This window comes from Gobius niger (assembly GCF_951799975.1).
Source record: "Gobius niger genome assembly, chromosome: 6".
Lineage (NCBI taxonomy): Eukaryota > Metazoa > Chordata > Actinopteri > Gobiiformes > Gobiidae > Gobius > Gobius niger.
The window spans coordinates 16,791,194-17,367,909 of NC_136857.1; the positions used below are offsets into that span (position 1 = coordinate 16,791,194).

The 576,716-nt window shown below is 40.8% G+C and overlaps 29 protein-coding genes and 1 long non-coding RNA gene across 53 annotated transcripts; 15 read left to right on the forward strand and 15 right to left on the reverse strand.

Moving 5' to 3' along the window:
• The first annotated feature begins 6,803 nt into the window (after positions 1-6,803).
• On the forward strand, positions 6,804-98,175 carry LOC306964492 (metabotropic glutamate receptor 7-like). Its single transcript, XM_079558502.1, has 10 exons — positions 6,804-7,938; positions 40,726-40,942; positions 58,417-58,552; positions 60,199-60,353; positions 63,745-63,882; positions 68,344-68,544; positions 75,868-76,007; positions 81,416-82,351; positions 92,320-92,572; positions 97,737-98,175. The coding sequence occupies exons 1-10, from the start codon at positions 7,453-7,455 to the stop codon at positions 97,784-97,786; spliced, it is 2,712 nt and encodes a 903-aa protein (XP_079414628.1). The 5' UTR covers positions 6,804-7,452; the 3' UTR covers positions 97,787-98,175.
• A 24,849-nt stretch (positions 98,176-123,024) lies between these two features.
• Positions 123,025-130,771, reverse strand: LOC306964043 (dystroglycan 1-like). The gene is made up of 3 exons (XM_079557883.1): positions 130,517-130,771; positions 126,632-127,173; positions 123,025-125,646 (listed from the first exon to the last, which is right to left on the reverse strand). The coding sequence occupies exons 2-3, from the start codon at positions 126,989-126,991 to the stop codon at positions 123,331-123,333; spliced, it is 2,676 nt and encodes an 891-aa protein (XP_079414009.1). The 5' UTR covers positions 126,992-127,173; positions 130,517-130,771; the 3' UTR covers positions 123,025-123,330.
• LOC306964045 lies at positions 130,115-137,191 on the forward strand. Its single transcript, XR_013792946.1, has 3 exons — positions 130,115-130,461; positions 135,510-135,571; positions 137,100-137,191. It is a non-coding gene; the product is annotated as an uncharacterized lncRNA (long non-coding RNA).
• A 4,544-nt stretch (positions 137,192-141,735) lies between these two features.
• LOC306964044 (poly(rC)-binding protein 4-like) lies at positions 141,736-173,632 on the forward strand. Of its 2 annotated transcripts, none has more exons than XM_079557885.1 (14): positions 141,736-142,042; positions 153,879-154,155; positions 155,407-155,430; positions 157,988-158,020; positions 158,454-158,570; positions 161,125-161,256; positions 161,642-161,770; positions 164,198-164,272; positions 165,832-165,903; positions 167,459-167,500; positions 167,570-167,642; positions 168,048-168,097; positions 171,000-171,169; positions 172,498-173,632. In XM_079557885.1, the coding sequence occupies exons 2-14, from the start codon at positions 154,060-154,062 to the stop codon at positions 172,838-172,840; spliced, it is 1,356 nt and encodes a 451-aa protein (XP_079414011.1). In that variant the 5' UTR covers positions 141,736-142,042; positions 153,879-154,059; the 3' UTR covers positions 172,841-173,632. The 2 variants fall into 2 exon arrangements, with proteins under 2 accessions (XP_079414011.1, XP_079414010.1); XM_079557884.1 differs by lacking the exon at positions 141,736-142,042 and adding an exon at positions 145,541-145,626.
• A 549-nt stretch (positions 173,633-174,181) lies between these two features.
• LOC306964042 (dedicator of cytokinesis protein 3-like) lies at positions 174,182-227,093 on the reverse strand. The gene is made up of 54 exons (XM_079557882.1): positions 226,620-227,093; positions 219,680-219,763; positions 219,527-219,567; positions 217,133-217,188; positions 214,083-214,179; positions 211,828-211,976; positions 210,302-210,386; positions 207,993-208,034; positions 206,960-207,114; positions 206,630-206,711; positions 205,658-205,718; positions 205,431-205,578; positions 204,056-204,144; positions 202,219-202,344; positions 196,410-196,534; positions 195,800-195,962; positions 195,399-195,505; positions 195,149-195,320; positions 194,877-194,974; positions 194,419-194,502; positions 194,220-194,320; positions 194,054-194,135; positions 192,041-192,211; positions 191,237-191,429; positions 190,793-190,920; positions 190,495-190,641; positions 190,303-190,401; positions 190,127-190,221; positions 189,876-189,951; positions 187,999-188,099; positions 187,858-187,916; positions 187,609-187,757; positions 187,423-187,508; positions 187,303-187,329; positions 187,076-187,171; positions 186,928-186,988; positions 186,761-186,854; positions 185,003-185,151; positions 183,130-183,216; positions 182,713-182,817; positions 182,424-182,565; positions 181,625-181,791; positions 180,627-180,713; positions 180,368-180,547; positions 180,211-180,294; positions 179,896-180,012; positions 179,259-179,380; positions 178,682-178,817; positions 178,527-178,608; positions 178,334-178,446; positions 178,150-178,234; positions 177,947-178,063; positions 177,591-177,673; positions 174,182-176,714 (listed from the first exon to the last, which is right to left on the reverse strand). The coding sequence occupies exons 1-54, from the start codon at positions 226,654-226,656 to the stop codon at positions 176,085-176,087; spliced, it is 6,252 nt and encodes a 2,083-aa protein (XP_079414008.1). The 5' UTR covers positions 226,657-227,093; the 3' UTR covers positions 174,182-176,084.
• Positions 227,094-228,809: 1,716 nt separating this feature from the next.
• dcaf1 (ddb1 and cul4 associated factor 1) lies at positions 228,810-240,387 on the reverse strand. The gene is made up of 25 exons (XM_079558945.1): positions 240,201-240,387; positions 239,530-239,650; positions 239,374-239,450; positions 239,222-239,295; positions 239,033-239,146; positions 238,803-238,940; positions 238,094-238,672; positions 237,520-237,621; positions 237,280-237,438; positions 236,731-236,910; positions 236,447-236,656; positions 236,075-236,244; positions 235,875-235,999; positions 235,542-235,777; positions 234,260-235,392; positions 233,799-233,997; positions 233,617-233,699; positions 232,968-233,052; positions 232,469-232,702; positions 231,987-232,080; positions 231,553-231,657; positions 231,397-231,470; positions 231,225-231,317; positions 230,244-230,514; positions 228,810-229,767 (listed from the first exon to the last, which is right to left on the reverse strand). Exons 2-25 carry the CDS (start codon positions 239,640-239,642, stop codon positions 229,712-229,714), a joined length of 4,704 nt encoding a protein of 1,567 aa, XP_079415071.1. The 5' UTR covers positions 239,643-239,650; positions 240,201-240,387; the 3' UTR covers positions 228,810-229,711.
• A 377-nt stretch (positions 240,388-240,764) lies between these two features.
• Positions 240,765-244,215, reverse strand: ssuh2rs1 (ssu-2 homolog, related sequence 1). Of its 2 annotated transcripts, none has more exons than XM_079559092.1 (12): positions 244,158-244,215; positions 243,604-243,717; positions 243,285-243,360; positions 243,033-243,162; positions 242,444-242,504; positions 242,243-242,364; positions 242,102-242,164; positions 241,946-242,028; positions 241,762-241,854; positions 241,340-241,445; positions 241,059-241,166; positions 240,765-240,973 (listed from the first exon to the last, which is right to left on the reverse strand). In XM_079559092.1, the coding sequence occupies exons 2-12, from the start codon at positions 243,713-243,715 to the stop codon at positions 240,833-240,835; spliced, it is 1,095 nt and encodes a 364-aa protein (XP_079415218.1). In that variant the 5' UTR covers positions 243,716-243,717; positions 244,158-244,215; the 3' UTR covers positions 240,765-240,832. The 2 variants fall into 2 exon arrangements, with proteins under 2 accessions (XP_079415218.1, XP_079415219.1); XM_079559093.1 differs by lacking the exon at positions 244,158-244,215 and adding an exon at positions 243,928-244,120.
• A 468-nt stretch (positions 244,216-244,683) lies between these two features.
• Positions 244,684-247,306, forward strand: rpl32 (ribosomal protein L32). The gene is made up of 4 exons (XM_079557924.1): positions 244,684-244,808; positions 245,407-245,507; positions 245,584-245,765; positions 247,148-247,306. The coding sequence occupies exons 2-4, from the start codon at positions 245,412-245,414 to the stop codon at positions 247,275-247,277; spliced, it is 408 nt and encodes a 135-aa protein (XP_079414050.1). The 5' UTR covers positions 244,684-244,808; positions 245,407-245,411; the 3' UTR covers positions 247,278-247,306.
• A 1,052-nt stretch (positions 247,307-248,358) lies between these two features.
• On the forward strand, positions 248,359-279,241 carry LOC306964491 (glutamate receptor-interacting protein 2-like). Of its 5 annotated transcripts, XM_079558500.1 has the most exons (25): positions 248,626-248,756; positions 250,961-251,468; positions 254,524-254,604; positions 255,212-255,347; positions 258,017-258,162; positions 258,911-258,994; positions 259,404-259,479; positions 262,454-262,599; positions 263,380-263,527; positions 263,727-263,896; positions 267,252-267,371; positions 268,061-268,222; positions 269,038-269,224; positions 271,642-271,787; positions 271,894-271,974; positions 272,256-272,319; positions 273,240-273,385; positions 273,593-273,737; positions 273,962-274,101; positions 274,695-274,874; positions 275,130-275,283; positions 276,309-276,429; positions 276,856-277,080; positions 278,147-278,293; positions 278,775-279,241. In XM_079558500.1, exons 2-25 carry the CDS (start codon positions 251,429-251,431, stop codon positions 278,970-278,972), a joined length of 3,243 nt encoding a protein of 1,080 aa, XP_079414626.1. In that variant the 5' UTR covers positions 248,626-248,756; positions 250,961-251,428; the 3' UTR covers positions 278,973-279,241. The 5 variants fall into 5 exon arrangements, 4 of the variants coding, with proteins under 4 accessions (XP_079414625.1, XP_079414627.1, XP_079414624.1 ...); XR_013792972.1 differs by lacking the exons at positions 250,961-251,468; positions 278,775-279,241 and having other exon boundaries at positions 248,359-248,756; positions 276,856-276,868; positions 276,945-277,080; positions 278,147-278,275; XM_079558499.1 differs by lacking the exon at positions 250,961-251,468 and having other exon boundaries at positions 248,366-248,756; positions 268,097-268,222.
• Positions 279,242-281,507: 2,266 nt separating this feature from the next.
• On the reverse strand, positions 281,508-299,327 carry LOC306964589 (sodium- and chloride-dependent taurine transporter-like). 2 transcript variants are annotated; one of them, XM_079558660.1, is made up of 14 exons: positions 299,178-299,327; positions 293,832-294,061; positions 291,654-291,788; positions 290,036-290,270; positions 287,589-287,721; positions 286,591-286,725; positions 286,284-286,387; positions 286,019-286,143; positions 285,151-285,263; positions 284,283-284,420; positions 283,827-283,929; positions 283,477-283,577; positions 282,935-283,105; positions 281,508-282,761 (listed from the first exon to the last, which is right to left on the reverse strand). In XM_079558660.1, exons 2-14 carry the CDS (start codon positions 294,058-294,060, stop codon positions 282,606-282,608), a joined length of 1,878 nt encoding a protein of 625 aa, XP_079414786.1. In that variant the 5' UTR covers position 294,061; positions 299,178-299,327; the 3' UTR covers positions 281,508-282,605. The 2 variants fall into 2 exon arrangements, with proteins under 2 accessions (XP_079414786.1, XP_079414785.1); XM_079558659.1 differs by lacking the exon at positions 299,178-299,327 and adding an exon at positions 296,915-297,072 and having other exon boundaries at positions 281,510-282,761.
• A 3,843-nt stretch (positions 299,328-303,170) lies between these two features.
• Positions 303,171-310,573, reverse strand: abtb1 (ankyrin repeat and BTB (POZ) domain containing 1). Its single transcript, XM_079558704.1, has 12 exons — positions 310,333-310,573; positions 310,006-310,068; positions 309,881-309,936; positions 308,728-308,875; positions 307,602-307,761; positions 307,481-307,526; positions 307,202-307,318; positions 306,911-307,023; positions 305,785-305,883; positions 305,543-305,710; positions 305,252-305,452; positions 303,171-303,683 (listed from the first exon to the last, which is right to left on the reverse strand). The coding sequence occupies exons 1-12, from the start codon at positions 310,386-310,388 to the stop codon at positions 303,477-303,479; spliced, it is 1,434 nt and encodes a 477-aa protein (XP_079414830.1). The 5' UTR covers positions 310,389-310,573; the 3' UTR covers positions 303,171-303,476.
• A 968-nt stretch (positions 310,574-311,541) lies between these two features.
• LOC306964783 (deoxyribonuclease gamma-like) lies at positions 311,542-314,947 on the reverse strand (the record flags this gene model as incomplete). The annotated part of the gene is made up of 9 exons (XM_079558936.1): positions 311,542-311,672; positions 312,323-312,413; positions 312,512-312,608; positions 312,787-312,944; positions 313,096-313,208; positions 313,884-313,996; positions 314,061-314,147; positions 314,492-314,580; positions 314,867-314,947. 9 exons carry the CDS (start codon positions 314,945-314,947, stop codon positions 311,542-311,544), a joined length of 960 nt encoding a protein of 319 aa, XP_079415062.1.
• A 2,950-nt stretch (positions 314,948-317,897) lies between these two features.
• LOC306964582 (intermediate filament protein ON3-like) lies at positions 317,898-321,893 on the forward strand (the record flags this gene model as incomplete). The annotated part of the gene is made up of 9 exons (XM_079558651.1): positions 317,898-318,161; positions 318,366-318,574; positions 318,746-318,806; positions 318,885-318,980; positions 319,291-319,455; positions 319,890-320,015; positions 321,259-321,479; positions 321,589-321,635; positions 321,755-321,893. 9 exons carry the CDS (start codon positions 317,898-317,900, stop codon positions 321,841-321,843), a joined length of 1,278 nt encoding a protein of 425 aa, XP_079414777.1. The 3' UTR covers positions 321,844-321,893.
• A 1,504-nt stretch (positions 321,894-323,397) lies between these two features.
• Positions 323,398-327,903, forward strand: LOC306964059 (NACHT, LRR and PYD domains-containing protein 1a). The gene is made up of 8 exons (XM_079557904.1): positions 323,398-325,094; positions 325,190-325,351; positions 326,389-326,562; positions 326,691-326,864; positions 326,934-327,107; positions 327,198-327,371; positions 327,468-327,635; positions 327,725-327,903. The coding sequence occupies exons 1-8, from the start codon at positions 323,575-323,577 to the stop codon at positions 327,792-327,794; spliced, it is 2,616 nt and encodes an 871-aa protein (XP_079414030.1). The 5' UTR covers positions 323,398-323,574; the 3' UTR covers positions 327,795-327,903.
• On the reverse strand, positions 327,851-331,956 carry LOC306964060 (ceramide synthase 5-like). 2 transcript variants are annotated; one of them, XM_079557905.1, is made up of 10 exons: positions 331,643-331,956; positions 330,393-330,495; positions 329,867-329,997; positions 329,320-329,377; positions 329,190-329,240; positions 328,976-329,068; positions 328,748-328,876; positions 328,331-328,437; positions 328,044-328,200; positions 327,851-327,960 (listed from the first exon to the last, which is right to left on the reverse strand). In XM_079557905.1, the coding sequence occupies exons 1-10, from the start codon at positions 331,816-331,818 to the stop codon at positions 327,880-327,882; spliced, it is 1,086 nt and encodes a 361-aa protein (XP_079414031.1). In that variant the 5' UTR covers positions 331,819-331,956; the 3' UTR covers positions 327,851-327,879. The 2 variants fall into 2 exon arrangements, with proteins under 2 accessions (XP_079414031.1, XP_079414032.1); XM_079557906.1 differs by lacking the exon at positions 328,748-328,876.
• A 1,277-nt stretch (positions 331,957-333,233) lies between these two features.
• On the forward strand, positions 333,234-343,202 carry slmapb (sarcolemma associated protein b). 3 transcript variants are annotated; one of them, XM_079558635.1, is made up of 10 exons: positions 333,234-333,335; positions 333,537-333,596; positions 336,073-336,201; positions 336,473-336,547; positions 336,636-336,905; positions 337,223-337,493; positions 338,662-338,821; positions 341,118-341,252; positions 341,896-341,983; positions 342,556-343,202. In XM_079558635.1, exons 2-9 carry the CDS (start codon positions 333,545-333,547, stop codon positions 341,977-341,979), a joined length of 1,176 nt encoding a protein of 391 aa, XP_079414761.1. In that variant the 5' UTR covers positions 333,234-333,335; positions 333,537-333,544; the 3' UTR covers positions 341,980-341,983; positions 342,556-343,202. The 3 variants fall into 3 exon arrangements, with proteins under 3 accessions (XP_079414761.1, XP_079414762.1, XP_079414763.1); XM_079558636.1 differs by having other exon boundaries at positions 341,896-341,975; XM_079558637.1 differs by lacking the exon at positions 341,896-341,983 and having other exon boundaries at positions 342,556-343,201.
• Positions 343,203-345,222: 2,020 nt separating this feature from the next.
• On the forward strand, positions 345,223-347,133 carry abhd6b (abhydrolase domain containing 6, acylglycerol lipase b; the record flags this gene model as incomplete). Its single annotated transcript, XM_079559269.1, has 8 exons — positions 345,223-345,347; positions 345,531-345,687; positions 345,768-345,881; positions 346,053-346,185; positions 346,408-346,565; positions 346,650-346,704; positions 346,777-346,877; positions 346,954-347,133. 8 exons carry the CDS (start codon positions 345,223-345,225, stop codon positions 347,131-347,133), a joined length of 1,023 nt encoding a protein of 340 aa, XP_079415395.1.
• A 249-nt stretch (positions 347,134-347,382) lies between these two features.
• kctd6b (potassium channel tetramerization domain containing 6b) lies at positions 347,383-351,212 on the forward strand. Of its 2 annotated transcripts, none has more exons than XM_079558961.1 (3): positions 347,383-347,436; positions 348,059-348,142; positions 350,147-351,212. In XM_079558961.1, exons 2-3 carry the CDS (start codon positions 348,116-348,118, stop codon positions 350,831-350,833), a joined length of 714 nt encoding a protein of 237 aa, XP_079415087.1. In that variant the 5' UTR covers positions 347,383-347,436; positions 348,059-348,115; the 3' UTR covers positions 350,834-351,212. The 2 variants fall into 2 exon arrangements, with proteins under 2 accessions (XP_079415087.1, XP_079415086.1); XM_079558960.1 differs by having other exon boundaries at positions 347,405-347,533.
• A 735-nt stretch (positions 351,213-351,947) lies between these two features.
• Positions 351,948-352,986, forward strand: uqcc5 (ubiquinol-cytochrome c reductase complex assembly factor 5). Its single transcript, XM_079558743.1, has 2 exons — positions 351,948-352,208; positions 352,802-352,986. The coding sequence occupies exons 1-2, from the start codon at positions 352,055-352,057 to the stop codon at positions 352,891-352,893; spliced, it is 246 nt and encodes an 81-aa protein (XP_079414869.1). The 5' UTR covers positions 351,948-352,054; the 3' UTR covers positions 352,894-352,986.
• Positions 352,987-353,734: 748 nt separating this feature from the next.
• On the forward strand, positions 353,735-357,545 carry LOC306963947 (14-3-3 protein beta/alpha-2). Of its 2 annotated transcripts, none has more exons than XM_079557724.1 (6): positions 353,735-353,893; positions 354,932-355,239; positions 355,321-355,444; positions 355,544-355,707; positions 355,786-355,881; positions 355,970-357,545. In XM_079557724.1, the coding sequence occupies exons 2-6, from the start codon at positions 354,940-354,942 to the stop codon at positions 356,024-356,026; spliced, it is 741 nt and encodes a 246-aa protein (XP_079413850.1). In that variant the 5' UTR covers positions 353,735-353,893; positions 354,932-354,939; the 3' UTR covers positions 356,027-357,545. The 2 variants fall into 2 exon arrangements, with proteins under 2 accessions (XP_079413850.1, XP_079413851.1); XM_079557725.1 differs by having other exon boundaries at positions 353,763-353,893; positions 354,937-355,239.
• Positions 357,546-358,772: 1,227 nt separating this feature from the next.
• LOC306964563 (embryonic polyadenylate-binding protein-like) lies at positions 358,773-365,124 on the forward strand (the record flags this gene model as incomplete). The annotated part of the gene is made up of 15 exons (XM_079558628.1): positions 358,773-358,965; positions 359,408-359,601; positions 360,495-360,610; positions 361,268-361,407; positions 361,474-361,568; positions 361,635-361,772; positions 361,845-361,940; positions 363,157-363,417; positions 363,531-363,618; positions 363,681-363,788; positions 363,855-363,970; positions 364,062-364,164; positions 364,700-364,830; positions 364,900-364,979; positions 365,049-365,124. 14 exons carry the CDS (start codon positions 358,773-358,775, stop codon positions 364,960-364,962), a joined length of 1,842 nt encoding a protein of 613 aa, XP_079414754.1. The 3' UTR covers positions 364,963-364,979; positions 365,049-365,124.
• A 1,068-nt stretch (positions 365,125-366,192) lies between these two features.
• On the reverse strand, positions 366,193-374,515 carry rbm39b (RNA binding motif protein 39b). Its single transcript, XM_079557791.1, has 15 exons — positions 374,308-374,515; positions 373,593-373,650; positions 372,298-372,347; positions 372,042-372,221; positions 371,888-371,944; positions 371,663-371,780; positions 371,439-371,591; positions 371,227-371,364; positions 371,088-371,153; positions 370,810-371,014; positions 369,569-369,652; positions 369,404-369,494; positions 368,914-369,019; positions 366,549-366,627; positions 366,193-366,479 (listed from the first exon to the last, which is right to left on the reverse strand). Exons 2-15 carry the CDS (start codon positions 373,641-373,643, stop codon positions 366,379-366,381), a joined length of 1,479 nt encoding a protein of 492 aa, XP_079413917.1. The 5' UTR covers positions 373,644-373,650; positions 374,308-374,515; the 3' UTR covers positions 366,193-366,378.
• Positions 374,516-376,254: 1,739 nt separating this feature from the next.
• rh50 (Rh50-like protein) lies at positions 376,255-377,676 on the reverse strand (the record flags this gene model as incomplete). The annotated part of the gene is made up of 1 exon (XM_079558397.1): positions 376,255-377,676. The coding sequence occupies one exon, from the start codon at positions 377,674-377,676 to the stop codon at positions 376,255-376,257; it is 1,422 nt and encodes a 473-aa protein (XP_079414523.1).
• A 3,272-nt stretch (positions 377,677-380,948) lies between these two features.
• On the reverse strand, positions 380,949-400,989 carry LOC306964054 (solute carrier family 12 member 5-like). Its single transcript, XM_079557897.1, has 26 exons — positions 400,899-400,989; positions 391,232-391,320; positions 391,020-391,160; positions 390,300-390,446; positions 388,302-388,356; positions 388,101-388,231; positions 387,774-388,021; positions 386,972-387,180; positions 386,730-386,897; positions 386,468-386,566; positions 386,334-386,391; positions 386,088-386,262; positions 385,549-385,667; positions 385,381-385,479; positions 384,286-384,405; positions 384,089-384,193; positions 383,377-383,545; positions 383,039-383,234; positions 382,703-382,872; positions 382,478-382,609; positions 382,296-382,403; positions 382,081-382,197; positions 381,820-381,983; positions 381,560-381,574; positions 381,343-381,476; positions 380,949-381,138 (listed from the first exon to the last, which is right to left on the reverse strand). Exons 1-26 carry the CDS (start codon positions 400,939-400,941, stop codon positions 381,047-381,049), a joined length of 3,303 nt encoding a protein of 1,100 aa, XP_079414023.1. The 5' UTR covers positions 400,942-400,989; the 3' UTR covers positions 380,949-381,046.
• A 9,514-nt stretch (positions 400,990-410,503) lies between these two features.
• On the reverse strand, positions 410,504-415,778 carry eif2d (eukaryotic translation initiation factor 2D). The gene is made up of 15 exons (XM_079558543.1): positions 415,590-415,778; positions 414,804-414,994; positions 414,641-414,724; positions 414,464-414,554; positions 413,270-413,377; positions 412,944-413,182; positions 412,617-412,734; positions 412,495-412,540; positions 412,327-412,433; positions 412,066-412,212; positions 411,439-411,528; positions 411,190-411,285; positions 410,978-411,098; positions 410,722-410,896; positions 410,504-410,632 (listed from the first exon to the last, which is right to left on the reverse strand). The coding sequence occupies exons 1-15, from the start codon at positions 415,643-415,645 to the stop codon at positions 410,562-410,564; spliced, it is 1,740 nt and encodes a 579-aa protein (XP_079414669.1). The 5' UTR covers positions 415,646-415,778; the 3' UTR covers positions 410,504-410,561.
• A 6,257-nt stretch (positions 415,779-422,035) lies between these two features.
• Positions 422,036-423,723, forward strand: fmodb (fibromodulin b; the record flags this gene model as incomplete). The annotated part of the gene is made up of 2 exons (XM_079558695.1): positions 422,036-422,921; positions 423,572-423,723. 2 exons carry the CDS (start codon positions 422,036-422,038, stop codon positions 423,721-423,723), a joined length of 1,038 nt encoding a protein of 345 aa, XP_079414821.1.
• A 2,354-nt stretch (positions 423,724-426,077) lies between these two features.
• On the reverse strand, positions 426,078-431,359 carry csf1b (colony stimulating factor 1b (macrophage)). The gene is made up of 8 exons (XM_079557518.1): positions 431,151-431,359; positions 429,809-429,928; positions 429,680-429,742; positions 429,399-429,569; positions 429,059-429,260; positions 428,848-428,984; positions 426,392-426,500; positions 426,078-426,262 (listed from the first exon to the last, which is right to left on the reverse strand). The coding sequence occupies exons 1-7, from the start codon at positions 431,190-431,192 to the stop codon at positions 426,396-426,398; spliced, it is 840 nt and encodes a 279-aa protein (XP_079413644.1). The 5' UTR covers positions 431,193-431,359; the 3' UTR covers positions 426,078-426,262; positions 426,392-426,395.
• A 4,357-nt stretch (positions 431,360-435,716) lies between these two features.
• ren (renin) lies at positions 435,717-440,061 on the reverse strand. The gene is made up of 9 exons (XM_079557768.1): positions 439,931-440,061; positions 439,173-439,314; positions 438,657-438,780; positions 438,350-438,468; positions 438,073-438,269; positions 437,513-437,635; positions 436,932-437,073; positions 436,495-436,593; positions 435,717-436,324 (listed from the first exon to the last, which is right to left on the reverse strand). Exons 1-9 carry the CDS (start codon positions 440,002-440,004, stop codon positions 436,163-436,165), a joined length of 1,182 nt encoding a protein of 393 aa, XP_079413894.1. The 5' UTR covers positions 440,005-440,061; the 3' UTR covers positions 435,717-436,162.
• A 12,552-nt stretch (positions 440,062-452,613) lies between these two features.
• LOC306963952 (membrane-associated guanylate kinase, WW and PDZ domain-containing protein 1-like) lies at positions 452,614-549,079 on the forward strand. Of its 12 annotated transcripts, XM_079557745.1 has the most exons (25): positions 452,614-452,927; positions 480,307-480,423; positions 510,315-510,434; positions 514,186-514,374; positions 517,276-517,534; positions 517,757-517,807; positions 518,033-518,115; positions 518,648-518,686; positions 519,604-519,661; positions 519,954-520,060; positions 521,541-521,663; positions 521,748-521,933; positions 522,281-522,889; positions 530,612-530,646; positions 534,087-534,351; positions 539,185-539,276; positions 540,096-540,291; positions 540,661-540,963; positions 543,643-543,846; positions 545,200-545,284; positions 545,367-545,418; positions 545,537-545,680; positions 545,763-545,901; positions 546,306-546,397; positions 547,626-547,820. In XM_079557745.1, the coding sequence occupies exons 1-25, from the start codon at positions 452,630-452,632 to the stop codon at positions 547,680-547,682; spliced, it is 3,903 nt and encodes a 1,300-aa protein (XP_079413871.1). In that variant the 5' UTR covers positions 452,614-452,629; the 3' UTR covers positions 547,683-547,820. The 12 variants fall into 12 exon arrangements, with proteins under 12 accessions (XP_079413871.1, XP_079413868.1, XP_079413874.1 ...); XM_079557742.1 differs by lacking the exon at positions 546,306-546,397 and having other exon boundaries at positions 452,615-452,927; positions 547,626-549,079; XM_079557748.1 differs by lacking the exon at positions 546,306-546,397 and having other exon boundaries at positions 452,615-452,927; positions 519,954-520,042; positions 547,626-549,079.
• Positions 549,080-553,248: 4,169 nt separating this feature from the next.
• Positions 553,249-554,762, reverse strand: LOC306963967 (rhodopsin). The gene has a single exon (XM_079557773.1). It carries the CDS (start codon positions 554,561-554,563, stop codon positions 553,505-553,507), a length of 1,059 nt encoding a protein of 352 aa, XP_079413899.1. The 5' UTR covers positions 554,564-554,762; the 3' UTR covers positions 553,249-553,504.
• Between the last annotated feature and the right edge of the window lie 21,954 nt (positions 554,763-576,716).

A 576,716-nucleotide genomic window follows, 5' to 3' on the forward strand; every position in this document is an offset into this window, starting at 1 on the left:
AGCAGGACCGCTGAGCAGGTCCCTGTCACAAGACAAGAACAAGTCAGCTCCTTTTGAATTGCTTTTTATGGAAAACTTTCAGTCCAGTCTGAGGAACACATGACACTTCTTGTGCCTTAGCTTGGATAAATGGAGAAATAAATTGTTTTCTTTACACCAAATTGTTCATTTTGAATTTGGTAAAATGTCAAGGCAGTTGAGACATGGCAAATATCTAGAGAGGGTTTTGCAGCAACAGCATTTCAGTATGATTTATTAAATGGTGATTTTTAAAGCTAGTCACATTTATTGGATGGGACCTCAGTGCCTTAGATAACCAACATTTGGAACAGAGCTATGTGAGCGCTTTTGTCTCACAGAGAGAAGGTCTCTGAGTAAGATTGTTAGACTGTAAAGTGGATATGTGAAGAGAAACTATCCTAGAGCATACACAATACACTATTCCTCCAGTTAGGATTCCTATGTGGAGTCCTGACCATATTAGGGGTTGCCCAGGACTCCACATGTGCCGCCTCAGGTCTGTCACTGTACTCCTGATGGATTGTCCCACGGGCATTAAAGAATGGGTCAAATGCAGGTGACAAAAGTCCATACAGGTACAATAAAGTCTACTGAATTCTTCACCTTCAAAATCACTGCATGGAAGATGAACATTAAATATGACATGGTTGTTATTCATTTGCTGATAATTTACACTGTGTCCGAACTATCCTGTAATTCTCGTTGTAGGTTTGCCCAGAAAGTCACTTGTCCAGCACATTCATTGACACTTGAGTACAGGGTTAGGCTGTCTTATCCACTCGATAGCGGGTACTTAATGTGTCATGTGGAGTATTTCTGCTCATCAGTTATAAATTCAAGTGGTCACTCCTGCATTATCTGTCTATCTTTCACATTTTTATAGAGCCGATGGTTTTGTGAGTGGCGAGCTGCACTTTTACCCAGACATAATTAGAAGGGAGCTGCTATGACAGACGGATTACAATCATAATTGAGAGCGTGGAGAGTCTATCGTCCTTCCTGCTTAGCACCTGCTTTGTCTTTGCTCGAAACAGCAGATGAGGTAAGATTTCTCTGCTCCACGGCGTGCCTGCAGAATTACAATTTGTTTTCCCTCTCCTATCCTCACCAATACTCAACTGACGGAAAAAAAAAAATAGATAGCCTTTTACTATTGCAAAGCAGATGGCACCGGATGAGACCACAATGACCTTTGTGTTGCTAATCTTACACTGGCGCTACATTGATCCAACATTAACATCTCACCTCTGACAGAATATGCGTGTCCACTTCCAAACGGGCCAATAGTGTGCTAGTTTTCGAACAAATCACTTCGACATGCAATTATCTCCCTCTCTCAACGTATTCCCTTCCTTATGGAGACTGCAGCCCCCTTTCTTTTGACTATGGGAATTAAAGCGGTTTCAGGATAATTAATTTGACAGACAGAGTCCATTGTGCCCTGTGTAGGCCCTAAAGGGAAACCGCACTTCCTTCTGTCCTGAAGGGTGACTTTATTGTTCTCCCATCACATGTGCTTTAGTGGGAGATACAGTAGCTTTACCATCTTGTTACAAGCGAAGACAAGACTGCATGGTTTACCTTATTGCAATTACAACTGCAAAACTAAAAAGAAAAGAATAGACTTACATGGACTAAAATGGATGAGTGTATGTATGTGTACAACATGTAATAGGTTACAGGTGAACATTTTGATCATATCGAAAGGTAAAATGAAAGAAAAATGCAGCGGTTGACAATGGCCAAGTGACAACAGCTAAAAATGATGCACCACATTAGGAGCACCTAATACACAGCCCCATAATAAACTCTCAGAACCTCTAGCTTCAACAAGCTTGCCTGTTGGACTTGAGCGGGCTTTCATCTCTGGTTCACCACAGCTTTGTCTTTTGATCACCCCATATATGAGGTAGTTGCTAGGGGTGGGCCATATCGTATCGCATATCGTTATTGCAATATAATTTCGGCGTTGTAGTTGTTTATATTGTTGTGGACACGACATAATTTATGTTATGCTCCATCCGAGCAGCATAAACACTGACTGTAGAACACGGGGCCAGGTGCTTAAAAAGAGATGGATGAAAACTGCTTGAGTAGTTCATATTTGCAAGGAAATGATATGCTGTTACAAAAAAAAAAGATAACGCTTTGTATTAAAGGAGCTCGATGCAAGATGCCCATTTTGTACTCACTACTGCCACCTCAGGTCATATGTGTAACTGCACCTGCTATATTAAGCTCGGATGAGGGCAATTCTCTCCCGAAGTACTTTTTGAGTGACAGTGCAGGATTTTAGAGGCAATTGTGGTGAATAGGTCTGGGCTCATTCTACACCTTAGAACATTGCTGGAACATGTAGGAGGAGGAAAATACATAATTTTAACATTTTTAAATTCCATATAGTCCCTTTAAGGTGTGTTCGTTGAGTATTAATAAGGTGCTAATAAGTGTTAATAATATGCTTGTAAAGTTTTTTTTCTGTTAGCATTCTAATAGGCCAATAATAATATGCTTATTCATAGCCAAACATAAACCTAACCTTAACCCTTACCCTAACCCTAAAATGATTACTAATACTTATTAATACTTAATGAGCACACCTTAATCTAAAGCAGGGGTGTAGAGTTTGTTTGGCTCGAGGGTCGAAATTCAGCCCCCACAGCGGGTCATGGCCCGCACACATTGTAAAGGACTGTGGACTCATAAAGAACAACAGCTTACACTTATTTTTTTATCAGCCTGTGTCACATGTTTCTGTTTCTCAAAGTGAAAGTAGCACTTTGTATTCATTCACTCCACACTCGATGACAGTAAGTTACTATTGTAGCCACAGCTGCCCTGGGATAGACCATTTACCACGTGGCTTTAATATGTTGTTTATAGGCTTATTGTGTCATTGCCCTCTGCTGGACACTGTGGAATTATTTCCTTTTTTTAAATTAACTGGTTATTTCGTTAAAAATCCACAACTCCGCACAGGAATGGACGAGACTTGCTTTTTTTTTTTACATGCTCAGGAATTCATGCTCCTCAAAGGGCCACATTAAATCATCTCGGGGGCCGCATGTGGCCCGGGGGCCTTGACACATGTAATCTAAAGCGATACCAAAAAATATGAATAAAATATCACTGAATTAATTCTCCCATTCGGTGTAAGGCTGGGATTTTCAAGTAATTTGTCCATTGTCAATTATATCGTCAAAATATATTGTTATTGGGATATTTCTTTTTTATATCGTGATATATATTTTATGCCATATCGCCCGGCCCTAGTAGTTTTAGATATCTACTGGTCTGAAACACCCTTCAAGAACTGGAAATATTGTACTATATAATATAATATTGTATTATACCGGTCATTTAGCGATCACATTTTTGGTCCTTGTCGACCTGACTCAAGACCTCAGCCTTACCATTTCTTCTTTCTCTTCATTGAATATTTTAAGTGTACTGCGCACATCTTTTACGAGGAGGACAGGTGCATTGGAATGGGTGCGCATTAAGCTGAATGAGCAAAAGAATCAAAGCAAAAGCATCCAGACACTGCTGCAATACCACTCATTTATTAGCCAAGAACACAACATTTCGGCCTCTGGCTTTCTTCAAACAATCACTTGATATAATTTTCACATAGACACGTGGATTACATGCTAGCGTGGAGTTAGCAAGTCCTCTTCAAGATGGTTCTGGATTTATTCTCGGACCAAGTGAGGCATTTCGGTAGCGTTTGCATGTTCTCCTCATGTAGGTGTCCTCTGGTCCTCTGGGTTCTCTTTTGATAAGATGATGAACCTTCCTGATGCTATTTCTTGCCACTTTGAAGTTTTAATCTGTCATCACCCGCCAGCTGATTCATGTATGTTTCCCTCTTAATTTTACTTCACATCCTTGTAATTTGTTGACATGTTTCTGTATGTGAGTGATGCTCCCAATACTAAAACAGAGAGATCTATATTTCTATATGGCCTGGTGTCTATTCAACATTGGCCTCGTTCCTTCGCAGAGGATTCCCACTTGCCTGCTTTCTCTCCGCTTTCCCCACGGTGAAATTGAAGTGGAATTTGTGTGAACGTGTGCGAGCAAATGACTGGGGTGTCCGCCGGAAAGTGCAGCAGGGGAAGAGAGGGGAAGAACCGAGCCGAGGTGTAATCTTAGACTAAATCACATGTGCTCCCAGGGGAAAGGCCCTCCCTTCTTGAGGTTACTCAGTGAATTAAATCACCACACGGGCCCCATTTTTCAAAAGTAACCTTTCTGTTGACAGTATAAGTGGGAGTCGTGGTCTTGTGCGTCAGAGTCCGGGAATTAGTGTCCTGCATTTGCGACACCAGTCTCTCAGGGTATCATTTGTACCGTTGCATTCCTGTATTTCTGCGGGCCTGCCTGTCTGTGTCAGTGTGCTCGCCATCTGCCTCCTGCTCCTGCTGCATCCCTCTGCTCTGTCTCTCTGTCGCTTCCCAGCAGATCCCACACACTTTCCTTCAAGGTATTTTTGGTGCATTTCATTTCAATTGGCCCAGGCATATGTGCTCCAAGAGCCGCATTATTAGGCGTGGATTTGGCAGAGAGAGGATTGTGCTCAAAGAGGAGTTTTGTCTCTGAGAAATGAGGAAAATGCATAATTAAAAGCTACTCAAGTAACAGTTTTAATAATAACTTGTAAGAATTGTACTCGTGTAGTTATTTCAAGATAATACTACTCGAGTACAACAAAAACAATCCAATAAACGATCCTTAAAGATACAGTTCAAGTAGTTAAGTGTTACCTCATTAGGGAATTTGACATGCGTATCTCACCCGTTCAACTATAACCTCTTTAAGTAATCAGCTTGGCTAATTGGAATAAAGATGCGACAGAACAGGATTATATATCATTAATTTTTATTCCGTTTAATTAATTGGAAATTTGTCCATTCGAGCCCGGAGAGTCAATAGGACATGATTCAATTAGCGCTGCTTGGCATTTTCTAATCTTTTAATTGGCCAGAAATGAGTCAAGCATGTTCATAAACTGGGTTTCTGGGCCGCACGGTCACATGAAAATAAAGCGATTCTTTGGCGTTGTCGTTGGAGTTGTTTGTGCCATCTTGTCCATTCACAATTTCATTTTCATCTGAGCGTTCTTGGTTGTTGCTGTTGTTGTTGTTTTCTACCGTGATGGAAGAGGAATTTTGATGTGAGACAGACTGTTGGAAAAGGAAATGTTGAAGCATAACAGAGGCTAATCAGCTACGCTTTAACTGGCCATAGCACAATTATTTTGAGTGAAAGAAAATTACTAATATTTGTGGGAAAATGCTAGGACTTTTTTTGGTTTATAAAGTTTCAGATTAAAAAATTATTAGACTTTTTTTTCTTTTTTTATGATCACGACAAACATGAGTCTCGCTGATTAGTTTCACATTCTTTTTAAACTGTACTGACTATTATTTCCCTGAAAAGATAATTGGAAAAATAAATTCAAATTTGCTTTCAGAGCCTGAACCGAGCACGTTTTCTCCAGTTTAGCTATACCCAAATCTAAAAGCTTCTTGGGGAAAAAAAAGTGTCAAGCTGGCAACAGAAATGAGACGGAAACGAGGATGAAAGTGCAACAAAGATGTGTGACCAAAACGCAACAAAAGAGCAAAAGAAAGGAGACAAAAACACAATGAGAAAGTGATGAAGAAAGCGTCAAAAATGCAACAAAAGAGCAACAAAAAACAATGACTAGTGGCAAAAATGTGTGATGCAACAAAAAAGCAATGCACAAAAAATGTTTAAAAAAAAAAGTGTAGACAACGCGGCAACGGTGCGAGGAAAAAGATCCGTTTAGATGATGTTTTGTAGGTCTTAGCTTTCAAATACGTTACACTGGCTGTGACCTTTACGGGGTTAAGAGGTTCAGCGACATATTGATTCATTTAACACAAGATTCCCCTCAGAGGCCACCATAAATTCAATTTTATAATCAATAAAAATGATTCAATTACATATTTGTGTATATTGACATTTCTGAGTTATTGCAAAGAAACTGAACCAGACAAAAGTCAGAATAGCCTTTAGTATAATCTGTGGCTACACTTTTTGCACAGTGTTAATCGTGAGGAAGAAACTTTTTACATTTTAATATATCATCTGCCTGTTGAGTTTGATTGACTCCCAACAGGTAGCCTGAAAAAACCCCAGCCTGCCACATGGCACAAGGTGTGGTTTCACGTCACTGTGTGTCACGGCATGCGCGTTATCCGCTCGGTGAATCAGGATTGTCTTCTGAGGGAAAGGTTGCCTGGGAGACCAGCACGGACCCCTCACAGACTCCTCTACGTTTTAGGGGGGGCACCCATAATGGAGCCCAAAGTATTTCAGTAATTTCAGTATTTCATGCAATTCCGGAGAGCTCCCCGTGTGTTTTTCTTCAGCCACACAGTTTTGTTTCATGCTCACATCAAACGGCAAACACTCAGACTGTTGTGCCTCTGCGTTTTAGGGGATAGAGGAGGAGGAAGGGGGGGGGGGGGGGGGGAGAGAAAGGCGACGGAGCGAGACACACTGTGAGAATAATCTGTGACGAACAATTGCTTTGCTTTTTGTGTCTGTCGAAAGTCTTGTTTAGGCTACCCTTAATCATGGAAGAGTGCAGACACTTGCGTAAACTTCGTGAAAATGGTTTGTGACTCTCTCTCTCTCTCTCTCTCTCTCTCTCTCTCTCTCTCTCTCTCTCTCTCTCTCTCTCGCTCTCTCTCTTTCTTTCTCTCTCTCTCTGACTCTCTCGCTCTCTGTGTGTGTGTGTGAGATGGGTTAAATAAATGACGCCTCGAGAAAGGATAAGGGGGCTGCAAACTCCGCGCGCACAGTGAATCCCTCGCTGTGACTCATTCATTTAGTATTCCGTGACCGGTGGGGACGCTCTAAAGACACAGCCCGTGACAATTAGCAGGATCTACTGCCGGGAGGAATTCCGGGCTTTTATTTTTTTTGATCGATATACTTTACCTTTTTTTTTTGGAGATGATGTTCTGCGTGGTGGGAGAGAGATGGACGATCCACCCCATGCCCCGGTGTAGTTGGGCTGAACAAGAATGTCCCCGACTTCTGCTGGGCTCCACATTTACCAAACCTCGAATGTAGTCCTTTTCGCTCCAGTTTCCACGTTATTGGTTCGCCTCTCTTTGTCCATTTTGCACTTCTCGGGTGAAGCTGCTTCTGCGTTTTGCTGCTCCAGCTTTCGGATGGTGTTATTTTTTTTGCTAATGGCTGGAACATGTGATGGAAGTGAATCCTCGTCTTCACTATTCAACAAGCTGTGCGGCTTTATTCATGGGTTGTCTTCTAATGTTTCTTTAGCCCTGCTTGTTGACTCTCGTCTTTGGTGCTAAGAATGATGGGCTCTTCTCCGGTGTTTTATTAACACGCTTATTTTTGAAGTCAGTATTTTTCTCCAAATTAACAATGATTCGATATTTGAAGCTCTTTTGGGGAGTGTTTTGCCTTGCGGAATTGTTTTTGGACACTCTGGCACAGGAGGCTTACGCGCCTCACTCAATACGGACAGATGGGCATCTGACGCTCGGCGGGCTCTTCCCCGTGCACGCAAGGGGGGCCGATGGCATCTCTTGTGGGGACTTAAAGAAGGAGAATGGGATCCAGCGTCTCGAAGCAATGATGTACGCTTTGGATCAGATAAATGAGGACACTCAGTTATTACCCAACATCACTCTTGGCGCGCGGGTTCTAGACACTTGTTCCCGGGATACGTACGCATTGGAGCAGTCCTTAACTTTTGTCCAAGCCCTTATCACGAAGGACACATCTGATGTCAGGTGCACGAACGGAGAACCTCCGGTTTTTGTGAAACCAGAAAAAGTAGTGGGAGTCATTGGAGCTTCAGCGAGTTCTGTATCGATCATGGTCGCCAACATCCTACGCCTCTTTCAGGCAAGTCTTTAAAAATAGTTCGGTTTCTATAGGAGAGAGTGTCTACAGTGATTATCTCTCCAGGTTGTTATAAATCCTCCTATAACTGCAGGCTTTTGCATACATGTAAAGGTAGGAGGCTGTGTTTGATTTCAATCATCTGTTTCCAACAGAGAACGAGTCACATAAACATTATATCGAGCCCTCACTATGTCACAGCTTTAAGATGGAAACATTTTACAATAGGAAGAAAGGGGAGGACATTTAGTTTTTGCCCAAAGATATCCTACAACTCCTGGTAACTTGTCACGCAGGCTACTTTGCATTAGGCACCGGTTACCGTTTCCAAATCTGTCTTACGCTGCAGCTCTTATGACAGCGAGTAATGTGTGCGCGAGCTCGCCCCGTTGACTCCTCGGATTGAGACAGCTGACTGCGCCGTGGCATGTCCCCGGTGGTGCTGAAAGAACAGCTCCCGTCTGTTCCTCTCACACTTTGGGGGGAGTCTGTGCACTGACAGGCTGACACACCATCACGCCCCCAAAGCTGCACTGCCCCCTCGTGAGAACACACATGATAATATGAGCAAGTTTTCCCTGGCGCCTATTGCCCTGCCCCTACGGCTCTGGGGGGGAAGGGGTGGGGGGGATGAGAGACCACAAGAAAATGATTTGTGACTTCAGAGATAGATAGCTGGTTTCAAAAGATTTTGCCATTTTTTTTAATCATCTTTCTTTCTTTTTCGAAATGAGCTTGTTTCCAACTCTTTTCTCTAACTGAACTCGATAGCGGCAATTACACAGAATGGATTTACACCCTGTAATTCAGGAGGCTGCTGGTGTTTATGGAAGTACATCTCTCTCTTGCTTGGGCTTAGAGTCAGCTGATGGCTGTAGCTGCATGGGAATGAGGAGAACAGCAGGGCACCCGTACATGTCATTAATAATTAAAAACATATCTCCAAAGCAAAATAGCTAATTGTGAGAAATATAGTGAGGAGTAAAGAAGACCTTATGCACAAATCTGATACAATAATAACTGTGCTTTTTAAAGCTTGTGCGTTTTATTTTGGCCAAAAGCTAAATATTTGCTATAAATATTCTTTGCTGACAGCCCTAACATTATGTGTACAATATTGTTCAGCGCCAGTGCAAAGGAGCAGTGCACTCTTGGGGCGTTGTGAAGAGGAGCCTTTAAACTGATGGTGATGATGCTCTTAATGATTTGTGGTTGGAGGTTGTAACTCACAGCTGTGTCGTTTGGCGTGTTGTTCAATTAGACTGACCATTGCTATGGCTTTGAGGAGCTGTTTAAGTGCAAGAGCAAAGTGCTTAACATGCTTTTAGTGACCCAGCCTCTTCCCCTCCTTTTCTCACATTGTTTTATCTCCTCTGAGGTTTGGCGGTTCCACTATACCCAATGTATACAAGATTCAGTAAGATTTAAGTGATTTTCCGTATCAGAGGCACGTTTTTTGGAAGGTTTGAAAAATGCTCACAGGGCTATGTTTATGTCAGGAAAAGCATTTGCAAATGGCCTAAAACAATCATAATAGTGTGGAGATATTTCGCCCTGTATTTGGGTGCGTTTACGACTTATTGATGATTTGCATATGTTTTCCTGTGTAGAACCCATAAACCTGTGTAGATAGTCCCAGGTGGCAGAGCAGTCTTGCAAATAGATTCTCTTTGATTCTCATGTGTCCAGTTGCCAAACGAGGGAGTGAGTATGTCTATTATGCTGTTACTATAGAGATATGTGGATTGGCAAAATGGTAGATAAATACAAATGAGCATTAAAGGGACTAGACGGAGTTCAAAAATGTTAAAATTCAGTATTTGCTGTCCTTATGTGTAGAATGAGCTCAGACCTATACCCCACAACTGACTCTAAAATCCTGCACTGTCACTCAAAAAGGTGTTAATTCGGGTCCGAAGTGCCGTCATGCATGAGCTTAATATAGAGACTGCAGTTAGGCCTAAGACCTGAGGTGGCAGTAGTGAGTATAAAAATGACCAAATTGCATCTAGTCCCTTAAATGAATTATTTTCCACATTCAATAGATAATGGCTTTACAGATGAATGGAAAACGCATTTGTTTCTAAATTTTTCCACCACATGGAATATTGTCAGATACGTCTGTAATGGTTGAATTGAACAAGCATTTACCGAGAAAAGGAAAGAACATTTCTATTTGTCCCACAGTGAGGAAATTGCACTCGGTATGGGGGCACCAAATCTCTCCGTTCCGAGATTTGTTTTCTTGAGTATTAAGTTGTGAAGCTTAGTTAGTCCTTTGGTATATTGCTGCTTCGTGAGTTACATCCCTTTATGTTGGCATGTCAAGTGTTAAGCCGGTGAGCGTGTAGGTGTAGTGTGCTAGCATGCTGTCAGCGATCCTTGAGAGACGTGTGCAGATTGACAGCAGTTGTCATGAAGCTGCGCCCTGCGTTAGCGCCGCCACTCACTGTGCATATCTTCACGTCGCCGGAGACCAGGATCTAATCAGCGCAGTCTATCCAGGGGGAGAATAGATAAAATCACGCTCTGCTGTAAACCCATTTGCCCTTGAGCCAGCATATTTTTCCAAACAGTGATGAAAGTATTGATAATGATGGCGATAAATAAGACGTGAGGCCACATGACACTGAATAATCAATAGGCAGCACGAGTGAGAGCTCCCAGGCGTTGTACGGTCATTAGTCATTTCAGTGTTTGATTTGGTGCATGTCGGGGATTACGCCAAACATAAAACCCGCGCATCCATCAAACATTGTTTGAAGTTACAAATGCCAGTGCTCCAAATGCACCTGTTTGAATGTGTTTGAATGGAATAAAATGCTTGGTTGATTTGGTATTTTCCTTTGCATTATAAACTTGTGTACAGCCATTCAAATGAAAGGGAGAAGTATAGCCTAGGACGTATAGAGTGCATTTTGAAAATCTGAAAATGTTGTGGTCATGTCATTTTACTTGGTGATATAAGTGTAAGTTTAAAAAAAAATCTGCAGGACAGGATACCTATTCACTAGAGATGCACCGATCCAGCTTTTTTTTAAATATCAATAACGATACTGGGGTTTGAGTATCTGCCGATATCCGATATTTTACTGATACCAAGAGAATTTCTTAAAAGCGGCTTTTTCTGAGTGAAAATTTAATTGATACTTCGCCATTGTAAGATCAATAAAGTCCGATTTTATTGTCATGTTACTGACCAATTATCAATTATATCTATTGATAAAATCTAGCATAAACATTCAACAAGGATGTCTTTTCTACACTCAATATCCTTGGGTATATGACAGGCTTTAGGTTACAATAATGTAAACAACTCACATTAAGTGATCTGATCATTACAAATGTGAGATCAGTTTTTCTTAAACTAAAATACTTTGGCTTCAGCAGTGGCCAGTTTTATTTTATTATGCTATTATCCTTTAGGTATTTCTATCATTGTTTCTCTCCCATCCTTGGTTAGTTTTCGTTAGTATTAGCATGCACCCGCTAGCTTTAGCATGCTATTGCGAACAGCATAATTTTGCGTGGCGATCAAAAATGCATGTTGTTAAAACAAACTCAGGGATGGAATTCTCCAGGTTCTTAGCTTTAAAATGATATATAACATGCCCTTATTAACTTAGATTTAGGTGGTAAGAGTTGTGTTTTTAAGGCGTTGAGAACCAAAACTGGTATTGGGTTCAGTATCGGAAATATTTGTAGCCGATACCCAATATCATATTTTTTACAGTATCTGCTCCGATATCCGATGCCAGTATTGGATCGGTGCATCCCTACTATTCCCCCCCACATCTGTTTTATCTGGGGGCAGGTCGTGGGGGCAGACTTCAATCACCACATACACCTCCTCTTGAGAGACAGACCCTCTAGTGTATCCTAGGTCTCACAGGGCTTAACATCTGGAACATCTGCCAGAGCTAAACCCAGCTCAATTATTATTAATTTATTTTTTAACATCCATGGTATGTGGTTTCAATAACCCAAGCCAAACATTTACTAGAGGTTTGAATTAATTGTTCAAATTAAATTTTGAACAATGCGTCTGCTGTATGTAATTTTATGACATTTGGACAGGATTGAGGTACAATAGCACACTCCGTTCCTTCACTCAACCAGATTTGTTTTGATCATTTTTTAAAGTGTTGTTTTGTTTGTTCTATTCAACGTTAAATGCCACTGCCACATCATTTATTAAGCCCCATTCAAAGTTTTAAGCCTCCTGTCGATTTCAATTATACTGCCTTATCTCCCCAGCACTTCAATGGACTTAGAAGACTCAGACTTCCAGACACTGACCTCTCTCTCTCTGCCCCCTATCGGTTGATCTCGCTCTCACCCCTGCGATGATAACCAGCTCATCAGGGAGGCCAAATAGTGATTGTGGATTTTTATTGCCCTGATGCCTGAGAATGGCTTGTCTGTCGAGGATGCGAGGGTAGCTGGCGAACGGTTAATGCTGGGAAGCTGACATGAGGGATAGATTTTTCAGACGACCCAGGAGAATTGATCGATACTGTTTCCATGGTGAGGCCGATTTGCTGCTAAGATGTTTTCATTTCTCTGCCTTTCATGGTGCGTTGGAAATTAGAAGAACAATGTGGCGGGTAGAAAATGTAGCTACTCTATTAAATTAATTGAAAAAACTTATTTTTGGGCAAAACTTTGTCAAATTTGGCCTCAGGTGTCATGTTGAATAAGTTCAGTTTATGATTTCACGGCACGGTGACACAGTGGTTAGGGCTCGTGCTTCACCTAGGACCTTGAAGATGGTCCTTCAAAAAGGTTCGATCCCAGGACAGATGGGGCCTTTCTGTGTGGCGTTTGCATGCTCTGTGTATGCCTCCCCTACCACAAAAAACATGTACAACAGGCCAGGATGAATGATGTCTTTGTGAGTGAGTGAATGAACGGTGGTGGTCTGAGGGTCGCTCTTCTGTCAGTCTGCCCCAGGGGAAACCATGGATACATATGTAGCTTACCATGTGTTGAGCAAATGAAGAACAAATCTCCTGCACTGGGTGAAGCACTTTGGCTGACTTGTGTCATGTGAAAGCGCTTTACAAACAAGCTTCCATCCCATCTGTCTGTTGTTGACAAAACTCATACGAAAGCAATCATTATTATTTTCAGGGAGGTGGGTGTTGGTCTTGCATTGTAAAGGATGAGAAATTTTGTCCCCCCTGAAAGTACTGGCCTCTTGAATGAATCATGAAATTGATTTTTATCCGTTTGACATTTACATCAGGGAGTGCCGTGTGACATTCTCGGTTGCCTCTATTTTTGCAAAAGACTGAGGGGTTACGCCAGAATTGAAGGCAAGTCAACTCCATCTTGTCGCTGTGTTATAAGATGTGCCCCCTGCAGTGAGCTAAATATGCGATTGTGTGTAAGTTGATGCAAAAATTACAATACTCTATCAGACTTCTGGTTGTAAGTTACTAGCTCTGAAAAGTCATTCATTTCATCATTCAGTTGACGAAATGAGTGGCGGGTAGGTAAAGCCTCCAGTATTTTTATTAGGATGAGACAATATCATCAATTTATATTCTTATACTTTTTAATCAAGCCCGAGGTTTGGAGAAACCCACAACCTCCCTATGATGTGCTCTGGGTACTAACGACTCTGCCATTGTGCTGATAATATTCACAGAGCACGTCATCTGCATTTCATAGACAACGGTTGCTGTATATAAGAGGAGCATGATTTGTTCAGAACAACATGCTAGCACACTTGAGTGAGTCATCGTAGCCTTTGATTAAGAGGATTAGGTGCGCATGTGATTCACTTCAGCCGGAAAACAAAACAAAACAGTGCCGTATGTGTCTCAAAAGCGCAAGTAGGGATTAGGAAGCACTTTAAAACGAGACAATAAAATTCAAGTCCTGCCAGGCGCTGAAGTCAAGAGAGGAGGGCTTTACACGACTATAAAATATTGCATGTACATAGACTATAGTTTTATTACACCTGGGTGAACCTTCTGAATACATTATCGGGTCCAGTGATCCTCGTCCAGGGCCTTGGACCAGAGCCCTGCTGCGTTTTATTCCAGTCGTTTAATCAGCCCCAGACTTATGGACAGGTCATCTGTATCACAGTAGCGCAGTAGGTAGTGGGGTTTTTATACTGCAGATGGCATCCCAATGTACAGCATGTTAAAGACAAGACAAGAGCAACTGTCGGAAAACCATAGACACAAAGAAAACATTCTAATGATCAGCTACACACAGAGAAATTATATATATATATATGTATATATATGTATTTGTTTTGAGAAGATAAAGCACTGGATCAGGGCCAGATGTGTATAAACGTCATGTTTAGCTAGTCAAAGCAACACAGCATCTTGGCTGTTAGGAGCTGGTGATGTCCCGCTCCCTTCAAAGTTACATGTCAGGTCTGAGGAGAGGTGAGCCCACTCACAGAAAAGACACAATTTGTGAAAGTATTTTTCACTCATTAGAAAAAGTTTGTCGTTTTATTTTTGCTTTATGATCGGTTACAGTTTGGAATAAGGTAAACTTTGTCGTCCCAGAAAGTTAAGTAAGGATTAAACAACGAGGAGCCGTGCATTCGACGGTTATAATGCACGACGCGGAGTCAAGAACACCACGACGCGCAGCGGAGTGGTGTGGTGATATCCCAGTGATTTAACTACCGGACTACGTGTGCGGTTATACGAAAATAATGCACGCTTGTTAGCACCCACCAGCCAATCAGAATCGAGTATTCACCCAGACCATGGTATAATTAGTTTTAAGTAAGTAAGTAAGTGCTTTATTTGTCATTGTACTGGTGTACAACAAAATAGCGTTAAGGCGTTAGTCCGGAACTGCTGCGACTGAGCTGCGCCACCACTGTGGGTCAACGAAACGGTGCAGTGCCTCCTGGGTTGTTCCTGTTTCAGAGCGTGGTGTCCTGCACTGGTCAGCTCCTCCACCTCCTTCTTCCTCTTCCTCCTGCGCAGCTCCCTCTGCTCGACAAGTCTTTCACCATCTTCTGGGAAGAGCTTAGCAGTTCATCTGTTTTATTCTCCAGTGAATGTCCATTAGCCAGAACAATAGAAGGCATGTGTGGCTTTGCTGAGTCTTGTCCGGATACCTGCTCGTTTGTCCCATTTTTGTTTCCTGTAGAGGTGCTACAGGAATGTGATGCCTCCACTGTGCTGCAGGTGTGGGGGGCTCTTGATGCCTCTTCAGTGTTTCAGAAGAAGAAATGTGTAGGTCTCAAATGGCTCATACGCTAGCTGTTTACTTCTGGACCATTATGGACTCTCTGCAGTAAAAAAAAAATCCACCAATCCCCACAAGCACACGGCAAAGACGTACAAAAGTATCCAGTAAAACAATGTGGAACACAGAACCCACAAATGCAGTTCGCAGAAAAGGGCAAAAAACCGAGAGAGAGGGAGGTTGCTGCACAATCCTTTCCTCTTGTGTCCTTGGGCAAGACATAGCATTTTGAGTGCAAGGAACAATCCGCTTCTGTTATTAAAAACTGTGTCAACATTTCGGTTTATCGCTGCAGGATTCCCCATGTCAATCTTTTATCTTAAAACTAAAACACTGGACTTACATTTAAACAAGAAGTGAAAGAAGTTTCTGTCCCCATCTTGGGAACTTTCTTATGGCTGGGTCTGGTGACCGCCACGGCCACCAGATATAGATGTGGATGATGTCATCACAGTGATCACATCCCCTGCACGGCTCTATCCCATGTGGGGAACAGCTGGAAGCGCAGTCCTCCATGCCTATTGGGTCTTAATATCACATGTATTTCCCCAATAAAATTATGTAATCTCCACAATTGATTAGCTTGAGCTACTGTTGTTGACATCACGGCCTGCTCTACGCGAAGGAAATTTAGCCCTTTTATCTGGAGCTAATTATGTCTTGCCGCTGTCCTTGTTCTCATTGCCAAGCCCTCGACGTGAATCCCTCCAGCCTCACGCCTTACACAAACAAACTGCTCTCAATCAATACAAACACGAGTCGAGGTCACCTGTCCACCACAATATAGCAGGGTCACGGAGCAGAATTGCAACAGAGGACAATTGAATTTATTTGTGGTTTAATGCATTTTCTGTAAACTTGGAGCTGTGTGACTGAAATGGTGTGCGTGTTTTGCACTGACTTGGTTCAGCTGAAAAGCCCCGATGCCTTTTATCGTTTCATCGATTTGATCATATTTGAGAAATGCAGATTAAATTGGCTTTTGCCCCCTCATGCAGGCCCATCAAAATCTAAACTAGATAACATTGCATTTTCTCCGCAATTAAATTTAATGAACTCTTTCAATCAAACTGCTGAAACAATTTGTTGTGATCCTGTTGTTGCTTCGTATCATTAAAAACTACTGTGTTTGGTGAAAAAATATTGAGCGGAGATTTCATGTCATTATTTTTTACGACTAATTTAGACTGTTTTGTCTAATTGGATTCTGGCTTCTGCCTGTAGCATTGCCATTGAAAACAGCTCTTAAGTACTAGAGTTTTGAACACCATGTTTTAGAGTTGTTAAAATCTTCACCTCCTCCCCTGATTACACACCGCTGTATATCATTTTGAAAAGGTGAAGAGGATAGTCCCAACACAAATGCGCCGCGCTGTGTGGTCGACTTATGCAATATTAATCCGATGAATAAAATATCTGCAGTACCTGTCAAGCACATTGTCATTTTTAGTGATGTGAGGTCAAAAAGGTCATTCTCCTGCCACAAAGGGATAAAAAACATGCGCAGCTCATTTTAAGGTGGCTGCCATCCCCGGAGGCTTGTACTTATGGGCGTGAGGGGGGGCTCTATATCCAGCTACATCATACAGACCTGTGTAAAATTAATGGTGAAATGCTCGGTGTGGAAATAGTGACAGTCATAGTTAAAACATCCCACCATCAGACAGCTCTGACTTCCCAGAATCTCTCACAGTGTATAGATTTCCTCAAGGCACTGTTCTTGAAATGATAACAAGTCCGCTCAAAGTTGAAGCGCTCTTTGTTTAGAGGTCAAGACTCTTTCTATTTACTCATAAACCTCTATATCTCAGACAAAAGACGCACCTCAAAGTGGTCAGTAATCCCTTAAAACACCGCCGGCTTGGCGGGATCCCTATCAAAAATGTATCATGTTGTCCTTGTCCTGTGAGCGCCCTTCGCTGGGATATTAATACCAAAAAATGCACTCCCCGGTTGACAACATTTTCCCCACCTCATTAAAACGTTCTAGCCCTGTAAGGTCAGTTTATCGGTGGGTCAGACGATGGCGGACGTGTCGGGCAGCCTATATTTTAGTGTCACTTTGTATTAAACATATTCTGACACTTGCGGGTTTCTTAAGTCAAGTTTTTCACCAACACTGAAGGGGGATGAGGCCAAGTGCTTAAAAGCTTAGCCCTGTTCACACCAGGTCATGGAGTGCTGTTCCTTCTCAACACGCTGTCAGTACAAGTGTAATATCGGGCGAGGACATGTCTGCGTGTGTGCCTCTGTATCGAGACTTTGTTGTAAGTTTTTTGACTCGGGTATGTGTTGTTGAGCAGAAGGAGCCGAGGAGCAGGAAACCCCATTATGTCCGATCCTCTTACAGGGATGAGCGGAGAGGCAAGAGGCTGCTTTTTGGAGCCTGGTGCGGGCTTCTCACTCATCCCGCAGCACCAAAAGAAAACTCTCCCAGATGTCTCTGCGGGAAGTGTCTGGTGAGGCGCATCAGAACAAATGCTAATACGCTTTCCGCCAAAACACACAATGACGAGTTAATTGCTGGGCTGCGTGACTGTAACAAGAGAGTATAAGGTAATATTAAGGATTGCAACATTTTATTCCCTGGAAATATCGGTGCAACAATATGCAACTCACTGCACGCTTAAAGGCAAATTGTTGGAAGGGAAAGAAAATGTGCAGTATTTAAAATTTAAAACACATTAAGACTGGAATGCTTAAGTTTGGTAGGTGAATGTAAAACTTTTTGGAATATCTGCATCATTTATTTCACACATTTTTCACGACTTGTTTCAGTGAATCTTTGTGCTTCACATCTCCCATCATCTCGACTCCTGTTTGTGCGCTCTAAGCTTAACATCAAAAACATTTTTTTTTCAAGTGGAAAACTCAATGTTCGGCTTTTTAATTTGCTCATTTTCAGAACACGTTTTTTCCCAAATCCTGCAGAATCAGTTAACGACTTAGTTAAATAAGTGCTTTAGTGCTTCCCCAGTGCTGGCTTCTTCAAAGGGAGCCGTGTTTTGTAACTTGGTCTTTGGTTCGTTTTTCTTTTTCTTTTTTTTTCTTTTTTCGTTTTCTGGTTTTTATCTCACTTTCCCCTGTGCGTGTGACTCCTTAAAAATGATGCTGCACTTAAGGCTAATCCCACACATCTATTTTTTCTCCCTCTCCTCACAGAAAAGCTGGTTCAGTTTGAATGGAAAAGTGGGTCATCAAAAGGAAAAAGAAAGAAATGCTACCTTTAGTTCTTTTGTGCATTTGCCTTTGCTGGAGTTGATTCAGGTAACATGCAAAGTAATCTCTGCACCAGTTCACTGCACGCAAGTATAAGACTGAAGTCACATCACACTGTCCCGGGAGATCAGTTGAGGTGAGCTCCCTGTGAAACTGGCACGGCACTGGAAAGCACATACCATGATAAGTCACATGGTCAAGCAATCCATCAAGTTGTTTTGTATATTATCCATTATCATAACACGAGTTGCACCAAACATTAAAGCAGAACTAAGTAACTTGTTTACCTTAATAAATCCTTTCCGTAGTCCATCTGGGGGTAATACAAGTGTTAATGGGATTATTGGGGGGTCTTTCATCTCCCCCTGGTGTCTCAGTACACGCTAATAGAATCATGAAGAACAAGCGAACAGGCAAAGCTAACTGCGGGCTAGCGCCACTTAAACAGTATTTACAGCCAAGCTTGAGTGAAAAAAATGTATCTCCATTGTGTAATTGGATGTACAATATCCCTCTCTCCCTTTGTCTTTTCTGTCAGTGTAGTGTTTACTCTCACGGACAATTAATGAGTAAAAAAACGCAACATGCTACATCACCTGCAGTGGCACTTATGGCCTCTAGGGGCATGAGTTACTTACTGCTTTAAAACAGTGAAACAATAACCAATCTAGTGTCCAGACATAATGATATCATGGCATTGTGAACTCGAGCTGACAAAAAAATGGAGGAAAGGGAAGGGAGTGAGTTCAGCAAGAGGGACTTTTTGTCTTTCCTAGTTTTGGACGCTTACAGATGCATATTAGGTTGTTGAAGTATTTTCTAATCATCAAAATTTGCTTTTAGATAACATTAAAAGTTCAATTTGTCCTTGCTTAACCTCTTAACGTCCACCTGAACCGCGGACATGTTCTCCTGTGTGGCATTATTTAAAATCTACGTCAAAATAGCAACAAAAAACAGAAGAAAACGGGCATGAAAACGCATCAAAAAAAGTGACAAAAAGTGACAAAATAAAGGCACAAAAGAGTGACAAAAGAGCGGTGAAAGTGCAGCACCAAAGGGACTAACACTCAACAAGAAAGCAGGAAAAAATGTGACAAAAACACAGTAAAAAAAAAAGCCACAAAAGAGCAACAAAAAGGTGACAAAAACTAATCAAGAACGTGGCAAAATTGAGATGAAAAAGAATGTGGAAAAAGTGACAAGAACACGAGGAAAAAGTTGAATTGGCCTTCGCTTTAAAAATGAAGCATTACTCTGGCCTATAGGCTGTAAACTCCAGTCTTTTTTATTTGGGTAATGATAATAATAATAATAAGGTGCTTTATTTGTAAAGCTAAAAAGGAGAAAATGCACTCATTAAAGGGACACCGCGTAACATTTTGGACTATACTGTTACCATCAGTAAAAAACATGCTCTTAATGACCAGCTCGAGATATTACTGCAGTGGGTAATCAAAGAATGGATTTGGATGAGGACCTAACCTCTTTAAATCTTCAATTCTGCTGACTTTAGTCACATCTCCATGGAGACAAGCTGGAGACGTACCCACTCCCGGTAAAGTTACAGTCATGCATTAGCAGAGCCGGGCCACTCACAGCAAAAGCGCATGTTTGTTTCTGCATTTATGAGGTACTTTTCAATGATGATAAAATCTGTCATAAAATAAATGCTTGTATTTCAATTTTGTTTATTGTGTAAAATTCTACGCGGTGTGGCTTTAAGGTGGGTGGTAAGATGTTAATTATCAACAAATAATTAAGCTACATAAAATTGCGTGTGTTTTTACATTGTCATACATTTTTACTTACAGTCAAGTGGCTTGTCAGTCAGCCTATCTTCAAAGCTTCCTGTATTCGCGGGCTTCTAATTGATGTAATGGACTTAATGAGATCTGTTTGTTTGACCGCACAGTTTTATGCTTTCATGATCAGAACTGCCGAGCACAGGAAGCCTTGGGAAGAAAGAGATTTACGGATGCAGTCAAAGAGGACATGAAGTTAGTTGGTGTGAAAGCAGAGGATATGGTTAGATGGTTATGGTTTCCCCTGAAAGGAAACAGCTGAAAGGGATATACACCCTGGTGACACAAGCCGTAAAATCCATTCCACGTTCTGCTTGGCCAAGTCTTTTTTTTTGCGTGGTATATTCCATTGTATTCATTCATGACACACTGTGACGTGCTTTACTGACAAGAAGCGCTCATCTCACATATATATGAACGGTCGTATGTGGGTTCATTTCTTGTCCTTCACTTCTATTACCCCAACACCCCGGGGTACCAAAGGGAGCTAACAGCAGGTTGTAACGCGGAGCCATAACTCCGGGCAACACTGTATACGTGAGAATGAATTATTAGCTTGGCCTCTGGTGTTAAAATATCTTTGGATTTCTTTTACATAATGAAAGGAAATGAATTTGCAGTGTCATTAGGTTACATTTGAAGTCCCCGGTGCTTCTCCGTAAATTATGTGGCAGTGGTGCTGTTATTTTTGTGTGTGTGGTTGACTATAAATGCTGTATCTTTAGATCAGTGCATACATTTATTGGAATAACATACATAGAAATGACTGCACCACGATCTGTTTTTCAAATGCAAATGTATCAGTGGTGCAAAGTAACTACATATCTATACATTTTCTAACAATAGACCGTACCTACTTTCTGAATGCATTTTATCTACCACACCTTTGTCTGCTAAAGTGAACAGTTAGAATAGCAATAGCAGTGTTTGTGTAGTATTTTATTGTGACAGTTTCAGGTATTTTTTGCCATCTGTTTGGATGCCACAATGTTTGGAGAATACAATGAAACTTAGGCAATCATCCTCGAGGCTGACGTCATTCTTTTACTTGTTCTTTTACTTCTGCAGTATCAATATTTTGTAGTATGAGTACAAGCACATTTACCTGCAGTATTTTTCTCATCATTTGTCTTTTAACAATGTGCTGGTGACAGTATGTAAATAAAGGAATCTCTCCTCTTTGAGACCTCCTTTAACTACAATTGACAGGGGAGCAGGAGTGTCAATGAGAGGATATAGTGTGTTTTAACAGTGTGTGAGCATGTGCTGTTGCCTTCATTGTGAGTATGAGGCAAATCAATAGAATGTAATCTATCAATGGATTATACATACAGCTGTCTCATTCTGTCAATTCTCAGGCCAAAGGTCCATCAGATGTAACAGCGTTTTAGTTACTGATACCCAGCACCGGCCAATTACATTTAGCTCAGTGCTCAAGGGGTCAGGAATATGTATATGCCTGTCTTATTATGTTAGCAAGTATGTTGATAAACACCTGAAGTCGTAAAGTCAGAGACATAAATGCTCACTTGGGAGATAGTTTTGTAACACCTGATTTTCCTGTGTAAAGCACTGACTTGATTTCAGGGTGTGCACTCAGAGGGGCGATGGCTGAGCTGAAGAATGTCTCTGGGGCTCCATAAACTCGATACTGGGCTAAAACAACAACAGGTTTCTTGTGGTTAGTAATAATTGTGCTCACAGTGTGTGGGCTATTTTCCTGTCTCTGAGCACAGCAGGAGACACATCACACCTTTTTATTCAGAGAGGCCATCTAGACAGGTCATGGGGCCGGAAAGTGCACCAAATGAACGATAAATACAAAATCTAACCAAACTTTTAAAATGTGTTTGCATTGTTGACTCAGAGTAAGTGACGTGGAACAGACAGGGCAGCCATTTCACAGTTCAGCAGCACAGTCTGATCTCTGAGGCTCACATTCTTTAATACATACTTTAAGACTTTAATATTCTTCAAAGTTAAGGTTCAAGTACTGTCTGTAAGTTCTATGGTCAGATTTTCTGCACTTTATACTGCAGAGTCCATTACCTGCAGAGTTTCTTCATCCGGCTAATCCCAGAAAGATAGCAGAGCTATTACTGCCCTGTATCTCAGTGTAGAGCCTCCAATTCACCTCCATGTTTTGGATCGGAAGCTATTTATTTAATACTTCTGTTGACTCTCAAAGTTTCTGAATTAACTTTGTACAAATGTTTAGCTGCTGTTTGGCACAGCGTGTTACTTAGTCTATTTGACATTCACAGTCTGCTCAAAGAAATGGATGTTGTACTTTTTATGTAAAACCAAGCTCCTTTACTGTAGCTGGTGACATTTCTTTTATGCTTGTCCGATACTTTCACGTCTCGACTGGTTGACTCCACTTATCTTCTCTGCGTATCTAAAACTTATGTCTGAGCTCAGCCCACTGCTGCTCTGTCTTTGCCAGAGGAAGTTATGCGAGACGAACTTCTCCCAAAAACACAAAGCACATAAATCTCCTCGCTCCATTACTCCGGACACTTCGTCTGATGGATCATGATCTCCGTTGGAACGAGCCTGTTTACAGCCCGCTCCGCCTCACACTGTCGACACTTGTTCAGAGCTGGCAGCTTTGTCAATACAGAGAGGGAAAGCTTCTGAAGTTTGGCCACTGGACAGTTGGTATATCTCTAGTTATGGGACACACTTTGCAGGCCTATAATGTCAGTGCAAAATGAAGGCAAGCTATAATTAATGGAAACATCTTCTGCAATGTTCTAATGATAATATATGGGATTCCTATAGGGCCTTTATAGACTCTCAAAGCACTTTAGTATATCCCATTATTCATTCCCTCCCCCTGCTCTCAGTGGTGGTGGTATATAACAGAGATGTAGGGCAAGTCGTCTATATGGTGAGTTTGAGTGAGAACATATGGTCAAGCCAGCAAATAATACCGTCTCCTGCCCTCTGTCCATTGTCTATTGTTGTGTCTGCTGAAAGTACTGTCCTTTGAAGCACTGAAAACGAAAGCATAGAAAGGACCAAGAGTCACAGGTGAGATGTAAGATCCCTGTCAACGCTTTTATCTCCCGAGTGCCGTAAACATCACACTCCATCCCCCTGTTGCCTGTAATTCCCAGGTTTTACAATTCACTCCACACTCGCTAATGAAACATCTTCACTACATCAGCACGAGCCTTAATGTGGCAAAATGAGTGCAAACTTGATCTGAGGGATTTCACCTCATCTTCAAAGTCTTCTCCTCGCTCAGATCATTAAGAACTCATTATGCACATCAGGGGACAACAACATACTTTGAATGTTTAGTACATAGCTAAATATCTATTACTTGGGCAAGCTTTAAGCAAATATGGGCAAATTAAAAATGAAAATGTTGTTATGATCAGTCACATTTACTGGAACTACTGGATCGATAAATAAATTGCTCTAAATTGTTCAAAATACTTGGGCTGAAATACTATTGGCTCCTCTGTATTTAGAAAATGTATTTTCAGTGTCTTGATGAAAGAGTTTTCGACCTTACTTACTGGGCAGCACGGTTAGGGCTCGTGCTTCACAGCTAGAAGGTCCCAGGTTCAATTCCTGGCTGGACAGGGCCTTTCTGTGTGGAGTTTGCATGTTCTCCCCATGTCTGTGTAGGTTTCCTCCAGGTACTCTGGTTACTCTGGTTTCCCTTACCACTTAAAATGTACAATAGTAGGTTGGCGATGGCGCAGATTGGCAGCCTCCCTTCTGTCAGTCTACCCCAATGAGCGGAAGTGGCTACAATAGTAATATACCACCAGCAGCATTGAATGAATGAATAATAACTACAGTATGGCGCTTTGAGAAACTTGATGTCACAGGCTTTAAAATGCAATACAAGTGTGAGCCATCATTTTCATTACTATGTCAACCTGGATAGACTCAGACAAACGCAGCGATTAGGAAGATTTATTGACATGTATATTATGTTAGGGCGATCAGACCCCGGCGGTAGACATCAAAATGTGAAATAAAGTCAGTATGGATGAGCAGCTTGGAGTTAGGGATGTCTTCCCCGGAGCCTGGTGGTGGTATGGAGACCCGTGAAGGATGCAGCAGGAAGAAGCCGTGGATGAAAGAGGCGGAAATGGGGTGGGGGTGGGTCACAGCACTCTTGGGAAGCGAACGAACCATGATTGCTGGAGGCTTGAAAACAGGACCGAGGGAGACGATCGGCTGCTACGGAGGTGCAGCTGTTAAGCTGATCGGCTGAGGTGGAGGTGTGGCCCTCACAGAAGTGATCATTGGCTGGAGGTCAGTGATGCTGAAATTAGTTTAAATTAGTCCCAGGTTGAATTTACGCCTAGGCTTCATTATTTAAAAAGCAATATTTTTGACCAAAATACTAAATCAAAATTAATGACAAAGATGCGGGAAACGTCACAAAATCACTCTTTTAAAGGTGCAAGCGGGACACTTTGGGGGAAAAGTTCATGTTTTTCAGTGTTGGCTGCCTGAGATAAGACCAATGTAAATCACATTTTGGCAGGCCAATCTCTCTGAATAGCTGCAGCAGTAGTTTTATTTCCTCTGGAGCGGTTTGGGATCCTGAAGGCTGCTCTGATCACTGCTGTCTAGACAAAAAGAATAAAGGTGACTATGCTTTCGCCACCAGCTACGCGTCGTCACAGCCTTGAATTAAACTCTCAAGGTTACATCCGCTCAGAGCCATGAGCTAACTTTACTGATCAGTCTGCTTCTGACACTGATGCAACCGCTTCAATTAGAGTTTGTCACTGTGGGCTGAGGAAGTGAGGGCTGAGGGTTTGTAGTCACGAGTCTGATTGGGACACTGACGTAAGTCTTGTGTGTTTGAATCTCATTTCACACTGTATCTAAATGGAGTTCTGACTATATAATGACACAAGGGACTATGCGTATAAATGCATGCAAGACAGATTAATATTTTAGTTTGTAAACAATAGACTGTTTTTTTCTTTGCATCACATACCGTCACCAGGATTAGTCAGATACAGTGGACTTTATTCAGTGCTATTAAGTACACTGGTTCTGACAGCCATATCTATATTTTTTCTTGTTTCACGACTCTATTTTAATTGTGAATTTGGATTTCTGCTTAATTTATACAATATGTAATAATGAGGGAGATGTAACACCAAACGGTTTTATACCAAAAACACAACATTCTTCACCTTACTGCACACTGCCCACGTATGGACTGTATCGACCATTGCTCTGTCGTATACTATATCCAGCTGTGTCTGCCTCTTGGCCTTTCAGCAGCATCGTCATGTTTTCTGAGCTTGTGTTGTCAACGAGCTACTTTAAAATGTGAACCCAGAGCATTTTTAAATTTGATTGTTCATCTGCTTATTCATTACGTCCATCTAATTTCTGCGTCACTCCCTCAGTCTGCATTCTTCCGGGTCTTATGGCCTGTTTTAGATTATAACGTTCTTTGTTGTTATGCCGTTTTTCCCCGGCATGAGATTGTATTGTGAATGGCAGTTTAAGCGGCTAAATGTGGCGGTTCGGGGTAACATAAGAACATCAGCTCTGCATAAATTTCACTCTAGCAGTCTCTAGCGTCGTCTCCCTACAGCACTGCAAACACTACAGCAGGATGCACATTAGGCTGCTCCATTCAAACTTGAGTAGGGAAATATTTAGTCATGTGCACAGCCTCTATAGGCGAAGATGAATGTGGGTTTTGGAGAGATTTGCAAACAGGTGTTGCTGCTGTACTTAGTGTTCTTAAGCAACTCTAAGAGGCAGCACTGCTAAGCCAGCACATATCGGCCTCCCTAAACATTTAGTTCTGTTCTCTGCGAAAGGAGGAAGGAGACAGATAATTTGGAATTTACTGAGCTTTGAAGGCGATGCTCTTAATGTAACTTTTTAATTTAGATCAAATAATGTAATATTGTCTCTCTCCATCATAGTAAATATTATGTTTTTTGTGTATTTGGCCTGTTCAATAAAAAACACAAGAGCATTTTAGAAGAATCCTTTAACTTCAGCCAGTAGCCAGCACCTATTCTGAAAATTACATTTGCAAATTGCTATTCTGATGTTATGCTAAAATGTATGCCTGTGCTATGAATGAATAATTACATCGGTACCCACTAAAGAATTCAATGTAAGCGACCAAGAGATAAAATCGAGGACACTCACTCGGCTGCATTGTCTGTTAGAGGAGAAATGGTCCAGAGAATGACTGTGTGTCGGCCTAACTCTGAGGATCATTGTGATGCAGGAGGAGAGCCGAGGTGCACTGCTCACAATGGAGGTGTCAAGCCTGTGCGCTCCAGGTGTAGGCACAAAAACATGTTCACTCTGTGGTGAGTAATATGTCAAAGGACCAGACCGAGCGATGAGCCTCGGCAGAGATGTAAAGATGCTGCTCCGCGCACCAGAAAATGCAGCTATTTGTATTCAGCGTCCAGGAAAATGTGCCCGTAGATAACTGCACATCCCAAAGCTGTTTGCATTGAGATTTGATTTTTTCCTTAAACATGCAGCCTGTAAGAAATATTCTTTCCTTTTCGGGGTTATCAAGTTGCTTAACTCCAACCATGGCACAGAGTGGTTATGCACATTAAAGGTCAGATAGATTTGTTTTGTACATACTTCAAAACTCTGCGTTTGCGAGGCAAATATGGTCAAATCTCATTGGTTTTATTGACATCCATTGTAATGTTTGTTTATTTTAAGTTACTAAAGCCTTTTATGGTGATGTACAAGGTGTTCTTTTTTTCACTTTAGTCGCCAGGTCCCTTGGGTTAAAATCAGCTTGTCTCCACAATCCCAGAACCTGACCCCAATCAAGTCCTAATCGGTGCAGGCGCCAAGTATTGAAAGCTCAGAGACAGACTTCTGGAGGTGCTTAGCTTTCAAATGAGGAATGGCACTTTCATATGGGGAAACCTAATGAGCAGCTTAAAGTGCATATGACAGGTTTTAATGCTTTTGAAAGTATGGCTTATTTAGATGGATAACATCAGTTGCAAGTTCATAAGTTGTATAATTGTTTCAGCGAAGCAGCAATTTTAATGAAGAAATGTTGGGCAGAAAAGATATTTTTATTTTTAAGCTGCTGACAGGAAGTGACATAGAAAAGGAACATACCAGAGCAGTTTGACTCATTTCCCGTCGACTTCACATGGTTGGCATGGCAACAGTTTAAAATTGTTTACCTTCCACTATGTCACTTTCTGTCGGTGTCCAAAAAAGAAGTGGAAGAAACATCACAAAAATGGCCAAACTTGAGAAAGCTGGTACAATCTTGAGCAACATCTTAAATATAATCATGCACTTTAAGGTAACCCGAGTTCAGTTCAGACTTTTTAAAGTACTAAGAGTGCATCCTAAAGCAATTACTTTTCATAAATCCAACATTTTCTCCAAGTTAGTCATAGTGGAATGACACTGCATGTAAAATAAAGAATACATGTGAGTAATGTTTTCTGATCTGCAGCAACATCTCTGTTTTTAGTCAAATAAATTACAACATTTGGAATTGATCTAATAAAAATAAGAATAATTACTCCCAATTTCTTAACACCTGAATACTCTCACACACACACACACACACAAACACGCACTCACAACTTCCTGATAACATGGCCTTTTCATTATCAATCTAATGTATCTGTACATTTTGTTCCAATTAAAACATAAATGAATCCTGGCGAAGGCACAGAATGTCGTTTTGTGCCCCTTTGGTTGTACAGAGGAGCCTTTCATAAAAACGTTGGCCCGAAAAAGAACACGACCTTCTTCTGTCCACTTTGAAAAGTAAAAATCAATGCCGTGAATCCATCTGAAATGTGAAACCCAGTGGCTATAAAGGATATATTGGATAACACTTGTTTTTAAAGCCTTTTGTGAGATTCGTGATTGTCACACCTGAGGAGAGGGAGCCATGCAGCCGCTGTGATCAAGGCTAACCTAACCTTGTCTTTTTCCGAGGGCTTTTGTTTTGTGTGAAGACAAAATTCACAACTCAAATTACAGAGTGGAGTGGCAGTACAAAAGCATGTCTGTCATGTTCGTAACGAGAGAGGCGCCTTCGAGTCACTAGGTCTGACTTAAAACATGGATTTGTGACAGAAGCACTCGCACCTTTTTTTGAGAGTGGGGATGTTAGCTTTATTTAATGAGATTTAAGAGCTATTTAGTGCTGAAAGGGGATTTTCAAGCCAGGTTTAGACTCTGCCATCAGTGGAAATGTTGACTTATTGGCAGAACAAAATGGGGCAGGTGATACTGTGCCCTGGTCCCTTATCAAAACTTTCTGTACATAACACAAAATATCAATACTAACATGGATCATTTGGCCAGCATGAACAAACACTTAAAATACCAGTGCTTTTATGAGTGCTTTTCAGGAAATCTTCCTCCAATCCTTTGCTTCTAATTTGATCTGTTTTGAACATGTTTTTGTCATTTATAGCCTGCCTGTTTGAACTACACCTGTGTTGAAAAATGTGCGTGATATTTGGTACAACTTTATTTTAGAATCCACCAATTAAGTGCAAGCCTTTGTGCCAGCTGGAAAGATGCAGGTCATTGTGTCTTTGTTATTTCTCCACACTTTTTCCCTCCCACACTCCTCAGTCTGTGTATGTGTTTCTGGTCAGATATCTGATTTGTGAGTCACACCTAACCCTCTGTAAACCCACAGAGAAGCACATGCTGGCTGCTCTTAAAATACTCCAGGGCAGGGCAGCCAAGCAGAGGGGTCCATGAGGGCTTCACGGAGCATTGGAGCGGCGCGACGGGGACTGTGCACCAAAGACATGCTCGGGCAGAGAATACAAGTGGGTGGAGAGAAGGAGAGAAGGACATGGCTATTTTAGATGTATAATGACTATTTATGATACGTGGTTGTGGTATCAGTCACGGGCGCAGATCCCGTGGGTGCTGCGGGGCTCGAACACCCACCCAAATCTTTGGGCACCCGAGCGAATATGTCCAAACAACAAAATGAGTCAATAGATATAACCTGTAAACAGTGTTGGGGAGAATACTTTGAAATTGTATTATTTACTTACTGAATACTGAATACTGCATAGTTACATTAAAATGTATTTTGTAATGTATTCCGTACTCTGGGTACTTTCTCATACTTTCTCATTGATTTTCATTATAATTGAGGACTACTAAACTCAATTACCATTCAATAGGAGCTCAAAAACTCTCTTGGCAAATGCACAGGAGCAGCAGATACAGCATCTTGTGACACGTGTGCAGTGTTTGTATGAACTGTGACATAAGGCGTTTTCAATCTTTATTTTATTTGAGGAGGAAAGCAGGTCAACATTAAAAGTTCTTTCTTAATAATGTTGTGCAATATGGAACTGGAACAGGAACAATCTCTGGCACACTGTATACTTGCAACACCAGTGGGGCTAAAATTAAATGATTGAGTACTGGGATGTATTCCCTTGATATTTGGAAAGTAACTGTATTCTAAATACAGACAAATGAAAGTGTAACTTTACAAATACAGTTACTCAAAATGAGTATTTTAAATACATGTATTTAGTTTCTCCCCAACACTGCCTGTAAATCACGAGAGCCATCACTTCCTTTTCTTGTAACATGCAAGGCAGGTGGGCCCATTACATAGGTGTGGTTTAGCTTTATAACACCCGACTCCATTATGACCCTTGTCTTTCTTTCTTTCTTTCTTTGACTGAGCACCTACTGGGATAAACATAAATTGGCACCTATAACCAGTGTAGGTGTACAGCTAAAACATGTTGGCTGTCACTGCATAATTCATTAAAAGGTATTTAAGAGAGTGGATGCAAAAGGAATTACATTAACATTTCTAAACAGAACACCGATTTAGGCCATTTATGATGTACGACACTGGCATTTGTAGAAAGTGATGCTTTACTTTGGCCAACAACTGGAGGGTCTTGGTCTTTTGACGATGAAAAAAATCGTCTCTTCACCAAGCAAACCTGCCATAAAGTATTTGAAAGAAAACTTAATGACTTTAGCCAAAACAAAGCCGAGCAAAGACGCAAGTCCGGAGAAGCAAGTTTCATGCTGATAATTACAATTGCGTCCTACACTTACAATACTTATTCTGCACTACGACGTAATCTAAATGCATTTCACGGTTTGAATTATCTCACTAAGGCTTATATGATCTCGCCTTCCTGCTTTTGCCTGATTTTTCATAAAGCCACTCGGGGAATACAAATGCCTCATAATCAATAGTGCATTTGGAAACAGTTGTATAACATCCTATGAGTTTGTACGCATTATTTAGCCAAGAGCTCGTTCAGCACATTTTGTATCCCATTTCTTTTCACTGGGGACAAGAATGCTAATTTAGAGGCAAAACAACATTCAAGATAAACACCAGGCTATAAGTGGGGAACAAACGTATCCTTATTTTGTGGATAGAAAATATTATGTGGTGTGGTGGGGGTACAGAAACATGTTTACTAAAACAAATTGAAAGTGATTTGCATAAGTTGAGGTCTGTATTTTGAATAGATAAGAATATGCAGGGTAAAAAACTTTGTGTTGGTCATTTAACATACAGAGGCATTTTCGAACCAAGCTCAAACATAAGATCATATAGAGCCACTGTTTATTTAATTGTACCTGTCTTGCAATGGCAGACAAAAGGGAATTTCCACTAAATATTACATTTCTCTGTTTTGGAACCAAATGAGCCTGCTCAGAGCAAGAAAGAGTTATGTTAATGAGTCTAAAATACGCTGCAAATCGAGCATGCAAAACGCTTCAGTAAAGCAGACTGCAGTTTACTATCACATGACTTGGCATAAAAATAGTGACTCTGGGGCAGATTGTCTCAGCTTGAGGGGAAACTGGCATGACTCCGATTACCGGGAAGAGCGTGGTGGCCATTTGCGTGGGCGTGTCTGCTCATCGACAGACACTCATTTTTGATTTGACAGAAGACGCATGAAGCGGACAGAGAGTCGGGCGGGTTTTGTCAGAGGGCGCACGGAGGAGAGCACGTTTCTCCTCCCGAGTGAGGGACACAGATGTTGGGAAGTAGTAGACAGGGTTAGACAGTGACAAGCAAAAGGAGGGCTAGTTGTCAGTCGCGCCGCCCCCCCCCCATCGCCTCTCTCCGTGGCTGTTGTGGCAGCGGCTTGCTCTGGAGAGGGAAGATTACCAAAGCTCTGCCTGAGGAGCAATGTAGCAATGGAGTCAGCTTCTATCTCCCCCTCTGGCAAATGGCTTGCTGCACTGATAAGGCTTAACATTATGACCACAAGCCTATTATTGCTGGTAATCACCTTTAATGTTACGACTGCCGGTTTAGTGTGCCTCCCAATGAGCAAAAAGAGCGACCCATTTCTGAGCATGACATAGCCTTGGACCATTTTGATAGGTCCTAATCCCTGCAGACCAGGGGCACCACAAAAGGAACCGCTGTAAAGACGCTCTGACCTGTCTGTCAAACCAAAGCGAGCTTTTGTCACATCCACTAAAATGCAATCTTCATGGGGTCTTATTATTTCTAAAACTTGAGGGCCCTTTTGTTGAGACTTCTAAAAGCACAATATGAAATTCATGTATTACTTCATGAACACAAGCTGTGGCAGAAATGGGAACAAAAATGTAAGCACGCACACAAAAAAAAGTTATTTATTCCTCTCAAAACTTCCTCCCCATTCTACAAATACCTCAGTGATCTTGTCTACCCCGCGGCGCCGCTGTGATTTAACCACAAAAGATGTTTGGGCTCAGTATCTTTACAGGCCTGTTTATTGTGCTTTATGATTTTGTTTACGACTATTGACTCCCTCTCTTTTTCCAGGACTGGGGAAATAAATCATTTGAGATATGGCTTTGTGAGCAAATATTTACCCCATCATCGCCAGGACTTTAAAAACGCCGTCTCGGGTGACATCTTCAGCGGGCCTGTTCTCTATTTATGTGTGAATCTCGTGTGGAAAGTCGGAGGCTGCGTTTTGGGGGGGGGTTAGACATGGGGCAAATTGGAAGTCGCTGCCACTTCCGACGCATGTGTGAAGACTGTCATGAAAAGCTGAGTGGCGCTGACTGATGTCGAGATATACTTAGAAGCTAATCATGCAGCAAATAGAGGCGCTGGGAAGGGTAAAACAGGAAGTGCCTGGCTGCCCTCAATCCTGTTAGAGCATCCAGTGGAAGCGTGTCAGCCCTGCCACTCACAGCCTGTTTAGCCACTCCACATCGCATGCTGCATTGTTGCCTTGTCAGTAATGGCCTTCAAACGATGTCTCTTTCACATTGCTTTATTTATTGGTTCAGCATAGGGTTTTGTAGTAACATAGGGTTTTGTAGTAAGTTGATTTTCTTTGTGTTTCAGTGTTTATGGCTGCGAGAACGACTGCAACCATTTCAAATCAAGCTCCGTCCTCTTTTTCTGCTGTCGACTATTTGTAGCATCACGGGGCAGTGGGCACTAAATCAACTGGGGAGTTTTACCATTGCGGGCTATGAGACTTGTTCAGCGTAATAGATATACTATACTTGTACCGCGATTGCCGATAGGGTAAGGCTGCTACACATATACGAACTGTGCCTCGTGAGATTTTCCCCTGACTTGGATATTTTAGTCCTACTGCTTTCACCACCGTTTCGCACCGAACTGTCCAGCCTGCAGGTTATATAAAGTCCTTTTTTTTTTTTTTTTAAGCATTTACTCTTGAATTGGAATACCCCCTGAGTGCTTTGGCGCTACATAAAGGTTATCTTTCGTACAGTCACGCAGTCCCCCACCTCAGATGGCATGGATAGATGGTTGCCATTACTCCAACTGAGAGAGGCTCATGTTTGGCCATATGCTGCCTGTTTTTCTCCAAATAACATCTCCCTTTGCATGAATCACACATGAGAAATTGGACGGCAGAAGCTCCAAATGTTGCCCTCTTATTTGACTTTCACCTCAGCATAAAAAGATATCGCAAATATATAAAGATTCAGATGTCTACAGAGGTGGGTACAGCAGACAAAATATTTACTCAATAAGAGTAATGTTACGTTGACACAATTTGACTCAAGTACAAGTAAAAAGTAGTGACCCAAATAAATATGTAAGTAAAAGTAAAAAAGAGTATTTGGAGAAAATAAGTGTGAAATTCGGATTTGTGTTTCAGTTGTGACATAAATTATGAGAATAAACACACAAAAAATGAAAATGAAAATCCTAATATTTCCAAAGAAAAGACGGCAAGAATGTATTTCTGAAGAAAAATAGACACGAAACACGAACTACATATATTTTAGGCTGATATGAAGCTTTTGAAACTTTAAAGTAGAACTAAGTAGCACATGCCCCTGGAGGCCATAAGCGCCACTGCAGGTGTCGTAGCATGTTATGTTTTTTTTACTCATTAGTTGTCTGTGAGGGTAAATACTACGCTGACAGAAAAGACAAAGGGAGAGAGGGATATTGTACAACCAATTACACAATGGAGATCATTTTTTTCACTCAAACTTGGCTGTAAATACTGTTTAAGTGGCGCTAGCCCGAAGTTAGCTTTGCCCGTTAGCCTGTTAGCTTCTTCTTCATGATTCCATTATATAGTATGTATTGGGGCCTCCGACCTGGAGGTGAAGTGTGGTTTTCTGGCCAAAGACACCGGGGGGAGATGAAAAACCCCCCAAACATTCCATTAACGCTTGTATTCCCCCCAGAGGGACTACGAAAAGGATTTGCTAAGGTAAACAAGTTACTTAGTACTGCTTTAAAATGTAGTCACAGTGGCGCAAGCACAGATATAATATAATAAAGATGAGTGGGTCCCATTCAGCCCCATTCATTGAAAAAGGTTCCCGAGTCCTGTGTCAACCTTAATGGCCGCTCTGTCGCCTCCTGTTCCTTAAAAGGGTAAAGGGTAAAGCTTGATTGACAGGCACTGGAGCCAGTTAATGCACTGAAAATGCTTTCAAATTTCGGGCTGATTTCACCTACCCCAGCGTGGTCACATGGGTCATAGCGATTTTAAGAAAAATAACACCTCTTTGGAGCCATGCTTTTAATTGATTCTTAGAATCAATACTCCCAAGTGTCTCTTGGAGTTGCCCCTGGCCACCAGGGGGTGGTATTACAGCAATGTCAGCTCCCCGCCATTGGGCGCAAGTAACTTAGTATTTTTTTTACTACTTTTTAAATCCACACCGCGTAAAATGTCACCCAATAAACAAAATACAAGAATTTATTATATGACAGATATTTTCAGCATTGAATAATCCGTCATAAATGTACAAACAAACATGTGCCTTTGCTGTGAGTGGCTCAATTTGAGATTTAAACAGGTTAGGTTCTCAACCAAATCCATTCTTTGATTACCAACTGCAGAAATGGCATTGTCTGCGTCGTGCTGGTCATTGGGATCATGTTTTGTACTGATGGCAAGTATAGTCCAAAATGTGCCTTTAAGTAAGAGTAAAGACAATTCATTGCAATATTACTCAAGTAGAAGTAAAAAAGCAATGAATGATATAACTACTCTAATTCGTACTGTTTCCTCAAAGAGGTAAATGTAACTACCTGCCTCTGGATATCAACAAATTTAACTTGCACTCTTGTTTTTATTTGTGACCATTACCAAAAGGAAAGTAGATGATGATGGTTATATCATTGTATACGGGATTGAGAAGTGGCTTGTAATAGAAAATGGCCTCTCACTGATAAGAAGCAGTGATGAAAGAACTGTGGCGAAGCATTTATTAGTGCGCTGATTTTGTCAGTCCGAACAGCATATTCTGAAATGAGGGAGTTAGTCATAATGTTTTGCTTGAGCGGTGTGTTTCTCTTATTCACAAATCACTTTTTATGTTCCCTAATTTCCTTTCGTTAACATTCACACTAACCTCTCCTCTGTGCTCCTGGTGGGCAAACGTGTAAGATCAGAAGAAAAGGCCAGACGTCTCACTAATTAAGTTCACCTAGCATTCCCGCTTACTGTGAATGCCTCTAACCTTTGTTCAACCCGTGTTAGCCCCGTCTCCTATAAACAGTCAGGTCAAAAAATCCCTGTTTCGTTTCTTCCTGGACCCACAGCGGTGGATTTTTATTCAGGGCGGCCACTGGACTTTGTGGCGGTGGTGGATCAATAAAACAGCGTCCCCTATAAGAGACCTCTGTGTTTTCTCCCCATCGATCCTGTCGCTCCCGATACGCGGGGAAGCAGCAGACGATTAGCCTCAGACAGTGAACTCTGACCTCTAGCGCCCGTGGCAGGTGACAGACATCAGTGCGGGATAATGGTGAAGTATAACAGGCATTGGCTGTTAATCTTTGCTTCTTGCGCCGCTGAGTTATGGTCGTCTCAAGTTAACAAAGGTCAAACCATTCATTTCCAGTAGCTTTATGACAAATATGCTTTGGTGTGTGACGCTGATTCACAGCTTTGAATGGACATTGAATAGAAAAGTAAATTCGTATTGAATATTTGTCACTAATAATTTGAATAGATTGTTTGTAGAATTCCAGCAGTGGCACAGGTTGCAAAAGTCTGTCCTTTTACTGTAGCAACTCAGAGACCCACTCCTACAAAAGATGTTTAGCAAGACAAAACTGCTTTATTGTAGATAACAGGCATGATAGTTGTCTCGCTCCTGCCTTTGGAGAATTAGAGGCAAAATGTCCCCAACTCAAAACAGAATAGTTCAGATGCCTTTTATAAACAGGCTCTAAAGCCGTCGTCTGTACTCTGTAATTTAAGACTTTATTGATCTCACAACGGAGAAATGCACCTGTTGCATTAACTCTCAAGAACACTCAGGGTTGGGTGATTCGTTCTCATCCAAGAAGCTTCGTCGTGTTGATCTTACTCCTCCCACTGGTCTTTTATAATCTCCCTGCTGCCAAGATTGTTTGTGCTGCTAACAAAGCTTCTTGGATAAAACGGCTTAAGAACCTTTGTCTACAATGGAAACCTTCTGTACGATTGAAAGCTTACACAAACAAAGTTCAGACGAATGAATGCACCAATACCGCACTATTATACTGGTAGGGTTTGTCGAATTTAATTTAGATACAGTATCAGCCGTTATCCCAGGATGTTATGAGCAACATCCTCAAATCAAATATTGATGTCATCAATAACATTTGTAATGATGTAAAAAAAAAAAAGGTAATTTGTGATTCAACCCAGCGTTTATTTTTGTGATTTTTGTTTGTGCTCATGCCTGTTACTTGTGTGTGCTACATATGCTTAATATTCATACGATATAATTTATGGTATTTCAAATACTGGATGAGAAACTTTTTCTTTTCTCGTACAAATGGTGCTACCAAATGTAGCACCATTTGTACTTTTAATTGAGGACAGATTTGAGAAAGCTTCTTCTATCTCTGTTCATTGATTAATTTTTGAGTCATCTGTGACCCCAGAAAGCTTAGTCATCGTTAATTAAATTATGCTTAAAATATGAACTTCTGCTGCACTTTTCATGTAAGCTATTAAAACATAAAAACTAATAGATTGAAATCACCCGAATTAGTCAGCATTTCTTTGTATCATAATTCTGTGAGGCTTAATCTTTGACGCTCTTTTTTGCAAAGTAGTTTTAAACCTGGAGGTCAATGTGGTAATTAAAAAGTACAGCCTCTAAATTTGACTGTTTGTAGTGAGAGATGTAGATTCCCAGAAAGAGAAGTTATAATAAAATGGGTACAAGCCTAGGACAAAGTGAAAAGACATTACGTTTTAAACTGTTCCCTGCAGCAAAGCGCTCCACGGGGACAGACAGTGTTGAAGAACTCCGTATGTGATTGGATAAAACCGTAACACCTTTTGACTTTGAGTATCTCTGCTGAATTTTAGATTTGATAGATCTCTGCTGAAATGTCCCACGCACTTTTAGGAGAGAGCAGACTTTTTAAATGCAAATCAATGTTACATCTGCTTTCCCATTACCGCGCTCGACTACATTTTTGATCCTGTTCGTTCAGTGTTAGAAGTGAGATTTAACGCATTAGATTGAGCAACGTTACCGTTGTAGGAATTAATTGAACTGCCGGCACAGATTTTCTGATTTTAAGTCTGAGGGTGGTGGCAAATCAGAAGGTTGTGTCAAAAATGATCCTCTAATAATATTTGGTTAAAGTTCCCACCAGTTGTTTTTATATTTAGAGACACCGAATGTGTTATAGGATAATAAGTTATGTGTTTCTGGTCTGACAGAGACTTGGCAGTCACTACTAAATTTAAAAAGGATGCTAATCGTATTTCATGATTTCAAGTACTAAATAGTAGATAATCAGTGTAGAATGGTTGTTCCTCTGGGGGTAATACAAGTGTTGATGTGATGATTGGGGGCCTTTCATCTCCCCTGGTGTCACTGGTCAGAATTGCAACTTCCCTGCACCGGGTCGGAGTCACTAATACACACTAATGGAATCACGAAGAAGAGGCTAACAGGCTAGCGGGCAAAGCTAACTGCGGCCTAGCGCCACTTAAACAGTATTTACAGCCAAGTTTGAGTGAAAAAAAAAAGATCTCCATTGTGTAATTGGATGTACAATATCCCTCTCACCTTTTGTCTTTTCTGTCAGCGTAGTATTTACTCTCACGAACAATTAATGAGTAAAAAAACGCAACATGCTACGACACCTGCAGTGGCGCTTATGGCCTCTCGGGTCATGAGTTACTTAGTACTGCTTTAACGGCCAGATTCACTCACTTGGGTTTCACTGGTTTCAGCAGTCAAGCAGTGGTTCTCAAACTGTGGTACGTGAAATTCTTGTACCAGGTAGTGTCTTTGCCTGTTGTAAACAACCATGAGACTGGCTTGGTCTAATTTCCAGGCAATTTTATTTGGGTTTTGGTCCTCTTTTGAGTTGCTTTTAAAGTAACTCGTTGAGTAATCGCGGTACTCCTCCTACTTTATTGAAATGAAGTAAGACATTTCCAATAATAAACATCTATATTTTGCCTTTATTTGCCAATCACGTTTTCAGAAGCTGAAGGCACCATTTCACAAATATATAAATAAAATAGTGTGATGAATCACCTTCTCTGAGCTTCAGGTACAGTGGGGCAAAAAAGCATTTGGTCAGTTCCCCATAGACCTCCTGTTGGATTTTTGCCAAAAACTTGTTTGCCCGACTCTATGTACGTTTTTCATACTGACTGGCAGCACGGTGGCGCAGTGGTTACCAGTCGAGCTTCACATTTAGAAAGTCCCGGGTTCAGTTTCCACCTGGACAGGGCCTTTCTGTGTGGAGTTTGCATGTTCTCTCCGTATCTGTGTTCTGTTTTTCAATTCAACACTTTTGTATGAGCAAATACATGTGAGTACAACTACATAGTCAATCACTATTACCTATACTCCCTCTACAAGACTACTGATACATTTCAATCAACTCTGAGTACTTGCTACTTTCTGTCACTTCTTTTGGCTCCTTTAGAATAACTTATATTTTGTGACAACTTGCAACATCTTGTCTTGCCCTCTCCCGCTGCTCCTCAATTTGTCAGCTCTGAGCGGTTGACCCCGTTTGAGTGCCGGGTCAAAGCTATCTCTCAGCCTGCGTGAGTTTGAAGAGGTCCCGCCGGTGAGCTGTGGTGTCCTGGATCCTGGTTCTCCCCTGTTTGAGCTATGTCGGATGGCCCTAATACAAACGGATATGCTGTTCAAATTAGTATGTAATAGGCCTGGTGTATTGTGGGTAAGGCAGAGTAATGCATTTGAATGTGTGTGCATCGACTTGAGTAAGAGATGCAGGGCACCATAATGGACTGGGCTCCCTGAAGTGTGATTGAAGCATCGGGGTCAGAAGAGGCTGATGATGAAAAAAAATAGAAGCAGATGAGATGGTTGGGACTTGAACAAGCTATTTCAGAACAATATGCACCAGTATTAGGTAGTTGTATTGCTGTTTTAGGAGTTGCTCTACTGACTATACATACTCTGCAAAATCAATATAGTTCAGTAAAAATATGTTTTATGCTTTTGTTATATTTGAATGGTCACAATTTCCAAATTGCAAAAGCTGTAATTATTAAGAAAGTTAAGAAAGTGTTCTTTGTAAACCACAACATTTGTAGCTAATAATTCAAAAGTCACACAGTAATCGGAATCTTGATTTTGAGATGTAAACTTGAAAAAACATTGAAATCTTATTGCTATTTCTATGTCTGAAAAATCACAATTCTCAGTCACAGCTTATAAAAAAGATTCCCGTCAATGATATCTGTAACATTCTAGTGTCCTCTGAGCAGCTCCTCGGATAATCTCACAGACATTATCTTACATTATCTTACTTATTACACACTCCGGTGTACATTACGCAGCAGGATTTGCCAACACTGTCAGAGTAAATTAGAGGGTATTGCTCACATGACCAACTTAAGGTTGTAAGCATTAAGTTGATCTTGCAAACAATCATTTGAATCTTTATTTAATTCAGTTTTTAATATCAATTGCAATGTTATGTTTGTGTATATAGACCAAACAGGCCTCTATATGGCCAGTTATTGTAAAATTACAATATATTCTATATTAGTAATTACAGTTTTAAAAATGCAATGTGTTTATATTACATATTACTGTTTGAAAAATGTAGTTGAGTTTCACTACTTTGAGTTACTTCTGAGTTTCTTTTGGAAAAATATTAACTGAAAATAGTAATAAAGCCACCAAGCAAAAGTGCAATCAGATTTCCTTTTCTTTGGCTTTCCCACATTCTCTCGTGTTTTGTTTTGACGTCATTAGCCACACGCAGCTGCAGATCTTACATCCCACTTGATTTGGTGCTGCATTTTATTTGGGGGGAGTTTGGCATTTTTTCATTCACACATTTATAGTCACAAATACACTTGTGACTTGAGTTACTTGAAGTGTAATGACTAATATATTACCTTATTTTGTGTAAGTAATATGTTATATTATATGTATTTTTGTAACTCGTTACTCTTGTTATACGTTATCCCCAACACTGAATATGGTGAATACTAAAAGTAAACTTGGCCATTATTACTGCTTTCATATGCTGAACTTTATAGTGTTCACAAAAGACAAAACAGAAAAGAAGATTAAAACCAGATTTTGACATCCCAAAGTCAACTGGAAAAGCCCAGTTATTATGTAACAACAACAAAAAAACACGATAATTCCCAAAAGAGCATTAAAGTGTGCACATTATGTAATAAAAGTGTTATATAATACCTGCTGTTGATACTCCTGCTGCCCATAAGGGCCTCCTGTGTTTTCTCATCTCTCATATCCTGTCTTATGATTATGGTGCACTATATTACATGTTAAATATTTAATTATTGATTAGATTTAATTAAAGCAACATGATGAATTCCAAGTTAGTTTAGTCTGTGGTGTGTTTGAGGTCAAAATGAGTGGTAATTTGTGGTAAGATGCTGCATTATGCTCAAAATCATCCCGTCCTGGGACACTTCACTGCTGTGAGAGGAAACTTGCACACCTGCTTTTCTGCTCATTAACACGCTTTTAAGGAAGATGCTGTTTATTAATCCCGTCCAAAGACAATCTGTGTGCTGTACTTCATTGTTCATATTGTGTGTCTCCCTTGCAGATCCCTCAGATAAGCTACGCCTCCACAGCTCCGGAGTTGAGTGACGATCGGAGGTACGACTTCTTCTCTCGGGTGGTCCCTCCGGACTCATTCCAGGCCCAGGCCATGGTGGACATCATCAAATCAATGGGCTGGACCTATGTCTCCACGATCGCCTCTGAGGGCAGCTACGGAGAGCGGGGTGTGGAGGCTTTCACACAGCTGTCCAAGGACGCAGGTACTGTACGAGCTACAGTGGAGTCAACTCAACTCAGCTCTCAATTATGTAAAAACTCATCAAAATCTATTTCAGTAAGCCTGTTCACTATGGCTGTTGTGTTCTTGATATTTTCAAAGCCCATGAACCCTCTCTGGACCCAAGCCGCTCAGCTCTTGCATTCATCAAGGCGTCATTGATTTATTTGCATGCTGTAAAAATGGTGGCATGTTTTATCAAAGTAAATTCAACACGATTCCATCCAAGAAGATACTTACAAGAGCAGTCCTTACTCACACACATTCATCTGAATTATAACACAACTAAAAGGCAACCAAAAGCAGGTTTGTAAGCCACACTGCTACTACCCCAACATTTAAAAGCAAATTCAAACTAAATAAATGAGTCTATGATAATGGTATATTGATGACATAAAAAATAACAACATAAAGAATGCAGTGTCTATTACTACCCAACACTCACACTTCCCCTGTGTCTGTGCTGGAGCCACGTATGCACCACTGTACGAGTCTATGCGCATTTTCCCTGTAAAAGACTGATCACAATTGCATTTCCAATTCAGGTTCAAACTCTGTTGTTTTAGCCGGATGAATTATTGATCTGTTTGCTAACTCCAGTCCTCCAGTGAGTTGTAGAGTGTTGTGAGAGTGGAGGCAGTGAATATGGCCTGCAGAGGAGATGCAATGCTGCTAATAATATTCACACTTTTACAGTTTGTGCCTGAATAATCATTTCTTTCACTTCTGTGGACAAGAAATGTGGACATTTGTAATACCAGACAACAGAAATTCAGCCATAATGGGGTCATTTGGAAGGGTAATCAAGTAGTGTTTTGTTGTTATTGCCTGAACAGTGGAAAAGTTTTATGACTCAGACAAATGGTTCTCAAACTGTGGTGTATGCGCAAATGGAGGCGCAAAGGCCTATCTTTGTGGTTTGGATTTGATCATAGAATACTTCTGACTTATTGATAACTAGTTCTACCTGACTATTTAAATATTAAGAGAAAAGATAAATACATTTAAAGTGAAATGTTTTTAACCGCAAATTATTTTCTTTGTCAATCTCTTTGAAGCATCCTCTTCCTTTTCTATATTTTTGTTTGTGAACATTCTGAAGGAGAAATATTAAAGCCTGGATGCCTTAAAGGTGTTCCCTGTGTGGAAGCCTACGGCATAAATCGTATCAATATGTTAATGCTTCGCTGTTGCTGTCTGCTGAAAAGGAAACGGCTGAAATGAAACAGTTCATGTGGTTGTGGTGTTACTGGTTCACAAGAACAATAATAACAAATAATGTGGTTTATTTGTTAGGGACAGTGCATGTGACTCACCGGTGTGTTCATTAACATTTAGCCTGAGGCCAGGTGGGAATCGAACCCGGGACACGAGCGCTAACCGCTGCGCCGCAGTGCCACTTGCTGACTCTAAACATGACAGATTAATGTTAATCAAGGCTTTTGTTGCTAATTTTGCCCTGTCTCCTTTTATCACAGTTTAAAATCCTCCGGTCACTAAGCTAATGCTGTGGATTGGAGCCACAAAGCAGTTGGACTTAACATGTTTTGTGTTTTAAAAGGATCAAATCTCCGCTTTTGGGGACAGTTGGCTCACCAGGATTTAGAGTGAACTGAAGCAGCAGAATCCTAATCAGCCTCATGTTCGGGTCATGCAACATTAATGATAATTGTTGCAGGGCTAATTATCCGAATGAAGAAAAACTGTTACATTAGTATGTGGCTTTGGAGAGGTTAGTGTAAGGGTGAGAAAAATAATGAAAACTGATTTGCATGTTTGCTTTTTAGTAACAGAAGCAATTCATCTACTTTTGACTCCCTGCTTGCTGTCACTAGTGGGAGAAATTAATTACTTCTAATGGATTTCTCTTTTTTATCAAGCAGAGATTTCAACTTTAAAAAATCAAACGATTTTGTGCCTTTATGCACAGCAGATTAGTGAGAGGAATGAATAATGTTTGTAAAGTAATGGACTACTGCACTGGTGTATCATGGTAATAGGATATAATTTACATGGCATTTATAAGTGTAAAAACATGGAAATTATGGTAATCACATTGAAGCGGGACATACACAAAATGAGGCTATTGTAATATATGATTAAACCTAACACTAACCAAAAGACTGTAAGTTACCGGAAAACATGGTAAATATTTCCTTGGTAATAATGTAGGAACATTACAGCAACAACATGTATATCATCCCATTATCCACAGTTACCATGTTATTTCCATCCTATTACCAGGCACTGTGCTGTAAAGCAAGAACTACAAAGTAGTACATAATTCCAGAACAAGCAAAAGTAACGATAAGTACGATGAATTTAAGATAAGATCATCTTTTATTGATCTCACAGTCGAGAAATTCACTTCCTTTAAAGTGTTTACAACGTATAATAACACATTTGATTAGGGAAAAATTCTCTGTGTTCATTTTACTTTAGTATTCAGGTTCTATCCTAATTCATTTGTCATGACTGAAATATGTCCAGACATGAAAAAAGTGTGGATTCATTAAAATTTAGAGCAAGTAGTAACAAAACCAACTAAACATTTTCAAGTTTTTATTCTGCTGATTGTCCATTCACTCTGACCATAAAGAGACGCGTACCCTGAACAGGCTAATGCACAGAAACCTCTCAAACGAGAAAGCTAACGACCTCCCAGCGGCTCTGATCCAGTCCAGTCCACATTAATATTTTACTGCTGCGTCCATGTCCACTGTGATCGCTCATTAAAACTTCAGCACCTGTTTGTGCCTGCATTTGCATCGCCACAGAGATGGATTATGTGCAGCCGGAAAAAATGGTTTGGAGTTTTTCACCATATTTCACCTATTTTCTACTTTAGGGCTCTTGAACATTTCACCCAACAGAGTATTAAACGCAGGACGCACAATTAATCACAAGACACTTGAAATTGTAGTTTGACTGGTTGAAATCAGCTAAAATCTTACAGTTTACCTGTTCTGAAACGCATAATTAGTGCATTTTCAGTTCATCTTTGAGGTTTAAAATGTTCACTGAGAACAAAATCTTGAATTAAATGAGTTAACATTGCAAGTCCTATCGCTATTACAATAAAGGTCAGGAAAATGGCAGTTTTCAAAAAGGGTTTCCAATCTGCAACTTCAACTGTCTATGAATTTAGCAATTTTACTTTAGTTGAATATCTTGATTTCAGGCCCATGCATATTTTACTTATTGTTGATAAGAGCTGTTTTAATAAGCAAATTTCTCTAATGTGACATTTAGTTTGATTATTTTTGTCCAGCCCAATATCACAACAGCAGTCACCTCACTGAGCGTGACATGAAAACTCTTTGAAAATCAGACAATAAAACAGACTAGAAGATGGGAATGTAAGTAATGTATGTAATCAGTCAATCAATCAAATGGTAAATGGTGCTTTTCCACCTACATCTAGGCACTCAAAGCACAGCAGGGAACCAGTCACCCATTCACTCTCTCATTCATACACCGATGTACACAGACACTGGAGGCAAGGTGGGTGAAGTGTCTTGCTCAAGGACACAACGACAGTGTGCACCTTCAGGGGGTGGGATCAATCATTTTGTATGGCCCACACAACAGGAGTTGCCTCTACGGACGGGGCCAAGACCACAGAAGAATGTCCAGCTTCAGGTCTCGTTGTCCAGTCCCTGTAGACAGGGGTTCCAGGACTGAAGATGTATCAATAATGTATCTTATCTGTGTTGTAGTAGAGAAAAGAAAATCAATGATATTTCAATCTCTTATTGAGTTAAACGAGTACAACACCAGGACTGAACCACTCGCTACTGATTTAGACAAACACCAGCAATACACATAACAGGAAGTAACCCAATCTATACATTGAAACGAGGCTGAACTCTTATTGAACTTGAATATTCTGTGGCATTTTCACTATTTGCTTGCAGAGAGAACTTAACAAGCTAGCAATATTATTATCCAGTCATCTCCATAGTCGGAAATTATAAGTGATTGTGGCTGTTGACTCATCCTTCTCCTTTTGAGCTCAAGTCGGGCTGCAGTGTTTGTTGCCTTTATGTACAAATGTGTGTTATTTGCAGCAAAGAGCAGCAGCCTCCATTACCCAAGGCTCGGTATTTTTAATAAACACATTAATTATGAAATGGCATAGAGCAACTGAGAGCACTTATTCAAAGGCACTGTTCTGCATCGCAACATCTGGAGAAGCATCAGAGTCTATTTTGTGCACTCACCAGCCACAACAATGCCGCTTTTGACAATCTTTCACACAGGTTATATAATCAGTTCACCTGTTGTTATGTGGGATGTATGGCGTCAATACGAATACATTTGAACTTGAAATGAACACAGTGTCACCAAGTTTGAAAAGGGCCGAGTTGTAAATTTACATGCATTAAAGTGCATTTTCTCTCGATCTTTGTATCATCTTTATCCAAATGTAAAAGATCACTGCCTATAGGCCAGTGTAAAGCCTCATTTGAAAGCTAAGACAAAACCCATCTAAATGGATCTTTTTCCTCGTATTGTTGGCATGTTGTCACTGTTTTAACTTCGTTTTTTGTTCCCTATTATTTTGTGGCTTCCTTGTTCCATTGCTTTTTCATCACTGTTTTGAGTTTTTGTTACTTATCTGTTGCCGTTTTTGTTCCACATTTTGTCACTTTTTTCATTGTTTTTGTTGTCATGTTTTTGTCGCTTTTTTGTTGCATTTTCATCCTCCATTTCATCTAATTTTTGTTGCTATTGTATCAACGTACATCCACTCTATGTAGGACTTACCCGAGAACAGTGGGCGCTTGGGTTCGGTTTACTCACAGGTGGATACCACAACGGTTCACCTAATTAAGTTTCCAAACAATGCAAAACTAACAGATTGCCTATTTAAGAATAATGAGACCCTGAGCGAGTGTAACATTTAGGCAAAAATATTAAAAGAGCCATAGATTAATAAACAACTAGCTGCTCCGCTTAGGTTCAGGCGCTTTCTCGAACATGTCCCTCGAGTTCAAGAGCACACCCTCTCATGAAGCAACAGCCAATCACTATCGACAATAAGATGCATCTTTGGGACTGACCAATGAAATGACTGAGAGATACAGACGGCATCTCAAGGGGGCGTGGCCTCGCCGAGGGGGAAAATAGAATCTTCTGGGAAACACAATTTTTCACTCTTTTTAGCCATTTTCTGGTGGAATATGATCTTATTTATCTAAGGTCCATATGGATATTTTCTCTCAGCAGATTGTTCTGTAGAAGTGAAAAATTGGCAGTCATAGCAAGCGCTAGCTAGCGTTAGCATTAGCACGATGCTAACATGTAGGATCATGTTAGCATTCTCAGTTTTTTTAATGTATTTTTGGGCTGTTGAACCACTTTGCTCCTCTCCGTGTCTTTGTACACTGCTCACAAAAACTTAGGGCACACTCAAAAAACACAATGTAACTCCAAGTCAGTCAAATTTCTGGGATATCAGACTGTCCAGTTAGGAAGCCACGCTTATTGTGAATCAATTTCACTTGGTGTTGTGGAAATTAAACAGACAACAGGTGGAAATGAGAGGCAATTAGCAAGATCACTCCAAAAGAGGAATGGTTTTGCAGGTGGTGACCACAGACCATTTCCCTGTCTTCATCCTTTGTACCATATTTTTGGAACACTTTTGCATTTGTCCAGTGTTCTCACCACTAGAGGTATCATGAGGAGGCATCTACAACCCACAGAAGCTGCTCAGGGAGTGATGCTCATCCAAAATGGCACGTCCATTCATGTTGTGGCAAGAAGGTTTGCTGTGTCTCCCAGCGCAGTGTCCAGAGCATGGAGGAGATACCAGGAGACAGGCCAGTACACCAGGAGACATGGGGGGGGCGACCGAGGTCAACAACCCAGCAGCAGGACCGCTATCTGTGCGCGGAGAGACAGGAGAAGCACTGCCCGAGCCCTACAAAATGACCTCCAGAGGGCCACAAATGTGCATGTTGGTACTCAAACGGTCAGAAACCGACTCCATGAGGGTGGTATGAGGGCCCGACGTCCACAAGTTGGGCCGGTGCTTACTGCCCAACACCGTGCAGCCCGATTGGCATTTGCCCGAGAACACAGCGATTGGCAGATCGGCCAATGGTGCCCTGTGCTCTTCACGGATGAGAGCAGGTTCACCCTGAGCACATGTGACAGACTTGACAGAGTCTGGAGACGCCCTGGAGAACGTTCTGCTGCTGCAACATCATCCAGCATGACCGGTTTGGTGGTGGGCCAGTGATGGTCTGGGGAGGCATTTCATTGGAGGGCCGCACAGCCCTCCATGTGCTAGCCAGAGGTTCCCTGACTGGCATTGGGGACCGGGATGAGATCCTCAGACCTATTGTAAGACCATATGCTGGTGCTGTGGGCCCTTCTGATGCCTGATAATGCCAGGCCACATGTGGCAAGAGTGTGTCAGCAGTTCCTGCATGATGAAGGTATTGATGTTATGGACTGGCCTGCCCGTTCCCCAGACTTAAGAGCACATCTGGGACATCATGTCTCGGTCCATCCATCAACGCCACGTTGCACCACAGACTGTCCAGGAGCTGACTGATGCTCTAATCCAGGTCTGGGAGGAGATCCCTCAGGAGGACATCCGTGGTCTCATCAGGAGCATGCCCAGGCGTTGTAGGGAGTGCATTCAGGCACGTGGAGGCCACACACACTACTGAGGATGATACAGACTCGTTTGGAGGAATTTCTACAGAATTTGGATCAACCAGTGACCTGATTTGTCACTTAGATTTTGACTATAATTTTGGATCCAGACCTCCAGGGGCTGAGAATTTGATTTCCATTTATCATTCTTATGTTATTTTGTTCTCAACACATTGCCCTAAACTATGAATAAAGATTTTCATGCGAAAAATCGAATTGATTGACATCTAGGATGTGTTTTTTTAGTGTGCCCTAAGTTTTTGTGAGCAGTGTATTTTTATTTAGTAGAAAACTATATTCATAATTCAGTGTTTGTTGAAGTAGTTTTTGAATAATTAGAGAAAGTTTTGATTTTTCTCAAAATTGTTTTCCCCCGAACTGTTTTCAAAAATGACCATATATGTGTGATTCCAGAGATGCTGTCTGTAGCACACACAAAAAAAAATACAGTTGTCTCTCATTCCCATAGCAATACTATGAAACTATTTACGACACGAAACAACCTAGAGTGACCTATAGTTAAATCACCAAGAATATTAATGATTCACTATCATGTCATAATGAATATTAGATCAATCATTAAGTCATTAATAAAGTACCAATAAAGCGATTAAAGATTTGTTAAGGATTTACATAAACTCCTAAAGTTCTGGTTATGCTAATATTCCACCGGGCTCCACTATTTTGACACTTTTTTCAAGAAGCTTTTAGATTTGGGTAAAGCCAAACTGGAGAAGAGGTTAAAGGCACAGCATCTTGAAAACATCATTTTTTTGTTGGACGTTTGCGGTAAATACATCTGTACTAACTGGCAACAGGTGAAGCACACGAGTGAAGGCTCACCCGTGTCCATCCCACTGATCACTTACCGTAGCTCAAGTTGCTGAAGTTGCTGTTTAGATATGGGGTGTCAGAATACACAGTGCTATTTATTTGTGTGTGGAGTTGTGTTCGACCAGGTCAGAACTCATAACTTTATATCCGCTTGGCAGGAACCCATGAGTTACAGTTAGTACATGCGATCGCTATATTAGCCGTCATGATGGAACTAAAAGGATTATTAGGTCGTTGCTACATGCTTGTTCGAGCTAATCTTTGAAAGGCTGAGTGTTTTCAGCTTGTGTACATTTGCCCTATGCTCTGTATGTGCTTGCTGTGAAATGTCAGATGCATTAGTAGGATTCTCGCTTCACCACTTCAAGGAGAAACCATCTAGCAAAACTAATGCAATATGGCCAGCCATTACCCCGAGCTGAAACGGGAGTGATGGTCAGGCCGTATCGATCCGCTCTCGTCTTTTCTCTGGCTTGTCTGCTATGTTTAGGCATTGTTCCACTGCGTGCACCATCCTCCGTCTTTGCTGCAGGTGAAGCTGGCAGAGATTAATCTTGTTTGTACTTTCGGGTGCCTGTCTTGGACCCTTGCCAGGAGTGATGGAGTTCAGTTTTTCCCTATTTGATACAAAAGACTTGCATTTGAAGAAAACCTCCCACATTGTGTATCACAGTGGAATTGATTGCGCCGGGTTGCCAACGCGAGGAGTTCTTAGATGCGGTCTAGCCGTGGAGAAGGGATTTAGGACTACAGGGACTTTGCAGCAAACACTTAAGTAGACTGAGGTACTTCTATGACGCCTCTCCGGCCAAGTGTCCCGGTGGAAGTGCAATGCGTATAGTGTCACCTTATGTCAGGCGTTTTGAAGTGCACCCGTATATGAGAGCTGTTGGGAAGTAGAGGTGATAAATATAATTGCTGTATTATAGCTTCCCCTGTGGCTCGGGTTTCCTGTGTGTAGGTGTGCGTCTAATCCACTTGTTTCGCACAGAAGAACCTAAACATTTTCACACTATGCTTCTGTAACACTGAAATGGGTGCTTGAGAGGAAAGAACAATATTGACAATGTGCACATTAATGCATAAGTTTGAACACAGTGGCCACCTTCATGATGTGCAAGCCTATAAACAGCGCTGTGTCTGTCAGAATCAGCAGCGGTGATTTGACTCACCGAATCACACCTGCTCATTTGCCAATTTGTCAAGCACATTAGTAGGGCAGCACATCAAGAACTGCTGTAATGTTTACCGAAACATTATCCCTACTGCAAGAATCAAAGTATCTTAACCTCTGAACCCCCACCTAAACCGAGCACATTTTCTGGCATTTCCCCAAATCTAAAGGCTTCTTGAAAAAATTGTCAAAATAGCAACGAAAACGAGGATCAAAATACAACAAAAAAGGGACGCAAAACGAAAGTGTCACAAAAACACAGTAAACAAGCGACAAAAACAACATCAAAAAGTGATGAAAAAGCAAAAGAACCACAAAATCAACAACAAAGAAGCAACAAAAACGTGCCGGAAAAGCAACTGTGACACAATAAAAAAGCGTCAATAACACAACTAAAAACTTAGCAGTACTAAGTAACTCATGCTCCTAGAGGCCATAAGCGCCACTGCAGGTGTCGTAGCATGTTGCGTTTTTTACTCATTAATTGTCCGTGAGAGAAAATACTACGCTGAGAGAAAAGACAATGGGAGAGAGGGATATTGTACATCCAATTACACAATGGAGATATTTTTTTTCACTCAAACTTGGCAGTAAATACTGCTAAAGTGGTGCTAGCCCACAGTTAGCTTTCCCCGTTAGCTTGTTAGCTTCTTCTTTGTGATTCCATTAGTGTGTATTGGTGACTCCTACCTGGTGGCAGCAAAGTTGCAATTGTGGTTTTCTGGCCGGAGACACAGGGGGAGATGAAAGACCCTCCAATCACCCCATAAACACTTGTATTACCCCCAGAGGGACTATGAAAATGATTTATTAACGTAAGCAAGTATAGTACTGCTTTAAAAAATGTGACAAAAAAGTTACAGGGCCCGATCTTGTGCATCAAAACGGAGACGATAGCGTGACATTTTGCGCTCAGTAGGAGCGCACTTTGTGATCTTGCCACTCCAGACTTAGCACATTTAAGTGGGTGGAGACACAGATTTTCCTCCAACCAGATCGACTCCGCGTCCAGGAGAGTGGTTGTGTGGGAGTGTGGGGTGAACATGTGCTTTTGTTTTGCTTCTCGTTCACGCCAAGCGCGGGCCGATCCGCGCCACAGCGGACGCTGTAGCTCTTTTTCTCTCGAGACGTGAACATCGTTTAGCTCACGATGGGGTAAATAAAGTTTTTAGTTTGACCTGTGAGAGCCTAAGGCTTAAGAAAGAACGCAAGCCAGCGCAATGTAAACGAGGAAGTGAATGTCAGCCGTGTTTCCATCAGTGCAGTCACCTCCTCTTGTGGCGCCCCCTCACAGGAGGCGGAGGCGAATGGCACATATAGCGCCGCCACTCGGAAAATAATTTGCCAAGAGCCTGCGCCGCACCCGTGCGCCGCCACAAGATCTGGCCCGCAATCAGTTACAATCATTATAGTTTTTTTTAATATTCAAATCAGCGGTGCAAGTAGCAAGTTCTTTCAATTTTTATTTTATTATATTTGTGTGGGCTTTCAGTCATCCCAGGAATTCCCCATAGAATTGAAGCACCACTTTAGCTCAATCAATCCGGTCCAGTCGACGACATTCATTATTTTACTGCACTACATTTTAGACCAGGTATCTGCACTTACTACTTTCTTTTTTACTCCGCGACATTTATGCCCTGGTATTTGCAGCTGCCTCTTTGTAGACACGCCGCAGATTAATCCAAATGCTGCGGTTAAGTAGTTCACAGCACTTGGATCACAATCAGCAGCTTCTTTTGCGCCGGGGTCGGAAACAATTTGAGTACTTCTTGCACCACTGATTAAAATATTGCAAGTTGTACGAGTGCATTAATCAAGGACGTTTTCGAATGCCGTTATTTAGATTTCTTTCTGTGTTGTGTCTGGTCAGCATATACCGCGCATTTATGTCACTTTGTCTGGCGTCTTGAAGCTGCACCCTTATATGACTGCCGTTGGAAAGCAAAGGTGATAAATATAATTGCCGCATTACGCTTTCCCGAGTGGCTCGCATTTCAAGCGTGTAGGTGTGTGTCTAATCCAACCCAGAGCTCTATTTTAAAGGGATTTGGGCTTGAGTGAGAAAAAATGAGGGTGAAAGTAGATTTCTCAGCTGGCAGTGTGTTTTCTTAAAGGTGACGGCGCCGGGGATGAATAATTGACGCTGTTAATACGGAGCATGACCTATTGCACAGAGATAGATAAGACAGGACCTGCCCAGAGGCTAATGAATTTAAACACCAGAGTCATCCTGCAGCCTCTGATACCCAAATACAATGTCAGACGCAAGGTTAAAGGTCATAATGCGTTTAGCGTTTGCTTTGGATTATAGAGGAAAATAAATTGTGCTTTCAATCATTTTTGAAAACCTCTGAAGCAGGACCATAGCTAAGCACAGTAGCCACGGTTCAGCCATGTGCATTGTTTATAAAGGGCTTTAGATTGTCATTGAATGTTGTTTAAGTATGGCGGTAGTCTATCAGTGAATGGGTCCTTGGTTTTTGTTATTATTATCTAACCTTTGATGGGTGAACAGTGAATAAATGAGGAAGTGACTTGTTGCTTTCTCGTGTTGGCATTAGATGTATATCACAGGGAAATGCTGTAGCTCCTCGTCACCATTAACAAGAAAAAAGCACAAGATAAAGGATTGAAGACTTTCTGGGCCTATTTCACGCATAAATCATCCCGAAATACCTCTACATTTGTTGAAAGTTCATAAACCATTCCTAAATTACATCTTACAGTAAAAGATTGCCTGCCATTTTCAATCTTTCATCCTCCGCCTTCGGTGTGAGACAAAGCTTTATGGCCTGGCTGCAGTCTCATGCTCCCTGTGACAGGTGAGGTGCGTGGCTCTCCAGGGTTCACTCATAGCCCTGTATTTTCTCCTCAGCTGCTCTCACTGCTGCCTGCCCTCTGACAAACTGACTGGCCATCACCGGGACTGACTGGCTGACGCACATGAGCTATTCTTTCTTTACAATTGAATAATTTACCATCCTTGGATCCACTATTGTCAAATGATAGAATCAAATCTGTCACAACTAGAAAAGCAAAAACATTTAATTTAACAAGTTGCAACACTTTGCTGAAAGTCATCTGGACATGCCATTAGACCTCTGTTGTTGTTTTTTATACCTCTTGGTTGATTGATGACCTTTGATTGCAAAAACAGGGTATGACTTGTCTACCTCCTCCATCTCTGGAGGGTATGCGTTGTCAAACCAAGAGAATTTGCTAACAGTCTTTTGGTCAGAAGACAAAAGACTGTGTGTGTTCAAATTAAAATACCTCAGTCCAGATAATTTTTTTGTAAACTTTTTTCTGCTATGGAACAAACCTGGACAAATGAGACCCTGCACAATCATAAATTGTTAATCTGATCATAGTTCCTGCCCCAGCCTTGATCACCACGAGCATTAGCATGCGGCTGCTACCTACACGTGTCTGTGCGGTGAGCAAAAGGACGTTAAATAAATTAAGTTGGTGAAAGTTGTGTTTTTAAAATGGTGAGACCCAAAACAAGTATTGGTTAAGTGTCGGTAATTTCCATTATTGGAACCGATAATAAATACTGTATGTTTTCAGGATCAACTCCGATGTCCGATACCAGTGTAGAAATGGTGTGTTCCTAGTTACTGTCACGATCTTGTTAAGTTATACCAAACGTCTAGTAGAAGTAGAAGTACTGCAACATTTACAAATTACTTTTCTAATTGAAATAAATGAAGCATTTGGAGCCTTAGTGAAGAATATATTAGATCTTTTAAATATTTATATATCACCCGAAAAGGTATTGTTATTCTTACTACTGCTGCTGCTACTTCTGCTACTACTACTTCCCATAATTGATTGCATTTTACTCCAAAACATTGTCAAATAAAAGTGTGCTCTGTCTGAAAGAGCTACAGTTTCTGGAAAACTTGCCACCTCAGTAGCCTCAGCATATTAACCTCATATATCATCCGACTGTAACATTCCCCGTCAGTCCATAAAACCACTCTTAAAACTTGCACCTTGTCGTAAGAATTACCTGACATTTCTCAGTCCCTCCTCACTCCAACATGCCTGCTGCCTTTTCCTCCTGGGGTCTGAGCGCTGCCTGCCCCCTGGCGAACTGCCCAACCCGCTCACTGACTTACTGACTGACAAAATAACTGACGGACAGCGTGTGGGCTATTCTTTATACAGTTATTCAATAATTTAGCCCTCTCTGCTGAGCCTCCAGTCTACTGCCTATAGGGGAGCCCACAGCCTGGAGCATTCTCATCCTATAAAGACTTAAGGAGAGCAGCGCTAAATGCCCCTCATCTTCATCAGTGGCTCTTGTGGTGGTGTGCGCCAGTATTATCGACTGCTGTGACCTATAATACATCTCCACTCAAGACTGTTAAACCGCCATAAGTCTTCGACACGCCTGCAGGCCTGTATTGTAATAGACTTAATGCATTTTCATGAGAGCGTCAATCCAGCTACATTATCCCTGTACCACCACTCTCCTCCAGATTATAGTGTGGGGGACTTACCTGCGTCCAACAAGAAGGTGCTTGTAACTCATGTGGCATAACTTTTTATTAATAAATTCATAATTAGGCTCGGTGATACATTTCTAATTTCATTTAAAATCCCTGGCAGAGTCAAAAAAGGCAGAATTCATGTACCTCCACCTCTTAACCTGCGTGCGCCTGTGTATCTCTTTCAAAGAGTGTGCTATAGAATCAACTTTATTGAAAAGAAAAAGAAGATTTTAATTGGGTAACATTGGGACCGACCTCAGACGAATCTGAATTAAGTGTATTATGGATTAAACAGGCAGCAACCTCCCTCTCTCTCTCGGTACAGCTGCATTTTTTGCCTATTTCTGCGAACTGCATTTGTGGTTTCAGTGTTTCACATTGTTTTACTGGATACTTTTGTACGTCTTTGCCGTGTTTTGGGGGCATCCGTGGATTTTATTTTACTGCAAAGAGTCAATAATGGTCCTGAAGAAAACAGCTAGCTAATCAGCTAAACCCATTTGAGACCTACACATTTCTTCTTCTGAGACACTGAAGAGGCACCAAGAGCCCCCCACACCTGCAGCACAGTGGAGGCAGCACAGTGGAGGCGTCACAAGAGGCGCTACAGGAAACAAAAAAGGGACAAACGAGGAGGTATCCGGGCGGGACTCACAGCTAAGCCACACAGGCCTTCTATTGTCCTTGACTAATGGACGTTCACTGGAGAATAAAACAGGTTAACTACTAAGATCTTCCCAGAAGATGGTGAAATACAGTTGTGGAGCAGGAGGGAGAGGAAGGAGATGACCAGTGCAGGACACCACGCTCTGAAACAGGGACAAACCCAGGAGGCGCTGCACCTTTTTAGAGGATCAGAGGAGACTGAAGGCAGCCAGGTGCCTCCGGTTTCCCCAACCTCCAAAAACATGCTTTATAATTAAATGTGTTTTTAATATGTATTCACTTATTTGACAATCAGTTTTCCTGTACACATTTTTGGTAAACACCAAAGCCGGACATATATGAGAAGAGAACCCCTGCTTAGCACTAACAATTATTACTCTGATATTTGCACACTCTATAAAGCAACACATATAAATTATAAAGCCTAAAGTGCACAGTTACGTTGATTGTTTGATTGTTTGTTTGTGTGAAAGAACTTATTGTACTGAGACAGAGCTTCCTCTTTGAGAGCACCAACCTGAGCCTCTGCACCGTGTAACGCTTTAACAGGATACAGCGATACAGCAGAAGCACAGCTGTATGAACTATGATAGAGCCATAGAGCTGCAACACACATCTAACCCACCACCTGGTTTACAGCAGCTTTTTTTGGCCACTGATTCAGAGCTGGTGCACTCTTTGTCTATAGCTTTGAACAAGGAAATACAAAGGCTGGTGGCTTTTTAAATTATATTGCCGGCCAAACTTGAGCAGCTATTTAAAGAACTGCATTCAGTATGATTTGTGTTACTTTTTTATTTAGTATTGTGTAGACTTGTTCTAGGCCAATCTTTGCTATTGCTGGAAACAATTCTAATAATGTCTCAAAAGTGTAATTTTGTCCATTATTTATTCCTCTTGAACAGGCACAAAATCACATTAAGTATTACTGGTAACAGGAAGTGATTTGTGACCTGACAACGTTTTGTGTTAAATGTGCAAATGTCTTCACGGTCTAAGCTACTACTAATTTATTTACGCGTCATAAGCACAGACTGATTGAGCAGAAGAAAGTGCCTCTATGGAAAAGTAGTTTTCAGCAGTCAGTAACTGCACATGTTTTTCTATCCAGTGCAGGCCTACATTGAACTTTTTTTCTATACAAAACATTGTTAGGCATGACTTGTAACCAAGTGTCTGTCGATGCTAATGACATGAGCTGTTAAGAAGAGGTCGTGCAGTTGTCATTTTGCAGTCTTTCGCCTTAAGAAATGTTGCAGTTAACCGACTGGTGATGTGCGATGTGCCAACTAAAAGCTGTTTATATCAAAGTAATGAGGCTGAGGAGACGGGAAATTTGGAGCTTTCTCCATTCCTGCATTCATTAAGACTCAGACTGAAGGTTATTGGGTAAGAGCCTGAGTGGGAGAGTTTTAATCTGTTTGGGCAGAGCTTAGCTTCTCCATTAGCGCAGACCTCTGGTACAATACAGTACTGTAGACCATATCTTTATATTTAATCAGTGCTTCAAATGTGATACTCCAGAGTTCCTGTAATTGCTACATTGAAGTGTAATTATGCATTTTTGAGGGGCTATTTATTTAACTGTCACCTTTTTAATGAGCTACTAAAATTATATTTTTCAAACTACAAGCTAATTATTTTTTATATCATACTCCAAACAAGTTCTTGAGTAAGACATGGGAGAAACATGTTTCGTACTATTTTAATTGTGGTTTAAAGCCGGTCGCTTCCCTATTCTGCTTTAGATGAAAGTCCTTTTTCTGATGATAGGGCTCTGCAATTCATAAAATCAATCATAATCAAATCATGATTAAATTCGTAAGTGTCAAAACAAATAATAAACTATGGAACACTCATTTGGCTTTGGTCACTATGCGGTTGCTAGGCTGGGACATTACTTGCATACCCTCTCATTTCTGGTGCATAGCTGGTTCTTTTGGAAAATATCACCACATTATTGAGTTCCTGACATTAAAGGAACAGGCCACTGTTTTTCCACACTGTGATATGTTCTTTCCTGAAGAGCGTGGTAGCTTCCAACTTCACCCCCGTTTAGAGCAATAGGAATATGCTAAATGCTAACAACATCTATGGTCGTTTTGCGTGACTGAGGGCACGCACAATGACCAGACAGGTACGCATCAACTCGTCTAAACTCAGGTAAGAACATATACCAGTATGTCAAAACGGTCGCCTGTTCCTTTAAAAAGGCAAACTGCAAGAAGCTACATTATAACAGTACGCCCCAAACACCCAGACATGGAAGCCATCTGACATCTTCATCCCATTCAGATTCATTAGCAATGACCTGCCACGTCATGATTGATTGCCCGCATTAATATCCTCACTGTTGTTTTATTTCAGTCCGTTATCTGATTGGTTCGACTTCCAATAGAGATGTATGATAATGACTTGAAATGGAAAGTCAATGGCCTCCTGTTGGATTCACTCAGATCCATAATGTGAAATGTGTAGCTTTATGTCATCCCGGCTGGTGAGGATTATTGGATTTGCTCCAGCAGATTTGCCTATAACACTCACTGTGAGGAAAAGACTCTGTTGGAGAGCACAGTTTGAGTGTTACAATGCACATTACTGTAGGGAAAGAAGCCGTAAACAACACAAAACTAATGTGTTTTGAATTCCCCATATATTTATGTTTTACTGTGCAAATGTCTTATCAAAATGAGCTATGATGGATAAATATACTAAAACACATGAAATCCCTGTAAATACTGGTATCCAATCTAAAAACACCTTTAACTGATGATGATAATCCACCCATTCGTCTTCCACCACTTATCAGATGCCAGGTCGAGGGTGAAGCAGTGTAAGATCCTGGGTCGCTTTGTTGCTCCTTATGGCTCCTCCAGTAACAAGTGGGTCCAGCCTGGCAGGGCCCTATGGGAAAAGGCCCAGCCATGAGGCGGTGCCAATCCCGGCGAAGTAACAAGTCTCTCATCATAAAGGGCTTCTGACCCACCTGTTTGCCAGGGGAGACACTACCAGTGGCACAAAGCCTTCGACAACATAAATCCAGGATCATGGCCCAAAACCCATCCACCACGTTAAGGAGGCGGTTCTAGAAGGGGGGTCTGGATATTGTGAGGCGAAAAATATATATATTTGTATTCACACAAGACTTAAAGGAACAAGCCACCCTTTTTCCATACTGAGATATGTTCTTACCTAAGCTTAGACAAGTTGATATGTACCTGTCTGGTCTTTGTACGGGCACTCAGTCACGCAAAAAGACCAAAGATGTCTCCCAGCATATTCCTATGGGGCCAAACGGGGGGTGAAGTTAGAAGCGACCAAACTCTTCTACATTTTCCCTATTTAAATACGGTTACGTAAGTAGTTACACGATCCAAGTGTGGTTACACATTCATGGACAATGTGTCACCTATCGCAATGACAATAATTTGGCAATACAGTGTGCAGCCTTAATTTCCAACCTTTTAATTTATCAGATAAATTATAATTATGATAATGGATTCTGTAAACACTTCTCAGATATAAATATTTTTGCATATTACTGCCGTGTTGAGAAGAGCTACTTTTCATCATTAGCTTATCACCTCTCCCGTCTGTCCCATTACACAGGTGGGATCTGCATCGCCCAGTTTCTCAAAATCCCCCACAACCCGAAGCTGGAGGATTATGACAAGGCCGTCCAACAGCTGCTGGAGTCTCCACACGCTCGAGCCATCATCATCTTTGCCAGTGACGAAGACATACGGTAAATATCTGGGATTGAGGAGATATGTTAATGTATTTAATCTAGGAGCACCAACACCCGAAGATAAGCCGGAAGCTTTTCTGTGCTTGCATCGTCAGAACTGTAAAATCACAGATTAACTAGTTTGATGTAGTTGGCAGCCATACATTCCCCCCAGGTTGATGATTTATAAGCTGCTTTTTTTTTTTCCTGACAGTAATTGTTGCCTTGGTGAGGTTTGGCCAAGCATCCAGCCACCATGTGTCAGTACTGAGAAACAAAAAAAGGGTTAAAAAATATAATCTTATTTATTTAGAAATGTAATATAGCTTTGTGACTTGATTGACTTGATATTTGATCATGTGTTTAATCATGATGTCGAATTTGAGTCTGGCTATCAAAAGTATGATAGTGTAAGCTTTATATACTTAAATTATACAGCATTGCATCTTCAAATAAATTTCAAAATGTACTTTATTAAAATGATGCTACTGATAATGAAGTAGCTCAACATCACACATTCATGAAACCTTTTTTTTCGCCACCAATTTTCACACTTTTGCAGCAATGAGGGAGCATATACACTGCTTGACCCCCAAAAAAGTTATCACCTGGATTTAAAGCAGAACCAAGTAACTCATAGAGTCCACAAGCGCCACTGCAGGTGTCGTAGCATGTTGCATTTTTTTACTCATTAATTGTCCGTGAGAGTAGATACTACGCTGACAGAAAAGACAATTTGGGAGAGAGGGATATTGTACATCCAATTACATAATGGAGATAATTTTTTTCACTCAGACTTGTTTAAGCGGTGCTAGCCCACAGTTGGCTTTGCCCATTAGCCTGTTAGCTTCTTCTTTGTGATTCCATTAGTGTGTATTGCGCCTTCGACCCGGAGGCAGGGAAGTTGCAATTGTGGTTTTCTGGCCAGAGACACCAGGGGGAGATGAGAGACCCCCCACAATCATCCCATTAACACTTGTATTACCCCCAGAGGGACTACGAAAAGGATTTATTAAGGTAAACGAGTTACTTAGTTCTTTAATTAACCGTTATGGTCTGGAGTCGCTACAGTTGGTCAGGTCTAGGTTTAAGTGACACTGTTTGCTAAAAAAAAGGAGTTGACGACCTGAGCATTCTGAATTACCAGGTTATTTCTTCCCTGATGGCACAGGTGTATTCTAAGAGGACAATAACAGGATTCTCCGGGCTCACATTGTGAAAGAGTGGTTCAGGGAGCCATCAGACATAATTTCACACATGGATGCGCCACCACGGAGTCCAGATCTTTACCCCATTGAGAATCTTTGGGATGTGCTGGAAACAAATTGTGCAGTGGTCACACTCTCCCATCGTCAATACAAGATCTTGGTAAAAAAGAAAAAGAAAAAAACGGAGGGAAAAAAGAATAATAACCTTTTTGACATTGAAGAAGCTTATTTAAACAATGCCACATCTGTAATTAAAGCTATCTTTTTGTTGTTGTTGAGGTGACTTTTTTGATCAGGCAGTGGAGTAAGACACTATAAGCTTGGTGTCTGGTTAGATTTGCTGATATAAAAATCAACCGAAAGATCTAATTTTCTTTCCTGAGGCCCACATATTACCAGGGTTCATCTTCTTCACCTCCTGTCTCGTCTTCTAACCTATACCTGTCTCTGCTCCAGGGGGATTCTCAACGCGACCAAGCGGGCCAATCAGGTGGGGCACTTCCTGTGGATTGGCTCTGACAGCTGGGGCGCTAAGAGCACCCCCATCCACCAGCTCGAAGACGTCGCGACGGGAGCCATCACCATCCTTCCCAAGCGCTCTTCCATTAGAGGTACGTTCACTGCAGCACAGTGCATTTCATGAGGAGGAGAATGAAGGGGAATCCGGTAATAGTCCCCAAAACACAATTTACTGAGATCCGTTTTTGTCAGTGTATTTATTACCTTTTGTTTGTTTCTTTTAATGAATGACAAACTCCGTAAAAATTAAAAAAAAAGGCTCTGCAGAGAACAACTTCTTACTTACAAATGCTTCAGGTGTTGATTACAAACAGACAACAAATAAATTTGGAGAGAAACGGCATATGGCTGTGCTAATGAGAGGGGGCTGCAGACGACAGAAAGCTGGGTAAATGTGTTAAAACAAACACAATTGTAGCAAAAAAAAAATCAAAATAAAAGTAAATACCACAGCAAAATTACAATGGCCTAGTGGTTAAGGCTTCAGGCTGCATAATAGTGGACGTTTTACCAGCCTCAGCATCATGACAAACAGCTTTGACAATTTGCTGGATGTCTCTTCCCACTCTTCAATCCCTTTTACACTATGCACACCCTGCTACCCTGTCTAATAAAACAATCCAATGAAACAATTTTTACACTTTTTACATGACATAGTAAACGTGTAATTTTGTGATTTTAGGTGCGATTTTGTTCCGTGTCGTCCAGTGTCGTCCCATTTTGAAACTACATGTGAAGTTCTTTATGCCAGGCAGATTTACAAGCTCAAAACCCGGCCAGTGTTAAATTTATTCCAGAGGCTAACACTTCTTTCACCCTTTACCCCGTGTTCCTGGTCTCTTGCACCTCATCTATTTTTACTCAAGTTAGCAATTTCCTGCATTTCTCAGAACGACTTTCATCGATCCTGGGAGAACAAGTCTGACCTTGTCTCTGCTTTTGGCCGTGACCAGGACTAAAGTGACTCTGGACAAATTGGCTGCACACAACTCGTACAGTAAATGTGTTTGGTTTAGCTTTTACAGAACACTGACATAGACATTACACATGTTTTTTTTTAAATTTTTAATACAGCCTCAAGGAATCTTTATTGGCTGTCATAAGTGTGAGTTTTAACTTGTCTGATCGCTCCTGTCTGCCTCTCCATGCTGTGACTGTCTCCTCCTGCTTACAATGGAGATTTAAATCTTCTTCTTACCAAAACACTGAGCGGCTGGTACGCCTATAAGACTTGCAGAATACTCATTGATTTTCCCTGTCACTAATTCCCGCATGAATGCCTCTTTTAAATTTGTGCTCAGGAGTTAAATAGCCTCCGATTTGGTGGGTCAAACAAAGCGGAGCTGCAAATTAGTAAAATGTACTGCCGCATTGGACACAGCATGTTCTAATTCCCAGAGAGCATAGTCCATTTTAGATTCGGTGCACTGTAGCTTAAGCACTTATCATTACAATGTTATAATGGTAGAAATTTAAAGTCTGGAGTTTTATAAAGCCCTCCTTAATTAGGGAAGGTCTGTCCAGGACAATGTAGACTCTGGAGGCAGAAAGAATATTATTAATCCACCATAAATCATTGATGGACTGTTTAAAGAGAAAATCAGCTGAGTCATTAAGCCCTGATTAGTGAACACTGAGCACCTTCTCTCTCTGCACTGCAGAAAAAGTAAAAAAATATAAAGAATTAAGAAATAAAACTGAAAATACTAATACGGAAAGTTGGAATGTCCCTCTAATGGAGATGATGATCTATATGGAGTCTTTGTCGTCTTATTCACTATTTGCGGCCTAGTAACTAAATGGATTGAGTCTTTTCACAGATTAATCTTGGCTCTTGGTTGTAGAAGCCCCATAAACACCACAGGCTTCACAAACTTTGGACAGGGTGTCTGATATTAATATTTGTATAACTTAAAGGCACACTGCGTAACATTTTGGACTATACTGTTTCCATCAATACAAAACATGAACACACACAGAAAATGCTATTTTTGCTGTGGGTAATCAAAGAATGTATTTGGATGAGGATCGAACCTGTTAAAAACTCAAATTCTGCTGACTTTAGTCACATCTCCATGGAGACGAGCTGGAGGCGTACCCACTCCCGGTCATGTCACAGCAAAAGCACATGTTTGTTTATGCATTTCTGAGGTATTTTTAGTGATGAAAATATCTGTCATGAAATAAATGCTTGTAGTTCAATTGTGTTTATTGGGAGAAATTTTACGCGGTGTGGCTTTAATGCACTGTAATAATGAGAGAACAATCTTAGATTGTATCTTGTTTGATAGTTACTTTTTCAAGAAAGCACATTTTTGTCTTAATTCCACATTAATTGACCAGGCCCTTTCTGAAGCAGCTGACTCAACGCTGCAGCAGCAGGGCTGTGACTGATGCAGCCGCACCATTCTCCTCTCATCCAGCATGCTCTATTGGGTCTGCCCTGGGCCAGCCCGAGTGATCAGGGCCTGGGACCACAGGGCCGTGGGGACTACAGATTATAGACTGTATCTGTAGACTGCATGAAGTTAAGGACAGTTTAATATGGCGGCTCACGGGGCTGTAGAAGCGTGACATGAAGTGGAAGTGCTCATTGTGAAAATGAAGCACATGGTCAGGGAGAGTAAGATCCTCACCTTCCCGTCACGGCCTGGACTTTGTTTAATGTGCATATAAATTCATGCACATGAAGAATGGGGATTTGTGGAAAGGTTTGTGAGAGCTAGAAATGAGTTGGAGCTGCTTCTTGCAAATGAAATTCAACTTCCTTCATCTGCCGCTGAACTGGTGCAGGCCCTTTTAATTTTAGACATTAGAAAGAGCTGAGTAGGAATAATTTATTTCAGTAGCGTACATTATCGGGGGTGGGCAACACAGAAACTACAGAAGAAAGGAACCCTGATTCTTGCCTTGTTTCCATATAAAAGTTAAACAGTCTCTTCGACCATAAATCTCACTCTATGTCGTCCCTATTGCATTTCCTGACCCATATTACAGACTAAACAAAGCAAAAATTCTGCATACAGGCATTTTCCAACCTGCATTGTTTCCGCCGTTAATCTCTCCTCCAGCTAATTCATCTCACCTAAATCATGTAAAGATCACGCACAGCTCGAGCTGCATCGATATCCGCTGTAATAGGTTTTATGAACATGTACACCTGCAGGATCTGACCGCCCCGGGCTGCAGTCTGTGTGGCGCCACTTACACTCCCTGCCTTATTTATCAGGCTTTCTGCTTTTTAATTAATGCCATTTCCTAGATGAAAGAAGTGATTACGGCTCTCTGGGGCTGGGGAGGAAGAGGAACCACCACCACAATGAAATTTTGATGAAGTAGGCCTGTAATGTTTTGCTTGCCTTGCACACAGTGAACGACATGTTTTGGCCGTGTATTGTGCGCAAGCCTTGATCCGGAGACTTGAAATTGGTCCGGATCTAAGTATTTTTACTTTACTGTTGTGTTTTTTTTTTTTTTTTACAGGTTTTGATGAATATTTTACTGGGCTGACCCTTGAGAATAACAGGAGAAACGTGTGGTTTGCTGAGTTTTGGGAGGAAAACTTCAACTGTCGGCTCCTCAGCGCGTCAAAGAAAGAGGATACAAATCGAAAGTGCACAGGTAACTATTGAACAGTGACCATATAGCACCAAAGTCCTTCACTAGTGATTGCCATGTTTTAGACCTGCAGTTGTGTCTATCCCACACTTTGCCACCCACTGCCTGGTCAGAGTAATGCACGTGTGTCAGACAGCAATGTTCTTGACCCTTTGTTACTTGTTCCACATAAACCAGTGTGTTTTTCTGGTCTCCACAGCGAAACTGTAGCACCAGGTGTTGGTGCCGGCGGGTGCAGGCGGGGACGGTTATTATTAGACCCACAGCGCACCACGTGTCCAAAACATATTACTATTACACTCTACTGTCGACTGCTGCTGAGCCCAATACCAGTGTTTTACATTGTCGAGAAAAGTCACCTTCTCTCTGGCTTATTTTAGCAGCAAATTGGTTTCTACTCAAGCATTAGTGATAATTACTTTCATACAGTGAGAGGCCCGCATTTAGGGCATATTCAGTCCATGATATACAGTATCATCCTCCAATGCGGACTGTCTTCTTCTAGTTCAGCTATATATGGCTCCACATTCAGCTTGTTCTTGAACTCCCCGCTCCTTCTCAAATAGATACGAGCAAATACTGAGTAGAACAAGGAAATATGGCCATAATAGTTCAGTATTCAGTGTCTGCTCTCATTTAATGTCACTCAAAGAACAAACTTTTAAACAGCTCCTCTTGTGTACAAGTCTCGTCATGGCCTTCAGTACATCACTGACATATTTGTGCCATATGAACCACCTGGCTCTGAGAACCTGGGGCCCAAGAGTCAGGCATAAACATTTGTTTCAGTTTTATGCTGCGTAATGATGTGGGATATCGAAAAGTAGTACTCTTATATACTGTATACAGTCAGGTCCATAAATATTGGGACATCGACCCATTTCTCATCTTTTCGGCTCTATAAACCACCACAAAAGATTAAAAATGAAACAACCAAAATGTGCTTAAACTGCAGACTTTCAGCTTTAACTTGAGGGTATTTACATCCAAATCGGATGAACAGTGCAGGAATTACAAGCGTTTTATGTGAGCCTCAGTTTTTAAGGGACCAAAAGTAATGGGACGAAGTAATAATAAGCCAAATCAGCATTGTCAGTACGCATGCGCGGTAATGTTCCGGTCAAAGTTCACAACTACCCACCATCATAGTAGAACAACCGGCTATTTAGTGTCTATTACGTCATTTACGGTTGTTTTACGGTGATATGCCAGGTTCGCATTCATTCTCCATTGCAGTGCGACTGTTCACGTGGACTTAATCAGACTATGGAAGATTTTTGCTCTATTCACGAGTGCAAAAAAAGAATCTCACAGCGTTGTACATGCGAGCCAGCATACGTACTCATCACATTTCCTACTGAAAGAAAAGATCCAGAACGTCGTGACGAATGGATTAAATTAGTAAATTGGACATATAGCTAACTAGTAATGCTATTTGTAACAGATACGTCTATTTACTTAATACAACAACAGTTTATTTTATTGGTTTAGCAAGGGCCACGAGTTCTTTTTCTCTTCCCAGTAACACTGTGTCCCCGTTTCTTACAGAATTATTTTAAAGCATCGATTTTCAATGCTCAAAATATTAAATATTTATGTCACACTCGGTCATGTTAACAGTTTGGGATACGATCTGCGTAGTCCTGACCTTTAACCTGGACCAGCATGCTTTGCGCTCAGTGAAATGCCAAATCCGCTTATTATAATCAAACTTTTTCCTTTATAATATTTGGTTGCAAATTATTTGCAGTCAATTACAGCCTGATGTCTAGAAGGCATAGAGATCACCAGACACTGGGTTTCATCCCTGGTGATGCTCTACCAGACCTCTACTGTAAATGTCTTCAGTTCCTGCTTGTTCTTGGGCCATTTTCCCTTCTGTTTGGTCTTCAGCAAGTGAAATGCTGCTCAATTGGATTCATGTCAGGCAATTGACTTGGCCATTGAATACCATTTCACTTCTTTGCCTTAAAAAGCTCTTTTGTGGCTTTGGCAGTAACTTCGGATCATTGTCCGTCTGCACTGTGAAGCGAAATCCAAGCATTTGGCTGAATACGAGAACAAAATATTGCCCCAAACACTTCAGAATTCATCCTGCTGCTTTTGTCGACAGTCACATCATCAATAAATACAAGGGAACCAGTTCCAATGGCCCAAACAAGCCCATGCCATGATGCTGCACCACCATGTTTCACTGATGAGGTGGTATGTTTTGAGTCATGAGCAGATCCTTTATTTGTCCAGACTATTCTCTTCAAAGTTGATCTTTGTCTCATCTGTCTGTTGTTTCAGAACTGTAAAAGCTTTGGCAAACTCTAACCAGCCTCCTGTTTTTGAGGCTCACCAGTGGTTTACACCTTGTGTACACCTTGTGGTTAATTGTCTTTATTCTCTCTGGTGAAGTCTTCTCTAATTATTGACTTTGACGCCCATACACCCACCTCCTGGAGAGTGTTTTTGATCTGACCTGTTGTTGTGAAGGGGTTTTCTTCAACAGAGAAAGAATTCTTCGATCATCCACCACATTCATGTGTGGTTTTCTGGGTCTTTGTGCGTCTGTCTCCATGCTGAGACATGGTCTTACCTGAGCTTAGACAAGTGTCTTTGTGCGTGAGATCAGTCACACAAATAGACCAAAGATGTTGTTAGTGTTAAACCTCTCCGCCGCTCCTCTATGGGGCCAAACGGGAGTGAAGTTAGAAGCGACCAAGCTCTTCCACATTTTCCCTATTTAAACATGGTTACGTGAGCAATTACATGATCCAAGTAGAGTCACACAAAATAGTCACAAATTGCTATTGTAAGGCGTAATAACAGCATAGGAGCACTTCGATGTCTGCATAGTAATATCTTCAGAATTCATTAGGATTGAAGATATTACTGCGTGGGAAAACGTAGAAGAGCTTGGTCACTTCTATCTTCACCCGAGGTTGGCTCCATAGAAGTGAGGAGGAGAGGCTAAATGCTAACAACATCTTTGGTCTTTTTGGGTGACTGAGCGCACGCACAAAGACCAGACAGGTACGCATCAAATCGTCTAAGCTCAGGCAAGAACATATCTCAGTATGGAAAAACGGTGGCCTGTTCCTTTAAAACAGGGAGGTACACATACAAATGGTTGTAATTACTACACCGTTCATCTGATTTGGATGTAAATACTGTTGTTTCGTTTGAAATGGATTGTGGTGGTTTATAGAGCCAATAAGATAAGAATTGAGTCGATGTCTCTGGACCTCATGTGAAACTGGGCGCTTGGGCCAAGTTTAAGACAGAATAATGTACCCATCATATGCCCAAAGGTGTAGTCAAAATGTTTTGAAGGTGAAAATGGATATTCAAATATCAATATTGAATATTATATTACATGTATTTATGTTACAATAGTAAAAAATTAGTTAACATGAGACACATGTTACCACCAAATATCCATTCTTTCCAAATTGATACAGATGCAGCATTAGTGTTACTTAACTCAACTAACATGGCATTCTTTTTTTATTAAACATTTTACTCGACCATAACCACACAAGCTCCTACTAAAGTTTAGAAACACTAAATACTAAAGGCTTTTGCGATAACAGACGATACAGAACTCTGCCGCTCATTCACAAAAAGGTTATCTTTGGTCTCGTCCTAAGAAATGCACTGAAATGTCAACATGGCCGCCGCTGACCTCCTTCTTTTTAAGTTTCACAATCTTTTGCTTTTACATATTCAGCAACTTGCTCTGTGAACAAGAGTCTGTCTGAGTTTTGTTACGATGATGAATTTCTCCCATTGTCTTGGATTGAAAACATTATAATTATGTTCACAATGATGATTATTACAAGTAATCGACATAATTTCCTCTCATTTATTTAGAATAGATTACTGCAGCTTTGATTTGAAGAATGAAAATTAGCTCCAAAAGTAACTTCAGTTTCAAAGAAGAAGTGGAAAATTGCAGCAGATGTGCATTTTGTATTCAAGTAGAGTATGGCAGGGAGTTGAAATAGTGAAAGAGCAATGTGCCAGAAAGCACTTAAAAGAGCATTTTTGAAGAGCACAATACAATGTCAATGAGAGAGTTGCTAAAGTTCAGAGTAATTTTGTTCACCTTACACATTGGCAGGAGCACATACTTGCCGCAGTGCATCACAGGGACTCTATGGGAGGCTGAGGTGTGTGTCTGGCAGCTCAGCTTGATATTTCCCAAGTTTTGCTCTTGGGAATTCTTTCAATGATAACACAACATGGTTCCCCGCTAAATGAATTTGAATGAATAACCTATTGATCACCAATTAGATATTTAATCTTCCACAAAATACAAATGGTTCTGTTTACCATTTGATATGTCAGAGTTTTCACTTTTGGTGTTGACTTTGTATTAATGTGTCAAATCTTTGCATTATAGGAGGAAAGCAATAAGTAAAACATAAAAGTCAAATGAAATAAAACAAGTGTTGTTTTTCATGTGTCTGTCAGGTCAGGAGCGCATTGGGACTGACTCTAAGTACGAGCAGGAGGGGAAGGTTCAGTTTGTAATTGATGCAGTATACGCCATGGCCCACGCGCTCCACGACATGCACCGAGACCTGTGCCCAGACCACCCGTCTGTGTGCCCACAGATGGAAGCTGCCGAGGGCAAGACTCTGCTTAAGTACATCCGCAACGCCAGCTTCAATGGTAAGTGATGCAGCACGCACTCACACCTCCACAGAGACCGAAGTGATAAAGCCTTTAGTTCAATGAGCAAAAGACAATGTCTTGGCATTTTAAAAAGTGTTATATGCTTTACACAATCTTTAATAAACCTGCAGAAATTGCGTTTGCTTCTTATCTCTTTAAGTGCAGATGGACTTTATGACATGATTTAATGGAAGGTATAAACTGCATAGTGTCTTCTTTGCTTCACCTCCAAAAAATCGTAATGTAGCTCACTGGCATATCAGATCTGAGATTTGAACTGTTGACCTTTGGATCTGTGGATGAATGCTCAGAGAAACACGTTACAATATGTACTAATTGTCAATTTCCATGTTTGTCTAAAGGAAAACACTCACAATGCTTACACGATGCTTATACTTCACTGATTGTTTTCCTTTCTAAATGTTGAGCGTCTTTAGGTCAGGTAAGATAGATTATAATTTTATGTTGATGTGGCAAATGTTGGTGTGAGTTTCTCTTTGCCAACTCACTGTTTTTGATAAAATATAAAATAATATGTTTGAATGATTATAATTACCCTTATTTGTAGAGGTAAATGTGTCCATGATTTTGGTCCTGATTTAAAACTTTTCAAAACAGGTCAGGGATTTCAATCCAGACAAAAGCGTGACAAATAGGCCTATTTGGATGGACAACAGCAATTATTACAAACAAAAAAGGACACAATGGCTTCACAAAATGTTCCACATATGATTTGGTCTGTTTTGCACAGAAATCAGCATAAAAAGTTTGGAGAAAAAAATGCCCTAGTTTCAGAAGTGTGTTTTTCCTTGTACATGTCTGAAAGCAGCTGGGATGTACAGATGGGATTAGATATAAAGAAGCAAGAAAAGTGTGTGTTCACGCATGGATCAAACCCAGACATTGACTCTAAAGCGCCACTTAAATATTCAAATTGTCCAAATGTGTTTCGACTCCACAATGTTTGTCATGAATATGTTAAAATAATATAATGAATAATATGGTTGATTCAAAAACAGTACTAAGCTTTACTTTGCTTTGCTTTGCTTTACTTTACTTTACTTTACTTTACTTTACTTTACTTTACTTTACTTTACTTTACTTTACTTTACTTTACTTTACTTTACTTTACTTTACTTTACTTTGCTTTGCTTTGCTTTGCTTTGCTTTGCTTTGCTTTGCTTTGCTTTGCTTTACTTATTTTAAGGTTTTAGCCACTTGTGTCACACTCCAATAGTAACACGAGTTTAACACTTCTTACATTGTTTGTGTGTTTTGTTTTTTAAGTGCTGCTGCTGCTATATTTAAGTATAATGAATATTTATTGGCTTTTGTGGCTTGATTAAAAATTTCTAACTTACTTTGTGGCTTACGAAACCACCGCTACACTGTGATGCATGGCCTAAGTAAATAATATTCATCAACATTACAAAATGTGTCAAACAAAACAGTTAACAAAATGAATCTAATTTGTTTTTTGACTACTCTCCTACTGGATTTGCAGTCAGATTTATTGCATCTATACTTCTTTTTAATTTTGGAGGTTATCAACGCAATAGAAATGTATTATCCTTTTTGGATTAATGTACTACTCCATAACAAGTATAATGTGATGTATAGCTTTGCTCAAATATGATGGTTAAAAAGACCAACATACAACAGCTCAAAAGAAGAAGAAATTCTGAATGAGTTGTGATCAGTAGTTGCATTATGTCAGATAGTGCTGATGGGACAGTGAAGAGCGGGAGTGATTATCCATTAGCCTTCAGAGATCGGCTGACGAGCTCAGAGGTAAAAACAAGATAGAAAATGCGGTGTTTCCAATTTAGGCTTCAGCTTCCTTTAAATAACAAAATGTATTTGAGGGCAGTAAAGCAGGCTTTAATATTGACTATAAAATGCTGCGCTGTTCATTAAAGAAAGAACTTAATTGCGTCCATTTTTTCTTATTGAGCTAACAAACAAAGCGCTAACTCCAGCAGCTGCAATGGCAGCGTTCTCTCAGGTGAATAAAAGCCAATAGTGGTAATTGCATGAGCGGCACAAAGGGATTTTTCTGCTATTTACTTTCAGCAGATTCAAGGGGAGGATTTTCCTCCCTGAGCTGACAAAGATAGAGGATCATTTCACCTGGGCCAAAATAAGGGCTTCACTATCTTTGCTGCCTTTACACATGCCGCTCCTGCACCATTTTACTGCCAAGTCCAGGTTACTGTCAGACGTATCTCGCTCCACCTTATTGCAATGGTTCTAAATCGGTGGTACTGCTGCCGGTGGTGCAAAAACTTCCTCTTGTCTGACTCAGGAATCTTTCACTTGCGATCACAGAGCTATGTTTCTTCCCAATGACTTGTCTTGTTCATCCTGGTTGAGTCCTTTAAGTATTGTGCTGGTCTCCTCCTGGTTCAGCTGTAGCAGTAATAGCATGGTACTTGGCACTTGTGGTACTACAATGTGATAAGTCATGACTCTAATCTAACCAGTAATGAAAAGCCGCATTTCATTCATAAGATCTTGAAAACAGAGCAGAAAAATGAATTTCTTCTCCATTATCCTTATACCATGTTTTTTCCTTCCTTTTGTGTCATTATGCTGTAAAGCCGCAGCCTCAACCTTTTTAGTCTGGCGTGCTGCTCGTCTTTCATTTATGCTCCGGGTACCAAACTCCACTCCTCAAGGATGTTACTGATTCTTTCAAAAAAATATTAACTAAACAAAAAAATCAACTAAAACATCTTTTTTTTTAAACACTATAAACTTTCACCTTTTTAATCCCACGTATCGCCTGCTAATTATGCCGTGTGTCTCCAGAGGTCTCTGTAACCCTGGTTGGAAAACAGAAAGTAAATTGCGAGCAGTTTATTCTTGATTAAATCCTTGGTGTAATCTCGTATCATGGTTTGGACTGGATTAGGCTGTGGTTTAGGCCTGGGTTAATTTGTTTCTTGGTTAAAGCTGGTAAACCGCATTACTTTAAACGAATGTGTGCTCGCAAGCGGATTTTTGGGCCTTCTTGTGTTGCTCTCCCCACTGTGCTCTCTGTGTCTGGCGAGAGAGGCTTTAAAGAGGGAAGAATAATGATGTGATAGAAGCGCAGCAGAGGCTCCCTGGTCCACCCACACCGCGCAGCAGCCGTGCACTCCTGTCATGTGTGAGTTCACAGCCACATGCAAATGCATAAATCTTTCATCTGAGACACAACGCGTTCAGCAAGGAGTCAACTCTTGCCGTTTTGTTCCCTTGAAAATATCTGCGATAAAATAAAAATACACAGTGATTCTCAAACTAAACCAGAATCGGAACTTAATTATTCAGAGGAGTGTGCCCTGTCATCGCCGTTGCATTACTGAATGGGCGATTCATTTGAAATGAAAAGCAGATAGGCCATCTGCATTCTTTCTGCCGATGCCTCTTTGTGTGTCAGTCGACTAACTTTCCCCCGCCAATCATTTTAGTGTAATACCCATACTTGCAAGAAGAAGGTTCAGCTACCGCCAAGAAATTGCATGTAAATAATTTCTTTTGAGACAACAACCCTGTCAAAGCTTTAGCACACAGAAGTCAATACCGTGTCAACATCTTTATACACCACATCAACAAGTCAAATGTTTTGTGACGGCAGAAGTGACAGGAGGCAACAGCCACCCACTGCGTCTAAGTTTAGGTTTCATGTGAACAATAAAGTCCCCTCAAATGCGACTGCAAGGATTTCTAGTGCACATCGACTTTGTTCTTTGTGACTTTCTGTGATCTGCACGTGGCCCTATTGTGCAGACATTTGCATACAGTTAGTTAAAATTGATGTGAGCGTTGACTTCTGTGTGGAGTTGGTAATGTGGCTTTCAGGGACATTTCGGGATTTTTTTCTTTTCTTTCTGGCAGCAGGTGACGCGGGAACAGCGGTCTTAATCAGCATGAAAATGGCCACTTAAAATCTCATGAGCAGACATCTATAATACACAATAGTGTCACAATGTCAAAAAGGAGATTTGGGTATAGCCTGTCTGTCAATTTTATTAAAACGTCTCCCTTCTCTGCTGTGTCAGATGGATTTCACGGTCAAATTATGTGACTGCTTTAAAGGTGGAGAGTAGAGAGCAGATTTTAATGTCTAATGGTGTATGTTTCAAGAGATATTTAATTTGCAAAGTCATCATATAATTGTAGTCTCGGGTTAGAATGGTCACCTTGTGTAAAATCGTCATATCAGTCATGACAAATAGGTCTATTTGGATGGACAAATATAAGAGCAAGAATAATACAAATTTGGACACATATTACCTGTCACATTATAAAATCAACATGAAGATTATGCAGCAAATAAGTTTTGAATCTGTAATATGTCCATAGTAGTAAGTTGTGGTAAGCAGAGTCATATTCACAGCCAAAGGAAGGAAATGTTCACCCATGTATTAATATGCTTACACTGGAGTGTCTGTGTTCCACATTAAGATAAGATAAGATAAGATAAGATAAGATAAACCTTTATTGATCTCACAAAGGAGAAATTCACTTGTTACAGTTGGCGTTCTAGAAGATCACTCAGAGTGCGGCCAGCTCCTCGGTCTTGTTCGAGATGGAGCGCACATTACCCAGGATCACTGAGGGTAGCCATCTTCTCCTCTTGCGTCCACCTCTGTAGCCTCTGCGTTTTCTGCGTATCTCGGCGGGGATCACCGGCCTCTCCACATGCATGAGAGCTGAGTCCTTGAGTCCAAGAAGCTGCTCCCGTGAATAAACAAGAGGACCTCGTGTGTCACCGTGGCAACAAGAACAACAAGAAGGAGACGCGGATCCCAAAAGTGCCGAAGACATCACAAATAAAAGGGAAAAGTGAAACAAAAGCAGCTTCCCATGTGCACAAACGCACAATGTACAGTCCACTTGAAGAAAATCTCAAAAAACACGTCTACAAACAAAGATAAAAGCAAAAAGTATAAAAGAGGTAACTGAGCCGAAAGTAACTAGCAGCCAGCAGGGGCCGGCGCCATAGCATTGTTTTACTGGATACTTTTGTGAGTCTTTTTGTGGGGTTCGGTGGATTTCTTTTACTACAGAGAGTCCATAATGGCCCCATTATGGACTCTCTCAAGACAGTTGTGGAATGGAGGGAGCTCCGCAGGATGAAGAGAAAGGAGGAGGAGGTGGAGCTGACCAGTGCAGGACACCACGCTCTGAAACAGGGACAAACCCAGTAGGCGCTGCACGGTTTAAGAGGATCAGAGGAGACTGAAGACAGCCAGCAAGGTTTCCTCCGGGTGCTACAGTTTGCCCGACCTCCAAAAACATGTGGATCAGGTTGACCCACAGTGGCAGCGCGGCTCAGGACTGACACCTGGACACTATTTGGTTGTACGTTTGTACAATGACAAATAAAGTACTTACTTACATACGTACACACACATTTTTCACTGAGACTGAGATCACACCCTTGAGTTAGTGAAACTACGCACTACCGACTGAGCCACTGCCACCCAAAAGCCAATGGTTTTACTGTTAAATGAATTGTCATAGTGAATAATCATAAAGTTGCTGTTTTGAAAAAAGAGGTGTGTAGATGCAGCGTTCATGAATATTTTCCATTTTCTCTCTCACCACATTTCCTTTCCTTGTTTACCTGCGTCCTTGGTCTAAAACTTTGTTGAACAATGTTTGATGACAAATGTCCTTGGATAGAAACAGGAGGGAGATCAAATTCCCTTCCGTCTTTAAATGGAAAAGATGTCGCGGCCTTCGAGCCAAAAGCCACAGGTTTTGTTCCAAATGTATAAAAAAAAAACACCTTCCCAAAAGTGTGAAAGGAACATATGCCTCTGCCGCTGGTCTCTGTGCTGCACTTTTTATAGCCTGAGATAATAATGCATTAATTCCCATGCTCGTGTCATCTACCCCCATACCCTTCCCAGCCCACCCCTGTCCTATTTCAAAAATGGTGTCTCCATTTTTTTCCTCCCATAGACAAAAAATGTGCACAGTATCAGCAGGTTTTCTATCTTCTATATTATTTCCTTTGCCTTTGCCTAAAATGTATTGTATACTTTAGCATGGCAACACTCTTAGCATCACGCATGACAGGCTGGACCTCATCAGTGATGCAGAGTTCATGTATAAAATAAAGTACAACCACTTTCCCCATTAGGGCAATTCCACACAAGCTGCTCTGAAACACGGCTCACGTTGAGTGACATTTGCATTTACAGGCTCTGCTTTCAGCCTTTGTTGTATTAAGAGACTTGCACCAGGACCTTTGCGTGTTTGAAAATGAAAACGATTATTTCAGGTGTCTTTCTGCTAATTAGCGGCATCTTCAGAGCTCGGCTTGAGACAGGTTGCTCCACGCTGCGAACAGATGGGGCCCGTATGACGCTTTGGCTGACCTGCTTATTCCCCTTATGTCTCCTGTTGTTGTCCATGAATACATTTATTATATAGTGATACGCATGTTGGCCTAATGATGCAGAAGATCCACTCGCTGGGTATTTTTGAAATATCCACTCTGCACCAAACAAGGTTTCACTGAGATTATACCGCCCCAGTATTCATTCATATTCTCATTTATAAATCTATGTCTCGTTTGGTATGGTTTGTAGGATATTGAATGATGTACGTCAAGGACAAATTCCTGGAAGGTTGGGTTCTAGTAACCAGTCATAAGAAGTCATAAGATTAGTGACCATTGGTTGGAGTAGCAGTGTTTTCAAACAGTCTTCGATATCTGGCATTTTCTCTGCAGGATTACCTTTCACCTGGGGCATGTTTCTTTAATATATTTGTCTTCCAACATTCTGCTACATTTGCCTTGTTTTTCCTATTAGCCTTAAGCCTACCCCCATCACAAAAGGCGGATGAAACTTGCATCTTCATGTCTCTCACATTCTGTACTAGGGCCTATTTGGTACACATGCAAAAACACTGCAATGTTTCAATAATAGTTGCTTTGGACTTCCATCGGTGACTAAATCCTCGGCTTGATGCGATGTGAACACGAGGCGGCCGGATAACGTGCTGTGTTGAATACAAAGCCGCAGAGTGTATGAAAACCCATTTCTCCTGTTGCTTTTGTGCTGATACATATGGAGCAGGTGAGGTGCCGTTATATTGGTCTATGGGGAGTTTTTATTTCTGAAGGTACAAGATATAGGTCAGGCTGTTTGAAGGCACTAACAGGAGAGAACACCTATACCTCTGCTCCCCTGTGAACGTGTGGGCCGCTCCACACAGCAGGGGGTCAAAGGTTATGTTTTTCTCATATTAGAGACCGAGAGCAGGGACCCACATCTAACTCATGCACCTGTGTCTCTCTCTCTCTCTCTGTAACAGGAAGTGCAAACACCTCCGTCGTGTTTAACAAGAACGGAGACGCCCCAGGACGTTACGACCTTTTCCAGTTCCAGATGACCAACTCGTCCGTGCCGGAGTACAAGGTGGTGGGACAGTGGGTCGAGACGCTCCAGCTCAGGGTATGTCTATTACTGTTTTCTTGTAGAATATTGTAGAAATAAAGGTTGGGATATTTGTTCATTAATTTATTTAAAAGGAGTGGGTGTCTCAAACAAAAAAACAGTCATTTTTAAATAAATTGCAACACATGTTTTCTAAAAAAAAAAAAAGCTAGCCTGGCCAGTCAATGCTTCCTATTACAACAAGTCAGGGACCTCGTCTTATCCGCAGTGCGCACAACAAGTGGATTAAACAATCTGCGAAACAAATAGCCTGTCTCGTATAAAAACCAGGCGGCTCATGAGAAACAGATATCTGCGGAATTAATAGGTAAAGCACTGCCTTCTGCTAATCAGAGCTTGGGGGGGAAGTTATTAAGTTAGTTACAGATACAGAGATATTTGGAGGATTTTCTGCATTTGCAATGTTTTCTTGGTAAAGTAAACTCAGAGCAAATTCACTTTATTTAACTTGAAGGAACTTCACTTGCAGAGGAAGTGCCAGACATACAACACCACAATCAACATGTCACGTGCTCCAATAAATACATTAAAAGCAATAGCCCTGTTATAGTCCAAGTGCACATGGTCATTTGTTTAACAGGCGGTTAGAGGTAGGGAGGAAAGTGGAGGTCGCCCTCTTTGTCCCCAGTGGGAGGGACCTGAACCTGCCCCATGACGGTAACAGAGCGTTGTGATAGTCATAAATGGTACTGAATGAGGATGGATTCAATAAAACATTTATAGAAAGCGGCGAGAATAGATCGGTGTACTTGAAGTTTGTGGAGCTTACAGAGAAAAGAAAAAAATCTTGCAGCATCATCTGCTACAACAACCCAAGCTCTGTATGCCGTACAAAGAAAGACGATTGTGTATTTGTGAGTTCCATCTCTATGTAGCAGTATGGGGTCACCAGTCCCATGTTCATCTGTAAAAGGCGTCGCTTTCCTATTCTTGCTGCTTTCCGACCTGTCACCCTTGATGTCACCGCTAGTCTATTTATTCAAGGTTACAGCCGTCTCCTAGCGCCCTCCCATTTGGTTACAACTATATGTCTAGTGATGCACATAATCGAACCTGTTCCTTGTAAAGCACAATGTTACATGAGAAATATCGCGTTTGTACAGAGATTTGACTCAAGGGTTCAGGAATAGCATAAAAGCAATGTCTCAAAGAATCCTACAGTAGAAAGAAGACAGAGAGAGTGGGAGACAGACAGTCCTGTCAAGGATCTCTTACATCTTGCGTCAGACCTCCCATCTGCGGCAGAAGAAAAAGGTGAAATTAAGAACATTTTTTTCGTACCAAAGTGTCAGGCTCTGGATGGGCTGTTCACTCTTTGGCAGCAGTGAGGTGTTGTCAAAATCTGACACCTAAAAGCTTGGCTCTCATAGTTTCAGCGCCACACAGCTTTCCAGGTTTCAACAAATATTGGGTTGAAACAAATATGAAATGGTGTAGCTATGAAACTCTATTTGACATCCACTGTATGAAACTGCCGGTGGGATTACTGTAGGAATATGGATTGTTTCATCTTGTGGGACAGTTACAAGTTTAATTTCATTGCACAAATACAATCTACCGGGAGGTAGATCTATCTCATTTCTACCCTCCCAATATTTATCCATTATATTCTAGCCAGTCTGAAATAAAAAAGATTGTTCTGTTGCAATATATCGACATTACGCAGATTGAGTTTACTACACCCATATGACCACTGATTAAATTAAATGATTATCTTTTCAACATAGCACTTCCAAGCAGGTTCCAAGTGAACATTTTGTCCTCAATGTTGATGTGTTAGACAGCCAAGAGAGGCAAAGTGGTAATTGGTCAAAAGAGGTCCTGTGAACGATGCACGTGGGTCAGGACCCCATGCAGTTCAGTGTATCAAACAAGAAGCAGCATCTTAACAAGGACAACCTTTTGAGCTTTCCACTATGTTCATCGTGTTCATCCCCCATCAAAAACACACCTGTTTGAGTGATGTTGTTCTGTTGTTCATGGATTTTGTGGCGTCATTTTTTTTAAATATTATAAAGGATTTGGGATTTTAAAAGCCCATCTCTGCATTTTTACCCAAACTGCATTTATTACAGTGCTATGTATTTGCTAGCTTGCAGTTAGCTAATAACTTATCCTTGTACTATATCATCTTTATAGCACCTGCAATTTCCAATGCCCTGCATTTGGGTGCCCCAACTTCACATTGAGATGCAAACCAACACAATTCATTTTTTTTATTTCTCCATGCACTCATTGTTTTAAGATTGAACCATATACCGTCAATAGCGATGGACTAATTATAGCCTCATTCTTCCGGAAACCATGGGGGCACTGACCTGAAGTCCCTCTAAAACAGTGGTTCCCGACCAATGGCCGTTAATTATAATAGATCCATGGTTGCACTGCTTTAAGACCACGGGGGCTAGGGGCTGACATTGGCCGCCATTGCTGCAGTACCTCCATATGTGGGCGGCAAAACGAACTAGTTTTCTAATAGTTAGCATTGCACTTTCCAACTGTAAAGCACTGGTTTCTAATTTTTTTCTACACCTAGATATTCTGTCTGTAAATCCCCCATGATTTCCCCCTTGAACGCAGTTATAATGGCAAACGTGGAGGAGTGTATGGTTAAAGATCATCAAATATGAATGAGAAAGGACTACAGATGTATTAAACACTCTAATTTCAGTTTATTTGAAGTAATGCACGGGGGGGGGGGGGCTTCAAGGAAAAAGGTTGGGAACCACTTCATAACAGGTGCAGTTTCGTCCTATATTATTGCTTTTGCTGTTTCTTGTTTTGTTTTTGCCCTAAAGGAGCTGACTCCAAAAAAAACCTTCAAATTGCTAGCATGAATGTGCTTCATTAGCCCCCACTAGGCACTATGGGATGCCCTCAGTCCATGGCTATTGGTTGTCTATGTAAAGTTCAAAATGTTTGGCAAACACTCTATATTTCATATCAGAACAGATTGTTTCTCAAGTAAGATTATGTAGCACAAAACTCTATGATATCCATCTGAAAATGCCTCAGTGTTAATATCGTGTATACCAATAGTCTCATCTCCTGGGACCAGGGACTATTATAAAGGGATAATTTCATTGCACAAACACAAAGTAATATTGGTGTTTTGAGCCGAGAGCTGCAGACGATGCGTGCTGCTCCTCTTAAAGCTCGAGGTGTGGCTGATACCTGCTGCAATACATCTGGCTGTCACAACACACGAATTGGTCCGGGTGATTCATACGGACAATAAAGGAAGCGATGAGGGTTTTATTTTATTTTGGGGCTGGATTGAAACCGTGCTTGTAATAAGATGAGGAGGAGAGCTAAAAATGTGGCGCAAATGTAAGTCAGATAACAGAAAACATGACATTTACATAGAGATGAGGCAACATTTGCATAATGGCTCTCTAGATCCCAAGAATTAAAGTCAAGCAAATGGATTTGATGGTCCAGGTGGAGCGTCGTCTGCTGCTGCTGCTCTGAGCCCTGGCTCTTTTTTCAGTGCGATTACAAAACCCTGTCCTGGTGGGAATGTAATTATGCTACTGTACAGTGCACAAGTAGCTGCACAGATATAGTCCAGAAACTGAGCTGAACAAAACTGTGTACGTCCAGGGTATATTTTGTGATGATGTTTTAGTTTTAATCATGTTATAGTTTTAATTGTGTATCTTTGTACAAGTAAATGGACTGTATTTTGTGATTTATTTCAGTTTTATTTTTCACAGAATTAGAGAGAATTAGTTTTCCTTCCTGCTTATCAACCAATGGTAACTTTAGCAACTGTAGGCAAAGATTCAGACACTAGAAAACAAGAGAAATGTTTCCCAACCAGTGGTGCAGTCACCCCTAGGAACATGTGCATATATGTCAAGGACGGCTGTTGAAGTAAAATACATTTTGCAGTAAAGGATATGAGTTTGAGAGTATTTAAGTTTTATTTTCAACACAACGCATGAATACTGACTAAATTTGATCTTTATTTAACCAGGAAAGATAGAAGATAGAACGCTGCATGTACAGTAAATGAACACACAAAAGAGGTGCATGTTAATGCTCTCATTCATATTATTTGTACTGTTATTGTACATATTTTTAGTGGTTGGATCAAAGCATGCAGAGAACATGCAAAGGCATGAACCCAAGACCTTCTTGCTGTGAGACAAGAGCGCTAAGCGTTGCACCATCTGTTGTAGTAATCGTGCTTTCTTCTCAAGTAAAATTAACACTTTGCTGCTGCCTTTTCTTTTTAACACCTGACAGATTCCCTTCTTGACACAACTTGCCACAGGCAGAATACAAACCGGTGACTTTCTGGTTTTAAGGAGATAATTATTCCAACTACTTCAGCAGTAGCCTAATATTATTTTGAAACAAAAAAATCCCCTTTCTATATTCTGTACAAAATTGTTGCATGACTTACAAAAACCTTTCCGTGCAATGTAAGGTCAGACCTACATGAAGGCTAAGTATAATAATGTGAAAAATAGAGATGAACTGAAATTAAATGAAAAGTACAGCGCTGGTTTGAGTCCGAGGTGTCAAATCCTGGCTCTGGTCTCCATGGTGACGCTGCCGATGGTCTCATTACTGTTTCCTCTCTGTGTGTAATCGGGAGCTTTTCCAGTGAGCGCCGATCATTGTCCAAATAACAAATGGCACCTTCATGCCCTCAGATAAATGGCAGATGATAATCGAGCCAGACAGCACAGAAACAACACATTTGTCATACAGGTGCACACAACCGTACACGTCAGGGATATGTGTGTGTGTGTGTGGGCGAGACAGGGAACGTGCTGTTATTGGACGGTGCCACTTTTAGACACTTGAGTATCTGTGGTTCAGGTGATGCATTAGTGAAGCTCTCAGACTTAAGTGGTTATTACTACACAACGCATATGGGGAATGTTTGGATAACACTTTTTAGGTCAAATTCAAAACAGAGGAATGCAGAATAAATAAAGCACGAGAAAGAGTGTGCTTTCTAAATATCTGTGTTATTGATTGAGTGTGTATAGGCTGGCAAAGCATAAAGCATAAAGGATTGCACACACTATAGGCCTCCATTTTTTATATCTTATACATACCATCTCTATAATTTGCATAACATTTTCTTGAATCCAAAAAAATCCTCAACACATAATACCTGGATTTACCGTTTTTTGGCACCGAGTTTTGGATGATAATACTGTATGTAAAAATAAAACACAGACTTGATGATTCAGACAGCGCAGGAACCCAAAAGCCTTAAAGCAAGTGTTACCGTAGCGATTACCAGTGTTTTTTTTCTCCAAGTATGTCACGTGAAAACTATCCAGCTATTCATGCTCTTCATTAAAGATGGTACAGTATGAGTGTCTTTTGCATGTCTCACCCTTTTCGCCCTTTCTCTTCCTCATGTTCCTTTTCTCTTTCAGGTGGAGGAGCTTCAGTGGCCCGAAGGTGAACTGGATGTGCCCCTCTCTGTGTGCAGCCTGCCCTGTAAGACCGGGGAGAGGAAGAAAAAGGTGAAGGGTAAACCCTGCTGCTGGCACTGCGAGCTGTGTGACGGCTACCAGTACCAGTTTGACGAGACCTCCTGTCGACTCTGCGCTTACAATATGAGGCCCAACCCCAACCGGACTGCCTGTCAGCCCATCCCCATCATCAAACTCGAATGGCACTCTCCCTGGGCCATCATCCCCGTCTTCCTGGCCATGCTCGGAATCATTGCGACTATTTTTGTCATGGCTACTTTTGTCCGCTACAATGACACGCCTATCGTGAGAGCGTCGGGACGAGAGCTGAGCTACGTGCTGCTAACGGGTATCTTCCTGTGCTACATCATCACCTTCCTCATGATCGCCAAGCCGGACGTCGGCGTGTGTGCGTTTAGGAGGATTTTTCTCGGGCTGGGCATGTGTATAAGCTACGCTGCTCTGCTCACCAAAACCAACCGTATTTATAGGATTTTTGAACAGGGAAAGCAGACCGTCACCGCTCCCAGATTTATCAGCCCAACGTCACAAATTGCCATTACTTCTAGCCTCATATGTGTGCAGCTCCTAGGCGTCCTGGTGTGGTTTGCAGTGGACCCTCCCAATACCATTATAGACTATGACGAACAGAAAACTATCAATCCAGTGCTAGCCCGTGGCGTGCTAAAATGTGACATCACAGACCTCCAGATCATCTGCTCTTTAGGCTATAGCATCCTGTTAATGGTGACATGCACCATATACGCCATCAAGACGAGGGATGTACCGGAAGACTTCAATGAGGCTAAACCCATTGGATTCACCATGTACACCACCTGCATCGTGTGGCTGGCATTCATCCCCATTTTCTTCGGCACGGCTCAGTCTGCGGAGAAGGTCAGTCATCTCAGTTTACTGAACATATACAATAAGTATTAGGAGTACAAAGTCTATGGGAGAGTTCAGAAGTAGGAATTAACTTAATTTAGTTCAAAGTTGGGACAGGAGCGAGACATGATCAGCTCGTCTCCATGGTCAGGGTTCTCGTGAAGCATGAAAAAAAGAGAATAACAAGTTTTTATTTAATTTTTAACTTTTTTAACTTTTTCTATTAACCTCTTAACCCGCACACTAACCTAGTGCATTTTCTCCAGTTCAGCTTAACCCACATCTAAAAGGTTACAGCCTATAGGCCAGTGTAATGCCTCAATTAAAAGCTAAGACCTACAAAACTCATCTAAGCTGGGAAGCGCCTGGTCGGTACTTTGATGTGACGTGAGACCGTTTGAGAACACCAGGAAGCCTATCGAATGTAGCGTTTGAGTGAGTGGTGGTAGTCGGAGGGGCTGATGGCACAGAATGGTTGTCTCTTTTCTGTCAGTCTACCCCAGGGCAGCAGTGGCTACAGTAGTACCACCACCAAGTATGGAGTGAATACTTGGTGGAATTGCAATCTAAAGCGTCTGAGTGTCCAGAAAAGCGCTATATAAAATCATTATTATTATCTCTTTCCTCACATTCAATCACTTTTTGGACCTTTTTTTTCCATTGCTTTTTTGTTACTTTTTTGTCACTTTTTTGTTGTGTTTTTGTCCTTTTCTATTGATCTTTTGAGGCTTGTTTTCGTCACAAATTTTTTATCCCTTTTTTTGTCATGTTTTGGTTGCTCTTTTATCGCGTTTTCATCCTTGTTTTCATCTCATTTTGTTACTATTTTGACACTTTCATCAAGAGGTTTTTAGATTTGGGTAAAGGGTAAATGTGCTCGGTTCAGTTGGGTGTTAAAAAAAATACATTAAATTATGGTCCACTTTTTACGTCTTTGCTCAATTGCTAGTGTCGAATTAGTATCCAATTTGCTTATGGCAGCAAAAGCAGTGACAGCAGCACCCAGGGACCCAGAGTCAGTTTAGTTGCTCTGTTTCACGATTTTGGATTTTGTCTGAGCTTGCTTTTGCATTTGTCTTCTTTCCTCTGTCCTACATTAGCCGAATACATTCTATATTCATAATCATATCCATTTCTAAAAAACCTGAGACTTTCGCACAGTAATGTACCTTCTCTCATTATTTTTGCGCCCCTTTAATCTTGTTCCGACACAAGCTCATCTGAATATTTGTGCCGCCGAAATGAAAACACAATTGGAACACAAGGAGCGCACGTTTAGTCACTGTATAAGTTATGGGATCATTTTCTTTTGTTTGCTTTATTTCCTGTTCATTGGGATGTGGCACACTGCGGCGTGCACAGACAGAAATAGTCGTTCAAAGCCGGAGGACGCGTGATGCTAAGTACCAGGATCCTGCGGTGCTGGGGTACTGTCATGGTTGGGGGTGAAAGCAGCTCCAAATTCCATTATCTCAATTCTTAGCCTAAGGGTTTCCACTGACTACTGTGGCTTGTTTCGGAAAGTGAAAAAGGGGATAAAACTCTGTACAACAACTTACGGAAATAAATCAAGTTTGTTCTGCTAAATAGTTTGTGCGTTCGCTCCAAAATACTTAATATACTGCCTGACCCAAAAAATCAAGTCGGCACGGAAAAAAAACACACGCTCTAATATTTGGTTGGACCGCATTTCGATTTGATTTCAGCAAGAATTCGCCGTGGCACTGTTTCAATAAGCTTCTAATAACATCCAGTGCTGCATCGTTTTTCCCACAAAGATCTTGTGTTGATGATGGTGTGTGTGACCAAGCCTCTTCTCCAGCACATCCCTCTGTGGATCTGGACTCTGTGGTGGCCAATCCATGTGTGAAGATGATGTCTCAAGCTCCTGAGCCAGTCTTTCCTGATGGGAGCCCGATGAATCCTGGTTGCGTTCATGTTCTCGGGTTCTATTTCAGTCGGACGGCAGGTGCCAATACACAACTCTATGGGAGAAATGTCTAAAAAGAAAATGTCCAAATGTTTCCCCTGATCATTATTTAATAGTGATATATTGTTTTTATGGCTGAAAGTCAATCTTCATGAGGAAATAATTTGAGTTCATATGTGCTGGAAGAGAGGACTTTGAATCTCGTGACAGTTATTGTTTCATGTGAATTGGCTCCGTAATTACAGAGAAATTTGCAAAAAAGACTAGAAATCTGCATTTTCACAGTTACCATAGTTACCGCCATGGACCTATATGTTTGTTAAAGGAATAGGCCACCATTTTTACATACTGATTTAGCTGATTTTAACCTGCTGTAGAGCCGACTACAAGGCTCTTTTTAATCATCTGATCGCAAAGAAATATTTCATTTACTCTGGATTTTCATCAGTAATGCTTTTCTGGTATTAATTATATATAAACATGTCTTCATTTTACCTGGATAAATGGTGAGCTATATTGTAAGCCTTTTATCTGTTGTTATTTCAGCAGGAGAGTTTGATACATGTCAATGTCCACTTTATTTCTATAGCAAGATATATAAGAGCTATTTAAGAGCCCACTTATGATCCACTTTTGACAAGAAAAACACAGTATAAAGTTGCGTTTCTTGCTGTGTTTATCAGTGGAACCAGTTTGGACCCGGAAGTAGTTTTTCATTGTGTGTTATGTCACACTTAACAAACGTATTGTCACATAGGAATATGCTCGTGCTTTACTTTTGAGCTTTTACTTGAGTTGTTTTGATCACTACTTTATACTACTTCTTGACTAGAAATTTTTCAAAGCAACGTTACTCTTAAATATTTTAGCTCCTCTACCCACCTCTGCTTACCACCAGTGAGTATGTTATTGACTACTGTGTGGTGCTTTGAGGAACTAACGTGTGTAAAACTCAATACAAGAGTCATTATTTCTATTACAAAAATTCAAGGGGACACGTTTAAGGAGAAGACACGTCCCTAGAATACACATAAACTAGTAAATTAGCTCATTATTTAAGTTAATTGGGATCCCTACTTTGAGTCTAATTAAAATTTTCAGCTTTAGTTAAGTAATCTTTTGTAGAAGATAAGTAGGACGTGGAAGATGTGTGTAAACAACACAATTAAGAGTTAGCCTTGAATGATCAACAGCTGCACTCCACAAAACCCATGACAATTGAAAGTGATTGAGTATTCGCCATTTGGACCCTGGTTGCTGCTTATCGGGGCAGTAGACCAAATACAAATACCTCGATCGGCAGGTCCGTGTGTGCACTTACACATGCAGTGTGTACAAAACACGGCACGCACAGAGGTTTTCTGTGCGCCGGCAGAATATCGATGCTGACAGGAAAGTGTTACTCTAACCTTTTGAGAGGCACGCCGCTCGATATCCTTCCTGCTAAGCGACTGCATGAGATGGATCAGAGAGTGATTTGGCTCATCTCAATTTGCTGCTGATTTCATAGATGAACGACGCCCTCAGCAGCGATTAGGAGTTCATTATGTTACTTGCGGCGACTAGAGACGCAGTAATGTGTTTATCTTTCCCCTTTATGTAGTTAACTCTTTCTTCACACCAGCCGCTCCCACCCGCTCACCTCCAGTTCACACGATACAGCACTACATTTCCCCAATGCATTGGCAAGGGATGCAGAAAAGCTCTCACCGAACCATTTGATTCAATAAGCTTGCACTTCTCAATATGATTTTAAGATTTTTATTGACAATTATCCTGAATTGACTTTTTCAAACAGAATTGGTTTTGTAATTGTATCTAATAGATTTCGTTTTTATTACCCTTTGAGGAGAAAATAAAGATTGGATTTTGAGACCTGATTGCAAAATAAACAGTTGTTAGATAGATGAAAAAAGCTAGTTTCACTGTTGGAGTTGCTTTGTGCTTTCAATGCCTGTTGAAGATTAAACATTATAATACCTTGTAGTGCAGTCTAAAGTAGTGGTTCTTAAGCGGTTTGTTTTTTGCAAATGTGCACATCCCACTGAATGTGTGACCCACTGTTGGTCCCGGCCCGCAAGTTGAGAACCACTGACCTAAACCTCATAAAATTGTCACAAAGTCATTTTACATTTTTACTGGCCAGGAAGTCAAATGCTTACTCTTTTGAATCCGTTTTGAAACCAATCAGTGCTCCCCCTGTATTTGACTTCAGCATGTGGATTCTGCCCTCTCCTTCACCGGTACTGGTGAGAAGTGCCTTTTAGTGCCAGGAGTCGTGTTCTGCGGTTGGGAAAGTGCAAACCATGACACCCAACACTTGAGCGGTGTGTGTACATGCCTTCAGCATCAGACTTTGACTATCTCTCATAACCTCAGGGATTCGGAAGTCACGCACAATAAACTCTGGGTATATCAGATTTTCTTTAACCAAGTACCCTCACATGATTATAAAAAAAGATATGTTTTAAGGTAGACTGCTATGTAGCACTTGGCTGCATAGTGGCATCAACTATGGTCTATCATATGAATATTTCATAGTTTTAAAAAAAAGATTATGATTATGCATATAGGTGCATCTTCTAGAGACACTTAACTTTACTATTTAATGCATTATTCATGTATCAATTCCCTCCACACTTGAGGATGGTAAACTACATATGTAGCCACAGCTGCTCTGGGATTGACCGACGGAGGAGACACCCAGTCCGTGACATTGGCCACTCTGACCACTGTGAATCCATCACCTAGCAATACCTGGTGTTCCCACACAGTCTCCCATCTGGTACTAAACGAGCCCAACCCTCCTTAGCTTCCAATATCAGAGGAGTTCAGCCATTCTCATGGCCAGACTATATACAGTAGAAGCATAGTTGACCTTTGGCAAATGATCAGGTCCTTAAAGTATCACTGATGATTTATACATTTACATTCTCACATTAAAAAAAAAAAAAAATTAATCAGGTGTCCTTTTCTGTTCCAATCCGCTCCATTTATCATTGACACCGATTCTGCCATCATTAATCCTTGTCTATAATGTTGCACCTTAAGCTGATCTCCCAGTGTGATTCCAGCACAGGAGGATATATTTCTCTTAGGTTCAAACACCTATGACCTGATTGTCCTGAGTTAAGTGCTGACAATATATCCAAGCGTGGTAAGCAGTTTTTATAGTGCTATAGACTCTCACTCAAAACTAGCCAAAATAGCCGTAGGCTATATGCTGATGTGGCTAAACAAACAAAGATTATTCACTTCTCTCCCTCTCTGTTGACCTTATCCGGGGAAAAAAAAATTGATGATATGCAGACAACTCCCAGCCTCATGCCCAGAAGTTGGGCTTGATGTGATGCAATTTTACTTTATTATAGTTGCAAACTAGAGCCAGAGGGATTTTTGAGCTTAGCTCCACACACTTTTATGGCCTTATTTTCCACACCTGTGACTCCCTCCTTTTCGCGCAATCTCCAGTTGAGGAAAGCGAGGGAAGCCATGCAAAAACAGTAACAAAGATGCTGTGCATCCCTCTCTTCTGCACCTGCTCGTGCTCAGTCAGTGCCTGAGTTAACGACTGTGAGAGTCACCAGAATTCACCTGCTTCTCACATCACAGATCACTGCACTGTGCAAAAGTCTTGAAATGATTTTAGGAATATCAAACTAAGGAGTATCAAGCTGCAAATACAAGTAAAACACTTAAAAAGGCCCTTTTTCGCAAGACGGTGTAAGGCGCCTAAATTCCTTTTACCTGTCATTTTGCTTTTTCCAGACAGCTGTTATAAGAGAGAAAACTGCAAATACTAGTGGTAGGTGTATAGGAGAGAGGGGGAAACCCAAAAACTTTGTTCATACATCAACATTTCTGCAACATTTCGGCCTTAGGCAAAGTTATTGTATTATGTACTGTTTCTATTAATAATTTGGTCTTATTTGTAAGTGAATTGTATTTCTTTCATTCGCATCTTACAAAAAAGACAACCTCTGGATTAAAAACAAAACGAAAAAAACTCTTTCTACACATCTTTTACATCTTAAGTTGACTTTATTTTTAATATTAAAGTTTTATCTCTCTCTTACAACAGGTTAAATATTCAATGTCAGCGAACAAGGAAACTCTCTTATTCTCTAATGTTTTCTACCTTAAAAAAAACAGCGAGACAATGATACAATGACACATTCTCCCTCAGGCAGAGAAAAACTTTCGAGGATTAGACGCCCACAAGAATCGTCGGTGCATAAAAGACCAAATCATGTTGTAAACCTGCCGCAGATATCGCAACACACCGGTCTGGAAACCACTTAGGTAGTTGTAGAAGGGGCTCTGTACCCACATGAACCAGTGGAGACAGTCTGCAGCTGACAGTTTGGATTAGGATTAACCTCAAACACAGGCTGGACTTTTTTCATTCAAGCTTTCAGCCTGTAACAGAAGAGTTTGATCACCTGTCGCTCTGATAGAGACACCACTGACAAAGCAGCTGACACCGGGCAGGACCAGGGAATGGAGCAAATAGGCTTTAAATGAAGGCTGTGGTATTTTTAGCAATCAATTGTTAACAATCGTGGAAGCCTGGTAAAAAAAAAAGTGCTTATCTGCAATGAAGGGGTGTAGTTGTCCCCATGTCAGCTCGCTGCACTGATGTCAATTTGAGTTTCTGTAACTTTTTGTCATGCGGGACAAGAGATATGATGTCAACAAATGAGATCAAGACTCCTCTGGATGATACTGAAGAGGCTCATTCATGATGTTGTTAGAAAGTAGGCCACCTCCAAAACAACACCGCACACAGGTTTCACACATCCCGCTAAATCCTTGCTTGCACTTGCGGGATATGCTAATTTTCACACAATACATCCAACCCTTAGATCAATTGTACATAATGCTGAAGTGTTTACCCCTGAAGGGTATGCGGAATTATCTTTATGTCAAAACTCACACTGCAGTCGCATGTTGGCATTTCGTATGTCAATGAGATGTAATATTTAAGTCAGCAGCCGTTTGATTGCCGATGAAGATGTTAATAAATTATCGTTGTCACTATAAATACAGGCGTTGCCATGGCAAGCAGCTGAAAATGACTGCACGTATTTTATTTATGTTAAAGCAACAGATATACATTATAGATGTTCTGTGACAAGCTAAACATTTGAGCGGTGGGCGGGGAGTGGGCTGAAATTTGGGTCAAGCTCATAATGAAGTACAAAGAGGAACATTGTGCCGGTGATTAGGGGCAGATTTAATTTAGTGTGTGTCTCTGTGTGGAAGTCTGGGGGTGTTTTTGTGCTGCTGGCATATAGGCATTTGTCAAATTCTATATAGATGATACAGATGTGCCTGTACGCTCATAATGTGTGGGGTGTGACCTTTCCGTGAGTGTTTTCAAAGGAAGAATTTGCTACCCAAGTAAATTGATTCACTAATTCACAACTCGTATATAGTTTTTCTTCAACGATTTGCATTACTCGGCTGAATGATTTAAGTAGCGTATGTTTTATTGCCATCACCAGGCTCTGAAATTCCACAAACTCGATTACTTGTGATTTGACTGAAGAGACATCTATCGCGGTGATTCAACGATCGGTTTAGTTTCTGGCAAATTCAACCACAGATTCAGACATGTTGATCTGTTCCATGTTATTCAGATAATGGCACAATTCCTTTGAACTCAGCCGTATTGTTGACAAACAATGCAAAGCTCTCATTAGTGACCAACCTTTTGAGCTTCCACAAAGAGTCTGTGGTGTTGCTATGGTTACCAGACAGGTTAGCCTCCGACAAGGAACAGAAAGTGGGCTGCAGCGTGGGTATTTTCTGCTAATTATACCAAATTAGAACAAGATGAATGGGCTGAGGCTCTTTCCCCCAATAACTTGTGATAAACTGGGCACAACCCAAGAAACAAACACACAAAAAACTTACTTAGAGCTTAAGCACAATACCAGGCCAAAAGCGAACTGAATGGTCTAAAGAACAGGAGTAAAACGTGTCAAAAAAGGTAATAAACAAACAAATTATAAATAACATTGCCCGAAACAAGTCTACCCTGCAGAGGAACCATTGGCAAGGCATGTTTATTCATTCCGCGCATTTCGTACACAAGGCTACCCAAGTGTTTTACCCATAACATTTGGAATAGACCATATTGACATCACTGCAGTAGTAGGTTACTCTAAAATTCTTAGTTTACTGATGGTGTTTATCCCTAAGGCCGAATTCGATCACTGTTCAGAATCAGGGGTGCTTTTTAGGAAATCTGCACCATTTCCGTTTTTTATTTGATAACTATCTACATTATCTTATCATAACATTCCAAGCAAATGTGTGGCTCAGCTGTTTAACCCAGTTTCCTTGTCCTCCCAGGACTAGGCTGACCTAGTGGTGCAGACAGAATATAGCCGGCTAAGTTTTGTGAAATTCTTTCAGTTATTAATGCGTGGCGCTGTAGGCAGTTGCAGCGAAATGGAGGGAACTCTGCTGGCATGTTTATAGTATCAGTAACATTAAAATAACAGGAGATCAAAGCTTAACACACGACTGAAGTTCTGGGTAAAGAAAATTAGCATTAGTCGTGCTGTTTACTGAGAGACGTTGTATGCAAATAGTGACATTTGTTCTATCTGTGAAGCGTTTTATTGTGCAGCAAATGTTATGGCAGCTAATCTATTTGCAATACTAAGAGCTCTGTGTTTTATTGGCTGGGCCTGAGTGAAAGACAGATTGCAGATGGCATTTGATGCTTTTGAGTGCAGTAGTTTAGCTCGGAGGATACACTTAAAATAATAATAATACAATATATCAGAGGCCACACAATCTATTTTGGTATGAATCCATAAAGTTCACCTGGCACAGACCAAATGTTGTGTATGAAATAGAAGAAGAGCTCCTGCCTGGTCTTAACAAACCTTCAGTTCATAGTAATAGCATTTTGTGGATGAAGCGCTTTGCTGTTGTGAGTGCCTTCTCCAGCGGTCAAGCCTTTCTCTGTGTATGATGCATTCTTTATCCAGGACCTTTTTAAAAACACCAGTACGTATATAATCCGCGTTGCGTGAGCTTTGTAGAGGTTCCGCGCCTTTCCCACAAACATGTTAATGCACAACATCAATGACTCTCTCGTGAACAATCGTTGCTTTTAACAGGCTGACGCTTTCCACGGCACACACGGAGGCAGAGAATCACTGGCAGACCTTAACATCGTAGAAGCGCGCTGTTTCCTTCCCCTTTTTCCCTTGATATTTATTCAGCACATGGTACAATTTACATTAAAATGAACCCCGGCGAGAGAAGTCATCATTGAGGGGAGTGGACGTGTGCGGCTCGGTACAGATAGATGGCGAGTGGTTTATGGTTAATGAAAGCCTGAACTTCGCATCGTCCATTAAGTCAACCTTTCTGGTCGCAAATGGAACAGTGGCGAAAGATGTTTAAAATTGTGTTGCGCAATAGGCAAAAGCACGCATTGCAGGGTACAAGAATATTGTGCTGATTCATGTGTTACTTGTTTATTTTATTATGTTGTTTATATTTGAACTAATGAGAGAATGGCCTGCATTTCAGAACATGAGGTTTAAACTACAGGTTTTACATACACTATACTGAAAGAGGACCCAATGGAGAAAGGATATTTTTTTGTTTGCGGGGGAAATTATATTGCCTGAAAATTCTAGCCTTTGTGATTTGCTTATTATCGCCATTTGAAATTTTATTTTTGATTTGATGTCCTAGTTGGAGCTGCCTTTAACTTTATTGTTATCTGTTCTTCTGTTTGAGCAAATCAGTAAAATTTGGAAATCTTTGTGAGACGACTGTTTTTGTGATATCGGGCTTTACACAATCAAATGGATTGCTTTTACAAAGTAGGAGACAGAACAGATTTGTACTTCTTTTACATTTGTCCGTGCTCTATGGTGCCGACCTTGGCCTCAAAAAGGCTAGACAGAAAGACCATATCATTACGTGGATATTATTAGTTTATGGAATCACGTTAACAACCGAATAACAATTGCAGTCTTGTTTGATTAAAACATTGTCATATGTCTTTCTGCAGCTCTACATCCAGACGACCACTCTGACCATCTCCATGAACCTGAGTGCCTCGGTTGCGCTGGGCATGCTCTATATGCCCAAGGTTTACATCATCATCTTCCACCCAGAGATGAACGTGCAGAAAAGGAAACGCAGCTTCAAGGCCGTGGTCACCGCCGCCACAATGTCGTCTCGCCTGTCACAGAAACCCAGTGAGCGGCCCAACGGAGAGGCCAAGACCGAGCTGTGCGAGAACCCGCCTGTTGACCCCATGAGTAAGTTACCAGTATGGTCATTCGAACATCATTAGGGCATTTTAGCAGAATGTAATTAAAAAAATACAAGTCCTGAGGCTGTATTTGAAATCTAATTAATTAAATTCACACACCACACTCGACAAACTAACTCGTAAAGTACAGTTTTAATTCTCCACTTTTTCCCTCCCTGAAAATGCAAGTATCTTCCCCTCTCACGAGCCACTTTGGCCAATTGAGTCTGATCATTTTTGCGACCTCATATAGGTAAAATATGAATAAAGACTTTAACATTTAACAAGTAACATTTGATAAACATAACCATAGTGGCCAGTCAGCAAGTTCCACTTCAAATCCATGAAAAGTACAAACTAAAGAACATGACTGAATATGTCTCTATTTTGCATTCCCTGTGCTCGTCCTTTCTTTAATGCCACATAAAATTGCTCTATATATCAGCGTTATCCTGACAAATGGCTGCACTATTAGTTTGAGAGGATGTGCATAAATCTTGAATTCACACGTATTCTTTAAATGTAATTAGTGGCTTCTTTACGGGTTAAATGTCCTATACATTAGATCCATCTCTTACCTGACGAATTACTGAACAGCCTGATGGGGGCAGGGAGTGTGAAGAGGGATTTGTCTGCAGCTCAGAGATCATCCATGTCTCTATAGATGTGTGCAACTCATCTCATGTTGAATCATTCAGACAGATCAACTTGATCAAGTAGAAAGTAGATACCTTTAATGCAAGATTTAACTCAGTTTGATCAAAGACATTCTGCGGCTCCATTCTTCTTGTGTTTGAAGATGAACCCGAGCATGGACTCCGCAGTATAGTAGTTGTAGTAGTAGTATGTTCCAGAATGTGTAATTTTAGCCCTGGTTTCACTAGCAAGGACCACAATCTCAAAATAGAGTGAAATAGACTTAATTAAACGAGCAAAGCTGAAAATCGAAAGCTAACGCTGAGTCGATTTTTTTGGGCTTTAGAGGAGACGACAAACTCCCTGGCTTTCATCCCCCATACCCAGAAGGAATGAGAATGTATTGAAGTAAGGGTGGTGGATAAATGAGAACACTGAGGCGAGGGACTGGAAGTATTTACAGGGCGTATGTGAGGCGTGGTCCCGCTCCCGGACTTAGCACACTTATCTTCATTTAGTCCTGAATCTGTCCATTTTATAGTCGGGGTTTGCTAGAATCACCTAGATAGTAATGCCTCTCCAAAGTGAAGCCTCTTTCCTTTTAAAAGGTGAAAAACTGAAAAAGTCCTTTAGTGGAAGCAGACACCTCATCATTCAGTCGTTGTCATGGCGCGGGGAGGAGTGATTGACAGTTTATGCAAATCTCACTTCACAGCCTCCAAAGGCCTGTGCAACACTTCTAATCACGCACAGTGATGATTGCGTCACAGGTGTAGGCGCCCATAAACCTGGCTTTGAATGGTGCCTCTGACTGACTGATCTACCGGAGTATGTCTCCTATAGCACGCAGTTGTCACACTCTTCTGGTGAGCCGCGCAGTAGTCCTCACCTGTGCATTAGGCCGACTGATGTTAGGAAAACACGTAGTATGTGCAAGAATGGAGCAGCAACAGTTGACCTCATGTGCGTGGGTCAGTGCTCTAATGGGTTATGGTTCAATCTCCGCAGGCTTTTCCTAGGCTGTTTTTGTGTGCTCGGGCAACATACTGTAACGTCATGTAGTCATATTATTAATGGTTCTTAAAGCAGTACTAAGTAATTCATGCCCCTAGAGGCCACAAGCGCCGCTGCAGGTGTCGTAGAATGCTGCGTTTTTAGACAAAGGGAGAGAGGGATATTTTACATCCAATTACACTATGGAGATCATTTTTTTCACTCAAACTTGGCTGTAAATACTGTTCAAGTGACGCTAGCCTGCAGTTAGCTTTGCCCGTTAGCCTGCTAGCTTCTTCTTCATGATTCCATTAGTGTGTATCGGTGACTCGGACCCGTGGGCAGCGAAGTTACAATTGTGGTTTTCTGGCCAGAGACACCAGGGGGAGATGAAACACTCCCGTTAACACTTGTATTACCCTTAGAGGGACTACGGAAAGGATTTAATAAGCTAAACAAGTTACCTAGTATTGCATTTACTTGCATGCTTTGCTATTCGGCACAGAAGCATCTCCGTACTAAAAGACAAAATAACGTATTAATGTTTCAACTTAATATTTGGTGGGAACTGGCAGTGGCAACACTATACCAGTATTTACAGTAATGCGAGTGTTATTGAATTTGAGGGCCATGACAAAATTGCAATACATTTATGTTTTTGTGATATACACTGCTTTTGCTGTTATCTCATTGGCGGAAATAATAACTGTGTGCAGCTCTTAGTTTTTCTTATGCATGTTCAGCCGTGTGAACTCACTGTATGCAGCAAAGGCATGAGTGTGTCAAGGGACATTGCGGCTTCCTCTACCTATCACACATGTGGCTCATCTTACAAATATAGTCAGCGTAGAGGGCAGACCTTAACATCTGCCACTGCCGCACTTCAGGAGTCCCAGAACAGGACTACAGTCTCGGACTGCCCAAAAGAGCCCTGTGTCAGCTGCTGTGTGTGTCCTGTGCCTTCTGTCTTCCCTCTCTCTCTCTCTCTCTCTCTCTCCCGTCTTTCTCATCTCCTCCTCTTGCCCTTCTTTAGCAGCAGCCGAAGTGACATTTATTAATGGCGAATTTATGTGCATGACCGCCCCCAAACCTGAACTGTGGCTCCCCCTTCCCTGGAGAGTGTCCGTCAATTCCTGTAACCATCAGAGCGCCAAATACCTCCCTTTCAGAGCCGTCAGCGCGGGGCGGCATGAACCAAGAGTGATTTATGGGATAAAGGCCATTACCAGTGCAACATGTTTAAATTTGCATCAATGATAAGACTGTAATATCCTCATCACCGCAGCTCTTACAGAGAAGATGTAGCTGTCTTGTAATGTAAAACAAACAAGCCAAACAGCGCTAATATAACAACCTAATGTGCTGAACAACTGAGAATAAAGTCATTAAAATTGTAATGAAAATGAATAAAATCCATGTTAAAGAGACAGGAGAAAGATATGGTTACTTTTTACTCGCTGTGTGTGTAATATGTTTCACTGTGACTCATTCGGTTTGATAATGAATAGCAATTTTTCAGTGTAGTTAGCAAAGGGCACATATTTTACATCATGTTTTATTTATATATGAGTTAGGTGATTTGCAGAATAACATTAGCATGCTGCAGTAGCATATAGTGAGCTATCAGCTCTGACTAAATCTTGCTAATGTGCTACCATCCTGAAATCCTCATATATCCACAGAGCATATTTAATAGAAACAAAAAAAATCAAGTATAAGTTGATTTCAATGGGAAACCCTCAACTTACCGCAAAAGAAGAAGATGACAAATGATTCATTAATATTATTGTTTGGGGTCACTGACGCTGTCGATCAGGAGTAGGCAACGTCAGGCCCAAAACCGGCCCTGCATCTTAGAACCTCTGGCCCTCAAGATTATTTTGAGGAATATTATTACACAAGTGATCAAATTAAAGTACTCTAGAGCGGAGCATCAACTTAGCCATGGACGATGTACAACACTGGCATTTGTATAAAGTGATGCTTTACTTTGGTCTATGTACAATTGGAGGGTCTGGGCCTTGGCCTTTTGATGATGAAGACAATTGTCTCTTCACCAAGCAAACTTACCTAACCCTGCTGTAGCTGGGCCTTGGTGGAATGCACCATGGACACTGTTCTGACACATAGCGACCATGTTTCATAACTATTCCATTGACCGCCTCAACTTTGTCCAGGTCACGGTGCTGATGCAGAGACAGGGCCTGGCACAAGCATTGGCTCCCACACGGTTTCAAATAATGTAAAATTAATTTGAATTTAATCATGTGACTGAAATCCATGAATGCACAATATTACGGAGATAGAGGGCAGGAACCGATACAAAACTGACCAGCACTTTTTTAATCTGGCACAATCAGACCCAAGTAACTGGGCCTGGTCACCCCTACTCCAGCCAAACAGGAACAAGTGCACCATGCTCAAGACAATCTCTGTCTCTCTAATCCACTAAATACATTTTTTCACACATTGACAGACCACACTGATGTCCATCTACTGTGAGGGAATGCAGACCATTCATCCACATGCATATTCTTACTGCTTGTTATAGTACTTCCTTCACCTAAGCATTAACATTTTTTTTGAAGGCGCTTGGTGTTTTCCACAAAAGTAAACACATCTCACTTAAAAAGCCGATCCTTAAAGGCTTCAAAGAACTTGTTTGTGCTTTACAGCGGGAATCAGTCGAACATTTACTAATAATTTATTCATCACAGTGGCTGGGCCTGACTACAAAATACTGCTGTAAAGAAATGGTGCCACTTTAATTGCACGGCCCCTGGGAGCCGGTTTCCACAGCAACGCTAAAGCAGACGGAGAAAAGGAATTTATTGCAGTGTGTCCGTGATTGAGTAGATGTACCTTTTCTGGTAGATAATGGAGAGAAATCTTCAGCTGGCTCACACCCTGGACAATGCAACTTTTGATTTTAGTGTCGGATACATGTTCATCAGGAGGACATTTGCAAAATCCTAGTCAAGTAAGTTGTTCCAGACCACACTGTAGTCAGAGAGAGCGAGCGCATGAACAGACAGACTCCACTCCAGTCCCTCTGATAGGTTTCCATGGTAATCCAGACTGGATCATATTCAGGCCCAGCATTTGTTCAGTGCCCACTTGTGAGCTGTTTATGTTTTATCTCTAGTTAACGTCTGAAAATAGAAGCGCGTCTCAAGTGCATTGTGCGAGATGATGCACAGGTTGGAGATATTGCCTCTGATTGCACACAGCTGGTGTTAAGAATGCTTGGCACAGCAGGGAGGGTTCGCCAAAGTACTTCATGTTTATTTGATTGAGGGACACTGAAAGATTCATATTGTGTCTTAGTCAAGTTATGTTCTTAGCTGGGATGTATGCATTTTCCATGTCTTGAATGGTGGAGGTGGTGGATTTGTTGTCGTCGTCTTGGGCTCCACCATTTCCTTCCGCACGTCCTTTTTTGCTCACATGAATTAATTCTATGCATTCCTACTGTTTCTTACAATCCGTCCCACAGAGAGTTTGTCATGTGTTTGTCATAGATCTCCTTCCTTCCCCGACAGGTCAAGCAACCAAAAAGACGTACGTGAGCTACAACAACCTCAGGATCTGACTTGCTTGAATGAACTGGAGCGCTTGGGACGTCCCGGCTTTGGCACCTGCGCACCAGGCACCGAGCTCCGGGGCATCATTCATAACACGCCGGTCCACACTGGCCCACACAGGGCTGGAGTTAGACCGGCATGGGTTTTTGCCGGTCCCCGTCCCAAACGCAAGACCACCTGACCTCCTCCAGGGGTTGCTGTGGACACTTACGGCTGCACAACTGGACAGCAGATCAACTCCAACGTATTTTTTTCGATTTCAAAATGTCATTATTAAAGCCATATTATCTTGGGGTCCCATTCTCCACTTTTAATTTGTAAATGTGTGAGTTATTCTGTGCCTCATTTAACAGCAACTTCTGCCACATCTTTTTTTTTTTCTTTACAAATCAATTCCCCCAAAAAATTGATTGACATTTAAAGGACACGCATTATCTATTTTTTTGTAAATATTTGAGAGTATTTTCATGTTTGGAGTACAAAAATATCCAGCTATTGTTTGGTTGGATTGGATGGTCAATGACAGCACCACAAAGTGTTCACTTTGCATGTGCCAATGTATGTCTGTTCTACTCGATGTTACAAAAAATGGAGAAATAAAATCTGAGATGATCTTGAGCTTCAGTATCCCTCTGCAGTTCATTTGCCAGAAAGTCAACCCTTATTCAGAAAAAGTTTGGACACGATGGCCGGTTCAGTGGCATGAGCTTTTGGCTATTTGGAAAATGAGAAAATTCTTGATTTTTTTTTTTACATGGTGACCAAAGAAGCAGGATGATGTTTGTGGGAGTAAAACAGTAAAGGGTCATACCTGACTTTTTAGGATTCAGCTTCATTTGCAACATATCTAGGGATATCGTCACCGAAAAATCAAAAACGGCTAAGAAATAAGACAAACTAGTATGTTATTGTGTGGAGTGAGACGTATTAATATTGTGAAGATAATAGTTTGCCGATGTTGATATTTTGCAATGTCCCAGCTTTTTCTGAAATCTTGTTGTACTAAATGATTGAACATGGCTTTGAACCAAGTGTTCCAACTGACTCCTTGTTTCTGCAGCATGTTTGTTTTACTAGTTTGGTACTGGGTATAATCATATGCCTCATAATTATGGTGTTGGACGACTTCATATCAGAGCAATCATGCAAGTTTGTTGTGATGTCTGTCAAAAGATGAACATGTAATAAAATCATTTTGTTATCTTTTATACGACCAACCCAGGCAGCACATCATTATTACTGTGTGTTTGTGTGGGCTGTCTCTGTCTGCTTGTGTTTCATAAGAAGATTTAACGCTCTGGTCTATGGCAGTGCTTCTCAAACTGTAAGCTGGACAGACCACTGGTATACAGTGAATTGATAATTGTTAAGTCCTCATTTAGCCATGGCTCTGGTGCATTTAGTTCACGTTTATTCCAGAGACTGATTTACAGTGTCAGACCAATATTTGCTCTTTATAGATTGACAGTTATTGGCTTTTAAGTATGGGCATGTTGATTATATAAAGTAGTTCAATTTGACTGACTCTACATGTAAGCATTAAAGCATTAAAATACTGGCAGAGCTTATTGTCCATCGGCATTGACTGTGGATGGTCAATCTCTATTATAGTCCTGAATGACCTCATTTTAGTATGGTCCTTCCTTTGACATTGTTTTGCCCCAGATTCTTGTTATTAAAGTCTTGGTTATGCTTTGACCTGACCTTAAACAGAATGGTAAACTGAGTCTTTAGTCCGTGACAGGCCATATTTTGAGGCTGAGCGCGTGATGCTCTCATGCATACGCCTGGACCCCCTGAGACCACTGTATGGTCTTTGCCCACAGTGCTATCCACAGCCTGGCCTCTCTGTTCTTACAATAAAGACTGGGCATTTCTCTTAGCTTGGCTTTGGACTTGATTCCTATACAATATTATTGTGTAAACTGGCCCCAAAATTGCAGTTTGCAAGCAAATTACAGACTGAATTGCAAATCCAATTTCAAAGTGTGCTGTCTAAAAATTGGGAAATTGCACATTTCTTGTTCTTCGTCGACGAAGAGCAGTTCAAAAGACTTCTATGAACAGTATAATATCAAGGACCGTGACGTCGCGAGGCATGGCGCAGCCGGGGCCCCACCCTGGAGCCAGACCTGGGGTTGGGGCCTGAACGCGAGCGTCTGGTGGCCGGGCCTCTGCCTACGGGGCCCGGCCGGGCACAGCCCGAAGGGACGACGTGGGCCTGCCCTCCTGTGGACCCACCACCCGCAGAGGGATCCGTAGGGGTCGGGTGCAGAGAGGACTGGGTGGCAGTCGAGGCCGGATGCCTCGGCGACCTGGTCCGGATGCCTCGGCGACCTGGTCCGCATGCGCAGCTTCTGGCGTTCGGGACATGGAACGTCACCTCGCTGGGGGGAAGGAGCCTGAGCTTGTGCGGGAGGTTGAGAGATACCGACTAGATATAGTCGGGCTCACCTCCACGCACAGCTTGGGTTCCGGATCCCAACTCCTGGAGAGAGGCTGGACTCTCCATTTTTCTGGAGTTGCCCGCGGGGAGAGGCGGCGGGCTGGGGTGGGTTTGCTCATATCCCCCCAGCTCAGCCGTCATGTGTTGGAGTTCACCCTGGTGGACGAGAGGGTCGCGTCCCTACGCCTTCGGGTTGGGGACAAGTCTCTCACCGTTGTCTCGGCCTACGGGCCCAACATCGGTGCAGAGTACCCGGCCTTCTTGGAGTCCCTGGGAGGGGCGCTAGATGGTGCTCCGACTGGGGACTCCATTGTTGTACTGGGGGACTTCAACGCCCACGTGGATAACGACAGTGAGACCTGGGAGGGAGTGATTGGGAAGAACGGCCTCCCCGATCTGAACCCGAGTGGTGTTCTGTTATTGGACTTCTGTGCTAGTCGCAGTTTGTCCATAACGAACACCATATTCGAGCACAAGGGTGTCCACAAGTGCACGTGGCACCAGGACACCCTAGGCAGGAGGTCGATGATCGACTTTGTAGTTGTGTCATCTGATCTCCGGCCGCGTGTCTCGGACACTCGGGTGAAGAAAGGGGCTGAGCTGTCAACTGATCACCACCTGGTGGTGAGCTGGATCCGCTGGCAGGGGAGGAAGCCGGTCAGACCTGGCAGGCCCAAGCGCGTTGTAAGGGTCTGCTGGGAACGTCTGGCGGATCCCTCTGTCAGTGGGGTCTTCAACTCCCACCTCCGGAAGAGCTTCTCCCGGATTCCGAGGGAGGCTGGGGACATGGAGTCCGAGTGGACCATGTTCTCCTCCTCTATTGTCGATGCGGCTGCTCATAGTTGTGGCCGTAAGGTCTCTGGTGCCTGTCGCGGCGGCAATCCCCGAACCCGGTGGTGGCGCCCGGAAGTAAGGGATGCCGTCAAGCTGAAGAAGGAGTCCTACCTGGCCTTGTTGGCTTGTGGGACTCCGGAGGCAGCTGAGAGGTACCGGCAGGCCAAGCGTGCTGCAGCTCGGGTGGTCACAGAGGCAAAAACTCGGGTCTGGGAGGAGTTCGGAGAAGCCATGGAGGAGGACTATCGGTCGACCTCGAGGAGATTCTGGCAAACCATCCGGCGCCTCAGGAGGGGAAAGCAGTGCTTCACCAACACTGTTTACAGTGCGGGTGGGGGGCTGCTGACCTCGACTGGGGATGTCGTCGGGCGGTGGAAGGAGTACTTCGAGGACCTCCTCAATCCCACCGCCACGTCTTCCGAGGGGGAAGCAGAGGCTGGGGACTCGGAGGTGGGCTCGCCCATCACCGGGGCTGAAGTCACTGAGGTGGTGAGAAAGCTCCTCGGTGGCAGGGCTCCGGGGTGGATGAGATTCGTCCTGAGTACCTTAAGTCTCTGGATGTTGTAGGACTGTCTTGGCTGACACGTCTCTGCAACATCGTGTGGCAGTCGGTGACAGTGCCCCTGGATTGGCAGACCGGGGTGGTGGTCCCTCTCTTTAAGAAGGGGGATCGGAGGGTGTGTTCCAATTACAGGGGGACCACACTCCTCAGCCTCCTCGATAAGGTCTACTTCAGGGTGCTGGAGAGGAGGATCCGGCCGATAGTTGAACCTTGGATCCAGGAGGAACAATGCGGTTTTCGTCCTGGTCGTGGCACACTGGACCAGCTCTATACCCTTCATCGAGTGCTTGTGGTAGTTCGCCCAACCAGTCCACACGTGTTTTGTGGATCTGGAGAAAGCGTTCGACCGCGTCCCTCGTGGTGCCCTGTGGGGGGTGCTCCGGGAGTATGGGGTCCGGGGCCCTCTGCTAAGGGCTGTCCGTTCCCTGTATGACCGCAGCAGGAGCTTGGTTCACATTGTAAGTCAGACCTGTTCCCGGTGCGTGTTGGTCTCCGCCAGGGCTGCCCTTTGTCGCCGGTTCTGTTCATTACTTTTATGGACAGAATTTCTAGGCGCAGCCAGGGGCCGGAGGGTGTCCGGTTTGGGAGCCGCAGGATCTCATCTCTGCTGTTTGCGGATGATGTTGTTCTGATGGCTTCAACGAACCAGGACCTTCAGCACGCTCTGGGGCGGTTTGCAGCCGAGCGTGTAGCGGCCGGGATGAGAATCAGCACCTCCAAATCTGAGGCCATGGTTCTCCACCGGAAAAAGGTGGCTTCCCTTCTACAGGTCGGTGGGGAGTCCTTACCTCAAGTGGAGGAGTTCAAGTATCTCGGGGTCTTGTTCACGAGTGAGGGGCGGATGGAGCGTGAGATCGACAGACGGATCGGTGCGGCGTCAGCAGTGATGCGGTCGCTGTATCGGTCTGTCGTGGTGAAGAGGGAGCTGAGTCGGGGGCAAAGCTCTCGATTTACCGATCGATCTATGTTCCCACACTTACCTATGGTCATGAGATTTGGGTAATGACTGAAAGGACAAGATCGCGAATACAGGCGGCCGAAATGAGTTTCCTTCGCAGGGTGGCTGGGCGCACCCTTCGAGATCGGGTGAGGAGCTCAGTTACCCGGGAGGAGCTTGGAGTAGAGTCGCTGCTCCTCCACGTCGAAAGGAGCCAGCTGGTGGCTCGGGCATCTGTTCCGGATGCCTCCTGGTCGGGAGGTGTTCCAGGCATGTCCTAGTGGGACAAGGCCTCATGGAAGACCCAGGACACGGTGGTGGGACTATGTCTCCGAGCTGGCCTGGTGTCGCCTCTGGGTCCCCCCAGAACAGCTGGAGGAGGTGTGTGTGGATCGGGAAGTCTGGGCATCTCTGCTGAGACTGCTACCCCCGTGACCCGGCCCCGGATAAAGCGGAAGAAAATGGATGGATGGATGGCACATTTCTTGTGAAACAGGAGTACCCCAAGTCTTACTCTCTCACAATGACTACGGAAAACGGTTAACCCCACTTTCTGGCTATATTCAGCCGACTGGCTTCCAACTGGGTGTTTATTGACATCAAAATGGCAACCTCCAGTAACATCCATAATCATGGCTGCAGAAGAGAGCAGAAAAACAATGTTTTCAGTAACGTAAACCAAGTTAGATTAATATAATTAAAATGGGCATTAACAACTGGATTATACCACATTCAGTACCGTATTGTCCAATCAATAAGTGCCTTACAGTGAAGCTAAAATAAATACCAACTCAGTAACATGTGATAAATGACTCATGCAGTCCAATCACTTTGTTCTGCAGATTCTCAATTTAAGAGGGAACAACTCCTCCTTCCTGTACATGCCTGCGAGCGTAATGTAGCTATTTCTGTCATTGATTGATTATTACATAAACAATGATGAGGCTACGCATGAGGAAGCCGTGTTTCACCTGTGAGGCCACTAATATGTATTTGGAAAGTAACTTACCTCTTCCACTTTCCCTTAAAGCCACACTGCATAGTAATACAATTGAAATATAAGCATTTATTTTATGACAGATATTTTTCATTGATGATATTTTTCAGGCTCAGCTTTCCTATAACATGACTTTATCGGGAGTGGGTACGTCTCCAGCTCATCTCCATGGAGACTTTGAGATTTACAGGCCCTCATCCAAATCCATTCTTTGATTACCCACTGCAAAAACAGTAACACTTGTAAATTGTACACTCTTCAACACAGTGATGAACTGAAAATAATATTGTGTGCTCTGTTGTCCCCTAAAGGTTTAGACGAATAGCAGGAAGGACCTCAGCAAAGTGAAGTTGTTTCTGCCTCGGGCTGACTTGGAGAAGGCCATGCACACATATATTATCTTAAAGCTGGATTATTGTTTTTGTTATGCCTGAAACAGCGTCTCCTCTGCCGGCTTCATTGGGTACAGAGCACTGCAGCTTGTCTCCTCACAGGCTGATTTAGCTCAGCTCTGTGACCAGCATACCTCTCAGAGCTGCTGACTATCCACTATCCTGTCAGGACTCTGTGCTCTTTTGAACAAACATCTCTGGTGGTCCCCAGGTCATGCTGTGGAGGTGGGAACGCTCTTCCTCCTGTGCTGTGATCACTGAACTTTCTGTCTCTAAATCCAAACTGAAGACACGTTTACTTAGAGAGGCTTTTTTAATCTGTTGTGACTCTTTTGTTTTTAGCATAATGGTTCTCTGTGAAGCATCTTGTGCTTTCACCGTGAGACACACGCATTTGAGTGCCTTCACACGCTCACTTAAGTTGTGCATGCTTATTTTGCAAAACATAAGTCACTGCTGGAGTGGGGTGGACGGAGACAGGAGTGGCAGAGGGACTGCGAATGCACGACCCGCGGGACGTGAGCGCGGCCTGCGGAGAAAAAGCGAGAGAGAGCACCAGCAGTCTCCTGGGCCATGGGAGAGAAAAAGGCGCGTGGGTTCCGTGAGTGACGGGGCGACTACAGGAGCCGCCTCTGAAGCGACATCACCTCCACCACCACCTGCATCCTCCTCCGCCCCGGTCATCTCCGCGGCTGCTGTCCCACGAGGAGCTCAAAGTGAGCATGCATAAGGCAACGAGTTTGAGAAATAAAAGTCCTAATGAAATAATAAACAACGGTTACAGCGGAGATAGCGTTGAAGCTAGACCTCTTTTACTACCCTTTTGCGCGAGCGATAGGCAGAGAAAAAGTAGTTATTACATTGAATAATCACATTCAAAGTTTAATCATCAAACATGCTCTAACATACTGGAAAAATGCAGGGATCAAATTTTCATATTTTCTAAAGCTCGTGCTACTTGCTTTTTGTTGGTAATAATTGGCATGACTGATGCAAAGAAACAGACATTGTGTCATTGTAGCCTACTTTTTGGCAGGGCTGTAAAGATGAAGGGGACCACTGGGCATTTGCTGAGAGGCCCCAATTTGAAAGGGGCCCAGAAATATAATTCTTTAACACCAGTAAATAGACCAGCTAAAATTATTATTTATGATCTGAATGCACCTTCAGAGTGCTCTCCCACACTTTCAAGAGGTTCTGATGGTCATGTGGGGTGGTGCCAAATCCCCTCTGATCCATTATGCAGCTCCTGATGTGCTCAGTCATGTAAAACGTATTCTTGTTTTTGGCTTAGAATTTAATACCATTACGAGACCCTATCGCCATGAAAAAGGCCACCCAGCTCGGGACCGACCAAAGTTGGCAGCCCTGATACAATTTGACATTTGTTCTTAAAAGTACTCACAGATTATTTTGATCCCTACCACAAAATCCACACCCTAACCGTAATGCAGCCAGTGTTCCCCTGGTACACCCACTGGTGAGACTGACATAAAGGCTCCAATCCCGTCCCCACTCCTAACCTTAATTTTAGCATTAACCCTAACACAGAGAATAAAACTGCACTGGTACGCTGAGCTACGCAGCTTAGGGACATATAAGGGCTGATCCCCCCACTTTTGACGCAAACACACATACCGGGTATAGACATATTTCCCAGTCCCAGCAGTAATTTGTAGTCATAGGCAATGACCCCAATAACTCTTTTTATCTGACCTGAAGATACTGTATCCTCCTCCTTTTCCGTTCTGTGTATGAATCCCTGCGTTTGTCCAGGTTTTGTGTTGTTTCTCTATCCATTTGTCTGGTTCTGGCTTGTCTCCTCTGGGACCAGCTGGGCTTTACTCTCATAAACACAGTCTGTCATCTTCTGTTGCTTCACGGCCAAGAAAAATCCCACTTATTCCCAATTAAAACGAACTCCTCTCCCCCCAACCTAATTAATCGCCTGTGTCAGTGAGCGTGCGTGAAGAATCAGAGGGGGCTAGATCTGCCTCTCAGCAGAAAGTGAAGAAAACGCCTAGGCAATAGCATTTTGGGATAGATGTCAAGTGTGTGTGTGGGAGTGTGGCGGGGTAACACTGCTTATCTTTTTAATGCAACAAATTCAATCAAACGAGAACTACACATTTTTGTGTCTCTAGATCACATGAAACCTGTGTGATAATATTTTCAGACTATCTGGGTTTATTTATGTAGAATGTGGGCTAGAAGATGTAGGAGATATTGACGGATTTTAATCTCAACTAAGGGAGGATAAATAAGGAGAATATAGTATAATATGTAGTAGGTGTGTTAGATACTACAAGAAGTGCAATAGATTTAGTAATGATTAGTATGTGCGTTGGCTGTAGGAAGAAAAATCCACCCCAGTTACTCTTTATTAGACTAAATTAATGCTTATCGGGAAGGTAATGTTTCTTGTATTGTTTTTTGATTCACATATTATTTTTAATCCTCAGTAAAGATATAGTAGTGGGGTGGAAATATGGCATGGTGCCTAAAATGTCAAAACTATACTATATAAATTCATGGAAACATGACACACCTCAAGGTGATAGTCATAACCCTAACCTGTTTAAAGCTATCCCTAGTTAGTTGCATGCTACAGCCATGCTATTGGCTGTGCAGTGGAATAGCGGTATTAACAATTACAGCAGTATTTGTCACAGCAATATTATTAGAAAAAAGATTCCATTGTAAAAGTAAATACTATTTCTAAAAATAAACGTGTTACTTCTTTGATCACATTATACCAAAGGTAATCTGATTACTAGTTACATTAGTTTAGTTTAAAAAAATGATCCAACCAGAATGGTCTGCCGCTCCTAAATGTCGGGAAATAACTTGATGTACTGCCTTCCAAGTGCTTTAATAAGTTCAGCGTTGTTAAGAATGTCTTGGTTCCTGCACATGATCGACAACAGGCAACAATATCCTTTGCTTTTGACTAGAGAAACTGAAAATAATGTCTATGTTTCCAGCCAGAAAACGCTGACTTTTCTCGCCCCATATTTGTTTTGATGCTTTCCTGTCAAGAATGACATTGGCCGCGCTGATGCATCATAAATCTACGACTGTTGTTTTACTAACTTTCGGACATTTTAATGAAATAACGGATAGCTACTTGATATTTACCAGTTTTTCAATTGTAATGGGGTACATTACTGCATTACCTTAAAAGTAATCTAATTACAGTAGTACTTAGTAATCTGTTACTGGCCAAGACTATTTTTACACTAACTAGTAACAACTGATCTAATATTGTTTGATAACCTTGGACTTTTCCCACCAATGTTCAATGAAACAGTAAAGCTCCAAACACTGAAGTATTACAACAAACAAACAAACACAATTAAGTGAAACTTCAAAAAACGTGTGTGCAGCCAGTGTCTCCCAGAATGATATGAAAGTGTGTTGCCGCTCCCGTCTCAGTGCTTTATACGTAAGGGGCCACCTGCTCGGCCTGCACCTGTTCAGCTCTTCCTCAGAGGAGCAGATACGCACTTCAAAGGGAGCAAACTAATCACAGCAGACCGCAGCACCACTCTCCTCCAGGACCACTTCAGTATTTCAAACTAAAGTCTCACTACATTAGGGGACGGGAATATGAATCAAAATGGTATCACTGACATTTCTAACTTTAGAAGACACCTATAGGGCCACACTTTTTTTTTACAGACTTTCACGGTCAATAAGTTCTCCATTTTTAACAACCAGGAGTGACTCAGACAGAAGCATTATCTTTAGTGCATATATGGCGGTATGGAGGACGAGGTCAGAGGCAGATCAGGACAGAGGCAGAGGTGGTGATGGAGAGCTATGATTGGCTGCAGCGGAGGCGTGGCTGTCGATGGTGGTGTTGGAGGTGAGGCTGATGATGAAAGATAGGTAGGTGAAGCAGCTTATAGGTCTTTCAGGAAGACATTTCATCATTATCACTACTGCTTCTACTTCTACTCAAGTCAAACAGTATTATCAGAGGTCTTGGACTGGAAAAAAAAAAAAAAACATAAGATGGACTGAGGGACAACTTTTATTCATTGGCGCATTGAGTTGCCTTGTGTACGAAATGCGCGGTATAAATAAAGTTGCCTTGCCTTGCCTTGCCTTGCCATTGTATTCAATTGCACTGAATGAAAGTTGTTACTGGGAGCTACCATGTACCTCTGAGGCCAACAACCCCCACACTTTGATCTACAGTGTTATTTATTATGCAATTATGAGATACAAAGATTGGTGTCTGGCCATTACCTTTCCACTATTAATAAATTCATGGGGAATATGCTGCACAGGTCAAAACTTTGGGAACATTTCTTATGGCTTTGCTTCATCATGGCGACGTGAAAACAAGCAGCAACCTCCCTCTCTCTTGGTAAAGCTGCATTTTTTGCCTTTTTCTGCGAACTACATTTGTGGTTTCTGTGTTCCACATTGTTTTACTGGATACTCTTGTATGTCTGTGCCGTGTTTCTGTGGGGTTTGGTGGATTTTTTACTGCAATAAGTCCATAATGGTCCTGAAGAAATCAGCTTTTCTTTTGTGAAGTAAACAGCTAGCTTATCAGCTAAACCCATTTGAGACCAACACATTTCTTCTTCGGAGACACTGAAGAGACACCTAGAGCCCCCCACACGTGCAGCACAGTGGAGGCGTCACAAGAGGAGCTAAAGGAAACAAGGAAGGGACAAAGGAGAAGGTATCCAGACAAGACTCGCAGCTAAGCCACACAGGCCTTCTATTGTTCTGGCTAATGGACGTTCACTGGAGAGTAAAACATATTAACTGCGGAGCTCTTCCCAGAAGATGGTGAAAGACAGTTGTGGAGTGGAGGGAGCTGCACAGGAGGAAGAGGATCAGAGGAGACTGAAGGCAGCCAGCCAGGTTTCCTCCAGGTGCTACGGTTTTCACAACCTCCAAAAACATGCTGGTCATGTTGACCCACAGTGGCAGCGTGGCTCAGTGGCAGCGTGGCTCAGTGGCAGCATAGCTCAGTGGCAGCGTGGCTCAGTGGCTGCGTGGCTCAGTGGCAGCATAGCTCAGTGGCAGCGTGGCTCAGTGGCAGCGTGGCTCAGTGGCAGCGTGGCTCAGTGGCAGCGTGGCTCAGTGGCAGCGTGGCTCAGTCGCAGCGATTCAGGACTAACACCTGAACACTAAAACTACTTACTTACATACTTCTTTATTTTCAACACAATATACACTTGAAGGATGAACCTGAGCACTTGGAGAACATACTGTATGCAAACCCCTCACAGAAAGGTTCTGGGAATCAAACCCATGCCCGACGGCGGCAGAGCTGGCAGTTGTAAAGCTGAGTTGAGCTTTTGTTTTTCTAGGTGAAGACTGACTTGATATGGGAGAAAGAAAAATAAGATGCTGTTTGGAGTTGGTTTGGGAGGAACAGTAAATATCAGAATGTTTTGGTCAGAGGTGTCAGTCTTGTAGGAAGTTAAGAAGATAGTTAGGAGATAGTTAAGATAGGAAAACTTGTGAAGAGAACTGAAAAAGGAACAAGTTATTCCTCAAATGTCATTTCAACCTTTAGACCTTCTTAACAGTCTACAAACGCACTAGCTTACTGTCTAAAAGTTCCTTGAAGTTGTGGTAAGAAGTAGTTTGAAGTGTGACCCAGTTTGGCGGACTAGGTGACACTTGTGTGATATTTTCTCGTCTTATGTCAAATATACAGCCCTCTGCTCCACAGCTCTCAGTCTCTGGTCCAGCCTTCGAGGAAAGCCGTCCTTATCATGTCTGCAGTCCCGATGCGCTCCTTCACACACCATTCCCCGATGCCAGCCGCAGATTAGCAGTGTTTCATAGCTGCTGGGCGCTGGGCTCTTCTATCTCTCTATAAACGTCCAATTATCCGACCTCACACAAACTCAACCCTTATCTGCTCCTGTCAGTGACCGCCTGATTTACCACGGTCTGGATAGAGACACCTCCAGTCTTCATACAGTATTTGGGAATTTCTGTAAGTATCAGTTTGTCTTCCTCTTCTAAAAGTGAGATATACTCTTTGAACTGTTGTTTTTTTTTCTTTATGAATTTAACGACAGAAGGTGGTGATGTGGTATGGGTTGTTGTTTCATGACGATGGATTCCTGGGCTGGCACGCGACTTTGGAGTGTCTACTGTAGATTTAAGAGAAGTAAACTATATCCATAATTTATATTCTTTCCTACTTCAGGTTGTTGAATATTGGATTGGTTCATATTTTGTGTTTTACATGAACCAAATCAATTTTGCATTGAGTTCTGTTCAAACTTTCATGAGGGGAGGACAGCCAGACACCTTTGCTTTGAAAAATAAGGCCTATGATGATGATGCAGCTGATGAACTTTCAGCATGGTTCAAGTCTAGTTGAAAGAGTCGGAGATGCAAACTTAACTTTAACATCCGTCTGAGCATGAACGGCGTCCAACATTACTGTTTGTTTTCACCTCATCAACCGGCTGCTCTATCAAGTAAAAACAGGTTATCCACAAACATAGCTGATCTCAAACCTTGAGCTGTCCTCTAGTTGCTTCTGATTCTGCTTCTGTGATGTGAGCATGCTTTGTTGTATGCTTCCAATTTCACGGTGTTCCCACGAAACCAGGCCAGTCCAACAGTGACACCAGAATTGTATAATTATCCAGCGCGAGAGAGAGAGATTGCTGTGTCATCCCTATGCACAACCACGGCAGCTAATTATGCACAAGATCACAAGTGAATTTGGGGACAAGATTTCACAAGCCCAACAAGACTCAGTAGCCGCATTTTTACAAAGAATTAATGATCTATTGAGTTTGATCAAATGCTGTTTTCTTATTTCACACCCGTACACTACCGTGACATTTTCGGGCCCCGCTGTTTGTGTTCATTGACTTAATTTATGGATTTGCAAGTCATCATTTAAATAATCACATTAGTCTCTGCTGCTGATAATCTGTGGATTGGATAAACATCACAAAGGGGCTGATCTTTAGAAAGACAAAATGTAAATCAACTTAAAGGCGATATGATGATACAAAATTGAATAGTGATTGGTTGGTCGCGTGATGATTTTATTCATTTGTCTAATATGGACATAGCATTGGACAAACATTGTTTTAAGTGTTATAGCACATGTGCTACTTTCCAACACCTGTTGGGGCTTTTAATAAAACACGTTATTTCACAAGACAAGGCACACTGAGAACAACTCTGACCCGGTTTAAGCCACTGTTTGAGCTCTCTGGTAAAGGTGTTTCAACCTAGATCGACTTAATCAGACAAAATGGCAGTGGCAACTTTATTTATAATGCACTTAAGTTGACCAAAGTGCTAGAAAGGCCAAACATAAGATGAAATACAATGCAAAAGGTGCGTCAAATACAAATGAATGAAATCTGATAAAATGTCAAAATCTCAGGCTGTGTCAAAAGCCAAAGTGAACAAGTGCGTTTTAAGAACAGATTTAAAAACAGGCACAGGAGAAGCCTGTCTAATGTGCAAAGGCAGCTCATTCCATAATTTTGGTGCAGCCACCGCAAAAGCCCGATCCCCTCTGAGCTTTCTTACAAAAATATACGTACAAAAGCAGCAATTAGGAAGATTTATTGATATGCATATTAGTTTTGCCGATCAGACCCCAGCGGTAGATATCGATGTATGTATTAAAGTCAGTATGGATGAACAGCTTGGAGTTAGGGATGTCTTCTTGGTGTTGCTATGGAGACCCGTGAAGGATGCAGCAGGGAGAAGCCGTGGGCAGAAGCAGTAGAGGTGGGTCGCAGCACAGCTGGGAAGTAAACACACCATGATTTAATGGAGCCTTAAAAGCGCACCGAGGGCGATGATTGGCTGCTGCAGAGGTGCGGCTCTTACGCTGATGGGCTGAGGTGGAGGTGTGGTCTCAGTTGCAGGTTTTCATTAATATTAGTCTGCAGTTTTAGGCCATTGGGGAGAGAGTTCCACAGTGTAGCCTCACTGAAGCAGAAGCTAGAACTGAAAGATTTTCTGACCTTTGGAAGCGCAAAGTCCCCACTAACTGAGGCTCTGGTGGAGATTCTGAGAGCCCTGACGCCTCACCATGAGGCGATGACAAACAGTTCTTCAGACATTTAAAAGTCAATTTCAAAATACTAAAATTGACAAAACTTTCAAAGGTAAACGATCTGCCATTCTGGTGCCAGATTGCCCACCACTTACGCTCTGCAGAGTATTAGCTGTTGCATACTGAAACTCACAGGCTGAGCGATTTTAGCCTGTCACATCAACAGCATCACAAACCACTTTACACACTGGTACATTTGATTCCCAGACCGACCGGGGACTATCTGTGTGGAGCAGCATGTTCTCCTGTGTGCATAGTTGACTGCTTCCCATTCAACAAAAAACATAAAAGAGGTTTCCTCAGGGGATAGGACTTCCCTGAAAAGAGCGTCTGAAATCACAGTGAGGCTTTCAAGGTAAATGTATTTATTATAAAAAATATGTATTATAAGAGGAATATAGGATCAAACAATTGACCTTCAGATTGCAATGACTAAAAGTAACTGGTTAGGTGCATAATATGTCAATATGTACAGTGGGTTAAGGCATTCATATCCTGTATTCCTGATTTATTAGAAACTATGATTTTTTTTTCTAAAAGAAAATCTACACTCAGGGTCACAGGCTCAGGGTCGTTAACAGACTTGCTGGGGCCCAGAGGGTCCCTCTACCCCAATTTTCTTCCTTCTTCTTTCGTTCATGGCCCCAAACCCCCGCTTAAACTACACTTGCACCAGTTGTCCATCAGTCGTCTTCACAGTGTTTTGACTCTTGGTGGACACAGCAGAGATTTGGTCTTGGGAATTTTGGCTACAGATATGAACTGTGAAAACCTACAATTATGAGTGTCACCTCCTCCTGCGCCACTCAGCTCAGCTCTGATGTATCGCAGTCTCCAAACCTCTCTTTTCATTAATCCTACAGTCTACAATGATGGGAAAATTACACATCTGACTGCATGCATTTAACTGACTGCTGTGTTAATAAAAGAGCAGGACGCGACGGACGCTCAGAATAATGTAGTCCACCACAGCAGGCCCACTGACTTCATTATACCTGTATGTAATATCTTAATTGGTAGACTTTAGTGGAAATATTGTACTGAAGTATTAAGATAAGACACTGGTTCAACAAACAAAGGTTCACACGGTTCATAGTTTAAATAATAGAAATATTATATTATATTATTATATATAAGTTGTCTGTTGGCATATGTTGTGTTAGTTGTGTCGCCCTTGGGCATTGTTGTTGGTGGTGCTAATAAAGATATACATGTTTCCGTGGTGATGTGATGCCAGAAGCAGCTACCATCTCTCCTGCATGTGAGTCTTAAACAGGAGCTGACACAGATGAGAGCTACGTGTGAAACCAGACTGGAGTCCTTCATGCGAGGAGCATGGCATCGACAGTACAACCCCCGCCTCCTCCTCCTGCCTACGCAAAAGAGACAGCAGTCAACACCTCAACACACAAAAACAGAGAGAAACAGAGGCTGGCCAAGACCACGACAGGCTGCTACTGCTAAAATACTGCTCAAAATAAAAATAATCCATCTTTTGAATGGCAGAAAGTCCTACTATAGCATCCATAACAGGCAAAATGTGACTGAATCCCATGAACAGGTTACAAATCTGTCCAAAGCAGTGGTCGTTAAACAAAGGTGTAGCGGTACACAGATGTCAATGGTACTCAAAAGTTGTGCTGCAGTTAGTGCTCTTGACTCTCAGCAAGAAGTTTCTGGGTTTGTTCCCGGGTTGGGCTTTTCTGCATGGAATTTGCAAGTTCTCCCAGTGTCTGCATAGGTTTGCTCCAGGTGCTCCAGGTTTCCCCGACCAGTGAAGCATGTATAAGTCTCCCTTCTGGGGCAGAAGGAAAGGTGAGATTCTGAATATCATTGTTTTCTAAAACTGAAGATGGGGCCTGTTATAGACCTGGTTATGCCTATTCAGATTAGTGTTGACATTCACTTGACTTATAGATTGAGCCCTATAAGAAAGAAAGAAAGAAAGAAAGAAAGAAAGAAAGAAAGAAAGAAAGAAAGAAAGAAAGAAAGAAAGAAAGAAAGAAAGAAAGAAAGAAAGAAAGAAAGAAAGAAAGATTTGTCAATTCAAAGAGAAATTTGAATTGCTCTTTTGAACCCTTGGAGGAAGCTGTTCTTCAGTCAGCTGGACCTGGCTCGGAGACTCCACTGTTTCCTTTCTGATGACAGTACTGAAGAGACTGTGTGATGGTTGTGTGGGGATCACTCAATTTGGTTTAGCAAGTGAGACGCGTGGAGTGAATGTCCTTGCCTTCTGTAATTTAGTCATAGCAAAGGCGGTCATACCGCCTTTGCTATGCCCAATCCCGTCAGATCTTGGAAGCTAAGCAGGGAAGGGCCTGGTCGGTACTTGGATGGGAGACCGTTTGGTAACACCAGGAAGCCTGGGGTGAATGTGGTGTGTGAGTGAGTGGTTGGTGGTGGTCGGAGGGGCCGATGGCGCAGACTGGTTGCCTCGCTTCCGTCAGTTTACCCCAGGGCAGCTGTGGCTACAACAGTAGCTTATCACCACCGAGTATGGAGTGAATGAATAATGACGACAATGTAGCGCTTTGAGAAACTTGTTAATACAGGCTTGTAAAGCGCATTACAAGTGTAAGGCATTATTATTATTATTATTAGTCCACTCCTCATTTGTCTTTGTTAGTGCCTAAAAGTCTGCTTTTTGCTTATTTTTAAGTCTTTTATTTTTCTAATTGAAAATGTATGTAATGTAAATCATGTAAATCACACACATTTTCTGAGACGCTTCTTTAAACTTTTGAAATCTCTGCATAGAAAGAAGCATCTGTCATCTGTTCAGCTATTTATCACGCGCGCCTAATTCAACCTCATAAATCTACCTTCAAAGCTGAGAAAGCCTTGCATTCACCCGGAGGTGCAGTGAGAGAAGTGAGTCAAATTGTTATAAATCAATTTAGTGTGTGAATGATAGTCTTAGCTCTAAACTACAACATCGCCGGAGATCGCAGGCCTCATTTCTCAGCCGGCACTGGGGTGTGGACAGCCCCTCTCCCTTTGATTAAAGTCTACCCAACGGCGGCATCAATTATGTATCTTCACAATGGACCTAATGGACTGCGATGAGAGTGGAAGATGACTGCGCTAAATTTCCACATGGCATAGCTAGAAAAATCTCGCGACAATAATGTAAGCTTGTCGGCCATGATGGAGAGGGGTTGTCACCGCAATGACTATAATCACATCATTTTCTCTTGTCAGGGTGATGTGAGGTCGCTCGTGATCAATAGCAGCCACGCAGTATGTTTTATTCCTCTGTATTTGTAAACATTTGCCGCATGTTTGCTTGTGTGAGTTCCCATTGGGATTGCGGTAGTTGGAGTGAAGCATGAAGCCAGATGGTTTGGATGACCTCTACATGCAGGGGCAGCTCAAGAACACACAATCGCCCAAGGAAATCATCTGGGGGGAAAGGATATTTAAATACAGAATGTAAATCAAACATCAGTTTCACTATATCTTATTGGATATAATCACGTAAACTAGAGCGAGGGCAGAATGAACGTTACATGTCTTTTTCAGTTGCATGCCGACTGAGCGGCAGCACGCTCACGGCAGAAAGGTCCCGGGTTCAAGTCTTATCTCTCATGTATGACTGGATTTCCTCCGAATGCCCCAGTTTTCCCGACAAGCTTGAAATATACATAATAAGCTCATCTCCAGTAGGTAGGACTCTCGGACTTCTGACCGCATCTAATTCAAGATCTGGAGACAGGGCCGCTGCTGTTCCTGACTGGTTGGATCAATCACCCAATAGGCTTTATCTTAACAACAAGCTATTTCAAGTCATTGTTGCAATGTACTTGCAAGTGCATTGTTGCACTGAAAAGAAAAGTACACCGCAGATGGTCTCATGTAAAAAGTCTTGCATAAACCTTGTATTTCACAAACAGGATCTGACTGAATGATTCTCATGAGACCAACACTCATCAGTGGCAAACAGATGCATCTGCTTTCACCAAAAGGCAGTCAATATCAGATAAGAATAATGGAATCTTATATAGTATGTTGCAGTATGTACAAAGGTCTTTTAAGTAAAGTGGGGAAATAGCTCTTTACGTATGTGCAAATGAGAAGGTATAGCGATACATTTATTGCAATGACTTAATCAGTTATCTGTGGGTGAATTCAATCACTCATTCACCTATAGTGGACTGTGCAAAGATGGGGAGAGAACTCAAATGAGCCCTGTTACTGCTCACCGAATGGTTCATTTTTAAGCGTTATTCTTGGATTGGGATCTTTCATTTAAAACATTAGGCCTATGACAAAACGAAATGCTCTGTTTTCCTCCCTTCACCTGTTTGTGTCCTATTTGTGTTTGTTCCTGTTCAGAGTCGGTTCACCTTGATGCACAAATGTTGATAATGTTGATTCTCTGGAGTCTGTTTCCCAGGAGGGGCCCCTCGTAGTGAACAGAAGGGGCCCCGCAATGACCGGCCCATCTGAGGACAGCAGCATGGACTCTGCTTCTGCTAGAACAGCAACTCGTCAGTATTTGTATAGAGAAAGTTGTGTGAAAATTGTATGAACAATGAATAAAGACAGTAAATAAAGTAATAAAATTGTAAAAAAAAAAAAAAAAAGTTATTCTGTTTCTGAAATATGTGATTTATTTTTTATAAAATCAAAAAGCGGGAAACAGGTGCATATCACTTTTCCTTCAAAATCTGAATCACATTAATGTTCCATAGAGCTAGCAAGTATATTTTTTTCCAGTAATAAGGTATAAATTGCTGCTGGCAAAATGCAAAAATTACAGTCATTTTGCACCATCAAATCAGTGTTTACTTTAGCATGCCTCAAAGACGCAGATTTAATCACTGCCTATTCATACTGTATATATTTATAGTATAAGAGAGAACAGCGAGAAACAGGGTTTGCTGCATGTAATCTTTGCCCCAAGACATTGGCTTATGAGTAAGACAATTTGTGGCAATGTTCAACAGTTTATAATTAGCTTTAACCTTATTGCAAGTAAAAAAATAGCCTGCGTTTTGTCTTATTGCCATTTCCAGCATCGTAACTTAGGCTACGGTAGGCTATTTTCTCCCCCACCCTCAGTAACTGGGTGATGCATCTAGAGCTGTGATGAATCCACCCATGTGACACGTTGATCCAACTGTCATCTCTCTACAATGACATGTTCACAGGGTTAAAGCTCCAGTCAAAAGCACATCTACACAAACAGCCCTAATAACGCTTCACATGACAAGTGTCTGCTGCTGCCCACGACCCCTCGAGCAAAGCATGGCGCTGAAACAAGTGGGCATCTGCCATGCTTTCTCCAGCCAAGCACGCAGACCCTCTCCCACTGCTGAAAGCCTATTAAACCAACCCTGTCTCTCTTCTTATTTCTACTTTCTTTCATTCATATATTTGACATCTATAAATACTTTCTTGAGTGGTAGAACTACTGCAATTAATTAAGGAGAGCTCCAGGATAAAACCAGGTCCAATGCTCAGCTAAAAAATACTATTTTGTTTCATATTGCAACACTGGGTATAGCCTGACAGTCTCTCGAATCCTCATTTAGGACACATGAAAGGGGATATACAAGCCAGAACTGGAATAAGCCAGATAAGAAGCAATTTTCAATTTGTTCTAACTTATCTCACTCAGTAATTAAGTGACTAAAACAGCGCAGACACTTTGGATCATCAACTTTTTAATCCATCAGGAAGTGTTGCTGATGAAGTTTCCCCAGGCGCGTGAAACTTGTCTGTGTTCATAGGCGCCGTCGTCGTTGGTTACCAGGGTTATAAAGCAGTAAGTGAGCAGATTATGATGAATGCTGATTGCAGTTGTGTGTTGTGTTTACCCATGAATCCCTTTGCCTTGAGCGCAGTTTGTAGTGTTTATTTCACGGCAGCAAGAGACGTTTATCAGTGAATCTTTACGGTGTGAGTCTACTGCCATCTACTGATGCAGCATCTCTTCACATTTGGAATCGTCAGTCTGACCACCTGACTAATAGTTGGCCATTTTATCAATCAGTTCATCCGTATAAAATTAGATTATTGTCCTGTGTAATATTGTGTACAACCTTTCACGCCATGGCCCTAAAATCTATCTGACTCAGCCCAAATGTTTCCTCTTAGACCTGTTTAAGATGATAAAGTGATTGCAGTAAAAAGCCATTTGAACAACAAGCTTCCCATAAGATAAAAAATAAAAATAGGCTTAAAGCAATTTGAGGACTGAGTTGTATGTTTGTTTTTTAATCCAAACCAGATTAAGTGCCGCCCATAAATAAGGAGACACTCTGCCCAAGTCTTTAAAGTGCAGGTTTTAATGCTTTTGAAAATATGACTTATTTAGATGAATAACATAAGTTGCAAATAAATAATATTGGCATTTTTATTTGAATTTTTTAGCTGCTGACAGGAAATGGCATAGATAAAGGTAAAGTTTCATAGCAGTTTGACTCACTTGTTTCCCATGTTTTAAATGGTTTGCCCCTATCTATGTCACTTCCTGTCATTGTCCAATAAGGAAGTGAAACTATAAACATCACAAAAAGGGCCAAACTAAAGGAAGCCGGGTAAAATGTTTAGCAAAATCATGAATATAGTTGTGTTTATATGTTTTAGCAAAAACATGTGTCTAATGTGCCACTTGCACTTTAAAGGGATATTTCAGGATTTTTGACATAGAGCCTCCTTACCTAGTTATCCAGAGAGTTGTTGATTTCTGGAGATTTTTTTTTGTGCAGTCCTTATATTTGAAGAGTTTAGTGGTGCTAGGCTAGTGCTAGGCTAGTGTATGTCTATGGTATCAGTAGCCTGCATTAAAAACAGTCTGACCCAAGCACAGTGCATCTGAGGTGAATCACTTATAACACCAGACTGGTACCCATATAAATCTGTGATGACTGAATAATTTTATAAATATAACCATTTTGCATTTAATAAGGCGAGACATGAAGTGTTCCACTACAAAGTATAATTACACAAAATTAAACAATGTGGATTTTCTAAACAGATAAAAGGGGGAACTATATTGTAAGGCGTAATAATACCAGGAGTAGTTCGAAATCCGCGCAGTGATGCCAAAGTAGGCCTACTGGTATTATTCCGCCTTCCAATACAGTTCCCCCTTTTAATCGCTTAGAAAATCCACATTGTTTAATTTTGTGTAATTATACTTTGTAGTTTAACACTTCACGTAACCATATTTAAATAGGGAAAACGTGGAAGAGCTTGGTAGCTTCTACCTTGACCTCGTTTGGAGCTATAGAGGAGAGAGGGAGAGGCTAAATGCTAACGCCGTCTGCGCTGTGTTTACGTGACTGAAGGCACGGGTGAAGACCAGACAGGTCCTAAAGAACTCGTCAAAGCTAAGGTAAGAACATATCTCAGTATGTAAAAACGGTGGCCTATTCCTTTAACGTTGAGTGCTAAATATTCTCCAGCTGCCCAGAGGAATGAGATGTATCAAGTGTCAAGCGATAACTCAAATCTTGGATGTTAGGATGACACAAACGAGACATACTTACCTCTGCCACTAGATGGTGCTATAGTCTCTCTATCAAGAGTGACTGACAGACATAAGAGCAGTGCGGGACGAAATTGGACGCTTAAGCTAGAAATAAACTCTTATTAATCAACTAATTGTACAAAATTGCAGTGCAAATAACACACTGGGACAAGAGTAAAACAGGGAACTTAAAATATCAAATATGAATTATGTATGGCGGAGGAAGAAAAAAAAAAAGGTTGTCACAGCATCATCAAACTAAGTAGCCTGATTAGAAGTTAGCGTTAGTGTAGCTAGGTCACTGATTACACAATCAGTATTTAAACTGAAAATAAATATATTTATTTATTTTTATGATTGCCAGACAGAAAACTTGATTAGTGCAGATTAAAAGAAAGGAAGGGATTTCATCAAATATTAACAGCTCTTATTACAGAATTAGTCTTTAGGTTTGTTGTTAATTGTATGTCCTCCTCTTAATGCAAAATAGAGTGCAATCTTTTGAGCTGCATAATGAGTTATTACTAAGTGGTCGACATCATACAAAATGGACCATTAACTGGACACCTGTAAATATTCCATCCACTTTGCCAATCACTTTAAGGCATCCTAAGCTAATAGTTGCACTTGATGGGTTATTTGTCTTCTTAAATGAGAAAGTTTCTAATGTAATGACCGTGCATCCCACTCTTCAAGATTTAAATACTGAAATAAAATCACTCTTGATGAAATATTCTCTGGTTTGTTTATGTGAACCCGCCTGGCAACAGTAGCTCAGGGGCAGTGATAATATTTCTGTGGGATAAGACGCAAACCACCATCACTTCATCAAGTCCATAACTGAAAGGTTGCTTCTTCTTATACATTTAGAGGTCATGTATATTTCATTACATTGACTTACACTACATTTGATCTGCCTATGTATTATTAATGTGCACAAGCTAAGACAGGGCTTGAGTAGTTTAGAGATGGGCCGCTCCATATAGATGCTATTTCCTGTTACATTAGGATAAACATAGACATTACAGTATACTAAGTTATTGCTAAGTTCAGATCCATATCCATAAAGGAAGGAGTTGGAGTGGTGTTGCACTAACTTTTTTATCCTTACGTCGTGAGTGTTTTTGTCCACTTCGGCCCCTCCTCTCCTCCACTGACACAGTAAAGGTACAGATTTCAAATCAGGGTATCCAGGATTTTTGTTTTGCTTGCTCCTGCCTTGCTCCTCCTGTCAGCTTCCCACAGAACAGGATCAGAGCTGAATCCTGTCTGTCAATGATTAGCTTAAACTGGCACACTCTCAAAATCATTCCTGTATGAAAAAATTAGGTTGATTTTTACATTCATTTATCTTGAGGTTTACAATTGGTTTGAACCACTTTCCCAGCCTCATCCACGCTACAGCCAAGGGCATCAGACTGGGGGGAAAGGAATGTACTATTTAGATCTAGAGTAGATCTAGAGGGAAAGGCCTTTCAAACGCCTGTGTAAACATAAAAAAGCCTATCAATATATAGGCTGGATAACTCACATAGTCTTAGTTCAGACAGACAGATGGTGACACTTTTTTTTACAACTAGCGTTACTCATTTCAAGTGGCTGACGACAATGTTTGAAAGGCGTTTCTGAAAGTAATAAAGCTTATACCATACAATCCTCGAAAATTTGGATTGAAGGAAACTGCACTTGACATGAAACTTGGTTGTTGTGCAAGGAATATATATATTATTTTAAAAATCCTGCGTGTGTGACACAAATTTCACTAGGAGCAGAATTACGGTACCCAGAGGAGAAACCCGTCTAAAAGATACAACTCTCCTAAAATATGCCGTCTCTGGGGGCCATTGATCATGAATCCACCCTCTCACGATGTCGCTCTTTTAAAGTTGGCAACCTTTAGAGCAGCATGACTCAATCAAATGTGGCAAATTTGGCGAGAAAAAGTGCAAAAGTAACAAACCATAAGTCAATATGGTGGCACAGGCCAACGAAATTAGTTGATAAATGTGGAAACAGTAGCAGGAATAATTTTGCCCTGAGTTTGACCAGGGAGGGAATTAAGTCACTCTCGCTTTCAAAAGATGTCTATGAAGGAAGGGGGAAATACATGGCAGTATTTTGACCGCGATCGAGAGGTAGTTGCGTATAAAGTAAAGCATTACTGGTGCAAAACATCATCCTATAATGAACGAACATGACACAACTATTGGAGCTTTACAAATAGCATTACATTTTATTAATATATTTTCATAAAACAAGTTTAAGACTGTATCAAAAACTCAGTAAAAACATTAGATTTTAACCATTTTTTGTGGTGATATCAGATATGAAATGTACATAATTCACATATTGTTGCAGGTACTCCATCATTTTTGAGATAATGTTTTTTTGTATGATGGGCAAGTCAACTTTTTTTTGTACCGTCACAAATGATATAAGTGTAATAATCATCATCTAGATTAAAAAATAAAATAATTTCCCGCTCTGAACCCTTTACCCCTCAACTAGTTGTATTGGTTAAACACTAAAGTGAGTTGTTTTTTCACAGGCACACAATTATGTACAACCTTTTGTTCCCATGCCTCTGAACTGGCCCTGCCTTGAACATCGTTACAACAAAGAAACTAAAACTTTAAACTGAGGGTCTACCAGAGGAGAAAGTAGCCAATCTCTTTTTTCCCATGTCATTTAAGGACTGCAGTTTTATTCGTAATTGAGCTATGTAGTGTATAACCTACTCTCCAAGGTGTCAGTATGGCCATGTAGACTCATCGAGTAATTAATTTTTACCTGAGTTTATTATTCCTGGTCCTTGAACTTGTATTGAGTACTGTCCAGTACAACAGTATCATGTACAACAGTATTTCTGCTAAAGAATGGATTGAACTCTTTCCGCCTCTGGAATCCACATCACTGACCACGTTGCCAGCTATGACCCAGCGTTAACCACTGGATTCCACTGGTCTTGACATCCTCGTTCTGGCAACAGTGATCAAAAGACATCACCTTGGCAACAGCACCATCTTATCTCACACAGGCAGGTTCAGAGGCACACGCACGGAAAAATTAAAAAAATATAAATGTTGTGTAACTTAATTAGGCTTCAGCTACCACAAACGTGACTTGTCAAATGTAGTGACCTTTTTGATCATGTAGTCGTATGTGGCAAGGTGGTTAAAGATCGTAAAACATCTTTTTAGACTACCACTTGTCTTTGCAAGACATAGTGCAAGGTTTAGCAAGAATTTGCATAAGTGCAGGGGTTGCATGTTATTATCAAGAGGGATCAAAGGAAACAAGAAAACCAAAGTCTAAAAAAACAAAGTAATTACTGTGATCCATGTGTTCAGTTTGGCATTTGTCGCTCATACCCCTCTTTAACATTCGCAAAATCTTAGTAAACCGAGCAGAGTACAGATAAGAGTGATATCAACTCAGATTAACACGGTGATGGAGAGCCAGAGTCTGTTGTCATGGTGACATCTGTTCAAAGCCCCGTGGGCCTCAGTCTTTCCTGCTTCATTATTATTTTCTATACAATAGAAATAGTACATCATTGAAGATAAAATTGACTCTTCTTGGCAAAAATCAGACAAAAGGTATATGCAAGTCAAAAGCTGATTTGAAGAACAACAAAAACTGAAGTTGAATTACAAATAGTCTTTATCCGTTTTCTCTGTGCTAGTAGAGAACAGTGTCTTATTAATTATGGTCTAAAGTATTGTTGCCTGCTTCTCTACAAAGTCAAAGCGTTTCATTGAGCACATGTGAATTAACTCCAGTGTTGAAATATCTCCTGTTTTGCCTCTGGTGCCAGAGAGGCGTTAGGGAGGCACGTAGGGAGGAGGTGACCTGTAGGAGGTCATGTTCTTGGGTCGAGAGCCTTTGCCCTCGATGGGGACAGTGAAGGGTGGTGGCGGTTGGTACGGAGGAGCGTTGGGGTCGTCGTCCTGGTAAATTGAGTATTCCTCTAGTAGGTCCTGATTCAGAAGAGTGCTATGGGGCCCAGCAATGGGATACTCCGGAGGGGGCAGTGGTGGTTTCTCTTCCTGAAGGATCAGTGGGATGCTAGAAGATGGAGGCGACTTCGAATCATCCAGCTCATCCGCAAATATTATGGGAACACCTTTTTTAATGAACGTGGCTTGCTCCTCTATGGTCATCTTGCCTTTACGCTTCTTTCGGTAGCAGACCATAGCAATAATCCCGGTTATAAGTAGCAGAGCTGCCACTACCACAGCAGGGATCACGGTGTGAAGGTAGACATCATCTCTGCTGCTCACTCGCCCCGTGCCAGGCGTGGGTGCAACTGTGGGCACCGGAGGCAGGGGGATCTCCGCGGGTGGAATGAATGAGAGGGTCTGGCATTTATTGGTCCCCCGAACAGAGATGTTAATGGGTTTAAACTCCGGTTCCATTGCTTTGATAAACGCCATTTTGGGAGTACCCTGATGGTCTGAGATCCTGTTGCTCAGAATTGTGATTTGGTCTTTGGGACAGTTGCTCTGCTGGAGACTGCTATTGGTCCACTCCACCACAATGGAGCCCCGAGTGATGTTTCGTATCGTTACAGTGCTGGTGTTGCGATCACCAAGAGCGTACGCTAACTTTTTCGTCAGTAAAATCTTCTTATGTACGTCACTGGAGAGACTTTTAGGATCACCATGGAACCGAGCGGCAAATATGGCAGAGGGCTTGTCATTCGACGCCCAGTTGTTAACTTGAACTTCAAAAGCATCCATGATACTCTTGCCCCCCTTATCAGTCGCCAGCATGAAATACTCATGTTTACCCGCGTGCTCTTTCTCCGGGAGACCGTACAGCAGCTGGATTGTGCTGTTGAACTGTATCCAGGACGTCTCTGCGACTGCTTCCTTTGGCGTCTTCTTCAGAGTCAGACGCAATTTGTCCGCCGTGCCGTCCTCAATGTCATAAAATGTATCTGTTGGGATTTTGACTTCAAAGTAAGTACCAACCCAAGCGTTGACCTGGTCTATGGGGTTGCGGATCTCAGGACTTCTATTTTCTGGGGGCGCGGACTGAGTGGTTGTAGTGATGCGCTTTGGGGGTTTGGCTGTGGTGGATTTGGGCACTTTGGGCGCAGGGGTGGAAGATTTTGGCTTTTTTGGCGGCCTCTTTGTGGTCCCCGACTTGGGTTTCTTGGTGGTACTTGGTAGCGTTGGCAATGCGGTAGCCTCCACGATTGTAGGACGTGTCATGGTAGGCTGTACTGATATGGTACTTGTAGTTCCGAGCACCCTGGTGGGCTGAGGTGGCCCAGAGACAGGGGTGTGCGCGATTTGATCCCTGACTCTCATGGTTGGCTTGACTGGGAGGGGCAGCGGGCCTCTCACTGGGGGTACCGAGCTCTCCGTAGCGGCTGCGATGACAGGTGACGTTGGGGTGGGGATAACACGCACTGGGGGCTCTGGGTGAGTAGTTGGAGGCAAGAGGGATGGCACAGGGGTTGGAGTATTGTAAAGTTGTCGCCTAACTCTTTTAATATTATGCGGTTTCTTGTTGACTATATGCCAACCCACAACGGGGAAGCCAAGTTTGGCAGACATTGTCCCATCCTTTGCCAAATCCTGCACGCTGCTAATATCAGGAATCCTGCTCTGGTCCAGCGCACACCCAAGTTTCCAAGACACCAGCGCTCCATTCTCCACCACCTTCTTTGCATTTCCTGGACCAGCCATGAAAGCAGACATGTCAAACAAGCGGTTGTTGACGACAGGGACCACCCTCATGTGCTCAATGGGAACATGGGAGAATTTCTTCATGATGCTTAGCAAAGTGACTCTCTGTTTGGCCACCATCTTCGTCAGGTCAGCGTCCAAGATGACCGTAAGGACAGTGACGGGCTCCTCGGGGCCACAGGTGAAAGGCTGAACGCCGCTGATGTCACTCTGGACAGCCAGGAGTGCCTGCTCACTGTCTGCCCGCTCCTCCGGATGGACCTCAATAGAGAATACTGTACTTGGAGAGACTTGAGACCCAGAGTTCTCAGTTGAGCCCTCTCCAGATATCGAGATGTGATAGATGCCCTTATCCTGCTCCAGAGCTATGCCTCGTAGAGTGCAGCTCTCTCTGTCCCATAACAGCCAGGAGGGGAGGGTATCTTTCCCCATCTCGGTGACCTAGAGGAAAAAAAAACATGTTAATTTAGCTAAAAAGACAACCTACAGGTAATCTTTAAAACATGTTGAAACAAGCAGCGTCGCATTTACTTTTTTGACTTTGATGATTTTATTTTCAGTTTATTTTGAATCTCATCATCCAAGCATGATTTAAGTAAAATAGGTTGCTGGTTACTGCACTGTGCTCTTACCTAAGTAAGTAGAAACAAAGAAAACCATAGGGATTCCTAACATTACTAATATTAACTAACATTTTAACAGTGATTTTAAACTGTCCAACCAACTGGGGTTTACACCAAGTCTGTGATAACATTTCTAATCTTTCTAAATCCTCCTTTAGGATTCACTTGGCACACCACTGTAAAGTCTCAAATGCGTATGCACTGCTTTCAGTTCTCCAAATCCATTTGTCAAGTTTATCCAAATATTCAACAGGAAGTAGTCGCGTTCGTAATAACTTTGACTCATCAGTCTTCATTGATTCCTATGACAGGATATCATAGTGCATTAACACACAGCCAATAATCATCTCGCTCATTCACAAGTCTGACAGAAACAAACCAAAGCAGTCAGTTTCAATCAGGGCTGACACAGTAATCAGGATAAGCTGATAAATCCTACACACCTGACATTTACACTGGGGCAGGATGTGCTGTATGGATATGCATTAGAGCAAACATTCTCATTTAAAGCGACAATAAACAATGTCAGCTATCCCTTACAATTTCAAACTATGTCATGCATTTTCGCTGAAGGAGGAAAATGCTAAATTAATCAAGTGCCAGCTGTAATTACTTATATTTCTGAAAGTTATTACTTATTTGCCTGAAAGAGGAAGATGGGAAAAAATATTTAAAGCTCTCTAAACGGATATGGCAACTAACTCACTTTTGTGGAGGACCAAAATAACCATTTTCATTTGCCATAGCGATTAATAAGCATTAATCCCCCCTGTAAAAAAAAAAAAAAAAATAGATGCACATACATGGACATCATAGCTTCCATTGTCTGGTCCAAGTGGCACCTTGAGCTGGAACACCTGTCCCGCAAAGGCAGACGAGTCAGGAATCCCAGAGTGCACTCCCATCTTTGCCGTCGCCTCCTGCAGAGGGGAGGATGGACTTTCTCCGACTGATGACAGAGTGTCCTGTAGCACATTGAGCACCGAGGACTGCATTGAAGCTTCTAACTCAAAGGACAAGACCTCCACCAGTGTGTTCTGGTGGTCAGACTCCCTGCAATAGGCCATGTTCACTACAAGTCCTATTAAGAGTATAGTCCTGATTAGAATAACCCTGCTCCTCCCAGCCACAGCACACCTCATCTCGCCTTGTTTATAGTGCATAGCAGTAGGCCTTTGGGGCTGCCCAACAGATGTTTAACAACTGAACAGGCCTTATGCACTCGGGTCAGTCCAGTGGCACCTTCAGCTTGTCTAACAGTGACACAGGTGTAGACTTCTTCTTTGTCGTCTTCTGTGATCCATAAAGAGTTTCCAATGTTCTAGGAAATCGCCATGTCCAGTTTCTAAAAGGGAGAAAAGATAGTTACAATTAAAATCATACATAAGTTATAACACTTGCTGTCAAATTCAATTGTGGAGATGGGTCCCTGAGCGCTGGCCCACGTTAGCTGCTCACTACTCCTACAGGTCGTCCCAGCGGCACTGAGGATGGGTCAAATGCAGAGAACAAATCTCCCGATAGGGATTAATAAAGTATAATTTAACTTATAACATGATGCGTTACAGTGTCACAAAGCATCAACGTTTACAGCCTGATCACTACTTTCACTTCTATCACTGCACTTTCACTGAGAAGGAGCTAATCTCTCGAGATGTGAGTGACAAAGGTTGTTTGTCTTGGTTGTAAGTTTTAATTAGGTGCCCTAGGGGGTGGAATTAGAGTCTCCATTGTACTGACCGAGCCGACCCCAATCCTGTAGCACTCAGGAATGGGCAGAGGGGGGTCAGCCAACTGCCTGGAATCCTAATGCCTGAGTCTCTGATGTCAATACAATAAACTTTCCCAATGTAGTGCCAGACCTAAATGTGTCTAACACAGGCTGTATGATTTATGAATGAAAAGTGGTCAACCGAAAGAGAAACGAACAGGCAAACATCATGTGACGTGTTTTTTTTGTTCAATACCCAATTAATTAAACTGCTGAATCAATTAGTTGTTCACATGATTCCTTTAGTCGTGGATTAAATTACCACTCATTAAAACCTAAGGAAAGTTGATCAAACCTATTTTCTAGAAAAGGTGAGAGAATAATAGAAGACAATCTAATTATACATTTATGTGCAATAAATATAGTAAATATTTATGTGTAAATGAACAGTGGTGGTGCTATTCAAGAGCAAAAAGTGTGTCCTGAATTTACATGTTAAGGGGCAAATTAGCAGAAAGTTCATGACAGAATCAGTTTCCTTCTGCACTGCATTAGTCATCAGCCAAGACAGTAACCACCAGACATCACATGATGTGTAAGAGTCTAGACAGTCTGAAATGTTAAGATTATTTCATTGTAAAGAGTTTACTACACTGTATGTACCACCTCTCACACAACTGAGTGACTACTGACTAATAACTATGTTCATTTTCATCAATATTGTTCTGATTAGTGACTGATCCCACCTACAGACATCACATTCAAAACGTCCATGTTTATTTTTATTCTCCTGTAAAGTAGGTTATCTGTTGTTGTTGTTGTTGCTGTTGTTGTTGTTGTTGTTGACAGAAGTGCAACAGTTCTCGCATTAATGCACGATCATCATCATCAAGATCAGATCATGTAAAATAACAGAGATGAGTAGAACTATTTCCAGTTGAAAATAAAACACAAAATGCATTTACAGTGGTAAAGCCTTGGTGGCTGACAGTCTTTATAGATTGTACGTAATGGTGCTATGGAGTTATTTTTTTCTTGGTAACTGTGATGCTATTACAGAACATCATTAGTCACCTAATTTGGGCAAAAAAATCTAAGTTGGTGTCCACTGAGTCAGAGCTATGCATTGTCTGTGAACAATAGTGAACATTCTCTCTCTTTATTCTTGTCTTTTTCACTTAACGTTTTAGAATTAATGTTCTTGATAATTTAGTAAAAGCTCTTGGTTCCCATTCTGCTGCGGCTGCCCTCCATTTATTTGGGCTTGTGACTGGCACAGAATAGACTCACTGGTGACACCTTGAGGTTGGATTCTAAATTGAAGCTGTCTGACTAGTACAGAGATAATAGAGCTGTAATTTGAACCTCAGCCCACCTTCTAAACTGTTGGTCGTGTACAGACTTGCACTTCACTGCCTAAAATGAATCAGTTGGGCAAGTCAACAGCAAAAGCTCTGCTAAGCACCCAAATCTGATCAGGTGTAAAGTTTAAACACTATACACACGAAAAAAATCTAAAATATATATCATATTTTTGGCGCTTACAATTATTTGGCGCTGATATTGTCCATTTATATTTATAATAGGTGAAATACTTAGGTGTTATAACTTACTTTGGCTACGATACAGGCAGGAATATCCCAGTTATCTGTAGCTACACTGAAAGTTGGGGGCTGAAAACCCATAAACATTATCTCAGACTTCTCACACGGTGAAGTCCAGGCCAACTGAACTGACGTACCACATCCAGCAGCAGTCTCCTGACAGTGCCTGAGCTGAATAACAAACATAAACACAGGACAAGCTTGCTTCGCATTTTGTATGTGCTTTCTTTCTACTTCAGATGTGTACAATAAACAGAGCTTTTGTGTAATAGCAATTAAGTATGAGATCACAAAGCCTGGGCACAATCTACCACAACAGATCAGTCAACAAGCTAAAGGTGGACTAAACAGTTATTAAGGCATAATGTAATAGCACAGTTATAGTCTGCATGAAGGTTTCAGGCCAGTTGACCAATGCAACGTCTAGTGTGCAAAAGGTGTTTCAATCTACTGTAAATACCGTGATTTAAATAAACTTTATAAACATATGTGACACTTTATTTTAAATCTTCTGTCATGGCCATTCAGTCAGTGACCACACCATGCTTTCCCCTCACTGATAATGTGTGGAAGCTGGTGGCAGACCTATCTCAAAACATTCACTTCAACAACACATAGCATGTTTATGAACATCAGAATTGGTGTAAAACGAGCCATACAACATGTGCCACTTAAATACTGAAATAATTGTCCTGTTTGAAGAGCTTTAAGCAGCCAGGAGCTAACCAGCTAACTAAAAAACACATTAGCTTCAGGGGCCCGTCTCTGCTGAGCGCCGTGTTCACGCTTCGTTTTCATCACACAAAGGCTTCTAGATTCACAGTACGAACCTTTATACACGCATAAAGTTTGGGGATCAAGTCTAAACAAACATATGAACGATGTGAAAGTGTTCGCACGTAGATCGATGGCTTTGCTGCTGGCTGCGCGCTTGGCTACTGCGCTCCGGTCCAGACTGTGGCTAAACGCAGAGGTGCACCTGCTTTATTCTAGGCGCTGTAGCCACATAACAATGTAATACTCCTTTGTATAAACATTACAGCCTCGGTTATAGCCGTACATCAAAAGGAAACAAATGGCATGACATTTCACAGAGCGAGGGCGTGGTTTGCACAAGACAATCCGATGTTTTTTCACGTGTCGAAGTCAAAATGAGGGAAAGGATTGAATACTGATAGCACATAATGTGGCTAACCAATAAGCTAACGACAAGAGATGGTGACGGTGACAAATACAGATGGCTAGGCTGGTCTGTCAGAAGATGGATGTCCAATACATTTCCCCCCAACGAGACGCCAAAGCAGAGATGACGGGAGAGGTATTTTACAGGCACACATACACCCACACAGACGGCACCCAAAACTCAAGCTGACCTTGTTAGCGAGCTAATGTTAGCTAATGAATCCTCTTCTGCCCGGAGCCGAGGAGCAGCGCCGCGGAGACCGACAAAATGCCATCAAACATCCACTTCCCCGAGGCAGAGACACGTTTGCGGCAGAGGAAGCATCCGTGTGTCCGTGGATCGCGCCGGTTTGATGGGTTTGGGTACTTCACGGAGGAGATAGCGCCTCTGATGCACCCCTCCCTGTCACTGTTCTCCCGCAGACAGGTCCACAGGTTGAGACCAATCATACAGCGGCAAACTCCGCCTACACTCTTCTCGTTTCTTTCAGTCTGTTCTATTGTGTTTTTTAAGACAAATGAAAGTGCTTCAGATTACAATATGACATCCCTATCGCTAGGTCGAAGCACAGCAATGAACTTAAGATTTCACATAGGGAAACTGCAACAAATGGAAGTTGTTTGGCCAAAAAAAAAAAAATAAGAGAGGGAAGGGGAAAACTTTGCTTGTTAATCAAAACAAAAAGGTCTCGGCAACATTAAAGCTGGCTTATCAAATTGGAGTTACTAGGTTATGCCAAAAATATGAGGTTACACTTTATTATGCACATCACTCCTTTATTTATCTTAATTTAGTACAGTCTGCTTTGTAACAATGTGTAATAATTGGTGCCTGTACATATGGAATAATGTGTAGACTACATAATGCAAAAAAACATTAGACCTTAAAGGAATAGGCCACCGTTTTTCCATACTGAGATATGTTCTTACCTGAGCTTAGACGAGTTGATACGTACCTGTCTGGTCTTTGTGCGTGCCTGTGGAAGAGCGTGGTAGTTTCTAATTTCACCCCCGGTTGGAGCTATAGGAATACATTGGGAGAGGCAAATGCTCACAACATCTTTGGTCTTTTTGCATGACTGAGGGCACACAGTTCTTCCAGACTGAGATATGTTCTTCCCTGAGCTTAGACGAGTTGATACGTACCTGTCTGGTCTTTGTGCGTGCCTGTGGAAGAGCTTGGTCGCTTCTAACTTCACCCCCGGTTGGAGCTATAGGAATACATTGGGAGAGGCAAATGCTAACAACATCTTTGGTCGTTTTTGCGTGACTGAGGGCACGCACAAACACCAGACAGGTACATATCAACTCGTCTAAGCTCAGGTAAGAACATGTCTCAGCATGGAATAACAGTGGCCTGTTCCTTTAAAGGTCAGGGTTGGAGATTGAGTCTTATGTATTTTCACATTATGTACTTCAAAACTACACGCATTTGACCAATAGGTTCAAGTTATTACGTATTGATACACAGCACTTTACATTGTACTAAATTTGGCTGGTACAATGTATGTAAAATAAAGTGTTGCCTTGCCGCTTCAGTTACAGAACAAAACAATGTATTTGTTTTTCCTTTTGTCAAATGTACATTTTATAGCCTAGAGCAAAATTCGAATATCTGTCAGAAAATGTATAGCGGTTTATGTGATGGCATCATCATACATTATCATAAATCGCATTAAAATCAACACTCAACTGCGAATCCAACAGGGCCCTTGTATACAGTTCTAATAAAAGTCTTGGCAGAAAGATTATGTCTTGACTGAGATGGTGCAACAGAGCCTGCCTCCAACAGTTCATAGAGCTGTCAATCATCTCAATCCGTATGACTCTTTGTTCACCCCTGCAAGGAAACTTATGGAGAAAGAGGCGCAGCTTGGGGGCGAAAAGGATTTTTATAACAGTTGCCATGTATTAAATAGGGCTACTGAAATCATTTATTTTGATGTTGCAGACAAGCAAAAAAAAAAAAAACCTCCCCTATGTTTCATACTTGAACACTTTGGAGGGTGTCACAGATGCTCTCCTCCACATCCTTCACCTGTCACTGATCTATTACTTTCTTTGACCATGACCACATGTAGAGGCCACACAATCACTGCAGTGTTTAAGAAGATTTGACCTATTGGAAATGTCATCCCAATTTGTTCCTTGTTAAACACATTGTCATTCAAACAGATCAGATTTAAGGTTCGCCTGCTGCCTGCAACAGGTGCCATGACAAAATATGATAAATCCACGTGTGGATATAATGTTATGGCTAAACACTGTATCTGTACGTTTGTTGCTTCAGAAGAAAAATAACATGAATGCACATATTTATTTTTCCCAGCTACTTCTCATTTTGCCCAACGACTCCAACACAAAACACCTCCAGCTCCACTAGACCATGATGGCAGGCAGCGGCGGGGCTTTCATGTGATTGCACGTTTCAATTTGAGTCTTGATGTGTGAGCACCAAGCAACACAGAGAGCGGATTAGGAATCAGCTGACTCCCTGCATTTTCTTCCAACTGACTGAAGGGTTACGCACCACAGTTGGACCTGAAAGGGCTGAATGAGACCCTGAAATGGAGGCAATTTCTTTCCTTCCTTACACTGGCTCAGATTTCATTCTCAGTTTGAATAAATAAATGAAATAAAAACAGTGACACAACGCGCCCTAAATCTTAGACCACAGAGGAAGTGGGTGGATACTTTTTTTAATCCAATCCCGAGACTTTGACAAATAGTGCTGACTGGACTGAAGAAAGGATTAAAAGAAGTTATAAGCCACAAGTTGTCTCATAAGTTTAATGTGTTGAGGAGTACATGTAAAACAAAAGCAGGCCCAGATAAATGGTAAAGTGTATCAGAAAGGGCATCCAGTGTAAATCCTCTGTGTTAACTCCTGCATGGTAGTAACTGGAAATAGCGAATGGAAGAAGACATTGCATTATTATATCACCTTCTCGTACTATTACATTAGTCATGAACAATTAGCTCATTTCAGAAACAGTTCAAGTCACTGCATTGGCGGTGCAACACACAGAGCCCACAACAAATGAATGTGTGAGACCCAAATGTCCTGGGCGACTGCAGTAATAGTTTCCTTATCAGCGACAAGCACGCCTAATGACTGTGAGACGCATCAGAAAAACATCAGCCAATACAGCAGCCACTTATGTCCTGACCACAGAATGACCCCAGGAAATACAAGAAAATACAGGGAAATTACACCAGAGCTGACCGAATATGTCTCTATAAAACAGTAATGTACACCGCTCATACAAGCCATTATGGTATCACGTCATATTAAGTGGTGTTCGTTAAGTATTAATAAGGAATTTATAAGCATTAATAATCTGTTTAGGGCTGTGTTAGAATTAGGGTTAGGGGTGAGGAAGGCAATGATCAAGCATACCTATTAGTATGGGAGTTGATAACATTATAATGAGCAGCTTATTAATATCTTTACAAGTATATTATTCATAAATAATGAATTACTAATGATTTTTAATATCTTAGTAACCAGCACAGCTTATTAATATAAAGTGTTACTGCAATTATAACTGGAACTGCAGTCCAACAGTGGAGTTGAAGGATGTAACTATCATGGCATCATTGACCCAACAATTAATAGACTTTTTTGTTTGTTTTTTTCATCTCCATTATGGCTGTTTGTCAAATAAAATTGTGGAATCCAAAATGATATGTTTTTTTCAGTGTGGAAAGTAATTCGATACTATTAACTCTAGAAAGAACATGAAATTATGGTTTGAGGCACTTCCATTTGAATTCATACATCCATCTTGATAGCGGAAAGTATTTGAACTATGTACTATACGTTTTGTGGAAAAAATGTGAACTATCCCCCACTATCTGATTTCACCTATAGCCTGCAGCCAGGTATTTCCGCTCTAGGCCTCATTCTTTACAAATAGCGAGAAGCTGTGTAAACCGAAACTGTATCCTATTGATCTGGTTCAGCATGACATCACATGGATGCCAATATAATAATTGACCTTAGCAAGACATTTTTTCATAATCGGCAATGTTATACAAGTTGAGGGTATAACAAAGTATCATTGACTCTCTCTCTCTCTCTCTCTCTCTCTCTCTCTCTCTCTCTCTCTCTCTCTCTCTCTCTCTCTCTCTCTCTCTCTCTCTCTCTCTCTCTCTCTCTCTCTCTCTCTCTCTCTCTCTCTCTCTCTCTCTCTCTCTCTCTCTCTCTCTCTCTCCTGTGTGGGTTGACAAGCATTGCATCTTCTCAGTACTGCAGTCTCCAAAGCCTGAAGTGAATTGGCTGGGTTATCATGGGACAGGGAGGGGGTAGTGCAGGTGGGGTGCATGGGGATTCCCAGGTGTGGATGTAACACTATACACATCAATCACGGTTAAGATGGGAAGGACTACAGGGCAAATCGAATCATGAGTCAGAAGCTGAAGATGCAATTATCTGGAGTTCTAGACTCAAAATCTGCTGTGGACTGTTGCTTTACCTACAGAAGTAGAAAAGTATTGCAAAATCCAATAAAAAAAATTCGACACATTAATGTTACTGTTTTGATTGGTAACAACCCAGGGCAATTGGGGACAGACTGCCATTATGTCCTTGGGCAATACATGTATGCAAGACACTTGCTTATTTGTGAACTATCTCAAGCACTCTGAAAAGACAAGACGGCTACTAATGGTAAAATGGTAAATGGTCTAATTTACCAACTATAGAGTGCATTATTCATTCTCCCTATTCTTGGTGGTGGCAAGCTGCTATTGTAGCCACAGCTGCCCTGGGATAGACTGACGGAAGCGAGGCAACCAGTCTGCGCCATCGGCCCCTCCGACCACCACCAACCACTCACTCGCACTACATTCACCCAGGCTTCCTGGTGTTCTCCCATCCAAGTACCGACCTGGCCTTTCCCTGCTTAGCTTTCGAGGTCTGTCGGGATCGGGCAGAGCAAAGGCGGTATGGCTTTCACAGCAAGAAACCACTCACCCATTCACCCTCTCTTTCATACACCAGTGTCAGACACTGGAGGCAAGGTGGGGGAAGTGTTTTGCCCAAGGACACAATGACAGTGTGGCAGGAGCCGGGATTAGAACCCCTGCACTTGCGATAATGTCTCTACGCCTACTACTCCATCTTATTCAATGTTTTTCTTATCTTATTTGTTTTCATTCAGGTATTTTTGCCTTTTACAGAATATATGGGTATATGGCAGAATGGAGAAGGGACAGAAACGCCAAACCAAGGAAAAGTGCAGGTATGTTGATACGTATTGACAAGAACTGCTTGAGCACTGAGCAGTCCCTATCCATCGCAGTGATGTGTGAAATGGCTGCTCTCACTGGGACGTATATCAGTGCTGATCGTATGTTGTAGTCATTTGTTTGATAAGAGCTGAGCAAGAGAAAAGCAAACACATCCAGAGCTCCAGGGAGAGCACAAGGGGCTGTAGCTCATTGCATACTGCTGGTCCAAAAGCTGTCTGTACCACACTCCTCTGTTCTCTGAAATACTACACCAGCACTAGTGTACAGGGTTGTTGCCAAAGTCCTGTTATCCAAATCCGTTGGCGCTGTCTCATTTAGCAGATAAGAGGCTAATCTTCAGGGTGGGCAGCAGTTAGATGTCCCAGTACAAGGCTGCTCTTGTCACACATGCTCCATTCTGCACATTCCTCAGATGAGTACAGGCATGTGCGGCTCAAACTGAACCTTGATGACGTTTTTTCTGCTGTTGTCTCTGAGTCTTAAACATACAACACTGACAACAATGGATTTGCTGTATTGTTGAGTACTTTGGTGTAGAAACAAGCAGCAAAGGAAGGGCTCCAAATCCGCACAACAAAAGTATGAGTAAAGAGAGGTGACAAAGTTATGGTTCTAGATTTTCTTTAGGGAAGTTTTGATGGTAGTTTTCCATCCATCCATCCATCCATCCATCCATCCATCCATCCATTTTCTTCCATTTTCGGGTCTGTTGGAGCTACCCAAATCACATTGCACAAGACCCTATGGCTCCTTCTGCAGGTGGTGGGTCTACAGAAGGACGGCCTCACAATTCTATCCGGGCCTGTTGGTTTCTCATAAGGGTCTTCTGAACCGCTTTTTGTCTGACCCGTTAACTAGGACCAGTTTGCCATGGGAGACCCTACCAGGGGCACGAAGCCCCAACAACAGAGCTCCCAGGATCATTCGGGTGCTCAAACCCCTCTACCACGTTAAGGTGGTGGTTCCAGGAGGGGATGGTAGTTTTCCATCAGACTAAAATATGCAGAATAAGATAATCTCCTTTTAGTATTCCTAGCTAAGATTAAGTTATGAATTGTGATTGGACGGTTGCTAACAGGTGGATGGGCTACATGCAGAGCACAGACTTTTCTACTGAGACAAACATTAACCAAAGCCAAAGTTATTTTCAGCATTTTTTTCTGGGTTAACAAGATTACAGCAACACAAGCTCCATTGTACTGTTATAGTCGTATCTAGATTCTTACATTTATTTAATAGCTGAACGCATTCATATACTGAAAAGACAATGTTTTACATGCAACAGTTAACACTAGATTAGTGAACAATGGTCTCAGTGTAAAATCCCCATCAGGCACAAACTGGCTAATCAGATCATTGTTTTATCCCTTTATGATCGTGTACAGTCCAACCCTTCAATATATTTGAAGGTTTCTGGTTCATTTCTGGTTAGATTGAGACCATATTAAACTCCCCTGTGCTTTTTCATGTTTTACAATTTTTATTTCGCTTCAATTTCGCTTTTTTTTTCTTTCCTAGTCACGTTGACTTTCCAAGGCCACATTAAGAGCTGATGGCGTCACTCGTTTGAGATACACAGAGCCTGTTGAGTCTTGCCTACGATCACTGCAGTAAGTCTCCTGTTTCCCTGTCCACATCCACAAGTGTATGGAAGTTATTTGCCACATTAAGACATAACAGACATAGGATATAATTAGATTTCAACTTCATTTGTTTAATGGAAGATTTTTTTCCCCTACACTATGACCCTAGCAGTCTTTATTTATGCTTTTTTCTGGTTTTAATTACTTTTAGATATGCCATATTTGGTATTTCATGGTATTGGTGCATGCTTTCATTTTTTATGTATTTACATATTTGATTCTTCTCGCAGAGGTCTGTAAAAAAAAAAAAAAAAAAAGGAACTAACTATTTTTCTTGAATTGTCACAAGAATTTTATCTTTAATATTTCCTCCTCTGTACCTGACTCTACCTGACTCTCCCTGGTTGAGCTCATGTTGCTCCCTGGGGCTCAGGCAGCCTTTGACACAGTCTCTAAGCACAGCCTGTTATAATGTGAGATAAATACTTATGATGACACTGAATCCTGTTTGAGACATGGCCCAGAGCTACACTTCCTCACACCTGCACTGAGCTCATACTGCACTAAATTAAAACACAGGATACATGATTGACTCAGGTCTTCATAAAGTCATTTATTTTACCATGAAAACAGGTCTTTCCATATTCACATATGGCACTAGTTTAACATGTCAAGTGAATGTTAAAGTACAATACCTAATGATGAAGGGTATGAGACATCCAGGCAGAGGCGCAGGAGCAGAGAGCAACTCTGATCCGAAGGTTGTTTGGACAATTAGGCAACACATTTCCCTCTGTCTGTGTCTTTTGCTTTTTTATGGTTTATTTGTTTGTTGAGTGTGGCACACATCGATACAGTCTGGCATCTTTATGCACTTGTCTCATGTATATTCATTAACATGCAGAGTTGCAACCAAACAAACAAATAAAAGAATTAAATGATAGTTCAACGTTCAACTAGCATATAAGATAAGATAAGATAAGATGGTACTTTATTGATCTCACAGATGGAGAAATTGCATAATAATATAACCACAAACTTACCATTGCGGTAAATATTTTTAATTTATCTGTTCTGTATTGTTCTGTATAGAGCCCTCGTCTTAAGGGACTTAGTAGCTCAACTGTAAAGAATTGAGTAGCAAAGCTCAGTATCTCTAATCTATAATATTTTGTCATTCAAGCTTGTTAAATCTCCTCCTGTTGTGACAACCATTGTCTAACAAAATGTCTTTCTTAATGTTAGAAATCAGATATTCTTTTCTAAACACTGCAAAGAAAGAAATGCTTAACATACAGTAGCTATAGGCACATCTATATGTAAATGTAGGGTTGCCTTGTTCATATGTGTAATTGTCAATGTTTGGATTTGTCTGCTGTGGTCACTGTTGTCTTTGTGTATTTCCACTCACTGCAAATGAATTTCCCCACGGGGACAATACATTTCTACTACTACTACTAATTCACGGCTCCCTTTTGTTCTTGAAACAGCAGATGTGCACACACCTGTAGCTCGGGCTGAATTATAAATACGTTTTTGTATAAGGAATGCCTTTCATATTACATTAGTAAACCTGCTTCAAAAGAGAATGTGAAACTACAGCTGATGAAACTGAGAGCCATGTTCAAGAAGATGCAACTTCAGTATAGGAAAGATAAGGATGTGCGTGGCTTTCCCCCATCACTCAATCAGTCAAAATGACCAATAGACTAATCCTACAGTTATAAGAACGTGTGTTATATTTATCCCCCAGTGGGGACTTTGCATGGGGCATCTGCCCAAGGGCCACAAGTGTCTTAGCAGCGCCTCAACAGACACACAGACTTTCACAACTGTCTCCCTCATTTCACTCACTTCACTGGGCTGTGGCTGAAAACAGGGGCTTAAGAAAAAGGAAAGCAACTATTGAGAATGTCTGCAGTCCTAATGTAGTTAACCTGAGTCATAAGTCACAGTTTATGGGCGCACATAGTCCTGGCCTCTACTCTCTGAGTCATGTGTAAAATCAGGGGGTTAATCCTTGTCATTATCCAGGTTGAATCCTGGTTTAGCTCCAGCTTTGTCCTTCTCAACTAATGCACCTTTCTGGTTAAGCCTTGTTTTATTCTCTTTGACCCGGGGTTTTCATTTACCCAAACTTCAAGGAAAGGAGTGTAGCTGCTACTTCTATATGGATGGCTCAAGATTTTCTTTTCTTTTCCTTTTCTAATCTTACCTTGATGAGTATAGGGTCATGTATGTACCTGTGGTTTAGTACCGTGGGTGGCACGGGAGCGCAGCGGTTAGCGCCCAGTTTGCATGTTCTTCCCGTGTCTGCGTAGGTTTCCTCTGGGTACTCCGGTTTTCACTACCACTAAAAACATGTGCAATAGGTGAATCCTCCAGCCAGGTCATTCTGACCATCAGCCTGGCTCCACATCATGGTGATGGGTCTGCCGCCACGGGTCGCCACAGTGGCATCGAAGGACGGGTTAAATGCAAATCCAAATTTCCCTACGGGGATAATAAAGTAAACAAACAAGTAAACAAACAAAAAATTTAAGGTAGCACTGATAAAAGTATTTCAGTCACAGGCGGGGCCAGGATGACTGTTTTGCTTAGTTTCAAAATTTCACTCTATCACACAAAGTCAATAAAATAGCAACAACTAAAGCCTTTCCCAAATAAAATCTGCATAAGGGATCCAAACAAACACAGAGGTACTGGATATTCTATGTCAGTCCCTGAATATAAAAACCACATTAAAGGAAATAGACGTGGTTATGGCATTAATGCTCTTTGTTTGCTATATGAGTATGAAAGATAAAGGGGCAGAGCTGTCCCTGTGCAGGCTGACTGCTGAGTGATGTGTTTGTTTCTTCAGTTGTTGTCTCCTCCTGTTTCTCTGCCATTTATTGTGAGAGGTATTTGTTCAGCCTCAATGCTCTGGGACAAGAACTGATGATATACAATGTGTTCACTACCAAATGAGCTCTGTACAACACGGAGCACTTCAGAGCCCGACAAAATATCATCCCTAAGGCGCATTGAAAGTAATTTTAACCCTTTGCAGCTTTAGTAGCCAAACAAACAAAAGCACAGCAGTGTTAAATTATCAAGGTTTTAAATGTGAAAGAAAGAAAGAAAGAAAGAAAGAAAGAAAGAAAGAAAGAAAGAAAGAAAGAAAGAAAGAAAGAAAGAAAGAAAGAAAGTGTTCAAATTCAAGATGATGACAAACCCTGTCACTTGAAGGTCAAATAGTTCTCCTCTTTGCTTTGTCAGTCTTTTGTTTTAGGCCTATGTCATGTTTGGCATGTTATAGATTTAAACTATACAATGTATTATTGTTGACGAAAAGTGCCATGAATCTCAGTTTAATGTGGGCTCAAATGCCACCCACAAAGTGACACATATTCAGGAGTATGATGCATGTTCGCAGGCTGTATTCTGAGTCACACACCACCCTCTGCTGGTTGGAACTAGAAGATTCACTTATTGCCTTCGTTATTCATTGTTTCACTGTGGCTTAAAGATTCCAACTAAAACGCACAACATTACACCACATCAGTATACAATAAGTATAACAAAACTAGTTGCTTATTTTGTTCCTTTTTTTTTATTATTATTTTTGGCGCATGCCCAAATACGTACAATTAGATAAAGTCTGGGCTAATTGCTTTTAGTTGTTATCTGGATTATCCTTCCTCACTGGTCAGTTCTCACTCTGGGGCAAACGACACTCAATGCCGAATTAGCATTATCTGCGCTGATCAGACAGCACAGAATAATTTGGGCCCGAATCCCGAGAAGGACCTGACCTCATTATCAGCATCCCTAAAGCCATAGACTAATGGGAACGCCACAAAGCGGGGATGTAAATGTGACTATGATGCGGGGATGCATTTTAGACTAAAGCCAGACTGAGCATTACAATGTCCTGGTATAGAGGGTTGACATCTTGTGCAGTCAAAAACAAATCCATTGTTTGTTTGTTTGTTTTTTTTAACTAAAAAAAAGACTGTACACGCGTGGTCATCGTGGCCAATTTCACTTTGTAACGTTTTGCAGCAACGACCACCAGATGGCGCCATTGAAGAAAAAGTTGGTGCTCTTCCAAAATAATTGCAAATGCATGACTGTTACGCAGCAGTAGTTTAGGAAGATTGTAGAAAGAGGAGAGTTAAGACGACAAAACGTATTTAGAGATTATTTATAACGCAGTGCACAGTGTAAGCAACATATGACAGCACAGTCCCACCAGTGACCAAGTAATTCGTAATTAAGAGTCATCTTCGTCGAAAACAGCCAAGGCTTGTGTTATGTCCATCCCCTTTGACATCTTTGAGCTTGTTTGTGCAGTAAGCTATACATTCCATTTAATCAACCGCCTCGGGCTATACGTGTGTAAAGTTTTATCATTGGAAAGCCTACTCAGCTAAACAACCTAGTCTCCCCACACTCAAAATTGCCACGATCACTTTTTGTGTGAAGTGAAAAGCCTGGCTCATGGTGACCCTCACGCGTACAAACCCACTGTGCGTCACGAACACCGTCCAGTCCCAGCTGACACACACAGCGACATAAATCAGAGCAGAGTCCCGTGGGGGGGGGAGGTATACGAAGGCGAAACGCACTGGGTCAAGCGCGGAGTCCTGCCTCTTTCTGAGTGAGCGCTTCAATAACGGAACAGTCAACTGGATTATAACGGGGTGGTCGCATCTCTCTCTCTCTCCCTCTCTCTCGTGCGCGTGCCTCGAGCTCTAGTCCTGCTGACACAACCTCCACGAGGGCGATCGGCGCTCATGTCATCGGGACTCTAATGAGGATACGAACGCGAAACGGCCAACGTCCATGGATTGGTGAGATATTCCAGCGCGCGAGCTTTTTTCATGAGAGCAGGTGAGATATGCCGGCTATTGCATCTGTACGGTGTGTTCCATCTCGTAAGTTCGTATGCAGCAGCCCGACACTTGCAATTCTGAACTTGTCTAGTTTCATTGACTCTTCGGCAGGCTGGGAATGTCACTCTATAGCTACTACAATAACACGCTGCTGCAATTGTTGTTTTGGTGACGCGCAAAAGCCTCACTCGTAAATTATGTTAACTTCACCAACCGCTATAGCCAAGGAAAAATCAAACATGATGTGCTTTATGAGGAAATTCAGTTGCAGAAATATATCCCCCCATTTGTATTGCTTGACTTTCGGGTCACTATAGCGCACGTAGTATTTGGAGTAGCCTAAATAACATGAGAAGGACCACTCCACAATGCCGTAGCTTTGTCAGATGCGCCATGAATACAGTGAGTCCAAAGAAACAATTCGTCTCTTGTGAGTTTGAGCGTGCGTCTGTAATAATGAAAACTATATGGGGCTTCTGGCAGGACAGACCGGTCCTGAACACACAAGGATCATTCTCTCGGAGTCCGTACTGAAGGGGCGCCTGATCTGTGCTGAGGCAGCGAGTGCGCGTGACAGGACCATTATTCACCAACATGGATAATTGCATTAGTCTTACTGTAGATAGAGGAGATGGTCTGGGGGGGAGAAAACGGGTTAAAGAAATCTCCAAATCCAATGGGAATGTAATTTGAGGGGAGAGTCTGGTTTCTTTTTCCATTTCTGTTCTGATAAATGCATTTTGGGCACGACTACTTTAATCAAGCAAACTGGATTACTCACAAATATGATGCTGTTTGAAACTTCCCATGACGTTGTACATGTGTCTGTGCCGGGCCCAAGCCTGGATAAAAAGAGAAGAGTACCCAGACCATCCAGACATTTGGTTTAACCTGGTACCAGTTTATATTCTGAGTGAATGCACCAGGAGACACGGGATTTGCAGTGGATAAGGAGTCAAAAAAATGAGATCTTTTATGCCAATACTTTACATCAGCCTATATAATATCTGTTCAATTACTCAAATATATTATGTTCAGCAGCAGCAATTTCACCAGGCAGCTGAAGCTAACTCTAAAACTCCACAATCGGACTAATTTGTAAAGTAACCTAGAATCAATAAAGAAACATCTGGAGCTTATTGATTGAGGAAATGTGACCCTTCTTCCTGGAGATGCTCATGAATATTGCATGCACTCTCTGATTCTGCATCTGTGCTGCACACTACTTAGACTCCCAGAAATGTTCTTTGAAAAGATATTTAGATTAGAAATATTACAGCGGATAGATCATGTACGGACTCTTTATGTTGCCACAATGAGGTTTATAGGTCAGGGGGTTCCACATAAAGATTACATTGTTTCTCAAACAAATATAATTTAAAAAAAGGATAAGGAAATAACCACCATTAGATTTACACAGCATAGAGTCCGGTCCTATTTTAATCGTCCACACATATATGAATCCAAATACTCGTGTTTAATTCTATTCTATTCTGCAAACAGGAAGTGCATTTGCCAGTACAAAACAATGGAAAATCAATATTCAAATCAGTGCGTACATGAGCTGAAGCTGAAGGAAAAGGCTGACATGCACTAATCGTCTGACATCCTTTTATATTACTTTAAGGTTAGGCATGTTCGTGTACTTTTGCTGGCAATAACAGACACATGTTCCCTATGGCAGTTTGGTGAGGGAAACAGTGGGGTAATCAGACATGTACGCTGCTGACTCTCCACACAGAGTAATTCCTTAATGCACTGAGAGGGCCGTAGATCTAATAAGCAGAGGAAGAGCATCGTCAATAATGGATCCCCACCTGCTTCAGGAAGAGACAGGAACCAGACTTAGAACTGCCAATTATAATCTCTCATCCACAGCATGTTGTTTTTAGGCCGTAGAAGGAGGCGGGTTGGTTGTAATCAGTTTTATGCCTTAGTCCAGTCATATCCAATAATAAAGGGTATGGATATCATTCCGAGGCCTTGAGAATGCTAATGAAAGAAGAGACAGGCGAATCTAAAAATGAGCAGAGATGCTAGAGTTGTCTCCAAGAGGGAGAGTCAGTGTGTCTTACATTCAATACATACAATAGAACATTTCTGTATTCCTCGGTGAGTGAGAGGCTGGAGATCAATTCCTGCTGCGGCTTTGTGTCCTGATAATTATCGTTATTTCTTGATTTCAGTTTATTTCACATGTATTCTTTTATTTTTGGCTCGTCTCTTCTGGGCGCCCTCTTCACAAATCACATCTAGAGAGTCTACTAATTTGTTTGATGCTCGCACAAGCTTGGGAGTCTTGGAATCAGAATAAATTCATTAGCCGCAATGGGAAATTATTTTCATTTATTGACAAAAATCTCGGCCAAGAAAGAAGGAACATTTTGTTAACTTGATGTTTAGACAGTAAATATTTGTAGCATTGTTCTGACTTAGTTTACATATTATGACAATTGGCATGGGTTTCAAAATAGGCATATTACTGATACACTCATTTGACATCTTCTTTTCCTTTAGTTGTACCCACTTGTGTGAGGGCTAATAACTCGTCAGGCTTATCCCGGCTTTATTTGACCATGCAAATGAGTCTACCTTCATTTATCTCCTTGTATTTACCGGAGATGTTGTTTTACACCAAGGCGTTGTTGTGATAATATTAATTTCCTCCTCAGTATCTCACTAAATCCCCTGTAGCAATTAACCTGCATTTGAACAATTAACCTGTGCTAATCACTTTTTAAAAGCTACTCAGCGTGGGGCTTGAGTTTGTTCGGGTGGGTGTATGACGCCTCCATTATGGCACTTTAATTTGTTGATTATGAGATGAAATAAAGAAATATGCACACTATATTTGTTTGTAGCGATGGAAGAAAACACCTTTAAACAAGCCCTATATCCACTGCATATTAGTTGTGTGCTGCTCGCTTGTTTACGTATTTGTGCATCTCTGTGCCTTCCAGTTAGGATGATCTGGTGACTGCATGCCCTGTATATAAACAGTGTATTTTTGTTCTTGTTGTGTGATGAAGCAGCTCTTTCTTGTGGATAATAAGATGTGACTGTGTTGTGCTGCTCTTGAGGCTGAACCGGAGTGTGACGGTGCCAAAGGCTGTCCCGCCGAATGAAAAGATCCCACTGTCCCTCGTCTGCAGGCTCTGACCCACACAACCCCATGACTGCGCGGCTTGGACTCACGAGATTTATATAATACACAGAGAGCACAGAGAGCGCCTGGACATTTGTCTGTGGGTTTTGACGAAATGTGTTTCTGTTAGAGCTGCTGCACAATTAATCACTATCTAATCGAAAGCACAGTTTTAATGGTTGCGGGTAACAAATCAGGGAGGCTGCAGTCATTTTTGGTAGTATAATGTCGTCTGTCTGAAAACAACAACAAAAGGTCTGGGCTCCATAGCGTGCAAACCCTATAGTTCAGACGTTTTTGGATATGTTCTGAAATGCGAGTGATTCTAAACTAAACTGTGATTCTTTGTTTTACAACATACATTTCAAAGTCACCCGCCCCGCCCTCTGCAAATCATCCATGCCTAGTTTTCATCACGTCAGAAGTCTCAAATAAAGGTATTTAAATTGTGGCCTCAAAAGAGTTACTTATAGAGGAGGAACAAAGGGAACTGCAAACCATCTTATAGTTGTACAATGTGTGTGATTCTTATTAACTAATGGAACTCTTAAAGCATTTGCCTTCTCTCTCTTAAAGAACTTGTGAAATGGCTTCTAATTATTCAATCTGCGATGTTAAGGTTTGTGCACAAAGCAAAGACACAAATCCTTGTTCCGGCTAATTTGGGCAAATTGGATCCTAGTTTCATGATGCGTTTCTTTCAAAAGCCATCTGGATCTGTGTGTGTTTTTGTTGTAACTGAGAATGAAAGGAGCTTTTATCTCCATCCAGCTGCTGAATCCGGAAATATTTTACACTATTTTTGTTCTAGGTGTCCTGCATAGATCGTTTCACCCCAGTCTTGACAACCTCAAGTGGTAATATTGATAGACTGTGCAATATTAAAATATAATACCAACATTTATGGATACGGTTAAGTTAAGGATATAACAACATTACATAACTGTTTAGTTGGCCTTAATTTAGGTTCCTCTTTCAGAATCTAAATACAGACAAATATGACAGACAACGAGGCTGTACCTGAGGCTGCCACTCTGCCCATAAGGCAATAGGGAGACAAATGAATTAGAGCTTAATGTGGACTTACTCAACAAGGACTGAATATGGGTCTGAATAGGTACAAATCAGACCAATTTCTAAATAAACGCTAACACAGTCACAGTGTATAGCACTGAAGACACTGACTTCTGATCCTGCTCACGTTTTCTATACTCGGCACATCAAACCCTCTCAGGTTGCACACAAATATTGATCACACTCTACTTGTATTCTCTTCTGGCCTCTCTCTCCTCTGTTTCCTCTCAATTTGTCTTTGGCGTCACATGCCGTGGCCTGGTACAGGGGTGGAGGAGGGTGGAGAGGATGAAAGGAAGTCATTTTGCAGATAGAAAGAGACTGACCTTCATAGCTCTGAGAGGGATGGGGATAAAAGCTCCAGTTAATGCCCTGCCAAAGTGCATTCTCCACAACGCCATAGAAAAGCGTTCTCTGTGATATATGATCCTAATAGAAGCGTTCTAATAATAAAAATCACATTGGGAAGGCCAAAGCAATGACCTGGAATTTCACTTGGTGAATAAACCTACAAACCCTTCATGTATTTAACAGTTCAGTCGGGTAAGGCATCACTTTCACATAAAGGTATTTTGGTATAGAACCATTATTACTCACAATCATACATACAACCTGGATTTTTGGCACATGGCTGGAAGGGCATCTCATTTAGAATGCTAATGTGCTAGTTGTAGACTTCGTTATTCCAAAATAAATAATTTGGCTTTAAAGTTACTAATAATTATGATGCATTATAGCTCGTGTAAAGTGTAAAACAAATATAGTGTCTAAATAAATAGCATGAATCCAAATCTGCTTACGCTACCTGCAGTTTATCTGTCACTCACCTTTATACTTTTTTTTTTTTTCCGAGATGCCAAGCAGTGTGTTGCCATGGTTATGACCTTCAAGTGATGAGGATACTTACTGTATCAATGTTGAAATATCATTGTATGTACTGTACTAGCCTCAAAACAGCAGTGGGACTTGCTAAACAGCTCAAAATGAGTTAATATGCCTGTACTGAGGGAGCTTTATTTCAGGCCGTCCCTGCAGCCAGTTTAAATACAGACTCAGTGTCAGCGGGTGTCTGGAACCAGCAGGGACACATGGGACATAATAGACAAGAGCCATGAGGCAGCGCTATCAAGAGGTGATAGAAAACGTGCAATAATATAGCATGCCTGTTATTATGCTTGCTGCACTATCCCAATCTACAGACATAAGTTGAGTTAAATTTGAAAAAAAGGATAAACGTGTCTTTTTTGGCAGTAAAGACCACGCTAGTTATTTTACATTTTCTCTTGCCATATATGTTACCTTGTCCAGCTCCAGCTCGAAGTGTTTGCTTTTGTTTGTTTGTTTTTTGTCCCAGAGTTTGTTTCTTGTTGTGACGGTTGGCAGGTTTCCCTAATGATGAGATGCTTCTTTCAAAATCAAGGCCTGATCAATGGCTGCATCCCCCGGTGCAGTATGTCTGTCCAAGGCCGTCCACTAATTAGTCCCCCACTCCCCACCAAAAAACACAGACACACAGTCACATAAAGGATCCCATTGGTTGTAGAATCAGTTCCCTAAATTCTTGTGACTTCTGGAAGCATGTGGGTTCAAATTGCTGTATACGTAAAAGATGAGGCAAACTGGCTGGATTTAATAGCCATGATTTTTGCAGAAAACAACAGCACATAGTTCAGTTGCCATATTGGTCAGTATAGCATCAAGTAATGATCGATTTCACTGATAATTTATTACGCCAGAATACATTTCATTTTGTCCACTCGGAGAGGATTGCTTGCACACACTGAAACACTACGACTTATTAATACTGTGTCGGCTCTCAGCTCTCAGTCTTGAATACATTTTTCATTGTAGGAGGGATATGAATATTGTAGACTGGAATGGGTTGATTGTGTTGAGGTTGTTTCGCTTCCATCGTCAGAGTGTCCTGAGAAAATGGAGGCACAAGGACCTCGTGGTAAAGGACTCTTGTAGTGTTTCGTCCCTCTGTGAGCCTGTCTTCTCCTGTCTTGTTTAATGCGAGGGTCAGCCCTGTGCTCTCCTATCTGCTCCGGCTCATAGACTTGAGCGTGGTGAGAAGCTGCGGCGGCTGTCACAGAGGGGTTATCAGTGCCGTGGAGCCTGGACTCTGCTGCTAAATGTGGACCTATCCTGATAACAATACACCCTGATGCAGTCCAAATCTGGGATCTGCGCGAGAGGAGTCAGGAGAGGGCAGAATATTCACTAAAATATCCCGCTAAATATAGTATGTTCTTCCTGTAGATGCTGTAATGCCAGATAGTCTTAATGGCCAATCACTTAAAAAATCCATAAATAAATGCATCATTATCATTTGAGCTGGGCAATTGTTTTTAATGGACGGGTCAGACAAAGCTTTCCAGGATTATTTGAAGAACAAAGTGGAAAATGTGATTAATGGTGCTGCAGTGGAAAGCATTTGTTCGTTGTTTGAACTGGGGGTTATTTTGCATACTCTTTCATTGTAAATTTGACACTTTTATTTGTTGTGTTTTTGCTGCTTTTTTCGCTGCATTTTCATCCTCACATGCGTCTCGTTTTTGTTGCTTTTGTTGTCGCTTATTTTGTTGCTTTTTTCATCCTCCTTTACATCTCGTTTTCGCCCCTGTTTTGACTCTTTTTTTCCCCCAGAAGCTTTTAGATTTGGGTAATGTGCTCAGTTTAGGTGGGTTAGGGTTGAGTGATTAAAGAAAATCATGATGTATTGTACCGTATTTTTGGAACACTCAAAGATAGATTTTTATGGTCATCTTAGAAATATTCATATAATTTCAAATCTCCCCAGCTACAGCGAGTACTGTGTGGTACTGTTGTGCTAATCAGGAATCTTGCTATTTATAGATCAGTTCCGTATATAATGTAATGATGAAGTGTTCATCAGTGTGAAATCTCTTAAGGATATTTGTAGTTGGCACGCTGTTGACGCCTCTCATCATTACTTCTGTCAGTGTCGCTCTCGTCGACTTTGACTTTGTTTGTTTCTGCTGGTCCTCTGGTGCTACTCTGAGATCAAAGCCTCTCCTCTCCCCTCGCTCCTCTCCACTAACTCCTCTGCTCTGTACTTTTGGTGCCTCTTTCATCCCAGCAGCTGTGTGTGTGTGTGTGTGTGCTTTGCCGTGGAGACGACTGTATTTGTGTGAATCGCCTTGCACCTCATGGCGTTACAGTGCGAGCATATACGCCTTGGCACTATTTGGTTGCATGTGCCCAAGCCGGGGGGGACACCGTAAAACCCATGACCTCTTTTCCCCCTCGTAGGAGAGGGGGGAGCCCTGTTCGTCTGTCACCACGGAGACCGGGCGTGCACTCCACTCCTCTGTGACGCTGTTGTTGTGGGTGACAAGTCTCCAAGCAGGTGTCCAGACAGGCAGAAGGCAGCAAGCTTTTCATCTCCGTCTCGGGAGTGCGGGCTAAAAACATGGGAGCTGGTGGCTGTCATGTTTACGTGTTACCTTTATCCGGATATCTTTGAAGTGCGCTGCGTAGACAATAACATGGTTGAATTTTTATTTTTTTTTGCCTTCGAAGTGCATCTTTTCTGCACCCTGTCGAGGCAAGCAGTCTACAAATATATTTTCCAAACACATGACAACAAATGCCCCCCCGGCCTCTCTCATTTCCTTCTCTTTATCACCACTAGTGTCAATTCTAGAAGGGACTGTATTTTATTTTTTGTGTTTTTGTCTTTTCAACTTCCACAATTTATATGTTGCACGTGTGCTGTCGTTCCTCATAATTTATTATGAACATCACAATGACGTCCAAAGCGATAAAAAAAAAATCACTTATAGACTGGAAGGGTAGAGAGCGAGTGTTGCAGAGTGCTTGTTAAAAAGCATGTGTTCTGGGAGCACTGAGGCAGGACAGGACCAAGGTTACCCCCATTAGAGGACGTCCTGGGACAGTGGATGGGCTCAGCTTCTCTCTCCAGGCCCCACTGTATTCTGCCAAAGACTTTGATAGTTCCATGTTATCCATTGTATGGGGCTGGACAATGAGGTGCAAATTTATTTGAACAGCAATATTAGTAGTAGTAGTTTATTCGGTCTGTTCATTCCTTTAAACGTAAATACATTTCCAATTCTTTGTGGACAACACGACCGAAAGGGTTTAGGCTGAAGTGAAAACTTATAACGCCTAACCCAGTTTACAGACTTCTACGAGAGAAAACAAAAACAAAACACAAACATTAATAATGAACAATATCAAGTGTTAAACAGAAGAGAAAAAAGCATGTATCTGAAGTTAGTAACATAAATTTCAATATTCCAACAAATATGTATATCCTCAAAACATGAGAAAATATTGGTAATATCTGGTGTCAAAGACTTGTTCTTGACTATTTTCCCATACATGTAGTGTTTGTAAGCTGTTGTTTAAATGCATTATAGATAGATACAGACGGCATCTCTGGAATCGCCCATTATGGTCATGTTTGTAAACAGTTAAGGGGGAAAACAATTTGAAGAAAAACTAAACTTTCTCTTATTATTCAAAAACTACTATAACAAATGCTGAATTATGAACATAGTTTTCTACTATATAAAAATACAAAGACATGGGGAGGAGCAAAGTGGTTCAACAGCCCATAATTACATACACGTTTAATAATGTCAGCATCGTGCTAATGCTAACGCTAGCTACGATTGCCGTTTTTTCGCTTCTACTAAACAATCTGCTGTGAATAAACATCCATATGGACCCAATTTAGACTTGACTTTATTTGCATGCGATAAATAAGTTTATATTTAACCGGAAAAGTGAAATGTTGTGTTTCCCAAAAGATTCTGTTTTCCCCCTTGGCGAGGCCACGCCCCCTTCTACTACTTTATTTCATGTAGAGTTGGTGATCATGTGCTTTACGTCTGTATCAGGACAACTGTGCTTCAGAACTCGGCACCAGAAACAGAAATAATTTCTGAGAATAAGTTCCCACAAAAGTTTACATTTTGAGGCTAGTTTTTACCTTTTTCTTGTTGCTATTTTATTGCTATTTTATGTCGTTTTCGGCACAATTTTGCCACTTTTTTTGTTGAGTTTCTGTTACTTTTTTGCTGCATTTCATTGCTTTTTTTTGCCACATTTTGTTGCTTCTTGTTACTCTGCTATTTTATCACTTGCTCTTTAGTGGCTTTTTGTCCATTTTTTGTTGTACTTTCTTTGCTCTTTTGTGGCTTTTTTGGTCCCTTTTTGATCCTTTTTTTGTTGCATTTACGTTCTCGTTTTCATCTTGCTTTTGTCACTATTTTCAAGAAGCTTGAAGTGGGGGTTATGAGGTTAAGTGCAGAGGGAGTGCAGATGTTGTCAATATGAATGAATAAAATGGCTGCCTTATTACTCATATCAGCAACACACCTATAGAAATGATAACCTGCCGCTATTCCTTTAGTAAACAGTAACACAACCTTGGTTCCTCTTACGCAAAAGCAAAGAGGCGTTAAGCTCCGTGACATCTTAAGAAGGAAACGCGGGAGCATCCAAACGTGTCATAGCAAGTGTCTTCAGTATAAATAAATCAGAGCGAGAGGGCTGACCTTGGACACCGCACAGAAGCAATAAACCTGCCTCCAACAACACCAGGCCTGAGAGGAACCAGCCGCGTCTGAAATAACAGGCTTTTATTAAACATGATCCTCTGACACACATCACTGAGCCTACTTCGAGCGTGCACTTATGAAAACACAGTGCGGTAACTAGTGTTAGAGCCAGCGACGCACTTAGAATACTGTGCGAGACGCTCGAGGCAAGGCCGGTCAAAGTATACAAAAGACTCGTAAAATTGGTAAGCATAAGGCAATCAGATCTAGTTTGCCGAGGCAGTCTACCATAAATCTACGTCTAAATTCATTATTTTTTCTCTCTTATTTGCACTTAATTAATTTTTGTATTTATATTTTATGACAACCAGGAGCATGAAATTCAGAACACAAAAGGAACTGTGCGAATTACTATCGTGAAACAGGCTTTTTGAGGACCTCTCTATCTCTGGGCTCTGGGGTAAAATAGCACTCAGCCCAAAGCCCAGTGTTGTTTATTATGTCATGAAAGCATGTTTTACATTCTCTACTCAAAGTGATTGAGTATCTTAGATTGTAAATAATGTAATAAATCTAGTTTCCCTGTGTATTGCTCCATGTAATTGGCTAATGATTGTCATATGAGCATCCAGGTGACTCACTCATCACTCATCAAAATAATCTCTCACATGATGCTGCTGTTGGATCTGACAAAGCTTTTTGTTGTTTGAGTTTGCCGTACAAAACTGCAGAGTATTAGGTACACAAGTTAAATTAAGCTATAATATCGAATGCGCTGTCTGACAGAAACACTTGCTTTTCTGAACCTCAAAGCAGTTTGGCAACAACAACAAAAACAATGCATTTCTCCTCACTAAACATGGGTTTGTGACTTTTTAAAATGAAGGTTGTTGGAGGCAAAATTCTTAGTGCTTCTTATTATCTTGTTGTGATGCTTTTAATGGCTGTCATGCAATTTATTATCTGACCAATAATGTTATAAAATTGTGTGTCATGATGGTAAAATGCTCAGATAACCACTACCACTTAAAGCAGTACTAAGTAACTTGTTTACTTTAGAGGAAGAAGAAGATCTTTATTTATATAGCGCCTTTCACAGACATAGTCACAAAACGCTTTACATGAGACAATTGTACATTCACCCCATACTCGGTGGTGGTAAACTACGTTTGTAGCTTCAGTTTCCCCTGGGGGAGACTGACAGAAGCGCTGTCACCACTGCACACGTCTGCGGCAACAGTCCCTCTGACCACCACCATCATTCACTTATACACACATGATTCATACAGGCCAATCACGAAGAAGAAGCTAGCTGGCTAATGGGCAACGCTAACTGCGAGCTAGCGCCACTTAAACAGTATTTACAGCCAAATTTGAGTGAAAAAGTTATCTTCTTTGTGTAATTGGATGCACAATATCCCTCTCTCCCTTTGTTTTTTTTGTCAGTGTAGTATTTACTCTCACAGACAATTAATAAGTAAAAAACCACAGCATGCTACGACACCTGCAGTGGCGCTTATGGCCCGGCATGAGTTACTTAGTTTTGCTCTAAAGCACTAAGTAGTAATACTACTTTTACAATGGAGATATTTTTTTTTGTGACTCAAACTTGGCTGTAAATACTGTTTAAGTGGCGCTAGCCCACAGTTAGCTTTGCCTGTTTGCCTGTTAGCTTCTTCTTCGTGATCACATTAGTGTGTATTGGAGCCTCCGAACCGGTGCAGGAAAGCTACAATTGTGTTCTTTGTGAGACACCAGGGTATGATGAAAGACCCCCCAAGCATCCCATTAACACTTGTATCACTTGTGAGGGACTATGGAAAGGATATATTAGAGTAAACAAGTTGCGGTACTGCTTTAACATCAGTTTTCCTAAGTATGTGTCCTCTCAATTAAAAGTTTGCATTTACTACATTCTTCTGCTGCAGCTCTTTTTTTGTATTTGATTTCTTGAACTGCAATACAATTACACACATTGTCAAATAAACAGAAATGATGTTTGGAGAACATTCAGTTTAGCCTTACAAAAAAAACGTGTTGTTTGTTTGTTGTTGTTGTAGACTGGAGGTGACGTCTTGTGGACCAGCAGAGGACCGGCACAAACCCCCCCACACCCCTTGCTGCCAGCCTAGTGACGTCGACCCAGTGAAGAGTCCCCCCCCCCGTCCTGTATGACCCCTCCTCCTCCCTGTGTGTAGCCCCTGCCGGTCAGACTGCTGAAGGAGCAGAGCAGAGCTGTTGATGCGTCTCCCTGAGAACCACTCCCTCAGTACTATGAACTGTGAGCCGGACTTTGGGGATGTCACCCTCACGCTACGACTGCTCATGCACGGAAAGGTATCTTCACCTACTGGTTGCTAATCAGACACTCTGAAGAGGTGTTGTTTTGATAAAAGTGCAGTTTGTTCATATTAGAAAGAACACACTGAAGAAAAAGTAGTAACTTGTACAAATATTATCTTACACAGCACTGAAAATGCCTGTCCTGGCGATATCTACCCCTTACCCTTGCCATTTCTCTTTGCCCATTCAATAGAGACCTTGTTTTTTATTAGCAGGCTTTATTAGCAGGCTGCCACTTTGAGCTTTTTTGCAGTACCCGTTCATTGTTTTTTTTATTGTGTTGCTCCGCTCCATCTGGGCTATCTGCCTAGAAGCTCGCACCTGTGTGTCTACTATCTAACATAGGAAAGCAAGGGGGGATTCCCTGGCAAACAGCCTCCCAGAGTCCACCACAAGGCAAAACTTTTTTCTCTCACTAGGATACTCTGAGCTAGGATCTCATAAAGTTGTTTTAAAGGAATAGATCACCGTTTTTCCTTACTGAGATATGTTCTTACCTGAACTTAGACGAGTTGATACATACCTGTCTGGTCGGGTGCCCGTGGAAGAGCTTGGTCGCTTCTAGCTTCAGCGTTTGGAGCTATAGGAATATATTGGGAGGGACAAATGCTAAAAACATCTTTGGTCTTTTTGCGTGACTGAGAGCACACAGTTCTTCCACGTGATATGTTCTTACCTGAGTTTAGACGAGTTGATACGTACCTGTCTGGACTTTGTGTGTGCACGTGGAGGTGCGTGGTAGCTTCCAACTTCACCCCCGTTTGGAGCTATAGGAATACATTGGGAGAGGCCAAAGGCTAACAACATCTTTGGTCTTTTTGCGTGACTGAGGGCATGCACAAAGACCAGACAGGTACGCATCACTTGTCTAAGCTCAGGTAAGAACATGTCTCAGTATGGAAAAACGGTGAACTATTTAGTAGAAATAGTTTGCAGCCAATGTATGAAATCACCAAGCATCTGGTTGCAATGCCACCTCAGACCTGAATCTAACCATCAATATAACTATTAGACCCAATGCAACTTTGAATGGAATAGCCTCTTGACAACACATAAAGCACCTAAAGCTAAATATGGAAAAAACAAACTTAATGTAGTAGAAAGCAAAATAAAATAATTAATTTTGGTGTCCAAAATGTCCTTGCTATAAGATGCAATAGTACAACGATGCTAAGCTCATTGTGATGCATTGATTCTCCATCTGAAAAAAATGCTTAATCTTTCTTTGTCTCCTTTTTTTTGTAGGAAGTCGGCAGCATCATCGGGAAGGTAAGATTGAATTGCTATTTTTTGCAGAGATACCTTGTGTTCTGTAATTTTGCATCACCCTTTGATCAGATGAAGTTTTGCCGCGCCACGACCTGCATCTAATACACAAACAACAAGCCGTTTCCATTCCTTTATGCTCACGATATTATTATTTTGCATCTAAATTGTCCTTTCTCTGGTCGTCAAAACATGCCGCTTATGTATTCATCACCCCCCCCCCTTGAACTCCACTCAACTGCCTACACCTCCCATAATGCATCAGTGCGATCAATCAAAAACAGAAATGGAACTTGAGACCATTGACTGGAAGCTCTCTTGTTGAAACTGAAGACATATTAATGCTGTCTCGTGGGATATTTTAGGCCTTTTAGCCGTGACTTAGATGGAGGGAGGGGGTTCGCTCAGTGCTGCCATTAAGGGCTGTAATACAAGAAGGCTGTGGAGCAAATGGATGAAGCAAATAAAAGTAACGGCGGCTTGAAGTGCAAACAATAATGCAAACAATGGTAAAGGGATATACAAGGTCAATAAAGGGAGGAGTATGAAAAATAATCCAGTCTAATGTATAAAGTAAGACGCCACATTTTCTCTGAAGACCATCATGGCAAGTTATGACTGGTCAACTAATAACTATCCCATAATATATTCATTTCTGTCAGTGTAGTATTCTCTTTGTTTTTCATCTGCACCACCTCTTCACTTGCTCTCAAACCATCTTCATGTCCTCACGTCTCCCCCTTGGTTAGCGTATAATGACAAGTTGTAATATAATTAATTTGAACTAACAATTAGCCGTTTGTCCTTGTTTTGATCTGTTTAATGTCAAAATGGGGTATTTCCTGATAGATTTTTGATTTGAGCAATGATCACAAGGCCAAATATCAAACATTATATCAAAGCAATTCATCAACAGTGATTTTAGGTAAAGTCCGCGGCAAAAAGTCCCAGCGATTCAACTTAATATCCTGAGTAACGTGTCTTTTTTGGTAGTATTAAAAATATTTCCTAGTTTTATGAAGTAAAAACTGCAGGCTTTGAAAGTACTTGAGCAATATCTCACATAATACACTGCCTGACCAAAAAGAAGTTCTCCAGCATATCCCAAATTTTCTCAATAGTGTTTAGATCTGGGCTCTGTGGCGGCCAATCCATGTGTGAAAGTGATCGAAACATGAGTCTGATAAATCTTGGCATTGTCATCTTGGAATATGCCCTGGTCATCATTGAAGAAGGAATCTGTTGACGGAATAACCCGATCATTCAGGATGTTCAGGTCATCAGCCGATCTCATCTGTGGGCACATAGAATTGTTGAACCTAGTCCTGAACAACTGCAGCAACTCCAGATCATAACTTAATTAAAGTTAATTAAATCCAAGTGGCAGCTTTTTTTTCTTCTTCTTCTGGTCAGGCAGTACACTTGAGCAACCTCATACATATTAGTTTGTGAACATAACTCAGTTGTTTGGTGCATTTGCAAGTCACATCAACGTGGTCTAACCCATATGAGTAGTTTCACCAATACTTACCATTAAGTTTGAGAATTGATTAACTATTTGGAGAGGGGTGGAGAGTCAGTGATAGCTCCCAAGTTACAGGCTTGAGACCCCTATTCTAACCACTGAAATGAAAAATAAAAGAAATATTGAGTTGTTGTGCCCTGTATATGGGAGACAGCAGAATAGAATAGAGAGAAAAGAAAAGAAGTGAGCAGGTTGTATGTGTTTGGCTCACATCACGGATTGAGGGTTCAAATCACTTTATCTACTGTAATAAATATCCACTTCAACCTCAAGCATTCTCTTCCAATTGTGTCTGTCACCCTTTTCTCGCCTCGATAGAAAGGTTACGCCACAAATATGTTTTTGTAGGTTGTAACAAATGACAGTACAATACTGGGTCAGTGTTGGGGGAGATGTTGCAGAGGAAAGAGGAAAAAGTATCAGGAAGATAGTGGGTATATTGTGTTTTGACGTCCAAACTCATCTCAATTCTGCTCCTAAATCCATATCTGTCTGGGGTCAAGTATTACGTTATTACGTAATACGTAATAACAGAATTGAAACAGTGACTTAAATCATGTGAATGTGACAGTGGAAGTACCCATCATAGCGAATTGTTTTAATTCTCTGAAGAAGTAACTCATTGCCTCTTCAGGGTAATCTTGAAAGTCATTGGGGTAAAATTTAAATCATTATGTAGCTCTTAAAAAATGTGATATAAATTATATTGCCATATTGCTCACTCCAACCAACATAACCATGACAGACAGGTGCGATGTAGATGGATGCAGTATTATGTATCTTCATCATGATTTCATAGTAACCAGGTCATAATGTTCTGGTTGTCTTTGTTTTACCGACGAACCTTGTCCTCTCACGTCAATAGCATATCTTAAAGTATTTAGTAACGAATTGTGTAGTGTTATTCAGGACCGGGCATCATTCTCACATTAAGTGTTGCAGTGCTGCAGTCAAAGGGAAAAGGCACTGCTGGCATTGCTTTTCAAAAATGACATTGATTTTTTTTAAGGTTGTCCTTCGTGTTTTTTCTTTCAGAAAGGAGAGACTGTGAAGAGAATACGAGAAGAGGTACAATGTCACTGCTAACTGCTCTGTGTGGATTGACTCTTTCATCATGTGTGAAGAAAACACATAAATTACATATAAATTTATCACTTTATCTCTAAGACCCAATTTCAAATAGTAGAATCAATGTATTGTACGCAGGGATGTGTCAAGGGTATGGCCTGGGATATGCTTGGGTCACCAGTAAGACCCCATAGTCTTATTAGTGACCCACTCTGAGGAGCTGAGGCGGTATATTGGTGGTAAATTCAAATATGCTATCACCAAACTATGATAAATTGTTAATGATGAAATTCAATTCGATTCTCAGTTCAATCCCTTACACACGGGTCGGTCCCAGGGCAACCCAAGAATAACTAGAAGCAACCCCAGTTACAAGTGAAGCTACAGCGCAAATGGTGATGTATTTATTATTTTATATCCTTTGACCTCACAGAGCAGTGCGAGAGTGAACATCTCTGAGGGAACATGTCCAGAGAGGATCATCACCATCACCGGCTCCACAGACAGTGTCTTCAGGGCCTTCACCATGATCACGTACAAACTGGAGGAGGTCAGGCCACACTGCAGCTTACAAATATACAGCCTCACATTTGACTTACTGACGCTGACCTGTATGACTAGCAAATACTGTGACCCATGAGCAACCTCCTTCACTGTTGTTACTGTACTCTACTCTTACTGCAGATTTGACAGCACAAAAAATACTGTAGGCTATAACACATTTTTGTCCTCTCATCATTTTACTCCAGAGTCTAATCAATATCTATAAAACACACGTTAGCGCTAAAATCTTGATGATGGCATAGAGAGGAATAAGAAGCTTGTACTTATAGTGTACAAAATCATTACAAAGTTATTTACAGGTATTGTAACAACTACAGGCAGACTTACTTTCTGTTGCTCGGAAATCATTCGCATTCCCTCTATAGCGAATAGTCATAATAACTTCTGGTGGCAGTACTTGTCAACACAATGCAGAATATGTTCTAACTCTTGTGTTTCCATAGTAACCTGACCCACGAGTGCTGAGTTGTTTTACACCAACACCTTTAATTGAAAACACAAGGGGTGTAAATTGTCTTTGGCTTGTGCCACTCACACACTGCATTTGTTGTTCTGTAAAGACACTCTACCTTAAACGAAAAAAATGAAAAATAAAATAGAAATTAATGTGCTAGTTAGTTGGTTAGTTAGCTAGTTAGTGAAAAGCACAGAACCATAATGCATTGTTCACTTAATTGTTCCCGTTTTAATATTTTAAATTCTTCAAAATTGCCACCCATTATTCTTGGCATTGTGGACCTGTGGAGTCCCCCAGGGGTCAATCCTGGGACCCATCTTATTCAATCTATACACGCTTCAATTGGGTCAGTTAATACACAACAATAATGTGTCGGACCACAGCGCTGCAGATGCACAGACACAAAGAGAAAGAGTTATCAGTCACCTCGAGTCTTTCTCTAAAACAGAAAAATCAGGTTAGAAATCTAAGAGTGATCATGGACTCAGACAGCCACAACAGCTTTTTACCATCCGAAACATTGCCAAGGTCAGAGGTATAGTGACTAAACCAGACTTAGAGAGACTTATCCATGCATTTGTCTGCAGCTGGTTAGACTACTCTAACAGCCTGCTCACTGGCCTCTCTAAACGAGGGGCTAGAGCTGCAGTACAGCCAGAACGCTGCTGCTCGAGTCCTGACAAGAACCAGGAAATACGACCATATTATTTTCCACTGCTCCGGTCTCGGCACTGGCTTCCTGTCTCTCAGAGAATAGAATTTAAAACAGCTCTGCATGATACATGTCTTTTCATGGTTTAGCACCAAAGTAAATCTCTGACATGCCATATGAACCATCTCGAGCCCTGAGAACTTCAGGGAGGGGTCTCCTGGTGGTTTCCAGAGTCGGGACTAAACACGATGAGGCTGCGTTTCAGTTTCATGCAGTTAAAATCTGGAACAGTCTTCATGAGGATCTGAGACAAGCTTCAACTCTGACCATTTTCAAATCCAGGCTGTAAACAGTTCTTTTTACACATGCATTGGAACACTGAAAGTATTTTAACTGCTTTTCACTAAATAATTTTTTATGTTGATGTTTTACGGATTGATTTGATCTGCTTTCTTGTAATTTTATGCAACTGTGAAGCGCTCTGAATTGCCTTGTATTTGAATTGTGCTCTACAAATAAACTCGCCTTGCCTTTTCTGACATCAAAACCTTTTCTGGCTTCTGTATCGTGAAGCACACTGAGAAAATGTCAAAAGTGTGCAAAGTAATCAAAACAAAGAAGAATCAATTCATTGTGTAGAATGAATGTTTCAGAAGCAGTAATGATACCAACATACACTGTTTATGTTACAATAAAAAGGAATATAAGATTGTTGAGAATTCTTCATCCTGTTTTGAGTCATTACCAATCATCTTTTTATTTATATATAGGCGTATGGTTGACTCATCAGACAAGTAAAAATAACCATCCGAGCAGATGCTGAAGAGCTGGTCTCTATGTTGTAGTGACTTCTGCCTCACATCTATGCAGGGAGTGAAATGGGAAGCGTCAGAAACAGCTGGAAAGATTTACACTTCAAAGCTTCATTCCAACGCACTGTTGATTAATTAAAGAGGTCTTGTCCTCTCATAGACTGAATACAGGATGCACTTCACCTGCCAAGGAAACATAACCTACGACATAACCTACGAGAGATTATTGTATTTACTGCTCATTGTGGGTTTACATGTATTTCAATCCATCCAATTACTGAAAAAAGGCTTATTTTCAATTCAGATGAGCCCTCTACTGAGAATATATGCATGGTGTATGGTAAATTTATATATATTTCTTCAGTTTGTATTCATAAGATGCACTGGAATACAATAGATGTGCCCGCTTTCACAGCACGAACAAGGTTGAGATGAGATTCAGAAGGTCGACTGAAAGTGTTTGTGTGCATGTGTGTGTGTGTGTGTGTGTAGCGAGAGCTATTGCTTCAAAAGTTACTCCTCACTCTAACATAACATTTCTTTGTTAGATACTTTCTTATGACGACACAAAACAAAGGCATTAACTACAAATTACTTTTACTTTTTATATCTCTTCCAGGACCTGACGGCGTTAGTGGCCAACGGCACCATAAGCACTAAGCCTCCGGTCACTCTGCGCCTGGTCATCCCCGCCAGTCAGTGTGGCTCACTTATCGGGAAGGGAGGAGCCAAAATCAAGGAGATCAGAGAGGTTAGATTATTTATAACAGTCATCTTTTGCTGATCACAATGTTTGTTCTATATAAACCTCATTCATTTTTAGACATTACGCATAATTAACTATGGTATTTGATGAAGAAGATTTTAAAATACTCATAAACAAAGGTAGCGTACACATTTTAGTATGCCATGTTTTTATCTTTTTGGCTGTTGTAATGTAACTCTATGGACATTGCTCTCTGCGTGCAACAAACATGGCAGATTATGATACCTATCTCCATTGATCCTAAGATCAACCTCTCTCCTGTTGACCTGTTTTCTGTTTCGTTCAAGTCAAATCCAAGTCATCGTGTATCATCACCGACTTATCTCAGGATTTAAAACAGTCATAGTTGAAGCTCCTTATCTTTTCCCAGAGCACCGGAGCTCAGATCCAGGTTGCAGGGGACCTGCTCCCAAACTCAACCGAGCGAGGGGTGACGATATCGGGCACTCAGGAGTCTGTCATCCAGTGCGTCAAACTCATCTGTAATGTCATACTGGAGGTAAGAATCTATTGTAAAGATTTGATTCCTGAAAGTTTAACTGTTATTTGTCTTTACCAGTCACTATTGAATAATATTGAGATAAAGTTTTAACAAATAAGTTATTAGCACTAACTGAGTGGAGCGCCTCCCTCCCCATGGGCTGTAGCTCTCTTGGTAAAGTGACGTTTAAGTCTACCAGTCAACAGCTATTACCATTGCCAGCAGTATAATAATAAGTTCTTGCCAGTAAACAGCTTCAGTAAAGTTCCCATCTCTTAGTGTATATAACAGTTTATGATATCAAAAAGAACCTCCAAAGGTAGATTGTATAATTTTGGGTTGTTGCTATGGACACAGACCCTTGTCCATAACCTTGACTTCAAAAGATTCTTCGCTCTTCTTTTTTCACTATCAGCACAGAAAAGTGCTCAGTGCTGGTGCAGGATATAGAAGAAGAATACGATTCTTTAGAGCCATACCGCCTCTGCAAGCCTATGCCTGATCCTCTGGTGTCCCACACACACACAGACCTGCTCGCTATAGCACCGTATGAACAAGTGCCCACTTCAGAGTTTTTCACACCCCAAAAAATAAAATACATTTGTAAATGTTTTTTTTTGTGTGGAGCTTTGGTTTTCTATCATCTGGTTAAAGAATGTGGCTAGCCGCCCCCGGGTGAGGAACATTCACACAGAGACTGCAAGATGCATCTTCCTGCAGTTTTGTTGACTTTATATTGGCGTCTATGCAACAAACCTCACTGCACATCACTGGCACTAAGTATGGTGTGAATGAATATTGCGTCTTCGAGCAACTGGAAAAGCACTATTATTTTAACTAAATACCTGATTTACTAAGCGTTTGCAAACGATAGTGTGTACTAAAGTGAAGGAAAGGCGCACAGGTGCACTACACCTGAGAAATGATCCTCGAACCAAGATGGATCTACCGCCGGAAGTGTGAGGGTTTGTTTAGGTAGTGTAAACATGAATAAAATGTTTGAACGAGACTCAAATCACGGGCAGTAGGCTATTTCTCTAAAGCCAAAGATTCAGATAAGGAGATTGATTTGCTCAAATAATTATTATTTGTTTTTCAATAAACTAATAATCATTAACAATGGACATTTGTCATTTATCTATCATGACTTTTATATGTGGCTCTTTCCTTAAAAGGCATTGAGCCAGAGCAGTCTCTTCTCACGCAGTAAACTCATTTACATATCACAGTAAACTCATTTACATATCACAGTAAACATACACAGTTTCTCATGGTAAATCAGGTGCAACATGCCCACAAAATAGCACTTTCTAATTTTAAGCACTATAGGGCCCTTAATCTGTTCAGGTGGAAATCCACCATGTCGTATGTTCAGCTCGAGGGTAAGAATGAATACTGTGAAAAGGGATGCTGACTTTCATCCATAAAAATATAAACAACTAGTCTGGGCCACAGCAAAATCTTTTTTTTTTTTTCTCTCTCTTTTTTTTTTTGACAGCAGATCCTTGGAGAAATATTTGAAGATGTTGTCTCACTAATAGGCGGGTAAGCAGTGATAGCAGTAGCACATGCGAGGGAGACAAAAAAAGAACAAAAACAGTATAGAGTATTGTTGATTGTCGAACCTGTGAGTGGCTAATTGCTAACCTGATCCAGTTTCCGGGGCTTTCTTCAAAGGAATTCATTAGGATTCTGCCCCAGCGGCTCATTGCTTTTGGCTCGGCAATGTAAATTATGCAAACTTATACCAAGAATTAGCTGTGGCTCTTCTCTTTATGCATGGAAGATGGCCTAAATTTTACAACTCTTCTTATTGGTCAAATTCGACCCATTTATATTTTGGTGGGATTGTCAACACTATTCCAGAAAGTGAAAATTTGCTGTTTTTTGTGTGCATGTGTTCTTTTGTTTTTTTATTTAGTTAGGGACAGTGCATATTGATGAAGATTTAAATATGTAAATATGTCAGGTTGATAAGAAATCTGCTAATTTACATCTGCTGTCCCAAGACAGGCTGATAAGACATCAAGGTCACAAAATACATGTTGCAGCGGGATGACGTACAGAACGAGGTCCTGATTGAGTCCGGATTACAAAAAAAATGAATCATGGATGTTGTTTTCATACTAAAGAAGAACTATTAGAGGCAATAATACAAGTGTTACACATTATGTAACTTTAAATAAGGGTTGCATTTATTTTTGGCTTTTAGGGAATCTCTACAAGAAGCAATATCCTGCAACTCCAATTCCTATAAACTACAATATCAGCAAATACATCGCACCACTTCAATAATTAATAGAATAGCGAATGTTATCGGGGACAATAAGGACGGCCATTATGTAGGTTTTATTACCGGGTTAGTGCCTCATTACTTGATGCTTAAAGTCAACAGAGACAATATTGAGCAAATGTATTGATAATAATGTCGCTTCCACTTCTTAGTCTCCACCAAAAGGAGCCACCATCCCGTACCGACCGAACCCCTCACCAGCTGCCTTCCTCATCGCTGGCAACCAGGTGAGTAAAACCTGTGAGGAGATACAGCTGCCAAGTGTGTTTGTTCCTGGAGATTAAAGGTGATAATCACCCTTTAAAGTGTTGTGTAAAACTGCTTGTTGTTTAGAGAGGTCTATTAGCTTTTATTAGCAACAAATGAGATTAAACTTGTTAATCTTGTTAGATATACCCATGTTATTAATCTTCGGAGAAACCCATGTTGGAAAATAGAAGGAAAAAGAAAGACATGAGAGAGATCACCAATAAAAAAAAAAAATGTAAACACAGATATGGGAATGTTTGTCTGCGTATTGTGAACTATTGTTGAGTCAAGTAAAAAGTACAGCAGAACCACAGATTCATCTCATCAGCTATGAATCATGTTGGAAATGTCTTTTATAATTTTGTTATATATTTATATTAAAAAAGGAGATGGAAAAAGGACAGATGCCGCAATGTGGTGTCAGTAAGAGCAGTGGTTCTCAACTGATATGAGGTCAGGACCTGATAGTATAAAATACTGTATTCTATTTATATTAAATGATTGTTGAAGTCGATCGTTGAAAACTAAATAAATACAATCAAATAACAGTCATTGAGCAGACTCAGGTATCGTGTTTCTGTCCTTTTTCAGTTGATAAATATTGAAAGAAATGTATCCCGACCCACCAGTTAAAAACACCGAGCTATAGAGACAGAAGTACAAAAGTCTACTGTAATGGCTTAACTAGAGAGCTGACAGGAAAAGCCATTCAAAGCGAGACTGTGGGTTGTAACTGTTGCAACAATGCATCACAAGAGCTATGGACCTGGAGTACATGAAGAGACATGAAGAGAAGCTGCGGAGCAACTCTCCCAGACAAACTAACGAGGCGTATTTGCAGCAAAATGTCAGAGGTGATGATGCTGATAGAGAAGAAGATCAAAAATATCCCAGTACAGAGGCTATGCATGTTTGAGATACAGTATTTGCACCGTGTGAAAATGTAGTGCAGGTGAGTCATACCCTGCAGTCAAAGTCAGAGGATGCAGCTTTGAGAATGCCTTTCAGACCGGGATAAAAAGGAAATTGCAAAACATCGTATCATTACTTTCTACTGAATGATTCTAAGAACTTCAAGTCACACCACAGGAAATATTTGGTGTTCGAAGTGCAATCTTGAAAGGGATGAATTTTATTTCAATCACAGGAAATCTAAGGCACATAAGGGCCTAAAACAAAGCTTAAATGTGCCTAAATCTAAACTAAATATGGCATCAATAATTGGGTGACACAAGTAAAAAAAAATCATAAAATGCTTCACGGCAGGTGGTTTGATTCTTGGACTTGACCGGGTCTTGTTAAGGTGTTCTTTACCTGTTCTCAGAGTACTCGTCCCCTTAATATAGGCTAATCTAATCATTCTTCTGACTTAGAAACTTAACATAAAGTGACGAGCATTAGACAGGTGTTTCAGTGCCACATGTTACCCAAGAGGCAGCAATGTAGAGAATGAAGTTTCCTTCCAAACATGAGGGGAAGTCAAACTTAACTCAGGGCAAACCCACTTAATCTTCTTTTTTGGGGTCTGTGTTTGTAGATGTTTGATGCGTCAGAATACGCCCCACATCCGCTGTACTCAGTAGCACAGGGAGCTCTGGACCTCCAGCAGGTATGTGCATCCCTGAATCTCTGTAACCAGTCCAATAATAACTCCGCACACACACACACACACACACACACACACACACACACACACACACACACACACACACACACACACACACACACACACACACACACACACACACACACACACACACACACACACACACACACACACACACACACACACACACACACACACACACACACACACACACACACACACACACACACACACACACACACACACACACACACACACACACACACGCACACGCACAGGCCGGGGATTGGAAATGCCTGGGGTGGGCTGGAGAATGTGAGTGCAGAGGCTCAGAATGTCCAAATTTACACAGAGCATCAGCCTCATCTGGCACAGAGCTTAACAACAACAGCTGAAGGTAAGCCCTGTCCATTGTTCTGGTCTGGCAGATGAGCCCTGCCCTCATCATATGATACCGTTGTTCTGTTTGTGACCGGCTACAGAAATATTCCAGCTTTAGAAGCATAACTCTGAAGATGACATCAAAAGGCATATGGCACTAGCAAAACAGAATGACTTTAGTGATTATAGTGATTTTATTATCATTTAAAATTGGTTAGTTTACGCAGGCACTTACTCATTAGCTGTACAATGAACTCTCTGTGTCTATAGTCTTGATTGAATCAGGAATAATCCCGAGGTAAACCTTAATGAAGGCCTTAATATCTTACATGACTGAAACACTAAGGGTTGAATTTGAAAATTGAATTATTTGAAATGTGTACAGAATAGACATAAGGACCAAAGATCACATTAGTGTTGCTAATTTTATCTTATTGGTACTTGGTTGGTTCCTTTAGAAGGTCTAATGTGCAGTACTGAAGCACACGTGCATATTGACTGGACTAGAGCTGATTTGTGAGAGTGGTGGGATGGTAACTGTAGACAGGCGGCTGGCGTCAGGAGGAATCCCGTTAAGCTAAGAGCTGTCTGCCCCAGAGCTGCCCAACAGGGGAAGGGCTGGCCTGGTCAACAGCCTGCAATAACAAATAAAGCGAGGTGGAGACATGAAAAGCCATTATGAACAATAACAGATGCACAAATTATAAGGGAAATTAAAATATTTTATTTTTGGTTTCCTTTTGAAACCGTACACTTACACAAACTGTATTGACCCACAAGGAACTGTTTAAGTTTGGTCATAGAAGCTCAATAATAAAATGAATACAGAAATAATCAGAATATTATTTTTTTTAAATCTACTAAACAAAAAATGTTGTGACACTTTCTTTGTGTGAGTCCATCACAAACCAGACTTCATTCAAGCTTGGGACTAGTTTAGCTACAAACTAGGTTATATAGTTTTTATAGTTATATATATTATATATTACTGTTTGGCATGTAAATGAACTTACTTGTGTTTATCAATCAACATACATGATGGAACACTGTGTCTCCAAATCTAATGAACTAGGCTGTTTATTGACGCAGCCACTTTCATTATTAGCCTATACAGATTTATGGTTGCTGCGAGTGTTTTATTACTGTAATTTCCTTAATGCAGCCCACTCTCTTTCAGGCGTACACTTTGCAGAATCACTATGGGATCCCTCAGTCCGAGGTAGGACCAGAGCCTCTCTCAATGTTTAGTGCTATGGGCTTTTTCCTGATGTTTTACTGTGCTTCACAGCTGGCCAAATTACACCAACTGTCACTGCAGCAGGGCCTCAGTCCAGCCTCCCAGGCCTCCACCATTTTACCTGGTATGTACTGAAGTCTGTGCACACAAGTGTGCCATGCACACAGCCACAGACTCTGTTGACCATAAGAAATATATAGTGACAGAAAATTCCATAACCATGTATCATGTGATTGTGATATCATAGTAATTTGAAAACTAAAATGAAACTGCAGTGTAGTGTAACCTGCCTTAGGACTGTCCCTTGGGCGGGAGAAGCTCCTGTGTAGAGAGAGATTTCAGCTCTTTTGTATTACCGAGAGAAAACTATTGTATGAAATGATTATCTTACCTGAAACTTTAAGACCAAGAAAAGTCCTTGTATTACATCACTTTATTTCAATGGAAATGGTGGTTTCACTACATATTTCTCCCAAAAGTCATTTTGACAGAAGTAAAATGTTTTTGATCATTTTTTGTTTTACTTCAGGATTGGACTCAAACTCTCAGACATCTCAAGAGTTTCTCATTCCCAATGATGTAAGTAGACACACTAATACAGTAAATACACCCACGACTCTAGTCACACTGCTCTGTAGCGCCAGTATCAGTTAAGAGGGTGTCTCAGTAATGATCGTGACAATATTAGATGATTTTAGAGGTAAAGATCCTTCAGTAAAGTTGTGTCGACTGCTGTAATGTCTTAAACTGAGTCCCATGAGTACAGAGTAAATCCTCTCATGTTTCTGACCTACTTAGAGCTGTCTGCTGTCAAAACAGCCAATACCAAAACACTCTGATCCTTTTCCTCTCCGCTCTGATGTGATGTTTCCTCAATCTGAGCCTCACAGCAGCTCATTTTACACAACACGCTTCTGACATCTTGCCTTTTCAAAATGCATACAGTGTGCAGGCCTCATAGGATTTTTATAAGATATAGAAAATAATCTTAGATGCACTTCTGGGTATTCGATTCAGTGGCTTACTGGAAGTTGGATTCATTTCATAATATATTCAGCTTTAATAGAATGGTCTTAATCTGATAAATTCACTTGCCGTCTCGGCCTTGTTACTCTGTGTGCTGCATATATGATGTATGATCTGGCACTGGCCTGCAGTAGCATATCTCACATGCCTCAAGTCTTTTGTCCAAGTACAGTCTCAGACACAAATAGACACATGTACACAAGCACGGGCCTGCTCACAGCTACACACTGCCCAGTGGCACAATGCTTGAGAGGAATGGGCAGTGCAGCCGTAGTGACAGGGACAGCTGTAGCTCGCACCATTGTTCCAGAAGAGAGCACTTAGCCCTGAGCCCAGACCCCAGCCCCTCAGGCCTCACTCCGACACTGACTGCACAGCCTGGGCCAGGCACACATGCATCCAGAAACTGCTTACTCCAGTCACTATACTCTGAACAGAGAGGATTTAGCCAGAAGAAAAATGTCTGCCTCCTCACCATCTCATCCCTCTTCCTGTGTCCTTCTAAAGCACTGCCTCAGCAGGAACTCCACATATAGGCCACTTATGTTTGAAATTCAGAGCTGCTCAGCACTACTTTTACTAGAAAACACATTAACACTCCAGTCTCTTGGTTATTCCTGTATGTGTATAGCAGGATATCAGGATAAATGCATGTTTACAAATAATTGAATTTACACACTGTTTACATTGCAAATAGGTAAAACCAATAATTTATGTGTGGAAATGTCTGATCATCTTTAGTACATAAATATGTTTATTTGTACATCAAAACCCACGGCCAAAGTCCAGATGATTGAAGAATGATAATACCTCAGGATTGTTTAAATCATAATCTTCTCCCAATAATTGAGATACTTCACGCAGCCATTGTTTCCAAATAGAAACATTGTTCACATGAGACTGGTGTCTGAGGTCATCCCCGCAGACGGGGCCGACTGGTGATAGCCGCTGTGGAAGTCCAGAGCAAAGACAGATACTGTATGTGTGATCTCAGGTCTGTGCTGCTATTGTCTGTGGAGTTACTGCTGGCTCTGCTCCTGTATCAACTGCACTGATAATAATAGCCCGGAGCAGCAGGTCTCTTACTGTGACAAATCAGAGCCGGTCTCCAAAAGAAGCCTGAGCTGGGGACAGGAATGTGGGCAGGAGCAGTTTGTGTTAGCATGTTGTGTGTTGGCCCCATGCGTCATGGCTCAGAGCTGCCACACAAGCTGCGCTACTTCATCACTGTCGCCGGCTGCAGTCAGATAGTGTAACCTCTCTGGCTGTCTGATAGTATAACCATGGCACCTCCAGCCCTGTTAAAGATTCTCTGTCACCAGCTCGAGCCTAGGTCGCCCAATGAAAAGAAAGCATTTGTGATAATGTTTTTAAATGCCCCAGACTGGAGCCAGAAGCCCTGTTGGGGAGGCTGGGGCTGGTTGTCCCACGGGCTGGTTGTCTCAGTGCTTTTTGCAGCCACACTAGGGGGCACTGTGACTTGATATTGTTACTGAACATGGAGTTAAAATCCTTTATTCACTCAAAATAAATACATTGAAATAAGGACATGAGGAGAATGAGGAAATAAAGTCCAATAAATCTAAACTAGATTATTTTGCATGTATGTGTATAACAATGGCAGCTCTGCAGCTGTGTTTAAAGTCCTCTGTCAACAGTTTGAGTCCAGGTCGCAAAATGAAAACAAAGCATCTGAGATAATGTGTTTTAAATGCACCACATTGGAGCCCTGTGCATTACGTGCGGGTTATTTTCCCATTATGATTTCCATTAGAGACGACCGCTTGCTGCGCGTGTGTTTGGGAAGTGATTTGTTTGGGAAGTCATCACGGCTCTCAGAAATCGATACCCTCTTAGCTGTTCAGATAAATGAAGGCAAATGCTCTGGTCTGTTTCGCCGGTGTTCACACAGACCAATTAGTGGAGTCAGGAAGAGCAGCTGACATGATTTATGACTGAGACAAACAATGCAATATTCAAAGAGCCCTGTCTTCTGCTCCCAGTCGCTTCACTTCCATCAACACTATCCAGCCCGATTAACACAAATGATCTATCCCTGCGACTCTGTTGATCTGATTCCTTGTGGTGTTGGGAGAGTCTTGGTCATAACTACTGAAAGCCTTGAGGAATATTACGAGCCTCTTCAATTACCATTTCTACATTTGTTTAAGTTTAAATCTTACAAGCACATTTGTTCAGTTTTGTCTGGTTTTAATGTAGTTCATTCAATGGCTTAATCCTGGTTCATGGCTTGGGTTCGTATTGACTCCTGGATCCGTTTTTTCATAGCACTGGATTAGCACTGGTTTAGTCTTATTTAGTACAGGTTTAGTCCTGGTGTAGTCCTGTATTAGACTAGTACAGGTTTAGTTCTCTCTCAGTCCTCCTGACCTTGTTTGCTTTGTGTCAAACTTCCTTCAAACCAAACCTACTGCTCTTATGTATTCTCTCACAGCTGATCGGCTCCATCATTGGCCGACAGGGGACTAAAATCAACGAGATCCGTCAGGTTTCTGGGGCACAAATCAAGATCGGGAGCCAGCTGGAGGGGACCACTGACCGCCACGTTACTATCACCGGCACCCCAGTCAGCATCAACCTGGCCCAGTACCTTATCACCTCCTGGTGAGACTAACCGCTGTCTACAGCCAGTAACAAATAGTTAAACGTTTTTGGTTTAGTCCCAGTTAAGAATGGGTGCTTTGGTTAATACCTTGTAACAAACTACATTTTAGATAAACCATAATAAAACCTGCGTCTAGTTATGTCTTATAATAGAACCAGGTGCCTTCTTTTGCTCAGTGGCTCTTACTGCCAAGATAATGAAAGCCAGGGACAGCCAGAAGGAAATGTATTGTATTAAAAGTGCTACTAGTAATTGGTCGCAAAGGGACAAAATTCTTGTAATACATAATAGGTAGATATCAGACCATTAATTTGAACAAGTTGAATACTTAAAGGAATAGGCCACCGTTTTTACATACTGAGATATGTTCTTACCTTAGCTTTGACGAGTTCTTTAGGACCTGTCTGGTCTTCCCCCGTGCCTTCAATCACGTAAACACAGCGCAGACGGCGTTAGCATTTAGCCTCTCCCTCTCTCCACTATAGCTCCAAAACAGGTCAAGATAGAAGCTACCAAGCTCTTCCATGTTTTCCCTATTTAAATATGGTTACGTGAAGTGTTACACTACAAAGTATAATTACACAAAATTAAACAATGTGGATTTTCTAAGCGGATAAAAGGGGGAACTATATTGTAAGGCGTAATAATACCAGGAGTAGTTCGAAATCCGCGCAGTAATCTTCACTTTACTGTGCGGATGCCAAATTACTCCATACTCCATACTCTATTCCAACGTTTTTTTTTGTTTTTTTTATGGTTTCTGGTAGGTTTTCATTGCTAATAGATCTGTCTCCATGGTTACACATACATTCCATCCCAAAAAAAACTACCAGAAACCCTAGAAAAAACTGAAATAAAATTGGTCCTGAGCGTCATAGAGGCCACCGGGATGGGAAGCAAAGGCACCAAGCTAAACACCCGTACAGCCACTGGGTCACTGAAAGGTCAAATAGACATTTCTTTTTTGCCAGTTGCGTAATGCACCTTTAAACATGAAAGCTCAAACCACAATTATTTTGTCCATGTTCAATCTCAAATTAAAGGATGAAAAACAAGGTCAGAAGTCAAGAGCATGCTTTATAGGCTATAGATTCTAATGTCTATGATGAAAACATTTAAATGATAGAAATGATAGCAATATTTTTTTATGTGAAAATAATTTAAAAATCAATATTGTTTACATAATGAGACAACTACAATCCAAAAAATGATTTAAAAAAAAACAAAAAACAATATTGAAATAGAGTATTATTTGTGCTTTGTTTCTACTGCATCTTATTAACATCGTTCACTTACTGTACCCCCTTCCCGATCCGCTCTTCCACAGTTTAGAGACAGCCAAGTCCACAGCCCAGGCCACCAATATGTCCACTCCAGTCGACCTCAACATGCCCTTCGCTCAGCCCACCTCTCCAGCCACCTCCCCTTCCCCCTCTCTGGCCACAATGGGTGCGCTCACGTCTGCCCATGTCCTGGGTGCTCCCTACGGTGCTGCTATCCCCCTGTCCGGTCTGCTCGGGGTCAAATCTTTCCCGTTTCTGACTGTATCCAACCAGGCTCCAAGTGTGACTGTGACGGCTGCACCCTCCACGATCGCTGCGTACACAACCAAGATCTCCACAGCCAACTGTATCAAGAAGCCAGAGAGGCAGAAGTTTGCTCCTTATTGAATTGCAAGGAGAACTCATCCAACCATATAGCCATAGCCGCTGGCACAGACTATTTTGACTTTTAATTACAAAGAAGAGACCAACTGAGTCAAATATTTATGAATTTTAAGTACTTTGGAGCGTCCAACAACAGGTGTACTTGTTACTGTTAAAACTTGTTCATTTACCCTATAGGAAAACCACAACTATCTTGTTTTCCTATGCCAGTTACTCTCTCTGATGCACCATTTACATTTAGGCTTGGGAGACTACAGTATATGTTGACTAAAAAATGTCTGAAGCTTCACAAAATTGTTGTTGGACTTTCACACGGTCAAATCCTCTTTCTGAGGCAGTGACCACGGTTAGAAGTCAGACTTTTGGTCACTGTCCGTCTTGGTTTTCCCCTAAATCAGCCTCCTGGTGTTCAGTGATTGGCATTATTTGTGTATAATGCCGTCACTCATCCAGGCTTGGGACTGGCTTATGGCTGGATATCACATTATCATTATACAGATCACTAAAATGCATTTGGGAACTGTTTGTCTGTCTAAAAGCACTGGTCATCTGCACTGATTCTTCATGTTAAACGTATATAAACTGCTCCAATGTACAATGCTTTTGTACAGCATTGTGTTTGCCTGATGAGGTTTATAAATGTTTAAATGTCTTTGAGATTTTGTTTTTTTAAACAATTTGAGCAATGATAATGTACATGACTGTTTCTGCGTTCGATTCACTGTTAAGTTTTATTTTAAATGTTAATGCTAATTTTTAAATTGTTTCATTTATTAAACAATTTTGTTTCTTGAACACTTCGGACTACACTTTTCATGTGGGATAGCCACGGCTCTGGTAATTATAGCACAATAGTTTAACAAATCATTTTTAAAGGATTGATTTGTTATATTTCAGCCCCAGTAAACCCCCATCTGAACCAAGCACATTTTCTCCAGTGTGGCTTTACCCAAATCTAAAAACATCAAAATAGTGACAAAAACGACAAGAAAACACGGATGAAAAGGCAACAGGAGAGCATCAAAATGAACCAATGAAAGTGCGATGAAAAACCCACAAAATAACAAAAAACTGACATAAACTGAAAAATTAAATGACAAAAACTCAACAAAAAAGGGATGAATGTGCAAAAAAAAAGTGGCAAAAATTAGATGGAAAAAGAACGTGAAAAAGGGACAACAAAGCGAGGAAAAAGATCCATTTAGATTTTGTAGGTCTTAGCTTTCAAATGAGGCCTTACTATCTTTAATAATATCGATGCTTCATTCATTTCAGTGGCAAAGGGCGCCCTCTGCTGAGCAACTAGAGGACTGCTCTGACAACATTTCAGCCATAACAACCAGACATTGTGCTGATAAAAGATTGTCTTTAATGTTTGGTATTGTTGATGAGTTCCATACCACAGCAGTTATGGAAGTAGGAAAACCACTATTACAACCAAGCACTGTTTGATCATGCTAACACCATATGTACAGGAAAGCACATTGAAAAGTGTATAAAGTATTTCTATGAGTAGGTGGAGACAGCCACAGCCGGATGGATTTGTCCTTTTTCCAAACACCAATTATAGATATTTATCAATTACATTAATCTCTGGAGTACATGTATATACACAAAACAACAATAAACGCTTTTGGGCATTGGCAATAATTCTCAAAAATATTTCACAATACTGCAATATGTACAATAACAGATTTACAAAAATTCTACTGTACCTATATTGTGAGTATCTCTTCACCCATCGGCAATCCTACAAATACTCATAAATACTCACGATTCTATAAACTCTATCCTCATTCCCTTTCGAAGTACAGCGGCCTATGCGGTACCCCTCCTCTCTGTAAGATATGTCACGCACCGATGACCCTACATACAAAAATAGATGTTGTCTAGTCAGCTGACAACTCGATGTACAGTAACACAAAGCATCCACCTGCAGGAAAAAACAACAGTAAAATATTAGCTATATCCTTCCAGCTTGTTCTGTATCGTTTAACACACCACTGCTCTTCCATTTCAATAAAGTAAAACCATGCACTCACTCTGGGCTTTTGCTAACACATAATTAGTTTCCATATAAACAAAAATCGCTGCAGGCAGGAGAAGTATCAGCGCAACAAATAAAACAACAATCTGTAACCAAAGCCGAACAAAACCATACAGAAATATAACTAGGTAGATTTTGTCCTCCATTGAGCACATAAGAAGTAGTGTCGCTGAATGTCCAGGTGAGAGGTGAAACTGCGTTGAGTGCACTTAAGGCAGGTAGTAGGCATGTCTGACAGCGGCCCGAGCCTGTCCAGGTTTAGCCCTCACTGTTTCACAGCCGAGAGGAGAGATGGAGGAAGCAGAAACAGATGTGGTGGTAGTGTCCCGCAGGCGGTAAAGGTTTAATCCTCATGTGAGATCTGTCTTTAGTCCAGTCTGTAACAATCATCAGTCCACTCCCTCCGCCCATCATTTTATCAATGTCAATCTTCTGTCTCACAAAAGGAACAAATAGACACTTCTACAGAGACTTAAAGCACTTGAACAAAAACCAGTTTTGCATCTTGTGCAATATAAATAGAACATCTCATCTAAATACATTCACATTGTGTCCATATCCTCTGTATGGATCAATATTCACCAGCGACCGAAGTGTCCCAGGACCTGCAGGTTATGAAGCTGGCAACATCAGAGTGCACCATTGATATGACTCACTATTAAGGAGCACTTAACAGTGTTTTAAAAAACATTATGGAGACACGCTTTTGAAAACACTACAATGTAGCAAATTTATCAAAATAAGGATTTCGTATATTGTAAATGTAGCTTCAAGCACAAGTCACTGGACAGTAAAAAGAGCCTTCTGTGTTGCACTGTGTTGTGAAAATGACAAAGCCAAATGAAGAGCGTTCACACTTCACAGCTGCACCGACAATCGTGAGTATGGTCATATTGTCATCATTCACAAAACTGTGGAGTTTTATCTCAATGGGAAAACATGCTCACAAACTAGTTGTACAGTTGTGTACAATCATGTTCAAGTCTGAACAGTCAGTGTCTTCAGCAACACATAACTCACTAAAGCAGAAACAGTTGTTGCTCCAACAATTATTTAAAGCTGTTTCTTTCCTTCATCTGCAGCAACACGTTACACAGTTGACAACAGGTCAAACATTTGATGCATTTGTCTTGTTCTGATGCTTGTGCTGATGCAGATAAAGAAATAAAACAAAATGAGTTTTATATTTGTGAGGCCCCATCACTGTGTCTCCTCGTGCTCCTCACTGATGCACGTCTCCCACGCATGTTTGACCCCATCATCCCTGTGGCCGTGGGGTGAGTGGAAGATTCGTCGGGGTAGCGGGATAGGCTGAGGGGCAAGCTCCTCCTCCGGGATGCACCCCTCTCTCAGGTAAGGTTTGGGTGGGACAGATGGAGGAGGCTGGGGTCTGCGGTAGGAGATGTGATGTGGTCCATGGGGCATAGGGTGGTGCTGCACGGGTGGCTGTCCATGTGAGTGCCCCGTGTCCAGTCCCATGTGGGAATGGGCGTGTGGGTGAGCGTGAGGATGCTGATGAGTGTGCTGGTGGGGCGTGGGGCTCCGGTAGTGGAAGGGCCGCACTGGGTCCACAGGGTCCAGCTCTGATCCTCCATAGTGTATGTGGAGGTATGGGGAGGACATGTACTCATCTGGGGGCGACCACAGGTGACTGGGCAGGGGCTCCAGCGCATCATTTCTGATGGGACCAGGCTCCGGATATTGGCCCCCAAAGTTACTCTCACTTAGGGAGGACACACCGCTGCTCGCACTGCCCGATAAGGTGGAGTTACTCCCCCCTAGTGCCGACTGAGGGCTAGTGGGTGAACCGGGAATTGGGTGGAGGGGAGACTGGAATAAAGGGAGAGAGAATGTTTTAATAAAGAAACAAGTAAATGCTGGTAATACATGCTGTGAACAGTTATATGCGGGTTGTTTAAGCCCACTTATTGCTATGAACCCTACTGGTAAATGTAGTTTGCATGATATTTCTGGAACAGTCATTTTCCTGACAGCCAAATTAAATAGCACTGTTGTCCGGATGTATGGAGGATGTCTTTGTCTTATGAGTGGAAGCTTTCATTCAGGGGGAAGACAGAACAATTATAGTGTCAGACAAAAATAACTATGCTAGTGTTTTATGAAACATGTATCAATCAATCATCGATCTGTTTTAACAAAGGAGGCGTGAAGGAAAAGAAATGCAGAAGCAACCTATACTGTGACAATCACATGTGTAGTAAAGCCTTTTACTTTCAGCAGCGTCATTGTGTTGTAGTATTGCATTATATACTGTGTTAAATCGAATACAACAAGTAAAGAATGTGCTTTATTAAAGAGGACATATCGTGCATAATTAATCCTTACCAACATTATATTGGGTTCCCCAGGATTTATATTTTACTCTTTATAGTGTAATATAAAGACAGGACAGTGACCTTCACAGAAGCGACAGTTTTGTGTTTTACCCATGAAACAATAAAACCCAGGAAGTACAGATCAGAGCATTTCATTAGGAGAAAAAGAAACAACCAGGCCAGGACTACTGAATGAAGTGAAATACTGCTCCAGGAATGTTTTTACAAGGCTGAATTAAGTTGTTTTTGCTTGATACGTCTCCTTTAACATTGAGGCAGGGCATCAGAAACACAGCGCTGGCAAAGCATGCTGACATGAAGGTGCTAAGCAAAGGGCATTGTGGTGATCAAAGATTTATGGAGGTGGTACCTTTCTGAGCGAGCGCACAGGCAGAGCAGTGGGCGGCTCGGGGCTCTGGTGGTGAAACGCATCACAGTGCATCAGGAAGTGTCCTAAAACAGAGTAAAATGGATTTTGTCAAAAAGAACAGTGGTCACCATATCTATTACTTTGGGCACCATCCCATTTATTCTTAACTATGTTTAGGGACTGAGCTAAAGTACCTTCTGAAGAGCAGTGACCCAATACTCAATCAGCAATTCAGTCTTAAGGATAACTATGTAAATAAACCAAGGATAAACATATGGAGCACTGAACAATGACAAAATCAGCATTTAAAGCATTCGACTCTAACTAAATGAGTATAAAAAATGAACTAAATGCACCTTGTGGGAAGGATCTAGGTGGGACCGCGGGCATTATGGACCCTACAGTTGAAGGGGGCATGTATGACTCTCTATTGTCTCCGTCCAAAGTCCAGCTGTTCTGTGTATTTGTAAAGACTTAACAAGAAAGGTTCATCAGTCAGCATCTCTCTTACGTACAGGTATCTGGTAACAGTTACAGTTTTAATTTCATTTGGACTTACCTTTCTCTTGCAGGTTCATATGAGGGTCGGCGCACGGCTTACAGGGGCTGACTTGCTGAATTAAGGCACGCTGCATGTGGTTGTTCTACAAAAATAACCACATCATTAGCTGATTATATACTGAGGAGCATTTTGAATACAGTGTGCCTAGCATACAATTATAATGTTCCAGTCTAATTGATACCTGTCCGTTCTCAGCCATGTTGTAGTACATGTTGTTCGCCCTCTCACGGTGAGACGGCAGCAGCATCATCACTTCACGATTGTGTTTGGCTTTGTCCGGCAGAGATGGAGATCCTACACACAAAATCAGAAAGTGAATTAATCTTCAATAAAAAAAAAGTTGCAATAAAGTATTTTTTTGTTTGGCTGTTTACCTCTGGCACTGGAAGGCGCAGAGTTAATAATCTGGGAAGAGTTGGAGCGAATTGAGCTCAGACTTGAGGAGGAAGGGCTTGGCTAAAAAGAGAATGCACATAAATTCAGCCTACAGGAAACTGTATATTGTGGTAAAGCAGAATTTGAAAAATACCTGCATGTGCATGGCCTCTTCGGGGTGCTCCCCCATCAGGCCGTCCGTCATGATGACGAGGTTTCCTGCCTCACTGGACGTGTGGGAGGACAGCGAGGAGGAGGAGTGGCGGATCGAGCCCTGGAGATTCAAAGGGCTGCAACACCAAATAATATTATTTTCATGAAAGCATTCAGCTGACAGACTACTTAGTAATATATTGTAAACCATATGTCAAATTTTGATTGTTTGTTTGGTCAAGATCATGTGGTTGGAAGATACTTTGGCATTAAATCATCATTAAAATGTTTGATATCATTTGTTTGGTGTGATGGTAACGTGGCTCAATGAACAGAGCATTGATTTTACCAGTTTGTGTCCAAATCCTGGTCAGTTATATTGGTCATGTGCAGTGATAGTATTGTGTTAAATACAGTATGACCATTGTGAGATAGGGCCATTGCTGTTGTTGTCCTATCATATTTTACATTTATTTCATTTAACTTTTTATTATTTATTAATTTGAATATTCTTTATGCCTGCCCTTATAGTCCAATAGTTTTAAAGTTTTCATAGCTTATTTTTCTGAATCACTGACCTGTGTCTGTGCATGAGCCTGACGCTCTCTGGACTCATGTGGCTGTGGGTCGACAGAATTCCTCGGGGTGAGTTTACCCCTGTGCAGCCGGCGGGTCCGAACCGGTCCACCCCTGGCACGCCCTGCAGGGACACAACCAGACACCGAATTCAATGTAAAGATCAACCATATCATACACATATAAACTAAGACTAATATTCAAACAAAGATTGATCTCATCAGGGTAGATACAAAACTGAACATTTCAACATTTCAACTGGACATTTCATACATAGTTGCCCAACGTTTTTTTTTTTTTTTTCAACACAATGTATTGACTTCATCAACTCCACTGGGCACCTTTGACACGAATGCACTACTCATCCATTCACACTTTGGTACACTAGTGCACACAGACACTGGGTTAGAGTTGGAATTGAAACACTGACCTTTGGATGCAAAGACAAACACGGTACCAACTGAGGCACTGCTCTTCGTACTAGCACTATTACACTACTACAATGATTATCAAAACACCAAGACATGTTTTTGGGTCGTGTGAGGAGAACAAAGGGAAACGCTAACTAGAGTGTCCTTCTTACACATCAACCCACAAATGTTCACTGTTACATTTACAAAAAATAAAACAATAACTCACGTGGTGGAGGCTTGTCCTCATCATGTGGAACTGGTCGACTAGTTTCTTGTGCAGTGGTCGCATTTCTGGATGCACGAGCTTCTCATGAACAGCCAAACCGACTCCCAGGATGTGGACCTGTTACAAGTAAGAACATTGTGGGTTCATAATACAGTCATTAAGTTTACTTCACTTTTCCACACAGAACAGTCAGGGCCTTATAGTTGTAGGGCAAACATAATTCATGAAGTTAATAAGATGATGAAGCATTTATTATTCTGTAAGGTGTTCTAGGTTGCCTATATATTTGCAGATTATACAAACAGAATAACAAACCTGTTCCTGCATTAAATCTTTCAGCTGGGTGACTCTCTCTGTGTCCTCTGGATGACAGCTGATATAATCCTTATCAAAGAACGCCTGTTGAGTCAAAAGAATTCATAACACAGCTGCAAAATGAACAAATAAAGCGATAGCGACTCTAACACGTTACCTCCTGATATCTAGCGATGCCTCCGTTCACGGCCGCGTCGATGACCCCGTTGAGGAGCATGCTGAGGGGGTTGATGTTGCCGTGGTGTTGCCTGTGCTGGTACTGGCTGATGAGGGTGCGCAGCTCCTGGGTCTTATTCTCCACAACGTAAATGGCATTCTCCAACGGGCTGACCTCCATCTGGGAAGAATGTAATCACTTTGTCATGACATACAATAACATGCAACATGAATAATAATGTCTTGCTAATTCAGCTCACCACTTCTCTTCTCTCCACCTCGGCCCAGCGGGAGATGCCAGGCAGAGGACGGGAAAGAATCAAGGTCGTTCTTTCAATCCAGAGACTCTGTAAAGCAAAACTATGTGAGTTTTGGACCATAAATCACTGTTTTACTTGAGAAGAGATTTTGAGGATCTGCACTTTTCCTGAGCTGTGCGTTTGTTAAGGACTTATTATATAAACGTTATACAGCATTTGAATTGAAATACATGGAGAACGCATTGTTTAGTACGAGATGGGGTGAAAACACCTTTAAAATGGTTAAAATTGATTCAGAATTCAGACAGAGCCTTGGCTTCAAACTTTGCAGGTTCAATGAAATTTGTTTTAAACCATCTGTAATGCAATAATTTGACGTTTTTAATCAGGCAATGATCCAAATCCATGTGTTACGTCATTTTACCTTATTAGTGACTAATGCAGCTGCAGCACAGGGAGACAATGGTGTAAGGCGTTGTAAGGGAAAGGCTTGTTTTTAAATCGATGAGTCATTTGTTCTAGGAAAACGGTAATTTCTAGTGCTCAAAACAAACAGGAACATCAGTATTCTCTACTGTGACAAATCTGGTGAGAGAAATTGCACAACTAGGTCGAAAAGGGCGCTTGCTACCAGAGGCTATTTTACTAGATGCTTCTGTCTTAACTTTGACTCACTCCCAATAATTAGGGTATTTGATGGGGAAAGATGCGCTATTGCTGCACCGTAATGTAGATGTTTAGTGCTTTTGGATGTTTACTAATGCTCTCTCATGGTTTAAAAAAGGAGTATATGGTTTCATATGTAGCGCTGCATGATGGGGGATAAGTCAGTGCACAGGGGACCTTCTCGGTCTCAGTAACCGTGCTATCTCTGAATTTCCCCACAGCCCCAAAAGGTGGTCATATAACCCAGCAACAGGCTATTCATAAAAGAGTGTGACAACACATCAATTTTGGGGGTGAAAATGTGCTGTCCGGTCCAAGTGCCGCTCTCTCACCCTGAACTCGTTCTCTCGGTCTTTGGGGCCCTTGTGGAAAGGCCTGTCGTAGTGGAAGCGGGTGACGTTATTTATTCTGTAGAAGCTTTTGATCCTCTCCGGGACGCGATCCAGCTGAGGCACGTCGGAAATGTCCGACACCGGAGTCACCGCGTAGATCTGCAAGTCTAGAGAGGCCGCTGTCAAGGAGGAAACTGACAGACTGAATATTTACAGCTAAGACATGGACAGCCAATGGAGCCCCAAACGAACAGCTTTTATTCTTAAACATTTAGCACAAAATCCCACCCTATCTATTATATTGTCAATTGTGTCATTTGGTTTTCAAAAAAACAAAATTTACTACAAAAATGTATCTTAAAATACCATATGGCATTTGCGGACTTCTTGGTAGCGCAGATTTACAGAGAAAAAATATTTTATTCTTAATATAAAGACGGTCGATTCTTGTACTATATTGACTGAAATCCTGCTTTGGGTAACGTAACATATTTGTATTGTCATATTTTAGAGTCATAAAGATATCAACTAAACCCTGTCAAAATTATACAAGAACCAAAACAAGAGTAAACCAAAACCACCCTAGGAATACTGTGAAGGTAGAGTACAACAACAATGCAGAAAGGCTAATCAGAGACTGCAAAGACCTATGCACGAAAGATTCTATCGACAGTACCACAGATTGAAAACCACTGTGTCCCAAAATGAAATGACACTACTGTATGTACAGTATCGATACAAAAAACACTACTACTACCATTTCAATTTGAATGTAAAAGTCTAATTATGTTCAGGATACACTGAGCGTCGCTTTGCAGGATGGTGTCGTCAGGCTGGTTGGGGTGCTGCATGGCGATGGCTTGTGGGAATTCTCCCAGCATCCTTTGCTGGAAGTCTTCAAGTCGCTCATAGTCATAACCGCGACAGACAAATTCCTTGTTCTAAAAAGAACAAAAAACATTAGTTGGACAAATATTAGTTTTTCCCAATATGTGAGGTGAAGAAAAAGCTGGATGTCGGACAGAAGTTCTGCTTTGCAATAATCTGAAGTTACTTTCACTTGATAGAAAACCATGAGGTTTCCTTACCCTGAGGAAGAAGGGAAATTTGCGGCCATAGAACCCCATCCGGAAAAACTCGGGTTCAATCCTCTGCTGCTCGATGATGTTGTCGTAATACGCCGCCTCCATTTTCTGCAACAATACAAATAAACAAGCCAGAACAATGGCTTAATACCTGGCTGCAATGGCTGCAGACTATGAACTGAGCAGCAGATTATCTTTCCTTCAAGTTCATGTTTGTTGGTGAAATATACTTTAGAAGGGACAGAAACTGGGGGTTGGACAAAGCCTTTGAGGAAAGCGTAAATCTGGTCATTAAACTGTAGCTTCAATTGAATCCGTGCACACTTATTGCAGGTAGACGATCCCTAAAACTCCTCACCATCAGTCTTACAAAAGGTGATTACAGGTTTAGCAGGACAACAGAAATAATATTTTACTCACCCGTATCCAGCTGAGGCTCTGATAATCGTATAAGTTTTCATATTGGAAAGCCAGCTCCCGGCAAAGCGAGATCCCATATTCCCAACACTGCAAATGAAGAATGGAAAAGTGATAATAATGCATCAGTTTTATATAGCGCTTTTCAGGACACTCAACAATGCTTTATACTGCATTACCCATTCACTCCATACTCGGTGATGGTAAGCTACAATTGTAGCCACAGCAGCCCTGGGGTAGACTGAGGCTGCCAATCTGCCCCATTGGCCCCTGCGTACATCACTAACTTACACACCACGTTCATACATTTATTTTAAAATGATGGAATATCCAATTTTGGGATAACGGAAATGAAGTAGGTTGATGGATTATACAGGGAGGGTGTGTATCTGTACCCATGTTCCCTGATATGTCAGAGGACCACATAAGTACAGGGGAAGATATAGAAGGTATATCCACATTCCGATACTGGCGTTTGACTATCTGCTGATATCTGATATTTACCGATACCAAGAGACTTTCTTAAAAGTGGCATTTCCTGATTGAAAAATTTAATTGACTCTTTTCTCCAGATCGACAAAGTCATATTTTATTGCCATGGTACAGATCAATTATCAAATATCTATTGATAAACTCTTGGATAAACATTAAACAAGGATGACTTTTCTACACTAATATCCTTGGGTATATGACAGGCTTTAGGTACATTAATATAAACAACTCACAGGAACTGATCTGATCATAACGAATACCGTATGTGAGTTATTTCTTAAACTAAAATACAAACACTTGTCTTCATCAGTGGCTGATTTTTTTTTTTTTTTGGCAACTTTAGGTATTTATATCATAGTTTATGACCCAGCCTTGATTAGTTCTCGTTAGCATTAGCATGCTCTCGCTAGCTTTAGCATGCTATTGCTAAACGCAGAATTTTAAACAGCGATCAAAAATACTTTTGCGAAGGTTAAAACTAACTCAGTGATTGAATTCACAAGGTGCTTAGCTTTACAATGATATACAGCATGTCCATATTCATTTAGATTTAGGTGGTAAAAGTAATGCGTTGAGAGCCAAAACTAGTATCGATTCAGTATCAGATATTATAGTCTATACCCGATATATTTTTTCCAGTATCGGCTCCGATATCCGACACCAGAATCGGATCGTGCATCCCTACTTTATATATACAGTACTATACAGAACGGTTCGGCCTCCATTTTGGCTCTGACGCCGCCAATCCCAACCCCAACCCTTACCACTAATTTACACCCTGGGGAACAGAGGTACTGCTCTACCGCATACAAGGCTATTGAGCAGCAAAGACACAGTGATTACATGTAAATCTCAGCTCCTATAGCTAAACTGGTCATTATGAATATTTTTCACTGACAATATATTTTTACAATATGGTTGTTTTTTAAGTATTTTATAGAGATGTAAAACAGAAAGAACTAAAGGGTAAACTACAAAACCAGGCTTGTTTGTTCACAGCTGCTGCCTCCCTGTCTGGAGACGTTGTTGTCTCCAAAACACAGAAAGCAATCTGCCTAATTTCATTTCAAAGATGAGCATAAGACAGAGAGGGAATGCAGTGAGGAAAATTATTACATTTTATGTGTCGTGCAAAAGTTGCCCCAGTTTTGTTCCAACTATTTCTATTCCTTGCCCCTTTTCTTAGAGTTTTTTTTAATCATCCATTGAACTTAAGACAGTAGACAAATATTTGACTCAAGTTAGAGTATTGATACAGGTAAAATGCGGTGTGCCAAAACCACTCTCTGAGAATTTCCAAACGTCACTCAAATGCACTGTATGTACTTAATGTAACAAAAATCTACCCACCTCCACTCAAAAAAGACACACAGGATTGACGCACCTTTCCCTTGTTGAAATAGTGCAGTATTTTGCGGCTCAGGTTTTCTTTGCGCTGCCACTCGCTCTGACAGGGGTAATGCAGGAAGTCACGGAGAGGCCGGTCCTCCCACTGCAGCAGCTCCCAGTACAGCAACAGAGTGAAGGCTGCCTCTGTCAGGATCACAAGCACAGATCACCAAAATGAACCACGTGCAATGAATCAACACTGAAACGTAAATCAATCAAACCACTCAGATTAACAGCATAGCAATCATGTTTAGCTCGCTTTGACCACATGATTCATTTCTAAGTGTAAAACGATGTCCCATGGCTGGCAGCAGGGTACTTATATAGAGCAGTAGTGTCCTCACCATAAAGTCGTCTCATCCAGATATTAAGGGCAATAACCTCTCAGCGTGTATGAGCTGGCTTATGAATGTCCGGTGGAGAGAGCACATTCACGAATTTAAATTATATCAGCCCCTTTAGCCTCTTTCAAAGCACCATATGGTCTCTGCCACTGGAGAATGCACTGCTCAGGTGTAATATCCGAAAAGTGGAATAAGGCCTGTAGTACATGACAGTGGACTAATTGTTTGGACACTGGATGTGCGACTAATGAGAAATGTATTCTTTTTTTTAATTATAATTAACTGTTTAAAGTAAGTGAAGCACTGAAATATAGATCACTTTAAAGCTGCACTATGTAACTTTTTATGTGGAAAAAAGAAACTTGATATTTGTACGTATTTGACCTTTTAGTGGCTCAGTGGTGTTATGGGTGCAGCATGGCACCTATGCTTTCCCTCACAGTGGCCTTAATGACGTTCCAGAATCAATTGTTTTGGGGTTTCTGGACAGTTTCTGGACAGTTTCTGGTACGAACCCCAAAAAACAATTGATCCTGGAGCGTCATAAAGGCCAATGTGACGGAAAAAAAATTGTCATGCTGCACCCATGAGGCCACTGAGTCATTAAAAGGTAAAATATGCACAATATTAAGATTTGTTTCCACTTAAAAAGTTTCATAGTGTACCTTTAAAGGAACAGGCCACCATTTTTACATACTGAGATATGTTCTTGCATGAGCTTAGACGAGTTGATACGTACCTGTCTGGTCTTTGTGCGTGCCCTAAGTCACACGCATTTGGCCTTTCCCAATGTATTCCTATAGCTCCAAGTTGGAAGCGACCACACGCTTCCACGGGCACGCACAAAGACCAGACAGGTACGTATCAACTTGTCTAAGCTCAGGTAAGAACATATCTCAGTATGTAAAAGCAGTGACCTGTTCGTTTAAAGGTACACTGCGTAACATTTTAGACCATACTGTTGCCGGCATAACAAAACATGCTCCCAGTAACCAGTTCAACACAGAAAATGCTATTACTGCAGTGGGAGTGAGAAACTAACCTGTTTAAATCTCAAATTCCACTGCCTTTAGTCACATCTCCATGGAGACGAGCTGGAGACGTACCCACTCCCGGTAAAATTTACAGTCATATCTTAGGAGAGTTGAGCCTCATGCATGTTTGTTTGTACATTTATGAGGTATTTTTCAATTATGAAAATATCTGTAATAAAATAAATGCTTGTATTTCAATTTTATTTATTGGGTAAAATACTACGCGGTGTGGCTTAAGCTTGTATTTTATAGATATCATGAGGAAATCTGTAACTGACATAATGTAAGGCAGGCCCTGGTTTGTTTGTTTCTTTTGCGACTGGCTTAACAACACTTCAACAAGTTTCGCAGTGTTGTAGGTTAAGTATTGTTTACCGGTGAAGTCTTCTGCTTGGAGATGGAGGTCACAGAGTTTGTGAATGTAGCGGATATACATGTCCTCCTTATTCACCTCTGACTTGTAGAAGTTCTTCAATTAAAAAGAAGTCTGGTAAGAGCTTATCACAGTAATATGTAAAACAAATGAATCACGCATGTCTCACCATTAGATTGACCGAACCTCCGATTTTCTTATTCTCCATCTCATCCCCTTTCAAACAGTCCCTGGGAAAACAGAGGAGGTTTTATTGCTCTCTGAAATATTTAAAGTATTTAAATTTTAATGTGGACGAAAGTGAACATTTGTCCCACCTGTAATCCAGGAGCCTTTCTACTAGTCTTGTGACCGAAGTGACATATGAGATTCCCGTCTCTCTCCACGTCTCTTGCTCGATCTTTTCCAACAGACTGCAAATTTAAAAAAAGGAAATTACCACTCTTCATGCCTTACAATATCTTCAAGTAGGTCATTTGAAACACATTTATTAAAATTATTCAGACAAGCACATGTACTCCAGGTCAAGGCATTCTTCTCTCACCTTGGATATGGACCAAACAACTGCGTCCTTAAGACAGGAAAAAAAGGAAATGTTCAAATCAAGTACTGTTTACCGTTAATGGCTTTGACTTTGACTGAGTAAAGACAGGTTCTGGCTTACAGTAGACTGAAAAGCTCTCTGTGATTATCGTCCCCTTTCCCATCTGATACCATGCTGTCCAGTTTATCCATCAGCTCGGCTTCCACCTACACGCAGCACACACACAGAGGCATTTAAGCACCGCACGCATTGATAAAACACTGTTATGTAATCAGTGTTTTTTTGGAGATGAAATGTCACACTGACCTGCTTGAAGTTGCCGTTTTTGCGTTGCTCCCAGTCCATCATGTCATGGAAAATCGGGATCATAATATTCCGCACTTCTGTCTGAGGCACAATAGTGACTCCAAGGAAGGGACCCATCATTCCGGGGATGAAATGAGGCTTGTTGTCACCTAGAATTAGCGCAAACACAAATTAGAGACATCAAGAAGGAAATCAGGCAGAAGGGAGTTGAAGAGAGCTGATGGCTTTCTGCGAGGACAACGTACTTACCTAATTTTTGCCACATGCTGTAAAGCTCGTAGGCCATGACAACCCGCAGATCTCCATATCTAAAAGATAACGCGTGGTTAAAACACATATACTGCAAACTAGTCAAGTAAAATGACAAGATTGGCATTTTCATCTTCATACTTGTCAAGGACTTTCTTTCTTTTAGCTGGACTGAGAGACTCGAGCTGCAAACTGGGTTGGTTTATGTACAGAACAGTCAGGCTGAAGAAGGAGTTCCACACCTGAAAACACGAGAAAAACACAGTTATACATGCCAAATCGAATAATATGAATTAATTATACAGTATATATTTTATGTACAAGTGCTAGATGTTCAAGAAGTTTACAGCAGAGGATAAAGGATGTAACGTGTTCTGCATCTCTGTTTCCATCTTATTAAACTGGTATTATACTGTGGGGTTATGACTAATCGTATTACCACGGAGTAAAATAGGTGTGGCCTTGTAGCTACCACTTACCACTGTGGCATGCTGGGGCCTCTGGGAATTGTATGTATTGTATTTGGACTGTCCGTTTTTCACAGTCAGAGATTTAGCTCACTTGGATAGTCACCCATCTGTCTGGGTCTGCTACAGTCAGTTGACCATGTTATACAAGTGAAATATGTCCTATTTGTCTACTTGTTACACAGTGGACGCCTTTCCTTTTCAGCAACCTGGTCTTTTTCTATCTTTTATTTGTCCTCAAGTGGACACTAGTCTATTGTGTGAAGCCTCTAGTTTGGACACTTGCAACTTAAACTTATGCAGACTGGTGTTCAAATTGTCAAATATCAAATGGTTAAATGTCAAATGTCAAATGTCAAATGTCAAATGTCAAATGTCAAATGGTCAAATGGTCAAATGGTTCAATGGTTCAATGGTTCAATGGTTCAATGTCAAATGGTCAAATGGTCAAATGGTTAAATGGTTCAATGGTTCAATGGTTCAATGGTTCAATGTCAAATGGTCAAATGGTCAAATGGTCAAATGGTCAAATGGTTAAATGGTTAAATGGTTAAATGGTTAAATGGTTAAATGGTTAAATGGTCAAATGGTCAAATGGTCAAATGGTCAAATGGTCAAATGGTCAAATGGTCAAATGGTTAAATGGTCAAATGGTCAAATGGTCAAATGGTCAAATGGTCAAATGGTTAAATTGTCAAATGTCAAATGGTTAAATGGTCAAATGGTCAAATGGTCAAATGGTCAAATGGTTAAATGGTTAAATTGTCAAATGTCAAATGGTTAAATGGTCAAATGGTCAAATGGTCAAATGGTCAAATGGTCAAATGGTTAAATGGTTAAATGGTTAAATTGTCAAATGTCAAATGTCAAATGTCAAATGGTCAAATGGTCAAATGGTCAAATGGTCAAATGGTTAAATGGTTAAATTGTCAAATGTCAAATGGTTAAATGGTCAAATGGTTAAATGGTCAAATGGTCAAATGGTATATACTGTAGACCAGTGACTTAAAGGCACAATGCAAATCTACTCTGATTTCAGTTACTTTATTCATGTCTCAACTATTATAAAGGGCAGGCCATGCTATCATCATTTTTTTTGTTGACTTTTTGTAGTTTTCTTGTCAAGGTCACGGTCAAGGTTTATTTATATAGCACATTTTAAAAACATAGTACTGCCCCTCAAACAACATACTAAGAACAATGTATTTGTGATATTTTAATCATGTTTTCTTCGCTTTTTATCGTTCCTTTTTTGACGCTTTTTGTCTGGGTTTTGTCGGTTTCTGTTTTTTCTCGCTCTTTCGTGGCTTTCATGTAGCTTTTTCATCACTCTTCAGTCATGTTTTTGGCTACGTTTCTTTGTTGCTAGATTGATGCTTTTTTCATCAAGCTTTTAGATCTGGGTAATGCCAAACTAGAGAAAATGCGCTCAGTTCAGGTGGGGGTTAAAAGGTTTTAAATTCTCATAATAGTGAAAGAGAGTCTGTAGTGGTGGCATCAAGTCATTTCTAAAATCACACTTTATTATGTCCTGACAATCTACATACAAACCTTAAAATCAAAATCAGCCTCTGAAAAGTTCTTGTGCAGTGCCGGAGACAGGAACTGGGTTGTCACCACAATGATACTGCAGAAAAAACAGAGCAAACAATCACTGTCATCTTCAAAACAAAAAAATGTTTGCCAAAAATAGATGAGGAAGAATGACCTGACCTGCATCACCTTCAAGATAATCTACACAGACTGATGCTTAATAGTTCCTCGATATTTGAGGAACAGAAGCATTATAGAATTTGACTTACTGACTGGTTAGGAGCCTCATCACACTCCAATCTCGGGGGAAGATGGTCAGTTTCATCAGGTTTCGAAATACGCAGAATATTTTCAACAAAAACTCCTGCAAAACAATAAGTTATTTAGAATGAAAAAAATTATATAGTGGCCCTTAAGAAAAAAAAGGATTGTACAAGCATCGAACCTTAAGCTCCTCTTTGCTGTGGAAGTTGTTGAGCAAATGGTGAAAGTGGAGCTCTGTCATGAGCCGAAGCAAGGAGAGAAGACAAGAGACATACTCCCCCTGGATGAAAGAGAGGGCATTTCAGACAAAAAAAACAGAAACTTAAATATACTTTGATTGCACTTGATAACATACTAGAGGATTCGTGCTTACAGTTATCTCGGCCGTACACTGGGGGCAGCGTTGTCCTCTAGATGTCTCCACTGAGTGAGATTTGCTCATGATCGACAGCAGGGTCTGCAGCAGAACATCCAGGAGACTCTCCACCATCATCTCCACCTCTTCCTGCACTGAAGACTCCTAACACCACATAATTTGGGGAAATATTAACCACACTCTTTACTCATGCTTAGCATACTCGATTCTGGCACATCAACTCAATTAAACTGAATGTGAAATTGAATGTACTTTGCATATCAGGTAAATTACTTAGAATAAACGATAGACGCACCATAGAGCTTGACTTAATGATGGAGAATATGCTGCTCAGAATCCCTGAACATATTAGTAGCTCCCTCTGCTGGCGAAGATGCAGATGGATGTGGTGCAGTACAACAGGCAGCAAAATGCTTCGAGACTCTGAACAGAAAGACGACAGAGGAAAGTAGTTATGCAGAGTTGTCCATTATTTGCTATTGTTATGACTGTACTTTTCCTGCATTTTCAACATTTCAAATATGTCCTTGACTAAAATAACAGTTTTCTAATAATTTGAGGCCACAAAGTTACATCATTCAGGCTGAGGGATCTCGGAGAAGAAAATCTCTGTTCACATTTAAAACAATATTTGTCCTAATTGAATCAAATGCCATGTGTAAATGCTCATTATTTCCACACACAAACTACACAGTATCAGGTCAACTGTTATTGTGAGCTAAATGGATTACAAAATCACCTGGGAAGAAGAATAGCCGGCTTTCAACGGTGCGAGCGATGGACTGCAGTTTGACTACATCCATGGACTGTCCAATGTCGACGGTGCTGGGCATGCTCCCCAGAGTGCCCCTCACGTACTCCGCCACCTCCTGCACTGTGAACATCTGCAGCAGCTCGTCGAAAATATCCGGGAAGCTGTTCAGCAGGGCCGCCTGAGGGGAGACGTGGAAACAAATCAGTGTTCAGAACATTTCAAAGAGTAAGTTACACATGTTTTTCATGGTACGGAAAAATAGTTCTATGACGTTTTGGAACCATTACTCCCTTTTATACATGTGGTCTTAGCTACAGTAGATAAGCCAGGATTGAACCAGAACGAAAAGCTATGAAAATGTTCCCTGCTGCTGAAAATTCCTGTTCATTACAAAGCAAGAGCAAAATGCTACACAATACAGTGAAGTAAATGATGTACAGTATCATAAAAAGCAACAGAAAGTGCATACTGGAAAAGAAAGAAAACCCAGGAGAATGAACATAGAGAGCCATGCATCTGCTCACACCTCTACACTGTCCAAAAGCAAACCAACAGTGGGTCAATGATGCTGAAATATGCAGTGTGCAAAATAAAAATAAAAACTTAACTCTGGAAAAAGCTGCCAAGGAAGTAGAGCATGCAAAATTGGTGAGATGAAAGTGTGACAAAATTAGCAACAGTGAAATCAAGCCGATATGGTGTGGATGCGTGATGCACAATATTGAAAACTGATATGTGCCAGTGAGGTTTTCCATAGTGTACAATGTCCTGCAGACTGTCCTATCTGACCTGTGTGAAGACAAGATTCTCCGAGCTGCGGGAGTCCAGGCTGAGGACAAAGCGGATGGACTGGAAGAGCTCCTGGATACTGGCTCTGAACTGCTCCTCCTCCATCCCACAGGTGGCCCGTGAGTACAGGATGCGGGACTGCACGATGAACTTGAACAGGTACTCCAGCGCCTGGGCAGGATCAGACAGGAACAGTCCGGTGTTAGACCAGTGATCGCAAAATGTTTACATGGGGTTCTCCATCCAGCATCCTGCGAGCACCCAGCCCACAGTCGAAGTTTTTGTTTCTTTTGTCGCGCAGTAATTGGTTGAATCATGAACACAGTGAACACAATCTGCAAACATTAGTATTAGTATTGTCATTTGGTCTGAAGTTAATTTGTTCTCTCTCCTAACTGCTCGATTGGAATAAATCCCATAGCATTCAAAGTATCCTCAAAGCAGTAACAGTCTGTTCTCATCTGAAATTGTACAGGGTAGAGGGGTAAGATGGGGTAAGATGAGCCACTTTTGCTTTGGTGGTTGTTCTGTAAAGACAGTATAAAAAAGATACAAAATTTTACTATTTACATACAATTTGGGATGTTTTCTAGTTGTTTGCATCGTTAGAAATCGCCTGGAATATTTGGTTTTAAAGATGTTGTGGCTCAGTTTACCCCAGGACTAGGGGAGGTTGAACCAGATCTTGGGGTGAATTGAACCACCAGATATAAAGGTGAAATTGACACTAAACAAGTCTTATTTTGTTACATTTTAGTGTTTCCCATGAGCAATTTTATTCGTTTCATACGCACCATCTGTAATTTATGCAATTTTGGCTCTAAACAACCCACATTTTTTAATGTAATATTTCATTTTAATTTGCTTGTCTCTACTAGACCCAGACCCACCAATAAACAATGCAACTATTTTCACTCCTCGGTCAATTTACCCTATTTTAGTTGAGTTTATTTAGGAAGAAATCTGCCTCAGCTATTAATCTGCTTTTCAACTAAATGATCAACCAACATGAGGGGAAAAATGGATCAAGATTTATTTGATTTTTACGACAATCGTTTTTGTGATAAAAAAACACACACAAAAAAACTTTTTCATAAAAAGTGGGGTTATTTTACAGCCGTTTTTCAAATCATGTAAATATCAAATCTATAATCTCACATAAAGTAAAAGTATAAGGGTGGCTCATCTTACCCCACTCTCCCCTACATATCAGAGAATGTTCAATGTTCATCTTTAAAGTTGAAAAATAGGTAAGAGTGTAGAGTGTTATGCTTTTGAATTCTTTGTCAGTTTTGCAATGGTATTTTATGTTATTTAACTTCGAAAGGTCTTTGATTTGCATGATGTATCTGATGCTCTACTCCGGCAGTGGAGAGTTTGTCGAAAGGGCAAAAGCTGCAGCATGGCGCTAGCAGATCAATACTTTGTTGACCACGTCTTATGTAGGCGTTCGGGCTATAAAAGCACACTTCCTGGTTTCAGGTCTAAACCAAGACAATGAGCACAAAGTAAGAATGGACAAAATCAATAAGTTACAGACGCGTCTGCGGGCTTATGACTGCATATCTCTCTATACGATCAGATTACAATGGAAATCCAAAGACAGCACTCTCTCCACATGTCAATATCCTCCATCATTTATAGATTCATGATTAGATTTATTTTAAGTCGCCATAGCACAGTGATATTGAAGGACATGGTTTTGTACTGTTTATCAGCCATTAATACTTTATTTTTTGTAATTCCTCATGTTAAGAGGTGTAGGAAGTAGTGCTGAAAAATAAGTCAGAATGCATTATCTGTGAAGCCCTCATGTTGTTTGGCTGATAATTTATTCATTTTCGTATTACCACTGTAGGTTACCCAGCAACTAGGACTCAGGCATGGGAGGAAAGTTGAAGAACTGCTACTTAAAGGTGGAAACAACTCGTTTTACATTCATTCCTACAGCACCATTTCAAGTTATTAGTAAAAATAACTGTGTTGTAATAAGTACTGTAAATGATGTTTTACCCTCATTGCCTCTTGGATGTGGTCCTGCCTCACAACCTCAGCCGATCGATCCATGTACCACTTCAGACATCGGATCAGTTCCCTACAAAGATACATCAAAGAGTTTAAGGCATTTACATTAAAGAGAGTCCAAGATAAGAAATTCTCTTGGTAAAATGCCATTTACTTGTATGCTAATGCGCCAGCAAAATTATTCTGTATGTAGGCGTCTATGACAGGCCTGAAGTGGTAGAAGCGGCTGTCCCTGAGCAAGTTAATAATGAATACCTGGAAAACACAAACACAAGATACATTTCCGTTTATGAGGGTAAGAGTACTTTTCCTTTCAAATAAGTCTGCGGATTCAATAATAGAACATATCCTACCAATGACTGGAAAACTAAAGGTCCATATTTATCAGTGTTGTCATCCAGGAGACAGAAAAGCGTGTCTAGAACATCTCGCAAGAACTGTTGAAAGAGAGAAGGGAGGAAAAAAAAGAGACTTACTGTATCACCACAGCATCAGAACAAAGGACCGCATAGTAACAAAAATAGAAGCAGCTAACCCCTTTTCTAAAAACATGACAAACAAAGGATCACATGACTGCAAAAAAAAGGTAAGTAGACACCAGGCGAGGCATGTCCATCTGCCAAATCTACAGCCCTGAAGGCAACAAAGGGAGAATTCTGTCATTGCAAAGGTTTTGGAAATGCCATGTTTTGACCAATTGTTTTTTAAATGTGATTTACTGTTATCCTTGTTTGATTTCCCCTTTTGTCAATTTTCTCAGTTTTTTTATACACCTCTTGTAAGGCCTTATGTAAACTGCAGTCACACTAACTTTGATAATCTCTTCCCCACTGATCTGGCGCAGTCGTCCTAGGATGTCCAACACTCTGTCGGGATGGGCTTTCCAGTTCAGCAGGGCAAGCAGGTCCACTGCAAACACAAGATTTCAATTCATTCATTACTTAAGGACAGTGTTTTTGTTACATTTAGCAATCTATTCAATTAATTCAGCCTTTTTCCTTCATTTATTCAGGCTTGAGGCTAGTATGGAGCATGATGCCCCTTTACGCATTTTTTTTCTGCATATTCATACAATCATAATACCATTCTGTGTGAGTTTGGTGGAGCAAAGGATGGTGGAGACCCAGAAGGTTTCTTTGGGGCTCCTCTGGAAGGGCAGGTTGGCCGGGAGGTTGGAGCAGCTGTTGAAGTCCTCCTTACAGCAGGGTAGGCTCAGGTACAGGCCCTGGTTACTGAAGGTGGCATTCTCATCACACTAAAACAACCACAAAGAGACAGAGAGGTGATTAAACGTATTCAAGCACGTTGTTACAAATCAAAATTATTTTCTTACCTTATACACATACAGCTCATGGACCTCATCTGACAGAGTGGTCCCGTCTTCTCTCATAAGAGGAGTAAACGCAAAGCCAAAAAGCTTCTTCTCTCCTTTGTCTTTAGCTGAAAGAAATTAAATCCATTTATTAAGTACTGTATCTACACACTGCAATGTCCATGCGTGGATTAATTACAAACCATAGGCAGTAGTGGCAATTGTACTAGCAAATACAGTATAAGTGGCAGTAGTAAAGCTAAAATTTGCCAAAGTGGCTAGCCTTACCCATAGCCTATTATGCAACACGGAAAGATTTAATTGATGTAACAACTGAGTCTAATTCCTTATACCCTAGATCACAGTAATGTTATTTAATTATAGTATCTTTTGCAGTGCAAAGGCATGACAGCTGAACTTACTGGAGCAGTGTCTGAACTCGAAGCGCAGGTGGGATCCTCTGAAGCGGTCGATGGGGATTGGCAGTTTGACCATCTCACTCCAGCGTGGGCTGTTGTTGTGGTACAGGACGAACGAGCGGTACTCAGACGTGTTGGGCTCACCAGTGCCCAAACTGATACAGTCCTGAAATAGTGAAAGAACATTACTATACTGAATTATTGAGCAAGGTGAGAAACTAAACACATACTGTCCTGTATCAAACAAATTTGCCACTATAATTGATTTATCTCTGTTCGTCAGACAGTGGTTCATATTGCAAGGCGTCCCACTAATTTTGGGATTAGGCAGGTGGAGTTAAACCTGGAATATGCCTGGTTAGTCACATTCACCCTCACATTCATTAGCTATGGGTTAATTACCATAGGTTCGTCAATTTTAAAACAAGTCTTTGGACAATGGGAGGAAGTTGAAGGAACTGCAATGGGAATTGAGCCTACAAACTTCCATGTGACAGTAAAGATTTGTTAATATATGTGAAACAAATGTGGGAAAATATCAAATATGGTTGTAGCTTAAAGTGAGGATATCTCTACTACACAAACACAATACATTCCTAAATGTATGTCATACTTTCAGAGTGTCCCCGTCGGCGTACAGGACGTATAGAGTGACTTCAATGTTCTTCTGGACGCTCTTTCCTCCTCTCTCAAACTCGCCCCGCTCCAGTGTCAAGTACAGGTCGTTCCGTGTGTCACCTGCAGGAAAACAAACAACAACAATGACCAACAGAATCAAGATGGCGCGGTTTAATTAACAAAGACACACTGAGAGGCTGCTTTCTGTTGACACTGGTCTAATGTTAGAACGGGACGTATGAGCAGAAGACAGCGTCTGAAAAATAGCTCGAATTCATTTTGAGTGCCATCTTTAGCTGGCAATTCGGCTTGTCACACCACACAGCTCTTTTTGTAAAACAGACGATCAAAATAGATAATTGCAAAACTGTAAGGAGATAGACTGGTTATTTATAAAGTTAGTAGTTATTTATATCCAAGCAATTTCCGACTGATGATGACTCATATTGAGCCAGGTATAACGACTTATTAAAGGCCAAGAAAGAGTTTAGAAAATGTCCAGTATGTATTTAAATGTGACACTCGTAAGAAAGCCACATTCTCCATTTTAGCTGAGTAAAAAAGGAAAATACAGACAAAATTGCATGAGAAACTGTGTGTGTTATATCAACGATGATGACACTCTACAGTTTGTCCCGACTATACTGTGATGGTAGTGCCAACAAACAAACGGGCTGCTTTACCAACAGCAGTGAGACTTTACATAAATATGGAGCGCTCAAATCGTGTCTGTCTATGCTGTTGACAATGTGGTGCTTCGCAGCGTGCGCCGTCGATGTTTGTCAGCAGACTTTGATGCAAGTACAAACTGTCTCCGATTAACTTCCCATGTGCGTAATAATGAGGGTTTTAACACAGACGTTTCAGAAATAGACCTCGGCTCGAACACCAAATGCTTTTCGGCTCCAGAACATTTTTTCCACAAAAAAAACAAAAAAACTTTTGTTGACTAAAAAACTTTTGCTGACTAAACAGTGCTTCAGATAGTGCAGGAATATTGACCTAAAAAGTGTTACCGTAGCACTACTAGTGTTTGTATCACCAAGAATGCCACATACAAACTATACAATAATCTGTTTGGATCGAACTGTCAACCTTTTTTTTTAAAGCAGTACTAAGTAGCTTGTTTACCTTAATAAAATCCTTTTCGTAGTCCCTCTGGAGGTAATACAAGTGTTAATGGGATGATTGGGGGGTCTCTGGCCTTAAAACCACAATTGCAACTTTGCTGCCACCAGGTCGGAGTCACCAATACACACTAATGGAATCACGAAGAAGAAGCTAACAGGCTAACGGGCAAAGCTAACTGTGAGCTAGCGCCACTTAAACAGTATTTACAGCCAAGTTTGAGTGAAAAAAATGTATCTCCATTGTGTAATTGGATGTACAATATCCCTCTCTCCCTTTGTCTTTTCTCTCAGCGTAGTATTTTCTCTCACGGACAATTAATGAGTAAAAAAACGCAACATGCTACAGTGCTGCAGTGGCGCTTGTGGCCTCTAGGGGCATGTGTTACTTAGTACTGCTTTAACAGATAGTGTGGGAACGTTAACCTAAAAAAGTGTTACCAAGGCACTACTAGTGTTTTTATCACCAAGAATGTCACATACAAACTATCTAATAAACTGTGTGTATCGAACCATCAACCTTTAAGTAACTGAGTAATCTTCTCTTCCTTTTTTGTTTTTACATAGTCCTTTGGTATGATTTATGTGAGAGGTCAAGACCATCTGTTTCAAAGGAGGTCTCAAGCTTAAAGCGCCTTCTCTTGTTCTCTGCAGCTCTGATGGATATTGATGGAAAACCTCTCTCCTTGACTGACTAATCCTTCTCACATTTCATCCCCTGTGTCTCCAGGAAGTATATACTTATCACCTCTAATGCCGTCTCCTGTGGGTCGATCAATGAGGATAATATGGAACATTAAACTGGTTATTTTCAATTTCAATGATTGTCCATCCATCACTAAGCCTGTAACTAAATCTGGAGCGTGCTTTAACAGAAATTATACCAGGAATGCTTTTTTAGACTACAATTAGAACTAAATGTCTTCTGTTAAAACTGGAGATTCCTACACAGTAACATAGCCAGTATTTTGTCCCTTCTGTGCTTTCGTGGCCATCTGGCAATGTTGACCTTTCTTTATTACTTTATTCCCTGACTACAATTTGCAATTTTCAAACGGTTTGCTGATTTAGTATCACTAGCTTGACCTGTTAAAAAATGATGTGGGAAAGTTGTGGCTGTGGTACCATTAGTGCATGTTAGAAAACAGAGCTAAAAAGAAAGCCCTAAAAAGGCTAATTTGCAAGAGCCTTGAAGTGTTGTTTTGTATTTAGTAATTAAAATATTTGCAAACCGCTTTGACCTCCCACACTCAACTCGCTAGAGATAAAACTCATCTTTTCCCTTTGGGCTGTCCTTTCCAAGGTTAGAAAAACATCCATAATTCCCCACTTTTGGTCTTCCTTTAGGCCTCCTGTCTGACAGCTCTCACCTTCTGCTATTATATTCACTCTTCATCCCCTGCGCATGTACAAACCATGTTTCAGACTCACCTTTCTATATCAAAACTAGGGTGGTTTTACGTATGAGTTGCGCTTTAACACACTTTAACACTGTTGCTGGCTGGTAAAGCAACTTTTTGTGTAAATCACCTACAATATAAAAGTAAAAGAGGTCCATGATTTTATTGTAAAAGCAACCAGGCTTAATAGATTTGATGCAAAGTACAAAAGAGCAGTATCTGAATAAAAAAACAGTAAGTGCTAAGCTACAACAAGCTATTGTTACATTGCCACCGAAACTCACAGCACAAACAAACATGCCAGTGACTCCTAACTTGTTCCTAATGCACAGCTACACAGACAATGCTACTTTTGCAATGGGTGATCAAAATAAGGCATTAAGAAGGCGAAGTATAATCGAAGCAATGGCAAGGCAATTTCATTTATAAAGTGTAAGTAACTCAATGTGCTGTACAGAGAATACATACATTAAAATTCAGGACTTAAAGACATCAAAGGCAAGCAAAGAAGCAAGATTGCCATGGAGACGAGCTGATGATGTCCCGCTCTCAGCAAAGTCAGGTCAAAAGGGAAGACAGCCAGCTCACAGTAAAGATGGCTGATTTAAAGGAATAGGCCACCGTTTTTCCATACTGAGATATTTTCTTACCTTAGCTTAGACGAGGTGATGCGTAACTGTCATTGTGCGTGCGCTCAGTCACGCAAGCAGATGAAAGACGTTGTTAGCATTTAGCCTCTCCCTGTAATAACTTTAGGAGTACTTCGACATCTGCCCAGTAAATTCGAAGTGCTCCTAAGGTATTATTACACCTTACAATATAGTACCCCTTTTTATCGGCTTAAAAAATCGACTTGGATCGTGTAACTTTTAATGTAACTGTATTTAAATAGGGAAAACGTGGAATAGTTTGGTCGCTTCTAACTTCACCATAGTTTGGAGCTATGAATATGCTGGCAGAGGCTCAATGCTAACAACGTCTTTCGTCTGCTTGCGTGACTGAGCGCTGTTGGTGTTCGAGAGGATAGATGAAAAATAGGCACCAGTCAGGATGTCTTATGCAGGAGAAGTTTATTTACCATCGGTGCGGGACCGGGAGACATGAATTTGAGACATTGCGCTAGTCCTACCATTCAAGTTTCTCTATGCTTCCACAGAAAAGGGATAAATACCCTCTCAGAGCGTCATACTGATACGCAAGAGTCTGAGCACCACAGTCAAGGCTATGACAGAGGTTGTACGACTGTGCAGCCTGATCAGTATGATAAATAGCGATTTAATGTTACCCTCTAACACGCACAAAGACCAGACAGTTACGCATGAACTCGTCTAAGCTCAGGCATGAACATATCTCAGTGTGGAAAAGACGTGACCTATTCCTTGAAAAGGTGCACTTGTATTCTTTCTTTTGTGTAAAATGTTGCAAATTATTAAGTCAGGAAGTAATTTAAAAACAAATGTCAAATTTGTATCAGGAAAGGCCAAGTCCTTGCCAACTGAAACACTACCAACGAGTCTACAATCGACAACAGAGTGCATTTTAGGGCTGTAGTTTAGCTCATCCATCCGCTTTCTGTGATGCTGCCTCTCCCCATGTCGCCTCTCCTCTGTCTCCTCTGCTCACTACTCTGAATGTGGGTTACTACTGTCAGCATCAGCCTCCAGCTCTACACAAAAGACTGGAGACTACACTTTGAGCTGATATGAGGAAATGATTTATAAACACAGGCGGAGTGGAGTTGAATCAAATAAATAAGGTTTTTGGATTGGATTGTGAAGTATGAAAGGCGGTGGTTGTAACATGCCATATGGTGCATTTGCAATGTGCCAACAGTTAGACAACCTTAAGCAGCGACAACCATCTAATGCTTAGCCAAACATTAGTTCACACAGATCGAAATCAAATACATAACAAATAAAACAATATGTATCATTTCATCTCTATTTCTAGACAATTGATGAAAGTTAAAAGTGGTTGCAGTTTTGAGAACAAGATGCACTTAATGTTAATTGGAAAATGGCCGAACAACAGTAAGTGCCCCACTCCTAAAAGAGTGTCTACGACAGTCGTCATACAATATTAATAAAATGCGCACACACAATATTGTTTGTCTGAAAACTAGCTGTGAAAAATGCTAAAAATATGCGAAAGTCCTGAACAATCACAGAGTGTTCCCACATATTTCTCACTAAGGATTGTCACATGCAGCACACAATCACTACCAATCTCCAAGTGCCAGCAGCTTCTATTCAGAACTACAAAAATATGTCTCAAAGTTACAATGTAATAGCAGTTTCAACGGGCAAAACAAATGCATTTCTCCATGAAACATTTACCCAGTCTCAAATCATACTCCGATTGTACCAGCTGGCTTTTAGTCGAACAAATGCCAATGAGCATTAAATAATCATTGCGAATAAAGGAAATTAATGTATAAGTAAACAAGAGCAGTGGGATAGCGGGTTAAGCATGTTGCTCACTAACTACAGGGTAGGCAGGTTGACTCCCAACAGCATAGCCTGGAATCTGATTGGCCTGTTGGCTGTATATTGGGGTTATATAACCAAACCTAAAGAAACGCGAATGCTAAAAGTCTTAAAGTTTCAATCTAAGTTTTTGCTTAAAGCAGAACTAAGTAACTCATGCCCCGAGAGGCCATAAGCTCCACTGCAGGTGTCGGAGCATGTTGCGTTTTTTTTTACTCATTCGTTATCCGTGAGAGTAAATACTACACTGACAGAAAAGACAAAATGGAGATCATTTTTTTCACTTAAACTTGGCTTGGCTAAAGTGGTGCTAGCCCACAGTTAGCTTTGCCCGTTAGCCTGTTAGCTTCTTCTTCGTGATTCCATTAGTTTGTATGGCGCTTCCGGCTCGGTGCAGGGAAAGTTGCAAGTGTCGTTTTCTGGCAAGAGACACCAATTGTCCCATCAATACTTGTATTACCCATAGAGGGACTACGAAAAAGATTTATTAAGGTAAACAAGTTACTTTGTACTGCTTTACAGCCATATATACACAGGCTTACAGCTGAAGTGGACAAATCACAAAATAATGCAATAGTTTTTAATTAACCCTTTTTCCTTATTTTTGTTGTGTCTTCTCTTCCCCTTGACCTTAGCTTATACCCATGTTCCTCGTCCTTCTTACCATTTGAGTCTTGGACCTCCCTCTGTTTTTCTTCCTGCAGCCATCTGGCCTCTGCTCTCTCAATACTATTACACCTCTCCAACCCCATCAGCACCACCTATCCCCCTGCTCCCTATCGCCTTCCTACCTGGGAGGATGACATCTGGGAAGCCGAGTTTACGTGTCAGAGCCAGGGCCCGGTTGAAGACGGCTTGGTTTTCTCTCCGGATCGTCTCCAGCTCGCCCCTCAGCAGCTGCAGGGAGATGATCAGGCCTGGGGGAAAAAATAAACTTGGGGGTGAGTGAGAGCACGTGCAGAGGTGAGGGTGTCAAAAGTAAAGTAGAAATTAGATAGAAAAAATACACACACACACACACACACAAGGAGGATAAGCAGCTAATAAAGGGTTATTTAAGGGGCATTAGTCAGAACGTGGGGGAGGAGACAGACATGAGGACGGAGAGAGAAGCATGATGGGAGCCAGAGAGAGCAGAGGGAAGCGGAACAAATGGTTGGAAGCGGGAAGATGCAAAGATATGTGTTTGTGTAATAATGCATACATACTGGTGGGTATTTCTGTAGCATATGAGTCACACAACAGCGCTATACAGTATATATTAGAGAGGCATGCATGCAGTTAAAGGGCATGTAGCTAATTTTAACATAGTTATAAAGGTCCATAATTATTTATTAATTACTTACAGTGCAATTAACATACTGTTGTCAGTTTTACTTTTTGTATGGGGAAAAAGCCCTTATTTGTTTGTGTAGGCTCTCAGATATCCAGGAATTTTCCATAGATTTGAATATTGTCGAAACTTGCCTTTGTTCTGGGCTGGGGTAAAATTCAGAATCCTTACATCCCATTTCCATTAACAAAGCCCTGCTGCTCCTGTGATTCGAGGAACCCAGAGTAAAATGGAAACAAATAATGTCTGAGGCTACCATCACGGTTTAGGCTTTGTTTGTAACAGAAATGTTAACTGAATTATTTGTGAAATGGTAAATGGTCTCAACTTATGTAGCGCTTTTCCACCGACATCAGGCACTCAAAGCTCTTTACAGCAAGGAACCACTCACCCATTCACACTGTCAGTCAAACACCTATGTACGAGACACCGGAGGCAAGGGAGGTGAAGTGTCTTGCCCAAGGACACAATGGCAGTGTGCACCTGCAGGAGGCGGGATTACAACCCCCAACATTGATAGTTGCCTGCACCAACTATCAGAGCTGATGTTGTTAAATCATTCATGTAACATCAGACCCAGAGACAAAGACTGCCATCCATATCTACAAATGGTTTTATCATCATTGAAAACAAGTGCACTGGCTACACATTCTCTAAAACAGGGGTGTCATTAAATCTGGCCCCTGCCCTGTAGAGCAGAAATGGAAAAAAAAAAAAAAAAGCAAGTCTCTAGCCCAGTCCTGTACAGAGTTATGAATTTTTAAAGAATAACCAGAATTGCTCACTCTAGCCACTAGGGGGCAGCTTAAAAAAAAAAAAAAAAAAAGGAACGATTTCGTGTCCAGCAGGGGACACTGATATAATAAGAGATCAGGATATGAACAACACATTACAGCCACGTGGTAAATAGACAGACTGCCCCAGGGCAGCTGTGGCTTCAATAACAACTTACCACCACCGAGTGTGGAGCCAATGAATAATTAGTACTATGTAGCACTTTGAGAAATTTGTGACACAGGCTTGTAAAGTGCAACACAAGTGTAAGCCGTTGTTACTGATGAGGCTACAGTCAAGTTAGGGCTTTGACCGAGTTACAGTTCATTATTATTGTTCATTTATTGGGAAAATGTTCTCCACAGTATTTTCCTGTTAACATTAAATGTGGTCCGCGACCCGCCATCAGAGTTGAATTTCGGGCCACGACCCAAAACGAGTTTGACACCCCTGGTTTAAAACATGAAACACAGACTGTCATAAGCAGGTGAAGCAGAGGCATGAAATAAAAGATAATTTACCATAGTTTGTGCTTGGAGCTGAGTATTTGGTGTTGGACTTGCGGATGATGTTTTCGTGAACTTGGTACCACTCGTTTTCATTGTTGCATCTGCAAAGAGAAACAACAGGCCCATTAGTGAATCCAGATGGAGGGTTAAGGACGGAACGCGGTGGGACCACACAAACCGCCTGTCCCAGTACGCAGCCCCTTCTGGAGGAAAGGTAGCAGCAGGGGAGAGTGCTATCAAGCAGCACATTAGACCAAATGAACAGCACACTAAGCATAGCTGACAGCCAACGCTCTACCAGCCTTTTTCATTACTGTGAGCCCTGTAGGCCCCTGGGAAAGGCATGGGGAAATGCACAGACTGGAGCGTTATACAAGCCGACAGTTCGGAGGCAGCTCAGCTCTGAATCACTGCTTATACTTCTTAAAGGGAAGTGCTCCTCAACTCAGCAGCCAATAAAACCACCATCTTTCTGTCCTTGAAATGGATGTATACTTTCCACCAACTTGCATAATAAATATCATAATGTAGACATAAGAGCATTAAGGGACCAGAGGTGGGTAATGATGAGATGTAAGATTTACCATTATCCTGAGATACTGTATACTGAAATCTAGTGGAAGTGTTTACATTTTTGTGAGGATTTCAGTTCAGAGGTAGATGTTTAATTAAGTAGTAATGAGTATAATTATTTTATTTTATTTCTTTTTATATATATATATATATAATAAAACAAGGAGATGGCACATTGAGGTTTTATTTAGTGAGGGGTTATTATTTCATGTAAGTATATATGAAGATATGAACTCAAAGACACCACTGCGGACGAAGGCACTCACTTTTGACTGACAAAAAAAAAAAACTGCTGATCTCATGTTATTGCCAATGTCCTCTGACTATGTATTTATGACATTACTATCTCCTTCACCCCAAGGCTCTGTGCTGGGCTGGCTGCTGCACAACAATGCTTCCTCTGTTTCCTAAAGAAGCTGCCAAATTCACAACATGCCAAGTATCCCATAGACTATCAGAGAGGAAGGTGTTGATTTTACAGAGGACACTTCACTGTCACACTGGTCATTCCACAGCAGGCATCAACGCTGAGACTGGAGCTGGCACGCACATGAGAACATGTCAATAACAACACAAATTCTGGAATGAAACACTGTCCATGAATCATCACAAGTAATGTACAATCAAGATCTTCTGAATGGCCAAAATAAGTCCCCAAAATGGCATTCATAGAAGCAATAAAGCAATATGATTGAGCCATGGATTGCTCATTGTCAAATCTCAATTGTGTTCAGTTCAGAAGCCTTAAAACAAAATCCCAGACACATCCTCACTGTTATAATTGGAAACGCAAGTGAAATAAACAGTAACTTACGTGTAAACCTTGAGAACAAAATCTTTCTCCTCCTTGAGATCTGTAATGGTGTGGAAAACATCACTCATGGCCAGCACCGCACAGCCGTAAGGTCGTCTGTACTGCACATGGGGTGGGCCTTTCTTTGAGTCATTCAGCAACATTCGGCCTATGGAATGGGAGCATTGGTGTAAGACACCGAGGTTACAATAAAAACTGAAATCACATTGAGGCTATTGATTGCTTACCAGTTCTAATGACATGTGCAACTATGTAGAGGTCTCTCTTTAAGTCTTTACTGCTTAGGTCCTGGAGAAAACCAAACATACAGTTATAATATTGGACTCTTTGGCTTAGTGAAAGGCATTTACAGAGAATCTTTTGCACCATCTCTGTCATTTCTTCTGAATGTATCAATGTACTGTAGCCATAGAGTTCAGGAAAATCCACTGTTACCATGGAGATCTGCCATGTTTGCAGCTGTTGGCATATATTTTCCAAAGACTAACATTAGCTAGGAACAGCTCCGTTAGCGGCTGATCAGCTCACTGTGGTGTCCAAGTGTTTTCACGGGAACAATAACTCCAGTATTTCACCTTTTAAAATCTCCATTAGTTTATAATTGCTGCTAATCCCATGATGCTTAGCGATATGACCCGAACTCTATAGAACTTAGCCACCTGTCCCATCAGGCAAAATTATAGTTCATTGTAAAGAGATTTAAGATGCAGAAAAGATGTGTTAGCAGTCAAGTATAGTATGCTATAAAGAATCACCAATAAAGACACATCCACAATGGCCGGTTTCACAGCTAGCTAGATGTTTAAGCATCCCGACTCTATGTATGTCTATAGAAACAATTTAAACAAATCAAATCAATGACTATTTTTATTGATAACAAAATTGTTATATTGTTTTTTTATTCACAATAACAAATATGTTGTGTTTGTTTATGTATGTTTATGTTTCAATATTTTGGCTTGGTACTTGAGGCACTTGAGAAATCAGATGGTAGAATGAGCCCCACACTTACGACTACAACATGAATAAGAACATAATGGACTTTTTCAAGAGTATGCATGCTCCAAACATTTAACTTATTGTTATTATCATTTAGTTGTGGATAATGTAACTCCATATCACATTGATGTCTGTGGTAACTGAGCCATACCCTGGCCCACACTATGTTAAAACTATTACAGACTAATGCAGCAAGTTACCGTAAAGAGAGCGCAGAGTCGATCCACTTTCTCTGGGTTCTTTGGTCCTCCATTTTTGTTGAGTTTCACCATGAACTTCTCACTGTTCCCAGAGCACAAGATTTTTTATACATCAACCACATACAATACCAACCAAGCAAAACTTTATAACTACTTGCAAGAAGAAGCACTGCGTATTCTAGTATTGTCACGACATTTCTTTCGAATGTACTCTGAGCAAGTCTTTACCATGTACATGCACCTGCTGCTTGTAATTGGCCTTTATGATCTTAATCAATACCTGATCAGTGCATACAAAAACATAGTTAAAGTAGCAGATTGGGCACGTACCTTATTTGTTTGGCCTCTCGCGAGTCATATAGCGAGAAGTACACATCTGCGTCCTCACTGATGCTGTTGTAGGTAAAGCTCTTCAGGTTGATGAAGAGATGGTGAGACACTGGGACACGGCAACTGTCGCCATGGCGCTGTCTCGGGCTGTCACCCTGAAAACAGACCAGGAAGTGAGTGACCACAAACATGAAATCAGCTATTTATCATAAGTATTAATATTATTTTGAGGCCTATCATTAGTCGCATGAGTGCCATATTTGTATCCAGTTTTCCGAAAATCATGATGTTTACGAGAGCGAAAGAGTAACTAAGACTAGTGTAGCGCTTTTGCAGTTACAACAGCTACACTTACTCCTACAAATTGCTTCTACTTGTTGACCTATTATGTCTGAGTTGGGTATTTTTAGTCAATGGAATGATGCTTACACAAGACAAAACTATAACATCATCACTCCCACAACAGCTGAGAGATCCTTCGACTATTTCAGCAAAATTAAGGCTTCACTCTTTATAGATACAAGTCTTCATAGATACATAGGAATCATTGCATTGTACTACAAATAAAGTAGAATGCATTATATGACATGGAATTAGTTAAGAAAACAAAGCCCTTACTCGTGGTTGTTATGTAAGAGATATTATGCAATGCCATTGTTATTTATGAGACACTGAATTGAAACAATATAGTGACACATCACACACAAAAAAAACAGCTCTGTGCTTATACAATCTAGTCGTTTAAGATGATGATTCATTGATGTCACAAACATTGTTCGATCTAATTAATAATTTCAATTAGGCCTGAGTGCATGAAATACAAGTGAAAAAAGCGAGGACTGTAATGACACGTAATGATACTCTCCTTACATCTTTTGCCATGTAGTTGTTATAAGTTAAAACAAAGCAGGCAACAAAGTACATGATTTGATATGAAAAAATGAAATATTAAATAATGACTTTACCTATACATTATCAAGACATTTTAAAAAGCCCAAAATGATGACAAATAAGTCTCTGAAGGGACATGTACCTGGTTTGTGCTCTGCTGACCACAGTGTCGGCTGGAGACATGCTGAAAAAGAAGTGCAAAGAGACTTCACAATTATAGCCATGTCATTTAATCTAGAGAATGAAAAAGCTTGTCTTTGCAGTGTAATTTCCTCCTTATAGCCTTCTGTAACTATATCTATACTCCAGCTCCAGCCCTGTTCACAGTTACACATGGTGGGGAACGTGAGTGTGTGGGAGTGGAGAGGACAAAGCCGCCGGAGCCCACACACTTCTCTGTTCAGCTTAAAACGACTTCTCTTCAACACCGACCTGGAACCATGCCATGGTCCGCCCTATGACACAAACAGCCCCACTGACATCAACAGGAGAAGATGGAGTTTCTGTCTCGGAGTGGGGGAAACCCGTGTAATCCCCAGATTGTATATTGTTATAAGAATAATCTGAAAATAAAGTGACATAATGTATTTATATGTAGATAGTAAGTCTACTGCCACACTTATGTTTAAGCTGAGCTATAACGGCGATAATTTAGTTTTAGATATTGATGTTTACACAGGGAAGCTGGGATAAACTAAAACACAATATCAATAACGCAAGATCCCGTACTACATCTCAAATTCACTGCCGCCTTTCATCTGAATGGGATTTACACATGATATTAAAGGGATATTTCAGGATTTTTGACATAGGGCCTCATTTCCTAGTTATCCAGAGGGTTTTCTGGAGATATTTATTTTCTTAATTCATGCATTCCTTATATTTGAAGAGGTTACACCTCGCCATTCCGACACCCCCCCATTCCGACATTGAGGTCTAATTGTCAGAGTGGGGGTGTTTACAATTGTTATCGAACTTCCCAGCATTCCGACATTTTTTTCTTTTATCTTTTTTGCAACGTTCCGCCATTCCGACATACATTAGTTGTTAGTTAACGAACCGTAACCTTACCTTAGCCCTAACCTTAAGGACCAATTGTCGGAATAGCGGTGTCAAAATTGTCGGATTGACGGGCTGTCGCAATGGAGGGTTGTTGGAATGATGTTTCAACCCCATTTGGAAAGTTTAGGGGTGGTGGTTTAGTGGCTAGGCTAGCACATGTCTATGGTAACTAGTAGCCTGTATTAAAAACAGTCTGACCCATGCACCTGAGTATACTAGACTATATAATATAAATATAAATGTCTGTGCTGACTGAATCACTTTTGAAATATAACCATTTTGCATTTAAAAGAACTTATATTTGAGCAGCATCAGCTCCCTGGTTGTAAGCTCCGCAGCGGTGGAGTGATCTGCTACATTACCGGATCTACAGTAGTTTGTTTACCCGCGGCCGGCATTACTACACGTGGAATTCACAAAAGCGCTTTCTACAAATCAGATATGTCAACGTTTGGAGGACTACTCGATGATTTTAAAGAGGTTTTTAATGCAGGCTACTAGTTACCATAGACATGCAATAGCTTAGTGCTAGCCTAGGACCACTAAACTCTTCAAATATAACAAAAAAAATATCCTGAATCCTGAAATATCTCTTTAAGAGGAAACTAAGTAAATTGCCTTTCTTTGTGTTGAAATATCACCTTCGCAACTTACTGTCCGTGGTGTTTTCTGCCCATGTCCGATAGTTACTCAAGTATCCCCAGAGCACAGAGCTTGCTGTTCTTTTTGTTTTGTAAAAGCCGCTCAAGGAGGTCCCCGATATAAACGGTCTAATTGCAGGCTATTGGGGAGTGTTTTGATCAGCATATGGGGCCTAACCAGGATCAGGGTGCCAGCACAGCATCTTCTCTGTGTTACATTAGATTTCATAACATCTGCGCCGTAATTGCATCTTGCTAAAATTAGCCGTGGCACAGGCTTGGTCTTATCTCCCCAGTGAATATGCTTCACTTCACTACAGACAAAATACATTTGAGGAGTTACTTATTGATGAAGATATGTCCTTACTTCAGCTGCTGCTGGTTTTAGGCAACCAAGGCAAAGACGTATATTCAGGAATATAAATAAAAACCTGTATGCTGTCACATTTTTTTTTTTCAAAGGTTTACCCGAGTCTGTCATTTTGCATATTGTCTGGATCGCAATGAGAGCTTATTGGTTGCAAAAAAAAGTCCACAGTCCAAATGGAAGCAAGATGAAAGTAAAATGTCTCTGTTTTGATGGTGCTGCAGTGCAAAGGTCACCCTCTTACGGGTGAGTTGATTATCACTACATTTACACATCTTTGCACAAAGGAAAAAAAGCAGTATGAGTGGCAAGGACGGCATGCAGCAAAACATATCTGCCAAGGCACGTGAAGTAACAAAAACTTAAAAGTGTAATCCATACCATTTTATAGAGCTCAGAGACACTGATCTGATCTGGATCCACCGTCTCAAAGTCCTTTCTGGGAACAAGGTCAAGCCCAAGGTGTCTGTGGAAAGCAGGCAAAGTGAAAGCTAGATTAACTTATGTAACAATATTTTTTTTTGTCTTCATAAATACTAATTATACTATCATGAATACTGATGAAAAGCTCATATGCTAAACTCTGAGCTGAGACCATATAGGATATACTGTATTATTGTGCATAAGTTACAGTACATTAAAATTTAGGTAGAGACCCTTTTCACGGAGCATGAGGCTTCCTACACTTTACTCAGGGTGATGAGTTCTTGTTCCTTCCCATGGACACTCACCGATGTGGTAACAACTTTGGGGGTAAAAAAAATGACCAGAGGACACATATTTAGTGTAAATATGTAGCATTATTTACTATTAGCTTTTAACTTCAAGCCACAACACTCTTAACACTTCTGAAAACTGAGCTCTACTTCTTTTAGACATTTAGAGCTTTGGCGGGGAAAGCATTAATGATCAAGTTACGTCTGTAAAAATTTGGCTACTAGATCATCACTGAATTTAAATTATCTCAGTCGCATTCACAGTCCTCTTGAACATGCCACCGTTTTTCCATACTGAGATATGTTCTTACCTGAGCTTAGATGAGTTGATGCGTACCTGTCTGGTCTTTACTCGTGTGCTCAGTCACCAAAGACCAAAGATGTTGCTAGCATTTAGCCTCTCCTCCCCTCCTCTATGGGGCCAAATGGGGGTGAAGTTTTCCCTATTTAAATATGGTTATGTGAGTAGCTACACGATCCAAGTATAGTTACACAAAGTTAAACGTGTCGATTTTCTAAGCTGATAAAATGGGGTACTATATTGTAAGGAGTAATAACACCTTAGGAGCACTTCGACATCCGCGCAGTAAAGTGAAGATATTACAAACCATATTACTTCTAACTTCATCCCCGTTGGTCTTTTTGCGTGACTGAGCGCACGCACAAAGACCAGACAGGTACGCACCTAAGCTAAGCTAAGCTCAGGTAAGAACATATCTCAATATGGAAAAACAGTGGCCTGTTCCTTTAACCAATTAATTTGACCTGAAGACCGAGTGTAAAACTCAATTATGAGCATAGACCGTCTATAAGGATAATGTCTGCCTTTGCTGAATTGAGTTTATTGCTGCACAGTTCCTCCTCGGGGCTGAGCATTGACTCTTGCTGTTTGAAACTCACTCATCTGCTAAATGACTATTACGTTGCATCATAGAGGAAGCCATTTCACACTCTGAGTTATGGCCAAGGATACATTACATGCTTTTTATGGTCAGTACCTGAAACAATAGTGTGATAGCCAATGGATGATAAAAAATAAAACTGCTTTTGTTTAAATTTATCGTATAGTTGAGTTTAACAAAATATCGCATTTTTTTCCCTTTACAAGTAGACTCCTATTAAAGTAAAGTATCCAAAGTATCCATTGCTGCTGCCTCTGTGTTTCAGCAGTGACATTTATGTGAGACTCACTCATTCCCCCAGTCGAGGCGCACGGTGATGTGGCGTTTGATCTCTCTGGTTTGGTCCTGAGCGAGGTGGCCCTGTATCAGCTGTCTGCGCAGGTCTATCAGCTCGTTCATCACATGACGCAGCTTATGAAACAGGTCCACCTTGTGTTTCTGAGAAAACAATCCAAAACATTTTTCCAACAGTCGGCACAGTTGGCAATTTGACTTTTAAATACAGACTTTTTGTGTGCTGAGGTCAATGTATCAAATGGTGATTGTGCATTAGCAAATTGTCATTCAGCCAACATTTGAGAATATGTTGTGATGAACTTGTAGTGTTCCCACATCTACTCGAGTTTCCGTGCACTTAAACGTTAATGCTGGTAGCAAAAATGTACCTGGTAAAGTGGCCAATTTATAAAACAAAAGTTGAAAAACGTCAAACCAACGTATTTAGTAATTTATTTATCTTTTTATTAGCAAAATCTTAACTATAATAATGTTCAATACCAATGTTCTGGTAATCCTGAAGTGTGACCTGACACTATTTTACTTTTATTATTATGTCGTCAAAAGGCAATGTTCAGTTCAGACTGCAAAGCTGTACATTTAGAAAGATAAGATAAGAGATCTTCATTGTCTGTCCCAATAGAGGCAGAAATTCATCTATGACACAGTTTAAAAGGCATTCAATCATTTAAACAGGTTGTAACAGTTCCAACATGTTCTTTTTTTTTGGTTCAAACTATAAAAAAACAGAACTTTAATTAATTGATGTGTGCCTTATAGTCAGTCATGTTTTATGGATGAAGCAACATGGCCAATGTCATGGCACCAAAACAAGCTAAATGTTATTTCCAAGCTCCACATTAGCTCCATAGAAGTTACATCACCAAATCTATGCCTCCAGCTCCAATATGACTGGTTGTGTAAAAATCACACTTTCACCAAGTCAGCAATGTATACAGTCAACTCCAACTTCAAACCGGTTACAATGGAGTTAATGGCCACTGTATATATATATCTATTTCTAATGACATTCAGTTTGTATCAATGTTTGTTCATGAAAGTCTATGAAATTTACAGAACAAAAGGTTGCACACACGGCACTGTAGATGTAGCAGCATTTGAAGGGCAGAGGTGGATCTGAAGTCAAGGCAGAATCAATCAGGCTGAGGCCAAGGCTAATCAATGGTTTGAATGACACACTGTGAAATCACATGTGACAGACTGGTAGGCCATATCAGCATTACATCTCCTACGTACTCATGGCGGATAGTAGTGTAAGTAAATGTAGGCTGACAGTGACAAGCTGAAGGCAAATAACTAAAGATGTCACGATATCCCAGGTTACTGATTAATATCACTGGTGATTAAGACAGTTAAATATGACATATGATATGAATATGAAATATGACCAATGAGACAATAATCTAATCCTTTTGAGAGATTGATTCGGTCGCTTATTTGGTTCAAATGTTGTTAAATACAGTTGCTCCATTCACTTAGATTACGCATTACTCAAGTCTAGTAGTGTGCAAACATGAGAGGAACAAAACGTTTAACAGATTTGTTTTATTTCATATTTTTACAACAAAACACTATATTGGCAAGGTGGCACAGAGGCTGCTCTCTTGCCTTACTGGAAGAAGTTCCCAGTTTGATTCTTTGGCTGGGTGGGGCCTTTCTGTGTGGTGTTTGTATGTTCCCCCTGGCTGGGTGGGTTTCCTCCAGGTGCTCTGGTTTCCCCTGAAACCCCAGTGTGGCTAAAGCCTAAAGCTAGGTACTTCACACCATGACCCAAGCTGAGGATCTGGAGATCTGTCCCAGGGCACAGCACTGTGGTCACACACTGATCCTGACAGGTCACCCTTGAGGCACTGGTTGAAGGATGAGTAACGTATTGGACAAATTTCACCACAGGGCCAATAAAGTCTGCAAATACGGATAGACTTTGGCTATGACCTGATTCATGAAAGGTCATGATGAGCCTTAACTTCTTTCACTGAGGTATTGCTTCTGTTATCAGTGCATCAACTTAAATACTCTTTTTTACTAATGTGCATACATGTGACTAAAGATGGAATGAAGTGTGAAAGTGTGAAGCTGATGAAAGGTGTAACAATTACGACATTCATTGTGATTGATATCATAATGTCGGTCATTAGAATTCTTCCTTAGTAGTCAGGATTATAAGATAAAAATCACAGCTTCTGAATTTCTGCTAATCTCCATAAAGCGATGTTAGCCGAGGTAAGTAGGTAGAGCAGTACTCACCACATAGAGCTGTTTCCAGAGCACTCCCCACTCCTGCAGTGTGGAGGTGGTCTCTGTGATGATGGGGTCCTCCAGGGGCACCACAGTCTCACACAGCCTGCAGCACATTCAAATAAACAGGACTTATTCACTCCAGTACAAGTCGTCGGTGTTACGTATACATAATTCTGCAATAAGAAAATGTAGTGTCATCGTCAGATAACCAGATATTGGCATTGTTTCCAAGACTTTTTCACCCAACTTTCCAATGTAAATGTGTTGTATGAGTGGGTCATCGGTGGTGGAAGTGCGGAATTGCTCCCACATTTGTGTCATTTAAGGCAGTACTAAGTAACTTGTTTACCTTAAGAAGTCCTTTTCGTGGTCCCTCTGGGGGTAAAAGTGTCTCTGGCCAGAAAAGCATGCACTTGCAACTTTCCTGCCTCCGGGTCGGTGGCGCAATACACACCAATGGAATCGCGAAGAAGAAGCTAACAGTCTAACGGGCAATGCTAACTGCAGGCTAGCGTCACTTACACAGTATTTACAGTTTGAGTGACAAGAATGATCTCCATTGAGTTGTGGCACAATGTACAATATCCCTCTCTCCCGTTGTCTTTTCTATCAGCGTAGTATTTACACTAATGGACAATGAATGAGTAAAAAAACGCAACATGCTACATCACCTGCAGTGGTGCTTATGGCCTCCAGAGGCATGAGTTACTTAGTACTGCTTTAAAAGTACAACAAAAATGTTTATAAAGGTTACCTATTTGTTCAAAAGGAAATGTGGGGTTCACTGATAATAATTGCAATGTTTATTCTCAAATTACAGAAGCACATTTTTTATTATGTAAAAGTTATTCCAATCAGATTGTCCAATCAGAAAGGAGGATGAGCCCCACAATTTGGATTTCCAGATCCTCTGGCTAAAAGCAGTTTGGACATTTCTGCACCTGTCCTGAAGTCTGCATTAATGATACTGCAGCCTCCAGTAGTTTCAGCTCAGTGACTGAACTCTGGAGATCTTAGCTTTCAAATGAGGAATGACATGTTCACATATAGCAAGGGCAGCTGTGGCTTCAGAAGTAGTTTACATAAAATTGTTTAAACAACATTAGAATGTGAAGTGAATGAATGAATCGCCGCTGTAACCGATCATTTGAAATATTATTTGTTTTGTCGCGCCATTATTAAGAAAGCATCATTCTAAAAGTGACCATTTTGTTTATTACAAATATTGTTTCATAATCTCAAATGTAGAAGAAAATTACTACAAATAGTCAATATACAAATAAGTAGTGCTCCCAGTCCTCGCAGATCCCTGGGCACAGATTTTCCATCTATATGAGTTTGAGCTGCTAATACAGTCTTTGTCTCTGCCTTCAGTTTGGCCTCAACAACAATAGCTTTTGTGCGGGGAACTCTGGGTGACCGCACATTTGTGGCTCTGTGCGACTTTGTGGGATTATGTCAGCACTTGACCATTAAAAATACAGCTTTATATCATGCAATGGACACTGTGGAAAATAGATGATGTTTTAGTAAGATCGCAAGCTGGTAAGAAAGTGATGAGACAAACAATGTTGCATTGAGGAGACGTTGAATACACTTCATAATAACTCAGGAATATACTGAGGGGTATGAATACTTTCTGAACCCACTGTATGCTCTTATTCATTTAAGCTTAATAAGATGGTTTGGACATAGAGCAAGGAGGAAATACAGTGGGTTCAAATAGGCCTGTCATGAAAACAAATTTGAAGTTGGATATATTGAAGCAGGAAAGTATCGGGATAAACAATATTATTGACTCTACCAATACTTCTAAAAGTGCATCATCATATCCTAAAATACCACACAAGCTGCAATAAACATGAAATATGTACAGACGATGAATATCGGGCCCAAAAATATATAGTTTATCTGTTATTTATTGAACGATAAGTCGATTAATCGTGACAGCCCCAGGTTCAGAAAGTATTCATACCCCCCGATATATTCCTACGTTATTGTAAAGTCTGGGAATAGTCGGATATTCAAATATTGTGTTGACTGGACTTGGTTGATTGAACCGAGACAATTTCTTCTTCAGAAACTTCTTCTCACTCTTCTAGTCAAACGAAACTGGCTAGACTCACACATGTTATTTAAACTCTGGCCACTTCCGAATGAGGTACCTATTGCCCTTGTTGTTTACAGATTATTTATTTGTTTACAGGGGCCACAAGAGAAGTTATTAGGTCCTACTTTCATAAACAAAGCCCTGCTGCTCCCTTGAGCTGAGGAGTCCGTGGTACAGTGAAGACGAGTTGGGTCTGAGACCACCCCCAAGGTAAACAGTGGGTCGGTTCTTTTTGATGAAAATAGCTTCCTTTAACCCTAACCTTTTCACTTTACACTCTAACCATGGGGGTAGCCTCAAACCCAGGATATTCTTGTTGTGAGGCGAGAGCATTACCCGCTGCTTCACCATGCTGCCGACAGAGCCAAACTATTATGAATGTTTAAAAATAGCACAGCTAAGACTGAGAGGGCCTGCACTTGTCGTATAGGCCCTACTTACTGTATATCACTTTGAAAAGCGATTCTTGCGGGGTAATCAGTTTAGAATCTTTAACAATAGAAAGTAATGTATGATTTTAGTATTAGACATAAATAATAATATAGAAATAATCAAGTCAAGGGACATAGAGGGAGACAAAAGAGGAAGATTAACGCAGTGGATGCAAAGTTGGTGAGGGGAAAGATGACGCAGAGAGTGTTATGAGCCGAACCTGCATTAAATACTTAGTGGTGTTTATGTTGCCTCTCTCACATAGAAAGTCATCAATAGGTAATGCTGTGTCTATATTTTATGATGTATGGTGCATGTATTTAAAACGTGATGAGGGGTGTGACAAAGCTGAGTGGTGTGCAGTATAGCCGGTGTGATGATGACAGAGCACATAAACAGCTTTACAAGTTTGAAAGAGCTCACGGACCATCTGCGTTACATTTCTGAAGCTAAGGGATTGTTTAAACAAGCGATTTCTTTCAAACGTAAAGAGCATTACGATGACACAACTCACCCTCTGTTGATCACTGTGGATTTCTTCAGGTGGACGTAGCTGGCCGGAAAGATGCCCTGAGGAAAATAATTTAAGAGGTTAAATCTGCACTGTGATGTCAAAAGTGAACAATACATGACTCTGATAATGACTTAAATAATTGAAATAAAAACATTATTTCAATTGTCTTAATTAGCGAATCGCAAAAACTGTCTCCATAGTAATGAATCCATATTAATTCATTATGTATAAAGCCATTATCCTGTAGTGTGGATTTCTACAATCATGTGCAAGGCTTGTTTGCTAAGGCTTGTTATTATAAGTTATTTGAAATGTGCACTATAAACTGAATCTTTATTCTAAAACACAAATTATCATACAGGTCAGAACGTTTATAAGTAGTTTTTATTACACTTTTACTTAATCTAAATACCCCTACAGCAATTAGCACCAATATTGTGACTATATTAAAATATTGCAATGACTATAGTAACTGCCTTCATCATATTTAATTCCATTCAATCATCTTTGTTGTCAATTCTACTAAGTAAATGCAGAGAATGGAAAAAGTGTTTCTCTCAATCCACTGAAGCAAAAAGTTAACATAGCAATATTAAATACATATGTGCACAATAGGGCAGAGGGAAGGAAGGGGAGAGTTCAGTCTTCTTCCTGAGGTACGACAGAAGAGACTGTGAGGTGGTGAGGTCTCTCCCTCAGAGATGACCTTATCCACTCTGCTAAAGGGACGCCAGTCGAATGGGCCCAGTTCAGATCATTGACTATGGTTTAGGGCAGTGTCCAAACCTTTTTAATCGATGGCCGAATATTAAAGTGTGTACAGCAATTAGGGCCACAGATCATTGGTCAGTGGAGTCAAACATTCAACAAGGTGCATTTAAGAGTTTTTTTTTTTTTTTTATGTTTTAATTGGGCAGAATTATTAAACTTGCAGTATAAGTACTATCTCTGGCGATGTATAACATTTCAACAAGGAGCCTGAGGGCCCCCAAAAATTGGTCTGAGAGCCGCATTTGGCCCCAGGGCCGCACTTTGGTCACCCCTGGTTTAGAGAGTTTCTATTTTTCATTATTGTGTGCTTTTTCCTGTTAATGAAAGGACCCTGAGCTACAACTGTTTACCACACACACTGCGTAACATTTTGGATTATACACAACATGATTTCAATTGAGCTGATATATTGTTAATAGTGAATTATTCTAAAACAAAATGCATGTTGTTCTCCTGAAAACATTTGTCACAGATTATATCGATTTCTGCCCAACCTTGGCTGCACATTCATTGAAAATCTTTTGTTTCATTTTGCACGTCAGTCGTTCCTATGAAAATGCTGATAGGTCCTTTAAATGCAGGGTTCAAAGGCAGTTCACAGAGAAGGACCTTGTCGTTTGAAGGATATATTGACTGCCAAGCCTCCTGTATAGTCCAATGGGACAACTGCATTCTTCCAGATGTGTGGAAAGCAAATTCTCCGATCTCACACTTTTGACTATGGGCGCGCAGCAGTGTGGGAAGCAGAACATAACAAAATGGAGGGGAGTGATAAAACTGTAAATAGCTGATGAAGAGTAGGGGAGGACAGTGTGTAGCCACAAACACCTACATCCTTCAGAATCAGGCTGGTTTCTTTTTAAACTTAATCTGAAAAGGCTCTTGCTGTAAATGCTAACAACAGTGTGTCAAAATACAGACCAAAGCAGGGGTAGGCAATGTCAGGCCCAGGGGCCAAAAACTCTGGCCCTCATGATGCTTTTGAGGAACATTATTACACAAATCAGAGGTAAAATGCCTGTTAAAGTACTCTAGAGCAGAGCATAAATTTAGACCATATAAGATGTACAACACTGGCATTTGTACAAAGTGATGCTTTGCCTCGGGCCAAATTCTATACATTATTTCAATAGTAGATTCTTCAACAACAAATGATGTCTCCTTTTGTTTTTATGTGTATATTAGAATGAACTCTCTTCTTACCAACATGCAACTTTTTAGGGATTAATGAAAGCAATCCTGGGCATATTGATGGCATTCAATCGAAATGTTAAGTTTACATGTCACAGTGCGTTCCCGTTACAGAGCAGTGCCTTACAATTTGTTACGATCGCCCGGGCCCTTGGGAATGAAGCCTGATGTTAAGGGAGCTCCTGCCTAAAACATCGGATTAGGTTTAACACAGAAGCCTCATCTGGAAATAGAGGTCAGACCATTTCTGTTTTTGTAAAAGTGTTTTCAGTGACTAAACGAGAAAATACTCTCTCATTCAATTATTCAGAGAAATATTTTTTCTGCCATGTCATTCTTTCTTTTTGTGTTTTGGTGGCAGTACAAAGCATTCAGTGATTTTTTTGTTAGTTGCGTATTAGCACAGCAGTTTGTGAAGATTGCTATAATTACCTTGATGGAAGGTTTCTTGGTAGAAAAGCCTCTGTACCATCCTGTGGAAAAGGGCAAAGAGAAAATTCAACATCAACGTCGAAGAATTCTACGCCTTCCTTTTCAGAAAGTATTTTAAACACATTGTAAATGTACTGTGTGCTTTTTGCTTACCTTCGCTCTTTTCGAGGATCTGCACAGTCTCCCCAATCTCCAGGACTAAGGCTTGACATGTCGATGACCGGAAGTTGCAAATCACTGCAAAAGGCATGAGCAAAATGTATGATCATATCAATTACACACCGGTAGTTACATCAGACTTCTGTGGGTTAAGATGAGCAGTTTGTCCCCTGTTTGTGAATGCCTAGTATGTAGCTTTCCAGATCAAACTGGGAGTCACACAGGAGGATCCGCTGCTTAGCGAAGTGTAAACAAGCGCCCACCCTGCAGTGGAGAGTCGTTTTAATAAGCAATTAATTTTAAGCGCTCTGATTTGGGTGCACTGTTAAGTTAATTGAACTGTCTCCCAAAATAAAACCCACGCAGCACTGCTAAGTCGTATGGCTAAACGACGCTTTAGCATAAGTCTGCATTTGCATAAATCCTGCTTTTGCAGCATCATCCACACAAAGTCTTTGACCATACATATAGACTTCCTTAAACCCTGATTAAAACATGATTATCTTTGGAGATAGACACGAGAATAGATGGTGGTTCTAAAACTATGGCAAAGATAAAATATCGCTGCTTTATTTGACTCTTAAATTTGACTGGCCACTGCTTGGTCCAATTTTAGAGAAGATATAGAGCTGGTTTATTCTTGATTTAGTCTCAAATATGTGAAGTCTGAGAAATTACATTCACTAAAGGAGCTACACATATAAAAGTGGCCCCCTAGTGATTATAGACCAAAAAAAAAAAAGGCTAATCCCGGTCAAAAATAAAAGTTAAATACTGAGAACCACCTATAGTATTTAGGCACAATAAACACTTTAGGGAACCAGGGTGGAGACTCGGAGTCAGCACATCACTACCATGCGGATCGAGCAATAATATCCACACAAGCCCCTGGTCTATACTGTTCAAACTTGTGTAATATTTAACAAATCTCCACTGATGATTTAAAACCAACAAATGGCGGAGGCCCTTGGAGGAGAATCTAGCGTGAATCACTGCTGATGAAGCAGCCAGGAGACCGTGAGGGGGAGGGGCCTGGATCTGAGTATATCCACTTCCTGTTCTGAAGTAACTAAGGCAACCGCTCGTCGTCAAATTCAAGGGTTTAGTGGCCACTATTACAAGGATAAGGCCTGAACCAGGAATAAAACAGTTCTCGACTATGCTAGAAGCACTACTATAACGATTAAATCAATTGATAGGACTTCATTTAAATAGCACATTATTAAGTCCAGAACTAAACCAGTAAAAGGCCTACAGTGTTCAAAGTAAATCGGCACGATAAGTGAGTAAACAAGGACTAAACCAAGACTGAATACTGACAGAACATTGTGTTTATATGAGCATTTAGACTAAATCAGTTATAAAAAAACAAACACCTGAAACAGCATAACAGCAGAACATGCAACACTTTGTAATCTGCTCAAACAATATATTTAGCAGATACAGCCTGTTTTATTTTTAAATGTGGCACAAGGTTCAGCGTACATGCCAATACCAATGGCTAAATCAGTCCCTTAAAGCTTGGTGATTCTATCAAAGCATGTGCCTCTCAACAGTTAGTTCTCAGATCATACGAGATTTCTAAACGTTTTCAAAAATCCATATGAAAATTAGTAAATCTTTAAATGGACCCCAAAGATTCAGCCCCCATGTAAAAACTAACACATTTCACACTTAGTTCTGACAGTGACGCAGCAAGAAGGTTCCAGGTTGAATTCTGGAGCTAAAAACATGTCAAATGGGTGCACTGTGGGGCCAAAAAAAAACCCTGATGGAGACATCCTGAATCAAAGTGGGATTTTCCTGGTTAAATCAAGGTCACATAAAAAAAAAAGGTTCATTTTAAAGGGCCTAGAATGGCACATTGGGTGTAGTGCACAACTGTGTGCGAGCAACAATCTGGTTAAAGATCCACCTTTTTTTGTCACCGTTTTGCTCTGCCTCTGGCCTTTTCTGTCCAGAACTAAGCACTTCCAGTTTGAGAGAGCTGTTCTTTAATGGCCTCTATTTCATTTGAATTGCAAAAGCTGCACTCACACACCATTAGAAACTCGATAGCAAGAAGTCGAAGCCTCATCTGCGTGAGAGACATTGTCACATTTTGACATCAAAACTCCCTTTAGGCTTCGAGGTCATTTTCCTGTCTGTTTTAGTTCCATGTGCTAACCATTGGCTTATCTGAAATAATGTGTCTATTTACATTTATTGTGGAATATGGGTCGAGAACAAACCAGTAATAGCCATGCTTAACTTTTATTCCAGCACCATATTGTACAGCCTTACTATAATGATAATAATAATTCATGTAAAGGTGAAAGAGGCTCTTGTGAAGACACACTTTGCCACCGGGGGCCCATTTCAAGTCAGATTGTGAGCCAGAAGTCAAGTGTAACTAGCAGGAGGATTACTCTACTGCGTAAGTGCCGGTGTCTTCTTGATATGTGGCAAGAGTGCAACCTACAGAACAGTACGCATAGCTTTGACTTACTGTAAAACGTCGACGCATGTGGCCTTGTTTACGCCTCCGTTTTTGCTGAGGTGCAGCGAGAAACATGCACAAGAACAATGTGAGTATAATTAATGCTATGAGGCTGTAGAGATGCGAGCCCTGTGGCCAGCTCCAGTGCAGAGGGACTGAGAGACGCTAACGTGTCCTGAAGACTCAGAACAGTGGTGCATGGACAGAGATGATGACCTTGGTTCAGAGGCAGCCAACAACAACAACAAAAAAAACACAGTAAGTTACCAATGGCCCTCGCAGGACCATGGAAGGTAATCCTGGCAGCACAACAATAACAGTGGGTTGCTAAAACTATCATCAACGGATTATCAGCTGGTAATTTCCCAAAGGAATGACAAGGTAATTACTAAAATGTAAACTTTTCAATTAACTCATCTCTGTTGACCGATATGTGCAGCCTGTTGGACCAACTTGTAGGTCAGAGTTTGATCGTCAAAGTGGGCTTGACTGAAACAAAATGATTAAAAGTTGTTAACTAAAGTTCTATATTTTTTTCCTAAGTAATAAAGCACAGGAAAAAGTTTGGAGTGGGCGCCTGTGTCTGTGATGTGTATTTAATGAAGCATGTAGGTTGAATGGTCCTGTCCCAGTTCTGGACAAGTTAAGACATTACACAAGCGTTTTAGTTCTGAGTCATGTTTTTTTCAATACAACCCCAATGCGCTCACTCTCCCAAAAGACTTAATGCATGGGGGATTCACTAACACTGGGATTCCCGTCTACTGCAATCCGCGAAGGACAGTATTAGTTTCCAGCAGAATGAAAGAGGAATGAACCAGAAAACACCAGAGCAACACAAAGAGAAGTCTTAGCAAGCAAGGATGATGAGCAGGGAGTAACTTTGCTACACAAACCACAGCTAATGTAGGAACAAATTGTGATTGCATCAGGATTGGAATGGCATTTAATGTATTTATTTATTTATTCATTCATTTCAAAAGTGTTATTAACATCAACAAAACTGCTAAGTCAGTGCATCTTGAAGGAAAATGAGCAGATAGAAGAGCAATCTTGTGATTCCCCTTTGTTAACTTTGCAATCACTTTACATCACCTCTGTTATTTATTTAAAAAAGAATCAATGCTGGAATGACATTAGGCCCTGATCACCAGCTAGAAGTGCAACTTAAAGCCTCCCTGCGGAAGATTCCAGAGCAACTAGCCCCTAAACTGTGTCCAAAATGCTGATACGCAAACAAACGTGCAGTACTTGCTCGGCAAACCTGCTCCACAGGATCAGCTAGAATCTACACACAGATAATCCTATGCAAGTAGCGCATCTAACCTGTCAAAGCAAAAGTAGCAACATCTCCATGAAGATGAGCTTGTGATCCAGCAAAAGATACACGAGTTGGGTCTGAGGAGAGCCCATTCCCAGTAGATGCATGTTTAGGTACCATAATGAAAGACATGTTTGTAGTTATTTATATTATTGGGTGAAATATTACATGGCTTTATTTTTTTTATATATATTTGGCTTTGAACAGGAAAACTCAACCAACAACCAAATTAAACATACACCTTTATGTGTGGCACCTTTCCTATAGTTTGAGAATCGCAAGATGTTGTTGTTGTTGTTGTCATTTTTATACTCGCTACTGCCACCTCAGGTCTTACACGTAACTGCAGTTTCTATTTTAAGCTTAGTACTTCAGGCTGAAGCAACAACTTTTTGAGTGACAGTGCAGGATTTTAGAGGCAGTTTTAACATTTTAACATTTCTAAACTCAGTCTAGTCCCTTTAATAACATTTATAAGGAAAATGATGAATACTGTACTTTCTTACTGTACTTTCATAAAAGACTTGAATCTGTGGTGCGTTATATGCAAAAAATATTCATACTATGCTTTTCTTAAAGCCTTGATCATAATAGTATTACAATTCATGTTTTCACTCACTCAGAGCATGGAAGTGGTTGCCCAATAGAAGGAGTAGGTGGAACCGTGTGTCTGTGTTTGGGCATAGAACATTAAACATAATAAAAACTGACTCACGATATGACAATCTTTCAAAATATGTTGATTGTCACAGCGATCAGATCACAATTTGTTTTAGCTTCATATCACCAAGCCCTATGTACAAAGCTCTAAAAGAATAATCATTAATCAGTGTAGAGTTTTAGATTGGGCGGCATGGGCCTTTATTCACGCTCTTGCCTCACCGCAAGAAGGTCCCAGTTTCAATTATGGCGCTAGGGGGTTTCCTTGTGTGGAGTTGGAATGTTCTTTCTGTGCTTTTGTAGGTGTCCTTTGGGAACGTTAGTTTCCCCTGTCAGTAAAACATGTACAATAGGGTCCACTCTGGGCCAGGATTAATGAAAGTGTGTATGTGAGCATGAGTACGGACAATGGAGGGAAATTACCCCCGATGAAAGTCCAGTGTGGCGTGTTTGCACGCACGAGTCACATTTGTGTTCATTAATATTCACTGTGTCCTTAACAAACCATAAGAGACCTGCCAAACAGACACTTCCTTGGGATTTTAAGATTCCAATTGCTGTGACATCTTGATACATTTGCAGTGTTTTGTGTTGTCCCATTTAAAAAACTTAAAAAGCAACAGTAGAGTGAGTCTGGAGTGGAAACAGCTGCACACATTTGTTTTCAGGGGTTAAATAAATAATACATTCCAAACATTTTCACAGATGAGTTGAGTTGTTGCACACAAGGCCCCAAATAAAGGCCCTCCAAACCACTAGTATATTGTATAATTGGTGTCCACAGATGTAAATAATAAACAATTAAGAAAGTTAAGATTACAAATTAAAGTGTTTCCATCATGTGTTCATGGTGTAAAGGTGATGCTTCAATTGGAGGCTTAACTCCCTGGCCACAGTCTAAACTCCAAACTCTCATTCATAATTTATATTAGGCCTATAATGATAGGTCATCATTACTTTTGACATTTCATGCATTTCATTCATAATTAATCATCAGTTACTGTTAGATGGAAGAGAGGTTATTGTCCACTACTTTCTAAGAATCAATAGCCTTTAGTCATAAATGAAGTATAACAATATAGAAACAAAACATATAAAATAGGGCTCTAAGGAATCTAAAGTTAATATTTTATGAAGTGGTCTCCAGCTGTTAAGACACAGCCAATTACATAAGGCAGGGAGGTACAGGCCTAGAGTTTGAGATATGAAAATGCAACAAAACATTAGGTAAAGAGGGAATTCATCATTGGCAATGTCTTTTGGGTACTGTCGTAAAAGGGGCTGTATCATGTTAAAAGGCTAGGGGCATATGTGAGTCACTAAAAAACGAAAGTCTAGGGTGTCACTGTTCCTTGTGCCACACTGAACAACCTTTGGGCCAATGTGTGTGACGTATTTACAAAGTGCACTGAAATGTGTGAAGTCACATTTGACCGTTTGTTCGAGTTTCAGCACCGCGGACAGCGCCAGGTAGCTCCACGCCGCAGGCTGCAGAGGCTGCGCCGATCTGTTGCTTTTGTAAAACGCACTACCTCTTTCACTGCCTCTCTCCGGCATCGACTGCCCACCATCTATCTGCGCCTCACTTACCTCACTTAAATGTGAGAGAGAAACGATTCAATGCGATTAATAGACGCTACCATAACTGCATGTACGCAAGATTGCGTATAGCCCATATGCCCGCTTTATGAAACAGCAAAAAATATTTTCCTAAATAAAGTGCATGTGTGGGTGTATAAAGGAGTTTCATGTGCCAGAAAACACGAGTAGCTCTGTAACTACCAAGCTGTGGACATGAGTCATTCCTGTGATGGCAGCTGACTATAGTATGGACTATACGCTTTAGTCACTTGCTGCATTTGAGGACATCTACGGCTAAAAACATGCTTGTAACATTTGCTCCCAGCTGTGTGTGGTTTAAAACTTGTTGTCGATAGACTGCACGTCAGATGTATGCGTTGGTTTCTTGTTACCAGAACCACTGCAGTTGCAGTACTTTCCATCTACAGGTAGATCCAGCTTTACTCAAGCAGCCTACACCTGTTGGATGGACGCAGTCACGATGCCCCCTTGTGGCTTCAGTATGAATTGCGTTTTTTTTCTTTTCTCCCTGTAACACTCGATATAGGGGGAAAAAACATAAACGACCAACCCACAGATCTACAATTCTTTCTAGAGCACTAATTTGGAGCCTGCTTTAAAGCTGCGTTTGTGAAAGCCACAACATCTCTAAGGTGATAGCTTGTAGACTGTATCATCCCACGCAATTCCCCCTCTTTGCAGCGTTTCTCAGTCTTTGGAGTAGCCTATATGCTTTCCAGTAGCCATATTTAATAAATAATGTGTCTACTAAATGTGATGATTCTAATGCAGGTTGTCGATACACAATGATTGTATGCGTAAAACATAATGGAATCAGTAAAACAAAAAATCGAATAGAAAAGCCATCGAGGAAAATTATGCAATTAACTTACCAACTCCGATTTTCTCCTCCTCTGTAGGTATCCACATATTTGGTTATTCTTCCTCCGCTAGAGCGAGCATCCTTATGTTGATATCGTAAATGATAAGGCTAAATTAAGAAACGAAGGCTCGTTTCGCCTTTCTGCGCGGACACAAGCTGCATGTCTCGAGTGGATGCAGAGTCCTGTGCTTTTGTGGCAAAAAGGAAGCAAGCGCCAAAGCCTCCAAATCTCGGCTCTATTATGTCCCCGGCGTGTCTCAGGCTGATGCAGCGTCCGTGTCCACCTAATGTAGCGCTCTCACAAACACGTCTACGTAGGCACGCACGCTCACTCGCTAGTCTTCACAAAAGCTGTCAGCATCTCAAGATGCGTAAAAGCTAAAAACGAAGATAATCTCCAACTCCAGCATTTTCTTCCAGCTACTGTGATTTTATAGACCTCTTCTGAATGCACTGACAAAAGGAAGCACATTTAGCGCAAAGACCATTTTGGTCGCTAATTAGCGGCTAATAGAGGGCAAATTCTGTATCACAGATTCCTACGACTACGTCCAGCTGCTGCGAGGAAGCGTTCAGGAAATTACGATGTAGCATATTCTGCGCCATCTTCATGTTCCTCACATGGCTGTTTTTGTCAACACTGATGTCTCGCTCTTTATTCTCTCTAGTGCACAGCACTGGCATCCATCACTAACAGTGGGGCTGTCGCGGTAGGACGCGGGATGCAGCCTGTGATCTTGTTTTTGATTGACTCTGTGCGTTGGGGCTGTGGGCCATAAAGTAGCTCCCAGTAGTGATCGTGTCAGAAACGCGGGAAGCACCCCCTGGTTGACTCATCACAGAGTCATGGACCTAATTCTTTGCAACCATGATCCTATTGATGAGAAGGGTCAATTTACCCTTTGTATAGGGCCAGGCCGTAAATTAAACATGTATCCCTTAGACCACCAAAAGCCACAAGCAGGGAAAGAATTGTCATTCACTTAACTTAAAAGCCACCATGTAGATGTCATTTTACTCACCCATGACTTATGCTTCATCATCACTCCTACGGCTTGTTACTAAGCCACAGAGCCGAGGTGTGGACAGGACTTACTGCACAACTTGTCTCTTACGGTCATTTTACAAGATAATCCCACTAAAGTGCAGCCGAATAAATAAGACACTTAAAAGTTGCCCACGCCATCAAGATGATTGACATATGGGTTGGACAAGGTGGCACAGGAGGTGGCAAGGCAGAAGATGTTGAAGCTCTCTTTGGGAGTCATGAGAAGGGTGGAGAGGATTAGAAGGAGGCTATAGGGAGATACGATTATGAGGCTATATTGAGAATGTATAGACATGCACAGAGTGAGCTGGTTGAAGCTACCAGACAGACAGGAGGCCTCGTGGAAGACTAAAGAGAAGATTTATGAATGTATTAAAAAGGAACTTGAAGGTAACTGAGAGAGACACCTCTGAAAGGGACAGTTGAACGTTTTACAATCTTTATAGTGCCATGAAGACTCATTAGCATTTTGTGTTTTTGGCTGTCTTGTATCACAAGCATTATGTAATAGACAAGCAAAAACAGCAATTTTGAGAACAGCGTTTAGTATTTGATGTAGTGTGGGAGGGAGGGCAGCATTCAGCAGGGTAGTTTCTCTCCATCATAGCAGCACTGTGACTGACTCCCATCTGTCTATTAGTTCAAGTGGAACATTGTGGGCGATTTTCCAATCACATACATAAAGATGGAGGGGTACAGCGCATGTTAATGTCATTATGAACCAAATACAAGCAGGAAAATCTCAAATCAGAAACATGTCCAGTAAATTGCAGCAAATTTGCCAACGGGAAGACAACAGAGCAGTGTCTATTCTGCTGACTACATTTTGACGTTGCTTGGCTGCTGCAGAAGGGAAAGAATGAGGCATAGAGAGCTGCTATCAGTTTGAACACTCTCAATGCCAGTAGACAATAAGAGGCAGCAGAGGAGGTGATAAGAACCAAGTCCAACCAACTCATCAATCAACTGCCCACAAAACAAAAATCTATGGGCCTTTTCCCACTCTTCTGTTTTCAGTAACACAGGATAAAAAGCTCTATTGGGATCATTATTTCGCAACAATCAGTATTATAAGAATTACAACAGGAGATTTTTTAAAGTTTATTTATAGTAAAAATACTTTCTATACATACAAGCTGTACATGAGTAGTCTCAAGAAACTTAACGCAGGTAAGAAATAAGTAAAATATTTTGGCTAAATCCAGTACAAGAGAAAAAGAAACAGATGCAAGGCTTTTAAGCAACTCCTCGATTCTTTTCTGTTTGGGGAAACTGAAGTCATTCTTCCTTTTGCGTCAAATTCTTTTCAGAATTTTAGAAATCATGGCTTGTGATTGGTATTGTTTGTTAAACGTTCTATTACAAGAGGTTTTAACTACCGGTATGTGTCTGGATTGAAAGTATGTTGATGCCAAGACACAATGTTTGTACTGCGGGATGTACTAAAGCTAAATGTTGTCCAAGTCTTTAATGTAGTTTACACAGTCTATGAGAGTTTTATTGTAAGACCATTCAGATTGACCAGGCAAGTTCTGTATCTGTACGTTAGCATAAAACGTGTTTGTGTCATTGCTGTGACTGGCATTTGAAAAGACACTGAATCTTAAGGATTAGGTGTCACATTAGCTGCCTCTTTCAATGCACTATATAGTAATGAAGCCATGTTAAGTCACATAAGAGTGAACCGCATCAATTACCAAAAAAAACACCACCACTGTCATCATTAACGTGTTGCCAAAAAAGTCTTGAATGAAAAAGGTATGTCGTAAAAATATAAAACATTCTCTGGGTGCACACCTCACCACGCCACTCAAGTGAATTCTCGTTTATAAAAGTAGAGTTTACACATTTATACTCACATTTTGACCTACAGGGAGCAGTTTGTGCAATATGGTGTGGTCTATATTTCTCGAGTTTAAGGGCGTGCTCATGTAGGATCTGGCAGAGTACCAGTCTGTCCTGGACTTTTTTGCTAATTTTTTCACCATAAATGCACCTCAAAAGGTCTGTGTGGATCTTGACACTTGCTGGAAGCTCTTACTCCTTGATACTCCTCACTCATTCAGGGAAAGGATGATGTCGTCCTCAAGGTCAGAGTTGTCTGAACTGTCTATGAACAGAAGACAAAACAGATTCAATGTGTGGTGAATTATCCCAAAGACTGCACAGCAAAAAGTGAAGTGGGCTGGGTATCACAAGACCATATTAATGTGCAAGTTCACGACACGACAAGCACCTAAATATGCTCAGCAGGTAGAGCCTCAAATTGTAGTGTGTGTGTATGTTTTGATCAAGTCTGAGGTCAAACCAGCATATGAAAGAGTTTTAGTATTGTCCAGTGCAATATATTGAAGCAACTTATGCTTCCAAGTCAGTGTTGTAGACCACAACATACTGTGTAATAAAGTACGACTTATGTTATAGTTTGACACCATGACCTGGAAAAGTGGAAAATTGAGTATGTTAAAATGACCTGCACAGCCAATAGCAACAGGTTTCCAAAAGAAAAGCTTCTTCATACAATTAACAGAACAAGTTAGCTGATTATGTACGAGGACTTCGAGGTTCCACATGTGAAACACTCACCGTTGTCTCCATCCAAATCCGCATCATCGTTGTCGGAATCATCGTCATCGTTATCATCTTCATCATCATCATCACCAACATCATCTGCATCTTCATCAAGGAGTTGCTCCACATCGTCATCTGAGGGGGAGAACTCCTCCTCTGCACCGTCCTCCTCGTCATCCTCTGCCCCGTCCGCATTCTCCTCCAGCTCCACCATCAAAGGGTCTGTGTCCACGTCATCATCAGAGTCTTCATCATCGTCATCATCCTCCTCCTGATCCTCATCCTCCTGATAGAAGCATAAACAAAGCAAATAACACAAAGGAAAGACAGAAAAGGGATGAGTTCGAATTTTTTTCCAAGAGAAGACTCACGCTGACTCACAGGAGCGACACTAAACTCAGCTTAATTTTTAAACACTATCGCAAAGCTTCAAACTTCAATACCACTGAAACTACAATAGGACAAAAATATAATAATTATGTATATATTTGTGGGTATTGGAAACTACTATGATGGGTGACACATTTTGGTGTCATTTTTTTTCTTTCACGCAGGACGTCACAAGAGTTTAACAGCGTATTTGAAAAATACCCAATTGCCCGCGATTCCTAATACAAAATCAATGAAATGGTGTCTGGCATTATTGTGAACACATTTTCTCCAGTTTGGCTTTACACTAAAATCTAAAAGCTTCTTGAAAAACGTGTCAAAATAGCGACAAAAACAAGACGAAAACGAGGGTAAAAACATTACAAAAAAGCTACAAAAGAGCAACAAAAATGCAGCAAAAATGTGACAAAAATGCAAAAAAAAAAAAGGTCAGCAAAAACATTTCAAAAAGGACAAAAAAGTGGCAGAAATGTGACAAAAACTCAATAAAAAGCCACAAAAAAAGATGAAAAAGAACGTCAAAAAAGCATGGTAGAGGAAAATATGATCAAATAATGATTGTGGATAGAGCATTAAGTTAGTTAAGAGGCAACATTTAAAAAGTACCTGATCTTCTTCATCCTCCTCTTCTTCTGCCAATCTTTGACGTCCAACTTCATAAAGTCTGCAGACGGTGTCAGTGTTCACTGAATCTTGATTCTGCAAAAAAAAAACACATTAAAAGTCACTAATATGGTATTTGTTGTATTCTATAATGATATCATGGGATATTTTTTACCTCAATCACTGCGAGATAGCAATCCTTTGTATCTGTGCAAAGGTCAAAAATATTCCTCTTCACATCAATAGTTGCTGGGGGGGAAAAAAATAAGCCGTGCTTTAGTAACGAAAACGAAAAAGTTAAAGACACTTAAAGAGTTTTAAAATTCAATACCAATGGGTTTGTAGTCTGTGGCATTGAAGGTCCTGAAGGAGGAGCCAAAGGGCGACTTCATCTGCATCTCCATCATGTCATCCTCATCATCCGCCTGCAACATTGCTGTAAAAAAAAAAAAAAAAAAAAAAAAAAAAAAAGAGTTGGTGAGTGAATGAGAGAAAAGTTGAATTGCCCATAGCCTCAGAGCAAGTTCGAGTGGTCCTTGTCAGGCAGCCTTTATGGCATATCTACGCCTCTCCCTATGAATGTGTGTGATGCCAGCTGGTTGTCTCTGTGGCCAGTCCAAATCTGAGCCCTCTACCATATGTCTCTCTACGGCCATGTGGGACTGTATCCACAAATGCTCCTCTATAGGCCCTGTTCATACTATTCATACAAATACTCATTTGCTTAGGTGAAGAGTTTAAGGTTTTACAGGTCTCTGCATTTACCTCCATAGATGACAGTGCCGTTATTGTTGAAGACGATCCTACACTGATCCAGAGCAGGAACTGTGTGCAGGAGATGGAAGGTTCTCAAATCCCACTGGAACTCCAGATAAGGATCACAACATGCTTTTACAATTCAAACTATCTATATTAGCTTTTAATACTTTTAAGACATGCAAGACTAGCTTGATGAAACAAAAGATATACATCATTAATCTTATTTGAATTGACAAAGTGGGCGAACAACAACAGTATGCAATACAGGTGAACACTGGGTGAATTATTCTACCAACCTACAACCTTTTCGTTGCGCCAATTTTTCCAGCAAATACAAATTTCTTATCTGGTAGGAGCCAAAACCAATTTTAATATCATGTTTAGTTAGACCTACAATGTTTTAAACATGGTACAGCATCCCAAACTATCACAATTCTGCGAGAGACAGTATTGACATAAACTGCACCTGAGGCTGAATGCAAGGATACAATCTCTGTGTTGATGATAACCTCCTGTCCGTTGGGGTGAAACACACCACTGATGTTCATGTTAAACTTGTCGAACTTATGAATGGCCTGCGCCGATCGGACGTCCCACAGGACTCCATCATTCAGCACCAAGTCATCAGTGGGGTTAAAGGTCGCACAGTTCCTCTTGTAGTTGTTGGCGAGGTCAGGGTTATTCAGGGTCAGAGTCACCTGCCCAGTCTGAATGTCATAAATCTAAGAAACAATTAGAAAGGGCTGTTATATCTGTATTCGTTAAAAGCCGTCATCAAGAGTATTGCAATCGTGGTCAATGCAATGTCCACATCTGTTTTACAGCAGAGCCAGAGGGGTTTGTGCTTAGACTTGGTTTAGTCTTTGCTCAAATTGATTGGTACATTTATCAGGGACATAAATACACCTACAGTTTAGCCAGATCGTCTATTTTCTTACACCGTTTATGCAACTATAATTAGAATGTCCAAGTCGCCTTTGTACTTACTCTTGCAATGTGTTCTTTTGTGCCAATGACCCGGTCCTGTGAGAGCTTACTGAACTCCACATAGTGATCTCCTGGGAACGAATGCCTGAAGATAGAAACATTTGAGCATTTAATAACTTACTGCCACCATACGAATAAAAGCTTTAAACCTTATAATTACTTAAGCACTTTGTAAAACGCCCATGAATCAATAATTAGAGCCATTATTGCTTGGTTAATCTGCACAGATAAATGAAACTGAGTGAACTGAAGACTGCAGCCCCCAGGCAGTTAGTGTGCATAATTAAATGCTCATTGCGCTTCAGACCCTGGATCTGACACTGTAAAACTCTTTTCCAAAACAGTCCAAAGCAAAGAAGACGCATCTCAAACATCTTAATGACAACCAACAATCTTCAATCCATAGAATATTCAGAGCAAGTGTAGCATAGTACCACAAACCCTCTATACATTGTCACTGTTCCTGTTCCTTTTCATTGGTTGGCGTCAAGACCAGGGATAACTGATACCTCGGGAGCTGCGTTTTGGAGATGCTTTCACACAGTCGTCAAATCAATACAAATTGCTTGCCAATGCTTTATTTGTTAGTGGTTTTGAGCGCTTACTGCTGTGATACACATGATGCTCAATCTTTTGTGAGAAAACTTACTTCATGATGAACACAGATTTCATCCCCCACAGTGCAGACAGTGGGTAACTCCAAGAGGCAGATGTTAAAAGCAGTGAGCCATCCTGCAATCATTAAATCGTGAGTTAGTTATAACTCCAAGCCAAGTTTTGTTTCCTCATCCATTTCTTTCTTTTTTTTTTTTTCCCACAACAGCAACTGACCCGAGAGGGCTCTAGGTGGGTGATGGCAGAACTGTGGCAGCTGTAACTGGCCTCCTCCTGCCCCGTGAACACGTTGTACAGTTTGAGGTGTCCGGTGCATGTACCGAGCATTAGAAAGCGCTCTCGAGCTGAAAAGGCACAGCACATAAAGCCACTCTCGTCCTCCTCTGCTTCTCTGAACACAGAGATTGGACGAAACCTGAGGGAAAAAACAAATACAGAACAGATGTCAAGAGCCCAAGTTATCACATTGGTCTTTGGATATAATTTATGTGCAAATGTGTCACAAAGTAGTTTAGTACAAATAAACTGATCATAAACCGTCTTTTTAGGCATGAATGTTCTTGGCATTTCCTTTTTTTTGTTTAATAAATAACTATGGGTTTACAAATCAAATTAAATGATAACAAAAATGTAGCATGTACATTGTTATATCCATGCAACTAGTAAGACCTACTAACCTGCTGAAAATGAGATGTCTGTCAAAACATCCTCCATCCACGCCGCCGTATTTAGGATAGATGACTCTCCTCGTGTGTCGTGATGTAAAGTTAGTTGGTGCTTGGCGCCTCTGTTTGGGCTCTGGACACTGGTGGGGGGTAAAGAGCGAAAAGGGCGGGCAGGTGGCAACGGGGTTTTTACATCGAGCATGCTGCTCCCTTAAATACTCTGTTATAATACTGTCCAAAACAGGTGGGGAGGGCAAATGCCTGTCAAACTGTTTTTTCATTGCTGGGCTCTGACTGAAGGCGCCGTGGTCTGATTTCTGTCTGAGCACTCGCTGTTTCTTGCAGCCCAGTGTATTACAGCTTATGGTTTGCCGCTCACGTGAGAAACAGATCCGTCCGATTACAGGGGAGCCGTTACTGCACTGAGGAGTAGCAGTTTGAGGGAGGGCAGCAGCAGCAGCGGCGGTGACTGTGGCAGCAGCAGCAGCAGCAGCAGCAGCAGCAGCAGCAGGTGTTGGCTGGGCAGCTGGACTGGGTCGTGGTTGGGAATGACTTGATCCAGGCGTGGATGAGTGTGTGGGATGGTTTACCAGTCGTGGCCCGACACCGTTAGCGATCCGTGGGGTTCGGGGCAGCGTGGTGACAGGTGCAGAGGTGGAGGGAGCAGTGGGGACAGGGGGGAAAGCAGACGTTGGATGTGAGGAATGAGACAGGCAAACCATAGGTAAATCTGCCTCTTTAGAAAGTACAGTAGCAGTGTCATTAAGACCTTTGGCCACAAGATGGTTCCTAATGAGCAACAGGAGCTCTTTCTCTGGAAATGAGATCCTGGACTGAGCCACGACACTTGCCCGCTGCAGCCAAGCCAGAGACACGTCCGTTCCGATGAGGAGAGGTTTCCCAGAAATCCTTTCGATGAGCTCTGCAGCGTATTTGCAAAACTTAACATGTTCGCTGCGTTTGTCCTGAAGAATAGGCTCCTTCATCAGCTGCTGGATGTGTCCGCTGCTGAACAGAGGTAACTTACTGATGATCTGTCTCACCGTGCTGGAGCGGGACAGACCCACAAGGGCCTTACAGGCCAGAGCTCGAATCTGATCAGCATCTGTAATAGGCATCTTCACCATCAGCAGAGACAGCAATACCTAACAAATAGAAGCTTTTACAGTAACATAAAAAGGCGGGTGATAATGCACTTACAAAGGTTATGCTTTTAATGGAAGATGTACTGTTTTAAATCATGAATGCTAAACAGATGTCTAAATAATTTACTGGTAGCTTTAACTTTTTATACCTTGATGCCATTGTTTGATTGCACCACATTCCACATCTTGGTGAGCACACTCTCACTGGCTTTGGTTGACTGCGGCATGCGGCGGCGGGGCGTCCCAGCGATAAACTTCCCAATACTGGATACACGTTTGTCTGGAGCACATACACAGTTGATGATCACCTGCAGAGCTGACTTCTGGATCTCGGCATCATTGACAAAAATCTCTCCTTCTGCCACTTCTAGGACAATACTCATTCCTAAAGAAGAAAAAATGGACAGTTTTATTTAGTAATACTTTATTTAGACAGTATTTCTCTACAACAGTAAAAGAGAATATATTATTTCTGAACCAACCTATTGTGGAAACAGTGGAACCTCCCTCATCAAGCACAGCGACAGGTTCTGACAACAGCAGCTGAGTCTTTGGTACAACTGTGAGGATACTCAGGATGTCAAGTGCATAACGGACTGTGTCACTCCTATAAGAGTTAATGCACATAAATTCAACCTGCAGGTGGTACAAAATGATGACCTTAGATGCTTGAACCTCATACCTGCCATAGTATGTTCTCCAGTCACAGGCAATAGAGATGAGCTGCAGGAGGAGCTGCACACAGGACAACTTGTGGAAGACCTCTGCTGGTTCCCAGTACAGTCTGAGTGGACCGTACTCTATCAGAAACTCCATCATCTCAACCACCTGCTCACGACTGTAGCTGACAGCCTGGAAAACAACATTACAGCAATTCAATACACTTTAAATATTAATACACTCACTGATGTTTTTACCTAAACATGAGGCCACATTTAAACAAAAAAGGCACTATCAAAGAAAGCACTGCATTACGAGTGGGACACAACACAGTTTGAGAATTTACTGCTCTAATGCCACATCATAATCATTTTAATAAGCCATCACCTTGTACCTTATAATATGGAGCAGAGTGAATGGGGGCACCTCCTTCTGTGCGTTGCAATGATTGCTTCACATGTTCGACTTTGATGGCCAGATGGGCCTCAAAGTACCTGCGCAGAGCCATGCAGGTGTGCTTGGCTGTCTGCCTGCTGGAGAAAATCTGGTCATCACTCAACAGAGCTCCTTGGTCCTCGTGGTTCAAGATCTCTAACGTGCTGATCTGTAAACAGATGATTTATATTACAGTACCCTTTTTTTTTTAATAATGGCATTTGCTCACTATATTTTTCCTACCAGGTTTACTAGCCGCCGGAGTCCATCTAGCTTGTCAAACAGCTCAAGGACAGCGCGGAAAGAAAAGGATATAGAGAAAAACATCGTAGCATGACAGCAACCGGACGCATGTGAGCATTCCAGCAGCCACAGTGTGTAGCCAACCACATCTGACAGGATGGATTCAGGTAACATGCACACCTTAAGATAAAACAAGATACAAAAGTGAGCTTTCAAACCATCAAAAGGCAGAAGTAATGTAATTATGTTATACAAGTGAAAACAGACAATTGTACATTTCTTCTTTAAAAAATGAAGTTACATATATGTTATGATTATTGCAGCTTGTGTGGTATTTTAAGTTATGATTCCGCACTTTTAGAACAAAGGTTTACTGTCATTTTTATGCCTGAGAGTTGACAGTATCTAGTATCAATAGAGTCAATAACATTGTTTATCACGATGCTTCCCTGCCTCAATATATCGAACTTCACATTTGTTATCGTGACAGGCCTGATTGTACGTCTTAAAGGCGCTGACAATATATTAAAAGTTTTGCATGTTGCATACCCTTTCCATTGCATCTTGATTATAGGCAAGATAGTAGAGACATAGAGACACTCCAGTTGCGGCCATTGATGGTCTGGGAATTTCCAGCAACTTCTGGACTCCACCATGCGCCACAAACTCAGCCGCAAACTTCTTGTGGAGAAGAAGTGAAGCAAGATACTGTGGACAAACGTCATACAGAAATAAAGACATTTCTTCTTTTAAAACAGGGCTGTTAATAGTAATGTGGTGGTGTTATACCTTCAGGGCCTCAAAAGTTAGCTGTACATCATTAGTCTGCTTTAGATCCATGTAATGCATGAGAAGTTCACGAGCTCCCATCTGCATAAACACGGCTAACAACTGTAATAAAATGTATGGGGGGAAAAAGCAGCTTTAAGAATTTGTCATGATGAATTGAATGTAAGAATCACTACTGTAGAAAAACATAGATAGAAAAAATAACAAAACTATTGGTATTAAGATTATATCGTTAGCCACATAGCACAGTTGCCTAACTCACTTTTGTTTTGTTTTTGGAAAAAATGTAAAAAGACGTTGCAACAATTGTACAATTGCCACTGTAACAATACAAAATGACTTTGGCAATTATGCTATGTGGCTAATGATATGTAATAATTTGATACACACTGACATCTACTGGTCAATGACAATAAAGAGGGTAATATAAGCAGGATGGCTGCAGCAGCTGAATCCTTTTTGTTGAAACATTGTACAGTTGAGTATTTAAATAGTTTTGATGTGACCAATCAAAAAATGTATTTATTCAATCACCAAAATAAGCTCAAATACTATTAAATGTAAATACACCTACCTCTTGATACTCGCCCAAAGGTGTGAGATACTGAAGGATGAGTCTTTGCTCAATCTCTGGGGTCAAAGGGTAAAGGTTGTAGTTGTTGCCAATGACCCAGGGGCTCATCTCTGACCAGCTGCTATTTGAGAGCTCACTGAAGGTTTTTTCTGGTTCTGGTAATGAGAAATTAAGCTTCTGTTTTGACAACCTGCAAATATCCCTTTCTGTTTTTCTTTTTAGGAAGCTGCCTCCATCAGACTGTTGAGAGAGTGATTCTGGAGCAGCCATGGGTTTCATCATGGTTTTAACAACAGAGCTTGGGCGAATGTTGGTCCTGTGGTGAGAGCTAATACGAAAAGACAGCTCATTTTCATGCTCAGTGGGGGAAAACGTCTTTTCACAATCCTGGTCTAGGTCTCTCAGCTCCTTTTCAGCCCCATTTCTGCCTGGTGTAAACGGTCTCTCTTCAAAGTTTACATCGACAGCCTCCTCATCCAGAGGCAGCAAAGATCCGCTTAAGGTTTTCCTTGGGCTGGGACGTTTGATCTCAATGATTTTGTCCTGAAGTTCTCGCAGACGGTGCAGCATCAGAGGTACCTGGTTAAATAATCAAGGCCATTAAAAGCAACAATTTCAAGCAACACTAGCTTTATGAAGGGTAATTGAAAATACTAGATACACACAAACAAAGGTACACAATTGCATTGATGTAGTATATAATACAAACCAAAATAGAGTTCTCCTCTCTGTAGTTGGCAGCAATATCTTGATTCTCCATTGCACCAGCCAACAAACCTGTGGCATAGATCCTAAGGGGCTGCTCTGCTTCTTGAGCCCATTTAAATAGCTTTTCAACTATCCCCTCCTGGAGTAAACATGGCAAATTAGCTGTGATGTGCAGAATATAAGGAGTCTAACTAAATGGCTCAAAAAAATGTTCACAATATTTACACTAACCTTTTCTTGAAAGACCACTGCTGTTTCTAAGCCAGGCATGATGTTTTGAAGTAAGCGACATGCCGCGGAATTAAGGGAAAATTCTCTGCTAGTCATCACATAACTATTTACCAGCTATAAGGGGAAAACATATATTTATCAGTTACATTATTAACACAATACTTGTTTTGGATTTGTATGACTCCGTACAGTGTTCATAAAGTCATCATTCTTGAATAAAATTTTCAGCAAGTGCCCCAACACACATTCTGGATCAGCTCTCCCTAGTGGTCAAACAAGAAATGTCAAAAACAAAATCCCTGCGTTCAGGGGTAATTTAAATACAGTTGTGATATTTTTACCAGGATGCCGGTCGTCAAATGGGTCTGGGTCTGCTTTGTGGTACTCCTCTGTCTCTTTCTCCACCAGCTCAGAAATTCTGTACAGGCAGAGAAAGCAGAGACATATGAAGTTTATCAAGTTTAATTTTAAATTAATGCTATAGTAAATGTACACACTTTGTCAATATGTTCACCAGTTCTTGAGTGGCACCCTGTTGCTCTTTTTCCCATTGTTCTAACAGTGAAGTGAGCTCTGCCTTAGAGTCCACAGTAGCAGATGCTGTGGCCATGGCACAACCTATGAACATTGAGCACAAGTCAAAAGTAATTTATTTGTTGTGTTGAGGCACCTTTAAAATACCTAACCGTATTAACTGTGTACAACTGTGGATTTGGGGGGGGAAAGTGCAGTCAGTTCAATAAACTCCAGTCTACAGAGCCACTACTTGTCAAACATGCCATGCAGAAAGATAGTAGGTAATACAGTGTACAAAATATTTTTAAACAATTAAATTGGCAACAAAGGCGTAATCCCTGCATGCAAAGAGTTCTTCCCTCAAATTACAAGTTTTGCCTGTTGCAGAACATCTTGTTACATTGGAGGCAACAAGGAAGCTAATGTTGTTAGCATCAGGCTAGTGACTAGTCACAAGCTGCAAGTATATTTTTTGTGGGAATACTCAGTTTTTAATTCTACACCGACCTTGTTCGACTAATTCAAGTTTTACAATCGACAGTGCCAGATTGTAATGTATGTTCAGAAAACACGAATTCATAAAAAGAAAAAAAGAAAATATAGCTTTTGCCAGCTAGCCAAGATGCTAACTTTTCCTCGTTGTTCCGCTCACCTAGCCTTCGGTTTCGTAAAAACAGAGAAAATCCACCAGTGTCAGAACCAGTGTGGTCCCTTTGTGATGGGTGAGTAGAAATGAAAGGCACACGTCTCGTCTGATCCTCGTAAGCAGTATTTTGTAGCTTTATATGTATGTTTTATTATCATTGCGGCGAACACGTTATCCGCGTCGCTTTATCTGCGACGGTCCATTGAAGATGACGAAAAGTGACACGAAGAAATGTGTAGTTTTTTTAATTATATTTTTCATTTATTGCAATGTAAAATGTTCACGCATTATATTTCAGATTTAACTGTATAAAGATAATCATGGAAGGAAATAACAAATGTTTAACTTGAGATACAAAACATATAAACGAAAAAAACAAAACAAAAATATAATTGTGTTATAAATTACACAAAGCTGGCGTTGTGAATACACATTATAATATAAATGCATGCTGTAACAAATTGGTAATGATCGGTGTAAAATATCACAAAGCAGGCATAGTGCAGGCCGTGAGTGCATATTGAAGTCAATAAGTTGATTTGTATAAGAAAATATATATAATATAATAATTAGTCTGCATTTTCATCAGTTTTCATCAGTAAACGTGTGATACATTTGGTAAAGGCAGTACTTTTACCTCACATAACAGAACAGCAACAGGTAGCAGGGTAATCATCTGTATGAACGTTAAATTCATTCCCATATACAAAGTAAATGCTGGGTTTCCCTTTCCAGGAGTAGGTCACCTTGGTCACAGGAATCAGTTCAATGGTTTGCCGCTGTTGGTAAAGAAGCCAAAATCATGAGTGCATGTCACACCCTGTACAAACATTAAATTACGCAGAGTTCTAAGAAGGCAGTTACTTGTTGCAGGATACGTGCTGTTTGAGAGAACCTGCTCACGTGTTCACTGACAAGACGCTGTGAAGCACTGACCACAGATCCATCAGGAAACCCCATCACCGGGTACACCTGAAGAAGCGAGATTTTTAGTAAAAGAGTTACTAATATATTCCTCAAAAATGCTGCATGAAGTATAGCATGTGTCCAATTCTTTAAAATAATATTAAAAATAATTTCACAAAAGAATAGACAGATTGAAGCTAATTTAATGCAAAAACGTGAATAATAATACTTATTTTTACCATGTATTGCGAGTCTCTGAAGAGCTCCTTGCCAGTCACTTTACTTAAGTTAGAAATCTGAAGTCCACTTGATTGTTCAACAACATAATCATTGGAATTGTTGGTCCTAAACACATACACATTAGAGTTAGTATTATTATTATTAAAAAACATAAAAGTTGTGTTATGTGCTCAAAGAAAGAGGTCAGAATAGGCTAATACATCCACTGAATGACCAAGGTGTTCCATGTTTGTCATAATCACAGCAACATGTTTGAGTTTGCCTTTTTGTTTGACTTGGCCATTCAGTGTAATCAAGAAGTCAACGAACCTCTTTCTTTGGGCACAAAACATTGCACTGCGTTTTTTTTTTTTTTTTTTTTGACAGACAGTGTGTATGAATGATAATAATGATGATAATAAAATGTAACTAAAACTATCACCATTTAATAGTGAGGTTGATGTAAACGAGAAGCTGCTGTTTCCCATGGCATGTTGAACACTGTGTTGATCCTTGTCCATGGCAGTGCTGGCAACTACATAAATGTGAATAAAAACATATTCTTAAACATATATATTGGATCAACAGCCTGTAGAAATAAAGATTGTTTTTTTAATTCACTAAACTTGTCCCGGCCTCTTCCACTGCAGGTAAGGCATCGATCATTTCCATGGCGAAATCCGCTTCCATTGCACACCCAGCAAACTTTCTATTGAATGAATAATAAGGCGAGTAAAAAATCGAATGATGTTAAACACTGTTACACCACTCAAAGTACTTACATTACCACTGCCAGCACAATCTTTGCAAGGTTTTCGTCCCATGCCAACACAAACATGGCAGTTCTGAAATCCATAAAAGAATATTATCTCAGTTGGACATATTAATTGCCTGTCAAACATAATAAAATTAAAAGTATGTACCTTTACAGATGAGGTGTACGGAACCTTGATGACTTGTTTGGAATCCTGGAAAAAATTGGGAGCTGGTGCAGGAATATCCCAAGGTCCTGGAGGTGGTTGGGAGTAAGCATCAACTGGCTGCCCTGAACAAATAACATTTAACAAGTTATGCTCCCTCTAATCCCTATAGAGAATGACCACAAACACCAGATAAAAATATACCATGATATGGCACATGTGCCCACTGTGTAGATCTTGATTCAGTGAAAGTTTCCAATCTGTACTGTAAAACACACACAAAGATGTTAGTGCTTATCCAAAAACGACTTTCACTTAGACTTCAAAGGAAACTACTTACAACAAAATACATACTTTATATATAAAATGAGGTGTGGAAGAATAATAAAAGTGTGAGGTAATGTGGGACACGAAAAATGATTGACATGAGAGTTGCGTTTGTGTGCTATTGCCGGTATATGGAGTTAAAGCCACATTTGCTATAAAGTTATTGATTTTTATTTAAGCCTGACCACACACAAAACTTCAAGATTTATTTCTGGACGAAGTTTTGATCACAGACCTTGACACTTTTTTGTATTTTATTGTCTATCTTGGGTCAATGCTCACAACTATGGTATGGATCCATTTGGGATTAACACTAACATGGTATGTGAGAGTGTGTAGCTTAGTGACTTACGACATAACCATCAAGGGAAATTTTAAATTGACTTTGAGTGTCTGGAAGAGCGCTGTAGAACTAAATAAATACATTATTACAGCATTGCCGTAAATGTGTGATCTCCTCTCTTACTCTGTATGTATTGAAGGCCTCCATGGCAGTGATGACTCCATCTTTTGCAGGTGCTGCACTGTAACAGCATTTACTCGATGCAAACAGTTTAAAAGCTTCCCGGGCTGTGTCTTCAGAAATGGATGGGATACTATTTGTTTAGAAAATAAATAAAAACACAATTATAAAAATAAGCTACACCAATGATCTATTGCATACAAGGATGTGTGCTCATTAAGTGTTGCAACATCCTGCTAATTACATCTCACTTACTTCCAGTGTGGTAGCTCTGCTCCAGGCTGCGGAGGCTGCACAGGGCTGGTAGGCATAGGAGGTGGTAGAAATCCACCTATAGCAAATTTATATATTTGTGACTACTTCATATGACTCATACATACAATACATCCTTAATTTGTAAATCTTGTTGACACAGTGTTCAGCAGCATGTTTAAACAGAAATTTCCCGGTGCTCCTGACAACCATGTGAGGGTGTGACTACCACTGCACCTATAGGCCTATGTATTTGTCAGAGGCCATAGCTTGTGAAAATAACCACAGTAGAACTGTGTTTGTGAGACTGGATAGACTATACCTCCATCTCCAGCTATAGTGCCCTCATAGCCAGGCATACTGTCAAACATGCCGGCTGGTGGAGCACTGGGACCAGAGTTGTCCGGGGCAGGCTGGGCAGGCGGGGCAAACATTGCTGAAACAAACCAGAAGAACCAGTTCAAAAAAAGTTCATAGACCAGAAGTTCCCCACATTGTCATAAAAACTGTCATCTCTGTGAACGTGGCAATAAAATAGAGTAAGATCTATCTTTGTTTTCATCTGATCTCAACGCATTCATAGACTAAGACCAAAGACAACGTTTTGTGATCTTAACATATCAACCGAGCGTTTAGTAGAGCCTACCTTATATCTTCTCTGTGTTATCCGTTCAACCAATAAACTGAAGAAATATGAAATTATAGACCTAGTAAACTCCCACGATCGCCAAGACAGACTGCAGTGCACAATAGTTATGTGGGCTGGATCCTCGCATAGTTGAGATTCAAGTAAACTTCTGACGTCACTTGACAGCACTTACGGAAGTGTGCCAATACAAAGTTCTACTTGAACATGTTTCAATAGTGGTATCTTACCTGGAGCTGACTCCGCTGTGGCCACATAGCCCGGGTTAGCCAACCCGTAGGTTCTATTATGACTAAAAAAAACGGGGAGATGGGAAAACTTTAATTTCTATCTTCCAAAAACAAGAAAAACTCCATCAGTGCTGCTCACCTCATAAATGGCTTGTTTTCCATCCGATTTTGCAGCGAAAGGAACCTGCAGTGAGAGAAAAAAGGAAGAAAAGTTCGTGAGATTCACCGCTGAAACTAAAATATTGTGTATATCAGCCAGTGCTTTTATCCTACTCCACCCCCTGCAACCAGTCACTACCCCTTTTGTCTTGTGACAGGAAAACGAAATAAAACATTTGACTTACACTAACCGATCAACCTTTGCCTCATCTCATACGGAGGAAGTGCGCACTAAAAATAGGCGTTTTAAGTTTAAAGTCTGATTGAAAGCGTCGCAGCACAACTATGTAAAGCTATTTTTGACTCCCGAATAAATAAATATCAACACTAAATATCTCACTTCACTGGTATCAATCAAAGTTTTAATATTTTTGAGTAAAAATGACGATGTGTGATGTACGACTACATTACCCATAAGCCCCTGTGCCGCTCCGGAAGTCCTTTTCTTTCCTTCCGCTGTTGTGAAAAGTCCTTTTGGATTTACATCGGCGGGTGAGTAGCTTGAATCTGTTGTAATCCTCATAAAATATCACTTTGTGTTGTCATCCCATTGCAGAAAATAAGAAACACATATCCGTTGTTAATGAGAATACAAAAATGATGTCCATATTTATAGAAACATCCCAATAAGAAAGGATTGAGCTATCATTGCGCTCCGCTGGTCGGCTGTCCCAGTCGTGCAACGAAATGTGATCGTATTTGTAAAAGCCCTCATTGAGACTTTCCCCATTAATGAACGTCGCAGTCCGTTGACATATTTTCCTTTTTATAAATTATAGCCTGAATAATCTGTAGCTTACATCGGCGGAGAGTCAGCACGGTGTCTTGTAGTCGTTGTGTTGCTAACTAAACTAGCTAATGTGTAAATGGAAACCTGCTACAGGCTAGAATCAAGAGGCAACAGTGGTACAACTTTCAGTTTTCCAGTTGTTTTGCTGGACGCACAAATGCTAAATGATAAAATAGTATACGCTAGAGGACCCAAGCTTCTATTTTACTCAATTTGTGTGAAATCCACATTTGGCAGTGCATGCTAAGGAAATGTGCAGTTATTGACATAAATAATGACATTGTTTTATTTTTTTTCTAGTCACCATGGCAGCCATCAGGCCCCTCACCAAGCCCAAGATAGTCAAAAAGAGGACAAAGAAGTTCATCCGTCATCAGTCTGACCGATATGTCAAGATTGCGGTAAGAAAATGATAGATTTTTATGGTGATGATGCAATTTGTTGTCTGGAAAATGACTCCCATGTGTCTCTGAACAGAAAAACTGGCGTAAGCCCAGAGGTATCGACAACAGGGTGCGCAGGCGGTTCAAGGGGCAGATGTTGATGCCGAATATTGGTTATGGTAGCAACAAGAAGACAAAGTACATGCTGCCAACTGGCTTTAAGAAGTTCTTGGTCCACAACATCAAAGAGCTCGAGGTCCTCATGATGAGCAACAAGTAAGGATTTTCTTATGAAGCTGTTGACCATATCACCAAACAGTTCATGTCAGTGGACTGATTGGAAAGCCCACAAAGATCTGAACTTAACCTCTTAACCCCCCTGAACCGAGCATGTTTTCTCCAGTTTGGATTTACCCAAATCTTAAAGTAAAAAAAAAAAAGTAGCGACAAAAAAAATGACAAGAACGAGGCCAAAATTTTGATTGAAACGAGGATGAAAATGCGACAAAAGCAACGTACGCAATGAAAAATTGAGAATGAAGTGATAACATGGCTTTGTAGGTCTTAGCTTTCAAATGAGGTGTTACTCTGGTCTATAGATAAACTCCAGGCAAGGAGCTTTTTACGTTTGGATAAAGCTGAACAGGAGAACATGCGCACGGTTAAGGGGTCAATGTATATGTGATATAATTCATACAAATGTGAGAATATTGCCGTGATTTTAATTTTAACTGGACAATAAAACCAAATCTGAAAGTTGGCAAGAGACGGTGCATGAGGCCAACTTGAGTCTAAATCAGCTACAGAGGTCACTGTGATTTTGCTAGTGGCCCGTGTCTCTCGTTAACTTCATCGATCTAAAGCAAAGACTGACATGTTTTTCTCATCAATAAAAAAATTATTTGACAAATTCAAATAAATGAGATTAGAGCTCCTCTTTTAAGTAAGTTTAATTTTAATAATTTTGGTAAAAGGTCTCCAGTAGGGCAGCACAATATTTGAAAAAACTTGATATGGGTGAAAACTTGCTACTACAATGCAGTATTTTATGAAAGTATTTTAACATGTTCAGATTGTGCCAAAACAAGTCTTCAAAAAACAAAACCTGGACCAAAACCATGTGAAAATTGAACTAGAAATTTTGACCAAAAATCATCTTTTGCACAATAATAAGCTTTAGGATTAATTTTTTTTTAGGCAAAAAATTATCAAGCTTAGTCTGATATAAAACTTGTGGGGTTTTGTGGCTTCTTACATGTACAGATATTGCATCAACTAGTATTGTGATGCAATATTTGTGTTGCATTGTGCAGTCCTACTCTAAAGATTAATGGTTAGATTTGGCATTTCATGGTTTACAACCTTACTATGAATTGAGTAAAACATTTACAGCAAGACTAAAGTCAAGTTTGTAAAAACATTGTTTAAATGTTACAAATTGATGTGCTGCAAACCAAGTCATTGGGTAATTTTAATAACGAACTAGCCCCAATCCTAGAACAAACTTTTTTGGGTTATATGACTAATTGGCCGTGAAACTCTTCAAACAGTACACACTTTATTGGTGAATGAATTCTACTTGATGAAAGTACACTACAGGATTGCAAATGTTCTTAAAATCTGTGTAGCTTGTCCTCAAACTTTGTTCATTCTTGTAGGACTCACTGCGCTGAGATCGCCCACAACGTGTCCTCCAAAAACAGGAAGTTAATTGTTGAAAGAGCTGCTCAGCTGGCCATCAAGATCACCAACCCCAATGCCAGACTCAGGAGTGAGGAGAACGAATAAACTGGTTATTTACAATAAATACTAAAAAATGGATATGTGTATTGTAGTTTTTTTAAGATTGTGAATTTGTGATGTTTACTAGGCCTGTCATGATAAAAATGTAAAAAAAAAAAAAGAAAATATCGTGAAATGATATTATTGTGGACTTGATGTCACTGAAACGAAGTAACTTTAACAAAATGAAAATCTCAATAATCCCTTCTTGTAACACAAGTGCATAATAACAAAATGCATAGATCAGATGGTGGATAAACTAATGAAACAATTTACTTGGATGAAATTGTTTGTATTAAGTCTTAATAGGATTTTTTTTAAATGCTAGAACTGAATACTGAGTAACTGAGCATAAGAGTGACTTACAATTCAGTAGTGACATGAATTTGGGGAAACATAAAATTATGTAAAAATCTTAATATCTCTAAAGGACATGCCAGAAAAGTACATGAAATGCAAATCGTTTTCAGCATGGCTTTTGACACTTAGATTTGCTCACTGTGAAATGAGTAACATTTTTTTATACTCAATAGATACTTGCGTACAATATTACCCACGTAGAAGCACCATATGCTGAAGTACAATTACTTCAAAAGGTTACTCAAGTAGGCCTAAATTTACTAGAGTAAATGTAGCCTGAATAATACTCGCCTCTGCTGATATACAAGCCAAAACAGGACTTTTGTCACGATCCAATACGTATCACGATACTCGGGGCGATCCGACACATATTGCGATACAGTAAGTAATAATAAGTGATGTTTACCTTAAAAGTGTTAATATTTTAAAGTGCATGAACACAAAAAGAAACAAAGTGCTGTTACTGGAAAACAAAGGAGTGCATGGTTAAAAATGCCTCCAAACACAAGTATTTAAAGTACTTTATAAAGTAACTATACTCGTCCCAGTCCTACAAAACTTACACTGCCTTAGAGCAGGTGGTGCCTGAGTTAGAAGAGCCATTGAATAGGTGTATTTACAAATAGCCTAGTGCAGGAGAGGATGCTGAGAAGCTGAAACACATATCTTGATTTGGAGCTTAGGTGGTAAATTTAAATGAAATGCGGTTCAATGTGTATCTGTAAATTTCCTCTCTGGGTCTTGAGCTGTACCTGTTCCCCGCCGAGAGTGTTTCCATTGCTCTCAGGCAGCAAACTGTGCTCCACCGCCCTGAACTCTGCCATCTGTTTCTGTAAACCTGGCACTGCCACAAACACATTGAGCTGTTTGTAAAGAGCGGCTGTGCACAGTGGAAGAGATCTATGCGAAACCCTGTGATTGATATTTCTAGGAGCTTTACATTTACTTTATAGTAAATGAATTTCTCAGCCAAGTTCATAGGTGAGAGGAAATGCTCCCAGAAGCAGTTCTCATTTGTCTTCCCTCAAAAGGAAACCCTGAAAAAGGGCCTGTCCACGCCACCGAAGAAGAGGATTTCTTTTTCTTTCAGATGTCGAATGGGAATTATGAGGGGAAGAGCAAAAGGTAAGACAACATTAACCTAAAAAATAAAATTAAAAAAGCTCTCATAATTTGACTGATGTTTACCATGCCCCGATGAGCCCTGTTATATTTAAATGTGGATTTTGTGTTTTGACCGTAAAGCTTGTTGTGTGTGAATATGAGAATTGTACTAAAATATAGTTGCACATACGCGTCATAGCAAAGTGTTTTTTATTAACCGGACGCCGATTCAAGTGTAAAAATGTGTAATGAAGTAAAATAGCCACTAGAAGGCAGTGTTAATATTCGTGCGTGGGATGGCATCATGGCATGGGTGACCAACATTAAAGAATAGTAGTGAAAGAGGGACAAGTCATGTGATGCGGTGGGACACGGAGGGACAGACATTAAAAAATAAAACTTAAAGTACGGAAAGATCAGCACTAAGCGTTTCCTTTACTGTTTTTGCCTAAAATCACACATACAGGTTGAAATAGGTGTAAATATTCTTAGAACACAAATTGTACAATATCTGCAAAATGAAGGTGTTTTTTGTGTGTGCAACAACTCTATGAATTCATCATTTGTAATAAAAATAATAATAATAATAATGCAAATTGGAAATGGAATATAATTTGGATTTTTGACAAAATTGGGCAAAATAATTATGTAAAATGTCACACAAAAAAAAGTTGAATATACTTTGTTTAGTATAGTATAGTATATACTTTGTTTGTCCCCTGTCCATAGACCCTCCACAAGGAAAACAAAACAAAAACAGTGGGAGAAAAGACAAACTTTGAGATCCACCCCCATAGAAGGACAGGCAGATAGACCCGGGGCTGATGGGAGTCCCTCTGCAGACAGGGCTGAAGACAGTAGAGCTGATGGCCAGTCCATGATGGAGCTTCAGGACAAGGGAGAGGGAGGGACTTTTAGTTTGTAGTAAGGACTAGGATAGGGCCTTGTCGTACTTCTTCCCTCAGCATATGCTGCTAGGGAAGTTTTGTTTAGACTCCGTTAAGAGCTGTACGTAGCTAATCTGACCATTGGCTATGGTTTTGAGCCTAGTCTTAAATAAGGAGACTCTGTCTGCCTTTAAGGAATCAGCATGAGCTAGAAGTTGATTCCATAAAACTGAGGTTATGAGAGTAATAACTAATGAAGAGCTTATTCCTTCATTATTTATTTATTAGAGTCAGACACATACAGGTGCTCGTCATATAATTAGTCATATTAATCCCGAAATATATCATTCCATTTTTTAAATATTCTACTTTTCTGAGATTTCTAATTTGAGGTTTTTACAAGGTGTAAGTCATAATAATCAAAATGATGACAAATAAAGGCTATACATATCTTACTTTGCATGTAATGAGTCAGTCTCACAGTTTAAGTTGAATAACAGAAGTAAATACACTTTTTCATGATATTCTAATTGTATGACGAGCACCTGTATAAGGTAAAGAAAGCAACGAAAGGTGTAAACGACATTTAGCCCATAGAAAATCCAAACAGTGTCTCCATCCAATGAATGAGAGCCTATGATAAAGTATCAGCAATCTCAGGCAAGGCAAGGCATGTTTTACACAGCACATACACAAGGCTACTCAGTGCGACTCAGAATGAAGTCACTGATCTATATTAAAAGATAAACAGTAACAGAGCATATTGTAATAAATCCAAATGACACAATAAGTCATGTTGCTATCACTGAACTTGCGTCCCCTGCTGCTCGTTGAGTGTGATACAATGTGATTCAAAATGACTCCAAGGAGGGGTTTGGAGATGATGTCATTCTCTGCGTAAATATAACTTTATACTATTCCATTCACATGGCGTCTTTGAAAAAGTAGGACAGGGGGGAAATGTCTAAATCAGTAGTTCTCAAACTTTTCACACCAAAGACAGTTTGTAAAGTATCACCTCATAAAATATATGACCTTCCATGTACCACCAGGTCTAAATAAAAAAAAAATCTGACAAAAAAGAGGTCTGAAATAGATCTAATTTGGACTAAATGTCTAAAAGGCTTTGCCGTGCAATGGTGCCCAGTATTAGATATTAATGTGTCTGTTGAAATACGTATGGCATTTCTATACATTATTGTGCCGCCATTTAGTTCAAGCCTTAGAAATACGGAGGTGCAGGATGTTGAGATTCCCAGATGGTGTTAATTGAGCCGAGACTGGAGGAGAGAGTGAGGTGCGATCAGTTTTGTCGAGTCTAATCTTGGTCTGTTTCAGTCCATGTGTGTGCAGTGTGCAGGGGGAGGGACTGTCTCTCTCAAACCCTCCAAGGCTGAGAGAGCAAACACATTCACTCTAGTGCTGCTCCGCGGATAGAGACAGCTTATGTGCAAGCTGGGTGAACATAAGCTGCAGAATCCATGTGATAAAGGGACCAATGCTGACAGAAGAGCCACAGCAGAGGGAAGAGGACACATGATATTTTTTGGCTTCGGAGCTGCACATTTGCAAAGCATTAGTATTAATAATGGACTGAAATGTCAAAAAAGGGACAAAAGAAATAGTTTTTTTGCTTTCGCTTTTTGCTTGCAAGAAAAGACAATGGTCAGACAACCGGTCAAGCAGGATTGGACCAAAGGAATTAAAAGAAGATGGTGACTTTGTACTGACACAAAGGCCCACATTTCAGCTGCTCAGTGACATTTTGAGTCCAAATTTCAGCCAGGTCAAAAAGGCAGTTGAAGTATGCTGTGTGGTCTGAGAAGAGACACCAAGAGCAGCAGTGGTAAGAGCAACACACTGTGATTTGCAACACGGGGTCAAGTAACAGAGCAAGAGGCTACTCTGCACCTGGGCTAAAAAATCCCATTCATTTGAAAGGGTAGAAATATGTCTGTCTTATGAAAACATGAGGTGCACTGATGTGTAGTGCTAACGCAGTGACATCACTGCCATAAAGGAAGATTAGTGTAGAGTTCCTTCTCTGCATATAATAAAGTGGTTCTGGAAATGTGGTGCAGTATACCTATTGGTAGTCAATATTGCAGTTTATTTACGGGTTTTAGTCTTACAGTGCTTTAGTCTTAGTTTAGACCTTGAGTAACAGTTAGTATAATGTGGTTTAGTGAAGATTGGTCCAGTATTTAATCTTGGTTTTGACCTTCTCTTGCTTTTAGTGTTGGTTTAGTCAAGTCCTTTACAGTGTTGCTTCAAGTGTTGGTGAAGTGGGTCTGGCGAGGCCCTGGTTTATAAATAAGTGTGACATCTGAAAATAGCATTATGGTTTCATTGTCACTGCATTGCCCCTCCACATTCAGCCTAGATTTTGATTGGTTATTAGAGGCGCGGTATGCACTCAATCCAGAGCTATTGACTCACCATGAAATTATGCTGGGGAGTAGGGGAGTAGATTAGCAGAAGAACATTTCAGTTAAGAAAAAAAGGCCAAGACAAAAGCGTGATTATTTTTACCTTACTGTTGATTAATATAACTCTTTCACTATTTCTGATATTGATCAACTTGTTTTATGTCATACTTTTTTATTTCCCAGCCACCTCATTGTGAATTTTGTCGAATCTCTGTCCTCAACACTTACTTACTTACTTACCTGAGTCGGGACGTTGTTTCAAACTGAAAGTACACCCTGCTTGTTCCTATTGGTAAACTGTAGTAGAGTGTGATCACGTGCAGTGGAGTGGTCCGCATAACCCGGAGCTAATGTTGCCTTTTGATTGCAGTGACAGCTGCTGGACTGTCAGAGCCCTACGGAGCCGCGTGGTTTGGAGGCTTTTGCTCAGCGTTACATGCTTTGGATGTGTCACTCACTCCATGCACACAGCTGAACGGGGCATTTGTGCGAGGAAGTGTGTCAAATGTCGTGAAATATCATGCATATGTGTAGCTATGGACAAATGAGAGACCTCAACCTTTTTTTTGTGTGTGTCCAGGACAGTATTGTTTATCAGTTTTGGAGTGATACTGGAAGCAGTGGCATTCATTCATAGTCTTACTGTGTGCTATTACAATGAAATGTAATTGCTTTGGGGTTTTTTTCCCCTGTGTGGTAGTATTCTTGTATATAGTTACGTTATGCAAGTCCAGTGAAGATATTTGGTGTGAGTCATCTGGAGGCGGACTTGACTCTTTTAGTTGTACTAAGACTCTGCTCAAAGGCACCAGGGACAGTCGTGGCTCACTGTCCTTGGGGTCGTTTTTGGTTTAAATGTAAAACATGTCCAGAGAGAAGCTGAGGGTACACTACCCTCCAAGCCCTCAGTCCAGCAGTCTTTACAAATCAACATTTATGCTATGAAAAGGCAGGCACATAAATGTCAAATCTCTCATGTTGGTTTCACTTCCTTCCAGGGCCTTGGCTTTTAAATTGTTCCATTAGTTTCCTTTGGAGCCAAATAGCAAGTTTCTTTGCATTTTGGTCCATTTAAGTGAATGGGCATCGTGTTCATGATCATGTTTTATTCATGATTAATTGAAAATACACAGTAAAGAGCAATAAATTAAATCTGAATTGTAAGCTTCTTCATATTTTTGTCAACATGAAACAAAATGGAGAAATTCCAAGCGAATTCTATAACACGTTTCCTTTTGCTGCTTAAAGCGACACTGCATAGAATTTTAAATACATAAAATTGAAATGCAAGCATTCGTTTTATGACAGATATTTTCATCATTGAAAAATACCTCATGAATGTAGAAACAAACATCGGCTTTTTCTGTGAGCAGCTCACCTCTCCTAAGACATGATTATAACTTTATTGGGAATGGGTACGTCAACAGCTCGTCTTCATGGAGATGTGACCAAATAGTTTAGGTTCTCATCCAGCTTCATTTGATTACCCACTGCAGTAACAGACTTAACTATGTTGAGGTGGTATAGTATAGCAGTATAGTCCAAAATGTTACGCATTGTGCCTTTTAACAATTTGGTGTTTAATTCATTCAGCCCTCACTCTTTACTTTAACACAAACACATCATTCGTGACTACAATCCAACAGTCACACTGATATTAAAGTGATGTTAGAAGCATTGTGTTTGATTGTCGCCGTACAGACAAAAGCAAGACAAAGGCAACTATTCCTTTTCACAAATCGATCAGATTTTCAGTTCTCCTCACAAATGTGGGTGTAAAAAACGTGTCCCAATGTCAGAAGGCGCTTGCTGTCAAACGGGCTGAGTGCTCCATTGGTCTGCCGAGCAGCTGCTAGAAATGACATAAAGATGATAATTTTCTCTCCTCGCCTGAACAGTCTATTAACCGCACGCTGCTCCTTCAGGAAAAGCCCCGTGGTTAAGCTGCGTAGATTAGTGCAAATGTATTCTCATGGTAAAAGGGTGGTTTGGAGAGAGGAGCTATTTTCAGTCCCAGACCATTCCTCTGGATGTCATGGAGACACAGAGGAGTGACCCCGTAGGTTTGAGTTCACAATGTGGTGCCGTGTCTGCCGAATTAGGCTTACGGCACCCTGATCTCCCCAATGCACTTCAAAGCATTAAAATCTCCATGGTACGCTTCAGTTCTCACCCTTTTGGTAAAGCAGGACTGAACTGGACTTGCACTGCACAAATAATTGCAATTGAACCAAAATATACAACAACAACAAAAAGAATAAAATCATGTTCTGAAATGCATGAGATCTTGTTTAGTGCTTTACTCAAGAGTACAAATACAAAAAGAAATAAATCACCTAGAATAAACCAGAAAGACCTACGGTAAACTAGTGCATTGCATGTCATGTTTCTCTCTAACCTCTCAGCATCATTTGTGTCTGTCTTTTCTGCATCTTCAAACATTACTCCCACACTTGTGCTCTGTCTCCTCAGATGAGGGGCCATACTCGAAGGGGAACAAGGACTCGGGACCATGTGACCAATCTCATTCCTCCCAGCGGCGCAGTCTTTCAGGTACTATACAGTCAAACCTGAATCAGCCTCAGTTTGTTTCCCCGCTGTGTGATTCATGATGGTGGGTTTCTCTCTACAGTGGTCACGCCGCTGCGACGTCTTCACCACAGAAACCTCAAACACGTGTCCCCTTTGTTTTATCTGATGAAGCTTTGTTTGAACAGCTTATAAATGCTTAGATATTATTAAAAAGCGCTTGTGTCGCTCAGCTGTCACTAGCAATAAAGCACTTGTAGATGGAGTCATTTACCAGCACAGCACAATGAAACCTGAGCAGACATCATGAGAATGAGCACTGTCTTTTGCCAATATAAGTCTTGTTTATCATTAATTGCAACATGGTATTTTATTGGTTTATTTCTAGGTGAAATTACCCGAATATGTATAACCAAGTATCACTATTTTGTGTAGTGAAATATTCTCTATGCAGTTCTCCACTCTACCGTGAAATCTGATTTAGTCAGGAATATAAAAGAGAGGATGAAAGCATCCTATTTTGTCAGTAAAGGTTTCTGTAAATCCGAAGAGAAAGAAAAATGACAGCCTTGATGCTGTCATGCTGCCTGTGTGCTGACAGTGCTTATGTGCCTGTGTGTCCCTCTCACAGAGGAGCACAGAGGAGTGACCACTGTGGAGCTGATGAAAAGAGAAGGGAGCAGCCTCGGCCTCACCATCTCCGGAGGCTCGGACAAAGATGGCAGGCCCAGAGTTTCCAACCTGCGTCCGGGGGGGCTCGCTGCCAGGTGAGATCTCTGCTCCCTTTGCTCCGCCTGCTCTGCTCTGTTCTCCTCTGTGGTGCACAACAAGAAGCAAACACACAGCTGTCCGGTTGTTTTATTCTGCTCCTTCACACAGCCACATGTTACTGCTGGGTTTTTGGACTGGAATTAGAAGCACACAGTCCAATAATATGCCTTATATAATCAGCCTAATCCTTATAGCTATAAGCCTTTGTTTAAATTGTTGCTTGTAGTTATCAACATTCAAATTAATAAAATCTACAACTTACAATTTTTACTTACTTTGACTATTTCGGCTTTTGTAAGGATTTTTTTGGTCCACAACACTATGAATAACTGTCTGCCGGTTCCATCAGTGCTGCTTTCTCCGTGGGTAAGAGCAGGGAGCTGGTCGGCATCACTGGAGGAGTGCAGTTGCTCTATAATAAAATAAATTGGGAATTACGTTTGTTTTTATGCAGGTTTTGAGACACTTTTAGGTGGGTTTGGCTGCTCATACCTGACCACCTTGCCACAGGCTTTGTTCGATAGGACTGCACGGGGCGTAAGGGGGTGAGGAGTGGGGAGAGATGTTGTCAGAGAACCCACATACAGAGGACACAACAGAATTCTTCCATAAGAGCCATCACCACTAGACTCTTGCACCTTAGACTGCACATTTTAGAACCAATGACATCAGTGTGCCACATACTCACACATACATTATAACCATACAAACTTGTTTTCTCATTCAGTTAATGCTCCATCAAGATCTGCCTTTTACCCCCAGCATCGCCCGCCAAAAACCTCTGGATGTTCATGATGATTGAACACCATTCGGCTGTGATCAAGCTGTGATACACAACAAACAGAATGACAACACCCTGTGAAAATGTCTTGGAAAGAAATGTCTGCACTTGTCAACTCTTAGAAGTTTTAGACAGACAAAGCACCAGTTTTTCCAAGCAGCTTGTCGCCACACTGCTGTTAATCCTCCCAGAGCTGCTACATATTTGTGATTTGAAAGTTTTCACTCACTAGCCTTACACAGACACACAGTCAGGAGACAATGGAAGCCCGTGGTGACATTGTGTGATGAGGATACAGCCGATGACAGTTCTGGATGGTCTGTGATGTCCCTGGTCTGAGTGAGTGGCAGTTGCCCAGAGGTGCCGGGGCCAGAGAGGGCAGAGCATGTATAACATTAATTAGCCTCAGTCTGACGCAGAATGTCAAATGTGTGACAACATGTGCATCATCTCAGTCAGAGCTGGATGGGGAGGTGCTCAGGGCAATCTGACCCCACACTATGTTTGTGTATAGATGAGAGATGCTATAATCAAATCACCACTACTATCTGTCAGATCAGGTTTTATTTCATTCCTTATTTAACTGCAGTGCTATATTTACGTCTGATGGGCCAGTTTATTTGGTGATGCCAAAACTTGATTTGTCGGACTGCTGCTTGGCCATTAAGTATGTTAGAAACAATATCATTTTGGTGCTCTTCAGTGCAGGTATCATTCTTATCATTATTGTTAAAAAGCTGTAGGTAGCCATATAAAATTAAACTTTTTGTTTTTGTTTTAACTATTCCTATCATTTTGAGGGGCAAAGTTTTTCGCTTTTTGCCCAGGTAATGGTTTATCCTATTACTATTCTTTATTATTTGCTCCTTTATCCAGTCTTGAGACAGTGTTTATGAATATGTCTGAGAAAATAAAATGAAAATACCTTTGATTAAACTGATCCTGGTTTTACTTTTACTTTTTCCAGTAACTTAAACACTTTTGTAGAATCTAAAAACTAGAGTACTGGCATTATGAGGTATTCAGCTTCAAACCCTACTGCCAAGAACAATATTTGACTCCAGTACGTAATCCAGTCACACTACTCCAAGCTAATGCTGGTATTGTTGCAGTGCATGTCTATTAATGTAAAATGTAACTCTCATGTACAACAATGTAGTTTCTCAGTCATCCAGGTAGTGTAATGAGACTCAAAAAAAGATGAATCAAAACAACTGAACTTACTATTATGTGTTTCACTCATGTGTATCCTCTACTTGTTCCTATTTTATTACTTGTGATTGCACCACATGAAAATGAGAGCTGTGTGGGTTTTTTTGTTTTGTTGTGTTTTTTATTACAAAATGGCCAATACTAAGTTAACAAGAAATGCTGTTTCTCGTCTGTGGAGCAGCTACTGAACGTTGCTTCACATCTGGGCTTCTGGGCACACTTAACCTCAGGGGCAAGTGGTCGCAGACCCGAGGCTGTGGGAGCTCAGACAGATACTGGGCTGTCACTCTGCTAAGACTAAAAATAAAACAGGGGAGAAAGACACACACAAGCCTCCAACTAGCTGACTAAAATGCCAATGCATTGATGCAATGATGTATTTTATACTTTCCAAGCTGCTTCACTAATTTGAACTGTACTTTGTTTGCACAGAAGCTACAATTTTGAGTAAGTTCTGACCCAGTCGTTCAGCCATCACACCATTTGTCCCTTTAAACTCGATCAAATCCTTTCTCATTTTCTTATGCATCAAGTTACACATTTATTTTGATGTCCAAACCTAATTACCAGCAAGTGATATATTGAAAAGACCACCTGTGTTAACATTAGAATGGTGTATTTGTGGGGGACAACAGATGCTACATAAGAGTAAATTATTTTTTGTTTTTGCAGAAGTGACCAGCTAAATGTGGGGGACTACATCAAGTCGGTCAATGGCATTAACTTGTCAAAGCTTCGGCACGATGAGATTATCAGTTTGCTCAAAAACATCGGAGAGAGAGTCGTGCTGGAGGTGGAATACGAGCTTCCCCCATTTGGTATGTTGTCAACACCGATCTCCGAAACAACACGACACAACATTACAGATTTTAAAAAGTAGACACCTGGACCTGGTGATTTTTGGAGATGAAGACTTTCCATGATCCCAGCGCAGGACAAAGACCCCCTGCTTTATTGTAAACAACTGGTTAGTCAGGTCAGTGGTTCCCAGAGCATTGAACAGTTTAATCACATATTAACTTGATTTTAAAATGTCTTTTTTTATGCCCTGAAGGAGCTTAAGAATAACTGTATTGAATGGGGGTCCCGAGTTGTTTACGTATCCATTTTTGTGGTCCCAGCCAAGAAAGTTTGGGAACCCCTGAGTTAGGTTACACACTGGCTTTTTGTCTAACTCCTCCCTTCACAGAGAAGTATTTATTCAGCTCTCCAATTAGTGAAACTTGCAGAATTGTCAAAGCCCCATGAATAAAGAGTGAAATAGTCTTTTTGAAATACTTTATTACCATAGAACACAACTGCTGCATTTATACAGCCACAGTTGTTTGGTGAGGAATAAATTGTATTGTTATAGAAGATGGTTTATTATTGTGATTTGACATTTTGAATTCAGGTTGGGGGAGTTCTTCCCTGAGTCTCCAACTGTTACTATAGCTTTGGTATTCATCTTGATGGCAGTACACTCTTTTTAAACCAATGAGCCAGGCACAAGTGTAAAATAACAGTTTGATTATAGAAAGAGTTTGCTGTGAAAGTGTGAATTGTCTGCTTGTTTCTTCTTCACAGTTCAAAACCCCTCAGGAGTCATCACTAAGACGATGGATGTGTGTTTGAACAAAGAAGGAAACAGCTTTGGATTTGTCGTGAGAGGTATTTGCATTTCAAAATGCACATCTCACACAGTATCACATCCACATGTTTTACAATGCATTCTTATGCTTTTTGGAAGTCCTTAGCACTTGCTTTAGAGTAATGTAAATGCTCCCTGTCAGCGTCTGTGACTGTCTTCAAAACCCGTTTCAGTCATGAAAATAATGTGCTGTAAAAGCTTTGTGTTGTTAATAGCATCATTTAATAGCACAATTTAATTTGATTTGCCCAACATATGAGATTAATGTATGCCGTTTTTCCTACCTACTTGTCTGCGTACTGACTTGTGCTGCCTGTGACCATTCCCTACAGCTGCATAACATACATCAACAACAACTCAACAACTCATTTTGTCTTTCGACAAAGGAATGGATGGTAATTTCAGTTTCATTATATTGCTTAATTTTAGGGGGGTTCCATGAAGACTGGCGCAGGTCCCGTCCTCTGGTTGTTACCTATGTTCGACCTGGAGGCCCGGCTGACAGGTGAGAGACTGTTGAACAAGAAAATCTAAATGGACAAATAGTGGAGGAAATATTTTACTAGAAATAGCACGTTTATCTTATAGATTTTATTTTCTGCCAAAAAATGCAAACCTTGAGCTTCATTAATGATGCGTTCTTGCGTATACATTTATTTATTATACATAAAGGGATATTTCAGGATCTTTGACATAGGGCCTCATTTCCCAGTTAGGGTTGTTTTTCTCTGGAGATATATATTTTTTAAAATTCATGCAGTCCTTATATTTGAAGAGTTTAGTGGTGCTAGGCTAGTGCTGGGCTAGTGCATGTCTATCGTAACTAGTAGCCTGCATTAAAAACCTCAAAATCATGGGGTAGTCCTCCAAATGTTGCCATATCTGATTTGTAGAAAGCTGATTTGTGAGTTCCATGTGTAGTAATGCCGGCCGCAGGTAAACAAACTACTGCAGATCCGGTAACCTAGCAGATCACTTCCGCCGCTGCGTAGCTTACAACCAGGAAGCTGAAACTGTTCAAATATAAGTTCTTTTAAATGCAAAATGGTTATATTTAAAACATGATTCAGTCAACACAGACACTTACATCAGTAGTCTGGTGTTATGAGTGATTTGACTCCGGTGCACTGTGCTTAAGTCAGACTGTTTTTTAATGCAGGCTACTAGTTACCATAGACATGCGCTAACCTAGCTCTAGCCTAGCACCACTAAACTCTTCAAAAAAGGACTGCGTGAATGTAAAAAAAAAAAATCTCCAGAAATCAACGACACTCTGGATAACTAGGAAATGAGGCCCTATGTCAAAAATCCTGAAATATCCCTTTAAACCCACTCTTGTACAAACTTTTACTTTAACTGAAATGAAGCGATATGTAATTGTTGAAAGAAATTAACATCTCTTAAAACTTAAAACTTAATAATCTTTAGATTTTTTTTTATACTTTGTGAACAACAAATAATCCTATTTGATGGAATATCAGTTTCTTTTCGTTGGAATCAGTTCATAAATGTGGCTCTTTATGCTCTTTGCACTTACCAACTGTGCATGAGTGTTGGTTTTGAGTGGTCCTTTAGTGAAATGAATAAGCTGCATAAGAAATATCCGTACAGATGAAACAGTTAACTGTGATTCTATTTTTAGCAGGTGAGTTGTTTATCCGGCCGCGTGTGCCCTCTACATCAGCACACTTACTATACTACATGTTATCTTCAAAGGCCACTGCTCGTCTCGGGGCTAATTCAGCATTACACTTTTCTGTAAAACGAACACAAGCGTAACAGCAAAGCAAACATAATTCACCATCAAAGACTTCACGCTCCTTTATCTCGTTAATTCTCACACTCACCTGGGAGCGAAAACTCAACTGGAACTATTTGATGATTGGCTGTGACGGCGGCTGAAATGCATATTGGCTGATTCGTCTTTTCTGTTCAATTTCGTTTTATTTAGCCTAAAATTACAACCACAGTTTCTTTACAGATCAAGCCCATAATAATAATCAGCAACAATAACGTGAAAGCATAATGTTCTTTCGTGATTCACTAGCATATTCTGTTCAACGCCACATGGGAGTCATGACTAAAACTTATAATGTACCCACTCCCTTCAAAACAGACCAACCACAATCCATAGTTCTCCAATAGTTTTAGTGCAAGTTTTTATAGCATCTGAATCGGTACAGGCCAGTATACTCTTTGTGCTAGGACCAAACCTGAATACATTTAGATGGTTGTGTCAGGATCCAGAGCTTCATCTTTAAACCAAGGAACAAATCATTTTAACAGGGACATGCAAACTAGCAAATAATTGTTAAGGATAGGATGTATTAAGGTTCAAATGATTGATGCCATAATCTCAGGTGGAGGGCTTGTTCAAGTACAGCTCTATTTATGGCTTGTGAACGAAATCTCAGAGCATAAATTTGACTTTGTAATTATTTAGTTTGAGGTTGGGCTACATCATTTTTCAGTAGAGGTCTTTGCTTGAGTAAAAGTGCAGATACAACTGGTCATTTATTACTCCAATTGAAGTAAAAGTGGCTCAGTTTAAATTTTATGTGTAAGTACGAGGGGAAGATGGTGAAAGACTGTTGTGGAGCAGAGGGATCGGAGGGAGTGTAGGGAGCTGTGCGTGCATGGGGAAAAGGAAGGAGGAGGTGGAGGAGATGACTAGTGCAGGACACCACGCTCTGAAACGGGGACAAACCCAGGAGGCGCTGCACCGTTTCAGAGGATCAGAGAAAACTGAAGGCAGCCTGCCAGGTTTCCTCCAGATACTTCAGTTTCCTCTACCTCCAAAGCACACGTTGGTCAGGTTAGCCCACAACGGCAGCGATCCGTCGCAGCGACTCAGGACTAACTGGACACCTGAATGCAATTTTGTTGAACAGTTGTACAAAGTAAAGCACTTTCTTCCCTACTTACTTACTCACTTACTTACTTACTTACTTACAAGTACTGCAGTATTTCGATCTACATATCTACATTTCTAACCTCACTTATATTCATGAGATCTGGGTAATGACCAAAAGGACAAGAAATTCAATTAAATGAGTTTCCTTCGCAGGGTGGCTGAGCGCTCCCTTAGAAATGGGGTGAGAAGCTCAGTCACCCGGGAGGAGCTCGGAGTAGAGTCGCTGCTCCTTCACGTCGAATGGAGCCAGCTGAGGTGGCTTGAGCATCTGTTCCGGATGCCTCCTGGTCGCCTCCCCAGAGAGGTGTTCCTGGCATGTCCTATTGGGAGGAGGCCTGGTGGAAGACCCAGGACACGCTGAGACTACGTCTCTGAGTTGGCCTGGTGTCAGAATCCCCCCAGAACAGCTGGAGGGGGTGTGCGTGGATCAGGAAGTCTGGACATCTCTGCTCAGACTGCTGAGATGCTTAGACTGCTGCCTCCGCGACCCGGTGTCAGATAATGTAGAAGAGAATGGAAGATGGGTGAACGCAACCTATAATAATTTTTTCTGTCATTTCTTCAGGGAGGGCACGCTGAAAGCAGGTGACCGCCTACTGAGCATTGATGGGATGCCGCTGAACAGGGAGAAACACGCTGACGCTCTGACTGTCCTAATGCAGAGCGGGCAGGAAGCTTTGTTCCTGATCGAGTACGACGTCTCTGTCATGGGTAAGAACATAAACAACACACATGTAATGTACAGTATATATTTATAGCATTGTTTGTGTGCTGTCCATTCAGTTGCTCATCCTATAGACCTATATGAGTGCAATGCCAGGGCTTTACGAGCAGATGTATGACTTGCTCTTCTTTGCTGCTTGGTGTTGAAGCCATACTGTGTAACATTTCACCCAGTAAGTTTAATAAGATACAAGTATTTTTTTCATCATGGGTGTAAAGATAATTCTAAATAACATGCATCTTTCCTTTGATACCCCACTGCAATAGCCTTGTGGGAATCATAAGGACAGTTCATTTGGAGAGGAGCAAATAAACAATCAGAGGATTCATAGATGTTGTGAAACCTGAGATTAGGTGGAGAGAGAGGGCGAGAGAGAGGGATGCCAAAAAAACATATCACTTCCTTCCATCACTGCTCAATATAAATTTAAAATGGTCATGTATTTTACTTGGTGGATTGATGTTGTGTCTTTGTCAAGATAAAGGTTTATATTTTGAAGCCACATATTACTCAGTGCAGCTGCAACTAATTTCCTATGCTGAATATTCTGGTCTGGTCTGTGCAAAATGGGACATGTCACTGAGGACAGTTGGCACACATTACCCGCCTCGCTGTTTAGCATTCAGGGCTTGATGTTTCCTGACTCAGAAACGTGAATCTCAGTGAGCCTTTTGCAAAACTCCCATGGTTGAACTTTAAAATTACTTTTACCAATTGTTACTTTTACATGTGACACTAATATTATGTTTGTGTGGTTTCCGTTTTAGAGGCAGTGCAACAAGCCTCGGGCCCCCTGCTGGTGGAGATAGTGCGGGGCCTGTCTTCGAGCCTGGGGATCAGCCTCACCACAGCCATCTACAGGAGCAAGCAAGTCATTATCATAGACAAGATCAAGCCCGCCAGCGTGGTGGAAAGGTTCTTTTCCAATCTTTTAATATATATTGTTGCTTTTTACTTAAGTTTTGTCTTAAGTTTAGGTATAAGTTGTTGTTTTTTTGTTTTTGTTTCTATGTTCTTAGCGTTTTTATCATTTGAGTGTGGCTTTATCCATAGCACAGTATATGTTCCTCTTCCTCACATAAGCGCCTCTTTGACCCTGCTTTGGTTTAATCAGGTGTGGAGCGCTGCATGTAGGGGACATTATACTGTCCATAGATGGGACAAGCACAGAGCACTGTTCGCTGATGGAGGCCACACAGCTCCTCGCCAGCACTGGTGATGTCATCAAATTGGAGCTCCTCCCAGCCAATCAGAGCAGACTTCCTCTCAGGCCACAAGACACAGGTACCAGATATGCCACATAAGTATTTCATTCATATTAACCTCTTTACTCTCGCCTGGACCGAAGACATTTTCTCCAGTTCGACTTTATCCAGATCTAAAAGATTCTTGACAAAAAAAAGTAAAAAAAAAAACACAACAAAAAAGTGATGAAAAAGCAACAAAAAATTAGAGGAACATTTTTTGTTTTGTTGGTCTTTCAAATGAGACCTTACACTGGCCTATAGGCTGTGAGCTGTGGAGAATTTTAGATTTGGGTTAAGCTGGAGAAAAATGGGCTTGATTAAGGCGGGGTTAAGAGGTTAAAATATTTTGTTGGTGACCATGTGAGTGATTTGCATTGGCAACTTTACTTTCCATAATCACAGTGGCTTCTACAACAAATAAAAGATTCCATAATGTAACTTTAAACATTATTTTAATAATTAGTGCAAACAGAGTGAAAACTGTGCTGTCTTTATTGAGATGATGGGAGCAATTTTTCAACTCCCATTGCCTTGTTTAATATACAAACAACTCCACTTTGCCAAGAGAGAGAGAGAGGCTTGTTTATGCACCGCCATGGCAACCCATACCCATACACATATCTACAAATTTTACTGTAACTGATTATTTTCACTTTGTTTATATTTATTCTTATTTATTGACTCTTTGTTATCTGTATTTAAATGAATTGTGTTTTTGAAATACATAAAAAAAAATAATAATACACTTTCTGGACACACATTTTTTCTGGCCTCCCGTCACACATCGGAAATCATGTTTGTTCTTTATTGTGAACAATTATTTCTGGATCAGCTGTGGCTTCAGCTTCTTAACAAGTGAGCCTTTTAATAGACTGTGTGTACTTCCATTTCATCCTTGTTTTCACTACTGTACAACCGTGGCACGACACTGAGGCGAAACACTGTTACCACTATTACTGCCCAAGAATCAGATTTACTGTAAATGAGATGTAGCTCCACATTTCTTTTTATATCTGTGGTCATAATTCGTTGTTCGCTTCTAAAAGAATATCCTACAAGCACATAACGTAATGTTTCACCCTGTTGCCATTTAATGTACTGTATATAATAATAATAATAATAGTCCATAACAAGTCTAGCTATGAGTACATACATAAATTACTTTACCTTCTTGCCTTTCATTTCATTGAGACAGCTCCCTTTCTGCCAAAAACACAGTTTCTCTTTGAACAGAATTTGGGTTGCTGTATTTTCACGCTTCTATTTCCAGATAAGAAGTGATTAGAAGATGCAATTTGTCTAATCTCCTCCAGGGATTTAATAACACTGATACTGCCACATAGAGATTAGCCGTTAATGTTTCCAACGCACCATTTCCGCACAGTTTGCCTTAGGTGAGCTCAGCGTAAGCCGTCAAGAAATGCCTCATAGAATCTTCCTTGTATTTTATTTTATTTTATTTTTTTTGCTCTTTGATATTACCATGTTGACCTGGGAATACGTCTTCTAGTGAATGCCCTGATGCTGCTGTGACTGTCCATGCGTTTCTGACAATTTCTGAGCTACTTAGAAGATTAATCCCTAGAAATTAAACAGGATTACTGTCACATTTTACTTACAAGTACTGACAAATCTCCCACAACAGATTTATATTATGTTCAGTTTTGAGGTGTGTAATTGCAGTGGTGAACCTTGGACAGATATGTAAAGTAGTGTGTGCTGAAAAAACATGCAAAAACCACCGTGGCTTGCGTACATCTAATGGTATCACTGCATCCTCCACATCTACACAATACTGACTACAGTATATCCTAAATACTGTTCCGACTTCCCAGAGAAAAGACATATTTCCTCACTTTTACTAGATCTCGAGTTTGACACAGTTTCTAGATTTAACCTCTTAACACCCACATGAACCGAGCACATTTTCTCCAGTTTGGCTTTACCCAAATCTAGAAGCAAAAAAGTGTTAAAAGAGCGACAAACACATGCCAGAAATGCAAGAATAACACGATAAAAAAGCGACAACAACATGACAAAGAATGATGAAAAAGCAACAAAAAAGTGACAAAAATGAGATGGAAAAAGTGACAAAAATATGTCAAAAAAGCAACGAAAAACATCAAAAACACCACAATAAAGCTAATTCAGCAAAAACACTTCCAAAATGTGACAGAAACACGGCAAAAGAGCGACAAAAACGTGCTGGAAAAGCAACAATACTGTAGCGGATCTAAAGAGTGATGAAAAAGCAACCAAATATCAATAAGCCATGGAAGAGCAACAAAAAGGTGACAAAAATGCTGAGGATAAAATGCAACAAAAAAGGCTACGATCAGTTTTGTAGGTCTTAGCTTTCAAATGAGGCGTGACACTGGCCCACAGGCTGTTAGGTTAGGTTGCTTTATTTGTCCCCCTAGGTAAATTCTGAGAAAAACTAGTCCAACATGAAAACACATTATACAAAGATACACATCACATACATGTGTAAATATAAATCTTGTAAGTGCTCCAGATACTAACAGGATAAAGATACAACAGAAATTCAAGCCATTGGACAATAACAAAGATAAAAAGCAGTGTAAGCTCCATTCCAGAAGCTTTTAGATTTTGGGTTAAGCAGAACTTAGGAAAATGTGCTCAGTTAAGGCGGGGGGTAAGAGATTAATATTCTGTCTTAGTGGCGTATCCATTGCACGCCATGATGCCATGTTTGACTGTCTACATTCACGTGTTCCCCAGTTCTATGAAGTGAACTATTGAAATGTGTATGTCCAATCCTGAGTGTTGGAACAATCTCCTCCCTGCTCAGTACCTGATTCTGCCCTTGTTCCCAATCAGAGCTCCACCTGTGTCCTATCAAGCACAGTCACATGTTCAGGCACTTGTCTGTAACAGGGCCGTGTCACCTCCTGCTTCAGATGACCACAGAATGCCCAAGGGAGGAGTTATTCATGCATTTCTTTCACCCACGGGCGCTTTTGAAAATGACATTTTCAAAATGGTCTTCAATGTGCACTCAGCTTTTTGGAAACTTGCTCGCAGAAGTAAGAGACAGACGCTCGTCACATTGTCTGCTTGTTGTGCCAATATATGTTTTAACGCACAAGCTAATGAAAAGCCAAACAGATTAGAAACACATTGGCTAAAAATATCTACTGGAAGTGTGAAAGTAAACAGCAAAATTGTAGTGGTTCTTCTGCCTGAGATATATCTTAAATTGTATAGTTTTAGTTCAGACCTGAATTTGCCTTTTTAAGCAGCCCTTGTTTTGTTTTGTTTTGTATAGCTTTGTCTCTATCGCATTGTTTTTCCCAATTTATCCTTAAAATCAGTGGCTTGGTCCGATAACCTTGTCTTGTTCAAAAAAGTGCCTTTCTTTCTTCTTGTAGTAAAAGTGCAGAAGAGCAGCCATCACTGGGACCAAAGCTTCTGCCATCCCCCACATGTGAGCCACAGCAAGACATGGAGCAGCCCCAGCCACCCACACAACCAGCAGGACCACAGCAAATGTAAGTGATCACAAGTGACAGCAGTGCTACCGGCTACACACCCGAGCAGAGAGGGGTTGGTCTCACGTGGCACGTGTTGGACGGACTATTTCACAAAATGTTTCGTGTGTGAATTGTTCCTTGATGTAAAGTCGGCTCTGAGATTAGCGTTCTTCTTTTAGTTTAGGAATCGGAAAAGGCCGTGGACTTTACACACTTTATTAGGAATTAAGCTAAGACAGATCATCACATTATTTTAGACTGTGATATTTGTTTTTAGTTAATTTTATTATTATTATTTTTTCACAATACATATTCTGAACTTGTCCAGAAGCATTGACCTTAGAGAGAAAGCAGTATATAGCATGATGAACTTTTAAACAAATACAACAGGGAGCACATTCATTTCATTGCATGATTTTAGAGGCTTCAACTAATAAATGGGCCCATAGAGATGGGATATTAATTTCTCTGCTGATGACATTTTTTTGCCTAAATAAGAGGAGCTTTTTCAATTAAGTGCAACCATTCATACTGCGTTTTTGATGACAATGCAACCCTGTAGAAACGCTTGCAGACTCACAATCCTTTTATGGAAAAAAGAAAATGTGTTTTTTCTTTCCACAATTATTCACTGCATTTGTTATGATGGAAGCAGATTCCTTTGGGTACGTAGATATTATAAGCAGGTACTATATGTTTGCTTTCAGCCCTGGTGAGTGGTGGCTTCTCCCCTTCCTCCACAGTCACGTCAGGCTTCAGCAGCCAGGGGAGCAACACTCTGCCCTGTCCTAGCGCACCTGTCGCCCCCACCAGCCCTCGCAGCTCCACCGGCCGGAGAAGGACCAGAAAGAAGGACCACAAGAGTTCACGTAAGTGTCGCACCAAAGCAGATCACCACTTCCATGTTTCCTTTATTGAAAAATAATAATCAGTCGGTAGTTGGCACAAAGCTGATGCCTGCTTTTAAACTCTTTTGATATTAGAATTTTAGAAAAGACTATGCAAATATGAATGGGATTTTTACTTCCGGACCCCAGCACGTGACCGGAAGTGGGCGGGACTCCATAGACTAGCATTGACTGAAAGAACTCCTTTATTTTACCTTTGTTTTTGAAAAACCAGCCTTTTCTCCTTTACAGCAGTACTAATTAACTTGTTTACCTTAATAAATGCTTTCCATTGTCCCTCTGGCGTAATGCAAGTGTTGATTGTTCCACACTAATGCAATCAAGCGGGCAAAGCTAACAGTGGGCTAGCACCACTTAAACAGTATTTACAGCCAAGTTTGAGTGAAAAAAAATTATCTCCATTGTGTAATTGGATGTACAATATCTCTCTTTCCCTTTGTCTTTTCTGTCAGCGTAGTATTTACTCTAATGGACAATTAATGAGTAAAAAAATGTAGCATGCTACGACACCTGCAGTGACACTTATGGCCTCTAGGGGCATGAATTACTTGGTACTTCTCTAAATACACGTTTTTTTTAACCTCGCTTTTCCATATATCTCAACTTTTCACTTGAGGTCAATCTTTGTGGCCTGATTCAAACCTGGCTGACAGACCTAGATCATCACTTTTGTTTTTCTCTGTCTGTGTGGGTGCGTGCCAACTCCCCTTACACATCACTGTCTCCTGCAATCTCCTCTCCCGGCGTTATCTGCCACTGCCTGTCTCTGCCTACAGTGTCCCTTGCCTCCAGCTCTGTGGGCCCGGGAGGTCAGGTCTTTCATGTGGAAACGAGCGAGGTGGTCCTGAGGGGAGATCCGCTCACAGGTTTTGGGATCCAGCTGCAGGGCGGTGTCTTTGCCACAGAGACCCTGTCCGCTCCCCCGGTCATCCGCTTCATTGAGCCTGACAGCCCGGCCGAAAGGTACCACACTCAGACGAACGGGGGATAAACAAATATCATACTATAGCGAGTCACCTTGAAATGGGGGCTCGTGCTAATCATTGGACTCGGCAATGAGCAACTGACGCGTGCAAAATGAGTCTAAATTTAGCCCGGCGCCTCACTGTGCATCAAGTCAGCTTTTGGGATTTACTTTTTGTCACTAGCTTTGTCTAAAACTGACTCATGACCTGTTTTATTAGGTTTTATGTACTTAGGGGTAATATTTGGTATTATTACATGAGAAGATTTAATTAAGGGGGTGCATTTAGATTATTTATTATCCAAGTAACTGTAGCAAGAGGTATTTATTGTGCTGCTGCTGACCCTGAGAAAAAAAATCCAAAAGCAAATACAGTGGGAACCAGATGTTTACATACCCTATTAAAAAGACATATATGCATTTTTTTTTTTTGACATTTTACTTTTTTAGGTCGATTAGAATTAAAAAACATATATATTTCTTTTTGCTAAATGCCAGAAGGATTTTGGTTGACATTCACAACAGTGTGGAATAAGTAAGTACACCCCTGTATTAAATAGCTGGCTGACCCTTCTGTTGGAGCAATAGCTTTTCTGCTTGTCTTAGTTGCAGATTTGACGCTCACAACGATCAGGATGAATCTTGGACCTTTCCTCTTTACAACACTGCTGCAGTTCAGCGAGATTTCTGGGTTCACTTTCTTTTTCCTCCCTGTCCTGTGAATGTTTACATGTTATGGCCAGTAAAAATATGATAACATGTAATTGTTTGGGTGGTACTAGTTTAAGCAGACACTGTTTATCCAATCTTATGATTTTGATGAAGATCAGACCACATTTTATGACCAATTTAGGCAGAAATCTGAGAATTCCATTTTGTATGTATGTATATATGTGTATATATTTATATTTATATATATAATATACATTATATATATTTATATATATATATATGTACATATACATATTAGTATTATATAATTGTTTTTAAGTGCTGATTACATTAACTAATAGTTACTTACGGCTGTTTTGTTATAAAATGGTATTACATAATGCACCATGTGATTACAGTTTCCTGAAAAAGTACACTTTGTAATAATTATAATCACAGTAATGTTGAAATGCATTAACTTATCACATAATGTTTGTGAACGCCAGGGAGTATCCATAGTAGAAAAGGTTAAATCATCAACTGGACTGGGTTTTTAAAGACACTTATTGCCCAAACTGGAGAGGACTAAAAGACCCAGGCTCCTCCCAGGAGGGTTGAACCAGTTTGGGTAATAAGTGTCTTTTATGACTTAGAGCTTCGTCTTTAAAAGCAAAGACGAAGCTCCTGTGACTAGCAGCGAAACGTCCTCAACTTTACCAAAACTCAGTCCAGTTGATGATTTCACCTCTTCTTTTTATCATGTAATGCAGTAAAAATTTAGAACAACTGAAGTATCTCCCCACCCCGTCCTTCAATCAGAACCACCCATAGAAACCTGGCGGCGAATGAAATCAGATCAGGATCAGATTTTTGCAACAATGAATATTCTGTCTCAATGTACTAGCTTCTTTTTTTAAAAAACAGCTAATCTCAATTTACTTTTGTGGCTTGCCCCTATACATTTCTCAACAAGTAGCACTAATCTTTGCATCCCTCAACCCATAAATAATAATTAACAGTATACTAGAAAAAAACATATTGCTTTTCAATGCTCTCATCTGAACATATACATCTATAATGAGCCTGCGCTATGATTAACATCCTTTAGGTTTGTGGGCCCTGTCCTTGTCCTGTAAGATAAATGGTGGGGTTGGTCCCTCGAGTCTTGTGTCCTGTGTGCATCCAGCTGTTGGGAGCAGCAGTGGCTTAAAAGCAGCAACACTGTGATATTGGTGTCGTGGCCTGTTCACAAGGTTAATGAGAGGGAAGGAAGTGAATTAATATTAGCTGGCACTGTTTTTTGTTGCATGTCTCTCCCCATTAGAGGTCTGTTTAATTGAGGATTTTCATGTTTCCCTTATTCACGTAAGCTCAGTTTTCAGTGTGTTGGTGTGTTCGTGGGATACCCAGGGGTGAAATTCCACTTAACACATGTGGTTTTAGTGACATACTGAGATAAAGAAGTTGACACAGTGTCGCTGACGATTTTGTGAGAGGCCAAGAATCTGACACCTTCACTTGTCATGGGCATGGTGAGAACCTACTTGTTCATAGCAATCAACTACAAGAATGTCCATTTTATTTCAGTAGCTCCAATGAAGGGCTGTAATTGATAAAAGTGATAATGAGTACATATTGAAGTTCTATCACTTGAGGTATTTGTTTTTCTATCTAATGTGTAGTTGTATTCAGTGCACCTATAGCACTTACTAAACAAATTCATATTGTAAATTGTGTTTTTGTATTCTGTTTTTATTCTATTTAGATGTGGGCTACTGCAGGTTGGAGACAGACTGTTGTCCATAAATGGAGTACCTACCGAAGATGGCACTTTGGAGGAAGCTCACCAGCTCCTCAGAGACTCTGCTTTGGCCAACAAGGTCACAATGGAGATTGAGTTTGACATCGCAGGTTGTCTATCTTTTTAGTGTCTTTTCAGAAATGTGTGTGTGTGTGTGTGTATATATATATATATATATATATATATAGGACTGCTCATTTCTAATTTCTACACTAGAGTCTGTGGTCCCCAGCAGTGGTACTTTCCATGTAAAACTTCCCAAGAGAAGAGGGGTGGAGCTTGGCATCACTATCAGTGGTAGGTCACAAGCTTCCAGCAGATGGCGCAGTTGTCCAACACTAATGACCGAGCCTCATAAATCCTTTTGGAATCACTGTTCTGTGATCCATGAAATTAAGCCTCAAACCACCAGGCTCATTACCTCCGAATAATACTGACCCACAGCAGCCTCTGTTGTTCAGCTTTATGGTTGAAGAAACTATAAAAAAAACAAAGATTACAAGCAGCTTGTGTAACAAAACAAGTGTGGAGGTGTTGCTACAAGTTATTTATAAAACAACTTTCCTTTCCCCCCCCAGCGAGTAAGAAACCAGGGAAGCCCCTCATCATCTCAGAAATAAAGAAGGGAAGTATCGCACACAGGTATGTCCATTTTTTACTTAGTTATTGCATAACATTTTTGGAAGGCTGCATTGCAGTGTAATATAGTAGGTTTCTGAGGTGGTGAACTGTCATAATGCAGCAAGCAACATTTAATAGAGATTGGCAGTTTATTAAGGGTTTAAATTGAATTATGTAATAGGGTAGTGGTCCTCACACTGTGGCATGAGGTGCTTCAGCTGGTAGGCCGACCTTAGTGGTTAATATAGAGATTCAATCCATCCCCCTTTGGGCTTATCCTTATGTTGAACTGTATAAAATGGTAAATATTTAGATCTGGTGGTACCCAGAAAGTTAAACATTTTCTTCTTCTCTTATACTTGCTGGGAAAAGTTGTTCGAAACAAACAAACAAACAAACTCACTCACTCACTCACTCACTCACTCACTCACTCACTCACTCACTCACTCACTCACTCACTCACTCACTCACTCACTCACTCTATAAGTGTCCTAGAGGGTTATCATAATGTTATGCCTAGTGTATATAATATGAAATTAAAGTGTGCCACTTTGTAACAAGCCTAACTGGATTAGATTATGAGAACTAGAGCTGTCACATTCAACACATGCTCTGGAGAGAGGTTATGGTCACCTCTAAAGATCCTAGAGACTTACAGGAGCTAAAGGGATTCATTAGACCGTAGTCTTGATATTCTATTGGCATATGGAAATTGTATTGTTAAACTCGATAGAACAGGATTCTGTGTCCTTTATAAAACTTGAATGAATGAATGAAAGCGATCAAATCGTTTAACAAATTCCTTAATAAAAAAAAAAGTCCTGTCTTGGACCTCATTCAGTCAGTCTCAATTTAAATTTAGTGGCATTATGTTTTGTTATGATTGAATAAAGCCGACATGGGTCCTAGCCCGGTTCTGATCCAGTGTCTCTTGTGTTCAGAACAGGCACTCTGGAGCCCGGGGACAGGCTGCTAGCCATAGACAGTGTCCGCTTGGAGCACTGCACAATGGAGGATGCCATGCATGTCCTTCACCAGGCAGAAGACATGGTCAAGCTACGGATACAGAAGGATGAGGATAACATTGGTACAAAATCATTCTCCTGGGGGGATGTGGGATACATCAGGGACTGTGGCCAGTTGGTTTCAGGGCTGACTGATATTATTCATGTGCACTGGTATTAGTTTGATCTGGTGATCACAGATACACTCGCAGAGTTTGACTTACAGAAATATGCATGGAAATAATTATACCAGACCAAAGACTAAATCTAAGTCTCTCTTCTGTTTTTAGATGAGTTAGAAATGTCTGGCTCTATCATCTACACTGTGGAGTTGAAGAGGTACAACGGGCCTCTGGGCATTACCATCTCCGGCACAGAGGAACCTTTTGACCCAATCGTCATTTCTGGCCTGAGCAAGAAGGGACTGGCAGAAAGGTGAGCTGAGGTTATGAGAGAGGTTAAGAAGTCAATGTTTAAGTTAAGCCCACTATAATGTGGACACTGTTTTTTGCAGCAGAATTTACTATGGTCGGTTGAGCCATTTTTCTTGCTTTCTCACTGTGCACTGGCATCTTGAGCAATAAAAGAGGCCACCAGAGAGCTCCTGTGTGAGTCTTATGTAAGCAGTGTTTTTCTCCCTTGTTTTTATATCCGCTCAGAACGGGAGCCATCCATATAGGTGACAGGGTCCTGGCTATCAACGGGGTCAGCCTCAAAGGGAAACCGCTGAGTGAAGCCATACACCTCCTGCAGATGGCTGGAGAGTCAGTCACACTCAAGATCAAGAAGCAAACAGACCGTAAGTGAATAGACTGTGCAGCACAATGTAACTTTTGATCTGCCTTGTTGGACCATCTGTGGTGGAGGCGGCTGCAATGGTCCAGTTCATTGCCAGATCAAAAGGAGGAAAAGTTCTGTAGTCCTTTAGAAATGAATTTAAATGTTTTATCGTTTTGGCCTACAAGTCAGATTTACCAAAAAATAAATGAAAGTTATGATATATGTGTGTGGGCTCTCTCTGGGCAGAAGTTTTTGATTGAAGTTTCAAAAGATAGCTGACTTTTGTCTCATCCAAGAAGCTTTTTCAGCTCTGAGTGTCCATTGGTCTGAAAACTGGGATTTGTGTGCCTCCTGTAGGAAGGATTTGGACCCGCCATTATTTATTTATTTTGTTTATATGGTCTAGATAGGGAATGTTGCTGAATGCACATGGGTCTAATGCATGTGACCACGCCACGGGGGATTGTAGCCATGGCATAATTTGCGTCCGTTGTCCCACACTGACCTATTGTACATGTTTTCAGTTGTAAGGGAAACCGGAGTACCTGGGGCAAACGGGGAGCTTAAATGAACCACTAAAACTGTTCATCCTATGAACTGCTTTGTGTGCAGATGCAGATAGACTGTCACAGTACAGAGAGTCCCGGTTTCTCTGCGATCTGGATGATGAGCTGACTGATTCCCACAAAAACAGTAAACTGTCTGAGGCCTACTCTGCCACAGTGCCCAGTGTGGACTCGGCCATGAGCTCCTGGGATGGCTCAGGGTTTGACGCAGTTTACAGCAATCCAGGTAGAGACAAATGCAACTCTTAAAAACGGCACTGAAAGTCTCTGCGTGGATCATGTATTTCATTAACTGTGAACCTTTTATAACAGATTCATGTTAGATGTTTTTGAAATATCTTTAAGTGTTGATGAGTATATATTGTGATACATACCTGTATATTGTGATGACTTTAGTGTGTTTGAATACAAATGGTGTTGCTTGCTGCTTTTTACTTTTTAAAAAGAACAACGTCTAACCCAATAAGAACTCTATTTTTAGGCACATATCTTCATAAACCGTCCGACCTCTTGCTCAACACAAGTGATTGGCAGCAATCAAAACACAGGAGTCAATCAGGCTCTGCAGGCCTGTCCCATCACAGCATGCTATTCGATACAAGGTTTACTGAAGATGACTGGGACAAAGTACCTGGGTAAGATTTCATGTTGTGTACTGTAACTTAATGTTTTCTTGTATATTGTTGTCTTTGTAAACCATTTGCAGGTGCATCTCATGAAATAGCCAGTGATAGACATGTCTTGTAGTGTTATAAATAACGATTCAGTACACAGTGTGGTTATTGTCAAAAGGGACGGCACTCGATCACACGGACAACTCTGAATTCTTTTCCATTGATTCAAAACTTTATTACGGTCACAATTGAACAATTACCTTTGAATTTACAGTTGACACGTGAACTAGCTTTGAGATGCGCCTGTGGTTCATAGCTTCTTCTTTTTTTATTTCCTCTTGTCGGTCTGTACTGCACAATCTGAAATTACAAATGAAGAGTTCATGTGCAAAAGCAGATATCTCCGTTTTGAATTTCTCTCAAAATAGTTTGGGATATTTGTGACTGTACTCGACAGATGCCTCTTATGAAAGTAAAGTTATGTGCATTTAATTAGGAACAAGTCACTTTAATTTTTATGGAGCAGATACAAATCTAGTAATGACATATTCTGCTATGTAAAGAGAAATGTTCAAGCTTACGTTGAGTTTTTTTCAGTGGCACATCTGTTTTTGCAAATGAACTCTTCAAATGTCCTTTTGTGTTGTGTGCTTTTTCTGTCCTTGTGCGTTTCCAACTGTCCTCTTTTCTTTCTTTCTTTCTTAGGTATTCACTTTCCCATCTGCTTTACTAACCACCTTCAACATTCATGTGCTGTTTCATGTCACTCCCTTGTGCAAATTATTAAAAAATACAAAGAAAGAAGACTGAAGCACTGGGAAGCACTGAAACAGTCTCCCAAATGTATCTTTTGTCTCAATTTTTACTTTGAAGTTTCTTTTTGGGGTGAAGTTATATATACTATTCTAGTGGACTCTTTAGTGTAAAAGAATTAAAAGCCTGAACTCCCCCACCCCATAAAAAACATCTCCCACGCTTTGTGCTCGTGGGGCCCACATGAAGACAACATGGCCGCTCTCATATTCTTGGTTCCGTCGTTGTCATAGATTTGTCAGCCCTCTCCGTTGCCAAGCGACGCTGAACAACTCTGAGGCTTCCAGTTTTTGGTCCCAGGCCTTGCAGGACCTGGAGACCTGCGGCCAGTCCGAGATCCTCCGGGACTTGGAGGTGAGTCTCTTGGATCGTCTTTCTTCCCAGCCACACTCTGGCTCTGCCCCGTGTCTGTAATCATACACGTCACACGAGATGAAGCATTATGATAATCTCCAGAGCATATAATCTGTTATTAAATCTGACAAGGCATCTGCTGTTCTGATGCAGACAGCCTTTTGCACTCTGCCTTAGCCTTGCATTCCCAAATATAGACTGTTTTTCACTTTCACATTAAATTAGAAGCAAAACACGAAAAGAAGTTCATCTTTTTAGGTTATGTTGATTCAATGTAGCCCTCCTATCTGGTATTGGGACATACAAAAAGACTACATTGGCACGTGACACCCACTCACTTTTTTCATAATTAAGAGATTTCACCAATTTCCAGCCTTCTTTGTCTAATCTGACAAGCTGTTTAAAAATGCCTTTGCCATTCCACAGGCCTCAATGACAGGTAGTGCCTTCAGTTTGTATCTGGAAGAGACAAAAACGCTTGAAGACTCATTGTTTCTGTCGGAAAACACTCCCAGAAATAAAGAAAAAGACATGGAGTCCAAGAACAACAAACTCAACAAGTCAAATGGACCCAGCAAAATATCCAAGATGAGTGATGCCAAAGAGAATGGATCAGATGCTCTGTCCTGCAATGCTCTGGAGCTGCATAAGGTAGTTCATAGAGATCAGCACCATTTTGTGCAGGTCTACATGTTGTACAAAACGGTCACAAGTTGGTCAGATGGTCTCGCAGCTTGATGTATCTGAGCTGAACTGCAGAGTCCACAGGGATGCAGCATGTCTCCAATAGAAATGACACATGTCAGGGCGAGCTCATGTTATTAGAATAAACACAGCGGTCACATTGTTAGGTACGCCTGCTATATCTAAAATATTACTAAATAGTGTATAATAAAAAAACAAAAAACATACTGAATGATGAACCGACACAATAAATAATAATTCATAATTATCAATGAAATAATTAATAAATGTATAATAAAAAGATGGGTTTATAGTTTACTTTCTTGATTCCAAGGAATATTTGTCCTCGTCCTTCAGTACCTTGTGGGAGGACTAGCCTATTGTGCATGTTTTGGATTAATGTGGGAAACTGGAGCACAAAAAACACACACACACTGTGCAAAGGCCATGCGTCTCATTGCAGTTCCAATGCTTGTTCCTGTATAAATGTTAAGTGGTGCCCGGATTTGGTGACTAATATATAATAATATATTCATAATATAATCAACCTTTTTTATTTGTGTACCTAATAATGTGGCTACGTGGATGCATAGTATTTCTTATGTAGAGAGATGGCATGTCCTAAAATCCTAAAATGTGCCCGACTCTCACTTATCTTTGCTGTAAGTGCATTGATAGGCATCAAAACGCATGACGGAGGACAATGTCATGTTTGGTCTAGACACATTATAATGTCTATCTCTGAAAGCCATCTGGCAAAATGTTTAGAGCACCAGAGCTGCTGTTTATGATTGAAGATAAAATGGCAGGTCGTCTGTTATGTGTAAATACTGCACATTTATTATTAAAAATGCACACGGAGCATATGGAATCTGAAGGGCACATTACTCGACTTACTTTACTGATATTAATTTAAATGTATGATAATAATTCTATTTAAACCATAGGTTCAAATGGAACAAAATGACACAGACACAGCTTTAAAGTATTTTTGCTACATTGTTGTGCTGTAAGGATGCGTTTCTGTCTCTAGGTGACTATCAGGAAAGATGCCGAGAGCCGTGACTTTGGCTTCAGTGTTTCTGATGCACTTCTGGAGAAAGGGGTTTATGTGAACATGATCCGGCCTGAGGGTCCCGCTGATCAGGGAGGACTGAAGCCCTTTGACCGTATCCTTCAGGTATGGCATGTTGCACTATTTGTTGTTCACAAAACCTCACAAGGTTTAAGGCACTGATGCAACATGATGAAAAGTGAATTTCCTTCAGTTGTTCAAACAGAATATGCATATTAAGTACAAAGAGTAAAAACATTTATTCTACATATTTATTTTAAATTAGATGCCCACATTAAATAAGTTTGTACAGTATCTGTGATTTGCAATGTATTATTGCACTGGTTGCTTATATTACTGCAGTTTAAAAGTGATAGGGTGTTGATAATGTGTGTTTCTGGTTGGATGTGTACAATGATATTTGGACCCCTGCCCTCCTTTATATATTATTTATTGCATTTTCTTAATATGTTTCTTTCTGTTTTTACTGTTTATATGTTTTGTGTTATTACTTGAAGCACTTTGAGATGTGTTTTCCTGTGCAAAGTGCAATACAAATAATATTATTTATCATAATAAAATAGTTTTTTGTGTGTGTGTTCTCCAGGTGAACCGTATTCGGACCAGGGACTTGGACTGCTGTCTGGCAGTGCCTCTCCTCATGGAGGCCGGGGAGAGCCTGGACCTGGTCATCAGCAGGAATCCTCAGGCAGCGGGCGACACTGGACTGACAGATATTTCCAACGACTCCACAAACTCATTATTTGGCTTTTCTGAGCCCAGGACCAAAAGCATTTCCCTATGAAAGCAAAAGACTTTCAATGTGGTTTACCCAAGACTGATTGTTCCTTATGTGATATAAAACTTAAGTTAACCTTCCACCACAACACGCGCGACACACTTTCTTAAAGCATCACCAAGATACAAATATGTCTCACCTCTGGCTTTTTACACAAGTATGTTTTTGACTTGGAGCTTAAACATTTCCTAATAATAGTATTCCTAATAATATCCTAATGTTAGTTGATGATTTACCCTTAAGCATCATTTTATAAACACTAATGTGAACACAAGATAAACCCTTTGCATCACAATTTTACAAATTATCACGACCGTTAAGTTATGCAGTGCAAATATATTCTCTTCTTATAGCTAAAAAAATTGCACATTTTCACTCATTTTTATCTACTGAGACAGACACACTGCCTTGAATGCCCACAAATGCACACGTGTCCATTGCTGCCTGTTTTAGACACATGAACAGGCGCAGAGCTGTAGGGCAGTCCACCCCCCTTAGTTTCAAAAGCAAAGCCACCACACATTATAAGGTTATATAACAAGGGAGTCATTGCTTCTTACTGAGCCAGGATGTCGGTGTACATGCCTCAACTCCCCAAAGCATTCAAATACCACACACTTCTTTTAGGTTATCTTTCTGTTGCTGTTTCCATCATTTTTGCACACCGTTTAGTGTTTTGCACACATTGCATCCAATTACATGTATGTTTTAGGCTCTGCTGAGATATTTTGGTCCTTGGCTCACTGCCCTGGTTTCCACTGGACAAATGCTTATAGCTGCCTGGCACATAGTACTAGCTGTATTTTATAGCCACTCAATTGTAGCATTACAATACAAGGAATGTGTGCCCTTTCTTTCAAAGTAAATGTCCCCTGATGGCGTTGTGTTTAGTTAACACTTCCAGAGCTATGCATTTAACTTATTTCTGCACAATTTCACATTTTTGTGTGTGTTGTTTTTCCACAGTTTTCTGTAATTACACCTCACAAATGTTTTTGTTTTTTTGTTTTTTTTTACGTCACAGGCCTTCATTGCATTTCTTTGATCAACACTGTTTTAAGTTTTGGCTCGCTGCTCTGTGGTAACTACTGCAGCTATAAGCATGTTATGCATGCTCACCATGCTCACTATGTTGTCCTCATGGGGGTCGGAGAGCACTTTGATCCTTACTTTCATGTTCACATGCACCTTTACAAGTTTACAAGGGATGTGTTATGAACCATAATGCACCTTTTTATATAATTCCAGCAACGTCACGATGAGACCCTAAACATGCAAACATACATAGTTATTGTACAATGTCTTTTTTGCAAATCATTTTTGGTTACCATTCAGTGAAACATGTATGGGATCTTATTTTTTTACATAATTTATTGTCTTAAATGTTTAAAAAAAAAAATGGTGCAAATAAACTAATGAGACAGACGTCTGATGATTTTTTCTGCTCGCAGCAAGGGATACTTTTAATAGCCCGATGTTGAAGATTGCCTAGAGTTGTTGAAGTAAATGGATAATAAAAATACAATGCTTTAGACAGTCGTTCAGTCATTACCAAAGGTGGATACCAGTACTCGGTTACATTTAAGTAACTAATCATACAGTAATTTAACTTGTAATGTTATTTTGAAGTATCTGTTCTCTTGAACTATAATTGAGGAAGTGGAAATAGCTTCAAGTAGATGAAGTTTAGATTTTGTGTATCTACATTTGACCTTTTAAATTATTTTTTGTTTTTCTGATAATTTATCACAAGATGAACAAATCGGGCCATTACATGTAAAACTTGAGTAATTATTTGGGTTTCTACTTGAAAGTAACATTACTCTTGAGTAGGCTACATAGTTTGGCTACTCTACCACTGTATTCACCTGTACGTCTTTGGACAATGAATCACGACCTTGTCATTTTTCTGTCATGCTTTGCTGCACCTAAAGCACGTTTATTCCTCACTTGAATGACGAGAAACCTCCGAGGGCGTTGAAGGGATCTGGTCTGACACTAGACCATGCCCAAATAAGTCATGTTTAATCTCCACCTGTTACGGGCCGTTATAACGACGGTGAGACGGGCGCGTGAATCTAGGCCGAGCTGTCACTGAGCCTCTCACCAGAGGGACGTGATACGAGCGCGCGTCCCGGGACACTTTACAGTCAAGCGTTGGATGTCTATATCCCTGCGGGAGCTATTTGAAGCGTGTAATCAATATGAAGACCGAGGCTATACAGTGATATTTCCATTGAAGAGACATGACCGCTTCAGTCACTGCGGCCCGCCTTCAGATATGCCTGTGTTTGTATCATGTGTCCGCAGCAACAACTCGACGCCATAAATCCTTTCTGTTTATGAGTGTTTATGTATCTTTAATGCTGCTTAAAGATGGCCGTATGAACTGCTCATGGATCTACTATGAACTGCTGCACAATGGCTTGAACAAATAGACACATCTGTGGTTCACACTGAAGACATAGCCTACGCAAAAAATAAATGGCAAAACATTTTTTATTGTGTTCTGTGTAAAATTACATTTTGCATGTGGGAGTAAAAAGACTTTGGTACATAAATTGTTTTATTTGTTTTGTTTTTTTATTGAATTGAAATCTAAAAAGACCAGAGTGACATTATTTGAATGAATATTGCACACTAAATGTAATCTGGGCTCATGTGATTTTTTAAAAAATATATAGTTTTAGTACAATAGTTAGGTTTTGCAGTTTTTATCTGTATAAAATTATTACAACAAAGGCATATGTGGTTAACATTCAAATTCTGTACAGTAAAACAACAGAACCTAGAGCCTATCTTGTATTAATCTAAGGTAAATAAAAACAGCACTTTTTAAACTTTATCCCAGTGTTGTTCAAACAAGCCCTACCGACTGCAGTGGAGGTCAAACGTTATGTTGTACTCAGGAACAACATGTAAAACCACAATTTGCCATAAGCTAAAAATTGACCATATCAATTTTTTTAGAACATATTTCCTCCGAACTTGTATTGCAACTAAGCAATACTCTGCAGCAATAAAAACAGTGTAATAAAAGTGAAAAGTTATGTAAAGTGCAAAGACAGATTTGATAAATGCACTGGGGCTGACTTCAGACATCATATCGGCAAGAACAAATACTTAAAAAAAAAACATCCCTTTTTGAGTTACACCCCTAGGCCCGGATATTCACCTTTTCCCTTTGTTTGACCATTTTCACTGTTTGGCCAGTGTTTGATATTAACGTTCATCTCATCATTGAGAGGATGAGCCCATTGAACGCTCTGAGTGCTCCAGGAGGTCTAACTGAAGACCTTTGTCATTATAGGCAACAATACTGCTAACACCGTGGTCAGGTGCCGACTACATTCATATTGTTAGTAAAGGGACTTGTGAGAAGTGCAAATTTTCAACAAAAGACAGAAAATTACTCGTATATTTGAAATGAAATGAAACATAGTAAACATGTTGATTATGCTGCCTACTCTGATATCAGTGCCAACTACAGCAACCACAACGTCATAATATTCACATGGTAAAAAACAAAAACAGGGACGACAATATTACAACTCCTTCATAAAAATCAAACCAGGTTTCTATATAAGTAAACTACTCAAAGCACAACAAAGAAAGCACATTTCCTCTCACAGAGAGCGCTCACATCATCGTTTCTACAACGGTTTGGGTGGGCTTTGTCAAGCCATTGTTCCCATTGGCGTTCAGGGGCTGCGTCAGCTCTCCGTCCTTTATGTTGTACTCTTTGGGCCGCGAGCTCACACCAGACTTTGCTGGGGAAGACACATCTTTGATCCTCTGAAAAATAACACAGAATGCCATGATACACTGGAGCCTAATTCATTTAAGGCTCAAAACAATCTGGTTATTAACCACTTAAAACTTATTTTTGATTTAGAACAGAGTGGCAGAGCGTTCACCCACTCAGCCAATTATGTATTATGGGAGTGATTGGTGCAAGCTAGGCTCACCTCAATCAGAGTTCCCTTGGATTGCAGTATCTTGATGACCATGACGAGGGGGATGCAGATCATGGAGGTTAGGGCCAGAAACCAGCCCAGACCGATGGCCCAGTCTGGATACTCATAGATCTTATTGTACGTCAGGGGCTTGTACTTAACCAGGGAGAAGATAAAGCAGCCCTGGGAAATGAGTGGGATAAGCACAGCTTGATCATCTAGAATCTCAGAAACATTTCTTCAACACATTGTGGTGACACAAATTGAGATAATTAGATCTCGACGCAGCAGGATGGTGGCCCAGCAGTTAGCAATCTCTGCATGAAGGGCCCAGTTCAATGACTGGGCCAGACAGGGTATTTTTGTGTGGAGTTTGCATGTTCTCCCTGTGGTTTCGTGCAGGTGCTCCGGTTTCCCCTACTACTAAAACATGTACAATGTGAGTGTGAGTGCGGGATGGCGGATGGAAATTAGCCCATTGCTACAATTCGATGATGTGTTGACAAGTGTGTGTTCATTAACATGCAATGAACAAATAAACAAATATGTCTCACCATGCAGAGGACAGGAGTGATAAAAGTCCAACTCCACTTCATCCATGCGTTTGGTCTGTAGCCAATCATATCCTCCACCCCATCATAGAAATTATCTACTCCTGTATGATAAAGAGGGCACAAGAATATGTTTCTGTTTACTGTAACCATCTGGCATGAGGTCATTGCATATTCAGTTATGTTAATAGTAAATAAGATATATTGATGAGAGAGAATCAGTTTTGGGGTTATTTACTACTGTGCAAAGGACCACAAAAACACCTTTGTTTACACCAAACAGAGTCTGTGTGTCTTTGGGATCATTACTTTGACTAAACAGACTTGAATTTGAATGAGGCCTTTCCACTTACCATAAACCCAGGCTACAGCAATACATTCAAAGAATGCGACCCACAAAAGGCACACACCGCTGGCTGCATAGTAGTCGAAGAGCTGAAACACGTACATGCCACCCTGAAAGACAGAGGGCATTATTTATATGTGACTGGACAAGAATGAAAGTAGGGTGTTGTGGGGACTTCTAAGCAGGAGAATGCTGGCTGCCTCCCATCACAATTCAGCAGGTGCAATTATAAAGTTAACAGTGAAATGTAAAATCAAATATCAAATAACCTCACAAGATATACACCATATTAGGATAGTAGGACAACAGGATATTCTTTCAATTCAGGATTAATTGCTAACTTTTGCATCAAAGGTTTGAGAGCTACACAATGTCGATTTTCTGTACGTGGATTTGCATATAGTAGAATTGATGATAAAGATAAATGAAGCGCACTGAAAATGGAACAAAGAAATGAACTTACTTTTGTAACCATTGCAAGTCCCAGAAGATAGCTTATGAAACACACAATAGCTATGAAGATTTCTCTTCGATAACCCTTCCTTAGGAAGGACGGATACAGATCCACTATTGAGGTGATCTGTCCTTCCACTTCAACAAACTGTGGGTCAAAGGAAAAGAATTTAGTTTGTGAAAAATCAATGCCTCTGTGTGTGCACTTTGTGTTTACATCTGCAGGCCATTGATCAGACAAAGAGAGCTTTGTTCTCTTTTAAACAAGACCAGAATATGCTTAAAAACGGTCTGCTGCCATCAAATCCGAACAGAACAAAACAACAGTGAATCACTTAGTACAAGTGAAGGGGTAAAGACAGTACAAACATATGTTTATGCTCAGAGAGCACGTGTCCTTGTACAGTATAGAGGCATGCGTAGTGTGTCTGAGCAATGCGGATAATCAGCCTTCAGGGCTGAAGAATTAGCATAGCATGTATGGACATAGTCATAGAAAAGAAGCAGCCCACACACCCGGCACTGACACAGTTTTCCTTCAGAGTATTTACACGAGCACAAATTTAGAGCTTTGAAGGCTCAGCCTCATGTGCAGGATGGTAACTGGAGTTCAATTACACTAGGAGCAGGAAATCTGATCTGACTAGAGAATCCCCTGAGCGTACACCAGTGTTTTGTCAACCAGAATATCATGTCTCAATCAGAGCTCATCCTGGCCCTTGGCAACAGCTTGAATGTGAACCATGACTGTAATTAAGGATGACTAAATAATAGTCCCTTGTCAATTCTGCGTCTTCACAACAGAATACCCCAGTGGAACAGGCCGCTTACTCTGCTCTGTCTGACACCTCAAATACACTAGGCGATGTGCTTCTCACCTGACTGTCGAGGCCCAGAAGCAGCAGCATGATAAAGAAGAGGACAGCCCACAGCGTCGGCAGAGGCATCATAGTCACAGCTTTAGGGTAAGCAATAAAGGCCAAACCAGGACCTGCGGAAGAGCAAACCGGGGAAGGGGGGAGAGGGGTACACAGCAAGATTAATAATTTTATCTAATGCCATCTTGGAAGAAGTAACTAAAGTGTCTTGCAGAGCAAATAAAGTGAATCTCACTGAAGTTTGAGTAAACCAGGGAAAGCCTGGCACTCAAATCTGTAATACTAGTTAAATCAAGACAAAAAAGTCTGATCAATCACCAATAAAAGCTTATGAAAAATTAAGTGACAATGTTTGGGTCACAGAAATACTATCACTGCAGATAAAAATCCCCAGACTCAAAGGCTTAAATTTATAAGATCCTAAGGCCATAATGGCCAAAGACAGGACAGCATGAGCACGCTGAAAGGAGATGCAGCTCCTTAAAATCCACAGAGAGTGATGAAGCAGGAACACAATCAAAGAAGTCCAGCTCAGGTCCATGGCTCTGAACAAAGTGGGCTTAAAATCAGTGTCACATATATCGTTGGTGTCCCAGTTTGCCACTGAGAAAAAGAAGACACTTTGGTGATTTGCTAAAAGTAATGTAACCATACTGTTACACCATAAGTCAACAGTACAATATATAGTAGGCTGACCCAATCCCAGAGTGCTTTAACAGTCATTAAAATCTGTGCATTGTGGCTTTCAAGGAGTGTGCATTTGCCGATTTTATATTTTCTTCTACATCTTGGATTTTAGACCAGTTGAGTTTCCAATGGTCTGAGCTCGGCAGCAGCACCCACCATTACTGCTGCCATCACCTCGTACCTGACTCTGCCACATCGGCAATGTCCACCCCTTGTTCTTGTGCCATGAATCCCAGGACGGAAAATATTGCGAAGCCAGACACAAAGCTGGTACCGCTGTTGAGGCCTCCCAGCAGCAAACAGTCCCTGAGTCACACATATGTCATGGAGGTTGTTAATGAACACACAGGAACAGGAACCACAGTCCCCACTTTAGTTTTGGGCTGTCAGCCGCTGTCTGAACCGAGCATTTTTCACTAACACAGCCCCCACAACAGCAGCCTCACCTGTAGCAGTTGTATCTGTACTTGTTGTAGCTCCCCAGCGATGTCATGGCCCCCAGACAGATGGCATAAGAGAAGAAGATTTGCGTCCCTGCATCAATCCACACCTGGAACAAACAATATGTGCAACATAAAGTGCCAAGCAGTGAGCAATTACCAACATTATAGACAAAAAATGGCTGTTGATATGAGTTGGCAGTATGACAACATATGTAAAACTGTATTGACTTATTGATCATTTTTAAATGTTTCAAGTGCAATAGTTTGAAATATCATTGCGTTTTGATGAGGAAGTGTTAACTGTATGTACCTCTGGGTCCTGCAGACGGCTCAGATTGGGGTAAAGATAAAACTTTATCCCTTCGGAAGCGCCAGGAAGAGTAACCCCACGCACAAGCAGCACGATCAGCATCACAAATGGGAAGGTTGCTGTGATGTAAACTACCTACAAAAACACACAATATTCTTACACTTGTGACACAGGTTTCATACCGGCACTGATAATTTTCTATTTTTATTTCTAATATCAATGGGTTTGCAGATGCAAACAAAAAACTGCCTAAGTAGTACTATAAACTTAAGAAATCAACTAGATGAAGTGCATAAGGCTTTGTGTCCCATAATGAAAAGAAAGAGCTCCTCATTAGAATGGGAGACAAAGTGTTGTCTGAAAGTCAAATCTAACACAGTAAACAAAAGAGATATTAGGCTTTGGGTATTTTCTCTCTTCTTTCCTCTCCCTCCTCCTCCTCTTTCCTGTCTCTCTTCCCTTTCCCTTTCACTACTGGATGTTGGAAACAAAAGTCCATAATGTAAGTAAACAATACACAAATCATATATATAAAAAAATAAATAAAAAAAAAACAGAGAGAAAAGAAAAGAAATGCATGAACATCCTGCTAACTTAGCATATGGACAATAGTGGTTCAAAAACATGTAATGACACTGGGCATCATTAGGGTAGATGAAAGTTAATGAAGTGCTTGAAAACTGCTCGCCAAATGTTAATTGCTTCATTAAAAGATTTTGTTTATCTTTTCTTTTTTTGTTCTTCTTTTAATAAATTCCTTTATTCATCAAGCCTTTGTCCCACAATGAAAGCAGAGAAAGAGCTCCTCTCATGAGGCACAAAGTAGACAGTGAGTCTGGCCAAAAAGTCACATCTTACAGCAACCTCCAAATCAAACAAATCAACTTGGCCCCGTTTTTTTTTTTTTTTCCTTTCGGTTTTTTTTTCTTCCTGAGTGCTGGTGTTTTATCAGTAAAGAGCAACACAATGCAGAGCGGAAGTATGTGACCAGAACTTACTTTCCCAGTCGACTTGACTCCTTTCCAGATGCAGAAGAAGCAGATAACCCACACAGCCAACAGACACAGGGCCAGGTCCCACTTCAGAGTCCCAACGTCCTCGATCCCGGTAGAGATGCTGAGCACATTTCGCCTGGGCAAGAAAGAAAAATATATATTTTCCAGGTTTGAACAGGTTGTTTAGTTGAACTTTGATCTTTTCATTCCTTTCTATATAACTATAATGCAAGGATCTGGTTACAGATTCATTCATACTTCATAACTCTTACATCGAGAGCTGCAAGAACAAAATTAAGTAATTTTTGCCTTGTACCCATGGAAACATGGTATTAGCCACAATGCTCTTTATCGCTTGCAGTTAGTCCAGAACTCCGCACCACAGCTTTTAACACGAACCAAAAAATAGAATTTATTATAAGATTGTATTGTTTGTTTTTAAATCTTAGAATGGACTGGCCCCTTAGTACCTCACAGATCTCATCCACATTCAAAGTCCAGTGCGCACCCTGAGGTCTGAGGACCAGTTCCAGCTCGTGGTTCGTAAAACGAGCCGTAAAACCAGGGGGGACGGAGCGTTCTCCATTGTCGGGTCTAGAACGCTCTGCCCCTCTACATCCGAACAACCCCCATAGTGGACTGTTTTAAGCCTCGTCTAATGACCCACTTTTATTCTTGGGCTTTTAACACCGCGTGAGTTGTGTGGTCCTCTGTGTCTTTTATTTTGTTTTATTTTATTGTTTTCACAGTTTTAATTACTTTCTATTACTACTACTTTATTGTATCTTATGTTTTGTTTTGTTTTTTAAGTTATTTAATGTTTTTAGTTGAATGACTTGATTCTATTTTATTAATTTTTTCATTCCTATATAGTATTCTGTTGATCTTATGTGCAGCACTATGGAAACACTTGTTTATAAAATGTGCTATACACAGTTGTGCTCAAAAGTTAACATACCCTGACAGATTTTTGTTGTTGTATTTTTGGCAATTTTCAGACAATCTAAATGATAACAAAACATTTTTTCTTCACTCATAGTTAGTAGTGGTGCGAAGCCAGTGCGTCCCATGCGCAGCTTCCAGACTGACACTTTTCCTCCAGTATTCTTTAATAGCATGCTGCATTCATCCCGAAATCTATTTTGATCAAGTTCCCTAACCCTCCCACATCCCGAAACATCAGTGATCCACCTCCATGTTTCACTGTAGGAGTGGTGCACCATTCATCACATTCCTTGTTGACTCCTCCAAATGTAACGTTTATGGTTGTGGCCAAAAAGTCCCATTTGGTTTCATCATTCCAAGTTTCAGAAATGTTGAGGCTTATCTCTGTGCTCCTTATTGTGCATCTAAAAACAGCTACACAACTACACAGCACAGCAATATCTTCAATTTACTGCGTGGATATCGAAGTGCTCCTACGGTGTTATTACGTCTTTCAATACAGTACCAGTTTTTATCCGCTTAGAAAATCGACAGGTTTAATTCGTGTAACTAGACTTGGATCGTGTAACTACTCACGTTTAAATATGGTTTATTTAAATACGGAAAACGTGGAAGAGCTTGGTCGCTTCTAACTTCACCCACGTTTGGCCCCAAAGAGGACAGGCTAAATGCTAACAACATCTTTGGTCTGTTTGCGTGACTGAGCTCGCGCACAAAGACCAGACAGCTACAAAATATCCAAGGTACCGAGAGTATCAATCAGCAGTGTTTAAACACTCAGAAACCCGAAACGTCAGTGCAGCACTGGATGAAAGGGTCTGTCAGGAGCCCAAAAACTCTCTGACCTTTTACACACACACAATAATTACTACACAGGTCACAGGTGAGGGTGCTGACCTTTAGTAGCCATTCAACCCGTTTGGGTCAACTTATGTGCATTTTATCAGGCCAAGCTCACCAGGGTATGTAAACTTTTGATCAGCATCATTATGGTAGTTTCTTTTTTCATTATGATTTAAAGTTGTTTGACCATAAATGGTTTTACACAACCACTAACTATGAGCAAAAAAAACGTATCATTCATATTCTCTGAACAATAATTTAAAAAATACTAAATTCTGCCAGGGTAAACTTTTGAACTGTAAATAAAGCGGATTGGAAACATCAAGAAAGTTCTTATGAAGTAGGAATGAGCTTTAAGCCTGATATTCCCAGTTACCCAATCATGCTATTTTGGTTCATTTTTGAACAATTAAAGAATAAAGATTATCTTTATATACAAGTATGAATGTATTATGTTGTGCAAACCACGAGAAGGGTGTTATATCATGAAACAAATGTAACTCTTTTATATGTCTACTTCACCAATCTTTGCTGTTTGTAGGACAGGCTCATTTTTTAGCAGAGTATATTGAATACTGAGAATATTGAAATAAAAGGTTAGACATTTTAAATATAGTATAGTATATGAAAAAGAGTCTCAATCATGCATAAGTGAAACTTACTCCCAGAACTCGGTGACGGGGGAAGTAAAATTAGTGGAGTTCGTTGCGAGCCAGTGGGTCTTGTTCTTGCGGATAGTGTCCTCAACGCAGTATTCGGTGTTCCAGGGCTGTTTGCACTTGGCCCAGGGCAGCTCCGGCTGAAAGCACTGAAGCAGGTAGTACAGTCCCCACGCCAGGATCACAATGTAGTAGACGTTCAGGAGAGAGACGATCACAATGGAGGCATAGCCGATACCTGCAGGGAAGGAAGACAGGCTTTGATTCAATCTTTTATGCCAAAAACTCAAAGAGGACAGGGACCAATACATTTTAATTAAATGTGATAAGCTTACAAAAGGAAACCTATTCAGTGACAGTAGGACATATAAAGGCCACACTGAAAGCCCTCTTACTGTCGGAACCTCCTCCATCCTCATGTGCATTGTGCTGTGAGGCGAGAGGGCAAACTGCTGTCCACAGGGGAATAAAATAATAATATACTTACTTCCCAGTGTGACTGTACATAGCTTGAGCCTCCCTATCTATTCACGCTATAGGCTAAAAGCAAAAACATGAATTTTATGCCCGACTTTGTTTCGGGTGAATGTGGATATTACCCATCACTACTAGCTTAAACACGAATTGTCATCACTTGATAACCGCTGACGAGTATTGACCTCTCGCTTGTTATCAGTGGTGTCAGGGCACTCAGACGCTTGACCTTTATCAACCCGTGATTGTCCTAAAATGGCTAAACATGTCCGACCCAAGCCCATGTGACGCCGCAGTCTAAATGTTTTTGTCCTATTTTTAGACGACTTTGCCATGAACCTGCACACAGAAACCCCCAGTATTTGTCAACCACAACTCGCGGCTATTTAAAACTCTTTATCTCCGACCAACACCTCATTTCCACATTCTTCTGAACACAAATTTGGAAAGATATTACCAGGACAGGTCTAGGGTTAAAACACACTGCTGTGACTGAACCATTTGTGGCCACATGTGACATTCTTCTGGCGTTACGCAAAACAATTTCGCAATATTTCAACTATTAAATATCTGGGTTAGCACTCAAGGACTAAACCACACATTTGCCAGCGAGTCTCGTCATGGGACAGGGTAATGAAACCTCAAATAGTGGAGACCCCCAACAGTTGGTCAGCTCCACTGACTCTCGTCTTCAGCTGTTCCCCGCCGTTTCCGCCTTTTTTATGGGACGTGCCTCGTGTGAATGGAATCAGGCTGAGGCGCAGCTGTTCTGGGCGTGGTGTGTCTGCAGCCTGTCACATCGCAGTGGCTCTGGGGCAGCGGTGCAGGTGAAGACAACCATAATCTACTACTGGCTGCAATGGACACTTTCACACCACGCTACATGCCACCGCCTTCATTCGGCATATAGGGATAAGTTTAGGTGATTAATTGTTGTGTCTTTTATTAACAGTAGTCATGTCCAGTTCACACAGCCATTGTGTCCTTGGGCAGGACACTTTATCCATCCAGTCCCGTCTAAAACCTTTTCCCCATAAAATGAAAAATTGTGGTGGTCGGGGAGTGTGTGTGTTTCTATTCATCTGCCCCCACACTGCTTTGAGGACTGAATTCCACATTGTGTGTAGTGTTGAGCTTTCAGACTGACCGGTGAAGATGGGGCAGATCTTGGCCCAGCAGGTGATGCCGCCCTCAGAGGTGTACTGTCCCAGAGCCACCTCCAGAAAGAACACAGGCAGCCCTCCCCCGAACAGGAAGATGAAGTATGGGATCAGAAAAGCACCTAGGCGAAAAGAAATACATTTTATTCTCTTGTTTTCTGTTGTGAATTGGTCCTTTAACTGTGGTGTGGGGTGTCACTGGTGGGACAGGAGCTTATTTTGGAAATGCAGGCAGTGTATTTTTGCACTCAAGCCTTTATTTAGTTTAATGGAGCTGGGTGAGTTATTTCAGATCGGCCCTAGTATTATTTAGACCACTGCTTAGTTCCAAGTAAGGCACAGTTCAGTCCTGTATATCAAGTCCAGAATTTATCCTTAAGTGCAGGCTTAGTTTGGTTAAAGTGCTAATCTTGTGTTTGGACTCCAAATGTACAGTGCCTCTCGAAAGTATTCATACACCTTGAACTTTTGCACATTTTGTCATGTTTACAAACCCTAAACATAAAGATTTTAGTAACCAACAACTGTGAAGTGAAAGCAAAATGATACATGATTCTGTTATTTTTCAAAAAATAGAAAACCGAAAAGTGGGGCGTGCATAAGTATTCATACAGCATGAATGAATACTTTGTGGAACCCCCTTTTGCTGCAATAACAGCAGCAAGTCTTGGGGTCTGACTGTACAAGATTTGCACATGTAGAGACTGACATTTTAGCCCATTCCTCTTTACAAAACAACCCAAGCTCTGTCACATTAGAAGGAGAGCGTTTGTGAACAGCAGTTTTTAGATTATTCCACAGATTTTCAATAGGATTTAGGTCAGGACTTTGACTGGGCCATTCTAACACATTAATATGTTTTTATTGAACCATTCCATTGTAGATTTATCTTTGTGTTTAGGGTCATTGTCCTGCTGGAAGGTGAATCTCCACCCCAGCCTCAGTTCTCTTCAGGCTAACTCCAGCAGGTTTTCCTCCAAAATGTCCCTTTATTTGGCTCCATCCATCTTTACAACTATTCTTACAGTCTCCCCAGTCCCCGCTGAGGAAAAGCAGCCCCACAGCATGATGCTCCCCCCCGTATATTTGACATTGGGGATGGTGCACACAGGACGATGAGCAGTGTTAGGTTTGCTCCATACATAACGTTTTGCATCTGGGCCAAAAAGTTCAATTTTTGTCTCATCTGACCAAAGCTCCTTCTTCCACATGGAGCTGTGTCCTCCATATGACTTCTAGCAAACTTCAAACGGGATTTCTTATGGCCTCCTTTCAATAATGGCTTTCTTCTTGCCACTCGTCCATGAAGGCCAGATTTGTGTAGATACGACTTATAGTTGTCCCATGCACAGATTCCCCCAGCTCAGCGGCAGGACTTCACAGCTCCTCCAGAGTTATCTTGGGGCACTTGGTTGTATTTCTTAACAGTGCTCTCCATGTTCGGTCTTATATTTTAGATGGGCGACCGTGTCTTGGTAAGTTGGCAGTGGTGCTATACTCTTTCCATTTCCAAATGATGGATTGAACAGTTGCTCCGGGAGATGTTTAAATCTTGGGAAATCTTTGTATAACTTAATGCTTCTTTAAACTTCTCCAGAACCTTATCCCTGACCTCTCTGGTGAGCTCCTTGGCCCTCATGATGTTGTTTAGTGACCGATACACAGCTCCGAGGGCCTGAAAGAACAGCTGTAATTATACTGAGAGTAGATTACACACAGGTGGCCTCTATTTAACCGTTAGGCCAAGGAGTGAACATTCTGTAGTCATTAGGAATGTTATAAAGGCAATTTAATGCACTCAGAAAATGCTGTATAAGTATACTGTATGAATACTGCTGTATAAGTATACTGTATGAATACTTATACAGTATTCATACAGTATAAGTATACTGTATGAATACTGACTTTTCTATTTTTTTTAAAAAATAACAGAATCATGTATCATTTCGCTTTCACTTCACAGTTGTCGGTTACTTGTGTGTGAACGTTCAGTAAAAAAATCAAAATAAAATCTTTATGTTTAGGGTTGTAAACATGACAAAATGTGCAAAAGTTCAAGGTGTGTGAATACTTTCGAGAGGCACTGTATCTTTTTGAGTTCTTATAAAATATTTGGCTCTTCTTGGTGTGAAGTGTGAGAATGACTAGTATTATCTTTAACCCACCTCCTCCATTTTTGTAACAAAGATAAGGAAATCTCCAGACATTTCCTAATCCAACAAAGCCTCCGGCCACAGACAGGACAAAGTCGAGTTTGCTGGACCACTTCTCCCTCTGAGGAACCTTCCCCTCCGCCTCATCCTCGGGCCGCGTCCCAGGACTCTTCCCCGGGGACGGTTTGAGCGTGTCTTTGTGGAAGTCCTTTAGGCATTGGAGTTTCTCTTTTTGTGCCATGCTGCGGATCAAACCAGGGTTGTAGTTAGTGCATATACGAAAACTGAATGCTAACAAAGACTGGATCTAAAACATAGTTAAACACGGACTGCAACACCTGGGCATATTGTCCCACCTTGCATGTTTATGAATGGGGTTTGTGAGCGAGTGTTCGGTGGTGGTCGGAGCTCGGAGGGGTTGAAGATGCAGACTTGACTTATCATTACTGAGAATCAAGAGCGAATGAAGAATGCATGAAAATTGTCAAGTGACTTTGATCACTTGAAAAGCAAGACTAATGTATTATTATTATTAAATCAGGACAAAAACAAATCACTGTTAAAGAAAATGCCAGGTTATGTGAGTGCTATGTCACACACAAATTAAATATACACAAGCAAATATGCCAACGACATGAAAGATGCTTCTAATCATCAGCTGGAGACCGACAAAGCTATTTTTGCAGTGTGTTATCAAAATAAACTACTTGGAAGAAGATACTGTGTATTTAAACCTTATATTTGGCAGCAGTCACAGCAATTGGGCAAGAGCAGGGGATGTTCCATATCCATCAAAGTTATAAGGACAGGGTAAATTAGGATATATTTACAATTTAAAAAAGTGTAATAAAATGAATGTTCATATTTAATTCTGCTTGAAATGTTTGGAAGTATGGCTTTAAACAATAACTTTCAAGCTTTGTTTTGAATGTCTCTGCCTTAACTTAAAACTTGGTCAGTTAAACTATAATACAAAATGAAAAGACTAAAAAACATAATCCGGGTATGACTACGTGTTTGACATTATGCTGGTGATATTAGTGATGGCACCTATTGTACTTATTACAATGTGCCACCTTGTTAAATATGTCATAGACAAATACACAGAGGTGAAAAGGAGAGGACACACGGCCGAAGGGGCATTAGTGGGATAAGGCTGTCTGCTTATAGCATTAAACTGTGCCTTGTCACCAGAGGACATGATACACACGTACAATGTTAGTCCTAATCTGGCTAATCTGACGCACTGAGGTCATATCAACTACAGTGGAAAGATACCATCTTTCCACAGTACAAATGCATCTGTGCTATATGTTGCTATTCATTTTCAAGGTAAATGAATACAACAAAATGCTGTTGACACCAAGAGGTTTTGATGACGTTTTAATGTAGCCCTTTTTTTTTTTTTACCTGAAAAAACAAAACAATAGAAGAATATGTGGGGTATATGAAGGGCCCAACCTAAAGCCCCAAAGTGGAAAAGCAAAAGGATTGGCCCCTTAACTGCAACCCTTCACTAATAGAATTGCAAGGGGAAAGATGAATGAACGAACGACTACGTGTTTGAAATGTAAGATAGGTTTGTCTATTTAAATGCACTTTGTTGTAGCCAATCGCTGTGCGGCATGTCTGGTCGCTCGGTGCCACAGCTTGGCTCAGGAAGTGACAAGCTTAAGTTTCCCTGACTGTTTGCACAGTAAACCGCCTTTCCAAGAACGATAGGATTTATCATCACAGACCCAGGTATCCTCTTTCCGCACATGAGCCGAAAGAATCAGGAGGGTCACCCTAATATGACAGAAATAACTAACACACATTTTGCCCTGACGTAATTTCACTTTCAGATGTCCAACAATGAAGGCTTGGATCAAAAGAGAATCAAAAGAATAGCATAAAAGGCTCATTGAAGTACTTTTTGTTGTTCATGTTTGTCAAAGGAACATGAAGCAAAGAAAACAATGCTCAAATACAAGTGAGGATATAACATTTCACTATTTTACTGCCACAAACAATCAACTAAAACGCTTTTATAAATGTTGAAATTTAAATCTTGGTGTGATGTTTTACTTTTCCTGCATTTCTTCCATTTTAGACTGTGTTGTGTTAATCTGTGGCGATGTTTAGGTTTGTCCCGATAAACAATAATGAATTTGCTATGAGCCGCTTGTGAAGCCACCAACGTTCACTTCTTCAGGGGACATTTTGGCAGCACCTTCTTCCTCTAAAACAATGTCGTCTTTCTTTTAAATGGACACAATTGATGTCCAGGCTGCAGAAGCCTTGTGACATGGCTTTGGAGGTATTTCTCTCTCTTCCTGTTATGCATGACAAGTCAACTTGAACCACTTCCCACTTTCAGACCTCATTACATAACTGGATCACTACTGACTTTCCCCTCTTTCTCATCTGAGTTTTCCTGTGCGCGTCTCTCTATTCCCATTCCCTTCTTTGGAATCGCTTTTTTCCACATGCAAAAATGAAACGGTGTTTATAGTTAATGTAGTTAAACTAAATGGCACTGGAGTTCATTCACAACATGCAAGCCATTCAGGACAAACTTTAATTGTGCTTGTTTCTTCTAAAAAGACCAAGGGCTGTGTCCAACCAGTTATCAAAATGAGATCTATTGTATCCGTCAATGCCATAGACATTTATGGGCTGTGCTCAACACAAAGGCGAGAGACAGTTGCAGGAACACATCCACAAACACTACATTCATCAAATTCATTCATTCAATCATTATGAATACTCTAAAATACCCAAAACATGCTTATTTCTAACTACATTTTGTATTGTACAAAATGTAACACATTGCTTGCAAGTAAACAAGTTACACTTCCAAGTAAACATCACTTTTTTAACAACTATTTCCCCACAATAAAACTACAGTTTGTTGCAGTATATTTTGAAATGAACTTAAAACACAATTGCAACTCAAGAACTAAAACCATGAACAAGAACTAAACACACAAACACAGTGAGTAAAAAAAACAAACATCCTATGTTAAAACTTTCTCATAAAGCCAGGATATCTCTGTACAACCTCCCTATAACAAACTCCAGGATTCTATGTATGAGAACAAAATCATACTTACAGTTCCTTCATGGCTAACTTTAGTTTCCCAGTGTCTCAGCTGTCACCATGCCACTGTACTGAAGTGCCTTTATGCTGACCAGGGTCATGAGGAGCAGAGCTGAAGGCGCAGGGCCCGCCTCCTTTGGCTACAGACAATTAAATCCAAGCACGTGATTGGTCAACACTCAAACTCTGACCAACTACTCAGGTACCATCCAAGAGCACTGTAAATTTCCACTTGATACTCTGTGCCCTACTACACAAGCTAGAATGCATTAGTGGGAGTGGGAGTAGTAGTTGGGCTGAAAAGTTGTAGGTATTTTGATATAGGGAAGAAGAAACAAGAGATGTGTTGTCCTTACGGTCATGAAGTTGCATGACTTTGGAAGTATAAGGAAGCAAATACATACGTACACTGAAGAGGGAGATTGTTTGTACTTAGTTTTTATATAGTTTACTTTGGAGCATTTGATAGGGTATTGTACCACACAAGTCTGTCCCAAGTCTGGGTAAATGGAGGTCATCATAATAAAGGCAACCATAACCAAAACCCTCTCCCACCTTTTGTGAAGTTAATTGCATATTTATGAGGTCTTGACTTTACAGACGCATTTCCCTCCTTTATCCAGGCTTGAGACTGCTTGGCAGAAGGACATACTTCTGACCCCTTGTGGCTGAAAAATAAACTAATAATATTTTTTAAATTGTCTGCCTTTGTGGCACAGTCATAGCAATTGTAATGCTATGAATATTGCATTGGTATGAGAGGAAGTGCAGTGACAGTAGAAGAATCTATAGTAATAGTAGTAGTGATGGAAACAGTAGTGCCAGTACGTAGTAAGTAGTAAGTAGAAGTTATAGCAGAAATAGCCAATGGTTGTGGCAAACTTTAAGGAGCAGAAGAACAAAAATGCTTTCCACTTCAGGAAACGTTTCTAATAAAATGCTGGGAATACTATTAAGTAATAAGAATACTTCTAGTCTATTCAGTTATCACAGAAGATAAAACTCATATGCTTCAAAATGCAATTTATACCCACATATTTTTAAAGTTTCCAAAAGTATCTAAAATCGTTGCCTCTCTGTCACGATGAGCAGTGTTTTATCTCAGAAATGTAAACAGCTACAGTTTGTCTAATAACAATGCCATATAAGGTTATGTGTCTCCACTACAGTAGATACAGGATTTACTTTGTTGAAATAAGACAAGTACCACTGCCTAATATAAAACCACACTGCCTTGAGTTATTGGTGGTGGTCGGAGGGGCTGATGGCGCAGATCGTCCGTCAGTCAGTCTACCCTAGGGCAACTGTGGCAACTAAGGTAGCTCCTCAACACCACAGAGTATGGAGTGAATGCTACCATATCTGTGAAAGGCGATATACAAATTGAGTCCTTTCTTCTCATTTCACTCAAATATAATCTTATCAATAGGCTAGTTTATAATTATAGTTACCATGAGTAGTTTAACAAATTGCACTTCAAGCTTTATTTTATTTTCTATTCTCTGGTCACTGGTATAGCTGTACGACAGTATGACAACATATTTTCACTTAGTTTTAGTCTTTTGGTCTTTTGATGTAAATGTAATCTAATTTTTGTTCGAGATTTAGTCAAATAATTCTCTCGACTAAAATTGTATATAAATTTAGTCGACTAAATTTAGTCGATTTAAAGATCCTATAGAGCTTCTCCTACGTGAACAAAACTCAGACCTGATCCTTTGGCAGCAAATTAAAAATGATATGAGACTTTTTCAAACTGTCAGTGAAGTTTAAACGGTGTCTTACAGTTTGGGAGAGGGAGTGGTCAACAACAAGTGTCTCCGTTTCTCATGGAGGCTGCCGTTTATTAGACGACACGCCCCCCTCAGCCTCTCCATAATATTGAACACGCTGGAGACAAAAGTAGGTTAAGTCTACGACACTAATATAAGCTAATAAACGTCTTAGCCAGTCAGACCCGTGTCAATGCATCCATCTCTAATTCACTCAAACATGCGGGTCAGGCTAGTGTGATATAATAACAAGGAGCTCGCGAGGGCGCACCTAAACGCCCTTTAGGCAGCATGGCATCACCCTTAAAAGAAATCCAAAGAACACATCACATCCTCTTTGCAAGGATCAAAATTAAGACAAACTGATGGCGGTTAAAGACAAATCGATAGCAAACAAAGCTTACAAAACAGTTTTAATGGCCTGATAAAATGACCAAGTTGCGCCACTTTGAGAGCTCCACCAAGAAACTGTCATCTTTCAACATAATTAAGAGATCCCATTACCTTTCAGTGGAAGTTTTCTTTCATCGCCGTCTGCGTAACTTTTCGGTTGTGTGTCGCCAGATGGACAGTGGGCTACTATGTGACTTGTTGCTGTGAGCATGTGCGGGATTAATATTATCAGTTTGAGTGGAAAATCACCAGCTTCTCCTCCATACAACTGCCACTTCTTAAAGAGACAGGCGCCACTTTTTTTTTTTATTATTCACGGTCCACGTTCATGGCCACGGCCAGGCCCTGTACTGGACTCATGCCCAAAAGATAAATGTTTGTTCAGTGTTTCTTTGTCACACGGTGTTAAAATGTTGCAAAGTGTTGTGTTCTGTTGTTCTCATCTGAGAGGGGGGAAAAGTAGGTACAAACCTTTTTCTTTTCACAATCTCCTCAAAGTAGGCTAATACAGTGAAAATCAGCAATTTGGGGAAAGTGGATATAGGTTTGTGTTCAGTTGAGATCCTAATATAGTCTAAAACAGTGGTAGGGGAAAAAAATACACTTTCAACAGCAGAAACCTTTTACATCATCAGTGTGTCTCTGTTTACACTGGAGGCTGTGCAGTCAAAGGTTGTTGTCCTCTATAGATTTAGCCTCAGTCTCTTGTAAAGGCCAGACAGGCCACGTGGTCCTTCTGTAATCCATCTCACACACGGTTTGTACCCTTCTCCATCGTCAAACTCCTTTGAAATGAGGAAGTATCATAGACAAAACTTTCAACGTAACATGTTACACTTTTCATTCCTTGTTTTTTTCCCGTTGTGTGCCACAGCATCATCTGTGTGCATTTTCTCGTTGATTTGAAATGATGCGGACTGTTTTTCTCCTTTTTATCAGGTTTGGGACTGGTACCAAGAGTACATATGGACTGCAGTGTAGTGTACGTATACCCTGTAATGTAACGCCACTGTCCTCTTTGTGCAAACACCAAGCCTGGATATATAATCTTAAATCACGTTGAATGAAGTTATTAGTTATCAATATCAAGAAGGGCATCTGGCATCGCACAAATCAGTCACTGCCCATGAGAAGGCAGGTGATCTAGAAAAAAAAGACAGTACGTCCCCTGATGTGTCAATGTGACATGCCATTAAAACATCTTAACATTAAACTGTCTATTGAAGATGCACATTCTTGAGTTACCATTCAATGTCAACTTCCAAATATTAAACAAAGATTACACATTGAGATATTGAGTTTCCTAATGGTCTGTTTCTCCTGTCGCCTGTGTTTACTCTGTCTTATCAGCCTCCAGAGATTACTGTAACGCCACTTGCTGCCTCTGCGCTCGCCTGTCTGTGCTCCGGCGGCTTATTCTTCAAGGGGAGCATGCACAGCTTAATCCCATATTACCCAGGCTATGTTAAGTGCAAGCATCTGACTGTCACACACTTACAACAGCAATGTCATCCATTCAGTGGCCACAGGAAATCCACAGCACTCGATTATCGCATCTCTCATGCTAACTTTAACTAATATAGACGCTTGTTTTTAGTTTTTCCCAGGCTTTGGATTGGCACAGCCACTGTAGTGCAGTGATTCGAAACCAGTGGCGGGCAGACCAGGCATCTGCCCAGCGTTGTTCATTTCAGTGTGTTTACTGTGCCATTTCTTACATAAGAGCAGGACAGACATGAGTAACTATGGACTGACTCACGCCTCTAAGACCCAACGACTAAAGCAAAACATCAGCATTTTTTTATACAGAGGTGATTGACTTTTGAGAAAATGTTATTACTTCACACTATTTTTGCTTGTTTGATAACACTCTATCTGCTGTCACTTTTGTTTTTTTTAATAATCTGTATAAGTAATGCTTACTTATACAAACTGAAAAAAACAGTTATTCACAGCAAGTAACCTGCCTCAACTTATCCTTTAAAAAGTCAATGTCAACCACAAAAAGATGCTGTGTTAAGTTGTATACAATGGCACTGAGGAAAGCCGCTCCAGGTCAGACCGTGGCTCAGCACAGGCTTAAATACTCTATCCTTCTCTAGAGGTAATCTCGAACTAATAACAAATGACTAACAGTAACAGCGTCATCCCAACATAGGACAAGGGAAGACTAAAACTAAAAAACGTATCCCTACGTTCACCATTTGTTTTGATCCTAAGATTTATTGACATCGCAGCAGATCATGTAGTGCAGATATGTGGCTAGAGAAGGGACTCATATTCACAAAACCAAGATGGGTGAGTTGTCACACATATGAGCTGTAGACCTGCCATTGAACCATATTGCAGCAACAACTTATCATTAGTCAGTGCATTTGTTGTTTAGATCACCTTATAAATATAATTACTTTGCAAAACTCTTTGTTTTAAGTGTGGACAGGCACAAAAAAGTTCACTGGCCTGTGACCCCTTGATTATCATTACAACATGACATGAGTTACAGTAATATAATAATACAATATGACATCATTTTATATCGTACTATATGAAAATGTATTCATGCTGTTGTTAAAATGATTTTCATCCTAATCTATATTCATGCATTCCCTTATAGTTTTATAGTGTTCATATTTACTATTTATCTCTACCACAAGGTTTATGTTACACGTTTGCACCAATTTCTAGTTTGTGAACCTGTGCATTGATAAATGGCAATAAAATCTATTCTGTCTCTGATGAAATAATACTGTTTAAGCATATAAGATATTTTTTAACTGACAACTTGACTGGGGCAATGTGGGTGGTGGTACTGCAACACTGTATTGCCACCATTGTCATCAAAGGCAATACAAAAGAGCAGTGTTTTGTTGCATTTTTCAGCTTTTGCAGCTGTCTGTCCCAGATAAAGAATTCTTGTGGCCTTCAGCAGAAATAATTTCCTTTGTGATACTTCCTTTTTACTTTTGCAAAAACATTTCAACACCTCAGCGACTGTGGCCGACAGAGCTAATGGATAAGAATGAAAAACAAAACAATAGTGCATATGCAATCAAATCTAAAGCGTCTGTTCATTTTATCACTGCAAAATGAGATTAACATCACGCTACAATGAATACAATCAGTGAAAAACAAACCTTGGTCAATTCCTACTATAACATTGAGTTTTTGAGCAATGCAGTGTTGTTTTTCATGTTTTATTTTTACAGACCATGGGACTAGACTTGCAAAGTGAATGATTTGGTTTACAGTGACTGATGAGGAAGTACGTGCACACTCTGCTCCTGCCACTGTTTGACCAAGGAGCATGAGACCATACTGGAAAGCAATAGCATAATAGCATAACCAACCATGCATGAAAGGCTAATTGTAAATCCTAAAGCATGTTGAATCTAGATGTTGTTCAGTAAGTTTTATTAACTTTTAAATAGTAGGTCTACTTCAGCAGAACTCTACAACAACAACAAACTGGAACGTTTTAGCCATGCAAAGCAATGGGGCACAGAGACAAAGACAAATGGTCAAAAACCAACCCCTTGAGAAACAATTCCCATGAGCTCACAGCTTCAGAGACAGATTATGGAGAGTTGAGAAATGGCGCCATCCTCAGGCAGAAGTAAGCTAAAGTTTTGCTGACATATTTCATCCATAATGTATGTTATAAAACAGAGCAATCTATCTTAATGCTCTGTCTGCATGCCCTCCTGCCACTCAGTCTTTCCAAAGGCATTCTGGCTGGCAGCTCTAATCTATAATCATATTCACTCTGCAGCACACATCCAAGCCATCAAATTCTGGTTACTCACTACACTTTCAAACAAGTCACTGACCCTCTGATGTGCCCATTCAGTGATTCGAAAACCCTGCCCACACCCATTTGTTGAGGCTGAAGATGCTGAATAGAAAGAGAACAATCCATGCTTTATTATCACAATGGACAGCTTCTTATTAATTTGTAACATAAGACACAAATAAAGCGGAAGACATTTGGATAGCAAGTGTCCATGCTCTTAACACCAAAAAAATATGGAAAATAATAGAAAATATTTTCTGAACATACACAGCACCACTTTAAGGGGGGCAGTGTTCAAGCATCAGCCTATATCCTGTAGGTTGCATTGTATTCACACGTATTTGATCATTTTAACAATGATCTGGACCTAGTTAATTTGCAAATTAAAAGCAGTATAAACCACATAAGGCTCCCTTTTTTTTTCATTTTTTGACAAAGGTAAAAACTAATCAAGCTAAAATCAACAACTCATTGTTGATAAATTCATGGTGAAAGACTGAGGTCTATATCTGCAGTTTCTCAAGTCACACTTTTTCTTTTCTTTCTTTTCACATTTAAGTCTTACGCCAAAAACGTAATTGAAAGAAAATGTAAAATAAACAAACACCGGTTTCCAGTCTTTAACATTCAATATTAATGTCGCATAAGAGCTGCTCCAGGGCCGCGTGCTTCTGACTGGCCTCTTCAATGGCGCTGTAGGTCTGCACGTTGCTGGAGATGTGATAACGGATGTCGTCCACAAGGGGGACCGAGTCAGTCTCGTGTCGCCCCTTCACAGAGGCTGCGTCCTCTTTGATGAGCTCGGCGAATTCGGGGTCAAGTACCAGCTAGAAAAGACAAAAAAATGAATATTAAGTTTGACGAGGTACACAAAGAAGCAGCTGCCATATGCACCTAAAACCATGCTGTGCTTCACTGTGATTTTAACCATGTTATAAAGTTGTTCTCTCATGAAAAACACACCTGGAGTTGTGCTTTAGTTTAATTGGTGTAATTTCACGCACATTTGAAAAATTTTCAGTCTGCATATTCAGTCTGTTTCATTCTAATGGGCAAACACTCGACCTTCACCTGCTGATGTCATGAGGTGGTGCTTCGCTTTAAGTCCACACAGCATCACCAAGTTTTGGTATGATCTTTATAGCCCTTAAATATACCTCAACTACAAAGCACATGTTGCAATCACTCACAATATCTAAAAGCTATTGTAGGCATTAATAAAGAAGCTTCACCCTCTAAGGATGAGTTCATTCATTTTGTGAACACAGAAATAATGGCAGATTTAATTTTTCTAATGTTCATAAAATGTGAAATACCAATTAGTCTATGTAAGCTCTTTTTTTTAATGCAGGTAACATAAATGCTTAAAAAAATTTAATATCTCAACTGGACTTTGTTTTGATTTGATTTGTTGTTGTATCAACTAAGACGTTCATCATCAGTCTTTGAGACTGAGCACTGGTCTTATATACACAGCTGTAGGTTGCCAGATTAGATGGTAAACCTCCCTTTGAGGCGATCCACCTTTAGTCTAAGGGGGAAAGATGTTAACTCTCAAACTTCTGATAGTCTTGATAAGATGTCCTTAACCACTTAACCCCCACCTGAACCGGGCACGTTTTCTCAAGTCCGGCTTTACTCAAATCTAAAAGCTTCTGGACTGGACAAAACTGATTGTCGCAGTGTTTGTGTTTTGTTTTTGTCTCTTTTTTTGTTTTGTTTTTGTCTTTTTTGTTGCTTTCTTCATCACTTTTTTTGTTGCTTTTTTACACTTTTTGTTGTGTTTTCGTCACATTTTTGTCACTTTATTTTTTTGTCGCTTTTTATTGTGTTATTGTTGCATTTTTTTGTTGCTTCTTTGTGGCTCTTTTTTTGCTTTTTCCTCACTTGTATATTGTGTTTTTGTCACTTGTATATTGAGTTTTTGTCACTTGTATATTGAGTTTTTGTGGCTCTTTCTTCTATTTTCCTCCTCGTTTTTTGTTGCTATTTTGGCGCTTTTTTCAAGACGCTTTTAGATATGGGTAAAGCCAAACTAGAGGGAATGTGCTCTTGCCAGGTGGTGCATTTTCACTAGTTCAGCGCTACCTCAGCGTTGTCACTTTTTTATCCATTGTATTCGTCACATGTTTTGTCACATTTTTCATTGTTTTGTTGTCACTTTTCAGTCGCTCTTTAGTCGCTCTTTTGTTGCATTTTCATCCTCGTTTTTGTCACTATTTTGGGTAAAGCCAAAACTGGAGAAAATGTGCTCGGGTCACGGGTTAACTGACTTACAAAGCCAGCATAGTGCATTGTTATACTCATTTAGTAAACTTGATTTACAAAAACCTTCTGTTTCTGCCCCTGTAAATAAGTTATAGTTTTGAGAGTCACTTAGAACCCATATTCATACCTGCTCGATGATCTTCGCCATGTACTCGGTGCATTGATCTTCCAGTCTAGAAAGGCTGAAGAGACGAGCGGTTTTCCACAAACAGATGACGTTGTCTCGGTTCAAAGCCTGGGCCAGAGTTTTCCCACAGAGACGCTTGAGGCCCGGCAGCAGGTACATGTCGGCCACACACAAGACGTCAAACACATTATCCATCGAGAGCTGTAAAGACATTCATAAACTGTCAGGAGTACGTTTACGTGGTTCAATTTACGTATAATCAATTAGGTATTATATCAAGTTCAGGCCCACCTCAGTATCGTCACTGTAGATGTAAAACATGACGTGGATGAAGATTTTATGGGAGATGTTGTGGAGAGTGATGACCGGAGTATTGGGCTGAGACAGCAGCTGACCGCCTTCACAGAAGTGGTCTTTAAGTAGGGCCCTGAAGAAGTCACTGCGTCCACAGAAAAACGCCTGAGGAGAACAACACGTCACTGTTTGCAGTAGTATTAAAAGATGGCATTTTTGAGCATAAGAATGAACTGTACCTTATGACACAAGAAGTTGTAACCATCCACTGAAAAGCATATGTCGGGATACGTGGAAAAGTTTTTTGCTTTGTTGAAGGGAAGCTCGCCAAATCCAAGCTGAGGAGTATACACAAAAGTTTAATAATGCCATATACGAGCATCTTACATCACACCTAATAAAGTTGTCTAAAAGGCCTTTAAGGGACTAGATGGAAGTTGACATTTTTATACTTGCTACTGCCACCTCAGGTCTTACGCGTAACTGCAGGTTCTATATTAAGCTGTGCTTCACGGCACTTTGGACCCAAATTAACACCTTTTTGAGTGACAGTGCAAGATTTTAGTGGCAGTTGTGGTGAATAGGTCTGGGCTCATTCTACACATTAGGACATTGCTTGAACATGTAGGGAGGAAAATACTTAATTTAAACATGTTTAAACTCTGTATAGTCCCTTTAAAGGAACATTGAAACATGTACTATGCTGCAATCTAGCAAAAAAAAAAACATATTAAACAATTTGGGCCCGATCTTCCGCCTGGTGCAACAACAGCGTTGCTCAATACATTGGAATCTTCATACAAACAATGGGGCGCCAGTAGTTTCGCCGGTAGCTTATGGCATCATTTAGAAACATCAAATGCAGCCTGCGCCTCTTCTTAAAGGGACTATACAGAGAGAAAAAATTGTAAAATTATGTGTCTACATGTTCCAGCCATGTTCTATTGTGTAGAATGAGCCCAGACCTGTTCCCCACAACTGACTCTAAAATCCTGCACTGTCACTCAAAACGTTGTTACTTCGGGTCGAATTGCCTCATGCCCGAGCTTAATATAGAACCTGCAGTTACACGTATGACCTGAGGTGGCAGTAGTGAGTATAAAATAGCCCCTTTAAGTGCTCGCAGGCCAAACTACAAACGATTTGTCCCACTGTGAGTTAAACACTGTCCACCCTCCAAATATATCAATGATCTCACTCTGGCGCCAATGTTAAAGAGCCCGGGCAAACTCCACACCGCCGAAATGTGATCAAAACACCAGCAATCCAGGTAACAGTGAAAGGTAATTGTTACTGAAACTTCTGCGCCGACTTCTAAAGGTTACTTGTGTTACTTGTTAGTTCACATTACTCAAGTGTTTTTACCTGAAGCTCTGCAGGAAGCGCACAGTCAGCTAATTGGGCCAGTTCATCCTGCACTATGCAGTTCTGTGGCTCCAGACTTAATACCTTTACGCAGATGCCAGGTTTGTTGGACACTATGGAAACAGGCACAGACAAAAAGAAGGCCAAAGTTATCTCAAGCAAGACATTAAATTGATATGAAAGAGATTTTAAACACAACTACACAGATGTGGTAAAATGTGAATTCAATCTTTTCTGCTTAAGATTTAAGTAGTTAAACTAAAATTCAGTGTGTGTATAATATTAACGTACCAAAATCATAAACTTGTTTGCACTTATTCTCCAGCTCTTCGATCAGAACAGCCATTTTACACTGTTTGGCCAGTCGACTGCAATCTTCCAGGAAGCTTATATCAATATCCATACGGCCTAGAACACACAAAATAAATTAGTCATTTGCAATAAAACCAACCCTTTTTGCTGTGTATTTGAAGCATGTTTCATGATTAATCTCTCTGTTCACTGACTGACCATTCTGTGTACTCAACAATACTTAAAGCAAATGAGAGCTTATTAAAATAAAACTATCACCTGTATAGATATATTGCAAAATTGCTGCAAATGCTGATGGATTAATCTGAGAAGAAAATAAACAGATTATAGGGAGAATACAGTCGAGTGCAACAAACAGTAAACATTGTGATGTTATTACCAAAGGGTGTTTTAATGTGATGAGAGTCTTTCCTCTCCATTTTGTGTTGAACATTTCAGAAAAGTACTCGGAACGAGCGCTGAGGACACATCGATGTGCTGAAAATGTTTGTCCATGAACCAGAAAGTTCACGTCACTGTGTTGCCCCTGCTCCAATAAACTAAAGCAAAACACAAATAACTCAATTAGTTAATTGAATACAAATGCAGCACTGTGACAAAATGTATGGCGTATGCTACACTACAGCTTAAGTAAATAGATAGTGGTTTATTTTTCTTTTGCAATGGGAATCAAATAGAAGTTAGTAATATAGGCCAAGGACAATGATTCATGTGTTACTTATTGTTTTTTTTAACCAGAACTGTTTAATTCCCACAATTTTGAGATATAGTCCAACTTCAATAAATTTACCCAGGGTTCCCAGGGTGCTGAGGGCCCCTGGTGTATCATTTACGCATTAAAGGAACAGGCCACCGTTTTTACATACTGAGATATGTGGTTACCTAGGCTTAGATAGAAGATAGAAGCTACCAAGCTCTTCCATGTTTTCTCTATTTAAATATGGTGTTATGCTATAAAGTATAATTACACAAAATGAAACAATGTGGATTTTCTAAACGGACAAAAAGGATAACTATATTGTAAGGCGTAATAATACCAGGAGTAGTTCGACATCCACGCAGTAATATCTTCACTTTACTGTGCAGATGTCGAAGTGTATTATTACGCCTTACAATATAGTTCCCCTTTTTATCCGATTAGAAAATCCACATTGTTTCATTTTATGTAATTATACTTTGTAGTGTAACACTTCCCGTAACCATATTTAAATAGGGAAAACGTGGAAGAGCTCGGTAGCTTCTAACTTCACCTCGTTTGGAGCTATAGAGGAGAGGAGGAGAGGCTAAACACTAACGCCGTCTGTGCTGTGTTTACGTGACTGAGGGCACGCATGAAGACCAGACAGGTACAAATGAACTTGTCAAAGCCAAGGTAAAGCACATATCTCATTTTGTAAAAATGGTGGTGTTTTGGGGGGAAATCTTATCTCTCAGCACCCCCAAACGAAAATATCTTCCGCATTCAGCCCTGAAATTGTCTCAGGCGGTATTACAGATGGACTCACGTGTAGAGAAAGTGGTTGAAAGCATCCGGCTGCTGCATTGGACTAGTGTTGATGCAGTTGTATTCTTTTAACAGACGTCGGATCTGATCACTCAGAGAGCCGTACATGCATCGCTCTCCGTCAAACGTGTTGGCTTCACACTTTGCACCTGAGGCACAAGCAACAGCTCAAGTGTATTCTCTGCATTAAACGTGGCACGATAGAAGAGGTGGAAAAGTATTATATTCGACCTAAGTCTAGAAAACACATTGGGAAAACATATGTACTCCATGGTAGAAATAAGGAACGGTTAATTAGTGTTATAAAACATTAGTAGTGGTGATATAAACATAATACAAATACTTTATGGTAAAAAGCCTGATTTATGAACTGAAATGTAGACCTCAGCTCAAACAAAAACTTTCCTCCAGTTTCATTTAACACTAGGGCTGCAACTAACGATTATTTTGGTAATCGATTAATCGACCGATTATTTTTACGATTAATCGATTAATCGCTTGGCTGTGAAAGGTGCATGGAAATTGTATTTTTTTCAATTTTTTTATCACATAGTGCTAAAGTGACGCCACTTGAGGACACGTGGATGGAGTAAACTTAAAGTAAACGTTTGTAGGAGGCTCTTTGTGCTAATTCTGCTTCTGATTGGACGAGACAAAGACAGATATTTATGAAATTTAAGATGAACACTGCAGACCCTAACTTTAAAAACAAAGTAGGTTTTCATCCAAAATACATAATTGTCATGTCTTTTTTGCTCAATTTTAGTCTGTGTTTACTAGAAAACGATTGATCGATTACTGGAATAGTTGACAACTATTTCAGTAATCGATTAGTTGTCGATTAATCGATTAGTTGTTTCAGCCCTATTTAACACACAAATTGTCTTGTTCAAACATGTCTGTAAACATGTCTGGATAACGCCCCGTGACGATTATTGAAATTTGACCAGAGTAGAGATTGTGATTTCGAAAATTAAATTCATTTCCAAACCCTTAATTTGAGCCAACTGATGTATCCGGCATTATCATTTTTCCTTTGGACACATAACATTGGTGAACAGCAAGATGATTCTCCATTTGTTTAACCTTTGCTCAGCTAGTATTTACAACAGTTATTACAATACATTATACATCTATTGCATTTGAAGCCTTACCACTTGCCAACAAGTACTGGACCAGCTCTTCATGGCCACAGAGACAGGCATAATATCTGCAATGTGTAAAAACAATAATTACACGTTGAGGAAATGCAAAAACGTGCTGATGTGGTTGTACTCACAGTGGGGTGCTGTCCCACTTATCCCTCACATTAAGGTCCACATCTCTGTGTTCAACCAAGTATCTAAATAAAAACATACAGTCAAGGCCAAAATTGTGTTTTAGCTGCATTGTCCACAGTGATGTGTTTAAACCTTGCTGTCAATAGCAAGTTTGACAAACAAGGGATATTACAACTATTGCAAGCAAAATGACGAGTTGGTTTGCTGCTTAGGATCACATAGTTAACGTGGTTATAGCAGGCCTTCTATATTCCAGCAACGTCATGTTATTTTGGTGCATTTATCATCAAACTAATTGCGCCACAGCAGCTGCTTCTGTTGGTTACCTGACTCTGCAAATGTCGCCCTTTCTGCAGCTCGCAAACAGTTCGTGCACATCCATCGCGTCCTCAGAGCCTGCTGTCGTCTGTAAGACATGAATACGGCCCGTGGGCTGGACAGGGGACCGCTGGGGTACCGCTTTACTGACCGGACAGGGGAAATGTCAAGCTCGGTCTCGGAGAGTGGAGTTGTTGTTTACACGGACAGGAGCAGTGATGTTTTGGTCGAGAAGGAAGCCGAGATCACGTGATCATTGGTGCTTTCAGGGGCAGTGACGATGGTACGATTTTTGAGTTTCAAAACAAAACGTGGCTAAACAGTCACAGATGATGAAGAATAATTTAGATTTTTTGATAAAATGTCTTTTGTTTTTTCGTTCACAGAGGAATTCCCAGATTGTAAGGCTTTTGGAAATTACTTTATTACCCAGTAAAGCTCATTTTCTGCTGCGACATTGTGCACACTGCTAGCCTGGCTAACACCAGACTAAAATCACAAGTGATATTTAGTCTGGGGACCACCAATTCATTTTCTCGTAGGAGAGGTGTGGTTTACGATCGTCCATAGTCGTTTATTGGGCGATACGAAAAAAAAAAAAAAAAGTCTCATGCGTCTTATTATTTAGAACAAGGTCTAAAGCTTGATCAAAAAATACCATCGTGTCTGCTGCTGTCATGTTGGATCCGTAAATAAACTTTTTTTTTAAATTATCCGTAAATAAACTACAAGCTTCCATATATCGAATAGCGCGTCATCGTCTTGCCGTCCCTCCTCGCTCTGTGATTGGTTCCCAAATCCACCGGAGATTTGGCCATGGTCCCCAGGCTGTTGTGCAGTTCGAAATAATTCGAGCGCACACAGCAGCCTGGTGTTAGCCAGGTTAGCACACTGCAATATATTCACCACAACAAAGAAAAATGTGAACATGGTGAGACATTGAACGCATCATTAGGCAGTACAACACACCCACATATATATATATTTTTTTATTTATTTATTTATTTATTTCAGTCATGTTAGTTACATGTTTTCACATTTCAACAACTATACATGATTATTATTTTATATATATATATATATATATATATATATATATATATATATATATATATATATGTATACACATGTGTACAGTATATGAAGTACACACTTAAAGACTTCCCATTAACCATTTCCATTCAACTTGAAATGTTTAAGACAGGAAATGGAGAGATTCAGTCTTCATGATTCTTGAGTTGTGTTCTGGCGAGTTTGTGTCTGAGTAAACTGATCTGGAGCTGCAACTTCTCTCTCTCCAGCAGCAGGTTTTCCTTTTGGAGTTTCACCACATCCCTCTGTAAGTCTTCTGTGGGGACAAAAGAAACTCAGTCCATTTACACCTGTAATTATTATTATGTTTCTGTGTGGCGTTTGCATGTTCTCCTCGTGTCTGCGTAGGTTTCCTCCGAGTACTCCGGTTTCCTCCACCACTAAAAACATGCAGGGGTAACCGGAGTCCGCGCGGCCAGGATGAGTGAGAGTGCGATGTGGGACAACGGATGCAAATTAGTCCATGACTGAGTGCCTTGTTCACTAACATGCACTGTCACTAACAAATAAACCAATAAATAAATAAAATGTATGACTATTCCCCCCATATTTATTATAATTTGCTATTCCGATTAGTACATTGAGGATGACCAAATAAACGAATTTAGCTAAAGTTCAAACTCTTAGGTGAAGTTCAAACCATACACTACAAATTATGATTAAAAATACGTTTTCTTTTTAGGTAACATTGAAATACTGTTCGTTCCTTTTAGATCTGAAATATTTCCCCCTGCTAAGTGCTCGCGTACCCCCTGGAGTCCCCGTACCCCTGGTTGGGAACCCCGCTGTAGAAGACACATTGCAGACTGTTCTTGAAGCCTAGAATTTGTGTTTCTTTTGGACCCTCCTTGTCTTTGTTTTTGTTTTGTTTTTACTACTGAGCAGAAAAGACACAGTAATCGTTACCTGTGGATGAACTGCATTTTTCTTTAGTTTCTTGAGAACTGGAGCTCAGTAATTCAACCTCGACTGGATAATGATCACTAACCTCCAATGCCTTAAACAGAAAAGTACATGCATCAAACAAATCTTTGTATGTACGTAAAATAAAATGAAAAAATAAGACCACTTTGATTTTCTGTTTTTTTTTTTTACCTTTTCTTCAGTCATTCTAAACTCTTTGTGGAAGTTAAAAGGCTTGGCTGAATGTGGTACAATGGCGGCCAACATGTCATTTCCGTATACAACAATCCTATTTGAAACACATCATAAAAATTCATTGTAATAAACATATATTAATATTTAATACATTTCTGATTCTAACCAGACTTTAGCCTGTTAGTAGTATTGACTCTATGTATGGGGCTACATTCATAGGCCCATACACACCCCTCCTCTGAGACAAAATCAATAGCACAAGTGTAAAATACCGGTCATAGGTGTGTTCATTTGTGGTTTTTGCAGTCGTGTCAACATCATCTCCAATCAGCCAGTGGAAGTTTGTGTCACTGCGGATGCGAATCTTTTTCATTTCCTTCTTTGTGACATAAGCTCCATCTGCATTGAAATCTCCCAGGATCATTATGTTCTGCAAACATCACCAACATCACCAAACATCTATTCTGAAAATGTCTTAATAAATGTTTAAAAATGCGCTCATGTGATTCCAGACACGTCTCTGAGAACAGAACTGGGTACTCCAATGAATGGAGTTCATTTCCACTAATGAAGCCACATACGTCAGTTTTCCACTTGTCTTTGACCACCGTGAAGACGTCAAAAAGCTCGTCCAGCTCTTTCTCAGAGTCCCCTGGAGTAGTATGCACCGGGATCAGAACTATGTCCTTCAGCACTGTAGAGACATACGGTATTTACAAATATTTACAAGCCTGGTCTTGCCTTTTGTTCATGTGCCAGACTTTATTACGCTCAGTTGCCTCTGAATGTCTCCATGGATGTATAGGCATTGACTCACAAAGCAAGGAACCATGGGAACGGATTAGCAGCTCTTCAGTAAATATTTAGCATATTGTCAGTGTATGAGTCTCTGTCAGCCCTGGTATGTCCTGCCCAAGGACCATGACCGAAAATAGCTCCAGTTTCTGAATACACATGTGTCTTACATAAAAACAATACAGTGGTGAAAGATGCATATTTTTGTGTCCAAGTACAAATACAACTGAAAGTAAATAATTATTAGTTATTACTACACTGTGGAGCAGCACAATCAAATATATGATGATCAATTGAATGTTTTTTTTGTAAAATGGCACAGGTTGCATGGAAAGTATTCATGTGTTGTTTCAGGTTCATTTATAACAAATCAGTCTTGGCATAAAAAGTCATAACTACATGCTTTTAAAATGAAAAAATACAACAGAACTAAACATTTTCCTGCCATATTATCTTGACATATGACACTGTGCTGATGCAGCAACTATACTGTCTCAAACCTTTCACTCCAATCAGTAAAATCGGAGAGAAATTAAACTCTTGGCATCATGCCCTGATGTGTGAGTAAACAGACCAGTGTTGTGGGGTTGGAAGTGCAGGATGTACGGCTCCCGAGCAAAAGCGTCCTGGTCGTTAATTTGATTATCTTCATACTGGTAACTGTCAATCAACGTCACCACATCATCCCTTTAAATAAAACTGATATGTGATAAGACGCTTAAGAAAATAAAATAAGAAGGCAAGTCTCAACCTGTAGAGAAAGAGGAACTGCTCCTTGTATCTGGACCTTCCCAAACGGGCACTTAGCTGGATTGTGTAGTGATGGGTCGTACAGAACCTTAAACAAAGATCAATGGTATAAGTGGCAGCAATAGAAGTAGTAATACTTTGTTGCTGTAATATTAGTGCAGCAACACAATGGGGTGAACTTTACTTAACAGCACAGTAAAAACATGGCAATAGGATAGCATTAACTTGGTAACTTTAATGCGTTTACCAAGAGAATACTATATTTAGTGGTAAATTACTGCCATGATACTAAGTTGATAAAAATAAATGTCCTGTTTACATGTAATTTAACAATAATTACTATATCATTACATCCTTAAGTACCATATTGATTTCATTCTATTAGTAATACTGTGTATTCATTAGCGTATCTTTCATACTAAAAAGTCTTACTTGTTAAGTTCTTTCAAAAACACTTTGACCGACTCTCCGCTCACATCCACCACTTCAAGAATCAGGATTATGTCATATCGAGACACAATCTACAAAAAACATCAATCATCTAAGTATTTGTTCAAGACTGAGACATTGACATTAACATTAACATTATACTTCACCTAAACTAAACACAACACATTGTTACAGGAAAATGATTCTATCTTTATGTCTGGCTCCTAGAATAAGACTCCACCTATGTATTTGACTAAGGAAATATTACATACTGCATGTTAAGCAACATTATGTGTCCATAGAAAGATGTACTATGACACTTGAATGTACAGATAAACAATCCTACCACTACATACACTTATCTTTGTTTGATTTTACCTTTACTAGAGTTGAAAGAGCATCAAGATTTGAAACTTTAGACAGCCCAAATCTCTGTACGTTGAACGACGCAATCTTCATGTCTGAATTGTCCTGAGAAAGTTGCAAATATGTTTCTGTCCTGATTCTTAACCTGCTCCAATGATGTATTTGAGGTGAGTGGGGCAGATTTTGATACTTGACTTCAGTGGGAAAGCCCACGCCTGCTTGTGTTGTTTCAAGCTTTGGGTGTCAGGTGCTTAAGAAAAATAGAGGTGGCAGAAAAGAATGAGCCAGGACGACTGAACCGGTTTCTGGCTTTGTCCCAGCTGTCGTAAATAATAAAACTTATTACCATCATTAATAACTTCACTAAGTGGGACTGAGACAGCTACTCAAAGTATAAACATGAGCTCTTGGCTCCGCTTATATCAAATTCCACTTTTACTATTCTCTACCACAGTTACTATATTCTGCCAAAACAACAGTGGATGAGCCAGAATTACTGAACTTGGTTGCATTTTACTCAGAAGATGAACTTTTTGGAATTACAATTACATAATTCAGCTGCTTTACATTTGTTTTTTAAGTTTGAATCGCTGATGCCAGTTGTTTTCCTCATTTGAGCGGGACATAAATGTTGGCTCTGTTTCTATTTTTACAGAAGACATGACGACATTGAGACAGGCTGCAGACAGTGAACCAGCCACACGAGACTTTAACAATGCAGTCTTTACAGCCATGACAGTATTCACAGGAAGAGATGGGTAGCACTCAGTTGCATTTACTCAAGTAGCTTTCTGAGGTAACAGCAGTTTTTACTTGAGAAATATTAAAATGTATATGTACTGAATAGTAACTCGTACCATTTGGTGTAAATCTTTAAGTGACAAATCTTACTGTTTACGCGTAAAATAGATGTATTTTTTTGTTTACCTCAAAAGCATCATTAGGAAGAATTCACAGGCCTATGTTTTATATGTTTTTTAATTATAGTATGTTTTACAATTTTCACATATTTTGTTTCTCATCATTTATGTCACCACTAAAACATGAATCAAACAGTTACTCACAGTACTCAAGTAACATTTTCCCCAAGTTCTTGTTACTCCTACTTATATTTGGGCCACTACTTTTTTACTTCTAACATTACTCTTACTGTAGTAAATATTTGTGGCCACTCTACACACCTCTGTTCACAGGTATAGAGTCAGTTATTTCTTTATTTGTTTATGTATTTGGTCGGGACAGTGCATGTTAATGAACACACATGTGACTCATGCATGTAAACACACCACGCCGGATTGTAACCATGAGCTAATTTACATCCATTGTTCCACAGTTTCACTCTCAAATACAATCTCATTCATACTGGCCTGTTGTGTACATGTTTTTAGCGGTATTGGGAAACCGGAGTACCCGGAGGAAACCTACACAGACACAGGGAGAACATGCAAACTCCATGTAATTTGGTATTTTTTGTCAGTGACAGTGTACAAAGTTGGTACAACTTGTATCAGAGGCTATAATAGCTGTGTGGTATCAGAGGGTTTGTTATATTCCACATTAATTTAGCTTTTTTGCAGTAACATTTATTTTATTTATTCAACTTCTCTTGGTGCTGTTGTGAGTTATTTCTCCAGACTTATGACATAATAGTCTTTGTATTTGGAGACATAGTTTTGCTGCCAGAGGTGGAAAGTAATAAATTAGCTGTAAAGACAGTTTTGTGAGAGAAGGGACTACACCTGTCTTGCGAGGTTGAAATTCCTTAGACAGTAAATGTATGCTGTTGGAGAAGTCATCTGCTGGAAGTAATAGGCAAACTGTAATAGTGACAAACCATAACTAACATTTTTTATGTTCTAATTGGGCACAATAAAAAAAACAATCTCATACCCTTTAAAAGTAATGAATGTACTTCTACTCTTACAACATACAACTGATAACAGAGACATGAACTTCCTCGCGAGGCTGGAATTCCTCGGAGGGGAGAAATGCAGCCTTTACAGCTATGAGTAGGTGGGAAATGAGTTGGACTGGTTTACCCACATCTCTCCACGGCCACACCCGGTTTTAGATCTATAAACCGGGGCTGAAGGAGATAAGATGCACAGGCGGGCTCAATCTCAGCGCGGACTCACTACTTCAGCATCCAGTATCCAGTATCCCACACCACACAGGTAAGAACATTTTTTATTCATGTATCAATTGCAGAAGTGGAAGAAATAGTGAAAAATGATGAATGAAAAAATGGACTGCTTCTGTATTTGTGGATTCAATTCAAGCACAATTCATCTTTGAATGACTCTTTCTGAGTTGTTTTGTATCTATTCATTATTAGTTATTACTTTCATTAGATTATGCAGTTATTATTGCCACGCTGGTTGCTACCATCAACACTACTTTCATCTACCACTACAGATACTTCTGCTACTACACTGTGTACTACTAAAACCATCAGTATCACCAGATCTACAGCGCAGCTACTTTTCACTGGTGGAGGAGCTTAAGCCCATATTTTCACTATGTTAACTATGTTTTCTGTTTAATGAAAGCCTCTTAGCTGGCAAAAAAAAAAAAGATTTGGGTGTAATTTTTCATGATTAGTTTATAGGCCTATTCCAGTATTCTTATTAAACTGTTGCAAAATTATAATCTTTGGCTAAAACTTGTCCTGTTTGGTCCCAGGACACACAAAAATGACTTCTTCAGGACATGATTTATGATGAGGACTATGACGAGGTCCTACACACATCATAGTCCTCATCACAAATCATGTCCACACACCAAATTTCATAACCTTGTCTATATATGTGTGTATGTGACATGTAGACAAGTTTATTAAATTTGGTTCAAAACATCCTGATAAAACAATAACGATATACCATTACTTCTTTCTTTAGAGGGCTAATGTTTGTTCTCTTCAGAGTAGGACCCAGAGAGCATTCATATCAGTTTGCCAAGTATATCAATGCTATACTGCTTCTCCAATTAGTAATAAACTGCCTATTCCACAATTCTGTCTCCTCTACAGATTTGGACCACAGCCATGAGTCTAAGGAGCAAACGTAGCAGCTCTCGCCCCGGGGTGTACGCCTCTTCTGCGGGCTTCAGCAGCATGTCAATTGGCTCCTACAGCATACCGCGGATCAGCACCGGGAACCAGGGGCCCCCCATTACAGCTGTGACCATAAACAAGAGCCTCCTCACCCCCCTCAACCTTGAAATTGACCCCACTGTGCAGGTCGTCCGCACCCAGGAGAAAGAGCAGATCAAGAGCCTCAACAACCGCTTTGTCTCCTTCATTGATAAGGCAAGTAATGCAGGGTGTTGCCAAAAAAGAGTTACGCTTGAATTGGTACCCGGAAGTATCTGGGACTTGGTATGAAACACGGAAAATGCAGCCTATAAGTAGATCTGCTCTTTTCTTGACCGAGTCTGGCATGATAGATCCATATAGTTTTGATCAATTGCCCTGTGTTACCATTGATAATAACTATTTTTTGATGAATCCCAGGTGAGACACTTGGAGCAGCAGAACAAGATGCTCGAGACAAAGTGGTCACTGTTGGAGGGACAGACCCAGAGCACCTCAAAAATTGAGCCCATGTTAAAGGCCTACATTACGTCTTTGCAACAGCAGCTTGAATTCGTGAAGAATGACAAATGCAAACTGGAAATGGAGAATGAAGTCATGCACAAAAATGTTGACACCTTCAAGACTAAGTAAGTTCTACACACTCGCCATTATAAACTAAACCTCTCTCTACTCTGTTTTGGAGACAAGTTAGACCTAATTCAATCCTTAATTAGTAATTGTATAGATTTTTTTTGGCTGCTTTTTCTACCTGCAACATGAGAGATCATTTTAAAGGTGATATTTGTGAACTGCTCTAGGTATGAAGAGGAAATCAACAAGAGGAATGATGTTGAGAATGACTTTGTGTTGCTCAAAAAGGTAAAATGAGCACTATAAAGTGAGTTACAAAAAACAACAAAAGCTTGAATAGTTTTGTTTCCATTTCTGTTCCTGCAGGATGTCGATGCAGGTTATTTGTCCAAAGTGGAGCTGGACGACAAAGTGATTTCAGTCGCTGAAGACTTGAACTTTTTCAAGAACATTTATGATGCTGTAAGATTTATTTTTTCTCCTTTTCTTCTATTCAGTTTATGCAGATGGGTTATTGCAAATTCAGACTCAAATAAGTATATCCAGTCAGCTGCACACATGTGATACAGCTACTCCAACTGATTTGCCCACCGCATGAGCTATGAAGCCTCCACACCAGTTATGTCACAGACCCTTATTAAAATTAGATGTCCTTGAGTTGAGAGATCTTTTGCTAGTTTGTTGTTGTTGTTTTTAAATTTTGCCAGCACTGAAATCATGTAATACTGATCTCTGATACTTTGTTTGCATGGGGTTTCTTTTGCACCAACAGGAGATCCGTGAGCTGCAGGAGAGCATGAAGCAGACGTCGGTGGTGGTTCAGATGGACAACTCCCGCGGCCTCAACATGGAGCAGGTCATCGCTGACGTCAAAACTCAGTACGAGGATATCGCCCATCGCAGCCGGGAGGAGGCCGAGGACTGGCACAAGACAAAGGTACAGCAAAGAAAGACATTAAACAGGCTGGGAATGGCACTGTGATAACTGACAGGAGGTTTAAAAAAATCCGTCTTCAAAGATCTTTTAAAATGTAAGATGTCATACACTAGTTACAAATTAGCATTGAGTTGAGTGAGACTGACAAACAATGATTATAATGGACAAATGGGTGCGGGCATTTACAAATCTCCAGCTCTTATGGGGTGCTCCCAGGTGCAATTGCCAGTAGTATGTACAAACATATTATCAAAAGTTGTCTAATGAAGGCAGAGCGAAATAAAGGTTCAAGAAGGTGCTTAATAGAGAGGATATCATGCATGCATACAGCACAAAAAGACAATCACATCAGACAATCAGAGACCAATAAAAATCCCTATCAGCAAACCACTAATTACAGGCTCTTGTTTCTGCTTGATCTTTGCCTTTTCCAGTTTGACACGATGGCATCTGAGGCCGACCGGTATGGAACTGAGCTGAAGAGCTCCAAGTCAGAAATCTCTGAGCTCACCAGATTGATCAACCGTCTGAAGAATGAGATCGAGGCTGCAAAAGCGCAGGTGAGCAGGCCAATAATGCCAAAAGAACATCTATAACTCACTGGCTTAATATGCAAAGGGTGGTAAATGAGTTGTAGATTTAGGAAGCAGCATTAAATTACCTCAAACTGGATGGACGGCATATCATTTTGTAGTTTGTATTACAACTGTGAACATTTTTGAGTAGCAGGTCACAAACTTTGGTCTGGCATAATAATCAGATTCATCAGGTTTGGCAGGCTTTCTACTTTTATCTTGATGCAGGTATCTTCAGGTGAAACTAACAAAGCAGCAACACATACCAGAGTATTACTGACAGACGAATTATACACTGAGAGGGCGCTGCATATTTTTGTTTGGGGGTGTTGCTTCAATACAACAATGAACAACACATACACCAACACCTAGGTCATATTGCCAAGACTGAAGCATATCACTTCAGTTACAGTGGAACAAAGAACGTTTATTTCAGTCCACATAACACAACATGCTTTTTTGTTTTACTACATTTGTAGTTTAAAGGAACAGGCCACCGTTTTTCCATACTGAGATATGTTCTTACCAGAGTTTAGACGAGTTGATGCGTAGCTGTCTGGTCTTCACGCGTGCCCTCAGTCACGTAAACAGAGCACAGACAGCGTTAGCACAGCCTCCTCTTCTCATCTATGTATCCAAATGGAGGTGAAGTTAGAAGCGACCAAGCTCTTCCACATTTTCCCTATTTAAATATGGTTACATGAGCCTGTACACAATCCAAGTATAGTCACACAAAATTAAACATGTCGATTTTCTAAGCGGATAAAAAGGGGAACTATATTGCAAGGCGTAGTAATATTACAAAGCCTTGCAATATAGTTCCCCTTTTTATGTGCTTAGAAAATCAACATGATTATTTTGCATGACTACACTTGGAACATTTAAAGGCTGATGTAACCATATTTACATAGGGAAATTGTGGAAGAGCTCAGTTGCTTCTAACTTCACCTCTGTTTGGATCCACAGATGAGAATAGGAGAGGCTGTGTGCTAATTCTGTCTGTGCTCTGTTGTGACTGAGGGAATGCGTAAAGACCAGACAGCAACGCATCAACTCGTCTAAGCTAAGCTAAGAACATATCTCAGTATTTAAAAACTGTGGCCTATTCCTTTAAACACCATAAAATACTAACACTTTTTGTTCCACCGTATTTTTTTTTTTAAATCTTTTTTTTGACTGCACCTCTGTTACTATCTACTATACAATCTTACTATTACTTTCCCTTCAGCGTGCTGCTCTTGAGATCCAGATCGCTGATGCAGAGGCGCGTGGGGACCTGGCCATAAAAGATGCCAACGCCCAGATCCATGACCTGGAGGTGGCGCTACAGAGGGCCAAACAGGACATGGCCCGACAACTGCGGGAGTACCAGGAACTCATGAACGTCAAACTGGGGCTGGACATTGAGATCTCCACCTACAGGAAACTGCTGGAGGGAGAGGAGCAGAGGTGAGTGGTTTCTGTTGCAGCAACTATGGGCCTAAGTGGTGAACAGAGTTGTCAGGGGTGTGCGTTTTATGCATATTACATAACTTAACTGCTTTTTATTCCTTTACAGGATTGGTCAAGAAACAATCCTAAGCATTCAGACTGTGCCCACCAGAAGTAAGTCATAGGTACTACAAACATCAGGTGCTACTGTTTGTCTCAAGTGCCAGTGTTAATCTCAGTATTTTAAAGACAGCTGTGTACTAACAGGCCAACAATGTTATCTTCTTTTTAAGGCTACTCCAAAAAGAAGGTTGAAAGAAGGCTGTCAGGTCCCATTGTAATCAAAACCATGGAAACCAACGATGTGACTTACCACCAATGAAGCGATCCTTTCTCCGACAAATATTCTGCCTCTGCCGTCTGAGCCTTGACTGTGGTGTCTCTTTTGACATGTGAAGTCTTACATGTAATTGAAATTAATAAAAGGTGCTCTTTATCCATCCACAGTTACCATTGCCTTTGTTTTAATACAGATGATGGAAATTGAACTACACTCACAACCAGACAACATGGACTGAATTTGGTCATGGGTAACACAACCACCACAAAGGGACTGTGTATCTTATATCCTGGAAAAAATAAGTTGAAGGGCCCTCTAGTCTTTAATAATATTTATTATTAAAGGATTAAGTAGGCTATTATTCCATCTGTTTTTTCATCTTTTATTAGGCTAAAAACACACACATTATATACATGTATACACATATAAATATAAACATACATACTTACTCTTAGTCCTACAAAAATGTAGCTTCAGTTAAGATTTACTCTAACATTTCTTTTCACAGAAATTGCATGTAAATTGAAATTACTAAATCAATTAATTTGTATTTTATTGTATTCAAACATATACTGTGCTCACATTCACTGCTTCTCCCAAAAGAGCAAAGCACAGACCTTTGCTTCATGTCACCCAAATGGCATGAAGCTCCTACAAATTGTGTCACTGGAATTCATTTTAAATTCATTTTAGTCCCCTCTTTCCATCCAGCTTTGACTAGTCAGCAAAAACAACTAGAGACCTTTGTAGCAACTACCTCCAATTTTATCCAGTTTTGGTCCAATTTCAGTCAGGGAAAATAGCCTATCCCTTTGGCCAAAATCATGATGAAATATTTTCGTCAATGTTTTACTTCAGTGTTTTTATTAAAGGAACAGGCCACCATTTTTACATACTGAGACATGTTCTTACCTGAGCTTCGACAAGTTGATACATACCTGTCTGGTGTTTGTGTGTGCCTTCAGTCACGCAAAACGACCAAAGATGTTGTTAGCAATTGGCCTCTCCCAGCATAATCCTATAGCTCCAAACGGGGGAGAAGTTGAAAGCTACCACGTTCTTCCATGGGCACACACAAAGACCAGACAGGTACGCATTAACTCGTCTAAACCCTAAAGAACATATCTCAGTATGGAAAAACGGTGGCCTGCTCCTTTAATAATAACAATAGTAATAATAACAAAAATAATAATAATAATAATAATAATAATAATAATAATAATAATAATAATAATAATAATAATAAAAGTTTAAACGCATTTACTCGCGAAACTACCACTGTGCGCATGCGCAGTGGAACTTTCAGTGCCGCTTGAATAAAGTAGTGCATGTCGACGTAACACCGGCGCCTGTCAGACAACACCCAGGAATGAAAAAATACTAAAATACTTTGCTTTATTTCCTGTTTCCTTGATATTGGAAAAAAACAAAAACGATTCATTTTTTTCAACTTTGTCCACCGTGCTTCCTCATTCTCTATTTGCGCGTAAGTTTGACAAATCAATCTAGGAAAGCAGCTAAAACTATGCCTGCAATCAATGCTTCTAACTAAAAGCTTTCGTTGCCTTTATCCACAGACAGTAGATTACTTTATCTTGTTTTAAAAAGGTGACCACTTAGGCTACTTGTATTGGAGTAGTAGAACTTAGGCGTGGCGCAGTAGACTCACTTTTTACGGATGTACAGTCAATGCATGCTGTAATGTTCACGCGTTTAAGCGCTCATTAAAACAAGTGACTTGAACAATCTTAACTTTGACATAAAATCAGCGCAATGGTGACAATTCTTGGCGGAGAGCTGCCATACAATGTCATCAACAATAACAAATACGTGCCAGTTGTAACGCGTAAAACTAAGGAGCGAGATGCCACGGATGTTACGATGTCGCTTGAAGATGCCATCCAAAATGCGTTGCCTGAAGCCAAGACTGTCCTTGTTATTGGGCCCACGGGCTCTGGCAAAACTACCACTTTGGAGAAGCTTATTGCAAACAGTTTCAAAGACCAACAACGACAGAGATTCTCTCATATTTTCTCCTTTCGATTTGGTGACATTAATTTACTTGAAGCTCCCATTTCGTCTAAGGCATTTTTAGAACACAGCCGTATTCCCCAATCAATAAAACCAATCCCATTTACAAACCCCGCGGATGTTTTGTTTATTTTTGATGACTTGGACAAATATAGCCACAGTTTAGATCCATCACTGAGCAGTCTTTGCTCGGACCAAGACCAAACCATCACCGTTTCCTCCTTAATTGCAAGTCTTCTCCATGGGTCTCTGTTGCCAGGTGCAAGCTTTATAGTAGCATCCCAGACTTCGCCAAATTTGAAGTTTCTGAGTGGGGTCCAACTTGAAGCCTTGGGATTTCTGAAGCCCCAAAGAGATGCATTTTTCCATCACTTTTTTACAGACCCAGTGACTGCTAAGAATGCCCTGCTTCATTTTGAAACAACTCTTGGATTTTACGATTTCTCCAAGTCTCCACGATTTTGCTACACAGTTTGTTCTGCCTACAACTTTCTCATCAATTCTGGTACTGAACTTCCCATCACCCTTACGCAACTGTTTGTTCACATTTTGGTTTACTTGATGGAGAAGGTAGCACAAAAAGACAAAATAATGAATATAGTGAGGGCCCTTGGAAACCTGGCATCCCATTGTGCTCTTAATTCGCAGTCAAATTTTCAAAGAGACACACTGGATGAATTTGAGCTTCTTTCGGAGTTTCCCCTCAGTGATTTCTTATGTGTAGATGGTGAATCAGACAAAGCTGTTTATTCCTGGCGTTCCTCGCTCATGCAAGAATTCATTTTAGCCGTTTCTGTCTTACTCGGTCTGACTTTGGGTAGTGTAGAAGAGATTTTGGAGAAACACAAAAAACATACACGTTTTCTCGACGTCTTTATGAGTGGTCTTTGTGAGCAAGTTCACTGGAGACCACTGGAAGGAAGACTAGGGCCGTGCAACACCAATAAGACCTCTGCTTTCAAAATCTGGCTCAAAACCCTATGTGAGAAAACTCTCCCGGGAATCAACAAAGAGGACCACTGTAGGTGCTTTCATCTGCTTTATCAAATGCAAAATGAAAAAGTGGTGAAAGAGCTCGTAACACCTTCTGCGAGACTTGGACTCAGTTATGGCGATCTGAAATTGCTGGACTATGTGGTGCTAAACTATGTGGTGAGACAGCTTGGGGAGATGGAGCAAATAAATCTATACCACAGTAGACTTTTGACAGAGGAGATGGCAGAAATCCTGGCCCCAACAATGGCAGTATCACGTAAATTTATGTAAGTTCTGTTTGTTTTTTTTGCTCCTCATTGTTTAGTACACTTCTTTCTCTGGGACTGTATTCATCATGCTTTATGCTCTGTTTTCTCTTCAGATTGAGTCAGTGTTCGTTTGAGGATGGTGCTGTTGCTCATGTGGCCTCCGCGCTAAGCAAAGGAATCGCAAGGAGCTTGAACATCTCCCACAGCTGCCTCAATGAAAAACAGCTAAAAAGCTTATGCAGCGGACTGAAGAACTGCAAAGTGGAATCACTTCAGTAAGTAAATAGCACATTATGTGATAGAGGATAATTCAGTGAGCCTAGTTGTCAGTTCTCCCACATGTAAACAGGCCCGCCTTAAAGTACCCCACCCCCCACAGCGCAAACCCTAACCCTAATGCTAACCTATAACTCTAACCCTAAATCCCACAAAAACCCTAACCCTGCTACTCTTACATGTATCCCTCTGGGCCAGGTAGGGCGGGCCTACTCCAGGTACACACATAAGAGCGCAGCGCTATCATCTCATGCGGTTAGTCATACCGCAAAGTGAAGTGATTGACATGAAAATCAACAAATCGCCTTTTCTTTTTTCCCCCTTAATTCTGATAGGCCCTTTACTATGGTAGGACAATTGGTTAAGGTGGCTCTGCATGTAAAGCAGACACAATTGCATTACTCAGACCCATGGTGCCAAAAGACGTACACGATATGGAGCAGCAAAGAAAGCAAAAGGGGAGAGTTGAGCTTCCTGGTGGATAAAACTGTCCTTCATTAAGTTGGATCTGGATCTGCATCGAGATAAATATTCATGGTGTACTAAATTCACCACAACCGCATGTTGTTATTATTTTCAATGGTGGAAAGAGCACAGAAAATTTGTGCTTAAGTAAAAGTACAGTTACATGACTAAAATTAAACCCAACTACAAGTTAAAGCACAGACTGAAAAATGTTGTCAAAAATGTGCAATTACCCAAAATGTGTGTGAGTAATGTAATTCGTTCCATCGTTTCCACCACTGATTATTTTACACAACAAATCCGTACTACTCAAAATAAGGTAATGTGTCACAGTGGCTATAGTCAAGTTTAATTGGCAAACATTAGTTTGAGAATATTTTAACCATTTGTATATTCAATTCTTCCTAAATCGTCTGCGGTCACAAGAGGAAATGTATCCCTGGGCTTGGTGATATGGGAGGAAGACCCCCATATTGATCTCAAATTACTATGATTTTATATTATCATTGTTATTATTATCATTATTATTATATGATCTAAATAACAATATGATGTGTTTGTTTCACTGTAGGTTTAACAATAGCAAGTTGACAGAGACGTCATGTGAAGAGTTTGTGCCTGTCTTGACCTCAGCCACATCACAGCTGTCTGTGCTAAACCTTTGCGCTAATGAAATTGGTGACCAGGGTTTGAAAAAACTCTGCGAAGCTCTGGGAAATCAACATAACAAAGTACAGGAACTAGAGTAAGTAGTGAAAAAACTGTGTCCTTGTCATCAATATAACGATTACTTTGAAGAACAAGGCCAAATATTGCTACCAATAAAAACTGTAGACTGCATTTCCACTGTATTTTTTTTTTTTTATCTTAAAGTTTGCAGCACTGCGATCTCACTGCTGCATCAATGGAAGACCTGTCCACAGCATTGAGCTCTGGTCACTCAAAGCTCATAAAAATCACCTTGTCCAATAATGAAATAGAAGATACAGGAGTTAAACCTCTATCCAAAGGTTTGCAGCATCCGTTCTGTAAACTGGAAAGTCTGCGGTAGGTTAAGTAGGTTTAAACTACTTTAAATAAATGATCTAATTGTAATAATTACTGTCTTTTTTAAAGTCTCTATGCCTGTGGTTTGACTGAAGCCTGCTGCCCTCTTCTGGCCGAGGCCTTGATGTCTAAACATTGTTCATTACGAGAGATTGATTTATCCGTGAATGAATTAGGCCACGAGGGGGCGATGGTGCTGTGCAAAGCCCTGAAAAGGCCTGGCTGCCCCATAGAAAAACTAAGGTATGAATACTAATTTATAATTTCAAGTCCCACCCTTTTGTAAATATGTGGAGAATTTAGGTAATCTAAATTTGCTTTTATATTTGACAGCTTGGCGAGATGTGAGTTAACAGAAGGGGTTTTCGTTGAACTGGCTTCTGTCTTGAAAAGTGGGTCTCCTCCACTTAAGTCCTTGTCGGTTGCTTGTAATCACGTTGGTGATCAAGGAGTCCAGCACCTTTGGGAGGCTATAAGACAACCTTCTTGTGAGCTGGAGAAGTTGGAGTGAGTCCAACACTTTCATAACATGAACAGACTGTTCTGTGCATGTCACAAATGTATTGTCACCGTATACACCTACACCTGCTCTCCCTCTTGCAGTGTGGAAATGACCGGTTTGACAGATGCTTGTGTGAACGACATGTGCGCCGCCATAAAAGCCTCAAAGACAATGAGGAAACTGAAAATCCATAATAACATGCTGACCGACGTATCTGTACCTGCCCTAATCAGAGTGATGCAAGAGAGCACCAATATGGAAAAAATGAAGTAAGTATAGTTTCATCTCTTAAATATCAAAGCCGTATGAATTAAAAAAAACAAAGAGACAAATTATGTTTTGCTACTTTCTCTTTCAGCGTGCAGTACAATGATTTCGGAGAGGAAATGTTTGAACTATTTGAAACATGTCCAAAAATAAGATACTGACAATGTGTACAAGGTTTGTGAGGATTGTGATTTAATATATTTCTATTTTAAATAACATCCAAATTATATCGTAACAAAAGTTCCTTCATTTACATTTTTTGCTGCTGTTGGAGTTGATTTCTTCATCAGTGGTGCTCTCAATATCACTTCTATCATCTTTGGATACCTGTCGTCACACAAAAACAACATTGTAATAAAATAAACAGTGAGAAAAATGTATCATTGTAAAAATGTCCTTCTTTTACACACCTTTCCTTTGAATATGGATTTGACAGCAATGCAGGTGATTAGATAAAACCAGAACACATGCAGTACTTGCAGTACCAATAACAGGCCGTTAAGGACCCACCAAGCCTGGTATGGACCTATGATCTCCCAGCTCTCAAACAGCACACTGCGAATGATCCTAGAAATGCAATTACATTGATTAGCAACACTTTATATCAGCTATAAAACTCAAAGGGACGGGCTGCAGGAAACTTGCAACAGTAAGCCAAATTATTGTGATTATTATTATGCATGTTAGCATGTCTCACCAAAAAGGAAAGATGATTAGTCGTGTGATGAAAAAAACCAGGGTGAACAGCACAAATTGGGCATCACACAGCTTCTGGTATTTGGCATAGTTGGCCAATTTGGCAGCCTTGAGGAGAAGGTATAAGTAATATCGTATAACAGTGATTCAAATTAACAGTATTGCAACATGTCACACTCAATGAAATCATTTTAAAGGCTTATAAAAAAAAGTTACTACAGTAAAGGTGAACAATAGTTTACAAAAATATATTTAAGGTTTGATCCCTTGAATGGGATGCTTAATTGGTTAAATGAGCTATATGATGTATAAGACAGCAGACTTACATGTTTAGGTAAATGGCAGTGATCGTATGTACTGTTTTAAGTTGAGTAAATGAATGAAATTTCTCTAAGTAAAACCAGCTTGTGTTTAGTACCTCTAAGAAAATGTCAGATGCATCGTGCACACACATCACCAGTGCTCCTGCTCTGAGCATGTTGTTGGCATAAGAAAATGTGATGAGGAGAATGGTGGCGAGATGGTGGATGAACATGATTAGGAAATCCTGTTAGACAAGATAATATAGATGGGATATGGATGGTGTATTTACATGCACTAATGTTGGACAAATCAACACAATAGGTACAAGGTGTGGCTGGCTTACCTTCCTTTGAATGTCAGTGAACTGAGAAAACATCAGAGACCAATAGAACGCAAGTTCAGCTACATAGTAGTAGTACTGGCATTGAATCATTGGCTATTGAGAAAAGAATAGAAAAGTTTGTGGATGGTTAGAATTTGTGAAACTGAAACATTGTCTAAATCAGGACTAACCCCAATCTATAGTCTATATAGTGAAACACTACATTATTTTTTACCTGGAATGGGTAGTTATACCAGCACTGCCTTGTGTCCCAAATCCACGGTGACTAAGAGAGAGAGAGAGACACTGTTTCATGAATAGCTTGATTGTTTTTAAATAGACATCATAGAAAATAAAGGACTTACATGCCACATATTGTAGACAGCATATATAAATATTCCTGAATAAAAAGTGAATCGCCACCTGGAACAGGAGAAGAATTAATGTGATAGTTCTGACTGTTGTCAACAATTAAAAACAATGTAGAAAGAGTTTTCAAAATGTACGTGTTAAATTTAATTGAATTTCGCCTCTGAACCTGAGGGCCATCAGTTTCACACCAGCACAGGGCAAAACGAGTAAAAACTGGAATAGGGGAAACGACAGGCCTGTGGCAGATCAAACCCTAGAGGAGCGCTTAAATTCAGTGCACAGAACAGTGAAACTACAGAGGTGAAGAAACCTCCTGAAAGAGAGGCAAAATGTCGTCAGTCCAGATGACCACTCTTTGAATGTACTAGCTTGTACAAACAATTCAAAACATCTCAGGCATATGTTCTGAATGGTCACAAGTGCAACAATAAAGCTAACAAAGCTAACAAACTCAGATAAGCAGGGACAGATTTTACGTAACAAATTATTTTTTAATAGAATATGTATCTGACAGTATTTTGCTTGTTTCTGTCTACTTACAAGCTCTCACAGAACTTCGTTTCCGTCGTTGGCCGATCCTGGTCTCGCCGAACTCGAAACCATCTCTGGACTTTGCGGAGGTCCCAGTCCAGCTGTTTGGATAGTCCCTCCAGATGTTTGTGGTCAGGACTCTTGTATAACAGAGTGAAAAATATTGCTTTTACTACATCACATACATGGCATTCAGAAAGTTTTCATATTTAATAATTCAATATAGTATCTATTTCAATCATTTTATTATGAAGAGGCTGGTACTACTAGTACTCGGCAATAATGCATTTAAAAAATAACAGTGGCAACAGTGACAAATTGAATCTACAACACAGGCTCACACAATTGCACTCACACTTGTTTGTAGATTTTTAAGAAGACAATTTTAGTGTCCAATTACATGAATAACAAAGTATTAAATAGAGGGGTATGATTACTTGATGAAAGCACTGCATTGCCCTTAATCTTGATTCTTCAATAATGCATTTCCTAGCTTCACTCAGTGACCTATGGCACATATTTGTTTGTGTTTTACCGTTTTGGATTGGTAGAACTTCTCTAGCAGGGCATTGGGCTGAACCTGTCGGCGCACCCCAGTCTGTATATGAAGTATGTTGGCACAGGGTTTGGCCACTAGCCTGGATACACAAAGGGAGAAAGAGAGGGAAAACAAATTTCACTGAATATCTATGGCATTTCATTGATATGTTGTTGAGGAATGCATAATGATTTTAATTTGCCTTAAAAACATGACATTTTCCAAGTATCAGCCTCAGATAAACTTAACTTCACAACAACATTTGCTCGGTATTGTATGTTTTGTTTTTTTAAGGATCACAGAGCAACAGTGCTGTGATCTTGGGGAATGTAGCACCTAAATGTAGCCGAGTGACTTGTCATGTGAAAAGGGGGAGATGGGAGGGTCCACTGACCAAAAATGATGGTCAGTGTCACAAGGTTTTTGTTCATAATAACTAATGCTCAAGATGTTTGTGTGACACGTTCAAGACATGCAATTCAATTAATAGGTTAGAGAAATAACAGCTTCTGAGTGTAAGAAACGTATGTATTAGTGTGTATTAGTCTGAAGAAGAGCCTACCTAACAGACAATACTGGGTTTGAAACAGGTTTGACAGAAACTGTAGTAATTGACTTGTTTGCTAGCTGTCTGGTATTTCAAGAATTTCAAGAAAATAATAATAATAATACTAATAATACTAATAATAATAATAAAATAGTCATTTGTATCTATTCATAGTAGAGCTTTGTTGTTGCTGTTAGTTTATTTAAAGCTAGTTTTCTCAATAAGTACAAAGAAACTGCTTGAGTAATTTGAAATAAAGCAACAAAACCAAACAAAGAAAGAAGTTATCTCCAAAACACACAAGAATGTGGTTGATTACGTTAAAGCTTGTAGGTTTCCACAATACCAATAGGCTATTGAAATGAAAGTCCAGACTGTCAGGGCCCCCATAGATCCCTCTTGGGCCCCCAAAACTGATCATTCTGAATTTGCCATGACAGCCATGACTAACTGGGCAAAATACTGATTTAAGGAAGTACAAATACATATAAATATCCTTTCAAAATCAATGTTTATGTTTTGTATATGAGCTTTGGGCCCCCCTGCAGTGCACCCGCCCCCCATAGGGCTCGGACCCCACTTTGGAAAGCACATTTGTATCTATCAAAAGCAGAGCAAAATGGTTCCTGGTTCCAGAGATAGATAAGTTAAGAGAACATACAATGTTGTACAAGTAGCTAAACAAACATAAAGTTGTTACCTTTCAAATAATAATCTAAACAAGAACACTACCACAGCCAGTGGTAATGCGCAGGTCAAGTGTCTCGCGTGAGGATACTCCACTCCAGGTGGACTTCTCTCCAGGTCCGCCCACGTCACATTTTCAGGAAGCCAGAACCGCTCACTCCAAATCCACGCTGACACGTACGAAGCCATCGCAAAGTTGGGCAAAAAGTCAGATCGACATAAAGATTGTAGTGCTGAAATTAGCGTGAATCGGTAGGACACCTGAAGAGCTAGCTGCTCTAGCACAGCCCTCGCCCTTTAAGCATCACTTGTGGGTAAATCCATGGTAAATACAGGGCAGAAGGGCACACCCACAACTTTAGGCGACACTTCAGCGTCAGGACTGAGCAGACCAGCCCTACATTCAAGGTTCAGCCCAGTGAAGGAAGCTATTTATAGAGTTATGTTCAAGGAAAATAAGGAAAGAATTTGAAAGTAGGCCACATTTTCGGTTTCAGATAGAAAGATGATGAAATACATTGGTGAGTAGTGAGTATAGCACGTGGCTCTTCGTCATGTTTTATTTTTTGTAAAACGGAGGCTTATTGCTTTTGTATACTAAACATGATCTACTACTCAATGTTGAAATGAGCAATTTCCTGTGATGACTGATACTTAGAAAACTACTCAAACACAGTCTGGAATGTTTGTTTTAGGGTCTAGATATCAGCTTACCAAGCAGCAGCTGAGACAGGGGTAGAGCATCTGACCTTTATCTGTATTTTTTATGTAAGAATCCAAATATAGGCCTTTTTGTGAGTGTAATGTCTTCTAAACACTTCAGACAATCAGAACAGAATATCTGAGGTTCCCGAAGGTCCCCACTGTCGTTGTGTCCTTGGGCAAGACACTTCACCCTCCCTGCCTCTAGTGTCTGCGTACAGTGGTGTACGAATGAGACCGTGGATGGGTGACTGGTTCCTTGCTGTAAAGCACTTTGGGCTTAATGAAGGTAGAAAAGAGCTATATAAGTTGAGACCATTTACCCTCTGTGTCAGTCCTGTTCATAATGGACGTTTATATGTCCCCAGCCTTAGGCCCATAGTTGCCTGAATAGGCACTAATTCTCTTTGACCTTTAACATAGCAGCAAAGGATTATGAAATGGATACGTCCTTTAGATGTCACTGCAGCAAACGCTGTTCTTATAATTTGATTTTGTTATGAGTTATAAGTAGACCTCAAAGGTCTCAGGAATTTAACATGTTCGACCAGTCTCTGTATAATTCGCCCTTCTCTGTTCCTGGTCATTGTTTCTTGCCTGTGTTTACATCATCAGCCATTGCTACAATGCACAAACCCCCTCTGTGTCCGTGTGCAGCTGCAGCTTCCGAGATGCTCCGTGACCTACTGTGGTGGGCCTGGCAGACTGTACCACTCAACAGGAGTGCACATTTTTTTCAACATGTTTTAGTCCTGCATTAATCTGACTGTTTCAACCATCTTTACAGTTTTAACACTGTATTTCAACAATTATTTTGTGTGCTGTTTGTTGTAGTCGTCTAAATGTATACTTTTGGATTTCTATTTCTGATTTGCAGTGTGACTCCCCTTGGCCCTTGGTTTAATCTGTATCACGTTTGAAAAAATCTGATAGTTGGAGTTCTTCATGTCAGAGGCTGCTGTACACTGGGAACACCGAGTACTATAGCTTCTTCATCATCCAAGGTAAAAATCGGTGCTTTCTTTTCCAGGCTATTTGTCACTTAATGCAAAATTAATACCATGTAGCCTCTGGTAAAGTAAAGTGAATATCTTCCCTTCTATTCTTTGTTTACAATACTACTCTAGCATCAGCATGTAGCTCTATACTTACACATGTCATTATTTTAAGATTTGTTTGTTAGTTTTCTTTTATCTTCTTTACAGACCTCAAAATGGATGGCAAAGACCTGAATGACCCGTTAAACAATGTGACGTTGATCAAAGGTAACACTTGCCCGGTCTGTCTTTTTTTGCATCCCTTTAAAGTGGTCAGTGTAAGTGATGGCCTCGGGTGAAACGGTTTTGTTGATCGGCCTCACCTGACAAAGCACATTTGGGTGCAGAGGTGATGAGAAGAAATATTCATGAGTCATTGTCTCAACTTGTCTCAGCACCTAAAAATACAGGTTGAACTGCATCTATGAGATGCCACTCTGGTTACATGACAACATATCTTTCTACTGGTCTGAATAGCCTTCGATCACACAAAATTAACAGCTCATTTAACATTCCCTCCTCCTATGCATGCAGTAATTTGCATGATTAGGACTTTATTTGAGGGTGTGTCTTTCCTGCACTCTTGTTTAGATTTGGACTGGCTCAAATGTACTGTGTGGATAACCTTCACTAGCCAGATAACTCTGTGGCCTCTTCTTATCGTCCAAAGGCATGCATGTGGAAAATTGGTGAAACTAAAATCACCCTGAGCAAAGGAATGAGAAGGAATGGTTGCTGTCGCTGTAATGCCTTTGCTTCAGTCATGCAACTGGCCACTGTCCAGGATGTGCCCTGCTCAAAGCCCATAGTTGCTGAGCAAGCATACCTATCTTTCTTAAGCTTTCTTATGCATAAAAACAAATGTACCTTGCTCAAATTGAAGAAATAGGTAGGATTAGCTTGGATATAAGATTTGTACTTTACTTACGGTTGTGTGATGAATTGATTTCCTGACACTAATGCCACACTGCACATGATGCACAAGGCAGAACGGTCAACAAAAAACAACCCTTTCATCATTTTCACAGAAACACTGCTTTTCAACTGCATTTTATTAGTGTTTTTATTAGTATTTCATAGAAAAGACAGACTGGGAAGAAGGGAGCCCATAGTGACAGATGCCCCCAGCACATTTCTAAAAAAAGATATTCCCTACATTTCTTTCTGCTTGAGGCAGCGTCATGCACAAATGGGCAACAAATCTGCCAGGATAATTTTCTCATCTCCTTTCAGACGTCAAGGCATGAACACATGTTAAGGACTGAAATGCCTTACTTTTCCTGTTCCCAGCTTGGACAATGTATCATCAGTGCTGAGAGAAAGCCCACTTACATTCTGACCCTACCTCATAAATATGCACAGAAAACACCAACAGTCCTCCTTCCTTTGTCTGACTAGTCACATGGTCCAGGCAGAGGCTGTAACTAGCACTTGGCATTAGATCCGTGGCAGTAGTTCACAGAACAAAAAATCGTACACCGACTCAGTCTTTTCCATCTTTTCCATCTTCTACCGCTAATCCAGGGCTGGGCTGCAGGGCCACAGGCTGTAAACAAAGATACCATGATCTCCTTCACCAGTGAGCAGGGGAATCCCAGTGTCTCAAGAGACTAATGGTTCCTTCAGTGTGTAGGAGGAGCAGTGACTCTACTCTGAGCACATTTCAAGCAATTTATGATCTTGTTCGTGTTCTTGTTCCAGAGTGCTTCATTTTAACTTGTAATCGAATATGACCAGTAAATCAAGAGCTTGACATTTAAAGCTCAACTCATACCATACCACAGAAACACCTGAAGTATTATTGTCTCTCCATCAAAATATGCATTTTTGTATGGATATTTTAATTTCGTCCTCTTTTGCCATCCAGATCTACAAAATGTGGGCTCATCGGGTGAATCTCCATTGAAGAATTGTCTGATGTTTATTATATTAATTTCCTATCTACTAACAAAAGTTTGCATTTGTCGCATTTTTAAACATAATTGTCACCTTGTTTGCACACCATTTCAGACCATTTCTGGTTTGTCCCACACAGACTATTTAAATCAAAATGTTATTCTATTATGAGGTCATGTCTTTTCATAGCTGTCGAGATTAGGGCATCTATTCAGTGGAGACTGTGAGGTATTTTCAGGCCTTGTATCCGTGTCCACAAAGCACAACAAACCCCTGACAACCCCCCCATCTGTTTATTATTTGGAAATAATTATACACTTGTTGTGATTAACATTGCCTTGCTTCTCTCTTGGTTTCATTCTAAATATTGTCAGCTTTTGCCTTTGAGTGTTGTAGATACATTTGTCCTGCGATAAACCGTAGTCTGTATTTATTTTTGGTTATTCATTAGTTTGTTCTTAATCCAAATCATTGTCAAAAGTTAGGTTTATAATACTTTCTAAAATAAAAATGGTGGCATAGTGGGTTGGAGCATGCACTGACCAAATGGAGGGTAGCTCTAAAAGCATAGCGCTTTTATAGAAATCCAGTGTAATATACAATCTGAAATCGGGACAGCCAGGATCCTCTCACTCTATTCATGGATGGCAATTTGTCATTATAATAGGTCCATGTTAGGCTCATGGGAAATCAGGGTGGAAGCTAATGTAGAATAAGTTCTGCTTGAAATCATGTCACTCTTAAAGAAAATGTATTTGCCTCTTTGTCGTAAGCCATATTATGGTAAAGTACTGTATTCAATTTTCAGATGACCAAACGAGGACAAACTTGGGATCATCCGGGGACACGGACAAAATAATTCAGCGTTTGAACCATGAACTGCGTGAAGCTCAGGAAATGGGAAACACAGAAAAACACAAAAACATGGAGCTGCAAGGTAAATGAGAAATTACGTTTTTTTTATATATATATTGCTCAATTCGGGTAACACAGCTACAGAAGGCTCTTTGTGCCATTTCTAGGTAAGACGAGTTAAATGAAAAAAGGTTGTTTTAGGGAGAACAATACAGTAGGTTTAAAATCACAGGGGAAAAATAATACGAAGAAGACTATCAATATTATAATGTATTCTATATTCTAAATACACAATGATATTGGTGTGATGTGTTAATATGACATTACTTTACTTCTTTATTTGTGTTTTTTAGCTGCCCTGGAGAAAGAAAAGAAAGAGAAGAAACAACAAGCTGATGAGTCCACAAAACAAATTCAAGTCCTTCAAGGTAATCTTCTTGTCCATTCAATTAGACTTCTGATTCTTTATTATGCCATAACAAAAAAACAAAAGTAAAAAGGCTGTGATTTGAATAGGCCAACTTCAGCTGCTTCATGAGGAGATGAGCAGTCTCAAAGAGCAGCTGAAAGGCTCCTCTAGCTCTCAGGATGAGCTCCAAAGGGCAAAAGAGGAGGTGAAGTCCTTGAAGCGAGCCCTGGATGAGGCCAAAGCCGAGCGGGCCACTGTCTCGAAGGATCTGGACAAGTGGCGCCAGACAGCAACTAAATATGAGAAAGAAATAGAAAATTTACAACGTGATCTTCAGCAGCAGAGTAAGCAATGGCAAAAGACGGCAGAAATACAAGGTGAGATTATTATCAATTTCCACTTAAAATTAAATTGAGATCGCACTAATATGTCAGTAAGCAACTGAGAAGACTTAAATTGAAATAAATGTAGCTGATTAAGTTCAATACCATGATTATTGTTGAAAATACATAGAACATTCAGTTGAAAATGAGATGAAAGTAAAATGATATGGAGCAGGTTTGACAGGGGAATTGTGATTGCTAAACAACTGAGTCAGTGCATTTCCAAACTGCAGCTATAGCGGGGTGAGGTCATTTTATCCCTGATTATATTTCTACAGATACAAGAAATAATTACAATTAATTGTTTGCAGCCAATGAACTACAGTCAGTGCAGCTGGAGTGTAATGGCCTTCAGAAGGAGTGTGCTTCCCTGCGCTCAGAAAAACAGGAGACTGTGACAAAACATCAGAAAGAAAAGGCCCTGTTGCAGAGTGAGTGCACTGCAGTGAAGGCAGAGAAGGATGAACTAATGAAGAGCTACCAGAAAGAGAAGAGCAGCCTCCAGAGCGAATGCTCAAATCTGAGATCTGACAGAGAGGCTGCAATACAGAAACAACAGCAGCTGGAGAATGACCTGACCAGGTGGGTGCAAATGTGTATCTTCCTGAAAACTATGGAACTATTGTCTATTTCTGGATTAAATTCAGTTTGAGAGGAAACTGGCACAGATTATGACACTATTGAAGTTTTTATATTGTTCAATAATTTAATTTCACCTTAAAAAAAGTGGGCCAGAAATTTGATGATGCAAACTCTGCCGAGAAAGACAATACACATTTTTGTGACACTGTCATTTGTGCAGAGCCGTAGGAAGATATTTTAATTAGGACAAAATTTACCAGAAAAACGCTTTTTTCTGTGCATATTTCCTATTTATAAATATTGCTTGTCGTTTACAAACTATCCACCAGGGGATGCTGCAGCACCCTCAGCACCCTGGGTTCCAACGTGGACAAGTTACTTTTTTGTAGATTATGTTGTTGGACGACTTACTGTGGCCTCAAGAAATATTGGCACACCTGAAAAATGTATTTTCCATTTAACCTTTTTAACTATGAATTTGTAACGGCTGATGGGGCTGGAGAAAACAGGAGCTTGACCTTACAATCATTCCTCCATGCCAAATCTCTCCAGATCAAGTGTGTCCAAAGTGCAGCCCTCAGACTGATTTTTGGTGGCCTTCAGGTTTCTTGGTGATTTGGCGTACTTTTTACTGCAAGTTTAATAATTCTACTCTATTAAAACCTTAAAAGCTAACATTTTATTGGAAGACAGAGCTGACAGGTGCATTATTGAACTTTTTATTTGGGGAAAAAAAGGTTTTATTAGTGCTTATTTGACCTTTCAGTGGCCCAGTGGCTGTATGAGTGGTGAGCATGACGCCTTTACTTTCCATTCCAGTGGCCTCTATAATGCTCCAGGATCAATTGTTTTTAGAGTTTCTGGTTGGTTTTCACTGGTGATGGACCCTCTCCATTGCCTTGAATGTCAATGACGCACAGTCATCATTTTTGCAGTAATTGTTGGAGAGCTTTGGACCACTCAAAACATTCTCCCAACAATGCACTGAGAAACGTTTTCCAACTTTTCCAACTTATTATGTCACTGAATATTGGCACCTTTGTGTCAAAGTTTTTACCTTGCCCATTCTGAAAATCTGAACTGGAGCCCTTAGATCACACCGTCCACTAACCTTAACAGTGACAAAACACTAAATAGACGAACACTGTGTTTTGAATCCTTTTTGTAGTTCACGTGTCAAGAATACTGAGCTAACCAATAGCCTGAAAAACCTTGAGAACTCTCAGCAGGATTTGGAAAAGAAGCTCTCGTCTGTACAAGAGGAGAGAGCCAAGTTCCAAACTAATTTGAACGAGGCCAACACCAGAAGTGATTCTCTGCAAAATGAGGTACCCAACACAGATACTGTCTTTGTAGATTTTTTGACAATTTGTCTTGTTCCATTTAGTAGACTGTAATTTATTGACCGATAGATAAAAAATTGTGACTATGTGACCTATGTGACTAGTAGTAACTCTTTATAAAAAGTAATAGGATGGGATTGTACAATGGATTTGTCAAAACAAACACCACCACACGTACAGTTTGAATAATTGTGGGTAAATAATGTGACCATCATTTAAGTGATTATGCAGTTTATGGGACACAGACAGACAGACAGACAGACAGACAGACAGACAATAGAATACAATAAAGGGAAAATATATGTTGTATGTATGTAACTAAATTAACTCAATAGCAACAGAAAAGGTCAGTAATAGGCATTGTAGTTATGTCATCTGACCTCCGGCCACGTGTCTCGGACACTCGGGTGAAGAGAGGGGCAGCGCTGTCAACCGATCACCACCTGGTGTCGAGTTGAATCTGGCAGGGAAGGAAGCCGGTCGGACCTGGCAGACCCAGACGTATCGTGATGGTCTGTTGGTGAACGTTTGGCAGGGAGCCCTCTGTCAAAAGGTTCTTCAACTCCCACCTTGGGAAAAGCTTCTGCCAGATCCCGAGGAAGGTTTGAGACATGGAGTCCAAGTGGACCATATTCTCCTTTATTATCAATGCGGACGCTTGAAACGGGCCGTCAAACTGAAGGAGGAGTTTCACCTGGCCTTGTTGACTTGTAGGACTCCGGAGGCAGCTGACAGGTACCAGCAGGCCTCGATTGTGGATGTTGTCAGATGATGGAAGGAATACTTTGAGGATCTCCTCAATCCCACCGTCACGCCTTCCAATGAGTAAGCAAAGACACTGGGGACTGGTTGGTCCGAGTTTGTTGGAAAACTCCATGATGGCAAGGCCCCGGGGGTGGATGAGATCCGTCCTGAGTACCATAAGTCACTGGCTGCTGACTGCCTTGACTGCAACATGGCAGCCCAGGGTGGTGGTCCCTCTCTTAAAGAAGAGGGACTGGATGTTGTTTTCCAACTACAGGGGGATCACACTCCTCAACCTTCCCGATATGGTTTATTCCAGGATGCTGGAGAAGAGAATCCGACCAATAGTCAAACCTCCGATTCAGGAGGAACATTGTGGTTTTCCTCCTGGTGCTCGGCGGTTCATGGGTGTTCGCTCAACCTGTCGATGTGCTTTGTGGATTTGTTCCCATTGCAACATGCACTGGTCTCTGCCAGAGCTGCCCTTTGTCACCGGTTCTGTTCATCAATTTCATGGACAGAATTTCTAGGTGCAGCCAGGGGCTGGAGGGTGTCCGGATTGGGAACCTCAGGATCTCTTCGTGTCCCTGGTCGGGTCTCCCATAGCAAACAGGTCTTAGGTGACGGGTCAGACAAAGAGCGGTTCAGAAGCCCCTTATGAGAGACCAACAGGCCCGGTTAATCGTGAGGCCATCCTCCCGTGGACCCACCACCTGCAGGAGGAGCCATAAGGGGCTGGTGCAATGTGATTTGGGCAGCTCCAACAGCTGCCCCCACGACCCGGCAACGGACAAGTGGAAGAAGATGGATGGATGGATGTCCCTTAAGACACAATGGGCCAGATCTTGTGGCGGCGCACGGGGCGGCGCAGGCTCTTGGCGAATTATTTTCCGAGTGGCAGCGCTATATGTGCCATTCGCCTCCGCCACCTGTGAGGGGGCGTCACAAGAGGAGGTGACTGCACTGATGGAAACACGGCTGACATTCACTTCCTCGTTTACATTGCGCTGTCTTGCGTTCTTTCTTAAGCCTTAGGCTCTCACAGGTCAAACTAAAAACTTTATTTACCCCATCGTGAGCTAAACGATGTTCACGTCTCGAGAGAAAAAGAGCTACAGCGTCCGCTGTGGCGCAGATCGGCCTGCGCTTGGCGTCAACGCGAAGCAAAACAAAAGCACATGTTCACCCCCCAATCCCACACAACCACTCTCCTGGACGCGGAGTCGATCTGGTTGGAGGAAAATGTGTGTGTCTCAACCCACTTAAATGCGCCAAGTCTGGAGTGGCAAGATCACAAAGTGCGCTCCTACTGAGCGCAAAATGTCACGCTATCGTCTCCGTTTTGATGCACAAGATCGGGCCCAATGTCTCATTTGCAAGAAAGATCTGTTTCAGACATATAGTTTCAAACATACATATAGTTTCAAACATACATAAGCCTGTTCCAAACATAAATAAAAGGACATTTAGTGTCAAGATCACAACAGGTCTCACATGACTGAATAATTTATTAAATATGAAATTTTGTATTTTGCAGTGTGACAGTGCCCAGACTGAGTTGTCCAACCTTAATGAAAAGTGTGAAAAGACAGAACAACAAAACCAGCTCCTGAATGATGAACTAAATGAGTGCAAGAAGAGTTTAAAAGAAATACAGGAGAAGGGCACAAAGGTCAGTACTCGTATACTTCAACAGATGCCCTAGAAAAAAATATTATGGAATAATTCTTGTGTTGTCTGTAATATAGACTTATAATATATAATTGTTTTATTATTTTACTGATAGTATGAAGAGCATGAGCCATGTTTGATATTTCATATAGACTATATCAAATCCTACTACACTGCGCTTATCCAGACTCTTGTACTTTTGGCTTAAAACATTGACAACATGTGTCTGCATTGAACCAACCTCGCTGATGATGCTTAATCAGACCGGTGAAGTGAACCTTCTGTTTGTGAGTGAGACATAATATACAAGTAAACATTTTAACTTTAAAGTTGAGGCGTCAGGAGCAGGAAGTTGAATAAGCCTGATGAACAAGTTTAACAAGAGTCAAATTATGAATAGAGCTTGGAGTACTCTGCAGTTTGTCTGTAGCAAATATGGCATTGGGAAGTAACAGTGTCATCAGGTGATATACAACTCTAATGCTGGTTCTTATGCTGAAGGAGTCAGGGTATACAATGTGGTGACCACCGATGAAAGACAGTTGTTAAAAATGTAAACATGTGGACAATTGACCGATCGATTAAAGTCCAAGTTGGTAAAATGCCCCATTGAGGCTGATTTGTATGATCCTTCCCTTCTGTAGACGTCTCTTTTGCTGCCCATTCAAGCCATAGCCATCGGCCTTTTCCTGGCTTTGCTGCATTGGTGCTTCAGCGCACTGTGGTAGGAAGGTACTTGTGAAGTCATCCTAATTCATCTCTCGAGTGTCGTCTTAATCACTGCATGACTCAATCAACCTTTCCTAAAGCCTGTGAAAAACCTTGTGGCTTTCCTGGATGAACTAATGTAAATAAATGCTTAAACTATCTAACCTTCCTTATTGTGCAGTTTTTTCATCTGGTGTTTGTCTTTTTTGAATGGCTCATGCTTTACAAAAATGTCATCTGCGAAACCCGTGTATCTGATGAATTTGAGCTTTGTGGAACATTTGTAATAGCCTTTTAATTTTTAAAAATAAATAAAAATAATTCATCATCAGTCCATGTCTACCCACTATGACTGTCAATTATACTATTTTACTATAAAAATTACAAGTCATCATTTTTATTGGCCAGACCAGCAGCTAAAAGAAAAGCTTTTTTCAGCAAATTTTCCACAATTAAATTTATTGAGGTGCACTTGTAATCTCTGAAAACTGCATTAATCCCAAATGCTTTTTCTTTCAAAACTTATTGCCTCAAATTAAAACAAAGAATTATTTTTGTTTTGTCTAACTGATGTAACCTGTTTTTTTGTTTTTCAGAAATTGATGATGATCTGGGGACCTGTAGCTGCTGTAGCTGTAACTGCTGTGACCGCTGCTGTGCTTCTTCGAACGTGAACTCGGTCCCCATAATGCATCCCCCTCCTCTTCACTGAAATGCCCTCATTACCCTATCTGCACTACTTAGGAGGGCTCCTTCTTAACACTGTTTGATTTGCTATGTTTTAAATGGCAGCAGTATCATTATTGCCACTGTTGGTAGCTACACTGTGTCACTGATCAATAGCTGATTAGACATGTCAGAATTGTCTACTGTGATTGATGTGCACCTTTATGAATGTTCAAGGTCAAGGTCAATTGAAATTGTGGATCTTGTATAACAGCAAGACAGCGAGGGCATGTACAGTACTGGCAAAGAGTAAAGGTCACTGACAGAACTAAAGAAGTGTTGCATTGGCATGAGTCCTTAAACCTTTCTTAAGGTACTTGCTGGTTTGAATTAGTTCCCCAGTACTGCACAGTAAGGAACCAGCTGTATGACAGTTGTTCAACTACTTTGATGGTGAAGAGATGTTAGACCAAAGTTGATGCAAGTTGGTACAAGTACAGTTAGGAGCTATCTTTATGAACAAAAAATATATCTTGGAGTGTTCCTTCTAATTGTTATTAAACAATATCACAGCAATATGGACTTTTTTTTTAAAAATTTATTGTTCAATAAGATTAGGGTCTGGATGGTGAGAACAAATATAGTTTCAACAGTTACAAATAAGTTTGCTAAAAATGCATAAAACACTAAAAGGTTGCAGATTGGTTCTCCCACCAAACAAAGACCTGCATGGACAAGGAGAATTTGTGACCCTAAATTGCTCCAGTGAAGGTCTGTCTCCCAGGGTATGTCAGAGTTTGTTGGTATGTCCCTGATAGAACTAATTGGTAGATGAACGACTAAACATAAGTGCAGAATTGTTTTTGTCTACTTTTTCCACATTATTATGGACTTTAAGAGGCATGCAGATTATGAAGAATGTGTTACATCCTCTGACTTCTACAGTGCCCTTATCCTTGGGCTGGGAGATTATAGGGCTAAATACACTACAGCCTCTTTAATCTGGATGAATAAGTGCAGGCATGATACCATACTGTAATACTAGGACATCTATCCCTGTGGCCCTTTGTACTGACCAGGTCTTTCCTTATGTTTGATTTCTACTGTAGCCTGGCTTGTATTTGTTTACAGAAAAGGAGAAAAAGGCCACTGAGTTTGCATTATCAATGGAAACCAAGTATGAATGAAATGTATAAAGAAAAAAGCTCTGCTGAGTTGCCTGTCCTATTGTTCTGCTCTACTTTGTAAGTAGGTCATGTTTAGTAGTTGACTACAGACTAGGCAGCATGGCACAACCTAATGTTTTACATAATCAGCTTAGGTAAATTGTACACAGTGCTATAGCATCCTATTATTAATGATTAAACCTCAAACTTGCAAGTTATTATATGTATTTCCGTATAATTTAAAAGAGCAGCTTTCCTATTTGTCATCAGTCAAAAGATTGTAAGATTGTACCGGTATCAGCTTTTCCATTTATATTGTGTGATTCTTATTGAAGGCGTTAAACAAGGAATGAACACCTAGGACTATGTATGAACCAAAAAGAGTGAAATAGCTCAAAATATGTTTATACTTTAAAATCTTGAAAACTGCTACCTTGTAGTTTTGGCATTTTCTCAATGAGCTTCATAGTGAAATGCTTTACAACAGTCTGCGAAGTAAAACATTTTTTTGGTGACAACATCATGAAGCACAATGAGAAGCAAAAGCTATTTAGGCTATTTAAGTATCTATGTAAACATTTTGGTTGAACTAACGACCGGTATCTAATCTATATCTATAAAGTATTAAAAAAAAACACTTTGTAACTTGGTCACAAATTCACTTAGTGAGTACCGTCTACATTGTCATTGTCTCTAGTATGACCCCCAGTGGTAAGTTTAAACACAGGGTAATTATTTGCTCAACCTTTTTTCTAAATCACTGCAAGTACTGATATTCAGTTACTCTACACTAAAGATGGAAAATCTGTGTGTTGATCTAAAAACAAAAAACAAAAAAAAGTATATTCTATTTTTAAATGGACAATTAATTGAGTGGGTTGGTAACAGCTCATTGTTACTGAAATGTGTTCAGATCGAACACATTTAATGTTGATGCCAGTCCTGCAAGTAGATTGGGTCAGGAAGGGGAGCAATATAAATAACATTGGTCTGGTACTGCTATTCCATATAACATGTTGTTGGGGATTCTGTTTTGAAATAATGAATGTTTTGCCTGACATGCATACGTGGTCTGTGCGTCCTCTTTAAAACATTGACTGGTGATAATGTGATGTCCCAGTTTGTCCTCATTGAGAGGATATAATCAATAGGATTATCCAGGGCAAACAATCACACAGAACCATCCACACAATGTCTGACTTTCAACATAAAAAATGTGCAGTGTTTAAATAAATATCTGAAACCACTCAGGAGAAATAAGGATAATAAGGAACAGGACTTTTGTCTTCAAAAAGGTAAGGCCTTACTCTATAAAGTATTTGTTTGTTGCGGTGTATTTTTGTGTCCTTGTAAGATATACTGAACACACATTTCAAAGATGATAATTGCAAGAACATGTGGAAATAACATGCTAAAATCTCAGGTGGTGTCATGGCAGCAGATCTAGAAGTCATCAATTTGTTTATCATTGCTGGGGGGACACTGGCCATTCCCATCTTGGCTTTTGTTGCCTCTTTCCTTTTTTGGCCCTCCACACTTATTAAAGTCTATTTCTGGTAAGTAACACCCTGTTTAAAGTTAAATTGAAAGATAATAATATTTGGATGGATTTGATAACATGTTACAGTTTGTATTGTGACAGTTTTGGTTTTACGATTCAGAGTAATTTTTGCAGTGGCAACAACACAGACTGTTTTAGCCTAGTTGGTGCAAGTTTATGCTTCACTCATTGTCTGTAGGTACTGGAGGAGAACTCTGGGTCTGCAGGTGCGATTTGCAGACTGTGGTGGATATCGCTTCTGTTACTCATACAGGGGAAAGCCAGGGATGAGACCAAGTATTTTAATGTTGCATGGTTTCTCTGCTCATAAGGACTCATGGCTTACTGTTGTCAAGGTGAATCAAGAACCATGTGTACATATTCTCATCTGACTAATCTAAAATTATAGGCAATAATTTTAGGTAATTTTTTTTAGTATTTGCCAAAACATTTGCACATAGTATGTGTGGACATGCCCGGCCATGAGGGAACAACACGGATTAACGCGGACAATTACTCCATTGAGGACCAAGCACGAAGAGTACACCAGGTAATCAACAAGGGTACCACATGTTTCCCTTGAATAAAAATATGCGCAATACGTTCCCCTGAAAGAGATTGTTAACCTCAGTGGGACTTTCCTGGTAAACAAATATATATAGATATACAGATATATATACAACTTATCTTATACAGTATGTGTATTGTATCTTTTTCCTAGTTTGTGGAAGCTATTCGTTTAAACCGGAAACCATTTCATCTCGTTGGGACTGCAATGGGTGGAAATGTTGCAGGAGTTTTTGCGGCTTTCTATCCCTCGGAAATATGCAGTATGACCCTAATATGCCCAGATGGTAAGTATCCAGTATTCTATTGTGTGGCTGACAGTATAGTTTTCCACCGGGATACCTTACTGCCATGCATCAAGCAGATTTCCAGTCTGCTCAAGGACTGCTCTGACAGAATTACCAGCACTTGGTTTGGTGCTACATCTCACACTATTGGGAAAAAAACATTTTTGGATTCCTACTTCTTTGCTAGCGTCTGTTCAAAGTTTGTAATCACTCTTCTTTCAGGAATAAGGCACCCTTGTGAGACAAAATTTGACAACCACTTGCAGGATCTGGAGCATAGCAACTTCACTTTAAACATCCCACTGATTCCAACTACACCAGAGGAGATGGAGGACATGTTTAAACTTTGCTCTCACGTCCGCTTCAAAATACCGCAACAGGTATTCGATGACTAGCAATAATCACTACTACTTCTGAATGCTACTTTCCTAACTAACCAACATTAACACAAGTTTTCTTCTTAGATTCTTCAAGGATTAGTAGATGTTCAAGAACCCCATAATGAATTTTACCAAGAAGGTTGGATATGATCTGCTGTATTTCTCATAAAGGTCTGTTTAAATTGACTAAATATGTATTGTTCTTATTAAGTTTTCATGGAGATTGTTAGCAAGAACTCCAGATATGCCTTACAAGAACACTTGCATCTGATCAGTGCTCCTGTGCAAATCATTTGGGGAAAACAAGATCAGGTATGTATTAATGCTTTAAGAGGAGAGAGGAGATTAAAAGAATGATAAAATAAACCTCAGTAATGTATTTTTCTAGGTGGCAGATGTCTCTGGTGCTACAGTGATTAAGGAATTATTGCCCACATGTAGAATAGACCTACTGGACAACTGTGGACACTCAGTGGTAATGGAAAGACCATCCAAAACAGCCAAGCTCATCCTGGAGTTTATCATCCAGCAGCAAGATGCCAGGGGTGGTGTTAAGAAGTCTACCTGAGGACAAAATAAAAGGCACACAAAGAATCTTGAATGTTTGTTTCATTACTCTTCTTTGTGGGAAATGGCACACTAGCAATACAATACTTTGAAGAAACCAGATAATAAAAACAATAACAATAATAATAATAATACCTATCACTTGTATTGCACTTTTCAAGCCTGTGCTACCAAGTTTTCTCAAAGATGTCTGCAGCACATTTTTAATGCATCCAGGAGCTGTCCTCGTGCAGCAGCAGTTCCTCCCCCATCTCCCAAATGTGCGCAGTTTCTTGCTGCTGCAGCGTTTCACCTCACTGCATCGGTCTGTATCCTGTAATTGTGTATGCAGAATTCACACTCTTCTGCTCAGTGAAACGAGCTTTACACTACATTGTACCTGTAGGAAGAAAACGGGACCGGTAAGATGATGCTAAGCTATAACTGCATCAATGATCGTTGCTATTTGGGGTCCCGATGGGAGAACAGAAAGTCTGAACGACTCACCTCAGTTAGCTAGCCGTGTGCTAGTTAGTTAGCATTTAGCTGGCTGAAAGCTAGGTTTTCCAGCCACTTATATCATACACATCAATGTTATACATATACGTACGACTCGTTTACAATTGCGCAAGTTACTTATTTTAAGAGGAAGGGTTTTACTGGGCTCTACTTTTTACCGTGCTTCCTCGGGCTGTGGTTGTTGGGTAGTAGCTGCAAAGTGTAAACTGTAAACGCGTTGCTTCTGCAGCTGTATGTAAACGCGTAGATATCGGTACATGATGTTTCACAGTACTTTTCACCATGCTTTGTTGTCTTCACTTTGATGAGCTAGTTCTTTCATTACAAAATGATGAATACAAATATGTCAGTAATCTAAAAACAAAAATGCTACCACTGATGATTTTGATGACAAGTAATATATTTCTGTTTGTCTTGTCACGTAGGAGGACGCAAACCAACGCTACATCAGATTTGGTTCTGACCAGGCAGCGACTGCTCTTCAAATGGAGAATGGAGATTGGGGTCATAAGGTAAGGACATTACGGAAGCCCTAAAAGGTCAGAGAATAAGACGTCTATAACGTACTACGGGACCACCGGACCTTGTAACTGCTGTTGTACAAAGTCAAAGATGCTGTCTGAAACTGCGAAATCTCTCATTCTGTTCCCTGCTGGTCAGAATGCCATGTGCGTGGGCAACCGTGCTGAAAGTATATCATTGTAACACCTTCCAGTATGATAGTATAATTTGCTTAGTTGTTCTGCTTCCAGGTCCAGCCATGCAATACCTGTGTGGTATGTGTGTCTATCCTGTGGAGATGCATGGCTGCAGGTGGATGTTTACAATAGTTTTTCACAGAAAGTGTAAGAGTGATTGCAGGATACTTTGTAGAGGCTCTTGAGACGCTTGGAAGCTGCCTGGTTGGTGTGTGCGGTCCGCGGAACAGAAAACCGTGTTCTTGCAGAGTTACTGCAGCATTTACGCGCAAACCAAATACTAAACAGTAGAACAGGGACGATACACTTTTGTCACAATTCGATACGTATTACGATACTCAAGGGCTGATGCGATATGTATTGCGATACAGTAAGCAATTATGGTAAGTAATATGTTTACCTTAAAGGGGCTAGACGCAAGTTCGCCATTTTATACTCACTACTGCCACCTCAGGTCAAGTCAAGTCAACTTAACTTAACTTAAAGGGGGGGTAGTATGCAAAATCGACTTTTTCAAGCTTTACATCATGTTATTATGTCGTTCCCTCATTAAAAACATGCCTGAAGTGTTGCCTTGGCACATTCACGTATTTTTGAGTAATCTGTAAAAACTCTGATGGCAGCCATTTTAGGGATAGGTTTGCCTGAGTCCTCCTAGGAACGCCCCCACCTCCTGGAGACGCCTCCGAGCTTTCGTCACCAGCCGAGTAACCAACCACTGCTCCTCAGCAGAACCCCCTCCCCACTGATGCCACAGCCAGTGTGTGGAGGGGGCGTGTCGGAAAGGGTCAGAGGTTCTTAAAGAGACAGAGGCCTGTTTCAAGACATTCGCTACAGCCATTTTGAGAGAGCAATTTTATACAAGGCAGTTGTTTTAATTTACTGCATTTACATTTGGTCATCATCGCAGTGTGCTATAGACTGGTGCTATGTGATTGAAAAAAGCATAATACCCCCTCTTTAACTTAACTTCGCCATTTTATACTCACTACTGCCACCTCAGGTCATACGTGTAACTGCACCTTCTATATTAAGCTCGTGCATGACGGCAATTCGGACCCGAAGTAACAGCTTTTTGAGTGACAGTGCAGGATTTGGTCTGGGCTCATTCAACACATTAGGACATGGTTGAAACATGTAGGGGGAGGAAAATACATATTTTTAACAAGTCCCATTAAATTTAGTCCAAAGTTTATAAACCAAAGGCCATTTGACATTTATTGAATTGCCATGTAACTGTCACTGGAAAACAAACACACTCTCGTTCATCCTGGCCAGGGATGTACATGTTTTTAGCAGTAGGGGAAACCGGAGTACCCAGAGGAAACCTACACAGACACGAGGAGAACATGCAAACTCCACACAGAAAGGCCCCGTCCAGGTGGGAATCCAACCCGGGACCTTCTAGCTGTGAAGTGCAAGCGCTAATTGTGCCGACCCTACTAAACAGATAGCTTTTCTGGCAAACAAAACTACATCGTTGGCTTGGTACAGCAAATTGATAGATGATGGGGCATATTTGATCCAGGCCCCGGATGAGCAGAAGAAAATGGATGGATGGGTGGAGCTTGTCAGACTATAAAGAAGCATTTAACCACATATCAGCAAATACCAATAAAACAACGCTACTCTCATCCCCAGAGCTCAGAGTATCAGACTTTTAACTACACAGACAAGGCAATGGTTTTCATTTTAAACTGTAGTCAAACAGCTGACATAACGTTATTTAAACACCATGCATTTCAAGATGATAGTAAGCTATACCACGTTAGTGTAAATTTATAGGGCTTTAACTGACACTTTTTTGTTTTCTTCCAGATGACGTCTCCTGTCACTTTAAATGTAGGAGGCCACATTTACACCACCAGTTTATCTACTCTGCAGCGCTACCCAGACTCGATGCTGGGAGCGATGTTTCGTGGAGACTTTCCCACAACCCGGGACTCCCATGGAAACTACTTCATAGACCGTGATGGGACACTTTTTCGGTACATCCTAAACTTCTTGCGGACCTCAGAACTTACTCTTCCTGTTGACTTCACAGAGACAGACCTTTTGAGGAAAGAGGCAGACTTCTTTCAAATTGAACCTTTAATCCAGTGCCTTAATGATCCCAAACCGTTATATCCTCCTGATATTTTTGAGCAGGTAGTGGAGCTGTCAAGCACAAGAAAACTGTCAAAATACTCAAATCCTGTTGCTGTTATTATTACACAACTTACAATAACCACAAAAGTCCATGCCCTGCTCGAAGGTATATCTAACAATTTCACAAAATGGAACAAACACATGATGGACACAAGGGATTGCCAGGTATCTTTCACATTTGGACCATGCGACTATCATCAGGAGGTGTCCCTACGAGTTCACCTCATGGACTACATAATGAAGCAGGGTTTTACAATTCGAAACACTCGAGTACATCATATGAGTGAACGGGCAAATGAGAACACCGTGGAGCATCACTGGACTTTTTGTCGACCAGCACACAAAGTAGAAGATTAAATACCATTTCTTTCTTTTTTTTATTTCTCAAACATTTATAGATCATGAGGAAGAAGATTCTTGTACATAAAGCGTATTGTTCTGTTCATTTGGGATAGGGGTGGGCAATATGATATATAAACCTGAATTACAAATGTATCTGGTCACAATCATAATTTGGAAAGGGCATTGCTCATAAGGTCTTCATTGACACACAACCTCTATTTTTCCCCCCTTTTTTCTTCTGCTGGTCATCAGCATTGGACATGCTTTGAGTGGGCGACAGGTAGCAGTTAAATGTTAACTCAACTCTTAGAAGAAGTATATATTTAGTTGCCCCTTAAAGGCGGTATGAATCTACTAAAGTATATGAGTATAATATAAATCGAAATTATGACCTAGACTCCGCCATATTGCCTACCCCTAATTTAGAACTTCAAGTTATGTTATAACTAATCACAGCACAACAAAAGACCTGAGACTTTTTTTTTTTAATCCCTGTTGTAATGACTCAATGATGCTGCTATACAAAAAAAACCTGCATATTACATTTATACATTACCTGCAACAAAATATAAATCCAATTTAATGCACACATGTATTGGAGGCGTTTTTTATTTTATTTTTCCATTTATAAAAAAAGAGGTTGTGCTTGGGTAGTCTCACCCATATTAAATAGTAGGCAAATACATTTTGATACAAACGTTTGTAGTAGTTATTTAATTATTTTTAGCAGCTTTTTGGCAGTACAGTATTTTGTGTAACGTAGGATGTGTGTAGAGCCTAGTTATTATGTCTGTTTGAATGTATTGTGTCTGTATTCAGTGTTATATCAACTGCTCTTATCAGTGATGTGTTGTCATCTCTGTCAAATAAACTCATTTGTATTTCTCATTAATACTTTTTCTGTGCCCTCCAACTAAAACACTCATAACATTCTACTTTGTAATGTAAAATATATGTGTGTTCTTGTTAGTTTTAGCATGTACAAGAGCACAACCATAGATATGCTACATACTGGCAATTTAACCGGAAGTTACGACTTTGAAGGTGTGTTTGCTTTTCTCCCCAGCATCGTCTGAAGCTTCCGCGTCCACTGCATGTTGTGTTACCGCCCCTTCAGCCTGCGCCAGAGGAAGAAAACGAGCCACTCTCCTGGCTGCCATTATGTATGGACGTTGAAGGGTACGGTACAAGCATACAAGTTTAGCTTTTCGTTTTTACAAATCCAAATAATAGAAAATGCTTCGCAGAAGTAAAAACATTAAACAATTGTTTGATCTTGTACCCGGTAAACGTCGTTTTGGCACATACCGGTTTCTTCCTATATTTTTCTGCATTGGTGGTGTTATGGAATGGATTATGATCAATGTGAGGATCGGACATGAGACTTTCTGTAAGTGAACTAGTAACAATTACAAAATGTTTGACCAACTTATGTTATTTGATAGTTGGCTGTTCAAAAACAATTTGATGTCATCATCATTAAGTATTTAAGGCAAATTGGTCGTCAATATATGTCTGGCTTTTAGGCTAAAAATGAATGTGCGTTGCACACATGTATCATATCGAGCCCATGGGACGCAGTGCATCGAGTAGGAGAGTAGACCCTGAGACCCTGCAGTACATGAGTAGTAGACCAGAGTCAGCTGACAGTGGTGCCCTTGTCTTAAAAACAAGCAAAATACATAATGTCTTTATGGGAAATACTGCTGCTTTCCCGGTCTAATTTTCTCATTTGCAGATTTTGTTTATTGCCATTGTAAGGTTTCAACAAATTTATGAATACTAATATCACTGGCTATATTTTTATATGTGAAGGAGCATCATGTATTTTAGAAGCTATTGTGAATATGCACATAACTTTCTCTTTTCATATTTAGATGAACTTATAAAAGAATGTGTATCTCTCAAAATATATATATTTTTACCATACTTTTTCCTGCTATTACATGATATGTTTTACATTTGCTCTTACTTTTCTTCCAGATGATGTTTACAGAAGAAAACAGTCAGAGCGAGCATACCAGAGGAGAATTACGGAAGGTTTACCTGCTACAGGAGAGTCGGAGGAGAGATAATTATGGGATCATGCATCTGCAGCCATAAATGCAATACATCTGAGGAGAACTGAGAAGTGACCATTGTATATATAGCCTACATAAAAAGACTCTGAGCGAGTGGGCCATTTATAAACAATTAAGCTCTTGGAGTCTATTCTACTGGGTGAATTTGAAATGGGAGACCAAACTTCAGCTGGTCTAATAAAAACAACAAGATAAAACAGCAGAGTTTTGTTTTCAATTCAGCATGCAGACACACATTGCAGAGTCTGGGAACGTATTCTTATGTGAAATAATAAAGATGGACTCAGCAGACTGTCAGCAAGTGTTTACAGAATATTCAAACTGATAACCTGAATAGTGATAATACATCAACATTGTACCACGTTTGTACTACATTAAATTGTGTCTTCAAATAAACAGAATACTGTATACATTATATTAATTATACATGTAAAATTATCAAGATATTTTGACATTTGATTTTTGTTTTCTACCTTTAAGTGACTTTAAGACTGAAAAAGAAAACACATTAAATTCTCTAAGAGTAGCATTACAGAGTTTGTACGCCACATGATAAAAATAAACCATCCTTAGTGGCTATTACATTAGCATAGGAAGGGAAAATTATAAGGGGCAATATGCCTGTCTGGACCTTATTCTATAGCTGTCTGTGCAGTTTGGTTCATATCACTAAAGTACATAGAATAGAATGTAGCTGCTTATATCATAAAACTACAGGTCATCACAGAATATTAATCTCTGTAAAAAACTAAAAATATATACTAGAACAGGTCTATCCAAGAAACGTAAGTCAGATATGTTTAGATTTGGCGTTGGTGTAATATCGGGTGAATAAATGAGCAGTGCTGCATTACGTAAGGCAGATGTGTGGTTTACAATAAGGGAAATCGAAGCGCTGGAGTAGCGGAAGTGGTACTGCCCTGAACGATACGCTGATCGAGACGGAGACTGAATCGCCCGGAGAGACAAAAACAGAATTAAAATCATCCATACTGTAAGTGCCGTTATCTGGATGTGACTTATGTAATTGTGTAGTCGCCGATATTACTCGTCTTGTGCTACAGAAAATCTGTGTATTGGTAAACGTTGAACGCTGAATCCCTCGGTGTAACGGAGCGGAGCGCACACAGGGCCGCGGTACGGGACTAGCTGGTTTAGCAGCGGAGCTAGTGGCGCTCAGATTCCATGACACTTTGTTCTGACAGGCGCTCTAGTCGAAGCAGGCCGTCTGTTCTGCACACAAAAACTCACTAATAGTACAATGCAGCCTCTTGACGCAAACAATGGACACATTCCTCACACCGAATAATGGTTTTATTCTAATCAAATTAGCCTACAGTCATGTTTTTATAAATGTCGGCCATTATCTGTTCTCGGCCCTGCTAACCAGCGTTACCGTTATCCAGCGGATATGTAGACGGCAGGAGCTAAATCTTACAGCTCCTCTCAAATTCATGAACGACGATAGATTCACATTAAACTACATTATCAGTTTATGTTGTCAATATTTCATTGACGCTACGCACCCCTGAAAACCCTGAAGGTGGTCGATCGACCTCGCTATCGGCAGTATTTGAGACGGGCTGCGAGCTATATTGAAGGGTGGGCATTAAACCTAGCTTACCACTGAGGAATTCACACTTATTATGAGTATCAACCCAACAAAGAGCGAGTAACACTATCCAAACTCAAACAGTGCAAGTACTGAGCTCAAATGTGTCAATGATTGTATTTTATTTCAACCTGATCGTGCCACCATTTACATAGTGACCTGAAAATGGATTGAAGGCACACTAGCGGCTAACAGTAGCACACTGTATGTATGGATGACCCAGTTGCTTGGGGCCCAGCTCTACAGCAAATTTATATTTCCGTATCTCGTCCAATTAACATTATTCATCTAATCTAAATCAGGTTAACGCTTGTTATATATTTTCAGTAATGTGCATGGAATGTGTTAAGTCTTCACCGTAACCCGTTTTACTGATGTGGGTGTGATTAATAGTAACGCTTTATTTTTTCTGTCGACTAGTTCAGAAGATGGACAAAAACGACCTGGTACAAAAGGCCAAGCTCGCTGAGCAGGCTGAACGCTACGATGACATGGCTGCGGCTATGAAGTCGGTGACTGAGCAGAGTGCGCCCTCGGAGCTTTCCAACGAGGAGCGCAACCTGCTCTCTGTTGCCTACAAGAATGTGGTTGGGGCTCGCCGCTCCTCCTGGCGCGTCATCTCCAGCATCGAGCAGAAGACCGAGGGCAATGATAAAAAGCAGCAAATGGCCAAGGAATACCGGGAGAAGATTGAACAGGAACTTAAGGAGATCTGCAATGATGTGCTTGTATGTCACATAGTCTTTAAATTTGTATGTTTGCATGTATGCGTGTCAAGAGACAAAACGTTGATTATTATTGTTTTTTAGAACCTACTGGACAAATTCCTTATTAAAAACGCAAGTGCTGCTGAGAGCAAGGTGTTCTACCTGAAAATGAAAGGTGACTATTATAGATACCTGTCTGAGGTTGCATCTGGTGAAGACAAGAAGGGTAAGTAAAAAAAAACATACATTTATTTAACCACTGAAGATTTATTCTGGTTTTGTTGTTGTTTTCCATATTCAATGTAATTGTATTGCGTTTTTGTAGAAACCGTTGGGAATTCTCAAGACGCATACCAGCAAGCCTTTGACATCAGCAAGGGAGAGATGCAGCCAACACACCCCATCAGGCTTGGCCTGGCCCTCAACTTCTCTGTCTTCTTTTATGAAATCCTCAACAGCCCAGAAAAGGCCTGCAATCTGGCTAAGACGGTAAATCCTGAACTGTGTTAACATATGATGCTTCATTCCAACTTAAACTGTATATTTATTGTTGTTGTTGTTGTTTAGGCATTTGATGAAGCCATTGCTGAGCTTGACACTTTGAATGAGGATTCCTACAAAGACAGCACCCTGATCATGCAACTACTAAGGGATAACCTTACTGTAAGTGCTCTGAACTTCTTTTGTCACAAAAAAAAGAACACAAATGTTTCATGTTATTTGATTGTTGTTTTTGTTTTGTTTGTTGCAGCTGTGGACATCAGAAAATCAGGCTGATGAGCAGGAAACAGGAGATGGGGAAAACTAAAGGAAATTGCACTGTTAATCCACCTACACTCTTATCTTAAACACAGACAGCTTATATACATCCCCCTCCACTCCATCAGCCCCTCCCACTTCTGTATGACAAGCAGCCTGAATTGCTCCTGATCAACTAGTTTTACCCCTCTCAACTTTATTGTGAGGTGACAGGGTAATTTAATTCTTTTATGTTTCAGTTATTAGCAGACTCCGTCACTTTGTGGAAATATGTTGTATTGAGTAGTGAGTCCATGTTGCTGATGATGTTTTTATTTTGGCTTTGTATGTATGTATGTATGCGGGTTTGTGCAGCGAGAGCGCATGTGAGAGTGAGTCCAAGGTTATGAGAATGACCTCTTGGGGTTGTTGTGAATTTGAATCGTTCTTTCAAATGTTCCTTTTATCCCCGCTTTAATTTCTTGTGCATCTTTGATTCCTTTTTTATTTTATTTTTTTTGGGGGGTGGGGTTATTTGTGATTCCTCATGCTTCTTAGAGTTTTCATTGTGTTCGGTAATTGAGCTGGCAGTTAATTTTCAAGACAACACTGTGAGGGAAGATGTTGAATTTCAAAAAGAGAAAAACATTTGTATGGAAAAAACAAACAAACTGTAAAATCCTGTATTCAGCTAACTTCAATTCTGCTGTGGGCTCATACAGAAAGGAGGCAGGCTGTATTGTGACACTGACAACTTGGTGTAATCCTCCTTGATCATGTTCACACAATTTTCACTGTTTTAAATTTTTAAGGGACCCCCAAATTAATATTCTTGTTTTACATTCCACTTTCTTTGAAGTAGGCAAAGCTCATTTCAACTATTTTATTATATTAAGTATGGATTGTCTCTTGTAGTTTTACTCGGGTGCTGCTTGAACTCAAGTACAAATGTATGTGCATAAATGTGGTTCTCTCAGTATTTTTGCAAGTTTGACTATCATCTGTCTGTACAACAAAGTAATATTATTATTGATGTGATTTGAATTAGTCTTACCACACACTGTACCAACACTGCTTGCAAAATATTCCTCTTAAAAGGGGTTATTCTTTCTAATAATTGTTATTTTGCCTGTGATGTCTTTATCATTGCAGCCTCATGGTTTCAAATTAGCGCCAGCAAATTTTTCTCATTCTAAAATAAAGATAGATATGAAAAATCTTGCCTTAACTACATTTACTATGATGAATAGTGTGAATAGGCAAACTTAAAAATCAGGGTTACCTGAAGAGGCAATTTGGACATTATTTGGGAAAAGGCTCAGTGTCACAATACCTTATCACCACTACATTCCACGTATTGTAGTTGAAGACACCATTCCACATTTTAGCTGACAGTCAGTTTATTATGACAATGTTCCAACGAATTGAATTAATCTTATGTTTTAAGGAATAAATCCATGTAAGTTTGTTATTATGCTTGATGAAAATGCAGTTAGTGAATGTGGGACAAAGCCTGTCTGTATATCAGGTATCTACTTGCTTTGTTTTTACTGACAAGTCTTATGGCTAAAAAAAAAAAAAAAAGATAATTTGCTTCTGTAACAGTCTATTATTACCCAGTGCTCACAAGTGGTTTGTGAAACTTTAGAATAGCTCTAAAAAGCAATGATGAAATGGAGACAAAACAATGGTTGGTGTAATTCTAGCTTTGTGTTTATGTATCTTAAATCCATTCTAGTTTCACTATACATGTAAGAAATAGGAAAAGTGTCAAAGACCGTTCAGTGAAATAAAGTTTCGTTTAAGATAATGGGAAAAGTATGTCTTTCTTTCATAAGATGTAGCTAATGACACAGCAACATCAGAGGTTAACAGTTTATGAGGTCTACTGCATACAGTATAGGCCTATATAATGCAAGTGACAAAGGATTGAAATAAAGTTTAGGGTAAGATAATAAGCATAAAATAGAAAATAGCATATGTCTTTTTTAAACATAAGATGTGGCAAATACTATAGAAGGGGAGGAAAAAGCAAATGTAATTATTATCACTGATTTACTAATAAAAATGTCCTTTTGAAGAGCGGCAACAGAGGGACGTGGACTATATTTTCGCGCGGACTGGTACGGTTCATTTTGACCTTCACTTTGTGACGTCCATTCATGCGTCCATTAGCAAAAGTGCGGCAGGTGTTGTACGGCTCTAATTGACTGAAAATATCCTTCCGCCAATTGAGGAAGGAGCGTTGACATTAAAAAAAAAGAAGTGATCTCCCTTTCAACCTTTACCGCTTGAAACACTTAAATTGATCATTTATTTGTGTAAGTAATTTCAGTTTTACCTGTCTCATACATTGTGCACACCTCAAATGTTAAAATATCGGGTTAGGTAGGTGTACTTGTCTTAACGTTAGCGTCTCTGCCGCTCATAGCATGTTGCTAACTAGCGTTAATCATCAACCACACCCTTTCTCCCGTTGCTAAAATACTTCGGTACATTAGAAAAGATCAAATTGCAGTATGTCGATGTCTATATAAATCCACATGTATTCACCCAGAGTTATAAGAAATTGTTTGATATTGTTGATTTGTTAGAAAAAAAAGGAAAAAAACACACACACACACACACACACACACACACACACACACATTGCCCTAGTCCGTACAAAGTAAAACAGCCAAAGTCACTGAAAAAGCTGTAAAATGTACTTTGAAAATTCTGGATTAGGATTTAGTTTTAGATGTTTTAGATTTTATCTGTCGACCAATGCAATTCTTAATTTTTATTACTACTATAAAGGTGTGGAATCAAACAGGATGAACAGTGGTGGACTGGCCTACCCACTGGCCTCCCTGTATGTGGGAGACCTGCACCCAGACGTCACCGAAGCCATGTTGTATCAGAAGTTCTCTCCTGCTGGACCCATCACCTCCATCAGGGTCTGTAGGGACATCATCACTCGCCGATCACTTGGCTACGCCTACATCAACTTCCAACAGCCAGCAGATGGTAAAAACAAACACAGGCTAAAATAATCATAACTCCAAAATGTGGCACATAAAAAAAAGTTTGATTAATCATAGCGGCTTACACTTGTATTGCGCTTTACAAGCCCATGTTTCTCAAAGTGTCACACTGTAGTCATCATTCATTCACTCCACACTCTGTAGTATTGTAGCCAAAGGCGGCCCTGGGGTAGACCGACAGAGGCGAGGCTGCAAATCTGCGCCATCACCACATACCAAACACACTCTCCTTCATACTGGTCTGTTTATGCTTATAATGATAGGGGACACTGGAGTAGTATAATGAAAATTAAGGAAGGGATTGTATCATTTTCCTGTTCATCTTTTTGGGAGATATTGGTGAGCAGCGGATGTCATTTATGGAGAATTCTATGTTTTATTTATTTATTTATTTTTCTGACTTCATTTGCATTTTGTTGTTTTAGCTGAATGTGCTCTGGACACAATGAACTATGACGTCCTGAAGGGTCGACCAATCCGAATAATGTGGTCCCAGCGTGATCCAGGACTGAGGAAGTCTGGAGTCGGAAACATTTTCATAAAAAATATGGATGAATCCATTGACAACAAAGCTCTGTACGACACCTTCTCCGCGTTTGGAAATATTTTGTCCTGTAAGGCAAGTAATTATGTGAATATTACGGAATCCTTTACTTATCACTGTAGGAGTCGGATAACCCTTCAATTGGTTATTATAACAATATATAAAATTGAGCGTCCAAGTTTTTGTTATTATACAGTTTTTTTTAATAACCCATACATTTTTCATGCAAATTGAAATATCCCCAGGTGGCGTATTTTGGCGGGTTTAAATTCATTTCATTTCATTTTGACTTTTACCACATAGTAAACAGTCGCTTGGAAAATAAACTCCCAATGTTGGCCCTTCGCTCTAAAAAGTGCCAAAGACTTCTATTCTAATCACTGTTTTTCAACCTGCTTTTAAAGTTATTAAAAAAATAATGTTAGTAAAAACATAGACCACGGCATTAGTCCATTTTAACACTCTTGTGATTTTATGTACCAGTATGGATCGATGGAAAAGGGCAGCCAGTATTGCAATCAATCAATTCTAAACTTGCTTTTACAGAATTTAAAATCATCCTGTAGAATGCCAACCCGACGAAAAAGAGATAATTTAGTGGTTAGTAGGTTATGAAAAACATATTTTGCTGGTAAGTAATAAATGCCATGTCCTCTGCATAAGTGCATAACTTATTTGGACCCTGAGAGTTGAAATGATGTCAAGAAATTATGAAATACAAAATTACGAATTCAGTAATTCAGTTTACGCACACTTTAGTGTGAAGGGCCCACAACGTAACTTTTTTAAAGAGGGGGTGATTAAACTGATTTCGTCCTCACACTTCCTGTTGGAAAAGATTCACTCATGTTTACCATAATTAAATCTGTGAATTATTTTAGCTGTGGTCATTGTAGTTCTAGTTGTTTGTCTACTTTGGAGTTTTAATTGCTTTTCCTTTGACTTTTTTGTATTTTGTTCTTTTGTAGGTTGTATGTGATGAGAAAGGATCCAAAGGCTATGGGTTTGTCCATTTTGAAACACAGGAAGCTGCGAACAGAGCTATAGAAACTATGAATGGGATGCTGCTAAATGATCGAAAAGTGTAAGTCCTCGATTAGTTTTTTTACTGGTTGTCCAAAGTCTAGGTATTTCAGTTCAGTCATCGCCACAATATTGTATTGTGATTTCTATGGTGATTGCTGTAGGTGACTTCTCGTCTTTTTTGCACAGTAAAGGGACTTTCAGTCTGGGATCTGGCATTTTCATCTCAAAGACCCCATTTGTGGCAGGCTCTTGTCAGGTTCCCAGGGTTAGGTCAGAAAATGCAGGAGCCATGGATAGGTTTGTTCTTTTTCTGTTTGAGTTGAGACTTATGAGCGAAGAATGTGGCATGCGCCTGTTTTGCTTCTCTACGACCAGCGACAGCTTGTAGTTTAGACTTTTCCAGATTGAAGACATGTCCAGGTCAGAAACAGAAAAAAGCACGTTGGCAAATAACACATTGTGTTTATGTGACCATAATCTTGATAATAGAGTTAAAAGAAGAAAGAAAACATAACGCAATCTTTGCTCCCTGGCTGTGACTGGTTTGGTGAGAATGCATCAGAGGAAATCTAACCTCCATGAAGCAATACAGATTGACTTTCAAAGCCGTATGGCTAGCCATGCTTTTATTTCATGTGTTTGTCTTTTCTGTATGGTCTTTATTTGCACATTACATTACCCATGTGATATTTTCAACGCTCGTTTTGATCTGCAGTTTTGTTGGCCATTTTAAGTCCCGCAAGGAAAGAGAAATGGAGTGTGGCACAAAAACTGTGAAGTTCACTAATGTTTATGTGAAAAACTTTGGTGACAACTTTACTGATGAGAAACTGATGGAGACTTTTTCAGTATTTGGTGAGTTTTCTTCCCATTTGATGTCAAATTACATTATTTTGTATTAGGAAGTTTATTTGTTGATAGGGAAGACCCTGAGTGTGCGTGTGATGAGGGATGAGAAGGGTGCGTCACGTGGTTTTGGATTTGTGAACTATGCCAATTACGAGGACGCTCTTAAGGTAAGTGTGAAATGATTTAAACTTTCCTACAGGTGCTGGCATTCATTTTGTTCTTGTGATGCCCAGGCTGTTGATGAGATGAATGGAAAGGAAATGAATGGTAGAGTTGTTTATGTAGGTCGCGCTCAGAAGAGACTGGAGCGGCAGGGAGAACTTAAACGAAAATTTGACCAGATCAAGCATGATCGTATTCAGCGCTACCAGGTGCGACTTACAGCCCCACTGCACAATGTATTATGTACTGTGTAAATACTCACCATGTCCGTTTCTTGTAAGGGCGTGAATCTTTATGTGAAGAATCTGGATGACACTATTGATGATGAAAGACTCAGGAAGGAGTTTGCGCCTTATGGCACCATCACCAGTGCAAAAGTGTGTAACTGACAAAAGGCTGAGTGTTCAGAAACCATTATAGATATTTGATCACAGGCGATGTACAGGGGAGGAAAAAGTGAGTACATTGTGTGGAATTTCTTACATTTCTGCCTAAATTGGTCACTAAATGTGGTCTGATCTTTATTAGAATCACAAGAATGTGTAAATGGTGTCTGCTTGGACTAATACCACCCAAACATTTACATTTTGTCATGTTTCTTTTGGCCATAACATGTAAACATTCACAGGAGAGGGAGGAATAAGTAAGTAAACCCCCTGAATCTCACTGAACTACAACAGTTCTGTAAAGAGGAATGGTCCAAGATTCATCCTCTAATCTGCAACTACAGAAAAGCAGTTGGACCATTCCTCTTTACAAAACAGCTGCAGTTCAGTGAGATTCAGGCGGTGTACTCCTGTGAATGTTTACATGTTATGGCCAATAGAAATATAAAATGTAAATGTTTGGGTGGTATTAGTTCAAGCAAACAGTTCTAATTCTATTCTAATAATTCTTGTGATTTTAATAAAGATCAGACCACATTTCTTGACAAATTAAGGCAGAAATGTAAGAAATTCCACGCAGTGTACTCACTTTTTCCTCCCACTGTACAACCTACGCCTTCACAGTCCCTGTTTATCTGATCCAAAGCTGGAGATTAATTTTCACCCACTTAGATATTTCCATGATTTCCAATGGAATACACTACATGCAAATCTGCATGCAAGTCCATAGATTCCACGTTTAACCGTTCATGTCCTGCATAATTGGCCTATTTGATGTCTACTCGTTACATCGGGTAGGCAAGTTTGTGTCATTGAGGGCCGATTTTCTTCATTTCCAAAACGCCAAGGGCCGAAACTCACAATTGTAGCCCAAAGTAAAGCACTTTTTTTTCTACAAATTTAAGATTTGCACATAAGATATGACCTAATGCAGTGTTTTGCTGGGAAATGTTCACATTTTAGAGTCCTTTTCAAGTATTTGGTCTCTGATTTATGAATAAATGTTTCTTCAAAATTCTCTTGGGGGGGCCAAAGGTTTTATGCTGGAGGGCCGAATTTGGCCCCCGGGTCTGACGTTGCCTACCCATGCCATACATCTTTATGTACTTCTGGAACCGGCATAGCATGTTTCTATTTTTTTAGTTGTCTTTGTAGATTTGAAAAGTTTGTTTCTTTATCATAATGACCCATGTTTAAATTGTTGCAGGTTATGACAGATGGGTCCCAGAGCAAAGGTTTTGGGTTTGTGTGTTTCTCATCACCAGAGGAAGCAACAAAAGCTGTGACGGAAATGAACGGGAGAATCATTGCCACAAAACCTCTGTATGTAGCTCTAGCTCAGCGTAGAGAGGAACGAAAAGCCATCCTGACGAATAAATACATGCAGAGGATTGCATCTATGAGGTCCATGCCGAGCCCCTTGATAGACTCTTACCAGCAGGCCGGATACTACATGACTGTACCACAGGTGGGGAACCATGCTGTGTAAAATACTAGGATAGAGAATAAAAAAAATGTGCCATTATCTGCACAAGTAGCACATTTAGACATATTTTCATTCTTTCCATTTCCGTCTTGTAGCCACCGCCTCGATCCTTCTACAACCACACTGCTGTGAATAACATCAGACCTTTGCCTCGCTGGGCTGGGCAACCGCCTAAACCACAGGGTGAGTTCTGTCATGTAAATATTTGAAGTAAAATTCGAATCCAAATTTTATTGTATTTATAGGGCACTATTCACCTCAGTTTAATGCTGGTCCACGTCGTGGTTCTATTGCTACAGTTAAACAAGCCTCCACCCAAGTGCCACACGTTATTTCTGGGACACAGAAAACAAGTATGTGCCTCATGTTTTCCCCCCTTTAATTAGCCTATCATCTTGTTAAATATTTGTGATCTCTAGACAATATTGGGACCCAGACTGTGGGAGTGCGAGACTTGGGTGTTGGCAGGAATAACCAATATAAGTATTCTTCTGGAGTGAGAAACCCACAAGTGGTACCCGTGACGCGCCTACAGGTAATAAATGACTTCAGTTTGATCTGAAGTAAATTTGAATATACAATCACAACTTCTGCAAAATATTAATGTTGGCTTTGCCCTGCTGTAGGGGAAGCCTATGATGAAGCCAGGGGTTCATGCGTGTGTTCAGGAGCCTCTAGATGCCACAATGTTGGCGTCTGCTCCTCTAATGGATCAAAAACAGCTTCTAGGTATAATAATACTTATAATGGCTTACACTTGTATCGTGCTTTTCAAGCCTGTGTTACTAAGTTTCTCAAAGTGCCACACTATAGTCATTAATTCACACCATACTCGGTGGTGATCAGCTACTATTGTACCCCACCTTTGGGGTAGACTGACGGAGGGGAGGCTGATAATCTGTGCCACCGCACACCAGAGAATACCTACTTAGGCACGGGGAGAACAAACTCCACACAGAGCCCCCATCCGTCTGGGGATCAAACTCTGGATCTTCTATGAGGCGCAAGTGCTAACCGCTGTGCCACAATAACAATAAACCAGTTCACTATAGAAGAGTTCTATTGAAAACAGAAAAGTGCCATTGGAAAAAAAATCTGTATGCTCTAGATTTTCTTCTTGTAACAGTTTTTTTTGTTTGTTTTACCGTTACACATTGACATGAATCCAAAATGTTTTGAAACAATTTCAAAAGAGAGATCAGGTTTAGCTATAACTCGGCTCCACATGACTTGGCAGTGAGTGAAATAAATGTGGAATGCTTAGGTGAGCGACTGTACCCAATGATCGTCGCTCTTCATCCAAGCCTGGCAGGAAAAATCACTGGCATGCTACTGGAAATTGACAACTCTGAACTGTTACACATGCTCGAGTCTCCGGAGTTGCTTCATGCAAAGGTAATGATTATCATCCACAGTGGGACTTTGTTCTTTGCCATGATCAGTAATTTGTTTGACTTCATTTAGGTGGATGAGGCAATTGCTGTTCTTAAGGCTCACCAAGCTAAAGAACTATCTCCTAAGAAGTAGATGCTACACTTCGAAAAGTAAATCGTTTTGAAAAAGCATGTCTCAAAACTTAACTGCATGATAATTTAGATGTTTTTTTTCTACAGACATACAGCCATTACAAGTGAACAAGGGGAACAAAAACAAAGTAAAGAAAGAAAAAAAACATGTTACTTGTGGGTCTGAATTAGAAATGTTATTTGTTTTGTTGTTCCACAAACTTTTGTTAGAATAAAGTTTAAAAAGCAAGAATCTGTTGCATGTGCCATGTCTTTGAGTAAACCTTGTAGAACCCATGTAACAAAACCCATTTATAACGCAATGTCTAGTTTCAAGGTGCATTATGGGACTTTTATGCAGGGGAAAAACACCTTGATATTTGTGCTTCATGGACCTTTTGGCTGTATGGGTGGTTAACATGTGTGGCTTTAACGATTATTTTGGTAATCGATTTAATCTGAACATTTTTACTATTAATCGTTGGGTTGTGAAAGCAGATGAGAAAGTTTCTTGTTTGATATCTCAAAACTTAGAGAATTCACAAGCAGGAATAATCGAGCACAAAAATCTAATTAGAAAGTTTGTTTTATCCACGTAAGAAAAAGCATGCATTTTTACACAAGTCTTATTCTCAATGACTATACCAGAAAGGATAAATCTATTATGGAAATAGTGTAAGTAATTAATCGATCAGTCGTCGATTAATCTTTTAGTTTCACCCCCATGGCTCCTTCACGTTGGCCTCAAAACAATCCAGGATCACTTATGTTGGTTTTATGGTGAGGTCAGTCAGCAGTGAAACCATACCAGAAACTAATAATTCCTGGAGCATCATGGAGACCAATTTGACGGAAAGTAACCACCCATACAACTGATCACCAAGGCTACATATAAAGTTTTTCCCCACATAACATCTATAATGCGCCTTTAAGCAACCCCCAAATGAGGCAAACCCGTCTATTTGACGCCATCTAGTGGTTAAAAAATATATACCTTTGAATCATTGGGCTCAGCAGGAACGTGACAGCAATACCTGACGTCATCCAGCCTCACCCCGCCCCCCGCATGTCCCCAGCTCCACAGGAAACTCCTCCCTAGGTGCATATTTCAAGTATTGAATGTGGGCGGAGTAAAGCTCTAGTAGGGCGGTTAGTTTGACAAAGCCCCACAAAACACTAAAACCCATGATCCGGTTGATAATCAAGGAAGCGTTTGCAAAAGAGACAAAATAATTTAAAGCAAATTTATTTTTGGCATTTATGGCCTCACTTTTTACAAACTGCATCTAAACGAAACAGGTCAAATTGAAGAAAAAAAAAAGACAAATCACAAAATGCAAAGCTGAATAAAAACCGAGGCATAGTTTTAACACACTAATGACTGCTCTCTCAAACAGAGGTATGTACATTTTAATAGCGGATCTCTTCTCTCTTCTCTTTATCGACGGGAGGGCATCAGGAGGACCGTTGAAGTCACCGAATCAGGAAAAAGATTGTGGTAGGTAGGAAGAGGGACGTATGCAGCAGTGATCATTTTACCTAGAATGAAAGTATAAAATTATTTACTCAAAATAAAAACTGGTCGTTGATCAAAAGCTTGGTACAAACCTGCAAACCAGCGTCCGTGAAGTGCATTTACAGTCGCCATTGCAGCAGGAATTGAAGGGCATTTGACATATACATTACCCTGAAAAACAAAAATGTATAACATGAACTGATTGAGCCAATGTCTTGCCACATACATGTTAGTTGGCCTAACATTATCAGTCTTCACCAGTAAAGTAAGTGTTGCTCTAAACATGGAGGTTTGTTGTGTTGTCATGTAGTTGCTCACTGTTATAGCCCTCGCTCATTTCCCTCGCTATTCGTGCTACTTAAAGGGGGGGTATTATGCAAAATCGACTTTTTCAAGCTTTACATCATGTTATTATGTCAATCCCTCATTAAAAACATGCCATGTGTTGCCATGGCACATTCACGTATTTTTGAGTAATCTGTAAAAACTCTGATGGCAGCCATTTTAGGGATAGGTTTGCCTGAGTCCTCCTAGGAACGCCCCCACCTCCTGGAGACGCCTCCGACCTGTCGTCACCAGCCGAGTAACCAACCACTGCTCCTCAGCAGAACCCCCTCCCCACTGATGCCACAGACAGCATGTGGAGGGGGCGTGTCGGAAAGAGTCAGAGGTTATTAAAGAGACAGAGGCCTATTTCAAGACATTCACTACAGCCATTTTGAGAGAGCAATTTTATACAAGGCAGTTATTCTAATTTACTGCATTTACAGACCAACAGAAGGTTTCGTCATCATTGTAGTGTGATAGACTGGTGCTATGTGATTGAAAAAAGCATAATACCCCCTCTTTAACATAAAACCTGAGGCTGCACAGGCCAATAGCTTTACCAAAAAGGTACCTTCAGCGGTGAGCACTGACGGTCTCGCCTGACTGGTTCGACATGGCACTTACAAGCGAGAAATTAATGTAATAAAACAGTGAAATTGCTCCACATCTTTGCAGTATGGACATTGCATATGCCAACATACGATATTGATATTAATCAGGGCTCTAGACTGCGTCCAAAATGCTCCCATATGCGACTATTTTTAGAGAATGTGCGAGTAAAAAAAAAAAAGTGGTAGCACCTGTGCGAGCAAAAAAAAGAAAGTCTGATAGGCTTTATGAGGAGTGCTACAAACAACGTTATAAAGCATCTCCAGAGCACTTCTCTGAGAACACACACACTGCACAAACACGCACACACCCAAGCTTCTACTATTCTTCAAGAAGTCAGCTGGTAGTTTAGGCTAAACGTTTTGTCCGGGCAAGTGCCCCGCTCTCCCTGTTTGTATTTCACCTGTCCCTCGGACAGACAGTAACAGAAAACACGTGTCCCAAAATGAATTAACCTTCTATTACTATCTGCCAATACGCACTTTCCGACAGTTTATTCCCCAAGGAAGTATCTATTTTCACTTTTGTGTTCGGCTTTTGGGGCGGTACCACTGCAGCCGAGCGGCGAGCTCACGAGCGCAGGTCAGAGAGAACCACGCGCACCAGAGAAGCGAGAGCGACTGGAGAGGAGGAGACAGGAGCAGAAGGAGCTTAGCGGTTTATGTTCCTACCTGAGCTCGCTCTGATCTCCTCCTTGTTTTAGAGCGCAAACGTAAAGCTAACAGAAAGCTAACGCAAAGCTAACATCTGCTGTTATGGCCCGCCCTCTCCCTCAGCAGATTCAGCTCCTGTATTTCATTTTCATTTACTTTTGGCTAAAACGGGTACTTTTTAACTGTGATTAATACGTCTTAATTGGCAGTAATACATAATTTTTTTAGTGAATATCCTGCAAGTGACAGTGATATTGCAGCTTTGGAAAGAAAGAGAAACAATTGTCAAGGAAGATGAATAAGAATGGATTGAAAACACAAAATAAAAGCAGAACAATGCAAAAAAATTATATAAAATCACTTATTAATATGAAAAACTCAATTTTAAAAAGTTTTAACATTATTTTAATCATTACTAAGATCAATTATTAGTGATTTTGAAAATGTTTATAACTGTCCTGGTTTTAATTTATTAAAATGGTGAATTTTGATATTGTGTCCCGAGCCTGTGCGACCAACATATTGTCTGTGCGACCAAATGAAAAAGTTGATAGCACCACCGCTACTAAAATAAAAATTAGTCTGGAGCCCTATAAGCAATATCTTGTGTAGCCCTATACAACTCAATCGCTACCAGTCAAGTCCTTTCAAAGTTACTGTGTGCTTATTTTTTATTATCGTTGTTATATAGTGGCGTCTTGTCTTTTCGCCTATTCAGCCGTTTATTTTCTTCAATAGGCATTTTTTGGCTGGTGCGTCTTATACTCTGGATCAACTTATAGTCCGGAAAATACAATAATACTTTTTTGCACAGTTAATTGAATTATAAGGTGATGCCGTTAGCCACCAGGTTTGCCTTAAGACTTACTTGTGGAGAGTTTCTGTCCACGTAAATGTGAACAACACCGCCATGTTTGTTGCACTCCTCAATGACATCATCTTGAATCTCATTCGCCCAATTTGGATCCTTTTCACTGCAAGAAATTCAGCATTACTTCACAGCTGATTGTTACATTGAGCAATGAAGCTCAACAGCCCCCCATTTCTGGCTTCCAGACGTACATTTTGTAGGAATAATTGGTGTGGGAATTTCAAAATAATAAAATCCAGAGTTCATAACGCATGTGATGGCGGCTAATGATCCAAGATCAAACTTTAATTCATCAAGTTTCCAATAAATCTTGAAAATTATATTCTATTTTCTATTCTCTTTCTCTGGCAACTACCCTACCCCCACCCATCCCCAAACATGCCCTTTTTCTTTTTGGGGAATCCGACAAATGAATGGGAAATATATTTCCGGAACCCAGAGGTGATCGGGACTGTTGAGCTCACACATGTTTTAAATGTGTTCGTACGCTTGTGGGTTGAAAAGGTTTGACAGCTGAAGACAATGTGTGGCGATGGGCTGAGATGGCAGGTTCAAAGCTTGAGCCGGAGGTGGAACGCCTAAAAATACAAATGTATCAATTACAATGTTATGTGTACAAGTTGAAGTTAAAGCCAGAAAATGTGGCTCCTACCGGCAGTAGACATGTTCCCAAACTGCACAGACCCCGTCATCTGTAGAGCTTGCTGAGCTGCAGGTGGGATCTTTAGACCAGTTCCTGTTGAGCAGTTTTGAAGGAAAAAGTTAGTGTTCAACCTTGTTTGGTTTACCAGACTACACACTTTTTCTATTTCATACAAAGATGACCAGTCTGTGACCTGGCATCACTTTTGCAAGCTCCTATGAACATGATTGATTAATCTGGACAAGGCATAGTTTGTTCAAAAACAAACATGCCGGCTAACGATGCAGTTTACAGGAAGTAGGGCTGAACGATTAATTGCATTTGCAATTTTAGCGTGATATTACAGAGACTCGCAATTTGGTCCCAAGTCGGCGATGGCCGTGGCCCATAGAAGTGAATGTAGCAACGCGAGACGGCGGCGACGTGCGATGCACCGTCTGCTTTTGCTACTTTAATAAGTCAGTTGTAAATATTTAATGAGCAATAACATTGTCTCAGTTAAAATCGCAATGTTGATTGAAAGAAATCGCAATATTGATTTTTGGCAAAATCGTTCAGCCCCAACAAGAAGGACAAAAGCCACCTCTATTTCCTGAGGAGGCTGAGGCCCTTAACATCTGCTGTTTAAGATGTTCCACAAGTCTGTGGTGGCCAGTGCCATCACGTACATGTTTATCTGCTGGGGCAGCTGTGGGTGACGGACATCAACAGACTCAATAAAATCAGGAACGTCTGTCATTACAGGGAAGAGCTGAAGGTGGAGTCAGAGAGGAGGATGCTCTCCAGAATCACCTTGCTGTATTCCCTTCCACTTAGTTCACAATGTGCTGGTCAGATACAATGGACTTTTACTGCCACACTGTTGCACTTGGAGTCACAGAAAGTTATTCCATTTAACTACTAGAGTCTGTGCTCAACTGCATTTACGACATCCTACCTCACTGTAAATACTTAGTGCATAGTGTATCTGAGAGATGTTTATTATATGTTGCTTGCACGTGTAGGACTGTATAATCTTAACGTATCTTTAGTTTAGCAAGTCATGGGAGCTTAGACATGTAACATACATGTTTAAAATGAAATGCAACCATCTCATTCCAACTTACAAACTTTACTAACAAACTTTTTGTTGTCCTTTCGGAGTAAATGATTTGCTGTGAGCCAGGTCCAGGACGCTTATGAACAGAAAGTAAAAGTGTGTGACTGGTGTGTGAACAGTTTGTATTAAATTTATAGATAAAAAGACAAACCTTCCGCAAGTCGAGCCATGAGCTGCAATCGTCCTGTGGTGCCGAGGTCAATACCAGTTCTTTCAAGTTCATCGTTGTCCAGAAATGAGCTGGCCATTGAATAGTCTGAGCGCTCCGTTACATGTCCCACCTTCATCGGACGTCCGGCAAGCTCAAAACCATTTAACTGCTCCAGGGCCTTTTTGGCGCACTCTGCATCTGCAAACTATTTACCACAAAGGTTTACAAATATTAGTCAATAATTTAAAAAAAGAAAAATCAAGAAATCTCTGACTTACAGAAATGAATCCATATCCTTTTGATCTTCCCGTCTCACTGTCCATCAATAGCTGTATTGATTCAATCTGCGGGAGATCAGTTTCATGCGTTTAATAGCAGCACATACAAGACACAAACTCTGTAAAAGCCTTGACTGACCCTCCCAAAAGGCTCAAAGATCCCCCGGAGCATCTCCTCAGTGATGTTGAAGTGCAACGATCCCACATATAGCCGCATCGGACCCATGCTGCCCCTCTGCAGGTTACAAGCAGCTGCTGCGGCTCTGTTTTTCTCCGCCTGAGTAGCACATAATCATACAATCATGAAGTTCCTTATGTGTGACATATGACCTTAAAACATCCCACACGTACCTGTGATGCCTGCACAATAATGGGGACTCCCAACAGTCTTTGTCCAGTAAGTCCAATGGCGAGTGGCACAGAAGATGTTTCTACAAACTCTATGTAGGCAATGCCCTTCGACCTCCTTGAATTTCTGTCAGAGATTATTCTTACATCCCTGACCTACAAACAAAAACAATTCATTAAAATAAGTTGATTTCAAAACATGGTAAAAACTTGCATCACCAACGCACTTTGCCAACAGCTGAAAAGAAGTCTTCCAGATCTCGAGCCCGGATTCTCGCAGCCAGCTGCATGCAGAAGACGGTGCGCGCATCCCTCTCTGCTGGGGTTAGATTATCAAGAGGTTGCCTGTAATAGTTTAAGGATAGTGTTAAGGATAGTGTTCATCTTAAGTTTACATTTATTTTTGATGCCCATAAGCAGCACATTGTGTCTGACAAAATTACTGCCATCACCTTATTGGACTCTTTTCCCTTTTGATGACGGGACTGCGGCTTTTTGAGGGTTTGCGTCTGAAATTGAACCAGACCAGAACAAATTAGGTTCATTTTTGTTTGATCACTGGAAGTGTTATATATGCATCTATATACAAAGTACCGACTGACTTACATCGGGCTTTTGCGTCCTTTATATCTTCCGGACCTCTCCCTGCTCTTTGAGCGGCTGCGATGACGCTCCTTACTGCGGCTGCGTTTGCGATCTCGGCTCCGACTCTTCTTCTTTTTCCGTTCCCGACTCCGGCTCCGTCTCTTACGAGAGGCCGGACTGCGGCTGCGACTCCGCTTTTTCCTGATTTTTAACAGGTACAATTACTTTTACCACAGTAAAAAAGGGGACGCTTAAATGATTCTTCAATTCAACTTACTTCTTACTATGGTCTTCATGTCCGTTTGTATGAGAGGACTTGTACTCATCCTAAGGTCGATAGAAGAACATCAGGTGACGTAGGTGAAACATTGCATGACGTGATGGTAAAGGGGGTGGGGTGGGACAAGAGAAAATGCAAAATATATTCAATTAATAATAATACTAAACAACTATTGTTATGCCTGGACATTGTCCATCCACATCCCCATAGCTCCCAATCCCTAATCCTCAGTTTCTTTTACAGGGGTTCAGTAGTTAATGGTCAAAGGGAAAGGTGAAGTCCAACATTAGCTGAGTAGACACAGTGGAGAATATTGGTCATCTTCACTCTCACTATAGGATCGTACCAATGCATCTAAAAGTGCCTAATCACAAGGCCACGCGGCCCACAGCCTCTAAAAGAGATCCTGTGTGGTTGGAGTCAGTCCAGAGATCTTCACCCACTTTCGTTCTTGGACTGTATGACCTCGATGCCACCTCTGTCACACATCTTGCCCTGAAGCAAACAGGGATTCACACTTCTTAGTAATAGTGACGCCCAAGAAAAATAAATAAATAAAAAAGAATGAATCCAATAATTTATCCATGAATTACTAATGTGTATCTTTTTATGCCAAACGTTATTTCAATAGTTGAGCTAGATATAGCATTTTGTATATACTCTATTGGTTATAGCATGCAAAGCAAAAATGAATATATATATATAAAAAAACAAAGATGCTGAATTACAGCACATCTTATATGGCAAAGAAGCAGTATTCATGTTTACATTAAGAAATTAATCCAAAATAAACTGCCTCAATTCCTGGTCTACAAGGTGTTCTTTTGTAGCTTTTAATCATTGTATATAATAAGTACTCTAACGGTTAGGCTGTTTAGCTTTCTAACTTATTTAATAAACACTGATGTAAATTTGAATACTGCTTCTTTTGCTGGACATGGGCCTATAAACCATTGGTATTCACCTATTAAAACCGTTCAGGGACTGCATGTTCTAGATCTGTTTTGTCCTAAGATGAACCACAGTACATCGGTATAGGCACAATAACTACCTTCCTTTTTTTCACAGTTCACAGTGGTATCAAAGATGAATTCATGGGAGTAGAGGTGAGATATCATTAGGGAAGTCTATAAAGAGAGATAGATGTTGATTTATTTATAAGTCTGTATTACCATTGAATAAAACTCAATCAAACCACACAACAAACAAGTTAACTTTGTCACAACAGCATTAACATAATTAAAATGACAGAAAATTTCTCAAACAGGCCCTGACTGTGTTCAGAAACCCACCTTTCTGTAGGGAGCTTCCAGCATGGCCTCCACATCAAAATCATCAGCCATTTTTATCCTAAAAGGCAGAAAAGACACATTTCAGATCAGGTAGATAAATAGGCACTTGGCGCTCACTGTTGGCGGAACATGTTTTAAAATATCAAAGTTATTTTGGTGAGAAATTTACTATATCGAAACCATAACCCAGCATGTTATTGCAACACTGTTGCTATACAATAGTATCTAGCCCTTGATCATGTACCTCTGAGATGTCTCTTAGTGATAAAAGATCACTCGTAATACGAAACACTGTAGTGGTAAATGGTTGATTAAGTTGCCAACAAAGTTAATCAATGATTTAAAAGTATTCTTTGTAGTGTAACTATGAGTGTGACAGGGGATGACAAAATAAAATACAATACCCTGCGCAAAATCCTAAACTGTGTGATATAGGAAGTTGGCCATGTTGTCTACTCTGTTGCTAGCCTGCGTTAGCATCCTACGTATCAAAATAGATTATTTCGCCAATGCACCGACGCTGTACGTATTTAAACGTAGTAACAATACGTGCATGTGTGCGCGTTAAAGGGAGATAACTTGGGCCTCATACGTAGTAGGGTGATTGAAATAGTAAAAATACAAACAAACAAAAAACAGACTGGATTCGCAAGATGGCCTGCTAGCAATCCTTCCGCCTCGGCAATATTTTGCGATACGCGAACAGTGGTCTTACCTTCGGATAGGGCGACGCTTGTACGAGTAAAATTCAGGCGGAACGGACTCTGCCGGAGAGATAAGGACGGTCACGTTTAGTTGCAAAGCAGAAGAACCTATAGATAAGTGAAAAATGGTCCGGTTTATGGAATCCTTTGTAGTGTAGCATGTGGCTCTGCCCGTGATGGACGTCGCTTGGTAGAATGTAGTCTTTCTTCTTCGGCGTCGTCTTCTTCCAGACTGCGGCAGTGCAGGCGTTTGACTGTACACATGCGCCACCTACTGGATCATCCACTTGCGTGCAGGCAGGTAACCCGTTGTCTGTTTAGTCGAGTAGGGGATAGCTTCTAAATATACTGTCAATGCTGCAGACCCGGAGCTTATGCTTCTGTTGTTTGATAAAGCTAACATGACCCATTAATGTTGTTTGATAAAGATAAGATGACACATTACTTTTCTGCTTGAGATAGCGTTTATGCTAGTTGTAAATGAGTAAAAACAATAAATAATCCCAATTACATGCTACCCAAAAAATGCAATTGCAGGCTGTAAAGTAAATATATAATTTATTCATAATTATGTATTAAGGGTACCTTTTACTTTCTGTGGCAAATTATTGCATATTTTAATATTAAAGAATCTTGGCCTGGACACTCTTGAGATTTTTAATCTCAACGAGTTTTATCCTGGATAAATAAAGGACAAATAAAATAAAAATAAAAAGTTATGGCACCATTATCAATGTCACATTGTTGCATGTATATGTCATTCCAGACTAGTTTTGACTGTATTATTATTATTATTATTATTATTATTATTATTATTATTATTATTATTATTATTATTATTATTATTATTATTATTATTATTATTATTATTATTATTATTATTATTATTATTATTATTATTAGCCCAGAATTACAACATTTGATTTTTACACATTATTGACATCAGTGTCAACACTGATGTCAATAATCTTTTGTTTTAGTGAAGTTGACAGAAAGATGCTACTGAATTTAGGAAACAGGGAAGATCCTGACGGTACAAATGTTAGGCTATTTTTTACTTTGTTATTGCATCTGCAAGCTAACATTATTAACCCTATGATTTCTCTCCTTTCTTTACTGATTACAGCAATGGCCGTTACCACAATAAAAATGTGATTTTGTTCCAAAATATTGTCTCTGTTCCTTGTTCAACAAATGAACAAATGAAGGCACTGTCCTACAATGAAAGGAGTAAAACATATAATTTTAATTTCATAAAATAACCCAAATAATAGTACATGTAGCCTAAACTAAGTTACATGTCAACACATTCTAAATTACACAAAATAATCCCAACGATACAACTGTAAAACATGAGCTAAATACCGTCGTATATCTGTCTTTGCCAGCAGAGGGCGCACTATCACGGTGGATTCGCTTTTCACGGTAGATTTGTCTCGGCTCCGGATCTGCAGCAATCCATTTGGGGAGTTCAGGCTAATATAATAATAATAAATATAATAATAATATTATTAACAATAAGATTAATAATGACAATAATAGTGACAATAATAATAATAATAATAATAATAATAATAATAAGAAGAAGAAGAAGAAGAAGAAGAAGAAGAAGAAGAAGAAGAAGAAGAAGAAGAAGAAGAAGAAGAAGAAGAAGAAGAAGAAGAAGAAGAAGAAGAAGAAGAAGAAGAAGAAGAAGAAGAAGAAGAAGAAGAAGAAGAAGAAGAAGAAGAAGAAGAAGAAGAAGAAGAAGAAGAAGAAGAAGAAGGGCTCCAAGATCACCAAACCTGAGGGACCTGGTTGGCCCCTGGTGAACGAACCAGCTCAAATGCTGAGATAATAATAATAATAATCATAATCATAATCATAATCATAATCATAATCATAATGAATCTACCACTTCCACAGCTTTTGTGCAAATGTGTTTTATTTAGGCTACATTTTTATTTCGCCTACATTCTTTATGCTGCTGTAAACTCTGTTGTAAACCTAATCCTTTGGAGTGGTGCGTCATAATCATGGGGAACATTAAAAAACAGCTCATCATCAAAACAAAACTCATCTGAAGGAGCAGAGAGAAATGGTAGCCTCAGGACGAATCCAGTGAAGACACCTCCCATGACGGCCACCCCAATGGTCAGTCCAACAGCGGCAGCCTGGAAAAGCGCTTGTTCTTGCGCAGTCCTCCCTAAACCAGGTGCTAAACCAGGCACCAATTGCTGAAGCTCTACTAGTTTTGGGTCGTCTGCCACAGGAGCTCTGTGCATAAAAATCTCATACAGGCTTGGGCCATAGACCTCCTCAGTGGCCCAAAGGATGGCGCAAATCCCAGCTGCGCACGAGATGAGTCCGGTGAGGCCGTGCAGGTTGTGGATGCCACATTGATCCTGGATCCGACAGCGTTGTGCAAGAAAAGGGGTTAAATATTTGTAACCAAGCATGCAAGCTGTCGCACCGGCCATTCCCAATGCATAGGCGGCTGCAGGAGAAATCATCATGTCCACTGTTGCCCCCACGGTCACCCCACCGGCAAGTGTAACATTCTGAACATCCGCCATTGTCAATTTACCCTTTTTGTTCAACAGAAACGACAGTGCAAAAGCTGTAAGAGTTGAGGCGCATAGTCCAATGAAAGTGTGGAGAATGGCTCTGTGCTGGTCATCGCCTTTATAAGTCAGAGCTGAGTTAAAAGAGGGCCAAAATACCCACAAAAACAACGTCCCCATGACAGACAGTATGTCAGAATGATAGCTTGTGTTTTCCTTTGCATGCCCTTTGTTCAACTGAGGTCTGTACAAAACAAATGTTACCCCTAAACCAAAATAGCATGAAAACAGGTGAATCAAAATGGATCCACCGGCGTCGTTTATCCGTAAATACTTGAGAACAAACCATTCAGTGGCACCAAATACTGGCACTTCTAATAATGCCATGATTAGTAGCTGTAAAGGGCTAGTTTTTCCCAGTACTGCCCCAAAGGATATTAAAACAACAGCACAGGCAAATTCTGCGTTGATCAGATTTATCACACCAAGGTGGATATGACCATTTTGGCTGAATTGAAAGTAACCTTGCACCAAAATAGCCCACTGGATAGTAAAGGTAGCAGTGAGGAAGTTGAAAACCATTCCCCCAAAGCCATAGAGACGGAAGAATGACAAAAGGCAGCCAAACCCCAGAAATATCATCACTTGAATATCTGCAAAGAATGGATAGTCTTTGTACACTGCATTATCCATTGGGTCCGTCCTGTTGGTTTGAAATATAGCATTGGCTTGGTCATCATAGGTAACAAAAGTTGCAAAGAGGCCAAGAAAAATGCCTTGTGTGACAAATATAAAAACAGGCAGCTTGACTCTGAGACCCATCCAGCGTTTCCTCATCCTGACAGCTCTGTGTGACTAATGCCTTCAGCAAGTTGTTTTTAGAGGGGAAAAAAAGAAAAGGTCAACGGTCAAACTCTCTCCCACTATGGAACAGACTCTCCCACATGAACAAAAAGCATTTGAACTTTGGCTGAGGCCATAATGAAGGTCTTATCAGCATTGAAAAAAGTACAAGAGCAAGCCAGCCAACCTTGGAAATAGCATATTGTTTCATTTTTTTTTTTTTTATCTCTCCTGGAACTTCATAATAGTTAAAAGATTCATGACTTTGGAGGTCAGTGCATGTACTCAAACATTATCAACCCAAGTACCAGAGCAAATGAAACTTTCAAGATAACATCTGTTATTAATGTATATACGATCTAAATAAGAAACAACACAGCCATATCAAGGAATAAAATTAGGTGAAAAATGTAATACTAAACTAAATTCACCAGCTCTGTCCGAGATGTAAACCAGAATTAAAATGGTACAAGTCTAAACTGTTTTTAAACAACGACAAATTCATTTATGTGTTTTTGTTTTTTTTAAACCTTGTTGCAACACTTAACCATGTCAAGCGTAATCACTGACAGACTACATTTTGCTACTGTAAAATCATTTTTATTATAGTATAGTTATTTTATGCACATACTGCAACACATTTCAAAATATCACTCATATTGTACATGGCATTCTCTAGCATAAAACCTCAGTTATAGACAAAACTTACAAACGTATTGTGAGTACCTCTACAACTACAATAACAAATGTATTTAGAAGTATTTGTAGGCCTAAGATACAGCGACACACTGAGGGTTTGTGTAATTCACTAACATAAGTGGACAGATCATAAAAGTCATTTTATGGCCTTGTTCTTTCAACACTGAAAAAAAATATCATATCTTCAATCACAGCAGTTGGAGGCAAGAAACCAAAACAGTAAATACAGGAAAAGGGAAAAGGAATCCAAAGCAAATGTTTGTCCATTAAAATCTGTTTTACATGAACTAAAGCAAGAGTATACAACAATATGTCTAACTATAAACCTTATATTTTAATTGAACTCATTCATTAACACATTTGAGTGGATAACTGCTACATGTACAGTACAGTAATATTTGTGCACACAGTCAGTGACAGATATTTCCCTACCATTCCACACATTTCAAAACTTGATCAAAAACAAAGTAACTTTTTGTGAGCAGAGTAAGTCTCAGAGAACAATCAAAACGCTTATAAAATAAGGGAGCTCTATGATCTCAAAGCTGTTGTAAAATGTTGAAGTTTGTCCCTTGTGATAATCGCAGTGTATGCAATACAAAGAACAATATGTACTCTGTTAATGTGTGGTGGTTGGCAGTTTTTGCACTTGATAAATGTAAGATAATGGTTTATTGCAATGTACATTTTCAAACAAACCCTTTGGCGAAAGAACATAACAAAGAGTCCTATTTTTAAATAATAATAAAAATAATAAATCACGCTTTGTCCTCCTAAAGCCTTCTTATGATAAAATAAATATATATATTTTTTATTGCTTTTAAGTGCATGTGTACACCATCCTGACAGACACATAACAATAAACTCTGATACTAAAATTATGATCAACTGTAGAGGCATACTGTATGTGAGCTGAGTAGATCATTATGATAAATACTACACAGAGTTGTTTTTTAATACCACATCTATGACTTACAAAATATACTATATTTACCATTAGAATAATGGGAACGATGTGCTGACACATCTATCTGCTATTTCACAAAGAACATCAGAGCACTGCTGGACCGGGGCGGGGCGATGGGTGCTGTGTTCCTGGATCTATAAAATACAAAATTCTGCTCTCCAAATTAGGCACCTTCAAATTCTCCCCTGATACATTCAAATGGATTGAATCATATCTGGCCAACCACTCTCAGCATGTCCAGTCCCACCAGTCTGCGGCCCACAAGCTTACCTTGCAATATCCCAATTCAAACGACACTGTTATTCACACTCATGGCAGTAATATTTCCCAGGTTGCAATAAAGGCTCACAGACTCTGTAGTTCAGGTTTCTACTAGTTTAAACTCTCTTGTTTGCGAGTAAAACAGTTGCCATGTTCTTCACCAAATCCAACAACCCCCTCACTGTTGTTCTTCACCAAATCCAACAACCCCCTCACTGTTGAGCCAGACATTCTTGTTTCTGCAGAAAGACTGCAGATAGCGTCGGAATACAAATACCTTGTTGTCCTCATTGATTCAAAACAATCATTCAAATCTCACATCAATAAAATCAGCAATCATTTAAAAATATGACCTCAGTAACCTCAGACACGTTCACAATTACAGCAGCAAGAATGTTCATGTATTCTATAATTCTGTCCCACATCACATAATGTCAGCTACATCACTAAAACCACTGCAATCCCCCAACAAACGGACTGTCAAAATGTGAACAATTAAAATACTGGGAACAACTGTGAAATCACTGTTAAATAATCTAATCTGTGCCTGATCTATAAAGTTATTCATGGACTATCATCACCACCACTCAAACAGTTTATTAATGTCGGCTCAACCATTCACAGCAGAACTCGGGCGGTGGCCAGAAGGAAAGGGTGTCCCGTCAAGAAAAGCTCTTTTGGACTAACTTCTTTTTCTGTCCAAGCGTCTATCAGTTGTAATCTCATACCCACTAGACGACCATTAAAAATATGAACACCTGCCACACATTTAAAATACATGTAAAACAATGGCTCATTAACAGTCAGATAATGTGAGCCCTGGGCACATACAAGACTGCCCCCTGCTGGTCTCTTTCCTCTTAATGCGTCTATGAGGTTGGGTGTTACTGTGGGACTGTCAGTCTGTCAGTCTGTTATCTTCTATTGTATACTCATGAAATTGATGGTGTAAATGTGTTTTTATTGTTCATTTTAAGGATACTGTTAAACTTGTCCTGGGATGAAAGATAGCCTTGTAGCTAGATATGTAAATGATTATACTCTGTCCCTGAAATAAATCAATAAATACCCCACGCATGTCACATTGAAAAAAGAAATTGAGTATTTTTGACGCCTCTGAATAACAAAGTTAAAAATGGCATCAAAATAATATGATTATATTCAAAGTCAACGGGGATAAAATGGCTTTAAGAGGAAGAGTGTGAGTGTTTTTTTTCTATGCTCAGATGCAATTGTAGACTGTTGTTTATGTGTGATAAGTAATCCCACGTTAGAGAGATATATTAACCAAAGTAAATGGATAACCAGCTTATTAATTGCCTGAACTAATTGTCTCATGACAAACCCAAACACCATGGGGGGAGTGAAACTAGTCTTGTGAATACAGTATTGTAGAGTAGCATACGTTCACTGTCCACTGTCCCCTTACGTCTTGTTTTATGAGTAGATGGTTATGACCTCTCGTCCGCCTCCTCTGACCAGCAGCACTCGATTCAGGCCTTCAGTGAGCACTTCCAAAAACTCCATATCTAGGAAACGAATGAAGGAAATGAACAGATTTGTTCTGAGGCGAGCATTGTGTGTGTATTTGTTTTGTTGGGGGTTTTCTCATTAAGATACAAGTAAGATAGAGAGATCACATGTTTTTGGAGGAGCCAAAATCTAGATCTGTTATTTTCAGTTTGTGAGTTTTCAGTAACTCACTAACTCACTCCCAGAACAGAAAAGGATACAGTTTTCGTCTCCAACACGGTTTTGGGGTGGCCCTGGCATATTGAGCAGGACCAGTTTGGCTTCTTTGGACTTCTTGCTGATGACCTCATTCAGTCTCAGGGCTGTGTGCATGCGCCTCACGTCTATCTGGTTCCTTTAAAGGGGCGCAGCACATGTTTAATTCAAACAGGCATTAGTGAGGAAAAAAGGCAACATCTTGTTAAACAAATAACTTACAAATTTTCCCATTCTCTGCAGCATGTTCAAGAAAAAATTATATCAGTCATCATAGAAAAACATGTTTTGAGGAATCCTGGATTTAGGCTCTTTTAGAGGCTAAATGTATCTAAATTTGCCATAACTTGGCAACTTTGCTGTGTTGACTTAAAAGCTGAAGTCCAAAGTTTTGTTTGACAAATGAAAATACATCTTTACTCACAGCCCAAATATTTACCATTGTCCCACAAGAGCAGGCCTAAAAATAACAGGTAACTCACGGTTTCATGTTGAAGTGGTCTTTGCCTCCCTCTATGGCCTGGCTCAGGCTCCTCCCCAGTGCTTTGCCATCTGTCCAGGTCCCAGTGTCCCCTGCTGGTGAACTGGGAGAAGTGAGGCTTGTGGGGGTTTTCGTACTGTTTTTAGTGTGGGGCATAGTACTTGACTGGTATGGGAAAATAAGCAATAGTGATTAATCTTGAAGTGGCATTATCCTTTGCAGGATAATGCCACTTCCAGAGGAGGAGGTAATGTGACATTACCTCCTCCTCTGGTTTCTCTATCACTGTCGTTGGCTCGTCTGTGCTGCGTTGGGAGTGAAAGGCAGTCTTGCCTTTTCGCCTTATGGATCCACGGGATGAGTCTGTGATACTCTGGATCTAAAAATTGTCAGTTATGAAAAAGATGTGTCCAATCCTTTATATTCCCCAGGTTATGCAATAAAATGCATATTTTTGTAATTAAAAAGTGTGTCTACCTCTCTTTCCTTCTCTGTCTTTGACAGTTGCATTTGTTTCAATATTTCTGAACGTTGCTCCATTAATAGTGTCTTCTCATAGGTGTAGGCTGAGATATCATTGTCCAGCTAAAAACATTTTTACTCAGCTTAGGCTTTGTAGTTACCTGCACAAAGTTTAAGTGTTTTAAGTAGTTTCTCACCATCTCCACCACTTCCACCATGGCATCAATTCGAAGGTGATAGAGAAACATGATGAGATCTTTCTTCATCTGGATACTGTTGTCGTCCATTTGAGCAACAGTGAAAATACGCATCTTACACTTCCTCCACACCTGCATCACATAAACAATAAAACGTGAGTTACTTTTAATTAATCGAAACAAAGATAAAGGTGGCAAGACAAACAACGCCTGAATGTTTTCTACCTTGTGTTGTCTCAGTAGAAAGGGCAGCAGCATCAGCATCCCTCCATCGTGAACGATCCACCACACATCGATGTGACCTTCAGTGAAACGCTCTCCATTTGAGGGATAACTGGAGATGTTTTTAGGAACCAGCAAAGCCAGACTGGCAACAGTTGTTTCTCTTACCACCTCTGCATAAAAATTTATGGCTGTTACATTGCTCAGATATGTGTGGCATAAATAGTAATAGTGAATGAGTTGTGAGTGAACTGAGTTTAACATTAAATCTCAATACAAACCTGCCTATGCCTTTTTTAACATAATTAATTAAAACAGAGAATCAACCAAAGCTATTACCAATAAAGTTCCTAAATTGCTGGTTGTACTGAGGCTGTTTCCAGTTATGAGGCCAGCTGACCATCACTGCATTGTGCTTAAGGCCTCCGAGGCCCCCGACTTGGACCAGGTGGGACGTCCCTTCTCTGAGACTGGAGGAGATCACAACTTGAGAGAAGCCCTTCACCTTCTCTGTCTCCATCAACCGTTGCAGCGCCTGGACAAAATTATGTACAAAACCAGGCACAAGAAGCATTTTATCAGTATCATCCTAAATAAAACTGAAAACTACATGAAAACTAGATATAAGCTGAATTTATTGTCATTTCAGTTGCGTTTTGAAAACCATGAAGATTGACCTGTTCTGCTCTCTGGGCCTCTGTGTAATTGTCCAGGAATGTTCCTTGGACGGAGGTGCCGACAATGGTGAGGCCTTTTCCTGCTTTGAGCTGATTGGTCAGAGACAGGAGACGAGGCTGTTCCACATTCTGCTCAGAGTCCACACTCACCAAGACCAACAGCTGAGGCCTGGCATACAACAAAGAGCACACCGGCTTATGCATTTTTACAAACAGTGTGGTGCTTCCGCCAGGTCCTATAGTTTAGAAGTTTGATGAATTTACTCGATGGTAAAGATACTTTAGAAAGAAAATCCACAAATATGGAACCTTATCAATACAGTGTCATGAACTTAGTTCACTAACCACTACATTGATCTTATTGCCTTCTTTAAGGCGTTTCAACAACAATTGCAGACGCTATTGTGTAAACGCTTTCACATTAGTTCATATAAGCTGACTGAGAAGACATTAAACTTGCTGCTGTTTTTTGTTACATGCAAACAGGCCCAATAATGACAGATTTTAGCCACTAACCCGGTCCAAACATCTGCAATTGGATTGTTAAAAAGAAATATCCACCATTAAGTTCTGAGCTGTTTCCTCCTTAGTATTTTCACCAAATGGCCTTCCTGACACTATCCTCTAAAATTTTCCAGGCTATGGGCACACCACAGAGCTCATTTACTCATAATTAAACAGAAAGTGCAGATGTGAAGCGCTGTGCACAGACCTCCAGTTCTTGGTATGCGGTGGGCCTTCCTCGAGCCTCATCAGAGCGAATCGAGCAGCACTGAGAGATATGCCACGTATCCCGTCGCCCCACTCCTTTTCAGCCCTGAAGAAGAAAGCCAGGGTGTGTAGAACTGATTTGTCCGCAAATGCCCATTCCAGGATACATTTTTTTTAAATTAATAACCAAAGACTCACCCACAGAACTCAATGTATTTGTAGATGCAGGTGGCAATGCCCATAGCTACTATGGCATAATACCAGGAACACATGAACATGAGAGACAGGCAGAGGCTCATACCCAGAAAAGAAAGGGCCCTGAAAGAAATTTCAGCCATACATTTTTGTAAATGCATATATATATTCTTTTTAAACTCTCTTAGCCAGTGATTATGATCTTGATCTTGATCATGCATACACTCAGTCAAATTAAAATGGCACATCGATTCTAGACCCAATTATATCTTTTTTTTATTCTATAATTCTATAGATTTATATGGCACAGTTAGTAAAGCGAGTCGTCTCGTGATCGGAAGGTCATGGGTTTGAATCTCAGCTCCTACAAACGCACACTGTCGTCGTGTTCTTGGGCAAGACACTTCACCCTCCATGCCTCCAGTGTCTGCGTACATTGGTGTGTGAATGAGAGTGTGAATGGGTGACTGGTTCCATAGTGTAAAGCGCTTTGGAAAAAGTGCTATATAAAAAGTGCTATATAAGTTGAGATAATTTTTATATAGATTTATTATCATCAAGTGCCAATCTACATAATATAATATAATTAAACATAAGCACAAATGTCATAATTAATCAAACAGAGCTTGTAACATTAATGTCAAGTTAAATTCAAGCCCTGCGAGAGTGAGGTGGAGGACAAGTAAAAAAAAAAAGCCTTTTAACAATCAAAATTCCGGGGGTTTGGCGATTCACTATGGTATTAAAAACGTATGGTTGAATTGTTTTTGGCCTGAAGATTAATATGGCAATGGTGGATTTTCTGCTGTGTGAACTGTGAATATCCATAATTGTACTAATGTGACATTTACGGTCATGCCCTGGAAAGCAAACGCAACCCTGTACGCTGGATTGCACATTATTTATCACTGCTACTGAACATTACAGTTATACAGTTACAGTTATAACCAAGAACATTATCCTTTTCACACGCACCTGTTTTCACATAAAGAATACAGTTCTCTGCCAAAGTTTTTACTGCAGTGCATATCATAATTTATAGATTTGGCTGGACTTGCCGTAACATATGAATAATGATTATAACAAACATGATCTCACCAGTGATAAAACTTAAAGCGAGGCCTCCAGTTTGGCGTTCTCAGTAACGTTTGAAGAGCACAGGCCAGATTCACAAACATATAACACATCAAGAAGAACCTTGAAAAAAAGAAAACGTTAACAGGACACAGCTATTAAATGCCAATGGATATTGCTTATTGAACCCACATGGACAGAATGGGAGCAACTGCATCCAAAGATGCGATGAGGATGCCAATCTCACAGATGCATGCAGTGAGCAGGAGGGCCCAGGTTGGCTCTCCATTTGCTTTGCCATGTCCAAACACCTGGTGCAAAAGAGATCATAAAAGAGCACGTTTTTCCAGCACAGCTGGAACAAAGGCATCACAAAAATATTTGCAGGGCTGTCTACCCCTTTAGTAGTTATACTATATTCAATTAAAAAACAAAAAACAAGTTGTGATATACTGTGAAAAACCTATATGCAATGAAATAAATAAATGAGAATGAAGCCAATTTTTAATCTCAGTTATAATACATTTTTCATAACAATGTGATTATAATAATCGATTCATAAGCTTTTGAAATGCTTTGTGTGTGTGTGTGCGTGTGTGTGGTGTCTGTGCGCGCGTGTGTGTGTGTGTGTGTGTGTGTGTGTGTGTGTGTGTGTGTGTGTGTGTGTGTGTGTGTGTGTGTGTGTGTGTGTGTGTGTGTGTGTGTGTGTGTGTGTGTGTGGCCATACTTACTCTGAGAAAAGGAATGATGCCATCTCTAGAAATGGCCTGTAGGAGGCGTGGAGCCCCAGTCAAACTCTGCAGACCTGCCCCGCAAGTGGAAAAAAACGAACCAAACACAATAACCCAAGGAGACGGCCAGGCCAGAGTCCCAATAACAAGGTTACCATTCACCCCTTCACCAAATCTATTGAGAAATGTTGAGATTAGTGACACCATCAGAAACACAGACTTTTTAGCTTGAGAAATAAGACAGACTTGTCTCTCAGGACTACACCCTCTATACAAGCTCCAAACAGCACCACAGCAGACATATCTGAGGTCCGGTGTTAAATCTTACATAACAGTTTAGTGAGGATTTTACTGTGCATGTTTTAAGAAGACAAGGATACAGACAATAGATGTTGTGGTAATAGCTGCAATGGTACCAATAGGAATGGATTTCTGAGCATCTTTTAAGTCTCCAGAACGATTTGATCCAGCCATAATACCTAATGAAATGAAGAACAAGGGAAAAAGGAAATCAGTAAACATGAAGTATGAATGAGAGGCTGAATAGGTGAGTGGTCATCTGATTACCTTTAAAACAACAACAACAATAAAGTGTCATACACTTTTAAAAGGATAAAACTATAAAACTAGTTTTTTCCTCACCTGTTACAGAGGGAAAGTAAATCCCAACCAAAAGTGTAAAAAAGCTGGAGATGTCAGCGAGAACATATCGGCCAGAACTGGTCGCGGGACTGTCTGGGTCTTGCTCAGACAAAACCCCTTCTTTCTCCAGCATCATGCCTTTATCAAGATATTTACTAAACAGGTTTTCTGAAAAACAACAGATGACAACAGTGAAATAGATACAGTGGGTTCCGAAAGCTTTCAGACTTATTGTACGGTACCTGACAAGATGCCACTGGTCACCCCTGGGATACCTTGGATCTCTGTGACGTTGTTGTTGGTAAAATATTCATCACATGTGGCGTTAAGAGCGTCAGAATCACAGAAGGACAGCCACAGTTTGGTGGTAATAGTTTCATTGTCTTCGATAACCTTTGCACAAACGTCATAACTTTTGGAGAGAAGAGTGCGATTTCCCAGAAGACACACCCTGCAAAATAGATGTGATATTGTCACCGGTAAAATCTCTATTTGTCAGTTAAAGGGGGGGTATTATGCAAAATCGACTTTTCCAAGCTTTACATCATGTTATTATGTCATTCCCTCATTAAAAACATGCCTGAAGTGTTGTCTTGGCACATTCACATATTTTTGAGTTATCTATAAAAACTCTGACGGCAGCCATTTTAGGGATAAGTTTGCCTGAGTCCTCCTAGGAACGCCCCCACCTCCTGGAGACGCCTCCGAGCTTTCATCACCAGCCGAGTAACCAACCACTGCTCCTCAGCAGAACCCCCTCCCCACTGATGCCACAGACAGCGTGTGGAGGGGGCGTGTCGGAAAGGATCAGAGGTTCTTAAAGAGACAGACGCCTATTTCAAGACATTCGCTGCAGCCATTTTGAGAGAGCAATTTTATACAAGGCAGTTATTCTAATTTACTGCATTGACAGACCAACAGAAGGTTTTCGTCATCATTGTAGTGTGCTATAGACTGGTGCTATGTGATTGAAAAAAGCATAATACCCCCTCTTTAAAGGTTTTCTTAGCTCATCACTTAGAAGCCACAGGTCAGGCCACTTACGGAAACAGCGGCGGTTCAATGGCGGTATTGATAACTCCAGCATAGACAGCCAAAATGGACAGGATCACGCATGCAAGGAAGACCAAGGCCAGCTTATTCACATATTTGACGCCAACAAACACCACCAGTGCCATAAAGCTCAGGACGATGGTGCCATAGACCCTCATGTTGTTAAGGAGAGCCGCTTCTGCCTCCGCCCCCTCCAGTCCCTCAAGCTTAAAGATGGCAGCTTGAGGAACTATGTAAATCTGGAGAATACAATCTTGTTAAAGAAGATTTCAACGTTCAATACAGGAGTAAGAGAATATTGTTTGATGAGTTTCTTACCAGTAATATTTCTATACAGCCTAGTATGTACATGGCCCCGGCGAATGTGGTGCCAAGGTAAAAGCAGATTCCAACTGCTCCTCCAAACTCAGGACCGAGAGACCGAGATATCATGTAATAAGACCCTCCAGCTAAAAGACGACCATATAAGACACGTTAATAAAATCTAACAATAATATACTTTGCAAAACAGCCACTCACCTGGCACGACTCCATTAGTGGCAATAGCGCTCATGGAGATGGCTGTTAGCATGGTCTGGATTCAAGCAAACAGAGCAGGTAAAAGGGGTTGGAGCTGGTGAAAATGTCATATTTCAAATGGCCATCAGTGAGGCCTCAAACAACACAGAGAAAACAACTCCAGCAGATGCACTGTCAGTGTTAGGGGTGTAACGGTCCAGGTGTGTCACGGTTCGGTTCGATACACGGTGCAGGACCCACGGTTTGGAGCATCACAGTGCAAGTGCCATATAAATAAATAATATAAATGTTCATAATGATCATGTGACAGTAGGCCTATTCATAGTCTCAGAATAAAATGCTTTCTAATTTTTCTTTGTAATAAAATGTGCCCATGAGCTCACAAAACAGTGCTCTAAAGTAAATAATAATATATAATAATACAAAAAATAATAATAATAATGCAGCGCACTGGCACGTGCAGGCCATGTGCTCGTGTGTTGGTTTCGTTTTCCCAGCAGCGCATTTGATTTGAAGCTTCTGTTTGGACCGCTCCTGGACAACATTATGCTTTTGCATTTTTGTTTTGAAACTAAGCTTTTGAGGCCGGATTATGACCAAGATTGCGAAGGAAAGCCCATTACAAAACCACGCAGATTTTATGTGTTTTTGGAGGAGGTAACTTTGCTGGTCTTGAGCGTCTGCAGCCTTCAGTTTAGCGGTAGGCCTAAGTGATGATGATGCACTCTGGTTGGGTGCACGCACGAATGGTAGTGCGGAACTTTTACATAAAAAATAGGCCTACATAGGCTAAAACGTGCACCGTCACTTTAGTACGATGCACAAAGTCAGATTATAGCACCTTTCTTTGTATAGAACAACATTGTGTAATGGGAGTGCAGTTCAACAGTAGGCCTAGTAAAAAGTAGGATAACTCAAATCATGTCACCAAATTAAGACAAGAAGAGAAAAATTCCCACATTTATCTGTTTATAAATACAGTAACTGCTTGTATAAGGTTGGTGGTCATTATCAAAGTAAATTTACTTGACGTTTTTGTTGAGAACTTCTTTAAGCTACTTTTACTCCACAAACTTTTAGTTTCAGTGTTTCATTAATGTTAGAGCCTCTTTTAACTTCTTAACCCCCTTCTTAACCCGCCTAAACCGAGTGCATTTCTCCAGTTCAGCTTTACCCAAATCTAAAAGTTTACAGCCTTTAGGCCAGAGCAACGACTCATTTGAAAGCTAAGACCCACAAAGCTGAGCTAGAAGGATCTTTCCTCGCGGTGTTGCCATGTTCTCACTTTTTTATCACATTTTTGTCACTTTTCAGTTGCTGTTTTGTGGCTTTTTTGTGGCACTTTCATCGCAGGGTTTGGGAATTTTTCATCCTCGTTCTCATCAAAATTTTTGTCGCAATTTTGACGCTTCATTGATACTTTTTACCCAAATCTAAAACTGTCCTGCATGTCTTTTCTTTTTAACTGTTTTTATGGCAAGTCTTTTATTTTTTCAAATTATTTTTTTACCTTAGTGTTGTTGTTTACATTGTTCCTTGTTTGTGCAGCACTTTGGAAAGTGTCTTGTTGAAATGTGCTTAAATAAATTTGGATTGGGATTTGGTTAGAGGCCTAGTATTGAACACTATATGAGCAATGGGTGGCACATGTGCAGAGCTACTGTGCAGATGTCACTAACGTACAACAAGGAAAAATATTTGTCCCAGTCGTGTTGTCGCATCGGTGCAGAATTCGGCTGTAATTTTCATGTTTTTGAATGTGCGAAGTTATTTTTCATACCACTTTTTCAATCAGATTTGTACTTTCTACTTCGAATAGCTACTCAAGAATTATCCACAGCAAATCGTGCAGTAATATTGGACTAATGTGTGAATCAGAAGTATGAAAAGACTATTTGTCCGTTATATATTGCCTTGCGTACATAGATAGCAGATGTTTTTATTTGTACTCTTGGCATCAGTGAAGTGCCTGTGTTATACGATGATACAAATACTCACTGTGGAGCAGCACATAAAAACGATAATAAAAGCGCCCAAGACTCCGCCAATTCCCACCATCCATGTCATCCTCAGGAACAGAATCACCCCAAATATGTTTTGGATACAGGGCAAGTACACACCCATTAGTGTTCCCAACTGTGGTGCCTAGAAGAACAAGATACAACCAACACATGGCTCAAATCTTTGTAATCAGTAAATTGTCATTCACATTCATACAGTTAGATCTATGCCTGTTTCACATGAACTAGCTTCATGTTTCTTTTCCTCTGCTTCCATTTGTCTCTGTGGTTTCCCCCATAAGGCCTTCAGTTTGGCAGCTGATCTTTGGGTTGTTCTATATATGTTAAATATACTCAACAGATGTTTTGTCATGCTGTACTCATTAAACTGTAATGAGCCAGACTGTAGATAAGCATTATCTCAAAAAGAACAAACTGCCTTGTCTTGTAGTTGTCACAAACACTATTGGGCTGATTGCTCGTAATAGATGAACTGTATTGCACAAGCTCACGTCTTTCTTTATAAAAGACAATAGACCACATTCTATCAATGATTATTTGCCACTGCGACTCTGCAATTACAATTGAGCTTCAAGTGTATTAACAATGTTGAACTTCAGGTAATTCTCCAGGTCATCTTTTTTTTTTTAAACAGATTTTCTATGTATCTCCAAAAACAAGTAATACTGTATGGCTTTACTACACTTTACATACTCACTTTAACATGCTTTATTGTGGACCGAGAGACTTCCTCATTGTTCTCAGCCTCTTCATGCTCTTTGCTGCCTGTCGGTAGGTTTGAGTAGTTGGCAAGGCTGGAGAGTAGAGAAGATACCATGGGGCTAGTGTCCATTTCCTCCTGCATTGAAATAAAAATACCGGTCAGTTCAGGAATACTATTACTTTGTAGTTGGACAACCTTGTACTCACCTCAAATAAAGCCATGTTCTTGCCATCATAATGTTGACTCTTCTCCATGTCATTGTTGATGAATGGACTGCTTTCTTTTGGAATCCCATCTATAAACACAACAATACAGTAGAATTTGTGGAAATACATTAGATGAAACGAAAATGAAATGAATCAAAATTGCTAGGGTTATTCTTAAGGAAAACCATTTGACAAGAACAAAACATTTTAAGCTTGATATAGCACAGACATATGCGTGACGTTAAGTTGAAAGATCTGCTGAGGCCATGGTTAAAGGATGCACATGCCAAAATATGTACATTAACATAACGTAAAAGTTGATTAGAGGCTTTCACAATCTGACCACATCCAATCAGTGAACTTGGCGTGCTGATGTGCTCCAGTTCTAATCTGCAACCATGACCTCAGCTGACCCCTTACATCCACACAAAACAAAACCTCAGTATGGCCCTTTGAGTTCCCCATTTTCCAATCCAGCCGCAAGCAGCAATACAGGCCCTCGCCCCGGCACGCAACTCCCTTCTGCTACTGCCCCTCCTCGCTCTCGCCCTGGAGAAGTTGGGTGAAGTGTCTTGTCCAAGGACACAACGACACAACGGTTGTGTGTGAGATTATACTAATGAATTGTTTTATCATTTATATCATTTAGCAAAGAAGAGAGGGGGAAGAGAGCCAGAAAGAGACAGAAGGAAATAAAGGCAAAAAATAGAAAGAAAAAATAGGGGAGAAAAGAGAGAAAGAGTAGATAGAAAAGAGAAGAGAGATATTTCTGTACCCCTCAAACCTTGTGAGAGAGATCCGTCCTCCTCAAACATCATGAGAGAGATCCGTCCTCCTCAAACCTTGTGAGAGAGATCCGTCCTCCTCAAACCTCGTGAGAGAGATCCCTCCTCTTCAGTCCTCCTGAGAGAGATCTGTCCTCCTCAGACCTCCTAAGAAAAATCCGTTCTCTTCAAACCTCGTGAGAGAGATCCGTCCTCTTCAGACCTCCTGAGAGAAATCCGTCCTCCTCAAACCTTGGGAGAGAAATCCGTTCTCCTCAAACCTCGTGAGAGAGATCCGTCCTCTTCAGACCTCCTGAGAGAAATCCGTCCTCCTCAGACCTCCTAAGAAAGATCCGTCCTCTTCAGACCTCGTGAGAGAGATCCGTCCTCCTCAGATCTCGTGAGAGATATCTGTCCTCCTGGTGAGCGTTTTTCCTCTTAAATGTTGCTGTTTATGGTATCAGTTCCATTCTGAACCCCTTCATTGAGGCATCGATCTTCTGGTCCTTCTCTCTCATATGAATCAGCCTAAAATAACTTTTTCACCCTCTGGTGTGCCCTGTTTGTTTCCTCCAAGTCCACGATTACTGCAGTCTTGTCACGGGCTGCCTTCATTTCTATTTCTCCTCTTTAGAGTCAAGAATCAGGTTGGTTTCCGTTTTCTGCTGCAGCTGCTCTTGGAGTTTCTTGATTTTTTCCAGCTCCGTCTTAGCCTCCCAGAGCTGCATTTCCAGGAGTATTATTGTCTCTGATGTTTGCGTTTTAGATTTCATGATCTCGCCCCGGACTCGCTCTCACCCTGGCCCACTTGCGCCCTGGCCTCACTCCCACCCCGGGCTTGCCCCGGCCCACTCTCGTCCAGGCCTCACTACTACCACGGCTTGACTCTCGCGCTGGCCCACTCTCACCCCAGGCTCGCTCTGTGGTCTAAAAAATGTTGACAAATGGCATTTATTTTGACAAAGCGATACATTTTTCGCGGTAGTGAAGTGGTCTTAGAATGTCATGAGGCATAGATCTGAAAATCTTTTAGTCCCATATAAACATTGTAGCAGGGAGTGCTGCAGCATGGATCATTAATGTGGTCATGTAAATTCAGGGCCATCTCATGTATGAGTGATTAGATTTAAAACTCAATCGAACAAGAATGTGCAAATTATTAGGGATTCATGCTATTTGCCAGACATTTACTCTCGCCATGCCCACATCATACATAATGTGATATGTCTGTATATGTTTTTTGGTTGGTTTATTGTGTAGAATACCTGCAAAGTGTGAGATAAATCATCCGAACTACAATTTTGAAAGTATAGTTGGGGGCGCTATAGCTGTGAGCACTGTGCACTGAGCACTATCTGTTCAGACTGCGAGTGGCCTTATACAGTATCATCCAAATATGATCCAGATTGAATAGAGTGCATACCTGCGAGGTGTTGTCAAATGTACTGGAAAAAAGCATGTTTTTTGTCGGGGCACTATGTGAAAATGTAGACAAAAAATTGTCTCTAGATGCTATATTCAAGCGTGAGCTTGTTCTGCTGAAAAATTATTTCATTAAAACATCATGAGTGAAATCGTCTCCAAGATTTCAATCCAATATGGCTGACTTCCTGCGGAGCTAAAAATATGTGCAAAATGGCTTTAGCCTACACCAAAAAATGCATGTCCCAAATCCCATGGGGTCGACTTTCAGGGGGCGCTGACGAGCCATTGTGTTTGGGGCGTGCAGATGTCGACTGGGAGCCAGTTGCCTGGCTCTGCCATACTATTCCCTATCCATTAGACACAGGAAAGTTAGTTTGGTCACGGAGCAATAGGAGCAGTTTAAACGGGCGGCCTAATGCGTACAGATTGTCAGTGAAATAAACCAATCAATTAGCGGATGTGACGACAGCTGTAGTACAATTCACAAAATATTAACTGAATATAAACTCACGAGACGCAAAATCCTCAACTACTTCATCCGTACTTAGTTTTGGCTAATGTTAATGTTGAACTACATAGTGGCGCAGCCAGTGAGCCAGTGAGAATTGACAAGTGATGTAACCTTGTCAATTCTCTGTGACGGTCGTGATTGGTTTGGCTAGGCCTTAGTCTTTTGTGAGCCAGTCAAAAGATGTGCAGCTGCAAGACAGAAACTTATTTATTGGTTTACATGGGTCTCATGCAAAACAAGCCACACCGGATTGCAGCCTTGGGCTAATTTCCATCCATCGTCCCCCATGTGCACTTTCAAACACTCTCATTCCTCCTGGCCTATTGTACCTGTTTTTAGTGGTAGGGGAAACTGGAGCACCCAGAGGAAATCTACGCAGATACAAGGAGAACAGAAAGGCCCCGTCCAGGTGGGAATTGAACCCGGGACCTTCGAGCTGTGAAGCACAAGCACTAACTGCTGCGCTACCGTGCCAACTGACTGATGCCAGTGCACAGGACGTCACAAAAGACCAACCGTTTCATGACAAAAGCGTGGATCAGTATCTCAAAATGATGCCTTGAAAATGAGGACTTTATCTTTGCTAGTTGAATCAGATGTAAAAAAAAAAAAGATTGGAGAAAAAAAAGGAAAATAGACTTAACCACACAACAGTAATTTGTTTGTCTGCGCTTATCAAACAGTGTCAAGGATCCCAGGTTTACAAAACCAACACTACCAGCATTGCTCAGACATACCAGGAGACCTTCAGTTTGTTTTCTTTGTCATTAAAATGCAAAACGTTTACAGACATCCTGGTTTTGATTTCATCAATGCACTAGGGATGGGCCATATTGTATTGCATATCGTTATCGTGATATAAAATTTTGTTATATCGCTGTGGACACGATATAATTTATGTTACGTTGAAGTGGGTTTGACATTGACAAAGCTGTAGCCATAAATGAAAGCCCATAAATCCCCATACCTACATTACCACTATGGGAATGGGACTTTCATGGATTGAGGCTGTTTTTATTCTCTGGGACCTGCCTTTGACTGTCCATTCCTGTCTGCAGTTACTGGAGACATTTTAGAGTTGTTTTTTTTGTTTTTTGAGTGCCAATGATGTGATACAAGGATTTTTTTTTGAAATTATACTATCTAGATCTATTTCATTATTTGTTTATTTTATATAGTGACTAGACAAGAGCATTTTGTATATATTCCCAGTACAATAAACGTTGAACAGAGGGAGAGAATGTTGCCTGTTAGTGTCTTGTCATTTTCTCAGGTGTGTCTATATTGGGGGATGCAAATAAAGAAGAATGGTTTTAAGTTTGGGAAATGAGGACATAAAGCAGCGTGTGCCGGGTTATGATTTAGCCTCGAGATGTGACATGGCTTTTACAAAAAGGACAGTTTATATCGGCTTTTTAAAGCTTAATAGGGCAAGGGTTCAAAGGGATTGAGCAGCTGCTAGTGATCACAAAGGTTGAAATTACCTTTAATGTGAAGATAATGGACCAAATTATGCATTGTTCCCAGCAAGTGCACAGAACAAGTGTTTGCTTGTGCCGTAAACTGACAATAAAATTTTATAGGCCACACAAGGTAATCTTCTTCCAACCAGAAAGTATTTTGGTGTCTTTCCCTTTCGGAGGTTTTCCAATACAATGTTAAAATGAACTTAATTACTAAATTACAATGTACAATAAGACTGTAAAGTAACATGTGCAATAATCTCTGTATCAGCTGCACTGTATTAACTCTGAGTGATCTTCTTGAATGCCGACTGTAACAAGTGAATTTCTCCTTTGTGAGATCAATAAAGGATTATCTTATCTTATCTTATCTTAAATAAATGCAATGGGTTGTCTCAGGTTAGCCGTGAGTTTGCTAAATCACTTATTCCCAAACTTTTCACTCTGTGTACCACAGAAAACGGTCTATATTGCGAAATAGTCATCTGTTCCATTATGATGTGGCAAGTTAAACTTCCATTTTGATTATTGTTGTTCAAATTTTGGACCTCACATACCCTTTTTTTTAAAGCCGCACCACATAGAATTTTACCAAATAAATAAAATTGAAATACAAGCATTTATTTTATGACAGATATTTTCATCATTGAACAATACCTCATAAATGTACAAACCAACATTTATGAGGCTCACCCCTCCAAAGATATGACCGGGAGTGGGTACGTCTCCACCTCGTCTCCATGGAGATGTGATGAAATGCAGCAGAATTTGAGATTTAAACAGATTAGTTTCTCATCCAAATCCACTTTTATTACACACTGCACTAACAGCATTTTCTGTGTTGAGCTGGTCATTAGGAGCATGTTTTATTTTGCCGCAACAGTATAGTCGAAAATGTTACGCAGTGTCACTTTAAACAAGGGTAGAATCCTGTTAATATTTAAATTTTGTTTCATTCATTTAAAAATCAACTGAGAAGACAAAACGTATCTGAGATAATCTCTGTGCCATTTCAGGGCTTTTTTGTATTTTGGCACTTTTTCTGATGCTAGTTTCAAATGGGTTTTTTTTAACAGTATGCTGCCCACATAAAAATGTATTTATTACAAATTATATTTGACCAGGACATAAGAATAAAGCTGGTCATTGGCAACAACAGATCCGTCAAAAAAGTGAAATAGCTCTTCTTGTTGCATCTACCATCTAACCAAAATGTGATATTTTTTTGCCATCTTTCAACTGATCTTGAGCTTTTAATTGGGATTGGCATTTGAAAACATTGGAATTTGATATAAATTGCTTTTTTATTCATTTGATCAGGGATAATGACAAAAGGAATATGCCAATGATGGCATATTAATTCTTCATCAGCTTCATTTCTTCTGAAGGCCCCTCCTGCAGGCGCTGGCCTGTCTCTACTGCCTCTACTGCCTTTTGCTTTGCTACTGTGCCATCAGTATGTGTCCTCAGATCCGTCCCCTCTGCTTCTTCGGCGCCATCAGCTCGTTCTGTCTGTTTGTCTGCCCTGTGTCCCATCTCTGGTGCCCCTGGCACTATCTCTACCTCCATGGCCCCATGACTCTCATGCCCAATGTGCCCTCCTCCTGCTCCTGTCATGGTCGACCAGTGTTGTGTCTCTCCCCCTCCCTCTTGTGGCTTGTTTCCTTATCACCTGGGAAGAACCATCAGTCCACAGGCTGCAATCAATCCACACAAAAGGCCTGGCTGTTCATCTACACCTCACGAGTTTGTTGTTGAAACTACAGCAGGTAGTAAATATGTTTGGCTCCAGATTATCTGTGAGTTTTTGTGGACATTTTCTTTGTGTGCTTTCAGTAATTTTCATCTTTTTGTCCAGGACATGCCTGCCTGCACATCTACTGTACCTCCCTGCCAATCTGCCAGCCTGCTTCATTATATTAATAAATAAGCGTTTGTGCACTTACTAGTTGTGCTTTGCTTTGGGTCCAAAGTCAAACCGTGACAGTTTGTCTTATTCTAAATTTGATGACACTGCTGGAAGCTTTGCATTGACGTATGGGCAATCAGACAAATTGATTCAAACACCATTGGATGAGCCAACAACATCTGGCTTACAGATTAGTGCATGTTCAATTTGCGTGTGGGAGTGAGTGGCAAGTATTACTGTAAATGTACCCACAAAGCATACACATTGAATTAAGCCACAAAAGGCAAAGCGGTACACATCCTAATAATGAAATGATGAAGAGAATGTATTTAAATGGGTAAGTTTAAAAAAAAAGCAAATGTACTATTGCACAGTATGTACTATTTAGGCTTTTCTAGTTTTTGTATTATTCATTCTCTAATCCCTGCAGTATCTTTGCTGTTCCTAGAACTGCGCTTTTCTGGATTGATGTCTAACGTACAGGTATTTCCTGGGATCTGCTGTAGCTGCTCCTGGAGTTTGGGGGTCACTGTCCAGAGTGCTCCAACGACCACGGGCACCACTGATGCCTTCACCCTCCAGCTCTTCTCTGAGCCCCTGGTATTTTTCTAGTTTCTCATGTTCCTTTTTCCGTCCATCTGTATCTGAAAGTCCCACAGGATCTTGGCTCGGTCATTCTCTCCCTTTGGAGGTGTTTCCCACTTTGACCTTGGGGTTTCCAGCCCATACTCTGCACAGATGTTCCTGTGCACCACACCAGCCACTTGGTTATGGCGCTCTATGTAAGCTTTCCCTGTCAGCATCTTACACAGTTATGTGCTGGATTGTCTCAGGGGCCTCTTTACACAGTCTACACAGTCTTGTCTGGTGTAGTAGATCTGGGCCTCTATTGCTCTGGTGCACAAGTCCTGCTCCTGTGCAGCCATGATGAGTGCCTCTGTCCTGTTCTTCAGTCCAGCTCTTCATATAAGCCACTTCAGTTATATTTCGGTGGCACATTCCATGTAGGAGCTTGTCTTCCCATGACGGCACCTCCAGCACCTCATCCTATATACTGGCAACTGATAGCAATGTTATTTCATCGTCTTCCTGCAGATGCTACCAGTTGACTTTAGATGGGGATAAGTGGTGTGGTCCGTGGCTTATCATTGGCTTATGTTGGGGTTTGTTGTAATCCCTCAATGAATTTTCTACTGTTCATGGCTTGTTGTTCATCTGCTAACCACGCACGAAGCAGGGCTGGATCTGAGAAATCCTCCAGTTGACAATTTTATTCACTTGGACAGGAGAACCCAGTTTATGGCCAACAATGATACATTTTCCCTTGTTGCAATCTTACTGAGCCATGTGGAGTATATCCCTGATACAAATGATCTGTGAGGGCACTGGGCAGAGTGGCAGAAGAGCAGCTGAGCTGGGGCAAATGTGTTTCAAGTTTCCAAACAATATTACAACAGTCAATGAAGAAGAAGACTTATTTTTATAAGTGCAGGAAAAGAGGTTTTATTCTTGGGGGAATATTTACTTACCTTACGTTTGTAATGTTTAAATGGTTAATGCTGCGTGATTTGAATACTTTCCTATTCCTTCCTGATCAATCTGTTCCAGTATTGAGCTCTTGCACTTAAAACCTATGGAGTGACATTGTTAACCAAACAATGACCTCTAAAGGTCAAATGGTAATTTTATAGCCATTAAGATGATCAGCTTACTATACTTATAGTAGCATTTAACTGTATTCCTGCTAACTGTGGCAACCTCAGTGTCAAGTTTGACTTGACAAATGGATTTTTTGCATTCCCCAAATTCCAGCAGTGAAACCCTTTCATTTACTCAATGTTTCCTTGACATGCTAATATTTTAACATACGGCAAAATTCCACAAATTTCATGACTACATATTCCCTTTTAAGTACTATAGTATACTGATATGTTTCTTTGTTGACTGAGGTCACAATGACACAAGTTGTTTTCAGGTGATTTCATAATATTTTGAAGGTCCCATAGTTAAAACAGAGGACAGTGGCTCAGACTAAGAATTACAACCTCTGAACTGCCAAACCGCAGATCGTCGAGATGTATGAAAGAAGACTTTGCTCAAACTTAAACATTTTATCAATCAGACTTTAAGCCACATGATACAAATATGGACAATCTTTGGGTCCAGTTCCTAATAAGAATTTCCTGTTTGGAGATTTCTTTTCATAATAGTTTCCATAAGATGTTCTTTCCTTTTGACATTTGATGTTCACTGTCGATTAACCTGGGAATTATTTATTCATTACTTTTGGCGTTATTTTGGACATATCTTTATAACTTTTTCTTACATGCAAAGTTACTTTATTGTTTCTATTTGTGTAAGCTCTCAGTAGTACAGGAGTTTTAAATGATTAAAAAAAAAAAAGATAAGCCATTATCTGCACCGGGTATACAGTATTGTTGTGGGCATTTCTCCTATCATCCAAAAAGCTTCGTCAGCCCAAATGATCTTTGTTGGAAGCCAAATATATATCCAGTAGGAGAGGTTTAACCAATTTTGAAGTAGCAACACTTGCTTTTTAAAGGAAGAGTGTGGTGGACGTTTAGTAACTTCATGATGCAAACTACAGCTGCGCTCACCAGTGTTTCTGGTCTTGTTTTTGTATTTGAGTAATGTAGAATGTGAAACAGGTAAAAAAGGCTTTAAGGGCTGTCTGTTCAAAATGACCTTGTTGCACTAAAGGAAAGTAAACACAGTCTGCAGATGATTTTTGGAAGAACTAAAAGAGTAATTTCTCCAGATGCTGCAGGGCCATAGGGCACTTCCTGAACCACTCACAATCATACAAATATCTGCAGAGAGGAAATGGAGTGTCTGGAGAATCACGTTCAGTTCAGGTGACGTGCGGCAAAAGCCAAACAACAGATTGGCTTTTAGACAAGAGCAGAAACAGTTTTTCTGTCATCACATCATTACAAAACTATTTTTCCACAATTAATAAGAAATACTGGAATATTGTACTTTTACATTCTGTCAAATTCATCAAATTTTTGTTTACATATACAACTGTAGTTTTAGGGCCTATCTAATATGACCTTGTGGGGCTGACACCAATAATGCTGATAACCAATTGGTTGATATAAAAAGTGATTCAACTTTTAATAAAACTAGCTATTAAGTGCCTATAGGCTATGCTTCAATGTTGTGTGAAATACGGATGATGCTATGTTAACATTCACGTTACTCAAAGGTTATTAATCTCACATAAAATGCAAACATGCTTAACAGTGCGCTCAAGTGTCGCTGCTCATTCTGTGAAGAAAAGACCTACAGTAAACCTTTAAACTGTGAAGATTTATTCAAAGGCGTCCATATTCCCCAAGCTGATGATATAGATGTCCTGTATGATTTATTCATTCATGGTGACAATATTAATGCGTTTTATTCATGGATAAAATTAAGAAGTTAAAGAACTGAATAACAAAGCGCAATATTGGAGCAGTTCTGCATGTAATGTGTTTGTTATTCTTCAACATGGCCAAGAGCAAACACACGTCTCCTGTAAGTCAGCCACACATGCACACTTCCGTATGAGTTGGCGCGTTTCGTCACTCACCCTGGCTGATGGATCCCCCCTCTCCCTCCTCGCTGTCCGTCATGTTGTTCTGCAGCCTCTGTCTCCTCAGGCCGCGCGCTCTGGACACCCCTGTAGAAATGCTTCCCTCTGACAAACGCTCCTCTCGTTGTCTCTTGAAGCTGGGTCAGACAGCATCAGACAGGAATGTGGTCTCCTGCAGTGATGATGATGGTGATGTGGAGTCTGCAGGGGAGCACGCTGCCACTCACATGTACGCTCTTGTGTCCCCGCGCATGCACTTGCCCTCAGTCAGTTTAAGCCTGATGACAGCGTTCATCATGTATTCAGAAGGTATTATCTTGGCCGGGTCCCTCCCCTTGTCCCTCATGCATGTTCATCATCATCCATCTCATCAGCAGAGAGGGATTGACAGTCATGGACATGTCAACACAGCCTCTTCAGATTAAGCACCTCTTTTGATGTTCTTTTCAGACCAAAGTCCATTTCATTTCAGTGCATTCATGCTTTTGTTATTATTGCCCCCTTAGTCTTTTTTATATTTGACTCAGTCCATTATCTGCCCCACCGCTGCAGGCTGTACTTTAATGCTGCTGCTGCTGCTGTAAAGTGCATTTCTTCCACTGGAAACACACACGGACACTCAGCTTGGAACAGTCTTATGTATATCCCATTTCATACAATTACCTAAAAGTTATCAATTTAAAAAAAGCCACAACCAGCTCATTTACAACAAACTTGCTTGTTTGGTCTGATCCTAATCCTGTACAAAACAAAACGGTTGTGTTCAAAATCTACATGCAAATTATTACGCACAAGAGGACAAATGATTTAAGGTTTACTTTTACAGTATAATAAGTATATGTTGTTGAAGATGTTACAACTCAAACTGACCTTGAAATGTGTAACTTTTAAACCCTGTACTGTTAAATTATGATAATGATGATAATGAATACTGCTGATATTTGGCTATATAAAAGGGGAGTATAGAGAAGAAATGCTTCTTTAGACCAAGATCACCATGAAATTATCTTTATTGACTTCCCAATTGTCTTTTTGTCAGTTATTCAATATTTATCAATTACTCTTAATTAACTTCTGCTCCCTCTGGCCTGGGAGCTTGTTCTGCTTGTTTTCTTAGCAGTTCTTAGGTTTACATTTTTCTGGACTGATTGACTATTGTGTTTCCGGTTGTCACCAACCCGCTATTTTAGAGTAACTGATGTGAGTGGCCCAAATACACCGGCGTAGCACCAACACTTTTCTGCATATCCACAATTAGCCCTTCTCGAGCTTCACATTTCTTCTTTCGGATGTTACTCTTGGTATTGCAATGTCAACCACTGTGGCTTTTCGCTCTTGTTTATCCATTACAACTAAAGGTCTCTTTGTCTGTAATTTCCAGTGGTTTTCGGTCGATTTTAAAGTTGTGAAAACTGTAGATAGGCAGAAAAATAACAGGCAAAGACTCCGTAGAACTTTACTCACACCCCTAATGAATTATATAAAACCAGTTCCATTTTGATAATAAGGCTTACTTATTGCTAAAGCCCCGAGATAACCCTCTACCTCATCCCTCTGCTGGGTGCGGTGGAGCTGAAATATTTTCTGGTCTTGTGATTGGCAGGGGGCCTGAGAGGCATCTTCATCCGGGCCAAAGCGGCTTTAGCTCTTAACCCTGGTCCCCTCCCTGTCTGCCTCCCTCCAGCTGCTGCTGCACATGTGGGCCAGCCTGTGGTACCACAGTCACTCATTCACACCTTATGGCAGCCGCGGCACAAGCTCATTCAACAAACAAGTGGAAAAGATCTCTAAAGGAACACTGTGCTGACTTTTGGACAGGAACTGGGCATAACTGTGCTCACAAACGTTGCACATTCAGTGTATATTTACAACTGTGAAGGACAAATATAAAATAAACGACACATTTAGTAACAGTGAGGGGACATTAAAACACCATGCTCTAATAAACATTATCATGCATTAATAATGTGCTTTGTATCATTAATGTCTGTGAATAATCCCCCCCCCCCACACACATGTTTCTAATATAGTATTTTAGGTACAACAAAACAAACACAAAACCCAACAAGAATCCACAATCACCCAGGTAGATTTAACAACACAACATTGGAAATCAATACAGCTGGATCTTCATGTCAAGAATAGCTTATGTTTCAAGACCTACTGCCATTGTGATGTTAAAGCAGTACTAAGTAACTCATGCCCCTAGAGGCCATAAGCGCTACTGCAGGTGTCGTAGCATGTTGCGTATTTTGTCCGTGAGAGTAAATACTGACAGAAAAGACAAGGGAGAGAGGGATATTGTACATCCAATTAAACAATGGAGATAAAAAAATTTCACTCAAACTTGGCTGTAAATACTGTTTAAGTGGCGCTAGCCCGCATTTAGCTTTGCCCATTAGCCTGTTCGCTCTTCTTCGTGATTCCATTAGTGTGTATTGGTGACAGCGAAGTTGCAATTGTGGTTTTCTGGCCAGACACCAGGGGGAGATGAAAGAGCCCCCAATCATCCCATTAACACTTACCCCCAGAGGGACTACGGAAATGATGTATTAAGGTAAACAAGTTACTGAGTGCTGCTTTAAATCTACCTGGATGAAGCCGGATTCCTGTTCAGTCTGGAGCTTGGCAGTGGTTTGCCTGATGACTGATTTCGTCTGTCCATCTGTCATCTGTTTAAGCCTAAAACTGTGTAATATTAGAGTGCTTTTCTGTGGAAAATGTTCTGTTCTGGTCCCGAGTTCCCAAACATCTGAGAACTCCTGATCTGTTCAATGGACCCGCTAAGTAGTTTCTGAGGTGTTGTTGCCGTGGACTTGTTAAACTTTTAACACCAGTTAAATGGACATGTTATGTGATTAATGTCCTGCCTTGTTTCATGGAGTTGTTAAGCCATGCTTTGTTTGACAGGAACAAACCAGAACTAAATGGTAACTTACAGCTTTCCAGTTATCTGTGAAATAAATCTTACCTTAGAAATGATCACCTTTAACATATGCTTCTTTGGTCAGACTTCATGTCTTCCAATGGAACAGCATGGGCCACAATAACTTTATATACTGTTTGCCATAACCTCTAGACATATTTGGTTACAAGGTTATTTGTTATGTCAACACTGGCATATGTGACCTACTTAAACTTGACGGAAGAGCCACTCAAGAAGTTGACTGAGTACAAAATTCCTGTTCCTGAGTGTTTAAGGCCACGATTTGTCATTATTGGCAACACTGTCATGGGATTGGAAAGAATATGACCGGTGTGGGACAGAGGGGAGCAGAGGGGAAGGCCGACAAGATACAGATGCTGGTCCAGATTAGGTCCAAAGCATGTTTTTTCCAAAATAACAATTTATTATTATTTTACCATTTTATCATTACAGTTGAACTAGGAAGTCTCTTTGCAACACAGAGTTTAACAGGATGACAGAACAGAGAGCGCACCCACGCACACATTTATTCACTACATCAATTCTAATAACATTCTCATTATCTCCCAGAATGCTTGGCTGATTCATATTTGTATTGAAATACTGCAAATATCTCCAGTGAGGCAATTGTGGCAGTGCTAACTAGGGCCAAAGTTAAAGATCAAAAGACATATATCATAAAGGAATGACTGGTTTATATTATTTACGATGGACAATTTGCTTTTATCATTCACTGCAAAATAATCTTAGTGCATCAGTGCTTTTAAGTGTCCCAAGTTACCCCTAAGAACCCACTCTTCAAAAGTATGAAATTTCACATTCAGACATAGTCTACATTTCTACGCAGCCATGACTATTAAACTTTTATGGTCCACCCCACGGTTCGACCTTTCTTTGATCCCGACGAAATATGCTCCAGGTTGGTCCATAAAATTGGAGGTCACTGTATTGAACAATATGGATGTCACTTATAAATATTAGGTGTGTCATAAAAATGGGTGTAATAAAATCCTTTTGAAACGACCAGTGCACACATGGCATAAACCGTAAAATGTAAACTCCATCAGCTATGTAGTGCTGGTCTCAAACTTTTGCAATGTTAGAGTAACATAGTATCATTAACTTTATTTTGAAGTCATAGTTTTAGAATAACATTGCAGTTAATATTATTGTAACTATAGGAGCCGCCTCTAAAACTATGTTAAAAGCTTGTCCTAATTAGCTCAAGTCAGACTCAACACACATCTGGACATCATCAATTATATTTTTGTGAACAATCTTTTAGTGAAACAATGGATTGTATAGATATAACAGATACAGAGGAAAAGTTTAAAACACTTCCCAAATAATATCGTAATCTTTTATTCTTCACATTTGGGTCCACATTTGTGAAACAGCAGCCATGCCAATAAACAACCTTAGTGGATAACTTTTCTTCAAGAAAAGTAATAATAATAATAATAATAATAATAATAATAATAATAATAATAATAATAATAATAATAATAATAATAATAATAATAATAATAATAATAATTATTATTATTATTATTATTATTATTATTATTATTATTATTATTAACAATTGTTATTATTATTATTGTTATTGTTATTATTATTATGATCTGTTTACAACTATGAAATAACATCTGCAATACAATAATACAAAAACAATTGACAGAGAGCATCTCAAAAGTACACTTTACCTTCATCAAAAATCTTTTCATTGCTCCATGAAGTGTTATAAATAGATCAGTCTTTTGCACTGCTACTCTTGTCTGTTTTAGGCCTATTCAAGTGCTGGTGTGCAGTTTTTAGTCAATATGTAATCAGTTTGCCGAGCACAATCCGCTCATGACGTCCATGATGACATATTTCTGATCATCACTTGACGTTTATCTCTCATAATTCATTTTGATGCAGTCCAGGTCTTTCTGACCTGACATTTGCGTATCAGCTTCTTATGTAATTGTACAGGATGTGTGCCTTTGATGCCTGGGACATGCTGTTGTGAAGGATGCCCAACAGATGGCGACACAGACTGTTTTCACTAAGTGAGTTGATGAAATATTGTGTTATTGGTGTCCAACAAAACATTAGTCGCCTGAAAAAAAACTTTTCATCTTAAAACCCACAGTCTTTATAAACCAAAACCTAGACTTAGCATCAAATGTCTGGCACTACATTGACGCTTTTATCTTTGAAAGGAAGGTGATTCATCTGGACAAACTATAGTCAGGCCACACTTTTGGAATGAGACATTTTGGCTAAGCCCTCCACACTGGATTGAAGATGAACACAGATGAACACCAGAGGTTGTGCAAATCCACAAAGGCTTTTATCTAAACCAAAAGCAGTGTGACCTGACATTTTAACTGAACAGACATAATCGGACAAACAACCTTTAGAAAATCAACCAAATCAAGATGATGACAGTTCATAGCAAAAAATACTAAAAAACATTCATAGAAACAGTAGTTTCTGTATAGGTAATAGGGAAAAGAAAACATATTCTTAAATTGGACTGGAGGGCAGCCACTACAGTCACGACCATCCCATTTCCTATGAGGCTGGTGAGAGCCAAATCGAGATTACTCAAATGTTTAAAAACATTTTTCCTAATGACAGGATTAGGGCCTTATGTAACCTCTGCACCATGTTGTAATCACCCTTGTATTGAGCACAGGGAAGTTGGCTGTGCAAAAGTAAATTCAGACATCTCCTCAGTGGGTGGCTACGGAGACGGGACCCCTGCTGCACTGAGCTAAGTAGAGCCAGATCACGCAAGGAGAATTTGCCAGTCGTGAATTATTTGATCACTCCTGTATGTATAATGTGTATCTCTTACATGAAATACTGCACTTTTCAAATCCTTACCCTGGGTGTTTACATGGCAACAAGAGATCACAAGTAAAGGCTTTATTGATTAAAATTACTTACTTTTGAATGTTTTTGAAAACCTTTGTAATTGTTTTAGTTTTTTTCTTTCATTTGTTTATTAATGTTTGTTACTCGTTACTGTTAATGTGTTTATCCAAAACAAAAATGTGCATTTGTGCATGTTGTGTTATAATTCATGCACAGATAACAACATCAGAAATTCTAAGTTTGTTGTTTAGAGCAGCGGAGGGTCCGGAGTCAAAAGTGGGTCACAGGCAGAGGCGAGATTTTGAAAATCCTGAGGGAAAGTTATAATTGATATTCAATATACACAAGCAGCAATTGTTTTTGTTGTTGACAGTGTTTATTTATTGGTTTATTTGGTCGGGAAAGTGCATGTTAATGAACATCCATGGGTCTCATGCATGTAAACACGCCACACCGGATTGTTGCCTTGGGCATGTTGGGCAGATTAATCCGTAAAATTATGGATTACTAAAAGTGATGTAGTTACTTCTCTGTTTCATATATTTGTTGGTATGCATACAAAAACAATGAATATCAATAACAAACATATGTGTATATAACTTTTTAAAATACTATATAAATATACTGTATATATAATTACAATATAAAATGTAATCTAGTACTTTGATTACTGTATTTCAAGAATAATCCAATTATCTGATTACCAATTAATTTAGTTTAAAAAAAGGGATCAAGCCACATTGTTTAGATCTGCATGGACGCATCATAATAAATATTCATTGTTTTTTGCTGTTTTTCCCAAATTTCAGACATTAGATATAATGTATAATTAGATTTCAGCAGTTAAATACAACAGAGTAACAGATTGTAACTTGATAAAGTAATTATAATCTAATTATAGGCTTTGCAATTAGGCTGTAATATGTTACATACTGTGTTGCCTAAAAAAAATAATTTAATTACAGTAGTGGATTATTTAGTAATCCATCACTGCCCAACACTGCTGTCAATAGTTTTTCATTTATGTTACACATCCGGTAGTGCTATAGCCTATATCAGAATTCAAAAATATGACTTTAACCATAAAATCAATATTGTGAGTATCAACTGACCATTCCAGTTAGGGTTAAAATAATCTAGTGACAACAGAACCCTGCCTCAACTCTCATTTCACTCTGTTAGTACAAATAAAACTGTCTATTATAGTCCTTCTTCTAATGCCCTCCACATACTGTTTGTTTCACATGATTTTGGTTCGATCGGCCCTACTTTTTCCTTTCCTTCATATTTAGTGGATTAGCAGCAGACGCTTAGGCATATTTCATCTTTACTTCTTTGAGATCAGTCAGATAACTTCACAGCAGGTGGTGCATCTGGAGAGAATAGACAAAAGAATGAGTAGTTCCTGTGCAGAGGTTCTTTTGCTCAACTCATATTGTTGAGGATTGAGTTGCTTCTGCTTTAGTGCCACTGCTCCTTTGAGCATTATCAGTAAGTAATGACTCATGAGAGAACAAATGTGAAGGAAAACGTCCACCTCTAACTTATTCCAAACACTGCATCGGGTTACCTCCACTACAACCACCCTTCACCCTGTTCCTTGAGAGGTCAAAAGTCAAAGCAGCAATAGATCACACTCCTGTCAACTTTCCAGATGCAATATTTGCACAGATAAGAAACTGTCACACTGTTGTGCTTGGAAGACAAAGCATATGCAACTTGAAATGCAAGGAAAAAGAGAATCGCAATTTAAACCTTGTAATTTCACCATCAGTTCATTTGTTCATACACTTGAAAAAAAAAAAAAACATTTACTTGATGAAAAATAATGCAAAAAGTTCCATTATGGAAATTTCAAGTGATTGTCCAATTCGCTTGAAGTGACAATCTGGACTCAGCTTTGGTGGTGAACCAGGACTTCCAACTTCCAGCTGGAATTAGGCCCAATGCAAAAAACAGCTGTTTTAATATAAACGAAAATACTGTATTATGTGTGCCCCTAAAGAAAAGATAGTTGTGCCTTTATTTATAGGCCGTTCACTACTGTAGTTCAACATGATTTCTAGGAATGCACTACCGCTTTTGTAGAAACATGCTTAGATTAAGATGCCATTCTCCCTATTCACCGTTGCAAACCACTTACATTTCTACAAGCAAATTATTGACTGTATCTTGTCAATAATTTGCATTTCATTTAACTGCAATAGGCACGCCCTAATATGGTTTCTCTCACTTATCCAGGACATGAAGGGGAAAAAAAGAGAGAATTCAATCTGCTTGGACCTACCCTGTTGTGGTTTTATGCCTGGATGTTTCACTTCATCACTCTCTCATTGAACAGCTTGACTTGGAGTCTTTTCTGCGACCGCAGAGACATCTCAATACACTTGACCTCTGGCTTCACCAAGTATGCCTGTTTTTCTTTACAGTCAGTTGCATAACCAACAACACAATGTTTCCAGCACAATCGAACTTTAGAACAGAGATCAAATACTGACACAGGCCAAAACATTGGGTCTGGTGGCATAATTTCTCTGCAATTTCAGGTCCTTCATTACACTAGTGTACTATATAAGTCACATAGGACCACGTCTAGCCTGTTTGTACTTTTGAAAATTGGCTTATAATAATTATTCATGAAATGAGTAGATGCTGAGACTGGCACAAATCACCGTACTGGTAGTTTGACATGGTAACACACAAATAGAAAAACGATATGGTATTAATCGCCGCGACTATAATATTTGAGATGTTATACGTCAGAGCAAAGAACAATCCCATTTCCCATAAAGGAAATGGGATTGTTTCAAAACATGGATTTCAAAACATAAAATCATTGAATAATGGGGAAACATGACCAGTGTTGGGGGCAACATATTACAAAAGTAAAAGAGTTACAAAAATATAACATATTACAAAATACCGGAATATATAAGTCATTACAAAGTGACTCAGGTTACAAGTGCATTTAAATGTATACACCCCCCAAATAAAATGCACCAAATCAAATTGGATGTAGGTGTATAAGATCTGCAGTAGTATGTATTTAATGTCAACAAAACACGGGACAGCGATGGAAAAGGAAATCTTTGACTGCACTTTGGCTCAGTGGCATTGTTATTATATTCAGTTTATATTTTGCCAAAAGTAGTCAGAAGTAACTCAATGTAGTTTAACTCAACATTTTTGAAACAGCAAATTGTAATACAAACATATTGCATTGTTAAAACTGTAACTATTAATACAGAATATATATATATAACCATTTTAAAGTAACTTGCCCAACACTGCCTATGACTTACTGCCTGCTCGGAAACCATCAAACCTGACTGAACTGGAGATGTTTTGTAAAGAAGAATGGTCCAAAATACCTTTTGCCAGAGTCCAGACTCTAATTGGAAGCTATAGAACGCGTTTAGAGGCTGTTATTTCTCTTCTGGTGCCTAAATTTATGCACATGCCTAATTTAGTTTAATTATGTCTTGCACACTTTCCATAAATCATATAAACTTATTTCACTTCTTAAACATCACTGTGTTTGTCTCGTATGTGATATATTTAACCAAACTTTCTTAACCAATGATTTATAAAGGAAAATCATGAAACTTTACAAGGGGGCCCAAACTTTTGCATACCCCTGTAGTTTGCATGTTACGAGGCCAAGCCCCACCTCATCTCTCCAGTGTCTCTACCTGCTCTCTATAACTTACAGCTTAAAAACTTCAAACTAAATTAAAGAAACAAATGTAGCTTCACCTGACCCATGATAGTAATATTAAATTGACAAAACTCTTTCAGCAATTTTTTTCTTTACTTTTATTGGTGCACTTTACAAATGCGGATCACAAATTGATGATATGGGGTTGCTATTTCTTCTTCCCTCCTTTTGGAGCTTTATCGAGGCCTTGAATAAATTTACGAGGTACCTTATAATGATCTAAAAAAGAAAGAACATTCTTAATTTCATTAGCAAAATAAATTAGATGTTGCAGCCTCAACATATACAGGTACATATACAACCCAGACCTAGAAGAAGATTTCCCACTTGATGAATCTGGTTGCCCTGGATTTGAACGAGCACCCTATCCTTAGCCCCAGGGAGAGGCTGCAAAACAGAGCTGGCTTGGACTCTGTGCTGCAGTGCTGTGGCCACGACAGCAGGATCAAAACCATAAAACTCCAAGTTTTTAATTAGCGTCACCTACAAGAGAGAGAAAAACAATAAATAAAAAAACAATACTGTTCAGGTTCAACTCAGTTTTTATCTTATATTAGGTGTAACCTTTTTATTGGATCCTCTAGAGGAAACAGAGATGTCTATGGGCTCAAGGTGGCCCTTCTTTATCATAGGCTCTTGTCCTGGGAATGCAATTTGATAGCACTCCTGCATTTTACTCATTGTCCTGCGAAGAAGAATAAAACTTGTTTGATGTCCAAAACACAAAAGTGAAACATTAACATTAAAAAAAAATGCTCCTCATTAAGTAATTGTACCTGCCAAAAAGATCATCCCACTTCATAGACTCCACTTCATGGTATTCACATTTCTCCAGCAGACAGTCACACAAGGTAGGATTTATCATAACATAACTGTTGGCGCACACACACACACACACACATAATGTTTCATTATCGTCACATAATAGTGTTCTAGCAGATTGTAAAAGGACCACAGACAGTTGGGCTCAGTGCCCTTTCCACCCTCCACAGAGGTTAATCATGTTCAGTGCTCTATCAACTTACTTTTTATTGTTTTCAGCAACCAGTTCATTCTTCTTCACATAATCAGTAATGATACTTCTCACCTCTGCAGGCTGAAGTACAGCTCCTTTTCTGTAGATCACAAGAAAAACACTAATCCAGGGAAGCAGTATTTGTGCTCTAGGGCTGCTCGGTTATTTGTCTTTGCTATGTTTTTGTGGGGTTTGGGGTTTCTTGAAGAAAGCAGCTTTTTAAAAGTAAAAAAAGCAGCTAGGTTATGAGCTAAAGACATTTGAGACCCCCCCCCCCCCACAAACGAGGAGAAGATGGAGAAGAAGGAGGAGGTGAAGGAGTTGTCAAGCCCAGGTGGCGCTGCACTGTTGCAGAGGATCAGAGGAGGACTGAATGCAGCCAGCCAGGTTTCCTCCGGGTGCTACAGTTTCCCCTACGGGCCCACAATGGTAACGCGGCAATCAAACACTGACAGACAAAAAGCTCCATATTGATGATAAACTAAATAATAGTAGTAATATATACAAAATACACGGATCAGTGGTGGAAAAGCCCGGAGGACTCGATGACTCACTTTAGTAAATCTGAAACTTGCGGATCTGAAACTTGCGGATTTATCAGCAGCCATAGTTATTAAAACACACTTTCTGCACCAACCTCTTCTGTGCATCAAGGAAGAGAGGCTCCACTCGAGGGCAGACTGAGTATACAGTGGTGATCTCTGGAGGATGGTAGGGAAAGTCTCCTTCTTGTACTGGTTCAGCATCACAAATGGCCTCCTCAGAAACGCGGAAGGAACGGAGCCTTTAAAACAACAATAATAAAACAATGAGTAAATTACAGACATATCAACTGAGAATCTGCAAGTTTGAATGTCAGCCATGGATGCATTAAGAGTTGATGCAGGATTTCACTCACTCTGAATTTTTCCAGTCCACTTCCACAATGCTTTCCACACCCTTTGTGAGTTCTTTCACTCGAATCAGGCAGTGCTGTTGTTGCATTGTTTGTAGAAACTTGGAGAGCTGTAAAGGCACAGTAATGTTTTTATGTGCATGAATTAAACATTTCAACTTTTACGTCTACCTTTTTATAACTTGACTTCTTAATGTCCAGTTGCTTTCCATTTGGGCTAAAATGAAGCCATAAATGCTCAGTTTTAATTCATTACTTTCAAGTAAGTCAGAAATAAAGACTGCTGTGCTTACCAGCATGCGAACATGTGATTGCGAAGAAATGTGCTGGTCAAAAGAGGGAGCTCTGACTTTTTCACTTTCGTCTTGAGTGCATGGAGAAAGCACTGAAACAGCAGGGCATCCATCAGCTCTGTGAAAACAGAGATTGAATTAGGTCACATGACACACATGCTCTCAAGAACATGTGTTTTGAGAAATAAAGTTTTTTGCCAGTAAAATAACTTTATAGACTGCAGAAGATTTCTTAGCTCAACCTCTTATGGTCCTCATAAAAGCATTAAACTTTTGTCAAAATGGAGCTTAGCCATTTCTACTATTATTGAATCTAACATGCAACACCTTGTGGGCTCCTCTGGTCACCATCTGTTGTCTTCTCTTCATCTTGCTGAATGTGATCAGGCAAATTCAGCTCAGCCACTCCAGTGCAGACTTGTTCTATGACCTCTTGACACAGCACCTCCACCCCACCGTCCTCCTCCTGCACTTCGTTCTCAGGATCACACTCGCTTTCATTCATATCTTCGTCAGTTTCTACAGAATCTGGTAAAGAGGGTGGACCAGACTTATCACCAAAAGCCCTGAAAACAGTTTCATGTGGATTATTTTAGCAAACTTTATAATTTGTAAGAAATAAAATTATGATTGTAGAACACAATAGCACTGACCACAGTGTATCCATGTATGAGTGAAGGATGCAGACACCTCTGCCTTTCATGCCTGAACCTTGCATCTCTGTGGAGGAAACTGCTGCGGTACCGACTGCAACTGGCGCCCTAGAATCAACAAAGATATTGACACCATTGCTTGTAGCCACTGACTTTGTACTGACTTGTATGTGACTGTCACTGTGTTGTGTATGGCTTTTCATATGATTGTTTGGTGTCTGTTTGCTGCAGAACAGAAAACAGAAGTAAGTCCGTTTTTTTTTATCAGCTCAGCTCATTCTTTTCCACAACAGTCCGATACCAACAGTCCAGTTCAGCTTACCGATGGCCTTGTGTATGAAACTGTTCTTCAGTTGACTGGAACTAACCCATAGATTCCGCAGTCTCCTCCCTGAAGGCATTACCTTGAAGAGACTGCGTGATTGGTGCGGAAGGTCCCTGGTGATTTTGACAGCTTTGCGGGTGAGACGAGTGGAATACATTTCCTTAATAGAGGGGAGAGGGGCTCCACAGATTTTCTCCGCTGCTCTCACAATGCGCTGGAGGCTCTCACAATGCAGTGCTGGCGCCGTGCCACACAGTTATGGAGCTGGTCAGGATGCTCTCTATAGTCCCTCTGTACAAGTTGACAGCTCTGCCCCTTTCTTCACCCGAATGTCTGAGACACGTGGCTGAAGGTCAGATGACACAACTACAAAGTTGATCATCGACTAACACCAGACCTGGCTCCAGGGTGGGGCCCTGGTTGCGCCATACTGGGCGACCAGGGCCCTTGGTATAAACTGGTTATAAGGGTCTATGGAACTGCTCTTAGTCAGGCCCATCACCCAGGACCTGTTTGCCATGGGAGACCCTACCAGGGGCATAATGCCGCAGACAACATAGCTCCTAGGAACATTTGGGAACTCAAAAAGATAATACTTCAAGGAGTATTTTATTCTCTCCTTTAAAATGAATGAATAATGGAGGGAAGGAAGAAAGGAAGAAAGGAAGAAAGAAAGAAAGAAAGGAAGAAAGGAAGAAAGGAAGGAAGGAAGGAAGGAAGGAAGGAAGGAAGGAAGGAAGGAAGGAAGGAAGGAAGGAAGGAAGGGTTAATAATATTAATGCCATGAATTGACAACCTCTTAAAGGGAAAAACTGTAGTTATTTACAATTAAAATACCAATTATATATATTAGTAGAGAAATGTATTACCTGTTATGGATCACTTTCACAGCACAGCAATCCCCTTGGTTCACATGTGGGAGACCACTGAGGGGTACCACAACGCCCGGAAGCATTAGGTCTAATAAAAGTTAAATTGAAAATAATATAAAATCATTGAATTGAAAAATGACTACACTGCAAATGTGTTTAATTTCAAATCCACACCTGCTCCTCCTGTTAACTTCTGCAGCACAGGAGGCCATGTTGTAAATGCTGGTAACAAAGCAGGAAATCGCCAAAGAACATAAACTGAAATTAGGAGGACAAAGTTACTGAAACACTTCATCAAAAAAAAAGCTAGTGGTCATATTTGAACAAATAAGATTACCTGTGGGGTATAAGTGTTTATCCGATTCAAAAAATAATGGATTTTTATTCAGAACATATAGTGTCACAGCATCTCCCTTATGTGCATAAACTTTAACTACATTTAACTCCTCTTTGTTGGGAATCAACTCAGACAATTCGTCTGCACTTAAAACAGGAAAGGCTGCCGATATGTCAGCTTTGAGCTTTCTCCTAAAGATAAAGAGAAAAAGAGTCAGTCACTCAGCGTGTGTTTCAGTGCTTACTATTGCACTTCGTTCACATGTCATCACAACAGCTACAAACCAGGACAAAAAATAAATAAAATCTATATTTTGACATGTAATTCTTAGCTGCCCACTGCCTCAGTTTGAATCTTTACAATGTTGTGATGTCACGTGAACGCAACCTACTGACTATTTGATACAACCAGGAATCTTTGCTTAACATTATTGTCTCTAAAATACACTATATAAAAAACAGAATATAAATAGTTTGCCATTTCATCGAACTCGTAACTCACAACTACAAGTTTCTATGTTCGTTATTTAAGGATTTCTCTTATGAATTTAAATGTAATCTTTAACTTTGGAAATATACACACACACAATAAAATAAGACGACACAATAATGTGAGAGTTCATATAATCTGGAGTTTTCACCTAGTAATATGACATAATGGCATGTGTGCATATTTTATTAAGTATAAAGCTTACATTTAATAGGACAAAACGTACAATAAGATTTAAGCAAATAAATTTCAAGCACGAGAAGAGAAAAAACAGGATCACTGAAACGTGTCTCTCACCTGTCAGATCCTTTGATTACGGTGTTGGATTTTACACGGAACGGTTTTGCGAACATGATTGACAGGGGAGACGTCTACATTGTATGCACGTACACAAATAAATGTTTACAGCGCACAGTGCTCCATTACTTATTAAAACAAACTGTGGCTCATCTCATCTTGAATTCAGTCATTTAGCCTGATGGTCCGACACTATTATTCATCCGGGTGAAAAGTGCGACCGGGGCGTTTGTGTTCCGCTCTCCGCGTTACAGGACGGACGATGCACGGTATTTATTTTTGTTCACATTTATTTTTGGCAAATAACTATGGATACAGATAAGCTCCGTTGAGTAAATTTAAATGAAATAAAAAAAAATGTTTTGCTGTCTAAAAAGTCACATAGTTGCCAACTAATTTGTTATCATCGATCGTGTTGAGCACATGTTGAGCACTTTTATGAGCTTATGTGTACATTTGGAAAAATATTTGTTTTTACCCACCTCATTTTTATTAAGTACAAACCAAAACCACTAAAGGCCAACAACCCAGCAGCAGGACCGCTATCTGCTCATTTGTGCTCGGAGAAACAGGAGAAGCACTGCCGAGCCCTACAAAATGACCTCCAGAGGGCCACAAATGTGCATGTTGGTCCTCAAACGGTCAGAAACCGACTCCATGAGGGTGGTGTGAGGGCCCGACGTCCACAAGTTGGGCCGGCGCTTACTGCCCAACACCGTGCAGCCCGATTGGCATTTGCCCGAGAACACAGCGATTGGCAGATTGGCCAATGGTGCCCTGTGCTCTTCACGGATGAGAGCAGGTTCACCCTGAGCACATGTGACAGACGTGACAGTGTCTGGAGACGCCCTGGAGAACGTTCTGCTGCTGCAACATCATCCAGCATGACCGGTTTGGTGGTGGGTCAGTGATGGTCTGGGGAGGCATTTCATTGGAGGGCCGCACAGCCCTCCATGTGCGAGCCGGAGGATCCCTAATTGGCATTGGGTACCGGGATGAGATTCTCAGACCTATTGTAAGACCATATGCTGGTGCTGTGGGCCCTGGGTTCCTTCTGATGCCTGATAATGCCAGGCCACATGTGGCAAGAGTGTGTCAGCAGGTCCTGCATGATGAAGGTACTGATGTTATGGACTGGCCTGCCCGTTCCCCAGACTTAAATCCAATAGAGCACATCTGGGACATCATGTCTCGGTCCATCCATCAGCGCCACGTCGCACCACAGACTGTCCAGGAGCTGACTGATGCTCTAATCCAGGTCTGGGAGGAGATCCCTCAGGAGGACATCCGTGGTCTCATCAGGAGCATGCCCAGGCGTTGTAGGGAGTGCATTCAGGCACGTGGAGGCCACACACACTGCTGAGGATGATACAGACTCGTTCGGAGGAATTTCTACAGAATCTGGATCAACCAGTGACCTGATTTGTCACTTTGATTTTGACTATCTACTAGCAGTGTATATTTATATTAACAATCTCAGTTAAGTGCATGCTAGCTGTCAGTTCGGAAATGTGATGTCATATCGCTAAGCATTATGGGAATAGCAGTAAACTAATGGAAATTTTAAGTCTTTTTTTTTATTTTTTAAATTGGACACCACAGTGAGTAAGATGTATTTACCAACAGTAACTCAGCTGCTAATGGAGTTGTTCCACGGCTTTTTTCTCCACTTTTTATACTGTTTTTAGCTAATGTTGCTAAATGTATGCTAACAGCTGTAAAGATGGCGGATCTCCATGGTAACTGTGGACATTCTGGACTTGTCATTGGTATTAGACATACATTATTTGTGACATCTTGTGATTTTCTGAAAAGCCATACATAAACAACTGCAGTTTTGTCAGGCCTCAGTTGTACCTCTAAGGGACGTGAACGTTGTGAAGCGCAGCTATTATCACATGGACTCACATGGAGCTGATAGTTTGTGGATTCACCACAAAGATCACCTACTTTCAGTACATTACACCTGTGGTTTTCAACCTTTTTTAGGCACAATCCCCAATATAAGAACCCTCACACGGCACATTTTCCATTAAACTACATAGAAATCATGCCTCCCATTTAATCTTGTGACTTCCTTAAATGATCTCACAACCCCCATATTTGACACATTCTTCAATCAGTCTGCCTCAGGTCAACCTGCAGTACTCCTGCACGTGCTCCAGATCTTGATAAGGATGATCTTGCTGGAATACTTAGTGGTAGAGGGCACCAGAGTGAAAACCTACTCAGACACAGGGAAGACATGCAAACCTTGCACAGAAAAGGCCCATCTGGCCCAAGCACTACCCACACACATGTCCACAAACTTGTAATTAAGTCAAGTTGTGTTTGTAATACTTTTAATAACCCACTTAAACAGTTTAAAATGTAAAAAAATAAGTATTTTCCTCCCCCTACATGTTCCAGCAATGTCCTAATGCAGTGGTTCTCAAAGGGGGATTCGGGGCCCCTTGGGGGGCCTCAGAGGGACTACAGGGGGGCCCCCCAAAGCTTGTCTGCAAAACAAGTACAGTGAAAAAAAGTTTATTTTGATAGGAAAAATGCATTTATGTAGAGAAATGCACCTGTTTAAACCAATATTTAGCCTGTCATTACTAGATGTTACTTTTTATGTCATTTTAGCTGTAAAATTATAAAAAAATCATTTGAATGGAGTAAACTCTTATGATTTGGGGGGCCCCGAGAGTTTTTTCTGGCTGTCCTAATGTATAGAATGAGCTCAGACCTATTCACCACAGCTGCCTCTAGAATCCTGCACTGTCACTCAGAAAGGTGTTAATTCGGGTCTTAATATAGAAGCTGCAGTTACGTATAAGACCTGAGGTGGCAGTAGTGAGTGTAAAATGACCAATTTGTATCTAGTTCCTTTAAGGAGCACGCCATGATTCACTTCCTTTACCATTTCATTTGGATAAAATAATTTTGTATTAGTTTGTTTATTTCTGTTTTTTTTTTTTTTTGTCCACACTTCTGTTGTTCCTGCAGTGGACGATCACATTACTGTACGTGGGAACTCTGGTCCAGATATGAACCATAAACCTGACCCGGGGTAGTAGTACCTTTAGCTAGAAGATTATAGGAAAAAATGGAGGAGGGAGCATGTAGCCTATGCACATCCTATAAAAAACATGCATCTTACTAAATCACTTTTAACAGTGTGTGCCCAATGTTATATCAGACAGCCAACAGGGAGACATTGTACTTTTGGCCCTTTTGTGCAAATAGTTACATGTCTGGGAATGTTCCTGTTGTTATCAAGAAGTGAATTCTAGTATTTCTCTGGAGAATTAATTATATCTTTATGCCGATAGCCCTCTGTGATTTATGTATTTGAAATGACACCTAACTCTTGTTCTTGTAACCTTATTAAAACTCGCCTTTCTTTTTAACAGCTTTATGATGGAGATGATGTTATTGTGTTATTGTTTGAATAAAGTAAGCAGAAATGCCTTTCCTAGCTGTAGAGAACTGTTTCAGCTTAGTTCTCACATGAGGGGGAAGGGAAACAGTGGTGGGCTTTGAGCCACTTATGCCTTTGGCAAATAATTAGGCTAATTGTTTCCGCCGCAGTGCCAGCTGCCAACACTTCTTTCTTTTTGACACAAAGTGTTGGTTTAGGACTTTTCAGGCTAAAATCTGTGTCTAGAACTATATTTCTTTCATGCTGTATTCCACCTCTGCAACAGGTAATAGTATCTATAGTAGCAGTCTTTAGTATTTGGTTTGTCACGAAGCTGTTAATCAATCCTGACACGATACTCTTTTTTATTGTTGTAAATCTTGTACATTTCTTGTTGCTGTTACTGTTGTTTTGAAGTCCTTGCCTAAAAAACAGGATGTGTACTCGGATACATTTACTCAAGTATCTCTACTTGAGTAACTTTTTGAATTAATTGTATATCTTAGTTTTACCATATGGTACTTTTTACTTCTACTTGAGTAATATTATAATATAATATCCTCTTACTTGAGGAAAAGTTACTCAGTCCACAGTGAGTAAATGTCACTGTGCAAAAGCTTCATGTGAGACATAAAATAGAAAGTTTGTGTTTTAGGTACTTTAATCTTTCTGCATATTTTATATGTTGTTTTCCCCTCATAATTTCACTACTGAATTGTAAATCAGACTTTTACACACAAACAGTTACTCAGTACTCACAGTGCTCAAGTAGCAATACCCTTAGGTATTTTTTTTCCACTCTTACTTAGGAGTAATTATTTGGGTCACCACTTTTTACCTCTTCTTGAGTAAAATTATTTCCTAAAGTAAAGTAAATATTTTAGCTACTCTACCCACCTCCATGTGAACTACATGGCTCTAATAAGTTCAGTCTGTTAAAAAGTAGACTATGGTAAAACTTGGTCGACAACTTAAATGCTTTGAAAACATACTCAAAGTTATGGAGAGTTTAGCTCTAGCTAATGCCCCAAAAAGTTTAAGTTGTCAATACATTTAGACTTTGTCCATATTTTTTTCATTTCCCTTGGTCTCTTTTAAGAATTGACTGAAATTCATTGATGTAGTGGGGCCTCTCTGAAGTTTCTGCACTGGATGTCTCTTGAAAACACACCCCATTTGTCTGGACGTTGACCATGAGGCACAGGTAAAATCTTTTTTTGTCAGAATTGTCTCAAGAGAAAATTGTTCTCTGCTCTCATGCACTCACAGTTACTTATGTATGCAATCACTTTTGTAGATCGTTATGGTATAACCTAATACCTTTGACTATCACCTCATTTATTCAACTTTGATCCTCGGCACAGATTTGTTGCTTTAGGCTGTATTTTTTCTTTGCACTATCACAAATGTGTTTGGCTGTAAGGGTATGATGTGGTCCTGAATTAGATCACCAAGCAATCACCAAAGCTATGCATTATGGGTAATTCATAAGAAATAAGTACTAAATTACTATTGTAAACACTGTAATCATGTAAGTTTGAGACTGAATGCCTTTCTGGCACTAGCCAGATATGACCAGTGCGAGTTCTCTCTCTATTCCATAAAGAGAATTTGGCCTGGTCCTCTGCCCTCCTCTGGTCCAGCCAAATGGAACTGGGAAATCATATTTGCGCATACTCTGTGAAATGTATCAAAACAAGCAAGCTAATTGGTGGATATGCTTTATTCTAAACAATCTTGGTTGGAACCATTGTTCGATTCTGATCTCAATGACCAGGGAAACAGTTTGTTTATTTTTATTGTAACTGAGATGTTGGATTCATTAGTTTGCTTGTAATTGCAAGGCCAAGTGCTTTGCTCGGTTGATTTAGTTCTTTAGTTTGCTTCACCTGATGCAACCCTGTCTTTGTTTACCGAGGTTTAAGCAAGCAAGTATCTATTGGCCTCATGTTTTTGAAGTATACAAAATGAGAGTCTGAGTGGAATGTATTTTATTTATTTACAAAGTGTGTTACTTCAAGGATGATCAGTCAAATGTAATTCACAATACCCAACAATACACATTGCATTCTGCCATGTGATATGTCTTTAAAGTCATCTCTTGAAACATTTAAGCCATGGTTTAAGTCTTAGCAAGTCATCAGAAAAATAAAAAATCCTTTATGTGTCCTTGATCCTTGCTCCTCTTTCCTGTGAGCATGATGGTTGAGGTCATAACTTGCTGAACAGCATCCAATTGCAAATCAGCACGATTTGGTTCTTCATCAAAAGATCTTGTAAATGTAGAGTCTGTTCTGTCTTCAGATAAAAAATGTGGAGGTCCATTTCAGTAAAAATCAGCAGGAATTTGTTTCAGTCTAAGAGAAACAGCACTGGCGCCATCACCAAACAAATGTTAACTTTCTCCAACCCGTGAACACTGTAATCTCCACAGTGACGACCTGCAGCAAGTTACAAATATTTCTGAAAATGGTGCACAAATAACAGGGTTGGTTATGCAGAGGACACACTGATGACAAGATATCTTCAACAAATACATCCTTAGTTTTCCCTGTTCTATTCAAAAGTATCAATTTTATTCATCACTTTAATTGCAATATGAATCATTGTTTGTTCATCATAAATGGCAAATACCACAAACTTCCCACTACAACAATAAACAACAAGGCAGACTTTGTGCAGCTTTCCTAATGATAAGGCATGACACAGGGAGAGAAAACAGAGTTGTTAAAAAGCAGATGTGTGGCCTGGTGCACAGATGGGATTGATATTGACATGGCTGGAGGTGGTATTCTGTGTAGTGTAAGTGGAAAAATGTATGCATTTTAATGAGACTGTGTGGCTGGAGCTACAGCTGCAACTTCAAGGGGGATATTTACCATATACCAACAACTTATCCCAGTCAGTCTTGGAGCAGCACAGTGAAGGAAGTGGTGTTATCAGGGCCCATCCAAGTGGTGAGTACCATTTATTATTAATATAGTGTTACATGTTCAACATATTCATGCAAATTATTATTTAATTTGTTTGATTTGCAGCAAATATGCAGGCCTCTGTGCTCCTTATGAGTTTTGGACTTGTACATCTAAGTATTGGTCAGCATAGCCAGTTCCAATGGTTGTCCAATCTTCGTGGACGATGGCGACATGGCGGCTGGATGGCGGACGACATGGATTGCCCTCTGGAGTGCGACTGCCCTTCTGCATACCCCACAGCCATGTACTGCCATAACCGCAACCTGCAGCACGTTCCCTATGTTCCCTCTCATATCAAATATGTCTACCTGCAGCGCAACCAGATCACAGGCATCCAGGAGGGGGTGTTTGATAATGCTACCGACTTGGTGTGGGTTGTGCTTTTCCACAACAAGCTAAGCTCGGATAAAATTGGGGGAAATGTATTCAAGAAGCTTAAAAATCTTGACCGACTCTACTTGAATCATAATGAGCTTACTCGTATACCAGCTAACCTGCCTAAGTCAGTCACAGATCTTCGACTTGGCCATAACTATATCTCCAAGATTTCGTCAAGCTCATTGGACGGAATGGTGAACCTCACCAATCTCCAGCTCCAGGCAAATGAAATAGAGAATGTTGGAGGAAGTTTTAAAGGTCTACAGTCTTTGAGCAGGCTGGATTTGAGGAAAAACAAGTTGAAGAAAATCCCTGAGAATCTCCCTGAAAAACTGCACCAGCTGTATCTGGAGTTCAACGACATAGAGAGTGTGCCCCCGAAGTTCCTCACCTGGATGCCAAAGTTACAGTTCGTGCGCCTAGCCCACAATAAGCTAACGGATAAAGGACTTCCAGCCAATGTCTTTAACATCAGTACATTAGTCGAGCTGGATCTTTCTCACAATAAACTGGAGAGGATCCCCACTGTTAGCAAACGCCTGGAAAACCTTTATCTGCAAGCCAACAGGATCAAAGGTAGACCCATATGTTCATTATCCAAACAGCACAGATAAACTAAGAGTACACCTACATTCTTTTACATTTTTAGATTCTAATACAGTTTGTAAATGTGTTTATAACAGCATTACCAAATTCTGACTGAGGGGCAAAGTATTATTAAAGTATTATTAAAGGATACCTTAACTTTATAACTTATTATAACTATTTTATTTTTAAGGTAAATTAAGCCCTAATATCTGAACACGTAAACAGTCTCTTCTGACGTAGTTAACATGACACGCCTTGTAGTCCGTTGTAAGCAGTTTGAGCTCTGATCAGAACAAGCTGTCTGAACTGCTGCACAAACAAACGAACTAACAGCTTGAGGGACATCCAGTGGTCGAGCAAATGGTTGTGTCAGTTTATAACATTGTTAATAGTTCTGGACCATTTAATGTGCAGAATGTCAGCTATGTACAAAATAAAAGATTTGTATTTGGTGCTTTGAAAACAATGATCTCAGTGCCTCCTCTTTGCCTTCATGTTGAAATTTGTAAACCATTACTGAGTGAATGACTGAGTAATGAACCTGAACCTCTTGGCTTCACATTAAGCAATGATCATGTGTTCCAAATGTTTTTCATGACCGCCTAATTTCCCTCTCTTTTCAATGTGCTTTCTTTCAGAGTTCACCTTGAGCAGTTTTTGCAGTTCAATCGACATGACAAACTTTTCTCTGCTGAGAATGCTGCGTTTGGATGCCAATGAGATCAATGCCAAAGACATTCCTCCTGAAGCTGCCTACTGTTTGCGGCGTGTTGCTTTTATTGATGTTTAATGCCTGTACTTCACATATAAGCTCACATTGTGAAAATATTATTGAAAGGAGCAGGTTTAGATCTTTTTTCCCCTTTACTGCTGTATAAAAATAGTTAACAGTGTTTAAATTAGATTTTAAACAAGTGGTCTACACATGGAGAACCAGAGCAGGCAATGAAAATGCCTCGAATTAAAATGTGCAACTGCCAAACCAAGGAATTTGCAAGAGAAATTGGAAATTTAGTGAAATGTGTCCAGATAACTGAAGTATGACTCACAGGACATTAATATCCTTTCATCAGCCTCATTATTGTGTCATGCTGGAGAGGGTGTGCTCTCCAAAGTTTGGCTCGAGCCTCAAATTACTCTGTACGTTTGTCTCCACCATGTGGCGTAACTTGATATTGAATACAAACAACAGTGGGTCCCATGAGACTCGGAGGGCGCTTCTGAAACTTCTGAAAAGAAAGATCAAGTTTGTACTCTATTCAGGGATGTTTCATTTTTAGAAAAAACTGTTCTTCGATTAAAAAACAAATCATGGTCATTTTCCAGGTAAAGAATGCTTAGTGATTTTAGTGTGCATTTCTTTCCTCAAATAAGCCTTTCAACCAATTTCAATTAGTTTTCACTTTTCACGTCATTTTACTAATTGCCCATTTCATCTGACAGAATTACATAGGAATCAGAAACAGGATTTTTACATTGCTACTGCATCGGCTAGTGTTTATAATGAAAGTTTGTGGGACCAAAAAGGGCTAAAGAGGAAGAGAGAGTGTGCCTATAGACAGTGGAAATGTTTGTTTGTTTTTGCTGTGAGTATTGCACAATATCAATTTGTATAGTAATGACAGTCTTGGCCATATTGGATGACTCTTGCAATGGAAAAGAATGATGGCTTGATGTGACATTATAATTAGTTTGAATATGACAGCACATATTTTTCAGTATATTATGGATATGGACAAAGAATGTGACTCGTGATGTCGTTTTATAACTGTGTCTTGACTTGATTTGACTTCTTGTTTCCTCTTCTGTCCATCACAATAGAGGCCACACTAAAATATGCATGTTTATCTAACACTTTTAATGGCAACATTTTTTAAAGAAGAAGAATCTTGGAGAGTGATTAAAGCTTAACTCTCTTGACATTTCTGGCTGCTTTGAGGCAGTCCCCTCTTATTTATTATTGCAGACAACTTGCCTTTTCATGTCACACAGCTGCCTTTAATCTTCTGCAGAAAGGCACTAAATTAAATTATTGAAATACTTTCCCTCTTTTGTAATGGGGAAGTCGCTACAAATGAATGATGGATTATTGCGAGTTCAGAATATTGATAGTCAGTAGCTTGCTAAATGTAGTGTCTTATAGGTCATGTTGTATTGTTAGCTCCATGTTTGTTTTTTGTCTCATTTTTCACCCAAGTTGGGGTGGGTTTGTGACTCTTCAACTCACATGCATTAGGCTCATATGTTCATGTTCAGCTCTGAATATATGATAATAAATATATATATAAATATATATATATATTTGTCTTGTGTGTGTTGTTCTCGAATAGCCATACAATAATGCTATCTCAGATATTCTGATTTTGGCCCACATTGAGTTGAATTGTATTTACAGAGATGATTATTTTCTGTGGTAGTTTTGATGATGGAAATTATTGGGCGACACGATACAGCTTGTAATATTTCCCTTGATATTTATTTAGCGCAAAGTCCTGCCATCTTCAGGGACTTTGGCCAGTTAGACATCTGCTTCTGTGTTTTGTCCCTCCCGTAAGTACAAGAATGATTAAACGTTATGCACTGATATGTCGGTAGTAGTGCACCATTCCCACATTTTCCTATCACACCCAGAGCGCACCAACTGCTGTGCATTGTTTCTGCCAATAACAACATTTCTTTGTATTAGACCAATAACACACAGCTCCCCAGAGCTCATATTGCAACTATTCACATTGTTTTGCAAAAACTTGGATGTGCAAGCCCTAGAGTTAAAACTGTGAAATAGTGGTCTCTCATGAAAACGGTAAAAGTACATTGATCCCAGGTGCACTCTAATAACGGTGCGAGCTATACTTTACGAAGCAAAGGGAAAGGGATTCTGGATTTGAGCAAAAAATGAATGGATTATTCAAATCTGAACACACAGGCTGAAAAGGGACTTTTAATAGGATTTGTCTGTTAAGTTTAACTTTCAGTGTTTCCATATCCATACAGTGCTAGCTTGAGAACATTATTTAATTGTGACTGATCTGACCAAACTAATAAATAAGTACATGTGTTTGGCAACATTTCAGTCACAGGATCATCAACTTTACAAATGTGTAAAAATAAAACTTCAACTTGAAACAATATTTGCAATTTAAATGAATAAACTTCATATATAAACATATTCCACATAAAGTCCATCTTTGCCCGCAGTCAAAGCAAAGAATTGGATTAAATAAGTAAGCATGAATGATACTTTATACACAAATACAAAAGCAAAATAGATCAAATGTACAGCTTCACAAATGCATCATCAGCTGATGCAGGAACGTGCTCTATGTGACCTAGAAAAACAACAAAGCTATATCGTAAATAGTTCAATAGTTGCTTTTTATGACAACATTCTACATGTTTTTATGCCTAAAACCATAAATAATCGTTCAAATTTATTTCAAAAACACAAATCCACTTACTACATTATTGTTCTTCTATCTCTAAACCTTGCGGGTCTCTGTTTGATATAGAAACACATTGAATAGTGGAGGTCTGCTGTGTACTCGTCCTGTGACGAATCTGGGATTTCTAAAAAGAAACAGCAACAAAAGACACAAATAATCAGGCATTTGTAACACATCTAATATTTACACTCAGACTTGACTAGCTTCATGTTGTGTGATTTGCAAAATTCCCGCCATGTCCCGCCCTTCTGTCACTTGAATTCAGTTTACTTTTCTGCAGTGTTCAGACCCTTAATGGTTCCCTGGTGAATTATGTCATTAAACACCAGGATTTTTTTTTTGGATGGAGATTTGATTTTATATTTGATGATGTTTGGAAACCTTTGATTTCTGTTGAGCTGTGTAAATACAGTAATTACCTTAGCCTCCCATGGTAATGTATAGCAGGTGTTGGAGCAGAGTTAACGTTTGTGTAGAGGCCCCTGTCATGTTTATGTTGTTGTAACTGTCGCCTCTAGACAAAGCAGCGCTTGATCCTGTTTTTAATCAAGCTGGAAAGAGGTCAGAGGTCAAGCTTTGCTTGAAACTAAATCAGTGTGTCTGATATTTGATTTGTAAAGTAGCATTTGGCATTTTTTGACGTGCTACTTTCTCCTTTGAAAGAAATCCTGTTGTACTGGGAATTGCAGAGGCAGGATTTGCTCTGCTGCTGTCAACATTTGCAGTATCTTTGGCAGATGCATTCATTTTTCTGGTAGGTTTCCAGATTGAATTATGAAAAGCTTAGCACCATAAGAGCGGGATATTGTACTTCTGAGGCAGCACGCAGATGGATGGTGTGTAATTAGCAATTATGGCACTCACTACTACTAGGATTTTCTGTTTGAGGAGGTTTTATTTTTTGTGAGACCAAAGATGGTCTAGGTAAATCTTGAATGCATAAGAGAGTACTTATAATAAAAAGTAATCGTTGTAAAGTATTTCCCAAGACCTACCTTCCTTTGACCTTTATGTTATGACAACACAGAGACAACAAGCTACTGACGGAGCAGGGATTAGGGGGGAATCATTTTCTATGATGCTAAAAATGTTCTATAATACAGTATTACTGTGGGCCTATGAAATACAATAGCACTCTTCAAAGTTTATGAGCAGAAATTAGTGCTTCAATAGTTTTGCAGATTAGTATTTTTGACAGATGATATGATTTCTTTCTCTGTCCTTTTCTTGTTGTCTGAGTAAGTGTATGCCGGTGTAAGATCATTTTGATTCTGATTGTCCATCAGGCAGCTATTTGCTTTTTGCTGTGTATTGGTGGTTTGCATTGAAATATTGCCATAGGCCAATATTTTGTTCAGGTCACTTACTTGACAGAATGAATTATTTAGGACTGTAGTGCATGCTTAAAAACCTTTGCTAGATATTATTTTTCTTTATTCTTTATTGTAATGTGGGGCAGTGGTGCTCTGTATTAACAATATTATGATAAGTTGGCCTAACTAATGTTTTTATGGGTTAGGGTTAAGATGAAATCACTCCGTCAGATGAGGCTCAAAACAAAGTGCAACAGCTGCTCTGAATTTTAAAAAATCTGTTTTTGACAGACCAGAACAGAGGACCTTAAGGCCCATAGCTACAGTAAAGGTCCAGGCTACAGCAATCACGACTCCAAAGAAAATAAGCAAAGGAATGTATGAAATTTTGATCAAGGAGCATAAACACATTGTTAAGACAATTTATCACTTCAAAATAGATAATATATATTTATCAAAGTATTTATTGTTGTTTATATGCATTGTGTTTTAGCACAAATACCAAAAATGCCAAAGTTTTGTGACGACCTCGTGTACTTTAGCTGTGGTCTGTGTTTGGCAGAGTATTGGAGGAAGCGGAAAGATTACAGAGCTTTGTGACATGTGACTTGGTCAGACTGCATTAGCAATAATCAAAACCATTCTCTGTGAAACAACTGTTTTTTGCAAAGGAAGTCTGTCCCACTAACATGTATGTTTAATGGTCTGATACAGGAACAAGGAGGACACTAATAAACCGCCTAATTATGTTAAATCAAATGCTGTACCGTTGGCTGTAATGTGATTGTCACTGATGTAACCCTGTTAAGTCTGAGGAGTCCTGAGGAGAACTGTTTTGCCGTGGGATTGAAGTTTTCAGGGTTAACATTTCTCAGAAACTTCAAATTTAATTGTGTGGCAGAGCAAACCCTGAGTCACAGCCTGTGCTATCTAATAGACACTGGTGCCAGTCCTCTTCAATGTGAATCTTAAACATTGAGGAGTCAGTCTGTTGCTGAATACATACTACCACAGAAATGTGAACGTTTGGCCACGTTCTCTCTTAGTAATGTGCAGTATTTACTAGAAATAAAGCTGGCTCACAGAAAGCACAGTATTTGGCTTGACTAGGAGCGTAGCTTTGTCACTGCTTGTGTAAAATAGACATAGTAGAAGTACCTTTTGTGTGATGAGACAGTAAAGAATTAGTATGAACAGCAGTCCGCCACAGATGGAGGTGATGATGAAGACCATTTTGTATGTGTCTCGAACTGGTCTTCTCTGAGAGGCCTTTATGGAATCCTTACCATAACTGTCTGTGAAAAACAGCATTTGATCTATATCATGTTGCCCCAGACATGACCTGCAAGGTTAGAACTGGGACTCCCACCTGTGTAGTATTGTGCGGTTGACTCTGCTGGTAACTCTGTGGTGGAGCTCAGAGTCTCCGTATATTCGTGCTGACATCTCCAGTCAATGGGTGAATCGCTCATTGTGACCAGCTCCCAGTAAACTGACAGAACTTCAAACGCCCGCTGCAATGCCTCTAAGGGAGGGCTTCTGTGGAGCATCTCAAAACTCTCAGGCTTATCCTGCAGCACAAAGCACACAACTCCATTTAAGCACTCTCCTCATTTATCTCCTCTTTCTGGTCAGTGCCTCACGCTACGTATTTGTGTGGCATGTTTCCAATTATAGAAAATGTAATAATTTAAACAACGAGTACTCACCTCCACCTCTTCATTAATCTGAGGCACGCAATTCTGAGAATACATGTTGAGGATCAGGGCCCTTAGGGACTGAACATAACCATCATTAACTGAACCTCTGCCGTATTTGAAGTGTGTAGTGAGCAGCTCTAAGATCCAGGGTAAAGCAGCTTTTACAAAGCAGCACTTGCTCTGTGGGAAACCAGAGCAAACCGTAAAAAACAAAACACAAAACAGACGATGGAAAGTTTGATTCAAATGTTTTAAGAGGAAATTTCCCATAAAACCAAGGGTTACCTTACCAAACTTCTACGCTCTATGAACGTGTAGGTTATAGAACACCCACTCCTTAACTGGTTATCCATCTGCAAAACAACAGTGGGGCATCAGCCATCTGTATGGCTCACACACAGCATGTCTCTGAGACCTACCAAGTGTCTGAGTGTGCGCAGGTGCTCCCTCGTAATCGAATGTCTGCAGGGACCAGGGACCTCAGTCATCGTCAGAGGGAAAGTCAGCAACACGAGCACGCACAGACACTTAACCTGCAACTGAGGCAGCCAGCGTCACTTTCTGATAGAGCAACCAACACATGTGCTCCACTTATGTGCTTAGATCCTGTATGAATTTTCCCATGTGAAAGCTTAAATAAATTCTTGATGATAATTTAGCTGTTTGTTGACAAGAATTCCAAATATGCTATAGACAGCTACATTCAGTGGGCATTTTATTGCCAAAACAATGTATCAAAACTTTTAGCATATTTTTTTTCAGTATGGAAACAAAGCCAAACGATTCCTTAAGACTGTACTCTGTTTGTGAGATGTCCTTCTCAACAAGAAGGATCAGATTTCGAGTGTGACCTCAGAGGAACCTGTCTTAGCGTTTCATTAGTTTCAGTTACGGTCGATCGTTCAGTCCACTATGAGGCATGGGCTGAGCGCTTCATGGTCCAGGCTCCTGTGGTTATTATGATGACTACTAGGCACCTTTTGGCAACTCTTGCGCTGAAATCAGCTCCAGATGGACGCAGTCCTCATTTCTGCATTAACATGTTATCCATCTTTACAAAATATGAAAATCATCTGTCATTATTTAGACCAACTACTATGAACTGAAGTAATTATCTCTACACATAGAATGAAGCATTTGTCAACATTTCTTTTCTTAAAACACACAATTATTTGCCTTAGGTGCATCATGACACAAAATTTTCTTTATCTGCATTTTTCACTCCTGGTTCTCCTTTTTGTTCAAAATGACAAAACATTGTATTATTTCTTTCCAGAAGAAAGATAATACTATGTGGTGCAGGTTCCCAAGGCTCCAAAGGAAAGAAAATCCTCTGCCCCTGTATTTTTGTGACTCTTAGTATGGATAGTAGAAAACATCAGAGTTTCAAAAGGTAACTGAAGTCTCTTATATCCAAGCTCAAAGACTTCACTCCTGTGGCCATTATTGGGAATAATAATAATGATAATAATAATAATGCATTAATTTAATTTAGGGCTTTTCCATACGCTCAAACTTAATGGCTGATGATTTCTTCAAATCAGATTAATCTAATCTAATATAACTATTGATGTGTCTGGTATGTGCAGGAGCACATGATCCAAATGCCATCTGTCACATGATTATTTTTTCCCCGATCATTTCCATGGTATATAGGTCAACAAACTGCATACTATAGCTGTAAACATCATAAACAGCACACAAGCACACTGTTTCTATTGCATGCTCCACTGAGGTCTACAGTAAATGCTGTGCTCTTACCTTAGCTTTGCTCTGGATCAGGGTTGACACAAGGATGGTCATCTGGTACGTGTTTGACAATGGAAAACACCAGACTCCTCTGTCACACACATTGAAGCAAAGAGGTCCTTTTCATTTATTCAGTTCCACTCCACAGAAAGGAATTTGCTCTTAAGTAAATCTGACACTTCGTCATGTGGCGCTGTTCTTCAAAGAATTGCTTGATGTGCTCCTCTTGTTCAGAGAGTGTTCAAACCTAGACTAACTGTCTCCACTGACAGACGGCCCTTTTAAAGACCTCCCACCCCTCTTCTGCTTGACAAGATACACCGTCCTGGGCATCACACGTGTTATCACAATTCCTTAAGGAAAAGTTGAAAATCTCTTTTCATTTCAACATTTGGGGGAAAAGATAATAAAATGTTGTTGCATGGCAGGGTAAAAAGACAAAACAAAAAAACTAGAAAGTCCTGGAAACATTTGTTTGCTCCACTATTTTGTTGGTTTTCCAGGGGTCCAAAGGTGCTGAAGACTTGAAGACTGGACCCAAAAAAAGCATAGCAAATACACAAAAAATTGCTCTTGGATCACAGCAGTCTTCCTCTGAGGTTTTCTGAGACACTTGCAGCACTTTATGCACTTCTTTTCTTTTTTTTTTTGGCTATCATGTTGCACTGGGAGAGAGAGTGCTTTATGGGACCTGTGGGTGTGTGCAACTATTTGTAAAAAACAATCTGAATACAGAGAGAGAGAGAGAGAGAGAGACAGAAAGCCACACACATACTCAGATCAGAGATATTTTTTTTATAGGATTTCTTGTCTGGAATTTGTTAGCGTACGAAGTCGATTTCCACGCTTTGTTACATGAATGTTTATGTACTTAGTGATTTCAAATGAATGGCATACTCCTCGAAAGGAAATGTGACTCAGGGGTAAGGTGTGTTGTCTTCCCCACCAGCAGAGACCACAACCTCAAAATAGAGTGAAATAAACTATTAATAAAATCCCCCGTACCTAGAAGGAATGAGAAAGTAGTTAAATAGGGGTGGGTGGGCAGAGAAACAAGAACGCGGAGTAAAGGGACCAGGAGGTATTTATCGGACAGAGACCGGAAAGGGCAGACATGAGGTGTGGTCCTGCTCCCGAAATTAAGATAACGTACTTATCTTAATATCTTGAGTATTTAACTGAAGTTTGTTTGTTTTTCTAGTTTATTGATAAAGAGGATCATAAAAAAATAATACAAATCTAATCTGATCGGAAATGTTGTAGCCCAAAATGAAATTTCTGCTGCAACACTCAGCCGATCTGTGAGTGTTAAAAGTGGAACTTCAAAGTGGTAATGGAGGGGTTCATTATACAGACGTTTGAAAAGAAGTTCACAGTTGTTGCAGTGTCAGAGATAATGCAAAACATGATTTGTTGCCAGACCTCTGCAGTTATATGAAAACATTGGAATTCTCTCCGACCATGACATAAATCGTATTAATCGACAACAAGCATAAAACAATTATTCATTAATTCTTTTTTTTAAAAATTATATCCTGTCATTTCAAAGCTCAAGATTGCGGCATTTTTTCAAGCAGTTTATTCATTGCTTTGTTAAAGTTAAAGTTAAGTTCACAAGATCTTGGATTTGTCTTCCGATCTTTGGACCAGTGTACATTACAAGTCAAATTGGGAGACCACTGACCCAGCAGTTGATCCACAACCACAACCGTGAGCTGCAGGAGTTTCATCTGAGATTCAAAAGGTATTTGAGTTACTGTGCAGTATTTGTAATAACGATTTGTTGTTTAAGTTTCAAGTTGATTTGATTCATGCTGGTAGTCAAAGACTGAATATCAGCAAGAACATACAATACAATTATATCAATAAAGCATCCTGCATAAAGATCACCCTTTCAAGTCCTGACCGCTGTTGGCAGAACAGATTCTTCCAGAGTGGTAATTACCACGCTGCACAAAAGTCTTTGAGAGCTCTGAACTCAGGTTTTTAGGCAGCAATTGGTGCAGTGGGTGTTCACCTTGGCCATCTGACCAACTTCACAGCAGCCTTCTCTCTCCAGCTCGGCAGTGTGGGTACTCAGATGTTCTACACGTTGTGTACACGTACAATACATGATTGTGACAACTTCTCACCCTAACCTTAAAAAAATAAGTACTACTAGAGTCATGATGGAAAATGTTTTACAGTGTGGTTTTGTCTGGAAAGACCTTAATTGGGTCTTTATTCTCTGATGCAAGAAAAAAGGATGTAGCTCATTATCTTATTATTCAGAACACAAAGTCATCAATCGATCATCTAATTGACTCCAGTGAACAAAACTCGTTCATGTAAGGGATGATGCCCCACGAGGTGTCCATTACTCTCCGCGGAGTCCAGTTATTTCTGATAATGGACACCTCGGAGTGCATTATCCCGCTTATACCATGGTCCCACAAACTGAAACTGTTCATTGGGGGCCTGTTTGCTTTTTTTTTAAGTCCCGGGCAGGAGTTATTTCACTTAGATATTTGTCGTTACTATGGAAACAGTGGAGTGATATAGAATGTGATTTTACTGTTGGTGTAGATTATCAGAAATAACCTACACCCTCCAGCCAATCAGAATTGAGTATTCACCCAGACCATGGTATAATAAGATGATCAAAACAATGTAGCTACTTAGCTCCACCACCATAAGTACATAAAACAAAAGCCGACGATCGAAGGTGAATATTATGCTTTACTTCATGTAACAAGGAAGACACTGATATGATAAATGTCAACACTACTTTGTTCTGTTCTGTTTCTGAGTGCAGCAAATTGTACAATAATAGATATTTTAGTAGTATGCATATTTTACATTGCCTTCATAGGACAATTTGCATTTGATCTACCCAATGCCACTGGGGCAACCTATCAGGAGCAGCGCTGCACCTGTAGACCTGTGTCCCGATCTTGAGCTACTGAGCAGGAGGATAAGCTGGTTTGGCGTTGATGGGGGGAACTGGAGCAGCCAGAGAGAAAGTACATCTAGACACAGAGAGAAAAGGCAAACTCCAGCCAAAAAGTGTGAGATGAGAATGAGACAAATCACGCGACGAACCATGCAGTAAAATGTCAGCTTTTAACATGATGATTCTGACTTTTGATTATAATTACATTGTTTTGTAGAACAATATGACTTCTATTTTAGTTTTCTCTCTTTATTTTTGATACATAAGCTGAAAGTTAACTGAAAATTATATTTTATTTGGTCGGGACAGTCCATGTTATTGAACACACCACACCATTTAAATAATGAATAATATAAATGATATTCAATGCTGGCAAAATATTTGCCCCGACTATGGTTATACTGTACATCTGCGCTGTCTGAAGTTTGAGAGGGGGAAGGTTTCCATAATTGACTTGATAATTTTTCTGCGGTTTGTAGTCTGTTGTTGTAACACTGACAAGGAGTTCATTCCAAAAATTAAAATGCCTTTGTTTTTATAGACTCTGCCTGCCTGTGCACGATCCATTTTATCCATTGTTTTTAAAAGTCTTCATGGTGTCGCCCACTGTACCTTTCTGAGCTCCTACATACGTACACTCTGTCTCGGTCTCTCTGGTCGCCTCACCAGCTCCTCCTCAGCGTCTCAAAGACCAGGCGAAAGCTCAGAGGGGACAGAGCCTTTGCGGTGGCTGCACCCAAATGATGGAATTAGATGCCTTTGCACATTAGACAGGCTGAACAGTTGTTCACTTTGGCTTCTGACAGGGTCTGAGACCTTTTTATCAGATTTTATTCATTTGTATTTGATTCACTTTTTGTATTGTATCGTTTTTATCTTATATTTTGCTTTTGTAGCACTTTGGTCAACTTAGTCATTTTGAAGTGCATTATAAATAAAGTTGCCATTGCCATTCAGTTGTTAGCTTTCACTTTCACAGTATCATATTTTATATATGTTTTATAGACTGGCTGCGCTATCAATGATTTAAATTGCAGAGAATTAAGGATGTGAGAATGAGGAATTCAATGCTTAACTGAGAAATACAGAAGTCACATGTATCACATTCATAAGAAACCATTGTTTTTGTTCATGTGGTATAGCATTGGGTCATGCCATGTTCCATCTGATTATTTGTTTTTTTAGAACTAGGTACAACAGCGCTCCACAGAAGTTGTGTATAAATTCTTCAATGAATGTTGCTTTGTGTGTAATTGTGATTGAAGACTTAGCAGATACAGTAACAGTAGAAGTGTATAATGCACTTTCAACATTTCTGCCCTGCAGGACAGTTCATGAGGGTTTATGCTGTTTGAAAGTATTTCTATATATAGTTAGATACAAATCATGCTCCAGCCTTGAGGAGGTGTTTTTTCTTGGCGCATCACCCTAAGCAGCGCATATGACTGTCCCACATGTGCTGCCCGAAGAATCTCTCTTTCAGACAATGACAAATATCTATAAAACTAATCTTCTGTGGCCAGTCTGCTTTTAACTAAACCTTCACACGATGGGGTAAAAAAATCGTACAATGCACTTATTATTGTGGCTTGGCATGTAGCAAATGAAATCCCTGTAAACGGGTTTATTCATGATGCATCAGCAGAATACAGAGTATCACTGTAGCATTGCGATAACAATCATTGCAGTTACACACACATTTTGCTGCTTATTAACAGAAATATGCAGGTTTCAGTGCAAGCATACCCTCAATGTGGCGTGATATTTGTCGTTTTATATGGTGCACAATAGTGCTGTGGTTGTAATCTGTGGTTACTATTGGTGGTGTGCAAGCTGTTTTGGTGGTAGTTAATATTTTTGACATTTCTGTTCACTGTTGGGGATTAAATTGAAAACTTTCGAGACCACTCGTCAAGTCAGTTCCCAATTAGGCCAGATCTTGTCCCGGATTTGTTCAGTTTTGCTGTTTGAAATATATTTATTTAAGTGACTGTCTCTTTCAATCCTTGGTTTGAACTTTCGTGTGACACCAGTTTGTGAGCCACTGTCCTTTAGCGATTGTTTATGAGAAAGAGATCACTGGGGTTTTGCATCACACAGCTGTAGCGAAGCCTATCCGGTTATTGCGGCGGTCAAACTCTGTGTAATAGCGGGCGATGAAGTTGGCTCCCAGGATCCAGATTGGGCCCGTAGGGGGCGGTACATCCAAGCCCCTGAAGGTGACTGTGCACACATCACCTTCCATCTGGGATTGCTGTAGAGCCAATGAGTTGTCAGAATGGTTACGACAGTATTATTTGGTTGAAACCTTCTGGAAGTAGAGGTTTTAATCTGAATTCATGTTAAATACTTTGTTTGTCAGTGCACTACTAATTTCTAATCAACATTGAACATTTAAAGTTGTGTTTTCATCACTTTGCTCACCCATAAAATATAGTCCTCGTGTGTCAGAGAGTATTCCGTCCCTCCCAGATGGAAAGTCACGCTCGGCAGATTGAGCACAGTGTCACAGCTGACTTTGTACTGAAGGACAAAAAGATCACACAAAAAGCCACACAAATCATTAGAGTAGGACAAATCACTTTGAATCAAAAAAGGCTATTTTCACGGTTGCTTTGGGCAAATCATAAATGCTGCAATTATTCAGGCAAATATATTTTCCTCTGCACACTACAGACATATTCATGTATTCTATGTAGTCTTTGCTCAAGTGTTAGCGTTGCGTAGATTCGTGTTACCTGTCCACTTTGAACTGAATCCGATCTGAATTTTAAAACATAAATCACCAATCTGATCAACAAAATAAATCGCTCAGCCTTAAATGAAAGATGAAAAGGTTGTTGCATGTGATAACATCTCACCCCGCTTTCATCCTGCTCAGCTCCTATGGTTTTCATCAGCAGAGCCACAGAGGATGCTGGGCCCGTGATGTAGGAGGAGCCCGTGTCTATCACAGCTGTGCAGCCCTCAACGCAGAAAGTCATCTCTGAGCCGACAGACACACTGAGAAATGACAAGAGATTTCATAAAGGTAGAACACACAGCATCTTACTGAGAAAAGTACCTCTAGAACGAGCATAAAACCAGTATTGTAAAAAGGCTAATGCATGAGATCCTTCCGCTATTCAATTGTTGCTGCTGTTGGCCTGCTTTGTTTCCACGTATCTTGTCCATTTGTAATACAGTGACATGAAAATGCAAAGTTGTTATTTTGATTTGATTACTATTAATTTTGCTGCCCTCTTTTGAATACATTTAAATGTTTCCTGGCATGGCCTGACTACAGCATGTAGTGTCCAAAATGTTGGGAGCCACTGACATAGTCAATGGTGTCAAGATGGCACTAGTTAAATCATTTATACCTTAAGCCTCTTCCCTCATAATTCTTTTTGATGATTCAACTTCTTTGCAAACATTGTATGAGTATGCAGGTGTCTCTTACCCCTTCATGATGACCTCCCATGTCCCTGTCTGCTTTGTGTCCACGTAGTTGAATGTCCCAGTATAGTAGTTTGGGTCAGTCCCTCCGAGCACCAGTTCTCCTCCAGGCAAGTGTTTAGGATCTCTATAAAACATTCAACCCTGAATTTAGTTTGATTTCAATGAAAGCGGCTTTACATTTCATGTATTTCTTGCCGTTTGTAATCAATTGGCATCTAAAAGTTAATGTGTTTCTTGACCTTTTGCTCTTGGGAGAAAAAAAAGAAAACTTGCAAGAAGAGTTTCATCTGTTTTCGTCTCGTTTGTTTTGGATCTGAGTATGCACATTAAACACCTCACAAGACGAAAGGCAATGAATGAAGAGAATAACACACATCTATTGCATTATAGCTGCCTGAAGTCTGGCACATGTCTCACTTTGTCTCTTTGCATGTTCTTAGCTATTTTCCCCCACTGTCGATCTTTTAATCATCATGAGAAATATTTATATTGGCTCTACGCTGTTGGTCTGACAGGACTTTGAATTCCCCTTGCGATAACAAGGTAACTGTTAAATTGCACCTGCTGTAGTAGATGGAGAACACCTCTTCCTTCAGGACGTGTTGAGACATAATGCGGTCAAACACAGGAGTAATTCCATCAATGGCCACTTTGGGGTATCCCATCCCCAGGACGCCATCGAACTTAGCAAAGATGAAGGGCATTGCTGACAGAGAGGTTGCTTCCGCAAACACTTGGACCACAGGAATCCCCCCGACCTGCAGAGGTGGATCAACAGGGTTGGCAGAGACGGTGCAGTGGTTTTACGTCTGTTATTATTAATATGTTTTAAACTCACCACAACCACGTCTTCACTGAGAAATCCCCGGACGTTTCCTGAGGCGTACTGGATGGAAAACCCTGTTCCGTTTTCCACATAAGTTTGAGATCTTGAAGCATCGTACCTGTTGTGAGTAACTGAAAGTTCAAAATGGACTTGAGTCACAAACCTTTTCTTGAAAGACTTTCATTTAACTCAATGGAAAGTACACATTATATTGAACGTCACACATTTGTGCATTTTTAGCTATACTTTTATACTGATTTCATATTTATATACTGTATGTGCTCAGACAGTATTTTCTATTGAACTGTGACTGACTCACAGCAGGCCGTGGAAAAGGGTGAACAGCTCTGGGAGGGCACCCATAAGTTGGCAGAACCTGTGTCAAAAACCACGTTGAACTTCTGTGCCGGTGAGCCAATGCTGATCTCTCCAAAGTACTGCGTCTGTCAGAGGAAAACATTGCACTCAGTCAAAAGAAATAACGTGACGTTTGTTCTTTGTGTGTGAAGCTGCTTATGATAAAGGTGATATACTTTTCAACATCTTTCAAACTATGACGCATCCATCATGAAAATCAGGCTTTCTCTGAAGTCCAATTCTTTGGTGGTTTTTGTCTCGGAGACATTTGACAACTTTCCAACATTCTCAAACTGCTCTGACCTTGTGCAGATGAGTGGCTACTTTCCTTTCATGGCCTGAAGCCTTCAAACTACAAATCAAGCTGCTTAGAGTACATTCTTGGTGTTCTGTTACCTTTATGAATCACACTCCAGAGACACATTCACAAGATGTTTTAAGAATCTTTATTTTGATATTCTTACTACTGGTGACTTACATCCAGGTAGTTTGTGAGAGGAGTGGGAACAGTGCCATTGCTGGTGTCTTCTGTCTGGGCCTGCTCACTCAACACTTGCTCCACTGTCACACCCATCTCCTGTAGTGTCTCTCTGATGGATGGAATCTTCTTCAGGGCGATTCTAGAGGCATGACAGATAAGAGAGAGATCAATTTGACAAATCTAGGCTGTTCTGGATACAGAATGTGTGTGAAGGATATTTGCTTTGCCATTATACATATATTTGGAACAAATGGCTCATCATCCCAGTATAATAATGAGTGCAGATTATTTCACTTAGTGCGCTAGGCAGAAAAATGAACAAAAACATGTGCCCGAACCAATGTAGAACACATTAGCCTTCATAATGAACCAATAAAACGCATACTGTTCTCCTTCTCTGAATTGTCTACTTTGGTTTTATTGTTATGTGTAGTGGTTGTACATAATATAGCTGCACTTCTTTAGATAGTGCTAGATGTAAATTGTTCTTGAAATGGGAATGACAATGCATCGAGGTTCAAAATAAGGAGTTACACGGCAAGTTTAGTGTAGCTGTGTAAATTTTACATAGTATCCAAAACCATCATGAAAAAAACAAAACAAAACAATGCTATTCTCAGATTGCTCCAATTGAAATTCAAATCCATGTGTCAAATCCTACTATTGTTTGATATTGGAAAAGTCTCACAGAGCATCTGCAAGTGTGTTATGTTTACATTTCTGCATTTTGTCAATATTGTGTAGCTCAGCCTTACCTGTGCAGGGCCCGGCTTGTAGAGGCCATCAAGAGTACCGAAACCAAACAGTGACTTAGCAGTGGCGACATCATACTTTCTCCGGCCTATAGAATCTCAGCCTTTTTGTCCTTCTTCGTATCTAGTCCCTTCTCCTTGCATTTGATCCCCTCTCCACAGTGGCCGGTAGTTATAGCTGGGATCTTTCCCGGAGGTTAGACGGCATGGCCCCTCCTTGGTTCTGTCACACAACCCCTACTGCGATAAACAGGTCCCACTGAGAGGCCTGAACTTTGACCTCCTGAAAAACGATACAAAACGGAAAGCAAGCTGCCAACATCCTCAGAAGCTTGTTCGATTGCCTCTGAATCAAAATAACATTATATTGTAAGTTAAATTTATTCACCACAGACAATTCAGAGCCACCAAAGCATGACTGTCATAGGTTGTTGGGAACTCTCAGAAGCGCTGAAATGCAGACAATGCATAATTTATATTGATATATTTTGACTTGGTCTGTTTATTGAACCCACAGGGTATGTTTCTGTATTACTGCTTTGCAGATTGAGCAGACAAATAGAAAGAGGGAAATTTGTCTCAAAAAGCATTAAAGAAATGAGAACTGAAGTGAACTTTTTCACTCTAACCAAAGAAGATTGTACAGAAGAATGTACAGGATTAAAATGATTTCCAAGATGCTATGTATTCTGCACACTGCCCAGTTTGGTGGAAAGAACAACACTCATCTGTAGATTAATTTCAGGGTCTGTGAAGGGAACCACTGGCAAGCTCCAGAGCCCATGTTGAGTGTATTATGCTGTAACGGAGACTGGCAGCGCCTCGTGTTTTCATACTGTAGCTCTTGCTGTGATGCATGGACTTGACAAGCCTTAGTACATCATTATTTTGTCCTCGTTTTCTCTGTGTTCGGTCTAGGACAAGCCTGATATCAGTGTCAAGAGATGTCAGGGTACAGTACTGACCACCCAGCTGACCCTGGTGATACAGACAGCAGCCTTTGCTAAGGTCGTGAGAGGTCATGCTTCTAGATACTCACTGTGTCCACACAGTGATAACAAGTTGCCAAGGCTCCAAGTTTATGTTTCAGACATTGCTTTCAACAGCATTCCTTATAGTAAAATTTTAACAATAAACATCCAATGTTTTCATTCACTTTGGGACAAAGCGCAGTGGCATCTCACTGCCTCATAAACCTCCACTGTTTAGATGCTTGGTGAGAAGACCGTCTTACATCAGTGAACTGAAATATTTGTTTTATTTGGCAAAGTTGTTTACCCATGAACCAAAGGTCAACAGTACTGATACTCACATCCACTTTGGAACTGATAGTGTTATTGATATTGTCTCTAACTAACTTAAGTTTCTCTACTTTATTGTCCCTACCTTATTAATAAAGAAAGAATCCCAGTACAGTTTTCTTTCTTCAAATGAGCTCAACCAGTCAATTATGATCTACAGGTAGATCATGGGACCCTGACTAAGATGGATGATAGTTTGCTAGTAGTAATTAATAATCATTACCCATCACCTCTAGTGTATAAAACCCCTTCTTTAGATCAAGCTGTATTCAACAAAAATAGTGTAGACGTACCCATTTATAAAGTAAAATGTTGCCCCATATAAATGGTTATAAAGTGTAGACTTGTTACAGGAGCAGAGCTTGATGCCTCCAGGACATTTGCACAAAAGTCCTGACCTGTCTGTGCAATGGATCCACTGCTCTGGTTCCCACACTGCCCACAGAGACCTCTGCGTCCCTGAGGGCTGTACTTCCCCTTCCTTACTACCCCCTCTGCTCTGGGCATGGGAATGCCCCCATCTCTCCTGGATCATCATTCACTTCCATTTCTAAAGCTTTTGGCTTCTGGGGCTTAGACAGATCAGAAGGTAACCCCAGGCTAATTTACAATTCTGAAAATGTCAGGACACTGTGTAATATGTAGAAACTTTCCCCCTCAAAATCTCATTTAAATTGATTTAAATTAAAAGATAAAATGATGATTTAACTTTTCCACAACAAAACACTTTCGGGCTATTGTGGATGCATCGTATGCTCTTGCACTTCCTCACCGACATATTTCCAGCCTTCAATATCTTTATCAGTTTTCCTGATATTTAGTTTTTTTAAGAACTGTTTCAAACTGTTGCATTTATTCACATGCTATAATTTGCCAGAAAGTTCATTCAGCGCTAGATGATGAAGTGAAATCCAATGACCAAAGAGCAGACCTGACGCACTGCAGACGTGGGCTTGGCGTAAAAGGGTCCACGGGGTTGTGACTGTGAGCTATGTGTCATGATAAGAGAGATACAGAGTTGAAGGAAGTTATTCCTCAAACAAAAAGAACTGGCTCCAGAAAATCCTCATGAGCTTAACATCAAAATCCCATCCAGCTGCTACATGGAGAACCATGCCATTTGCAAACATTTAAATAAAGATGATAAACGTCATAGGCCACAACCAACACAAAACAATAACATGACTTATTTTATGCCTCTTGTTTTGGTTTAAAATGCAAAATTAGACGAGATGATGAGCTGTGATTCCATCTGGATACAATATGCATGAAAATATGCGAGACAGTCCTCGCAACAGGAGGCAGAAATGTTGAAATGAAGACCCAAAACAGACTGGAAACACTTTTTTTGGTGGAAGACAAAAAACAGAGCTTTGTCTGGTTTGTATTGTTCCAAAGAGTGACTTTTATGTTTATGTCTTATAAATTTGCCAGACTCTTGGTTCTTGGGACATGTTATGATGACTTCAGCCAGTGAGGGGCAGCATAGGACTGATAATAAGCAAAGATTTTCTGTCATCTTCTGTTGTTGCTGTTTGAAGATGTTTTGCCTATCATCTGAGATCCTCCTCAGTTAACTGTACTTCTGGTTGCATGTGGGCCTTTATACTTTGTCACTATGTTAATTGTTCTGCCTCGGGCGAGTATATTGACTCTAAACTTGATTCGCCTACACCTGCAACTAAAATCTGCTTGATAACTGACATGGGGTGCATTTAAGTCTCATTAAAGTCTTATGCCCATGTCATTGTGGTTCTGATTTGAAGACTACTGTGGATAAAGAGCAAACATGAATCTTAGTTCTCCATGACTTCTATTATTTATGGGCTCTCTCTTTACAAACTTGCCCTATTTCACTCCTCTTTAAATAATTTTTTCTCCATGGCTAAAATTCTGATCTCATTAAAGGCTGGTTTGCATGAACGGAGGGGAAATCAAATCGCTGGCCTATTCAGATTTTAAAAAACATTAAGTCAATGTGGAACTCCGATTGGGGATTCATTTTTCAAATTTCTCCAAATTGAATAGCTCACTTAAAGCCATACTACATGAGGAGTGGTGCACATGTACAACCAATTGCTCCAGTTTCCTTTATCCCTAAAAACATATACAGTAGGGCCCCTTTTGGGGCAAGGAAAACTCTGAAAAAGTTATTCTGAAAACTCCTTCCTGGTTAAATAAAAATTATTAGGTTATTAAAGACGCAAGCTATAAACTCTCCTCCACTCTGCCTACCAGCAGAACGCATTTCATTGTTTTGAACAACCAAAGATGCAAATAATATTGGAAGTAAAACATTTTTTTTCAAGTAATGGTGTTATACTGTATGTTGGCTCTATGTAAATGCTAAACTAAGGTATAATATGTAGCATAGATGATGTTTGGCACGTAGGAACTTTTTTCTCACTGAACCTATTGCAAGCCGTATTGCCTGTAGAGTTATAACAAGAGTTGTCCGACCACATATAAACTTGTGTCATCAAAAAATTTTTTTGTTGAAATGGAGATACTGAGGCTGACTGAGGCCTACTGCTGTTCTCTCTATGATTCTGCTACATCCTCTCGTGAAAATAAAAGGAAATTTAACCATACTGTTGTTGTTGACTCTTCCTGGTGTCTGCCCTGTGTAAATGAAATCCCAGAGAGCTCCATTAAGAACCAGGTGCTGACTCAAACAGACCATCTGGTGAGCAGGAAACCATGGCAACTGGCCTTCTCCACTGTTTACAACCAACAACAAGAAAGTGAAGACATCCATCACCTCCACCTATGAATATTTAACACACTGTATACGAGGATAGTCACGCAATTGAATGGCTGTGTTTACATCTTTCTGACAGGTGTCTTTGATAATTCTACTTAGTTATGCAGCAGTGTAGTACATGCAAATCCATCTGGCAGTTTTCTTAATCCTGCACAACTGCAAAAGGATTTATTTAATTGCATGACTTTTATGCCTTTATTCTCACTCCCAAATGTGGTCAGCTGATGCAAAATAGCGCCCAGCTATGTCAGCGCCAAAGCTCTGGTGATTTAGCAAAAAGGAAAAGCTAGCCACAATACCACGCCTAGTGATTCCAGCTGTTTCGTACTTCAAAGTCTCCTTAGTATCAAAAAGTGTTCCTGCTGTCAGCATTCAGAACACAGTCCAGCAAAAGACTTGTTGTTCAGTTGAATTATGGTCCTCTGTCAAATGTGTGACATGTTTACAGTTGATGTACATATGTGGACAGCGGGGCGCACACATGTGCAGACGGTCTCCAATGCAAAATGTTGAAACATCTGGAAAACCTATAAGGCTGTTTTATCTTCTCACACATCTGACTCTCCGCTGCCAAAACTATATATTGTAAAAGAGACAACTGAAAGATATTGTTCAGATGTAACGTACTTCCCATCTTGCTTTTACTTAAGTATTGTATTTTTCAAACCGCTAGACGCCATTGTTAATCCATATGGAGACTAGTGATAAAAAATAAACTTTGATAATAGGCGTTGTAGTCCTACTGCAGGAGGAGGCAGCAGTTTCTCAAAAAGTTTGATTTATTTATTTGTACACAACTGCTACATGAAGCCTAATGATACTTTAAAGTAATGTTACTTTTACATTTGGGCATACATGTTTGGAGTATATCCTGAATCTCTGTGTGCAACGCATTTGTCCAGACACATAGAGGCTTTTGCTATGGAACAAATTGACATTAACCTCCTCATAAACAACCATGGCTCATACATTACATTTGGTGAGTTGGCTGAGCTCCGTCTATTCATAAGAACTTGGGCTGAAAACAGTGCAGTGTAAACAGTGAGATCGTCTATGAGCAGGATATTTTGTTTTCAAAGTTGTTGTCTATTTAGGGCTGTGACTTTTTTCAATGAATTATGATTAATTAATTACATAAAATTTAGTGCCATTGAAAACATTAATCGACTTTAATCACACTTTACTTTAGCAGCACAGACACTTTTTCAGTTTCCTTTTTCCTGCAAGGCACGAAAAAGCTCAAAGCCAAAAACAATGTTATTGTCAAACTTGTTTATTCACACAGTTAAGCCGACATAAACTTATTTATTTTAGGATAATTTTCCAAAATGAATCAAGCTGCGATTGTCTTTGAAGTGTTTGAAATGCTCACACAGGCCTCACGTCTCCACTCCAAATGTGATTAATTGCAAAGACCATAATTAACTCAATTACAATTTTGAATCGAGTCCCACCACTATTTATATTATACAATACTATGGACATATGGGATGCATTGGCAGAAAAGAACACACAAAATGAAAAATGTTTATTTTTTACCATTTATTGAGCCATTGTTCTCCCGGAGTCCTTAGTCTTTAAGTCATCTCCAATTCAGTCCATTTATTCAGTCCACAATCATTGCTGTTTTGAACATTGCATGTATCTGTCAATAAGTCAATAACTATGAATATCAGAATAACTCAGTGCTTCACTACTTTTACTCAATTTTCATCTGATACTTTTAAAAGTATAATTTGTTGTACCTGTACTTTTTCTTAAGTAATGAAATTGTGTACTTCTCCCACGACTGTGTATTGACCTAACAGGAGCTACAGGGGCGCAGTTGGTAGAGCGGGTCGTCTCATAATTGGAAGGTCGGGGGTTCGAATCCCGGCTCCTGCAGGTGCATGCAGTCACTGTGTCCTGGGACACTTCACCCACTTTGTGAAGGTGAAGTGACTGTGTTCATTAGTGCGTCAATGAGAGTGTGAATGGGTGAGTGGTTCCTTGAGTGCTTTATGTAGGTGGAAAAGTTGAGACCACTTACGGAAAGCACCTTGGTTCATACAAATAAAGATTGATTGATTGATTGATTGATTGAATTTGACTATGATCTATGAAATATGTACAATTTTTGACATAGGGCCTAATTTCCTAGTTATCCAGAGTGTTGTTGATTTCTAGAGATTATTATTTTTTATTCATGCAGTCCTTATATTTGAAGAGTTTAGTGGAGCATGTCTATGGTAACTAGTAGCCTGCATTAAAAACCTCTTCAAAATCATCAGGTAGTCCTCCAAACATTGCCATATCTGATCTGTAGAATGTAGTAATGTAGCAGATCCCTCTGCCGCTGCGTAGCTTACAACCAGGAAGCTGATGCTGCTCAAATATAAGTTATTTTAAATGCAACATGGTTAGATTAAAAAAATTATTGAGTCAACACAGACATTTATTTAGGTAGTCTGGTGTTATAAGTGATTTGCCTCAGGTGCACTGTGCCTGGGTCAGACTGTTTTTAATGCAGGCGACTAGTTACCATAGACATGCACTAGCCTAGCACTAGCCTAGCACCACTAAACTCTTCAAATATAAGGCTGCATGAAATCAACAACACTAACTAGGAAATGAGGCCCTATGTCGAATATCCTGAAATATCCCTTTAATGTTTTTTTTTATAAAATGACTGACCAAACCCAACAGAGGAAGAGACAGGGCAATAATCTAATACACATTTCATTGTATTACAAAGCGGCCTGCAGCTGGGAGTTAAAGAGTATAAAAACAGATTTCTGGAAAATGAAAGACAAGAGAGTGATCACATCTGCAGATAAAAGGACTTTCAAATATCTTATTATCTATGCATGCCTTTCCTTCCTGCAACTACTTTTCCCTCTGCCATTGTAAATGTTATTTATCACAAATGGAAACCTTATATAGATGTATGGTCCTGTCAGCCTTTTGAGAATTTATGAGAGTTTGGATGGTACAGGACATTTTTGAAGGCTAAGAAATTGCCGTATCTCAAATCAAATGAAACTTGTCGGTAAGTAGTAACGGGGGTTGTTTTGGTGCTAAAGACACCTGTGTAGCCATTATAAAGATATTAGTACATACATGTTTGTTCAACTTTAAACATCATCTTTTATTAGAATAATATTTAGATTCTCAGTGCTACTTGAAATTCTATTCTAATATAATAGACTCTTGATATTTTGCACCTGGCTCACTTTGTGTTAATTCTTCCTATTTTGTTTTTACAAATAGCTTCTTCATAGCCACTTCTGGTTGTCAAAAATAACAGTGTAACTGATAAGAATAGTGTGTTTCTTACTTGTGAGGAAGTTCATCCTTTAAAAACAGAATAAAAAACCTATATGAGGAAATGTTTCCCACATGTGGCACAAACAAAAGTGTTTCACGTCGCTGGAAAAGTAATTAAAATCCAACCTAAACTACAAACCAGCTTCTTCAGACAAGAACAGTTTTATGAAATATTTAGGTGAAATTAAAAATGTATACATTGTAGGTTGTGTGCTTCTATAAAAACATCTTGACATCTTCCCACAGCCTGATAATTCTCGTGGCTTTAGTTGGGTTTTCACAGTTAAGTCAACACGGTGATGCCTCCAGTGCTCCTCTGTGAGTGAATAATTCAATATTGCTAGCAGCCCGCTCCTCTTGTGTGGGACATGGTTCAGAGTCAGTGAAGAGGAAGGCGCGCTGCACAGCGACAGGGCCTGTTTTCAGAGACCGCAGCCGAGCGTACACTGTGCCTTATGTAAGGAATGGGGCCAACTTGCTGCTCAAACGCATGTGGCTTTGTTATCATAACATTCTCCCCTATTCCATACATTACTAAACCACATTATTAGCAAAAAAAATGCTACATGAGATCAAGTTAAAGCTCCTGTACCTGTTTATACAGTTTAATGTGGAACAACACTAAACCAATTTTGTGTGTGCGTAATGTCCTCTTGTGATCTAAAACCATGTGTGTGCAGCTGCAATTTCAATGTTTTGAGGTGCCAAACAATTCAGTGCCAAGGTGATCCTCGCAATGATCTGGTAAGAGGCTCACTCAGACCCTCGCCCCAACCTGCAGAAGGACGAGATTGTGCGAGCATTCAACAATGCCTCCAAACACTATAAAGCTTGCATTTTGTTGACACTTAGCGCTCTGTAGAAAAGCTGGTGGCCCTATCGCAGAGTGACACCTTTCTGTTTATCTGTGATGCTCATGGCACAGACTATGTACCCCCGCTTCGCCTGCCCTCACTCACGTGGTTCTCCAGGCGATGTCCACTTTGGCAGGTCTTTTTGGACTGTCAGAGTAGGCGGAGTTAAGTGTTGAGTTACACTTTGAAGTATTAACTGTGGTCCAAACTCATTCCTCATTCATAGCATTCTTCACATGGATGTGTTTACAAGAATGACAGTGTTGGGGAGAATAATTGTATTTAGTTACAGAATACTGAATACTTCCCTAGAAACTTATTTTGTAATGTATTCCATTACTTTGTCCAGTCAAAGTATTGCACTCTGAATACTTAGAATACATTCACATTGATTTGCATTATCTATATACAAAGGTGATCATATTTATGCATAAATACAGTGTTGACATATATTTTCCCACCCAGTGATGAACATATTTACCACTAATACAGAAAAAACAGATCAGTAAACTTTTCCCCGGTCATTTCCATATTTTCTCTCTTGATATCGTGCAAAATGAAGCTAAAATTGAAAGTACCCCAATGTATTCCTTTGACTTTAACTGTCATCTAATTACTCTCAAATGAAAGAGTCATTTTATGTGAATACAGTTACTCAAGATGAGTACCCTAAATATGTTTTCTAAATACATTGATACTCCACAACACAGAGCATGTTAGAAAACTTTCAGAGTCTAAAATGGAGCTTTCCCATCATGTTGATACGAACAGTGTTTCAGCACAACTCTACCAGGTTTGTGATGAATACAACTGATTTGTAATTAGATGCTTGCTATACAAACACTGACATTACTTACACCACTGCTGGTCTTGTTCTATTAATTACTATTCACTAACACTCCTTTAAAGCTTCTAATACAGTTGTGTTGTTCTCTTCAGAATCCAACATGACGGGCTGTGACCCCAATAAAGATATAGAATATGTGTTTATCAGGCTCACCCTGCTGTGTAAAAAATCCAGCTTTTTTAAGCATTGATCAGGCATGAAAACAAATGATCAAGAGTCATTTTTTTCCATGACCCACTGAAAATGAGACCAACCAGTTGAGAACCACAGGGCTAATGCTACTCCTACAACTCCTACTATTATTGTATCATCATTTCCTCATTTAGCAGGTAAATGTCCTCAAATAACATCTATTCTTATATACTAACAAAAGGAGGTACAAAGGAGGATCATCTGGTAACTCTTCATGTGTCAATAAACATTGATTTGGAACAGTTGTAGTCATTCAACATTATTGCTCTGAGGTACTTCCTTGCAATAGGCCACTAATTGCGGTTTATATCAGCACATGAAAGGTAGACCTTAAACTTTTGCGCTGTAAGAATTTAAAGATATGCAAAAAATGTCCGCTGTTTTGCATTGAGGTAAACAATATAATGTTAGCCAGCAGGTAAGTCATTGCACTAAAAAGTGTTCAAATTGAATTAACGAGTCTTATGGCATGTTGTAAAACAAGACTGATTTTAATTATGTGCTGCTTCCACCGGTAGAGAGCAGCACATAATCTACCGGTAGAAAGTCTTAAAATCCTATATTGTTCTTCATGAAATTATGGATCCCGTTTTGAGTTAAATATATCTCTCTTTGTCACAACATGTTTTTGTCCTGGTTACTGTTTGGCAAGATTTAGTGCTGTGTGGATGTGGAGTTGTCCTGAAAGACTTGGAATGAACTTAATGTCCATTTTAGATCTGATCACAGCACATACAGTATATGTTTCTGACTTAGTGGAATGAATACAATTCGTTAAGTCTAACTTTGAATGAACACTGTTTTTAATTGCATAATGGGGCACCAGTGTTGAGATGGTCACTGCACTAAATGTGTTTTCATGGTCATTGGCCTCTGAAGCTGCAACATCTCACGTGACTCAATATACTCTTGACTGCAGCGCATGTTATATAGAACCCAGCACATCCTTCAAGCTGCATCCCTTTAGAAACAGATCAATGTCAACTGATGGGATGCACAATTCTGTAATAAATAAATACATAAATAAAGGTGCACATTTGAGAGAAAAGTGAAATATCTTCAGCTAAAAATAATGCAAAAACAAATTTCAGGACATGTTTGTAGAGGTCCTTTTGCAAAACAATATTCTTTGCAAAAAATGTGCCACCTAATTCAGAGAGGCTCCACCTTTTTAGGCTCACTGACCAGAGAAGTACCTATAGATTTCTATTTCAAGCTCAAGAGGTTGGTATTTATTAAAGTTATCATTGTTGACTTAAATTAAAATATTTCTAGAAACATACAATATCAAATTGATCAAATATATTTTACTTGATACATGTTGCAGATGTGTCAGTGAAAGGGCGACAGTGGATTAGAATTTAGGATGTTCAGGTTGGGAGTGCTGTCTTTATGTCCTCGTATTTATGAATGTGGTGTGAGTGATTGAATGATTATTGGGGCTGTCAAGGTTAATGCTTTAAAGGCACTATATGTGGTGATTTTTCTAGTCACGGAACAGCATTTGTTTTGTCCTCCTTTTGGTGAATTGTAAACTCAGACATTTGTGGGAAAACATTGTGCATCTAATTATTAAAGCAGTACTAAGTAACTCATTCCCCTAGAGGCCATAAGCGCCACTGCAGGTGTCGTAGCATGTTGCTTTTTTTTTACTCATTAAATGTCCGTGAGAGTAAATACTACGCTGACAGAAAAGACAAAAGGAGAGAGGGACATTGTACATCCAATTACACAATGGAGATTAAAACTCAAACTTGGCTGTAAATACTGTTTAAGTGGCGCTAGCCCACAGTTAGCTTAGCCCGTTAGCCTGTTAGCTTCTTCTTCGTGATTCCATTAGTGTGTATTGGTGACTCCGACCCGGTGGCAGCAAAGTTGCAATTGTGGTTTTCTGGCCAGAGACACCAGGGGGAGATGAATACATTTGTATTACCCCGGGACTACGAAAAGTATTTATTAAGGTAAACAAGTTACTTAGCACTGCTTTAAACATTTGTATCTGTTGAACTACCTTTGCAGGCTATAGTTCTGCCGCATTTCTGTGAAAGTGACACTGACAAGTGACCTTTCAAGTTGTGAAATGTGTCGATAAACTTGTTCCAGTTTAGAATTGAGATGCTATTATGGTCAGAAAGTAAGGAATGGGTTCGGACCACTGCCAACATTTTAATTTAGTGTGTTCCCCTTTCAGAAGCCCCTTATGAGAGACCAACAGGCCCAGTTTGAACCATCAGGCCGTCCTTCTGTGGACCCACCACCTGCAGGGGGAGCCATAAAAAACTGGTATAGGGCCTTTAACTCACAATTTCTAAAAAGATGATGATGATTAACTAATTAATCATAGATTAATCGCATCATATGTTTTCACCTTGCACTTGCTTTACAAACAAACTCTAAGATTGATGAAATAAATATCTGGAAATATATTAAAAGCACTGTACATAATTTAAATTTGAGCGTTTAATAATGACAGATTAATTACATTAAAATGAATAGTGCCACAACAGCCTGTTTTTGTTGTTGTTTTTAACTCAATTATGAATGTCCTTTGAGGAGTGTGTAACAACAATATTGCCTAGAAGATTTTGTTTGTGGCTTACTAAGTTTCTAGTTAGAGCCCTTAATATATTGGTTTCAAAAGTTTGCGTTAGGAATCTGTAATAAAAAACAATAGGCTACAAAAAACGATTGTAGTCCAAATCATGTAAATCTGGACGCAGTTTTAATTGTATAACATGATAGAAATAGCACAGTCATCTATTTTTCACTGCTGTATAACTGTCCATCATTTATGAATAAGTTGTGTGTGAGCTCATGGGGATTAGACGCGAGAGGGCTGTAATCGCTTTGGAAATGCCGTGTAGTGCACCGGTGGTCGGGGTGGAGCTTCGGGACTCTGCCGCTGAAGTGCTGTGGTCTCGTGTAGGATTTTCCCTTGAGGCGCCGTGCAGGACGCATGCGCGCTTCCCTGCTCCGTCTGCATCCCAAAGCGCACGAGCAAATAGGATGAACTTGCCGTGTGTGTTACCTGCTTAAAGGCGCCGTCACGTGAGAGCAAAAAAACAAAACAAACACACCGTAAGGCAGGAACATACAACGCGAGCTGGGAAGTTTGAGGAGTACCTGTTCTGGAGGAGTTTGTCCACCCCTGAAACCCTGGACTTTGCAGGCGGAGGCGCACCGGACATGCAGCGCGCGTGTTGTGGAAGATGCGGAAACAGGCGATTAAAACCTGCATTCTAACAACCCCACTTCTGTGCTCGCATTGGTAGCAGCATGCCTTGGTTTAAAAGAAGCGTGAAAATGTTTCTGCACGGAGTGACACCTACGCACGTCGAACTTTTCCGCTTGTTTTTAGCGCTACCTTTTATGCTATGACTCGTTCTGTTGATCCTCCATCGGGGACAACTAACGGCGCTGGCACTTGATTCCGCCACCATGTCCAAAGTGATACAAAAGAAGAACCACTGGATCCACAAAGTTAACGAGTGCGCTGTCGTCAGGCCCGCGTGCGGGGAGCTGAACGTTGAACTCCGCGGCGGGGCGGAGAATGGAGAGTTCCCGTACATCGGTGAAGTTAGGGAGGATGCGGTGCTGTACCAGGACGGCAAACTGTGCGAGGGGGAGCTTCTGCTGGAGGTGGAGGGGCTGTCCGTGGCCGGGTTGCCTCTCTACGACATCTACACTGTGATGAAGTGCTGCACGGATCCAATCAGGCTGAAATCTGTGCGCCAAGGTGAGAGAAACTCGGCAGTGGTTTTTGATGCAAAGTTTTCATGACAATAATTAGACCTAGATATTGCAGCAAACTGATTTTTAATAATATTTTGTTCATTGGTAAAATAGTCTACATAAAAAAAAAAGTTTAAATATGTGGCACTGTCCATCCATTGTCCCTGCAGAGCTTAAGAATAAACCTTTGTTGAACATGTTCACTATCAGACAAGCACATAATAACATAGTAATAGGCTCATCTCATCTCAAGTAGACCCATTGCAGCACTTAATATGACATGGATAAGTCAGGCCATCATAAATATCTTATTGTTCTATCCCTATTGTTTGTGGATTATGGTTTAGGGTTGTGATCTGATTAAGTCTGTGTGTAGGGGTGCTTATATTTAGTTATTTATTTGTATTTATAGTTCAGGCTGTCTGTTTTTTTTCTCAATTTGTCTCAACCTAACTCTGACCATGGATTTTCTGTTCCTCTACTTGTTTTTCTGAGTTTTTGTAAAAGGAATCAATACATGCACAATGTTAAAAGCTTCTTTAACCCCCTGAGAGATGCTTTAGTATTGGCTTGTGGCGCATATTCGTTATAAGCATGAGAGTTAAGATTGCTGCTTTCAACCAGAGAGAGATTTGCTGTTATCTGTTGAACTGCTTTTTGACACGAAGGCACCCTGACAGACATCCAAGCCCCAGTTTGTCGAACATCTCTAAAGCCATGGCAGGGTCACGGGTTAGGCCACTTACACTGACTGCGGCGCCACATAAGCGTCCACACACGGGCTGCACACTACTCGACACTGCAACGCTGTCATGTGAAATGAGCAAAACCATAAACATAGACATTGTCTGGGCTGGCATCTTTTGGCCGTTTTCTAATGGACCCAAACACCCCACAGTCACTCACAAGCCTTTAGTCATTTTATATCGCAGTTATCGTCCTGGACTTGTTTAGGCCATTTTTGTTCACGTTCAGACTTGGTTTAGTTCTCTCTAAGTGCGGGTTTAGCGCAACACTGTCTGTAAAATTAGCTGCTTTGTCCACTTTAGTCCAGGGTTCCCCAATCTTTTGTGTCTGGTGTACCCCTTGGGCTTTTCATTTATCCTCCAAGTACCCCCTACCCTGAGGTGTTGCTGATAATCTACAAACAAATCAGCTAACATGTATTGTTATATTACAAGTTTAATGACTCCCACATTCAACGCCAGTGCGGCAAAATGAAATAAGACTTCAGTACTCTCCTTTGAGAATGACAGCAAAACACCATTTGCCTTCTGTTTAGATCTGAAAGAATTATAAGCGCCCCCTGCTATATCTGCTCGCATACGGCCTGTAACCCCGAAACACTGCATTAGCCATTCATTCATTCATTCATTCATTCATTCATTCATTCATTCATTCATTCATTCATTCATTCATTCATTCATTCATTCATTGTGACTAGTGTTTTAATCTTAGGTTTGTACAAATCTATGCTCATTTTAGTCCATCAAAGAGTTACTTCGGAATCTGACGTTTAGTAACTAATTGGTATTCATTTTTGCAAATCAGCGCCTTGACGAACTGTATTGTCTCTGTGTGAGTTGGGTTTTGACTGTGCATGTTAGTCGAGCTGACCCAGTGCCCACGGTCTACTGCACATCTGTCTAAGAGATGGCCACTGGGAGAAGGACACAGCACACTGATCCCCATGTGTATTCTGAATGAGCAGCTCTGTGCATTTGCTATTCCCCTCAGACACACTTTTCCTGGGACAACTCTTTTCATATCAATGTCCGAGATTATTAAAACTGTACATTTTGATTATCCCAAATTGATGTAGGTTTAGGTTTAGGTTAGGTCTAGTTCTTTTTTTGTAATAGAGACCATTTACCAAATCCCACAAGTTTTTAATTTCAATGTTTTTTTTTCTCCTCTGGTAAAATCCTATTCATTCAAACAGTTATAATCTTATCAAATAAATATACAAATACAATTCCTTCCTTCCTCTCAAAACTTTGATCACTAGCTTGTACTAACACTCTCAATAGCTACTACTCACTATTTTTGTTTTCTACTGTTTTCATGTTCACTGTTGTGCTTTTCCAATTCACTCAGTTTCACTCTCACAATGATTGACAACGGCGGCGAAACTGTGAGGGAAAATCATTAACCACTCTGTTATGTAAGAGGCGGTTAGTTTTGCTCGTGTGCTGTGTCCATTAGTGAACGTCAACATGAGCTCTGCAGCCTCCCAGAGACAGGGCTCTGCACAACAGGCTGTGGATGCTCTCAGTCCAGTCCAACACATGTGGCCCGCATTACTGTTAATGTACTCAGAGAGTATTAAATATTTACACTGCTGAATGGGTGCATATGTCCATCTTAAGAAACCTAGTTGTTGTTGTATCATGTTTGCGTGATAGCTATCTGTGTTGATGATATTTGAAGATAAATAGACAAAAAAAACTATTTTTTAACCTATATTTGGCACTAAAAGGGCTTTACATTGACAACCCCTCACACTTTCTCGTGTTCATGCAAACACCAGTGTTCACATATCCTGGAGGCAAGTTGGATGAAGTGTCTTGCCCAAGGACACAATGGCAGTGTACACCTATAGTACACAAACCCAGAAGATCACAAGATGTGCAAGTTAATATTTATTGTTGTTAATTTGTATTGTATGACCACCACAACAGACTCATGCATGTAAACCACAACAGATTGTTGCTTTGGACTAATTTCCATCCATCCCACTCCGGGCGCAGAGGTTCACAGTATAGCAGTTGTGCAGAACAGCAAGAAGGTTCAGGTTTGATCCCCGGGCCGGATGGGGCCAGTGTTCTCCCTGTGCCTGCGTTGGTTTCTTCATATCCAGGTCAGAATGAATGACGTTTACGTGAATGGATGGTGATGGTCGGAGGGTCCGTTAGCTTACCACCACCTTTGGGTGACTTGTGTCATGTACAAAAATGCGCTGTGCGAATAAGATTCCATTCCACTCACAAACACTCTCTCATTTATCTTGGCCTATTGTACATGTTTTTTTTAGTGGGTAGGTGAAACTGGCCTTTCCAAAACCATTCCCCTCTCCCTTCCCCTATGCCTTCCACTCAACTCTCAGCGAGGTCACCTTCAGAGGTTCACTAATCAGAGAGGTGGAGCTGTGACCCACTCTCCCTCGCCCCAAGGAACACATACGCCCCTTTACTGTGACAACACTAATTTAGTAATTCAGATTCAGATTTGTGGAAAGTGGTTTGAAGTGAGGCCTTTTCCACTACCAATAAAATCAAATGAAGTCTTTATTGTCACATTCTTTGTCATTAAAAAATGTCTATATGACAGTTGAGCTGTTAAAATAAACACTTTGACACTCCTAAATAAACATAGAACTGAAGTGGTTTGGGGTGTGTAGCATGTGGGGATGCTGACTCGCTGTGAAGGAGTTTAACAGCCACTTCCACAACTGCTTGGTCTGTTTCGGACAGACCATCACTGCACGGACCCGCAAATTAGGAGGTAGGAAGAAGGAGAAGGGAGCAATTTCGGAAAGGCCATCACTGTAAAAAAAATTACAAAAACATTGATTTCCTCCCAAGAGATCGATTTATTAGAAGTATGTATCTATCTACTTACTCTCCATAATTCTAATAAAACTCACAAGACCTCCATTGTACTTTCACCTTGTTGAGCTACGGCAGAGCCAGCCCAGATCAGAGTTATACCAGAGCAATGACAGACGACCTCTCCCGCCTCGGCTCTCCAAAGTAAGATCTTGTTACATGGGCTTTGCGCTTTAGCTGGAAACCCTATCAGTGCTCAGGTACAGGTATGCTCCCCTCTACCTCTCTACAGGTGTGTGTCCCAGTCAGGAATGCAGTCATAAGCCCACCTGAGTCTCACTGTTACACCCCTGTATCCCTGACACTGCCATTTTTATTAATCTGTGTAAATAAACCCTCAGACTGGAGTGAGGGGGGGCAGGCGTGGGACAGGATTTTCCATAGACATCAAACATTTAGTGTTTACACTACACTTGCATAATGATATGCTTGGAAACTTCCATGCACAGGCTTTAAGGACTGGGTGTGCAATACTGAATTACTATGTACACATTTTGACTAAATATACAGGATTTCTTTTTTTACTTCAAGAGTCTTCACTGTTATCAGATCAATTAGTTTACAATGAGGTTAAAGTTCAAGTGGGCTGTAAGCATTCAGAGAACTTTGAGCTTGGATTTGGTCCTGTGTGACTTCTCTGTTAGTGTTTTTTTAATGTAGGAGTGTCGAGTAAACAATCAAGTGGATTGTTGATTGATTTATAACACTCTTTCCAATTATAAATGGAATCTACATCATTGCCTGAATGGAACCACTGAAATACTTTCTTTTATAAATTAGAATTATTCACAGCTGATAATTCACATTTACCCTTTACTCTTTCCTACTTACAGTATTAATGATTAGAGGTTGACCGATAAGGGTTTTTCTCAGGCGATTTTTGTGGAATTTGATTGGCTGACCGTTGATATTTTTGACCGAAAATTAAAAATTGTCTTGTCTAATATCCTGTGTATGATGCATGATGCTTCTGAACTGTAAAATGTGTCAGTGTTGAACTGTGACAGCAGGGGGCGCTTTATTGGAGGCATAGGGCTGATTTATTCAGGACATTCATGTTTAGTAGATACTTAGGAGGAAGCTCATTTAAAAAACAAAAATCATCAGATTCCAAAACAAAATGTCTCTATCTCTTATGGTTACAAAATTATAAGCATAAGTTTGCATTTATAAAATAGGTCTACAAACTGGTGACCGATTTTCATCGCGATGTCTCTCAGTTCCTCTGAGGCTTAGGGAGCATTTTAAAATGCTGACTGAGCTCTCTCCAAAGCAAAAAAACGGGATGTCTCTATCACTTTCCTTTCCGGAGATATTGGCCTTTTAGCGCCAAGATATCGGCCGATAGCCGATATTGTGAAATAGGTAAATATCGGCCTGATGTATCGGCTGGTCAACCTCTATTAATGATTGTTTTCTTCAAAATACATGGTAAATGTATGGTAAATTGTGCTGTGGCTGGATAAATCAATAGCAGATACTACAGTGAAATACACTGTGCTTGAAAAGGCAAGTTGGACGAAGTTTCTTTGTTCATTCGCATGTTCTGAAATGCATTTCATGCATCTGGTATTATTTAACAGTTCATAGTGCAGTATTTTAGTCTTCTGAACTTGTTTCAAGCATGAACTGAGAAGAAATTAATTTCCATTTTGAAACACAAACCAGAAATCTTTTTCCAAAATGGTGCTGCCTTAATCCTAGATCTTTTTATACTGTGCTGTTTCAAACAATGCTCTTCAGGACAGTGGATTTACTGCCTTTTTATGGTGCATGTTTTGGACTTCCAGAACACATTTTTCCTGGTCACTCCTGTCTCCCCTCTCCTAACATCATGCAGGGGATAGGTCTTATAAATGCCTGGCATTCCTGATAGAGGGGGCAGGCTGAGGTTTACTCATAACTACACAGCAATTGCTAATAGGCCTGTCAGTTACTCTCAATGTTTAGTTAGTACTTTTGACTATTTTTTATGGAAGTGTTAAATGGTTGCATGTGTGTCTTTTAAAAGTATTCCTCCGTACACTACGAGTATTAAGGGGTGCTTTTTGAGGGGGATCAGAGAATAATTATTTGCAAAACCACTGCTTATTGCCTTGCTTCATTTGTCTGTTCAGACTCAGCTCTTTTGAAATGTGCCATTGCTTTTGACCTTGGTAGACGATATAAAACAAAGGTGGCATCAGACAGTAGTGAAGGTGAGCAGTGAGCACTCTGCCACTAATTATTGATACTTGAATAAACTATTGTGCCATTTAGACTGAGAAAGCAAGATAAGAATTTGCAACAACATTTTATTACACCTACCTGCTTTTGACATTTAGGAGACGTACTGCAGGATGCAAATGTTGTCCCTGTAAGCCTCTATATTGTGCTTTCTAATGTAGGAATTGCAGCACTATAATGCCACGTTGCAGTACTTTAGTATATATGAACTAACTGGACATCATTTATTGGAGCAGAAACAGCTGTTTACCCACAGGCTGTCGACCTGTATCCACATGTTAGGCCTTTAGATGCCATCTTCTTATTTATAAACAATGCACCTTAGCAAACATTAGCACACAGTGGTTTTCTGCTTCTTCATATAATTAGGTTAACTGTCAACGAGCACTATTCAATTATTCAGTGACACATGGCGTTTTTACATTTATGAGTCCTATGTATGTACTGTATCTACCACACCGTACCATGTCCCTTGACAAGCACTGTCCAATGTACATGCAGATATATGGGTCTTTTATATTGGTGGCAACATTAAAGAGGGGGTATTATGCTTTTTTCAGCCACATAGCACCAGTCTATATCACACTACAATGATGACGAAACCTTCTGTTGGTCTGTAAATGCAGTAAATTAGAATAACTGCCTTGTATAAAATTGCTCTTTCAAAATGGCGGTAGCGAAAGACTTGAAATAGGCCCCTGTCTCTTTAAGAACCTCTGACCCTTTCCGACACGCCCCCTCCACACGCTGTCTGTGGCATCGCAACACTGCGCTCGTTGTCTCAACTGTATTGAAACTACGATCGGTGCATTTTAATTTTTATTGTTGGAAAGGAGCTACTGTTTATCACTTTGTGAACAATGGCCACACAGGATATTATTTGGAGACAAACCTTCCACACCGGACGCTTGGAAGGGGCTCTTGCCTGAAAAATAACTGCTGTTTGGAGGCTCTCTCTTTGCATCTGCCATGCCCTATGGATCTCTAACTATACACCCATGGACGACACCAGGATCTGCAGGAGCCCATACGATTCAAAGACGGACATTATCTGTGCAGGTGGACAGTGGTTTTTCGAGGTTACCCGTTAGCTTGTTATAATCGACTACAGCTCATTGTTGATGAAAAGTCTGCAATAAACCATAAATGTGTAAAGCCAGGCTCATTGTGTGATCATCGTAAAGGCTGCTTCAAGTAGTTGCCTGCTTTATTGACGTTATTTGTGCATAATATGCTGCCTGTTTTCAATGAATGTTGTGAAGGTGAAGGTTGTTAGCTTGTCGTGGCTAATAGTGCCTTAGCTCCGGGAGAAAACCACTCGGCTACGACTCACTGTAGATGAAATGTGAGCAATAAACTACAAAATCAACAAGCCAGGCTCCGTGTGTGATCATCATAAAGGCTGCTTCAAGCAGTTGCCTGTTTTAGTGACGTTTTCAATGCATAATATGCTGCTTGTATTCAGTGAATTTTCCCGTTAGCTTGTCGCGGCTAGCTTGTTAGCTCCGGGAGAAAGCCACTCGGCTATGACCCATTGTAGATGAAATGTGAGCAATAAACTTCCAAATCAACAAGCCTGGCTCCGTGTGTGATCATTGTTAAACGGTTCTTTATGTGTGTGGTGGTTTTATTGACTTTATGTGTGCATATTTCTCGTTTTCACGTGATGACTCGAGGTTTAGCTTAGCATTAGCTTTCTCCGGAGGCTCTGTGCATCATCAAGGCCCAGCGCAGAACCAGACACTGAAATAAGTGTTCTTGTCACCGGTTTTAATCCTGGGTGTTTCGGTAACAGAAACACTGATGTGTGTCTTTGTAAAAGTTTCAGAACTGTTGTAACTCCGGTTCACAACACATGAAGCTAATCCTCCATGATGACTCTGTTTACATCTTAGGGCTAGACACTGCGGGGAGGGGGTTCTGCTGAGGAGCAGTGGTTGGTTACTCGGCTGGTGACGAAAGGTTGGAGGCGTATCCTGGAGGTCGGAGGCGTTTCCTGAAGGAATCAGGCGTTTTATCCCTAAAATGGCTAAGGCTGCAACTAACGATTATTTTTCTATCGATTAATCTATCGATTATTTTTTCGATTAATCGATTAATCTATCGATTATTTTTTCGATTAATCTATCGATTATTTTTCATGTTACCGATTATTTTTTCATTTAAAATGAAGGAAAAAACATTGATGTTTCCAAATGGCATGGCTTTAATTTATTTACTTACTACTAGTCTATTTTCCCCACTTTTTAAAATGGAAAATGGCAAATGGGCCCATTCTCTCACTTCTGGCCCTGACCCACAGTTTGGGAACCGCTGATTTAAAACTAACTGAAACCTGCACCTGACGGTTATTTCTGTCTGACCACTGAGAATTAGCCTGTGAGTCGCCCAACTCGTTATAGACTGTGCACATTCAGAGAACCAGAGTTACTGTAAGTTACTGTGCTCGTGAGAACCATGTGGATTCAACTCCTCTTTAAGACAAAAAGGCCACAGACACGGCTTTACTCTCGTCTATCATCAAACTACTGTCCTGATTCTCCGCTAGACACAACAAGTAGAGAGTTTAAATGAGTGTGCGGCTGATGCCCCGAGTCCACGCAGAGAAAACATGAGAGCAGCGCCCGGGACACGGGGACGGGATGCAGCCGCGCATGAGGCGAAACGAGCACCGGGAGACAGACGCCGAGCAGGGACACGAGCGGAGAAGTACTCGCGTGTTGGGAGTGACGGTCTCTCCTGCTCATTCACTTGCAGACTGCTCCGTTTTGGTTTTATATGCGGCAAAGTAGGCGGAGAGTGCGTGCGCGCTGTCAGAGCCTGTCCCCGTAACAACGCGTTGATTAATCAGTGAAACAACACCGTAGTTTGACTGAGATACGGGGCCCTTGCAGCCGCGGGTGTTTTCGTTTCACATGTTCGTTCATAGCCGTTGTGCTGTAGCCTGGCTAACGCCAGACTAAAATCACAAGTGATATTGCAGTTGGAAATGATTGGAGCGCACACAGCAGTCTGGCGTTAGCCAGGTTAGTTGTGCTGCTGTGATATGACATTTCCGCTCGACACAGTGTGCAAACAACAACATTAATAGGCCGTTTCTGGAAATACTCCCACACTTTTGACGACTTTTGCTGTGCTTTTTCCCCCTCGCTCGCAGCGTTTGCATTACGCGCAGCCACGCTGGAAGTGAAATGTAAACAAGCGACGCGTCGACGCACAAAAACGGCGTCGACGTATTTACGTAATCGACGACGTCGACGACGTCGACGCGTCGTTGCAGCCTTAAAAATGGCTGCCATCGGAGTTTTTACAGATTACTCGAAAATACGTGAATGTGCTAAGGCAACACTTCAGGCATGTTTTTAATGAGGGAATGACTTAATAACATGATGTAAAGCTTGAAAAAGTCGATTTTGCATAATACCCCCCCTTTAAACGAAAAATAGGGATACTTGTTTTGCACACAGTGTTTCAATGAAAAAAAAATCAACAATTCATAGAATTGAATCCAATAAATTACATACATTAAATACAATTTAACAGATATTTCATCTTTGAAAAATACCTCATAAATGTACAAACAAACATGAGCTTTTGACTGTAACTTTACTGGGAGAGGGTACGTCCCGGTTAGTTCCTCATCCAAATCCATTCTTTGATTACCCACTGCAGAAATACAGTAGCATACTGTGCTCTTTGTCAAGCTGGTCATTAGCTGCATGTTTTGTACTGATAGCAACAGTATAGTCCACAATGTTACCCGCTGTGCATTTAACTATTAAAGAATAAAAGAATCTTTGTTATTTAATTTGATGAAACATTATTGAAATTATATATAGACCTAAATTAGACTATATTATGTCTAAACTGTGTGTAAACCATGTCTAAGCCAGATAACACACGAAAGAAATGTCACGATTCTAAATTTTCAAGTCACGATTATAATATTGCGATTTTGGAAGGAAGAAAATCTTGAGCATTTCAAAACCTTTACAGTCCTGTCTTCACAAAAGAGAAATGAGACATTTACGTACATTTAATTTAATTAATTTATTTGACCTATTGAAGATTCAGCCTATGTTATTTTTATTTATGCTTTTGTTATTATATAAACAATAGTAAAATAATAAATAGGCAGCATAGCTATACCGAAAGGAAGCAAATTTATGTGGATGTTTTGTCGAAAGATCTTTCCATTCGCTCACACAATTCATGTCTCTATTGTGGCTGCACATGATTCTTTTGGGACTCTTCCTTTGGCAGTTATGAAAATGGATAAGATTTGCACATTTGCCCACAAATAACTCATGAGACGATTTACCTTGGGCTCTGAAATTCTTGCAATTAATCTGCTGTAAGCTTTTATGACCATGGTAATTGTAAAATCGGTTAATCTTGACATCCAAAAACGCACGTAACTTTAATGTATTCCTAAAATGAAATTATCTCTAAAACTAATACTGTAAATGTAAAATTGTAGATAACACCTGCTGAAGCATAAGCACCACCCGTGGTACACGCACTACAGCTGGAGAACCACTGCAGATTATTTGTCCAAATGCAGAAACCACATTTGGACAAATCACCGTCCGTCTTCCTTGTTTACGATATGACAATTTGGACATTTCAGATACACTCAGAGGCTAAACAGACCCTCGACATTAATGAGATCTGGACTCCATCATTCCTCTGTCTTTGATGTGCAGTGACCTACACTCCACACTAGCTTCAGCCCATTCCCACTCTTTCTCACTCACTCTCATGTTAAACACACACTCCCACTGCAGGGGAGTCTTCTGGAGCTCAGAAAGACTGACATTTAAGCTGCGCAGCCTTTAGATTTACACATCTGGAGGGGATTACAGAGTACCATTACAGGCTTTACTTCATACACACGAATCATATTCTTTTTGTAGGATGTTTATTTTGTTTTCTTGTGGCATAATTTGGCACCATGCTTAATATGTTAAAGAGACTGTGTGATACTTTGTCTATATGACGGTCTTATACTGTCAACGCTATAAAAGTGCAGTTGTTTTTAATGGGAGAAATTTGACCAGGTCGTTTTAACAATATTAACAATATATTCCGCATTCAATACCGGCTCCAAAATCACACTCAAAACCCACCTGTTCAAACTGGGATTTTAGCTATAGTGTTCTTTTCTGATTTTGTTTCTATCCTGCTTCACACTGAAGTCAATACCTTCTTATGAAAGTCTAATCGGGTGCATTGTTTTTCCCCTGGACTAAATGTCTGCATAATTTCCCCATTGTTTAGCTTGTGTATTTTGCAGAGGTAGAAGAAGAAGAAGAAGATCTTTATTTATATAGCGCCTTTCACAGACATGGTCACAAAGCGCTTTACAATTGAACATTCACTCCATACTCGGTGATGGTAAACTACGAGGTGGCTAGAGGTGGCTCTGTCCTCTCAGATGCAGGTTGCTCTTAAGCTCTCGAGAGGCCAGTGAACTGTAACCACTATTTTAAGTCTCATCTAATTCTGCACACTATTGTTAATGTCAACATAAGTTAATCTGAAGCCACAGAGTGCAGACATACCACTCTGATGTGAAAGTGATGTGGCGTTTTTATTTATTCATTTAAGACATGCTATTAACTTGTGATTTATTTATTTTTAATTTAACCCAAGCAAAATGTCTCATCTGCTTGTTGAATTTGGGTGGGCCCACTGAAAATGTAGGTGGGTAAATAGATATGGATCGTCGTCGGCTTGATTGAGTTGGAAAGAATCCCATTTCTTGCCGTGTCCATAACTAGAGACCTAACTTAAGGCTGTATAATATTGTTTGGACTTCGTTGAAAAAGCTGTTTATTGAACAGCATCATCCAAACTGACCTTTCCTTCATTTTTTCACACCCCATTTTGTTGTGCAGTTCTACTGTCAAAAGAAGTCATGACCCTCTGGCCTTGCTAGACTTTACCGATTTGTCAGTCTGTGTTTAAAAATGACCAATGACTGGGAGGTCTTGCCCCCACATATGGTTCCTCTTTAAGGTCTTTGCTCTCTCCCATGTTCAACAGCCTTACATACTGAACAGCTGTGGCTGTATTCTGCAGTAGCCTCCACACATGTATGTTACTAGAGCGTGATTTATATCAAACATCAGAGGGTTTCCTAACAGAGGTGTCAGTGTGGCTGCAGGAGCAGAGCCCTCCGGTGGTGGGTTCAGGTATTGCGAATATACAGCCTTGAATTGTTAAGTTCATGATTATTCTCTACAATACTTCCGATATCAATCAAGAGTAAGCCACTAATATTTTATACAAAGACTAATAATTGCCATTGTTGTTGACACTGAACTCCGAAAACATTGCACTTTCGTTGGTAAAATGCAGTTGAAAGTTACTCATAAGAAAAATATGTCCCTGCTTAGTGTAGTCAGTTTGGTAAAATATTCTCCTTGTTGTAATTCTCCACTCTGTTATATGATTGTAATGCATAGTTACTGGGACAGAAGAAGACATGTGTGAAAGGTGGTGAAGAGCTGGGACATTTACTAAACTGTCAGACAGGGATTTGAACTCATGGTGCACTATAGCATATCGTGGTACGCAGATATGTGCATCTTGAATACTGCTTTATATACTATGTAACTTGCGCTGTGATGCAATCATGTGGCACTGGGAAAGTTTGTGCTTGTTGAAGATGTCATGGAGGCCAGATTTAGCAAGGGATAGGATAAAATCAAGGAAGGTGATGATGAAAACTGCATTCTTCAGCTGGTTTAATTATGCAGAACTTGAAATCTAAGCTGCAAACACTCCGGTTCTTTCATTTTCTCCATATTAAACTAAACTATGCACGGACTAATCCCTTGATCTTGCAGCTTTAGGGGTTACCTCCTTTCCAAATTTTCTCATGAGTTTCTTCCCAGAGATTTCACGCTGCAAAAGGTGAAGAAGTTAAATCAGTCCGGAAAAGCTGGTCTTCAAACAAGCGCACTCCCAGTTCAAACACAGTGGGGTAGTGTCGTTGACGGTGAGTTAAAGGTCCTTCATGTTGAGCCGTATATCTCTGTCAACTGGAGGCATGTCTTTGTTTTTTAAATCAACGCAGATTTTCAGGAAATTGCTCCTGGTCTGATTTTCTCATTAGTGTCCTGAAGTGCAAGGACTGTTCCTGCTCTGGTGGTTCCAGTTAGTCACAGCCGCAGCAGCAGTGAGTGGAGGACACTTAGATGGATTTGTACATACTCTGCGTCGATGCGCTTTGTTTTGTCTGTCAAATATGAACAGATTATAGCAGTGTAACTTTACTGGGAACAGTAAAGGTAACTCGGTATTTTATCTGGGTTACAAAATGGTCTAGCTGACCTGATGCTGAATGGTGCAGGTGTAAGTTGTGGCCAGTTGATAGTTAGGTCAAGTCTTTTCCCTTCACAAGAAAATGTGTAATCACTTGCTACTCACATTTCAGCATAACCTCAATTTGATCTCTTCCTAAAGCCATATTTCAGAGAGTCTGCTTCCCCACTTTGCGCTCCAAATGCATCACACAAAAACCTAAATTCTCATAAATCTGACCACAATGCGACACTGTTTGCAGCCAATAAAACCAATGCTGTTTTCCCTCCAAGTGTGGCTCCCTGTGATGGTTTTTCCAAAGTCAATTCAGATTGTTTTTACTAAGTGAGACTGTATTTTTACTTCTTAAGCATAACCTGTTTTTAGATTTTAGATAAAATGCGTACATCACGGCTCACGTTAGATGTTATAGAGATAAAGGCAAACACAGAAAAGGGGTAGTAATTGGCACGTGTACCAGTGATTGTAGTTACAGGTTCATCTGCAATTTTAAACTAGTTAGAGGTAAAGCATTTTAAGATATTTATGCTAATGCAGGTTTTTTGGTTTAGACATGGTTTGAAGGTTTTAGTCAAATTTAGACCCAGTGTTACTTGGGGCGACAGTGGCACGGATGGTGGAGCAGGTCGGAAGGTCAGGGGTTAGAATCCCGACTCCTGCAGGTGCACATTGTTGTTGTGTCCTTGGGCAAGACACTTCACCCACCTGGCTTCCCGTGTCTGCGAATATTAGCATGAATGAGTGAGTGGTTCCTTGCTGTAAAGCGTTTTCAGTGCTTAATGTAGGTAGAAAAGCGTTAAATAAAGCAGAACTAAGTAACTCATTCCCCTAGAGGCCATAAGCGCCACTGCAGGTGTCATAGCATGTCGGTTTTTTTACTCATTAATTGTCCATGAGAGTAAATACTACGCTGACAGAAAAGACAAAGAGAGAGAGGGATATTGTACATCCAATTACACAATGGAGATAATTTTTTTTCACTCAAACTTGGCTGTAAATACTGCTTAAGTGGCGCTTCTTCTTCGTGATTCCTTTAGTCTGTATTGGTGCTCCGGGTCGGAGGAGGGGAAAGTTGCAAGTGTGGTTTTCTGGTCAGAGACACCGGGTTTTAATCATCCCATTAAAACTTGTATTACCCCCAGAGGGACATCGAAGTAGGATTTATTAAAGGATTATATGGGGTTAAAAATGTTACAATTATGTATTTTCATCCCCCTACATGTTCCAGCCATGTCCTAATGTGTAGAATGAGCCCAGACCCATTCACCCCAACTGCCTCTAAAATCCTGCACTGTAGAGGTTAGATTTTAGGCCTGAGCCCGGCCCGAACCCGGCCCGAATTCGGGCCAAGATATCATAAGAGTCGGGTTCGGGTCGGGTCGGGTTTTAATTTTTATTTTATTTTATTTTTTATCTCGAATAAGATACACGCATCACCTTTTTAGTTTCATTAATACGAAATCTGATCATAACCTTTAAAATGGACGAATAGTTTACTACTCTTGTGGAAAGACATAAACTTTAGTAACAACTGTTATTAAGCAGCACGAGCAGAGCATGCAGTGCACACGTGAACTTGCCCCCGCCCCCGCCCCCGCCCCTGCCCGCAGCATCAATCTGACAAATATGATTGCGCGCTTCAGTCAGGTCTAACTCTGCAGCACTCCACGCACGTCTGGTCTGGTCTGGTCTTCTGCAAACCTTTTGGGCAGAGCTCCCCCACCCCCGCCGCGAGGCGCTGCGCTTCTGGCAGCAATAAAATGAAAAAATAACGTTGGGTTTATTTCGGGCTCGGGGTCTACATTTTACGATAATTGGTCGGGCTCGGGTCGGGTCGGGCTTTATGCCCGCGGGCTCGGGTCGGGTCGGGCTGAATTTTTTGGGCCCGATCTAATCTCTACTGCACTGTCACTCAAAAAGTTGTTACTTCGGGTCCGAAGTGCTGTCATGCACTAGCTTAATAAATAACCTGCAGTTACATGTAAGACCTGAGGTGGCAGTAGTGAGTATAAAATTACCAACTCCTATCTAGCCCCTTTAAGGTAAACAAGTTGCCAATTACCATTTGAAGGTCACACATTTTATGAGCGGTAACTTGCCTTGAGGAAGACCAAAGAAGTGATTTATGGGTGTATAGGCAAAGAGGCAGGAACTAAGTTGATGGCAGAGAAGAGGATGCAGATTATTCCCTGAAGTGAGAAACCAAAATAAAAAAGGTATATTTATATGTCTTCCCCCCTTTAACTCAAATAGACACCAATCATATACAGTACATGTTAGCGCCAAGGACCGTTGGCAACTTGTTTCTGTCAGTTGGAGTGAGAGGTGACCTTGGCTGGCAGCTGTGGGTCTATAGTTGGCAGCATCTGTGTGGTGTGAGGACCGGACACTCAGGAGATGAGCTCAAACTGGCCGATGCATGTGAGCAAAAGCACCCAGCATGTGAATCTTTGTGAAGATTTACTGTAATCTGATTGGCCTTTTTTTTTTTAGACTACCTTAGTTCTTTTTCTTTTCTTTCATCAGTGATCAGTATTGTTCTTTTATCTCCCATGAGCAGGAAATGCATTAAAAGTGGAGGTTTGCTAAGTTTAACACATCCTTCCTCCAAGACCTTGAGCATACCACTGGGTTAAATGTCAGGGTAAGCGCGTCTGAAGTGGCAGCTTTGCAAAAACATACACAATGAAATGTACCTTTCTAAAGACAAGTTGAAGTTGAACTGGAAATCGTTACAAATGCAAAGATAACCACATTAAAAAAAAGTTTTCTTGGCTCTGGACTATTTTGGAAAGCAAAAGAATCTTGCCTGAAGCTAAGCCAGTTGCATTAGTTGCATTGAAGCCGCTATAAAGAAGCTAAAGTATCACATCAAATGCAATGTAAGTGATCCTCATTACAATCCCACTCTGCTCCGAAACAATGAAACCACACAGTGTGAAGAGGAATCGGATCCCTCAATATTAATGCTCCACATTTATTATACAGTATCATGTAATTATATCTTGTTTAAAGAGCTGTCGACTGTATGGCTTATTTTTAAACTGTCCATTTACTCATTCATCCAAATGCCAACACCAATACTCTTCTGCACTTTGATGTAGATTACAAACAATGCTGTATTTCTCATTAAATTAGATTATGAGCTTTACATTTAGTCATGAGATGGAGTTGGCTGAGGGTATTTAGCTCCATATTTGTTAGATAAGATCAAGCTATAAGTAGAAGATTATTGTTAGTCCACGGAAGAGTGTGGGCCACGGATACAAAAGTGGTTCATTTTATTTATGCACTGTCCATACCAGATAAATAAGATTAATATTATTATTTATTCAAATTGTCATTAATCATTGTTAGATTTTTGTTGTTGTTAGCATTTTCCCCCAAACTAGAAAACCTGATTGTTTTTACGTTGCAGGATAAGCTTAAAAAAGGAACAACATATCCAAATGGATTCAAGTTTTTTTAAAGTCTTCCATTGTTTGAGACGATGCTAAGACGTACAGTGTGCACTTGATGTTTCCTCGTCTCATTGATTTGCCAGCTGATGCATCCTACCATCTCCACACTCATGACGACCCATTTATTCATGTTTGAGTTTGAACCATCTGTCGTTGTCTCTCTTGTGAGACTCTCACCACCCAATCGATTGTACCAGGATCCAAACACTCTGCGCACACTTACTTTTGGAACTTGATAAAAACCACATTGGCTTGACACTGAGCGCCCACTGCTTCAGTGTTTGATTTATTGACTTGAACAGAGCAGCTTGCATGTTTTTCCACATCTGATGTGTTTTCAGTCTGAATGTGAAGTTCTTTTTCAATTTATAACAGGTTGAACCTTCACATTCCTGACTGTCTGTCCTTGATGTGGATAAATAAGTCCTCATCAGGTTGGTTTCCTGGAAAGATTGTTGAGGTATTTCTTTGCTGGTATCTCTTGGCTTCAAACTGCATGACCAATTGATTATTTATGTCTTTATTTGAATCTGCCCAAAAAACAGACAAAATACAAAACCTAATTTATCCAATATCGAAATTGTTGTCTTCCTATTGCTGTTATACTGAAAACGTAGAATGAAAATGAAGTTGGTACCAAAAGATAAAGTTCAGACATAAAATGGCATAATGTGCTCAAGCTAATACGACTCGTTCACAATTATTATGCAAATTGTGTTTCAGTGTAATAAAGGTAAAAAAACAAAACTCATGGATGGTATTGGCTCTTTGAATCACTGACATCAATCTCAGATGCCTATAATGATTAGTTGTCAGGTGAGCCCGTTAAGGGAAAAAGGACGTTCCGCATTATTAAGCAGACCACCATTTTCAAGCAACATAGGAAAGCAAAAGGGTCCTTCTACTGATGAAAAGTGTGAAATAGTTGAATGCCTTGGACTAGGTATGAAAACCTTCGATATCTCATAATAGATGAAGCATAATCATCGTACTGAGATTTGTGGCTGATTCAGAGCAGACATATCCATCAGATTAATAGAACAGCTGCTACAAAGGAGCAAATAGTTATTTGAAGCTGCTGGTGCCTCTGGAGTCTCCCGAAGATCAAGGTGTAGGACCCATAGAGGCTTACAGTTGTCCATAAACCTTCTATGCATAATAATTGTGAATGAGGTGTACATGAATAACTTTGAAAGCAGTATGCCTAAAGCTATGGAGATTTCTATGTCCATTTCTTTTCTTTACGTCAAATAAAAGAGAGTAACAAAATCACTACCAACCAACAAAGAGAAACAGTAACAAAGCTCTGAAGCGAACTGTAGATTTACACATCCTGTATTTAATCAGATGGACAAACCTAAACTGGTCTTTCATTGGATTATATTGAGGAGGATTGTGTCTAGCTGTCGTCTTTATGTGTTGTCATAACAAACCTGACATGCAACTCACTAGCACATTCTTCTTCCATTTTCCACTTAAAAAGGCTTCTGTGGACACACTGCACATGAAATATTATACACTTTATGTAAAGCAGTAGTGCATCATTTTCTCTACAGACAAGTTCTTGTCTTTGAGCTCTGAAAACAAAGTGAGGAAAATTCACATGACGAGATTAATTTGACGAATCTCCCTGTGGGGCCTCCTCTCTGTCAGCCATCTCTCTCATCACATGTGATGGATAGTCCCACAGTTCGAGCGGCTATTTCTGTCAAAGTGGGTGTTCCATATCTATGTTTTTTTTTTAGATGTTACACATAGGTCATCGCATACCCATTTAATTTCTTAAACGGATATGTTTGCCAAAACAAGCAAGCCTCATCAGCGTAAACACTATCATTTTAATGGACTAATTGATGGTTATAAAACTCTGCAGTCCTGTTTTCATCCACTTTTTCTTGCATCTTTGTTTTTTTTTTTAGTTTCATCATATTATCCGCCAATGATGACATACTGCGCCTTTTGGTGTGGCGTATTTTGCTGGTGGTGGTAGCAGCAGCAAAAACAGTAGGACAAAACGTGTGTCCTGTTCTTATTGCCCGTGGTGAGAAGATTCAGTGGAAAAATAGGACTTTAATGATAGGAGGAGCTTTTGTGAGTGAAATGGTGAGGCAATGACATTTAGAAGAGGCAGCCAGTCAGAACTGATGGTGTATGCGCAGCAAGAGGGAGACGATTCAGATCCGTCTCTTTGCTTTTACATGTTGGGAGTTTGAAAATGTAATAGCCAACCTCAGCCAGTCACACACATTCATACATTTGTAAGGGGTTAAAGTGTCTTGCTCATGGACACACCCACATTATGGGCAACCAGCAGCCTCCTCCACTTTTGATTTGTGCTTTCTCGATTTTTGATTTGTTCCTTTTCTTCATAGCTGTTTATTTCAAATAATAATCTCCCACTTTTCGCATAGTAATTCAGCGCTTAATGCAGTTCTGTTCTCACGCACTGTTCCTATAGGTCACCGTTCTTGATGCTGATTGAATGATAGGCAGATAGCTTTTTTTAGCTGATAAAGCAAAGTGTGCATGAATTACGTGATGTAGGCTTTATATTACTATATACTGTTACTTTTTTACTGCATTTTTTTTGTTACCCACTGCTCGTTTTGTAAACTTGGGTCTGTATTGAATTGGGTGCACAATCAAAAAGTCTTTTCTTGTACTGCCTTTACTGGATGTTCACAAGTCGGTCACAAGTGCTCCTTCCTTAACATTATTCTTGTGTCTTCCTATCCCTCAGTCAGTAACAGAGCATGCACGGCAGTAGGCTGCTGGAGTTATATTTAGCAGCAAACAGATGCGGCGCACTGGAGCGTAACACACTGCCTCTGCTCCAATCATTGTGAGTCTTTGTCTCTGACTCTTCTTCAGACCAGTCTCCCATCATGCTTTGCTGCCTTACTGACTCAGCGACAACACGGCACAGGACTGACCCACTAGTGCTTCTGGGCATATCCAGGGGTTAGCCACTTTGTGATGTTAACAGAATAATGTTTCACATATCAGCAATAGAAATGCATGTACTGTACTGTGAGCCAAAACCCTAACCCTAACCCCAAACCTAACTTTTTTTTTTATTGCTTATGTGGAAGTATGATTCACTTCTCCGTCTGACAAAGCTGTACATGTGTCTGAATCAGGCAGGATGTGAGGGGGATATTGGGAGAGCTTCAGTCTTTCACGGTTAGAAAACGAGAAGAATTTATTGTTTTTTTGAAGAAGCAATTGTTGTAGTGATACCAGTGGCAAACGTTTGAACACTTCCTAATATGTAATTATTGTTGAAAGTTGAGTATAAATTTACTACTCTTCTAAATTTCTTTTACCCTCAGTGTTGAGCTTTTTTGTTTTTGCATATACCTCACTTCTGCTTTTGAGACTCAATATGTACGACTTCAGGGTCAAACATGAGGCCTCATTGGGTGTGTCTTTGGGGTAAATATAGAACTTGAATGGAGTGGTCCAATCCATAGCCATACAGCGGACCTCAACTTGTTATTTCCTCTCCACCCTTACAGCGCTGATTACAGACTTCCAAACTTACATTGGTCACACCAGCCTCCTTTAGTTGGTGAATAAAAAACGTTCTTTTCAATGTTGTATGCTGTATGTGATAGGAAAGAGGCTGATAAAAACCCTAAGATGAATGATGTTTTATATTATTACGTCATGTGTCATTGTTCCAGCTACCAGATAATGGCTTGGTAATGGGCGCAGTGACCACTCCACAAGAGCTAACCAAAGACTTTTCTTTAGAAATTGGATTAGTTTTGTCCATTTTATCCCATCTCATGTTGATGACCTGGACAAGGCTTTTATGTGTAACTGGAGAAGTTGATGTTGACTAGTGGGATGTCCTGACTCAGAGCCACCGGACGCCCCTCAAACAATGGCATTTACTGTTTAGGAATCAGCATTTCCTTGCCCCTGCTTTGAGACTATTATATTGAAATGAGCAGGCAGGAAAAACTGTATTCTTTGTCCCAAAGGAAACCAGGACGAATTGTGTTTTATCAGCCCAAGATAGAGTGGAGCTAGACTGAGGAAGTGACTTTACTACAAGGATCACATCAAAATAGTTGCCTCTGTTGGTCACAAACCAAAGGGATAATATTCTGGAAAAAATAGATTCAAAGTGTAGTTCTAGTGCACTGAGAAAATTATATGTGATATGACAATCTTTTTATAAGGTGCATTGGATTTTTCCCTGTTTGAATTCTTCTGTGCAAAGACGTATGTCTCTGTATTCAGCCTGAGCTTTGAGCCTTCCTACCCTTCCTAAGGCCCAAAGTCACTTAAAGGTTCATTATAGATTTTTTTAAATGTTTTTTTTTAATTCATTCGTATTTGACCTTTTAGTGACCCAGCGGCTGTATAAGTGCTTAGCATAGCACCTTTACTTTTTCATCACAGTGACCTCTATGATGCTCCAGGATCAATTGTTTTTACAGTTTCTGGTAGGTTTTCTTTGCTGACGGACCGTGACCAAAAGCAAAGGTGCCGTGCTAACCACTCATGGTATGCTACATTTGACCCATCTTTCAAAGCTGCTGGAGCAACCCGTAAGGAGCAGTGAGCAACGGCAGTGCAGTGCCCGGAGAACATACCATGACTGGCAGAAATATTGGCCCAGGACTTTTGGGTAAAAAATCACATTAAAGTCCATAGTCCATTAGCAATACAATAAGCCCTAAACAGTATACGCTACAAAACCGAGGACAATAGCTGCATGTTGTTTCTGCCAAATTCAAGGTAACACCTCATAGCACTCACGTCTTTAATCTTGTCATTTACAACTTGCTGGAACATTTTTAAAAATACAAAATGATTTTAAAACGAACCAGGACCTTCAGCACGCACTGGGGCGGTTTGCAGCCGAGTGTGTAGCGGCCGGGATGAGGATCAGCACCTCCAAATCTGAGGCCATGGTTCTCCACCGGAAAAAGGTGGCTTCCCCTCTACAGGTCGGTGGGGAGTCCTTACCTCAAGTGGAGGAGTTCAAGTATCTCGGGGTCTTGTTCACGAGTGAGGGACGGATGGAGCGTGAGATCGACAGACGGATCGGTGCGGCGTCAGCAGTGATGCGGTCGCTGTATCGGTCTGTCGTGGTGAAGAGGGAGCTGAGTCGGGGGGCAAAGCTCTCGATTTACCGATCGATCTACGTTCCCACCCTCACCTATGGTCATGAGATTTGGGTCATGACCGAAAGGACAAGATCGCGAATACAAGCGGCCGAAATGAGTTTCCTTCGCAGGGTGGCTGGGCGCACCCTCCGAGATCGGGTGAGGAGCTCAGTTACCCGGGAGGAGCTCGGAGTAGAGTCGCTGCTCCTCCACGTCGAAAGGAGCCAGCTGAGGTGGCTCGGGCATCTGTTCCGGATGCCTCCTGGTCGCCTCCCGCGGGAGGTGTTCCAGGCATGTCCTAGTGGGACAAGGCCTCGTGGAAGGCCCAGGACACGGTGGTGGGACTATGTCTCCGAGCTGGCCTGGTGTCGCCTCGGGGTCCCCCCAGAACAGCTGGAGGAGGTGTGTGTGGATCGGGAAGTTTGGGCATCTCTGCTGAGACTGCTGCCCCCGCGACCCGGCCCCGGATAAAGCGGAAGAAAATGGAATGGATTTTAAAATGTTCCGTTAATGAGGTTCCTCCAGCGACAACGACACAAATAATCTTCACAGAACCAACCAACTGATCCCACTGCAGACTTAGGGAATGAAATGGTAAAACTCACCATGGAGTTAGAGAGGTGTGGAGTGAAAATAGAAGTCCCAAAAGGAAAAAACATTGTAAATCCTTTGAATGGACCCATCCCCAAATGTGGTGCTAGGCAGATGGCTGATGATTTTTTCGCAAAACGGAGGAGAAAGTGCGCAATGTGGATGGACTTTCACACACTTTCACAGTATGAACTTTATATAGGCTTTATTTAGAGTGTCTCTTGTCTCGCTCTAATCTTCTTTGTTATCACTATGGGCAGCGTTTCATTAGACAGACCTGTCCTATACTGAAGCCTGTCTGCTCTCTCTTTCCAAAGTCAGGGCCCTCTGTCTGTCATTTAACACCCTCTCTGCAGGGTCCAGGGCTCCGTGAGCTAACTCAGCCGCTCTGCTCCCTACAGCACAAACTATCAGGGGTCTCGAGGTGACATTTACCATTTTCTGTTTAACTTTTATGCATGTTTAATATTGCTTGCTGTGTTGATCTATACCTGTCCTGCTGGGGAGTTACAGGTCATTAATCAAAATTAAGTTGTTGTTGTTGTTGTTGTTGTTGTTTTCACTGTAGTTAAGGGAGAGGGTTGGGTCACATGAGACACTTCTTTGCTTTACTGCCAAGGCTTTCAACATTTTGCCAAGATACTAAGCTAGTATGCACACTCCCCAGAACAATGAGTAGATACCCGTAACTGGGGAGGGTTGCGTCAGTCCAAGGGGAGGGTTGTTCACTATTCTGAAGGGATTTACAGTATCAATGACATGATGATATTTTATAGAATTGTCATTGTTAATTTGGTCAAAGTTAGAATATTGAAACATGAACAACCACTAAGATCTACAGGACACATTTAGCCGACCTGTAGGAGACCTAACATGAGAATAACAGTCTCTGGGGTCATGAGTTCTGATAAGGTCTTCCTTGTCTGAGTTCACAAAGAAAACTGAAGATCCACAGTAACAGACATCCACCACTTCTTCAATCACTTCACGTCAAAACATGTTTACCAGGTGTCAAGGATTAATGTTGCTAAGATAATTCCTGAGTTCACATGTTGAAAATAAGCTTACTATTTTGACAATTGCCATCCATAGAAAAGTGGTGTTTACCCGGTTAAACACTTTTAAAGGTGTCTCTATCAGCATACAATTGTGAGTGTGTTAATTGGTAGATTTTTGGCCTGCAGTTTGTTAAGAAATATAAGACCCAACGGCATCTCATTTTAATCCCTGCATGGAATTAATAGGCTTTGAAGTCTTTCCTCTTCTGCTTTGAGCTGTCACAGAGCTGTCATGTGCCACCAGGGGGCAGTGCTCGTGCTGTTTTCGGCTCCTTTCGCGCTGGTTGGTCCCTGGTTGCTGTGGCAACGGGCCTGTGTGAAGCAGAGCTGAATAGAGGAAGCTCAGAGACATAGAGGGCAGTGTTGAGCCAGAGAGCAGCTGCTGAATCTCAAGCAGGCTAGAACAGAGGGCTTCAGTGACAAGGCAAACAGCTTATAAACACTCCCCATTGAACTTCCCCTTTAAATAATTATGGATTAAAAAAAACACGTATATGCTATAGAAATTTCTGTTCACTATTGCTGTGTTAAACTTGCAGCATGTCCTCTTTCTGCTGTGGATTGATAGGTTTTAGCCGGGGCTTATGTGACAGCTGTTGTGAACTGCTATAGGCTGCAGCTGCTTGGCATCAGTCTGCTGATGTTGAAGGCAGCTACTACCATATGCTTGTGTTGCCTTTCAAACATACATGATTGGTGTTTCTTGGTTGTTTAGTATGGTGCAAGGCAGATACTTGAAAAAAAAACCATTCATTTCAATGCAAGCTTTGGCAAGGCTATTTATTAGATTTACATAAAACATTAGATAGTTTTTGTGATTTGAATCTCCTGCTTAGCCGTTTGAGAGCCTGCACCCCTCTCTTCATCCTAAAAGAAGGCAGAGGTGCATAACTCAATTTAAGGTTACATAATGTTCACTGGGGGCATCGTGGATGTGTTTAATCCAGTTGTATTTGGGTTAAACCTCAGCTCTGTAGATCTAGCAGTGACAGGCCTCACTCAACTCCAACAGACTTCTATCAACTGTCAGCATTTTGACAGGAGCCTCTTTCAGTGCAACATTACATAACAAATGTTTTGTCTATGTTATGTCATGCACACTAACTGTATAGTTTCTGTTGGACTACTCACGCATCATTTCTATAGTACCTTTCTTGTGATTTGACATTTAAAAAGCACAATTCAACTTGGACTCAAACAGAGACAAAAGCAGCGATTATAAAGATGACATACAGTATATATATTTTTGATTATAAGGCAGTAGACATCGATATATAGGTTAGGCTATGGATGTGTTCTACCAGAGCCTGGGCATTGGTGGTGGTATGGGAGACAGGTGAAGGATGCAGAGTAGGGTGAAGCCAGAGGTGGTCAAGGGGTGGAGGTGGGTCTCAGCACAGCTGGGAAGCAGACAAGCCATGAACGCTGGAGACTTTTTTCAAATCAAAATAAGCAACACAATACTCCGATCACAAAGAAATTAAGTATATCAGAATAATGTTTGAGATTTGCAATGTTACTGTCTATGCTTTGGCAAGTTTTTAGATACCATTTTTAGTCTGATTGAACATAATATGTCAAAATGGCATCAAAACTTTTTCAACGATAAATTCTCAACATCCAGCTCAATGTTTTGTAACAGGCCTTCGTTGCAGCCTGTCTATTGTCTCTTTTGATGAAGTTCTCTTTTCCTAGTATCTACATGGCTGTGATTGTAATCTCTCCTGCTCACGGCTTTAATCCTCATAAATATTGAATCTTTAATGACTTCCTCCTTGATGGAGCATGACACCTGGGCGGGCCGCCATGCACTGCCTGAGCGTCCCCACCGGAGGGGGTGGTTCTGACTGTGGTCCTCAGCTCAGAACCACCAAATGAAAAGATTGGGCCAATATTTGCATTTTAGAATATCGACTAATGGCATTAAGCTAAAGAGAATTTGGTTTTGGCCTCCAATTTGACTGAACAAAATACAAGGTTGTGCCTGAATTCAGTAAATTTACTGGACAAACAAAGCATGTAGACATGTATTATTACTTTTTGTTTTATTTGTTGTATGTTTGTATTTTGTATTTTGGTTGACGAGCATTGTTTATACAGAAAGTCGTTTTTTTTTTTTTAGAAAGTTGCATTGACCAAGAAAAAAAATAACAAATCGGTCAACCATAACATACATTATAAGCAAATTTTAATTTAAATTCTTCAATATTCATCCTTGTTTTTCTTCTCATTTGGACTTTGTTTAGTCCTCGGTTTGAAATATGGTCTGAAAGCCAACTCTGCCTTAGTTTATCCCTTGTCCAGTCCTTGATTTGCCTGGTTTTCAGATGGTTTCTTCATGTATAGGCTACATTTTAGATTGAATCTGTTTAGTGTAGCCTTGGTTTAGTCTCTTCCTGGCGTTGTGTATCTCAGGGCTATAGTGCATATGAGGAGGGAGTCCCGTGCATATCGGATGTCTGTGAGACTGAGAGAGTGAGAGTGGTGTATGTTTTTCATTTTTACAGTCTCACTGCTGTGAGTCGAGCCACGATCGTAATGATGGTCGTCAGTACGGCTGTTGCTAGGTAACAATTACCTGACAGTGCTGCTGTTCCAACAGAGGGGCTATACATGTGCAGAGGAAAAATACAGCTACATCTAATGCAAGCTGAGTATCTGCCCACTGAAATCTTTGACGGGATCATATTTAACCATTATTTCGCATAACCTCAGTGAGATTATTAGGCACATTTTGGTTTTTTTTCTGATTGCAATAGTGTTTTGATTAGTGCTGCTAGGTCAATCTCATCGTTGTATTTATAGCGTAGTGAGTCCATCCGGGGAAGAAGCCCATGTGACACAGGATGATGTCAGTGCAGACCACACCTCAGGCCGCTCTCAACAACACTCTCCTCCCCTCTCAGATTCTAGACTCTCAGGACTCAGAAACTGGGCATCAATACAATGTACTGGAACAGCAATGCAACCAATATATGTCTCTGAAAATCTCTGAAAAAACTTTAATCTTTTGCAGATACCATATTTCATGCACCTTGAAAACACACAAACACACATAATGCAAATGAAATAACAACATACCTATTAATCACCTAGGCAACTCTTTACTAATGCAAGCATATTCTTGTCTTTTGGTTTGGACCACTATTGGACACTACTGGTGAAGATTGTATAGTATAGCTAAACAATTCAGGAACCCCCCTGAGTGTTCTTGGGAGCTGGTGCAACAAGTTAATTTCTTCCATGTGAGATCAATAAAGTCTTAACCCTCATTTAGCCATTACACCTATCTAATCACATCTTATCTCAAACAGTTATGGCTATTTGTTTCAAAATTAAGAGCACAGTGCAATTGGTCTTGCAGCCTTAGTTTGCAGTTACTGTAATGCTGATATAAGACTGTATTTCCATTGAAGCATGTTCATTTATGTTTTGTTTTTTTCCTTTTATAATATTTGATTCTCATTCATTATAATGGAGTGCCTACCTGCTCTGTCAGCAGCCGCAGTGACCATGACGTGGTGTCCTGAAGCCAAGAGAAAGCCCTGTGCAGTGATCATAGGCCCACAGGAGGCAGGGCACTCCCCTCTGAAGAGACTGCCAGCGCTCCAGACAGGAAGATATATTTGGAGATCATTAAATGGTCCTAAACGCGACCCTGGCGTGAGAGCGAGCCCTGACCATCTGGCCCCATTGTGAGCGCCCAAGCTTTGTTCAAATGTAGCCAGCAGCATCAGCAGTTCTCATTGGATACATGCTTTACTAAGGCTAAGATTTCTGTCCAATCAGAGACACTTTTCAATAATTACATCCATTCATGACTCATTCACAAATTGGGTGTAGAATCCGTTGGGTATAGTTTTTAAATTCAATATATGTCTCCTTATTATGAATTTACTGTTGAAAAATGTCTTATTGATGAGTGCGGAAAAAAGGTTGCGAAGTTTTTACCCATTCCCACATCTTTTTTCCCCCTCTTTCCAGGTAACAAGCTGAATAAAGACTTGAAGCGCTACCTGAGCCTGAGGTTTCAGAAGTCTTCCCCGGATCATGAGCTTCAGAAAATCATCCGAGCCAATCTGTATCGCCATGCTGTGCCTTGTGAGTAGTAATATGAGCAATGATTGTGAAAAACTATTGCATTCTGTATTTGTGTTTTAAAGGTTTGGGTAGTTCTACTCTTGGCCCAGCCTTTTAGAGTCCTGTCTGCAGTCTTATTGAATAGAAGTTCAATCTTTGCTCAGCGTTTGATCAGGATTAGGCCCAGTTTAGTCGAGAGTTACTTACATTTTCCGTTCAGACCAGGAACAAAGTTGAGAGGACTGGGTGAAAACTAGGGCTGGGTACCGTTAAACACTGCCAGTATGGTATAGAAAAAAAGGTTTAGGTACTACTGGTCTCGAAAAAATAAATGCCAACGAAATGAAATGGAAGGAAAAGGAATAAATGAACTTTATTAATCTCTTTTAGGGTTCTATATGACAAATAATTTAGTATAGGTATCGAAAATGTCGTTCAGGTATCGGTATCAAAATCCTAGTATTCGGTGTATCAGGCCAGAGTATACCCCCGATTTGGACTATACCCGGGGTTAAAGGGGCCTCGGCCATTTTACACCCCGGGTATGTTCTGGCCTAGGCTATTTTATACCCCGGGGTATATTATAGCCCAGGCTATTTCATACCCCTCCAGGCCAGATTATTACCCCCAATGCTAACAGTTATGTTAAGTGATATAGCAAGAATTATGCAGTAGTTTAGGGTGATAGAGTGGGTTGTCCTTTAACCAGAGGTTGGCAGTTCAAATCCATGCTCCTGCAGGCACAGGCTGTTGTTATGTCTTTGGGCAAGACACTCTCACTGGGCCTTATCACAAATGTCACCTGATTGTTTTAAATAGCACGGATCTGTTTTTGCTAAGCACTTCTTAGATTTTAAAAAAGCTTGTGTTTTAGAGTTTTAAAATTGTAATTTTCTTACACTTAAGTCAGTTAGCTCCGTTCTTCGAGGGAAGATCACTGGCTAGCGTTGTCAATAAAAGAAAAAACAACAACGCACGAAACAAATGTTAAGCGTCATCAAACGGAGGATTTGCACTTTCAGTGGCTTATAGTTATTATGGTAATTCAAGGCATACAAAGTTGACATGTGATGCAATATTATAGCTAGGCCTATATTATGTTTTTACCAATGTTCACATTTCAAAAGTCAAATCAATGTCAAACTTTTTTTTTTTATCACAAAATCTCTGAAAACGTCATGCATTTTTCTTTCTTCTCCTTAATGGTTATTTAGTGAGAACATACCAATAACAGTAACCACTTTGAGAACATAACAATAACATCTGAACATCTGTTCAGATTGTGAAAAGTTAGACGGGTATATTCTGGCCCAGGGGGGTATAGTCTAGCCTAGGCTATTTTATACCCCCGGGCATAGTTTGGCCTAGGCCAAACTATGCCCGGGTTTAATCTGGGCGGGGGTTAATTTGGCCTGTTATAGGTGTATTGGAAAAAATGTAACAGTACCCAGCCCTAGTGACAACCACTGGCTTAAATCGTGCCATGTATCTTGTTTTATCCAGAGGAAAGTATAGTTTGCCAAATGTTATTGAAGTTTAACGATCTCAAAACACTTTTGTTGAGAAAATCTGTCACTAGCTGAATCTCCACCCAGGTCATACTGGGCACTACTTTTCCCTGTACTACTTGTGTCATGATTAGGTTGCAACAATGTCACACATGGATTACAAGCTAAAGTCTTAGCTAAAGTCTAAGTATTTCACAAAGCCTGGAATCATCGGTCAATCCGCAATCCTACTTTTTTTTTTTTTTTGAATGAAGCAGGGCTTGGTTATTTGTGCGCCAGCTCATTTGCAATTGTTTCGGTCGTTTTGCATGACAGGATCTCCCAATAAAATGTGTGTCTTAGTCAAGAAAAATAAACAAAAAATATGATATGTCTGAATCAAAATATATCTAAAGAAATAAAAGCTTATATATTGCCTTTATGTTTCCACTGAACTGACATGTTTCCCCTTAGATTAATAAAATTGTAAACTATATTCCAACTCATATTTGATTCATTTTTATAAACTGTGAGCCATTGCAATCAAGATATCTAAAATGTAGAATAATTAAACTTTTTATATTCATAAAACATTTCACATTCTCTCAAACATATTACTTTTTACCTAATTCTACCTCATTGCTGTAGGGACTGTAATTGCTGCATTTCCCCTGCGCTAGTATTTGCCCTCTTGCTCTCAATCTGTATCCTGGCTATGGTTCTTCTGCCCAGTGCCATGTGACCGCTAAATCCTGCGCTCTGAGCTCCCCCTGGGCTGACCGCGCTGGGATTATGATGTTCTGATATATTGAAAATAGACTTCTGCCTGATTATGTGATGAGTGTGTTGAGCCTTCACAAAGAGGGCGCGACACAAAGCTGTAACACGCCGAAAATACAGGCCAAAACCACAAGTGGGTACTGTAACATTTACTGTATTCGTCTGCGTGTATATCCATAAATTCCTCTGGAAAGGTGAATTGACTTCAAAATATACCTAGGTCACTCAGCCCCACTAACACTGGTGGCATGGTGGAATAAATTAGAATATGTCAAATTATGATTATATTTATTTCAAGACTTTTTTTCAATGCGCTATAACCAATTACATTTTATTCTTCTTCATCATTTTAAGCTTTTTCGTTTTTTTGTTGCCATTGCAAATCAATAATCCCCAATATTATAGTGTGTATTAATACCCCGTGCCCAACCTGAATAATTATGCATTTGCAGCTGTATTTAAAGCAGAACTAAGTAACTCATGCCCCTAGAGGCCATAAGCGCCACTGCAGGTGTTGTAGCAAGTTGCATTTTTTTTACTCATTAAGAGAGTAAATACTACGCTGACAGAAAAGACAAAGGGAGAGAGGGATATTGTACATCCAATTACACAATGGAGATAATTTTTTCACTCAAACTTGGCTGTAAGTACTGTTTAAGTGGCGCTAGCCCGCAGTTAGCTTTGCCCGTTAGCATGATAGCTTCTTCTTCATTATCCCATTAGTGTGTATTGGGGCCTCCGACCCGGTTTTCTGGCCAGAGACACCAGGGGGAGATGAAAACTGAAGCTTTGCAATACATCACAGAGCAAGAATCATAAATCTTTCTTCTTTGTAGAGCAAAAATAACCTGGCTAACACCAGGCTGCTGTGTGCGCTCGAATTATTTCGAACTGCACAACAGCCTGGGGACCATGGCCAAATCTCCGGTGGATTTGGGAACCAATCACAGAGCGAGGAGGGACGGCAAGACGATGACGCGCTATTCGATATATGGAAGCTTGTAGTTTATTTACGGATAATTTAAAAAAAAGTTTATTTACGGATCCAACATGACAGCAGCAGACACAATGGTATTTTTTGATCAAGCTTTAGACCTTGTTCTAAATAATTTAGCTCAAAAGTTTACAGCGGGTACGTCATACGTCATCTCATACGATGATATGATTGGCTGGGGCTACGTGCAGACGCATGAGACTTTTTTTTTTTTTTTTCGTATCGCCCAATAAACGACTATGGACGATCGTAAACCACACCTCTCCTACGAGAAAATGAATTGGTGGTCCCCAGACTAAATATCACTTGTGATTTTAGTCTGGTGTTAGCCAGGCTAGAGCAAAAAATAAAATATGGAGCTTGTTTTTGCTTCATTCTCTGTTGACAAAACAATAGATGCTTGATGTCTGAGGGCAATGCTATTGTTCGGTTACATAGCTCATTTCAGCTGAATGAATTGACTTTGTACTTGTGAACATCGTAAGAGCTGAGTGTGAATGAGCTGCAGGGAACCTAAACAATTAGTGCGGGGTGTTAGGAAAACAATCGCGAAGTGAAGGTGAACCATTCTCTGTACATTGTGTAAGTCCACTGTTAAAAGTATACAATTAACAATTGGGGGAAAAAATATGATTCAATTTTTTTTTTTTTCTAGAATTATGATTTGGTTTACACAAAGAACTGCAAAGAATCATTAGCATTAGCAGGTTAGCACCATATTTAGTCGGAGATCCAGTGCAAGATTCAGTTATTACCTTTTAGACCGGGATGCTGGATGTTTTGAACTTAAAAAAAAAAAAAAATCCTATAAAGGTGAAGTCGCAAAACAAACTTCTCTTTTGCATTCCTAATAATTCTCGTCTTACTGAACGCTATGTAAAACAAGATGTTATGGTATATTTGCCAACCCTTTTTCCTGTGTGTGCTATACCTTTAACAGCATGGATCTGCCTACAACACAATCTGCCCCCGTCCAACAGTGAAATTTTACACCTCCCTTTCATCCTACCCCTTCTTTCATACATACTATCAGTGCCACCACCTCCTGTTTATTTTCTACCCCCCCCCCCCCCCCCTTCTCTGTCTCTCTCACACACACGCACACACACACACACACACACACACACACACACATGCAAATACAGTCTTGGCATGACACTGCAGAAGAACAAAGCAGCAGGCAAATAATAAAAGGCCACACTTCTGGGCCGTTCCTGTGGCTTTCCCCTTTGTGCAGGCTGTACCCCCTTCTCTGTGACACATGTGTTGGCTTCAGACAGGTGCCACGGCCGACCGCTGCTGTTGTTTTTTTTTTTCCTCACTCATTCGGGTTTTTGGAAGAACCCACTTGTGTCACATGAACTCACCCCTTGCCCCTTGACATTTGTTGTTCTCTTCTCCCTAGAGGAGGAGCAATGTTTTTTAGTCCATCCTCTCTCTAGAGTTATTTTAGCACTAGTTTAGTCCTGATTTACTTCTGTTTCGGTCCTGGTTTAAGTCTTCTTGGCTCAGACTTGGTCCAAAGCAAGCCTATAGTATTGGTTTAGCACCATTTACTCCTTAAATTCTAGTTTGTTCAGAATATTTTATCTTTATAAAAACAAAAAAAGAGCAGATTCCTGACCATTTAACCCACTTCCCATGACTGCTTCCAACCGTCCGTCCCCCCCCCCCCCCCCCCACTCCCCATTCATTCTTCTCCTCCTCCTCTGCTACCGATTACTATTGTTATCATGTACGGTGATTGTCACAACTGATCGAGGGCTCACTCTCTTGTGAGATTCATTTTGCTGAGTCTCCACAGCAGCTGTTCCAGACAGAGGGGGATTGTGAACAACTGGGGGTGAATAATAACAGAAGCAAAATTAAAGAATTTAATGTAATAGTCTGAACTTATGGAAAAAATGTAAAGTGTTTTTGTGTTTATTGTTCTAGTGTGGGAAGTATCCGCTGGGGTTTGCCTTACCATATTTGTAAAAATGTATTTGTTTATTCAGTATTAGAAACATAACATTGAGATAGACTGGTATGGGCAAAGGCAAACAAAGTAGCCATATTATAAGTATATTATAGTATATTATAACTTCAATAAAGTGGATACAGTACAAGATCAAAATTAAACAAAATTAAATTTGGTCACAACATGCCGTATTGTGCACCATTACAGAGATCGAACAGTGCCTTTTTTAGCCATTTGCTTCATCTCTCCAGCTGCTGTTCAGGTTGAGGGTTAAATTGCTTTCGCGTTATCCCAGCATCGAAGCCTCCCTCCTTCCCCCATGCCCCCCCCCCCCCCCCCCCACTACTGTGTCGTTCTCCTCTTGAAAACCTCTAGCCTCTGTGTGTCAGCGTCCTCCTGCCATTCGCCTTGTCTCTCCCTGTCACATTCGAGCTGCTACCTCCCTCTCTCTCCTTCTCGCGCGCGCTTTCTCTATCTCTACCTCCTTTGCTTCTCGTCATCTTGTGGACATCATTGTTTGGAGGGGGAGACTGCATTCCCCCCCCCTATTTCATATATGAAGGATTTACTATGTGATTCAGAGGCTAACGCTTGACGCCACAATCAAGGCAAGTGTAATTTGTTTTTGTTTTTTTCTCCCACCTCTCACTGAAATGGTGGTCTATGTGATGCTGTCTATATAGGCTAAGGGAATCAGGAGCGGTGGGGGTAGGGGTGGGTAGTATTATGAGAAGGGGGTGGCAGAGGCACACTTGGAGCAGGCACGTTCAACCTAGAGGGACAGATGGCCAGTATAGCTTCGCTGCTCTCTCTTCTCTGCTTTTTTTTCTTCCTCAGAATTCAGCTGCAAGGCTTTGTGCCTGGGCCCCGTTGTGCAAAAACAGTGCTCCCCTTTTTGAAGAAGCTCGAGAGATGGCTGTGCGCCTTGGCTACGCTTGGGGAAGGGAGGGTGGACAGGGGGTACAGGCGAGAGGGCTAGCGGGGTGGTGCGTGTTGCAAGCTTTGGCAGAGACAGGACAGCCGTGCTAGGAGGAGAGAGGAGTTGTAGTGGTTCTGTTTAAGAGAGGGGTGGGGGGGGGGGTCATCTCCTGCGATCGCATGGAGGTCAGGTCCAGATGCCGTTCAGACAAAAGGGCTTCTCTTGGTGGGGAGGGGGGGTACAGAGCAAGGGGGAAGCGTGGCACTCCAAACCATTGTGTGTGTCGCTGCATTGCAGGGTGCTGCTGGGGAGCCTCATGCTAATGACGGCCATTCATTCTGGTAACGGATGAGTGGGCCCCAGCCTCCTTGTGTCTCTTCCCAATGGTTTTTCTCCCACAACGCACTGTTTATATGTTTGCGTTCGAGAGTACACGCATAAGAAGGCTCGTGGTCCTGACTGTTGCCGTGAACGGTGCCAGGGCAGAGAAGGGGACGTCAGGCTTAATGGCAGTGCTAGGCAAATATGTGTTTTTGCATAGTAATTGTGTAGAATGGCAGGTGCAGGCGAAGGGTTGGTCTGTTTGTGTGCAGCTTCTAAATCGTTCCCCGCCAGATTTAGTGCTGTATCTTCATAAATGAAATCAAAATATAACACCGTACCGTGCCAAGCACAGGTCATAACCACGGCACATCCAGTTTATTGCTCATGTGACCAGCTGCAGGGGGAAAATGGAGGTCTCAAACAGTTTGTTTATCTCCGACTGGCCTATCGGAAATCCAGTGGAAGATGGTCAATTGGTTTAAAGCTGCACCTAAATTGATCAGAGCAAATAGTGGCATTTTCCCCTCACGTCAACCCGTCAGCTCATATAACACCCACGTCAAATGATTCTTTAAGTCCAAAAAAGCTCCATAGACCCCAAATAAAGCGGTGGTTTTCCAAGCATGCTAGCTATGTTGTTGGTAGCGGTCTCCCCTCTGTGGAATGAACTGTGTTAATTCATGGAGAATACAAGGATTCTCTGTTGTGATCGTGAATGCTCGTGTGTGAGTGTCTTGTGATTATTTGGATAGAAGTCAGTTCCAGACTCACTGTTTACTGGCGTCAGTGCCTCGGAGCTAGTTTTGTCAAAGAACTCCACTTGTGTGATCAAACTGTTGCGGATGAATGAGTATTTGCAATCTGAACAGCAAGCATAATCTACTTGGAAGAACTTAATGGCATGTCCTGTTATGCTACACTCAAACCCTATTCCCTGTATTCATTGCTGGTTGTCTTTAAATAAACTATACTGTGATAATGTGTGTGATAATGTGTTGCAAACTGGAGAAGACTACCAAGAAATCTTTGTATCGTACTTTTGGTGATGTAGAAACACTGTATTTTCCCCTAGATAGTAGACACTAGTTTACATTACACTACATTACAAAGCGTATACAGCAATTAATTTGTATTCTCAGTATGATAATGTAGAGCAGTACCCTAGGGCTGCATGATTTTGTAAGAATACACTGTGTAATTGCAACATTTCTGACTAGTAATGTAAGTAGATAAGCAATTTATAATTAGAATAAAGATTCAGTCTACAGAACACTTTTTCAACATGTTCAGGAGCAATAACATTTGAGCGAAGACTCATTTGGATTTGATTATGATTCAACTGGCAGCCCTGGTTCACTCTGCCTTTAACAAAGAAGACCGAGTGGAAGGGTTTGTTGTGATATCTGACAGTGCGTGAACCCAAACAGAGCTGCTGACCTCGGGGCAGCTCAGGGTTTTCCGGTCAGCTGCTCGGGCAGTGATCCACGTTCCACACAGGTACAGGCCTGCCCTGCCAGCACGCAGGTAAATCCCTCTCTAATGAAGTCTGGCCCATCAAAATGTAGTAACATACAGTAGCTTAGCCAGCAACCAAGTCTTTTTCTGTCTCGGTGAAAGTGTATTTTAATCTTGTAAATCACCTGGACTTAGACAGGCTTTATTGATCCACAAGTGAAAGGGCCCGGTCCTGAGAGCGCAGTTGCTGTACTGTATTTTTTAAAACCCAGTAAAAAAGGTAAAATATGTGGCATTACAAAAGTTATGTATTACCGGTCAAACAGTAACGGGGCGGTGCAGTGTATCGCAGCTTCTGACATCACATGAACAGCTGGAGGTTAGCAATTATAGAATGGTGAGTCGTACAGTTTAGTGTCATCTTCCATCGCCATCATGAGAGCCACTGTTTATCACAGGAACCATGTGTTAGGCAAGATTTCAGTCTTGATTATTAGTGTAACAATGTCCACATCTCATGATAGTATAGCCTCTTTATTGTCATGTTTTGCTGAGGGGTTTGGGAATGGGGAAGGACTTCTAATGTAAAGGACCTGGCCCTGTCTTGTCACATTACTTCTGTCAAGTGTAAAAAATAATCTCTTCATAAGGATCCTAGTCTATGTTGCTGTCTCTGCTCGCAAACAATGCATTTTAGAAGCAGAAACTTTCCTTTCAGTATTGTACAAATTCATGATTGATTAGATACAATAATGTTGCACCCCCAATAGCCGAGATAGCAGCAAGGCAGAGGGGAAGATGAGCACAGTCGGGAGGGGGAGCAGTGGGCGGGAGCATGCAGGGGGCTGTGAGTGTGAATGGCTCACATTGGCTTAGCCTCGGAGCTGGGCTGGACCCATCATTCGCTCCGCTTGTGGAGCTTTGAAGAAAAACGGCAGCTGCCTACTCGCCTGCCGCCTGCCTGGGAGCTAGCACCGCGGAGGGACCGAGATCCGAGGCGGCTGTGTGGATGTGGATGGAGCGGGGAGGGCCCTGCCTGGATCCTGCCTGCTCGGCTTTATCTGGATGAATATGTGTGGGGGATTAGCCGAGCGCACCGAGGAGAGAGGAGAGGGAGGAGAGCCGAGGCAGTAGCTACACCAGCAAATAGGTAATTCTTTGACATTTACTTCTGCACTGAGTGAGGAGTGATGCCCTCTCTTCCGGATTAGATTGGGAAAGATGTGGGTGGAGAGGACAGACAGAGACAGAGCGACTTTTGGAGCAGGTGATTCTGTTTGTCAGAGAGGAGAAGCTGCGAGAGCGCATGTAGCGGAGCAGACCGTTGTGTGTTGTTGACGTTTGTGATGATGGCGGCTATCCAAGATGCTGTTAACTTCAGGTCTACATTTGTCCAGCTGTTGACCCTGTTATTCTATGGCATGTGGATCTTGCAATCCCTCTGAGCTCAATTTGGCCTCTTTTTTTTTTTTTTTTGACTCTACCTTTATGCACTTGTCCTCTCCCCACTCTCCTCCTTTCATCCCATCCCCAATAATACTGTGCGTAAAAATAGATGAAAGTGAATAGCGGCACTGGCCTATACCGGCTTTTCTTTTGTGTATCTTTATGACATTTTGGGCTAATGATGCTAGGAAATTGTCTGTGTGTGAGCGTGCTTGGGCTTTCCCATTCATTTGCAGGCCCCCGCCCTCACCCATTCTTCTGTCCCATACTGAAAAGGGGGGGGGGGGGGAGTGCAGGAGGGGAACAGCAGGAGAATAGCAGCCCGGGTCTCAGCTGTGAGGACTGTTGTGGCGCGAGCTCAAAGAATGGCCTGTTGTGTGGGTTAGCAGCAGCAGTATTGTGTGCCTTGCTTCACTCACTTACTCTCCCCATTGCTCCTCCGTTATGGTTCGGTCCATCATCCCTCCATTCATTGCATCCCAGCAAGAAACCAGATTTGGATTTGCGTAAGAAAAAAATTGGCCGACAAATACTGTGGGAAAGCGGGGTGCTGTTTGGTGCATGTTTCTAGATTTTTGGGAGGGGATTTGGTGGAAATTGCTTCTCAAGTGCACAGTTCAAAATGGATACTTAAGGTGAAATATTTTGTTTCACAACTTCATTCTAATGCTCTATCTAACAAGTTTCTTTAGATATTCACAGCCAGCAGGTACTGTCACATCAACAAAAAAGAAGTTAGTTATAGAAATGGACAGTGTGGGATTATTTGTTGACTCAACCTGCGTATGCTCCTTCTGTCAGAATATTGTGGAAGAATTCAATTATTTGCGCCAGTATGTATTCCATATGGCTGAACATTTTAAGCATAGGGTTTTCATTTAGTTTGTAATATTTATGTTGCATCATAATGCGCCAAATTTGCCAGATACTCATTATCATCAGCAAAAGAGCCTGTATTTCTTGTGCCAGTCCCAAGCCTTGGCAAAGTGCATCAGAAAACGAAAAGCCGAATGGAGCTCAACAGCGAACGCCCACACAGATACCTGCTCTGGTTTTGTAAGTAAACAATCCATTCATTTTTCCCATAGATGTACATGTGATTTTTACTCCCAGAACCAGAGTTAAGGCGACTGTTGTGCTTCATTGTCAATATTATCTGTAAAATGTTTGTAATTTAGCTAAAATGACCTAAGTGTATTTTTGAAACTAACTGAAAGTTACAATAATTCATCTTTGGGAGTAGTGCTAAATACTAATGCTAACCCTTTTCTACACAAATGGGTCCTACTCTCTGGTTTTGCATTGACGACGAGGATGCATCAGGCTGAAAATCCACAACATGAGTTAATTGAAAGCACTACAGCATGACGAGCTTTTGCCATCGCCTTACCCCGAGATAGAAGCAGGGCGTGCGGCTATTTGCTTAATCATTAATCGGAGGGCCGCTGCTACATTGATTCTCCCTCTGTTCCCCTTCATAAATCATTATGCTCTATGCAATCCCTCTAATGGGGGATGGAAGTGCTGACTGAAAAGCCACAGTGGCCCTAATACTCACCTTGGTGTTCAGGTCAGATATCCAGGATTGAAGAAATAGCTGTCTATGAGTTAGATGCAGCAGAGGCGTAGCTATATCTCATATCCAGTGTTAGTAAGACATCTACATCAATGTAAAAGAAACTAACGGAATGAAATGCTGCAGTAAACTAATGCATGAATTAGTTTTGAATAGTCATATATTTTACAGCACAGTGTTTAGAAATATCATCTTTGCACATAATGATGCATTTCTTATTTATCTGTGATATTAATCAGGCAAAGTTGAGAGTATATTCTAAGATGTCAAAACTGTCCTCAGACATTTTTGTGTCAAAAGACTTAGAATGTGGCTGGTTGTGCCTGTAAGGACATCTGGTTTAAAGTTCTGCCAAAGTCAGCGACTCGAGCCTACTACATGCTGAAATTAAACTGTAGAAGGTTATATTACTCCCATCCCCATCACTGAATCATGCCGTAATGGATGCAAATGACTGTGTGTCCGTAGCTTGTGGTTGTGATGCTGCCATCGTCTGACCAGTGTATTAAGGGAGTACTTGTGTAGATGAGGCCTTAAAGTGCTGGCTCAATCAATGCAGCTCCAGTAATTGGCTTAGAGGCCCAGGAGAGTTCCCTGCTAACTCCCTGTGTGACTGTTTGCTGGGCCTGCCCCTCCTCAAAGCTGCTGCTGCCTGCTCAGAGACATGTACGTAATGCTCCTCACGTCACCTCACAGCCTCTGTTTGCATAACACACAACACGCCATGTGTTTGTGTAGAAACACAGCTAGATTTATGTTTTAGCTTGGCAATATGGCCCTTTAGAGCACAAATATTAGTAATCATCGTGACTTACATTATGTTATTATGCATATATTTAGTGAATTGTACTGCAGTTTTATTCAGTTGCAAATGGTCATAACTCGATCCTGAATAGGGTTTGGAGTAGGGCTGGGTACTGTTAAATTTTCTTCGATACCGGTACTTTAACGATACTTGCTTTTCGATACCGATACCTGAACAATATTTTTTACGATACCTATGCAAAAATATTTGTCATTTAGAACCATAAAACAGAACAATAATGTGAATTTATTCCTTTTCCTTCCATTTAATTTCTTTTGCATTTGTTTCATATGTTTGAGGTGAAACAACAAAGAAACTTCCTTAAAGTACAAAATGGCAGAAAAAAAACACTTTCCACAATTTTTTTTTTCTTCCCAAGTTTTCACCTCAAATTTTATAAAATGTTTCCCAATTTTTCCCAAATGTACCCCAATTTTTGTTGTTTTTCCCAATTTTTTATTTTTTTAAAATCTTTTCAACTTGTTGAAAAAAAAAGTTGAGCACCAGCAGCATCAAAATTTGAATATAAAGATTTTATATTTCTTTTTGGTACCTGCCTTCGATACTGTAGTACCTAAGCCTTTTTTTTTTCGATACCAGATATCATTTAACCGTACCCAGCCCTAAAATATGTTGCTTTTGTTGTCTTACAAAGGTACAAGTGCTCTACTACTTTTAATTTTATAAGTCATGAAATACTTGTCACAGACACAGCCTGACCTGCTTGTTTTCCAACATTTTATATATCAACAGTTGTATTTTTCACTTCATGATGTTCTAAAACATTTTAGCAATGACTTGTTACTCAAAACAGGATCAAGACTATTTTATGGCAGTGGTTCTCTGCTAATATGGCATCTGGACCATAGACAATAAAATTTACAAAGGACTTATTGTCGCCTACGTTTTTTGTAACCGTAAGGAAATGACGGCTGGCTCTGGAAGTTCCTGGCTCATATGGACTTTCCATTGAAACCTTTTAACCCTTCTGCTAGTCAGTATTGAACACAAGGTCTTTCTTACCTCAATGTGTTTGTCTTAGCATGCGCAACATCTCCCTAATTTTATGCTTTTGCTATTTTTTACTTTTGACCTATTCTAGATAATGGCAATGGCTCCAAAAATTCAGTCAAATTGCTAGCATGAATGAGCTTCATTTACCCCTTGCTGAATGTTTTGGGGGAAGCCTCGCTCCCTCAGTCCATTCTCAATTGTGCAATCTGTGATCGGGACCCACCATCCCCCTAAGTATATTTCGCTCACAAGAACCACAACCTCAGGTATGATGTATGAAAAGATGTTTATTTTAGAACGTTGGCGTTGTCGTTTTGGGGCTTCAGATAGGGAAGCTCACGGGCTCTCGTCCCCTATCTGTAGAAATAGCAGAAAAAAATATTAGTAGAAGGGAGGGAGGGTGGGGCCGGAAACTCCGAACGAGAGGACGAGGTTAGTAGTCGGGGGGCTTAAATAGGCTGGCGGGCGGAAGAGGCGTATAGGAGGTGTGGTCCGGCTCTCGAACCTTGATAAATATAAATACTTATCTCCATTTCGCTCACAAGAACCACAACCTCAGGTATGATGTATGAAAAGATGTTTATTTTAGAACGTTGGCGTTGTCGTTTTGGGGCTTCAGATAGGGAAGCTCACGGGCTCTCGTCCCCAAAGAAGTCTAAGAGAGAAGCGTGGAATGAGCTTCCTGTAGATCGCCAAGGTTGTGGCGTGTGTAGACCTCGTATGCTGTGGATGACCAACGGACTAAGATCTTGATTAGGCGGTCAGGCACGCCTCGGCTGGCACCCACGTGAGGAAGCCTAGCCGAGCACTGCACGAGGGAAGGCGGGCAAACTCGGAGCAACGAAGAAAGCCGAAGAAAGCCAGCAAGAACATGGACTCGAGCGTGCGCGATATGTGCGGGGGCAGCACGTTAGAGCGGATAGAAGCTAAGCATCGCCCAAGCAGGTCCGACGTGAGAGGGAGTTGGCGGCGGGTAGCTTGTGGAGCTTGTCGCTGTAAGCCTTTAAGGACCTGACTCACCTGGTAGAGGATAGATGCCGAAAGAGGCATGCCGGTTAGTGCTTTAGCGAAGAAGCCGATTCCACTAAGGTATGCCTTAATCGTGCCAATGGAGAGTGATTGATGAGCAAAAGCGTGGGAGACGAAAATTGTTAGAGTGAGGACGTCTAGGAGGGGAACGGCAACCCATAGTGCTCGTGGAAGGAGCGAAATTTTAACCCCGGCGGTTCGATAAGCTGCCTGAGTCCGGGGTGCCAGACTATCGAGGATGGCGGACTGGGAAATCTGCAGAAGGTCGGCTAGGGCTGGTCACAAGACGAGGATCGTAGCTAAGAATTGTGGCACAGGAATCGGAAGAGACTCTGCATAGGGGGCCAGCATCCTGAAGGTCGGAAATGCAAAACGAGAGAGGGAGTCAGCTATGCTGTTGTGGTGACCCGGAACGTGCTTGGCTCTAAGGATAAACTGGTTAGATATGGAGTGCCAAACTAAGTGACGCAAGAACGGCATGATTCGCTAGGCCATGGAGCTGCGAACCATCTGCCCCGGTAGAAACCCCCAAAACCGGCTGAAGGGGCAGCGTCGGTATACAACCGGGACGTCGGCGGGACGGATATCATGTCCTGTGGAGTGAGGGAGACGACGCGGCAAGGACCAGGAGATACGAAACGAAAGCGCGACCCTGGGGAATAATCCTCATGGCGAATTCAAGTGACCTAAAAAAGGGACAAAAGCTGCCGCTTAGAACACGAGGGGCGACGAGGAAATAACGCTGTAGGAGCGCGATGCGATCCCGGTTCTCGGTCGGAAGCGAAGCCTGGAACGCAACGGCATAGAGGGTAATGCCCAGGAACTCCAAGGAGGTGGAAGGACCCAGCGTCTTCCCCTCCGAAAGAGGGACGCCGAGCGAGGCGAACACGCGCTTGAGAACGGCCAGGTCTCGGGCCAGGGGGGAAGAGCTGGGCGAGGCGAGCAGGAAATCGTCCAAGAGGTGAACCAAGAAGGGAACCCGGTGCTTGTTAAGAAGGATCCAGCAAAGCGGTCGAACAGCTTGGGGCTGCTTCTGCAGCCAAAGGTCTGAGACGACCGAGGCGAAGAAGGCAACATCTGGGACAACTGAGGCGAGGGAGGCAGCGTCTGGGAACCCGGCATACCCCGGGGGCGGGGCAGCCGCGGCGTAGGACGTGGAAGGAAAGGACTGGTAACTGGACGAACCGGAGAGAGCCGGTATCCCGCAGCCTCCGAGGAAAGAGGGGCCAGCTAGCGCGGTGTAGGGGAACCCTGGCAAAACGGGAGAGGGCCCTAAGAGACCCACGCCGCGTCCTGGAGGCAGAGCCGGCATCCGGCAGGCCAAGCCTGCGCAGTGTGAAAAAGGGGGCGGGGCCTGCAACCCAGAGCCGAGGGGCAGGGCCTACGCTGTGGTGAGAAGGGACGGTGGCAACGCGGTGGCAGCTGCAGTTGAGATGTCCGGCTGGACCGCTGGAACCGCGGCCGAAACCTGAGGCGGGGGGGGGCTTCCGCTAAGACGGGCGGGCCCCAAGCGACTAGAGGCGGGGCCGACGAGGCCAGAGGCGGGGCTGACGAGGGCGGAGGCGGGACCGACGAGGGCGGAGGCAGGGCCGACGAGGCTTCCGCTGAAACGGCGGAGCCCTGCGACTGGAGGCGGAGCCGACGAGGCCGGAGGCGGGGACGACGAGGCCGGGGGCGGAGCCCAAGTGACCGGAGGCGGGGCCGACGAGGCCGACGAGGCAGGGCCGACGAGGCCCGGGCGGAGCCGAAGTGACTGGAGGCAGGGCCGACGAGGCCGGAGGCAGGGCCGACGAGACCGGAGGCGGGGCCGACGAGGCCGGAGGCGGGGCCGACGAGGCCGGAGGCGGGGCCGACGAGGCCGGAGGCGGGGCCGACGAGGCCGGAGGCGGGGCCGACGAGGCCGACGAGGCCGGGGCCGACGAGGCCCGGGCGGAGCCCAAGTGACTGGAGGCGAAGCCGGGGGTGGAGCCGAAGTGACTGGAGGCAGGGCCGACGAGGCCGGAGGCGGGGCCGACGAGGCCCGGGGCGGAGCCCAAGTGACTGGAGGCAGGGCCGACGAGGCCGGAGGCAGGGGCGACGAGGCCGGAGGCAGGGCCGACGAGGCCGGAGGCGGGGCCGACGAGGCCCGGGGCGGAGCCCAAGTGACTGGAGGCGAAGCCGGGGGCGGAGCCGAAGTGACTGGAGGCGTGGCCGACGAGGCCGGGGCCGACGAGGCCGGGGGCGGGGCTGACGAGGCCGGGGGCGGGGCCGACGAGGCCGGGGGCGGAGCCCAAGTGACTGGAGGCAAAGCCGGGGGCGGAGCCGAAGTGACTGGAGGCAAAGCCGGGGGCGGAGCCGAAGTGACTGGAGGCAAAGCCGGGGGCGGAGCCGAAGTGACTGGAGGCGTGGCCGACGAGGCCGGGGCCGACGAGGCCGGGGGCGGGGCTGACGAGGCCGGGGGCGGGGCCGACGAGGCCGGGGGCGGAGCCCAAGTGACTGGAGGCAAAGCCGGGGGCGGAGCCGAAGTGACTGGAGACGAAGCCGGGGGCGGAGCCGAAGTGACTGGAGGCGGAGCCGAAGTGACTGGAGGCGTGGCCGACGAGGCCGGAGGCGGGGCCGACGAGGCCGGGGCCCGGGGCGGAGCCGAAGTGACTGGAGACAAAGCCGGGGGCGGAGCCGAAGTGACTGGAGGCGTGGCCGACGAGGCCGGAGGCGGGGCCGACGAGGCCGGGGGCGGGGCCGACGAGGCCCGGGGCGGAGCCGAAGTGACTGGAGGCGTGGCCGACGAGGCCGGAGGCGGGGCCGACGAGGCCGGGCCCAAGCGACTGGAGGCGGGGCTGACGAGGCCGGGGCCGATGAGGCTTCCGCCGAAACGGCGGAGCCCAAGTAACAGGAGGCGGGGCCGACGAGGCCGGAGGCGGGGCCGACGAGGCCGGAGGCAGAGCCCAAGTAACAGGAGGCGGGGCCGACGAGGCAGGAGGCGGGGCCGACGAGGCCGGGGCGGAGCCCAAATGACTGGAGGCGGGGCCGACGAGGCCGGGGGCGGGGCCGAGGAGGCCGGGGGCGGAGCCCAAGTGACCGGAGGCGGAGCCGACGAGGGCCGGAGGCAGGGCCGACAAGGCTTCCGCTGAAACGGCGGAGACCAAGTGATTGGAGGCGGGGCCGACGAGGCCGGGGGCGGGGCCCAAGTGACTGGAGGTGGGGCAGACGAGGCCGGGGGCGGAGTCCAAGTGACTGGAGGCGGGGCCGACGAGGCCGGAGCCCAAGTGACTGGAGGCGGGGCCGACGAGGCTGGGGGCGGAGCCCAAGTGACTGGAGGCGGGGCCGACGAGGCCGGAGGCAGGGCCGACGAGGCTGGAGGCGGGGCCGACGAGGCCGGGGGCGGGGCCGACGAGGCCGGGGGCGGGGCCGACGAGGCCGGGGCGGAGCCCAAGTGGCTGGAGGCGGGGCCGACGAGGCCGGAGGCGATGAGGGCGGAGACGGGGCCGAGGAAGCTGACGAGGCCGGGGGCGATGAGGGCGGAGACGGGGCCGATGAGGCTGACTAGGCCGGGGCGGGGCTAAAACAGCAGTGGAGTGGCTGCCGCTAAAATGGGCGGAGCCCAAGCGACTGGAGGCGGGGCTGACGAGGCCAGGACTGTTGAGTACGAAGTCAAGTCCAGAGAAGCGGTTCCAACCGGTAGCCAGCTTGGAGAACCACTGGATGAACCGGCGGGGGCAGCATGAGCCTTAGATGCAACGGACTGACGCGGCAACCCGGTGCCGAGAAAGGAAACCGAAGGCCTGAGGCCTGTCGGTAAAGCGGGCTGGAAATTAGCCGAGGTATCTGGCAAACCCGGGGCAGGCTAAAGCCTGCGCCCCCTAGAATGGCCGAAAAGTGCAGAAGGTGGACCCAGCAGAGCCCAACCTTGAGAAATAGAATGAAGAAGAGGGCAACCCGGTGCCTGAGGTAGATGCAAGAGGAATAGAGCCCGACGCAGTGCCAGGTGACGAGGCACGAGGGCCGAAAGTGAAAACAAGCTGTGAAACCATAGGCAAATCCTTGGTGAAAGGAATAGGTGGAGAGACATCTGGCAACACGCGGCCTGTAGTTGCAGCGCCGGGGGCGCTGTTGACGTGGCTCCCGGAGGGAGCCGGCTGCGACCTGGAGAGAGGTCTACCCGGAAGTGGAAGCTCGGGAGCGGTGAACGCGAGGAGGCTGCTTGCTGGAGCCAAACAACAACCGAAACAGCGCGAGGCGGTCCGCAGCGCTCTCTGCGATCCCGCCACCGTGGTCTAGGCGCATGGCGCTTTTGACAGAGTACGAGGAGAGCTCCGAGTCGGCGGAGAGCGAGGGCTAAGCTGGCGGCTAGCCCCGGAGCTAACCCCGTAGCTTACGCTAGAAGGAGGGGAGCCGTCATGCTGGCCTGGATGAGTGCGGCGGGGAGAACGTGCGGGAGACCTGGGATGAACGGATTGCGACGCGGCGGGGCGACGAGCCACGCCGAGGTGGAGAAGGACAGAAACGACTCCTCCGGGCAGGACGACGCCTGCCGGTAACCGGTGTCGGCGGGACCGAGTCCGAAGCGGCGCTCCCCACGGGGGAAAACTGGGTATCCGGGACTGGCTGTAAGAATTCGTCGTCCGACGGGTTGAGGGAAAGTAGATCCATACCGTGCGGAGGGGACAGCACCTGGGACTCAAACCGGAAACGGAACAGAGACGGGACGGAAGCTAGACGGCCGGAAACTCCGAACGAGAGGACGAGGTTAGTAGTCGGGGGGCTTAAATAGGCTGGCGGGCGGAAGAGGCGTATAGGAGGTGTGGTCCGGCTCTCGAACCTTGATAAATATAAATACTTATCTCCATGTAATGTAATTGCAACCAGCATTTATTTCAATCTGTAATGATACTATATTTTCCAAAAGATTATTGGTGTGAGAAGCTTTAAATAAACCTGAAGTCATGGTCAAAATAACTCAATCCTGGTCATTTTATCTGACTTTTTCATCAGTTCAATATTGAAAGAAATATTCTCTGGGAAAGGCTCATGACCCACTAATGAGAACAACTGTTTCAGAGGATAGATATACCATAATGATGTCACAAAGCTAAAGAGGTCAATGTGGAAGCTAAAAAGTATTTGCTCTAAAAGACTAAGATTTGACATTGTGTAGATATACTGTTTACTAATAACTAAAGACTTTCCAGTTCTAGTCTGTTCTCAATGAATACACTGGTGTCGACCATGTCTTCCCCTCTCTTCTTGTGAGGTCACATGCTGTGGCTCACTTCGGACACACAGGGGTTAAACCTGGCAGATGTTGTGTGCGTCTTAGACAATAACCCTGAAGCCCAGCAGACCATCAACAGCAGGAGAGCGACTGGGAGTATCAGATGTCACCAGCCACCATTGTTAACACTGGGGAGGACACGCTTTCACCTGGATTTGAGTAACATTATCATACAGGAGGCAGTCAGCATAAAGGGGGAGGTGCTCATGGAGGGGGGAAATTATTTGCATGGCTGTTTGCACTTCCTAGTACAGAGCCAGGTTTAAAAAGCCTGGGCAGTGGGTCATGTGACAGAGGAGACAGACAGCGCACAGAGGTATTGAGGTTATCTTGGCCTGAGGTGGAAGTGGATCGAGTGCAGGCAGAGGTCAAAACAGGGCACCAGAGCAGGCGCCAGGAAAAGAGGTGAGTTTGTCAAAAGAGTTCTTGGCAAAGACATTATGAAATAAGTGGAGTCTGAGGTTTTGTTGAAAGATAGATGTTGTCAATTGAGGGGCTACAAAAATAGACGGCAGAAAGCATTTCTTAAAATCACTGAAACGGTCATTGTTTTGCTGATCTCAGACAGTTGTACATTGAATAATAGCATTCATTAATATACAGTTCCATTTGCTGACGTTTTAGTGTGATTTAGGTGTATGGTGAGTGTGAATTTCTGAACATAGCCTCAACTCACTTTTGTATTGGACATATTTTAGTAACTACAAGCAAGCTACATGGACAATACTGACATTAGTAAGTTTTTGTTTTAAATTAGCATCATGTTGATACCGCTAGGCTCTTCAATTCATTTTTTTAGTAATATAACTTAACATATCATCAAACCACAAACATTTTGTGAGCACTAGTAGTTACATAGTAGATCAGGGGTCCCCAACTGGCGGACCTGGGTGCAGGTCCGGACCTCCAGAGGCTTTAGTACGGACCCCAAAGCCTCTTCATCCTCTCAATATACTTCATTTCTAAGGCTGAATTAAAAATTATCTAAACAATTTGAATAACATTGAAATAAGATGGCAACATTTTTGATTCATTAATCAGTTCTGTTTTGTAAATAGACAACCTATGTTCATGTTTTAACATTTTCAAGAGCAATGACAACATATTTCCAAGGTCCGAACATATGTTTTATGAAAGAAAAGAAAGAATTACGAAATAATAGTTTGCTGACCTCAAGCTGATTTAGTAGTAGATTGTAAAACCATAATCATCAACCATACATCATTGGAGCTTGATGATGAAACTGCTTAAGTGAACATCTAAAAGCAGTTGTTTCACTGCTCTTTACTATTTGATATTGTTGACGTGAATGAAGCAGGTCTATGGACTTTGCTGACCATAAATATGCCTATATGCTTATTTTTCCTCATAACATTTTATGACTTAGGTTCCTTAAAGGGGCTGAATGCAAGTTAGCAATTTTATACTCACTACTGCCACCTCAGGTCATGCATGGATCTGCAACTTCTAGCTCGTGCATGACGACACTTTGGACCCGAAGTAATACCATTTTGAGTGACAGTGCAGGTTTTTAGCAGCAGTTGTTGTGACTAGATCTGGGCTCATTCTACACATTAGGACATGGGTGAAATATGTAGGGGGAGGGAAATACATAATTTGTATTCACCTTATTCCGCCCCGCCCACTTTTGCCACTTTTTGCTTTGTCTCGGCACTTCCGCTGTACAGACACTTCCGGTCGAGCGCGAAGCCCGTTCATTTAAACGGAGAACGAGGGAAAAAGTTCGCCGCTCAAATCTGATGTTTAGTAGATTGATTTGTGTAAAATGGCCAATGTTCAATACTGCACCGATCCTCTGTGCTGGCGAACAACGGCTTTGTTTTCGTAACTGATTTTATCGGGACTTCTCCAGTCCCATGTTAACAAATAGGAGAAATGGGGCGGGCACAATTCATGGCGGCGCCCATGCGAACTTCCGGAATAAGGTGAATAGTCCCTTTAAAGAGACTAGATGCTAGTTGGTCATTTTTATACTGACTACTGCCCCCTCAGGTCTTAGGCGTAACTGCAGCTTCTATATTAATGGGATATTTCAGGATTTTTGACATAGGGCCTCATTTCCTAGTTATCCAGAGTGTTGCTACTTTCTGGAGATATTTTTTTTTGTAATTCATGCAGTTCTTATGTTTGAAGAGTTTCGTGGCGCTAGGCTAGTGCACGGCTAGCGCATTTCTACGATATCAGCTAGCCTGCATTAAAGACAGTCTGACCCGCTCCACACAGGCAAAAATAGCGCCAGACTAACGATATAAATGTCTGTGTCGATAGAGTAATTTAACCATTTTGCATTTAAAATACCTTATATTTGAGCAGCATGAGCTTCGTGGTTGTGTAAGTTCCGCAGCGGCGGAGTGATCTGCTAGAAGATAGTCCCTCAAAATGCGATCATTCATGTGATGCAAGATTAGTTATATTCCAAAAATTATTCTATCGACACAGACATTTATATGGTTAGTCTGGTGTTATAAGTGATTTGCCTCAGGTGCACTGTGGAGCGGGTCAGACTGTTTTTAATGCAGGCTAGCTGATACCATAGAAATACGCTAGCCTAGCACAAGCCTAGCACCACGTAACTCTTCAAACATAAGAACTGCATGAATTACAAAAAAAAATATCTCCAGAAATCAGCAACACTCTGGATAACTAGGAAATGAGGCCCTATGTCAAAAATCCTGAAATATCCCTTTAAGCTTGTTCATGACGGCACTTCGGAATTAACAACTTTTTGAGCTGGAACATGTGGGGGAGGAAAATACAGAATTATGACATTTTTAAACTCTGTATAGTTCCTTTAAGTCTATCATGTTGTGGACTGTTTATTCAAAAATATACAATTTCCAACTCAAATGGTGCTCATTTAACAAATGTTTGCTCACGTGCAAAACATAACATTACGTAGCATTTGCAAAAATGGATAAGCAGCAGAGTCATTTACACATTTAATCACACAGCATTCTCTATTTTTGATTAGATTTGGGGTTCTAAAACTTTTTCACTCATCACACATGTCTTGATAAATTACCCACAGCGTACATTTTTTATTAATATGTTTTTGTACAAATAAAAATGATTGTTTTTATATAAAAATCGTTGTTTGGGCTGAGTCGTACAATGCAGACTTTTTGCTCCAATGGTTGAATGAAATATTTACTTGCTCTCCACAGATAACAACTTGCATGGATGCGTTTCCTTGTCACAAAGGATTTTGTAGCAAGGAGACACTCTGCTATTCTTACATTTCCCTAAAACTGCAGGTTGGAGACTAATTGGCTCTTTTGTTAAGTATTTGAAACAATAAAATATCCAGTTATAGAAAACTGGTGATTAAGCCTTAATGCATTGTAAAAGATTCAGTAGCCAGATGGCCAGTCTTTTCCCCTAAAGCAGCAAAAAACAATGTTTTCAATCTCATGTTCAAATCAATTTGACCAAAACAAAATATTGCCAATGTGAAATCTACGCCTTAGCACACGTTTAGACCATGGCTTAAACTTTAGTGTAAGTATATAGTATCTTCAAAGTAACTTTAGTGTGAAATATAACTGCGTGAATCTGATGAGCTAATCTAATGAGCTTACTGTATTAAATGTACTGTACTATATTAAATGTACTGTACTGTGTGCTGCTGCATGACTTAGTGGTAAAACAGGACATACGCACGGCAGTATAGGTATTCTCTGTGTCAATTTTCTGAATGTATTAGCTCTACATATGTATGTATTCCTTGCCCTGTGCGAGAAATCCCGACGTCGTCCCGTCCAGGGCCGTGGTAGGCAATTTAATGTTTTAAATAAACAGTTCTGTGAAAAACAATGTTCCCAAACATGGCATTGCTTCCCTTGCGTTGTAACAGCTCGGTCATTTTATAAAACAGCGTTAGAGGCCTCGATGCATCAGCATCAACATCAACAGAGGTTTAGTTTGTTCTTTCACGGCAGGCAAAGATTTGTCTCTGTTTTTTGACATTCATTGAAATGTAATTTGGACTTAATATGCCTCTCAATGTTGGTATAATTTACAGTTTAAAGCAGAAGGAAATGACGGTCCTGAAGTTTTTTGTTCATGACAAGTTAGAATTTTGCCAAATAGAGGAGATGTACTGTGAAAGTGGACATGAACCTTGGTGGTGGGAGAATTGTGTCCATGGATTAGCAGTTGAATCCACCTCTTTGTGATTGCTTGTGTTGTGGATGTCGAGGCTTCTATCTTCTTTATTACATCTAGAGCTACAGATGCTATCTCAGCCTTATCGATCCAGTACATAAAGCATACAAGTTGATACTCAGTTTCAATTTCTATGCTTTTTTCCCCAGATAATTTTACCGTAAATTGCCAGATGTTACAACATTTTTCTTCAAAGACTCCACGTTGGCAATTAATAGAGAATCACAGCTTTTATAAAGTAATTGACATATTCAGAGAGGCAACTTTCTGCTTTCATAGCTCTTTCCCATATCTCTCTCCCTTAAACAGAGTTTACAGTGTAAAAGGTCAGGTCAGTGTACCCCACGTCTGTACTACTGTACGCGGGGTTAAAAGGGCCTCGTCTAGAATATACTGTATATTATATTATTATATACATAAATGGCCCACACCATTAATGTCCCTGCATAGTTTGGCCAAAGACAGTTTATCCCTGGGGTTTACTCTGGCCTGGCCAGTGTACCTGGGTTTAATCTGGACAGGGGTTAACTTGGCCAGCTACACCTCTCCATGATTATATTGATGATGGCTCATACCCTATTCATTTATAGCCTTAATAACTTTCTAGCCTGTCATGAGAATAAAAGCTGAACTATGGAAGAGACACGGGCTCCAGACAAAACTAAAACTAACCCTTCCCTGCTTAGCTCACAATCTCATTTTTAATATAAACTGATAAGCTGTAATTGAGGAGGCACATTGAACTGCAGCTTCTTCTGTCACACACCAATGCTGCAACTGGCTGCACTTCTCAGGCCGTTCCGACTCATCTTAATTCCTGCTTAGCTATTACCACAGTACTATTAAGAGTAAGAGTTCTCAAGTCTGTGTACATGTGTAAAAGAAAATAAATGGTCACATTTATTTCTATGTGTGCCTGTCCCAAGCCAAACAAATGTACCAATGTGAAGTTAAGCTTTGAAATAATATTCACGGCAACTACAAGTGAAATATTTTGCACATACATATAATTTTGACTGAACAGCCAATAATTTTACAGAATGGACTAACTTACTGTTTAATTTTTGTATTTATTTTACGTAGGACATCGTTCTTAAGGCAATGTTTACAATATCCCGCTTTAATACCAGCACTAAAGAACATTTTGTTTGTTTGTGGTGATTTAACTGTAAAAGCTGCCTCTCACTGAGTGTTAACAGTGAATTTTACATGCAAAGATATTATTTCAATATTTCTTGAATGTTGAACTGCTAGAAATTCTGAATGCACTATACGAACATGCTGTTAATAGGTCAATCTTACCACAGTGTGTGATCTCACATGTTAGCCTTATGTAGCATGTAGCTGCCCCAGTACCAAGTGCAGGATGTGGGTCACTGCTGGACATCCAGAGGGACCTATGCACCATGCTCTGGAGCTTTTTATGCAGAGCCAGTGAGGACACAACCTGCTCCCACCACTGTCTATTAATACTTCAAACTCACAGTTTATTTATGCACCATTTCAGTCACTTCTGTGTGCGCTGTGCCATCTCCACACAGATGCTCAGACCTGCATGCATGGGCATGTTTACTGTCAATTCAAAGCACAGTCTGTGGCGGTTATATTTAGACAATGAAGGGAATAATGTGCTCACAACAGGCATCTAATACAGGTGACCGAAGGTATAATTATATGTAATTCATGCATCGTCTTTAATGATGAGTTGTTGGATTTAATGGGCTATGTAAATTAAAGCCACACTGCGTAACATTTCCTCCCATAAATAAAATAAGATGGATGTATTTCTTTTTATTACGGATATTATGAATAATACTTAAAAAACACAAAGGATCAAACAAACATGTCTTTGCTGTGAGCGGCTCACCTCTCTCACTTACAACTTTACAGGGAGCGGCGAGATGTTGATTTAAAACAGCTTAATATTAGATTTAAATAGGTTCATCCAATTCTTTGATTAGCCACTACCCATGTGTCTATCTGGTCATGAAGAGCATGTTTTGTATTGGCAACAGTAGAACAGTGTGCCTTAAAATGAACATTTATATTTGAAATCAGTAAGTATTGATTATGCTTTGACATTGAAATCTAGCATTATACATTTTGGAAATACAGGTTGGAAAAATGATCTACCGGATCTTAAGAGGGCAAATGTTTACAAATCCACTTTTATTCAACATGCATTTACTCTCCATATAATCAGTCCATGGTCATAAGCTGACACTGTAGCCACAGCTGCCCAGGGATAGACTGATAGATGCATAGCTGCCAATCTGTGTCTTTGACCACCACCAATCATTCACACCACTTCCTAAGTGTGTTGGTTCTAGAGTTGAAACAATGATGAGACTTTTGTGGTTATTATGTTAATTGTATGTTTATGTTAACCGCCCTGAAAAGGACTTGTTTTATGTGTAAGATTGTCAGTTAGAATGGTTTCTTCAGTTTCTTGTCAGCCTTGTTGGTTTCGAAATGCAATGCTATTTTAATATATATTTTATTTCGTTACTGAGAAAAAAATAGACTCTCTCGTTACTGAGAATCTATCAACCTGCAGCATTCAAGTCCATGACACAAATGAACACTGGTTGTGCACAAAAGCGTTTCACTGTCAGCTCTTTCGCTTGATGCCTTGATTTGAACAGTTGTATTATCAGATGAGCCTATACACTCCTTGCCCTGCTAAATCACTTGTAACACCTGCTCCATTTGACAATTTGCAGTTGTTACAGTGTGGTGGGATGAGAAATTACTTTCCACTTGTGATGAAAATTGAGACTAATGATATATCACCCCTGTTGCCAAAGGAGACTTATTGAATTTTGCATTATGATCATCTGTGCAATGTAACGTAGTAATGTAATGTAGTTTTAGCTAGAAATGCTTGTGGAATATTGTTTATTTTACATTAGCTGATCACTTTCACATATTACATCTTTCACATTCCTGTTGCAGTAAAATAGATCATCTTTGATACTGTCGAAGCAATGAAAGAAAACTAGAAGACAGAGTTCAGTTCGGAGGGGTAGAGCACTTATACGGGAAGATGGCGGGAAAGAGGGGCAAAATACGGTAGTTTACCGGACAAAACGGGACAATTTGCTTTCAAACCAGGCTGAAAATCAGCAACATCCAACCCTTCTTAAAACCCTTATACGTATTTCACACTACAAATACGTATGTATGTGCTTTTCTTTCGGGTGAATTTTGTTGTCTATTACACAATCTTGTTACACAGTCTATTCACATTTCGGTAGCAGTGGGAGCTGTTTGTCTCTCTCGTCTCAGAGTCTTGGCTCTGACACAGACAGATGGGTTGTCTGTCTCTTCTGTTTGTGTGAAGATCAAACTGACAAAGGTTTGACTTGGACTTGGAAGTGATTAGATTTAGAGGTCAGTGGTCAAGGGTCAAAGTCATAGGGACCTCACAAAGCAGGATTGAACAGTTGGAGACCCCGAAAAACACGCCAGAAATTTGACGATTCATTTCCATATTCATGCCAATGTTCTGTTTTATTGTGCTCAAAGTGCTAAAATACTGTATATTCTTTTTTTGTATATCCTTACAAGACCTTTGGAACAAACTCCATTTCATAATAGCTCAGCAGTGATAATAATCACAGCAGCAGAACATCACTTATACGTTACTAATCAAGGTAACATTTCAGACACAGAACCTTCAACATTACAAATTGAGTGGAAAATTAGAGTAACATACATACATACATAAGAGCAAGAACTAGCAACTTTAGAATTTACATTTTATCCCCTGTCATTAAGATGCTGTTGAAAACCCTCAACAGCACATTATAAGTTTGATATGAGACTTTATTTTATTTTATTTATTCACATAGGTGCCTACTTATTTATTTATTTATTTATTTAATAGGAACAGTGTATGAACATCTGCAACATTTGAAGTGTAAATATGCCACATTATAGCAAGACAGGAAAAGGATAGAAGTACAACGAGCAACGACAACAATAACGACAGCTAAACGAAAGGTGTTCACATAGGCTTGGTTTTCCTTTGGCCACTGTTTTAGGTGTGATTTAAAAGTGTCCAGTCTCTCAGACCACGTGATGTCTGATTTTACAGTGGAATAATAAGCTCATTGATGACACTCGGTTACTCAGTGGCAGCTGGGGTCAGGATACAGATGTTTCTTTTTTGAGGACAATCGGAATCTATTCTTGTGAAAATATTGCCACACCAGATACACGCATGCTGCGCGGTATGGATGAATTGGTGGATGTGGAAAGTGATTGGTAGATGGCTGTTGCCCTTGTGTCCCAAGTGTGTGGTTGCAGTGGTAAGGAAGTGTGATTATTATTATTATTATCCTGCAGCTTAATCTGCTCCTAATAATGATAGCAATGCGAATAATGTTCAGCTTACCTACAAATAGATATTGGTGGGAAAATGTATTGGCCCTGTGTCTGGATATAACAGGGCTGCCAACTTTTCACCAAACTTTGGAGTGAGACTTTGGTCGGTCACGAGCTGGGGGGCCTTTTTCATGCCGATAGTGTCTCGTAATCGTATTAAGTTCTAACCCAAAAACAAGTATACGTTTTACATGACTGAGCACATCAGGAGCTGCATAATGGATCAGAGGGGCTTTGGCTCCATCCCACATGACCATCAGTACCTATTGAAAGTGTGGGAGGGCAGTGCACCTTGAAGGGGGGGTTTTGGGGTCCTCCCCCAAGAATTTTTTTGGAATTCAGATATGATTTCCTGCAATCTGGTGCATTTTAGATCATAAATGATAATTTTACCTGGTCTATTTACTGCTGTTAAAGAATTATATTTCTGGGCCCCTTTCAAATTTGGATCTCTCAGCAAATGCCCAGTGGTCCCCCTTCATCGTTACAGCCCTGCCAAAAAGTAATGACACAATGTCTGTTTCTCTGCGTCACTCATTCCAATTATTACCAACAAAAAGCAGCACAAGCTTTAGAAAATATGAAAATTTGATCCCTGTATTTTGCAGTATGTTAAAGCATGTTTGATGATTAAACTTGAATGATTATTCAATTTAATAACTACTTTTTCTCTGCCTCTCCCTCGCGCAAGAGGGGAAAAAAAAAAGTTAGGTAAGAGAGGTCTAGGTTCAACGCGATCTCCGCTGTAACCGTTGTTTATTATTTCACTAGGACTTTTATTTCTCAAACTCGTTGCTTTATGCTGCTCACTTTGAGCTCCCCGTGGGGCAGCAGCGGCGGAGGTGACCGGGGAGGAGGAGGCAGTGGGCGCGGTGATGTCGCTTCGGAGGCGGCCAGGAGTGGAGTGAGCTGAGCGAACAGGTGGACGATGTGAGTGTCGGGGCTCCTGTAGCCGCCTCGTCAGTCACAGAACCCACGCGCCTTTTTCTCTCCCATGGCCCGGGCGCTCTCTCTCTCTCGCTGTTTCCCCGGAGCCGCGCTCTAAAACCCTTTCTCCGCAGGCCGCGCTCACGTCCCGCGCGTCGTGCATTCGAATAATACTGTACAAAAAATGAGCCGTGAGAGCGTGTGAAGGCACTCAAATGCGTGTGTCTCACGGTGAAAGCGTGAGAGTTGGCAGCCCTGATATAACAATAGCAATACATTTAAAATCATTATAAGCCTTTGCCACTAATTTCATAAGCCTCTGGTTTATTTTCTGAGCAGACCCGCATAGTAGCTGCTGTCTCAATTGTCTGGTGTCATCTTCCTTTGTTTCTGCTTCAAGATGTATCACCACAAACCACAAATCATTCATCAATGCACCTCAAGATCAGGACCCATCTGTTATAATATGGTTCATCCGACTATACTATAATGATTTTTGACATAGGACCTCATTTCCTAGTTGTCCAGAGTGCTGTTGATTTCTTGAGACATTTTTATTAATTCAGGCAGTCCTTATATTTGAAGAGTTTAGTGATGCTAGGCTAGTGCTAGGCTAATGCATGTCTATGGTAGCTAGTAGCCTGCATTAAAAAACAGTCTGACACACTCCACAGTGCACCTGTGGCAAATCACTTTAAAATGTCTGTGTTGACTGAATACTTTTTGAAATATAACCATTTTGCATTCAAAATAACTTATATTTGAGCAGCACAGCTTCGGCGGAGTGATCTGCTAGGTTACTGGAGGTAGGCCTACAGTAGTTTGTTTACCTTCGGCCGGCATTACTACATGTGGAATTCACAAAGGAGCTTTCTACAAATCAGATATGGCAACGTTTGGAGGACTACCCCATGATTTTGAAGAAGTTTTTAATGCAGGCTACTAGTTACCATAGACATGCGCTAGCCTAGCACTAGCCTAGCACCACTAAACTCTTCAAATATAAGGACTGCACGAATGATAAAAATATATCTATGTCCAGAAATCAACAACACTCTGGATATCTAGGAAATGAGGCCCTATGTCAAAAATCGGCGAAAACCCTCCTTGATATTTGCACTTTCTTAAATCCTGATTTCACTTGCATTCTGGCTATTTTATATTCATTTTCTTGGGCTGATGAAGTCGGTTTGTTGGCCTGCTATTATAACGTTGTGACGTAGTTGCGCGCTCCACCACAAACAGATGTTTAATTTACCACTTGGAACTATTTGGAGTCATAATTTAACTTTTCCTTGTATGTTATTGAGAGGAAGCTGGCAAAAGCTGAAGTAACACAGGCCAAGCTAATTGTTTTTCTCTCATCTTTAGGTACAACCCGGCCTCCTCGAGACGGTGAGGTCCCAGGAGTGGATTACAACTTCCTGTCTGTGGAGGACTTCCTAGAACTCGAGGAGAACGGAACTCTTCTGGAAATAGGAACGTATGAAGGTGAGTGCCACGGTGGCGGCCATGACTATATCTCAGGCACTGTTTACAGGGCAATAATCTCCATCGAAACGCAGCCGCCACGTCCTCTCTCGATCTGCGTTAAATTATAAAATAATGAAGTGTCAACAAAACCGTAGAAACTGCAGTCCATGCCTTTGCCCAGTAAACAGCGTTCCTAACAAATGCTTTTATAAACACCGTGAGTACACAGAGGAATACATCTATTCTACTTCCTACTGTTCAAGAGGCGCTAGCCCACAGTTAGCTTTGCCCGTTGGCCTGTTAGCTTCTGCGGATTGTGATAAGCCAACGTTTTGCTAAATGTTCATCAACAATTCAAAACCTGTAGACAGAATACAGTGACTTACCTGTCCGCCATGTCATAAACCTCAGAAATGCGAGCCAAAAGTGGTTTTGTAGAACAACTGAGAGCAGCGAGGGAGCTGTTTTCCATTAGTGTGTATTGGGGCTGCCGGGTCAGAGCAGGGAAAGTTGCAAGTGTAGTTTTCTGGCTAGAGACGCCAGGGGGAGATGAAAGACCCCCCAATCATCCCATTAACACTTGTATTACCCCAGAGGGACTACGCAAAGGAATTATAAAGGTAAAAAAGTCACTTAGTTCTGCTAATTGTAATGATGTTGTTCAGTAAAATATTTGAATTTGGAAGTATTTTAGCTTCATTTTGAAAACAACACTCAGTTCAGTTAACCATGTGGTGAAAATATTGGCAGAATTCTCGAGGTAGGGGGTACTAGGAGTAAAAATCAACGATTCAAGGGGTCCGTGAGGCAAAAAAGGTTGGGAACCACTGGTGTAAAAGACACGTGTGTCTGTTAACAACGTACCGCTGTTTTGTCGCCGTGTAAACTGCGCCTCAGCTGACATAGTGTTGCAAGTCACGGGTGTCCACAGGTGTCCCGATTCACCACAGCTACACAACTACATAAAGCAGCCTTCAGCATTTATTCTTCCCAACATGCAGCGAGCCAAGATTTAAGTGGTTTTGATCCCCATGAAACATCAGGTGCAAGCAACAAATTTCCCTTCTGCAAATGACTGCAAGTAGGCCCCTAGTTTGGAGTAGGATTATTTAGGTTGGTACTAATTGAAAAAAAGTACTCGTTTGTGATACTTTTATCTTCTTGTGCCACCTCAAAAGACCACACAAAAATGAACTAAAACAGGACTAAACACAGAACACTGCAAAAACTCAGTCCACGTCTACCATTGTACTACATACCAAATGAAACAAAAGTAAATAAAACATAAACTAAACAAGTTCAAACTAAGACAAAACAAAAAAAGCACAAAAAAAGAATTAACTCATATAATAATGATTTATTTTGGGCTAAACAAGGTCTGAATGAAGACTAAATGAATAAGGACTTGTGTAACCCAGGTGGGGCCAACTTTGCAATAAGTTCAAAACAATCTGGTGATACTCACGCTGCAATTTGAGAACAGTCGCCCTTATACAGTATGTGTTTGTTTGCTTTCAAGAATTTTATCATTGTGCACAGAGTAAATAGTAAAGTCATGTGAACCAATTAAACTCAATTGTTGATCACAGAGATAACATAATATACAGCACATAATATGCATTTTTTTTTTACCTGTTTCACCTGGGAGACTTTGTTCATTTGATTAAAGGTGATTTCTGATGTATGCCAATAAAAGTAATTTAGCCGACACAAAAGTTAGTGACATACAATACAGACGTCTGTAATAGACTGTCCCAGGCAGTTGTGAGCAGTTGGTTGGTTTTGATTATGCAGTGCATGATGGGAAAGAGGATGTATCCAGGAGGCAGCAGGTCGCTTCGCATCTGCCCCTCTCAGTCTGATTAGGACAGCACAAGTCTGACAGAAACCCCCGTGAACAGTGTGTATGAGTGCGCGGGGACTGTAGCAGGAGTGGTGTGTGTTTCTGTGTGTATTTGGTCGTGAGTTTGTGACTGTGAGAGTAGCACGGCGCAGGCAGCAGAGACTGTTACGACGATAATCTGCTTGGCACCAGCTCCTCTTTTGTTGGCACATTTCTTCTTTTCACACAGACAATGTCAAATACCTGTCCACAGGACTCCACCGGTGCACAAAAGAGACATGCCTTGAGTAGTCATTTTGGATTTTGTCATAAGTAAGGAGAATATAATTTTGCTTTAATACCTTTTAAAGTAAGTTATTTGAGATTCTTTGCTCCTAAAAGAGTAAAAGATTTCCGTGATGAAAGTAGTACACTGTCGAAGTTGAAAAATCCAAACCAGAGAGGCAGCAGTACTCGGTGTAGAGTCAGATCTATTAATGACAGTAACCAAAAGTTCAAACAGGCAATTCAGAGGCAGTCAGTAGAGGCATTGTAACATAAATCCACCAACACAATGTCCTCTTTTTTACAAAGTCCACAGATTGTTTTAATATGCTATATGACGTGTATAATGAACATGCAATACAAAATGTCTTGATGTTTGGTGCCACTAGTGAGATAGTCTGTCCTTGGCACATATTCTAATCATATCTGGAAGGTACAAAGCGTTATACATCTATATCATCTCATCCCAGTATCAGTGCATGACACATGGCCTAATTCTCTTTAGCTTACAAGAAAACATATAGTTTGAAAGTATAGTATGAAATGAAATTTGAAATACTAATATGGAAAACTCCTGTTCGACTAAAAGCTAGCGTAAATACCAATTCTATCTAAGTATTTCAATATACTACCTGTAATAACTAATGAAGAACTGTATTTTTGTAATGCATTCTTCCTACGTTATTTTATTTCCTGACTGGCCTACCGATTTGTCACACTAAATTGTAGAGCTAATGATTTTTCTAAATTGTTGGCTGTCAAGTCGAGTGCTATTTCTCCCAAGCCAATGAAAGTAGTACGATTACATAATTGTGTTGAATTATGTATGTGTGATTCATTTTGGATCAGCAGTATCTTGTATCAGCTGTGAGCACAAGGAGAGCATTTCTGCTTCACACTCATCGATCAGACTGGATTTAAACTATATAACCTAGTGTTGGGCTATTTGTAGAAAGGTTTGCAACGGAACATATAGCGCAGGAAAAGGGTAAACTGGGATTAAGGCTTCTGTTGTTAGAAGTCAAGAACCAGGAGTGTAAACAGACTGCATGTTCAAACCTTTCAGGTGTCGTCTTTCTGTAGTTGCCATTGTGGATCATTTTCCTCTCACTTATACTTCTACATTCCCTTCTCTCACACTAGCTATAAGTACACTTTCACTGAATCAATGGTCATCTTCAAGGCCTTCTCAGTCAGGCCTTTTTGTAATCAGGAGTGCATCCAATATTGTAAATATACTGTATTTTCCCCCAGATTGTAGATTTGAGCATTGAATTTACAGGTAGAGCTGAAATTGTCATAAAAAAAATCAGCAGCAGCCATTTGTCAGGTTGTGTTTTTTCACATTTTCAATTGATATACTGAATAAAGTTCACACCTGGGGGCAGGCTCGTTACCCACCAAAAATGGTTGTACCACCCACTTTTGGATACCAATCAACCAGTTCAGATTCACTGTTTTAGACAAAGTGTGTGTTTTATTCGTTGTTGTCACATTGTGCATTTCCCATTAGCAGCTTGAGATTTTTTATTCAAGTAAAACCCTCCACATGCTCTCGCTCTCCTCTCTGGCAATCCTTTGTACCCTCTGCTTTTTCTTCCTCCATCTCATGCCTTTCCTTGCCTCTCTCTGAGCATGCTAATGTGCTTCCTTGTTTCCTAGGAAACTATTATGGGACCCCCAAGCCACCGCGGCAGCCCATCATTGGGACAGTGATCCTCGGTGCTCCAGACTCACAGCAGTCCACCCCGAAGCGCACCAAGTCCTACAATGACATGCAAAACGCCCGAGTAGTGCCTGCTGACGACGACGATGACGACCAGGCCTCGGAAATGAACAACAGTTTCACAGGTGGGCTCCTCGCTGCTTCTATATGCTGCATGAGTTCCCTCTTTGCATGCTTGTTTACCTAAAGGGGTACAAAACCAACTTTTGTTTAGATTTGTCATAATGTTATATTAATCAAAACCATACAGACCTGTATTTTCATTCATACATGCACTAATCAGCACTAATCAGTAATCCTAGTATATATTTAGTCCATCTCAAGACACTTGCTGACAACGGTGTCTTGGTGGGACTGGTTGGACGACGGTGGCGCAGATGGTAGAGAGGGTCGTCTCATGATCGGAAGGTCGGGGGTTTGAATCCCACCTCCTGAAAGTGCACACTGTCGTTGTGTCCTTGGGCAAGACACTTCACCCACATTGCCCCCAGTGTCTGCGAACATTGGTGTATGAATGAGAGTATGAATGGGTGAGTGGAGCCTTGCTGTAAAGCACTTTGAGTGCCTAATGTAGGTGGAAAAGCGCTATATAAGTTGAGACCATTTGACAATTGTATATATTTATCAGTGTCCAATCCATGAATCTGATTAAAAGACACTTTCACAAAGCTTGCTATTATCAGGGTGTTGTCAAATTGATTTCAAAGATGATCATTCCCCTGGTTTTCAGCTTTTGTGACGTTTGAATAATTTTTCACTGCATGCCACATTTTTTTAAACTTTTCTTTACTTCTTCTACTAAAATAGGCCAGATATAGCAAGGGAGTGGCAATTTCACGATAAATTTCCAGGAACTTTCAATGGGAACATTATCTCAGGAATTTTGAAAGGTTGAAAACTGTCAAAACTACCCAAAAAAATAAATTGAAATACAAGCTTTTATTTTATGACAGACATTCTCATCATTGAAAAATACCTCAAACAAACATGTGATTTTGCTGTAAGTGGCTCAGCTTTCCTAAGACATGACATAACTTTACCGGGAGTGGGTACGTCTCCAGCTCGTTTCCATGGAGATGTCGACTAAAGTCAGCAGAATTTGAGATAAGCAGGTTAGGTTCCCATCCAAATCCATTCTTTGATTTCTCACTGCAGAAATAGCATTTTCCGTCAAGCTGGTCATTAGGAGCAAGTATTGTAGTGATGGCAACAGTATAGTCCAAAATGGTACGCAGTGTACCTTTAAATAAACATTTGATTTTTGTGTTTTTCATTGAATCAACTATTAGTGGGATGCTATCCATTAACTATGTTTTATAACCATAAAACATGCATTTAAAGGAATAAGCCACTGTTTTTTCCATACTGAGATATGTTCCTGCCTGAGCTTAGACGAGTTGATGTGTAACTGTCTGGTGTTTATGCGTGCGCTCAGTCACGCAAAAAGACCGAACATGTTGGTAGCATTTAGCCTCTCCTCCTCTTCTCTACCGACCCAAACGGGGGTGAAGTTAGAATCGACCAAGTTCTTCCACGTTTCCTCTATTTAAATACAGTTACGTGAGCGTTTACACAATCCAAGTATAGTCACACAAAATTAAACATGTCGATTTTCAAAGCTGATAAAAAGGGGCACTATATTTTAAGCGTAACAATACCTTAGGAGCACTTCGACGTCCGTGCAGTAAAGTGGAAGTGCTCCTAAGGTATTATTACGCCTTACAAGGTCCATAGAGGAGAGAAGAAGAGGCTGAATGCCAACAACATGTTCTGTGTTTTTGCGTGACTGAGCACACGTGCAAAGACCAGACAGGTACGCATCAACTTCTCTAAGCTCAGGTAAGAACATATCTCAGAATGCGAAAACTATTCCTTTAAGTAATGTCACACCCTCGACCCATACAAGGAATGTGAGGCTTCATGTCCTCCGGCAAAATTTTATATCATCAATCAATTATATATAAACAGACCTAAATTATAGAACCATCTCTACAGACTGACGCACACTCTTAAAACTATATACAGTTGTAATGCTATATACACTTGGGGAATATATGCAAGATACACCTAAAACACTGTCCTCTTCAGGCTTCAGAACCACAGTGTTGGATATTTCAGTGTACAACTATCAAATCAGATTTATATGTTGCAGTTTATATCTGTCTGTGTACAAGCAATATTCAGTTTATGTCCTGTTTATTCCCATTAGTTCCTTTATATATATATCCCAATTATTCTATGCTAATTCCCATGAAAAGTTTCCAGCATCAAAAATTCACCTAGATCCTGTATGGCATGAAAAAAGACATTTAAAAAATATGTTAATCATTAATCACATTTTGTGTTCTGTTAAGTTGATTTCATTTTGTCAGCATACACACACTTCCATTTGCCTTATAAGGAAGGGAAAAAATAAATATTGCAAAATCATGCAATTGTAAGATTTTAGGTTGCCCTAGAAAAACAACTTTTATGGCTTAAATCCTTTTCCCCTGCACATTTTTGATTGGACTAATGAAACTAATTACCTACATTCTTTTCTTTTAACTGAGTCTCTCCCCCAGGCTGTGTTGTTTTCCTGATGCTGGGAATGTATGCTTTCTGTGTCCCCATGCCAAGCTGCAGAGGGTGAATTAGCATTTGATCAAGTCTGAAAGGCCCAGGAAGTGTAGGAGCACAGTGAGCCAGAGCTGTGGCTGGGGGTAGGGTTGAGTGTGCTTTCAGGAGAGAGGAGCCTAAGGGTGGGGCCGTAGATTGGGGGTAAAGTGGGGGGTTTGGAAGTTTGGAAAGCACTGTTTTGTTGTAGACATTTGCATAGTCCAGTGGCTTTTACTCCAGAGGAGAAGTGGGTGAGAACAAACCCAAGCATGGTGGGAAAAATATGTTCAATATGTTCCTTATATTGTAAAATGCCATAGTTGTTATTGCATGCTCTGTGTTGCTGCATGCTTTTGTTTTTTGCATGAAACATAAACTTTTTTATATTTCTCTCTTTTTGTTGTTGTGTCGTGCTTTGTCGTGCCCAGGATCCTTAGTGCGTAGTCTCTTCCCCTCTCCTTTGCTGTGCACAGGTAACCCAAACGACCCGGACGAGAGCCGCGGTGGTATTCTCCGGCCCTACGCAGCACATGCTCCTATTGGTCTGAACAATGCAGCCATCTCCACATCAGACAGCGGGCAGCAGACACTGGCTGAGCCACAGGTCTCTCCTGATGACCCTCTGGGACCACTGCCTGAGAACTGGGAGATGGCCTACACTGAAAATGGAGAGCTCTACTTTATAGAGTATGTACTTGGTTTATTTCAGAGGTGGCAACATTAGCTTCTCTGTATTTTACCTGCATTCTTGTTTGCCCATTGGCTTCCCACTGTCACTGTACTTTAAGGCCTTCCCTCTCCACTTGCCCCGCCCCCTGGTGGCACTGCCTTCCTGTTAATTCCATCAGCCCCGATCTCTGAAGGAGATCAGATCTGATCACCTGACTACTCCACCTCTCTGTCTTCCAGCAGCACAGCAGAGGCGCCCCACACAGTTATGGCTGTGTGTTCACAGGGCTCGTATGTCTATTTATTACAAAAATATGATCATTATCAGGAACTGTCAGTGCACTTCTGCCTGTGTTGCTTGCTTTAATTTAGTGTTTTCTGCAAAAGCTTCTTACAAACTTGCTGACGTGCTTGTTTCTGTAATTCTCATTGACGCACTCTCGCCCCTGCTGTGCTTTTATAAGTTGCATTGACAGCTTTTGTTGAATCATGCTCTCTTCTGTTTGTTCTTCTCAGCCACAACACAAAGACCACGTCATGGCTGGATCCTCGGTGCAGAGACAAAGGCTCCCGACCACTGGAGGAGTGTGATGACGATGGTAAGCTCCAGATCATTTACACAACACAAAGCACATTAACACCCCAGTGAAGTGCCACATGTACTCACTGTTGGTTATCGCTGTAGCAGCCCTTAATCCACCGTACACCATACTGTGGGCATCCTCATTGTAGAGTATTTGTAAATTGATTTATTTTTAAAGACCTGCATTGCAACACAATCTCAATACATACACAATTTCATCCCTGTAAGTCAAGAGTTGGATCAATGCTCATGATGGCTCAGTTTGTGTTTAGTTATAAAATTGCACCATCCAGTGGTCACACAAAAAGTTGCACCAAAGAGTATTAAGTAAAGAGTATTTGCTCACTGTAAAACTGCTATGTAAAATGATAGATGTTGTGATGTCTTCTTCAACTAAGGAGGTTTGTTTTGTTTCTTGTTTTTCTCTGGACTGTTTATTTTCCATCCTTTGTTTGTTTACCTTCCCATATTCTCTTCGTACAATCTTTTCTTCCCATCTTTGCTCTCTTCATTTTGCTTTTTTGTCTCATCCTGCTTTCGTCTTGGAGAAGAAGGGATACATACAGAGGACCTGGAGAGTGAATTAGGTATGAGCATTTGCATTTAACACAAAACATGTTCTTGTTCATGGTTTACAGTGTGCTGTATAATCCTACTATGCATACCAATACAAATGGTAATGTCACTTGTCAGCGCCAAGCTGCCGTCTTTCCCTCTTCAAGTGAGCTTTGATGCTTCACACATTTATTGTGGCCTAATTTGCCTTTTCGATGTTGAAACTTCTATAGCGGTGGATGTAACTACTTTAAGTGCTTTATGTTGTGGGCCAACGATCAAACCAGCAAACTTTGGGATAGTGGGATCACCCAAGCAGCCAGTATCAAATTATTCTCTTTTGTCACAAATACATTTTTCAGAACAAGGACATGCAATGCTGTTGAGGGCACTGGCTTTAAATGTTCTTGGAGCCACTTCACAGAGAAGAGGCTCAGCTGGCGATCCCATCCCATTTGTAGCATGAAAAAACAAGGTTGTTATGGAATGAGCTACATCTCCAACAAGACATTGAGTGTCTGGCTCTGGCCTTATTATTGCTGGCCCCGCGCATGCTGAGAGTCTGTGATTATCGATTGTGAAACCCAGTCTCTCTTAAAAGTTGTTTACTGGACTTGGGGAAAATCCCACAGTAACATAAGGAGCTAATGTCTCTGAAATCAAATACTGCTGAGGAAAACCATAGTAGTCCGAGGCCTCATCTTTCAGCCACTTCCTAATGTACATGGTTCTCTAGAAGAGCGTTTCATCTCAAGATAAGAATAAATAACAGCGAAGGGGTATCAATAAACTACAAGCAGTGATGAAAGCGAAAATCTCCGTCTGCTTCTTGGCTCCATTTTGATACTGATTTGATATATAAATATATATATGTATATAAATGTAACAACAATAACCTCTTAATTTGACTAAAATAAATAATGCTCATTGTGTGTGTTGTGTTTTTCAGAGTTGCCTCCAGGATGGGAGAGGATAGATGACCCAGTGTACGGTGTATATTATGTTGAGTAAGTTCCTCTCTTTGTGCTTCCAATCCTCATTATCCAACCATTACCTTAAAAATAATATATCGTTAGCGCTTATGTTGACTTAGCAGTTTTGATCGATTAGGCCAGATGCTGCCACAAGAAGTCACAAGCCAGTTAACTGTTTCCGTCTGTTCTGAAAGTCATACTTCCTTTGTAATCACAACCTCACAAGGGAAACTAATTTGTTATTTGCTTGTTGCTAGTGGTCAGGTAACCAACAAAGTGGACAGACTTCCAAGGTAACCCTGTTGTGTTGCTGTCTGTGTCACAGTCATATCAATAGGAAGACGCAGTATGAGAACCCGGTGGTGGAGGCTCGGCGCCGCAAAATCCTGGAGCAGCAGCCGCAGCCTCCTGAAGGTGAGCGGTATATTCGAGGTTCGTTTCCTGCCCTGGCACGGCATCATTTCTTTCTTTCTTTGTGTTTGTCTCGTCTTTATCGTGAGAGTGTCTGTGCCACGGGTTTGGACCAGCTGCATTTCTCTGTGTCTGTGATGATGATGGCCGTGCGACAGAACAGAAACTTGAACATCTCACAAATGTTGTTTCTGCATCTGCACTGGTCCAAATCCTGGTGCTGTCGTCTTGTGTGTATGATTTTATTTACGTGCGTTACAATCATTAGTGCTGTGTTTTTCATTCATACATTTAGGGCGAAACATTAACCAACTTTAGTGTAGCACATTTCCTACTCCTAAATTAGTACCACCACAATAAAGGACATTGGCTGAAGAGAACTTAAGTAACTGAAGTAACTGTACTTCTTGGAGTAGATGTATCACACATACATTTGCGCATTTTTGAGTTACAGTTTTGAAGTAGTAGTAATTAATAAAGCAGTACCAACCAAGTAACTTGTTTACCTTAATAAATCCTTTTCGTAGTCCCTCTGAGGGTAATACAAGTGTTGATGATTGGGGGGTCTTTCATCTCCCCCGGTGTCTCTAGCCAGAAAACTACAATTGCCACTTTCCTGCCTCCGGGTCGGAGTCACCAATACACACTAATGGACTCACGAAGAAGACGCTTACAGGCTAACCGGCAAAGCTAACTGCGGGCTAGTGCCACTTAAAACAGTATTTAAAGCCAAGTTTGAGTGAAAAAAAAATATCTCCATTGTGTAATTGGGTTGTGGCACAATGTACAATATTCCTTTTTCCCTTTGTCGTAGTATTTACTCTCACGGACAATTAATGAGCAGCATGTGCAGTGGCGCTTATGGCCTCTAGGGGCATGAGTTACTTAGTACTGCTTTAAGTTTATCTTCTAGAAATATTCTTTTCTTTTTTTAATTCAAATTACATTTAGACTAAAACATATATTATCATATAGCTCATATAGTTTCTCACCAGGCCTACTCAAGTTGTATTTTCAAGAACTTTTTTTTTACCTTTACAAGGTACTTGAACTTTTTTTTTTACGTCTTGAGCAAAATTATTTTAAGGTAGCGCTGTAACTTCAGTACTTAAGTAAATATATTGGCTGCTGTACCATTGTCTGACAACATAAAGCAGCAAAAAAGGGTGCAAGGGGTCATTAGTATTCACACAATACTACACAAGCATTTTACAATCGTGAAACTCCTCAATTTTATATCTTCAAAGCAAATAAAAATGGCACTAAAACATTTCAACTGCAAAAGACTCATGATTGTACATATTAGAGTTTTTTTTCTAAGAAAGCCTTGCGTTACCAAGAGTTACCATGATCATTAAATGAGACTCCTTAGACATTGACATATGTGCAATAACACGATGTGCTTCAAGCTTTGTGCGTGAGTGTGGTATGTGTCTTAAATGGTTGAATGGTTCATCTGTTTATGTGGATATAACAAAACCTGATGGATTTACTTAAACAGAGTGGATAGAAGAGCATTCTTCAGCAGCAGCTCCTTTGGCCAACTACGTTCCAAATCATCTAGAGACATACAGGGATCCACAAGTCCTGCCCACTCTACCTGCGGGCCCCACTGGAGTTAAACGTAATGCTACTTCTGTCTACAGCTTGATTTAAGGGCGAATTTATTGGCAAACAAACTGCTAAGACTCTCTCCACTGCTCTGTAGGAGGGAAGCCTTTCTTTACCAGAAACCCAGCTGAGCTCAACGGCACTTTCATCAACACGAAGCTAAAGAAGAGCCGGCGTGGGTTTGGGTTTACTGTGGTCGGAGGAGACGAGCCTGACGAGTTCCTCCAGATCAAGAGCCTGGTGCTGGATGGACCTGCAGCGGTGGATGGCAAGATGGAGACAGGTGCATTACATAGACTCCAGCCACAGGGGGCACTCTTGTAATGGTTTAGTGCAGTAATATTATGTGATCTTCATATTGTATAATCATCTACAGTTATACTAATGACTATTGAAGTAGTTATTAGTAGGTGACTTATTTTTATTGTGTATTTTAATTCTTAACAACATTTAACAAAAACATGAGTAATCTTCATCCTCATTTTGATTTAACTGCAGCTCTCTCTTTATGATGAAACCTGTTTTCTGTGTATAGATCAATAACGATTATGGATTACTAAATTAGCTATCATTTTTTAAAATAGTGGATAACACACGATTAATCTGACCAGTCATGTCTTGTCTTTGCAGGTGACGTCATTGTGAGTGTGAACGACACCCTTGTGCTGGGATACACGCATGCTCAGGTGGTCAAGATCTTCCAGTCCATCCCCATCGGGTCCATGGTGGACCTGGCCTTATGTCGCGGCTACCCACTGCCCTTCGACCCCGACGACCCCAACACCAGCCTGGTGACGTCAGTGGCCATCTTGGACAAGGAGCCCATCATCGTGAACGGACAGGAGTCTTTCGAGCAGTCCAACCAAGTGGGACCAGTGAACGGTATGAGGGAGCCGAGACCGCACAGCCCCTCCGCGGACGTGGCCTCCAACGGGTCCCACGGCTACTCCAGCGACGTGGTTACTTTGGCGTCCTCTATAGCCACGCAGCCCGAGCTTATAACCATCCACATGGAGAAGGGGGACAAGGGCTTCGGCTTCACCATTGCGGACAGTCTAACGGGCGGAGGGCAGCGGGTGAAGCAGATCGTGGACTACCCTCGCTGCAGGGGCCTGAAAGAAGGGGACATTCTGATGGAGGTCAACAAAAGGAACGTCCAAAACATGAGCCACAACCAGGTGGTGGACCTGCTGAGCAAATGCCCCCGGGGAAGTGAAGTTACCATGCTGGTGCAAAGAGGTATGTGTGTGTTCGTAATTTATTTTCCTCTCTCTTTCACCTAAAACATTTGCGCTGACCCCTTGTTTTGTCTGAATCGCACAAAGTTCTAATGTTGCTTACATAATTGTAAACTAGACATCTGCTGAACAGGGAACAGATTGAGTATCTGGCACAAAAAGTAGGATAAAGGAAGAAGGAACAAGAATGAGGCCGCAGAGTGGGCGAACATCACGGCAGATGATGTAAAGAGTGGACAAATAAGAGTGAATGAAGAATCACTGAAGGAGGGAGCGCATGTTGAAGTGTATGTTACAATGCATTTTCAGTAAAAAAAAGGACAGTGGTGTTAAGTATGTTCAGATTATCGATGGTAATGATGGAGAGCAGTTTTCATGTATCAGTTAGAAGATGTGGTATTTTCTTTCCCAGCATTTAGCAGGTCAATATCCCCGCACAGCGTGTCAGAGGACAATGGTGTGAGCTCCCAGCCTGGATAAACGTAAAATGCTGCATCAGTATTGTGTGGGATAGGCTGAGTGTTAATTTGGAAGTACTCTCTCTCCTTAAATCGCGCGCTCAAGTGAACAGACTGTTCTTTTGCTCGATCAACCTTATTGGATTCTGGTAAATGTCAAAATCATTATGGAACTTTTTAAGGGACAGGGCAGAGTGGCATAGTTAGAAAGATAAGATAAGACAGGACTTTATTGATCTCACAGTGGCGAAAGAAGAGAGAGGGAAAAGGGTCTATGAACGGGTACAATTTCACATGTTTTGCTGTTACTGTTGCTTTCATCAAAAGCAAATAATAATAATAGTAGCTGCAGCAGCAGTAGTAGTTGTACTAGTCATAGTAGTAGTAATGTCAGGAGTAGCTGTAGTAGTATATTAACATCACTACAACTAGTTAAACCAACAACATCCCCCCACCGCTGCCATTAATGCTGCTATTTTTGTATGTTTACTCATCTTCCAGTATGGTATATACAAGCACAGACTAGGGCAGGGCAAAAAATCGTTCTCAATTAAAAATCGCAAGTCAAAATCTATTCATATTTTCAGAAAATCGATTACATTTTTTTAATGTTCTAGTTTTTAATCTACACACACTGACTTTTGCACAGCAGTCAGCAGTTATTTTGTTTTGAAAACAAAATTGAGCATCTATTTTGTTTAAAAACAAAATAACTTTGTTTTTACAAAAACAAATTGAATTGTAAATTGAGTTGTTTTTTTCATAGTACAGACCCGCCCAATTTAGAGCAGGAAAAAAATGGAACATATCAGAGCTCAAGACCAAAATGAATTCCTCCTGGAGAATGAAATCCTTCAATTGGTGGCACTGGGTGTAAAAAGTAAAATAAAGGAGGGGGAGTTATGATTATAATAAACCAGTATTGAAAAATTAGGTATTTTAGAGATACTTTACACACAGTAGCAGGTAGTATTATTTTATTAGTGTAATTAAAATTCTGACTGAAATCCTCACTTGATTGGCAACAGCAGAGTTTAGCAGAGAGAGAATATTTGTATGTTTCCACCCCGGATTATACTTGGGTGGAAAGGACTCCCCCTGTGTCAGTCAATATGTTGATCTTTGTAGCAATGCATACTTTCAACCAGCAGGTGGGAGAAATCTGATTCCTCACTAAAGTTTTTAAAGGGGTCCCTCACCTGGTGGAAAATATGGACTTTATCTTTGAAAGTAAACTCCTTCATCTCCTTAATCCAATAATGAACAAGCAGTTCACCCATTTTTTCCAGTTTAAAGAGAATGTTTTTGGCATAAATAATACCTAAATTTAGTAACATGTCTTTGGCTGGCCCAATATTTAGATTGTTTGGTAGAATGCCCAATAAGAATTAATTTGGGATCAAGGGGAATTGAAACTTTCACAATATCCTGCAGAAAAACAACTTGTTTCCAAAAATCCCTTACTTGTGGGCAACTCTTTTATTTTGGACAATTGTAGCACAAGTCGGAGTTCTGAGTATCTATTTCATTAATTCTCTCATTTGTATTTAAGTAGTTTGTTATTGGATCTTCTTATAAGCTTTTATCCAGTACTCACCAGATTTCTATGTCTGATTGCCATGCCTTAATATAAATGTTCCATGATTCAGAAAAGATACTATAGCATAGTATATAATCAGTCCTTTTTGTAAAGGGTTTTTTAAGGGAACATATTTAGGCTCATTTAGAGGGGTACTATGCTATTCTAGTTGGCAAGAATGATACGGTGACCTTTTAAGTGATCACCATTGCAGAAAAGGTATAATCATTCACAGGCGACAATTACTGGAGCTAAGAGAAGTCGTGTGTGTCATATCTGAGCCGACAGTAGAAATATGAAGGCCAGGGATCAGGAAGTGAGGAGGAGGATTAGAGCAAGAGCAGAGAGGAGATTTGCTGAGCACGGCTAAAGTTCGGCAGTGGGATGGTGCGCATGCATGAAGATTGGTTTTGAGGAATAAGGTTGGGGCTGTGAGACTGGACTGAGGATGGTGCGGGAGAAGAGACTTAATCTGTGACTCACAAATCTGTGAAGCATGGGAGCAAAAAGCAGTTTGTCATTCAATATAGTAGAGTTGAAATACTCATTTTAGCCAACACATAGAAGGGTTTTTCATAGGGGAGGACTCATAAACAATGGATTTTTAAAGGGATATTTCAGGATTTTTGACATCAGGCCTCATTTCTTAGTTATCCAGAGTGTTGTTGATTTCTGGAGATTTTTTTATTTTTATTCATGCAGTCCTTATATTTGAAGAGTTTAGTGGTGCTAGGGTAGCGCATGTCTATGGTAACTAGTAGCCTGCATTTAAAACCTCTTCCAAATCATGGGGTAGTCCTCCAAACATTGCCATGTCTAATTTGTAGAAAGCTCCTTTGTGAATGTGTAGTAATGCCGGCCGCAGGTAAACAAACTACTATAGGTCTGGTAACCTAGCAGATCACTCCGCCGCTGCGTAGTTTACAACCAGGAAGCTGATGCTGCTCAAATATAAGTTATTTTAAATGCAAATTCATGGTCAGGTGCACTGTGCTTGGGTCAGACTGTTTTTAATGCAGGCTACTAGTTACCATAGACATGCACTAGCCCAGCACTAGCCGAGCACCACTAAACTCTTCAAATATAAGGACTGCACAACACTCTGGATAACTAGGAAATGAGGCCCTATGTAAAAAATCCTGAAATATCCCTTTAATCAAAACAACCTTAATATCACGTAATTGTTAATAAGAGCAACATTAACTACATGAATCATAAACAGGGCAAATTACGCCTTAATTTACAAGCCAGAAGGTTTCTGTGATGCAATATTGATGCATACTGTATTGTAATTCATCATGATCTGAGTGTGAAACGTCAATTAGAATAAAACACATGCATATAGATGACGTCCTGAAAAAATAACTAAATGGACAAGCCATTGACAGTGAGCAAAAAAAGTGAAGCCATGAAAAATGGGATTAAATCAGTGAATGAAATAGGAAAAACAACATGACCAGGCTGTAGCAATGTGTCGCAGAAAATTGTAGATATAAAAAAAAGTTTTAAGATTATCTCTACGTTTTTCTGCCATATTGTTTCTTTGGTATTCCTGCAAAAATAGTAGGAAGCCCCCTCAAGCACCCAGCTAATTTCCTCCTTAATCCACAATGCCTCCTCCCCGCCCTTAGAAAACATCTGGCTAGTTCAGATGCAGAGTTGCCTCCCATTAAAGGAGGCCAGGGCAGCTCCAACTCCTCCATCTTGTCTTCCTCCCATCTACCGCTGTTTCCATGACAATCGTGCACAGCGCATCTGTCCCTCGGGACCGAGCCGCTCCAGACGAGAGAAAATGAGAATCCAGGAAACAGAGTGAACATAGGTACAGGAGTTAAACAGTGGTGTTTTTCAATTAGAGTTTTGGAAGTAGAATTAAGGACATTAGGGGGAGGCGACGAGTGTTTAGAGTGAGACAGTTCAGGCAAGTAACGAATACGGATTGTGATTATGTGGGCAGAACTCTGGAGGTTCAAAGTAAAATGAAAAACTCCTACTTTTGATGCAGTGAGTCATACAGCATATCTCCGCCACACCCTTAAAACTAGATTACTCTAACGATGCAAACCTTCACTGCTCGCAAGATAAAAGATCCACTGCATTGAGGAGGTGCTTCTAGTGGTGTGTGGGTAATGTGGAGGAGAAACCAAGGCCACTCAACACAGGAGCAGCGTCACTTTGAAAAAACCCTGAACGTCTGAAAAACCTTCTGCTGCCTCTCTCTCCCCCCGACGCCCACTTTCCTTATTAACTAGTAGCTGATCATCGATGACATCTGCTGTTTGTGGCCTACACCCGCCCACACGCGAGCGCCGCAGTTCTCGCGGAGATATAGGTGCGACCGGTCCCCGTCGCTCTAAACATTAATTAATCACACCATAAAGCAGAATCATGCAAAAACGTCAGCGCGTCATCCTATTTGTGGGTTTGTGTCAGATGGCTTTTTCCTCTCAGATAGGCCAATTGCAGGACATTTGGCTATATATGTTTTGTGCAGTTGCTGGAATCAAGTGAAAATTGGTGTGGCGTAGAGATTGCGATTATATTTCCAAAATCATGTTCGGTCTAATCCAAGAATCACATGCATTTTTTAGAGCATGCTTGTAGAGCTCTGAACTGCATCGTGATTTGCTGTATACCTTTCCAGTTCGCAGACAACGTCATAACCTACATAATTGTATTCGTGGTCTGCTCATTGGAACCGTTCCAATTGGGATTTTGATTCGATTGCCTCTAATTGCAGGCCCCAGTATCCAAGCACAGTACAGAGCAATGAGGCCACCGTTTTTAGATACTGAGATATGTTCTTATCTTAGCTGAGACGAGTTCATACGTAACTGTCTAGTCTTTGTCCGTGCGCTCAGTCACGCAAATGTTGTTAGCATTTAGCCTCTCCCAGCACAGGTATCGCCCCAAACTGGGGTGAAGCTTCCCTCTTTAAATACAGTTATGTGAGCCTTTACACAATCTAAGTCTAGTTACACAAAATTAAACATATTGATTTTCTAAGAGGTTAAAAGTGGTACTATATATGTAAGGCGTAGTAATCCGAGCAACAAAAGTGAGATATTACTGCATGGACGTTGACGTGCTCCTATGTTATTACGCCTTAAAATATAGTACCCCTTTTTATCCACTTTGAATGTGTTTTGTGTAACTAGACTTAGATTGTGTAAAGGCTCACATAACTATATGTAACGAGGGAATACGTGGAACAGCTTGGTAGCTTCTAACAGTTTGGAGCTATACCTATACTAGGAGAGGCTAAATGCTAATAACATTTGCGTGACTGAGCGCACGGACAAAGACAAGACAGTTATGCATCAATTCGTCTAAGTTGAGGGAAGAATATATCTCACTATGCAAAAAACGGTAGCCTATTCCTTTAAGGAAAGGCTTGTTAGTGTGATCATACTAGCTTCATTAATGGTGCCACTGTTATGGGTATACTGTAAGGAATGAGCTTCATTTTCCTGCTTCAGCAAAAATAGAATAGGTTGGTCGGATTATGGTGTGTATGCAGAATTTTAATGCTAACATGCAGTGGTCAGGCAAAAAAATTACATTCACTGACAGGGAAAGGGAGTAACAAAGATTCTTGCTTCGTTATGGAACCTGTCAGAGGCAGGGAGACGTGTGTATGTGGGTTAAAGCTAGATTTTTGGTCTGGATCATAGCATCTCCAAACTGTTTGTGCATTCCCTTCGTTCACTTTTATACAAAATACCTGGATTACTGCGCCAATTATACTGCATTTTGTAGCTGCAGATACCAGCAGAGTGCATTCATTCATCCAGTAGGAGGAGCACTCTCTCCTTCACTCCTAGTACTACAAATGTATAGCATGCATACATTTTTAGATGCTGTGCGTGCCGCTTGCATGTCAGGAACACGTGATTCCCATATTTCTTTCAACAGTCGCCCATAAATGTTGCATTCATCCAGATTTCATTATTCTGTGTGTACGCCACTGCCATGTTATGTGAAGAAGATTTATTTAAAAGCAAATTCCCTTTGCACCGTAATGCATATGGAGATGAGCTGCTGACACAGGCAGGCGGGACCGCTCAATTTGGGGGTCACAGTAGTTTTAGTTATTATAAATATTTATACCCCTTAAATACCTCATTACAAACCTTTACCATATGGCCATGCTTCAATTTGATTAATAGTAAGGCGCGATGCCAATTATGACTGCATTTCCAGGGAGAGGATGTGGCAGAGGTTGTTTCAAAGAGAAATTCAGCCCCGTGTATGTGTGTGTGTGCGTGTGTGCGTGCGACTGTGCGTGCATGTTTTTTTTTGGGCTTCCAGGGTCATGCCACCTGCTGCTGCAAAAGACAAGATACTTATTATTGACACCTGACCTTCTGTTGCGCGTCCTTCGCCCGCTTACAATGAGAAAGGAAAAAAAAACGTATTTATCAAGATGGGACTAACAGTTGTGTTGCTTTATTTCAGGGGTCTATAATCTGTGAGGGGACAGGAGGGTAGGAAGGAAGGAAAGAAAAACAAGGGCTGGATGAATTATAAATTGTGTGGAAAGAGAGAGAGAGAGAGTGGGGAGGGGGGTGCCTTCGTAGCAAGAGTTTTAACATTTAATGATTTTTTTGCCAATGCAGCACAAAAAAAGATGGATTCTCGCATGTCATAGTGTGCGTTAATGCGCTGAAGCATGCCGCTAATAACCCTGTGGCCCAATCAGTATTTTGCAGAAGGATTCATGATGAAATATAGGTTGCGACTGGTTTTGTATTCAGCTTCCAGTCTTCTGCTTCCTTCTGTCATTCATTTATTCATTTTGTCTATTTTTACCACCACATAGGAGTAAGTGGCAGCTGCACAAGAAAGCAGACTGTTTTTGGTTTTAGATCTTTTCGTGGGAGTAATTAGGCTGGTGTTAAAATGTCTAGGAGTCTATGCTTTGCGTCTGATAATGATGAATGGGGTTTTATTAATATTCAATGGCAAGTTCTAATAATATCCTACATTTCGGTTGCATCTTCCTCGGATTTGGTTATCAATATTTCACCAGCACAAATGATCTCGGGGTGACTTGGTGTTGACTGCTTGCTCGTGCTGTACGGTGGGTATTTATATGTTGGAGAGATGGAGAAAGATAGTGCTAGGGTGTTGAAGGAGGAGAGTAGGGGGAGGGAGCAGGGAATAGGCACCGGAGAGCAAGCATCAGCTCCTCAATGTAAGCCCTGACTGTGAAGGCAGAGCACTAGAATAATAAAACCAGGCTCTTTTTAATATGGCGTGGAGCGCGTTTTTTGGAGTTGAATTTTTGAAGGAAACGACCTGTAGCTATAGGGACCTGTGGACTGTCGGGCAACCGCAGCATCACTTCTCTTAATACGCTAGATCGTGTTAGAGATCCTTACAACCAGCGGCAGCAGGAGGGAGGGGTGGCGGGTGTGGGGGGGTACGGGGGTCGGCGGTGGAGATCGTTGCAGGATTAGCGACTTGCCCGTGCACACACCGCGTTGTTGTTGTTGTACACGGGGAGAGGGCTGAGAGCTGGAGAAAGCCCCCCTGCAGCAGCAACAACGGGTGCGAAGAGAGGATCTCTTTTGGATCTCGTGCGGGGGGGGGGGGGAGTTTTCTTTTTTCTTCTTTTGGGTGGGGGACAGCGGGAAGAGCCGGTCATTAATGCTCTCTCTGTCTCTCTGCCGATGCTTTGCAGGAGTGGTGCCAGCCAAGAGGAGTCCGAAGCTGGTGGTGAGTATTTGAAACATCTCTCTTGTCTGTTTCCCCCTGTGCATGTTCGCTCCAGTCTAGTTAGGAAAGCAGAGCTATATTAAGAACAAAGGATAAACAGAGATGTGATAGTTCTGTGATGTGTGCATCTGCTGCTTCTGCTCTCACTCTCCTGTCACCGTCACTGCTCTGGGCTTTTCAAGTTTGTCTCTTTGTTGTTTGCCAAATATGTGCCTTCTAGAGCTGTGTGATATTAGGAGAAAATGCAATCTGCGGAAGATGTAGACAAATGCAACACACACTGTAAGTGGCTATGATAAAGTAACATAGCATTGAATTTGAAGCTCGATCGCAAAACGATGTGTTTATTGTTTGTGAAGTCCAAAGTGTTGCAAACATAAAGCATAAAGCAAAATTAGAACTGGAAGCCAGCATTACATTGACTTATTGAACACACAGAGGGGGTTGAAAAGCGTGTCAAGTTGTCATCTGTACCGGGTTGTTTGAATTGAAATAACATTCTGAGTAGTTCAGAGTAGGTGAGCGTTCATGGTAAGCCATTTTTGCACTTTACAACATCCCACAAAGTGCAGTGGATGCATAGAAGTTACAAGGACGTGATCTACAGGAGTTAAGAACTTAAAAAAGGTGATTGCAGCAGTCTGATGGGAGCTGTCCTCTCACTACGTCAACAAGAAGCACAAAGAGGACACTTTGAATAAGACTTTAAAAAAGCGTGCTGCGATTCATTTTCATGACCCATCTCGGTCTGATCAGAAAATCGATAGGGAGAAGATGCCAGTGTTGTTTTTTAGATTACAGTCACCCTGGATCACCCCCTGCACAGGACAGGATGTTAACGTCAAGGAGCATTTTTTACTGCGGACAAACTCAGGCAGCTCATTAGTGCAGAGTTCACACGAGAGAAGAAAGCTCAGATCCCACAGCTCTTGATCGACATTAAAAGCCGGAGTTGCAGCCGCCGGGATATTTGGGATTAGCTGGAAGCAGCATCAGTCAGGGCTGAGGGAGTTACCTATTCACATCACAAGGCCTCAGGGGTGGAGAAAAAGCTTCTTCTTCTTTTACTCAGCAACGCTATGGAGTGTTTGGACTGTCACAAACAAGCTGCTTCTGTAGCTTGATTATTTTTCAACCCAATAGGTCTTCTTTCAACATGACTACAGTACAGAATAATAATGCAGTTGCTCGTGTCAGTGTTTTCGCAATAATGGTATTTCAACTTCTTGAAAAAAATAAAATAAAAAACATTCACTAAAAAAAATATGTTGTTCATATAATTAGTTTGTTATCCAATTACACTACTACTACAGAGAATGATATTTAGAGATTTATTGCAATTGTTCTATGTAGCTACTATCGAGTAGAAGGCAAAAGCCGGTCCAAAAGTGGGAAGTGTTAAAGGTTGGTGTGACATGGTGGACCGGTGGAGGCCCTATAGCTCACTGTCAGCTCACATTAAGCTTTTTGCTTGGAAAAAGCCAGTTTTCCCCGTCTGTGTTGTGTCACTGAAATGTCACGCTGCATGCAACTTCATGTCAGCCCTGCCTCCAGTTCAGGCTCTCTGTTATCACTATCAACTCATATGCAATAGACTCTGTGCTGTCCCAAACTGTTAGATGAGCTGGGAGTGATCAATGTGATTTTTATGTGGCTCTTTGCGCACGTTAGAAAACATTACAGGATTATTCAACCCTTTGTTTCACGCCACTGATGTGTGGGAGACTTGTCTGCCATTACAGGAGCTACTTGATTATTCATATGAGTAAAAAACAATTCAATTGTCAGTAATTGCATTGTACTGGCAAGGCAAATCTTTTCCCACAGAGGCAGTACAGTGATTGTAATGGGCAATCACACGCAGCATGCAAATAAACAACAGAAATGACTTCAGCGTCTGAAGCCATTGTATGATATTTCAGCTCTGACAGTTTATGACATGCGTGTGCATTTGTACCTCTATATTGCCTCAAGTGAATGAATGTCGGAGACCTCGTGTTCAGACAGGCTGCCATTCACTGTGCATTGTACAAATAGTATTTCATGCTTTATAACTCAAAACATTGTACAGACAGAAAGCATTAATTCAGCCCCAATTTACGAGCATACAAGACGCCCGAGTGAGGCAGTTTACATATGGCTGAAAATAACAGTTGCCAGCTGCTTGAAAAAAGCTACTTGTAATGTCAATTTGAGCGTTGAAATAATGATTCCGGTGACACCGCGGAGCAGCATCTCATGACATCAGCAGGTGGGAGGATTTCAAGTAGTAATCGATGTGTAACAAAGTTTTCTGAATTAAATTAAGTGTATTTAGTAAAAGTTAACAAGTTCAGAATAGCTTGTAAATCAGTGCAATCTTTGTGCTGCTCCCAAACCTGGATAACTGGAGAAGGATTGAGCCAGGAAGTTGTAAAATGCTGCATGAAAATATACAAATTACTTCACAGGGGATTGGCTTTATCGACAGTAAAAGAAATGTTTTAACTAATAAAATGTTAAAAGCACAAGCATTATATCAGTCTCTGCCCTAAATACCATTAAAGCTGGAGGACCTGGTTTCCTGTTCAAACTGGGTAATTATTAGTTTTGGCCATAGCTCTCACAATCCCTCATGCACCTCCGAATTGTTCACAGAAATGAATTATTTGCATGTTTCACACCTGTGTATAGCTTTGAGTGGTGGCAAAGTGCAGCAAGGGGGACCACCCTCAAGATATATTGCACTCATTTAGATTCTACCTCTATCTCCCATTGTTCAATAAAAACGTAGGTGAAGACGATGCAACACAGGTGTGTTTTTGCCACACACTCTGTGGTGGCAAAAATACATTTACTATAACAACAAAAACTCAGGTACCCAGCTTTAATGCTGGAAACAAAACTATTTGCTCCGGAAAATCTCGATGGTTTAAAAATCCCAAACCTTTGATGACAACATTCCTCCACATTTTCAAACCATCTTCATTGAAACCATGGTAACGAGTCGCCATTCAGGAAGCTGCTCTATGTCTAAAGAATATGACCTTGGGTGTTCTTTTTTTCTTTTTCTTTGCAACATCCTCTGGCCTAACTGACTCACAGCTTCGCACATGGACATCCGTGTGACTCACATGAAGGATGCGCAATAAATATCACTTTTATTGTTAAAGCATTATCAGCAAAGTACAATATCAATATTTGACATAGTTCAGCTATACTGTCTAAAAATAAAAGTCTCTTAGCTCTTAAGCCTAATGCGATCCCATGGACACAGGAGATTTTGTTGTTTACAATAGATATTGTATTGGCCAATTGCGAACATTCAAAATACGATCTCAATTTGATTACAATTGATAGTGAAGTTTACCATGTAATTTTGTTATTGCAATATTCATCATTCATCGGATACTTTTGTATCATGTATCATGTAGCCCTAATTCCCACCTGTTTATTTTCAGCACCAGTTGGAGAGGAAGGACAGCCAGAACAGCTCCCAGCACAGTGTTTGCAGCCACCGCAGCACACACACGGACTCACCGAGCCACGCGCTGCCCTCTGCCATGCCCAGCGAGGTGGTGGCCCCTCCCCCAGCTGCGCCCACACAGCCTCTGCCCGGCCTGCCGCCCCTCCATGACCCCAACGTCGATGGGACCCTCACGCTACAGAAGAAACCTGACCCCTTCAAGATCTGGGCTCAGTCTCGGAGCATGTATGAGAGCAGATGTGAGTACAGCCATTAAATGACACCTTCTTGGTAGATTTTATTCATTTATTTGTTCATTTTGAATGATATTTGAAATTCACAATCTGTAAAAGGATTGTGCGTGTTTAAACGTATAAAATATAAAGTATAAAGTTTAGTTTCTACAATATTCAGACTGATATTGTTGGCAGAGCATGGAGCCCACATTCACAAAGGTCGGTCTGGGATGACTCTCAGCCCACCTTGCCCCCTTGCGTCTCTTTACCCTGGTGTCAGTGGTTCCTTGATGCTTTGAGTGCCCATTACCAATCCGTGTGTGTACTGTGTATGACTTTGCTTTTGGTGCTTTTGGAAGTTCCTTTTATCTGTTCTGACTTTTTCAAAATTAAAAGTGAGTGTTGAGGGTGATGACTGCGGGCCGTCTTTGTTTGCTAAACATTGATGCACTGAGTCACGTCTGTAGTCCTATAAGGCGCCTCTAAGAGGAATCTGTCCTTGAAACAGAGCTGCGTTTATGAGAGAGGTAAAATGTTGCATACCGAGAACACACAGTTGGGGGCATCTTGCATATCCCAAAGAAAGCACTTGGAAAATGGCATATGTTCTGAGTGGAAAGATAAAATAGGGCTATATTTAAATTTACAGTATGTGCTGAACTTTATCAGTACCAATGAGGCTACTGTCTGGTCAAAAGAGGAAAAGAAGATTGTTTTAGTAATTCAGAGAAATATTAGTAGAAATCAACATATAGTTTTGACTCTCAAATTAGTCACAACATTTCTATAAATTCTGGAGTTAAAGTTCTGGCCTTGCAGCTGAAGAAGAAGGAGAAGGAGAAGACGACAAAGAAGGAGAAGAAGAAGAAGAAGAAGACAAAGGAGAAGAAGGAGAAGACGACAAAGAAGGAGAAGAAGAAGATGACAAAGGAGAAGAAGGAGAAGACGACAAAGAAGGAGAAGAAGAAGACGACAAAGAAGGAGAAGAAGAAGACGACAAAGGAGAAGAAGGAGAAGATGACAAAGAAGGAGAAGACAAAGAAGTTTATTCGTATATTTACTTATATTATTATTATATTATATTTACTCGCGCCAACAGTCCCTCTGACCACCACGGGAGAACATGTAAACTCCACATAGAGTTTGGCAATTATATAAAAGTAGCTGTAGCATTTTTATTCAGTGAAATGAGTTATGAAATACGCCCCGATTAAATATTTGCACTTTTTAAACGGCATGAACACATATGCGACTCACGCTTATAAACCTGTTACATCATGGAAACCAGCGCGGGTGGAACCTATGCACACACGTAAAGAACATGCAGAATACGCGCAAAAGGGCCCCGCATGGCCTTGTATTTATACATTTTTAAATTATTATTATTATTGACTTTATTACGGACGCTAAAAAGATGGTCCATATTAAAAGAAAAGACACACATAAAAACAATACATTTATCTCCTGTATAGGCTCAACAGCCAGTGAGTCCATATACGAGAGGAATATCGCACTAAGCGTAGTCCAGGGTTGGTCAATGCAGTGATGATGCTGTTCACTGAGTTCGACAGCCTGCACATGCACCTGTACATGAGATTTCACAGAAACATTTGCAAACATTTGGCTTGCACTGCTCCATCGTGGGACTCTCAGCAGCATCCGCATGGCATCATTATTTGCCACAGTTAGCTTATGCATACTACTCTTTTTGTAGCACCTCCATATGTGAGCAGTATACATGGGAGTGCAATACGGCTGAAAGAGTCTGATTTTAACAGGTGTTGAGCACATTCCAAACCTGCGGATCAGCATGTTGCCTGTCCATAAAGCATGCAACTCTGTCTGTAAATGTCTCTGTCATCAGACAAGTCTGCAGTCACATAGTGCCCCAAATTTTTACATTCATCAGTGACATTAAGTCTATTTCCTGATAAAAAAGAAGTCAGGGAATGTCAGTTTGGCGTTCTCTCTGCTCCGGGCTGGGTCGCGGGGGCAGCAGTCTCAGCAGAGATGCCCAGACTTCCCGATCCGCACACAGCTCCTCCAGCTGTTCTCCGGGCTATCATGACTATGCTTTTCTTTGAGTTGTATTTGATGTCAAAGTCTGTTCCATACTGAGAGCACACATTCAACAGCTCTTGTAATGCAGCGCTATATGGACAAAAAATAACAAGGTCATCAGCGTACATAGTTATAGTCGAACCCGGGACTTTCTACAGTAGCTGTGAGGCGCGAGCACTAACTACTGCTCCACCGTTCGGCTCAGTTCTTAGCTTTGTTGTTTACTGCTGATCATTTGTTTTGAAGTCACTGAACTCAGGCTAATTTTGAGGATAGTCCCAGATTTTCCCCCAAACTTTAATCTAGAGCAGCCTTCCTAATATTCTTTTTGTTGTTCTACTTCTGCATTTTTCATAGAGTATCAGCATATTTGTATATTTTAAACCGGTCATCATTATTAAGATGTTGTCCAGGTTGGAAAAACATTGTTTCGTTATCGCCCGAGCAGAGGGTTTGTCCAGTCTCTCACTCTTGACAAGCTGCTCTTTTATGTTCTTATGTTCTGCTCTATGTGCAGCAGCGTTGGTTCATAATTATGGCTCGCCCGTGTAAAAATCTAGGACTGAAGCTGATTAAATATTAACTAGGCCCAGCGAGAGGCTCTTTAAGCTGTGGCTGATTGGTATATGTGTTTGATAACCCCTAAAGGAGCGGCAGACCCCTTTTTGAGTCAGCAGGGAGGTGTAGAGACGAGATCAAACACAAAACTCAGCCAGAAACAAAGACGCTTGGCAGAAATCGTCGAGAAAACGATGGTGGAAACTCACAGTGATTGATAGGGCAGTGTTTCCTGTTATTCATCGCGTCAAGGTGGCCCACCAAAGTCCCATTCTGTCTTACTTACTTTTATGCTAAACTTAAGCTTTGAGCTCAATAGGAACAGATCCACTGACGAGTGAATGAATAATGTAAAAAAGTCATTTGAGCAGCTATAGAAGACGACAAGAGACCGAAGTATTATTTCTAGTTGCAGGATATACAGAGTTAACAAAACCCAAGGTGCATGACCCTCTTTCATCAGAATGATTATCAATCGATCATCAGATTTTATTTTTGTGTAGTTTCTCAGACCGATATGGATTTTCGAAGGGGGATGGCCGATATCTGATATGTTAAGTAATTTAATTTGATGTTTTGTTTTTATCTTTCAAATAGCCTACAATTAGCCTACAAGCCTACAATTAAACATTTATTATTATAGTAAAGGTTTCAATCATAGAAATGGATCTAATATAGGTCGACCGATAGGGTTTTTCTAAGGCAGTTTTTTTTGGAGGGATTTTAATTGGCCGATGCCGAAGTGCACAGCTGATATTTTTGCCCCATATTATTAAAAATGTCTCATCCATAAACCTGTGTATGAAGCTTCTAAACATGTCCGTGTTGAACTGTATATTCATGTTTAGTCGATTCTTCAGAGGTCTTCTGTAGATTCCAAAACTAAAAACGTTAAAGAGATATTTCAGAGTTTTTGATTTCTGGATTTTTTGTTTTTAAATTCATGCAGTCCTTATATTTGAAGAGTTTAGTGGCGCTAGGCTAGTGCCAGGCTAGCACATGTCTATAGTAACTAGTAGCCTGCTTTAAAAACAGTCTGACTCAAGCACAGTGTATCTGAGGCAAATCACTTACAAAGCCAGACTACGGATATAAAATGTCTGTGTTGATTGAATCATTTTTTAAATATAACTGACCTTGCATCACATTAATTACTGCATTTTGAGGGACTATTTTCTAGCAGATCACTCCGCCGCTGCGTAGCTTATAATCACGAAGCTGATGCTGCTCAAATATAAGTTATTTTGAATGCAAAATGGTTAAAATCATTATATCGACACAGACATTTATATCAGTAGCCTGGCGTTATAAGTGATTTGCCTCAGGTGCATTGTGGAGTGGGTCAGATTGTTTCCGCTAGCCTAGCACCACTAAACTCTTCAAATATAAGGACTGCATGAATTAAAAAAGAAACATCTCCAGAAATCAACAACACTCTGCATAACTAGGAAATGTCAAAAATCCTGAAATATCCCTTTAAATCTCTGTCTCTTATGGTTACGAAATAATTCACAAAAGTCTGTGCAAAAGTCTCACTGGGTTGTAATGTCAAATTGTATTGTTACTTAGAGTCCAAAAGTGATCAATACAATAATTACACAAAACGTTCATAACTGTTTCAAGCAAATTCTACCCCATTTTCCAATGGACATTGGTGTTAGAGCCTTCTTGTGAAGTGTTCTGTGAAGTTTAGGCTGATGTGAAAAGTGCTTTACAAATAAAATACCACTTTCCCTTTTTTATACAGGCTTAGCACTGCCACAAAAAAGTGCATTCCGTTGTTTCCTTTTGGTCTGAGAGCAGCCTTAAGACCAAGTGTTAGACCTCCGCTAGTAGACTGGGCAGAGGAAAAGAGAGGCCGTAGCGTGTTAGGCGCATGGACAGCAGGCGGGACCTCCTGCTCGCCCCTGGCCTCGTGGGCTGAACAGACTGACACCAAATTGCCTGTGTCCTGCTTTGAAGCAAACGAGTGGGCTGAGAGGAGCATGGAAGGATGAGACTCACATGCAGGGGGATACAAAGATCATGATAATGAGGCCAGGAGATTATCAAGTCTTCAGTGGTTGGATTTGATCAGTCGCAGTGCACAGTGATTTAGTTAGGGCAACAAGGATGTAGGGAAAGACAAATCCAGTATCTGCCAAAATACAGTATGTGCTGACTAGAGCTTGTTAGAATTATACACCACAAACATAATTAAGATATGGATTTATTCTCTATATTGTCTACATTTTGCAGTGCCAGATTGCCAGGAGCAGGACATTTTCCTCTGGCGCAAAGACACAGGATTTGGTTTTCGTATCCTCGGAGGGAATGAGCCTGGTGAGCCGGTGAGTACCTGCCCAATTATTGCCAGTTTATTCACTGCACAATCAGATGTAATTTGGATGTAAATGCTCTTTCTACACACGTTTCATCTAGCAAAAAACAATGGCATAGAATCTCCAAAAAATGTACTGTTGGTGTTTTTGGTCTATATGACAAAACGCCGAAGACGACTCTAAAGCCTTGTCGTCCAAAATAGTGTGAGAAAATAGATGAAGGCTTTATTTCCCGGTCTGTGCTGCTGAATGCTGTTTTAAAACGACGGAGGAAATAATTTCACATTGAGCTGTAGGCCACATATTCAGCTATTGCTTGTCATCGGTGCCAAGAAAGCTGCATGCTAGTTATGCGCCTGTTTCTGTAAGAGGTGCCCATACTCCCACTCACAGTGCCTAAAGCGAAGTGTATTTGAAGCTAGAAAAACAGCCTGCACAAGGCTGCCACAAATACCTCGCTGTAATGATACGGAAAACAACACTGTTGGTTTGCAAATCAATAAACTCAGATGAGACACACCTACAGTATTTGTAAGTGTAGATTGGCTTAGACAGATTAAGGATTTTAAAAGTTTTTTATTTTACTCAAAACGTTTCGAGAAAATCTGGAGAATCTCGAACTTGCAGAAACCAAGTAATGTGTTGGTTGGATAGATGGATGTACTATCCTAGGAAAATTGAAACCACAATTTTAATCATTCACATTCACTACAGTATTATGTTTATTATCTGCAAACTCTCCGGAGTCTACACCTCTACAATCATATATGGGATTGTTAATGCTCCTGGTAATGTTTAAAATGTGATAAACAACAATTGTTTCTCCAGATCTACATCGGTCACATAGTGAAGTATGGAGCAGCGGATGAGGATGGGCGCCTCAGGTCGGGGGACGAGCTGATCTGTGTGGATGGCACTGCGGTTGTGGGGAAGTCTCATCAGCTCGTGGTACAGCTGATGCAGCAGGCCGCTAAACAGGGCCACGTCAACCTCACTGTGAGGCGCAAGTCAACTGGATATGGAGGTGAGCGTGGCATTTAGCGTGTAATCATGCCTACGAGAGCAGAAACACACCTGAGAGAAATGACCAGAAAAAAGTCATATTAGAGTAAATGGTGTAGTGACCTTTTTGGATAATGGTTAAATTTGTATTTAAACATTTTTTCCTCAATGTATACTGTAGGGCATAGAGAAGTAATCAGTGATGGGCAAAATAATGGCACAAATCTGTAGAGGTTGTGAAAAAGTGTTTGTTAGTGACTGGCATGAAACATTTTCTGTGCCTCTCAATGAAGCAGCATGGCAGAAGCAGTGGTTGGGAGGGAAAGTCCAATACAGTCCTGATTTTGAAGAACTACCTGAATAATTAGTTCTTTCTCTGCTACTTTCCCAGTATCCAAAGGCGAAGGCGATGTCCCGCCCTCACCAGCCTCCTCCCACCACAGCAGCACCCAGGCGCCCAGCCTGACGGAGGGCAAACGCACTCCACAGGGCAGCCAGAACTCCCTGAACACGGTGAGCTCGGGCAGCGGCTCCACCAGCGGGATCGGCAGCGGGGGCGGAGGGGGCAGTGGGAGCGCCGTGGTTCCAGCCAGTCTCCAGCCGTACGACGTGGAGATCCAGAGAGGAGAGAACGAAGGCTTTGGGTTCGTCATAGTGTCCTCAGTCTCCAGACCTGACGCTGGCACCACGTTTGGTAAGAGAAGTATTGAAATTATTATTATATTAGGTGAAGACTGTCCATTTTGTAAGATGTCTGTCAGTTGGACTGAGATTGACTGACACATTGCAATATTTTAGAATTTATTTCTTATACTGTGCAGCCCTAAATGATATGAGAAGAAAAATAGACTATATATACACAGTTTTCTTCTCTGTAGTCTTATAAAACAAGCAGGTTAATTGGATTATTAATATATAAAAGTATCTACTCTGTACAAAATTATTAAAGCCACACCGCGTAGAATTTTACCCAATAAAAAACATTGAAGTTCACACATTTATTTCATGACAGATATTTTCATAATTGAAATTTATAATGTAATAAACATGTGTTTTTGCTGTGAGCGGCTCACCTCTCCAAAGACATGACTGTAACTTTCCTGGGAGTGGGTACGTCTCCAGCTTGTTGCCATTGAGATGTCACCTAAAGTCAGCAGAATTGAAGATTTAAAGTGGTTAGGTCCTCATCCAGATCCATTCTTTGATTACCCACTGCCGTAATAGCATTTTCTGTGTTGAGCTGGTCATAGGAGTATGTTTTATATTGATGACGACAGTATAGTCCAAAATGTTACGCAGTGTCCCTTTAAAGAAGTGATGTTTTAGTCAATGGGAAACATTGGAACCCACAGAGAAGTATTGAGTCTCACATGCTTTTAATTTACACAACCACTGTGATCACTGATCTGCATGCAAAATCCTTCCTTCCTCCTCTGCCAGAGCAGTTCCAAAGTAAGCAGAGTAGATCCACAGAGAGTTGCGCTGAACTGTGCCCTCTTGTGGCCAATTGACAATATTCCTTTCGTTCCTTTTCATTGATTTTCCTGTTTTATGGGTAGTAAAATCAGGGCAGGGGGATTGGACAGTCACACTCCGAGGTCACTGTGCTGCTGAGGGATGAGGAATCCCCTTTATGACATTTTCTATTCCCAACGGTTCACAGTCTCCATCATCTCACATACACATATCATGGCTCGAAATTAGCGCGTAATTGAAGTCAACACTGCAGCCGTCTGTACTGTTCAGGAACCTTTTGTGTTCCAGCCCTCAAAGAAGATAAAACAACATCATAATGCTACACAACATCAAGATAGTCACAGATTGATCCCATAGGTTAATGAAAAATTTTGTCAAAAGCGTGGAGTGCAGATGTTTGCAAGTCTAGAGGTTTAAACTCACTCAAAGCTATAGAATACAAGCTCACACTTGATAACATAGCTACTTTTCTTCTCATGTTTCATGATCATTTATATGAAAAATGAGCAGTTGATGAAAATGAGCATCTAATGCTGAGATTAAAATGTTATTTTTGACTTATGATCAATGCAAACGAGACAATATTTTAAATAATTCTGACATAATCTTTTTTTTCCTATTTCTGAATTGCACACTTAAATTGCACAGTTGCAGAAACCAGTAAGTAAATATTTCTGCTCTGTGTGGATCATGTGACAACATTTGGGGCACTAGACTGACAAAGAAATGTGTATTTTTAAAAACACTCACGACAATAGATCTCTAAGGATGCATAACAGTGCAGAGGAGAACAAAGCCCTTTTAGCTGATCCAAGCTCTCATACATCATAAATACAACAACAGCTCTACTGCTTCCTCCTCTCTCTCTTGTGACCTGGAGTTAGTGTTGCCTTAAGCACATCGGAGGCATTCAATCCTATTTGACACACCCTGAAACGTCCAATAGCTCATTATTAGGACAGAGTGTTGGTTAAAGTGCATTTTTCAGTTTAGAAACGGTGAAAGTGTTTCTGATGGAAGATGTAGTGATAATTATATATCACAGTTAAAGCTTTGGAGACTGAAAAATGACAAACCAGTTAAGATTGCTTCATTCATTTTTAACCCCAAAAAAGTACAGGTCATTACATCGGCCAAAGACAAATCGTCCTGGTTCGAAACATGAGCGCCTTTCCTTTCCTTCAGCTTCATCCTTAACCATTGTGAGATCCGGAGTTAGCAGTTGCCTGAAATACACACATTTGGTTGAATAATCACCCCATAGTTACACATTACTTATCTTTATCTCTGCATACCTGCGTGTCTCCATTTTGAATAATAGATTTAGCACTTTTTCTCTGTTTACAAGATCCATCGGTCTGAATGAATGCAGTTCCCTCATGTCAGTCATCCCTCAACAGCCAATGAGCACCTCCTCTCCCCTGATAAAATGTTGCTGTTACATTATTACATTTTTTATTAAAATATGGCGTTTCGCTGATTACACAAGTGTCCTCCAATCCAAGGAAAATAATCTGCTAGTTCCCAGTGAAGGAGCAGTTGTGATCCTGAGAACAGAGCATTGATAGACTGCTGGACTGAGGCTGCTCTGGGGCTGACCACTGCCAAATGATTCACACTTATTGATTTAGATGTCAGAGGGAGGGGATGGCTTGTGCACCTCCCCGCCGGGACCATCCATTCCCCTCCTGACATCATATCAATTTACTCTCCTTTATATGGCATGAAAGATTTTGCATGTGTGAATCTGATCTTGAGGTTTTCTATGGCTAAATATGAGAAGTAATTCAAAGAAATGGCTTTCAAACTGGGTTCAAGATTTAGTTTCTTCTTCATTTCGTTTAATCTAATCTATATATTTCTCTTTCTTTTTTCCTTCCACAATAATCAACACAAGCTGGAAATGCCTGTGTGGCCATGCCCCACAAAATAGGGCGTATCATAGAGGGAAGCCCAGCGGACCGATGCGGGAAGCTGAAGGTGGGAGACCGGATTTTGGCGGTGAACAGCTGCTCCATCACCAACAAGTCGCACTCGGACATCGTCAACCTGATCAAAGAGGCGGGCCACACGGTGTCTCTCAGGATCATCCCCGGTGATGGTGAGGTCCCACATCGAAGCTTACACAAAAAGTACATGTTTCATAATGCATCGCACTGAGTTATTCATGAGTGAGTGTTGTGGAGGGAAAGGGCACTACTCTTGTTCACTGCAGAGCCACTTCAGGAGGCTGTGAACTCAGAATGACTCAGAGGCAAAGACAAGCAGATGCACCGCCCTAACTGCCCTATTCCTTCTATAGGGATTTTTTTTTAGGCCAGGTGTGTTCTCTTAAAGATGCTATATCTGATTTTTTTTTTTTAAATACAAACAATGAAGATGATGCCACTAAATGAAAGTATTAGTTTTGGTCCAAACTCGTCCCTAAAATATTTCGTATATATTTACTATTTAGTTTATAGGCATGTTTCACAACTGTCAGGGTCACTGTTACAGAAATGCTTAAAAAACTAGCCTGCAAGTTCATAGACTTGATATAAATACTTTATATTAAGATGCACAGTGTTTACAATGTACTAACAATGGCCACTGGCTGCTCTGCTTGGTGACGACAACACTAGAAGCCGTCATTGCGCCGCCATTGCTGTAGTACCTCCATATAGCCACTAGTCATCCATTAGAATGCATTACACTTTAGACACGCTAAAAACAACTTTAAAGCCTGGTTTCTAATTGTCTTAAACGTTCTACAGCTGGATATTCATCCTGTGATAATGCTGAGTTAGTTACAATTAGAAACCAGGCTGGTTTTCGTAAAAAAATATTTTTTAGAAATCTCGTACTAATGAGGGTCGGACTGTTAGCATTGGGGCAGCGCGAACTACACGTCACGCAAGGGCCAAGTCTACAGTGACCATCCCGCACTCATGCCCTTTTTAGGAACATGCTTCGTCAAAGCTCGGGAGGGGGAGTCTGAAAATCCGCCATGATTTCCCCCTCGAGCCTAGTCATTGAGGAGTGAGGAGGAGACGTCTATTCTTTTTTTTTTTTTAGTCTATGTGTACTAAAAGAGGACAAAACTATTTTTTTCCACTACTAGAAAAAATTATGTCCTTTAACTTGGAGGCTTTGTAAAGAGTAACCAGAGTAATTTAACATTTGGAAACAACCTCAAAATAATGACTTACGATTGTGAGTACAGGTTTTGTACATATTTCACGTCTTGGCGATAAAATCTGGTGTAAGGTCAAACCATGGTCATGGTCATTGGCAAATTGGCAATTACCTAATACTGCTTTATTCAGCACAATCGCATGTCAGCATTATACAGTACACATACAGAAACTGCTAGTCCTATTTCTTGAGGTAGTAAGGTAGACCTAGCAGTGAGTCATGACAACAAATTATTCATGTTATTTAATTTCCTCAAAACCGGTATCAAATGTGTCCACAGAGTCTTCCAATGCTTCTCTGCTGACCAATGCTGAGAAGATCGCTACCATCACCACAACGCACACACCTCAGTCCTCAGACCCCCGGTATGTCCTGTTCCTGTTTTCAATTCATCTAATATTTGTGACACTTTATCTGTATTTACACGTGCCGTTCATCTTTTTACAGGAATAACTCCAAGTGTAAAGGAGCTCCTCCTCCTCCACCAACACAAAATCAGGTATGAATTATCCTTTTACGTTAACCAGATTAAAAGTATGAGACTCGCTCTTTGAGACTGAATACAGAAGCACATATCTCCCCTTTTACACAACTTTCCTGTATTCCAATATTTGCAGGATGCTGAGTTCTACTCGGTGGACCTGGAGAGAGACAGTAAAGGGTTTGGGTTCAGTCTGAGAGGAGGACGAGAGTACAACATGGACCTGTACGTCCTAAGACTTGCAGAAGATGGCGCTGCAGTCAGGAACGGGAAGATGAGGGTATGAAGGACACCACAAGCTGCCCGTTTGTCCTCTAGTCTCGAATTTAGCTGCAGTAACAACACTGACGGCTGTGTTTCAGGTGGGAGACGAAATCCTGGAGATAAATGGTGAGAGCACAAAAAATATGAAGCATTCTCGAGCAATCGAGCTGATCAAGAACGGAGGGCGAAGGGCACGGCTTGTCCTTAAACGGGGCGACGGATCTGTACCCGAGTATGGTATGTATACACTTCATAGACTGCTCTTCTCTCTAACAAAATATGAACAAAAAGAGACATTAGATTATACCATATTATGTATTTGACATAACAACACTAGAAATCACACAGAATGTCTTCTTGCATGGACTTCTTATTTCACTTTATGTGTATGTTATGTTGCGGCAAATAATCAAACTTTATTGCAATATTAGAAAACACATTTTCACATTACAAAAAAATGCTGTCTTTAGACTTTTAAAAAGCACTGAATCTGTCTGAACTTCCACAGTCATTAGAAGTCAGTCTGGAGTTTAAATGAATTACCCTCTCTCCAAGTACATGGTGTAAACCAGCTGTTGTTTGTATGTTTCTATGCCTTTCTCTTCTGCTCTCTCTGTGTCTGGGCTCTTCCTCCTCTTCAGCGATGATGGCTCCTCATCTCGCTGTGGGGACTTTGAGGAATGACAAGATGGGAGAGCCCTGTTTCTACCTAATGGGCCAAAATCAGACCACGGTTTGTAGCCAAAAGTCTGTCCCAGTCCACCCCCCACTGTCATCTCTTTTCCTTTGGGTTTGCTCTGCCCCATCAACAGCCTTGTCCCCAATGTTTCGTTCTTTACGCAGGTCAGAGGTGGAAGTAACCAAGTACAAATACTCAAACATTACATCTAATATAAAACATTCGTTGAATATTAATGAGTAGTTTTCAGACTTCATTCATCAGTTTTGTGTTGATCAGTGTCAACTTTTGTCTCACAAAACCACTGATTATAGGCTTTGCTGATGTAATGCTACTACAAAGAGCAAAATGCAGATATGAGATAAATCCCTTGTGTGAACAAAGATGTTCAACGAAACAATGTATCTGTTGTCTGTAGAAATGAGTATTACGCAGAATTCATATTGTGGATGAAAAAACACTGTCATGTATTTTACCACTTTGTGTTCAATACTTAACATCACTTAACACCAATGACTAAGAAGTAATTAGTGCTCATGAGTTTTTTGGCCTTTTAACTAAACTTATACACATTCTCAGTACTTGCTCCACCTCTGGTTACACTCATTGAATGTGCTTCATGTCTCGTCATGCCTGACTTCAGCTGTGTAACACCTGTGGTTTGTGCTGCTCTGATGGACAATGTTAACATTTGTACCACATTCTTCTCCCAGAACAACCCTCACTTTTTTAATCTGGCAGCTTTTCATCCAGTCACTCCTGCTTCTGTCCCTTTGGTTTGCTCATGGGTGCACAGTCACATGTCCAGCATTGGTCTTGAATGGTTCCAATAGATTATGTGTCACTGACATCCCCAGACCAGATACTGTATGTGCATAATGTGATGTTGCTTCATCTTATTGATCATCAGTGCAGGTACTGACAATCTGAAAAAAAAAATACAATGGTCAACATTCAAAGTGGATCAAAAAATGTTTATCATTGTATGTCTGTTATGGTCAGTTCTTGAGGCATGTTCAGTAATACTTGGGGTTAGTATTTGGGGTTGGGGTTAGTTTATGGGTGATAGAGCTAGGATAAGCAATTCCGCTGCATTTGAAGAATCAATTTTTTATCACTTTGATGGCATTTTTCATCGACTACAAATGTTGACTTGTATATTAAAAAAATCGATATGCATAGGCCTATATATAATGCACAACTATGCATGCCCAACAAACAGAATCGCTACAAAGGACCCAAGGAATTAATTCCGCAAATGTTTGTCGTCTCTCTCTCTCAGACGGCAGCAGTGACGGGTACCCTGCCACACCCGGGGCACAAAACTCTCCGGAAGTGAAGACGCTGCCAAACAGCCGATACCACACCTCATCGGAGTCCAGTTATCCACCCGACCTTCACAAACCATCATGGCAGGACGAGGCTGTGCGCGGCCGAAACAAGACCCGGGACAGGGACAGGGCTGGGACCGACCAGACACCCGACTACCCAGGCCAGCAATTCAACCCCCACCTCCATCACCCCTGGAACAACAACCACAGTCAAAGCACCCCCAGAAACCAGTCTCCTGCGGACAGTAATGGCAGCAACAGTGGCAACAAGAAGGGCAGAGGACGCAAAGTCAAAAAGTCCGAGTCGGAGAGCGGCATCTCTAAGCTCCTAAAGACTTTGAGGAAGGACAGCTCTGGGAAGAAGGCGGAGAAGCTCAAAGGGAAAGAGGCGAGTACCAGCAGCTCAACTCTGGACGGCAGGTTTAGGCTCCAGCGCCGTGGTTCTTTGGATCGGTCGCCAACAAGAAAACGCGGATCATCTCCCGACCGGCGCCGAGCCAAGTCCATGGATCGGAGGGCCGAGCGGGCGCAGCGTGACCGGACGCCAGAAAGGGAGTGCGACGACGGAGGGTTCCTCGCCGCAACACCAGAGAGGAAATTTTACGAGAGGCGCGTTATGAAGGACCCCGCCACGACACCGGGACGAATGCGGGAGGTCGGAACCCCCGAGAGATCGAACAACAACTCCGATACCCTGTCGTACAAGAGGGGGCGCACTCTCGACCGCCCCGCGAAGAACGGCAACCTGCTGAGAGACTCCTCCTCTGAGAGATACCAAGCGAACGGGACGCCGACGCGGAGGTATCGGGACTCTTCCCCGGACAGCACCTACAGCCGCGAGGAGCCCAACTACGGAGCAGCGGCGCCTCCTATGCTCAAAGACTATTACAGCATGATGAAGAACAACGCGGCTCAGTACAACCACGCTGCCTACAACAACGCGGGTCACAATAATAACAGTGCAGCAGCGGCGGGACGTGGCTCCAACCAGCTCCCCGAACCCAAACGGCGCCTGTACAAGGAGAGCCCCAAAGACCTGAGCATTTAGCGCCTCATGTCTTTCTGTACAATACACTGGAAACGGACTTCACAGGATATTATAAGTCTTGTGCTCTATTTCGTTGACTGATTTGTTAATTGATTGATTGCTTTTTATTGTGATCCCCCCTCCATCAACATCAGAGATTCATAAAACAGCAAAAGTACAATCCTATCTGTCCACACTGGTTGTTTTTGTCATTGTTCTAGTTATTTTTTATCAGAGTCGATGTACTATAGTAATGGTATTGTTATGTGCCTGCAAATGAAATCAGTGATATTGCTTATTTTAGGCATTTGCTGAATCTATAAATAGTTGTTCCCTCCGAGGCCTAAAAATGCTTCCAGTTGTGGTCATTTTTTAAAATATAATTATTAAGTTTGTTTCCCCACATTTCAGACTTGCTTTACTGAACTAAACTATAGCACAAGACACTGTTGGTTCACAAAGACTGTGACATTTACATGTAAGTATCAAACTTGAATTGAAATGTATGGTAATGGAAAAAAAAAGAAAGAATAATATATGACCATTTGAGGATTTTGTCACTATTTATTGTTCATTTGGCACATATTTTGAGCCCATTCGATGTTTCAGGAAGGTAGGAACACACACTGTACCTGGGGGAAAAAGCTGGAGTCTTTTAAATGGCGACCTACTGTAATGCCTAAACGCAACTGCTGCTCCAAAAAGAATTTGTAAATTCCAATTGTTTCCCTCTTTTCAAAACACTCATAATGTAGCAAAAAAGACGACTTTCAACTCAAAGGAATAAAAAATACTGAAGGAAACAAACTATTGGACTGAATTAGTTGCTCATCAAGTGTGCGGAGACATATTTGAGCCAAGTTTGCGTCGTGCCAGAGATCCAGCTTCACGCTGCCATAAAAATCTATGTTATCTTGTATGCCAAAAAAAAGTATGCGGATCAGGCATAACATTGTGACTACTGGCCGATGAAACACAGATTGTAAGTGGGTGGGACCTAATTGGGAGCTGAAGGACATTTGCTCTCAAAGCCGAGGCATTGCAGACAACTATGTTAAACTTATAAGAGCTAAATGATGACGGACACAGCAGCTCCAAACCTGCTTTTCGTTTAACATTCACGGTGATCACGACAAGTGGTCAAAGAATGGAACCGGCACTGTGGGAGTAAATACACAGAGCAAGTCAACCACACAGGGTTGTCTTACACCAGGCAAGAGATCATAATGTTACACCCGATTCAGGTGAAGTTGTACTCAAAAAAAAAAAAAAATTATCTGATTTTCCTGTCCCCTCGTTTTGACCTGACACACTGATTCTAGCTGCTGTCGGTTTCGGCAACATGGGACGGTCCCGCCACAAGAGTTTTGACCAATCTGCCGCGCTGAGCCATGCCGTCACTCCACTCCCAAAAGTCTGACTGCTGCTTGTACGACATGTTTTTTAAGTGTAGTTCTCTTTGTTTTATGTCTCATCCAAAATATATTGAGTAAGAATCACATATGCATCGTTTGATCACTGTCGTCACCATGGTACTGTATTGAGAGGGGGAAAAAAACGTGGGGGAAAAAAATTATGAAGTTCGTTGGCCATCACCTGTAAAAGAAAAAAAAAAGAAAGAAAAAAAAAAGATTTCCAATGTTATTATTATTAGGAAGGATTTTAAAAATGTTGCCTTTTCTTGTACAAAAGAGAAATTTATGGAGAGAGCCTCAACAGTGGGGAATGTGCTATTGTGTTGGACCTGATAATGATTTATTGGAAATATATTAATTTTACTCTTTGATCAGGTATGTAAAGATTATTGAGAGACTGTACTGGTTGAATCCGCTCAGTTTGTTTGGTCTGAAATCTCGATGGTTATAGCCTGCCTTTGTATTATAAAGCACTTGTATGCAGTCTGTGTTTCTTCAAAAAGCATTATTTCTTGCAACGTGCTCTGGACATAATTCTGTCTGTGTGTTGATAAAAAGCAGTACATGTATATTATTATTATGGGCCAATCTTTTTATAAAACTATGCATATATAAATATCACATTGTTCATAGCTTTATTTGACCCATGAAGCTAAAAAACATAACATTAGTCAAAGTACAAGTAGATGTGGACTTATCCAGCTTCTTTCCTCCAGATGGATTACAATGTATATGTAGCTATCAAAAGAAGTCTGTGAATGCTATTTTTATTATCAAATAAAGTTTTCCATACAAATCTAAGGCTTTCAATATATTCCTGCATGAGCACACACACTTATGGGCCATTTACCGAGCGTTAACTCATGTGCATTGTCTCATTTACATTTGCAATTTCAAAAGTTCAAGCAGTACTAACTTGCTTACCTTAATATAAATCCTTTTTGTAGTCCCTCTGGGGGTAATACAAGTGTTAATAGGATGATTGGGGGGGGTCTTTCATCTCCCACTGGTGTCTCTGGCCAGAAAACCGCACATTGCAACTTTGCTGCCTATGGGTCGGAGTCACCAATGCACACTAATGGAATCACGAAGAAGAAGCTGACAGGCTAACGGGCAGCGCCACTTAAACAGTGTTTACAGCCAAGTTTGAGTGAAGAAAAATATCTCCATTGTGTCATTGGATGTACAATATCCCTCTCTCCCTTTGTCTTTCCTGTCAGTGTAGTATTTACTCTCACGGACAATTAATGAGCAAAAAAAACGCAACATGCTACGACACCTGCAGTGGCGCTTATGGCCTCTAGGGGCATGAGTTACTTAGGACAGTACTGCTTTAAATAAGCACATTTTTGCACCCTCGCTTGGGCAGCTGTGGCTAATATTTTGTCGTGAGGATTAGCATTATCATGTTGTTTTATGATTATTATTATCCTGTTCCGTGGTGGAAGAAGTTCTCAGATGCTGGAGCAAGGAATTTACTATTACCCAAAACACTCACTCATGTAGCACATTCCCACATAAGCAAAGTGAGGGAAAGCAAAAAAAAACTTGCTATACATGCATCATTTTCATTCTAACCCTGTCAACTGTCAAAACAAACAATGTAGAATTTACATGATGTTGCAAGACGCTGACATTGCAATTCCCCTATGTCTACACTGCAGCAGGAATTGTTTCAGTCAACGTAAAGTGTAAGTAAAAAAAATACATCTTTAAAAAGAAACCTATGTGTTACAGAGAGGCAAAGGATGAATGAATCAAGCTTTGGTCTAGCCCACAATAGAAGGAGTTGGAATAATCCAAGCAGTATGTTATATAGGCATGGATTATTACACGCTACAGATCTGTGTGTGGTGGAAAGGCCTTGATTTTAATCCAATCCAATCCACTTTATTTGTATAGCACATTTAAACAACAAAAACGTTTCCAAAGTGCTGCACGTCAAACAAAACAAAGAGACTGCACTAAAACCGGCACAAACAATAAATAGTACAATACTCAAAAGACGCAGTTGGTAAAAATCTGATTTTACACCTGAGCTGATTTGTTTGAGAAGAATCACACCAACATAGAATCCTGGCGGTAGCTTCAAGAACAGAAGGGTCAAAAGAATTTCCGGTACCTAAACAAATCAGCAACATAAATAATATAAACATTTGTGAAACGCCTTGATCAGTTTGTTAATATTCTGTAGCAGTCAATTTTTAATGTTGATGCTTTGATAAATTTAACGTTATGCAAAGTCATATACAAAGTCTATCTTAAGTGCATTGATTATGGTGCTAGAAATGTTACCATGGTTTCTAAGTCATCTCTAAATGTGACTTTTCAGGTTTCTGAGCCTCAATGCAGTATCACTGGTTGTTACACAAGGTCAATAAATAGAGTAGCCGTGGGGTGTGTAGGATGCATCCCATCATTTAGTCTGTTCTCTTTTGTATCCTCCTCTTTTCACCAACTAACTTACAGTTGGTGTAATATATATGAGAGAAACACTCGGCCAAATACCAGACTTGAACCCAGGACGCTGAGGACAGACTAGTGTCCTGTCATTTGTGCAGCAGCCTTACCCTATCAGCTACATGACTTCACATCTTTTTCTACATCCATATTGACCTGAATGCGTAGCCTCAAAATCCTATAGTCCCATTCCCTCATGTACATCTGTCCAAACTGAATCTAATCTATACATTACCGTAAACGCTGTAAATATTATTTTATTCTAATTACCTTGGAACTATGTTTTTGGACCATTGAATTATTTGTATTTATTTAGTTTTATTGAAATCAGTGGCCAAGACTGATATGTGTTGAAGGGTAAGCCTATTAGTAATCCAGGTTATTAATATTTGTTAAAAGCTTTTCATAATCACCACTAATGCAATAATCTTTAAGTTAGAGGTGACCTACGCTTAGATTCTGTACTAACGTCACTTTCACTACAAAAAAATATCTTGAAGCAATGAGTGGCATGAATGCATTCTGAGTTAGTCATTCAGATTTATTGATTTGATTAATATAACTACAGTCATCATTAACATCTCCCCAAACGAAAAGTAAAACATAACCGGAATTTGCCATTTGCAAAGTGCCTTTTATTTTACATTGCCATGATTACATGCCTCTACATTTAAAAATAAGCCAGTAACATTTAGGATCCAACTGTAAAAGATTTTTCCTCTTTCTTTCAGGACAAAATCTCAGATAGTGAAGTTGGATATCTGTACATACAAGAACAACTCTGTTAAGGGCGGACCTTTCCTGGTACTGTCTTTGGGTCGAACCAGCTCATTTGTAAAAATAAAAATGGAAGTTATTGGACTTTTTTGTGGTTTCCCAGGGGAGTCGTCTTCGTGGACCGTGGGTCGTGGTGAGTGAGAGCCGGGTCTTATGCTGGAGACACTGAGCTGGAGGAGACTGAAGAAGCCTCGGTCTTGGTGGTGGAGGCTCCCTCCTCCTCTTCGAAGGGGTTCTTTCCGCAGCACAATGTGGTGATCATGCAGTGGCGGAACTGCTTGTTCATGCAGATGTAGATCATTGGGTTGTAGATGGCGGAGCTCTTGGCAAAGAAGGCTGGAATGGTCATGAAGAGGGGCCCGAACTCGGAGCCTTGGTGAGTGAAGATGTACCAGGCTACGCTGGCGTATGGCAGCCAGCAAACCAGGAAGCCGATGACCATGATGACCACCATGCGGCTGACCTCACGTTCGGCCCTCTGGGTGGTCTCAGACTCCTGCTGGGCGGCAGCAGCCTCTTTGACAGCGCACAGCAGACGGCCGTAGCAGAAGCCCACCACAGCCAGAGGGATGCAGAAGTGAACAGTGAACATGTAGATCACAAATGACTCATTGTTGAAGCCTTCAGCGCGGGTGTAGTAGTCGATTCCACATGAGCACTGCATGCCCTCAGGGATGTACCGGGACCAGCCCACCAATGGGGGCACAGCGCAGGCTGAAGCCATGAACCAGGTGAAGGCCACACCCATGATGGCATGGTTCTCCCCGAAGCGGAAGTTGCTGATGGGTTTGCAAACGACCACCCACCTTTCAATAGCCAAAACCACCAGGGACCACAGGGCAATCTCACCGCCCAGGGTGGCAAAGAAACCTTCGATGTTGCAGCCAAGGCGCCCGAGAACGAAGTAGCCGTGCATTGAGGTATAAATGGTTGTGGTGAATCCTCCGAACACCATGAAGAGGTCAGCTACCGCCAGGTTGAGCAGGATATAGTTTAGAGGGGTTCGCAGCTTCTTGTGTTCCAGGGTAACGTAGAGCGTGAGGAAGTTGACGGGGAAGCCCACCAGGATGAGGAAGAACATGTAGGCACCCAAACAAGCATAGGCTGCAGGGTTGACTAGGTAGTACTGAGGGTATTCATATGGGCTCCGGACGACTCCGGTGGTGTTGACCATAGGGATATAGAAGAAGGGTCCCTCCGTGCCGTTCATGGTTGCGGTTTGTCGTGATCAGCCCTTCTCTGGTGGTTCGTTGGCTGGAGACAGAGATAGAGAGGGACCTACAGAAGGGCTCCCAGGGCCTTGCTCACACTTTTATAGCCACAGCTGGGATTAACTCTTTCCAAATCCGTCAGCACAAAGTGATTTAGGGCATGTTTAATATCTAATCCAGCCATCACTGCAACATAACTGATCACTCATCAAGATATTAAGGTTACACCTGCTAAGGCATATCACCTTCAAATATAGAGATACATTTTTATTTAGGCTAATGCAGTGGTTCCCAACCTTTTTCCCTTGAAGCCTGTGGTCATGCTGTAGTCAGGCCGCGCCAGGTTGGGAACCACCGATGCACTCTACCATGTGTGTGCGTGGAGAATTTAAGTGAATGTATGTTAATTCTTGTAACAGAGTCTTGTTCCCTTTCTTCTATCATGTCCAGGGTCTGCTATGTCCACATTGGTGCACAAAGCGGTTCCTCAGGGTTACATGCGTAGCTTACCAACACTGGGTTAGGAAGTGAATTCATAAAATGTAAAGCAACTTTGAGCATGGAACTTTTTAAGACTTAATATAATTATGATAATAGTAATTATTGTTGTTAGTTGATCTTTATTTGACCACAAAGAGTTTTCAGAATCTTTTCAGGAGAGTTCTGGCCCCAGAGAGAGAGTATATTGTTAGTTTATAGCACCCAGAGGAAACCTTTGCAGACACCAAGAGAAAAGTCCATACAGAAAGGCCCCACTCTTATAGTGGTGCTAACTGGTGCGCCACCACGGTGTGTAGTTACATCATTGTTATAGTAATTATTATTATTTTTATGTTTTACCCATATCATAATCATGTATGTAGCTTTGTCTAAATTATACACCAAAAGTCACAAGCCAGTGCGCGCAGTTGGTGCCGTACCCAATCTCACATAAAGGTCGAAGAATATGTTAAGAGGGCCATGTGACTTTTAGTGTCGGACAAATAACTACATATGAGGTAAATTATTTGCAATGGGCTTATGGCTGTTAAAAAGTAATTAGATGAGTATTGTTAGCCGTAAAGATGACTTTGCTTTAAGAATATTTTTGGACAGTGATGAATGTGATATTGAAGTGTTAGACTTTTTTGGAGAAGATCTAGCTGAATCTCCAGTGACCGTTATCAGTGTAAAGAGCTCAGCACTTTCCTGATGGGTGTCGCATTAAAGGGATTTGGAGCTTATGGAAGTGTAACTCTCACATGCTTGTAATGGATTTACTGTCACTTCAGGTCACGCCCCTGTAACTGTCAACTCCCTGCAATAGAATGGACTATTAGTGGATATCTCATTCGCCCAAGTGTTGTATGGTTTGTTCAATGACTGACTGTGACATGCGTTAATTTAGTTCATCTTTACCACATGCAACAAAAGCAAGCAGGTTTATTATCATCTTAGAGCATAATGTATTTTTTCACTTTGAGAGGTGCTTTGTTGCTTACCTGGGTGTGCACTGGACATTGAAGAGACTGAGGCCAATTGACTCCAAACCACTTCCATCAATCTCATAATTGTCTCTATATGACATAAAAGCCAAGGCTAAAAGATAATGTAAGTACATAGAACTGTAGAACAAAAACTGCATAGCTTTGTAAAACGGTCATACTTGTGTGTTTATTCAAATCTACATTACAAGGAAAGTCAAAATACTGTAGTAGCAAAACTAGAGACGATATATTTTTGCAACATTGCTCAAAGCTTGTTTTTGTATTGAGTAAGTATTTCACTACAGATTTGTGACAGTCCCGGGCCCAGAAGAGGATCTTATGAAGCAGCAGCATTTTTCCCTTTATGTTTTGGAGCCCTCTACAGGTCATAACAATAAATGCAGTTCTAACGATTTAAGTAAGTAAGTGTATAACGAAATTGTGTTCAGGTGTTAGTCCTGAGCTGCTGCGACTGTGGGTCAACCTGACCAGCATGTTTTTGGAGGTCGGTAAAACTGGAGCACCCGGAGGAAACCTGGCTGGCAGTCTCCTCTGAAACGGTGCAGCGCCTCCTGGGTTTGTCCCTGAACCTCACAATAACACCACAAAAGAAGTACAAAAGCATCCAGTAAAACAATGTGGAGCCACAAATGCAGTTCACAGAAAAGGTGACTAATATACACTCAGGACTTTTTACCAAATAAGGCAACAGTTCCTAAAGGTTAATCCCAAGTGCATCATCTCAAATGAATACTATCCCTATAGGAGCATTATATGACCTGATTGGAATAAACACAGCGAGGCTCCTTTGTCATAAATGATAGACAAACACAATTTGTCAGCATCACAAATTCTATTTTTCCTTTTTAGTTACTGTTATAGCAGGACTACTACCAGTATTAGGTACATACTGTACTCGGTGTAAATAAGGCGGGGGCCCAGTTCTAACAGGCTGACTTCTGGGTGGGTCGGACAAGAAAATAGGTGATCAAATATCGTTTTTTTTATGTGTAATCAAAATTTCAGGTGGCCCAGGTTATAAGCAGTGCTAGAATAAGGCATAGATGAGGGCCGTAACATGACGTAGAAATGTTGCAGGCAGAGCAGTTGTCTATGCTAAAAATTGGCAGCCAGTGTTTAATTTGTGAACCTGTTTGGGGGAAAGCATTCCCCCATCATGCAGTTTTTCAAGGTTAAGGATCCGGCAAAGATTTGAGATGATATAATGGTGTTGAATGAGAGTGTTCCCGTAACTGTTTTGGCCTGTCCCCAGAATCCATCACATCAATCCAAAAGTGTTCGACGACGGTACTAATTTAAAAATCAAGCACTGTTGGCAAGTACTTTGAATCCTTTTACTTCTACATGCACAATAGTAAGTAGCAGTTTCCTAGTGACGTGGCTAATGAACATTTTAAAATTGTGCTCTTCCGCTGAGCCATGGCGTCTGACTCGGCCTGGGTCTTATATTTGCGGATGACACTGGTTTTTGGAGGACAGTGAGTGGGCCGTGAGTGCGAAGCTCTCTCACTCTCAGCCCACAGGAACACACTTTCTAGGCTGTGTTTGAGATGGGCCGATGCAGAGGAGGAGCTGCCACCAGGACATGAATAACATTCACTCATTCACTAAGCACATGCAGGAGTTTGTATAGTGGGAGGAAGAGGAGCGAGCCTACAGTACACACTGGAGGACAAGCAAAAAACTCAACAAATAACAGGTGCATTATGAGCCTTTTTTTAGGGAACCCCTTGGGGCTGCGGTAACGCTGCATAGGATGAGTTCATGATTAGAATTTGATGTCTACATTTCAGATGAGGGGCAGTGTTCATGTGGGCAATTTACTGTTTTTGGAGGATATCACTAAAGACAATCTGTTGAACCTGATTGTTGATCTCATGGATTTTTGGGTCCACAATTTTGGCAAATTCCAGGTTGTTAGTCTTTAACTAACAAGTTGAATAGACAGGTTACCCTTCCGATGGTGTTGCAACAGTAATTCTGCCTTAATGTGGTGTTAACCTGTGGAACAGTTGGGTCTTGAACTAAAGCATTCACTATTTCCAATCTCTTTACAAACAGAATGGTCACAATACAACAATAATTTTATTTCTTTATTTAGCACTTTAGAGTAGCAATTTAAAAAGAAAAGAAAAGAAATAAAATGCATCCATTCGGATGTATGAATTGAAAATACAAAAAAATAAATAATAATAATAATAGCATGTGCATGAGAGAGGTAGAAGCCTACAGGCTTATAACAACACCACTTCCAAGTAAACAATAAAATAAGAATCAGAGTAACTTCAACCCATGCCAAGTCACTACATAGTCAACATACAGAGTCAAATGCAAAGTGCCAAATATACAATACTCATACAATCATTTCCTTTATGAGTCTTTGCTCTGTACTCAGCACAAATACTCAACCATTCATTTATATTTTAGTTTGTTTTATACATGTATAATGTGGTGGATGAATCCAGAAGATGGATATGTCTGTTCCGGACTTTAACTCCATAATATCTAGTTGTCTGTTGATCACGAGAGGTTTTATGTAATGGCAGATGAAGGTGCAGTTTTGCAGCCTGCCTTGTAGAATAACGATGAACCTGATGGTTATGCATAATATAATGTTTTACATAAGAAGGCCAGTCATCATCATATAGGGATCGAAATACAAAAGTACATGTCATAAGAATATTTATATCAAAAAGAGTTTTAATTAATAAAACAAAGGTGCACTTGGAGCATCAGGTTTGGAAAGAGTAGCTATACGGACTAATGAGGTTTAATCATATTCATTTTGTATGGACAGTTGGATTAGCTGTTACCCTTGTGGTATTCCCATTCCCATCGTTGGTATTTGAAAATCATCATTACCTGCTAAGGACGCAGTCTTCCGTGTACATGACAGCAGCCTTACTCACTATTACACCTGCACCAAGTCAATCTTATCTTGCATGGTAAATGGAGTGAAATGTTTGACAGCTATAAGGCAAATTCTACACCGCTGAATTCTTATCTGTGCTCCACCTAAAATTAAAACCATGGGCTCTATTACGATGCCACAAGAGGCTTGCAGTAAAGAGACATACAAGCATACAGTAGCCTGTGTACTTGATGTGATGCTTAGTCATTCTGTCCCCGTAGAGAGGCTTCTTCAGCTTTTTGAAATGATGTTTCTGCCTCAGGTAAACACATTATCAGTCAATGCATGCTTAAGCTGCCAGCCATTTCACTCTAATGAACAAGAATAAAAAATTAAAAAAAATCACAGAGCCAGAAGTGATGTTTCTAAAATGAACTCACAGCACAAGTTTTGCTGCTCAAAATGCAGAACAACTCAATTGGTGACTACAGCCGTGACTAATCTATTGTCAGAAAGTTGTTCTTGGTGACTTCTATGTTCTCAGGCAGGAACTTTGTTACTGACTGTTCAGGCATCAACCGTCTACTAAATTACCACCATCTACATTCATCTGAATTCAAAATTTAGCACTTGCGTATAACATTAGCAGCTACTACTATTACTATTACTACTATTACTACTATTACTACTACTACTACTACTATTACTACTATTACTACTACAATTACTGCTAGAAGAAGAAGACGATTTATTTATATAGCAGCTTTCACTGGTAAAATCACAAAGTTCTTCACAGTGAACAAGTGAATAGACAACAAAATATTACATGAATAAAATAGAAACAATCTCAAGTTTGTCAACTCAGGAGCTCAGGAGTAACGGCTTTAAAAGACAAGTCTCCTCTGGTTTTAAAGCTACTACTACTACTACTACTTAAATTACCACCACTTATAGCTAGCCTATTACTTACCATACTCTACCATTACTAGGAGGTCATAATAGCCTACTAAAGTTACAGGTCACAATAACAATTGTTTAAAGAGGTGTAAGAATTATGAAATGTATTTGATACAACTAAAACAGATAAAAGGCCTAATAAACTTTTTGGTTTCTTTTTAAAAGACACTAGGTTGAAACAAACAAAAGTTGTTCAATTACCTTACGCGTTTCGACGGACAAGGAACTACTTCCGTCTTCGTCAGAGTTTCCATAACTTCCGTGTAATTCTTTTATTACATTCATTGTGTCTTCTTGGGTAATAAACTTGTCCTTGTCCGTCGAAACGCGTAAGGTAATTGAACAGCTTTTGTTTGTTTCAACCTAGTGTCTTTTAAAAAGAAACCAAAAAGTTTATTACTCAAGAAGAATGAAGAATGAATGTAATAAAAGAGATATAAGGCCTGCTGAATTAATTTGAAAAATTGTTGTCTACCAGCAGTGGGCGCTGTGCACCTTCCAGTGAGCTGCCTCACTCCATAATCACATTTTCTGTCATTTAGATTCAGTGGGAGGAGATAGAAGCAACATTTTGATCTATAAAAAAAACAAAACAATTTAATGTGTATTCTATTTTAATTTCAACGCCACCTAATGCTGAGCCTGAGGACATTGTGTTCAATGGTGGAAACAGCATTGGCTCATCATGTCCTTTTCAAAATCAGAATAGATTTTATTGCTATTGTCAGTGAACAGGTTCACAAATTGGAATTTCCTTCGGTGCAAACGTGCAACATGAAATATAAAACTTGTTATGAAAGAGATAAATAGTGAACTATAAAAGCTTTATAACTATAAAACTATAAAGGCATGCACACAAATAGATTAAGATAATAAATATGATCAAATAACAATTTAACACAGAACAACATTGTGAATGGATTGACAGATGTACAGATGCATCAGTGTTATATATGGGCTAAAGTACGTCGATGGAGCTTCTCGCCACTCACCCTCTTCAGTGTCAAAAATAGCATCATTCCCTTTCATAATGAAGAAAGGGTCAAAGGGACCAACACTAAGACTCGTATGGACTCTCTGCTCCTGGACACACAATATGAGTCAGTTTAAATATATAGGATTATATATATTTATAGATATATAGAGGCTAATAAATTGTCACCAACTAATATATCCTTTATACAGTCCTAAAAACCTATTAGTTAAAGCAACAGGTGATTTATGTGTTATATGTTGGCTCTGTACATTTGCTTTGATATAAATGAGCCTCTGTAAGATGGTAGTTCTATTAGATTCTTCAAACATCTACATAAAGAAATTTCCAATCATTACAAGTCACAGCACAATAAGTGGCAGGTGAAAACCAAAAAGATCTTAAAGAATGAGAATAATGAGAGTAATGAAATACCGTAGCTATTCCTGACTAATACTTGTTGCCTCTAAACTGCCCTTGACTTCAAATGCTCTCCATCATCAAAGTCTTTCTACTTCTCATTTTGTCCTATCTGACGTTTCTCTGACTCCTTCGTACTTGCCCCATTGTTCATGTTTGACAACTGCACAGAAATTAGCAGTCTTTGGCATGAATCATCATCTTTCAATCGGCTGGTTGCTAAGGCGATGAATGTGCGCGGTGAATGTGCGCCGTGCTGAAATCCTGTGGAGTGTGCAATCGTATGAGAGAGCAATGTCCTTAGTTTAAAACACACAGAGCGGCAGGGGCCAGGGTTGCCCAAACAAGTCTGGCTTTTAGTGGGGGTCACTCTGCGCCTCTCCTTCTGCGCTCTTTGTTTCGCAGGTTTGTATCAGAGAAAACAGCCCCAGATGATGTTGTTAAAAGCTGCCGGCGCGTGCACATACCAATAATGTCGCCCTCCGCCGCGAACGCGCATACACAAAACACCTCCCACGCGCTCATCTGCACAGGATCACACAACAAGCGCTTCAAAGCCACACATATTCATCAAGCCCTCTCATCACAGCCCAACATTTAAATGCTACAGGCTGGAGATACAGACATTTTAGGGGGTTTCACTTGACCACATTCTGTAAAGTGAGCAGAAGGCCGATACAATACACACATCATGATACACTGCGTTCCAAAGATTTTCTAAATTGTCAACTCAAATGAGAGTCAGCATAATTTTCAAGTCTCTAACTGGTAGAGGATCATTTAAATGTGGTGGAAAAAAAATCCTAGTGATAACAGTATTTTTTTCAAAAATAAATCTACTAATAAAATCCACTGTTCCAAATTATTATGCAACTCATCGTTTCAATACATTTTAAAGCTTGTAATTAACTGAAAATGGTCATTTGTTGAATTTGTAGCATTAGGAGTTCATATTTACTGAAATCAAAAGCTATTTCAATCAAAAAAATATTAACAGGTCAAGTTATATTTTACCATAGGAGCCCTTGTGTGATAGCAACTTCAAAATTCTTAAATCCATTAAACTTGTGAATTTTTGGACAGTTTCTGCTTGGATTTCTTTGCAGGATGTCAGAATAGCCTCCCAGAGCTGCTGTTTGGATGAAAACTGCCTCCCACCCTCATAGAAGTTTTTTTGGTTGAGGCTCCAAAGGTTCTCAATAAGGTTGAGGTCAGGGGAGGAGGGGGTCCACATCATGAGTTTCTCTCCTTTTATGCCCATAGCAGCCAGTGATGCAGAGGTATTCTTTACAGCATGACATGGTGCGTTGTCATGCATGAAGAGGATTTTGTTAGGGAAAGCACAGCCCTTCATTTTGTAGCATAGAAGACAGTGGTCAGTCAGAAACTCCACATATTTTTCAAAGGTAATTTTCACACCTTCAGGGAGCCTAAAAGGGCCTAAAGGGGCCGACCAGCTCTCTCACCATGATTCTGGCCCAAAACATGACTCCGCCCCCTCCTGTGTCCCACAGCCTTGTTGGGACATTGTGGCCATTCACCAACTATCCACTACTCCATTGATTTGACCATCCAGGGCTACACGGCCTCATCAGTGAACAAGACTGTTTGAAAATGAGTCCCGAGACACAATACCATCCATGAGTTTCATTATTATTTTTTTTTTTTTTTACCTTTTTGACACAAAAATCCAATTTGCATAATAATTTGGAACGCAGTGTACAAACATGGAAACTAATGGACTTGGACACGTCTTCAGCACGTTTTTTCTTGAGGAAGATGAAATAAGTTGTCAAACATGATAGAGTTAAACTGCTTTGTCTCACTGAGATGAACATGTACAATTGGCCAAATGGTGATTGTGAATGTGTAATTTGGTAACATGCCTGACTGTGCAAACTACACACAGCATGAACAAGCCAAGTTTCATAAAACTGGGCCAAAATGCATCAAATCAGAAGCAATCAAATTCAGTTGTTGTGGAGGGTGGTCCCGACATGTGTTCAGCATTCAAACAGAGATGGAGCTTATCATGCATTTAGATTTTGCATTAAAATGTATTTGAAATTGATTGCATTGTATTTTATCCATGAATGGCAAAAGACGAAGCTGATTGTGGATCATGCTAACCAAAAAAAAAAAAAAACATCCACTTGTAAGCACACACTGGAGGAGTGAATAAGACGTAGGGTCAGCCACTGCATCTCCATAATTATCTTCACTTCATGGCCACAGCGCTGCTCATACAGGACTGTAGATACAACGCAGCACATTAGGTTTGGTGATCACTGATTCTTTTTGCATGTGATCCTAACAAGGCATGACTACTGGAAACATGTGCATCCAAAATAAAGTCACTCAAATTGAAGAGAAATAAGACCATGAGAGGTTTTAATTATTTAAATCATGGGTTGGAGAATAAGTGTGCACTGGTTGTCAATTTTTGGTATGGGTAGCATCAGTGGTCCTGCTTTTTGGGAGTTTACTGTAGTATTTTAGACCTGGGTTAGTCAAGATTTAGGCTTCTTGTCCTTGTGTTACTCCCATGACGGGCATCAACCTGTCAAAGCACCGACACATGCGCACATACGTGACCACTTCCCCGATGTTACGCGTCTCCCTTTAGACCGGCTTAAAGTGCTGCGGTTGGATTCAGACTGCCGCTCTCAGGCCGAAAGTCCAAATTTGTCACAATATAGAATGATGTCACAGACCTACATAAATGTCAATGTGAATGACAGCATATAGCACTTGTTATATAAATAGTGTTGGGAATAATGACATTTAAGTATAACGGCGCTACAAACGGCGCTATTTCCGGTAATGGAGTAATCTAATTAATTACTCTCCCAATCGTTACAACACCATTGTTGTTACTGAGAAAACAGTGGCGTGTTACAATTCGGCTGAATGAATGGTGTAGCTCACCGCAGCTGTATTTCTTGCTGCAGGAGCCTTGGAGAGCAGAGGAGAGGGTGGGTGGAGTCTCTTCTCATGCTGCCCATGTGGATGCGCCTTGGGGCTCACATCATTCAGTGTCCTCTGCCTCTCCAGGACAGGGACAACTGCGTGGCCTGTACCTTTGACTGCAGAACCTATCGTGCACATCTGACTGAGTATTGCATTGTGCTCTCTGCTCCAAAAACGACGTTCCTACGTTATGTCCCCGACCGGCAGCTTGTCATCCCCACAGTGCTGTTTTTGACCGGTGCAGCCACGGGGGAGAATCGAGTTGGTGATCATTGATCAATAGTCTTAGAACTTATTTTTAACCCAAATTGGTGAAGACGCACACATGATTGTACATAAATACAAACACTTGTCTGTTCTACTCATTTCAACTGACTTGTGAAAACTGCTAAAAAAAATCAAAATTCTTTGACGTAGACGTAACGAGTTACTTTTATTATAATTGTAATTCAGTTACTAACTCAGTTACTTTTTGGTACTTTTGGTACTTTTTTAAAGTAACATTCCCAACACTGTAGATAGATGACTTTGAGACGGTCAAATTGATTGTTAAACTAAAACCAGTATTACAAAATCACATATTCTAAAATGTCAACAAAGAGGGTATGTGCTAATGTCACAGCATGGTAACAGCATGACATCAGAAGCCAAATGAGTGTCAACATGAGCTATGAATTGTGTTTTTTGTTTTGACTGTAGCTTTGAGAGTTCTGGTCGAAATGAAAATGATGTAGGTTGCACCCACAATTTCATCAAAAATTAAATCAAATAATAAATAAAACTGAACACATGCTTGTTATTTTTCACAGTGTTTGGGTGGTGGGGATTACTGTGATTGTGACTGAATTACTTTTTGTTACAAATGTTATATTAAGAGTCTGTGCTGTTTTAACTCATTATTATACAAAGTCTGGTCAACAGGCTGAAGGACACCAAATGTTTCCCAGTGACGCAACAGTCGGCCTTAGTTTATAATGGATGACACAGGGCTATCGGATGATTGGCAAACCTGTTACTACTACTGTACTAGAGCTGCAGTCAAATGATAAAAACTTTATCCTTGCCACAAAATGGATTTATCAGGATTAGTCATACTTAATACTTGTACATGGACGTGGGTGTTATGGTAAAAAAAAATATCACCATCTTTTAATAGCTAAGGTCTCAATTCATTGTGACACATGCCTGTAAGCAGAAACTAAAAATATTCTTCTTTGAGAGTTCACACTTCACTGTGATTGCACTCACTCAGATCATAATGCAGGCTGATCTTTAGGAGCTGTGGGTGGGAAACATGACGTAATGTGTCCGTCTTTGAGTATATAGTATCAATAGACCTGCATTAAACAAGATAGCGATGGATTACAATAACATAAAACGGAGCACAGGTTCAGAGCATAATGTGATTTTTTTTGCCATATCAACAATTGGGTCAATTTCTGAAGTAATTTTATGGAGGAAAAATACCTAAAACAGCCGCAGTAGTGGTAAGATCACTACCAGAGCTTACATAGGTAGTGGTGGTAGTTACAGATCAAATTTGATTGATACTAGTTTACTTACATTGACTCAAATATGATTGTTAAATACTTGGGCACTTTTCATTAACTTCTAATACACATTTTAAAAAGTACTTTACTTATTGCAAATTTGACATTCTCTCTCTAACAGTGAGGAATATCTGTACACAGATAGTAGACAAACCAGAGAAGTGAATAGCTGGATAAACAGGTGTATGCACATGCCTCACCAGGTGCAGCCTGTGGCACAATTGAGTAATTAACCTCCAAACGCTCTGCTAAATAGATGCTCAGATGGATTAACATGGATTTCTATCAAAGATGGATGAAGAAATGAGAAGAAGCTTAGCGTAATAAGGATAATAATAGAATACATGACATTTATACTCAAATACATTTCAATGCCTGGATTGCATTAAAATTGTGCTACTAATTATTTTATTTATAAAGTGTGAAATAGGAGGCAACACACGTTATATCCCGTATATTTCATTGTAAGAACGAAGAGGTCTACAGCCACCTGTGCGACATGTTAAATAAATTTTGCCCATGATGAAAACACAAGGGCTGAGGTGTTATTGTCGAATGAGTCACCCACAAGAGGCAAGAGTCCGTGATCAGAGCAGAGAACAGGGCTGTGTGACCAACCGACACAATAAATAGTAATTGATTTTCATGTGTAGCCAACACATCCATCACAGAAGGGTCAGAGTTGCTACTTGGGGAATATTTGATAGGTATTACCACAGCACTACCACATTATGCACTGGGATCAATTCAGCAACCTTCGGATCAATAGGTGAACACTCTACCAACTGCTACCCCACAGAGCTAGTACCACCCATTCATTCATGAGGCAAAGATGTGCAACAGTGTGTCAAAGTGGAATGCCACAAAAGGCTTTATCTGAAAACGAAGCCGAGCAGGGCAAACTGCAAACTGCCTCTACATTAGGAAACAATAAAAATGTGCTGTACGCAGACTGCACAAGTATGTAGTCTTCTCACAAATAGCTGCCTTTAGGCCTACAGTGGTAAAAGAAAGTTACTTACAACAATTACAACAAGAAAATCAATTGGTTAAGGTTCATTATAATATACTGTTGATCCTTTTACTGTTAATGTTTATGAATTTTCACAGCAAAATCAAAAAATGTACATTCATCTAGTGCTATCCTTATGTATTTGTCATGCTGTTTTTATGAATAATGGAAATAAGCTTCCAAAGCTCAGTCGGTGCAAACATCTTTGACCCTGAGCACTACGGACTGGAGAGACATCCAGTAAATTCAAAACATCAGTTTGATGTATTTGTCAGATGCACATACTGTTGCATCTTTCTCTATTCATACTAATAATGCAGGGTTAATACAACTCCTATATCGCTAACACATTTCAAATTCTTCCTTTTGCTTGTTTTAAATTGTAGGTCTGCTGACGGTCTTGTGCCTTATAAATGGTCCAATCCTGCTGAGTCATGTTACACTGTGCTTTTGCTGTTCCAGGTATCACCCTTCATCTTACTCTATAGGCTCCACTACGGCGCCATTTGTTGCTATAAATGTCCTTTCGCCTTTGACGTAAGTGAGTGTGAATTATTTATTGTGCATGTTGACAGCAGAAACAGACAAACAACAAAACAGGACGAGGTGAGAATGTTTAATGGATACGTTCATTTGAGAAACCACTGCCGTTTGAAATATGCATGTCTGGATACTGGCTTTAATCTTCACTCATGTGATGGGTGAAGAGAGCATTTAGCTTTTACTATCAATGTAGAATGGGGGGAACGTAAAATATAATTTTACCAGCCAAGAACAGTGTAGTTACTATAACTTCATCATTCATTCACTCCATACTCGGTGCTGGTAAGCTACTGTTGTAGCCATGGCTGTCCTGGGGTAGACTACCAGTCTGTGCCATCGGCCCCTCCGACACCACCAACCACTCACTCACACACTACATTCATTTTGACCTATTGTACATGTTTTTAGTGGTAGGGGAAACTGGAGTACGTGGAGGAAACCTAAGCAGATACTGGGAGAACATCCTAACTCCACACAGAAAGGCCCCTCTGACTGGGGATGGAGCCAGGGACCTTGTAGCTGTGAAGGACGAGCGCTAATAACTGCACCACTGCCCTTAGATGACTATAAAGTCATCTTAGAGTAAAGTAAAACTATAAACAAGAGTTAGACCAAAGTTAAAACGAACACATTTGCAAATCATCAAAGAAACAAACTAGATCCGTCTTAAACCCGGCCTAAACCAGAATGAAAGAGAGTGCATTTGGAATAAAAACAGACAGCGTACCAGCCCCACAGTTTGAGAACCACTTTCCTCAACAACAATAAAACTACAGATGCACTCAGCCATATGCTTCCTTTGCCATGCCAGGTTTCAGAGCTGACTATTATTTCTCAATAGGGTACAGTCTGTCATAGGGAGAACACATTGAATGCCTTGTGTGGTTTTGTGCTGTGAATGATCAAAGCTGGATTAGATGAATATTTATTGTGTAAACGTCTGTCTAGTTGTATGTGCGTCGTCTTGTGATGTTTTTCCTCATACAAACGAGTGGTGTTAACTGGTTTCGGCTGCCATTTTAACACCAGATTTGTAGTCAGTAATTCACAATCTTTGCGTCAGAAGCACGCTGAGGTGGTCCTATCGCAGCTTTGTGTTATTAACATGGCTTAGGAATTGGATTAAATAATGACTCTTAAATTGCGCTGCCAAAAATATCACAGCCTTATAATTCCAGTCAGAAATAGAAACATGTATAACCCAGTGCTAAGACGACATTTTGTTATGTAACTGTTTCCTGAAGGTTCAGTTTGTTTTAAGCCACGTGCAATACGTTGCCTTCAAAGATGTCGATGTGTTGCATACAGTGGTGTCACAGCATAACATGTTTTGCTTCAACATGGTTTGTCCCATCAGATAATTGATAACGAGAAGCAAAAGGTTGAACAATGTCATAATTTTCCAATATTTTTAGATTTGATGCCAATTTGAATCTACTCTAATGCTTTTTAATGACATTTAAGGCCTTGATTTTGGCTAAATTAATTTATTTAAATTAATGACTTTTAATGCCCTGCCGAAACCTTGTGCAATATAAATACTACACTACTTTACTCCTACTTCCTGTTGCTCATTACCTCAGCAGAAAGATCCAACCCCATCCAACAGTCGCATCTTGTGTCCAAACAGCAGTGTTGTAAAATCTGGAGCCAAACAGGGTCTGCGTCTGCTGAGCTTAGAGCTGGATCCGCCGGGTCTTAGTGGCGTTTACACTAGAAGCCTGTGCAGATACTTGTCTCATCTCTCGCCTTGCTTTGGTTAAATCTCAGATTGAACTGGATCTGGGGAAAACCAACACAAACCTTTAACAAGCAGCATTAAACCCAGTTGACGCCAATTAAATAAACAAGTATTTGGAAGACTTATGGCAATAATAAGTGAGAGAGAGAGAGTGAAACGTTAAAAACAATAGCATTAAATATGTCTGCAATTGGATAACGGAAGAAAGTAAACTCAGTCAAGTTACAAGCTACATAGACCATAAAGCAGGGGTGTCGAACTCATTTGGGTCGCGGGCCACATATAACACGATAAATATGTGCAGGCATGTTTATAATGTAAACAGGAAAATACTATTGAGAGAACAATTTTCCAATAAATTAATTATATTGAGCTGTGATTTTAAAATAGTGCTGATTTGGTCAAAAGCCCGACAGGACTGTAATAACAATGGCTCACACTTGTATTGCACTTTACTAGCCTGTGTCATAGGTAGTACACTGTCGTCATTGTTCATACGGTCCACACTCTGTGGTGGTAAGCTACTATTGTAGCCACAGCCGCCCAGGAGCACACTGTCCATTTACCACTTGACTATTCACCTTATTCCGGAGGCTCGCGTGGGCGCTGCCATTAATTGTGCCCACCCCTTTTCTCCTATCTGTTAACATGGGACTGGAGAAGTCCACATAAAATCAGTTACTACATGAAAACAAAGCAGTTTTTTAGCCGCACAGAGAAACGGTGCAGTGTTGACATGTTGGTGCAAATGAACATTGGACATTTTACACAAATCAATCTACTAAACATCAGATTTAAGCAGAGAATTTTCCCCTCGATCTCCGTTTGAATGAACGGGCTTCGCGCTCGACCGGAAGTGTCTGTACAAAGCAAAAAGTGGCAAAAGTTGGTGGGGCGGAATAAGGTGAATAATGTGTTGTTTATAACCTGACCTCTTATTATGCCCTAACTGGACACGTGTGAAATTCTATTTTTTATTTAAGCTGCCCCCTAGTGGCGGGAATGAGCAAAATATTTCCTTCAAAATTGGAATGGGCTAGAGACTTTTTTTTTGACATGCTCTACAAGTCAGGGGCCTGATTAAATCATCTCAAGGGCCAAATCCACTAGTTTGACATGTCGGCCTTAAGGTGACACTGACACTGGCTTGCAACATACGTAACATGTATTTGCCCAAGCCTGCACAATCAGAAACTAGGGCAAACTAATGGAGCACATGATGTTCGCACACAGCAGGGACATGAGTAACTGTGAAATATTGTGTTTACCGTCATATGTAACAAGAATAGGCTTTGTTCACGGTTCTGGAATTTGATGTAATAATTTTAGATGAGTATTTTAGGCTAGGGACCCATAGAGCTCCACAGTCCCACCCACTCCCGGTCACGTGTGGGGGTCCCACACAAAAAAATGCCATGTATTTTTAGCACTGACTTTTCGCAAAAGTCAATTATTAAGAGTTTAATGGCACGACGCCGGCTAATCAGCAATGTGCTAACTACCGACACGTGAGCGGGTATTTCGCAAGAAAGAAAAAAACAATACTTGAAAATACGATGAAATTACTAATTATTATTAATTTTGCAGTTTATAATGTTTTGGACAAATCTTCAATTTTACCTTGTATGTTTCATGTCCGTGAGTTAGCACATAGCTGATTAGCCGGCGCGTGACGTTAAACTCTTAATAATTGACTTTTTCGAAAAGTCAATGGGATTTTTTATGTTGGACCCCGACACGTGACCGGCTGTGGAGTGGGACTGTTGAGCTATATCTATATATATCTAAATCTATATCTATATCTATATCTATATCTATATCTTTATCTTTATCTATATCTATATCTATATCTATATCTATATCTATAATATAAAACGCAATCGCGAGTAGGGCGGGGCTTAAGCTCTATAAAGCCGCCATGTTTATTTCCCAGAATTCCGCGGGCGGACCTTCACGTGTCGGTCCCTCCGCCCGCGGGCATTGGCCACGGGTGCATTGCTGTACTGCTGTCAGAGGACAACCCGGCGTCACAACAACGGTGCACGAGATTTGACTGCTGCGCATCCAAACAGGGCGATGTGTGTCATCGTCACTCACCGCTACTGCAGCTGTAGACGCTCCGCACAGGTACAGTGACATCCTCCAAAACAAATGACATCTGCGTGTCTTTGTTTAAGTTTCTCCTGCAGTGACCGTGGCTGTGGTTCATTATAGATCCAGTGCACTGCGTAATGTCAGAGGCGCAGACAAACGCATAGGATCCAATCCTGGCCTTATTCCGTTTCCAAAGCTTTGTCTCCAAAAAAACAAGCGCAAAGTTGTCCAACAACTGGCCAAACACGACCTTCAAAAATCACACGCGCTGCTCCGGGTGCTTCAGCCTCTGTGTGAGGAAAGCGAAAATGAAACTACCACTTAAGGAGCACATGGCCTGTTTTTTTTTTCTCTTTTTCACTTTGGTGCTACCATGTGTTTTCTATTTTGCTTTCACATATTGTGAGCCCAGAGGTACGTTTCATTACAATCCGTGTACCTTTCGATCATTAGTTATTCCGTTTCAAAATAAAATCAGAAAAACTAATTATGTGGTTGTTTTATTGTATATCCATTTTCTAAATTAAATTGGAAAGGCAAAAAATTCTAAATAAAATATTGACCCATTTCTTTGCTATGCAGTGGAAACAAACAGTGCTAAAACAACTTCCGTTATTTTGTTCACTATTGCTTCGGTTTGATTTGCTACTGGAAATGATGAGTAACTTTTTCTCTGCCTCTCTCTCTCTCGCGCAAGAGGGAAACAAAAACAAACTTAAGAGGTTAAGCAAAAGAGGTCGAGCTTCAACGCGATCTCCGCTGTAACCGTTGTTTATTATGTCATTAGGACTTTTATTTCTCAAACTCGTTGCTGCTCATTTTGAGCTCCTCGTGGAGCTGCAGCAGCAGCAGAGGTGACCGGGGCGGAGGAGGAGGAGGCAGTGTGCGGTGATGTCGCTTCGGAGGCGGCCAAGAGCGGAGCTGAGCGAACAGGTACAGATGTGAGTGTCGGGGCTCCTGCACCCGCCTCACTCACGGACTCCACACGCCTTTTTCTCTCCCATGGCCCGGGAGAGCTGGTGCCGGGAGCGTTCGGGAGCTCTCTCTCTCTCTCTGTTTCCCCAGAGCCGCGCTCTAAAACCCTGTCCCGTCATGCATTCCCAAACTGTCCCTCTGCCACTCCTCTCTCCGTCCCCCCCACTTCAGCAGTGACTTTTGTTTTGCAAAGTAATCATGCACAACTAAAGTGACGAAGAGGAATAAAAAAATATATATAATAACGCGCATACCCGTTCCCCAAGATGCGTGTGCCCCCCAGACACAGATGTGCTGTAGTCTACGTGATACGCAGGTATACGCCGTATAACCACGAGAAGCCACTACAAATTGGGCAAAGATAGGCTACGTATCACTGTTACTTTTGCGCTTTCTGCCTGATTAGTGACCAGCCCAAACTCCACAACAAGTAACTATTTCCTCTCCTGACACCGAGGCATTTCATCCCTCTCTCTCTTTCTCTGGCACGGTTCCCTCTAAGCTGCGCTCGTGCGCAATTACTACAAAGCGCTGAAGACCTTGCGACCGTGCGATTTTCACTCGTACGTTCGTCGTGAGCAGCTATTCGAGGCTCGTAGCCCCCTGTACACTGCATGACAGAGTGTCTGCCCAGCTTTTTAAGGTTGTTTTCCAAGCAGAATCTCCTCACGGATATTTCTGAGCAACCATTCCCTCCGTGGTAATGTAAAGCATCTCTGATCTCTGCATGTGTTGCCCAATTTTTAAAAAGTATCTGCATAAAACTTTCCAAACAAGTGTAGGAGCGGTTCTGAGCTGAGGTCTCTCCTCACTTCCGGTGTCGAAAACAATAATAAAACGAAATAATAGTAACGTCATAATTTTGGAGGGAATTAAAAACAACTAGAACCAAAACAAACACATTGACATTGACGTATACAAGATTTATTTTTCTAATTCAAGTTTAGAAAGGGAAAAAAACAAAAAAACAAATGGAAATGTTATTTTTCTGATTTTATTTTGAAACGGAATAACTAATGATCGAAAGGTACACGGATTCATTACAAAGCAGCTTTGAAAGCATTGCCAATTTCATTCTAAGATTATAAATACTGTCTAATAACGATCAATGGCTATTTAATTTCAAAGCCAACTTATTATTTTTTCTATTGTACTTGCACTGTGCTGCACCAAAGTGCGGGTCCTGCACCATGAACCAGTTTAGCGAACATATTGTAGATGTGGGTCAGTGTACTTTTGGGTATTTGGAATTTCTTCATTGGAATGAAAATAAAAAATGGAAAAACAAGTTGTTTTTCAATTTTGGTTTGCAAATCAAAAAACGAAAAATGAAAAAACAGCCATTTTTCAAGTTAATCAAACGTTGTTTTTAAAGATGAAGCTGATTTTCATGTTTGCATTGTATATTTAATAAACAAAAAACAAATTAAGACGAAAACGGAAAACAACCCAATTTTCGTTTATGTAACTGGAAGTTGTCATATTTGTGCTCCAAGAGCGCTAAATACAAACGCCTCTTATATGAAGGTGCAGTTTGCGCAAAAACATCCGCCTTAATGATTGGCGGCCTGCGGCTCGAAGTGTGCCGCTGTATTGGCAAATTTAGGCCATTCCTTTGGTTAGTGACCAACAGACACTATAGATACTATAATAGGAACGATGGCAATAAAAAAAAAAAATCTTTAGGATTGAGGCTGTGTGTAAAAGTTACCAAGTGCGCCGCAGAGCTCACGGAGCCCGAGTCAAAGGGCGATTTTGATTGGGCGCCGAGTTCAAGCGAGATGTTGACCACACTGGTTTGGTTCATTGACGGTTAGTCAAGACACTGATCTACTGAAGGACATTATCGTTGAGAGACAGTTGTGCGTAAAACTGATTAGATCAATCCTATAGCTATCCAAAACATATTTTTTCGTGTCTCTCCAGCACTTATCATTAGACCTTTGCTAACTTGAGATGAAAGTGAATGTGTTCCTCCCCTTGCTTTGCTAATAGGCTATTGATGACATGAGACATGAGAAAATCCTGCACTCTTTGGTTCACACCAGTGCCTCACTGTGCACAAAGGAGACCCCAGACTCGGGCCTCGCATAAAGATTTTTTTTTTTATTGCCATAGATATACCTATTATAGTATCTATAGCGTCTGCTGGCCACTAACCAAAGGAATGGCCTAAATTTGCCAATACAGCGGCACACTTCGAGCTGCAGGCCGACAATCACAAGGCGGATGTTTTTGCACAAACAGCACCTTCATATAAGAGGCATTTGTATTTAGCGCTCTTGGAGCACAAGTATGACAACTTCCAGTTACATAAACGAAAATTGGGTTGTTTTTCGTTTTCGTCTTAATTTGTTTTTTGTTTATTAAATATACAATGCAAACATGAAAATCAGCTTTATCTTTAAAAACAACGTTTCAATCACTTGAAAAATGGCTGTTTTTCCTTTTTTCGTTTTTTTGATTTGCAAACCAAAATTGAAAAACAACTTGTTTTTCCATTTTTTATTTTCATTCCAATGAAGAAAATCCAAATACCCAAAAGTACACTGACCGGTGTGGTCGCTCATTCTGCTGGTGCTCTGGACAATGGGCTCACTCCTTTATGCACAATGCAGCGAGTAGGTAACATTGCACTAGACTATACAGTCCTTACAGTGGTTCTGGGATTGCAGAGGCTCAGAGCTTTGTCTGGTCAAAGGGTCATGAGTAAAAATCCTCAAATATAAGAAAGGAGGACGGGTGCATCAAACACTCCAATTGCAGTTTGTTTGAAATTATTTTTGGCATTCATTCTTTTATACATTTGTAGTGGCCATAGTCTTTGGAATGGGTTGGGAACCATTGGTCTACTTAGTGTCTACAGCTATACTGAGTGACGAGTTATAAGGACTATAGTGGACATTTCTTTGTAATAACTCATCTCAGAATATCACATGTGGAGACTCGGCCGGGTCTCAGCTAGTAAAACATAACTACAGACAAATCACAGTTTTCTAAAACCCTTTCACTCTTTGTTTGAGCTTGGGTCTTGGGACTTCGATTTAGGATACTATGACACCTAAAAAGCAATAGGACTATATAAATATTATATGACTCAAATGAGATATTAACGTTTGCTTCACAGAGCTAAATCAGGATAAATGTCATCTGTGTGTTTGTTCATGGTGTCTTGCTTTGGCTGTAGTTACTTACATTTCACCTTGCCCCTGGTGAAGGCGACAGTCCCAGCCTGTACATGGCTCTCTTTATCTGAACAGAAAGCAGAGTGCATGATTTACCTTCTTTTCAGTGGAGGAGATCTCCATAGAAACATGCAGGTGGAGGCTCAGAGTAGAGTAAAGCCAGAAATAGTTTATAAAATATAACCATAAAGTTGTCTTATGCACAAGCGCAGTTGTGCACCTAAAAAAAAGAAAGGAAAAAAAAAGAAAACGTAAAGGCCTACCCAAGCACTAAGCAATGTCTTTAGCGCAAGTTTAAGCTACTTGCTGTATCAAAAAAGTGTGAAAGATAACGCCTACCCAGGCCAGACCGAAGCTGAACGTGGAGCGAGTCATCCAACAAATTGAAGGAAAGGCAAAGGAGAAACTCATTGCTCTAGAAAGGTAAACTTATTTATTTATTTTGTGCACTACTGTAACATAGTGCACAAAATAAATAAATGTATTTATTTTGTGTAAATAAATGTATTTATTTTGTGTTAATAAATGTATTTATTTTGTGTTAATAAATGTATCTATTTTGTGAGCGCGCTAAAATCATCTTTTGCACTAGCATCGTTAGCCGTCTTTCCTCGTTGCATTGCTAGCTGATCTTCCTCCGGTGACACATACAGCAGGGATTGGCATAATGTTGCTGCTCCGGAAGACGGACTGGACCTACCACATTAGAGTCCTAAATATCACTCAAACAATTGCTGAATAAAATACATTTTATTTTACAAATGTACGTATTAAATTTAATAATAAATGCACTAGAGTGCGTTCAATTTTGTGTGATTGTCAGTTGTTAATCAGGCGTTTCAGTGAGATCTGACTGTATTCCTGTCCCCTCAGAACTGCCTGAACCTTTATGGAAATCCCATTGAAGCTCTGCTTTTAGAAGCAGGTTCTAATTGGCCAAGAGTGAAGCAGAGCTTCAAAGCAGCCATGTTGTAACACACCCACCAGTTGAAGAGACTAGAAAAAAAGCAATGACTGACGGCTCTGTGTCTGCCTGAGAGCAACATGTTTTTAGCTGCTCTCACTGTGAAGTTTCAAGACGAAAACTGAAGCTGTTTAAAATAATGTACTTTGTGGGATAAGAAGACTACGGAGCCCGAGAGGTGACATGAGTGAGATTTTAAAAGGAGGGAGGGGGTTTATGTCGGGATCCCGATTTCCTAAGTCAGGGGCGAAGTTAGACGGATATTCAGATATTCTGTTCCAGATTAACCCTTGTTAGCATTGTAGCTGTTTAGACTTGATTTAGTTGCTGATATAAGAATACCACATTTTCCTCTAAATATAGGCTTAATTAAATTGTTGAATTTTAACATTTCAATTTCAACTTTGAGTCTTAAGTTTGAATAAATAGT

Bases quoted from the DNA above. Each gene is read 5' to 3' on its own strand.
- LOC306964492 (XM_079558502.1), top strand. From the start codon at position 7,453: ATGATTCGATATTTGAAGCTCTTTTGGGGAGTGTTTTGCCTTGCGGAA. The intron at 40,943-58,416 runs GTACTGTACGAG...CCCATTACACAG, and splicing joins ACAGCTGTCCAAGGACGCAG to GTGGGATCTGCATCGCCCAG. The intron at 76,008-81,415 runs GTATGTCTATTA...TTTCTCTTTCAG, and splicing joins TCGAGACGCTCCAGCTCAGG to GTGGAGGAGCTTCAGTGGCC.
- LOC306964043 (XM_079557883.1), bottom strand. From the start codon at position 126,991: ATGCACTATAAACAAGGCGAGATGAGGTGTGCTGTGGCTGGGAGGAGC. The intron at 125,647-126,631 runs GTATGTGCATCT...TTTTTCCTCTAG, and splicing joins ATGGAAGCTATGATGTCCAT to GTCACCGAGATGGGGAAAGA.
- LOC306964044 (XM_079557885.1), top strand. From the start codon at position 154,060: ATGCGTCTCCCTGAGAACCACTCCCTCAGTACTATGAACTGTGAGCCG. The intron at 161,771-164,197 runs GTAAGAATCTAT...TCCACTTCTTAG, and splicing joins TCTGTAATGTCATACTGGAG to TCTCCACCAAAAGGAGCCAC. The intron at 167,501-167,569 runs GTAGGACCAGAG...TGTGCTTCACAG, and splicing joins ATGGGATCCCTCAGTCCGAG to CTGGCCAAATTACACCAACT.
- LOC306964042 (XM_079557882.1), bottom strand. From the start codon at position 226,656: ATGTGGATACCTACAGAGGAGGAGAAAATCGGAGTTG. The intron at 185,152-186,760 runs GTAAACAATACT...TGATCCTGACAG, and splicing joins CCAAGCAGAAGACTTCACCG to AGGCAGCCTTCACTCTGTTG. The intron at 180,548-180,626 runs GTGAGCTGAATT...CATTCTTCCCAG, and splicing joins AGGTGGAGAGAAGAGAAGTG to ATGGAGGTCAGCCCGTTGGA.
- dcaf1 (XM_079558945.1), bottom strand. From the start codon at position 239,642: ATGGCCACAGCATCTGCTACTGTGGACTCTAAGGCAGAGCTCACTTCA. The intron at 237,622-238,093 runs GTAGGTGTATTT...ATTTTATTACAG, and splicing joins CTTTGGGCGAGTATCAAGAG to TTGTTAGCCGTGTTTATGCA. The intron at 237,439-237,519 runs GTATAACACCAC...GTTTGTCCACAG, and splicing joins TAACTTTTGAGGCCCTGAAG to TATCTTGCTTCACTTCTTCT.
- ssuh2rs1 (XM_079559092.1), bottom strand. From the start codon at position 243,715: ATGTTTGCCCCGCCTGCCCAGCCTGCCCCGGACAACTCTGGTCCCAGT. The intron at 242,165-242,242 runs GTACATACTTTT...TATGGATTTCAG, and splicing joins CGTACACCTCATCTGTAAAG to AACTGCCATGTTTGTGTTGG. The intron at 241,167-241,339 runs GTAAAAATAAGT...TCGCTTCTTCAG, and splicing joins TCAGAGACTCGCAATACATG to GTGTACCCGGTGATGGGGTT.
- rpl32 (XM_079557924.1), top strand. From the start codon at position 245,412: ATGGCAGCCATCAGGCCCCTCACCAAGCCCAAGATAGTCAAAAAGAGG. The intron at 245,508-245,583 runs GTAAGAAAATGA...GTCTCTGAACAG, and splicing joins ACCGATATGTCAAGATTGCG to AAAAACTGGCGTAAGCCCAG. The intron at 245,766-247,147 runs GTAAGGATTTTC...TCATTCTTGTAG, and splicing joins GTCCTCATGATGAGCAACAA to GACTCACTGCGCTGAGATCG.
- LOC306964491 (XM_079558498.1), top strand. From the start codon at position 248,588: ATGAATTTCTCAGCCAAGTTCATAGGTGAGAGGAAATGCTCCCAGAAG. The intron at 273,738-273,961 runs GTGAGCTGAGGT...ATATCCGCTCAG, and splicing joins AAGAAGGGACTGGCAGAAAG to AACGGGAGCCATCCATATAG. The intron at 277,081-278,146 runs GTAGTTCATAGA...TTCTGTCTCTAG, and splicing joins ATGCTCTGGAGCTGCATAAG to GTGACTATCAGGAAAGATGC.
- LOC306964589 (XM_079558659.1), bottom strand. The intron at 287,722-290,035 runs GTAAGTTTCACT...TTTCTTGCCCAG, and splicing joins CCCGTCACCGAGTTCTGGGA to GCGAAATGTGCTCAGCATCT. The intron at 283,578-283,826 runs GTAAGTGGAAAG...TTTATCATACAG, and splicing joins TGCTGTAGCCTGGGTTTATG to GAGTAGATAATTTCTATGAT.
- abtb1 (XM_079558704.1), bottom strand. From the start codon at position 310,388: ATGGATGTGCACGAACTGTTTGCGAGCTGCAGAAAGGGCGACATTTGC. The intron at 305,884-306,910 runs GTAAAAACACTT...TATACTCCTCAG, and splicing joins CGCTTCCTGCAGAGCTTCAG to CTTGGATTTGGCGAGCTTCC. The intron at 305,453-305,542 runs GTGGGCCTGAAC...ATGTCTTTACAG, and splicing joins TCTACAGTGACGATACTGAG to CTCTCGATGGATAATGTGTT.
- LOC306964059 (XM_079557904.1), top strand. From the start codon at position 323,575: ATGGTGACAATTCTTGGCGGAGAGCTGCCATACAATGTCATCAACAAT. The intron at 325,352-326,388 runs GTAAGTAAATAG...GTTTCACTGTAG, and splicing joins TGCAAAGTGGAATCACTTCA to GTTTAACAATAGCAAGTTGA. The intron at 326,865-326,933 runs GTAGGTTAAGTA...TCTTTTTTAAAG, and splicing joins TGTAAACTGGAAAGTCTGCG to TCTCTATGCCTGTGGTTTGA.
- LOC306964060 (XM_079557905.1), bottom strand. From the start codon at position 331,818: ATGGCTTCGTACGTGTCAGCGTGGATTTGGAGTGAGCGGTTCTGGCTT. The intron at 329,378-329,866 runs GTAAGTAGACAG...CTCCTGTTCCAG, and splicing joins ACGAAGTTCTGTGAGAGCTT to GTGGCGATTCACTTTTTATT. The intron at 328,438-328,747 runs GTACTAAACACA...CTTCTCCTCAAG, and splicing joins CATCTGACATTTTCTTAGAG to GCTGCCAAATTGGCCAACTA.
- slmapb (XM_079558635.1), top strand. From the start codon at position 333,545: ATGGATGGCAAAGACCTGAATGACCCGTTAAACAATGTGACGTTGATC. The intron at 333,597-336,072 runs GTAACACTTGCC...TTCAATTTTCAG, and splicing joins CAATGTGACGTTGATCAAAG to ATGACCAAACGAGGACAAAC. The intron at 336,202-336,472 runs GTAAATGAGAAA...TGTGTTTTTTAG, and splicing joins CAAAAACATGGAGCTGCAAG to CTGCCCTGGAGAAAGAAAAG.
- kctd6b (XM_079558961.1), top strand. From the start codon at position 348,116: ATGGAGAATGGAGATTGGGGTCATAAG. The intron at 348,143-350,146 runs GTAAGGACATTA...GTTTTCTTCCAG, and splicing joins ATGGAGATTGGGGTCATAAG to ATGACGTCTCCTGTCACTTT.
- uqcc5 (XM_079558743.1), top strand. From the start codon at position 352,055: ATGCTTCGCAGAAGTAAAAACATTAAACAATTGTTTGATCTTGTACCC. The intron at 352,209-352,801 runs GTAAGTGAACTA...CTTTTCTTCCAG, and splicing joins GATCGGACATGAGACTTTCT to ATGATGTTTACAGAAGAAAA.
- LOC306963947 (XM_079557724.1), top strand. From the start codon at position 354,940: ATGGACAAAAACGACCTGGTACAAAAGGCCAAGCTCGCTGAGCAGGCT. The intron at 355,240-355,320 runs GTATGTCACATA...ATTGTTTTTTAG, and splicing joins AGATCTGCAATGATGTGCTT to AACCTACTGGACAAATTCCT. The intron at 355,445-355,543 runs GTAAGTAAAAAA...GCGTTTTTGTAG, and splicing joins ATCTGGTGAAGACAAGAAGG to AAACCGTTGGGAATTCTCAA.
- rbm39b (XM_079557791.1), bottom strand. From the start codon at position 373,643: ATGGCTGATGATTTTGATGTGGAGGCCATGCTGGAAGCTCCCTACAGA. The intron at 369,653-370,809 runs GTTTGTCTTTTT...ACTGCTCAACAG, and splicing joins CATGGCTCGACTTGCGGAAG to GAACTGGTCTAAAGATCCCA. The intron at 369,495-369,568 runs GTAGGAGCCACA...TTGTATTTTTAG, and splicing joins TGGGAACATGTCTACTGCCG to GCGTTCCACCTCCGGCTCAA.
- LOC306964054 (XM_079557897.1), bottom strand. From the start codon at position 400,941: ATGACGGACAGCGAGGAGGGAGAGGGGGGATCCATCAGCCAGG. The intron at 388,022-388,100 runs GTAAGAAACTCA...TGTATTCTCCAG, and splicing joins GCTGTATAGAAATATTACTG to ATTTACATAGTTCCTCAAGC. The intron at 385,668-386,087 runs GTAAGTATGGCC...CTTTTGCACCAG, and splicing joins GCATCATTCCTTTTCTCAGA to GTGTTTGGACATGGCAAAGC.
- eif2d (XM_079558543.1), bottom strand. From the start codon at position 415,645: ATGTTCGCAAAACCGTTCCGTGTAAAATCCAACACCGTAATCAAAGGA. The intron at 414,725-414,803 runs GTAATCTTATTT...TCCTAATTTCAG, and splicing joins TAAACACTTATACCCCACAG to TTTATGTTCTTTGGCGATTT. The intron at 411,099-411,189 runs GTACAATTACTT...TCTTCTTCGCAG, and splicing joins TGGGATGATCTTTTTGGCAG to GACAATGAGTAAAATGCAGG.
- csf1b (XM_079557518.1), bottom strand. From the start codon at position 431,192: ATGACCATCCTTGTGTCAACCCTGATCCAGAGCAAAGCTAAG. The intron at 429,929-431,150 runs GTAAGAGCACAG...TGGCTGCCTCAG, and splicing joins TGATCCAGAGCAAAGCTAAG to TTGCAGGTTAAGTGTCTGTG. The intron at 429,261-429,398 runs GTGAGTACTCGT...TTTGTGCTGCAG, and splicing joins AGATTAATGAAGAGGTGGAG to GATAAGCCTGAGAGTTTTGA.
- ren (XM_079557768.1), bottom strand. From the start codon at position 440,004: ATGATGTCGCCACTGCTAAGTCACTGTTTGGTTTCGGTACTCTTGATG. The intron at 439,315-439,930 runs GTAAGGCTGAGC...TCATGCCTCTAG, and splicing joins ACAAGCCGGGCCCTGCACAG to AATCGCCCTGAAGAAGATTC. The intron at 436,325-436,494 runs GTGAGCAAAGTG...TTGGCTCTACAG, and splicing joins ACGAGGACTATATTTTATGG to CAATCCCAGATGGAAGGTGA.
- LOC306963952 (XM_079557742.1), top strand. From the start codon at position 452,630: ATGTCCAAAGTGATACAAAAGAAGAACCACTGGATCCACAAAGTTAAC. The intron at 539,277-540,095 runs GTGAGTACCTGC...TTGTTTCTCCAG, and splicing joins GGAATGAGCCTGGTGAGCCG to ATCTACATCGGTCACATAGT. The intron at 540,964-543,642 runs GTAAGAGAAGTA...AATCAACACAAG, and splicing joins TGACGCTGGCACCACGTTTG to CTGGAAATGCCTGTGTGGCC.
- LOC306963967 (XM_079557773.1), bottom strand. From the start codon at position 554,563: ATGAACGGCACGGAGGGACCCTTCTTCTATATCCCTATGGTCAACACC.